This window comes from Nelumbo lutea, chromosome 2 (genome assembly GCF_056320005.1).
Source record: "Nelumbo lutea isolate HS-2025 chromosome 2, American lotus-T2T, whole genome shotgun sequence".
NCBI classification, from domain to species: domain Eukaryota; kingdom Viridiplantae; phylum Streptophyta; class Magnoliopsida; order Proteales; family Nelumbonaceae; genus Nelumbo; species Nelumbo lutea.
In genome coordinates this window covers 27,506,716-28,056,989 of record NC_142685.1, presented here as the reverse complement: position 1 = coordinate 28,056,989, position 550,274 = coordinate 27,506,716, and the positions used below count along the sequence as shown (strand labels likewise).

The 550,274-nt window shown below is 38.7% G+C and overlaps 16 protein-coding genes, 4 long non-coding RNA genes, 1 other non-coding gene and 1 pseudogene across 45 annotated transcripts; 11 read left to right on the top strand and 11 right to left on the bottom strand.

Moving 5' to 3' along the window:
* Nucleotides 1-6,405: 6,405 nt before the first annotated feature.
* On the top strand, nt 6,406-8,935 carry LOC148869445 (auxin-responsive protein IAA28-like). Its single transcript, XM_088972308.1, has 4 exons — nt 6,406-7,517; nt 7,609-7,862; nt 7,984-8,092; nt 8,522-8,935. The coding sequence occupies exons 1-4, from the start codon at nt 7,228-7,230 to the stop codon at nt 8,571-8,573; spliced, it is 705 nt and encodes a 234-aa protein (XP_088828434.1). The 5' UTR covers nt 6,406-7,227; the 3' UTR covers nt 8,574-8,935.
* Nucleotides 8,936-29,683: 20,748 nt separating this feature from the next.
* LOC148869444 (topless-related protein 1-like) lies at nt 29,684-40,983 on the top strand. 7 transcript variants are annotated; one of them, XM_088968497.1, is made up of 26 exons: nt 29,684-29,863; nt 29,982-30,054; nt 30,152-30,233; nt 30,361-30,466; nt 30,723-30,995; nt 31,110-31,287; nt 31,381-31,495; nt 31,955-32,070; nt 32,914-33,082; nt 33,196-33,305; nt 33,416-33,485; nt 34,060-34,133; nt 34,321-34,416; nt 34,495-34,590; nt 34,734-34,861; nt 35,009-35,243; nt 35,379-35,540; nt 35,617-35,715; nt 35,912-36,058; nt 38,376-38,486; nt 38,821-39,000; nt 39,096-39,224; nt 39,319-39,414; nt 39,657-39,845; nt 40,102-40,268; nt 40,363-40,983. In XM_088968497.1, exons 5-26 carry the CDS (start codon nt 30,889-30,891, stop codon nt 40,559-40,561), a joined length of 2,973 nt encoding a protein of 990 aa, XP_088824623.1. In that variant the 5' UTR covers nt 29,684-29,863; nt 29,982-30,054; nt 30,152-30,233; nt 30,361-30,466; nt 30,723-30,888; the 3' UTR covers nt 40,562-40,983. The 7 variants fall into 7 exon arrangements, with proteins under 7 accessions (XP_088824623.1, XP_088824622.1, XP_088824618.1 ...); XM_088968496.1 differs by having other exon boundaries at nt 29,723-29,863; nt 31,372-31,495; nt 31,958-32,070; XM_088968492.1 differs by having other exon boundaries at nt 29,723-29,863; nt 30,361-30,540; nt 31,372-31,495.
* Nucleotides 40,984-41,949: 966 nt separating this feature from the next.
* Nucleotides 41,950-44,182, top strand: LOC148869443 (SNF1-related protein kinase regulatory subunit gamma-like PV42a). Its single transcript, XM_088968499.1, has 3 exons — nt 41,950-42,434; nt 42,827-43,178; nt 43,697-44,182. The coding sequence occupies exons 1-3, from the start codon at nt 42,001-42,003 to the stop codon at nt 44,039-44,041; spliced, it is 1,131 nt and encodes a 376-aa protein (XP_088824625.1). The 5' UTR covers nt 41,950-42,000; the 3' UTR covers nt 44,042-44,182.
* Nucleotides 44,183-45,349: 1,167 nt separating this feature from the next.
* On the bottom strand, nt 45,350-45,422 carry TRNAR-CCG (transfer RNA arginine (anticodon CCG)). The gene has a single exon. It is a non-coding gene; the product is annotated as a tRNA-Arg (tRNA).
* A 341-nt stretch (nt 45,423-45,763) lies between these two features.
* On the top strand, nt 45,764-47,213 carry LOC148869441 (uncharacterized). The gene is made up of 2 exons (XR_016106924.1): nt 45,764-46,513; nt 46,892-47,213. It is a non-coding gene; the product is annotated as an uncharacterized LOC148869441 (long non-coding RNA).
* A 535-nt stretch (nt 47,214-47,748) lies between these two features.
* BRIZ1 (zinc finger (ubiquitin-hydrolase) domain-containing protein) lies at nt 47,749-70,107 on the bottom strand. Of its 4 annotated transcripts, XR_016106923.1 has the most exons (14): nt 69,595-70,107; nt 69,440-69,510; nt 63,259-63,576; nt 63,049-63,157; nt 62,845-62,959; nt 62,650-62,747; nt 56,450-56,556; nt 56,041-56,284; nt 55,582-55,635; nt 54,886-55,029; nt 54,682-54,746; nt 51,692-51,790; nt 48,285-48,339; nt 47,749-48,193 (listed from the first exon to the last, which is right to left on the bottom strand). XR_016106923.1 is itself a non-coding variant. In XM_088968488.1 (13 exons), exons 3-13 carry the CDS (start codon nt 63,561-63,563, stop codon nt 48,011-48,013), a joined length of 1,479 nt encoding a protein of 492 aa, XP_088824614.1. In that variant the 5' UTR covers nt 63,564-63,576; nt 69,440-69,510; nt 69,595-70,107; the 3' UTR covers nt 47,749-48,010. The 4 variants fall into 4 exon arrangements, 3 of the variants coding, with proteins under 3 accessions (XP_088824614.1, XP_088824615.1, XP_088824613.1); XM_088968488.1 differs by lacking the exon at nt 51,692-51,790; XM_088968489.1 differs by lacking the exons at nt 51,692-51,790; nt 69,440-69,510.
* Nucleotides 70,108-79,711: 9,604 nt separating this feature from the next.
* On the bottom strand, nt 79,712-81,482 carry LOC148869439 (uncharacterized). The gene is made up of 2 exons (XR_016108132.1): nt 80,767-81,482; nt 79,712-80,625 (listed from the first exon to the last, which is right to left on the bottom strand). It is a non-coding gene; the product is annotated as an uncharacterized LOC148869439 (long non-coding RNA).
* A 1,055-nt stretch (nt 81,483-82,537) lies between these two features.
* LOC148869438 (putative clathrin assembly protein At4g32285) lies at nt 82,538-85,542 on the top strand. 2 transcript variants are annotated; one of them, XM_088968485.1, is made up of 2 exons: nt 82,538-82,948; nt 83,211-85,542. In XM_088968485.1, the coding sequence occupies exon 2, from the start codon at nt 83,229-83,231 to the stop codon at nt 85,191-85,193; it is 1,965 nt and encodes a 654-aa protein (XP_088824611.1). In that variant the 5' UTR covers nt 82,538-82,948; nt 83,211-83,228; the 3' UTR covers nt 85,194-85,542. The 2 variants fall into 2 exon arrangements, with proteins under 2 accessions (XP_088824611.1, XP_088824612.1); XM_088968486.1 differs by having other exon boundaries at nt 82,621-82,948; nt 83,156-85,542.
* Nucleotides 85,543-102,974: 17,432 nt separating this feature from the next.
* LOC148869437 (phosphatidylcholine:diacylglycerol cholinephosphotransferase 1-like) lies at nt 102,975-104,634 on the top strand. Its single transcript, XM_088970243.1, has 2 exons — nt 102,975-103,845; nt 103,948-104,634. The coding sequence occupies exons 1-2, from the start codon at nt 103,438-103,440 to the stop codon at nt 104,392-104,394; spliced, it is 855 nt and encodes a 284-aa protein (XP_088826369.1). The 5' UTR covers nt 102,975-103,437; the 3' UTR covers nt 104,395-104,634.
* A 4,387-nt stretch (nt 104,635-109,021) lies between these two features.
* Nucleotides 109,022-112,740, bottom strand: LOC148869436 (protein POST-ILLUMINATION CHLOROPHYLL FLUORESCENCE INCREASE, chloroplastic-like). The gene is made up of 8 exons (XM_088970242.1): nt 112,418-112,740; nt 111,755-111,875; nt 110,583-110,667; nt 110,414-110,492; nt 110,096-110,209; nt 109,902-110,014; nt 109,569-109,679; nt 109,022-109,463 (listed from the first exon to the last, which is right to left on the bottom strand). Exons 1-8 carry the CDS (start codon nt 112,521-112,523, stop codon nt 109,344-109,346), a joined length of 849 nt encoding a protein of 282 aa, XP_088826368.1. The 5' UTR covers nt 112,524-112,740; the 3' UTR covers nt 109,022-109,343.
* A 6,201-nt stretch (nt 112,741-118,941) lies between these two features.
* On the bottom strand, nt 118,942-136,952 carry LOC148869435 (myb-like transcription factor family protein). 5 transcript variants are annotated; one of them, XM_088973383.1, is made up of 17 exons: nt 136,553-136,952; nt 136,372-136,461; nt 134,007-134,072; nt 133,829-133,888; nt 133,658-133,714; nt 124,489-124,618; nt 124,217-124,284; nt 123,803-123,895; nt 123,612-123,659; nt 123,227-123,400; nt 122,835-122,945; nt 122,148-122,243; nt 120,058-120,129; nt 119,855-119,891; nt 119,736-119,770; nt 119,539-119,630; nt 118,942-119,402 (listed from the first exon to the last, which is right to left on the bottom strand). In XM_088973383.1, exons 1-16 carry the CDS (start codon nt 136,664-136,666, stop codon nt 119,550-119,552), a joined length of 1,332 nt encoding a protein of 443 aa, XP_088829509.1. In that variant the 5' UTR covers nt 136,667-136,952; the 3' UTR covers nt 118,942-119,402; nt 119,539-119,549. The 5 variants fall into 5 exon arrangements, with proteins under 5 accessions (XP_088829509.1, XP_088829508.1, XP_088829510.1 ...); XM_088973382.1 differs by having other exon boundaries at nt 119,855-119,915; nt 136,553-136,943; XM_088973384.1 differs by having other exon boundaries at nt 119,855-119,915; nt 122,148-122,200; nt 136,553-136,928.
* Nucleotides 136,953-149,081: 12,129 nt separating this feature from the next.
* On the top strand, nt 149,082-154,113 carry ARP6 (actin-related protein 6). 7 transcript variants are annotated; one of them, XM_088972108.1, is made up of 8 exons: nt 149,082-150,138; nt 151,290-151,500; nt 151,578-151,641; nt 152,713-152,797; nt 152,885-152,935; nt 153,011-153,073; nt 153,166-153,312; nt 153,490-154,113. In XM_088972108.1, the coding sequence occupies exons 1-7, from the start codon at nt 149,450-149,452 to the stop codon at nt 153,293-153,295; spliced, it is 1,293 nt and encodes a 430-aa protein (XP_088828234.1). In that variant the 5' UTR covers nt 149,082-149,449; the 3' UTR covers nt 153,296-153,312; nt 153,490-154,113. The 7 variants fall into 7 exon arrangements, 4 of the variants coding, with proteins under 4 accessions (XP_088828234.1, XP_088828233.1, XP_088828236.1 ...); XM_088972107.1 differs by having other exon boundaries at nt 149,147-150,138; nt 153,487-154,113; XR_016107700.1 differs by having other exon boundaries at nt 149,372-150,138; nt 152,737-152,797; nt 153,177-153,312; nt 153,487-154,113.
* A 2,672-nt stretch (nt 154,114-156,785) lies between these two features.
* LOC148869433 (uncharacterized) lies at nt 156,786-395,768 on the bottom strand. 3 transcript variants are annotated; one of them, XR_016106808.1, is made up of 21 exons: nt 394,577-395,712; nt 392,996-393,476; nt 380,505-380,672; nt 353,977-354,064; nt 353,673-353,854; nt 300,253-300,389; nt 295,897-295,963; nt 259,027-259,183; nt 258,816-258,924; nt 215,492-215,567; nt 215,193-215,375; nt 213,683-213,843; nt 190,889-190,994; nt 178,038-178,239; nt 177,657-177,943; nt 177,316-177,437; nt 174,199-174,318; nt 173,752-173,844; nt 159,016-159,089; nt 157,836-157,889; nt 156,786-157,748 (listed from the first exon to the last, which is right to left on the bottom strand). XR_016106808.1 is itself a non-coding variant. In XM_088968178.1 (21 exons), the coding sequence occupies exons 1-21, from the start codon at nt 395,569-395,571 to the stop codon at nt 157,448-157,450; spliced, it is 4,188 nt and encodes a 1,395-aa protein (XP_088824304.1). In that variant the 5' UTR covers nt 395,572-395,712; the 3' UTR covers nt 156,786-157,447. The 3 variants fall into 3 exon arrangements, 2 of the variants coding, with proteins under 2 accessions (XP_088824304.1, XP_088824305.1); XM_088968178.1 differs by having other exon boundaries at nt 174,174-174,318; XM_088968179.1 differs by lacking the exon at nt 380,505-380,672 and having other exon boundaries at nt 174,174-174,318; nt 394,577-395,768.
* A 24,885-nt stretch (nt 395,769-420,653) lies between these two features.
* On the top strand, nt 420,654-422,387 carry LOC148869432 (pseudo histidine-containing phosphotransfer protein 6-like). The gene is made up of 5 exons (XM_088973910.1): nt 420,654-420,883; nt 421,149-421,279; nt 421,503-421,646; nt 421,808-421,880; nt 422,005-422,387. The coding sequence occupies exons 1-5, from the start codon at nt 420,815-420,817 to the stop codon at nt 422,056-422,058; spliced, it is 471 nt and encodes a 156-aa protein (XP_088830036.1). The 5' UTR covers nt 420,654-420,814; the 3' UTR covers nt 422,059-422,387.
* Nucleotides 422,388-435,037: 12,650 nt separating this feature from the next.
* Nucleotides 435,038-463,024, bottom strand: LOC148869431 (uncharacterized). The gene is made up of 10 exons (XM_088968880.1): nt 462,456-463,024; nt 462,188-462,340; nt 461,320-461,535; nt 461,033-461,215; nt 460,646-460,867; nt 453,946-454,062; nt 453,717-453,860; nt 451,164-451,265; nt 436,399-436,467; nt 435,038-435,683 (listed from the first exon to the last, which is right to left on the bottom strand). The coding sequence occupies exons 1-10, from the start codon at nt 462,654-462,656 to the stop codon at nt 435,468-435,470; spliced, it is 1,623 nt and encodes a 540-aa protein (XP_088825006.1). The 5' UTR covers nt 462,657-463,024; the 3' UTR covers nt 435,038-435,467.
* A 19,047-nt stretch (nt 463,025-482,071) lies between these two features.
* On the top strand, nt 482,072-484,271 carry LOC148869429 (protein LURP-one-related 12-like). 3 transcript variants are annotated; one of them, XM_088968879.1, is made up of 3 exons: nt 482,072-483,058; nt 483,144-483,417; nt 483,684-484,271. In XM_088968879.1, exons 2-3 carry the CDS (start codon nt 483,148-483,150, stop codon nt 484,098-484,100), a joined length of 687 nt encoding a protein of 228 aa, XP_088825005.1. In that variant the 5' UTR covers nt 482,072-483,058; nt 483,144-483,147; the 3' UTR covers nt 484,101-484,271. The 3 variants fall into 3 exon arrangements, with proteins under 3 accessions (XP_088825005.1, XP_088825004.1, XP_088825003.1); XM_088968878.1 differs by having other exon boundaries at nt 482,678-483,044; XM_088968877.1 differs by lacking the exon at nt 482,072-483,058 and having other exon boundaries at nt 483,065-483,417.
* LOC148869430 (uncharacterized) lies at nt 483,238-483,685 on the bottom strand. Its single transcript, XR_016107067.1, has 2 exons — nt 483,512-483,685; nt 483,238-483,443 (listed from the first exon to the last, which is right to left on the bottom strand). It is a non-coding gene; the product is annotated as an uncharacterized LOC148869430 (long non-coding RNA).
* Nucleotides 484,272-502,331: 18,060 nt separating the features above from the next.
* LOC148869428 (glycosyltransferase BC10-like) lies at nt 502,332-503,752 on the bottom strand. The gene has a single exon (XM_088973093.1). The coding sequence runs from the start codon at nt 503,737-503,739 to the stop codon at nt 502,561-502,563; it is 1,179 nt and encodes a 392-aa protein (XP_088829219.1). The 5' UTR covers nt 503,740-503,752; the 3' UTR covers nt 502,332-502,560.
* Nucleotides 503,753-508,007: 4,255 nt separating this feature from the next.
* Nucleotides 508,008-508,895, bottom strand: LOC148869427 (F-box/kelch-repeat protein At5g43190-like; annotated as a pseudogene).
* Nucleotides 508,896-525,805: 16,910 nt separating this feature from the next.
* On the top strand, nt 525,806-528,295 carry LOC148869426 (uncharacterized). Its single transcript, XM_088974009.1, has 4 exons — nt 525,806-526,455; nt 526,575-526,689; nt 526,779-526,893; nt 527,070-528,295. The coding sequence occupies exons 1-4, from the start codon at nt 526,355-526,357 to the stop codon at nt 528,056-528,058; spliced, it is 1,320 nt and encodes a 439-aa protein (XP_088830135.1). The 5' UTR covers nt 525,806-526,354; the 3' UTR covers nt 528,059-528,295.
* A 1,507-nt stretch (nt 528,296-529,802) lies between these two features.
* Nucleotides 529,803-531,514, bottom strand: BCB (blue-copper-binding protein). The gene is made up of 2 exons (XM_088967481.1): nt 530,539-531,514; nt 529,803-530,310 (listed from the first exon to the last, which is right to left on the bottom strand). Exons 1-2 carry the CDS (start codon nt 530,717-530,719, stop codon nt 529,967-529,969), a joined length of 525 nt encoding a protein of 174 aa, XP_088823607.1. The 5' UTR covers nt 530,720-531,514; the 3' UTR covers nt 529,803-529,966.
* On the top strand, nt 531,274-534,356 carry LOC148869424 (uncharacterized). Its single transcript, XR_016106529.1, has 3 exons — nt 531,274-532,133; nt 533,158-533,559; nt 533,634-534,356. It is a non-coding gene; the product is annotated as an uncharacterized LOC148869424 (long non-coding RNA).
* Nucleotides 534,357-550,274: the final 15,918 nt, after the last annotated feature.

The following is a 550,274-nucleotide window of genomic DNA, read 5'->3' as shown; positions in this document are numbered from 1 at the left end:
TGAAAACACTGTTATTTTGTGGCTGAAAAACAAACGTGTAAAAAGGAACAAAAATACAAGAAAAAAAGAAACAGTAGCAACAAAGAAAAATAACATTCCTTCTAAACTTTTATAAACCAAGAGGTTTAATCCTCTCCATTAAAATCAGGCATTTTTCAGGAATATGTATGGTACATGAGCTGATCATGAAGCAAGAAACTTGAATTAATGATAAAATGACACGTAGTTTAATCTTTAACGTTGTTAAAGTGATGAGATGGGAGTGTGGAAAAGGAAGAAAAACACCGTCTTCTTCAAAAATCAATCCACAAGAAGAAGATAAAACTCAAATAAATTGTATTAAATTCACTGGATTTTATCTTGTACAATGGCCTTATAAGCAATTCACAACTTTCCAAAAATAGCAAAATTACTAAAAATAGTAAAAATTAATAATCTGACTCAAATTTGCCAAAACATCATATCTTAAATTCTTGATGAAATAAAGCTTGTTAGACAAATTTGGACTCAAAAGTTAAAATGTGTTAAAATGACCAAAATACTATAAAAATGAAGTTTTTAGAAAAACACCGTTTGGAGTCCAAACAATGGACCCGTGTTTTCAAACCACCGTTGATTTAGACGGTCTGATCGTTTGTCTTAAGAGCCGTTCAAGCAATTGGTTTCATTTCACCCTTAATTTGGCCCTTAACCAAAACCCATTGATTTGGTTAGTGATCCGTTGGTTCAAACCGTTAACCCGTTCAACGGTTTAGACTTTTTTATTTTGATCATTTTTTAATTCTTTAAGTTGAAATGGGCCATCTGTTTGAATTAGATGATCAGACCAGTGGCCACAATGGTTTCAATTCTGAGTTAGTTTTTAAAACATTGCAATGAAGTATAGGCCTTAAAATGCAAATGAATCCAAAAGGATTGATTTATCATAACATAATACTTATTAAGATAATCCTTTTGATATATTATATATTGAAAATGGTCACACAAGTCAAAAGTTATGGTTGTTTGCACTTGTTTGGGCCTCTTTTCTTCTTTACTTTGAGATCATGGGTCTCCATAACCTTTCATCAGCTTGTTCTACATCATAAAGCCTTTAATGTTAAAATACACCATATAAAGCATGATAGTACATAAAATATAAACAATAAAAAACAAATAGACTATGTGTAACATCTTGATTTGATATGCAACAAATATTCAAATGCACCGTAGTTGGATTTTATAACCATTTAGATTTATTTTTCATGTTAACCAAACATCAGGAAAACCAAGAAACGGTTTGTTACCAACAAAATCGTTATTTCCCTTCATCCTACGTAAGCTCTAGTAGGATGGCACCGACCATTAAATAACGTAATAAGGTTTTTGAGTTGCAATATAGGGTTTAATCATCTCCATTAATATAGTTGTCTTTTCAATACATAAAAAAATGGCTTTTTTGCCTATGATTTTTTAAGAACGACAAAGCTAAAAGCTTAAAGCATGAACAATTTAAAAAGGTTAATTGACTATTCACTTTTCTTGAAAGCCAAAGTATGAAAATATAGGCTTTGTGTCTTTTCACGTGAGGTATTGACTTTTTAGAAGTTTGATAGTCCGTATTTTGGTCTTTCTCCATTTGGTTGGAAAAAGATCTAGCCTTTGAAAGCCACTGAGAAGATGTGGGAATTTCATTTTGAGTTATTTTTGGAGAGTTCTAAATGGAGTTTTTCACATTTTTTAAATTCATCTTCACGTGGAAAGATGTGTGGACAGACGCACTTTAATAAAACGGTTTTCAAACTGTTAAAATCTTGATGCAAAAACTTACATCGTCTTTTGACTGTTAGAACTTCTAGAAGATCTTTCAAAAAAGACTTGTCAAATGGCCCCATACTAAGTTTGTTTTCTTATTTAAGATCTTATATTTTGATTGGGAGTCCATAAACCAACTTAGATGATGTTAATTAGAAGAACCATGAATAATGAAAAAGGAAATTTTCATAAGAGATAGTTGCATGCACTATTGAAATAAATAAGATCCAATGGGGTGGAATTCACCTCTTTCTCCTATTCTTATTGGTTTTACTTTTCAAAATTTATTTTTGTTAAGTGGGAAATGAGGTGATGGGTCATAAGAGAGCAAATCACAAAAAAAAATATTGATCATCAATTTATATATATTTGACGCAACTGTTGGATTGCTCCATTGTAAGAGAAGTAGAAGCAATATGTTAATATATCCTTTTAATGACTATACAACGGGGTAATCCATCCCCCAACCTAGGTGTAGGCGGGATTCAATCCCAACTCTCCATTATGACTAGCAAGAGACCTTACCAACCAACTGGTTGGCATATTGTAAGCTAGGTTTGACTATCACACCAAAAAGACATTATACCCAAACAAAACTTGTAACCAATCAACCAATATTATAGACATGTTAACCAATTAGATGGTATTTATCAAAATTCACTGGTGGGCTTTGATTGGTCAAAACTCTTTTGGTACTATATCTTTCCTCCATCATAGATTTTTCCTACTTATTATTTATTTGTTATATTAACTATTATTTCTTTAATAAAAAAAAGCCATTACTCAATATTGATCCCAATTATCTGGGGTTTTAGGGAGGGGTGGACTGGATACAGTTCTAACCTTCAATCTCTTAGACTCAAAGCTGCATTCTGACATTTGACAACTCAAGATTACTAATTTGTTTGTTTTTCTAAAAATAGACATTTGGGTATTAAATCTTGGTAAGGAATCACCAAAAATAATGGCTTAAAGGCCACAATTGCTTAACAATGGTCATTACTGAATAGTTAACTGCATTATATTTCATATATTTTTGGAAGGCATGAAATATATATGTATATATATATATATATATATATATATTGCACTCAAATTAGAAAAACAAATGCTCACTACTTGAGAGAAAATTAGATTTGCTGCCAATATCCCTGGCTAACAACACCTTCCGGCAAGTGCATGATATTTCAGGAGAGGAAATTGTATTTTCTGATAAGACACAACATTTTCTAGTGAGAATATTGCTTTTTTTTTCTTTTTTCTGTAATATCCCTTTTTCAAACAAAGGGAATAATAGAGGTGTTGTTCTATCAATATCATCTTACTCACCAGATTCTACTCATTCCCAGGAAGAATTGTATTTTACTTAAAAAAAAAATGGAACCTAAAGCTTTGATGCGTCAATTCTTTAGTGCCTTTTGGTGTAAGTACAATTCTTACATCACATGCATCTTTACTATTACATTTGGATGTAGACGAAGAACGGAAGAAGATTACTGAAACAACACTTTAATGAAATAAGTCCCCATTAATTTGGGAGTGATTATTCGATAAATAAGTGTTTATCGGATAAATATTTATTGTAATAAGTGTTCACTAGCGTTTGGTGAAAAAACGTTTATTTCAAATACCGGTAATATAGGTATCTTCAAAATGACGTGATCACTGGCCAAAATGAGCCAGAAAGTAAAATAAGCACTTAATTGAATAAGTGCTTAAAAATAAGCTCAGAATTTTAGCTTCTTGGAAACGGGCTTACTTTTAGGAATAAGCACTTATTTGGCTTTTTCCCAAATGCACATTAGTGGTGGTTCCAACCTAAAATAAGTGTTTATTTGAATAAATACTCTCAAACTGAGCTAAAAAAATCAAAAGGGGCAAAGATAAAAACTCTCTCTCTCTCTCTGTTATAAACACACAAAACTTAGTCTCCATTAAATTTGGGCTAGGCTTGGGCTTTTGTTGGACCTATCATTTTAAACACTATGCTTGAGCCCTAAGTTCAGACCATGTGAGTAAATGGGACAGGCCTAGTCTAGCAGTGGGCCAGGAATGGGCATTTTGTTTTGATCACTCCAGCCCAGTTGGGCAGGGTTGACCCTGGTCTGCCTGAGACCCACACTCCAAGTAGTCTCTTCCCTTCCCTGAACAGCCAGGCATAATTCAACAAAACTGCTCAATTTATGCATTCTTTTAAGCACTTTCAGGCCAAAAATGTTCATTCTAGGTGCATATGGTTTAGGTGGTAAGATTAGGGTCGGTAGTCCTCAAGCCATACATCATTTACAAGATGATTTATCAATGGAGCTAGCTGCTGACTTTACTTTGTACAGACTATAGGGAGCATGAGCTTCTGGTCATGCATATGCTTAGACAACCAGCAGCATTTATTGTCATTAATTCATATATCATAATGAGCCCCGGCTTTTGTTCCTGGGGGGATAGCTTCAGCTTTCAATTGGCATTTGATTAGTTTTCATGTTAAAGAATTTGAAGCCAATTAATGACTACCATTACTTGGTAGCAAGTCCAACTGAAAATGCGGTATAGAGAGCTGGCCTTGTCTGTGGATGTGAACGTCTCAGAGATTTGAATTCATCAGATACATACTTGACGTGCTTGATGGAAGTAGGGATGGATAGTCAGTCAGTCTTCAAATCAAAACAGAGACAAAAAGATCATTTAAAACATGCTGAAATATTTGGGTATAGATAGACAGACCATTTAATGGGGGATCCCTACCGAGTCAAGATTTTCTGAATATGCAACACTGGCAAGTCATCAGGCCAGACGCACAGAAACGGGCGTCCATGGACCAACCCATCTAGGAATCTTAGACGTCAAGCATTATTCACTCTGCACCCAAATATTCAGGGATAAGCTTTGCTTCTGCAGATTTTAAATTACAGAGATAGGAAGAGTTTTATCCACACCAAAGAAAGGTTGAGGCTTCAGGCTAGAGACTAAATTGAAATTCACACCAAGGAATCTGACTGTTTGAAAATAAGTTTGCAGCTGAAATGGGTTTCTCATTCCCTCTCCTAATCATCCATTGATGGAAAAAATTTTGGCCAAAAACATTGTGATGTGTCTGTGAAAGTAAGTTGCTTCACAGATAAGCTAATGGTTGAGCCATTTGGTCCAATGACCCAGTGACCAGAAAGATCTCCCTGTTTTTATTTAAGCTAGGTGTAATTAATTCATCAGAAATACTGTGATTTTGGAGTTGCTAGCTAGCATTCCGTGTACCATTTTCAATATTGGGATGGATTCGGTTGTCTCTGACAGGTCGAAAGGATGCCCACAAGGCCACTCCCTCGTGTTCGATGTATTTCGTCACTCAGTGGACAGATCCTTGAAGGTGTTTGATGGATGCTCTCTCAATTATTTGACACAACAGGAAACCCTGACGATAAAAGCCAGCCAGCCAGCAGATGACCCTACCTCTGACAAGAATGGAGCTTTCCAAGAGAACCCCCTCGCCCACGTGCACTTCCCACACAAACATCACCCCCGTGTCCATGTCCCCAAACATCCAGCATGGCCAGAGCCTTGATTGAATGGGACGTCCGTTGGGAGGACTCGGCTGCACGGCTCTCAAATCCCCAATCTCACTCGTTGCTTATCCCTAAAGAAAGGCAGCAAGGATTCTACAGATAGATCTAGAGAGAGAGAGAGAGAGAGAGAGAGATGGGCCCAAGTGCACTTGACTTGAGACTCAGGAACTGGTCTAGTTGAGCACTTGGGTGCAGTAGAAAACCGAGTTGGATAATGAATGGTTAACAACCAAAGTACGCCCAGTTGGATCCAGATAGAATTTGTGAGTGATACAATTGCACTTGATAGTTTAAGGAGATAAGGAGGCAATCTACACTGGGTGGTCCTCCTTTCTTGATGCAAATTAATTAAAGGTGGGTAGTGGGTACCCACCAAATTCCTGGGTAACCATCATCAAAATCAGGGCACTGGGCTGTTCGAGCCCATAGGGCCCCCAAGGGGGACCGGGCATAGTGACAAGGAATGGGCGGTTGGGACATGTATGGGCTCACTGACATTGTCCAATGTCCATGGCAGCGGCATATCCTAATGGATATGGACCCTGCAAGCTTTCAATCTAAATAAAACAAGTGAAGTGGATTTCATTTGCCGGGGCCCGGGGGGAGGGGGCAGTGCTGGTTGACTGTTGTTTGTTTGTTGGTGATATAATCAAATACGTGAGAGCAAAGTAATCAACAAATGACTCGATAGAAATGGGGTCACACCTGTTATGCTCTTGTTTGTTTCTTATGACTCCACTTAAATGCCCAAAGGAAATAATAGACTTTGCACCTAAATACGCGTCACCTCTTGCTCACAAACAAATAAGCCCAAACAAAGCAGTTACCGAATGTGTTGCTTGTTTGCTTATAGATATGGTGTCCCCAGGGATCTTGTCTCTCTCTCTCTCTCTGGGCCTTTTTATTTAGAAGTCTAAACATAAAATATGACAAAAGAATCATTATCGTTATAATCAAGAAACTAAATTGATATCCCTATCAAAAAAATAATTGTTAAAATGACATTACAGGATGGTCATGGAAGTGTTATTAGACAGACCCGGATCAGACCAGTGAGCTCTCTGATTTTCTCATCTATTCTACATCAAGCAATCATGAAAATGGAACGTATTTCAGACATACAGAGTGATAAAGATTGCTCAATTGGTGGCCCATAATGTCTAGTTTTACCACTCAGTTGGCCATCATCATCTAAACTTCTTGGGCAAACTTTTTTCAACCATTTTCTGATTTCTGGTAAATATGGTAAAGCAAATAATTTCAGAGATTATAGTCATAAATCACAATGTCTAGGCCCAAGGAAGAAAGGCAGACGCTATCCACAACGATCCAAATGCAAAAGAAGGGCACAGGTCCTAATTAGCTGAGATACTGATGACTCCTAAGTCCTAACTCCGAAGTGGATGGTCTAGTTAGTCTCTTATAAAATGGTGCTCATTCAGGTCCGTAGTTAGTAGGTATCAGTGACCAGAACAGAACAGAAAACTCCTTGAAGTCATTAAATCAGAGAGAGAGAGAGAGTATTTTATGTGATTGAACTGAAGACTAGAAAAGGACCTTGTCGGTTCCGAAAGCAATGAGCAAGGAGACAGCATCGCAGCGGGGTCGGCAAAAAGTCGAACAGCGACACGGACAGATGGGAAAGGGTGCGCACTGTGCATGACCGCACAGTCCGGGCTCTCTTAACCCTCTTGTCGGTATGTCCCAAACCCCTCCTCACGAAACTTCTCTCTCTCTCTCTCTCTCTCTCTCTCTCTCTCTCTCTTTCTCTCTCTCTCTCTCCTTATAAAATCCCAAGCAAAGAACTCTTTTTTCTTAAACCCGTCTCTCCTCTTTGTGCTGAACTTGTTATTATATTGCCTTATCATTGTTTGATATGGAGCTTCAATTGGGTCTCGCCCTTTCATACAATCCCATCAACGAGTTCGGCTTCAAGAAATACGATTACCAGCCCAAGGAAGTTTTGGGTTCAGAGTTATGGAGCCACTCCAGCTGTTCGAGTTCGCCAAGGAACAAAAGCAACAAGCGTAGTTTCGATGAGGCCTTCGAGAAGCTCAAACCCGTAATTCGAACTCTACCTCTATTCTCGTGGAACGACAAGCCAAACGACGACGACGACGACCTTAATGGCCTCGATAAGAGCAGCTCCACATGCTCCTTGAACAAGTAAGCCTTCTTACACTTTTAATCTTATTATATTATATTGCTTTGAGTTTTGGGACGATGGAGCGGGATTCTGATTGGTGATTGACGATAGGAGTGAAGAGGAGGAAGACTGTGTCGTGGGGTGGCCACCCATTAACTCTTGGAGGAAGAAGCTTCATTGTCAGCCTCAAGATGGTGAGGTTGAGAGTGATCAGATTCGGAGAGATGAGAATTCTTCCCGTGGACCCAAGTCCAAGTACGTCAAGGTGAAGATGGAAGGCGTGGCCATAGGAAGAAAAGTCGATCTCAGCTTCCATAGCTCTTATGGGACTCTTACAAACACCTTGTTGAGCATGTTCGGGAAATGTAAGTGAAGCCATGGGCTGCAAATGTTTCTTTATTTCTGGCATAATTATAGTTCATGTTCTTCGCAAACAAGGTTTTTATTGGATAATTTGCTTCATCTTGGGGTTCTGTGTGGACACAGGCCAGAGAAGTCTGCCGGAATCCAAAGCAGGCACAGGACATGAACGTTACACACTCGTCTATCAAGACAGAGAAGGAGACTGGCTGCTTGTAGGAGATGTGCCATGGGAGTACGTACTAAAAGTCTTCCTTTTAACAACTCATTTCTCTTTAATAATTTACAGTTCTGTTCTTTGGTACATCTTCCACCTGGGTTTGACAGAACTAATCAGTCTGATCACATGGCCGTGTATATCTATTGTTTATCCAATTACCTGTTGACAGATTCTGGTTTTTGTTGATTTTTCAATTGAGTCAGAAAGTTTTTGTGTTTTTATACCCCCAAACCAAAAATGAAACAACCCATTCAGTGGAAGATCCAATCACCAAGCAGTTCCAGTTTGGTCGATCAGTGGAAGATCCAATCCACTGCTTAACCTTCTTGGGAGCTGCAATGGTGGAGACCCATTAGTTCCAGATGATTATCTGATAGTTTGATCATAACTGTCCAAGCTAACTGTATGTGTTCTAACGAGCAACAAATGGTTTTGTGGGTGCAGAAGTTTCATAGTATCGGTGCAACGTCTGAAGCTGCTGAAGAATGGAGGTTAATTGGGTTGCCAGTCGCCAACTGTCTTAACCATTTCACTTAGGAAACCCTATATGGTTATGGACTTATGGTCATGTATGAATGTATAAAAGGACAGTGCAGAAGGAGAGCAATATGCTTGTCAAGAGACTGATTAGTGGCCTTGAAAGTTTTCAGGAAACTCAAGCTTTGTGTAGCTCTCTCTTATCTTGTATTACTTGAAGGAAGAAAGATTCCAGGATTACTAGTGCGTCAAACAAAATGATGATTTTGTGTAACTTTTTCTTTTAATTGTGCTTAGCTGCAAATAGCTTTGTATGACTTTAGTTTAACATGCTTTATGACTAAGACTAACAATTAAAGATTTTACTCATTCTTCTTTTCATGAGAGCTTTTCAATGTTCAAATTTGAAAGTCGAATTCATGGAAGCTTTTGCAGGAGGTACCACATCGATATTCCAACCCATTTTTACCTTCATAATAATAATAATAATAATAATAATAAAGTTATGTAGATTTCATGGCTTCTTTGGTAATTTGGTAAAAAACCTAGTTGTTGATAAATAAAACCCAGAAACTTAATAAAAATCTCTGAGTTGTACCCAACTCTAAATTTCCCTTTATTTAGTTGGTTTTCTCATTTCAGACATTTTGCAAAAATAGTTAAAATTTTGTCACAAGTAAATCTTGTTCTTTTTTTTGTTTATTGATTACTTCAACTCTTTAAATTTTCACTTGCTTTTAGTTGCTTAAACTTAATAGCTTGAGTATATTCTTATTAAAGTATTGCCAAAAAAAAAAAAAGTTTTGAGAAATAATGTGGTAGCTTTGGGGTGAAAAGCACAAACTCAATCAAATATTAGGTACCGTATAAACATAAGCACCTTAATCCATTAGGAGCGTTATCCTATTTGTGCTTTCACAATCAAATTCTACTCATTCATTCCAATAAATTGAGAAGGGTATCTAATTAATCTGTTGTTAGAAAGCAAGTCCCCTAATTTTTTTCTTATGGGTACCTCTTCAGCTGTATCCTTGATCAGTTCTCTCCATTTCTTCTAAACCTTCAACTTCCACCCAAATTAATGGTTGCAGCTAGCATTTAGTGTTGAATGGGTTTACCAACTCATCTAGTCAATTTTCTTTAGTCTTGTATGCCATTAGGTTCAACCCTAGGTTAACATGGATGAGTTACCTTCTGATTTTATTGTTCTTAGTCTTGACTACTTTCCATCACAACATCATCTTCTTGGTAAAATGTATTCTATGGATTTGATGGATTCATGGATGTAGCCAATCCCATATAGTTGGAATAAGGCTTAAATGATAATGATGGTATGAATCAGAGCATTTATCACATCATCCTCTAGGAAACCCATCCCCTTCAATTGATACATTCATTATGTCTCTCATGCTTAAATATAGAATTAAGTAGGTATCCAATTAAGATATTCCCTTACTATTCTTCATTCTCAGTAGGAGCCATTGCTTAGTGAAATGGTAAAACCTTGGCTTACAAGAGTGAGAATTCAAGTTCAGGGATTAGACTGGTCACTTTGTACAAAAAATGATGAAGGTTTGGTCTTTCTAACCATTTAAATATCTCGGGGGATAAGATTAGCTGAATGCAATAGTTGTTCAACAGGCTGTGGAACATGGGAGGAAACCTAGTTTTCTCCCATTCTTAGGTTCTTGAACTCTAGTTTTGAAAATTTTTGAACTGCAAAATTTGCCCTAATATTAATGCTTGTCATAACTTTCAGAACCAATGATAATGCCCCAAGCCAGTCATAAAATACATCTCATTCAGCTAATTTGAATAATACCCTAGATAACTAGGACCAACATTGGTGAATGGCCTTTCTTAAGCCTCTTATTATTGTCAACATTACCTATTCTCCACTTTCACTTCTTAATTGTTATCCCCTTTTATCACGTTCATCATGTCTCAGACTTCCTCATCTTAAATGTTTCCATAGTAAAAGTGCAAAGCATCTCTCTATGATTCTTATTCTTTGCAACTGTCCTTTATATTTTTCACAAAACTGTGATAATAAGAACAATGTAGACCATGAAAAGTTTATATATGCCTAGTTTACTGTAACTAATGACCTAATACATCATCTTATACCAAACCTTTATCTCTTTGTTTTTTCTTTTCTTTTTTTTTTTTTTTTGAAAGCCCAAATTAAAGGCTGATTCCGTTTCAGTCAACAGCATAACCCCAGAGAAAGACCACGCTGTCAGGTAAGAAAGAGAATACGTACGCATACTTAGCAACAGAATGGGCAGCCTTATTACAAGAACATGGTATCAAAGCATCAATGAAACTGAGCAATGGGAAAAATCACGCACAAGCATCCTTCAGTTACCAGTAAGGGATCTAATTCACCTAGGACTAGGAGGATCAACAACCTATCCTCCAACTAGGGTTTGTAATTATATATGCTTCGTGCATCTCCTTTAAGCTAAATCAATTCCAAATCCTGCTCCAATGTTAGTCTCAAGTGTCCATTTGAAAGGGCTTTCATGCTGCAGCTTTTGCCTTTGTAAGATGGACCCACACGGAAAGCCTAAAAGCTATGTTTGGTCTCAAGTTCATTTTAATTAGTTAAGATGAAACTAGTTTTAGTTTTAATAGCTTGCTTAATCAACACAGCTCACTCAAAGCTGAAATCCTCCTAAACGGGCTCTTAGGCCCTCTCTAAACACTAGGGTTTCCATTTCTTCAGGTAGGCACCCCAACCAGTCCAACACCACTACACCACAGTGTCCCATCTTATATCGATAGTTTGAAGCTTCATTTACATTTATCTTAAAAAATTGTTTATAGATTTTTGTGTTCATTCGCAAGGTGCCAATCAACTGATTGGTAAGATCTCCTGTTGATCGTAGTGGAGATTTGGGGTCGAATCCCACCTGTACCTGGGTTGAGAGGGTTATAGGTTGGGAGATGGGCTACCCCCATTGTGTTTGTATTCATTCATTCGGTGAGGTTCAACATTTCAATTCAGTTATTCAATCCAATCTATTCAATATTGGAAGCTGACGCTCTATTAATGGGTATTTTTGTTTGTAGAGTAGAATTTGCAGTTCAAAATTAAAGCCATGAAACAGGTAGTGGGCAAATTAAAATTGGAATTGACTCAATTTGCAAAGTTTTTGCACAATAATTAGTTTATGATCTTGATAAAGCTACTTAGAATCATTTTGCAAGAGGTTAATAATTACAACTTTGCATTGGATTCAGTCCTCACAAAACCATCCTCATATGTGCATTGGGTATATCTCCCCGTGAATAAAAACATGGGAAAATTCCTGATCAGTACCTTATATTTTGGCTCGAGTGACAATTTGGTCCCCGAACTTTAAAATGCAATAATTTAGTACCTGAACTTTCAAAATGTGACAATCCGGTACTCAGACTTTGAAAATGTGACAATTCAGTACTTGTCGTTAGCCAGTCTATTAATCAGCTATTAAGTGACATTTGAAAAGTAAAAAATGCCTTAAGAATGGCATCTAATTCTCTTTACCAACTTTTTTGAATAGGAGAAGCTAGGATTTGGGACTCTTAAGTTTTTTGTCAACATTTGGATGGTTGATAAAGAGAATTAGATGGCATTCGAATGACATTTTTGACTTTTAAATGTCACTTAATAGCTGATTAACAGACTGGTTAATGGCAAATACTGGATTGTCACATTTTGAAAATTTTGATACTGAATTATCGCATTTTAAAGTTCAGAGACCAAATTATCACTTGAGCCAATGTACAATGGGAATTTTCCCTAAAAACATTTAAGTTGGGAGATGTTCCCAAACTCCTCACCATAGACTAAGCACATGAACTGTTTCATTATAGCCTTTCGATTTCTCCAAAAAGAGGTCTACCCCAAATAATCTAATTAATTCCAACAAAGAAAACATATTGTTACTTGATATCAGCTCTTGAAACAAATATTATTTACCAAATAAGTACCTTGTCAAGCATAAGGCGGAAACTAAAGGTATCTTGGTGAGCTCCATCAAATCAATAAGCTTTAATTTGCTTTCTCCTTTTCTTTTTTCTCTTTTGTTTTTCTGTCATCAGGGATCTCAAATTCTGCCTAGGCATTACAGGAAGCTGCGGTCAGTAGGTTCAATAGTTATTCTTCAAGTCTTAGTGACTGTATAATCAAACCAAAAAGACACTAGTTAGGAATCCCAAGCCTATATGTGCCTATTCCAAAGCTTAGAATTGCAAAACCAACCACACCCCACTAGGCACTAGTTAGGAATCAACCCAAATTCCATCAATTTGCTAATCTTAGACTCTTCATTTCACATAAAGTTGACAAAACCAAATGACCAAACCCTTAAATAGAGTAGTTTGCTCTGCTGATGTTTCTTCAATGAATAGGAATTTTGAAGAAAAGAAATATTGAGCAATCTTCACAGAATACAAAAAATAAATACACTCAGTCAAATAATTCTTTCCCCTTCAAACGATTTCCCACTAACTAATTAAGGCAAGAAAGTTGACATTAAAATGAAGGAAACATTAAAACATTTAAATTTCACGATGTATATTTATCATTAAAAACTTTAACAATGTTAAAGATTTTGTTATGTATGATTATAACCACCATTGGTAAAAGAAATGACTCATTTAATTTTTTAACCCCCAAAGTTTACTGCTGCCAGAGGATGGACAGCCACCTTAAATCTTATTAAAAATCATCAAAATTCATACCAAACTTATTAAGGACATAACCTACCTTGTCCCACATCTCTCCCTGGCACGGCTCTTATACCCCTCCCAAAGCAAGAAATATGTTCAATGCAAAACCAATCAAATATACCTGGTAACCGGCACACTTGTATTCTGGGAAATTTTTAAATCTTACATTTACACTGTACATGCATATTTGTATTTATTATACTCTTCCAAAATTGAACCATAGGCATAATTGATTCTCACGGCTGAATTGATACCATAGTTGGCTAGAGCATCGACATATCTATTTGCTTTAATCTCATATGAGAGATGAACACACAAAGAGTTCTCAGTTCCCCCATTAACTTATTTAAAGCATAAATCTAAATGCTTGAATTTTACAAGAAATAAAGGTGGTTAATTTTTACATGGTAACAAAATATAATATAATTAATAAAAATATCTTGTTAAATCAATAACATCTCTCGTGAAAGTAATATACAAAGTATAGGTTTATTGACGTGCAACTAGATGCCATGATGTCAGCGTTTTCCACACCCAGGAATATCTCTTATTTGGCAAATTAGTTTGGAGTTCAAAATGAGTCTTTGTATTATTCTCCCAATTTTCGAAGAACGTTTTTGCCTAGAAGACCTTACCACACGTTTAATATAAACCTTCTTTTATCGGCAACATTTTTAAGGTTAAAAACTTGAATACGTTAGACAATCATTATTAATTGGAGAAACCCCAATACAATGATGGATAGAGGGTTGATATAGTCTTGGGTCCGTTTGATAAGTCTTTTTGAGAACATCTTCTCGTAGCTTTGATAATCAATAAATATGTTGAGTTTTTGATATAAGATTTGGGCAGTTCAAAGACCGTCTGACAGATGCATGTCTTTTCGTGCGTTGTTTCAGGTCTTTCTGTGCGAGATTGAAATGTGAAAGACGTGAGAAGCTTCTTGAAAATGAAGCTTCCCGAAATCAGCCCAAAATGAGTTTCGTGCGTCTTTTTAGCGCTACATCTTTTAGTGGCTAGATCTTCCGCGTGTCAAATGGGAATAGACCGATCTTTGATCTTCTCGATTTATAAACAATCGAAAGACCCTGCAAAAAGACATGCCAAACGATGCCTCTTTTGTTTTCAAAACAATTTTTGATTTGTGAGACATGGCATCAAATCACTAAATGAAAACATGTACTTTAAACCAAAAATAAAAACTCATGTTTTTTATATCAATTTTGAAACAAAAATTACATACAACGGTAGACAAGGTTTTTGTGAGAATCATTTTTTAAGACCCCTAAATTTACTCCAACTAGAGGTGTGGCCACATTAAAATTTATTAATTAATCATTATCAAAAGGGGAAGAAAATTATAGGAGAGAAAGTAACCCGCCTAGTCCCTAAACCCAAATACAAAGCATACAACCTCACCATCTCAACCCAACCCAAAATCAATAAAATGCAAGCAAACACCAAATCGTAAAAAAAAAAAAAAAAGAATCATACATTTAAGATAAAATTCCTCTTTTTTAACCCAAATTTTACTCTAAGTGAAGGTTGGTCACTTTAGAAATTTATTAATCAACGCTAACATCAGAAAAGGAAAATCATATAGATAAAAGGACATAGTCCACCTTGCGTTCACTCAACGACGGACGAAAGCATCCGCCCCAAGATTTTTATTGGGCCAGCTGGATCTATTAATCCACGTCAGAATTGCTTGTCCCAATGCATTTAAATGAGAAACGATTGGTTACGGCGTTTGTCTAACGACATCAGGTTAGATCTAATTTGAATAACTCCAACTATTTTCAACTTTTGCAGCTTACATCTATTTGGGTTTGAATTTTTTTCCCAAAATCAAAAAGCAGAGAGAAGAGGGAGGCCAAACTTACTCCTCCCCATCACCATTGCAGAGCAGATGAAAAGCACAGCCATTTCCATAATACGAACCGGTGAGCTTTTATTTTTTATTGTCTTTTTTTTTTCATTCTGGTTTCTGTTACGCCAATAAACCTTTTCATTTCCGCCAATAACCCCTTTGTTTCTATTATTAGAACAAGTTAGCTTTAAGTCTTTAAACAAAATATCTTCTTTGTTCTGCCGATAACTTCATCAATGACTAGGTTTAATCTTTAACAATGAATTGTTCGTCTGCCGATAACTTCATCTATAACTTACAGAAAGCAACTTTGTTTTTTAATGCATGAAACTATTTGTTTGTATCTCATCAATATATAAAGAAAAAGACAAGGGTAATATTTGGCTTCTTTTTCTTTCACATGTAGAGAGTTGTTAACGTATTAGAGCTAAAACCATATTTCATCTTTTTTTTTTTGCTTGATATTACATAGTTTTCAGAATGGTGAGACAGAGTTATTGGCGTAACAGAAATCAGAATGAAAAAATAGACAATAAAAAAAAAACAAAAAAATAAAAATAAAAGCTAACCAGTTCGTATTACGGAAATGGTTGTGCTTCCTTTCTTGTTCTATGCAATGGTGAGAAAAAGGAGATATTGGCGTAACAGAAACCAGTTCGTATTACGAAAATGGTTGTGCTTTTCATGTGCTCTGCAATGGTGATTGAGAGGAGTAAGATCCGTCTCTCTCTTCTTGCTTTTTGATTTTGGGAAAAAAAAAAACTCAAACCCTAATAGATGCAAACCGTAAAAGTTGAAAATAGTTGTAATTGTTCAAATTAAATCTGACGTCGTTATAGTTTCTCATTTAAACGTTGGAACAAACAACTGTGACGTGGATTAATAGATCCAATTGGTCCAATAAGAATCTTGGGACGGACGAATAAGCGAAAGTGAACTCGCCTCAAAAACGACATAGTCCACATTGCCTTAAAAACCAAATAAGAAGCACACAACCTTACCCACTCAACCCTGCCCAACATCATTACAAAAAGCAAAAGGAGGAAAAAATAAGATTGCAAGTATGCCACACAAACCTCATCAATCTATTCTCACATGTAGTCCTCCTGAGATCTCGGGGAAAACCAGTGGGGGAGTTGAACACAAAGAAATTTTTGGTAGTCTTCACGCAACAAATTCCAAAGGTTCAGCTTTGAAAGAGTATAAATGCAAATATGTATAGTACAAAATACAATTAAAACACAAGGTTTTACACTACATATTTGCATCTATATTCCTTCCAAACTGAGCCTAAAGTCATTAGGAATATCTTAAACTGAAGTGGAAATGTGAAAGCAACAATTAATGTCCACAAGAAATATGCATTATACCACGGGATCACTGACTTCTCAAAGAGAAGAATATTAACTAAACACAGATTGCAACCTTCAGCTTCAACGCTCAAAATACCATGAGTAGAACACAACCTGAGAGTTGAGACCATCAGAGAGAGCAAGGAATTCTGCAATAACAACAGAAGACCCATAACCATAATAGTTACAGAAAACATGACAAAATGCCCCCAATGTTATTCCTTACAATAACATGAACTTGCATTGCCTGTGACTATAAAAACTAACATGCCACTGCTTGTAATAAATTCAACACATCACATAAATGGATTTTTTTATCATAAACGGAGGCAATTGAATTGTTGAATTGTTCTGCAACGATGGTTGCAAATCATCATCATCATCATCACTATCATCATCATCTATGTTTTATCCCAATTATATAGCGTCGGTTACAGGAATCCCCAATCCATCATGGTCACGGGTAATGTTTTCTCCAATATCACCCCCTCCACAAACAATCACCCCGATTGCCGCGACAAGTCCCACAAACATTCAACTTGAAGGAAGAGTAAAAAATCAATTATTTTCAAACTAGATGGCCATAAGTTTGGCCATCTTCTCTATAGATCTCAGGTCATTCAATGTATATTTTGCACCAGAAACTTCACAAATACGTTTCATACACATCTGTTTTAGATTCAAACTCTCCTGATTCTTTTTCCACCCAAATCTTAACACAACCCAAAAGAGAGATCAACATCAGCATAACGTAGTCCATCACTAAATTGCTTTCCTGAAAAGTAATGTTCCGAGTCAATAATTGTACTGAAAATTCAATAATTTGGGCTTCTCTTCAAACTCACATATCCAAATACATTACTGGAATCAATTTCTGGTAGGATAACTGGGTCCAAATTCGACTTCAATGGGACATATTTGGTTTGAGTTCTCAACTTCTCAAATTCTCATGTAGCTTTCGAGAGTTACTTTCCATTGGAGCACAACCCATTTTTGTAAATGATGTAAACCCGAATGAGAGCCAAACATTACTTTTGCTTACAAGACAAAATGCCCATGTGTTTTTTCTTTTTACTTTTGGTATTCAACTATCCATTAAAGTGATCTAAAAGGGCATCTCACCTTTTAATGGGGATGTCTCTAGCTCAGCACCCTTTGGAAAAAATTATTGTTCCTTAGCTTCTTGCTGTTAAAGAGAGTTATAATATAAATTAAGTGATTTAATTTTTTTTCTTTTATTTTTACGGGAGTCAAGGCAAGTATCCACTATATAGGCCCTGTTCACTTTTTGGTAAGTTATTTATTCAGGTAAATACACTTGTTTTCCTGAAAAAACTTATCCGGGTAAGTGTACTTATATATGTTCTTTTATTTCCCATGCAAATAAGACGATGATCATTTTAACCATAAAAATCTATCATTACAAGGAGCATTTTTGTCCCGTTCAAGTATTGGTAACTTCCCCAAAGGTGGGAAAGTTATTTACCCACCCAAGAGATGGATATAGGAAAATAAAGTTTCCCTAGTCCCCACATAAGTCTAAAAAAAGAACATGGGATTCTTGGTCAATGGGAATCAAAATCTCATTAACCAACTTTCTCCCCTCTCAAAATCTAGAAAAAAAAACACCCCTATAGAATAAATGTATTCCCCTTTTATTATTATTATTATTATTTTTGTCTCAATCTCACTTTTCCCTACTTTGAACCCTCGTACTTCTCCAGCGTCCAGCCTATTAGGACAAAATGAAGTAAAAATAACATTTTAAACTTGAACATATGATTCTTTAGCAAATATATAGTATTGAAACCAATTTTACTGATAAATAGAATATAAACTTTTAAGTGTATATATACAAGCAGGTTCAAACTTTTTATACGTGTAGTGTATCTTTTAGGTATCATTGCAGAGTTTTAATAAATAATATAAAATAATATTGTTCTATGCAATTTTTTGAAAAAAAAAAACTAAAAAAATAATAAAGTAGAAGGTCAAAGTAACGATACAACCCTTCCACCATACCAGGGTATATCCAAGGATTAAGGTATCGATACGGTCCTCCCGATATAGGGGGTATCCTACGAGTCGTGTGTAATCAGTATGATACACCTCCATATCGGGTTGTATCACATTGTATCCATGGATACGATCCGATACACACCGATATGGAAGTGTATCCATGCCTAGTTTGACAAAATTGTACAATGACTACTTTTGGACTATTTTTCATCTTTAATACAAGTTAAAAAATAGTATTATGAAAATTGAAATAAATAATTTAAGATTTAATTTTTCCAAAAAATTAATTAAAACTAAAAAATATAAAAATAATATATTTCATCTACCTTAGATGATTTATATATTTTATTTTACACATAATTATATATTAAAAATAAGAACATAGTTATTATTTGAAAAAAATAGAGTTATTATATAAAAATACTAAATAAATAAAATTTCCTAACAAAATTAATGGAAAACAAAAAATTATAAGTATAAAAACTGAAATGAATAATTTAAGATTTAATTTTCCCAAAAATTTTAATAAAAACTAAAAATTAAATATAATTTATTTTATCTATCTTAAATGATTTATTTGTTTTATTTTACAATTATGTGTAAAATAAAAACATTATATTTTAAAAATGAAAACATATTTATTATTTAAAAAATAGTTGTTATTCAAATAAAATACTAAATTAATAAATATTCCCAAAAATTTATAAAATTTGAAAATTATAATTATAAAATGTTTGAATTTTTTAGAGTTCTAGTATTGTTTATTGTAATATTTCTCTTCATGTAACCTATTAAAGTATGCATTTCTCATGTGTTTATATCTTATTCATAGATAATTCAAATTTTGGTTTAGTATGATTAATGTATTTATGTGATTCGTATGCATTTTACTAGCGTATTCAAGCATTTCTATATCTTTCGTTCGTATCCATACGTTTCCAAAGGATATCTGTATCCGTATCTGACATATCCAATACGATACCCGATATCGATACTTTGATCCTTGGGTGTATCAATGTTTTGAACCTTGTATATAAGTATACATATTTAAATCAAATCAAATTGGATCATATCACAATGAATAATGGTGTAGCCATATTCTATCCAATTATAGAAAGATCAAATTCAAATCACTTCTAAATGGATTAAATTTTGTTAAAGAAAACATTATTTTGTTAAGGGCAAATTTCTTAAACTACCCCTATTGTTTAGCTAATTGATAAACTCTATCCTTATTGTTATTATATTATCTTAAACTACTATTATTTCTGACAATTGTCATCATTGTTAAATGCTAAACAGAAAATTGAAATATTAAATTTGCTCTTTATTTTGATTCAAATTTTCACAAAAAAAAGGCAAATCATTGTAAGAGTTGTCATCAATTAGACAAAACGACCACTAGTACCGTCAGACACGGCATCGAACCCAACAGACATGCACTGTGTGGCGAACACCAGTAATATTCTCCTATGTAATCTCATCAATAGAGTTCGCATCTCCACCCCACTGCTTGTCGCCCCACAAACGCCCTACATGATGTGCGACTACCACGTGTCCAATCGCACGCATTGGGGCATTCCCGTGTGTTGGGCTAATGGGACGAGCCCAAACTTCCTTTCTTCTATATTCCCACCCCCTCAACCTCAAACCAACGTTTTAAAAAACCACCCAGAAATGGAACCATTTTGGCCATTGCTTTCTGGGTTGACGGTCCAATTGTCTGATTCGAACAGATGAGCCGTTTTGACAAATAAATTAAAAAAATAATAATAATAATTAAAAATAAAAAAACCATCAAAAACCGTTGAACGGGTCGATGGTTCAACCATTTGAGTTAATAGAATCGGTTCTTGGACGGTACCTGGGCTGAACGGTCAGACCGTCTGGGTCAACAACGGTTCAAAAACCTTGCCTCAAATCGTGTCTAACCCCCGTTCTACTCCCCTCTGCCCAAGTTCGGATCCAACTCCATTTCCTACAACGGCGATTGCTTCGACTAGTTCACCATTACCAGGTACACTCCAATCCTTGTATTTTGTTTTGATATTTGGTTTTTTTCATTTCAAATCAGAGAAACCCTCGCTTGATGTTTTGTTTTTCATTTCAAACCAGAGAAGTTTTTTCCCCTCTTTCAACTCCCTCTCCAGCACCGGCAATCGCTCCGGCTAATTCACCGTCACCATGTACTCTCCAACCCTTGTATTTTGTTTTGATATTTGGTTTCTTCATTTCAAAACAGGGGAGCACCTTGTTTCTCTGATTTGGAGAGTACATAGTGACGATGAACTAGCCGAAGCGATTGTCAATGCCAAAGAGGGTGTTGGAAGAGGGGAAAAAGGTTATCTGGTTTGAAATGAAAAGCAAATTATCAAACGGGGTTTCTCTTATTTGAAATGAAAAAATCAAATATCAAAACAAAATATGAGGGTTGGAGCACATATGGTGACAATGAATTGGCTAAAGCAATCATCGGTGCCGGAGATGGAGTTGGATCCGAGCTCGAGCATAGGAGAGTAGAAGGGGATCAAACACGATTTGAGGTTGAGGGCGGGAATATGGGAGCAAGGTTTTCGAACCGCCGTTGACTCGAACAATCAGACCGTTCGACCTAGGAACCATCCAGGCAATGGGTTCCGTTTTACCCCAAACTCGGTATTTGGCCAAAAACTGTTGAAAAGTCAATAACCCGTTGACCTCGACAATCGAACCATCAACTCGTTCAATAATTTTTGACCATTTTTTAAGTTTTAATTTTTTTTATTTTTTAATTTATTTGTCAGAATGGTCCATCCATTCAAACAGAACGATCGAACCATTAACATAAAAACCAATGGCCAAAACGGTTCATTTTCTAAGTCGTTTTTTAAAGCATTGTAGGAGAAAAACCAAATGGACATGTGTCAGTCGCATGTTGTGTGGGGCATTTGTGCGGCGACAGGCGGTGGGGCGGAGATGCGAAGTCGTGTATCCAATTCCTACAATTCTGCACTGAGGAGCTTGCAATTCGTGAAATCACCGCGAGAGATTCTGTACTTCTAGCCGATAATTGAGTATACCCCTGTGATACTCAGGATGCCCTTTACACTTCACTGTATAATTCCCTCTGCTCTTTTCATGTAGAGAACAGCCGTGAGCAATCAAACTGGTATAAAAGGAGAAACCCATTTGATCAAACCATGTCCCCCGAAGAATCAAACCAACTCCACGAACCAATCTTGGGAAATTGGATTTGGAGGAAACAAATTCAAGAACGGTGGAGAAAATACAAATGGCGATCGGGAGAAACAAAAGATCGAAGTAACGGTTCTCAATCCCAGATGGGTCTTTCCTCTGAAGATAAAAAGAGGAGAAATTCTTGCCCGAAGCCGATGAGAGCAGTTAAACTAAGGATCGAGAAGGGTAAAGGAATGGAACCAGTAAAACCGACCAGGAGACCGACGACGGAGTAGAGAAGAAAGAGAGAAACCAGTAAAACCAGGTTTTTTTCATATGATTATACCTACATTTTGTTGTATTTATTTTTATATTTTTAAATATATGATTATTTTTATCTTTGCATTGATGAGATATTCAAAATTATTGTTACTTTTATAATTTTTCTAATGGTTGTGTCTCTTAGAAAATTGATGTTGTTAAGGGGCTTGTTAAATTTGTAGTAATTTTTTTCAAAGGGGTGAGACTCATTTATTTCTCTTAGATATTTTTCAATTAATGTAAGATGTATCTATTTCTCTTAGATTTTTTTTTTTCAATTGTAAGATGTATCTATTTCTCTTAAAATGATAAAAGTAAAAATATTTTTATTTTAATTAATCAGATGTTATATATGATAATGTTTGTCCCCACTGATCAAATTTCTTGGATCCACCACTATCACTGTCTTGTTCATTAATCTATCTTCAGAAGTTTCAATCATCACCACAAGTCACGAAAATCAGGAGTAGTGATCGATTCCTATACTGATTTTTGAGAAATCAATTTTACGAAGTGGATTCACACCAAAAAAAATAAAAAAAATTACCAAGTGGATTTTCACATGACTTGGGGAATCAGCCAATGGGCTTTTTTTATAATTGAAAATAACATTAACCAAACAAAACAAAAGATTGCATATAAAAGATTCAAAGCCATATAGGTGGAGAATACCACCAGGACCATAAAAAAACTTAGCTTTCTAAGTCATCATATGAGCTGATTTAGTATAATCACTATTAATATATTCAAACTTAGGATCCATTTGGTTCATAGCAGAGTTGAAATTGGAACTAGAATATGGAATTTCTTGAAAGTGGAATTGGAATTACTTATTTTCCTAATTGTTTGATTCAGATGGGAATTAGAACCAGATTTCATAAGATATGCATGACTCCCAATGAGGATTGGCCTTAGGTAAAGAGAAATGTGATTTGGAGGTTTTTTAGCCATTTATTTATTTATTTATTTTTGACTGTTTGGAATGAGATTCTCGTCCTCAATGGGGAGGCTGAAATTGCCATTATTGTCAAATGAGAAAACGCTATTCCACCATAAATAGGAATTAGAGTCCTATTCCACTCAACCAAATGGCTGGAACTGGAATGACAATTCCAATTCCAAACCCCTATTCCTATAAACCAAATGGACCTTAAATATTGCCCTGAAGTTTTATTCAGAAACCATACCATCCATGCAACTAGCAAAAGCTAATGCAAAAAACTTAAAAATCAAATTGTTATATTGGATCCCCCAACCAAACATTCCCTAAAACAAGTAATCTTTCGGTGATGATTACAAATATATCCTCTTTATCAAGAATGGAACGTGCCCAAATTACTCCCCCTTTCAGTAATTACACAATCACACAAGTTGATGCCCTTTGGACCTAACATATCAGCGTCAATGGTGGATGAAAGGGTCCCATGTGTAATTGTGTTTGCTTCCTCAACTAGGAGACTGGATCTGTTCCTTACACAGGGCGCCTCACACGCAAATCGTGCCATACATTGGAAACATCTACCATAATTATAGGTTATTATTGACAGGAGATATTTTCAATACACGGTGGTTGTGCATGTGAGGCGCTCCTGTATGGGGAGGATCAGATCCCGATTCCCTCAACTACCTCCTTCCATAAGTTGGAGCCAGAAGGGCCCACCACACATTTATTAATACATAATTCCAAAACATTTTCTATCCTATCCATCTTTTCATGTGATAGGACATAGGAAAAGATCAAACAGAAAATAAAAAGAAGGGAGAATGACCGATAACCCCAGGGTAGGAATGAGAGGTTGATTTGATGGTCTCCTACCGAACAAATTCCTACGTGAATCACATGCTTGTTGATTTCAAATATTTCTCTATAAAAATGGTCTTTTATATTCAAATCATGTTGTTTTAAAAGTTGCAAAATAAGATGGGTAACATATCTTAAGTCATAACCATAACCATCATTATCAATTTCTGAATTCTACTAAATTGTTATAAATATTCAAAATTCAAAAACCTCAATTCCGAGCTGGCATCTATCAAATTATACTTTAGGTTTATAAATTTTGATCCTGTGCTGAATTGTCATTCTTCTCTTTTTTTAGTTATAAGGTGGATTAGGCTGCCCGCCCGTGCTTTACTATCGTGAAATATGATTTGATCGTGCTTGGGGTTTTGAGGCCCACAGGCCTATTACTCATCTATAAACAATATATATATATTAAATTTTATTATATTATTTTATGTTAATGTTATTTAATTGTTTTCAAATTTATTTTATTATTTTATATATAAACAATTATATACATCAAATTCAAATGGAATAAAATTTTAATTTTTTTCAATTTTTCTAAAAAAGTCAACTCAATACAGCACGGGCCCGCCTAAGCTCAGGCCATGAGCCATGCCAGGCCTCCCTTTTAAGGGATTTCTAGTCAGGCAAGCACAACTCACCAAGGTCCACATGCCAGCATGGCACAACTTGTTACATCGTAGGCCGTGTGCAAAAGTGGGTCGTGTTGGTCTGACATGACCCATGCTATACCCCTATTCTTTTCCATCCAAATAAGTTTTTTTTTATTACCATTTTTGTCCTTTAGCCTTTTGTGTTTTAATAGACAATTTTGTCAAATTGGTTTTAACATCTTTTTTGTAGATGGAATGAATTAAATAAGTGATACCCAAGGAAAACTTCATTTACCATGCAACCTATACCTTTCCTATTGACAGGCCCTTGAACGGTTGAACCTTCATTTGTGATAGACAAATCTATCCTGTTCTGTTGTGCATTTATATTTCAACACTCTGCTCCAATTGTTACCCTTTCCTATATTGTATTTTCCAAAACCCAAGTGTTGAATTTTATGGTGGATGCTCTCTCTTTCTATTCTCTTAAATAAATGAAAAAAAAGGCAAAAATGAAAAAAGAAATTTAAAACTTGGGTTTTAGAAATACAATAAAAAAAGAGGGCAAAATTGTCTTATAAAATTTCAAAACTGACAAAATACTAACAAAGTATTGGAATTTGAAAATACAGGATATTTCTTTGCCACAAACTAAAGTTCAACTGTTCAAGTACCCAAGTGTCATTACCCCCCAAAGTTCAGGGTAGATCTCTTTATTTTACCGGTTTACCCAAATATGTTTATATGGGGACCTAACTTGGTCGGACCGGGTCTAATAAATATAATGCATTGATGGACCCGGATGAGGTACCCGCCAGTTAGATAAGAAACCCCTTCCGACACCATATCCTGCCTTAATTTGTTGTTGGGTTTAACCACATCTGACCCACGTGCCTGCCCAACTGCACAATGACCTACAAGACCAATTGGCCCACCCAACCATGTAAGCTGTTGCTATTGAGTTGGGCCCTTGCAATCGCTTTATGTCAATGACAATGACACTCTACGAATGATGTTTGGGGCCTTGGGGGAACCATGAAAATTGTACATATGGCCCATCCGTACTGTTGGTCGTAACAAGGAATGGTCAATTTTGTAGCTCTGAAAATGCCATTTGAACTACCAAGGTCTAAGAGGCATTTATTGGCTCATTAGAGGTCAAAGACTTGACCAATAACGACATTTTGGGTTGGAGAGTTCGGATATCCTCCCAACAAATCACCACAACCGTTCATCTTCTTGCTGGAAGTATTAGTTGGGAGCATATTATTTGAATCCTAACTGGAAAATAGTATGTAATGATAGAATATTTTTTTATGCAATTTGGACCAATTCATGTACCTTCTAAGTAGGGATGCAAGTTGGGTCGGGTTCCCAACTTGAATAACTTATAATGCATTAGTCATGGGTCATCGGTCGGGTCCATTTCATCTATTATTGCCCTTTTCCCAAGGCAAATTGATTTTGGTCCATATCGAGAATGCAAGCTCAAACTCTAATGGATATGCAGTGAACAGAGCAGAGTAATGGAACATGATGCATATAGTTAAGATAAGGTTTAATTGAGCTGAGTTAAAATCTGTGACATTTCTATTTATCTTTAATAATGCAACTCAGGTTGCCCTGAGTTAGCATTCAGAGATTGGGTTTGATAAAAGCTAAACCTGAGTATTAGGTAATCTTTGTATTATGTAACAAAATACATAAACCAAAGATATCTAAGTTTGATGCGCAGCCAATATCAATGAATATATTGTACTTAAACTCATCTTACTATTACGTCAAACTGAATGATAAAATTAAGTTGTAGTTGAACTCATCTTACTATTATATCAGACTAATGGTAAACTTAAAGGTTATGGGTGGGAGGCTATTACTTAATATCATCTTTATATTATTAATAGTAGGGATATCAACGGGTCGGGTTTAGCACAGGTTTGCCTCAATCCTAACCCAACTATCTAGTGTCCCAACCTGAACAGATTTGATTTGACTTAAAAATGTATAATTTTTAAACCTGATCAAATCTGTAACATTTCAATTGTATTTTTATATGTTTTGAAAACCAAAAAGCCATTAATTTTAACTTAGGAATTTGTCTTATAGATTCTAAGGTGTCAATTTTTCCATAAGAAAATCAAAATCATAGACTTTAAGTCTATGGAGTTAGAAGTCAAAAAGTTACAATAATGCTCGGTATATATGTATGTAGGGGTATAAATAGATCGAATTCGAATCGGATCAGGCAATATCGGAATTCGAATCCGATTAGAATATTCGATATTTGAATTCGATTTGATATCCAATGGATATTGAAAATTAATAAATATGTTATATATATATATAAATTATATATATATATATATATAAATATATATATATATATATATATTTATAATATAATAATATAATAATATGTTATTTATTATTAAAAATATAATATTTTATATATATTTGTAGTGCTTTATTATATATTTATATATTATTTTATAATATATATTGTAAATAGTAAAAAACCGATGGTTAACTGAATTGGTCAATTGGTTATCCGATCAACTTTGTTTCGGTTTCAGTTTGTAACCCTGGTTTGGTTTCAAAAATGAACTCACGGTTCGGTTAATCAAACCATAAGTACCCCTAGATAGACAAAGTTAAAAAATAAAGGTATTTTAATCAAAAGAATTCTAAAATATAGACTCATTTACACTTTTAATAATAGTACATATATAAATAAATAAGATATGAAAATTCCAAATTGATGGTAGCTTCTAAAATGGAACTTGAAGTAATTTTTTCTTGAATGAGTAAAACATTTGAAAGTGCTTTTAATTCTACCCTATACAAAAAAAAAAGTATATTTGTCCACAAATTGAATAGTCTAAATTAATTAGTGATGGAGGCTTGTTTTCAAAGAAGGCTTGCGTGCCTTTTTTAGAATTCTAGTGAGGTTTGGTAATAACTTATATTATTCAAACTTAAGTACAAAAAAGTGTTATTAAAAACGGCCTTATTTGTTATACATTGAGCACTAAAAGGTAGCATTTACCCTACCAACATTGCCCGTCAGCACACATCTCATACATGCATGGCAGGTCCTAATTTTTCAGTGGATCCCAATTTCATAGTGAGATGTGCCATAAAAGATGAAGTTGGTAAGGTATTGTAACGTATTTTGTTGGCAGGTGATACGCAACTCCGTGAATTTGTGCTGCTGCAAAGGGTAAGATGTTGGGTGGGTATGATTAAAACTGATTGGTTCTTGTCCTCAAATAAGTTTTTATTTTTAAAATAAATATTTATTTTCGGCTTATTTTTTAAATATAAATAAGTATTTATTGGTATGGTCCCTGCTCAAAATAGATGTTTATTCTAATAAATACTTATTTTTAAATACTCTTAAATTTATACTATATTTAGTATTCCTTATTTTAAGGACTTAACTTATTTTTTCAATTAAAATTCCCTTATAAGTACCTAGTTTTTAATTGCAAAAAAGACATCCTTAGCCTAATACGTCAAATGGATTCACAAACAGCCTTTTAGGCTTTAAGCTAATTTTAGTAAAAAAATCTGGATCAGAGAGCGTAAGTATGTGTTTGGTAGAGCTTCTATTTATAACTAGACATTATATTTAATTTATCTTCAAAATAAAAAAAATAATAATAATATCAACCGTTTTATGACAAATAGATATCACACAGCAATATAATAAATAAATGACTAATTATGGAAAGAAGTGTTAAAGTGAAACATTTCCCAACGATAAGCATATAAAAAAATCAAGGCTAGTTTTTATAAATATCTATGCATACCAATCACCATGATAGGCAACTCCGACGTTTTGATAAACGCTTACCGGCACACAGAACAAAACACACGTTAAATGAATACGTTGATGAATCCAAAGCGAAACGCTGTGTGGATAATATGAATACGAACGGAACACCGTAACCCGTATATTGGGAACATCTAATGCAACTGCAACATAAGCTATTGATGTGTGGCTGTATTGTCTTCCCGTTAGCGTTCGAACGGGGTCTGCTCGTATCATATAGACTCTACCGTGGTTATCCGCATCTCAAAAGCTATTGCCACGTGCTTTACCATGTTAGGATAATGGGGACACATGTCCTAACCCACCAGTCTAAATGGTTTTAGACTTTTGGTTTCTCGTGCAACCGACTATAGGGAGTGACGTGATACAATATGATTGGCTTTCACATGTGAAGGGTGTTTCCGTCTTTTAACAAACGTATGTTTTCGTCATTACACCACCATACAACTTGCATGTTCCGAGTACTGATTTCGGATTTCCCGTGTATTTTTCTGGGACCCACAGGTTCAACACACATGGGTTGGTGTGGGTCCCGTCCAAAGATAGGCCAAGTCAAAATAGTTGACAAAAGTTATGGCGAGTAGGTTTCCCTCTACTCGCGCGAGTAACTCCTGTTTATGAGCGTGACAACCCAAGACGGAGGCCTTTCGCACTTTCTCAGTTTCTGTTTCCTGATTAACCTAAAAGTCCTCTCATCTCATATTTTTATGATTAAAAAAGAAAAAAAGAGTAATGATACCGTGTTGACTACCCTATCATAACTCCTGCTCTTATAACCACGATCGAATAAACACAGGGACCCACCTTAACTTTGTCGGCCTTCTGGTCCCACATGGACCGGTGAGTTACCCTATTCGAGCTGACGCCAGCCCTACTACTCTTTTCTATCATTTCCTTTCACCATTTAAAATTAATATCCTACTCCCCAACTTACTCGAATCTGCTGATCCACGGCACCCATCGGACAAAATGTTGCCCTTTTCGTCTAGGACGTACCTTACTACTGTATCTCGAGTGACGCTGGATGTTTCCTTCACTTTGCTTCTTCTCGAAGATTCATTTTCGATTCCAACAAAGAGTCTCGATCCCATAAAAGCCACCTTATATCTGCTCGTTCCATGACCGTTGGATCTGTATTGATCGTGATTGATGACGGATGATTACCTGTTCCAGTCAGGGGATTCACCGGAAATGATACGTCTTTCACACCGTATAGGTTTTCCGAATCGCGAGTTTCACACACGACTCGATTTTTAGGAAAAGGCTCGGTACCAGAAAAGAACAGCAGTAACTCCCCCTCGAAATCCCCGAAAATCCCGTCGGAGATAACCCAATCTCCGGCATATTAATAACTACACGTGATAAGTAGACTAACATATCATCCGCCATTTGCTTATGATAAGCAAGTTAATTTATCACCTTTTTTTTTTTATACCCAGCCATCTCGCTTTCGTTTTGGTATTTAGTTTTGTTTGTTTGCTTTCTAGTATATATCTCTCTCTTCTCCCTGTCAAATCTTTCTCCCTTCAAATCCGTTTTCGTCTTGACGAGAGAGAAAGTGCGAAGAAAAAAATCACGAAACGAGACCGCTCGTCGTCGTCGTGCTGCTCTTCGTCTCCAAATCTTTTTCCGATCTGGTCTCTTTTTCTCTCAGTCAATTGAAGAGAAGTATATAAATCACGTTCTCTTCTCTCAACTTTTTTGTTTTATTTATTTAATTTGGTTTTCTTTTCGCCTCTGGTCTGCCTGTTGCAGAGATGGTCGGTTGATTGGTCTCGGAGGACTGAATTTTTCAAATGGAAGCCCTATTTTGGTTGTTTCTGGTTTGGTAGGGATTGTTGTCCAAGTTTGTGTTTACTCGAATTGGATCGATCTGTGAGAGTTTCGATCTTTCTGACTGTGTCGGTTGATCTCGGAGGACGCAGAAATGTCTTCTCTTAGCAGAGAGCTTGTGTTTCTGATACTTCAGTTCCTCGAAGAGGAGAAATGCAAGGAAACCGTTCACAAGTATGGGAATATGTATCTTCTCTTCTCTTATTTTGGTTGTTTATCTGGTTTTGGAAGCTTGAATTTACAAAGAGGAAAAAAAAAAGAATGTTTGGTGATGTTCTGTTTTGCTTTGTCTCGTTTAAAGATTGGAGCAGGAGTCGGGGTTTTTCTTCAATATGAAGTATTTTGAGGACGCCGTAACAAACGGGGATTGGGACGAGGTTGAGAAGTACCTCTCTGGATTCACCAAGGTAGATGACAACAGATACTCAATGAAGATCTTTTTCGAGATCCGAAAGCAGAAATACCTCGAAGCCCTAGACAAGTAGGTGGCTGATGTAAAAAAAAAATAATAGTAATAATTGAACTGAATTGAATTTTTTTTCTGCTGACTTTTTTGTACTTTTTCAAATAGATTTTCTTATATAACTCTGACTGAATTCAATTTCTTTGGGTATTAGAAACGTAGTAATATCTGTGTTTTAATTTGTTTTGGTTCATTTGCAGAAATGATCGTTCTAAAGCTGTCGAAATTCTTGTGAAGGACTTGAAAGTGTTCTCTGCTTTTAATGAGGATCTATTCAAGGAAATAACGCAGCTTCTGACTCTGGAGAACTTCAGGGAGAACGAGCAGCTATCCAAGTATGGAGACACCAAATCTGCGAGAGCTATAATGCTTGCGGAGCTCAAAAAGTTGATTGAAGCAAATCCCCTCTTTCGCGATAAGCTTCAGTTCCCTACTTTGAAGAGTTCAAGACTAAGGACACTAATCAATCAGAGGTAAGTTATACTGGAAACTTCATGTAGTCGCCCTTCTTCTGTTTATCCATTTGAGTTATTCCCATCAATTAATATGGTTACTTTTCCTACCTCACCGTGTATCTTTGCTTGTAGTTTAAATTGGCAACACCAGCTTTGTAAGAATCCAAGGCCCAATCCTGACATAAAAACTCTATTTGTGGACCATACTTGTGGACAGCCCAATGGTGCTCGAGCTCCATCCCCTGTCACTAATCCGCTTATGGGGGCCATTCCCAAAGCAGGGGGTTTTCCAGCATTGGCTACTCATGGTGTAAGTAAATTTAGAAAGATTTCACTCATCCTCAAGCGAGTAGGCAGGATAGTAATTTCACATGTGATGTAATTATTTGTTCAGCCATTTCAGCCAGCTCCAGCATCCCTTCAATCATCTCTTGCAGGGTGGATGGCAAATCCATCCCAGGTGCCTCATCCTACAGTTTCTGCTGGACCCATGAGCTTAACTGCTCCTAATAATGCAGGTACACATATTATAAGGCCTTCTATTGAAACTGTTTCTTTCAGGAGATACTGTTTAAATGTGCATTCTATGACATAGACACATCTAGAAAAAATGTTGGATATCCTCCAAAAAAATATATGATGATGAAAATCACCTAAATAGTTATTATTATTATTTTATTTCATATGACCAAGAAGAATTGTAGTTCAAGCGTGGAAACTAGAAAAAAAGTAGATACATGAAGAGTTTTCTTTATGAGATGTTTGGTTTGTGTACTGCATCAAATTGGTGACAACCATTCCCAACAGATCATATTTTTTTTATCACCTCCTTCAAATGGATGGAATGTATTGTTTAAAAGAATCTATATTAGATTAATCATATTCTCCTTTTCCTTATCTTTTTCCTTTATTTTGAAATATAGCACTTACCCGTCGACTGATTTGTTTCATTCTATTTGCATTTATTATCTTGGCAGCAGCTATTTTAAAGCGTCCTAGGACTCCTAGTACCAACAGCCCAGCTGTAGATTATCAGACAGCAGATTCTGAACATGTTCTGAAGAGATCAAAACCTCTGGGAGTATCCGATGAGGTACATGCATATATCTATATGAACTCCTAATGGTAAATTGTTTGATGAAGCTCTTGAAATGTTTGTGAAAAAATATTAATCTGATGGCTTTTAGAGGAATAAAGCTTTTTGAAGGTTTAAATGTCTGTTTAATTTTAGGGGTAACTATGGTTATTCTATAAAATTTTCCTGCTAAGGGGTGTTTCGGTCCTTATGAAAATTTCCACTCAAGTAATTCCTACCATGATAATGTGGTTCATTGTATTAATCTTTGCATTGGATATGAATTTGTACAATCTTTGTGTTTCCTTCATAAATTGAAAGAGGTGATTGGAATACTAATTATGAGGTTATTAATAACTGCTAGATTTTCTCGTGTTTTCATTGTTTGGTTATTAATTTTTGTACATTTCACTTAGTTCATATGTGTTACACAAATGCAGAGCACATGATTCCAAATACCCTTAATAAAATTGTATACTTGCTCCCAAGGAACTTCTCTTTATAAATTTAATCAACTGGATGCTGGGACAAATTAAATATTTTGAAGGATTACTTTTTTTTTTTTAATCCTAGGACTTGGAAGTTTTTATGGTATGTTCCTGTACATGGATATTATATTCCTTCTAAGTTTCTATCCAAGCAATTTCTGGGGTGTTACATTAAGCAATAGTATTAAATAAATATTCTTGTTAGATGTATATGTAAAACCCTTTTAGTTCCATTAATTAATTAATTAGAAAATAGTTATGATTTAACACTTAACGTAGTATCTTTTAGCTTCTTTGTTTTCTATTCTTGTGATGTTTATATTTCTATAAATTGAAACTTAATTGATTCTGTTTTACAAGTTTCTTTTTTCAGGTGAATAACCTTTCAGTTAATATCATGCCAGTCACATATGCTAACCAAAGTCATATTCAGAGCTTATACTCCTCTGATGACTTGCCTAAGACTGTTGTTATGACTCTACATCAAGGCCATGCTGTCAGAAGCATGGATTTCCATCCAGTGCAGCAAACCTTACTTCTTGGTTAGATATTGCTCTCCTGAAACATGTATTCATATTATTTTTTAGTGTTCTTCTGGAAGAATGTTGTGTTCCTGATCTGGATTTTGATCAATGTGTGGCATCTTATATTCCAGTTGGAACATTTATTGGCGATGTCCTGGTGTGGGAGGTGGCTAGCAAGGAGAGGCTTGCTATGAGAACTTTCAAGGTTTGGGACCCTTCTGCATGTTCAATGACTCTACAGGTATGCCTTCCAGTACCAAATGATGTTTAAATAATAGACACAAATCTTATATTTCACACTCTTATATAATCACCAAACATGAGATGAATCTCAGTCTATTGTGTATGTAGGCGGCTCTAGTAAAGGAAACCCAATTATCTGTGAATCGTGTTATGTGGAGTCCCGATGGAAATATCTGTGGTAAGTTTATTTTTTTGAGAGCTTTCTTCCCTTTGAACTAATCTATTTATCTTTGTCATAAACTAGATACTTTGAAAATGGAATATTTGAACATTAGGTCTGTTTTTGGATCCAGAAAGAGGAAATATTTGTAAGCGGAAATAATTATTTATAAAAAATATTCATAAGAGGAAATAATTATGTATAAAAAATATTTATTTCTATTAAATTTTCTAATCTTACATTGTGATATGGAAAGAAACTCGGTAACTAAGGTCATTGGTTAGATTTTAGGTTTACATGGAGAAGAATACTTCCATGATCAAATGTTTTATTGGAGGGGACAACCATACATTAGAACTTTTAAACGTAAAGCCCATGATCTCATCCCAAGGGAGCAAGTCATTTTGCCACATTCTCACTCTAGTTTTATAATATTTTGCTTCTATTAGTATGTTACTAGGAACCAAACACTAAAAAATTATTTTTTTTCTAAAATTACTTTGTCCAACCAAGCACAGTCTAGATGTTAATAATTTAGGAAGGGAGAAGGTTCAAATTAGCTACTTATTTATTCTTTGTGGCCCTGCATCAGGTGTTGCATACTCAAAGCACATTGTCCATGTGTATTCTTACCATGGAGGTGATGATCTACGACACCACTTAGAGGTTTGTTCTATCAACCCCTCATGTTCATCCTGTTCATATGGGAATTACAAAAATAATAATTATGGTTCCTTAATATCTTGATAACCTCTTGCAACCTTTTTTGTTTTTTTTTTAATCTATTTTCTGTATTTTCTATTTGACCAACTATGACTGCACTTTTCTCAAGAAGTTATTTGTTATTATTCAGATTGATGCTCATAATGGTGGTGTAAACGACGTAGCTTTCTCTCACCCAAACAAACAATTGTGTATAATAACTTGTGGAGATGACAAGTCTATCAAGGTTTGATTTGTTATATAATTTCTTTTGATGGGATTTTTAGGCTTGGAGTTTCTATATTGATGCTTGAGATGTGTGCAGGTATGGGATGCAGTAACTGGTGCCAGGCAGTATACTTTCGAAGGTCATGAAGCATCTGTTTATTCTGTATGCCCACATTATAAGGAAAATATACAGGTAGCACCCACTTCTATAAATGCACTTTATTTTCTTAGTCATGTTTATTAACTGATTTATTGTATCTGTCATAGCAGCTGTGCTTGGTTTCATGTTTTCAAAAATCTTCCCTTCCTTACATTTATTCATATTCTCTTTGTCAGTTTATCTTCTCAACAGCACTAGATGGGAAGATTAAGGCATGGTTGTATGATAACATGGGGTCAAGAGTTGACTATGATGCACCAGGTCATTATTGTACAAGGATGGCCTATAGTGCAGATGGGACACGGTACGCTTACAAAGCTTTATATTTCTTTCATTGTTTGTTATTATGGTCTCCTGTTTCCCTTTCTCATCAGAATGATGAATGATTGATCCCTTCATATTTGCTGTGTTTTAACCATGGTGATTTGTCTGCATGTCTGACAACTTTTAGGTTGTTCTCGTGTGGAACAAGTAAGGATGGGGAGGCATACATTGTGGAATGGAATGAGAGTGAAGGAGCAGTTAAGCGAAGTTATCATGGTTGTGGGAAGCGATCTGTGGGTGTTGTGCAGTTTGATACCACTAAAAACCGATTCTTGGCAGCTGGTGATGAGTCTGTTATCAAATTTTGGGACATGGACAATGTTAACCTCTTGATGACTACTGATGCAGAGGGTGGATTACCGGTAATAGGACAGCCAACATTATTTGCTCTACTTATCTTCTTTATATTTTCCTTTTCCTTTATAATTTTAAGTTATCTGAGGAAATTCCTTCCTAGGATGCCAATGCTAATCAATCTTATTTTAAACATCTCTTAGCCATCTCCTTTTATTCGGTTCAACAAGGAAGGGATACTATTGGCTGTTTCAACAAACGACAATGGGATCAAAATTCTTGCAAATGCAGATGGGCTTCGATTGCTACATACTATAGAGTCTCGTTTTGATGCATCTAAAGTTGCTTCTGGGTCTGTCATGAAGGTATAGAAAATTTTAAATCTTTCTATCTGTGGTTTGGGCATGTTTATTGATTGTATAAAGTGACTTTATCATGCAGGGGCCCACAGTTAGTCCATTTGTTGCTGTCCCTGTTACAACTGGAACGAGTGTGGGGGTTGCAGATCGAGGTGCTCCAGTGACAGCAATGGTTGGACTGGTTAGTATTTAATATCTTTTTCATAGGGATAATCATATGTTTTTCTAGAAAATCTTATTTATGTATTATTCACCATGTATTATTTGTTGAATAAGTCCATACTGTGCTTTATATAATCTGTTTGTGCTATTTTTAGCTGATATAATTGTTTGATTTTTAGTGCATTGAGTCAATGACTTCTTTGAATTCTATCCAGAATGGCGACACCAGAAATTTGGCAGATGTAAAGCCAAGGATTGTGGATGAGTCAGTAGAGAAATCCAAAATTTGGAAGCTGACTGAAATTAATGAACCATCTCAATGTCGCTCTCTGAGGCTCCCTGATAATTTGCCAGCAGCAAAGGTATGGTTCCACTATGTTACAAGCCTTAAAAGTTACTGACTAGAGTTGCCAGCTTTTCTGGACATTCAAATCTCAATGTGGGTCATGGAGGGCTACATTGCCATGCATTTGACTCTTTCCCCCCTTCTTTCTATTTCTTTTTATTTTTAAGTATTCTCTTATTCAAATTACATGTTCAATTATGTTGTTCAGATACCATGTTGCCAATGAATGTTGTGGTTATTGTCATGGTCATCAAACTGCTATGTCCCTTAAATCTTTTCCCTAAAAGATTTATTAACCGAATGTAAAATCTTCTAAAATTAATGTATAGAATGTGTGGCACAGTGGCTTAGACATTATAGATATCATATTTACAACTTTCCATGCACATGCTCACCTTCCATTTTCAAGTAGCTATAAAGATTTGATCAACAGAGGCAAGCCTTCATAACATGAATTTGTCACTTCTCTCAAATCTCAACAGTAATGGTCATCATACACTAAATTTTGGTTACTGCCTTACTGGATTGGCTAAATTGTTGCAACTTGCTAGAGATAAGGATCTCCTACCGTAGTTTATGTTCATGCAAAGAATTTTGCGCAACTAAAGTTGATTGAAAAGAATGCAAAGAGGAAAAAAATCTAAAGACATGTTGGTGTGCATCTCTTGAAATCCTAGGAATGCAACTCCTGCCATTATCGACCCAAAACTTAGCATTAGGTTTGCTTCGCTTTGCATTTTATACACCTTGGATGGTCTTGGACTATCAACTAATGTGTTCAGTGCAGTTCTTAATATAATTATGTAACATTAAAGGCTAAAACATTGGTCTTGCATATCTAATAATAAATTATTTTCTGCTGAAGTACTTTTTGTATTGATATTTGATAGCAAAGCAAATGTTATTAGAAAGGGTCAAACTAGAGAGAATAATAAAAGGATAGAAAATACTCATATAATGTCTGCATAAGAATGCAGAACCTGTTTGGAGCGAAGTGGTGCTTTCCATGATATGTTAACTGCTTTCTAGGTGCATGCTATTTAAAAGGCTTGAGCAAAGGGGGTAAAGTGTCATGGGGAATTATTCTGGCAGTAGTTTTTTGGGCTGTGTTGGGGGAATGGAATGTTCGAATGTTTGAGGGTAAGCAGAACTCAGTAGAGGAAGTCATGAAGAAAGTCTTGGGTATGCTGTTTCCTCACCTCACCTCAAACTCAATGTACCTCTGTGCTTTATTTTGCTCTTCTCACATTCGGTTACCACCTTGACCTACCCACCATGCTTGCTTGTGATTCATTCAATGGACATAGTGGAAGAGGCCTTACCATGATATGTTCCCTGTTCACTCTCTTTCAACTGATTTAGGTATTGAATCAATTTCATGGAGGAGAGCAAAAAGCTCCTTATTTGACTCCACAAGTTCTGTTCCTACCACATAGCCTTCGTTTGTTTTTTTGGGTAATTTGGAGGGGGAATTTTTTCTTTTTTTTTTCCTGTTATAGGAGGGGAAAGTTGGTTGGCGGTAAAGTGATTCCCATTGACCAACTTTCCTGTATTCACTTTTTCAGTAAGTTGTGGGCCCTGTGGTGAAGTTCTCCCAGGTGGGTAGGTAACTTCACCACCTAAATGGAGCCTTAGGGGTGCAAGTTGGGATGGGTTAGGTTAGATATTGAGCCAATTATATGGAGACCAAGAAGCTCCTTGGTTAAGTCAGGTTCATATTTTTCAACCCAAAACCAAACTTCAGTCTTGCCCAACTTAGCCGAACTTATTGGATTGTGTTTGGGCTAACCCAGCCAAAATTGCAGCCATACTATCACCTTGTCCAATGCAAACCCAGTTCCCCTATTCGAGTTCATTCTGTTGGTGCGATGCAATTATAAAATATTTTTAGGTTCTCTGGAAATATACAGGATAATGATTTTTGGTAGTGCTAAGAAACCCAACATGGACTTTATGTGAAAATGATAAATTTTGTGATGATAAAGAGATTATAAATTTTATCATGGAATTGGATAGTTCATATCATATCAAGAGGATGTTGGCTGGGATCAACAGGGGCACAGAAGTCAAACACTGTACATCAAGGATCACTGCCTACTATCTTTGGTTGTTGCATCTCAAGGCCCCTGATTAATAGCCAAAAAATTGTTTGAGTGGTTCTTTTCTAAGCATTCTTCAAGTTTGGAAGTTAGGTTTCTTTTGTGAGATGTTTCCCTCAAGTGGAGGTTTTAGCAAGTCTAATTTAGTATCTGCTGTTGTTGGTCTTGATCCATGTTTTGGTTTACTAATTGTACATTGTCAAATTTCCTAATCAATCTTATCAACTGTTTCAGGTTTCCAGATTGATTTATGCTAATTCAGGAATTGCTATATTGGCATTAGCATCTAATGCTGTGCACAAGCTTTGGAAATGGCAACGAAATGACCGAAACATAATGGTGAAGGTATTAACTTGATTAAAGGTTCTCACTTTCCATTTATTTCACCCAAGGTTCAAAGTATTGATACACCCCGATACACCAGAAGAGTTGTATCACTACTTTGTACCTAACGCAAGATTTTTGCAGTTTTTTATTTCAAAAATAGGTCTAGGGGTAGGTCTTAGGCTGTCTACCCTGAAATGGGTCAGAAGGCCAAAATGCCTATATTTTGTGTATTGGACACCAACTGATATGATACAATGTGCCGATATGGGGCATATCATGTCAAATTTTTTTTAACCTTGATTTTGTCAATTTTGATGAGCCAGAGTTGAATTAAGTTCTTTCCCTACTGTAGGCAACTGCTAGTATACCACCACAACTATGGCAACCTTCAAGTGGAATACTAATGACAAATGAGATAAGCGATACAAACCCTGAAGATGCTGTTCCATGTTTTGCACTGTCAAAGAATGATTCTTATGTTATGTCAGCATCGGGTGGGAAAATATCTTTGTTCAATATGATGACATTCAAGGTAAACAGTCTAATATATACATGCACCTTTCTTTGGGTCCAAATTTCCAATACATAAAATTGCAATTGATGTATTACACTTATTTAAAACTGCAGACAATGACAACGTTCATGCCTCCACCACCGGCAGCTACATTTCTTGCCTTTCATCCACAGGACAATAACATCATTGCAATAGGCATGGAAGATTCCTCAATTCAAATCTACAATGTCCGAGTTGATGAGGTTCAGATTTTCTTGAACTGAAACCTATATTTTGTTAATTATGTAATAAATTTGAGGAACCCGAGATAATTGTCACTTTGAATGTTTCTAACAGGTTAAAAGCAAGCTGAAAGGGCATCAGAAGAGAATAACAGGGCTTGCTTTCTCTAATGTTCTAAATGTACTTGTATCTTCAGGAGCGGATGCTCAGGTTAGTGATAATTTACATCTCTCACAACCATACATTATCACTAATCCGACATCTTTGTGTATCCAGTAGCCTTTTTTTGTGGGAGGATAAGAAATGATAAGAACGTAGAAAACTAATATGAGATATAGATTCAATACATATATTGCCAAAGAAGGAATTGCAGTACCGTAACTTAACAAAAGATTGGAAATTCTTATATGGAATTTTTTTGTTAATGTCTCTTCTATTTTCTTCTGTTCCAGCTCTGCATTTGGAGCACAGATAAATGGGAGAAGCAGGGTAGTAAGTTCTTGCAAATTCCAGCAGGAAAAGTGGCATCTCCCCTTGTGGAGACACGTGTCCAATTTCACCAAGATCATATTCACTTGCTGGCTGTTCATGAAACACAGATAGCAATGTATGATATTTCTAAACTAGAGTGCCTAAAGCAGGTAAACTGGATATGCACTTATTTTCTCAGAAATTAAAATGTAATTTGCTTTTTTACCAGAAAATTATTGCATGAAGTTGTCTCGTCATGCATAACTGGTTGTAAGTTTACAAACATTAGATCAGGTTGATTTAATGAAAATATTAACTGAGGTGGAGCCATTTCATGCTTGGTTCAGCCCATATCATTGTATGAATTGCACAGTTATTCTTTAATAGCCATTATGATCTTATTCATTAAGTTTTGCTTTTCATAAGTGGGTTGCCCGAGAACCAAATGGTCAAATTACACATGCTACATATTCAAGTGATAGCCAATCTATTTATACAAGCTTTGAAGATGGAAGTGTGGGTGTTTTCACTGCTACAACACTCAGATTGAGGTGCCGGATCAATCCCACCGCCTATCTGCCTTCAAATCCAAGGTAATTTACCTGTGTTACTGTCTGACTAGCTAACCCTATATGCTTCTTCTAGCCTTCTCTCAACTTAACCATATTTGGATATTACTTGATACAGTGTGAGGGTGTACCCACTTGTTATCGCTGCCCATCCATCTGAACCCAATCAGTTTGCAGTGGGACTGACCGACGGTGGGGTGTATGTACTAGAACCACTAGAATCTGAAGGGAAATGGGGTACTTCGCCACCTCCAGAGAATGGTTCAGGGCCCAGCATCACCTCTGGTATAGCTGGTTCAGATCAACCATCCAGGTGACAATGAAAGTTGATCTCATCGACTAATGACTGCTTGCATCTCATCCACGTGGGACCCCAATTTATTTTACGGGGAAGCTGCGCAAGTCAGAGACATTCGTAGCATACAACATACAAGATACGTTATGCCCAGGCAGCAGGAAGCTAAGGCAACATCCTCTTTGCTCTCTGGCTAGGTTTGGGTATTCTTTGCATATGTTGTGATCAAGTGGGAAGGTGCTATGGTTGGTGGATCATGTAAAAATGTACGAGCAAATTGACTTTTCATTTTTTTTTTCTTCTTTGGGTGGTTGAGGGGATGTTGAAGTTTCATGCGAAGTACAAATCAAGGGGTTGGACTGGAAGTAGAAGTTCTTCTGATGTACTGATTATTGTTATTGCCATTCTTTCTAAATTCAAGCATATAAACCACTTCTTATATCATTTTTTTCATATTCTTCACCTGAGATTCAAGCATTTTAGGTTTGGTTCAGTTTCTTCAATTGCCATACATCTATGGAACTGGACCAGAAATTAGGCATCAAGAGGATCCTATTCAATTTGGTCCCATTTCCAGACACTCGTTGGATCACAATGTTCATTTTACGTTATGTTACTGCATTGTTTTTTGACTTTTTTGGGTGAATACTGAACGTGGATTGAAAGAGTCTTGATGTTATAGAGAGAAAACTCGGTTATCAGATCCTTCTTCATCCATGGCGCAGTCTAAACCTATCTAACCCAGAGATGCCACTTGCCATAGCTCATTCTGCAGATGGGACCATGCAACCGAAATTACATTCCTCCAAACCAAATTTGGGGAGGCATCAAGCCATCAATCAGTTATGGGTGTCATCATTCATGACGTAAGAGGAAGTTATATTCTCCAGTCTCTCCACCCACAATATCACCAGAATTCCGGTGGGCTTCCTTGGATAAATTCGTTTCCAACTTCTCGTAGATTAAAAAAAAATCTTCTCTAACCCTAAGAATCGGATGAGGTCCAAATTTCAAGTGGACCCCCCTAGCCCCAAAAGCCAACCTTGCTCCCATGTTATACTGGACACATGGAAAATATAAATATCTTCCCTAATCTCCATGAGCCCAGTCCAGATCTGCCGGAAACAATCGCTCCTATACCAAATCACAGATAAACACGTCAGTCCATGCAGACTTTCAGCAACTAACGTGTTTATTTGTGATTTGGTGCACCAGCAACTTTTTGTTCCTCTCGTGCTGGCCCACTGATCCGGTGGAAATCGGACGGCTACTGTTCGTAGTCCATCGCACTGGCAAGGTTATACGTGTCACAGTTTCATTCCTATCTTGTTCTTATCGTGAGGTGGCAGAGCATGCGGTTGCGTCAGCAATTGCACGTACACACGGCAATAATAGAAGACATTCTCCGCTCTCCAGTTTCCACTAGCCAAACCAGAGTCAGTACTGGTATCAGCAGAAGCGATGATGCAAGCGATGGAGTTGAAGCACAACAACACTCACATCGAGCAATGTCTCGAAGGTCGTCAATGGTGGAGGGAGAAGAAGGTGAAGGATATGATGGTGCAGAAGAGGAAGCTGGTGGAGGTTCCTTACATGGCTACGCTGACCCACACGATCAACGCCTTGGTGGCCAACCGTGTGGTGGCCGTGCCCGTGGCTGCTCCGCCTGGCCACTGGATCGGCGCCGGTGGGTCCATGATCCTGGAGTCCGACAAGCTCAACGGCGCTCCACGGAAGCACTACATCGGTATGGTCAACATGCTTGACGTCCTGACCCACATAGCCGAAAACGGCGATTGCGGCGACCTGGACAAGCGGATGTCTGTTCCCGTCTCATCCATCATCGGCCATTGCCTTGAAGGTCTCAGTTTGTGGACTCTCAACCCCAACACCAGGCAAGTTCTCTCTCACTTACTCAACATCACTGTCTATTACCAGATAGCTAGAGAGAGAGAGAGAGCTACACGCCTATGTCTGACTTCTGCAACCAAAACCCACCTTCCAGAGAATGGATCTAGCTTTGGACGCCAAACCCATGCTCTAGCTTTGTTCCCAGAAGTCCAGACTCCATACCTTATTCCTGTTTTTTGGATGGCTGAAAGAAGCTAATATTGTCTATCCAAGTAGAATTGTTCTGAAAACGTCATAATTACTTGGTCGTCCATCTACAGAGCAGCTATCGAAGAGAAGCACAGATTGCTCTGTTCGTTTTCTGTCCTTGTTCCGCGAATAAAATGTTGGATGACTGTCTGATCTTGTTAATTCTTCCTTCTTCCTGGAATTGCAGCATTCTAGATTGCATGGAAGTGTTGAGCAAGGGTATCCACCGTGCTTTGGTTCCAGTGGACGGCTATACGCAGCGCCTCTCTGGAGCAGAACTGACGGAATCCGCGTCTAGTTATCAGATGCTTACTCAAATGGATGTGTTAAGTTTCTTGAGGTTGCACGGATCTGAAATGGGCCGAATCGTTTCGCGCAGTGTTGGGGAATTGGGCGCCATTGCTGATAATGTTTTTGGTGTAACTAATCGGGCAAAAGTTATAGATACTATCAGATGCATGAGGACTGCCTCCCTTAATGCTGTTCCCATCATCGAAGCTTCAGAAGCTGTGGAGGAAGATCACACGCAGCTTATCTATGTATGTCTTCTCAGCTTCTTCTAATGATCTTGTCCTGCATCGCATTGTAGCCGGATTTTATTCTTTAGACTGATGCACCGAAGACTACATTATCTGCATTAGTAACAGAAAGTTGCATGTATGTTGTTGTTGAGTTCTTTGTTTTTCAGTGGTATGCATCAATCTGTAGTAGTACTGTCAGATTCCCAAAATGCCAATGTAAGGAAAGATTGCTCTAGTGCAGTCTTCTGATCAGTAGAGCAGATGAATTTGACAATTGGATTATTTTGGGGATTCTCTGGTTTGCATAGTTTTCTGATTTATTACCTCATATGGGTGATAACCCACTAGCTCAAGGGCTTAGAGGGCTTAGAGTTTAATTGGATGATTCAATTTTGGTTGAATTTTAAGGAGGGAAAGCATTGATTGGTTCAAACTCAATAGCCTATTAAGATCATATGATATAATTCCAGAATTAAGTTCTGCTTCTTGTTGTTCTGCAGCATTTAGCATTGACTTTCTATTTGCCAATACTGTAGGGAAAAGGGAGGAAGCTCATAGGCACATTCTCTGCAACTGATCTGAGGGGATGCCCAATTGCTTCATTGCAGTCCTGCTTGTCTGTTGGCGTTCTAGAGTTCATTGAGAAAGCCTCAACAGCACCCAATGGTGTTGCAGATGATCTAGGCCATTCAGCAAGAGAGCTTGTGAGCTGCTACCCCGATACAAGCCTTGCTAAAGTACTTGACAAGGCTGTGGTTGCTCATGTTCACCGAGTTTGGGTTGTGGACCAACAAGGTTTGCTTGTGGGACTTGTATCACTCACGGACATGCTTCGAGTGATAAGGTCATCACTCTTGTCAGAGTTGGAACAAAATGAGTAGCTGTAATTAATGCTGATGGTTTTGCTATGGCAGGTGATGTTAATATCTCTGATCTTGATGTGTTTTGGCTGCCTGTGTTGATGTTCCAAACCTTCTTTGTACCAGTTAACATGTAAATAGACCCTTCTGAATTTTCTACCATTTCATGCTTTTCTGGAAAACCTGTGACTCAGGAATGTGAAGCACTGCAATTTTCAGGGGCACACATCATTGCAATATTTAGACAGGCTTTTGAAGCTCCTGCACATGCAGACATTATAGATCATTCCAAAGAATCGTTATTTGAAGAATGAGTTCCCAGCCAAAACTGTTTCTTTTTTGAAACCAAAAATCAAATCTTAGAGTGAGTTTTGAGTGCAGAAAAAAGAATCAATTCCAGCAATTAACATGAACTGAAACTCGTAAGTGATTCTTTGAATCACAAAAAACATTCAAACCAATTTTCTGAAATCTATACCAAATGCAGTCTAATCATCATCATTATCGTCCAAGCCTTTTCCCAACTGTATTGGGTCGGCTACATCAATCCTGTTTTTTCATTCCATTCTCTTTAATGCACAAAAAGACAAAATTAGGATTATGATCATGAGAGTGTGCCTAAATGCAGCCTAATGTGGGCCAGTTGCCAACTTGATGCAACCCTCTTCTTTATCTGCGATGCAAATGGATACCACCACCCTCCTTTAATTATATCTGATTAGCCGGATTTGATTAGTCATAGCTATGTAAAATTTAACAAATTATTAATAAGAAAAAAAGAAATAAAACAGCCTAAATTCGAATTATATAAATGGTTAACCCAATAATCCTAGTAAGAACTGTGTAACCAAGAAAATTTCCTGAATCCCTCCTGATTGTTGTTGTTATAAGTTATAACTTATAAACCCAAATTTCAAATGGAAAGTCTTAATTATGAATTTGGTCACTGAGATCATCATCCATGTTAGGGCTGTATCCCTGACTCCTGTCTGGGGTTCCTCCTTTTTTAACTATTTACTACTGGAACCATCATGCGTGGGTATTATGTGAAAATCAGTTCTACTTACTACATTCCAGAACAATTATCAAGTATCAGGACAGAACAATGAAAAAGCGATTATCAATCCTTTGGCTTTTAGTAATCATTCCAACTTTCATCCTTGCAAAGATTTTAATAGAACAAGACGACCAGAATAGATGATTTGTATTTGTACCAGGAAGACAAGTCACTTCAGTTTCTCCACCAAGAAGAAAAAAAACAACCCTGTGCTTTTTTTTTTTTATTTTTTGTCATAAAAAAAAGGCTTCTCTGTGAAAAGTGGTAATAGACGATCACGGTGGGACTCGAACCCACAATCTCCCGCTCCGGAGGCGAGCGCCTTATCCATTAGGCCACGTGATCTTGATATCTAATGATCACTATTAATTTATTATCATGATGATGAAATCTGCATTCTCCAATTAAGATTTTTAAAATAAGTCCAACTTAAATGTTTGATAATGGTCAACGTGGCTGAATAGAATACTATAAGTTTCGTCATTTTGTGACAATTATAGGTATGTTGTACTTTAGGTCGAATGCTAATTTAATATCCGTAATTTTAAAATACAATAATCTAGTACCCAATTTTCATTTTGCGGCAATTCAATATCTGGCGTCAACTCATCGTTAAGTATTATGAGAAAAGACACAAATGCCCCTTAAGTCTTGTCATTCGAAGCGCTTCTGTCGCTCTTGAGAATGCTCGCCTACACAAAGAAACCACGATTGTCGAACGCCCCGACCAGCAAGTCTCTCCTGCACCATCTGGAATGGATCAAACCGCTGCTGAAATCTGCACTCCCTGGATCAACCACATCAAGTACTGAACAACTATTAGGTACCTCCTGAAATCAGGTACTGCACTCCCTGAACCAACCACTATCTGACGATGAACTGTTCATCGTCTCCTTCGTTGAACAGCGGCGGCACTCCTTCTCTTCTCCTTTACGGGATCCCGAAACCACCAGCCAACCCGACCTAATTCATGATGAGCCCAACCAGAATCAAACCTCTGCTGAAATCTGCATTCCCTGGATCAACAACATCAGGTACTGAACAGCTATTAGGTACCTGCTGAAATCAGGTACTGCACTCCCTGAATCAACCACTATTTGACGATGACTGTTCACCACCACTGTTCATCGTCTCATTCGTTGAACAGTGGCGGCACTCCTCTTCTCCTCTACCGGATCCCGAAACCACCAGCCACCCTGACGTGCGGATGGATCAAACCACTACTGAAATGAAAGATACCGAAGGGCGGCGGGTGGAGGGAGCTTCACTTACCGAGAGGAATGAATTCGAGTAGTAGCAGGGCTTTGAAAAAGAATGAAGTAGAGCCGCGAGCAAGAGCTCTACTTCGCCTCATTGTTGGACCGCCGGCGCGAACACTGTGGTCTCTGACCAAGATCAGCAGCGGTTTCAGTTCATGCCTAGAAAATCATGGAAAAGTAAAACTGGTTTTTCTTCTTTAAAGTTATTGTCGCTGTTGTTCTTGCTGCAATTACTGTTATTATGAGCCATGTACAGCCATTTCATCGGTAAATCATTCTATGGAACTCGTAGCGAAGTCCCCCCACTCCCTCGAAATAATAATTTAAATAATCATCCTCACAAAACAAATTAAAAAGAAAGGAGAAAAGGGAGGTCGAATTTTCAGAAAAGATATATAGAGAGAGATAGATGTGCAGAGAGGGAGAGGAGAGGAGCATTAAAAAGCAGAAGTTGGGTTTCTTCACTCTCTGTGTTTCATTTCATGGGTTCCGTGATCTGTTTTATTCTGCTCTGCCTCTGTGCTCGTGTTTTATGGCATTTTTGTGTTGTCGCAGAGAGAATACGAGATGGTGCAGGATTGATCCGACGGGATCCGATGCACGGAAGATACCACTACTTCCAGCATTAAAAAGCAAAAGTCCTGTTCTACTCTGCCTCTGTGCTCGCCTACACGGGATCCGTCGCATCCAGCAGAGCGAAGTAGCCAGCGGCCGTTAGGGTTTGTTTCATTTTCTTAAGAAAGATGATGATGAACAGTCTATTTTATTTTTAAGGATAATTTTGACATTTTAAAAAGTTCTAAATAACACATGTATAGAGTACCTATCGCGAATTTTTCCATAAAATAATTGTAAAATCAAATATTAAGAAGTATAACTTCCATTAAGCAGCCCACAGCCTCGCGGATAACTTATTCGCAATAAGCCACTCGGTTCAAATTTAGCTGTTATAAATTTGAAGAACTTATACCATTGTTGTTTAGAAGAACTTCACCAAAGTTAAAAATGGTTTTCTTCTTTAATTTTTCTTAGTTTTTGTATTTTTACATATCAAAATATATTTTTCCTTCTCTTATTTTTATTTCTCATCTTTATTATATTTAACCAAATCATTATCCATTTGGAAGCGTTTATTATTGGGCACAGATCCGGTTTCTCTTTAATTGGCATAGAAAATAATTTTTGTTTTCGTATTTGTTGGCACAGAAAATTAAAATCATACCTTTCAATTTTTTTTTTCCTAAAACATTAGTATTCAGATTTAATGGTCCTTAGAATTTTAGTATTTATGATCGATCGTCTTGATCGATCATGCACATCCTTAATCATTCCGTCACATATCTTAGAATCCGTCTTTCCCATATTCGTATCTTAACATACTGGGTTATGATTCTAACTTTCAACAGATTCTGAGTTTCATCAAGTTTTTGCCTACGAATCACCAGTTATTAAAAATTTTCTTCAGAGTCTGAACATACAGGTTTTTTGATGGGTAAGGTAAATTTCAAGTTCTCAACATACATTGTATTGCGTGAAAAATATTCAAGTTTACAAGACTATATTCCTTTCACTTTATCTTCTTGGGGACTGACGCAGCCAAACAAAAATCTTGATTGCATGGAGCTGTATATTATTTACAAAAAGAAAAAATAATGTGACTACTCATTGAAAACCTCACTTCCGCCTTCTGTTTGTCCTTGAATTCTTATTCTTCTTGGTATTGCTTGTGCTTGATGTTGATGGTGATGGTGATGATTGCTGTCGTACAGGCAATAGAGTTCCACCTTTGATATCATCTGAATCTGGCAAGTTAGCAACGGTTTTCTGTGCTTCAATGTAGACACTGAGATCTCTGATCTGTATTTAACCCACATGTGGAGCTAATAATAAGTAAATCACAGCTTTAACTAGCTTAAACACAACCAAATTCATAACTGATTGCAAAAACCTGTTCTTCCAGATCTTTCATCTTCACAGCCATCGACAACATTGTTGACCTTTCCCTAAAACAGATATAAATAAATAAATAAATATAAAAAGTCAGCCAGATAATAGTAATTCAAATTAAACTGCATATGGGCAACAGTCCAACCGCACCCATCCTCTTATTAAGGGGTGTTTTTTTTGTAATTAACGCAATACACTAACTTTTCAATGTAGGTGATAATAGCAGGATTCGAGTCTACGTCTCTGCCACTTAACATTAGGAATGGCAATGGGATGGATTCGGGGCAGGAATTACATTCCCCATCCCCGACCCCGACCCCCAAATCATCCCCCATCCCTGTCCCAGACCCGTCAGGTAAAGGAATTCTCCTCCATCCCTGACCCCAATGGATTAATTCCCCGTCGAAGATTCAAATCCCCAAGACTGAGGGAAAAAGAGAGAGAAAGTTGAGAGAAAGAGGGACTGAGTGTCTGAGACTGAGAGAGAGAGAGGGGGGGGGATCGTTGCGAGTTGCGGTCGGTGACAATAGACATCGAATAGGCAACGGCGATGGCGGTCAGCAACGATAGAAAAAGAAAGATTGAAGTACTAGGTTTTAGTTTTCAGTTCTTTCTTCTTTGAGTCTTTCTCTGTCCTCTGTTGAGTTATAGTCGGCGATGATAAACGTCCAATGTCTGACGGGCAATGGCGACGGCAATCGACAACAATAAATGAAGGAAGAATGAAGAGCTAGAATTCTTTGAGACTCTCTGTCCTCTCACATCTGTCTTCCGAGTGGTAGTCAAGACTCAGCGATAGTCTCGAGTGTTTTTTACTTTTTTAGAATGAGTAGTTTTTGTCTTAAAAGTTTTAATCTCTTACAAATAAATGAATAATATATAATATTGGAGCTGGGGCAGGGAGTGCATTCCCCATCCCTGTCCCCAAACCCGACCAGGGATTTCGGGATACCCCATTCCCGACCCTGACCCTGCTAAAGTACTCCCATATCCGACCCTATTAGATCGAGGAGCCCGAATACCCATGGGGAAAATTGCCATTCCTACCTAACATGCCAACCGAACTACCACTTGGTTATTAGGGGGGGCCAGCATATATGACTTTGTTTTTTTTTTTTAAATACACAACTGCCACATCAGCAAAAATATATTGATTTTTTTGATATGGAAGTTGTTTTTTTGCTTTGAAAAGCAAAACCAATCATTTTAACGAGCACCCCTTAAGTTGGTTGGCCACTTAGATAGGTGTGGTAGTGATATCACCCCTAAGTTGGATCGTTATAGTTGACTACATACGATATCATCCATCAACAGTGGAGTGTGGATATTTGGGATATCATGGCAACTGTGGATGCTGCTTGACAAATAAGTCAGAAAACTGTGACCTCGGAAATTTTGAATCATGGTACATGTGTTTCTATCACTCCAGTTCTGCTGATTGCCTTCAGTAGACTGGAGGGTGAACACAATAAATGGCCCGTATTTACATGCTTGAAGGTACATTCCTTCTGGATCCTGATAATAGATATCAGCAGATCCCAATGCTGGATCCCAAAGCAGATAACGAGGCACCAAAAATGTTTGACAGTGTCAAGTTTCGACTTTATTCTTGGTTTTCCCTCCCTCCCAACTCTATTCTTTCTTTCCACCTTGAACATAGCAGTTAAAAACATCCTAGACTTTGGGGGATATCAAGCAAGACCTTTCGTTAGGGAAGAGAAATCAATTGACACTCATTCCAAGAAAACTGACAAAAATAAAAATTCAAATTTCCAGATTTAGATCAAATCTATTCTTCCCTCTAAACATGGTTTTTGCTGTTGATCCGGACGGTCGGACCAGGAATCATCCAGGCAACTGATTCCGTTTTACCCAAACCCAATCTTTGACCAAAAACCGTTAAATCGGTCAACAACCCATTGACCCAGGCAGTCAAACCATTGACCCGTTCAACGGTTTCTGACCATTTTTAAAATTTAATTATTATTTTGTTTTAATTTATTTTGTCAAAAAGGGTCATCCATTCAGACCGGACAGTCAAACCATCAATCCAGAAACTGATGGCCAGAACGGTTCCGATTCCGAATTATTTTTTAAAGCATTGCTCTAAAACAAAATAAAAAAATAAAAGTATATATCTATTTATATATATATTAATTTTTTTATAAATGGTTCATATTACTTCATTAACTGTTCACTGTTCAATTGAAACCCAATTAACAATTAACACTAAATAAAATCTGACTTTACAAAAAAGAGTACAACCCGTATAAAAATCCTAAGACTGTATTCCCCATAATGGCCCAACCCAACTAATAACACCCTAGTTTTTTTTTTTTTATAAATGGTAATATATATAATTAGACGATCTATGTCAGCATCTCTCTCCTTTGAGAGAAACTATTTTTCTATCTTCTTTTGTTTTAAAAATATAAAGTAATCATTATCATTAATACATTATATTATTAAAGAGAGAAAGAGAGAAATATTATATTAGAGAGAGAATTAACAGTGTATCAATGTGTATGTGTGTGTGTGAGAGAGAGAGAGAGAGAGAAATATCGTATTATTAAAGAGAAAAATGAGAGACAGAGATGTTAGATAGTTTCTTAGGCCCCATAGGGAATGTAAATCTCATTCAAGAGAGCAATAATGAAATATGTTATTAAAGAAAGAGAGTTGGAACATTTGGGTATTTTAGGCCCCCCTAGATAATGGAATTCCCATTCAAGAGTTTTAAAGAGATTCACGATAAAAGTGTTAATAAAATATTAATAAACTATTAAAGAAATATTAGTAAAATAGTAATAAAATAATAGTACTATAATAAATTATTAATAAATAAATACAATAATGTATAAATGTTTTATTTATACAATGTAAAGTAATAATATTATTAATAATATAATAATATTTAAGTAATAATGTTAATATTGATATAATATAATTAAAGTAATAATAGTATAAATTAACGGAATATTAATAAACTAATAAGAAAATAAAACATAATAATATAATAAAGTATTGAAATATTAATAAAATCCAATTCCAATTCCCAACTAAACCAAGTAGGCGTTAGGAATAGGTGATTCTAAGGGGGTTTTCCTTTTTCGGATTTTTAGAGGGGGAAAAGTTGGTCAATGGGGTTTTGGTTCCCATTGACCAAGAATCCCATGTTCTTTTTTCAGATTTACATGGGAACCAGGGAAAGTTTATTTTCCTGGGTATCACTTACCCGAGTAGGTAACACCCATCTCCTAGGTGGGTAAATAACTTTCCCACCTAGGGGGGAAGTTGCCAACACTTGAATGGGACAATAATGCCCTTTTCAATAATGGATTTTTATGGCTAAAATGGCCATTGCCTTATTTACATGAGAAATAAAAGAACATGGGTAAATGCACTTACCCGGGTAAGTGTTTCCCAGGAAAAATTTACCCAGGTAACTGCATTTACCTGGGTAAGTAACTTTCTGAAAAGCAAACGGGCCTAATTCCGATTCCAATCCTGTTTTTCAAACATTATAATAGTTAATAAAAGTTAAGAAATTTGGTTTACTTCAAATGCTAATTAAAAATGTTTCAATTTCACTTAAAATCAAACTTAATAAATACTAATTAAGAAATTTGTTATTTTATGTTTTACTGTTTAACCTCAACCTATTAAAGATTGGATCCAATTTGGATATCCAACTTTCCATAATGTATTCAAATTTGAATCACCATATGTGAGATCTAACCGGATCTTTGGGTTGGATCAGGTTTGGATATGACTATCCTTTCTCACTACCATTTATCTATTTGGTTTCTTTAAAATTCTAAATAAAAGCGTTTCAATTTCACTTAAAAATCAAACTTAATGAACATTAACAAAAATAAGAAATTTGTTAGTTTACGTTTTACTAGCAAGGACCCTTGTGATGCACGGAATTTGTCATTGATAATGGAAACTGATAACTATTATAAGGAATGCTATGTTGTTTAAAATAATTAATCTTTATTTTATTAATGCTATGCTTTAATAATTTAGTAATTTCTATTAATTATATCAATAATTTTTAAATAAAAGTATTAATTTATTGCCAATGATTAAATGTTTCAATTTTTTACTTTATTAATAAATTATTGTTCTATTTTATTAATGATTAATTGTTTTAATCTTTTGTAAATGTTACTTAAATATTTAAAATACTTACATATAAACAAATATATAAAGTTAAGTTATAGCCATAATTAAATTAATCTAAGCATGAGCTCAAGGTTTAAGACTTTGGGTTAGATTTCAAATTATAATTTTCTAACAATTAACCAATTAATAAGATTTGAATATGAATAGGGATGGCAATGTCCCCCGTCCTTTTGGGTACTCAATATCGGGTCAGGGATGGAGATTGCCTTAGCAAGGACAAGAATTGATAGTGATACCCAACCGAGGATAGAGACGAAGATGGGAAAGTGAATTCCTCGCCTTGCCCTAACTCTGATTATATATAGTATTATTTATGATATTTTTTTATATCAAAATATATTTAAAACATTTTTATATTTAAAAAAATCCCTTATTTTGAGTAAATATATTTTATGAAAATAATTTTAATTTAAAAATTCCAGGGATTCAGGTTCCCAGCAAAGAACCCGTCTCTACTAGGAATCGGGGATGGAGGGTCATATTTTATCCTTGGTAGGGATCGGGGTCAAAGATGAAGATTTGTTTCAAAGTTGGGATCGAGGATGAGGAGTATGGTCCCCACCCCGTTGCCATAGTTTTATATTAACATAGGCAAGTTTGGCCCTATCCCAAGCCCATACAAATATTATTATGCTTAGGGTATGGCAAGGCTAAGCTACGCAGCCTATAAAATTGTTAATACACTATCAAAACCTGGCTTGAGATCTTTTATGCTTTTGGTTCATTATGCTACATAATGGGGGTAGCTCAACCCCCATAGCTCCTTCGAGTTCAATATTAATAATTTTTATCTAAAAATAGTTAAAAACCCAAAAATAGTGCATGCATGGGTTGTGCTTAGATTTGATTCATTCTAATTACAAATTTCACATTGCTCTTAGGGGTGCAACTTAAGGGATTGGGTCAGGTTGAGGATCAACCAAAGCCTAACTTAAAGTCTTAAACCTTGAGCTTGGGCTTAGATTAATTTAATTATTAATGAAGTAAAATAAATAAAATAGAATACTAACGGATAATATGAAAAAATAATTATTTATTATGTAATTAGTAGTAATTTATTATTTTATTAAACATTATTAATATACTTAATATAAATTACTAAATTATTTTTTGTAACAAATTACTAAAATAAAGATACTAATAAAATAATTAAATTATCAATTTCCATTATTTCACTTTTCCTTAATAAATCTCGTGCATCGCACGGGTCCCCGCTAGTAACGTAGTAAGTTCAACACTATATATCAAGTAAACCCAACCACCACCAATTGGGTGAAGTTTACAAGCAACATCAGCAACCCAAGGGTTCTCTAAGTTTGCGTTTGGCATTTGTTACCCGGAACTACCTAAACCAAAACTAATTGCCACTGACTGAGCTCATAAATAACACCAGCAACCCACTCTAGTTCCAGAAAATTTGTATTTGACATTTGTTATCTAGCCCTGCTTGACCAAACAAAGCCTAACCCATGGAAATCCTTCTACTAAGCTCAAGTTCTAGCAAACTACTGCCCTGTTCAGCAATTACTCCATAATAATGTAACCTTTGTTCTGCTTTGTTTTATTATATTTCCTTCTTTTCTTTTGGAGGATAGACAATTACAGAGTTTTCTTTCCAAAATGATGATGCACGTCCTCTATATGTGGAAATGGAACCCATGTAACAGATGAAGATGTTTTCTTGGTTGACCATGGACTTAAAAAAAAATGAGTGGCTCGAGATACTTAGTAGTCCAATACAATTAAATTCACTTTTATTATATTAATAAATTGCAATAACCTATGAGTTTAGTAATTCTTGAATTTTCGCATTTTAGAAGAGATGCATCTTATCCTATAAGGCCATTACCAATGCTGGTCCCAACAATCAAATGTCATGGGAAAACGCACCGGGTAAAGTCCTAACCTTTGGCTCTGTTTTTTGGCATGTTGTCACCTTTAGACTCAAGCTAACATTCCAAGACTTTCGCCCAAGATTTTATCATTGCATCAAGCAATAGCCCCTGGATGCAGCTCACAAGATTATTTTTGGGTAATTACATGGCCATGAACCTTCTATGTGTTCGCAAAAAAGGCTCATATAGGCAGAATTGTTTCTCATGTTTTCAATTGTTTTCCCAATGAAAAGAACATTAATTGCACCATGCATAGAATCCAGAGGTTAAAGGAGAAAACAAAAGAAAATGAAAAAGGAAAGAAAAAAACTATACCTGTCTTCAGTTTCCTCAACTTGTTGTCGTAAGAGTTCTTGATTCTTAAGAAGATTCTCATGCATCTAACATGGAAACAGATGAGAGGAAAGATCAAGTGAGGGCATTTGAAATGCAATGGAGATCTATAGGTACAGGAAAAAGTATATCATCCAACTGAAAAGAACAAATATAGGGAGGAAAGAAGGGAGGCAGAGAGATTACTTCACTAACAGCTTTCTTTTCTTCGACACATTTGTCAAGTTTAAACTGAATATCCTGCAAATTCAAAGATATAGCCTTTTCCACTGCTTCAGAAATGGCCTTCTCCTTTTTTCCCTTAGCCTCCACAAGTAAAGTTTCGTAATACTGGAAAGTTAAACAACATGACAATATGTCAACTCTTCCAAGGTGCTTCATGTTTAAGTTATCACTATCACAAAGAAAGAAACCCAAGATACCAGAGTGTACCACAATGACTGTTAAGTGGTATGAGTATCATCCAAGTGCACCTGGCAGAGTGCACAGGATGGTAGGAGGGACAAATGAACAATCAGGTCCCATTCATGTGTTGCTGAAGCCTTTTTTTTCTTAGTGATGATGGTTGGGGTTTGGTTAAGAACTAAGAACTTCAGCCAAAATTGAGAAAACTGAATAATTCTAACTTGATGCAATCAATACTCAGGATAATCTACTGCAGTTGTTTACTAGCCTAGTAGATCATCAGGGTAATAATGTCCAATGGAGCACTGGACCCAATGGCATTTTAAACTTCACCTCTTACTGTAAATGCAATTATTGTAACCAGAAATCCATAACTCTACAGTATCTCTTGTATATATAAGAGTTTTGGCATGACCAACTAAATTCAATAAGGAAACACACAGAGATTAAAAGGATCTAACATGCAATTGTACTTACTTGTCTTTGATTCTCAAGCTGGGTTGCAAGCAAACGATTGTATTCATCAAAGATCTGTTATCAAGTGCATAAATCAATAGAAAATACAAGCATAGCCATGAATTAATAATCATGCATGTCCATTGAGCAACAAGGTCAAAACATCAAACTATTCCAAGATTATTCATATACCTATCTCAGACATCTCAGAATGTTGAAACAAAATAGGAAAAAAATAGACACCTCAGAATGCAAATGATGCATTATAATATGATCCCAGGAGGACCCTCCAAACCACACTTTAGACAAGTCAAACCCAATGAAGTCAAATCAAATAAACTCTGCAACATCGATCATGTAAAGGTTTTGAATCCAAACAAGTGGGATCTACAATACTAAATTAGTAATGATATTTTAAGAGAAATAACGAGTCAACATCTACAATTAGAAAAAGGATTAATTGATGGAATAGATTATTACTGCTTCAACTTTACTATCTCCACTAATTCCAGGATCCTCACTGCATTCATAAGTCCCACAATCACCATCCATTGCTCCTCTACAGCGTGCATTCAATTCTACCAACTTGCTATCAGTTTTTGACTGATTTAGTCGGTGAACATAACTATCGCCTACATAATCCCAAACACGCTGTGTTTCCAAATCAAGAGAATAACAATGCTGTGTATCTTTCCAATGCCTGATAGCATGACCTTCTTTATACCTAAATCAGCAATGCAATTTCAGTTATCAGATAGAAATTGGCAATAGGAAAAATATTCACAGAAAAATAATTAACCACGTAACCAATAGAAAAACATATGTTATATCAGTTTAGAGCCACATGGATGATCCTAAAGAAGTAAGAGAACTGCAAAGTATAATCTACCTTCCACATCCTACAAAACCACAGATCACACAAATCCAGAGATTCCCTGATGTTCCACAAATAGAGCAAGTTGGTTTCTCAGCCTGCTGCTGACAAAATCGACAAACCTAAAAGAAGTATGATTAATAAATCATTGCTGCCAAACTACTGCTAATGTGGCTAGGAGAAATACAATCATTACAACACAAATTAGGTTTGGATACTTCCCATAAAGACCTGATAGAGTGCCAAAAACAATCCAATAGCTATTATAGTATACTACAAGATGCATCCTTGCATTCTCAAGATGGACATCACAGCATCAAATTGTTTTTGAGTGTTAGAATACACAAATCAGGGGTATTTTGGTCCTTTGGGTTTATCTATTTGAGAGTGAAAGGTCTATTTTATTTAAGATATTGTCCCATCACTTATGAGGGGCAATATGGTCTTTCTTGTAACAATGTTATTGGAGATAAATACAAGTGGGCTGGCTAGAGGTGGACTGATTTTTTTTCCTAATCTAGTTGAACCCTTCTTCTCCTCCTCCTTCTTCTCTTCTTCTCTTCTTCTTCTCTACTTTAATCTAGAATCGAATAGGGATTTTACATGGTATCATAGCAATAAAATCTAGTTCTCTTTTCCCTTTTTTTCTTCTTTCCTCACTGTTTGTCTTCTTCCTGGGTTCGCCATCAACCATTTCAGCTTTCTTCGATTTTCTTCTAGCCTGAGTGGAAGCTCGACAAGAGGTCAAAAAACAGTAGTCGTTTTGTGGTTTTGGAGGTGAGTATGCCTCCAGTTACTGTGGTGGTGGTCGTTGAGGTTGTGTACTAGATGCCCTCTATTCTGTGATACGAAGAGGGCTGTTTGTGGACAGGTATGAACAGTTATGTTTTTTCTGCCCAAATAGTGGACTGTAAATGCTGTGTTTTGGTTCAAAATATTTTTTTTGTGGAGGTTTGAAGTGACTAGTATGCATATCGGCCTTGTTCTCCTCTGTTTTTTACCTCATATGTATGCTGAAAGTAGGGTTTTTCGACTGCTGAAGTTCACGACAGCAGTGGTGTGGTGGTGGTTGTACTATGTTGAATGGTGTGTGGATGCTTCTGAATAGTTGAAAGTGAAACATTGTGTCGTGTGGTGGTGTTTATACTGATTTCTGTGTTTGATTTAATGACATTGTGATTTCAGCTTTTGTATTTGATGTGCAATGTGTATTTGAAGAAGTTGGTAGTGCTGAAAGTGAGATAAGTTTTGTGGAAGTGTGTGAGGTTGTGCTGAATATTTGAAGGTGAATTAGTTAAGATGGCATCGATTGGAGATGGTAATGACAATAAAACAGGCGTTATGATTTCTCCAGATTACCTAAATGTTCAAATGACATCTATTAAGTTGAATGGTGAGAATTATGTGCCGTGGGCAAAATCTATTGAGGTGTTTTTAAAGGCCAAGAAAAAAGTAAAACATGTGAGAGAGGAGAAACCCTCCTCTGATTCTCCGGGGTTTAGTGATTAGGAACAAGAAGATGCACAAATAATGACATGGCTGTGGAATAGCATGGAACCAAAAATTAGCGTGAACTTTATGTTCCTAGATACAACTAAAGAAATCTGGGATCATGCTAAAAAACTGTACTCCGGACAAGACAATACAACTAGGGTGTATCAGTTGTACCAAGAGTACTTTAATCTGAAGCAAGGCGGTCAAAGCTTGGAGGAATACTATGCAAGTCTGAGGAATATCCGAAATGAGCTCAATGTGTATCATCCTCTGACACAGGATGTTCAGATTCAGCAACAACAGTGTGAGCAATTTGATGTGACAAGATTTCTGGTGGGATTGAAGGCTGAATATGAACTTGTCCGAGCACAAATACTGGGGGGGTCTGCTCTTCCCTCACTTGAAGAAGTTTTTGCCCGTCTTGGGAGGACATCTATTGAGTCTATAAAGCATTCTTCTCTCTCAGACAGATCTGGTTTTGTGGTGACTAGAGGGGGAGGCCGTGGAAAAAGAGGTGGTGGTCGTGGTCGTGGACTTCCAGGTAACCGTGGTGGTCCCATGTTTAATCGTGCTGGCGGCCGAAGTGGAGGTCGGGACTCGGGGGGAGGTCGTGGTAAAGGAAGAAGTAATGCCCCTAGGAAGTGTACACACTGTGGATTAGAGGGGCATACGGTTAATTTCTGCTATGATTTACATGATCCACCCAACACTTGGGCTAACCATGCTGTGACTAAGGGTAGTGGTACAATTATTGATAGTCAACATACTGACCCGATCCCCTCCACATCTACTGGTGCTTCTGGGAAGGAGATGGTGAGTGTACCCCGTGCAGTATATGAGCAGTTCCTTCAGACATCTCAGCAGAACACAGCTACCCTTGCCCATTCAAGTATGGCTTGCTTGGCTTCCAAGCCTTCACATTAGATTATTGACTCCGGAGCCTCGGACCATATGTATGGGACTTAATGTATTTTCTTCTCTTTCTCGGTCCTCCACATCTCAAACAGTTACTCTTGCTAATGGTTCTACATCTCCCATCTGTGGTGTTGGTGATGTTGATCTCTCCTCCTTGTCTTTATCATCTGCTTTATATGCTCCCAAGTTCCCTTTTAATCTTATGTCTGTTAGTAGATTAACCAAGTCACTTAATTGTTTCATAACCTTTTATCCCTCTTCTTGTGTGTTTCAGGATCTCAAGACGGGGATGAAGATTGGTAGAGGGCATGAGGCAGGTGGATTGTATTAACTTGATGGTGGTGGCCCTCCAATAGCTTTTCAATCGTCTCTTACTCCTCTTCAATGGCACTGCAGACTTGGTCATCCTTCTCTCAAGGCTCTGAAGTTGTTGGTTCCTTCCTTGAGTCATCTTTCATCTTTGGATTGTGAGTCATGTCAGCTTGGGAAACATCATAGAGTCTCTTTTAGTCCAAGAGTTGATAGTCGTGTCTCTAGTCCTTTTTCTTTAGTTCATTCTGATGTCTGGGGTCCGATCAAAGTGATGTCATACAATGGCTATAAGTATTTTGTAATTTTTGTTGATGACTTTTCAAGGATGACATGGATTTATCTTATGAAAGATCGCAGTGAATTGTCTTCTATTTTTCAAAAAATTTATTCTAAAATGCGTGCCCAATTTGGTGTTCATATTAAAATTCTTCGCTCTGATAATGCCAAAGAGTACACCTCAATACCATTTCAGCAATACTCAGAGCACCATGGGATAATTCATCAAACTTCTTGTGCCTACACCCCATAACAGAACGGTGTAGATGAATGGAAAAATCAACATCTCCTTGAAATTGCTCGGTCTTTGATGCTTAATATGAATGTCCCAAAGCATTTTTGGAGTGATGTCATCCTCACATCCTGTTTTCTCATCATTCGGATGCCCATGTCCATCCCTGGAAGTCAATCCCCCTTCTCGGTGTTGTTTCCCACCTTGTCTCCGTTTCCTCTCACCCCAAGAGTCTTTGGATGTGTTTGTTTTGTTCAAAACTTTGGGCCTGGTTTAGACAAGTTAGATACACGAACTACTAAATGTATCTTCCTTGGCTACTCAATGACTCAGAAATGGTATAAGTGCTATAACCCTAACTTCCAAAAGTCATTTGTGTGCTCCGATGTCAACTTCTTTGAATCAGTTCCTTTTTTCTTTCTTAGATACTGTGGTTTCTTCTCCTTCCTCCTTAGTTCCTCTTCCCATCCCTGTTGTGGATACCCTTCCCGTGGTTCCCATTCCAGATGCAGATTCACCTCCCATGCCAATTACTACTGAGAGGCCACCAATCAAACAAGTGTACACCGGCCCCTCCTCCAATTCAGCCCTCGTCGACAAATCCTGTCATTGCTTCTTCTCCCTTAGACCTTGATCTTCCTATTGCCCTGCGGAAAGGTAAACACACTTGTACTTCTCATCCTATTTCACACTATGTTTCGGCTGCTCACCTTTCTTCTTCTCATCGCAACTTTATATTGTTGCTATCATTTGTTTCCATTCCCAAGACTGCCCAGGAAGCCCTTACCTCCCTAGGGTGGCGACAAGCCATGGAAGAGGAACTCTCTACTCTACAACACTATCACACGTGGGAACTCACTGCTCTTCCTCCTAGTAAGCATGTTGTTGGGTGTAAGTGGGTCTATACAGTGAAGTATCTTCCATATGGCAGTGTGGAGCGATTGAAGGTCAAGTTAGTGGCCAAGGACTATTCTCAGTTGTATGGTGTGGACTATATAGACACATTTTCTCCCATGGCTAAAATTGGTTCAGTTCGGGTATTGATTTCATTAGCTGCTATGTATGATTGGCCTCTTGTGCAACTTGACAAAAAAATGCTTTCCTACATGGTGATCTCATTGAGGAAGTGTATATGGAGCAACCACTAGGGTTTGTTGCTCATGGGGAGGATGGTAAGGTTTGTAGACTCCAAAAGGCAATTTATGGACTGAAACAATCTCCGCGTGCATGATTTGGCAGGTTCAGTGAAGTAGTAAAAGACTTTGGGATGAAACTGTGCCAGGTAGACCATTCTGTGTTCAACCATGACTCAAAAGATGGGAAAATCTTGCTAGTGGTGTATGTGGATGATATTGTCATAACTGGGAGTGACAGTAATGGGATTCACAAGTTGAAGAAATTCCTACAGGACCACTTCAATACGAAAGATTTGGGTAAGCTAAAGTACTTCCTGGGAATAGAAGTTGCAAGGTCAAGGCACGGAATTAACTTATGTCAAAGAAAATATATTGTCTCGATTAGAGTAGATTATATTTGTGACAAGCTGGGACTATATGACATATACTCTCTAGCTTGAGGGGGAGTGTTAGAACACACAAATCAGGGGTATTTTGGTCATTTGGGTTTATCTATTTGAGAGTGAAAGGTCTATTTTATTTAAGTTTAAGTTATGTGTCCCATCACTTATGAGGGACAATATGGTCTTTCTTGTAACTATGTTATTGGAGATAAATACAAGTGGGCCGGTTAGAGGTGGACTGATTTTTTTTCCTAATCTGGCCGAACCCTTCTTCTCCTCCTTCTCTTCTTCTTCTCTACTTTAACCTAGAATTGAATAGGGATTTTACACTGAGCAAAGCAAAAGAAAAAACTAGGGAGCTATTTAGTTCCATTGTCATTTATTAAATAAATGTTTTGTACAACACCTTCCTTGAAAATGAGAAAAGGTGTTGAAAAACTCTTTTTTACCATTTTCTGACAGCTAGGCTCCATTAGAGACCATTAGGCACCACATCAGGTGAATAGTGAAAAAATGCCTAAGCATAGGGGAACATCAAAAAGGTGTTTCCCCTAACAAATATCTTTCACACAACCCAAAAAAGACATTTATTTTATAAACGGTTTAACTAAACAACACTTCAAACTCCATTGGGGAAAATGCCCATGGGGCACTAAGCTGGCATCGTTTTTCAGATAAACAAAAATGGAATAAAAAACCATCTAGTACATGTTAATCCCTATTTTTGACAGTTACCATTTCATTAGGGATAAAACAGATCAGAGAACAAAAATTTTTAAATGAAAATAAAAGAAAGCTTTTATCAGTGGTAAGTTTCCAAATTCTTAGCATAACAATTTCTATGAACAGCTTAAAAAAACAATATCTATGAACTACTAACAAGAAGGTAACCAAGAAATGATATGATCACAATAAATTCTTTATCTAGATCAATTAAATCTCCCTTTCAGGTTGTAGGATTACTAGATTTTGAAGTGCACTTACAAACTCTATCTAGAGTCTTTAGACTGCTCAGATCTCCATGCTGTATTCCAAAAATAAAAATATCTTAAAATCAGATAATCATTTACTTATTATCATTACACTTTTATTTTAATATTTATTACTTTTTTGGGTGATGGAGGATAGGAAGTTCAACAGAAAGATGCACTGTTAAATTATATAATAAAACCAACAATTAATGATATGCAAAATGAAAAAAAAAAAAAGAAGAAAAAGAAAAAGAAAAATTAGGCTACATCACACGTGGATGTAAATTATTGAATGAGTTGTGAACAACTATGCTTGAAATTATCACAAGATCCTAAAACATTACTAGATTCCTTTATTTTTTTTTAGTATCATTACAAAATAAAACATGAAGTAGTTTACACAATTGGATTTCTGCGGCCACAAACATAAGAAATCACAAACAAGTACAAGAAATTGAAAAGATTAAAAAACAAGAACAAGATAAACTCTACTTACTGGACAGGATGAGTGAGTCCATCTCGAAATGCATGCACATTGGAAAGAATGATCGCAAAGTGTCGTTAGAATCCCACTGGTGTCTTGGTCCAATCTTTCTGAAAATTTGAGAAGTGCATGTTAATCAAGAAAGAGGTTCCATACTTCCATTCTCACAAAACAAAAATGGACCAGTAGAGAACGCAAGAAACTCACCGAGGCAGACAGGGCAAGTAGGTAACTCCGTAAATCCCACCGGCGGCATTCCAGCAATCTCTGCTAACTCCGTATATTCCACAGAAATCGTAAAGAGGATATGGCATACCTCAGCCTGCAACTCAACAAACAACATAAAGCCTCAAAGGATAAACTCAATAACTAAATGCTACCAATTCGTAAAAAGAAAGCAAGAACACTGGCCTCCATAGATGAGAAGCGTCGTCCGTTGAGATTGCTGTAGAAGTTGTCAGCACTCTTCTGATCAACAAGCTTAATCAAGACGCTGTACCGGTCCTCAATCCCATCATTTCTGACAAATAAATCAATATTAAAAGAGAAGGTCGAGTTGCTGAACGCCTTCAATTCAATGTTGATGCTGAACAGCCAAGAGAAAAGATTGTACACCTCTACCTGATGAGAAGCATCTCCACGACGCTATCGATGTAAGAACCGCAAAAGCGGATAAAATCATCAGAAGACAAGTGATTTGGAACCGCAACAACGAAAAGCTCGGTGGTGCTTCGAATGTCAAGGTTTGGTGGGAGGGAAGTCGAATGGCGGGAAACACTGCGAAAAAGGTGGATGATGCCTCGGCGTTCTTGAATGTTAGGGTTTGGGTTTGCGGAGGCAGAGTCGATGGGAGCACCGCTTTGTTCGCCGGCGAATTCAGTGAGCGGGTGGTTGGTATCCACAGAATGAATTTGGAGGCTGAACATGACGACCGGTGGACTGTAATCGTCGGAAATGGTATCAGTCTATCGGGGTCCAAGATTTTGACTACTACTATCTTTCACAAAGAAATGAAATGATAAATTCATCCGAATTCCCGAGCTTATATAGAATTCATGGGTCATGACGGGGGTCCGGGCAGGGCCTGGATCATAGCCATTTGGCCCATTTTCATAGGTAATAAGCCCAGCCCATCTCCGCCTAGCCCATGATCACCCTTACTTAAGTTAAGTTCTAACCTTTGTCCTTGGCCTCTTGATCAAGTCAATAATAATGATATTTTGGTTTAAAGGATATAGTAAACAGAGAGAGAGGGGGTATAATGGTAGAGAATCACCTAAAAAGTGATGGGGGAGTCTCGCCTTCTAGCACTTTATGCCCTATTTGTCTTTTGGTAAAAAAGGGTGGGTAAATTGGTTATTGAATTAGTCAATTAATCCCGTTCATTTTTCATCATTAGTGGGTTTCATAGAAAATTTACTAACACAAGATGGAACAATATTATCCTTCTAATAATGATTGTTTATAGGTAAAATGGTCATTGTTTAACATTATTTGAGAAACAAAAGAACGCTGATAAATAAACTTACCCAGATAATAAGTGAAAATTTACATAGATAAGTGCATTTATCTATGTAAATGGCTTCCCGAAAAAAGGAGGGCCTTAATTTTAGGGGTATCAATTGAACCAGATTTAGTCCAATCCAATCCAGTCCAATATGAATCTATTATAGATAGACCAGGTTCAATCCAATGAATACTCTGAACCATTTTGGACCAGTTCCAATTCAATGTCTAAACCATCCAATATGTTCAAATTGGTTTTAACTTATAATGGTTCTAACCCAAATCCAGATCATTGACACCTATATTCTTATCTTCTATCAATGGACCGAATATTGATCCAATTTGACCCAATCCAATATAAATTCATTACTGATGGACCAGGTCCAATCAATACCTTGGACCATTAAGTATGGATTTGTTCAATTCAATGTCTTATTGGTCTGTCCAATCCATCAATTTTGATTTTGATTTTGATTTATATGGTAAGTGTGCTCTCAAATGTAATGAAGAAGAGCAATGAAATCATCTCATTCAGTTGATTTTAGATTTTTAGATGACTCAAGTATGATTTAATTTTGGCTTTTGGGTCAAAAGCACAAAGCAACTCCTCAAAGAATTGGGGTCCAATGGAATCATTATCTAAGACATTCTCCTGGCAAGTGGCACCTACATGATATATGAATCCTATTTCGCAATCCTTTTTATGCCTATTGTTAAATCATAGGCATAGGGACCGGTTTATGAAAAGGATTTTTACTGTTCAGTCCACCCCCAAAAATCTTAGTTCTACCGTACATGTGGGGTGAATTCTGACCATAGATCGATACCAAATTTACGGACAGGATGCGGTTTATGGGGGACTATTAGTAGATTAAGAGGGAGCTGTAATTTCATATTTCTAAGGTGGAGTGCAGTCTTTTATGAAACCCTTGCCAGCTTATTGACACTACGGGCGGGTTAAAGTGAGTTCACATCTGCGCCCCACAACGTCTCACAGTACATCCCGCCTTGTATTGGGAACATCTCCCGATGATGACATCATCAATCCTGGTGCTATCATCAAAAGATATTTCCAATACATGGTGATGTGCTGTGGGACGTTGTGGGGTGCAGATTTGGACTCGGTTAAAGTATGGTTAACCACTTTTGGGAAACACCCAGCCTGAGCACGAAAAGACCAGGGCAAAATTGAATCTTATTTTTTAAAAGGCTAGGAAGCTTGCAGTTGGAGACCATTGCTTGGTGTAATGAAGTCTACTCTGGTTTAGTGATCGGGTACCGAGGCTGCAGCCTTCATCCAAGTTGGAGGGTCCAAGGACTAGGGGTTTGGTTGTGTAGCCCATCGCCCCCTAACCTGGCCTGAGTGTCCAGGCCTAAGATATAAGCCTGGGACAGGGTCGAGCCCATCCTGGTTTTGAGCCTAAGTCTTTTTATATATAAAATATTGCATACATTTAATATTTTATATTAAATGGCATATAGTTTGCATATAATTTTATTTTATACATTATATAATGTAAAATATTATATATAATACATATTATAAATGTGGTATTATAATCTTTTTGTATAAAATATATAAGATATGTATACATTATTATAAAACATACATATTTATGCAGGTCTGGGCTGGGCCTGAACAAAAACCTAAGCTCAAGCATGGATTTTCAGGGCTGGGCTTGTACGGGCCAAGCCAGGCCAGACTGAAATGATCACCCCTATGCTATGTCCAAGTTGGACCAGGTATGGACCCAGGCTATAACTTTTATCATAGCCTCATAGGTGCTAAGCCCTGCCTAGGGCTGGCCCATGATCACCCTTAAGGGCTTTTTTCTTTTTTTCTTTTGTTTTTTAAGCCTACCCTCGAGGGCAATGATGTTATTACAAATAAACTTTGGAGAGTAATTGAGTAGACAGTAAATAGTTCAATATGGATGCCACCACACTTTCAAATAAAATTGTTTTACTAGGGCTGCAACTTGGGCCGGGTTAGCCCAAATCCTTTCGATAATAATTGAGTGGACAGTAAGTAGTTAAATATGGATGCCGCCACACATTCAAATAAAATTGTTTTATTAGAGCTGCAACTTGGGCCGGGTTAGCCCAAATCCAACACTAACCTTAAAAAACAAGTTGATGATTGGGTTAGGGTTAGGGTCTGTTCGTTTGCTCTGACGTTTGACTTCTGAAAGTGCAATAATTATATTAAGAGGTATATTGGTATTGGTAGGGGTGAGTTTCGGTTTATTCTCGACTGGCTAAGCCTAGTAAAATTCTCCAAGTGCCAAAATTTGACAATAGCAACTAGGAAATATGGATTATGATCAACTAGCAACAAGGAAATAGCAGTACATAAATGGTATACAGCAGATGGCCCAGAATTACTAGCTAGCCAAGTCAAAACAAACACCTTATCATGATGATTCTGAACAGAATATAAATAGAACAAATCATAATCTAGCAAAACAAACACCTTTAATCTTCAATGGCAGTCACGGAACATGGTCTTAATAACCAACAACCACACATTTCTCAAAGTAGCCCACATAAGCCAATAGAACCAGTAAAACAAAGAAGAAAGCATGTTCCACACAAACCCTATTGTTTTGCTTTTCTTCTTTTTTCTGCCCACTTCTCTAACCATAATCCAACTGGAATAAAACAAGAGAACCCACAGAGTTCCAACTTTGGAACATTCCACCATCAACTCCTTACAAGATTTCATGTCTTTAATAAGAAATGACAGATAAAGGTTAGCATGAAGCCAAATTCCCTAGATGTTTTATATGTTATGTATCTGCATTAGTTGTTTTGTAAAGTCTTTCCAATAAGAGGATCCCAATCAGATCTCTGAAAGGCATATCCTCCATTTCAATTTTAAACGAAGAATCATTTTTCTCTTTGCAATATTTATTGCTCTTTGAGTGAGACCCATCTTCTATGATGCCAAGTCACTATCAACTCTCACTTTAATTTGTGAGATTCCAATCTGAAGATCAGGATTGTATAGTAATCTTTTCACCTAACCACCTTATTCTCTACCACATTTTTCCTTCTCTATTTTCTGCTTTTTGTTTTGGGTGATAGTACCATCAATCTAGGAAATTTTAGTATAGTTGAACTTCCTCTTTTGGATTACCCTACATCAAAGCCTCTTACACTTACCAATTACTGCTCTAAAGCCAACACTAGTCCATATCATATGGTTATCAATGGGCCGGGAAAATGTTGTATCAACTAAAGAAAATGGGAATCAGGGAATGGAATGCATAAAATAAAGAAAAAGAAAAAACATATGTAACCATATCATAAGTGTTGTATAAGAAAACAGAATAACTACAACATTGTAATGGAATGGCAGGAGGTATCTTTTCTGTTGCAGACTTGTTCAATCCACCAAAAAAGGTGGCAGTGGATACCACCATTTGAAAACAGAATTCCTAGTTCCGATAGCCAACCTTTTTTGTTGAATCTAAAACAGTTAGATCAGCTCTTAAACATCCAAATTTTCTAGCAGCAATGAAAGAAAAGTTAGAGATTTTAAATGATTAATCTACTTAGACATGGTTCCTTGTACTTTCTAGCATGAATACTGTTGGTAGTGTATGTATGCCAAAATGAAATTGAAAGCAGTGTTTTAAAAGGCATGGGAGGCGTACGCCTAGAGGCACGCCTCCCAGGCGAGGCGCTCCCAAAACGCCCTGAGGCGTATGCCAGAGGCGCTGACACCTCTGAGGCGTACACCTCAGGTGCAAGAAGCGTACGCCTCTTGCGCTTTTTTCATGAGACATGCTAGAGGCGTACGCCTCATGCGCCTCATGCACATCTGATATCAAAAGACAGAAAAAGAAAAGAAAAAAGAAAAAAAAAAGGAAAGGAAAGGAAAGGAAAAGAAAGGGAAGGGAAAGAAAAAGAAAGAGAAGAAAAAAAAAAAGAGAGAAGGAAAGGAAAGAGAAGGGAACAAAAGATAAGGGAAAGAAAGTGGTTTGCCCCCTGCCCCTTCGGCTGGGGGGCGAAGCCCCCCCAGACCTCCCCGCCCAATTTGTTTTTTTTTTTTTTTTTTTTGAGTTAGGGGGTCTTGCTCCGCTTCAACAAGACCCCCCCCCCTTCAACTAATGTTATGCATCTTTATTATTCTTAATATAAAATATTTTTATTAAAAATAAAGAAAAAATGAGATCCCCCCTTTCTCTTCATCCTCCTCCTAACCCCTGTCCTCTTAAGGAGGCTTATGCCTCCTTGTGTTCGGGAGGCTTACGCCTCTTGCGTTCTGAACTACGCCTCACGCCTCTAGGTAGTGGAACACCTCGGGTCACACCTCCACGTTTTAAAACATTGATTGAAAGTATATGAGTCATTAGAGGACCTTAAAGCATGTATTTTTGCTAATTGGTTTAACCAAGTGCAAGATGTCGACTTCTAAAGAACTTTCAACCCTGCTTTATGCACAAATGATATAGCTAGTTCTGACAATTGCTTTCACTCTCAAATGGGAAATCTAACAATTTAGACATAAAAAAGATGCACATCTTCATAGGTTTCTCAAGGAGCTAGTGTACATGTGGGAAGAAAAAACACCAGGCTTTCAAGATGCAAAATATTGCATTATGTTTGCAAATGCCAAACATATATAAAAACTCCAAATCTTGGTTTCACAGATTTTCTACTCATTTGTTATATGTAAACTAGTTAGACTTCTTTTGTAATTTACATGATGTTGTTCATTTTACACTATCCCCTAAATGTACCATTCTTCTATAACTCTGTGTAAATGGCATTGTATTAACTAGAAGTAACTATACTTCCAAGAATTTTGCATGGTATTGGCATAGAATTTGCCAAAAAAAAAAAAAAAAACTGCAGGACAAAATACAGAGTTAGACTATCATTTTGTACAAGAAAAAAATGTGGGAGTTGGATATCTTGTTACTCATTATGTCCCTCAAGGCAACTTAGTCACATCCATAGTGAAAGGGGAATTTTTTATTTATTTATTTGGGGCGGGGGGGGGGGGGGGGGGGGCAGCCCATTCCCTGCTCCATCTCAGGTGATATACAAGATCAATTCGATGCACGACAAGGTTAGACTACAATTCCTCTCCATATCACTCATCAACTTGAGGACGAATTGATGATATGAAGAAGATTCCAACCAGTGTGAACAGATGATGGGTCTAGGAGACATGAGCCAGTAATATGTCAATAGGGTATGCAATTAGTGTTTGAAAGAAATCAGGTACAGGAGAAATATTGCAGCAGTATTTGAAAATGAAAATCAGGTACAGGAGAAATCTTACTTTCACTTTCAGAGATACATTGAAGGGGATCTAAAAACGATGATGGTCAGGATCTTTTAACAAGAGAATAACTAAATAAAAGAACAAAATAACACTATATCAATATCTGATCAGTAAATCGGATGGAGAAATGAAAAGGTTCGTTGTTCTCTCACCAGCTTAAACACAGACTTCAACGCAGACTTAAACGCTGACGCTCGGACTCCTTAAGGCTGTTGGTGACAGAGCACGGTGTAACTGGTTGCATGTCGGTGACAGAAATAGTAAGTTTTTTCAACAGGAAGCGTAAAAATAGTATTTATTGGCTCAAAGATTCAGATGGCAATTGGTCTTCTGATCCCTTGACGATTAAAACTGCTATTCGAGATTATTTTCTTGATCTTTTTGCCTCTTCAGATCCAGTGTGCAGGCATTCCTGATGAAGAATTTGGTCCTTGTGATGTTACCCTATACAATAATAATTTCCTGTGCTGTTCCTACAACTGAAGAAGAAGCGGCTCTATTTGTAGTAGGACCGATCGACCAAAGACCCTCAGGATATTAATTCCATTAATGGGACTAACATAGTTCTCAGACCAAAAAAACACGGTGCTGAGTTTGTGAAAAGGATTTCAGACCTATTGGACTTTAGGAATGGCAATGAATAGGGTATCCCTCCAAATTGCCCAACCCATTTCCCTATCCCTGATTTTAAATCCGTTCCAAATCCGTTTAATTTTTCTTTTCAATTTTTCAAATTCATCCCGTTTTAAATCCATTCCACCCGTTAAATTGCTTCACCAAATGTTTTCTACTAAAAAGCTATGCTTTTAGTGTGACTTGAACCCAAATCAATTAATGCACAAAATCTCTTTTGTTATTTAATGAAATAAAATAGATTTTATTAATTTTTGTATTCATCAAATCAATCAATTTATTTATATGATTAATAATTTCAATTAAAAATTAAAAAAATATATATTTAAAATTAGAATTTTATAACTAAATGAAATAAATAATTTATCAAATCCAAATTTATATCAAATGATGGTTTTAATCCCAAGAAATTTATACAAATATAATATTAATAATAGGATAATTATCTCAGTACTTAAAATTTATAAATGTGTGCATGATATATAATATAATAGGTTCATATTTATGCATCCCAGGCATTGGGTATCGGATACCTTAAAGTCAAAACTTAAATCCATCCAAAACCCTATAGGATTTTGATAAACGGATCCTATTAGGGCTGAAACGGGTTGGATACCCGAAAAATCCTACGAAATTGACATCCCCTAAGAGTACTCACTAATGTTACTTATAAAATAGTAACAAAAATTTTCACTTCAAGATTACAGAATTTACTTCCTCCGTTGATTTCACCAATGCAAACAACATTTACTCCAGGCCGACAAATTCTTGACCATTGGATTATTGTATCTGAAATTTTGGAAACCATTTACAAAAAAAGAGGACAATATGGTGCATTTGTTTTGAAAATTGATCTTTCTAAGGCGTAAGACCGTATGGAATGGTGATGAGAGGTTTTTCACCCAATTTTTGTCAGTTAATTTATCATTGCATGACCATTGGTTTTTACTCTTTTTCGAGATATGCTTTAATTTGGAGAAGTGACTTAAAAATCTTTTTGGCAGATAAAGCATCTTCCCCTGTATGGCCATCATTGTATGGCCACTACTTTAATTTGATTCAAATGGTTGAATTACTTAGTCACCACTTGGATAAAGAATGGTTTTGATTTTGAGTATATTTTAAGATATAGGATTATATTGCTAAAAGTTTTGGACATAGATCTAATTAATAGCATTTATTAGTAAAAAATAACTTAAATATATGATTTAATAAGAGAATGGGAGTTAATACCTTAAAAATATGACTTAATGATAAGGGATTAAATGAGGTGAAAAAGTAATAACTTAAATTAAGTTTACAACCCTCATAATTAGATATTGACTAAATACACAAATATGGGCATTTTAGTCAATAAAAAAATCACATCTTCATTTGTACTTTTAATAATTGTAGGTATCTTGGTGTGAGAATGATGAAGGGGGATGGGAAATATTTGGGTTATTATTTTAGATCCATCAAGATGAAAACAAGTTGGATAGAGGTTGGTTATTCATAAATTGAAGGCTTCTTTGTAGAATTGGAAGTCACAATATCTCTCACATAGTGATAAAGCATAGGGGGTGCAAGTTGGGCTGACATAGGTTAAGGTCAATCAAAGCCCAACCCTAACCCAACCCGAAAGTTAATTAAAGGTGGGGTTAGGCCCAACCTGGCATATCTCTCATTTAGGATGCAAACAGATCATATCGAATTTGAATCAGGGTATATTTGAATTTGATACGACACTATTCATGTTGAATCTAATCAATTAGACTTGATAGGATTCAATTTGAATTCAAATCCTAACGATAAGTTGGATCTTCAGATTTGATCTGATTCAACTTATTTTCTTTAAAAATCAATAAATTATTAAAAGAAAAATAAATTTAAATAAAGTAAAAGCCAAAAATACAAGTATTTTTTAATTATTTTCATCATATATATACATGTTTTTTATAAAAAATAAATAATATAACAAATTTATAAAAATATATTTACAAAATAAATAAATAGCATATATATGTATTGTATATATTTATATTTATAAATATATAATATATATCGAGATCAGATAGGGGTGATCCAAATCCAATCCGATTTTTGATCGGATCATATTATCTAATCCGAAGATCGAAACAAGGGTGATATGAAGTTGACCAAATAGGATCGGATCGGATCTTCATAGGATCGGATCGGATCAAGATCCGATCCATTTGCACCCATCTCTCTCACGATAAAATATCATAACGTCTCAAATTCTCTTAATTGTTGACTAATAGACTAAGCTAAAAACTTTTATGACGAAAAACTAATTATATTTTCCATTACTATTTGCATTTTTGTTGTTTTTATTGAATGCTTCAAATGATTAGAACCATCTATGAATTATAATAGATCTTTTGTTGAAAATCTAAAATCATGAAATAAGTAATAATCTATACTATATATAAAAGTGTGGATGCAATATGAAACTTTTTTGGACTAAAATCACCTTCTACTTATTTGTTTGAGAAAGGGTATAAAAGTCATTTTATTAGACTTAACGTCAGATTTAATGTCCACTAAAATGCCTATATCTGTGTATTTAATTCATCTATAATTGTAAGGGTTGCAAGTGTAAATTCAATTATTACTTTCCACCTCATTTAATCCCTTCTCATTAAGTTAAATACTTAAGGTATTAAATCATATAGTTTGAAGCTATTTTACACTAATAAATGTTATTGATTAGATACATGTCAATATTTGTAACAATATAATACAATATATTTTAAAACTAACTAAAAAATAAAATCATTTTTTATCCAAGTGGTAGCTAAGCAATTCAACCATCCGAATCAAATTGATCAACCTATGACGCCATAGTTTGGTAATAAATAATTAAAATAAAAGTAAATATAGAAAATTACAAAAAATGTAGATAAAATTAGACACACTTATGATATTTTTATTAATTAAATTAAAAAAAACAAGTGTAATAAACAATAATTATTTTTATTGATAATGAAAATGAAATACATAATTTAGATCTAACCAAAAATGAAATATAAAAATTAATAATAAATAGTTCAACTTTTGTGTTAAATGTGTTAACTTTTAATATCATAAATAAATGATAAAATATAAAAATACATAAATTTTGCAAAAAAAAATCATTTAGGCACATGTATAATATCACATATAAATCCTATTAGATAAAAAGTAAGTGTGATATATTAGAATTATTTTACACACAAAAATACAAAAAAAAAGTAGAAAAATTTGAACACATCTATAATTCTATATTTATACTACTATTAAAAATATGAAAAACTGCTCATTTTTGAATTTAGTTCCTATTCAATTGTAAGATTTAAATTGTAAATTGAACTACTACCTTTTCACATCATTCGATTTCCTCTATTTAAATCTTACAATTTTTTATAAATGAACAAAAGAACAAAGATATACTAAAAAGGAGAAAACTCTACAAAAAAAAAAAAAGCCAAGTAGTTGGCTCGTCAAAGATACTTGAAACTTTACAAATCGATCTGATTATCACATATTTGTATGAAGTATTTATGTAACCAGATTTAGATTTTGCAATCTCTATCTAATTAATAATAAAAAATATAAAATATAAAAACAAAAAATAATATATATAAAATTTATAAAAATTTTTGGATATATTACAACTATCATTATCATCATCTAAAATTGCCACGTGCAAAGCACGTGCACACTTACTAGTAAAACAAAAACTATGGAATGAGAGTCACTAATAAAACAAAAATTAATAATTGATTAATTAAAAATATGCATTATATATTCATAAAAATAAATAATTATTGATTAATTAATAATTAGTGATTGATAATTATTGAATTAATTATTAATTATTAATATAAAGTATTAATTACTAATAATTGTTAATTAGTAATAATATTTAACTAATTAATTAATATTAATAATAATTCATAATTAATTATTATTAATTAATCAATTATCAATAATAATAGTTAATTAATTGTTAGTAATAAATATTAATTATTAATAATAAATATTAATTCATCATAAAAACAATTAATTATTAATAATTAATGAATTAGTCATTAATTAATTGTTATTAATAATTATTAATAATTAATATTATGTAATATATATTATAATAATTTTTAATATTGTTTCATTATTGAATTATATAGATAAATAAAAATTCTCTTATATGGGGTTAAATTGGATATTTGACATATTTCAGAATTCAAAATTCAAAATTCAAAACAATATTCTCAACATTTAGAGTTCAGAGGAAAGAAAAGTTCACCAATACCTAGAGGTGAGCATTATTCGATTAAAACCGAATAACCGAACCAAAAATTAGGTTTTGGTTTTTTTGGTTTTTGGTTAAATCAGTTTGATTATTTCGGATTTTAGTTTTTGGAATTAGAATTTTGGTTAACTGAATTAACCGAACTTTTATTATTATATGTAATATATAATATATAATATATATAATAGAGTATATATTATTAAAATTTGGTTTTAACCGAAAAGTTTGGTTTTGGTTATTTCAGTTTTGGTTTTTATTTTTTTAATTCGGTTTTTAAAATTTCAGTTTATTCAACTCGGTTTTTAATCGGATAAACCGAATGTTCACCCCTACCAATATACAAAAAATACTTCTAAACACATATATGAAAAACAATTAATTCATCCATGTCTATTGCCTGGCCGAGCCAAGTGGTAGTCATTCCACATCATATTTGCAATGGTTTCACGTAGAAGAGCTCCATCTCTAGACTCTGCATTTCTACTTGCACGTTGAGAAGGCATAGAGATTTGTGGTGCTTCTTGATCATCATCACACTCATCATCATCATCTACTCTTTCGCTTTCTAATGTGTGGTCCTCTCGTTCAAATTGCCTCATGATGTAATCACGTGGTTCAACACCCATGACATGATCGTGCAAGATACAACATACACTCACAATTGCAACTTGTGTCTTAAAAGGATAATGTTGTTCAGAGACAAGGATGGGAAAACATTTCTTGAGCACTCCAAAAATCCTTTCAATTACATTTCTCGTAGAAGAATGATGAAGATTGAATAGTTCCTTTACATTTTCTGGTGCGTGTGTCCCCTATTCTTTCGAATGATATCGAGTGTTCCTATATGGTGTGAGGAAGCCCATTTTAGTGGGAAACCCGCATCAGCTAGGTAGTATTTATCTAACTACAAAAAACATGAAATTAATATAGTGGTAAACTAGCAAAATTAAATGCATGTTTGCCTTATTTGTGATTTTTTATATTGTACCTTATGGCACATGAAGTCTATGCTCTCTTGTGAGGGTAGAACTTAACACCTTAGAATCTGATGCCACACCTTCCCATCCCGACAAGACATATGTAAATCGTAGATTGAATGAGCATGCAGCTAAGATGTTTTGGCTAGGGTATGACTTACAACCTTTAGACCTAGCAACCTCTGTATTTGGGACTTTTACAAGGAGATGTGAACCGTCAATTGCTCCTGCACAGTCATGCTAGTTACCAGTTTCACCACTTTAGGTATTATTGTTTCACCATGAATTATAAGCATAAATAAAAAGTATTCAAGAGGAAGTAGTGATTACCTTGAAATAAGGCCAGAGATCGGACTTGTATCTAATTTCTAGAGGTACCTCTGTTCTAGTTGGCTGTATTAAGTATGTATCCTCTAAACTTAAGATTGCATCTAAGACTCCATTGAATTGTTGACTTACTGTCTCACTTGGTCGGCCAAAATGAAAACTCATTTTGTACGGTTCTTGACATTGTGTGCAAGTATATGGAGAAACCTAGCAACTTGTTCTTCTACAGTACTCCTCACTGTATCATTTACTCTATCGGTCTCTCAAAGTATTTTGCACCCCATTCTTAATTGATTATAACAATCAATCTCTCTTCTCTTGTAAAGTTGATCCAATAAATCAGCCCTTTGTACATCTCGGTTAGTAGAGGGCTATCTGTCTATATAATTTAGGTATTCTTCTAAGACTGACAATACAACATATACCGAAGAAATTGTAGCACCGACAATAGATGCTAGTATGAGATGCCTTCCCCTTTCCATCTAAGTTGGAAAATCACAAAGTATAAGAAAAATTAATAGTAGATAGAGAAGAGAAGATGATGCAAAGATGAAGCTTATTTCTTTTTTCTAGTTGCATTTAGCCTTCATTATCCTATAATCCAATAAACTAAAATGACTGAAAATTTTACCAAATTTTGTTAATTTAATCTCCTACAAAATTTAGTCAAAGCATAAACAACAAAATTCTAGTTGTTTGCTTTCTCTATGCGAGGAATACTCCCGCGGAACAATGCCAACTAGGGCCCGAGTGGCCTTCCTCTACTTTTTAAGTCATTGAAGAGTCTTGAGTGGCAACAAATGAAGTGTAATTTTCTCTCTATAGACTTGAAATATTAGGGCTTATAAGTCCCCTAATTCAAGCTTGGATCATATAGAGTAAATGCAGGAAACTACTTTGCTGCATATGGTAATTAATAAAAGAATAATGGAACACCAAACAAAGAATGACAGTGAGTTTATGGTAACTGATAAAAGAATAATGGATCATATATAGTAAAATGTAGGAAGCTATTTTACAATATAAGTATATAACACGTGATTAGTTTTCGATTCTGTCTCCTTACTGGCCTGGGAATTTTCCAACTTCCAAGTGGAAGCTTATTAGATGGGGAATACCAATAAACAATAAGTTTATGCAAGTTAATCAAGTAAATGAACTTTCAGATCAATTTACTGTTTATGGTGAATATTTAATACACTTCCCAATCAATAATTATTTTTACATTCACTCACTTGCACCAATAAGTGATTACTATTTGGCAGGAATTCAAGATCAGATATTAAATAAAAATCATGAAAAACACCATTCAGTTTAGGGATCCATCCCCATGAAAGTTCAAACTATGTTCTCTCTAAGTACAAAAAAACTAATGCAGACATGGAAGCAAGGAAAGAAACAATAAGTTTCTCTATATATCCAGCACCAAGGGTTTTTTTTTTTTTTTTTAATTTTGGGTGATCTGATTGTTTTTTTTTTCTTTTCTTTTGTCAATTTGAGTTTTTTTAATAGTTACATTCTGATGTGCTAATTTCTTAGGAATGGGATTGTGATCTTAAAGTGTCACAATAGTTTAAAGAGTCTTTTCTTCCTTTTTTTAACCCGGAATTACTCCATAGCCCCAGAGTGGATCCTTTTTTTAAAGGAATTTTATTAATTCAGAAAAGATGGCATTTTTAAGAGATACAACTACTAGCACCCAATGAGCCGGTCCCATCCTCAACCAGTCATCATTGTAGATAAATCTTAGTTAGATGTTTAGCTAGCTTTAGAGTCACCAACATAGAGTCACCTTCGACCTCCAGCTCCCTTAAATTAAGATTTTAGCTAGCTTTAGACCATAACAACAGAAATTTCAGCTGTAAGGGAGTCTTCTAACCCTATTGGGCCTGCATAGAGAACTACCGAGAGAGAACTGCAATCTTAGTTAGATACTCAGATTCTAGGTGTGACAAAAATTAAAAATAGGGGTTATATTCTGACCAAAAATAAAAAACATATACATAGATAAATATACCCAATCGGTTACCAGATAAATCTACCCAATCATCTTCTTTGATCATGTGGACCAAAGCTTCAAATAGAATCACTTCTAACCCCAAATAAATCTACCCATTCGGTTCCCTCTTCTAACCTCAGATAAATCTACAGTAAAATAAGGAATAAGTCAACACTTCAGAAGAACCAATCGATTCCCTCTTCTATTTTTTTGGTAATAGCTCCATCGTCTTCTTTGATCATGGTAGAGAAGGGTTCTAAAATCGAACCAAAAGAATAGGCAGTCTTGTTGGAAGTCACAATGGAAAAAAAATGCACACCACTGTAAATCGATCAAACCAGCAGTGATCTGATGATTGAATAACAAAAAAAAAAAAAAAACAAAAACAAAACAAGTCTCAGAGAAAACCCCTGTACCTAACAAATAGCATCACTTTAGAATAACAAAAAAAAAAAACAAAATAAAAACCTTCATCACAGCACTGTAATGTGAATCTCAAAGAAAACCCCTATACCTAACAAATAGCATCACTTTAGAATAACAAAGAAACAAAAAAAAAAACCTTCGTCACAGCACTATAATGTGAATCTCAGAGAAAAACCATGTCCCTAACAAATCTCATTTTACCCTTGTGCATGTCCTAACAAATCTCATAAAATGAGAAGGCTAAAACAAAGATTGGCGCAAGTAGTGAAGAAGATGAAATGGAGCTTCTCCTTTGCTTGCTAAAACATTCTATCCTACCAAATCTCGCCTACACAAGGAGAATGGATCTTCTCCTTGCCGAAAATAGTGAAAAAGATGAAATGGGGCTAGTTATTGCAGAGACTGGCGCAACAATGGTTAAGACATTCTTATCCACCAAAATATACAAGAAAATAGAGGAAATGGCTCGCCAAAGCAAGAGGAGTGTACATCTGGTCTTACCTTTGCTTGAAATCACCAAAGAAGTCACTAGAGATACAACCGTTGGAATGCTTTTCTGAAGGAAGAAGGAGACTCTCGAGTTCAGGCCTAACAAAGCCCGATAACTTTTCTCAAGCGCATCACACGTTTTTCCTTTTTCACTGGGGTCGCATCATTTCCCATTTACTTATTTTTGGCATCCTATTTCTCACTCTTTTCTCATCCCATACCACAGTATACTAACAATCAAATATGGGAAAATGTATCATTTAGGAATATTTCTCTTTTTTTATCCCTTTTCCTCAAATCAAACAGAGCGACGTTTTGACCTAGTAGGATCCATTTATCAGAATCCTATAGGGATTGGGATGGGTTTAAGTTTTGACCTTTAGGGTATCTAATACCTGCATGCATAAATATGAACCTATTATATTATATATCATGCACAAACTTATCAACTTTAAGTACCAAGATAATTATTCTCTTATTAATATTTTATTTATATAAATTTTTTGGAATTAAAACCATCATTTGATATAAATTTGGATTTGATAGATTATTTATTTTATTTAGTTATAAAATACTAATTTTAAATATTATTTTTTTTTAAAATATATATATATATATATATATATATATATATAGATTGATTGATTGATTGTTTTAATGAATACAAAAATTAATAAAATTTATTTTATTTTATTAAATAACATAAGAGATTTTGTACGGCCATTAATTGAATTGGGTTTAAGTCACACTATAAGCATTAAGAAGCTTTTTAGTAGAAAACATTTGGTCAAGAGATTTAACGAGTGGAATGGGTTTAAAACGGGATGAGTTTGAAAATTTGAAAAGAAAAGTTAAACGAATTTGGGACGGGTTTAAAATCAGGGATAGGGGAATGGGTTGGGCAATTTGCAGGGATACCCTGCTCATTGCCATTCCTAAAGTCTTTATTTGGTATGAGAACTATGTTAGTCCCATTAATGGAATTAATATCCTGAGGGGCTTTGGTCGAGATACCATCCGGCCCAGGGGCTTTGGTCGATCGGTCCAATTGCAAATAGAGCCGCTTTGACTTCCCCAGTTGTAGGAACAGCACAGGAAGTTATTATTGTCTAGGGTAACATCACAAGGAGCAAATTCTTGATCAGGAATGTCTGTACAAACAGGATATGAAGAGGCAAAAAGATCAAGAAAATAATCTCGAATAGCAGTTTTAATCGTCAAGGGATCAGAAGACCAATTGCCATCTGAATCTTTGAGCCAATAAATGCTATTTTTACGCTTCCTGTTGATTTCTGTCGCCGACATGCAACCAGTTACACCGTGCTCTTTCATGCCAATAGGTAGGTATTTTCTACTTCAAGAATGTAATCCAACTCCTAAGTAGAGGACGTTCTTATTGTAAGTTGTAAGTTATCCTCTATTCTCGCAGAAGATTGGAGGTGTGCAATTTTTGATAGGAGAAGCTCCCGGTGTTTCTTCAATTGACCATGATTTGTAGAGGCCCATTGCTGCATATTCAGTTTTGTGAAGTCACATTTGTCAATAAAACATTGAGAACTAGAATTCCGCAACGTAGAGACTTGTGATCTGAAACCGTCTAACTATGTCCAATAGGCTTCAAAGTGAAGAGGTGTGTTTCATCTGTATCTCCTTCCCAAGGTATGTAAAATGATGGGGCTATGATCTGATCCAGCTGCAGCTGGGAGGTGTTTAACCCAAGCAGAGACGAAAAATTGAATCCATACATCTGTTACTAACACTCGATATAACCTTTCAGAAATAAGAGCGTGAGGCTGTCTTCTGTTAGACCAAGTGAAGTGTGGACCTTGAAATTCGATATCTTGGAGCTGACACTCGTGAATTAATGTAAGAAAGTCGGCAGTGTCGTCTCTAACTGAAACTGGCCTACCTCCTCCTTTGTCTGCCACCGAACTGATGATTACATTGAAGTCACACCAAGAATCACCCAAGGAAAAGCATTACTCTGTCCCAGTCCTAGCCTTTGAATGGTCGACCAAACTTCTGCTCTCTGTCTTCTATCCTGATGCCCATAAACAAAGAACACACTCCAATGAAAATGAAGGGAAATTATAAACATCAAGCACTAGTAAATGAGAGGAAGAAAAAGTGATAGGAATGTTGACATTTGAATTCCACATAAGCCATAAACCACCACTCAAACCTTCAGAAGGAACTATATGATAGTGATAATTTCTGAATTGATGTAAAATTCAATTGTACTTTCGCCAGTCACATTTGGATTCCATGATAAAAGCTAATTGAGGCTTCTCATCTGTGAGGAGTCTGATAAGATTGACGAATTGTCAGGGGACTCCCCCCTCGATCCCTGGCAATTCCAATTTCCAAGACATAATCTTCATTGGTTACGCGGTGGCAATATCAGGCTTGCCACCGTAGACTCTGTTGCCGTAGATGCAGATCCAATATGCATAGCACTTAGCAGCGTTGATGTTGAGATAATCCACCGGCATACCAATAAGATGAACAAAGAAATCAGCCTGACAGAAGGTATAAGACTCTGGAGGTTTATGGGGAATTACTTTTTGAATGACTACAAGGTCATTGTCAAATAGGCAGGGACCTTTCTCAAAGACACGATCTCGCTCAAAAGAAGTTGGAAATCGTATCAATAACGATTCATCGGCGAAAGCAAGTATATGCCGGTCAGTAAATACCTTACAGACCAAACTTCTTTGTCAATCATCCACGGGGGAGATGCCATCATCGATCGTTTGCCCGAACAGGAGTGCGGAAGATGACGGAAGGAGTCGAGAGAGGTCTTGAAGAGTAGTGTCATCTGCCATTTAGACCATGTCACAGAAAAGAGAAATTAGGAAGGAAAGAATAACTGTGGCGAACAGAGAGAAATCGTTAAGTAAGATCTGGAGGGAGAACCTACTACAAAACAAAACGTAGGAGGGAGAAAAAGGTGAAGCGAGCAGTGTCGGCCTTGGTTTTATTCTACGTAACAATTAATCTCCTTGATTTTTTACAACTCGTGCAAAGAATTTCTCCCATTATCACTCACTAACATTAGATGCTTCAATTGACTCCCACCCATTTGTCCATTACCTTTTTAATGCTTAGTAATCCACTTTCATAGATTGCCCAAGCTTCAACTGTTACTGAACAAGGCATACTTTCTCTACACTTTCTCCACTCTATGCATACATTCTCTTTACTCAAAAAAATGTAATTTTTCATAAAATCAGGGAAATAAATATCGGGATGTTTTATTGATTTATTCTTAAAAATTATTTTGTAATATAAAATTTTCATTTTTAATTATAAATATGCACAATTTCCTCTCTAAAAAAGTAAAAAACTACATACATAAAATTTGCTACATTTTAAAAACTTTTATATATTAATAACTTCTTAATTCAATTTTATTTGACATTTTTCTCGAATTCGAGCTAGTTATGTCAATGGGTCAGGTTCTGTAGGGTTTGGCTACTAATAATAAAATCACCATTTAAAGGAACGGGACCCACCTCTTAATGTGCCCCACTCCAGAAGTCAAGCTCAACCTAAGCCATCATTTCTACTTTTACGAAAATCATAATCAAACAACTGACCGTAGCATCCGTATCACATAGTCAAAGTCAAAACAACGCAGATCCAATGGCAGACAATAATCCCAACTCTTAATGCAGCTGTGTACGACTCAGTGTATACGATGATCCTCTGATGTGGACTCTTAGATCTCAAACGAGAAGGGAGTTATTTCTGAAATTCTAGTAACAGGTTAATCACCGTTAGATCTTTTGTTGTGATGGATCCTTATTTCTTATATGATGAGGACGCCCTTATTGTAGCATACCTCCTAACCACTAGTTTCTCCCTTCAAAAGTAAACTAAAGTCGGTGACTCGGTGAGTCGAAGACTCGAAGTAGTTTTCAAATTTTCAATTTAGAGTAAAGGTTAAAAGTGTAAAACTCGATTTCCGACACCCACCCGATACTTTCGCTAAAGCAAACTTGGTTCGGATTTCGGAATGCTCCGGGATCTTGATGCACGGCCCAGATCTAACTACCTCCACCGGATTTCAAGCTTCCTACTTAAACCCAGTTTTGTAATGTTTGGTGGCTCACTGGCTCCATCCTCTCTCTCTCATCTATACACGTAGCTAAAGCCGGCGGTGGAGAACTCGGAGCACCATCAATGCCAAACGCGCCGCTCAGTGATCGATCACTGACGGGATTACGCCCCTGTAGCTGCCGTAATAGCCGGATCTAGTGAAGTGGAATCCAATCTGCTGCTTCTGTCTTCGTTGTCGATTTGATCCAGTTCTGATTCAATCTTGTGGTCGTCTTCGGTCTCCTCGTTCTCGCTGCTTTGAGGTCAGTCAATCAACTCAGATCAGTTGGTATTTGTTTCTATTGATAGATCGGAGCCTCCTCGGCGTAGATCGAGAGAAGCCGAAACGACTTGTTTCCATTTTGTGTACTTCTGTTTCTTTTTTTTTTTTTCATTCAAAGTGTTTAAATAAATAAAGCGGAGTGGTGGATTGGTTCCCAATTGATAATCTGCGAAGGTTTCCGTTTTAGATCTTAAAAAGTTGAGTAGGAAAGAAGTGGATAAGTAATCGCTCTCGGTTGATAGGTGGTAGGGGTGGTGGATATGGCGCCAAGCATCAGAAAGGCGATCGGAGCCGTTAAGGATCAGACGAGTATCGGATTGGCGAAGGTCGCCAGTAATACGGCGCCGGACTTGGAGGTGGCGATTGTTAAGGCGACGAGTCACGACGATGATCCGGCCGACGAGAAGTATATCAGGGAGATCTTGACTCTGACTTCTTATTCCAGAGGGTACGTCAATGCCTGTGTTGCTACCGTGTCGAGGCGTCTGGGGAAGACACGGGACTGGATCGTGGCTCTCAAGGCATTGATGCTTGTTCATCGGTTGTTGAATGAGGGAAATCCGGATTTTCAACAGGAGATCCTTTACGCGACTCGCAAAGGGACTCGTCTCCTCAATATGTCCGATTTTCGCGATGAGGCTCATTCGAATTCGTGGGATCATTCTGCCTTTGTTCGGACTTACGCTTTGTATCTAGATCAGCAACTTGAGTATCTGGTGTACGATAGGAAACAGCGAGGCGTTGGCGGTGGCAGTGGCCACGGAAGGGATGATAGGTATGGGGACAGAGACGACCGGTGGAGGCCACCACCGCGTTCTTATGAGTATGAATACGGAGAATTCAGAGATGAACCCGGTTATGGAAACTATGGTGGACCGCCCCGGCGGTCGAGGTCTAATGGGGATTTGAACGAGTCACAGGGACGGGAGGAGAGGAAGCCGGTGACGCCTCTTAGGGATATGAAGCCGGAAAGGGTTTTGGGCAAGATGAATCAGCTGCAACGTCTTCTCGATCGGTTCTTGGCATGTCGGCCCACCGGCACGGCCAAGAACAGTAGAATGGTGCTCGTTGCTCTCTACCCTGTAGTCAAGGAAAGTTTCAAGCATTATGCGGATATTTGCGAGATATTGGCTGTGTTGCTAGATCGATTCTTTGACATGGAATACCCTGATTGCGTGAAGTCTTTTGAAGCATATGCTAGTGCCGCCAAGCAGATCGATGAGCTTGTGGCGTTCTATAATTGGTGTAAGGACATAGGCGTGGCAAGGTCATCAGAGTATCCTGAGGTGCAGAGGATTACCGACAAGCTTTTGGAGACACTGGAGGAGTTTATGAGGGATAGGGCAAGGAGGCCGAAGAGCCCTGATAGGCCCCGTGAGGAGACCCCTCAAGAGGAGGAACCAGCACAGGATATGAACGAGATAAAGGCTCTCCCTCCGCCAGAAAATTATACTCCTCCACCCCCACCTGAGCCAGAACCCAAACCGCAGCCACAGCAGGTAACAGAGGACTTGGTGGATTTAAGAGATAATGGGGTTTCTGCTGAAGATCAATCAAACAGGTTGGCCCTGGCTCTGTTTTCTGGACCGGCTACTGTAAACACCAATGGATCATGGGAAGCATTCCCATCTAATGGCACTGCGCCTGGGGAGCCTGAAGTAACCTCAGCATGGCACACACCCGCTGCTGAGCCCGGAAAGGCCGACTGGGAACTAGCCCTGGTAGAGACAGCGAGCAACCTATCAAAGCAGAAAGCCACATTGGCAGGTGGATTCGATCCATTGCTACTGAACGGCATGTATGATCAGGGGGCAGTGAGGCAGCATACAAACACAGCACAGTTGACCGAAGGGAGTGCAAGCAGTGTGGCATTGCCAGTGCCAGGCAAGAGTGCAACACCAGTGCTGGCACTTCCTGCCCCAGATGGAACTGTCCAGACAGTTGGGCATGACCCATTTGCTGCATCGGTCAGTATCCCTCCTCCAGCCTATGTTCAGATGGCAGACATTGAGAAGAAACAGAACTTGCTGGTTCAGGAGCAGCATATGTGGCAGCAGTATGCCAGGGATGGAATGCAAGGCCAAGTGAGTTTGGCCAAGATCAACGGGACCGGCTTCTACACTCAAGGTCCACCTGCTGCGATGCCATACGGGATGCCACAGTATGGGATGCCGCCGGTGAATGGTACGATGGGACAAGGAGGATACTACTACACACCTCACTGATTTTGCTCCCATTTATGTATCACTTAAAATGATGCACTTTGAAACTGGTTGACAGTTTCATTCTTGTTTTTTTTTTTTTTTGAAAGTTCTCTTTCTATTCGATTATGTGTTAGTGGTGTACAACTTTGTGTGTGGACAAGGGAGGGAAATAGAGACACAGGAGAAAGGGAGGCTTGAACCTATTATAAAGAAGAGATGTGGTTGGTTTTTACATGGGGGCCCTGTTGGTCGGTATTGTAATGTATCAATTATAGTTTTTACCTGTTCTTTGTACTATTCGGATAATCTTCTCTTCTTATTATTTTGGAACCTTAATGATTCTTTCCAGTTGTGAACTGGTGATCCTCAATTTTGAAGAGGCTAGCTCCTCTGACATAACTAATTATTGTTTTTCTTCCTTTTTTTTCCCCCAAGGTTATAATCCTTTGCATTTTATCTAGGATGGAAAGTTGAAATCCACAATTGTCAATACTCAATAGCAATCTCCTCTAATTTTACAAATGAAGAATCTCCTGTGATGACCACTTTTGTGAGGAGGAAATCCGATCTCTTTTTGTTGTAAAATCCTGTCTTGACAGCGTTCATGGATTGACATTTGGCTGGCAATGGGTCAAGTCAATCTATTATTAATCGGTTAATCCACTTCTAGATTCTAGCTTCCTGTGGGGTGTTGAGTTGGCCCATTGGGAACGGGAGTCTCACTATATGTTGACTTGGTTTTCTAATGTCACTTCTCTCAGGTTGATAGATATGCACCACCGATGCATTGCCAGGATGGGACAAGCTGGATGTGCAGCTAGATTTTGAGGGTCAACTGATTTCTAGACGCTTTGTGAGCAACATGGGAATGATTGAGGTGGCTCTAATAATAATACTGAGGTAGGAGTTCAACGCAGAATGCTGACAACAGTGACAAGATTTTAAATTTGAAATTAATGCATCAAGTATTTGAGCAATGGAGTCGTTTTGATAACTGCTGAAATAGGCTGAACTGATTCATTCATCTCTCTCGTGAAAAATTGTTTTGTATTTCACTGGATAACATAATTATATAATAATATATAAGAGTATAAATATAATCAATCCAACTTCAGCTTCAACCCTTGAGGACCTTATAATTTACTTGATAACTACTCATTAAATACTATTAGTAAATATTGTTTTGTCTTTCGTTTTCTTTTTTTACAAATTTAAAAATCTTTTCAGCTTTCCACTTTCAATACTGAATCTTTCTCTACATGTGGCACGTTAATTCATATAATCTTGGCTTTATTGTCACGTAAAATTCATATAAACTAAGGTTGTGTTCGGATATAAAAGTATGAGGCATGTTTTGTGTTTTTATCGTGTACTTTTGCAGTTTAGTGAATATTGTTCTCAGGTTATGACAGCAGAAACTTGTTATTTATTGAAATTCATAATATAAAAATGTTTAATCAAACTTGGCATATATTTTGCCATGCGACAGAAATTTTTACATTGCATATATATTGTCATGTATCACAATTTTTTCCTTATAACATATATTTTGTCACATGGTATATTTTTTCATGTCATATATTTTATCACATGGCATTTGTTGTGTCGCAACTTTTGTCATATGGCGTATATTTCACCATGTGTCACAAATTCTCAACATGCCATATAGCTTGTCATTTTTAGTAGGCCGGTCAATGATACCCAAAAAACTAAGGCTTAATCTAACATCTGATTCGGTTATTTTGGATTCAGATAATGTATTTATATAATTGGATCAAATTCGGATGTTAGAATCAATATCCGATTAAAATCTGGATCCCATTATATTATAATATTTATTAATTTTAATATATACATTTTATATAATTATAATTAAAAATATAAAAATATATTTTATTATATATGAATTTTTATATATAACAATAAATTTAGTATTTTATATTTATATTAACTTATTATATATAAAAGTTGAAAACTAAATATTCTTTTATATTTTTTCTGGTATTTTAAAAAATTTATAACGAAGTCAGATTAAATCTGAATTTGACCTGTGTCCGTTAGAATTCAAATTTGAATGAGTCTTTAAATCTGATAGAATTTGGATGTAAGTTCTCAATAATCGGATTGGATACGAATTTTGCTGCATCTAATTCAAATCCGATCCGATTACAACCCTAATATTTACCCATTTTGTGATGAAGCATAGGCGTATATTTTTGCCATGTGGTATGTATATGTTTTTTCTTTATTGCATTTTGTGAAAAATATATTTGACCCAAGGTGCATTGCAAAAGTACGAAGTAATCCAGCATGTCTTTGTTCTTTTTGTTGTAGATTTGCTTTTACTCTCAAGGAATCTACTTTCAAAACTCTATACCCAAAAAAAAAAAAAAAAAAAAACATGCTTAACCAAACTTTGAATGTCATTGAAGCACAAAAGTACTTTAATAACCACAATCTTTGCTCTAACATAAAGGTATTCATGACTTTGAACTTTCATTATAATTTATAAGTCAAGTACAAAATCAAAACTTGAAAAAAAAAAAAAAAACTATTAGATAAAGGAAGAAAACCATTGGGAGAGGCAAACAGTAGAGATGGAGAATGTGGAAGTTTGTTTTTAGTGATCTTGGATAAACTTTAGAAACTTAGGCTCAGTTTGGAAAGAGTACAAATACAATTATGTACTGTGCAAATTCTAGGTTTTGTACTCTTCAAATTTGTATTTGTACTCCTTCCAAACTGAGCCTTTAAGTGAAATTAAAACTCATGGTTGGTCGGATGCATAGCATTGTGCCTGATTACATCTTGAACCAATTCTTTTCTCCTTAGACCCGTTCATTTTTATGTATCTAGATAAGTATGTTTACTCGGGCAAGTGTTTTCTAAATAAAATAAAATTTAGGTAGATAAGTGAGATTCTAATATGCTTGTACTATAAGTTACCTATTAAAGAGAGAGGTAGGAGCGAGAGAGTATTATTGGTGTGCAGGTAAATTGCTTATCCCCCTTGTAGGAGGGTATCAGCTACCCACTTAATTGATACTCTTTGGTATCTTCAATTACCGTGAAACCTAATATAACGGAAAATAAACATGAGGATTGTGATCAATTTACCAATTGACGAATTTACCTCACTAAATATCGGCAAACATTCGTGGCTTTAGAAGTTTGTGTAACCCTTTGACTGGGAACTGGGTCAACATACTCAAAACCATATAATTAGATAAACTTTTGACTGGGAACTGGGTCAATATACTCAAAACCATATGTTTACTCGGGCAAGTGTTCATGACTTGATGAAGAATCATTGACAATCCTATTGTTTAATTTGACAGTCTTTCAATAAAACGGGGCAAACTATTCAATTTAATCGATCAGATCAAATTGCCGAGGATGGACGGCTAGCCAAGTAGAAACGTAGAATGCTCAATTTTTATCATTCATTTCTCATTCTTGGGGTCGTTTTTTTTTTTCTTTTTTCTTTTTTTTTATTTACATCTGAAGCAGCTAAACTGAATGGGCTTATTGGTTTGTTTTTAAGTGGCTAAACTAGTCATAGAATACAATATCTGAAGGTCAGTAACCAACCCAACATACCATTTGAACATTAAAGAGCTCATAACCCAATTAATGAGTTATCAGTCAATTTCTAATCAGTTTTAGTACTGAGATGCCTATCTTCAATCTTGGACTTGTTTAAGTTCTTTCTGGATGGGGTTGGCTACATGAATTCGTTTCTCTACTTCATTATATTTAATGTTATATCTATTGTTAAATTATGAGCACTTAAATCATTTCTCATTACTTTCACCCAAGTCCTTTTGGTTTACACTCAACTCTTTTAACCCCTTCAATTTGTAATAGATCACTTTTTCTAATAGGTGTTATAGATATTCCATACACATGACCAAACCATCTTGATTTACTCTCTCATTTTATTACCCATTGTAGCTACTCCCAAGTACCTTCATATGACTTCATTTTTAACCTTGTCCTTTTTAGATTTACTATTCATTCATCTAAACATTTGTTTGTATAAACCCCCTTTTTAAAAAATATAAATGAATAAATAAAACTACCCCTGTTAGATCTGTTATTGAAACCAATATGCATTTTGTGTGGGGCAAGGCATGAGGAATGCCCTTTTGTAGCTTTATTGTATTCCATCAAATTAATGAGGTGTTTGGCAATCTTTTCATGTGGTCTTTTGAGCTTTTCAAAGCTTGGAAGACCAAAATTTTTCTTTATTTGGCAACAAGACATGAGCCAGAAAGACTTATGCCTTAAGCTTATGAAAGCCTAAAATGGCCAAAAATCTAGAAGCTTCATCTTGTCTTTTTGCATCTAAGCTCTTTCGTTTAACATTTATATAGATTATGGTAGTCTAGGATACTTAGGTGGCGTTTGATAACACTTTTCAGACATCTAAAGTCTAAAAACTTTGCTTTTTAGATGCTAGTGGCATTTGGGTTTAGGTATGATTGAAGGATTTGAAACATAAATTCAGATTTGAATTGGTAAGACTTGCTTTCATGTCTTACCGAGATAAGACACATTTCAAATGTGATAAAATGACAATAATGTCCTCATTATTGTCATCTATTTAATGACAACAACAACAACAACAACAACAATAATAATAAATCAATGTTTTTATAAATATTTATTATTACTTAATAAACGTTATTTCCCTATTTAAATAAATAATAATATTTATTTAATTATAATAGCAATAATAGTAATAATAACATTATTTAATACTAATAATACAAATAATAAATATATTACTATTAAATAATAATTATTATAAGATTATAAATAATATCATTTTAATTTAAATAAATAATAATATCTAGTATTAATATTTATATAGTAATAAGAATATTTCATAATATATTTATTAGTAATAAATAAAATAATTTTATTTATGATTAATTAATAATAATAAATGAATATTATTTTTAGTTAAATATTTTATTAGTATTTATTTAAAAAATATAATATTTATTTATTAATAAAATACTATTTTTATTTAATATTTTTTTATTATTTATAATATTATCAAATAGTCTATTTCTAAGGGTAAAATAATAAACTTCACAAAATTGCTCCAAATCAAATGATCTTATTTTCTTCAAAACCTCTAAAAAGTAGAAAATCTTTTTTACTTCTTTTTAGGTTTTAGATTTGAATAATATTTTTTCAATTTTTTAAATTTTAGATTTCAAATTTATCAAACGCCACTTTAACGAACCATTAAGATCTTTAAAGACAAAACTCAAAAAGCTTATTATATCTTTCAGTTATCTAGGCTGTCAAAAGATATTTGTAAAAAGACTCATCAAATCGCACCAAGATCCGAGGCTTAATAACCTTGAAACATTGTCAAATGGTAGGAGACATAATTATGTGGCTGTGACATGGAGGTATGGCAGCAAATGAATCCTCCAAAGACCTTCAACCCCACCACATCTCCTTTACGCACAAAAGCCACAACTACTTAAACCATTTCCTTGGTAACCTTTTTCTTTAATTTGTTTTTTGTCGTGCTCGTGCAATTAATAACCCCTCTTTTGTCTTTTTCTATTTGGTTTTTTACACAGCATGGATATGTAGTGTGGAGCGGTAACAACTGTGAATCAATTCACTACCAATTACACATAAGCAAGTCCGAATTAGCGGTAACAACTTGATTCTTTGAAGTATGAGACCAGATTTCCTATTCATTTTTCTATGCACTCTCTATCAATAATAGAGGTGTGTGATGTGGAGCGTTATATACTTCACAAATGATGAAGTATATACATTTTGTGGCTGATGTGGAGCGTTATTATTGATTATATAGAGAGATCAAATCAGCCCCCCATAGTGTCTCACAGTATATATCTTCACCTTGTATTGTAAACATTTCCTGATGATAATGTATATGTTTGGTTTCATTTATGTTTTTTGAGTAAATGGTACCACATATGCATCCCATGAGCAAATGCCTCATTAATTACATTTGCATGTATTGATGTTTGTAAAAGCAAATTTTGGTTTCTGTGTTCCTCTTCCATTTCAGTAAGCTTGTGTGCCTAATGTCCTGAAATGGGTAGGCGTTTATTGGCATTTTATTGATGTAGTGCCTAATGGTGCTTGTGTCATAAATGCCCTCATTAATTACTTTTCTTAGCTTTTCAGGCACACAAGTATAAAACCTTTACTCAATAAACGTAAATGGAACTAAATACCCTCAATACCAAAAATGATAATGTCTTCATCAGAATATATTCCCAATACGTGGAAATGTGCTATGGAATGTTGTGGGGGGGATGATTTGAACTCACTCAGATCCCATTTGAGAGGGCCTCAGTTCTGCCTTGAGTGAGGAGTTCAGATCTGTGCCCCACGACGGGGCACCCCACAACGTCCCACAACCGCCTTGTATTGAGAACATCTCCTGATAACATCATCGAATCTGGTATTATCATCGGGAGATGTTCCCAATACACGGCGGGAATGTGCTGTGGGACATTGTGGGGTGCAGATGTGAACTCGAGTGAGACTCACTTCGTTAAAGAAATTACTAAAACTAGTTTCATCCAAAAGTGGGTTTACTAGCTTGACCAACTTATATTCTGACTTTTCAGGTTTTTACCAAATATGGCTTCTGGCCTGAATTCGGATTTATTCCTCTAAAATGCATCTCACATGAAACTCACAGCACATCTTTGCCGTGCATTAGGAATATCAAATATGAAAGATGTTTTCAATGCACAGGTTCCATGCACTGTGAGGTTGGTCAGATTGGGCCAATTCTGATTCCAAGAACTAGAACCGACGGATCGTTTCAGGTCCTGATATAGTGTCATGTTTATTATCGGTTCAGAATCATTCAGGTCGATCATCCGTCAGGTCAGATCCAATTGTCTTGAAAACCGATTGATTTGATCCTATATATAAAAATTACAACCCTATCGGATCCAATTCGATTCCGAATCCTCAATATTTCATGTTAGATTAATTCCAGTTCTAACTGATCCCAATCCCAGCCCAAATCCGACCCGTTGACACTTAACAGTCCTGTGTGAAGCATGCTCTGTGAAGAACAAACCCAATCTCTTATACGCTAATACGCGTTCTGTGGGGGGCCCACCGCATAAAAGCCCTCCCATGCAAATAGCTCTAAACTTGGGGTCTTTTCCAAATGTGATTATTTTTTATTTTTTATTTTTCTATTTAACATCTTTAAAGTGAATTGTTTGTGCCTAGCTAGGCAGCATTTTCCCCAGCTTCTCTTCCAAACCTAATACAAGAGGGTTGATAAGAGATTTGGTGTGTTCCAACAACAAATTGAGTGCAAATGTGTTAGTAATTTACAGCCAGTGTTTTCGTTCTGTTCCGGATGGTTTATGAATTCTCTTACTCTTGTTTTTTTGGGTAATACTGGAAACTATGTAGAAAATACCCATTGCTTGTTTTCTGGTTGATTAGGGTTTCATTGTCATGCATGTATGTAAAATAAGTAAATTTCATATAGACACATACGAGAAGAGACATGTGACATGCACGGGCTGGTATTAAAAGGTGCCACGTTTTATTTTAAGAACTGAATTGATTTGATGTGGGTGAATTTAAATGATCCCATGTTTGATTTTATATATATATAAAGGTAGTAAGGTTCACCTCTCCAAGACCCATCACTTGCTTCACTTCCGCCTTTAACCTTTTGATAAGCCTTGATCTTATCCATGAATAAAGTGTATATAAAGACTTGTACCTAATTTGTCCCAATAAAGGCGTGGTAGGTTATTTGATTAATAACCTGCCCTATTAACATTCCTGTTGCAAACCTTTTATATTACCAATGAGTTATAAACACCATAACATTAAACAGTGGGAGCATTCACATTTGGTTATCACTCTTTTTTTCCTCAGACTTATTGAAACCCTTCGCGGGATACCCAATGTTTAAACATAGATTAATGATATTCTATTTATTTGATTGATTCCTTACTTTTATTTGTGAATTGTGTCAAAAGCATCATTGGAAATTAAGGTTATTCGATTTAAATGTATGCAATTATGAGGCGATTATTTGCTTTAACTGTAAAATCTTGAAAATAGCTAATGGCATTGGCTAATGATCTTGTGATTAGGGGTGGCAATTTTTCATCCAATCCGTTGAATTCACCCAACCCACTTACTATCTAATTCATTCAACTCGCCTATTTCTTGGTAGGATGGAAATGGGTTGATCATTTATTGGGTCAAATTTAAATGGGTTGGGTTGGGTTGTGGATAACCATTGGGTTAACCATTAAAGATATAAATACTAATTCTTTAATCATTTTTTTTTTAATTTTCTTCATTTGAATGAAATAATTTATAATTAGTGCATTGATTTTTTTATTAATTACTGACTAAAATTAGTTTTGCCTCGAATCAACACACTTCACCTAAATCGACATAAATCCAAATCAACTTGACTTGAGTCTGAACCAGATCAACTTGGTCTAAATATGAATAGACCCAATCACCTCGGTCTAGTTCAATCAGCCTAGCCCAAACCCGACCCGACCTAGGACAGGTCGATTCAGGGCGGCTCGAATCTAAAATGGTCCCAGCGCAGGATGGTTCGGCCTGGACCCTGGTACGCCACATATCTACACAACCCGACCTAAATACGGGTCGATCCGGTTTTCTTCTCTTGACCCGCTTCGGGCCAATCGGTTTGGTACCAAACTCATGCACAAACTTGATATGGGCCGGTACATGTCAATCTGCCATTGACTGATCCAGATCTAAATGGTTCAACCACCCTTAATGTGATTAGTTAGAAGACAATCCAATTAGATAGTTCAAGTTGATTGGACCGTTTTGAACCTAAGTGGTTCGACCAACTCGAAACACAAACATAGTCAAATGGCTTCGCCGATTGTGTAAAAATAACATGCATGTAATATGATTTAAACCCTCACCACTTGTGTAAATAGCAACTACTATTACCACTAAATTATTACCAACTTATTTGTCAATAAAGAATTAATTTTCTGTTTTATATACATAAATATAAGATTAATGGATTTAAACGAATTGCATTGGATTAAAACAAGTTTAGATTGAACCCAGCCTATTAAATTTTATATAAATGTATCATTAATGAGTTAGCGGGTTAGATGCCAACCCGCACAATTGCCCTTTTTATTTAGAAGATATTATCTAAAACCTTTGTCAGTGAATTATTTTATTGTCAAAAACTCATCTTACTTCATATTACCAATGAACATTTAACTATTACTTCCAAATTGTGGAAAATTTTCGGCCTGCGCTGATGAAATTTGAAAATGTTCTTTTCTGCATGACATTACCAAATACCCAATGTTTATTTTGGGCATTGGGCAGAGAATGCCCTGGTCCCAAGGTTGCAGCGGTCAACATCATCAAGGATACCACCTATGATTAGCCCTGTCAACAATGTCAACAGATCAATAGAAGACATTGCTTCGAAAAACAGAAAAGGGCCTTTATATCGAGTATGCAGCTTTTTTATTTTGGAGATTGAAATCTATTTGAATTTTGAAAACAGATTCCGTCGTATTACTAATTGTAAGCAATCCATCTTCCAACTCTGATAAATGTAGCGGTATTAACCCACAATGTGGGTGCTCTTCTTTCTGCCCTTCTAAGCCTCTTTTACGCCTTTGAATAGGGTGAGCAATAAAAACTGAAAATTGGTTAGTCAAATTGGTCGGTTTGGTTTTGGTTTGATATTTTTAAAAAACCAATAATTCCGATTAACTATTTAAAAAAACCGGTGGTTAATTAAACCGACTAATGTATATAATGTAATATATATTTATATAATATTACATATATTATATTATATAATATTTTTTACTTTTATTTTTATTTTTGAAAATCTAATAAAAAAGTTTGGCAGTCTCTTAGTCTCTTCGAAAATCGAAACCTTTCGGCATTTTTATGTTTGTCTCTTCGAAACCTAAACCTAATACCTTCTCTAAGTTCTCTGTTTCTCACTCTCTCAGTCTCTTTTAGTCTTTGTATTCCCCAAATGGCTAGACCCCAATCCCAAGTGGCTAGTTCGGCAGTCGACGCCACAGTTCCCCTTGCTTTCCTCTGGCATCGGTCGCCCTTCGATCGGAAGCCTCTCTTGCTCTCCCCTAGTGTCTTTATCTCTGTCTCTCTATTCTCTGTTAGTGTCTAAGTAAGTATCTCTCTCTTCTCGCCTGTCATCTCCATCGTGCGGCCCGCGCCAACCACCACCACCAAGCAACAACACTAGCCGCTGCATCACCAGCTAGCAAGCACCAATGCCATCTCTGTATCTCTCTCATCTCTCCTCTATGCGGCTCCACTAGGCGCCACCTCTCAAGCTCTCACTTCAGGCGACAACCGACAACAACCACTGGCACCAACTAGTCCGGCACCAGCAAATCGCCATTAACAGCAACCACTAACAGTTTTAGTTTTAGTTTTTTTTTTATTATTTTAAGTGCATAAAAAAACCAAAAAACCAAACCGCAGTTAACCGGTCCACTCTTTATACTAAGCACTACTTCTTCCACAAAACATCTGCATATATAATCAAATCATACCATTTTTTTCTATTTTATGAAAAAACAAAAAAAGGAAGCAAAGAGAAAACCACTTTTGTACGTCTAACTAACTTGTTACCAAATACCAACCACAATAAGCCATCAACAAAATTTCAAAACTAATTAATGAATTCTGATGAGGGTAATTTGGTCCTCTAATGACATCATGACAAGTGGCACACCAGAAAGTGTTGGGTGACATCTCAACACCACATAAACAGATCACCTCGGACACTTTACAACTGCATCAGTGACCTCAGGGCCACCCCGGTAGACCAAACTACGAATAGCTAGATGGAACCTCAGGTCGATGTATGATGTGACCTACTTCCACTAGAGTAGCCTGATCCCATTAAGACATCAAGTTGGCATGAAAGGCAACCCTTTTCTGCCAACTTGACCCAAGTTCAGCTAGCGACCTTTCGGGTGACCTCCCCCTTGAGTAAGTTATCATCTTTGACTTCTCCGGGATCACGACTCTCAACCATTAGACTCGTCTTTCTGCATTGTCTGCATCGGAGTTGATCGGATAGACCTTATCCCTCTATGTGGATCACATATCTAGTAGAAAGATCTCCTCCAAACATGGCAGACACAGTTTCCCAAAAATCTCAGACGCGTTACAGGAAGATCCCTATTTCTTACACCTATATAAAGGCATCCCCTCCCTTAGAGAAGGTATGCGCGATTTAGCTCTCAAACACTCTAACGTTTTCGCTCTTTAGCTCTCTCTCCAAAATCTCCAATTCGCTGACATAAGCATTGGAGTGCCCACTTCAGGTAAGGTAGTCCAAACACTCTAATACTATCTTTTTGAATGTTGACTCTACAAACTTGCCAACTCAACATCTGGGTTGCCCTCCAGTAGGGAGTTGTCAAATCGTGCATCATCAAATTCGATGGCTGCCTTTTCGGCTATGAACCCCATTAGGAAGGGCGACAACAAGTTAAAAAAGAGAAGAAGAAGAAGAAGAAGAAGAATGTATTTGTATGTTTGTGTGAGAAGGGGGGATCTATGCTTCCGTAGTTGGGAGGAAGAAGGTAGTGAATAATGCTTGTCCTGGGCAGTGTTTACAATCGATCATTAGCCCAAATGATCGAATTGTCTGAACTGTCACCCAGTCATGATTCTAGGTCTGGTTTGCCTAAAATCCGAGATTTGGTTAAAGCCAATTGACTTGATCAAAAACCATCTTACCCCCTGGCGGTTAAACTGTTCAACCCGGTCATGGGTTGCATACTTAATTAATACATGCGTAAACTCTTGGATGCTATAACTTTGTATTTAGATGTCCAATCGGGTGTTTTTTAATTTTGGGTAATTTTTTGAAATTTGTGCATCCCAAGGAGTCAAAGGTGCCTTGCCTTGTTATTTTTGTAAAAAAATCCCTTTATTTGGCCTCAGATGACAATTTTTAGCATTTTTTAAAAATAAAAAAAATAAATAAAAGATTAGTCAAAAGTTTAATATGATAAATACAAAATAGTACATATATTACATGTAGAATATAGTTAAACATTATTTATTGATAAAATATATATTTATACCTATATGTGTATACATATATAGATACATACATATAATATAATATAATTTGAATTTGTTGTTGACTTACAAAAAAAAAACACTTTTAGCCCAATTTCAAGGCCAGCCTTCGGACTCTAACCTAAACATGTTCTATTAATATAAAGGCATTACCCAACCTGGCCCAACGTGTAAACATGTATACTTTTTTTCTTCTTTGATTAGTAAACAAGTTTACCATTTTTTTTCTTCACGAACAAGTCTACTTATTAATACATGAAATAGAGATGGTACTTTGACCCATCCCTGTAGGATAGGTCACTGACCAGGTTTGGAGCAGGTTTCGGTCAAACCTGAAACTTTGGTGATTGGAGATAGGGTGCAAGGGTGGGGATGGTATTTCTCCGCTCCACCTAAAAGTTAGTGTGTTTATTGTTTAATATATATTATATTACATAGTTTTAGGTGGGCTTCAAAAAATTCAATTTGCAAGTAGGACCGAGGCAAGGCAGGGCAAATTTGGGAATCCTTTTTTTTGTACGGACAAAGATGGGTAGGATTTCTAGCCTCTTTAGAGCATGGAGCAAAGATGGGGGCAGGTTCCTTGAGTTCAAGTTGGGAATAAGACATACAAAACATCTCCTAAAGTTTTTGATAATCATAAAACCTCCCCTATAGTTTAACTTTAATAAAAATCTCTCTTAAATTTTTAAATAACTCGACAAAAACCTTCCTTTCGTCATTCATCCAAACCCCAACCAACCAAAAGTGTTCAGGGTTCATTCAAGACATACCTCGGGCGGCCATGGCAGAAGTACTCGAGGACAGTATTTATGAAGACATCTCTTGACAGCCTGATCGACCCAGCAGGGTGGCTCGAGTGGAGGGGCAATTTTGTGTTAAAACACTTTGTACTATGGGGAGTTCTTGAACACCGGCCCCGGTGCAAGCACAAGTCGGCGAGTAAAGTGGGCAGGTTTTCACATCATGAGCAAGGATGATGCCCAAAAGTTCACCGTCGGGAGCTTCTCGGGAGGAAGCTCATGGATTGCAGCTGCCAAAGTTTATTAATTAGCAATAAAAAATGAACAGGGTTCCATATGAAGAATGAAGGCTACAAATATACCATAGGGTTTATTTGCAATTTTGGAGAGAGAGGACTACGACTTCTTATAGTTTTTCATTTCTTTAGTAAGAAGAAGAATGGGTTTCAAAAGTTTCAGTCAATTACCAGAAGAGAAGGCGGAGAGATTTCTTTGAGTTTACGATATATTTTGCACAAAAAGAGGAAGAGGGTCAGTTTTGTCATAAAAAATACATCAAAAGTGATGAGGGCTGATTTGGCCCTCCAATAGTTAGATGACACCTAGACACCATCTAAGTGATGACTTAGATTCCCAGATTACAGCTCATTCCTACCCCGACCTGACGACCTACCTTTACCGTCGACCTGGCGACCTGCCTTCACCGTCGACTTGCGCAACCTGCCCTTACGCCGACCTAGCAACCTTAACCACAACTTAGGTCGGCTTACAACACCTCGTCCAAGGTTAGCCTATACCACCTCGTCACCAGCCGAAGTGATCCCCACGCAAGGAGTGACATCCCTCGAGGGCTTGCCGACCTAACTGGGGACTAGGCAGTGACTTGCGAGATGTGTTCACCGAAAAATTCGGCATGCATATCCCGACGCTCTGAGGTTTCTCAAAAGTAGGCCCACGTATAGAATGTTCCGGCGGATGGTCAATGTGCATGGTGGATACCTCAGAAGATCTTGGACCGGGTAGGCACGACCTCTTGGATATGTGTATGAGGCCCAAACCAATCAATGCCTATATAAAGGAACCAACCCCAATGACACAAAAGAGGGGCGAATAAGCACATTCTAACTCTCATACTTTATGATTCTTTAGCTCGCGATCTACTATGAGAGTACTAACTTAATCATTGGAGCGACATCGCCGGGTTAGCCACCCCGGGTCCTCTAATATTGATTCCTTGCAGGTTTCTTTGAAGAGCTACTCAGCTCAGCAATCAAACTAGCTTGGCACCCAATCTACCCCCAGCTCGACCTAGTCAGCTCGACATCCAAGTCCTCATCCAACAAAAATTCTCCACTTCGTCCTCTAAATCATCGGCCACTAGGAAGTAGTCTGAATAACAGGGTGCTTCCAAAAAACCCTTCATCAATTGGTGTCATCTATGCGAAACGCTACAAGAAGCTAAGTTCTCACCTCTAAAAAGCTAAGTCCTTATCTTCCAGAAAGCTAAGATCTCACCTTTTAGAAATTAAAGTTATCACTTTCTAATTTTCATTTTTTATGAACTCAAAGGCACTTTTGAGCAGCACCAACACTCAGAATGAATACCGATTACCATGGAGCAAAGACATCTGTGATGAACCTGGAGAACTCCCCTATGACAATCAGACAAGTTCAAGCTGAACTCAGCATCCCCAGTGCCCTAGATAAATACCTCGCTACCGCATGTGAACGCCCCTTTCCCCACTGTAGAGCCATCAACATTTCCCACTAGATCGAAGCGTGGCAGTTCTATGAGGTGAAGCATGAATTTCCAGATGTGAGCATGGAAGTTGCTCGACGTATTCATGTTGATGCAGATTGAACCATTTGTGGCTCCCGCGGGAGTTAGCGGCCTATGAACTATGCAAACGCCCTTGCGGGTCGAGCTCCTCAAGGCTCCCGAGCGAGTCGGCGACCTACAGTTAGTAGAGCTACTCCCGCATGTTGAGCTCCCTGTGGCTTCTTGTAGGAGTGGACGACCGGTGTCATTATGAGGTTGATGCAATGCAGCCGTGGCCCTGAATTGCCATTGCCAACTTACACCAACAACAACATTATGCCCTCGCAATGGGGGGGGGGGGGAGCAAAACATGTGTGTCGTGGTCTCGCAAGCACTCACCTAGGAAGATAATCCCATGGGATGATATAGAAGCAACCATATGAGAAGTTACTACAGAATAACCACTCGCATAAGCGGAAAGGTCAAGCCACACATCGGCCAAATAATATTAAGAAGAGTGGACTATGAAATCGCTCCCAGAGCCTAAGGGCTAAGGTGTCGAGTTGATAAATACCTCGGCACAACCTGAGACCCAGTCGCCCCTTCGGCATGGGCAAAGTCAAGAATAAGGAGAGTGGACTACGAGTCACTCCCTAGGCCTAAGGGTTATGGTGGCAAGCTGATAGAAGAACTCGGCACCACACAAGACCTAGTCGCTTCGGCATGGGCAACCTAAATCCTAGTCGCTTCAGTAGGGGTAACCTAAACCCCAGTTGCCTCTCCAGCATGGGGGAAATAAAAAAGTAGTTTGCATTCATAGGTGTGCAAACATGTCGCATACATTCCCTATAGTGTTCATGCCCCTCGGATTATTCCTAACTATGCCCAGCCCACCAGTTCAGCACGTCGGGTGAATCCACACTTACAAAATTTTTTGGAGAAAAATAAAGAGAGAAAAATAAATGACAGAAGGAAGATTAATTCGACACAAGAAAGAAAAACAAAGGAAAGGCTAGTTTGCTTTCAACATCATGACGGACACAAACTTGGCCGATCTCTTCACGGTCGACCTCCACCTTGGTTCCTAGCTCCGCATCGAACTCGTTGGCTACTCTTTTGAGAACCAACTCGAGAAATACTACGTCGAAGTATACCTAGGTGGAGTGACCTAATAAATCAACCACACAAAACCCCTTCTTGAGGACGGTATGATGAGCTTCGCTCTTGAGGTACTTAGTTGGACTGTAGAACCCCTTTATGGTCGCATCCCTAATAAGGTAGATGCCATCGGGGTACCTGCTCTACCTCTCATCGAGCAAATGAATTCGCTCTCGTGCCCCGATAATTAAGACGGCGAGGTCCTATGTAAGACTGCAAACACTTGGACTCTTCCGACTTGAGAAACAAATTGGACCAACGCTTACGACTATGAGCTTATTGAATCAGTCATTCTAGGCCAAAAGGAGTGATCTACTCCCTTCGCCGAGCTACTTTTAGCTCGGGAGTGGAGGCACAATTGATGAGGGCAGATTTGGCCGTCCAATGACCTTGTGACACATGGCATCTCATAATATCTAGATGACACCTAGACACCATCTAAGTGATGATTTGGAGTCCCAGATTGTGGCTCGTCTTTACCCCGACCTGGCAACTTACCTTTACCGCCAATCTGACGAATTGCCTTCATCGTCAAATTGGTGACCTACCTTTACGCTGACCTAGCGACCTCGACCACAACTTAGGTCAGCTTGCAACACCTCATCTAGGGTTAGAATGTAGCACCTCGTCACCGACCAAAGCGACCTCGATGCGAGGAGCAACATCCCTCGAGGGCTGGCCAACCTGACTAGGGACCAGGCCACCTGTGAGATGTGCTCACTGACAAATTCGACATGCATATCCCGACGCTCCCAAGTTTCTCAGAAGTTGGCCCACGTATCGAATGTTCTGAAGGATGGTCAACGTGCATGGCGGTTACCTCCAAGGATCTCAAACCGGTTAGGCACGACCTCTCGGAAATCTCGAATGCGGTGCGTGAGGCCCAAACCAAATAATGCCTATATAAAGGCACCAACCCCAATGACACAAGAGAGGGGCGAGTAAGCACATTCTAGCTCTCATACTTTATAATTTTTTAGCTCGCAATCTACTACGAGAGTACTAACTTAATCATCGGAGCAACCTTGCCGGGTTACCCACCCCGGGTCCTCTAACATTGATTCCTTGCAGGTTTCTCTGAAGAGCTACCCAACTCAGCAATCAACCCAACTCGACACCCAATCTACCCCGCTCGGCCTAATCAACTCGGCATCCAAATCCTCATCTAGCAAAAATCCTCCGATAAGGTGGATGCACCTTCATGTTTTACTGCCCTTTTGTAATATTACCTTACAAAAGATGCCTTATCTTTATTATTTTACAAAAAAAAGCTACTTTTTATTTACCTATTTATGCTACTTTTTAGTACTAATAGAGGTCAAAAGCTACTTTTTATTACTAATAGAGGTCAAATAAAAGAACTATATTAATATCCATTGGATGTTTTTTTTTTATGAAAAGAAACTGCCCTGAATTAGTTAAACGAGTCTTTCAAATATTCCTAATACACGTGAGACGTTGTGAGGAGCAATGTTGTGAGAGGCTGATTTGAAGTAGTCTTACATGGGAGAATTAGCTATATTGTAGTACAGTGAAATGCGGCCCTTGCATGAGATGTAAGCAAAAAGATAGGCCGTTTGATTGTTATTTCTACTTATATGCATAAATTCAATAACTTCAAAAGATGAAATCAGTCTTTGCAGATAGGTTCGGTGGAGATGATCTGACCATTGGATGGTTATTTGTACCTTGAATCACCCTCACCATCCTTCAAAAAATCTTTGGATCATATCCCGTAGGAAGCTTCCGTAAAAGGTTAATTACGGTGTTTGGATGTACAGTTGAAAGGATCCCACTACGGTGTTTGGGATGTACAGATTTCTGAGGGGGATTTCGGTCCAAAAATCCCTTTTCTTTTCCTCCGACGGGCCCACTTTTTTTTTATAAGTCGTTTTAAATGCTGATGAGCTTATATATAACATAGGGAGGACTCTTGAATATGACAAAGCTGATACTGATTCAGTGCACCAACGCTCCTTCATGTGATGTGAGTAACCTTTCCATCACCATAATCGCATGCCATCAAAACAACTATTATATTCTTATTATCCTATTATATTATCGTGGAAGCAAGATAGCAAATCGAAACCCGTCCCCACATTATCGAGAGACGGAAAGAGTTGATTAATCTTAGTGCGCCATTGCCGTATCGCCTCGATTTACTGAAAATTTGCATCTCGAAACAACTCTTGATCTAATCTGACGGTGGAGACTCCAGTCCAAGAACCGCGTTTCTTATTGTTTTCCTGACATGGGCCTTGAATTCCAAGTCCAAGTTCACGGTCCACCCCACAAAAATTGCAACACGTAGCCAGAGACCAGAAGAAGACACAGATGCAGACGAGCAGCTCCGCTGGCATCCCTGCAATTGGTTTCTCCGCGAAGCCCACATGATTTAAACCGCTCTTTCCCATTTCGATGGCGATTCCCCGTATCCAACAACGGGCCGACGGCTATGGATGCTGGAGTAAGCCGCTGCCGAACCGATACCGTGCTCAGGAGTAGAGATAGGAAAACCGTCAACGGCGTTAACGGCTTCAGCGTTGGCGACCACCGGAGCCACAGCAACGGAAACAGCAAGACGACGGAGAAATCGTCTACTGTAGCAGCAATGGTGGGTCTAAAGCGGAAAGCGTTCTTCATGGGTTGGTCAATGGAGGACGCGGTGAATGTGGTGAGGTACCACCCCATCCCCTGCGTATTCGCGGTGTCTCTCCTCTTCTTTATGGCAGTCGAATACTCCCTCTTCATGATTCCTCCTTCCTCCCCACCTTTCGATCTGGGTTTCCTCCTGACTCGTCCCCTTCACCGCGCGTTAGCCGCTCGGCCTGCTCTGAACACTGCCTTGGCCGCCCTCAACACGGTAAGCCAATTGAGTTTTCCTAATTTTCCATTTATTCTCATTCCTTCGTCGATCTCAATGTCAACAGAATCTCAATGATTTGGAATTGATGATGGTTATCAGGTGTTTGTGGGAATGCAAACGACGTATATTCTGTGGGCATGGCTGGTGGAAGGCCGACCAAGAGCGACCATATCGGCATTGTTCATGTTCACATGCAGAGGAATACTGGGCTACTCGACCCAGCTGCCACTGCCACAAGGATTCTTGGGTTCAGGGGTGGATTTCCCGGTGGGAAACGTCTCATTCTTCTTATTCTTCTCCGGTCATGTAGCTGGATCCGTGATTGCTTCGCTGGATATGCGACGAATGCAGCGGCGGGAATTGGCTTGGTTGTTCGACACATTGAACGTGTTACAAGTGGTGAGGTTGTTAGGGACCAGGGGTCACTACACGATCGACTTGGCCGTTGGGGTCGGTGCGGGGTTGTTGTTCGATTCTTTAGCCGGCAAGTATGAAGAGGACAGCAAAAGGAGAATAGCAGCAGCAACTCATCAGATCTTACTTTAATTTTCTCTAACCGATTCTTCTGCAGCAGAAAACTATAAAGTGAAGAATCAAAAAAGAAATGGAAGGGAGAAGAGAATAACTGAAGAACACCCCAGAGATAGCAAGCAAGCACTGACCCAAGACCAGGTTGTCTTTGCTTAATCGCTTTTTTGTTATTGAATTTTGGGTTCTTTGTGATTGAGACTATTCAAAGTAAGGCATTGCATGTGCAATCTGATCGATCGAGCACCCATTTTTACAGTTCAGAATCTTCAGATGCTGGTACTTTTTTACGGTTGTTTGAAGTTTTTCACGCGTATTATGGAGTCTAAAGCGTGGAGCTTGGCTTTGAATTGGTCGGGGTTGCCGCCTGGTAGACAATCTTAACCATCTGAAATGATGTGTTTGATGTGAAGGTTGTACTGGGGGAGCCAAAAAAAAAATGCGGTGAAGTACACTGCACTTCACCGCAGAAATCTGAAATTATAGCTTCTATAGTTGGCATCAATCCACGATCAATATTCATTCTCCCAAGAAAATGAGCTTCAGGCTTTGAGCTGCTTAGCTGTCTTCTCTGTAGGCTACTCATTGTTCACGGGCATTCCCAAGATGAATGAATGGCTGAGAAGATGTTCGGACTTTGCTCTGACTTAAGCCGATCAGAGCCTGGGCCTCACATTAACAATAGCCACATCTGTTGACCCCAACGGTTCAGCCAGTAGATCTGACAAGTATGACCCCAACTCCACCTCTATCGAACATGGAGACTCTCTCCTCAGAGACCGGATCTGCTCTCACACGGGCGCCTCACAGGCATATCCACCGTGCATTGGGAACATCTCCCGTGAATGGTAGGATGTGTGCGTGAGGTCGGTGTGAGGCGCCCTGTGTGAGGAGCAGATCCGGTCTCGTCTCCTCAATTTGTTGCATCCCACTGCACCACACAGAAGGTATCTACTGTCTTGCCTGCAATAAGAATGTAAGATGAGATTATTATTTGGTTTTGGTTGGACTTCCAGCCGGCAACGTTTGCCCACCAAAATCAGCTTCAGTCTCAACCTTTTTTAGGCCACAGACTAAAAAAAAGACATTTTTTTTTGTCCTTTTGCTTGCTGTGGAGTGACGGTAGATTAAATTAAAGCAAGGTTTAATAAATGGTTTGTTTGTCAAACAAAGATAATCTCTCATACAATTTCAAAGGTTTACAAGAATTCCATTCAGACCTAAAATTCCATTTGTATTTATACTCTTTCCAAATTGAGTATTTATACTCTTTCCATTTGTATTTATACTCTTTCCAAATTGAGTATTTATTCCATTCAGACCTAAAATTCCACTTGTCAAACAAAGATAATAAATGGTTTGGTTTGTTTGTCAAACAAGAATTCCATTTGTATTTATACTCTTTCCAAATTGAGCTTAAAAGATAAATCTTAGGGCTCGTTTGGTTCTTGGGAATGAAGATCATGAATTAGAATTGGAATGGATTATTCCAATTTCAACTGTTTGGTTGGGCACAATCGGAATCTAATTCATTTCACCATGTAGTGGAATGGCATTCCCCCATTTGAGGGAATGGCTATAACTTTCTTCCCCCATTTGAGGAAATGGCTATAACTTTCTTCGGAATGAAATCCTATTCCAGTTTATTCTAATTCCTATCTAAACCAAATAGATTATAGGAATAGATAATTTCAATTTTGGAGGGTTTTGATTAAGGGTGTAAAATGATTCAATTCGAATCGAATAAGGCAATATCCAAATTTGAATCCGATTACAAAATCTATTGAAAATTAATATTCAAATTTGAATTCAATTAAATATTCAAATATTTGATTCGATTTAAATTCGATTAGTTAATTATCTTAGGTAATTAATAAATATATAAAATAAAAAAATTTTATTTATATAAATAAAAGTATTTTTATGAAATCACTTTTATAAAAGTGCTTTCGTAAAAGTATTTTCTTAGAAGTGTTTTCATAAAAGAACTTTTATAAAACTGTTTTTATAAAAATGCTTTTATAAAAGTACTTTCTTGGAAGTGTTTTCATAATAGTACATTTATAAAAGTACTTTTGTAAAAGTATAAAAGTGCTTTATAAAAATGCCTTCATAAAAGTACTTTTATAAAATTCAACTAGGGATAATTTTATAAGTGGTATTTTAAAATTCAACTAGCAATAATTTTGGAAGAAAAAAATTGAATAAGTGTTTATTGTATAAGCACTTCAAAAATAACTGGAATTTTTTAAAATAAGCACTTATTTCGGGCTTATTTCCCAAATACCAATAAGTGCTTAATAACCCAAATAAACACTTATTTTGAATAAGCACTCTCAAATCTGGAATTGAAATCAAAACTAGGGGTGTCACCGGTATTCAAAAATCCGATTTCGAATTCAATATTCGACCTAATCAAATCAAATTCAGATAATTCAAATATAAGTACTTTTGTAAAAGTGCTTTTATAAAAATGCTTTTCATAAAAGTATTTTTATAAAAGTGGTTTCTTAAAAGTACTTTCATAAAAGTATTTTTTTAAGTACTTTCATAAAAGTGTTTTTATTTAAAGTGCTTTCAAAGGGTATATTTTGAAAATTTTAAAGAAAATGAAGGACAAAATAGTCACAAATGTTTATTTAAGTTCTTATTAGAGAAAAAGACTACCAAACGCCCAATATAAAATAAGTGCTTATTTTAAAAAATAAACACTTAAAAAAATTGGGTGCCGAATGCAAATAAGTGCTTACTCGAATAAGCACTCATTTTTAAGCACTTATTTTTAACTTAAGCACTCCAAATCATGGCTTTAATCTATTATTCCATCCATGGTTTTAAAAAATGACTTGGAAACATAACCGTTCTGGCCACTAGTTTTCGGGTCGATAGTTCGATCATCTGATTTGAACGAATGACCCGTTTTAACAACAAAAATAAAAAAATAAAATAAAAACGGCTGAAACTATTGAATGGGTCGACGAGTCGACAGTTTGATCGCCCAAATCAACGGGTCATTAACCGGTTCAATGGTTTTTTGCCATAAACCAGGTTTGGGTAAAACAGAACCGATTGTCTGTGATTCCCGGGCCGAACGGTCTGACCATCCAGGTCAGCACCGGTCCAAAAACCATGATTCCATCTATGTTTCGAGGAAAATTGCCCTTAACAGTGGGTGGCCAAGCCTCACAAGTTAAACAGAATATTTTCTCACTAAACCAAAACTGAGAGTAGCTGTTCGCTTGTTGCTATCAAATTGTTTTAAAGGACTAACCATAGGCACTTATCAAAAAAAAAAAGGACTAACCATAGGCACGTAATACATCCATTGCACGTATAATTTGTTAGATAAAATTGCAAGGACTTAACTGAAAATGAAATATTGCTTTCAAAAGAAATGTGAAAAATGAAATGTTTCATGTCTTTCCTTCTTGAGATCTAACTTTGTAAATCATATTAAACTGAAGAAATGGGAATGGAAACGGGTCGGGTTATGTGGTGAACCCGCATTGACGTGACCCCATCAGATTAGGGTCTGGTGATTTTGGGCTGGGCTTGAATCGAGGTGACCTGTACCATACCCGACCCGGACGTTGTCAATGCAGTAATGAAACATATGTAGAGAGCATTTGTTTAATCATAGGCGCACCATACGTGGGACAGGTCGGGCCAGGTTTGGTGTCCCATTTTCACTTCCTCGGGGTGGGTCAGGTTAGGTTGGAGTTTTTTAGGAGTTGGATTGTGTTAGGTTGATCCAAAGTCAACCATCATTTAGTTTGATCGAATTATTATCAAGACGATCCAGCAACACTGCTGAATTATTAGTTCACTTCCATCTAATTTCACCAACTTGAAGGTTACTGATGAATCATCTCTCCCTCTCTCTCTCTCACCTAGATCCACCCTCTTGTGTGTATCCTACCACTACTTTAATCAGGGATTCAACTCGTTCTCAACCCTACCTTTCATCATCATCCTCTTCTGTACTCCTCTTACATGGACAAACTTGTATACAAAAATCAATCTGACATTATCATACATCTTGACTTCGTTAGGTCGGGCTGCCCAATGCATTACAACCTTAAATCAGGTTGGCATTTTCCAACCCTAACCAATCTTCAGCCCAACCCAGTCCAACCCTTATCCCAAGTCAGGTTGGGATCAGGTTGGCTCAAGTAAAGCTAGTGATTGAAAGGGGTAGGGTACCAGTCTGCTCACATTCAAATTTTTAACAAATGCTCTGACTCTGTATGCGTGTGCGTGTGATGTGAGTGAATTGTTTCTGGTTATTGAGAAGGTCCATGACAAGCCCACCCCCTCCTAGAAATATAGAACCTTTCTTGAGTTTCTTCAACCTTCAAACATCTCAGCACTTCCTCCAAAGAAACCAGAGAATGTGGTCAGCATTGCGGGTAGCATCTACCATTTTTTTTTTAGTTCCATGAGCATCTATCATTAATTCGAGGACAATTAAATAATCAACAGGAACATCCTTAACTGCTGCCTTCTCATTTTTCAAGCACAATCAGAGCCCAATTACTGACTATAGATTGATATTCTGAGATATGACTAATGCCCCATAAAAGAGTCGATCCACCTGTTACAGTAAACCAATTAGCTAGCAAGCGGCATGCAGGACTGAACGGAGTAGTTGGAATACCAGAGATGCAACTAGCTCATTAATGCAGAACAGTAAATTACAGCTAAATTGTTTTTCCAAAATAAAGCCAGCAGTTTCCATTGTTTTTCCTTTTTGACTTCTGTAAAAGTACAAAATAATCTATTTTAGCACCTGAGGCATTTGGTTTAGACTTCAAAATATACAAGTGAACACCCTTTTGGCTACAAAAATATACTGCACCAGTTTCAGGATAACCTCCTTAGTCCTTACTCCAGTGGAAAGAGAGGTTTTCTTTTTTCTACTTGTATTGATACATGCAAAAGGGTGGGAGCTTACACCATTAAATCTTCTATTCATCAGAGTCTGAATCCAGTAGGCATGATCCATCATCTACATTAGCAAGCGGGTTAAACATGGGTGAGCTTGGATCAGTGCATCCTGGTACAAGGTCAAGATTGCAGCGGTCCCCCTGCAACAATACATCAAAATATCAACAAAGGTTGAGGATTTAGTTTCCATACTCTGTTTTTGATAATATAAATATTAGAAGACACAATAGAAGGAACCCACATACCCCTTCAACAGACAAATTACCAATCATGGAACAGCGAGTGATGACAATGTTCGAGTCAGGAAAGATTGCTCTTTCACAGGCACCCTCCTTACTCAATTCATCTGCCAAACCCTGTATACCAGACACGGTTGTGTCTTATTTTTATTCATATGATCAAAAGACAGTTCTTGAGTCATGATCAACCAAGACTACAAGTAGTACAAATATGGCTCAAGGAATGTATTCTTTCTGCAACACAGTTTTCAGGTTTTTCTTTCTTTCTTTTCTCTTTCTTTTTCTTTTCTTGTTTCCTTCTTTTTATTTTTCAAATACAGTTTTCAGTATTGATGGTACCTCATTGAAGAAGTCTATTGGTTTGTTTCGCCATGCCTTAGGAACTTGAAATTGCAATCTATAGGGGCCATCCCATTCAACACCATTAGTGAATGAGAAGATCAAGTTCACAGCTGCCAAAGGTGCAAGCAGTTAGCCAAGAAGAAATTAACCAAGCATCAAGTGCCAATGTATATTCATGAAATATCACCAACCATGCTTAGGAACACATATCTTGATAGTATACATGGGCGGATCAGCTTTTCCTCGAATTTTCCTAAGCATCACCCTGGGCTCACCACCACACATGATGGGTTGATTAAACCCCCCTAGGAAACAATTGGATGAATCAAATAAGGGTATTTTCAGGATATCAAAATATGAAGATATTTCGTTAGAAGGTGTGGAACTTCTGACTTGGTATTTGCTTAGAAGTTAGAACACTTATCTGTTGTGTCAAAGGTCAACCCCATACAAACTCAATGATATACAGCTAAAAATATAAGCTTTAATATAGTGATGAAGGAAATTACCATTAAATGCAATGCCATACTCTTCGTTTGGAGTAAGATTATTTGTTGCAGGATTGTAGAAGAGTGTTAACTTTTCTCCCTGTCAAAGGTCAAAGTGGAGACTTAGTGGAAGAGTTAGACCAAGCAAATCCTACAAACATCTTACTATCAGCTGCAGTGCCCAACATACAGACATAGGAGGAAGACCATTCATAGTTTTCCAGAAGACAGGAGCTGTTCCTAGGTCAAATTCTGCCCATGTAGGAAGTGAATACCTGAACAAAGAATTTTTCATCAGCCATTAGATAAAACTACGAATTAGATAGAAGAAGATGCTGGCTAGCCAATTCATAGAGTCTAGATGTGTAAATATCTCAGGCATCAAACCCTGCCTTCACTACTCTTTTTGCACACCAAAAGGAAATGTTAATAGCAGATTCACAAAAGCAACAGTCAACAAATCTGGAGAGGAAGAGCTCTTTAGCTTGCTACGCTGAAGCTTGGGCAGAGTTAAGTTTGTGAGTTTCAAGTACTATCATGGGAAAGATCTAGTAAAAAAAATTCTGTAACTGGACAATATTTGAATTTTGAAATAGAATAATCAGGTCAGGACTTGAGAGAGAAAAGAAGTCAGTATTGCTGCCTGCGTTGTAAACAGGGAATATATCCTTATGAAAAGTGCTTGTATGTGTTAAGTTTTCATATGCAAAACAAATTGTATGTTTCACAATGTGTAAAGTAAGTGAATAAAATAGTTGAACTCATTGATTTCTTTCTAATACAGAACAAGACCAACCAGGTTTTTGGTTGTCATGTTATTTTGGGGCCATCCAGATGTGACAGATTTTATGTTCTTTTGGGTTGCTTAAGTCACTTTTTCCCTTCGACACACTTCCAAGTCCTACGTCTGAATAGTTGGTACTTCATACTTCTGGGTTGTTATCCTGATCTAAAGGGAAGCAACGGAGATGATCATAAATCAGATGGTCACACTCTCCCAAATTTCCTTTTGGACTTTCAGGTAAACATGAGAATGGATTTAAAAGAAACTCCAAGCATTGAATTGCAAATATCCAATTATATCAATTTTGGACAGAGGAATTCTGCTTTAGACAACCCTAAATTGATGGATCTCAACCTGACTTCTTCAAAAGGTTGCCTCAATAACAAGAAATGCAGTACTGGAGAATTTTCTTGTCATAGTGAAGCTAAACTTAGCAAGAATGCTAAAGTCAATGCTATAGAATTTACTTCCTTGTCCAAGAGAACATAGGAATGTCCCAAGCATCATTAAGCTATTAGAAGTAGTTGCATCTAAGAAAGAAACTATTAGAAGTAGAAACGTCAAAACTGAAGACATACTCTTTGATTTCCTCTTTGGTAGTTGTTGCAACAGCAGCAGCACTTATCTTTGAAATGATCCTGACGACCTTCCGCTTCTCTGGAAGACAGCCTCCCAAGGGAACACCCATGAAATGATTACCTGCATTGAATGGAAAAGATTTCTGCAATTCTGCTAATTTCGACAATGGTACGATAGTTTTGTTTGCCTTAAGCGAATTAAAGGTCAAAGAAACATATAATTCTCTCTGCTTTTTTATATTTGAGATAAGAAAAAAAAGGCATTTTCCACTTGGGTAAAACAAAACAAAACATGACTTTCATCTAAAGATTGTAAACCGAAATTGTATCAAGATCAAGTCCAGAAATTAGACTTTCAGCACAAAATTGGACCCAGAAGGGAAATTTATACCATGATTAATTTTAAAGCAAAGCACTCCTTAATTTTGAATAAGTTTAAATGAAAAGTGATATTTCCAGGCAAGGCTGTTTCTGTTTAAATGAAGAAGACAAAATTTGTAGCTTCAAATGGCACCGGCATTCATAACATCAAACCACTTTGAATAATCTGGAAATATGAATCCTTAGAAGCAGCAAGTAAAAACCTATTATCTACCATCTCCGCGTCTACTCTTCAATGAAATATGACAATTAAAGAAAGAAAATAAGAGAAATTAGCCATACCATAAATGTGGGAAACAGATGGACCGGAGTTGCAACTGGAAATAGACCGACAGACAAGGAGACGCTGCGACGGAGAAGACAAGATTGAACCAGTAAACACCGCCATGGAGGCCAATTCAGTTGCGTCTGTGTCTCGTCGCTGCTACTTCTTTTCCCGCTAAATGACTCTACACTGGCAGAATTAGAGTATGACTTACAGAAAGAGAGCGAGCTGCAACCTCAGAAATGAGAGATATGGAAGGAAGAGATTTAACCACAAACACAAATTCTTGGTGGCCAAGTGGAGAGGACTTAAAGTATCTGGATTTGATTGTTGGCTTTCCACTTGTCTATCAAATCAAGGTCATACGTTTATTCATAACTTGCCACGTGTATTTTTCCACGTGTCTAAGAGTGATAGAGATTAGTTTTGCACACGCTAATATGTTCAACCTCCGGTAGGGATGGGGAATTTTAAGTAAACTTATATGTTCGAGGATTTGGGATAGAAGATAAATTGTATTCCCATGGAGGATCGGAGACGAGGATGAAAGTTAATTTTAGAGTCGAGGTCAGGGACAAAGAATATGATTCCCACCTTGAACTCACCCAATTGCCATTCCTAACCTCCATGCTCCAACCATACATCTACTACCAGTAGTATTAGCTGATCTTTGAACCAGATCTTTGGCCCTTCCTATGTTGGGACCCATCCATTGATTCCTGGACCAGACACACCAGACACATACTAGTTATTGGACCAAGTCCAAGCCTATTAGTTGGAAGACAAGAAAAACCCATTGGATCATGGGTTCAGTCGCATGCCTCACACTGATCTTACAGCCACATCTCACCCCGTATTGAAAATATCTCTCTATGAAAAATAAATACAAGTATAAGAGATATTTCCAATTTACAGCAGGACAGGCTGTGAGATCAATGTGAGACGCACACTATGTGGAGCAAATCTGGACTATATTATAGGATAAATATTATAGCAAATCTGCCCTCACCTTATATCCCAACCGGTCTAAAAATCTAAACCCCATCATCATTGAGATCCCCAATTTTACCCTATCCCGCTTCAATCATTTCTATTTGTAAATCTTTTTCTTTTTATTTTTTGGAGGCGTATCAGAAACTATATTATAGGATAAATTATAAATAAATACCCTCTACTATAAGGATAAGTATCCTAAACTTTCAAATGTGATACTTGATGAACTCCTAGAAATAGATATGCTGGTCTAACCATTAGTATTCCATCAGTTATCTACAATATTTGTTGAAGTCACGTGTGACTTTAACAAAATCCCATAACTACCCTTCTTTCTGTATTATATATTACTCTTTTTCACTTACCTGATAAATGTGTTTACTTGGGAAAGAGTAAAACTTGGCCGGGTAAACATGCTTCCAGCGTTCTTGTAGTTACTCAAGTAAATGATTTACCTAAGTTGAGCGAGGGTATCAGTTACCCTCGAGTACGGAGTACCATAGGACCTAATGTAGCGAAAAACAAACGCGGGTGTTGTGGAGGAAACGAATGAGGCTTAAGTGTTTGTGATAATCTGGTAATTAATAATAATTTTAATTTTAATAAAAAGAAGTCGCTTTTGTTGCTGTAGTACTGTGCATATGGGTATTTTGGTGTTGTATTGAAAGTTCAGGGTATCAGAGTTTTAAGTTTCCCCAAAATCCGCCCCAGCAAGGGTAGGGCAAATTGTCGTCTCTAGTTGCAGCCCACCCACCCTCTGTGCCCGGCCTTGAATAGGGCAGGTTTTCCTCCATCTTTTTTTTAATTGATCTTAAATAAGGACAAAGCAACAAGGAAAATATTTTTGCCCCAAATCATGGATAAAGCGGGGATGGAGTTTACATATAATTTCTTAAATTCACCTTGAACTTGATAGCAAATTAGTAAAATATCCCTAGATTTAATATTAATTTCTAAAATACCTCTAAGTTTCTCCCAAACTTATATCTATTTTTATAATATCCCAAATTCCTATAATTCAATTCCTAAAATACCCCAAATTTCTATAATCCTATTTTTAAGATACCTCTAGATTAGATGTATTTTTAGGTGATTACCTCATGACAAACAAAATTAGAGAATTTGCAGGGCATTCCGGGTGAGATCCACTTGACAAAGCCAAAATCCATAGAATGAAAGCAGAAGAGAATTAACACATTCTCCGTTTGCTAAAATTAACATTACATTGTCATAAAGTGGTTCTTTTTAGGTGCATCTTATTTTTATTTATTTATTTATTTTTGTCTGGGACCCATTTGGAACATAATGGTTTCAACTTTCGTTAAGACAGGATTTTCAAAGTTCCAACAAAAGAAAGGGCCTCCCATTGAAATTGACGAAGTGTGGAGGTCTTTAGATCAAAGCGTTCTAACACACCAAACGAATCTTAAGTAGGCGTGCATGCGAGCTGAGTCAAATATTAGATTATTCTAACTCCACTTAATTCGAGCTAAAAACATGATTTTGATTTTTGATTTTGGCTCAACTCAAAAATTCATAAATTCATATGTTGCATAATTAAGTTTAGCCAAAATTTTCACGAGCCAGCCTCAAATAACTTGTAAAAAGCATGGTTTTTAAAACCAACCCGGTGACCGAACCGGTCAGGGGCCCGATCATCAGGTCGAACGGTCTGATTGTTCAAACCGAATGCTTGGCCTGTTCTGACAAAAAATAAAAAATTTAAAAAAAAATAAAAAAGGTCAAAAACATTCTAACAGTTCGAATGGTTAATCGCCCGGTTCAGCGGTTTGTTGACCAAAATCAACGGTTTTGGGGGGAAATCTGGTTTTTAGGGAAAACGAAACCGGTCACCTAACCGGTTCCCGATTTTTAGAGTCTGACCGTCTAGTCCGGTCCGGTTTTAAAAACCATGGTAAAAAGATTCCATTCGTTTCCACCCCTAACCCCAAGTCCTAATCTTTTTTGCATCTTAAAAGGTTATTTCTAAAAATTCAAGGTTTTTCAAGAGTTATTAAACTAATGATGCATTTGGTTTGCACTCAAATGAGTGAAAATAAATGATTTTTTTACAAAACAATATTTAATAGAAAAACAAAAGACAAATTTCTTAAAGTATCCATATGGTTTAGGAAATTGACTAACTTTATAGCATATTGTACTCCCAAATTTTTTGACAATTGGCATCTAGTTATTATTAATGAAAAACAAAATGTTGAATTTATCCTCCATTATTTTTTAAATTTTCAAAATAAAACTTAACTGATAAAAAATTTCCTATAGATGAAAAGCGGATCACAGCTCGGACTATGATGTTTTAGAAATGAATTGAACGAGGCCTCAGCCGTTCAATTAATCTATGAGTTGTTCAAACATTCAAAGTTGAAAGCGGCAAACCCCAAACAAACCAAAAGATCAAAGAAATTGCGAGAAAACAAGAAAAAAAAAAAACTAAAAGGAGAGACGTAATGGTAAAGAGAAAGAATCTCTGTTACATCTCTACTCATGGCAGTCCAAACCCAAAACGAAAATTACAAAGATGTGTTACACTGAAACCTTCCCACAAACTGTACATACCATAGTGTAACCATCCACAAGGAAATAGTGTAGACAATAAATTGGGGTGTGGCCCGTTTCTGTCCACACTATTTTGTGGATGGAGATTATCCACACATAGCAAAACACCATATCTTATCATGGACAGGACCAAAACGGTTCCGTCCACGATATTTACATACCACTGAACACCACGGTCCCATCCACTGTACAAAGAGCATAAGTGGGTCGACCATGCCTTACCAAACGAGCTGTCCTCTGACGTTGGAACCGTTCACCGACAAGTTGACTTCGACCTGTAAGGTGGAGGTAGAGATACCTTTTCTCAGCCTGAGAGAGCTTAATCTAGATCAGAAACAACCCCGGGGGTTCATTTTGGGTTATTGTAGTAACTGAACTTCTTTGACTTTAGTTTATTTGTTGTCATTTTGTTTCATGGTAAAGCAAAGCAGTGCTAGAAATATAAGGAGTTTGATTGATACTTTTTGACTTGAGCTATGCAAGTATGCAAGCTTTCTGTAATCTGAATGAGAGGGATCTCCAAGGATGGGGATGCTTCGGCAAATGTGGGCAACCTCACCGTTTTCTTTGATGGGAAATGACTGAATGGCATGAGACGGCTCTAAGAGAAGAAGAGGAAGGATGGTTAAACGTGATGGTGAAAAGTAGCAGAGGGAAGAGTTGATGGGAAACAAAATATTTTAATTTGAAAGGAGGAGAAGAAGAATTAGCTTCTAAAAGGGTATTTTAGGAATTTTAAAAAATATACATATTATTCACGTAATGTCACATATGAATAGAGTGTGACGGAAAGTTAACAGCAAGGAAGTTTTAAATAATTGTCAAAAAACTTAAAAATACTTTAAGACAACATGTAAACAATAAGAATAGAGTTAATCAATTTCTTAAGGGGGTGTTCTACAACATGAATGTTTTTGGAATCGCTATATCAGCAAAAATAAAAATAAAAACATGTTCTTGAACTATGTTTTTGTTTTTAAAAGGAAAAACAAATTGGTTTTGTTTGAAAAAAAAAAACAATAAATGTTTTTAGAACCAATAAAATATTGGTTTTTAAAGCAAAAACAAATTTTCTAGTATAAAAAGCATATGATTTATGGAACTTGTTGAATAATCAGATGAAAACGTGTTTCTGAAACCAGATTCAAGAATATGTTTTTTGAAAACAAAAAACGCTTACAAAACAAAGAACATGTTTCTTGTTTTTTTATTTTTTAGTTTAAAAAACAATCTATTTTCAGATAAGATGGTTTTGATTTATTTTTAGACCGCACCCTGAGAAATATGAATGTTGGATTAGAGCAAACCCGATGATCAACCTACATTCAGAAAATGTGCTTTCACCAGAGCAATTTTACATGCAAACACTGTGTATTAGTAATTTCAGAAAATCGTTCATTCCTTCATTTCACTTGTAACTAAATGAAACCTCAAAGTAATTTTTTTTTTCAGTCTAAAATTCTTGTCCAAGCAAAAGCCATAAATTTGTAAAATCCTCGGGTTATGTTCCTGTCCAGTAAAACAAAATGGACCCAACCCATTTTTTCAGTGATTTACTTGATCAGCTTGCAACAATCCATAGCTAGGGCAATAATCTGTATCCAAAAGCTAAATCAATCCAGTCTCTTCCCTTGGTAAAATCAAGACTGTCAAATCTCCGGTAATACGAGTATCCATGGGTACTCATCGGCAAATCCTCTTGCAGAAGATCACTGAATTTGCAACAATTGGCACTTGAATTGGTGTTCAGAAAGAAAAATCAAGAAACATAGATGAGGTGGAGCATATGGGAACTCCTCCTGACTCCGGCTTAAGAACTGACTCAGTACCAACATGGTTCCAAGTATCGATACGCTTAAGCCAGAATTTTTTTGAGTATTGAGCATTTAATCAATATGTTGCCACACTTTGAATTTTTGTTAAGATGAATATTAATATTTGAATCTATTAAATAGACCTAACTCTAAGTATTCAACACATCCATGACCCGAACCAATATGAATCGTATACTTTCCACCATGGAGGAAAACATTTATAGTATAGGACAAGACACATAAAGACCAACATGAGCCTAGGTTTGCCTTTAGAAAACATATGAGCATAATTTTTATGTATGACACAAAAGATAAGGTTTTAAAAGGTAAAGGTGTAGTTGATGCCTAATGGTCTAGAAAGGTGAAGCATAAGTCTCAAAATTAAAATAAAAAATTTATACTATAAAATAGAAGCTTTATAATCAATAAATTTTAACATTCAAGTATTAAATAAAATGATAATTAATCATCTAACAATTTAACATTTTATGCTTCAAAATGCAATCTGATGAAATTATTACAGTTGGGAAAAAAAGAAACAATTTAGTTGATCTGATCTATGCAAAAAAGAAATTCACTAAACAGATAAACAAATCCATTCAGAAAATAAATAAAAAATAACAAACTTAGGATGTTAAATCAGAATATTAAAGAGAAAAAATCCACTGATTTATCTAAGTCAATTTGATTGGCCCTTTTTCTTTGCAATGAACTCTCATTGGCTAAAATATTAAGAGAAACTAATAGAATTTAATTTTCCCTTTGGTATTTCATTTTTACTCATTTTATTTGGCCCATAATTATTGAAGTGCTTTTTCTATATATTTTGAACTATAAAAATTGTATAAAAATATGTATTTTTTACATGAAATCAATAAATAATATTGATACTTGAGGCTTACACCCTTTTATGCCTTATGTTACGCTTCACGCCTTGAGGCTTGAGCCTTTATGCCTCATTCTAACAAAGGCTCAAACCTCAAGCCTCAAACTAAAGTTGTGAGGTGGCTTCCAAAATGATGAAAAGGAAAAAAAAAAAGGCTTTGTAGGAGAAAATGCATGACTGATTCAACGAAAAATATTGACAAGTTATATTCCAAACCATACAAATATACAACTAACTTTAATGATCAAGGAAGTAATTTTAGTCCAAGCCATGTCTCAAGGGAGAAAGCATTAGATTTTGATTCAACAGATTAAATGTTAGTTAGCCATTCTTGAAGAAGCGAAGCCCTCCCATATCACTTGAATACGTGTTTGAATCTGTTTATGCATTAAGGCTCATAGAAGGGCTAAACCACCACCACCACCACTAACACCCCCCCCCCCAACAAAAAGAAAAAACGAGAGAGAGAGAGAGAGAGAGAGAGAGAGAGGGAGGGGGAATAGTTCAGAGTGATATCCTAGTTTCCTAGATGACATGCTTAAGTATTAAGGATCGTATTACTGGTACATATGCACAAGATGGATTTTCAAAAGTCAGAAGCAAAGCTATGCACAAAGAATTTCAATGTGCAGCTGCCAGGAGAGCCTAATTCAAGAATTTTCCCCTTACGTTATTGCTCACTTTCCCAGTCAATGCTTGTTGGCTTAATATCACCAGAAAGCTGCTTTCCAGCTGCATCACAGAGCAAATTTGGATCATGTTGTAATGCACGAAGAAATGAATCCCTGTACTTTCCTAATTGCTAACACCCAATTAAATTATTCTCATGAATATTATGTCACAATGATCATGCATGTTAGTCATTTACCTATGAAATGATCAATCAGAGGCCTTTAATTTTCGAGGCCTCTTCGAAGATTGAGGGGGCGATGGAGGTGCATCTGAAAATCTTCCAGGAACCTTGAAGTCCAAAGTTAAACAGAATTTAGAACACACTAAAGCTGACAAAAAAACCATTACGTAGAAGAGCCATGAAGAGATAAAATTAGCAAAATAGCTACATACCTTGCGTTTGTGTTCCCGCTTACCAACTCTTTCTCCTGAAACCGAAAAGAGAAAAGGAACATATTAGTACCATACAAATAACAAGAGAACCAGATACAAATATTCACCATGAACATTACCTCCAAAATTAATAGAACTGGGAATGAATGATCGATCCTGATCCCCACCACGGTGCAAACGCTGTTAATAGTTTAGAAACCAAACCTCAAATTTGTAATATGGTGATACGAAGCCATATTTCAATTGCAAGTGAATGAATGCATACCATTGTTAACCACGACTTTTTTTTTTAAACTGCAAGGAATAAGTGATTTCGACTTACCTTAGGAGTGCTTGCTGCTTCGGCATATGAACTGTCACGATGAGATGAAGATTCTGCCTCCTTATATTGCAGCTGATTATCAAACATAAGGAAATCAAATAATAAGTAGGAAAAACCTACAAACAAATGGAGCAAACATATGCATGGAAATATCTCCATAAGTTATCACGGTTTAGTTTCCAATTTATTTCATGTTGCAAAAGCACCCTGTAGTTTTACATTTTTCTCCTGGCAAGAAACAAGGCCATGCAAATTAAATGGATTGATTCCTTGAACTACTTTGTGACATTTAAATTTGCATCCTTTTTCTTTTCTTGCTTCCTGAGAGAGAAAAAACTTGCCAGAAAAACTTTAAAAATTATGACTGAAAACTCTATGGTTCTTCTGATCATGTAAAGTAAGCAAATATCTGAAACTAGGGATGACCATGGGGTTGTTGGATTTTTACAGGGTGGCAACAGCATTTAGGCTGCCCAGGACTGATAATACATGTCCAGGCTCAATGTGGCCCAGGCCAGGTATCCAAGCTTGCCCTATAAATTAATAAAATTATTTTAAAAAAAAAAGTTATGACTGAAATCTCTATAATTCTGATCATGTACAGTAAGCAAATATCTGAAACTAGGGATGATCAAGGGCTTGCCAGATTTTTACAGGGTGGTAACAGCATTTAGGGCTGCCCAGGACTAATAATACATGTCCAGGCCCAATGTGGGCTAGGCCAGGAATCTAGGCTTGCCCTATAAATTAATAAAATTATTTAAAAAATAATAAAAATTTAACTTCTGGAATGGACCAGGCCAGACTAAAACTATGTTTGGTTCCATGGGTGTTTAATTGAAAAAATGCCACCACATCAGTGTCACATAGGCGTTGCTGTTTATTATGCATGAAACCACTGTTTGGTTTCAACGTTTATCAAATAAACACCGAAAAACAGAAATGCTTGGATTTGTGTGCATGAGGCGTTGGGGGAAATTTCAAATTCCCGTTTCCCCCGATGCCCCAGCATTTGTTGAAACGAAATGCTTATGTGGCATACTTTATGGGGTGTTAAGCTGAGGTGAAAAGTAATTTTATGGAGTGTTACCTGAAACACTCATGAAACGCCCAACCAAACAGCAAAAGCATAAATGTTTAAAGTAGCGTTTTTCAAATAAATGTTTAAATCAATAAACACCCCATCTATAAACGCCCACGGAACCAAACATATACAAAGTGTGCCGGGCAGAAATGTCAACCCTATCACTGTGTTTCCTGTACATGTTTTCAATCATTCTTATTTCATTGAGAAAAGGTATGTGCCTCTGTTTTGTATAATAAAGTGCAATACAACTTCAGTTGCACAAACAGATCATCTAAATTCTAATGCACCTCCTGCAGAAAATCAACAGCAAATGTGTGCGACTTAACTCAAGAATTCTTTTACCAAAAAATATCAAGAGAATTTTTATTAGTAGAAAGTTTGAACATATTTTCTTTATTGACAGAACTGGTAGAATTTAAGGAATTTTATCAAGTAAGCATATAGTGGAACAAGAGAAAATTTCAGAATCACAAAAGAGCAAACCTAATGCCATCAGCATCCTCAATTCCATTGAAGTGCATCCAAAAGCATATGAGTTCATAAAGGATACAAAACGGCAGTTAATGGGGGTGCAACATGGGTCGGATTGGGCTGGAATTTGTTAAATTTTCAATGGATCCAAACCCTAACCCGAGCCTGATGTAGTTGAAGTTGAAGTTCTTCAAACCAGACAACCCAACTTGCAGCCCTAGCAGTGAAGTGTTTCCAAGAGCATAGAGGAAATCCCATGGCATTAAGCAGGACACATGCAACACTGCTAAGTTGCCATAGGACAATGCAATAGTGAAGCCATATTGGTTAAGTCTCTACATGTCATGAGAAAATTTTGCATAATCAATGTAGTAGGGGCACACCATATTGGCTCCAGAGAAAATAAATGCACTTCATGTAACTTGAGAGATAAGATGTCATAAAAAACAAATATAAAAAATAAAAACATAATAATAACAGAGACACAAAATACAATGATAAGGATAAATTACACGTAGTAATACGGTAATACCTGTTTCTGGAGATTGAGTAGTGTAAGTATTTCTTTCCGCAATTCAAGATGCTCTGCACAAACAGATTTGGTTGGAACTTTTGGTTTTATATTAACCTGAGAAAAGAATAGGATTGTTGTGAAGGCATATTATCACAGGCATATGAAAATATAGGTTGTTTACAGTTTACACAAGTTGCAGAAATAAACAATTAATTTGCACCATGAGATGCATCTCATCATAAACAAGTTTCCCTGAAACAAGAAATTGACTCATATTATTGCAGGCATACGAAAATATAGGTTGTTTACACAAGTTGCAGAAATAAACAATTAATTTGCACCATGAGATGCATCTCATCATAAACAAGCTTCCCTGAAACAAGAAATCGACTTTGAACTTCTGTTAGACATAGCCTATGGGTAGTTGGGTACTATGAACACAAATAGACAGAAAATAATGCTCTTCTAATTTCTGGACTCAATAAAACTAAAAGAACCAAAATATAAAATAACATAGATATCCATTTAATTAAAGTAATGCCAAGGGCATTGTCAACCTAGAAATTTGTTCAACGGTAAGACCAGTAAAAACCCAATCCAGTGGCATAGTAGCATCAATATAGCTACAAATAACAACACGCGCAGCATGCATGCGCAGACACATGAAATAGATGGAAAGCAAGTTCAATAATTAAAGAAACAAACCCCAAGATCCTGCAGAAACTGATCAACTCTCTTGATAGTTCGGAGTCCAGCAGATGAGCTCGCTGCTTGCACCATTTGCTCAAGAACAGTCGTTCTCAAATATACTCGAAGCTGAAATTTTTCACGTTGGTCAGATCCCGCAGAAGATTGGCCCACATAATTAACAACACCAAAGAAAGATTAAGAAATTAATTTCTCAATGAGCAAGATCAATGTTTTGAAAACCAAGTTGGGCATCACACGGAAAAGTACCCCTATTCCTGGTTTCCCAGGTTCAACCTGTCTAAATTCTGGTTTTCAATGATCTGGAAAGGAGTCCTACCATCCAGTTCAGTCCAATTTTCAAAACTTTGGTGAAAAAAAATAATGCAGAACCAAAGTCTCAGGCTCACCATGCGAAGTGAAGCTGGAGTAGAGGAAGCATCTGCTGTTGCTGTTGTTGCAACAACTCCAGACTGCTGCTGATTGTTGGAAGATGGTGATACAGATTCAGCAGCAGTAGTAACCCTCTCAGTACTTTCAGGGGCAACACCTGAGGCTGCACGCAACTCAGCTTCTTCAGCACCCTGCAGGAACAAGAAGGGACCAGTTTAAGCCATGTCTATTAGAAGATAATCCCTAAAATAAGTCTCTTGATATAAACCAGACATTCAAAATAAGTCCATATACAAAGGCCAATCTTTGCAAATTATCTCCTCTTGCACTGAAAATGCAAGCTTCACCAGCTAATGAAAAGACAAAAGCAGTAAATAGTAACAGCAAGTTCAACACTGTTACCTTTGCAAGCATGCGTGACTCAGTTATGCGCTTTGCTTCAGCAAGAACCTAAGAGGAAAAAATTGCAAAGAAATAGTAAACAAGACAAACTAGAAAATCACAAAAAATCTAATGCATTTGCAAACCAAACAAGGAACTTGGCATGTTAACAAATATGGCCTTCATCATTCAAAGATGCAAAAGAGAAGTACTTCAGCATCTTTTCGTTCTTGTTGCTTTGTTTGGGAGAGAACCATTGACAATGCCCTCTTGCGCTCAACCTCTTGTGAAACATTATATGGTTCCTAGTCAAAAGACAAAAGGCAAAGCATGAAATGACAAGCAATAGATTTACCCAAAAATGACAAACAATAATGTGAAATAAAAGAATTCATACTTAGTCAATCAGTGTAATGGTAAAATCTCAGGCCGATAAGCATGAGAATATGGGTAGGAGTTTAAGAGCGGCCACTTTGTGCAAAAAAACAGCTGAAGGTTAGGCTGTATCCAGCCTTCCCCTCCCAAGCCCCATATATCTGGAGCCAACATTGGGTAATGGGCTTTCTTTAAGTGTAATCAAATAAAAAGACATGTGACTGAAGACAGATATACAAAAATTCTCCTACCTTAACAAGAGGATGCCCAGCAACATCAGCAGGAGATGGAGCTCTAGCAACAATAATAGCTCGAGATACTGTTGGGTAAAATGATAATTAGAAACAGATTAGCACAATCACAAACCTCTACGGGTTTTGTACAACAATCACAAAAGCAACCAATAGAAATTTAAAAGATCATTTTTGGATAAAATTTCCCATATATCACCTACAAATCAGATGGGTTTCCAATTAAATGTTATAATTAAACATAGTAATCATGCAAAGAAACAGACTAATACCACTATAATAACGATTCTTCAGCTCCTCCACGGTTCTAGATGATGGGAACCTGTCAGCTATTACAATGAAACGGAGATCAAACCTTTCACACAGGTCAAATAATTGATCCGTTTCTTCTTTGGTCCACATCTGAATAAAGACAAAAAAAAAATGAAACAAATCAATCCGAGATACTCTACCATGGAGATTTTCAACATTCATACAGAATTTAAGGCTTATAAGTGATGTAAAAGCCTATAACAAATTACTAATTTACATTGATACTCTACCTCCACAACTTTAAAATTTAAATTACTCATACGTTAAACAGACTTCTATGTAAGAAGCACCAGGAAATGCCCCAAAATACCATATAGTTAGATAACATTTTTTTGATGAATATATAGTTAGATAACATTGTTGCAAGAATAAACTTCCCAGAACTGAAAAAATTAATTAGAAATGCAAGAACAATCAAAAGTTTAGTTTTGCAAAATCCAATGGCCTTACACATGCCTAAAGCCAGGGAACTACTGTCATTAGAGGTCAAAACCAACTGACACAATGCTTAATTAGCAAGTCATGATGAAATCTTCATGTTTGCTTACAATTTCAAGAACAGTCTTATTCAATCAGTGGCTTTGATATCACCACTAAGTCTAAACTAACAGAAAAACCAGATTATGATCGATCCAGATGGATCAAAATGGCAAAGTGGAATTTATGGTTGAAATAAGACTATTCCCATAATTTTGCAAGAGTTTGAAGAACATAATTTTATCATAAAGATTTCTGCGGTCAAAGACTAGAATAAAAATGGAAACAGACTGTGAACAATTGGAAGATACTTTAAGGCAACATTAATGGTAGAATAATTGGTGATGAGTAATAATTAATCACAAATAGCAAACCTTTTCAGGACAAGATGTTACCTCTCTATGTTTCTACTCCGGCAAAATAGCCAAGGTTTCTTTTTTTTTTTTTTTTGGTACTGTACTGATTAACTATAAAGATCAAAAGTACATCAGCCCATGTACAATGAGGACATGTAAAACGAGAATAAACAGAACCAAAAGGTCAACCAGAAAAAGGCCCAGCTTGCAAAAAAGAGATGAGCTGGACACCCTGAAATATGTTTTTACACCCAGCCAAGAACAAAGTAATCCTATAAGTAAACCTAAGGCAGAATGCTTTTTTGTCAAAAATACAACTATTCCTTCTACAATGTCCAAATGATAGCAGCCAGGAAGGTATTCCAAAGAAATTTGCCCCTTCTGTTCAAACCTTTGATAAACCAACCCTGCACCAACTGAAGTAGTGATTCCGGCAAGCAGTTTTTTTATCGGAAATGGTAACTTTCATTAAAATAACAGTTAAATACAATAGTGTCAACCACTCAAGCCTGAAAGTTGACCCCATACAAATCTCAAATCTTATAATACAGCCCAAAACAAGCTTTCCCTGAGAGTCCCCTGCTTTGCCAAATTGTCAGCCAGAGCATTGGCTGATCTCCTTACCCATTTGAAAATTACACCCACTTCCCTTGCTAGGCAAAGTATTTCCCTCATCAGTTGTCTAAGGGTCCATGCACACAAGCTTTTTGTCTGCAGCGATCCTATTAGAAGTTTAGAGTCTCCCGCTCACGGTTTTGATATCCCCATTGCTTAGCCAATCTCATGCCTCGAAGTAGAGACAGAACTTCAGCCATTAAGGAGTCTCCCAAGCCTACTGGACCAGAATTAAGTACTAGCATCCTGCCTTCCCCATCTCTGAAAACTTCTCCAACTCCAGAGGGCCCCGGGTTTCCCAATGAGCTTCCGTCGAAATTCAATTTTACTCTTTGTTGTGCTGTATGTATCCAGAGGGGCTGAACCACACTTTGTGCAGCTGAAGAGTTAGCCACTATTGACCATCCCCTTGGTATACTAAAATTTTTAAACAGTTCAGTTGCTTTCAGCCAATGTATGACCCTAACAGCTATGGAGTTAATAACTTGCTACTTAGTTCTTTCCACTCCTTGGAATATCCTGTTATTCCTCTCTTCCCATAAGGACCAAAGGATAGCAGCTCTTGTTGTCCTCCACATTATTCTGCCCTTTTTTCTTTGGTAATGTGAAATAATTCGAATCAAAAAGATTTGCCACATCCGTAGGAAGAGTCCACCTGCAACCAAACAGAGAAGACCAATTCCACACAAAAGGAGCAAGAGGACAGGATAGTAAAAGATGTGGTTCCGGCAAGAAGTACTGAACCCCAAAACAGAAAAAGACCATGTTCCAAAGCTGCTGAGAGAAGCTACAATGCATGAAAGGATGGTTTGAGGATTTGGGGGCTTCATTGCAGGAGCAAAGAGAATTAGGAAGAGGCATTCCTCTTCTAAGAAACTGGTCTGTGGTTAAGCATCTATTGAGGGCTGCAGTCCAGATCAAGAAAGCTATATTAGAAGGGATGTGAGGGCATCAGATCCTAGACCAGGGGAAAGCAATATCCTGCCTGCAGGAGAGAGAGACAGAGAGAGAGAGAGGAGAGATTAAACAATATTAATAGGAACCCTCTTTTGCATAATTCCTCCAGTGGTGGTCTAGTTTCACGATACTGGCCCCAAGACCATATAAGGATGAAGGTTGTATAAGGTAGGATAGCCAGCATAAGACTTTAGCCCTAATGAAAAGTAGTAGTTATCTTTAAGATGTAAATGATGATATGAAACAAACAGAAGTGACACAGAGGTGTGAGTGTCTTTTGAGGAACATTGGGATAGAGGGAGTGTTGGCCTAGAGAGGTCAATCAAGATTCATGGACCAGAGGTTTGCATGGAGGATTCTAGCCTTCAGAGGGAAGCTGATGGAATATGTTAAGCTTGTACCCGCAGGGGTGTTCTTGTCTTTTTCGTTTCTTTTATATTATATGTATGGTCGCCCTAATATATAAATAGAATGGCTTGGCATCACCAGCACACTTTTTGCTTCTCTCATATCTTTTCTATCTTCTCTTCCTCTTCATGAAAAACATGGCATCAGAGCAGGATGTTGCTCTCTAAGTCTGCTCCTCTCTGATTGTGACTCTTCCTTTTTTTTCTGGACTGAAAATGGAGAACACAGACTCGACCTAGCACCTAGGTCTGAGAACACTTCGGTCCTTCTCCCTATGCTCAGAACTTGACTGTTTTTCAAGAAAATAACTTCAGAATTGAGTGGATAGTTGACCGAAGCTCTCCATTGAGATTGGTAACTTTTTTTTCTGTGCTGTTGGTATTTCTGGGTTGCAAACCTTCAAAATCTGCTCGGACTGATCAAAATCTAAAGAACTAGGTTGTTTATAGCCTTGGTTCTTGGCAGAAAGTCCAAGGACAGGCTGTGTTTACAGTGGCTGAATGGTGTAAGGGTGTGTTTGACCCTTTTGTGCGGATCTGTAGATCTAAATCTGTAAGGTTTTGAAACCTTTGTTGGTCATGAGTGACCTGAATCGACTGGTAGAGTACTGCAGTGATAGTAGTTGATGGTTTTGGACTTATATTGTCCTTTGAAAAGGTCCGATAGACCTGTACATGTGTGTGACAGCAGCTCCTGTGTGTGAATGTGTTTGCTACTTGTGTGAAAGTCTCTAAGGAGTGAGGGTGGTTGTCACCCATGTGTGTGGACTGAAAAACAGTAGGTTATTGTTCACCCAGAAAAAGAAAATCCTTTTTATGGCTACAGAAGATTCAGCAACATCTGGAACCACATCCAGTCAGGGTGAACTGAATGGTGGTCCAGACACTTCAAATTTCCCTATGACTATCACTCCTTTGGATGGTAGGAACTATTTGGCTTGGTCCGGCTGTACATTACAGCTAGGGGAAAGGCAGGATATATCAATGGGAAGGTGAAGGAACCAAAATCAGGGATCCGAATATGACAAATGGGACCAAGAAAACCGTATGATTATGTCGTGGCTTCTGACATCCATGATACCTTCGGTCATTCAGTTAAGCAGAATTTCATGTGGGCTGAAACAGCAAAAGAAATATGGGTACAAGCTTAACATGTTACATAAAAAACAAAAGAGGAAAAGTTCACATAAGCATTGGAACAGCAAATAAATGAAGTCATGCTAACAGATCTAGCATGCAGAAAAGATATCAAATATTAAAAGACTTTGTTGAAAAAATCTGGTATGAAAGAGGATGGGCCAAGGGGGTCAGTTTTCAGAAAAATATGTGGTACAGAAACTTTTCCTCTTAATGATAATCTTTTTGTAAACACAAGGGGATAGCTTTTTGCTTATGAAAATCATTTTGTAAACACAAGGGGTTTAGGAATTCCTTTTGTATGTATGTTTTGTATATTCCCTATATACAGCCTCTAGTAAAATGGATGTGCCAAGAAAACAAGTTAAAGAATCCAACTTTTAGAAGGACAAAAAATGCTTTGGAATCTGACTTGGTTTTTGGTTTGGCTGGTCTGTTCTAAAATGGATCTTTTCAGTTGAGTTATTCTTCAACTCTTTTAAGTTTTAAGTAGCCCATCAAGATATATCTTTTTCCAGCTAGTTTCATTTGGGGAAAATATTTTTCCAAAGATTTCTTTTCAATTGAAATGACTTCATTTTTCTTTACTCATCAAGAGCAGTATCGGCCCATATCGACCAATACATATTGTATCAGCAGGTCATCAATACTCTAAATAAGGGCCTTTTGGAGTTTGGACCAATTTTCAGGGGTAGGCAAGCCTAAGACCGACCCCCCTGACTAATTTTTGAGGAAAAAAAACTAACAAAATAAAGAAGGTTCTGTGTGGTCAAAACACCCAATATTTACCATCCAGTGTATTGATATTTTGAACCTTGTGTCTAACAAAAAATAGTATTCTTTTACTCAATTAATAAAATTTTGACTGGTAACAATAAAAAAAAAATGTCTAACAGAATACCCCTATTCCGAAAAAATTGGTATGAAGGAACCAACACACATACATACCAAAGTTCTTGTATATGACAGATGATGGAAGATTATGATGAAATGGTTTATCTAGTTTAATTACTGAGGTGGAGAAAGCGAAGAATGTAAATCACCTTCTACACAGTACATTATTCATTTGAACTCGTGGAAGTACTCAGACTGCAATCAGTAACCTTGGTTTCTTTGTTTATTTTCATTAGGAGTTGGAACTTGGAAGGCTCTTGCTTATAGTTCTAAAACTATAAAGGTGCAACACCGGATCAAGATTTTAATGTGGCCAAAGGGAAGTCCAAAGGGATGGGTAAGAAGCTCCATTACTTTCAACGAACACTACTTTTAAATTTTCATAGAGTAGCTACTTTCAAGGTTAGCTGCTTTCTAGGCTTATTAAGGGAACAATGGTGTTTTAATCACATTATAGTTAGTTATTATGGGGGACCGAACATTTGAACTACATTTTCTTAGCTTAGTATTCAAACTGGTCTTAAAAACTGCTTGGAATTGTAAGGGTGTAAAAGGGAAAGTCATTGACTACATTAGAGGTGTGAATGCTTAGTGATAAAAGAAAGTACATTCTCCATCCATGAACACCCCTGGAGGGAAGGCTTATAAGGCATAACTTGGTTGTATGAAATTTTAGTTTGTTAGTAGCTTTGAGATTTCTTCTTATCCCTTCTTTTTTCTAGTCTTGGTCTTGACACAACAACAGGTTAAGGTTGAGTTGTATCTTGCTACTCACATTATCTCATGATCTCATCACATTAGTGTTTCTCATTACATATCTGTTGACTGGAGATCTCCGGCTGCATCATATATGGTGGGGATTAATCCATCCATTATATTTTGAAGCCCAAGGGAGGAACGAAAATGGAGTTTTAAAGGACAGGTAGTCAGATAACATCCACTGGAGGTGATAAAGAGTGGTCACTAATGAACCACCAGCTCTACACAAAGCATGTCCCATGGACTGCACTCATTCTTGAGAAATAATGATCTAGTTATATACCATAAAAAACCATTTGTTGTCTTGCTTCTTCCCACATGATGAATAACCAGAACCAACTTTCTGTTTGACTGATTCCCATGTTCTTCGAGACTTGTATCCTCGCCATTGTAAACCTCCCCTTCTTTCGGCAACTCTTCGATCATCGATCCCCATTACCCTATCGTTTGATAACTTACCCCTTTGTTCTCTGATGCCTTCAATAACCTTGGGCCCACCCCTTTTATTATAATCAGACTTCGCCCCCTTTTCTATTTTTCCTTTTTTTACCCTTCCAATCCAAATGGTTCCCTCTTCTTCTAATTACCAAACTACCCTTGTTTCCTTTGTCTTCCTTCCCTTGCAGCCCTGACTTCTGCACCTGTTCAGCTTCCCCCTTTCCTTCCTCTCTTTCTCTACCATCTTCCTCCTCTCCAGTTCTCCTTTCACCATGTTTACTTCTTTCTTCCCTTTGCTCCGTCCCTCAGCAATCGCTCGATTGAAGCATGGACCGTGCCCAGCCACAGCACAATCTTCAATTGGTACACCTCTCCAGCATAGAAGAGATCAAACAACATTGGTATCATCTACACAAGAATCCTGGTGAACTGAATCTGCTCCCACAATCGATTTCTGAAGTCGAACCATTTGAACTTTCCACATGCATCTCCAATTGCTCTAAAGGTCTCTGTACTCCATGCATGCAACAGGATTCCATAAACATCAATCCACACAAAATCCTTCTCCTCCATCAGTTGCCCAAATGCTGGATGCCACTTATCCAACCGTAGCTCTGGAATACTATTGAGACTAGCTTTAACTCTTTCCAATACCTTCTCCATGTCAATCCTCCTCCTGAAACCAAACAGAAACAAGCATGCTCCCAGTCTCTGAACCCCGACAGAACCCCTTCCGTGCCATTCCATTGACGCCAACTCTCCATATCTGTGATGTCTGGATCAGAACCAATGAACCACCCAACCAAGCAAGAAGCAACGGTACAAAAACTCCAATCTTCCATTCAGTTTTCCCACATTTCTTACTGACACTCCTCACATCGCCATCTTTCATTCAGTTTCATTTCTTTAAGTTGAATAATCAACATAAGAAAAATGACAGTTTCTTAAAACATATGATGTCCAAATATGGATATGGAAAACAGGGCTACAACTCTCTGTTTCCTAAAATTCTAGAGATAGATACGGGTATGGGCATCCCATATAATATCCCTATATCATGTGTTATCTAGTTTTTTTAAGCTAAATGTCATTTCTAAAATTCATGTCTTGCCAAATTTAATTTAAGTTTCTAACATGTGCTGATGCGCAAATATTTTTATAGTATAATTTGTTAAAACCTACCACTTGCCATATTTTAAAAGTGCTAATGTTATAGAGTACACTTAGAAGTATCCATGCAGTATCCTGTAATTGTATCTAATAAGTCAGATATGATACCGGCAATGCTAGGCATGTACAAGGCTTAAAAGAAAAACCAAAGGGTAGAGTATCTAAAGGTGAGGGGGGGGGGGGGAGAGAGAGAGAGAGAGAGTTCTCCAAGAAACTTGGTTTTCACATACTCGAGTAATCAAATTGCTACTAAGCTATTAGTATTAATACAAGCAACAGAAATGGTTATTAACGTTTTTTTTTCTAATCAGTAGTTTAAGAATTCATAAACAAAATGTCTAATTTCTGTTCTGTCTTGCTTGTTCTAGTTATAAATATTGTCAAAAGTATTAAATCAAACATAAAATATGAAACACAGTAAAAGGAATTTTCCTTTTTATAATGAATGATCTCCTCAGAAACTGGCAAGTGGTGGCTCACTAGAACAACCAGAGAATCCATATTATGGTCATCTCCTCCACCCAATAAAAGTTGAATTTTGATTGATGCAGCTTGGGAAATCCAGGTGAATAAGGTGTTGGGGGGAGGTGGAGCTTTTAGAGACCACAGAAGTGACATTTTGCTAGATTATTCTGGTCCAATAAGAATTGGAAATTCTATAAAAGCAGAATTCCAAGCATTGCTGCAAAAGGCCTCATACTTGCTAGAGGATTGTAAAACGATTAAAGTTGACTTAAAGGAGAAGTAGAAGGTCCATGAAAGACATTTGATATAGGAAATACAGTTGGGGGGAATATCTGCTAATTTTGAGCATGTTTCGTTCTGTGGGTGTTTATTGGAAAAACACCACATCAGCACCACTTAGGTGTTAGCATTTATTGTGCATGAAACCACTGTTTGGTTTCAACATTTATCAAATAAACATTAAAAAACAGAAACACTTGGACTTATGTGCATGAGCCATTGTGGGAACTTCAAATTCTGGTTTCTCCCAATGGCCCAATGTTTATTGAAATGCAATGCTTACCTGGAGCATTGTAAGCTGAGATGGAAGATAGCTTTATGGGGTGTTACTTGAAATGCCCAACCGAAAAGCAAAAAACAACAAAATATAATAAACTTTTGAAGTGACATTTTTCAATAAAATGTTTATCTGAGAAACACCCCAACTATAAACGCCCACGGAATCAAACACATACTTTCTTGATGTCTCTCTAGTCCAACAAGGAGTTGGTAAGCAATCTCTGGTGTGGGGTGTGGAATGGCTGATGAATTAGCTAAATTGGGAGTGGATCGGGAACAAGCTTTCTGGGCATAATTGTAAGAAATACATGGGGGGAGATGGTTTTATCCATGCTCTCTGACCTATGATTGTAAAAGTTGTATATATTTTAAATTTTTAATCAATGAAGTTACTGACCTAAAAAACAATCTCTGATGTGGGATGAATACCCCTAGGATAAAAGTCTCTTGTAAGTTTCATGCTCCATCTGGAGTTATGGTGGAGCAGCTAGGAGCTGGATCCTGGATCGCTATGTAATGACTTCAGAAAAACTTTGTGCAAAATGTACAAAGGGTTAAGTGGGTAACAGTGTTGGTATGAAGTAACAATGTTGCAATAAAATTCTGCACTATTGCGCCTTTTATAAAGGAAAAAAAGATTTGCACAGTATTGATATGAAGTAACCATGTTTTAAATGCATTTAGTCTTAGGATTTCTTGCTGTCTGTTCCGTCGCTCTGGCAGTGCATGGGAATGCTTAGCATCTTGGTTTTCTTGTAATCTGATTTCACATAAATTACTATACTTTCTTCAAGAAAGAAAGATTTCTAATTATAAATATTAAACTCCAACCAAGTATCTGAGGCAAAAAGAGTCTCAATAAAAAGTTGAAATTGTAAATTTTAACCTGTACCTACAGGATCAGTTAGATACTTCTCATACTCCTCATCAGTGTATTTGATAATATCAACAGACTGCAAGATTTCAAATCAAATAATACATTAAACTTCAGGGAAAAAGAAATGAGGAAATTATGGTTACACAAGCATGCTAACCAACAAAAATCCTGTAGTATTTTCTCTGCATACCTTGTTATACTTAGCAAAAGAATAGTCACCCGTTGGTGGAACACCATTTACAACTCTCACCTGCAAAAAAACAAATACCAAAAATTGTTGAAACAGCTTGACAGTTTAATAAGCCCACCAAAAGGATGAATAAATGTATGCTCTAATCATATTATTGAAACAGGATAAATAATCATACCCAATGATAAAGTTGTAAATTATCTTTCCGAGCAGAAGACGTGAATGGAAGCCACTGCCAAGTAACCTACATATTTAAACGCAAACATCAGTACAACTCCAATTAAAGTTATGAAAAAACACCAAAGTAGCTTAACTTAGGGGAAGATGGAATATTACATGTTGTTCACAACCAATGTACGTGAGTTTTTTTTTCTTTTTGGGTATGAACTAGGTGAGTTTTTTTTTTCTTTTAAGGAAAGAAAAAGCATAAACCAATTCTTGAAATGAGATATTATCAGAAAAACAATGATCAAAACCCCAGCAAAGATAGTCACAGTCACAACTCAGCAGCTTTTCCAGTTGGGCTGCTTTGTTCTCAATTTCAAAAACTTTATTGTTCCTCTCCTTCCAGACTCAAGCCAAAAGATTGCTGCAGGGATGCACCTCCAAATTCTCCTCCCCCTTCTAGTATGAGTGTAAGACCCTTAACCATCCAACTACCCAGACAAGGACTGGGGGCACACCCAGCTGATATTCAGCAATCTCACAAAGAAATGAAGTCAGCTGATATTTATCACCAACTAAATGATAAATAGGGTCCGAAATGAAGTCATTCAGAGGAACTTGGAAGCTAGAAGTAGCTCCAATAGTTGATATTGATAAAATGAAAGAAAGTAGACTAAGATGGTCTTGTCATGTGCATAGAAGATCACCTACAGCACCTGTAAGAATAAGCTATAGTTGGTATTAAACAATGTAAAAGGGCAAGAGGGGCTAGGGGCAGATCAAAAAGGACACTGGTTGAAGTAGTAAGAAATGATTTAGCGCTCATAACTTAACAATGGATATGGCATTAAACAAAACAGAATGGCAAAACAGTTGGGTGGCTCCTAAGCATCTGCAGGATCTGATTTCTCAGTGGCAAGGAAGAGGTCTGAGCAAGAGAGGTAAGACCTATTGGCTGATAATACTGCACGTTGTTCTTTGGGGAATTTGGGAGGAAAGAAACAATCGGCTGTTTGAAAATAGGTCCAAATCTAAAGGTGAACTGATCAACCACATCACCCATTACTGCAACTTGTGGGCCTCTAGTTCAGAGGAGTTCACAGGAGTTAGCATCAATGATCTCAGCAGAAACATATATAACTTCCTGGTTTCTTCCCCTCCTACCCCACTCTCTACCAGAGCTCCTTTAGTTAGAAGGGAAGGAGTCTGGACTATCAGCTTTGACGTAAGTGCTTATGGTAACTCCGGAGCTCCCGGCATTGGAGAAATTCTTAGAGATGAGAATAGTCACACATGCTGGGTTTATAGTGGTCCGATTGGGATAGCTGACTCCACAAAGGCAGAAGTGTTAGCAGCTCTAACAGGGATTCACCTAGTCAGCAAACTGGGTATCCAAAGCTTCTCAATTGAAGGTGACTCAGCAAATACTATAAGATGGTTGGAACAACAGGAAGCTGGACCTTGGAGACTTAGTCACTTCCTATCAGAGGCAAGGGACCTTCTGGCTCCTTTGAATGTTTCTCTAACCTGGATCCCAAGGGAACTAAACACAGTTGCAGATGGTCTAGCAAAATTAGGAGTTATTCTAGAGACTCTGTACTGTGATTCCTGTCCTCCTGTGTAATTCTCAGGGGTCTAGCCCCTCTTTTGTATTTGTACACACTCTTGTGTACCTCTCCTTTCTTCAATAAAATTGTTAACTTTCCTCAAAAAAAAAAAAAAAAAACAGAATGGTGAAACAGGATTCATGTAGTAGAGCCCATATAGTTGGTACAGAGCTTGGATGATGATGATACATGCATAGCTTCCACAATATAACATGTGGAAAGGAACATTTGTTCAATGTTCACTGGTTTTATATGCATCTTAATGCACTTAGATGCGCACCACATCTTAATGCACTTAGATGCGCACTCTTCTTGATACGAGTAAACATAGCCCTAAAATTAGGGTTCTTGCTATAACTTGGAGCCAAGATGTTCGTTTTAATTGATAACAGATTTAAAAAAAAAAAAAGCTTTATTGATATAAAAATCTGGGAAAATATAAACACCTAGTTTCCAGAAAGGAAATCAAGACTTCAAACCTTTCAAATGCAGGTAACAAATTGTTGTATATCTTTTTCTTCAATTAATTTTTTTTCTTATTTCACTATCCAAAAAATAAATGCAGGTAAAAAACACAAAAAGCATCGCAGAAGTACATAGAAGAAACGCAAATTGAAGAATGTTCATTTCATAGAGACATCAATTATAATGCGGTAATTCAGCATAAACGTATAAACTTCTTTAACGAAAACCCAAGAAGCAAATTTGCAAACAATTCATCAATACAATCTCGAAAGCAAATACCTAACAGCATTTTCTAAAAGACTTCACCTTTCCTTTCTCTGACTGGGTACGTTTTTTCAAGTGAGAGACGTCGATTGCAGGCATAATAGGCGCCAACCCACCTGTAAGTGCGTAAACCTAGAATTCCATAACTAAAATATAGTCAAGAAAAAGCAAAGCAAATAAATTCCGGTGAAATCAACAACAAGAATCGACAAAACGAAAATACCTCTCGAGAAATTCCATCTGGTTTCCTCTGAGAATCCTTTTGAGGTCGAGACTTCTTCTCCTGAGGTGCAGGAAAGGAGGTTTTGGGCAAACCCAGAATGTCCTTAGCATCCATGTTGAGTAAACCAAGTTAGGGTTTTGGCTCGTCCGTCATAGAACGCATACAGAACAGAATTAGGTATTTCTGTTAGTTTCTTCTTTGATTCGCAGCGCGGGCAGATGAAATATTTGGGTTCCGCCCTCGATTATCAACAAAATATTAGTGATTTCTCAAGTATGAACGCGTTAGCGAGATCGAGCAATCAGAACTAAGCCGAGAAACATTCGATTTCGAACAACTGTTAACGTGCTTTCGAGTTTCGAGAGTTGTGAAGTGTGAACGAGGATACTGTACATCAACTGACTTTCACTACACTGCGATATGGATTTGTATCGGGTTGTTCTCGTATGCATCCGGATCCGGATCCACTTTGATTTACGGCACTCGAGAGTCGAGATCATAGTATCAAACATCAAACAAACCTTTGACCGTCGATGGAACAAATACAAGTTATTAGGCAGAACCCGACCCAGAATAGTACGGTAGGTAATATGGTTTGCGAGAGCAAGAGGAACAGTGTGGAAGATACTGGTCCAATCATGATAAGCCACCTCAGCCTAAAAAGTCACCCATACTTATCAAAAACCTACACCATAGTTTGTAATATCACTTTTTTTTTACAAGTAGTTTGTAATATTACTCAAATTACACCATGGCGATTTGTTATAAATCATAATAACCCATTCATATTCCATCGTTGAGATTGAAGGAGCCAATTCAATACAATTGAACAATTTGGCTTTCATGTAGTTTAAGCTCTCTCAGAATAAAACAGTTGGAACTATCTATTTTTATCCTCAATCCGGGCATATAACTAGAAATTGTCCGTTTTTCTATTTTATTTTCATTTCTCATTTATCTGATTTTATAGTCATGGATTTGAAATGGAAAAGAAAATCTCATTTTATCAATGAACAATTTCTAGTTATATGGTCCAAGTATAAAACATTTTTATCCTAACGTCTATCCAATTATCAAATTAATTAAAAGAAATTAAATAACCGAAATTTTTATTTGAATTTTCATAAAATAAAAATATAATAGATAATAATAAGAAAAATAACGAAAATAATAAATTAAATTAAATCAAAACTAAATGAAGATATATGTATCTTCCTTTATTTTATTTTTTATTTTTTATTTTTTGCTTTTCCAATTATGCTTTGTTTTATTTTCACAATACAATTAATGTGGGGAAAGGCTTTATTTCTAAAGGGTAATATAAGACTTTTTGTTTTTACAAAAAAATGTAGAACCATTTCCTAAGAAAGTTGCACTAACCAAAGTAGAGAGCGTTGGTATTATATAAAATATAGGGTATGTTCTGGTATTTTATGGGTGTCTTAGTAAATGAGCCTTTAAAAATCAACTTAGAAATAATGTCAAAAACTAGCATGGAGATTAACTCATTTTTTGTTCGGATGTTCTAGGATAATAGGTTAGACTGCCATGACAGTGATGGTTACTTTTAAGGCCTCGTTTTTTTATAAGCAAGTTTGGGGGCGAAAAGTTGTCAATGGGAGATGTGAGAGTTAAGTAAAACAACTTTCTCTTGGATGGCAATTTCTACCCTACCTAGTTGGTGCTCACCCCTACACACTCCAATGGGGCCCTTTTTTTTTCTTTGAATGATGGATTTTGGGGTGGGGACTGATTTTTGGATTCTCCACCCCATATGGGTATGGGTATGGTATGGTATGGTATTGTATTAGGTTAAACCTAACCCTCCCCGACCCCCGTATTGTTGGAAAACATATGAGGTTTATGTATTAGGTATTAAACTTAATAGTATTTTGAATTTTGTGTGGAAGATAATTGATAGTTTGTGTTGTTTACATGTCTTAATCAAATAATTATAATTTTTGTTATTTGTCCATGCTATTTTACTTATTTATCACTTATATATAACAAAAAATAATAGGAAATTACATATGGTTCTAAATCCAACCTACCCTACCCTTAAATGCGGGGAGGGTTTTTGCATTCATGTGCGGAGAGAGTTTGGAATCTCAAAATCCAACTTACTACAAGTTTTGGGGCAGGTATGAGTTAGGAGTTTAGAGAGGTAGTAGGGGTCTATAATTTACAAAACCCTCATCGACCCCCCATGTCGTCATCCCTACCCTATAAAAGTCTTACCCTTCTTCCAATAAGGGTTGTAAATTGACTCTAAAAGTTTGATATCAAATTCAACTTTGAAACCATTTATCTTGGATTTGGATGTTAGAACTTGCATTTGATTAATAATTAGATCAAATGTGAATTTAACATCATCATATCAAATGCGAATTTAACTCTAACAAAACAACAAAATTAATATTTGCATACCAAGGGGTGAATATTCTAAAAACCAAAAGTGCATCTAGCTAAGCATATTCTAGAAGAAGAATAAACATGTGATTTAAAGGAGTAAACAAAGAATATTCTATAAAAGGGATAAAATAGGAAATAATTATTAACAAGAAAACTCCAAAAAGTTAGATTAATCACATGTTTAAAATGTGTAAGAAGAACCTTCCAGAACAAGAGGGGCATATGAGAGAAGGATTACTATCTAAAAAAACTTATGGAATACAGAGCCAAAAAAACTATAAATAGGAGCTTCCTACCCATTCCAAGGGAGTTTTGGAACTCATCATCTACCCCTAAACCGCCATTGCCTTAGCTCCCCCCTCCTTCCACCTCAGTCTTTTTCCCATTTTCCATGCATCCATCCACCATTTCTTCCTCTTATCATCGGAATTCCAACCCATGTGAACTACATTGCCTTGATCCCTTGCCAGAGGGTATGTAGGTAGCCCCTCTAGGGGTCTAACCACCTCTTTTTCTTCCCTTTTTGGTTCCATAATCTGAACTACTTCCTTAGATTTCAAAGTATAGACCACCACTTGTCCATCACCTTATAGGAGGTTTCATAATTAAATGCGAATGCAAATGCACTAGATCCAATCCGAATCTGATCCATTTATAGCCCTGCTCTCCAGTGTGGGTAAGTTACTTTCTTGTCTCAAGGGAAAGGTGCTAAATTTTAATGAGACAAAAATGCCTGTTAAATAGACATTCCTTCAAAGCACTTATGTTGTTGGGGATTTATAGAAGTAATCCTTCAAAGCGCTTATATTGCTCAATGATTGCACTTAAGGCTCTCATGTGTTGTATGCTTAAACTGCATTTGTTTGGTGGTGAAATTAACAATTCAATACGTAAGTGTACTCTAGTTCAATTTTATAAGTGTTTGGTAAACATACATTTGTGTACTAAACATGAGGTCATCCCAACTTCCAAGTCATGTTTGTAGTGAAATGAGACCAAAGTTTGTATCCAATACATGTTATTAACTTATTACTACTCACAATTCATTTTTGTATTGAAAATGACAGTTATCACAACTTTTAAGACATGTTTGCACTCATAGTTGGTAAATGTAAAAAATGTGGACTTTATTATTAGATTCCCAGTTTTGTACTCATTACCACCATAACCTAATTGGTTAAAATACAAAAGTTATGATATAAAATAAAACCACTTTGTATTCATGAAACCAATCAGATGGGATTTTTAAACAGTTCACATTTGTTTTTGCACTAGAAGCAAACGCAGCCCTGGGAGGATATACGTGGCCTTCTATAATTCTTTATTTTACTAGTTATATCTAGTATTTAAATAATCTAGGCCATGGCCCCAATTCTAGTGTTTTCAATCATGGTGCATTAACCTCTAGCATTACCCCTTTTGTGATCCATCCATTTGATGGGTATCTTTATTCCTTAGACAATTATGATTGTAAGTAGCTTCTAAATGTGAATATGATAGATACTATTGCCCATTAACATAGAGCTCTAGGTGGTAGGTCATAACAAAAAATCAGAATCCCAATTTAAAGTCTTTACTCCAGGGAGATGGAGATTACTTTGGTGAATTAGATCTTGTTAGATGCCCACAATCATCTCAAAACATACTAGAATATTGACTCAATAAAACTTAAACTGATATTTTAAACACAAATGTACGGTGTAAGAAGTGTATATATTTACCATGTTTGCATTAGAATTCATGAAGAAAGAAGAGAAAACATAGAAAAAAAGAATAATAATAAGAGATGAGAGTATAGGGCGGCACACTTTAACCAACCCGTAAAAGTGATATTTATATTAGGGTTATAATAGTACATGAGATGACCATCTTACCCCTGATTAGTGTACAATAGTATAACTTAAAATAATAAAGGCTCGGGCCCATAAATCACCTAATTACAATACAACATAATAAAACAAAGTATGGCATAACATAAATGGGTTGAAGCTCATAATGTTAAGTTCCACAATACTCCCCTCAAGTTGAGCATAGACCCTTAGTAATTTTCCAAATTTGGTTATGGCAAGACCCTTAGTAAAGACATCAACAGCTTAACTTGCAAAGGACATATAAGGAATACATACTTTTCTAAATGCAATCCTTTCTATAGCAAAGTGTTTATCAATTTTAATGGTTTAGTCCTATCATGTAGGAGAAGATTGTTAAAAATGCTTATTGCAGCTTAATTATCACAGTAGTGCTTCAAAGGATTGGACATGATAACTCTCAAATCATTTAAGAGTATTTTGATCTAAAGAAGTTCAGCAACTTCATGTGTCATGGCTTAGTATTTAGCTTTAGCACTTGAACGAGCCATCATGGTTTATTTCTTGCTTCTCTAGGTTACTTGATGTCACCTACAAATATGCAATATCCAACTGTAGATCTCCTCTCACAAGCAGACCTAGTCTAATCAGCATAGTATAAGCTTTTATATTAAGCTTATCATGCTTCTTAATAAAAAATCCTTTTCTTGGACCTGTCTTCAAGTACCTCAATATTTTTTTCATTGCCTTCATATGTGAAATTCAAGGAACATGCATAAATTGACTAGCAACATAAATAACATATGCAATATTAGGTCTAGTGAGAAACAGATGTAGAAGTTTGCCCATAAGCCATTGGTATGTTTCCTTGTCCATGTAAAGTTCCTCATCATTTTCCTACAATCCATGTTTTTTGCTCTATAAGGGTTTCAATAGGCCTACTCCACAACTTCCATGTCTCCTTTAGGAAATCCAAGGCATATTTTCCTTGACAAATATAAATTCCTTCCTTATACATGACCATCTCTATTCATAGGAAGTACCTTAGAGGTACCAAGTCCTTTAATTCAAATTCTGACATCAAAGGTTATTTGAGCCTTTTGGTTTCCTTTGAATCATTTCCTATAATTGCCACTGCCATATCATCAATGTTGATAACATCTCTCCACTTTTTCTATAGAATAGTGTGTATGATCATCATTGCTTTGGTGGTACCCCACAATCTCCATTGCCTTACACAATCTTTCAAACTAGGCTCTAAGAGATTGCTTATGCATATATAGAACCCTCTTTAGCTTGTATATTTTCCCACTAATGCTATAATCCAGTGGAGGATCCATATAAACTTTATCTTATAGATCTTCATTTAGTAATGCATTATCGACATCAAACTAGTGCATTTCCCAACTGTAGTTAACTATTAGAGAAGAAACACGTGCATGGTATTCAACTTGGCAACTAGAGAAAAAGTTCTTGTATAGTATATACCTTCTTTTTTGTGTGAATCATTTTGCTACCAGCTTTGCTTTATATCTCTTCATTGAGCCATCAACCTTATGTTTTATGGTATACACTTATTTACATCCAACCGTACTCTTTTAAATTGATAGATCCACTAACTCCCAAGTACAAACCTTTAATAATACTTTCATTTCCTTATCCATTGTTTTCTTCTATTTAGGAATGATAACAACCTTGAAGTACTTGGAAAAAGCAAAGATTCAAATAAGAAATAAACTTATTTATTAGGTGGAGAGTACACGAATGGGTAAGATTTCGCAATGCAATGAAAAGATTCAAATTAAAGTCAAAAGAAACAAGGATGTTACTTTGGTTGGCTTTAGAGGCATCCAACTGATTGCAATCATTCGTCGATTGATTCTCTTCATTTTCCCTACAAAAAAACTCAACCACCTCTTAACAATCTTGGTATCTTGTATAGTAGGAACAATTTCTTCATTTTATATATCAGGTGCAGTAATAATAAGAGTGGATGAGCAAGCACCATCAGACCATGAAGGAGTAGAAGGAGAAGATAGAAGAAGAAAACTATGAGTATGAAAAGAGACAAACGGAAATCTTAGAGGAATTCTCTCTCACTCTACATTCTTTGCATAAAGACAATTTTGAGAAGATTTAGAGAAATACTATGATTCACAAAAGGTAATAAATTTTCTTCATGTATGTGGATCAAAGCACATGTATCCCTTTTGTATGGGTGAATAGCCCAAAAAGACTCCCCAAATAGCATACGGATCCAACTTTGTTTTTTTTTTTTATCCATAACATGAATAAAACAAACACAACAAAAAACATTTAGTGGTAAGGAGAAAATAAGATCATTTGGACAAAGAATAGAAAAATGAATTTTCATCCAAAATATCCTAAATGGTTGAGGATATATTCCTCTTTGACTATAAATTTTAGGATGCTACTTAGAGGAGTAGAGATTTGTCCCAAGTTATAAGAGATATTATTGTTACTCTTAGAAACTCTATATGCAACATTTGAGTTGGCTATATGGCCTAAGTTGTTGCTAGGACCTTTGTTTTGTTCTTGTCATTTTTCTTAGTGTCGTTGGTTTCAAGTGAGGATGAATAATCCAACATGTATCCTTAGTGTATCCCTCTCCCCTACAATGTGAATGCTTCAAATTCTTCTTATCCACCCCTTTGCACCCGTAGATCTATTGGAAACTAGAGCAGGTTGGTAATTGGGATGAAAAGGAAACACCAATTCCCCTTTCTTTCATCATAATCTTTTCATTCTTAATTAAATAAAACACATGATGCAGGTTTGGAAGTTCACCTCTCCCTAAAATTTGTGTTTTAATGTTTTTATATTAGTGGTCTAAACCAATTAGGAACTTGAATATTCCCCCTTGATCAATTTGCTTAGCATGCCTTTCTTTGTCTTTGGTATTGCCCCATTCAATGAGTAAATGATGGTTAAGCTCTTCTTATAAGCCTTTTAGTGTAGCAAAGTAAGTTGCAACAATCATGTCCCTTGAGTTAATCTTGAAATATATTGATTCATCTAGTAAATCCTTGTAATGTTATTTCATTGACCACAAGCGTTATATAATTTTTCCAAATCTTATGGGTTGTAGTATAATGTTGAAGTCTTTGCTATTTTAAGAGTCATAGAAGTTATAAAGTAGAAACCATGACATTACAATTACATTTTCTTTACACCATGTCCTATAATCTAGTTCCTCTTCCTTGGGCTCCTTAATCTTTTCATCAATGTATCATTGTAGTCCATGACTTATTATGGAGAATCTTAATAAAATGATCCATTTACTAAAATTGTATTGTTAGACAACATATGCCCTTAGTTCCAATTAGATTGATGTACAAAATGTTTTATGTATTAATAAAATCAATACATTATTGTTTTAACTTTAGATTGGTATGCTTATATAAACCACTTCTTAAACGGACAGTTATAAAACTCTTGTTAGTTTAGAAAGTTATCAACCGTTGGATAAACTTGGGGACTTTATCTGAACAAAGTTGACACTGTTATACTATTGAACTAATGGAGTAACTTATCGTAGTTATTAGGGTTAGACCCTAAGTATAACCAATGGGTGTTTGTAAGAAGCATTGAACGTGAACCAATTTCTAGTTATGACTTGGACCTTGGAGATAGTTAAGAAAAATTGAAAAGTTGCACATAACCCCATACTCGATAATGATACTACACTAGGTCTTCGACTAAGTTGCTTTTGATATATTAATCAATGAGATCCACTTAGGATCAAATAGGGTATGTTGGAGTAGTTTGTGATATTACCTAAGTGTGTGATTATTGTGATATGATCAACCACTTTATCAAACGAAGTTAATGTTGGGGTTTACACTCTATTTAGTGGAAACCTAAAACTATTAGCAATGGATTTAAATTGTATTTGAGATTTCTTTGCAAAATGCATTTATACTTATATTATGATATTTTTTGAAAATAATTCACAAAATGTTTTAGTCAATGATCCATCTGAATAGAGGGTGTAGCACTGCATTTTGTAACCAAGAAAAATGTCATTCATTATGAGTAGTGTTTTGATCATTATGTGCTGAGAGGTTAAGAGCTAGAAACCATTATAGGGCTAAAACCTGATGAGTTTTATCTCATATCAATCTATTATCTTTGGGCTTCATAGGGTGGTTGAAACCAAAGATCACTTAAACTTAAGTGTTGGGCCTAGACTGAGCCCAATTTGATTGGTTTAAGGGTTCAGTGACATTGTGTAATGAATTCGGCCTAAGTCTTTCTAGATATGGAATGAACCCATGTGGACTAATATCAAACATTTATGGATCCCATGGAATACATTGTTCATGCCCAATAAGACTTGCAATAGTTATGTACATGAACATTTAAAAGAAACGGGCCTTAACCCATTACTAGTAAGAGTAGTTAGACTAAATTGTCATATGATATGGGTCAAATATGGGAATGGATATGGGTTTGAACCTCCATGTCTCAGTGTAATTACATTAGGAAAGAGGTTTATATATAGGGACAAGAGGAAGAGGTTGGCCTACACCTTTCTAGTCACTCTCTTATACTCTCTCTAGATTCCCATAAACCCTAATTTGAGCCAGCTTAGGAAGGGACTGTTTTCCCATCATTCTTTGTTGTGTTTTTTAATAAAAATATAAGAAATAAAGTGGTTATCATAACTGCATACTTCCCAACTTGGTTGGAGATTGAATTCAGACAAGAAGTTGTTCAAAGATAGACTTATAGATACAACTACACCATCTTTAGTTAGGAGTTGCAATTTGTGAACTCCATATTATGTATGCACAATTTAATTTTGTGTTTTGAATCTGGTATAGTTTATTGTTAGATCTCTCTTAAAGATTAGATTTTCAAATACCAATAAATCATTTCTTGACATTTATAAAAAAATAAATTAATTCTCTCTCTCTTTTTTTTTTTTTGTAATTCGGCTATCAACCCTAATAGATTGAGTCATGAAACAATCGAGTTTCAACCTAATCAACATGTACTCATTTAATTTCACATTAGTAATTTGTATGTAGGGTTTCACAGATGAATAACATTGCCCACAATCCTGGAATTAGGGGTGTCAATGGATAGGTTTTGGATTGGATCCCATCCAAACCAAAATCAATTTGGACAATTTGGATGGATTAATTTGACGTATTGAATTGGACTAGTCCAAACATAATGGTCCAAAGTATTTATTGGATTGGATTGGACATAGTCCATTTGTAATGGATTTATATTGGATTGGGTTGGATTGAGCCAATATTTGGTCTATTGATAAAAGATAAGAATGTAGGTGTTAATGGACTAGGTCTAGGTTAGAATGAATCTAAATTAAAACAAATTTGAATAGAATGGACGGTCCAAACATTGAGTTGGACCAGTTCAAAATGGTCCAAAATATTCATTGGATTGGATTGGACTTGGTCCATTTGTAATGGACTCACAATGGATTGGACCAAATATAGTCCAATTGACACCCTTACCTAGATCTCTAGATGAAACTTCACTTATGTTAGAAGACATCTTGAACTCATACAAATTGATATTCATCAAGTAGAACAAGTCAAACAACAACACCTCCCTCTACTTATACTCTAAAGTTAACCTTGCTTAGAGCCCACATGAATCTCCTATATTGTCACCTTTTTGTAGTCCAACAACTAGACTTGAGAAATATGTTTGTCTAGTTATCCACATGACCATTTCACAACTTCTCGCCCTATGTAGGCATACCAATAACTATTATGGGCCTCCTGGGAGATTCTTTTATGGAAAAAACCTAATGTTTAGAAAATTATACCAGAACAACCGTCGAACCGATTGAACCGTGACTTGAGACCTTAGCTAATTTGGTCATGCCCCAATAACTACTTTGGTTAAAAAGTGGTGAAAACTGGTTGATTGACCAGTTTAACTAGAAAACCACTAAATTAATCCCAATTTCATGAAACCGCCTAGGTCCTTAACTAATAGAATTCCTAAAATCTGCTTAGCAAAATTCGAATCTATGACATATTATTTTCATATATTACTTAATTACCAATAGTTTAATTATTACTATGACACCATGCTTATTTTTAGATTCATGAGGAAAGAAGAGAAAATATAGAAAAAGATGAAGAAAAGGAGATAAGAGTATAGGACGACACACTATAATCAACCCATAAAATTGATATTTATATTAGGGTTGTAATAGTATATGATATGACCAAGGTTTAAAATTTCAATACAATATGCCCGATAAAGGGCGTACTGTATTGTGTCTTTGAAAAACATTTACAGGATACACATGGAAAATCGAACATCTTGTCTTTTTTTTTTTTCATGCATATCGGACCTGTATCGGACCATATCGGGGTGTATCAACGAAAAAAAATACGGTAAAAAACTGAAAAGAAAAGGGAAAAGCAAGATTTTTTCCTTGAAATAAGCCTTCTTTCACCTCAAAATGAATCTAAAACTCCAAACCTCATTCCTAGAGTGCTACATTTGTAAAAAATTGCAAGAAACAAGTGTGAATCATTATTATTTTTGAAATTTTTTCAAATTTTGAAAAAAATATGGAAAAATAGGTGAAAATTTTCCATTTTTTTATAATATCTTGTGATTTCTTTTTTTCTTGAATGTTTAAATTTATGTTGATCTACAATTCTGACATTCAAAATCATGTTTTTTTTGTGCTATTAATAAATTTATGGAAATTTCATGAAGATATTTGGGGAAATATAAATTAAAAAAATGAAAATGTAATTTTTCCCTGCCTTTAAAGACTAAATATGTTTTAGATCTATGGATTTATCTATCATATCCATAGAGCAATTGAAATTTCTTCTTTAGTATTTTTTGATTTTTATATTTTTAGAACTACAAAATAAATAATAATTAATTATATTTTATCATTTGATCACAAAAATTTAATATATTATAATTTTATGGATGATCTTTCATATCTACAAACCAATTAATTTTTTTTATTTTTTTTTATTTTTATAATTAAAAATTAATTAATTAAATAATTATATTCTATAATTTGATCACAATGATTGAATATATTATAATTCTATGGATGATCTATCATATTCACAAAGAAATTGAAGTTTCTCCTTTAATAAATATTTTTTGAATATATTATATAATGTTTATTTTTTTATATAATTTTTGAAAATAAATAATTAATTATTGGTTATGTTTTCACTTAGAAGTTTTGCCAATGCATGTTTTATGGTTGGATAGGAGAATTGAGTTTTTCCCATCCCATAAAACATTAAAACTTAAGAATTATTATTTATAAATTATAGTTAAGCATAAGATTTTTAATGAATTTATAATCACCTATAATATATTTTTTTTTATAAAGCCATTAAGATATATTAATTTAAAGTATATACACCTATTGATGTATTTTTTTGATTTATTAAAGCATTTATAGTATTTCCACGTGTATCTATGTGTATCTTAGTTTTTATCCGATACGCATGCGTATCCAAGATATATCCCGATACATTTCTTAAAATTACCTTTCCAATACACTTATCGTTTTCCAATATTTTGAACCTTGGATATGACCATCTTACCTCCCCATTAGTTATAATAATATAAGTTAAAAGAAGAAGGCCTAGGTCAATCGATCACTTAATAATAGTACAACATAATAGAACAAAGTATGGTATAACATAAATGCGCCGAAGCACATATTGTTAAGTCCCACAACATATCACATTACTTGGCTGACTGGGTGGCTGGTGAGCTCAACTTGTTATGTTTGGGATAGTGGACATGAAACACTCTAGAAGCTTATCCAAAAATAATTGGTATTGGATTATAAATCCACTAAAGTTCTATTGAACTGATCATGGGTATTTAATTCTTCTTACTCAATCCAATATAATTGTAAGCTTGGTTTTGTGCATGCAGGTGGCCTTGCTTACATTCCCATGGAAAAGATATAAACATGTGTTTATTTTCCGGTATATAAATGGGTGCAGTGAAAAAAGAACAATTGTTGAGCGTCTCATTTACTTAGAGAAATAATACTTTTAGATTTGGATAAATTACTTATCTATGCACCGAAAATCATTAATATATGATAGAATAATATTGTCATTTCAATAATATAATTTGTTTGAATAAATTAGTCACTGTACACGTGAGTTTATGTGGATGAATATTTCCCTAAATCATGAAACACTTGTCCAAATAAATGCATTTACCCATATACCGAGAATCCAAAACTAGAACGAGACCTAAGTATTTTGCTACACATGGATTAGAGTGGTGAGGCTCTTGGACCATTGGCATTTGACTAGCCCACATATGTGAAGCTGCCGTATGAGAGTCACAAGCGAAGAATGTCTCACTTTCAGCAATTGAACCGTTTATGGATATCGTTTGAATTCCATGGAATTGGGTTTTCCACCTCTCCACAGTGCTTTTCGGTCATTTTAATGATATACCCAACGTAAATCTCACGGTTAAAAATGGGTCCTGTACCAACCTAGAATCTAAGGTCAATCATCTGGCCTTGTGTACGGCGGAGGATGTAGCATCTATAGAAGATGGTAGACATTAGTTACAGTGATTATCATGCTTCCTACTGTCTTCTCAAAGGCGGGAACGACTAAGAAGTGAAGTAGTCGGGGAAGGGAGATCAGAGATGTCGAACGTGGTGGTGCTGGACAACGGCGGGGGGCTCTGTAAAGCCGGAATCGGCGGCGACAGAGACCCTTCGGCGGTGGTTCCCAACTGCCTTGGCCGCCCCTCCTCCTCCAAGAAATGGCTCGTCGCCGACCAACTCCAAGCCTGTGAAGACCTAACCTCCGTCTCCCTCCGCCGCCCCTTCGACAGGGGCTACCTCATCAACCCCGACCTCGAGAAAGAAATATGGGACCGCGTCTTCCGTTCACTCCTCCGCGTGGACCCTACCGCCTCCTCCCTTCTCCTCGTTGAGCCCCTCTTCAACCTCCCCTCCATCCAGCGTTCGACCGACGAGCTTGTCTTCGAGGACTTCGGCTTTCGCTCTCTCTACGTCGCCGACTCTCCCTCCCTCGTCCACCTGTATGAGGCTAGCCACCGGCCCGACGGACTTATCTCGAGGGCGCAGTGTAGTCTCGTCGTCGACTGTGGGTTCTCGTTCACCCATGCCGCTCCGGTGCTGCAGAATTTCACCATTAATTATGCTGTTAAGCGGCTTGATCTTGGGGGAAAGGCTCTCACTAACTACCTCAAGGAGCTTGTGTCTTATCGGTCCATCAATGTCATGGATGAGACTTTTCTCATCGATGATGTCAAGGAGAAGCTCTGTTTCGTCTCGCTCAATGTTCCTCGCGACCTTCAGGTTGCCAGGTACAGGAAATAGTAACTAAAGATAATTCTTTCTTGCATTAATATTTCCCCATTCATTTTGCACCGTTAAATCGTCCATCTGAAATGCTTAGGGTTTCTGGTAATGCAATTGACTATTCTGTAATGAAATGCCACATGGACATTCTTCTTTTGGAAGGATAGGGTGGAAAAATTAAGTTCTTTAATTTCTTTTTTTTTTCAACGGAAAAAGGTTAATCAAGGTCCGTTGGCTGCATGTAAAATGAAGGAAACCAATGGTTTCCTGAAAATTACTATTTTACAGTGTTTAGTGTTACAGCTGCAATGGCTGTGGAAAACATATATTTTCCAAAAAGTGAATTCTAATTGTAGGAAAATGACATTCTTCCTAATTTTATTTATCTCATTCTTTTTTTTCCAAGTTAAGTGAACCACCGGGAAAATTAGGAATACTGATGCCCATTTTCTCTTAATGTAAAAGAGGCACTCGAATGGAAATATCTCTACTTGGTTTCCTAACATTTGATTACAAAGTGATCATTCTCAGCACTGTAGGTTAAATTATTTGCAAGAAACTAAGAACGGGGAAGTTGAGCACCAAGTGTGGTGGAAATGCCTTCTAGACTAAGTGCCAAGGCATACCAGAAAAAGGATAAACTTTATAAGCTGAGTAGCTTTATAAGGATTAGCCATGTCTTGCATGCTGGGCAGTCAAGAATATGTCTCAGGTGAAGATGGAGAGATGAATTAGTGTTGTAGCATGATGATAATAATATAACCATAAATGAATGTGTTTCAAGGATGCTAAAGCTAGCTTCGTTATTCTTTGGGGCAGTTACTTTGGCTAAATTGGATGGTCTCCACACCATTAATGTAAATGAACTTCCATGTCAGTTGTGCCCCCACAAATAGAAGAAGTAACAGATAAGTACCAATTGGCATATGGATTTACCCATACCTAGATTGGTCTTCATGATCCAATTGAAGTGTATGGAACGTATCGTACACCTAAATGGGGTTCAGCTATTATTGAAATCATTCCAAGGATATCATACTCCTTTTTCTTTGTTTACATCTTCTCTATAGACATAATTTACAGTAGGAGACCTGCCAATAATGATGTGTTTATTATGTTAATGGAATTACAACTGATTATGTTTTTATGTTTACAGGAGACCTGGAAAGGATAACCTCTTCAGATGCACATATGTCCTTCCTGATGGTGTTGAACATATGAAGGGTTATGTAAAAGATCTGGATGAAGCACAAAGGTACCTCACATTGCCAGATGAAGCCTGGTTTCCATCACAAGGAATGAAGGATGGATGTGCAGAAGTTCCAGAAAAACCTGAAGATAGGAAGAGAATTGATTTGACAAAAAATGTAGTGTCTAAACAGCTTCTTCATTGTTAATGAATGCAGAATGTTTAGATCTTATAAATACTTTACATTGTCTACAGGAATTTAACTTGACAAATGAACGATTCCTTGTCCCAGAAATGATTTTTCGGCCTGCTGACTTAGGTATGTATTCACATTTCATGCTGTGTAGCATTTGGATTGTAATTTCCATTTAATACCGGTTATCAAAAAAAAAAAAAAAAAAGAAACCTTTTCATCAGTGGTGCCCAACATTGGGAAATGGCCTTTTACCTTTTCATTAGTGCATCCATGTTCAGTGGTGGTGGTTTTTACAAAGAAATAGAAGGAACTCCGTTGCCATTTCTTCAGTCTACTGTTTTATTTGTAGTGGTTACACAAAGGCTAAAACCTCTCTTGGACATATAGACATTATCTGAGTTACTTTTGAGCATTTGCCCAGATATCCTCTGAATAATATTAGTTTATCAAGATACTAAGAGAATAGTTTATGTTGAAATAACAGGTCAGATAATGAAGTATGTATTTAGCAGTGTTTCAATATACTAGGCTGATCTTTAGTCTCACTTCATGGCAAGGATCAAAGAAACTGTCTCAAGGTCTTTTTTGTTTTTTGAAAGCAAAAAGTTGAGCCTTGAGGCTCATATCTGGAGGCAAAGTAGATTCCTACATTGCTTTCAAGGGTCATTTACATGACCATTTTGCTTTGAAGGATCATTTACACGATCATTTATTCATTTATATACTTTCCTAAATTAGGTGCCATTGCTTGCTGCAATGATAAAATCTTGAGTTGACAAACATGAGAACACAGATTTGAGTCTGAGTATGACCACTCTGTGCAAAAAATGCCAAAGGTTAGGTCTGTATACAGTTTACCCCTCCCAAGGCCTTGGATAACCAGGACCAACATCGGGTAATGGCCTTTTAAAATTTAATTTTCCAAATTTCCTATATAAATGTATAATCATATGCATGTTTTAAAATTTTCCTTGTATTAGTTTGATGTTTCTTTTAAAAATTGGTAATTTATGAAGCTTAAACTTCATGCCTTGAGATTTTTGTCTCACATCTAAAAATCCGGTGCTTTACCTCACATTTCCATGTTTCTGCACATTGATAATTAGTATATGAAGAAGTATGAAATATTAAATGGGTATCTATGAGAGTGTAGGAGGATCATTTACAAGTCTTGATTTGTCATGTTCTTTAAAGGAATGAACCAAGCTGGTCTTGCAGAGTGCATAGTACGGGCTGTAAATTCCTGCCATCCTCATCTTCACCCAGTACTCTATGAAAGGTGGGTTTAACAATCTTGAAACATTAGCAATTGGAGCTTGAAGCACATTCCAATTAAAGAAAGTTGTTTCCATGTTTATGTGGACAGCATTATTTTGACTGGTGGAAGCACATTATTCCCTCGATTTGCTCAAAGACTGTAAGCTTCTGCAAACACTTTTTAATTTGTCAAATAAAAATGACATTCCTGGCCATAATGTTTTAACTAATGCAGAGAAAAGGAGCTTCGACCTCTTGTACCTGATGACTATCATGTGAAAATAACAACTCAAGAAGAGTAAAATTTTACCCTAAGCTGTAGAGTTGGTATTTGCATTTCTGTCTTTTCCATTTGGTATAAATTTGTATTTCTCTTACTGCTTTGTCCAGTCCAATTTTAGGTGTATGGAGAGGGGGTTCACTTCTTGCATCTAGTCCTGATTTTGAGGCAATGTGCGTCACTAAGTCTGAGTATGAGGAGCTAGGATCTGCCCGCTGTCGACGACGGTTTTTTCACTGAGCATCCAAAGTACAAATGTATGTATCGAGATCCTATATGGTTGTTGACGCAACTGTTCTATGTGATGATTTTTCCTATAAAAAAATCCCCATATTTATTTTCCTCCTGGCATAGAGTGTCATGCAGAGAAAATTCTTTAAAGTGTCTCTTTTTATCTTCTTCATAGCAGTAACTGTTCTTCTTTGTGGCAGAAGAAGGTCTCTGGAAAAAACCTTCAGAATTTCTGTATGAAGCTGTTGAAACGGAATTGGACAAATATATCCATGATGTCAACATGGAAAAGCTACAGCACAAGCTGCTTGGATATTTCTCTGTTAATGGAGTGCTTTTCAGATGCTTAGGACTTCTGTTTTTTATGGTAAATGCAGGTGCCAAGATGCCAGAGCCTACTTGGAAAAATACAAGGTAAAAGTGGCATGCAAAGGCTATATCAATGAAAGCAAATGTTCTCTCGCCATTATTGGGTGCATGCAATCATAACGAGGAATATGGATGGGACGAAGTAACACCCAAAGTTGGATTGCAGTTTAATCTTTTTGTTTCCAACGCGACCATATTACGTAAGCCAACTACTTCTGGCCTACTCTGCTAGATTGCTGCTAGAAAGGTAAAGCGGTTCGTGTATTATTTTGATTGCCATAATGAACGATATATTGCAACTTAGTAATCTTTGCTTTCAGTGCCTTCAGTGAGACTGCGTTTATCATATGGTATATAATGTTCTAACTTTCATTATGCTTCAGAAGAATTGTGAGAGATTTAGCCGCATTTTAGTTGCATTGAAGTCTGTGATATGGATGTTCAGAGTGTTGGATTTCCGTTTGCTGTGATTTTTGAGGATTTGGTTCATGGATCAGATCGTTTTTTTTTTTTTTTTAGAGACGTTATGGTATGGCTTTATATTTGCTTTAATCACCTCTTTTCAGTTGCATCGATTCCTGTGATACGTCTGTATCTGTACATCTCCCAGAAACAAAAACTACCACAGTAATAAGAAAGCCAATTCTGGTCATAATAGAGTCCAAATCTAAATGTTGCATCGCAGGAACAATTCTGTATAAAATCTTTCTAAATTCATCTACTCTCTGGTTCTGATTGAACATTTGAAAAATAGCGAAGGCTTAACAAGTCTTCCAATTCATTCCGTCAAATCTGACAGATACAACCCGTCAAATCTAACAGATACAAGGTAAATTTCAGCTCCTTTTTAAAATTTACATTTAGGTCAACTTATGAAAATTCAAGGTATGTATAAATATTTAGTCCAATCTAGTATCTAAACTTCCAAAATGTGTCAATTTAGTAGTATCTACACTTTACCATCTTAGTTGTGTATCATGTGACATGTCACATGTGATTTAAAATTTTAAAAAATATCAAAATTATCCTTTAAAATAAAACACTGTTTATTATATTCTTCCTTAAGAAGATGAAACTGAGTTATAAGTTTTGCAAGGAAATGGTAATGTTTGCAGCCATTAAACCTGGGCGTGGGAATGAGAGGAGTTGAGAAGCATTTGGATGTTTGATAAAGAAAATTAGCTGACACTTGAAAGGCATTTGTCTTTTCACATATCACAATGGCCGGTTAACATTAGGTATTAAGTTGGCACATTTTAGAAGTTTAGGTATTAGATTGACATGTTATGAAGTTTGGGGACCAAAGTAAGCCAATTTCCCTAAATCTTTTACCCTTTGCGGTCAAAAAAGGTCTTTTACCCTAAAAATAACTTGAGAAGTGTGTTTACATGGGTATTCCTCATAATACGTATGCTTAACGAAAACAAATGAATGCGAGTATCTGAATAGGGCTATCAATGGGTCGGGTCTGGGCTGGAACAAGAATCTAATTGATTCAATCGATTGTCCCAGGTCTGACCTGATAGACCTGATTATAATAAATAAAAAACAAATATTATGTTTAATATATATTAAATACTCTCTCTATATATAGGATTGGGTTTGAACTGGTTTGGGACTAGATGAAACCAGTTTCAAAGTGATAGTAATCGGAACCCTATATCAGGACCCAGAGCTGACCCAGTAGTTCTAGTTCTTGAAACCAAAATTGGCCCAAGTTGGATCCATCTGGTCGGATCCGACCCATTGATAACCCTATATCTGAGTATATTATTCCTGTAAAAAGCGTTGTCGTGATAACGAAAGATGAACAGGGCCTAAGGTGAAAATGTACTTGCATCAGCATTACATCTCTTAATTGTAGAAAGAAATGGCAATTGCCATTTTTGGATCGTGCCAAAAACATGACAAACAATTAGAGGTAGACCTAAAGATTGCGAGATTTGTTGGATTAAGCTGATATAAACCTATTTCTACTATTTTCCTTTTATTACGTACGTGTGCAGTGAGAGAGAAATCTAGACAAATGCAGAGAATCAGAAGAATATTCAAACTATAATATGAAAGCAATCAAGAAATGGCCATTATCTCCGTCAATGCTGGCAATCTCTAGTTGTCTACTAACTAGAGGGCGAGGCCTACGATAAAAAGAACCACACGGCCACATGGATGCGATGCACGATGCGTTGATACTCTGAAAATCAAAGGGAACCATAGAAATGGATTGTTAGAGCAGAGAAACGACATTTCTGCAATCTGCATACGTTCAACTGAAAACCAATTTTTGGATAGAAACACCCGTCGAGGCTTCAGATATCATGCCAAATGAAGATTGATCAGAAATCCCGAATGAATGTTTTGCTCCTAAAACTATATCCAAAATTACAAATGACTAATCCTAGACCAGGGCTGAGTTTGAATATTGTCAATGATCCCTTCTCTCAACTCACTGCCTTCTTGATAAGAGGATCAAAATATCAACACACCCGATACCCTCAATTGGGTATTCGTGAGTATTGATATGAGTGATATTCATAATTTATTTATTTATTTATAGGTATATGCTGTTAAAGCTCTCAAAGTTTTAAAATCCCCAAACTTTTTCTACATGGGTGTATCTATGCATTTTGGGGTCTACATTACAGATATGATACTCCTGATATATGGGTGTATTTTATCGATATTTTGATCCTTTATGAATGTCAAATTTTCAGAAATTCTAATAAAAAATACATTCAAAACATATGGTAGCAAGGTTCAAGTATCGGTATGCATTGTACGATATATAGCTTTTTATTGGGTACAATACCATATATATATATATATATTTTGTTGAACCCACCAATATGCTAAATACCAGGAGTTAGAACCTGCGGCTAAGGTTAATACTTAAAACCCTTTATGTCCAGGCTCAAATCTTAGAACGTAAAAATGTTTTTATACAAGAGTGTTGTCCCTCCAAATTATATTGATAATTAGTAAATTTTCAAAAATAAAATACATGATTTTTATTTTCCAAGGTATTTAATAAACTATACATGCATTTATGCATATAAATTATAAAACATACCATGAACTCGTAAAGGGCGAAAAATTTTCAACATAAAACGTGTAAAGAGTTAGATGAAGATATTGCAATGACGAATGAATAATTCAAATGATATGGAAGGTATTCTACAATGACATCTTTATACAAATAAAGAATATTGACATACAAAACCCACCACTAAGACCCAACATCCAATCACCAATCATTATCTTTATATCCAAAACTTTTCCGGCAACAATTTTGGGCTCATCAGGGTACACTTACCAGTAACTCATCTTGAAAACTGAGTTACTATAAAACTATATTGCTAATTCACGAACAACTGCAATACATCTCCAATATCCGAGACATGATTTCTTCAATAATGAGCAACCAATCAGTGATATCACTGCATGCGATGTTGCTATTCCAATCTTGAGCAACCAACTAGGTCAAGATGTTGTCCCCAAGATCACCCAAGAATTGCGCTATGGTGCTTTCTGATTTGCTGGTTTCTCCAGTTGGAATCGTCAAAACAAATTCAAAACAAGTCAAACTGAAATCAATGCAAGCCAAAGCTATTAAAACACTGCATTAGCTGCGAACTCTTTAGCTGTACCAAATGAAGCCAGCAATCTTGAAAATCTTGATGTTAAAAACCTCCAAACTGGCAAATTGATTTGTTGCTTGAAATTCTTGATTCTAGATCCACCTAGATGGGATCTTCGAATGGAGAAATTGAAGTACATTGCAAACCATTCTTGCTAGTCAAAAGCAGGTTGTAAATCCATGCAAAGATGCACTAGTTTCCTCTGGTATTGCCCATAACATTCACTCACTGCAATCACATCTTGATGATCAGGATTCAGGTGGAGCAAGATAGATTTTTGGTTTTCAACTGATAGCCTCAAAAGATCATCTGAATTCCCTGATTTAGAAGCAATTTGTGCATTTATCTCGTGGCAAGCAAGTAAGAAAAGGGCAGCTGTGTCTGGCTGCTGTGCATCACGGAATGCAGCTAATGCTTCCTGCAATGCACCAGCTGCAACATACAATATTGAAGCCCTGCATATTTTGATTAAACCAGCAGTTCAGTAATTTGATGAATATGACACAACTGAAAATCTTCATGAAATAAAAGGGCCAGGTTACCTCCAGAAGCTATGCTCTGTGTGAAGGACATGATCAGCCCATCTCTGCAACACCCTGTAAGATGTCAAGTACCATCACTCTTCCCATTGTGAAAGGATTAAATTGATAATATGAACTTGTCATTCATACATTCTGAAGTTGCAATAGACAATGTTGTTAAAATCTTATGATTTATGATACGATTCACAATTTAAATCATGAATCCCAAAGATTTTGATTTGAGTCTTATGCCTGAATCCTTTTTTACAAAAATCTTATGATTTTTATTTGAATCCTACAATTTGATTCATGAATATTACGATTTATATGATTTTTACAATTCACTATGATTCAAATAAATTCAATTAAATCCATAACTAAAAAAATGAATTACTTGTATTATTTAAGACCAGATATTGAGTTTGTTTAACATCATATGTAGGCTAAAGATCCATTGTATGTTAATTATTTTATTTTCAAGTTAAACTTGATTTTATCATCTTAGGCTTCTATTGTATAAGTGTTAAATTCTATTCTTTTAGGTACATATATGGTAAACATGGATTACAAATGAGATAAAATAATATTCCTATATTTATTTAACCTTTTAGTATATTTCTATGTGTTTTTTTTTTTATTTTAAAAAAGTATAAATAATCTTACAATTTATGATGTGATTATGATTATTAAAACATTGCCAAACATTGAGTTTGTTTTACATCATATGTAGGCTAGAATTATTTTATTTTCAAGTAAACTTTGGTTTTATCATCTTAGGCTTCTACTGTACAAGTGTTAAATTTTATTGTTTTAGATACATATATGGTAAATATGGATTAAATTAAAATCATATTCCTATATATATATATATTTAGCCTTCTAGTGTATTTACATTTAAATTTATAAAAAATGTAAATAATCTTATGATTTATGATATGATTTACAATTTGATTTGATTCAACTTTCTCTATGATTTATTATACGATTATGATTTTCAGAACTTCGTCTTACATGCTTGTTGACTTTGTGCAACAATTCAAAAGTGTGTGTGAATATGAAATAATGCTGGTATCATGTTTCCATTGGATGGTAATATATTCAAATTCCTCCTCATGGTAATCCAAATTTGAAAAAAACAGAGAACTTGACAGGAAGATGTTACATGGCCTATCAATATAATCAGAAAAGCCAAAATATGAACCTTGCATAATCAGATCCCTGTAAATGTGTAGCAGCTAAAGTTGCTGCATCTGTCCAGCATCCAGCATCTTGTAGCTGCAGATAGAAAAAATTCATTAGAAGCTAGTTTATGTAATTCACTTTTCATGTTAAAGTCGTGACCTAATCCAAGTGTCAAGGGATATATATTATAGTATTAAATTCAAATAGATAGGTTATCTACAATGTCAGAAATATCCTACCTGAGGTACTAGCCCCATCTTCAATACATGCATACGTACCAAGAGAGGGGCCACATCACTTGTGTCTATGGGGTTGATAATTTGATATGAATAGATAAGCCCAAGGCACCATAACAAAAAATTGTTGTACTTAACATGATCTTTTACTATCAATTATATTTACATTATGCAATTTTACACATAAACTTCTGCTTCTTTTCATCTTGCAAAATTTTACTATCATGAAATCTCATTCCTGTATCGAGAAGCAGAAAACTACAGGTAAACTCATGTCCAGGTAAATGTAATAATGGAATGGTGATCAACTTCTGAATGGAATGTAAGTCAGAATTCAATAAAATAGATAATGGTGCAAATTTCTAGCAGAAAGAAAGTGGATGACCACCTCTAATATTTGATCACGGATAGCAAAAGCTTATACAAGATCCATTTGGTCCATTTCTGCCTTGGAGAAGTTCTAGAATCTATTGTCTCCCCTGCCAAGGGGTCTTTTTTAATGGATACTATGATCTGCCATAGGAGGGAGTTAAAGAGAAGAACAGAAGAGTGAAACAGGTTGGAGAACAAGAAGCATAGTGGGTGGCACCACACAATCTTGTTTAAATAGGGTGAAACATAAAATAGGGTAAAATAACTACAATATCCCTGTGGCAAGAATAAGAGAATTAACACTCCCCCTCTAGTTGGGCTGTGTATATCATGCATTCTCAACTTGTTACATATCGCACTATGGCGTTGGGTAGACATACTTTTAATGAATATATCAATTAGTTGATCTCTAGAGTAACAAAAGGAAGACACATTTCATCCTTCTCAACTTCCTCATGTATAAAATGCTTGCAAATTCAACATGTTTTGTCCCATCATGCTGAAATTCTTGTACCAGATTTGTTGTCACAAATAAAAATATAGGATATGGCACTGATGGAGTACAGGAGAAGGCCAATAAGTTCTATGCAAGTTGGGACCACTCCAAGACACATAAGAAGTTTGGATGATGTCACTAATCCAACCGAGTAATCAATTACCAAGTTAGTGCCAGTGCAAAACTTCTATTCTGGTTTGAATTTACCAAGCGCCAACACGAAATTTCCATCTTAGTTTGAATTTACCAAGATAGCGCCAGCACAGAATTTCCATCTTAGTTTGAATTTATCAAGATAGCGCCAGCACGGAATTTCTATCTTACTTTGAATTTACCAAGCTAGTGTCAACACAGGACTTCTATTCTAGTTCATAATTACCAAATTAGTATTAGATCATGATTTCCGAATTTTTGTTCAATCAGGACTTTCTTTTTGAAGAGTTTTAGTACGATTCTATTATGGAGTGTTTTCATAGATTAAGAAGCTTTCTTGTAGGATCCATAAGGATGTATGCCTATATAAAGAGTAGCTAGGGGAAGACTAAGACAATTTTTGATATTGAATTTTCTCTTAATTATTCAGTGAAGAATTCCTCTTCCTGGTAGTTCGACTTCTACTCTTCTTTGAAGCTTCTCTAAATGTGTTTTGTTTCCGTATTGCGCCAAAGACCCAACTCAGTTAGCGGGTTCTCAGCTACAACACTTCAGCCACCCTATGTGCCATAGACTTATACTCGTCTTCACACTAGATTTGGACACAACTGACTGCTTATTACTCTACTAAGTCACCGAGTTTCCTTCAACAAAAGTGCATGCTAGACCTCCTATCATCAAATCAAGGGAACCAACCCAGTCAGCATCTGTATATGCTTCCACGTGAAGATAACCATGTTTAGAGAAATTTAGATCGCTACTAGGGCTTTTCCATACAGCATTGATTAACTTTGAGAGCTGTTCTTGAGGAATATTTTGGTCCTCATTCACCATAATTTTAGGCTAAAATCAGAGGCAAATCGTTGCTGTAACTTCAGGGATACAGGTACCATCTTGGAGGTGTGTCATCTTCGCCTTCTTCATTGTTAGTATGAGAATTGTTTGGGTGTCTAGGCGTGAACAACTACTTGGATGATTTGCCTTTGTGGACTGTTAGAATGTTAGAGTGATGTTCGGCTGATAAGAGTTCTTATTAGCCCATTCTTATGTTTAACTTATCTTGTGACTGGGCCTGTGTTAATGGGCCTAATCCTGTTTAATGATTTAAGTCATCTGGGTGTCCCATCACTAATCAGGGGCATCCCAGTAAATTCTTGTACCTTGTACTACATTCATCTATAAATAAAAGACTGGTCGACTAAGTTTTTGGATGTGTTTGTTTTGTTCATAATTTGGGGCCAGGAATGGACAAGTTAGATGCACAGTCTATTAAGTGCATCTTCCTTGGCTATTCTGGGACTTAGAAAGGGTATAAGTGTTATCACCCTAGCTCTTGACGTTCCTTTGTATGTGTTGATGTTACTTTCTTTGAGTCTACTCTATTCTTCTTGGGGTCCGGTGATGTTTCTTCCTCCTCATCACCTCCTCCCCTTCCTCTTCCAGTTGTGGACTCTGTTCCTCTTGTTCCTGCAGTGACCAAGTCTTTGCCTCCGGTGCCACCACCAGTTGAACGACCACCGATCCATCACGTGTATACACATCGCCCACATGTACCGGAACCTCCTCCAACTTCATCATCGTCGACAGATCCGGCAACTGTTGCCACACCAGCCCCGACCCCCGTATTTAATCTTGATCTTCCCATTGCCTTGCAAAAAGGTAAGCGCAGTTGTACCCTTCATCCTATTTCTAATTATGTTTCATTGACTCACCTTTCCACTTCCCATCGCCAGTTTATCTCTTTGTTATTTGTAGAGAACATTGATGTGGGCCCCACAACTGTGGTCCCACTCTGTCCGTAGGGTAGAATGTATCTAGTCACAGCTGTGGTTATTTTGTTATTCTGTTATTTCTAGTTTCAGTTTTATATTGTTTGTTATTTGTTAGCAGTTATGATGTAAACACCAAGGGCAGATATGTCCTTTCATGTAACTAGCATAACCTATATATATTAACTTAAAGTGGCGGCGGCAGAATATTGACATTCTGTTCTTCTCTTCAAAATCTGTGTTCTATTGCTCTTCCATTACTCTTTCTTCTACATCTTCTTCACTTTATCTTCTCATTGAACCTGAAATCTCTTAGTGATCAAGACTGAATAACAGTCTTGAAAACCTACATGGTATCAGAGTCAAGTTAGGGTTTTTCATGTGAGTCTAATACCAACCGACCACATGAGAATCTCCTAGGACTGAAAGCTGAAAAGGAGGAGTTCGCAGACTGCATCTTGGAGATTGCCAGAGGTACTAGTAGCTGTTGGAAACTTGCTTGGGTTGCAGAGTGTTGGTGGTCAGAAAGGATCAGAGAAAACTAGGGTTCAGGTAACCCTAGAAGGTAGCAAACTATTTTTTCCTTGTAAGTTGTTACTTTTTAATAGAAGTTCTTTCAGAGAAGATAGGTTGGACCTATCTGGAGGGGAAGGCCGAACCATTCCAGCTCTTTCTCTCTTCTATTTCCTAGGGTTTTACAGCAAACCCTGGACCGAACTGTGTTTCTCTCTACTCTAGGGTTTGAAAGTGATATGCGGCAAGCCCTAGTGGTTGACTGAACCCTGTGATCTACCTAGAGCTACTCTTAAGTTGATTGGTAGGTCTGATCAGATTCTAGGGTTTCTTATTAACCCTACTGCAAGCTCATCTATACAGTTTGGACTGTGTGACTGAATTGCTTCCTTTCAGGACTGATTAAAACCCTAACTTTCCCTAGCATATCAGTTTTGTTTTAAAGCTGTTCTCAGAGTTCTAAGGGGGTTAGAGATCTACGGACAGCTACTGTTCTGTTGGCTAGTTGGTTTCAGATCAGAATTACTTCGGTTTTGTGCACATACACTGAGAATACAGATCAGGCCTATACTGTTTTGGTTGTGATTGGTGATTCAAGTACTGTTTTTGAGACTTGACAGAAATGGAGTCTAAAATTCAGGCAGAAGGCAGTTTTGGGAACATCATTTATGGTGGTATTTCTGAGATGGGTGGTCAGGTTACGACCGTAAAGTTTGATGGATCAAACTATTTGGAATGGGCCCAATCAGCCATGATGGCTATTGGTGGAAGAGGTAAATTAGGGTACCTCCTGGGAGAAATGAAAGAACCTTCCAAGGGAGACCCGACATATACCCAGTGGATGCAAGAAAACTACTTGGTTATGACATGACTGTGTAATTCTATGCAGCCTCATATTAGCCGGAATTATTTGTGAGCAAAGACAACTAAGGAGATATGGGATGTTATGAAAGAAACTTACTCCCAACCCCTTAATGTTGTTAGAGCATATGAATTGAAATGTGAAGTGAACACCCTTAAACAAGGAGAGAAACCGGTATCGGTCTACTTCTCTACCTTGAAGTCTCTGTGGCATGAGATTGATCACTTAGAGACTCTTGAGTGGGAGAGTCCCAAAGATGCTCAGCCCCATAGAAAGCACATCGAGACAAACAAAGTGTTTGAGTTCCTGGCGGGACTGAACTCAGAATATGATATTGTGAGGCAGCAGATTTTGACTAGAGACAGTGTGACTCTCTCTCAGGCTTACTCATTTGTACATAGTGAAGAAACCAGAAGGAAGGTTATGATGCAACCCATATCAGCCTTTGTAGCGGCTACACCCAAATCAGGGGGTGATTCAGAGAAGGACAGGAGGAAGGAAGACAAGAAGGATGTAGTATGTGAACATTGTAAGAAACCCAAACATACAAAAGAGACATGTTGGAAACTGCATCCCCACTTGGTTCCTACGAAGTTAAGAAACAAGAAGGGCACTGCTCATGTAGCCATGAACACGGATTCAACATCCTCATCTGCCACAAAAGGAACATCTTTGGAGACCTTAGCTGCAGTTCGGGCTGCCCTAATACAGCTAGAAAAGGAGGTTGGAAATTCAGCTCAGCCACCGCAGCCTCCATCAGCCCTTGTCACATCTGCCTTCGCCCATTCAGGTACTCGAGCTTCAGCCTATCATGCCTCAGCTCCAGGTACTACTGAACCTTGTTGGGTAATAGACTCAGGTGCATCTGATCACATGACTAGCTTGCCTTCACTGTTTACTACTTACCATTTGTCTTCTGGTAGGGATAAGGTATCTATTGCTAATGGTTCCCTGGTTCCTATTTCTGGGAAGGGTGACATCAAGCTTTCAGATACTATCTCCCTTTCATCTATTTTGCATGTGCCTAAGCTTGATACTAACCTTCTTTCAGTCAGTAGTATTACCAAGCATATAAACTGCTCAGTAACCTTCTTCCCTGACTGATTTGTTTTTCAGGACTTGGAGACGCAGAAGGTGATTGGGACTGGCTGTGAGACGAATGGGATCTATCTGCTCGGGGAGCGGTTCCGTCAGGGAGAGTCAGTAGAGAAGTTGTCTTTTGTTTCTCAGAGTGTGAGTCCGATTATGCTTTGGCATAACCGATTAGGTCATTTGTCTTTTCGATCTTTACAGAGTTTGTTTCCTACTTTATTTGAGTCTATTGAGTTGTCTCAGCTACAGTGTGAAAGTTGTGAGTTTGCTAAGCATTGTAGAAAGCCTTATTTATTTAGTAATAAAAGGAGTGATAATTCTTTTAATATTGTGCATACTGACGTTTGGGGGCCTTATCATATCCCTTCCATGGGTGGGTACAGATATTTTTTGTTATTTGTTGATGACCATACCCGCTTTTCTTGGGTTTATCTCATGCGTTCACGAGATGAGGTACCTTCCCTGACCCAAAATTTTCACCAAATGATCCTAACCCAGTTTGATGCCAAGATCAAAGTTCTCTGATCTGATAACGCAAAGGAATACTTTGCTAAATCATTGACATCTTATCTTCTTCATCATGGGGTTATCCACCAGAGATCTTGCCCTCATACACCTCAGCAGAATGGAGTTGCCGAGAGGAAGAATAGGCACATTTTGGAAGTGGATAGAAGCCTCATGTTTTCTTCCAATGTCTCTATTCGCTTCTGGGGGGATGCTATCCTCACGACAGTATACCTTATTAATCGGGTCCCTTCTAGGGTCCTTGATATGCGATCTCCTTTTTCGCTTCTACACCCACGTGAGGACTTGTTTTCTATTCCCCTTAAGACATTCGGTTGCACTTGCTTTGTTTAGCTTCTCGGACCCCATCCCTCCAAGTTTGAACCTAAAGCCTCCAAATGCATCTTCCTTAGTTATGCACAAACTCAAAAGGGTTATTGTTGTTATGATCCTATCTCCGGGAGGAAGTTTGTCTCCACGGATGTCACTTTCTTTGAGGGGACAACCTATTATCCTCGGGTTGCCCTTCAGGGGGAGAGTAGTGAGAGTGGGGGTTTGAATTCTTGTCTTCAGGGGGAGAGCAGTGAGAGTGGGGCAGTTCCTTTACCTATTCCATTGGGTGATGAGAACTACAATGGTGAGGGTGGTTAGAGGGATCAGGAGTTGAGGGAAAGCCGCAATGGTGAGGGTGGTCAAAGGCATCAGGAGTTGAGGCTTTATCACAGGCGGTGCAGGCAGGTTGATCCTGATGATCAGCAGTCCAGACCAGCTCCAATCTCATCTGCAGCTCCAGGTCCAGATACTTCAGTCCCAGAGCTCACAGAGACTTCCCCTACAGATGATCTTGACCTTCCAATTGCAGTCCGTAAAGGGAAACGACATTGTACCACATCCACAACCCACTGTATTTCTCATTTTTTATCCTATGATCACCTATCTCCTACCTACAGGTCCTACCTTAGCTCCATTTCCAATGTCCCTATTCCAAGAACAGTGCAAGAAGCCCTATCCGTCCCTGAATGGAAAGATGCAATGCAAGTTGAGATGGATGCTTTGTTGAAGAACAACACCTGGGAGGTAGTTGATTTTCCAAAAGGAAAGAAACCAGTTGGATGCAGATGGGTATTTACGGTGAAGCATAATGCAGAGGATCTATTGAGAGGTATATAGCTCGGTTAGTTGCAAGAGGGTTTACACAGACTTATGGCATAGATTACTTGGAGACATTTGCACCTGTAGCCAAGATGACTACTATTCGAGTTCTCTTGTCCCTTGCAGCAAGTCACACTTGGCCTTTATACCAAATGGACGTAAAAAATGCCTTTCTGAATGGAGATCTGCAGGAAGAAGCTTACATGCGTTTGCCTCCTGGATTCTATGATGCAGAAGTAGGTAAGAAGGTCTGCCGGCTCAACAAGGCTTTGTATGGTTTGAAACAGTCACCTAGGGCTTGGTTCGATAGATTCAGACTAGCACTTGTGAAGTTTGGATATGTACAGGCCTAGTCAGATCATACCCTATTCATCAAGAGGGTGGAGTCCTCTTTGACACTATTGGTAGTATATGTTGATGATATTGTGGTCACAGGGAATGATAGCAGTAGAAAGCCTTACGTGCTGATTTCGGCCAAGCTTCTTGTGAAAGGAAGAGTAGAAAGTTGGGGATTTCAGCAAGAGACAGAGGAAAGGGAAGAAAAGAAAAGAAGGTCGACTAGGATAGATTTACTTAACCCTAGCTGCCAGCCCCTCATTCTATTTATAATTAACTTAAGTATGAGATATTACAAGGATGCCCTTAGTAGGGCGGCAACTCAAACTAAGTAATTATAGCTCTTTAAAAAATAAAAACTAATGGGCCCAAGGCCCAACAACATCTTAATTTAAAAGAAAATAAACTAAACACAAGTCGGCTCACTCAACACTCCCCCTCAAGTTGGGAGTAGATGTCATATATCCCCAACTTGCGTAGATCATGCTCCAGCTTATTCTTTGCAACGCCTTTTGTGAGGACATCAACAAGCTGCAGATTAGAAGAAATATATGGAAGACAAACTTCTCCAGAAGTTACCCTTTCTCTGATAAAATGTCTATCTACTTCAATGTACTTAGTTCGGTCATGCTGAACTGGATTATGAGCAATATTAATTGCTGCCTGGTTATCGCAGTATAGCATCATAGGTTCTTCTGCCTGAACACCGATTTCTTCCAACAGAGAACGGATCCAAAGAAGTTCTGAAACTCCATGTGCCATGGCCCTATATTCGGCTTTTGCACTTGATCTTGCAACAACTGTTTGTTTTTTACTCTTCCATGAGACTAGGTTACCCCTAACTAGCGTGCACACTCCTAAAGCTGATCTTCTGTCATCGAGGCATCCTGCCCAATCCGCATCTGTATTGGTCTCTAGCTTGAGCTGTCCATGATCAGTAAACAATATGCCTCTGCCTGGATGTCCCTTCAGATAAGCAAGGATCCTGTCAACTGCCTTCCAATGCTGGTCTCGTGGAGCATGCATGTATTGGCTCACTATACTTACTACATAGGAGATGTCCGGTCTTGTCATGCACAAGTATAGTAGCTGACCCACAAGTCTTTGGTACCTCCCAAGGCCCTTTACTGGTTCACCTTCTGATGCACTGATTCTATGGTTTTGATCAATGGGGGTGCTAGCTGCCTTTGTTCCAAGTTTCCCTGTTTCTCGGAGAAGGTCCAAGACATACTTCCTTTGAGAGATAAAAATCCCATGTTTCAATCTTGTAACTTCAATGCCTAAGAAGTATCTCAGTTCTCCAAGGTCCTTAATCTCAAATTCCTTATGCAGGTTCCTCTTCAAACTATCAATCTCACTCAAATCATTCCCAATGACAACAATATCATCCACATAAACAATTAGGATTGACACTAAGGATCCCCTGCGCTTCACAAACAAGGTGTGATCAGATTGAGTTTGAGTGTAGCCAAAAACAATCAGGGCCTTTCTGAATCCGTCGAACCATGCTCTCGGAGATTGTTTCAAGCCATATAGTGACTTCTTCAGTTTGCATACCTTTCCCTCTTTAGCATTATCATAAAAACCAGTTGGAATATCCATATACACCTCTTCTTGTAGATCCCCATTTAGGAAAGCATTCTTCACATCCAGTTGAAACAAGGGCCAAGAGTATGAGGCAGCAAGAGAAAGGAGTATCCGAACAGAGGTCATCTTTGCAACTGGTGCAAAGGTCTCTAGATAATCAATGCCATAGGTCTGTGTGTATCCTTTTGCAACAAGTCTTGCCTTGTACCTCTCTATGCTTCCATCTGCCTTATACTTTACTGTGTAAACCCATCTGCATCCAACTGTCTCCTTGCCTTCTGGTAGGTCCACAATCTCCCATTTCTGATTCTTAATCAAAGCCTCCATCTCTTCTTGCATAGCTGCCTTCCACTCAGGTTTGGAAAGAGCCTCACTAACACCCTTGGGTATAGACACGGAATCAAGAGAAGAGAGAAAAGCACGGTAGGAAGGAGAAAGTCCACTGTAGGATAAGTATTGTGATATGCAATGAGCAGTGCACCTCCTCTTCCCTTTTCTAAGAGCAATAGGGAGATCAAGGTTATCTGTAACAGTGTTAGTGGGACCAATGGGAACTGAAATAGTAGAGGGATTAAGAGGAATACCTGGATCTGTATCAACCAAATCTGGAGTCTCTGACAGAAAGTGGTGTGAGTTTTGCTGTAGTGGAGTCAACCTCCTTATGAAGTCTCTGCCATGAGTAATACTGTGAAACGGAACGCAAAGGGGGTGGCAAGGTAGCTGACATCGAATGGTTGTCAAGCACAGTAGTAGACATAGGAACTGGAACTGGGAGAGGGATAGACTGCTGACTTACATCCCCAAAACACTCCCCCTAGGAAGGATTCCTTGAGAAGAAGTATGTAGATTCGAAAAAGGTGATGTCCATAGTAACAAACCGGTTCCCAGAGACTGGATCATAGCAGCAGTACCCTTTCTGATTCTCTGCATATCCAAGGAAGACACATTTCTTTGCCTTGGGATCAAGCTTCGAACGGTAAGGACCAAGAATATGCGCAAAGCAGACACACCCAAACACCCTATACTTCTCTAAGTGTCTTTGATAGGTAGCTGCATCCTTGGTGGTTTCCCAAGCAAAGGTCTCTAGATGGTCAATCTCCTGCCACAGGGTCTTAAGGACTGAAAAATAAGCTGCAACAGATCTATCTCCTTGCCTAGTAGCAATAATCTGATTTCTCAGTTGATAAGCCGTAGCAACATTCTCCTTCTGTGAATAGGTCTCTGCAACCCCATCCCATATCTCCTTAGCAATGTTTGCCCATAAAAAGTTTTTACTTATATGTGGCAACATAGAATTACACAACCATGTCATTGCCATATAATTTTCTTGCACCCACCGGGAGTTGCCAATTTCGGGTTTTACCTCTTCACCAGTAATATACCCCAATTTTCCACGAGCCCCAATGGCCATCTTTGCAGATTGGGACCATTCCAAGTAATTTGTACCATCCAACCTAACTGTAGTAATGGTTCCGGCTCTAAAGGGGTCTCCAGCACCTCCTCCCACTGGTCCCATTTCATTCTCGGGCTTATATTCAACTCTGTGTCCCTCCATGTGTCTCAAAGAGGTACAGAAAACAACTAAAAATGCAACAAGAATAAACAGAATACCTTCTGGAACCAACGACACTCCTTTGGTGTCCTGGACTTTCTTCCCACGAAAGATTCCTTTTCGGTGGGATGGGGAGAAGAGAGAGAAGAAGCAACCGCCCTCTCGCCCCTTACAAAAAACCCAGATACACCAATTGAATAGAATCACAGGATTAGTGCCGAGAGTGGGGAGCTTCTTGAAGACAAAGTTATGTTCCAGCAACTGGTAGGAAAGCTCCGATATCTCTGCCTCACTCGGCCAGATATTACTTATGTTGTTAGTGTTGTCAGCCAGTACATGCATTCTCCTAGAACCACACATCTTCTTGTGGCAGAAAGAATCTTAGCCTACTTGAAGAGATGCCCAGGTAGGGGTATACTTTTCAAGAACAACAATCACATGAAAGTGGAGGTTTATATTGATGCAGATTGGGCTAGGAGTGTTGATGACAGAAGGTCTACCTCGGGATATTGTGCCCTTGTGGGAGGAAACCTTGTCTCTTGGAGAAGTAAGAAACAAAGTGTTGTCTCCCGGTCAAGTGCTGAAGCAGAATACAGGTCCATGGCCAATGGAGTGGCTGAAATCCTATGGCTAAGATCTCTACTTGAGGAGTTGGGTATTGAGTATGAGAAGCCCTTGATGTTGTACTGTGATAATCAAGCCGCCATTAATATAGCACATAATCCATTACAGCATGACAGAACCAAACACATTGAAGTTGACCACCATTTTGTGCGAGAGAGGGTCTCATCTCAAGAAGTATGCCTCCCTTACATCACATCCAGTATGCAACTAGCAGACATTCTTACTAAAGTTGTATCAAGAAAGAAGCTAGAGGTGGATCTATCCAAGTTGGGAATGATGAACATATACTCCCAACTTGAGGGGGAGTGTAGAGAACATTGATGTGGGCCCCACAGCTGTGGTCCCACTCTGTCCGTAGGGTAGAATGTATCTAGTCACAGCTGTGGTTATTTTGCTATTCTGTTATTTCTAGTTTCAGTTTTATATTGTTTGTTATTTGTTAGCAGTTATGATGTAAACACCAAGGTATGCCCTTTCATGTAACTAGCATAACCTATATTTATTAACTTAAAGTGGCGGCGGAAGAATATTGACATTCTGTTCTTCTCCTCAAAATCTGTGTCCTATTGCTCTTCCATTACTCTTTCTTCTACATCTTCTTCACTTTATCTTCTCATTGAACCTGAAATCTCTTAGTGATCAAGACTGAATAGCAGTCTTGAAAACCTACATTATCCTCTATTGTTATACCTAAGGATGTCCAGGAAGCCCTTGCCTCTCCAGGATGGTGCCGTGCGATGGAAGAAGAACTCTCAGCTCCGGCTCATAATCATACATGGGAACTCACCACTCTTCCTCCTGGTAAGCAGGCTGTTGGCTGTAAGTGGGTTTATACTGTTAAGTACTTACCTGATGGCAGTGTAGAGCAGCTGAAAGCTAGATTGGTTGCCAAAGGGTATTTCCAAACCTATGGTATTGATTACACAGGGACTTTCTCTCCGGTTGCTAAGATTGGTTCAGTTTGTGTTGTGATTTCTCTTGTTGCGATGTATGATTGGCCCCTCTATCAGCTTGATATCAAGAATGCCTTCTTGCATGGTGATCTGCTCGAGGAGGTTTATATGGACCAACCACTGGGGTTTGTTGCTCAGGGGGGTGGTAAGGTGTGTCGGCTACTGAAGGCCATTTATGGGCTTAAACAGTCTCCTCGAGCATGGCTTGGCAGATTTAGTGAGGTAGCAAAGAAGTTTGGTATGAAACAGTGCCAAGTTGACCATTCCATCTTCAGTCATGACTCTCAGGCAGGGAAGATCCTATTAGTGGTGTATGTAGATGATATTGTCATTACCGGGAATGATAAAATGGGCATTGATAGGTTGAAGATCTTTCTGCAGGATCATTTTCAGACAAAGGACCTTGGTAAATTGAAGTATTTCTTGGGGATAGAAGTATCAAGGTCCAAGCATGGTATTAACTTGTGTTAGAGGAAATATGATCTTGATTTTCTTGAAGAACAGATTTTTTAGGTGCTAAACCAGTTGAAACTCCTATGGAAGCAAACACTAAGTTGAGCAGTGATATGGGTGCAGTGTTTGAAGACCCTGGCAGATACCGGTGGCTGGTAGGTAAACTGAACTACCTAACCATCACTCGGCCAGACATTTCATTTGTAGTTATTGTGGTAAGTCAGTTCATGCAGAAACCCCTAGTTCCACATTGGGATGCGGTTATAAGGATTGTAAGGTATTTAAAGGGGGCTCCTAATCGCAGTTTGATATACAGAAGTGGTGGAAAACTTGAAATAGAAGGATATACTGGTGCTGATTGGGCTGGTTCCATATCTGAATGGAGACCTACCACAGGCTATTGCATTTTTCTTGGGGGTAATCTGGTGACATGGAAAAGCAAGAAGCAGACAGTTGTGGAAAGAAGCAGTACAGAGGCAGAATATAGAGCTATGGCACATACTACTTGTGAACTAGTGTGGCTAAGGAACCTTCTACAGGAGATGGAATACATTGTTGATACTCCAATGAAGCTCTATTGTGACAATAAGGCTGCAATTCACATTTCCTCTTATCCAGTGTTTCATGAGAGAACCAAACACATAGAAGTTGATTGCCACTTTGTTAGAGAGAAGGTGCTGAGTGGAGTGATAGACACTGCATATGTCAACACAGGGAGCCAGTGGGCAGATTTGTTTACTAAAGGGTTAGTGTCGAGTATGTAGGGGTAATTTTGTCTTTGTGCTTGTGTTTAGGTGCTGATGTGTAAGTTTATGTTAGATTTAATGTCCCTAACTTAAGTAGGGGCATATGTGACTTTTCCACATTATTTTAGTATTATAAAATACATCTGGCCGAATGGGAGAGTGAACTTTTTCTTTCATTCGAACCAGAATCTTTTCTCCTTGTTTCTCTTATGCTCTTCTCCTTTCTCTCCTTCTCTCTTCTCTCTCTCTTCCTTGGCTGTTATCAGTCTAACAGGCAGACCGAACACTAACACACATTGAGGTGGATTGCCACTTTATCGGAGACTTGTTTCTTGCTAGATCTTTCTCTCTTCCTCATGTTTCGTCTGAAGTGCAAGTTGCTGATATCTTCACAAAGGCAATGAGGAGATCCGGGCATTTATTCCTTGTGAGCAAATTGATGCTAATGCCTTTGTATCAATTTGAGGGGGAGTGTGAAGAGTCCCTTTGATGTATCATTCTCTATAGTCCCTGTTGTATTGTATTTTCCTTTTTCTTATTTTATTATTTAGTCCTGTGAGGGATTTTATGTGAATATTTATTTTTCTCTTTAGTCCTCTAAGGACCTCTCTGTATATATCTAATATATATATATATATGTTGGCTCTTGGGGTGGAGTTGATTGATTTAGTTTTACACCTTGGAATAGTCTTCTTTTCTCTTATATGAACTGGTTGTATGACAAGGAAGAGAGAGAGAGAGAGGGAAATCCCAAGGAATCACTCCAAGGGTCCTAGAATCACTCTAGGGTTTATAGGAATCACTCCATACAACAAACTTTCAAGAGATCTCTAAAGAAATCTTCATTCATTTATTAGCTTCAAAAGGAAGAGAATACGCCTATTTATAGAGTGACTTGTATGGCCCGGAATACTGTTCACCATAATAATGAAAATACCACTCCTTGTCTAGTGCATCAAGAAACACAATAACTTTCTATGTACTAATGCAAATAAACTGAAAATTGAATGACAAGCCCTACTAAACTAGAGGAGTAAGATGTTATATCCCAGGCCCACATGGGACTAGTTAAAATGAAAAAAATACTCATACTGTCCACATATACAAAAATACAGAAAATTTCAGAAAATTCCAAATTTGATTCTTCAGCTCCTGCATTATATGTTTATCCCTTTAGTATATTTATATTTATTTTTTGATAAGTTTTTTTTTAAATATAAACAATCTTAGAATCTATGATATGATTCATGATTCGATTCGATTCGATTCAATTTCTTTACAATTTATGATACAATTATGATTTTTAGAACTTCGCTTACCAATCCAAATAAAACAAAACAAAGAAGGAAAGTAACCTGGGAACAAGCCTCTTGGTATCTTCCAACAGCACACAGCATGTGTGTGCCAGATAATGACTTGTCAGTCCTCACCATATTGGCTGCAACAACCTAGATGAAGAGACTATAGGTCATATTTCAGATTAAAAATCTGACTGAGATGGTTTAGTTATGTGCATAGACAACCATTTACTGCAAATAGTCAGAAGTGACTGTGCAAGTACAAAGACTCTAAAAGATCAAAGGGAAGACAATGGAAAACATGGTTTGAAGTGGTAAAAATGATTTACAGACTTGCAATTTGATAGAAAACATGGATCTTGATAGAGAAAAATGGTGGGACAAGATTCATGTATCCAATTCCAAATAATTGGGATTAAGACTTAGTTGAGTATTTTAGATGGTAAAGCTGAAACAGAAATTAAGTTATCCATATTCACCTTAACAGAAAGTTCAAGAAGAGACCTTGACACTGCAGAGGAAAGAGCAACTGCACGTAGAGCATTGGCATAGAAATGAGAGTCCTCTGGAGGAGTAGAAAGTAGTAAACTAACTGCACCTTCTAAATTACCAACTGAAACAAGCCTGATCCACACATTGTAACACTACGTCATATAAAACTGATTGGTAAAGCACAAAACTGAACTAACTTGAGGTGCTATGATATGACTTAACTCTTCATTTTACAATAAATTAATAGATTTGAGTAGAAAATTTTCAAAAGGTTACTAGTGAAAATATTCCTTTGATATCATGAAATCCATATTTTCTTTCCTTTCATTTGATAGGTAAAATCAAAAGACAAATGCATGTGGAAGTCACTATACTAACAAAATAAATAGCATCCATTGAATAAATCTCAAACTTGAAGAACCAGAAAGCTACTTGTCAATAATCAAATAATGGCTGTCCAAGGTAAGAAAAACAGCTCATCCAACAAGGCATTCAAAAAGGGAGTTGCTTTACAATAATACTAGCAGGTACCTGTGCGATGCACATGCTTTGTTAAAAGAATTTGAGGCAAAAGGAGTTAGGGGTGTAACTTCGGCAGGCCCAACCCGAACTTAGCCTAGTCCAACTAGAGCTTTTGCATAGATTGGGCTTTGAGTTGGACTTGGGTAAAAAAAAAAAAAAAACCTCAGGCCTAATCTATACTTGGGTTAGGCTTAGGTTAAGGCCTTAGGTAGCCCAAGCCCGACCTGACTCAATATGATCCTACCCAACATTTTATGATATACATATATCTACATATTATCAAGCTTCCCTTGCTCAATCCCAATCCAAGATGTGTTGGGTTAAGCTCAGCTTGGGCCTGGGTTGGTAAACTCAGACTAGATGTCAAGTTGGGCCAAGCCCAAGCTCAAGGTTTGAGACTTAGGGTTGGGCTTGGGTTGACCATTAACCCGGCCCAACCCACCCAAGTTGCACCCTCAGAAGGATCAGTGTGGCATTCCTAATTGTATTATTGTTTCTTTTTTCTTTTTTATTAAATGATTTGAACTTTTACATTTTTTATTTAAAATTTTTAATTTGCCATTTTTCAATGGATTAGGGGATTTTTAATTAAGAATGATTAAATTTAAATCTAATAATTTTGTTAATTTTTAACTTTATCAAGAAATTTGCAATATCATTTTATTTTTTATAACTTTTATTTAATGTTATTAATTTTTATCATTTTTCAATGGATTAGGTGAGATGGAAAAGAAGGGACGAGACTCAAAAAAGAGACATCCATGGAGATATAGACCTTTTTAGACATAAGGTTATAACACTTGTACCCTTGTGAGTAGTAGGTAACCAAAGAAAACACATGGAATAGCATGAGAGTCCAGCTTACCATAAGTGGGAGACAAGTTTTACACAAAACATTGACACCCAAACACACAAATAGGAATGGAGAACAATGGATATGAGGGGAAGAGCAATTGATGTGGGGAACATTAATATGCAAAAGTAAGCCACAAGCCACCTCCAATAGTGTCGATTATTTCGCTCTACACTACAGTTTTGTTGTGGTGTGCAAGGATGGTAATTTTGATGTAATGTACCACTATGTTGGAGATTATGCATTAACATCATTAGTGAAAATATTCCTTTGCATTATCTAAGTGTAGAATTTGGGTATCAATGTGAAATTAAGTAAACACCACACATTGAAAAATTTTTACAACCTTGGGACCTCCTCTTTGGATTGTAACAAATATTGCCACGTGTACTTACTCCTTTGCATTATCTATAGTGTTTACTCAGTTGACATGTAAGAAAGACACTCCAATGAGTACAAAGACACAAACTTAAACAAATTCGGAAACAAGACCTTCAAAGAAGAAAAAGATAAATGACCTAAGTGACAATGATAGAAATAATTTGGCCTTTATTACAGTGACCCTTGTGCTGCTTCAATTGACTAAAAAAACTTATTCCTTTGAAAGAATTTGAACCACTGAATTCAAAATGTAGAGACCATTTGTCATGTATCCTTTATCAATCATTCTCCTTGAAGAAACTTACTCCTTTCCATTTGGCATGTAATTATAGGGAATGATCCGGAAGAGATAAAAAGACTGAAGGAGTTCTTGGAATTGAAGTTGCAAGGTCACAAGAAGGCATATATATATATATATATATATATATATATGTATGTATGTCAAAGGAAGTATGTTCTTGATCTTCCATAGAACATGGCACAACACACAGCCAAATGGATCTCAGATCACAACAGCAGCAGAACACTGAGGAAACTCATCAGCTATCTTTCAGATTTGGAAAGTTCCAGTCGAATCTAGAGGAAATCTGAACAAAAGGAGAAAAAGAACAGATCTGAGCCTCCACTTCTATGGATCCTGCTCTGATACCATCTAGAATTAAAGAGAAGAAAAGAGAAGCTGAAACAGCAGAGAAGGAGAAAGAATATTTGCTGGAAAAAGTGTCAGTGGCAGATCACTCACTGATTTATATATTAGGGTGTTAAGAGAAATGAGAAAATTGCAATAGTACCCCTAGTTACAACTTAACAAGAAAAGATAGTAATAACAGTCTAATAAGAGCCTAACAGCAGTCCTAACAATATACCCTTACAAATAAATTTCCTTTTTACTACTGTTGGGGATGTGTTGAGAAGATTGATAACTACAGGCAAAAGTTGTGATATGTTTTGGTGTAAAGTAGGTACAGAATAGATTAGAGGTGTCTCACCTCCAAATTGCATGAATCAATGATATTTTGACAAACCTCTTAAAACCACCTGCAGGACGATGTCAGCCTCTTGTTTGCTGCCATTACCTAAATGGCACACCACCCCATCCTCAATTGTTAAATAACTTTCATGCCTAAATAAATGTATCAAATTACTGAAATCTTATGGTTCATTTGATATCTTCCATAGTTTTGAAACCTGGCAGAATGTCAATCTTATTGCAATAAGTATATAGGGCTGGATGCAGCAGCATTGTTGTGTCCAATATAATATTAAATTAAAATCTCTAACAGTGGCCCATGGGATATTCTACAATTCCACAATGCGTCCTGCGTGACAGAGAGAGTGGACATGAGAGCAAAAATTCAGGGGAAACGACTCACTCGTGTACACGGTTCTGAATTGCTTCTTCTCCCTCTAATTTTTCATGCCATGGAATACGCTCATTAGCACTTCTCCACAACTCTTCTTGATCAAAGGCCATTGATGTAAGTCGACCATAACACTGTTCACAGGATAGTTACTTCAGAATAAAGAAAAACACACAAATTAGCTACAAGAAATATGTCCAATTGACAGCACTTTACACATGGAAAGCTACTCAGTTTTATGACTGCTAAGGTACTTGGTGCTCACCATAGCTCATTGAGTCTAGCAATTGTAAAATATGCTAAAGAACACTGCATACACAAACATATATTGTAAGTAACAAATAATCACTTACAACTGTATCCTTCTTCTCCTTGCCTGGAATTGATTTTCCTCTTGATGCTATTCTACTTAGAATAGATGTGTCCTCAAGCTCTGAAGTAGATGCTGATACAGAAGCTCTCTGACGAGATTTCTTAGATGAGTTCCTCATTGAATGAATAAGAGCACGAGGCAACTGTAACCAAAAAAGTGCTTCTGAAGATTCACCAAAGATTGCAGCAGCAAAGGCAAATCTTGCAGCAGAACCTTCGTTTACCACAGAAGCATATAGCCCAGCAGTTTCAGCATCTAGTATGCATCCTGAAAAATGAAAAACAGAATTGGAAGGTAACAGAAATTGTCATTAGAAAAAAAAAAGAGAGCAAACAGCACATAGAAGACACAGAAAACCTACCATCTCTTCTATATGGTTCCAGCACCTTAAGAAGCATTTCTGGCACCACAGAGTCACCAATGGTGGGAAGATGTGAATCAATCATATAACTTCGAAAGTCACTCCAGGATGAATGATTTCTTGAAGTGTTCTTATCCTTAATTGTATTGCATGTATCGAACCAAGATGGCTTAACACCCAATTGCAAGACCATCCGCAGTGCCTGCAGTAACAAAGAACCCATCAGTGATGTAAATAGGATGCTTGATCCTATTCAGTTCAGGTTCAGGTTCGAAGTCACCCCCTCTAGCCGACCCACTTTGTATTTATAATAAATAGGTTGAGTTACAAAAGACAGTATTGTCCCTTACAAGTGATGGGACACATAACTTAAACTTGAATAAAACAGACCTTTCACTTCTAACTAGATAAACCAAAAGACCAAAATACCCCTGTACTGTCGACTCTATACTCCCCCTCAAGCTGGAGAGTATATGTCATATAGTCCCAGCTTGTCACATATATAATCTACTCTGCCCCGAGACAGCCCCTTTGTAAAGAGATCTGCCCACTGGTTTCCTGAGCTCGCATGAGATGTAGTCATCACTCCACTAATCACTTTTTCTCTTACAAAGTGGCAATCGACTTCAATGTGCTTTGTTTTCTCATGGAAGACTGGATTAGAAGATATGTGTACACCAACTTGATTATCACAGTATAACCTCATGGGTCTGTCAACTAAGAACCCCATCTCTTGTAGCAAATTCTTCAACCATACTAGTTCACATGTAGTAGGAGCCATAGCCCTGTACTCAGCTTTTGCACTTCTTGTCACCATTGTTTGTTTTCTTGCTCTTCCAAGTTACCAGATTGCCACCAAGGAAGGTACAATATCCTATTTGATCTCTTGTCTAACACAGAACTAGCCCAATCAGCATCTATATACCCTTCGATCTCAAGAGGTCCTCCACTTTTGTATAGTAGACCACGACCTGGAACACCCTTCAGATACCTAACAATTCTTAGAACTGCTTCCCAATGAGGAATTCGAGGATGTTGCATAAACTGACTCACCATACTTACAGCAAATGAAATATCTAGCCATGTGATAGTCAGATAGTTCATTTTTCCCACCAACCTCCTGAACCTTCTAGGATCATCAAACTCTTCACTTGCACCAACACCCAACTTAGCATTTGGTTCCATAGGTGTCTTGGCCGGTTTGGCACCTAACATCCCTGTTTCTTCAAGCAGGTCAAGGACATATTTCCTTTGACATAAGTTAATTCCATGCCTTGACCTTGCAACTTCTATTCCCAAGAAGTACTTCAGCTTACCCAGATCATTCGTGTTGAAGTGATCCTATAGGAAGTTCTTCAACCTGTCAATCCCATTTCTGTCACTCTCAGTTATGAAAATATTATCGACATACACCACTAGCAAGATTTTCCCATCTTTTTGAGTTATGGATGAACACGGAATGATCTACTTGACACTGTTTCATCCCAAAGTTCTTCACTACTTCACTGAATCTACCAAACCATGCACGTGGAGATTGTTTCAGCCCCTAAATTGGCTTTTTAAGTGTACAAACCTTACTATCCTCTCATTGAGCAACAAACCCTGGTGGTTGCTCCATATATTCCTCCTCAATTAGGTCCCCGTGTAGGAAGGCATTCTTGATGTCAAGTTGCAAGAGAGGCCAGTCATACATTGTTGCTAATGAAATCAATACCCAAATTGAGCCAATTTTAGGCATAGGAGAAAATGTCTCTGTTAGAGTTAGCCGAATAAGGGTAGATTAGTCAACTCACCTTGGTTAAGTTATGAGCTTATGTGGCAGTCTTATTAGAGGTTCTCTGTCCCATACTTAAGTAGGGGTAGTTTAGTCCTTGTACATTTAATTAGAAGCCTAATCACTATTAAGAGGTCGACTGATAGGGTTTAGTGATCAGGTTCGACAGTTCTTTCATCTTCTTCTTCTTCTTCTTCTTCTCTTCTCCTTCTTCTTCTCCTTCTCTTTCTTCTTCTCCTTACTGGTTCGGACTACTGTAGCTACAGTAGAAACATGGTATCAGAGCGTGACAACTTCAGTTCGTGACCTGTTTCAGTTCGTGACAACTTCAGTTTGTGCTTCAGTTCTCTCCTTTTCTTCTCTGGGCTGTCAATGGAGAAAAGTGGTTCGTCCCAGTCTTGAAACATCACAGCTCTTCTATTTTCTGGTGCACAGAACCTCCTTTCCTAAGAAAACAACTTCAGCAGTGAATGGTTGGTTGAAACTCTCAAATGAAGGTTGGTTATCTCTCCTCTGTGTGCTGTTGGTATTTCTGGGTTGAAAATCTTCAAGAACTTGAGAGGACTGATCAGAACCTAGAGAACTAGGTTGGTTGTTGCCCTGGTTCTTGGGAAAATTCCAAGAACAGGCTGTGTTTACAGTGACCAAATGGTGTAAGGGTTGCTACTGTAGGTGGCCGAATGGTGTAATGCAATTGTACTAGTTGAGTTTTTGTTGGTCTTGTGGTTCCCTCTTAAAAGCGTTAAAGCAGGTCTGTATTGTGTGTGACAGCTATGGCTGTGTGGTGGTGCTTGTGACGCACAAACTCTGTTGAGTAGTTGTAAGAGAGCTTGCATGTGGTTAGTAAGTGCTGAATTAATGTCGGTGTAGTCTATGTTTTTTTTGTAAAATCAGTAGTGGTGTGGGTAAGAACAAAGGCGCGTGTATCTATCATTGTGTTTAGGGACTGCTGTAGGTTCTGGAACATCAAACTATTGACAGCAGCACTTAGTTGGTGATTGGGAATTCAGATTAGAGGCAGCATTGAAAGAGTATCATGGCAGCAAGGGAGATGGCTGTAGTGATCAGAAACCTAGTGTGATGGTTTCCTTTGAATATCTAGGTGTACAGATGACCTCAATTAAACTGAATGGTGAGAACTATGTTCCATAGGCCAAGTCGGTGGAAGTTTTTCTCAAGGCAAAGAGAAAAGTGAAGCATGTGAAAGAAGATAAACCACCGGCTGACTCTCCTGGGTTTGATGATTGGGAACAGGAGGATGCTCAAATCATGACATGGCTATGGAACAGTATGGAACCCAAAATAAGTGCCAACTTCATGTTCTTAGATACAGCTAAGGACATATGGGAACATGCTAGGAAGCTGTATTTTGGGCAAGATAATACTACAAGGGTATATCAGCTCTATCAGGAGTACTTTGGTCTGCAACAAGGAAATAAAACCCTAGAAGAGTACTATGCCAGTATGAAGAACCTCATAAATGAACTCAATGTCTATCATCCTCTCACTCCAGATGTTAAGGTTCAACAACAACAGAGAGAACAACTAGATGTCACAAGGTTCTTAGTGGGGTTGAAATCAGAGTATGAACCAGTTAGAGCCCAAATATTGGGGGGCTCTACCCTTCCTACACTTGAGGAAGTGTTTGCTCGGCTTCACAGGATTTCTTTGGGACAGACTGAGAATCCCACACAGTCTGATAGATCAGCCTTTGTGACAGCCAGAGGAGGTGGACGTGGTACGAAAGGGGGAGGACATCCCTTCGAGGAGGTCGTGGTGGTTCCATATTTGGCCGTGGTGGTGGTCGTGACTCAGGGGGAGGCCGTGGCAAAGAAAAAGGCAGCTCTACAAGGAAGTGTACCCACTATGGCAGGGAAGGACATTCCGTAAATTTCTGTTATGATCTTCATGGCCGCCCTCCCTCTAAATGGACCAATCATGTTGTTGCTGGTGGGGTTGATGTCAGTGATAATCAACAGGCAGACTTAACTCCTTCGACATCTACATCTGTTTCCGGAAGGGAGATGGTGAGTGTATCGCGTGATGAGTATGAGCGGTTCCTTCAGTCCACTTCACAGCACACTACTGCTACTCTTGCCCATTCAGGTATGGCTTGCCTGTCATCTAAAACCTCTCTTTGGATTATTGACTCTGGAACCTCTGATCACATGACCGGGACTCCAGGTGTGTTCTCTTCTCTCTCTGAAACTTCCACATCTCAAACTGTTACCCTTGCCAATGGTTCCTCCTCTCCCATCTGTGGTGTTGGCAATGTTGACATGGCTTCTCTTTCTTTATCATCTGTTCTATATGTCCCTAAGTTTCCATTCAATCTTATGTCTGTTAGTAAATTAACCAAGACTCTTAACTGCTTTGTTACTTTTTTCCTTTCCTCTTGTGTTTTTCAGGATCTCAGGACGGGGAAGAAGATTGGTGGGGGGCATGAAGCTGGTGGATTGTATTACCTTGATGGTGGTGGATCGTCAGTTGCACTTAAGACTTCACTCACTCCACTACAGTGGTATTGTTGATTGGGACATCCTTCTCTCAAGGCACTCAAGATACTAGTTCCGTCTTTGAGTCATTTGTCAGTGTTAAAGTGTGAGTAGTGTCAGTTTGGGAAACGTCATCGTGTTTCCTTCAGTCCTAGAGTTGAAAGTCGTATGTTGAGTCCTTTTGCTTTGGTTCTTTCAGATGTTTGGGGCCCGATCAAAATAGAGTCTTATAATGGTTACAAGTATTTTGTCACTTTTATTGATGATTGTTCAAGAATGACATGGATTTATTTAATGAAAGAAAGGAGTGAATTATTTTCCATTTTTCAAAAATTCCATGCTGAAATACGTACACAATTTGGTGTTTCAATCAAAGTTCTTCGTTTAGATAATGGTCGTGAATATTTTCTAACTTCCTTTCAACAGTATTTAGAACAGCATGGCATCATTCATCAAACTTCTTGTGCATCCACTCCTCAACAAAATGGGGTGGCTGAACGGAAGAAGCGTCATCTCCTTGAAACAGCTCGGTCTATTCTTCATCATATGAGTGTTCCTAAACGGTTTTGGAGTGATGCTATACTTATTGCGTGTTTCCTCATTAATCGGATGCCCTCCTTTATTCTTCATGATCGGTCTCCCTTCTCTATTTTGTTCCCTACCTTGTCTCCCTTTCCATTAACACCTCGTATCTTTGGCTGTGTGTGCTTTGTTCACAATCTGAGTCCTGGAATAGACAAGTTGGATGCACGCTCCATTAAGTGTGTCTTTCTTGGCTACTTTCGAACTCAAAAAGGGTACAAGTGTTACAATCCCATTACTCAAAAGTGCTATGTCTGTCCAGATGTCACATTTTTTGGGTTTGTTCCCTTCTTCTCAGGAACTGAAGCATCTTCGTCTTCACCTTTACTTCCTCTTCCTCTTCCGGTCAGTGATCCCATTCCGGGTGTTCTTGTTGGAGTTGACTCGTCACCTCATCCAGTGCAAATCCCTACTGAACGACCAACAATTCGGCAAGTGTATACACGTCGAACGACATCGGCCCCTCCTCCAGCTTCTACCTTGTTCGCGGATCCTATCGTTGCTCCTGTTGTTGAACCTTCAGGACTTGACCTTGTTAGACAGTTTTGCATGCCCTTAGCTTCAATCTGATTTGATGTACTTTTGTTATTTAGTGGAAATAAATAAAGTGCATGTTTGATTCATGTTGTTTGGTTTAATTCTGTGTAAAACCCTAAAACTGGACATTTATAGAGACTCATGTTAGTTTTAAATGTTCACAGCCGTTGGATAAGTCTGGGGAGATTTATCCTGCCAAGGCTGATACTGGTGTGCCACCAAGTGTTGGGATGGCCTGTCTCAGCCATCAGGGTAAGACCCGAGGCACATGCAGTATGGGATTACTTGAATCCTTGAACCGGACCAGATTTCCAGTATTGCCCTGGACCTTGGAGATAGATGGGCAAAACTGGAAAGTTACACCTGACCCCTAGACTCGATTATGACATTTCACTAGGTGTTGGATCAGGCTGCCTTTGATATGCCATTCAGTGAGATCCTTAGCGGGGATCAAAACCTGGGTATGTTGGGGCAGTTTGAGAATTCATCTGAGTGGGTGATCATAGTGACAGAATTAGCCACTTTGTCGGACAAAGGGTAATGATCGGGAATGCACTCTCTCTGATGGAAACCAAACTGCCGGCAGTTGATTTCAATCGTTGGAATTTTGTTTTGCAAAATTAATATATTTATATATATATATATATGTACGGTTTCGAATTGTTTGCAAATGGTTTTAATTCCCGGGATCCATGTGAGAGGAGAGTGCGGCACTGTTCCTTGCAGCCGAGGGAGAGGTCTTCTCTTGTTGGGCAGTGCTTGATCATTAAGGGCTGAGAGGTTAAGTGTAAGACCATTGAGGATAATACCTGATGGGCTAATCTTGCACCTGCCCACAGTCCCTGGGTTTTTATAAGATGGCTTGGCCCAGGGACCACTTAATGTAAGTGTTGGGCCCATAGGGTCCATATGATGGACTCAAGGGGTTCATTGAGTTTTTCAGTGAATTCGGCTGGGCCGAACCCATGTGGCTGGTGTGTAGATCAATGCTTGGGTCCCACGCCATACAAAGAAGCCCAACTGGGCAGCAGATTGGAAAGTAATTAGACACTGAACACTTAATGGGCCAAAAGCCCATTTCGAGGTGGGCTGATATGATCACCCATCCATGGGGCGAATTTGAGATTAAAGTTAGTAAAAGGATTGGGCCTTTAGCCTTATCCACTCTTAGAGACCAAATTCAAATTAGATTTGAATATGGTAACCTCCTGATAAGATCAGGAGTAAGCTAACTCTATCTGCAGAAAGGATTAAGATTATCCCTTATCCAAATACTGATTTGGATTGGGATAACTCCTAAAAAGGAGGTTTCTTAATCAAGAAGAAAGGAGGAGATTTCGAACCACCTTGAAGAGGTATAGGATATCTCCTGCGAATTGAGAGAGGATCTCATTCATACTCTCCAGAAAAACAGATAAAGCAGTTCAGCCTTTTTCGTTTTGGAGATCTCCTCCTGCCGCCGCCATCTGCCATTGCAAGATTAGATCTTTGCAGAAAAGAAAGTCAAGAAATCTGTTCTTGACATCAGTCTTGCAAGAAAGACTGAAAAAGATTCAGTGTTTTAGTACTTCTAGAGGATTCTTGTGAAGGATCCAGTGTGTAGGACGCACCCTGCTGGTTCTGTTCCATTCGCAGCTGTGTCATCTTCAGCAGGAATGGATCTTGGAGCATTCTTTGGGCGTGAACACCAACTTTGGGAGATACTGCTTCTCCGGATCAGGTATATTCCTCCCATTTATCTTTTGGTACAGATCTGGTTTGATTATGGTTCAAGTAGGATCCTTGAATATTGTATTCTAAATTTAGGGAATATGATTCCCAGTTGAGAGAAGGTAGGAAATTTTTGAAATTCGCCCACCCATTCCGCAACCTTTATGGCATCCATTAGATGGATCCTACCATTCTTTCAGACCTACCCATTGCCTTACGGAAAGGTAAATGTAGTTCTACTCTCCATCCCATTTCCAATTTTGTTTCAGTATCTCGCCTTTCCGCCTCACATCGCCAGTTTGTTTCACTATTGTCATCTATTTCCATCCCTAACAATGTCCAAGAGGCTCTTAGTTCACATGGGTGGAGGCAGGCAATGGAGGAGGAACTCTCTGCTCTTCAGCATAATCACACGTGGGAGCTCACTACTCTTCCTCATGGTAAGCATGTTGTGGGTTGTAAATGGGTGTATACTGTTAAATACTTGCCAGATGGTATTGTGGAGCGTTTGAAAGCCATATTTGTTGCTAAAGGGCATTCACAGTTGTATGGAGTGGATTATATGGAGACCTTCTCTCCAGTGGCTAAGATTAGCTTTGTCCGTGTGTTAATTTCCCTGGCAGTTATGTATGATTGGCCCTTATTTCAACTTGACATAAAAAAATGCCTTCCTTCATGGTGACCTTATAGAGGAGGTATATATGGAGCAATCACCTGGGTTTGTGGCTCAGGGGGAGGCTGGTAAGGTGTGCAGACTGAAAAAGGCAATTAATGGGTTGAAACAACCGCCTCATGCTTGGTTTGGGAAGTTTAGTATGAAACAATGCCAGGTTGATCACTCAGTGTTCAGCTATGACTCAGAAGCTGGAAAGATTTTATTAGTGGTCTATGTGGATGATATTGTCATAACTAGCAGTGACAAATTGGGGATCGACAAACTCAAGGTCTTTCTGCAAAATCATTTTCAAACAAAAGACCTTGGGACATTGAAGTATTTCTTGGGTATAGAAGTTGCTAGATCAAGACAAGGTGTAAACCTGTGCCAAAGAAAATATGTTCTCGATCTATTGGACGAAACAAGACTGTTGGGTGCAAAACCGACTGAGACTCCTATGGAACCAAATGCTAAGTTGAGCAGTGATACAGGGGAAATATTTGATGATCCTGGAAGGTGTAGACGACTAGTGGGGAAGCTGAACTATTTGACTATCACGAGACCAGACTTCTCCTTTGCAGTCAGTGTGGTGAGCCAATTTATGCAGAACCCTCGTATATCTCACTGGGATGCAGTTCTTAGAATTGGAAGATATTTGAAGGGAGCTCCAGGCCGTGGGCTATTGTATAAACCAGGAGGAAAACTTGAAGTAGTTGGGTACACGGATGCAGATTGGGCGGGCTCTGTGTCTGATAGAAGATCTACTACAAGTTACTGCACATTTTTGGAGGAAATCTTGTGACGTGGAAGAGTAAAAAGCAGACGGTTGTGGCTAGAAGTAGTGCTGAAGCCGCGTACAGAGCCATGACACACACTACATGTGAATTAGTGTGGTTGAGGAATCTCCTACAAGAAATCGGGTTCCACATGGATAAACCTATGAAGTTGTACTGTGACAATCAAGTTGCGCTCCATATCTCATCCAACCCTGTTTTTCATGAGAGAACAAAGCACATGGAGATTGATTGACACTTTGTGAGGGAGAAGGTTTTTACTGGAGAGATAAGCACAGAACATGTAAGCTCAGGTGATCAGTGGGCAGATTTGTTTACAAAAGCCTTAAGCTCAGGGGGAGTGAACTATATATGTAACAAGCTGGGATTATATGACATATATTCTCTAGCTTGAGGGGGAGTGTTAGAGTTAGATGAATAAGGGTAGATTAGTCAACTCACCTTGGTTAAGTTATGAGCTTATGTGGCAGTCTTATTAGAGGTTCTCTGTCCCATACTTAAGTAGGGGTAGTTTAGTCCTTGTACATTTAATTAGAAGCCTAATCACTATTAAGAGGTCGATTGATAGGGTTTAGCGATCAGGTTCGGCAGTTCTTTCATCTTCTTCTTCTTCTTCTCTTCTCCTTCTTCTCCTTCTCTTTCTTCTTCTCCTTACTGGTTCAGACTACTGTAGCTACAGTAGAAACCGTCTCTATATAGTCCATACCATACAACTGAGAATAGCCCTTGGCCACTAACTTGTGCTTTAATCATTCCACACTGCCATCTAGAAGATACTTCATTGTGTAAACCCACTTACATCCAACAACATGCTTACCAGGAGGGAGAGTAGTAAGTTCCCACGTGTGATTGTGTTGTAAAGTAGACAATTCCTCTTCCATTGCTTGCCACCATCCTAGAGAGGTAAGAGCTTCCTGGACAGTTTTGGGAGTGGAAACAGTGGATAGTAAGGATATAAAAAGGCGATGAGAAGCAGAAAGGTGAGCAACTAAAACATAATGAGAAATAGGATGAGATGTGCAACTACGTTTACCTTTCCACAATGCAATAGGAAGATCAAGGTCCGAAGGGGGAGGTGCAACCATAGGATCAGTCAATGAGGACTGAGTTGGAGGAGGGGCCGGTGCTCTTCTATGAGTATACACTTGTTGGATTGGTGGCCTCTCAGTAGTAACCTGCACGGGAGAAGGAGGGAAAGGAACGGGAACCACGGGAGGGGATGGAATAGGAACCACGAGAAGGGGGTCCTCAACTAGAACAGGAAGTGGAAACACGGGGGAAGGAGAAGGGACCTCATTACTTGAGAAAAATGGGACTGATTCAAAGAAAGTGACATCAGAACACACAAATGACTTATGAGAGTTAGGGTTATAGCACTTGTACCCTTTTTGATTTTTGGAGTATCCAAGGAAGATGCATTTAGTAGCGCGTGCATCTAACTTGTCTAAATCAGGCCTCAAATTTTGAACAAAACAAACACACCCAAAAACTCATGGTAAGAGGAAACGGAGACAGAGTGGGAAACAAAACTGAGAAAGGGGATTGACTTCCAAGGATGGACATGGGCATCCGGTTGATGAGGAAACATGATGTCAGGACAACATTACTCCAAAAATGCTTTGGGCATTCATATTAAGCATAATGGACCGATCGGTTTCAAGTAGTTGTCAGTTTTTCCGTTCAGCCACACCGTTCTGTTGTGGGGCGTAGGAACAAGAAGTTTGATGAATTATCCCATGGTGCTCTAAGTATTGCTGAAATGGTGTTGAGGTGTACTATTTTGCATTATCGGAACGAAGAGTTTTAATGTGAACTCCAAATTGGGTATGTATTTCAGCATAAAAGTTTTGAAAAATAGAGAACAATTCACTATGATCTTTCATAAGATAGAGCCATGTCATCCTTGAAAATTCATCAACAAAAATTACAAAATACTTATAACCATTGTATGACACTACCTTATTTGGACACCAAACATCAGAATGAACTAAAGAAAAAGGACTTAAGACATGACTATCAACTCTTGGACTAAAAGAGACTCTATGGTGTTTCCCAAGTTGACGTGAATCACAATCCAATGGTGAAAGTTGACTTAAGGAGGGAACCAACAAATTCAAAGCCTTGAGAGATGGATGGCCAAGTCTACAGTGCCATTGGAGAGGAGTAAGGAATGATTGAAATGCCACTGGCGGGCCACCACCATCAAGGTAATACAATCCACCTGCCTCATGCCCTCCACCAATCTTCATCCCTGTCTTGAGATCCTGAAACACATAAGAAGAGGGATAAAAGGTTATAGAACAATTAAGTGACTTGGTTAATCGACTAACAAACATAAGATTAAAAGGGAACTTGGGAACATATAAAACAGATGATAAAGATAAGGAGGTGAGATCAACATCACCAACACCATAAATAGGAGATGTAGAACCATTAGCACGGGTAACTGTTTGGGATGTATAAGACCGAGAAAGTGAAGAAAATACATTTGGAGTCCTAGACATATGATCCGTGGCTCCAGAGTCAATGATCCAGTGTGTGAGAAGGTGAAAGAGTAGGAGATGTGATAGAGGTTCAGATCTGTTAGGGTTGATCAATCTGATCGAACCAACCTAGAAAAGAGATATTTATATTAATCTTATGTAAATGGACAAGATTTTCCTTACAAAGAGAATAAAAGAACTGTACACTAAAGTACACACCTATTACGGTACAAGAAAGAATAATAAAGTACAGTAGAATTATAAAACTACCCTTCAGTAGTTCTTCTACAGTGTGAAGGTTTGGAAGCCAAGCAAGCCATACCTGAATGGGCAAGAGTAGTTGTGTTCTGTTGAGAGGATGTCTGAAGGAACTTCTCATATTCCTCACGTGGTACACTCACCATCTCCTTCCCAGAAGCACCGGTAGATGTGGAGGGAGTCTGATCAATTTGTTGATTTTCACTAACTGTTCCACTGCCACTAGTTACAGCATAGTTATCCCAAGTGTTAGGTGGACCATGTAAATCATAGCAGAAATTAACAGTATGCCCCTCTAATCCACAGTATGTGCATTTTCTAGTTGCATTACTTCTTCCTCGACCACGGCCTCCCCTTGACTCTCGACCTCCACTATGGCCACTAGAACGATTAAACGTAGGACCACCTCGGTTCCCTGGAAACCCATGGCCACCACCTCCACCACACTACTGCTGTCACGAATTCAGCATTTGAAAAACCCTACTTTCAACTCACACATCCAGGTATAAATAGAAGGAAAAGAAGCTTGCACACATCCCTATCAATTCACACTCCACATAAATGAAATCCAGACCAAAAGAAAACAGCGGCAGTTCACTACTAGTCGAGTAGAGATTTCTGTTCACACCTGTCCACAACCAGCCCTCTTCATATCATCAAATAGAGGGTATCTAGTACACCACCACAACGATCACCACCACAGAAACCGGAGGCATATTTACCTCCAAGAACAAAAAACGACCACTCCTTTTTGGCCCTTTATCGAACTTCCAATCTGTCTAGGAGATATTAAAAAATTGATATGGCTAGCGGAGATCCCAGGAAGACAAAGGGCAATGAGAGAAGAAGAAGAAAAAAACTGGTTTCTTATTGCTCTGATACCATGTAAATAGGATGCTTGATCCTATTCAGTTCAGGTTCAAAGTATGAGAAGAAGAAGAAGGGTTTGGCCAGAAGAGAAAAAGTCACCCCCTCTAGCCAACCCACTTTGTATTTATAATAAATAGGTTGAGTTACAAAAGACAGTATTGTCCCTTACAAATGATGGGACACATAACTTAAACTTGAATAAAACAGACCTTTCACTTCTAACTAGATAAACCAAAAGACCAAAATACCCCTGTACTGTTAACTCTAACAAGTGACAATCCAATTATGACTAGGCATGTTGTGCCCTTGTTAATCTGCAATTTCTCATCATGCCTCTGAGAAGATAACAGTTATAGACATGGAATAACCCATGTATCTCTTCTTGTTTTGCATTATCTCCATGCAACAAACATGCTAAAGTGGGATAAAAGTTTTTTTATTGTGTTCCTACTACACAAACACATGTTTGTTTTGCATTATACCTTTAATATATATAGCTGGATGAAATTCTACAGTAGTAATCAGATACCAAGGACTTAGAGGCAATCTTTTCAATCAATATTTTTATTTTCAGATCAAACAGTCCTTGATCAAGGAAGATAACATGGTTGATTATTGGTCATTAGAACAGAAAATAAATGTATGCAAGATGAAATGAAGTGCTAATTCATTGAAATGGAGGCACAATATTACCAAAGCATGTGGTGTAGGAAGTAAGATGGGACAGCACAAGGGAATTGGTCGGAATCTTTCCTTAATGGCTTTAGAATGGTATCCAACTCCAGATCTTTTATCAGTACTGTACCAAAAGAAAGAAAAACAGGAATCATGTCTGACCGACAGTATAAAATTATTTGTACATAAAAGTCAAACAAAAGACATGACTACTCAAAAGTTTGAATATGTGGATTGCATTTTAAGTTAATAAATAGCCACATAACAGAAATCATGTAGAATTATTCAACGGTTTATTTTATTTTGTTCTGAATAGATGAAGGATAACCTGTAATCCTTAAAAGGCATAAGATTTTATATGAATGTGTTAGCTATTTATACTGCATATACAACATGTTAAAGCTAAGAAATTCAGAGTAGGGGAACAAAATTCCTTGCATACATCCAGCCATGATCCAATTGTTAGAAAATAAGTATGGATACTTATTGGAGACATGCACACAGAGTCAAGCACAAACACATATTATACTATCTCATCATGTATAACCAAGTACGCAAAATGGCTCAGGCCAAATCTTCAAGAGATAAGATAGAGATAAATTTACTGCAGGAGAGCATTCAAACATATTTTTAATATTTGAAGAATGAAGATTTTAAAAAAGGAAGGAATAGTAGGGGCAATACTCATAAGGCCAAGGTTTTGAAAGGATAAATGTGGAGGCAGATTTTGAAAACGCCTTTAAACTTACACCTCACGAGCCTAAAAGAATGAATTTGTAAAGAGTATAAGAAATTATAAGTTGGATTTGCTCATATTACTAATGTTAATTCAAGTGAATAAATCCATTTGGTGTAAATATGTAAAAAAAGTAAGCAAGTTATGTCAAAGAGAATAATAAAATGGCATGATAAATAACAAAAAGTATACAAGTAATCAGAGAACTTAAGGATATGAAGGTAAACAAGGGAAACAATTATTAGTGTTTTCTTTGTTGCTACAGTAGTCCGAACCAGTAGAAGAGGAGAAGAAGAAGAAGAAGAAGAAGATGAAGATGAAAGAACAGTTGAACATAATAGGTTAAACCCTATTAGCCGACCCTTAATATTGATTAGGCTCTAATTAGTAGTATAAAGACTAAACTGTCCCCACTTAAGTATGGGATAGGAAGTCTCTATAAAGACTGCCACATAAGCACATAACTTTACAGAAGTCAATTGACTAACCTACCCTTATTCGGCTAGCTCTAACAATTAGTATTTTAAGAATTGAAGAGGGAGCATTACTGTGATGACTGTATTATCAGTGTCCCAATTATTTGGAATAAGTAGTTAGTGTATTTTATACTTACCAATGTCTAATAAGATATGATGGGCCCATGTCATACTATAACATATCATGAAAAGGAAGTTCAAGATTTGGTGAGATTGTGTCCTATTCTAAGAAGGAAAGTCTAGAGCTTAAGTTTTGGGAATGGTTACTTGGATTCAATACTCTTGGCATAATTCCTAAAATTTAAAAATCACAGTTACATGAATATACAATATTTGCAAGGATATACTTGAAAGAAGAAGAAGAACTGTTTACTGTATTACAGGCTTGAAGAGAAGAAAAGAGAGAGAGAGAGAGAGAGAGAGAGAGAGAGAGAGAGAGTGAAGAGAGGAGAATAGAAAAAGGGGTTCAGTGGTGAATAATCTGCTGTCCCATACACTCCTTTATTTATAGCTTTTAGGATCCATACAAGAATAGGAAATAAACAAAAATTAGAAACAATAAGGCCAACCAGTCCAACATAACAGAAATTAGAAACTTCTAAAAACAGAAATTAGAAACTACTGAAAAGAAATTAGAAACTACTAATAAAAAGAAATTAGAAACAACTAGGTGTGGATATGAAACCACACACACTAGAGCCTGAGTGTGGGTATGAAACCCCACACTCGTGGCTAACCAACTATTTCTTCACTCCCTCTCAAGTTGGGAGTAGATATTTGTCATGCCCAACTTGCGTAGATCTATCTCCAATTTGCCTTTTGTGACTGCTTTGGTGAAGAGATCAGCTAACTGCATGTCTGAATCAATGTAAGGAAGGCATACTTCTTGAGATGCGACTCGCTCTTGGATAAAATGTCTGTCAACCTCAATATGCTCAGTCCTGTCGTGCTGTATTGGGTTGTGGGCAATATTAATTGCAGCTTGATTATCACAATACAACACTAGAGCCTTCTCATAATCAACCTCCAACTCATTAAGCAAGGATCTCAGCCATAACACTTCTGCAACACCATTGGCCAAGGATCTGTATTCCGCTTCTGCACTAGAGCGAGCAACAACATTTTGCTTCTTGCTTCTCCAGGAAATAAGAATTCCCCCCACAAATGCACAATATCCAGAGGTGAACCTTCTATCTGTTAGAATGATATGTTAGAAGGCTTGAGTGTGTTCGGCTGATAAGAATTCCTATTAGCCCCTTCTTATGTTAAACTTATCTTGTAACTGGGCCTTTGTTAATGGGCCTAATCTTGTTTATGTCTTAAGTCTTCTGGGTGTCCCATCACTAATTATGGGTATCCCAGTAAATTCTTGTACTTTGTACTTCACTTATATATAAATAAAGGCATGGTCGACTGCAAGCACAGTTCGACACTTCCAGCATCTCTTCTTCTTCTCCTCTTTTCTGCTACTTCGACTACAGTGATTCAGCTTTCATGGTATCAGATCATTGAGCACCTTCCTGGTTACTGCCGACGCCATCTCCTCTTTCTTGCTGTATTTCATGTCTTTTTATCTGGGTTGCTGCTGTGAAACCCTAGGGTTGCAAGAGAACAACACAAGTTCGACCTAGGGTTTCCCTTGGTTGTAGGGCGCAAGGGAGGTAAGACCCTGAAGCTGGAGTCCTACTAGTTTTTAGTAGTTAGCAGCTATTCGGCTGCTAAGAAGAGGTCAGTATAGGACAGACCTAGTTGAGGACTGATTTCAGCAGTCCTAATGTTGTCTGTAAGGAGGGGAACTCCCTTTACAGTTGCAGTACTCGAAGTTCAAGTGGAGTCTGCATAGCATAGGTCGGTTACCAGCCCAGAACACCTTTTGCTGCTGCAACAGAACTGCACCAGAACTGTGACAGTCTCGGCAAGTCTGAAACTGTGTTGCGAGCTGTCAGGACCTGCTGAGGTTACTTCGGCCAATCAAAACCTGCATCAGAACTAGTTCAGAAAGACCTTTACAGAACTGTGGCGACTTCAGTTACAGATCATTTCCAGGTCGGTTACTAGCCCTACTCCATCTCTGTGAACTGGTTCAGTTACAGACTTTTCTTTGCTGCTGTACCCGAACTGGTTTAGTCCAAGTGAAGCCTATCTGGTGTGCTATCAGCACTGTGAAATCTGTGACTACTTCGGCCAGCCCTAACCAGAACCACCCAACAGTGCTGTGAACAACTCCTTGAACGAAGTTAGGATGTCATCACTATCCGGTGAAGTTTCTTCTAAAGATAACAGACTTGTTATAAGGACCTCAAACCTGGAGAACCCTAATCTGCATAGCTTGAAGATTACAAGTGTGCTATTGGATGAGTATAACTTTAGAGAGTGGTCTGTCTCAGCAAGACTGTTCATTACCTCTCGTGACCTCACAGGCTATTTGGATGGAGATAAAAAGAACCAGAAATCAGCAGCCCTGAATACACTGTGTGGCGCAAGGAAAATGCCACAGTTATGTCTTGGTTGCTGGCCTCCATGACTCCTCGGGTGGCCAGAACTGTTCATCATTTTCCTACAGCCCCTAAAATCTGGGAGAAAGTATCTAAGACATATGGCCAAAAGAAGAATAATGCTAGAATCTACAGGCTGAACCAAGACATTGCAGCCCTAAGGCAAGGAGACATGTCTGTGGCAACATACTTTGCAACACTGGAAGGTCTCTGTGAAGAGCTTGACCATCACATGATTTGGGATTGGGAAAATGCCAGGGATAAGGAGAGGCATGACAAGCAGATTGAGGAGGGCATCAAGTTCCTAGCAGGCTTAGACCCTATATATGAAGGTGTAAGGTCACAAATTCTAGGGAGAGATGAATTACCTGAGCTTCATCATGTTTACTACCTGGTGAGGAATGAAGAAGTAAGGAGAAAGGAGATGCAGGTTGACTCTCAGACACAAGCAACAGAACTATCTGGAGAACATTCAGCCTTAGTCTCCACTAAGGGAAGTAGATTTTCAGACAAGAAGTCCCTCAAGTGTACCCATTGTGGTGGTGAGAAACACACAAAGGAGAAATGCTGGGTTTTGTACCATCATCTGAAGCCAGTTGCTTTGAGAAAGGAAAAAAGGCAACATAAGGGCCACACAACAAGTGGGAATCTTGCCACCAACAGCAGTAGTGACATCTCATAGAGTACTCAGCCAGTGTCCTCTTCCACCACAAAGCAGGTTGCTGATTCCTCTAGACCAAGTACCTTGAGCTTTACAGCTAATGAGGTAGAGGTTCTTAGTCGGGCATTTGCCCGTCTGAAGAACAATCCTTTAGCTTCCACCTCTCTTGCCAAATCAGGTACAGCCTCTGCATTTAGTGCAACTAGTTCCATTAATTCTAGCTCTTGGGTGATTGACTCAAGAGCCACTGACCATATGACACATATGTCCTCATTATTCTCCTCATATAATTTATGTCTGGCCAGGATAAGATGAGAGTAGCTGATGGGTCCCTCTCCACCATCTCGGGAAAGGGAGTGGTTGACCTAAGCAAGGATCTCTCTCTTAAATCAGTCTTACATGTTCCTAGTCTTACATCAAATTTGTTGTCTGTTTCAAAGCTTACAAGAAATTTGAACTGCAATATAACCTTTTTTCCCTCTCATTGTATTTTCCAGGACAGATTGACGAGGAGAACGATTGGGAGTGGTCATGAGTATGAGGGCCTCTACTATTTTGATGCAGATGTCAATTCAGCACTGCAAGCTTCTACTACTACTAGTCCAGAAAGTGTGGAATCAAGAGCTAGGCTGCACTTGTGGCATGTTAGGCTAGGTCATTTGTCTTTTTCTTCTTTAGCAACGTTGTTTCCCAATTTATGTAAGGGCATTCCGAGTCAAAGTTTAGTTTGCGATGTGTGTCAATTATCAAAACAATGCAGATCAATGTATCCAATTTCTAGTAATGAAATTCAAGCCCCTTTTGATTTGGTCCATTCTGATGTTTGGGGTCCTTCACCCATTGTCTCCATTGATGGCTTCCGTTATTTTATCAGTTTTATTGACCATTATTCTCGGTGCACTCAGATTTATCTGTTAAAAGGACATGAAGAAGTTCCACGGATAACTATGATGTTTTGCAAGATGGTTGAAACACGATTTGATAAGAAGATTAAACAATTCCATTCAGACAATGTAGTTGAATATTTTGAAGGATCCCTGAACTCATTCATGGAAGACGAAGGCATGTTACAACAATCATCATGTGCTTACACCCCTCAGCAAAATGGAGTTGTTGAGCGCAAGAACAGGCACCTAATGGAGACAGCTCGAGCTCTACTTTTCCAGCACAACGTGCCCAAGCAATATTGGTCTCAAGCTGCTCTCACTGCATCATACTTGATAAATCGGATGCCATCTAGGGTATGAAGATCCCTTTCTCTGTGTTGTGTCCCACTCTTCCAGAATTTCCTCTTCCCCCACGGGTTTTTGGATGTACAAGCTTCATACATGTGAAGGATCCAAAGAAAACCAAGCTGGATCCTAAGGCTACAAAGGGATTTTTTTTGGGTTACTCTCCTATGCAAAAGGGGTATAAGTGTTATGATCCTGTCTCCAAGAAAAAATATGTCACCAGAAATGTAGTCTTTTTTGAGTCTCAACCCTATTTCTAATCTTCTCAGAATCCTCTTTAGGGGGAGACTAGTGGGATGGAAGAGGATTCTCATTCTCCCTTCTTTTTGTTCCCCTTTCATCACCTTCCACTACTCCTAGCTATACCATTCCGAGTTGACCTAGTGAGACTCCCGCTGTGCCAATTACATCTCCAGCTTCAGCTGATGCTCCTGATGATCCCAGCAGGCAAGAGAAAGAGATACTTACATACAGTAGAAGGAAGAAGGGCCCTCAACCTCATGATTGCAACCAATTGGACTCAGATTAATCTGTCTCTGCAATCCAAGGTAATTCTGACTCTCTTAGTTCAGATTTGGATCTTCCTATTGCTCTTCGTAAGCCTGTTCGTTCTTGCACCACTCGGCATTCCATAGCTGATTATGTCTCTTACTCACATTAATCACCTGCCTATCATTCCTTTGTGTCTGCTCTTTCCTCTGTATGTATCCCTTCTGGATATTCAGAGGCGGTATCTGATCCAAGATGGAAAGAAGCCATGAATGAAGAGATGAAATCCCTAATGAAAGCAAGAACGTGGGAATTGGTGGACCTTCCAGAAGGAAAAGGCACTGTTGGGTGCAAGTGGGTATTCATAGTAAAGCACATGGAAGATGGGTCAATTGAAAGATACAAGGCCAGACTTGTGGCAAAGGGATTTACACAAAAGGAAGGAATTGACTACAAGGAAACCTTTGCCCCGGTAGCAAAGCTCAACACAATCAGGGTTCTACTGCCATTAGCTACAAAATTCTCTTGGGAACTTCATCAGTTGGATGTGAAGAATGCTTTCCTTAATGGTGATCTACATGAAGAGGTATTCATGGAACCCCCACCTGGATATAATGTTGGAAAGAAGGTGTGTAAACTAAGGAAAGCTTTGTATGGCTTGGAGCAATCTCCCCCGGCATGGTTTGAGAGACTTTGTACGGCCATGAAGAAAGTGGGGTACACTCAGAGCAGTGCGGATCATACATTGTTTACAAGGAGACAGGATGAAAGACTTACAACTCTCATTGTTTATGTGGATGATATGGTGATTATTGGAAATGATGTGAAAGAGATGAAGAGGCTGAAGGAGTTCTTAGCTTCAGAATTTGAGATCAAGGACCTGGGAAATCTGAGATATTTTCTCAGGATTGAAGTTGCTAGATCAAGAGAAGGAATCTACATATATCAACGAAAATATGTGCTAGATCTCCTAGAAGAAACATGCATGATGGGGTGTAGGCCAGCAGACACACCAATAGAACCGAACCATGGGGAATCTACATATATCAACGAAAATATGTGCTAGATCTCCTAGAAGAAACATGCATGATGGGGTGTAGGCCAACAGACACACCAATAGAACCGAACCATGGATTACAAGAATCAATGGGTGAGGAATACTGTGATAAGGAAAGGTACCAAAAATTGGTAGGGAAACTGATATACCTATCCCTCACTTGGTCAGACATTGCCTATGCAGTGCATGTTGTCAGTCAATTCATGCACTCACCAAAGACTCCTCATATGAGAGCAGTGGAAAGAATGCTAAGATACTTGAAAACTTGCCCAGGGAAAGGAATTCTATTAAGGAAGAACAACAGACTTGGAATTGAAGCCTACACTGATGCTGATTGGGCTGGGTCTGTTGGAGACAGAAAGTCAACCTCAGGTTACTATACATTCTTGGGAGGAAACCTAGTCACATGGCGCAGTAAGAAGCAGAATGTTGTGGCTAGATCAAGTGCAGAAACAGAATACCGAGCTATGGCACACGGGGTTGCTGAACTCTTATGGCTTAGAGCTCTCCTTAATGAGCTTGGTATCAAGACTGAAGGTCCTCTCAAGTTGTATTGTGATAATAAAGCTGCTATCAACATTGCCAATAATCTAGTACAACATGACAGGACAAAATATATTGAAATTGATCGACACTTTGTAAGAGAGAGAATTGTTTCAGGGGAACTCTGTGTGCCTTATACTCCATCAGAAATGCAGATTGTAGATGTATTAACAAAAGGACTGGCAACTACAAATTTCAAGGACATACTTGGCAAGCTAAACATGATTGATATCCATGTTTAGTTTGAGGGGGAGTGTTAGAATGATATGTTAGAAGGCTTGAGTGTGTTCGGTTGATAATAATTCCTATGAGCCCCTTCTTATGTTAAACTTATTTTGTAACTGGGCCCTTGTTAATGGGCCTAATCTTGTTTATGTCTTAAGTCTTCTGGGTGTCCCATCACTAATCAGGGGTATCCCAGTAAATTCTTGTACTTTGTACTTCACTTATATATAAATAAAGGCATGGTCGACTGCAAGCACAGTTCGACATTTCCAACATCTCTTCTTCTTCTCCTCTTTTCTGCTACTTCGACTAGAGTGGTTCAGCTTTCACTATCATCAACACATCCAGCCCAATCCGCATTTGTATACACTTCTATTTTCATATGACCATTATTCTTGAAGAGTATACCTCTCCCTGGACATCTCTTTAAGTAGGCAAGGATCCTTTCTACTGCAAGGAGATGGGTGGTCCTAGGAGAATGCATGCATTCACTGACAACACTGATGGCATAAGAAATATTTATTTGGGTTAGACAGAGATAAAGAAGTTTCCCAACTAGCCTTTGGTACATAGCCCTGTCCTCAAGGAGTTCTCCACTTTTTGCACTTATCTTATGATTAGGCTCAATGGGAGTATCAACAGGTTTCACTCCTAACTTGCCAGTTTCTTCCAATAAGTCCAGAACATACTTCCTTTGGGAGATGAAAATGCCATGCTTAGATCAAACTATCTCAATTCCTAGGAAATAGTGTAACTTTCCTAGGTCTTTCACTTCAAACCTTGTGAAGGTGTTGTTTAAGGGTTTCAATTTCACTAGTGTCGCTTCCTGTTATCACAATGTCATCTACATAGACTGCAAGTAGAGTCAGGGAATGACCTGTCTTCTTAAAGAAGAGGGTGTGATATGACTGAGCCTGTATGTATCCGAATTTGTCCAAAGCTAGTCGAAACCTATCAAACCAAGCTCTCGGGGATTGTTTCAGCCCATACAATGCCTTCTTCAAAAGGAAAACTTTCTTTCCTGCTTTTGTACTATAAATACCAGTGAGTAACTCCATGTATAATTCCTCTTGCAAGTCTTCGTTGAGGAAGGCATTCTTAACATCCAGCTGAAATAGTGGCCATGAGAAATTTGTAGCAATGGATAGAAGAACTCTGATAGTGTTCATTTTTGCAACAGGTGCAAAGTTTTTTGTATAGTTTATGCCATAAGTTTGTGTGAATTCCTTTGCAACCAATCTGGCCTTATACCTCTCTACAATACCATCAATATTATATTTCACAATAAACAACCCATCTGCATCCAATAGGTTTCTTTCCTTCAGGTTGGTTAACTAATTCCCATGTGTTGTTCTTGACAAGAGAATCCATCTCTACTTGCATTGCTTCCTTCCATTCAGGTATCAAAAGAGCTACTTACACTTTTCTAGGTACAAGAATAGAAGAAATAGATGCCAAGTAAGATCTGTAGGATTCTAAGAGACAATTATAGGAAAAGAACTTAGAGATGCAATGGGCAGTGGATGAGGTGCAACAACGCTTCCCTTTACAAATAGCAATTGGAAGATCAAGGTCATATGTCGGTGAAGGCTGAACCTCTGTAACAGTGGGATCAACAGTGGGAGCAGTAGTAGTGTCTGGATCTGGAGCTGTAGAAGATGTTGGAACTGGCCTGGATTGCTATTGAGTATGAGAATCAACATGCCTCCACCACTTTCTGTGATACACCCTCAACTCCCTGCATTTTTGACAACCTTCTTTGCAACTCTGCCCCCCCAGTAACCGGGACAGGTAAAGGAACTCTTGGAGCTGAAACTGAAATTCCTTCCTCACTATTCTCCCCCTGAGGAGAAGCCTTATGATAGTAGGGCATATCCTCAAAGAAGGTGACATTCATGGACACAAAGCGCTTCCCTGAAACTGGCTCATAACAACAATACCCCTTTTGATTTTGTACATACCCAAGGAAAATACACTTAGTGGCTTTGGGATCAAACTTAGGGTAATTAAGTCTAAGGATTTGAACAAAATAGTACACCCAAAAGTTTTGAGGGGAATAGTGAATAGGTCCTTATCTGGATATAAAAGACTGAACAAGGTTTGCATGTTTAGGACCCGTGAAGGAACCGTTTTAATGAGGTATATGGCTGTACGGATTGCATCTCCCCAGAAGTGTATGGGAACATTGGAGTTGAGCATGATGCTTCTGGCTACCTCTAAAATATGTTTGTTTTTCTCTCAGCAACCCCGTTTTGCTGAGGTGTGTAAGGACAGGTGCACTGATGAATGATCCCATGATCAAGGAGATATGATGCCAAGGGTTTTGCAAAGTATTCCTTGGAATTATCAGATCTAAGAATCTTGATCTTGGTTTCAAATTGAGTTAGGATCATCTGATGGAAAGCTTGGGTCATAGAGGGGACCTCATCTCGAGAGTACATAAGATAGACCCATGAAAAACGGGTATAGTCTATTAGACAGTTTTGTATGCCCTTAGCTTCAATCTTGTTGAAACTGAAGGGAGGAGAGGAGACTTGTGTGTTTCGGCAATGAGAGTTCTGAGAAGAGTTTTCGAACAGTCTCTATCTCAGCCCTCTAACACTGTTTTATTAGATATATTTGAGTAATTACAAGGAGGCCCTTAGTTGGGCAAGAATTTATAAAGAACTTAAAAATAACTTAATATTGACAGGATGGGCCCAAAATAACAAGAAGAATAAACAACCTATGGGCCATTCGGCCCATCTTCTCTACACTCCCCCTCAAGCTAAGCATAGATGTCAATCATGCCAAGCTTGCTAGTATCATGCTGAAGTTTTGCCTTGGGAATGCCTTTGGTAAGAAAATCTGCCAACTGTCCTTCAGATGTGATGAAAGGAAGACACACTTCACCCGAAGAGACCCTTTCCCTAATGAAGTGTCGATCAACTTCAATATGCTTGGTTCTATCATGTTGCACTGGGTTGTGAGCAATGTTGGTGGCAGCCTGATTATCACAGTACAACATCATTGGCTTGTCATATTCAACTCCAAGTTCTTCCATCAAAGATTTTAGCCATAATAATTCAGAAACCCCATGTGCCATAGCCCTGTATTCTGCTTCAGCAGAAGACCGAGCAACAACCGATTGTTTCTTGCTTCTCCAAGAAACAACATTACCAGCTACCAAGCTGCAATACCCAGAGGTAGATCTTTTGTCATCAATGTTCCCGGCCCAGTCAGCATCGGTGTAAGCTTCAAGTTTCATATGACCATGCTTGGCAAACAGAATACCCTTTCCTGGGGAGCCCTTCAAATAACTTAGGATTCTCTCTACAACTGCCAAATGAGTGTCTCGAGGAGCATGCATGAATTGGCTAATGCAACTGACTGCATATGCAATATTTGGCCGAGTCATGCATAGATACAAAAGTTTCCCAAGAAGTCTCTGAAAGATTCCTTTGTATTCTAACAATGTCCCTTCTGAGGCTGAGAGTTTATGACTCATATCAATAGGAGTAGCAGCTGGTCTAGCACCCATCTTTCCAGTTTCAGAGAGCAAGTCAAGAACATACTTTCTTTGGGAGATAAGAATCCCATCCTTGGACCGAGCGACTTCTATGCCAAGAAAGTATCTCAATTCTCCCAAATCTTTAATCTCAAACTCTGTATGGAGAAAAGATTTTAGATCTTGAATTCCTGAGGCATCATTACCCGTCACTACAATATCATCTACATACACAATGAGGTATACTGCCAGAGGTCCACTCCTCTTCACAAAAAGAGTATGATCGGACAGTGTCTGCACATAACCAAAGTTAACAAGTGCTGTTCTAAATCTCTCAAACCATGCTCTAGGGGACTGTTTTAGTCCATAAAGAGATTTCTTCAGCCTGCATACCTTCCCTTTTATATCAGTTCCATACATTCCTGGAGGAAGAGACATGTAAACCTCCTCATGTAATTCACCATTTAGAAATGCATTCTTCACATCCAATTGATAAAGGGGCCAGTCAAAGTGAGCAGCTAAAGATAGAAGAACCCTCACAGATGTCATCTTGGCAACAGGTGCAAAAGTCTCTAAATAATCAATCCCATATGTCTGTGTATAGCCTTTTGCAACTAGCCTGGCCTTGTACCTTTCAATGGTGCCATCAACTCTGTATTTGATAGTAAAGACCCACTTGCAACCAACAGGATCCTTCCCTTCAGGCAAATCCACCACTTCCCATGTGTCATTCTTGTGTAGGGCATCTATTTCAGATTTCATAGCATCCCTCCATTCTAGAATCTTAAGAGCTTCTGACACAGACCTGGGAATAGGATGAGAAGCAACAGAAGAGAGATAGGCAAAATATGAAGGTGAAAGCAAATTGTTAGAAAGGTGCTTGGAAATGCAGTGTGCAGTGCACTTCCGTTTTCCTTTTCTAACAGCAATGGGAATATCAAGTTCAGGGAAGGATGAATCCAAAGGTGCTGAACCAGTACCTGTTGTCTCTTCTGTGACTGGAAGTGTAGGAGGCTCATGTGTTGTAGGAGAAACAACCTGCACATTTCTGGATCTTTGCCTTTGATACACCTTGGGATTGAGGACAGGACAAGGAGGTAGGGTACTGGGACAAGGAGAATGGAACGACTGATCCAACCTTGATTCATTTGAGGGAGAGGCAGACACATCAAGGGACTTAACAGGGACAGGAAGAGGAAGAGCAAACACTTGTGTAAAATTCTCCCCCTGTGGACAATGTCCTTCTGGAGAGGAACCATAAAAAAGGGGAAGACTCATCAAAGGTGACATCCATTGAGACATACCGGTTGCCAGACTTTGGATCAAAACAATAATAACCCTTTTGTTTGGGGGAATAACCAAGGAAGATACACTTTTGGGCTTTGGGTTCAAACTTAGGCCTTTGGACACTTGGAACATGTACATAACAGGTGCAGCCAAAGACACAAATAGGAATAAGAAAAAGGTCTTTGTCCGGATGAAGAAGAGTGAAGGGAGACTTAAACCCCAAAACCCTGGATGGCATGCGGTTTATAAGATAGGTAGCAGTAAGTACAGCATCACCCCAAAACTTGGTAGGAACATGAGGCAAATAAGATACTTCTCGCAACCTCAACAATATGCCTGTTTTTCCTCTCAGCAACCCCATTCTATTCTGGGGTCCTAGCACATGAGCTTTGATGAATAACCCCCATATCAGAAAGATAGCACGATAGGTTTTTCTCAAGGTATTCTTTTGCATTGTCCGATCTGAAGATTTTAATCCTGGTATCAAATTGGGTTAGAACAAATTCATGGAATTGTTTTACAAGTCTTGGAACTTCATCACGGGATTTCATCAGGAATATCCAAGTGAATCGTGAAAAGTCATCAATAAACAGGATAAAATATTTGTAGCCACCCATGGAGGATAAGTGGTAAGGCCTCCACACATCAGAATGCACAATATTAAAAGGAACAAAAGATCTTTTATTTCTCAAAGGATACTTGCTTCTACAATGCTTTGACAATTCACAAGACTCACAATGAAGACTGGACAAACTAATTCCCTTAAACAGTTCAGGGAATAGATGACTCAATGCCGAAAAAGACAGATGACCAAAACGACAATGACACAACATAATCTGACTAATAGACTCTGAAGAGACAGATCCAAGAGCAACATTCCCAAGATGATCAATGCATTGTCCCGGAGTATCAAACAGGTATATTCCGTTCGCCTCATGGCCACTCCCAATCACCTTTTGAGACTCCAGATCCTGAAAAACACAGTAGGAAGGAAAAAAGGTTACACAACAGTTTAGTGACTTGGTTAAACTGCTCACAGACAACAAATTTGTATTTAGTTTAGGTACATGAAGGGCAGAAGAGAGGTACAAGGAATCCGTAGCCTTGATGGTTCCTTACCAGAGATAGGGGCAAGTGAACCATCAGCTAAAGTGATTTTATCACGTCCAGGAGGTAAGTCATATGAAACAAACAAGGTAGACTGATTGGTCATATGGTCAGAAGCACCTGAGTCAATAATCCAAGGGATCTTGAGATTACCTGAAGATGTAGCATGATTAGAAGAAGCCCTTATACCTGAATGAGCAAATGCTGAAGTAGTAGAATTTCCTGAAGGGTCGGTAGCAGAGGTCACATCACTCAGCTGACTGATCATCTTCCCAAACTTTTCATATTCTGCTCTCATGGATGCCAACTGTGCAGAAGCAGACATCTCTTCACTATCTGGCCCGACAGCTACATTTGCACTTCCTGATCTTTTACTATCATATTTTTTCTGAAACCTGATGGGAACAAGATTGGGATGTAACTTCCAGCACTTGTCTTTGGTGTGCTTCGGCCTCTTGCAGTACTCACATACAACTTCTTTCTTTCCTGTGCCACTAGAAGTTCCAACATTCCCTTTAGGTTTAATCCCCATATTGGCAAAGTGATCGTTAATATCAGCCCCTTGAACCTGAACAGCCCTTCTGCTCTCTTCACTACTCACCAATGCATAAGCTTGTGACAAAGATACACACTCCTTGGAAAGAATATTCTGTTTTGTGATATCATATTCCGGGTTTAGTCCAGTTAAGAACTCAAAAACCCTGTTCCTTTCAACCAATTTTCTGTAGGTCTCTGCATCATTAGTGGTGTCCCAAGTTACAGCTTCTATTAGGTCAATCTCTTGCCATAAGGATTTCAGGGTTGAGAAATATACAGCAAGAGGTTTCTCTCATTGCCTTAAATTCTTTACATCACTTCTCAATTTATATGCCCGGGCCACATTGAGTTTTTGGGAATAGGTTTTTGCAACACTGTCCCAAATTTCTTTTGCTGAATTCATCCATAGGTAGTGTTGACTGATTTGTGGCTGCATTGAGTTCACAAGCCACCCAATGACAGTGTAATTTTCTTGCATCCACTTCTCGTAGGATGGATCATCTTCTGGGGGAGCCTTCTTACTCCCGGAAATGAACCCCCACTTTCCTCTACTACAAACATGAATCTTTACTGATTGTGACCATGCCAGATGATTAGTTCCATCTAGTTTAACTGTGGTCACAGTCAATAAGGAATCACTTGGAGTCCCCTGACCCAGTCCATATTCAGCACCACTTTTGTTTTCAAACTCTGAGGAGTACATCATGTAAACACTCCAAATATGATTTCAGATGACTTCTACAAGTATGCTGGATAAGAACAAGCAATAACTGAGTTCAGCCGACCACAAGGAGGCAACACACTGAGTTCAGGCTTCAAGAAGTAATCAGAAACTCCTAGGCACTGTGCACACAGCCGAAGTACCTTTTCAAGGTTGTACACTTAGCCAAGAAGAGTAAGTACCAATCGGTATTGCTGAATAGGCCTTTTCACAAACACAGTGTGGGCAATAGAGACAACCCCACTGTCAAGGAAGAGAAAAGACCCCAAAAACAGTTCGTACAGCCCTCTAAAACAGCCGAACAAGAGTAACAATACACAACCTTGTTACAAGGATGTTTCGGCAGGTTTTAACAGTCCAAGAAGAAGAGAAAAACAGCCCAGAAATTTCTAGGTTAAACCAGATTTAATGCAGTCGAAGGTAGTACAGAACAGCTAGGATTTTCCGACACTTCAACAGTCCAAACACAGTCGAAGGTAATGCAAAACAGAACCAGAAAACTGAGCACAACTTACAGTTCGAGCTTCAACAGTCCAAACACAGTCGAGCTTCAAAAATAGAACCGAGCTGTTCCCCTTCCCTTTTCTTCTTCTTCTTGTCTGATTCTTCCTGGTCACCGAACCCCTTCTCCAAGATATTCTAGTCTTGGGCTCGTCCAATGATCTCCAAGAATCAGGCAGTACGTGACTAAGCCTCCAGCCCTAGGACGTTCAAGTTCAGATATGCTCTGATACCATGTTGAAACTGAAGAGAGGAGAGGAGACGTGTGTTTCGGCAATGAGATTTCTGAGAAGAGTTTTCGAACAATCTCTATCTCAGCCCTCTAACACTGTTTTATTAGATATATTTGAGTAATTACAAGGAGGCCCTTAGTTGGGCAAGAATTTACAAAGAACTTAAAAATAACTTAATATTGACAGGATGGGCCCAAAATAACAAGAAGAATAAACAACCAATGGGCCATTCGGCCCATCTTCTCAACAAATCTGATTTGATGTACTTTTGATATTTAGTGTAAATAAATAAAGTGCATGTTTGATTCATGTTGTTTGGTATGATTCTATGTAAGACCCTAAAACTGGACACTTAATGAGACTCGTGTTAGTTTTAAATGTTTACAGCCATTGGATAAGCCTGGGGAGATTTATTCTGCTAAGGCTGATACTGGTGTCCCGCCAAGTGTTGGGATGGCCTGTCTCGGCCACCAGGGTAAGACCCAAGGCACGTGCAGTATGGGATTACTCGAATCCTTGAACTGGACCAGATTTCTAGTATTGCCCTGGACCTTGGAGACAGATGGGAAAAACTGGAAAGTTACACCTGACCCCTAGACTCAATTATGGTACTTCACTAGGTGTCGGATCAGGCTGTCTTTAATATGCCAATCAGTGAGATCCTTAGCGGGGGTCAAAACCTGGGCATGTTGGGGCAGTTTGAGAATTCATCTGAGTGGGTGTTCATAGTGATAGGACCAGCCCCTTTGTTGGACAAAGGTAATGATCGGTAATGCACTCTCCCTGATGGAAACCAAACTGCTGGCAGTTGATTTCAATCGTTGGAGTTTTGTTTTGCAAAAATTTATATATATGATATATATTTAAGTATGTTTGCAAAAAGTTTGCAAATGGTTTTAATTCCCGAGATCCATGTGAGTGGAGTGTGCAGCATTGTTCCTTGCAGCCGAGGGAGAGGTCCTCTCTTGTCGGGCAGTGTTTGATCATTAAGGGCTGAGAGGTTAAGTGTAAGGCCATTTAGGATAATACCTGATGGGCTAATCTTGCACCTGCCCACAGTCCCTGGGTTTTTATAAGATGGCTTGGCCCAGGGACCACTTAATGTAAGTGTTGGGTCCATAGGGTCCATGTGATGGGCTCAGGGGTTCACTGGGCTTCTTAGTGAATTCGGCTAGGCCTTGTAATAAAGGTTGGGCCGAACCCATGTAGCTAGTGTGTAGATCAATGCTTGGGTCCCATGCCATACAAAGAAGCCCAACTGGGTAGCAGATTGGAAACTAATAAAGCACTGATTATTTAATGGGCCAAAAGCCCATTTCGAACTGGGCTGATATGATCACCCACTTAAGGGGCGGATCTGAGATTAAGGTTAGCAAAAGGATTGGGCCTTTAACCTAATCCACTCTAGGAGACCAAATTTAAATCAGATTTGAATATGGTAATCTCCTGATAAGATCAGGAGTTATCTAACCTAATCTGCAGATAGGATTAAAATCATCCCCTATCCAGATGCTGGTTTGGATTGGGATAACTCCTAATTAGGAGATTTCTTAATCAAGAAGAAAGGAGGAGAAAACTCTAAGAGAAAAGACAGAATTCGAATTAAGTTTTTTCAGCAAGAGATCATCCTGTGAATTGAGATAGGATCTCATACACTCCAGAGAGAAGAGAAGCTATCTTCACCATCTTCATCTCAGGAATTCTCCTCCAGCCGCCGCCATTCTCTGAAAAGATTCGATCTTTGTAGAAAAGAAATCAAGAAATTAGTTCTTGATATCAGTTTTGCAGAAAGAACTGAAAAGATTTAGTGCTCAGAGTTTCCAGAGGATTCTTGAGAAGGATCCAGTGTCTAGGACGCACTCTGCTGGTTCTGTTCCACACATTACTGTGTCATCTTCAGCAGGAGCGGATCTTGGTGTCCTCTTTGGGTGTGAACTCCAACTTTGGGAGATACTGCTTCTCTGGATCAGGTATAATTCCTCCCTTGTCTTTTGGTTCAGATCTGGTTCGATTATGGTTCAAGTAGGATCATTGAATATTGTATTCTAAACTTAGGGATTATGATTCCCAGTTGGAAGAAGGTAGGAAAATTTTTGAAATTTTCCCACCCATTCCGTAACCTTTTTGGCGTCCATATGATGGATCCTACCATTCTTTCATAGTCATCAACAAATAATAAGAAATATTTGTACCCCCCATGGTGGGAGTATGGTGGAGCCCCCAAACATCGGTATGCACAATCTCAAAAGGAAGGTTGCTTCTTTTATTACATAAAGGATAAGATGATCTACTAGGTTTTGCAAGTTCACAACTTTCACATTTTAACCCAGACACTTCTACTGACTCAAACAAGTTTGGAAAAAGACTCTTTAAAGACCCAAAAATTAAATGACCTAAGGGGTTGTGCCAAAGAATAATCTTACTACAAGACTGAGAAACAAACAATTTCCCTGCTTCACTCTGCTCCCCCTGTGAATGTTCCAGCAGGTAGACTCCATTCATGTCACGGCCAATCCCAATCACCTTCTTTGTTTCCAAATCCTAAAAAGTACGCTAAACAGGGAAAAAAGTTACCGAACAATTTTGATTTTTAGTAATACTACTAACTGAAAGTAAGTTAGCACTAAGCTTGGGAACATGCAAAGCTGAGGATAGGGTAATAGTATCTGATAATCTGATGTCTCCCTTGCCAGGAATGGGTACAAGAGATCCATCAACAATAGAAACTTTGTCTCTCCCAGAGGATAAACAATAGGTGCTAAATAGAGTAGATATGATGGTCATATGATCTGAAGCACTTGAATCTATTACCCAGGAAGGTCTAGTATTACTTTGGACAAAAGCATGACAAGTAGTAGCTCTTATACCTGTATGAGCAAGGGCTGAAGTAGGCTGTTGAGCTGATGTAGGCTGAGCTGAATTACTAAATTCAGAGCAGCTCGGACTGCAGCTAGGGTATCTAGAGGAGTACCTCTTGTTCTTGATGAAGTTGTACTATTAGTGTTGATAGCCATCTTTGCATTCGCTTTCTTATTTCTGAGCTTTGCTGGAACTAGATGAGGGTGCAACTTCCAACATGTGTCCTTAGTATGTTTAGGTTTCTTGCAGTGTTCACATACAAAGTCCTTTTTTGCTTCCTTCTTCTCCTTATCCCCCCAGATTTAGGTCTAACTACTACCAAGGCTGATTCAGAGGGCTGCTGCTGCAACATAACCTTTCTCCTAGTTTTTCACTATGCACTAGGGAATAGGCTTGTGATAAAGTCACACTATCTCTTGTCAACAACTATTGTCTCACAATGTCATATTCAGAGTTCAGACCAGCTAGGAACTCAAAAACTCTATTAGTTTCAACCTGCTTTCTATATGTTTGTGCATCTTTCTGACTCTCCCACTCAATTGTTTCAAGCTGGTCAATTTCATGTCACATGGATTTTAAGGTTGAAAAGTAAACAGAGACCTGCTTCTCTCCTTGCCTCAGATTTTTAACCTCACATTATAGCTCATAAGCCCTAGAAACATTAGGAGGTTGAGAGTATGTTTCCTTCATAACATCTCATATTTCCTTAGCTGTTTTGGCCCACAAGTAGTTTCAGCTGATGTATGGCTGCATTGAGTTGCACAGCCATGTCATCACCAAAAAATTTTCTTGGACTCACCTAGCATAAGTAGGGTCCTCCTTGGAGGGTTCCTTCACATCCCCTAGCAAGAAGTTCAATTTTCCTCTACCCCCAATAGCCATCATGGCTGATTGGGCCCATTCCAAGTAGTTTGATCCATCAAACTTAACAGTTGTAATCTGAAAGGTGTTTTCAGTCATGTTACCTGAACCACCAGTCCCAAAAGCACCTTCCCCTTGGTTCTTGTACTCCATTCTAAGTTAAGAAGAGGCTTTAAACTACCATGACAAGAAAAATCTGTATTTCAAGGCTGATAACAGCCAACCTAGGACAATGATTTTGCAGTTAGATAACAGTCAATTACTGTCCTGGGATTGATATCAGTCCTGAGATTTTCTATCCGTACCTCTCTAAATGAATAACAAAGTCCTTTTGAGTATCAATCTCAAGAAAAGGTACTTATTTTATGAAGAAAAAAAGCCCAGAAGACGGATCGCTACCTTCAATCTTCAAACTTGATCAATCAATTACTGTCAGCACCTTGAGTATTGATCGAAGAACCAAGAAAAAAAAAAACTGATCTGCACCTCCAATCTTGATCACTCAATTCCTGCCTAATTCTTCCTGATTACAAGAAGCTCTCTCCAATCTTAGAACAGCTGCTAAAGCCTTCTTGCAACCTCCAAGAATCAGCCGAAATAAGGATCTTTCTGAACTTTCAGCCCTAAACAATTCTCATGTGGTCGGCTGAATTAAATTCACATGAGAAACCCTAGATCTAAGGCTCTGATACCAACTTGAAAGAAGAAGAAGACCGTTTACTGTATTACAGGTTTGAAGAGAAGAAAAGAGAGAGAGAGAGAGAGAGAGAGAGAGAGAGAGAGAGAGAGAGAGAGAGAGAGAGAGAGGAGAACAGAAAGAAGGGGTTCAGTGGTGAATAATCTGCTGCCCCATACACTCCTTTATTTATAGCTTTTAGGATCCTTACAAGAATAGGAAATAAACAAAAATTAGAAACAATAAGACCAGCCAGCCCAACTTAACAGAAATTAGAAACTTCTAATAACAGAAATTAGAAACTACTAATAAAAGAAATTAGAAACAACTAGGTGCGGGTATGAAACCACACACACTAGAGCCTGAGTGTGGGTATGGAACCCCACACTCGTGGCTAACCAATTTTTTCTTCAGATATCTTGCATCTCCCAGCCCTTGTTTTCTGATTATTTGGAAGTACCAGAATAATAAAAGGGGATCAAATGGATAACTGCAGTCATTTAGATTCAAAGAGAACCATCAATTTACAGATTTATGAAGAAAAAGCATATGCTCAACTAATAAGAAGATTGCTGATGTTTTTTGGATAATGAAAAGTATTCTCTCTTCCTTTCAAATACAAATTGAAGACTGGTGGATTTTAATCAACAATTTCAACATGTACAAGATAAATATTCCCAATCACTGAGAAAGAAAATACATCTATGTAGGTGAGGTATTTAAATTGCACATCAACTTGGAGTAGAAGATTTAATAATTGAAGGAGACTCAAAAGTTGTTGCAGGTTGGCTGGATAATTCGGATTTAGGGGTTTGGTGCTACAGGGAGACCTCTTAAAGAAAGCCGAGTGGTTAACAAGAAACATGTTTGTTAGTTTACACTGGGTGGGAAGGTCTGCAAATGCTTTCGCTGATTTCCTTGCTAAACAAGGGATTAATAGGGAAAATTTGTACTGGTATGCATTGTAATCTTTTCTCCTTTGTTTCTTTTTGCTTAATCTGTAATTCTGTTTAAGGAGAGGTTGCACCTCGTTCCTCTCCTTGGGTTGCTTGTAACAGTTTCTCTCATCTTATTAATAAAAGCACTATTCAATTATCAAAAAATCTATGTAGGTAAGATAAAATGAGGTAAGCAATTTTTTTTTGTATTTTTGGATAGAAAGTATACTATAAGAGGCATCCGCATATGCCTCTGCCAATTTGAGGCAAAAGGCCAAAGGCATATGCCTCTTAGTATTTAGGAAGTAGGCCTCTAAGGTAATCTGTGAGGCTACAGGGGTGAGGCAGTTCTTGGCTTGCTTTGTCTTAAGGAATATGCCTCACCTCCTTGCCTTATAGCCTTTTAAAACTATGAATGGAAGTACACTAAGAGTGTAATGCAACATGTTGGTTCAATTGGTTTAGTGTTTATGTTAGTCTTATTTATGTTTTAAGTTCTTAGTTATTGGGCCTAAACTTGTTTTATTCTTTTTATGTCTAGGTGTCCCATCACTAATCAGGGGCATTCTAGTCCATTCTTGTAACATTACTTTGTAAACATCTATATAAGTAGGGCCGGCTGAAGTGACCAAGCTGCCATTCTCAGATTTCCTTCTTTTCTTCTTCTTCTTCTTCATCTTCTTCTTCTTCTTCTCCTTCGGCTGCTGTTCTCCAGCAAACATGGTATCAGAGCACTAATCGGTCTGACTGGTTACAGCCGCCTCTTTTCTCCATTTCTCTATTCCTTCTTTTTTTTTTCTCTCTCCTATCTCGGCCACTGTGAAGAAACCCTAGGGCTGACCGTAGAACACAGCAAGGTCTGTATCTAGGGTTTCCCTTGGTTTTGGTGAGCTCGGGATAAGGGTCGAGTGTCCTCTCAGGCTGTACTGTGACAACAAGGCTGCCATCAACATTGCAAATAACCCGGTGCAACATGATAGGGCGAAACATATTGAGATTGACCGACACTTTGTTAGAAAAAGGATAATCTCAGGGGAACTCTGCATTCCTTATACTCCTTCCGAGATGCAGATTGCAGATGTGCTAACAAAAGGACTAGCTTCAATGAAATTCTTAGACTTACTTGGCAAGCTAAACATGACTGACATCCATGCTTAGCTTGAGGGGGAGTGTTGGTTCAATTGGTTTAGTGTTTATGTTAATCTTATTTATGTTTTAAGTTCTTAGTTATTGGGCCTAAACTTGTTTTATTCTTTTTATGTCTAGGTTTCCCATCACTAATCAGGGGCATTCTAGTCCATTCTTGTAACATTACTTTGTAAACATCTATATAAGATTATAGGGCCGGCTGAAGTGACCAAGCTGCCATTCTCAGATCTCCTTCTTTTCTTCTTCTTCTTCTTCTTCTTCTTCTTCTTCTTCTTCTTCTTCTTTGGCTGCTGTCCTCCAGCAAACACAACAAATTTTAGGCATAAAATAACCATATAAGGATATTAAAACACAACTTTGGTTTACAAATCACTAATAAGATACCATATGCCTGTAAATTTCCATTAACCATATTTTAGTCAGAACATGCCTGATCTGGAAAAATCATTCATTACAGGATAAATGATAAAACTTTGATGTACTTTCTCATATAAGTACCAAAGAAAGGAATGAAAGTACTCATGATTGATTATGTCACATACATATTAACCTCAATAAGGCGAAAGCTACTATCAGCTCCAGCAATGCATAATACCAGTGGTTCATTTTTATCAGTTTGCAAGGGCAACCAATCAAGTTCCACTACAAGGGTTCCAGAAAATTGAGGTTGTAAAAGGGAATTGGCTAATGGATCTTGTGAATCCTGCAAATAAAAAACAAGCTAACCAGTTAAATTTTCCTAAAATGGTGTGGAAGAGAAGAACGTCTTTAGTTGAATATAAACTGCAAGACATATTATTGCTCCCCAAAATATGTTACATCCACTGTTACCCGGACACCTGGAAACTCGGAAATTTCGAATGCTGAAACTTAGACAAAGTTCTGACAATTTGCACTCGGTAATTTTCTTGTCTGGTAAAATACTTGGGTGCTTGCACTAGTAAGACAAACAGGACTTAACACTTTACTTTTCTTATTTTCACTATAATTTTTAGATTGTTTATGTAACTAAATACTATTTATTGTTGTGTCCCTGAGCCATGACCAGTGGTGCTTGGCATCCTGGACAGATTTCCATAAACCAAGATGGTCCAACAAGTTTTCAGTAAGATATAAAAATAATAGTTTACTTCATCTTTTGTGATTAAAAATGTATTTATTTACTAATATTATTCATCAAATAATAGAAAACATTAAGTGCAACTATAGGTATTCAACATTGTAAACCAGAAGGGCAAAAGCTGCCAATGTATATATATATATATATATATATATATTACTTTCATACTTTTCTTATTTCTGTATAGTCCTTTATATACTGATAGTCCCAGTTTCTCACAAGTTTTCATTTGGATATTAAATTAATAGTTTGCATCAAGTTTTCTGATTAAAATCTTATTTTATTACTAATATTGATACGAGTTCCTCAAATAAAGCAAAACATTAAGAACAATTAGAAGTATTTCCTATTGTATAACAGGTGGAAGATAGCTGCTGATGTAACGTTATACTTTATTTCATATTTTTCATATTTTCTATATAGTCCCTTAAAATTTTATATTTACAGATTAATCCACAGGGATCGACTCGTAAGTGTAAACATTCAGGCCATAATTTAATATTGGTTCTTTTAGCCTGTGGGGCATTTAGATGAGACACCATGCATCTGTCTTCTTCCTCTTGAAATGCACAAGATAACCTAGGGTAGAACATTTTTCGCCTTAGTTATCACCTATAATGTTTTAGAACTTTATTGATTTTAATAATTTTTATATTTATTGTATAATTTTAATTACAGGTCATTTGCAACCTAGTGGTTTGATAGGTAACCCATGAAGGGGTCCTTTTTTCTGGATGATGAGCAGGCTGGATTTCTTATAATTATCACCAGCAGAAGTTTCTAATGTTGGTCTCCCTAGGTGATCATAGGGCACCTTTAAGAATATATGATTCCTCACATGAATAGGCTAATTAAAACAACAAAATATATATGGTCAATGAAGTGAAAAGTTATATATGGGAAACATGACACAAACTTCACTTAAAACTTACAAGATCAAATATGGCAAATGTGTTGTCATAAAAAAGTACAGCAATGCGTCCTCTAGTTCGATCTCCAGCAACAACAGGTGAGAATTTGATCCTTCGAATTCCTTCTCTATGAGTGTTAAATGATGAAGAAAACCCAGTTGTTACATCCCACCATCGTATGTTCCCTGACCTGTCTCCCATAACCTGAAAAGTTTTGCAGTCACCAAATTCAACAACTACATGCTTTAAAGAATAAAGTTCCAGTTACTGGTAAAATTTGTCAACTAGATGCAAGAATCCCCAGAACATGTAATACATACTACATTTGGAAGGCGATAAGCCATTGCAGTAACTAATCCATCTGATGAAACAAATGAAGAAGATGGCCACTTTGGTCTGGAAACATGGAAAGGCTCATCAATATCAATAATAAAGATGTTAAGATTTTTTCATAAATATTATAGATCACATAGGTCATTTTTGGATTGACACCACAAAGTTCTTGTTTATGAGAATAATGGATTACACAAACGAAAACTCTACTATTCTAGTTAATGCATCAGATTGAAATAAAACAACACATTTGTAGATAATATAATAACTAATCAGCATAAAGATCCATTCATTGCTAGTCCAACAGTGAGTATGATTCTTATTTCTTGCTTTCCATTCTTTTGGCATCTGAATATTTAGGTTAAACAGTTAGAGGTTGATAAGGACACAGGGGTGGGGACAGAACGTGGTGAACAAGAAGCCTACTGACCATATCATTGGAGAGACTGCAGTTCCTCTTTCTTGCTTCAAATTTCTTGCATATATAAAGGTGAACAAAATTCCGTTCTTTGGTTTGAGAGATGTTGGGTAGATAAGGAAGTAGGTGGTTAAACAGAATATATTGCACGCCAAGGACTTGTTGAATAGAGAGTACAGATTCAGCAACAAAAACTTCAATTAAATTAATCAAGGAGGTGCAGAAAAACATATACTTTGGGAACATCTGTGGCATGGGGAGTCTTAAGGACAAGCTTCCAATTAAATTAATCTAAGAAGTGCAGAAAAACATATACTTTGGGAACATCTGTGGCATGGGGAGTCTTAAGGACAAGCTTCCAATTAAATTAATCAAAGAAGTGAAGAAAAACATATACTTTGGGAACATCTGTGGCATGGGGAGTCTTAAGGACAAGCTTCCTTCATTGTATGTTCTCTCTTCCTCCAAATTCTGTGTTAACTCTTATAATGGGGTGGTTTGGGACCTTGGATTTAGAAGTGGACTTGGGGAGGGGGAGTTTTCTTCTTTATTGGATCTGCTTACCTCTCTGGGTAGGGTTTGCTTGGATCCATCTTGTATGGATAGTAGGATATTGTCAGCCTCTTGAGGATTGTTTTCCTGTGCTTCCTTTTTCAGTGTGTATTTCATTCTTCTTTTTCAGCTGCCCAGTTCCAGTGAAAGAGGTGTGGAGACCAGTGTCTCCTAAGATACATGCCTTTTTTTGGGAGGTGGTGCTTGGGAAAATTAACACATGATATGCTCCTAATAATGAGGCCTAACAGTTGTCTTTCACCCAGTATTTTTATCTTGTGCAAAGCTAGTGGTCAGACTATACTCAATTTACTAGTCTCCTGTTTATTTATGTCTTATGTTTGAGAGTACTCTTGCTCTCTCTTTGGTTGCAGATGGGTACATTCTTTGGATGATACCAGTCTCTTCAATCCAAGATTTAAAAAAGAAGAGGTAAGATGATGTGGCGAGCTACAAGAGTTGCAATTTACGGATTATATAGGAAGAGAACAATAATAGGATCTTTAAAGGGCAAAGTAGAATGCTAGGAGCTATAACAAAAGGCATTAAGCTGAAGGTAAATTCGTTGGGTTAAAACCATGAAGGTCTTCAATGATTATAAAGTGAATGACTACATTAGAGGATGGGAAGTAATCTCATCTCCTTTGAACGTAATGACATAAGAAATGTGGGTTCCTCTAGCTGTAACAGGTTCCAATGAAACCATGGAAATTCGGGATAGGGGAATTTTCAGGGATGGAAATGGCTCAATTGTGGCATTGTTCTCAGGACCAGTAAGATATGAGACTCATTGACAGAAGAAATCATGGCACTGCTGTAACTGAACAGTAAGGGATTGAGGAGGACTCTATGTTGGTAGTGGGATGGATGATTAATAGCCCAGCAGGACTGTGTATAGACAGGTAATTAGGGAAATAAAAACTAACAAGAGAAATGGAGGCCACTTTCAGATGGATCAACCAAACTGCAAATATGGTTTGGCCAACACCTTAGCCAAACAAGGGGCATCTAAGGATCAACTTCTTTGGACTCATTTGTATGGTTAATGTATAAAGAAGGTTTGGATTCTAATGAGAACTGAATGTGTAAATTTGACACTTCATTTCTGAATTAATATAAGATACCTGTTACTCGAGAGAGAGAGAGAGAGAGAGAGAGAGAGAGAGAGAGAGAGAGCAAATTGTGGGGCTTAACTGTTTCCCCATTATCATTTATACTAACTGATGTACAACACCAGGAATTATTGCAAAAATAACCCTGGTTAGGCAGCAGCAATAAAAAGAAAAAAAAATCCTTAAAGGCCCATTAATACTTGTTGAGCAAGAGCAAGTGATAGACAAGAGGAGAGAAGAGAGGGAGAGAGGAGAGGGGAGTCGAGAGGACTGAAAGCCCCTATTGAACTTAGGGGGCGAAAGAATGATCTATTATTATTTATACTAGTACAGCCGAACAGTAATCAAAGAGGAAATTACATCAGTACCCTTATGGTACTAAACCTGAATACATAAACATAAACGACTGACAACACTCCCCCTCTAGTTGGAGCATAGATATCAATCATGCCCAACTTGTCACAAAGATCATGATGTCTGGAAAGGTTTAAACCCTTTGTAAAGATGTCTACAAGCTGGTTCTCAGAAGTGACATAGGGGGTACACACTTCGCCTGTGATAACTTTCTCTCTGATAAAATGCTTGTCAACTTCGATGTGTTTTGTTCTATCATGTAGCACCGGATTGGCAGCAATGCTTATAGCTGCTTTGTTATCACAAAATAGAGTTATAGGTTTGGTCACTGGAAAACCCAACTCCCCCAACAAATTCTTTATCCACATGCCTTCAGCAACCCCGTGGGCCATAGCACGATATTCAGCTTCAGCACTGGATCTAGCTACCACATTTTACTTTTTACTTCTCCATGTAACAAGGTTCCCTCCTATGAAGGTGCAGTAGCCACTAGTAGACTTTCTGTCACTTTGGGATCCAGCCCAATCTGCATCTGTATAAACTTCAACTTTCAAATGTCCATGCTTTTGAAACAACAAACCAGTACCCGGATACTTCTTCAAATATCGGAGGATTCTCTCTGCTGCTTCAAGATGAGAAGACCTAGGAGCATGCATGAATTGACTAAGGACACCAACAGCATATGCAATGTTTGGGCGAGTCATAGAAAGGTATAACAATCTCCCTACAAGTCTCTGAAACTGTTTCACATCCTTGAGTGATTCACCACAGTTGTCACCTAATTTATGGTTGGGGTCGATGGGAGAGTCAACTGGCTTCACCCCCATCTTTCCAGTGTCCTGAAGTAAATCTAAGACGTATTTCCTTTGAGAAATGAAGATACCCTTCTTTGATCGGGCAACTTCAATCCCAAGGAAGTATCTGGCAGGTCCTAGATCCTTCACTTCAAACTGAGTTGCAAGGAAAAGTTTCAATTTCTGAATTTCATCCTCCCAATCACCAGTAACAATTATGTCATCCACATAAACAATTAGAGCAACAATTTTACCTTTTCCTTTTTTCACGAACAGTGTGTGATCTGACTGACATTGCCTGTATCCTTTCTGTTGAACTGCCACATGGAATCTACTGAACCAAGCTCTTGGTGATTGTTTCAGCCCATATAAGGACTTCTTCAACTTGCACACTTTCTGTTCATTTCCTTGGGCTAGAAACCCAGGAGGTTGAATCATGTACACTTCCTCTTCAAGGTCACCATTCAAGAATGCATTCTTGATGTCCAGTTGGTGTAAAACCCAATCCAGATTGGCTGCAAGAGAGAAAAGGACTCTAATGGAATTCATCTTGGCAACGGGGGCAAAAGTTTCAGCATAATCAACTCCATACACTTGAGTAAATCCCTTTGCCACTAAGCGAGCTTTATACCTTTCCACTGTTCCATCCACCTTATGTTTGATTGTGAACACCCATTTACATCCAACTGGAACCTTTCCCTTGGGAAGATCAACAAGTTCCCATGTGCCATTTTTGTGAAGGGCATTAACTTCTTCCCTCATGGCATTTGTCCATTCAGGAACTAAAAGAGCTTCTGCCACATTCTTAGGGATAGGGACACTGTCAATAGAGGTAAGGAAGGCACGGAATGAGGGTGAAATGTTCACATAGGAGACAAAGTTGGAAATGGGATGTTTTGTGGTGCACAATCTGACCCCCTTCCTGTGAGCAATAGGACGGTCAAGATCATTAGCAGTAGAGGAATCATTTTCAATAGGTTCAAGGACATCATTGGGAGCTAAAATACCTGAGTGAGTATGATCCTCTCTCGAGGAGTGTGGTGGCATAGGAGGTACAACTTCCGGATTCTCTACAGCTCTTGGATTTGGCTGGCCTTTGCGACGGCGAGAAAAAACACGAAAAGTTGGAGGGTCAGGGAGAGAGGGAAGCTGAACTAGTATCTCCTCATGTCTACACTCCCCCTGAGGAGAAACAGGATAGAAAGGCTCATCTTCAAAGAAAGAAACATCCATGGAGACATAGAATTTACGAGAAACAGGATCAAAAACACGGTAGCCCTTTTGAGTGAAGGAGTAACCAAGAAATATGCAAGGTATAGCACGAGAGTCCAATTTCCCACAGGTGGGAGATAGATTTTGGACAAAACACCGACAACCAAAGACACGAGGAGGAATAGAAAGAAGGGGAGCCTTAGGAAAGAGAAGTTGATGTGGGGCTTTGTACTCTAACCGACGAGAGGGCATACGATTTATAAGGTAAGTGGAACAAAGAACAGCTTCAAGCCAAAACCGTTTGGGAACATTCATATGAAGTAGTAAACCTCGAGCCACTTCAAGGAGATGTCGGTTCTTCCGCTCGGCCACACCATTTTGTTGTGGTGTGCGGGCACAAGAGCTACGGTGAAGGGAACCATGCGAAGCAAAAAATTCCGTGAGGTCACTATGAAAAAATTCTTTTGCATTATCTGATTGGAAAATTTGGATTTCAGTTTGAAATTGAGTGAAGACCATCCGCTGGAAATCTTGAATGATTTTTGGTACTTCTTCCCTGGTTCGCATCGGATATACCCATGTAAATCTAGAATAATCATCAATGAGGGTAATGAAATACTTGTAGCCACTCTCAGATGGTAAAGTAACAGGGCCCCACACATCAGAATGAACAATGTGAAATGGAGATTCAGATTTACTATGTCTTTGAAGAAAATGAGTTCTACAATGTTTACTCAACTGACACGTTTGACCAGAAAAGTCAGAGACAAACATTGACTTAAACAGATCTGGAAATACAACTTTCAAAGACACAAAAGACAAATGACCAAGACGACAATGCCATAAATAGAATTTTTTCTTACAAGACTGACTCATAGACTCTGTAACATGAAGACCAGCCTTATTCTCTAGCATGTAAAGTCCATCAGCCATACGACCCCTACCAATCGTCCTCCCCGAGGCCAGATCCTGAATCACACAATGAGAAGGGAAAAAAGTCACTGAGCAATTTAAGGAATTAGTAACACTACTAACAGAGAACAAATTAATGGGAAAGTTTGGAACATGAAGAACATCAGAGTGGGTAAGGCCAAGAGGAAGAGAGAGGGTTCCTTGACCAGCTATGGAAGAGTGTGATCCATCGGCTAGTCTCACCTTGTCTCTTCCAGAAAGAGGGTGATAGGTTTGAAAGTAAGAGGACGTACCAGTCATATGTTTAGATGCTCCAGAATCAATGATCCATGGAGAGTCATGGGTGTGAGAAGCAACATGGAAAGCAGTGGCAGGGTTACCTGACGTAGATGCAAATGAGGTTGAGGGAGGAGTATCCATCTGACGAATTGCTCTACCATAGAGCTCTAAATGGTCACGGAAGGAATTCATAATGTCCTCCCTCGGGTCAGGTCCAGTGAGATGTGTTTGAGTCACAATAGAAATGGTAGGCTGATGTTTCTTTGTATTTTGCTGCCCGTACTTCTTATTCACCTCTAAACTTTGCTTCTTAGTCAGATCTTGAGCCCATTTTGGTTTCCCATGAAGATCCCAATAGGTATCTTTGGTGTGTCGGGGTTTCTGGCAATGAGTGCACCACAATTTTTCCTTATCTTCTGTTTTTTTCTGGAGATCTCCTTTCCGGGAAGAAGATCCCCCACCAGTAGATACACCCCCTTTTGCAACTAACACAACAGCATCCCCACCAGGGTTGTTCATCAAATTTCTCCTGCTTTCTTCAAATTGTACAAGAGCATAGACTTCCTGAACAGAAGGGAGATCCTTAGAGCTGAGAATCTGAACTCTGATAGATTCATACATAGGATTCAGACCATGTAAGAATGCAAACACCCTTTGCTGGGAGACAATCTGTTTGTACTTCTTAGCATCCTCATCACATTTCCAATCCACACTCTGGTAGTGATCCAACTCCTTCCAGGCAGATGTTAAGTCAGAGTAATAGACCGATAAACACCTCTCCCCCTGTCTACAAGTAGAAGATGTTGCCTGCAGTTGATAAATTTTGGCATAGTGTCTCAATTCTGAATATGTAGACCTTGCTTGTTCCCAGATTTCATTCGCAGTTTCAGCCCACATGAAATTCTTCCTGATTTGAGGCTGCATGGAAACCAAGAGCCAGGACATAACAATGCTGTTCTCTTGATTCCATCCATCATATTCAGCACTCCCGGAGGATGGTTCTTTTATCCTCCCATTAATGTAGCCTATCTTCCCTCTTGCAGTGATGTATAACTTGATCCCTCTTGACCATTCTAGGTAATTTAATCCATCAAGATGAACAACAGCCATAGGGAAGGATAGGTCACCACCCCCACTCATTCCATTCATCATCGTGGAGATTCCAGATGTGGCTGAATCTTCACTATTCATGATTTCAGGTTTAAGAACACACAACACCCAAGGCACACTGCCTCACAGAGCTGTTACAGAAAAGGGATCTTATGTCCTTCAGTCCACAAAAGAAGAAGCACTTGCTATTTCAGCATACAACTAGGTACTTCTGACCTGCTGTTTCACAGAGAGCCAAGAACAAGCACTGTTGCTGCAGCACTTGGACTAGTCTGTATGACCTACAATTTTTGTAGGAATCCAATGAACAAACATACAAACACTGCAATGCAGTACATAACCAGGTCTGTATGACCTACGGTTTTACAGTTTTCATACAACTCCTTAGTAGAAGAGAAACACAAGGTGATAGTTCACCATACACCTAATCGGCTGACACCAACTTCAGGGTAGTCAAACAGTCACTGAGATCAATAATGTAGCCGAACAACAAGAACAGTCAAGGAAAAAACTTCAGTCCATCAACAATGTAGCTGAATAGTAGTGACACACCAGAGGAGAACACCACATCCAAAATTTAGGGCATCAACAGTCCATCGAAGGGTGCAAGAAGAAAGAACAACAAAAAACAGTTTCAGTTGAATACCAGGGCACCCGAACAGCAGATGGACAGTACCTTCTTGAACTCCAGCCTCTCTGCAAACCAGAACCTCCTCTTAGTACAACAGGTGACAGCCTCTCTACAGCCGAGCAATCAATGAAAACAGCATATGGGCTGGAATACGAAAAGACTCTATACCAGAACTCTTTTCTGTGCTAGGAAGCTGAACATTCAGGCCGGCACCTTCTTCCTTCTTGAAGTCGAGCATCAGGGATACAGCTTCTAGGAGATGAAGAGGCAATCTACTCGGCATTGAAGAATGACCTCAACTAATTTGTTTTCAGGCCTGGACGAACTTGCTCTGATACCATGTTGAGCAAGAGCAAGTGATAGACAAGAGGAGAGAAGAGAGGGAGAGAGGAGAGGGGATCCGAGAGGATTGAAAGCCCCTATTGAACTTAGGGGGCGAAAGAATGATCTATTATTATTTATACTAGTACAGCCGAACAGTAATCAAAGAGGAAATTACATCAGTACCCTTATGGTACTAAACCTGAATACATAAACATAAACGACTGACAACAATACTAAAATCCCAACAAATAAATAATGGCCAACTAAAAGAAAAGAAAAATAAGCTGCATAAACAACTACGTGGTCCATATTTTTAAACTCCTCAAAGTGAGTATAGATGCAAATCATGCCTCTGGAAGTAAAGAGGAGAAGAGAGAAGAAGAAACAACAGAGAAAAAGAGAGTATTTGCCATAAAAAAAAAGTGCCAGTGGCACCCTCACTGACTCATATACAAGGATTAAAGTATCGGTATCGGGTATCGTATCGGATAACTCGGATATGGATACGCTTTGGAAACGCATGGATACAGATGAAAAAGATGGAAACACATGGATACACTAGGGAAATGCATACAAGTTTCATAAATATATTAATAACAATATATTTAAGATCAAAATAATCACAAAATAGTATATAAATACATAGAAAATGTAAATATTAAGGATATATATGAAGAAATATAATTACGATTAATGAACCTTGATGCATAATTTTATTTATAGTGCATCAATCAAGAGTCCAAGACACTAATGTACGTATTATATTTTAATTATTTTTATTTTACTATTTTAATTTTTTATCATTAAGAAAAAAGTCAACTAAATATTAAATTTTCAAGTGCAAATCAAAATATCAATTAATAGTTTATAAAAATAATCATAACTTAAAGTATATCAAATTTGTTAAAATTTCTAAGATGCATATCATAAACAAATTCATAATTTTTAATTACTGAAATAATTATTCCATTATTAATATTTTTATTTATATAAATTTTATGAAATAAAAAATCATTTTTTGAAATAAATGTAGATTAATGGATTTGAAAGATTCAATTTAATATTATATTCTTCAATATTTAGTATATAATATTTTTTTTGTAAATAATAAATATTTTGTTATTACTTATTAATGTAAATTAAAATATTAGTTAATAACTAATAAAAGTATATAAAAATTTTAAGATTTATATCATGTGCAAATTTATAAATTTTAAGTATTAATATAATTATTCTATTATTAATATTCTACTTTGTAAATTTCTTGATATTAAAAATTATCTTTTTTATATAAATGTGGATTTGATACATTATTTATTCTATTAGTTTATAAAATACTAGTTTTATGTATTATTTTTTAATTTTTTGTTAGAGTTGCGAAATATAAATGTGTTTTTTATTTAAATTGCATGTGAACAAAAAAATGTTAATAAAATTTATTTTATTTTACTTTATATCACAAAATGAAGTGTGGCTTATTGGTTTGGAAATACAGTGATTTCTAATCGCGTGTGAGGTGACTCGACTTTGAATCGCTTCATTTGCTTTTTTATGGAGAATGGGCGTAGCGCATATCAGCCCGTATCACAGCGTATCGGCCGATACAAATGCGATACAGGCCGATATGCATCTGTATCTGTTTGATACGAACGATTGACGGGATACGCTTGTATTCGTGGCATATCCCATACCGTCACTAACCGATACCGATACGATACGCCCCGTATCGGATGTATCGTATTGGTATTTAAATCCTTGCTCATATATTAGGGTATTTAAAGAACAGGGAAAATTACAGTAGTATTCCTGATTTTAACAGAGAAAAGATAATAATAACAGTCTAATAACAGCCTAACAGATGTCCTAACAACAATGCCCAACTTGCTTAATGTTATAAGTCTTAATGTTGTATGGGCTGGGCTATTTCTTATTTCAGCTTATTTCCTTTTGGGCCTACTGGGCCCAAGTTATTCTTCTCTTAAAACTGTTGATGTACAGCCTGCCTAATGAAGGACAATTCTGTTCTTTCTAATGTTTTAAGTTGCATTTAAATCCTATCCTGGGCTGGACAGAAGTGAACTGCAGCCCCATTTTCTTATTCTCTTCTCCTTTATTCTTCTCTCATTTCTCCTCTTCTCTTGCTCAAAATTCTTCATCACATCGGTGCCTTGTCAGAAAAAGTGATGCTTCAGAAAATGGCCTCTTATTTGGCATCATTTTTTCCAGAAAAACGTTGCTCCAGGCCATGCCTTGGAAATCGGGAAAGTGTGGTCTGAAGAAACGTCAAATTCAGTGTTATCTCAGAAAACAACCTATTGCTGCCAGCAGTGCAATGATGTGGCATCATCTTGGGTGTTGGATGATGTAGACTAATGCTGAAAACGGTTATACAGCACTGGTACCAAACAAAACAAGTGCTGTTTTCCCAGAAAACAGCCTATGTGGCAGCATTGATGCCAAACAAAAAAAGGAGCCGTTTTCTGAGAAAACAGTGCAACAGACCCTCATGCATATAGCACCATTTTCTCAGGAAACATCTCTGAAGCAATGGCATCGATGCCAAAAACCTACTTAAGATTCAAATATGTTTTTTCTTTCCTTTTCTCTTCTCTCTGGAACTCTGTTCTACTGAAATCCTAAGCAGCTTGTGAGTCACTAAGGAGTCTAGATCTTATTCTTAGGGTTTCTTCCTTGCAGAAGAAAGAGAGCAGTCTGTGGACTGCTAGAGAGACCTGAGTTCCAGGTCTAGTTACTGTACAGCAGGAGGAGAGGCCTTGGCGGATACTGGACAGTGAAATTCTACTCCAGGAGACCTACTAGGAGGTGAAGAAGCTCTATGTTCTGCTATTCTCTGCACCTAGAATTCGTATGAACTGATTCCTGGGATGTTTACAGTTGTTTTTAAAACTTTCATTAGTTGTTCTAGACTTCTAGACTGATTACAGTCGCAATCAGACTTGTTGTTGGGATTGTTTCTTGCCTTCTTAAGGTAGACAATCAGTTTGGGCTTCTGTTTTGTGCTGTTGGTGTCTTTGAGTTGGAGGTGTACTTCTATTATAAGGATGCCTTCTACTCATGAGGTCTCTTATAAGGAAACAAGGTCAGGGAAGGGCCTTCCCAATCTGGAAAACCCTACCCTAGAGATTACCAACATCAAGTTGGATGAGTACAACTATGCAGAGTGGGCTATTTCAGCTAGACTTGCCATAATCAGTAGAGGAATGGAGGGGTATATTAATGGCCAGATTGTTGAACCAAAGAAGGAATACCCTGAATACAAGACTTGTTGTAGGGAGAATGCCACTACGATGTCTTGGATTCTCCATTCCATGACACCTAAGATTACTAGGACTATACAACACTATGGTACTGTATACAAGATATGGGATAAACTTTTGAAGCCATATGGGCGAGGAAAAATTTTGCAAGGATGTATAGGATACATCAAGACATTGCAGCCATTTGTCAAGGAAAACTCACTGTGGCAACGTAGTTGCAACCCTTAAAGGCCTGTAGGAAGAATTCGACCATTACTTAATATTAGACTGGGAGAGTACGAAGGATAAAGAGAACCATGACAAACAAGTTGAAGAAGGGAGAATCTTCCAGTTTCTTGCAGGTATGAATTCTTCTAATGAAAACATTCTCTCTCAGGTTTTGAGAAGGGATGAACTACCTGACCTTCAGCATGTCTTATACCTAATAAAGAATGAAAAGTTGAGGAGAAAAGAGATGGAATGTGAGGTTCAGTTTCAGCCAACTGAACAATTAGCCCTTGCTTCAGCTTTGGGTAAAAGAAATAAGAGTGGAGACAAGAAAGGTTTGAAGTGTTCCTACTGTGGAGGAGAAAATCATACAAACGATACATGCTGGATTTTGTATCCCCACCTCAAACCAGCAGCTCTAAGGAAGGATAAGAAGACATATAAAGGTCCTAATGGTGCTGGCTATGTTTCAAGTTCAAATGTTATTGATTGTGGTAAGAAGAATACTACTCTAGGTGCTTCCCTCCATTCTGGACAGACTTCTACTACTAATTCCAGTCTCCCTAACTTTACGGTTGAGGAGGTAGATCTTCTTAACCGAGTTATGGATCAGCTGAAACAGTCTTCATTTGCTTCTTCCTCATTTCCAAAGATAGGTATAGCTTCTGCCTTCAATGTTATCCACCCATCTTCCCCATGCTCCTAGGTGATTGATTCAGGAGCCTTTGGACATATGACTAGTGTATCCTCCTTGTTCAACTCATATTATCCTTCTTCTGGCCAAGACAGTAAAAATTGCTGATGGCTCTTGTTGCATGTTCCTACCTTTACTACTAATTTGTTGTTTTTGTCTAAAATTACCAAAGATATGGATTGTCGTGTGACTTTCTTTCCCATTCATTGTGTGTTCTAGGACGGGTTGACGAGATGAACGATTGGAAGTGGTTGTGAGGCTGAAGGTCTCTATTACCTAAATGAAGCTATTGGTGCTGCTATGCGGGTGTCAAGTGGCGGGGACAAAAATAGTTAAAAGAGTTGTAAAGTTTAGAGATGTTGAAGAGAATCGAGGATGCTTGGTGTGGCACTGTTCACACCAAGAGACTTTTCATTTTTTCTTCACAAGAAAAACTACAAAGGTGCCCTTGAATAGGCACCCAAACACAAAAATTCACAAAATGACAGAAATGCCTTCACACTCTTAACACTCCCCCTCAAGCTGAGCATAGATATTTATCATGCTCAGTTGTTCAAATTGTTGTTGAGCTTTGATTTGGGAACACCTTTAGTAAGACAATCAGACAACTGGTCTTCAGACCTCACATAAGGTAGACAAATCTCTCCACTGGTAACTCTTTCTCTAATGAAATGTCGACCAACCTCTATATGCTTTGTACGATCATGTTGGATGCAAAAGAGGTGGTGAGAGGAGCATCCATCTGGCGAATTGCTCTACCATAAAGTTCCAAGTGGTCACGGAAGGAGTTTACAATATCCTCCCTTGGGTCAGATCCAGAGTAGCTATGTTGGCCATGTGGTGTTTGAGTCACAGTAGAAGTGGAGGGCTGGTTCTCCCGAGTAACCATATTGGTCATGTGGTGTTTCTTGGTACCTTGTTGCCCGGGTCTTCTAATTACATCTAAGCCTTGCTTCTTAGGTAAATCCTGAGCCCACTTTGGTTTCCCATGGAGATCAAACAAGTATCTTTGGTGTGCCAGGGCTTCTGACAATTAGTGCACCACAATTTTTCCTTATCTTCTGCTTTCTTTTGGTTATCCCCTCTCTTGGAAGAAGGTCCACTACTAGTAGAGGAACCCCCCTTTGCCGCCACCACAATTGCATCCCCTCCGGTGCTGTTCATCAAGTTTCTTCAGCTCTCTTCAGACTGGACAAGAGCATAGACCTCCTGAATTGAAGGAAGATCCTTAGAACTTAGAATTTGTACTCTGATGGATTCATAGATAGGATTGAGACCATGTAAAAAGGCAAACACCCTTTGCTGTGAGACAAGTTTCCTGTACAATTTTGCATCTTCATCACACTTCCAATCAATATTTTGGTAATGGTCCAACTCCTTCCAAACAATTGTCAAGTCAGAGTAATAAACTGATAAACTCCTCTCCCCCTGTTTACAAGTAGATGAAGCTGCTTGCAGTTGATAAATCTTGGCATAGTGTCGAAGTTCAAATATATGTGGATTTTGCCTGTTCCCAGATCTAATTTGCAGTTTCAGCCCACATGAAGTTCTTCCTTATTTGCGGTTGCATGGAGATCAAGAGCCAAGACATAACCATACTGTTCTCCTGATCCCATCTATCATGTTCTACATTTCCAGAAGGTGGTTCTTTGATTCTTCCATTTATGTAGCCTATTTTTCCCCTTGCAGTTATGTATAGCTTGATCCCCCTTGACCACTCTAGGTAGTTTAACCCATCAAGAGGAACAACAGCCATAGGGAAGGATAGGTCACTGTTCCCACTCATTCCATTCAGCATTGTGGAGATTCCGGATGTAGCTGAATCTTCACTATTCATGATTCTAGGTTTAGAAGTACACAAAACCAAAGGCACACTGCCTTATAGAGCTGCTACAGTCCACAACTAGGCACTTAAAGATTTTCGGTTTCACAGAGAACCAAGCACAAACACTGCAGTTGCAGTACAAGGTTGTATGACCTACACTGTGTAGGAGTCCATAGAACAATATACGAACTGCACTTGCAGTGTAACCAGGTCTGAATGACCTACAGTTTTACAACTTTAATACAGCTTCTCAGCTAAAAAAAAAAAAAACAGTAGGAACAGCAATACGAGTGGTGGTTCACCACACCTAATTGGTTGATATCCACTTTCCAGGGCAGCCGAACAGTCACTTAGGGTCTAGAGTTCATCCACAGTCCCTTGGAGAGCTGAATAGAGCAACATACAATCGGAGGAAGGGGGACAGTCCCTACTCAGATTTTGGGACATCAACAGTCGTACAAGAAGAGAACCATAAACAGAAAAAAAATCAATTCAGTACCTAGGTCACCCGAACTGTGAATAGGCAGTACAGTCATGGACTCAAACTTTTCTTCAGATCAAAACCTTCCTTCGTACATCTGGGATGGTTTTCTACAGTCTTCTTAGCCGAGCAACTCCAGTTACCAACACCTAAGGCTGAAGAAGAAAAAAACTTGTGGCAGAACCCTTTTCTGCGCTAGGAAGTTGAATAATCAGCCTTCTTGTAGCAGAACCCTACTCGGCAGTGGAGACTAGCAGCAGCACTAGAGAATGCTTCCTCTTCCTTGTCTTCGAGCATCGGGACTATAGCTTCTATGCAGCAGTGGAGAGAGACCTCAGCTGGTTGTTTTCTAGGCCTGGATGGTCCTGCTCTGATACCATGTTGAGCAGGAGAAGAAGGAAAAGAAGAAAGGAGGAAGGAAGAAGAAGAAGAAGAAGAAGAAGAAGAAGAAGAAGAAGAGGCAACTGAGTTAAGGCCTCAAAAGAACTGCTTCAGTCGAGTGAAGCATTGTTATTTATACTATACTGGCCGTACAACACAATAGGTCTACAAAATTACAAAAATACCCCTGTGGGTACTAAACCTGTGTACAGTACATATAATACACCTGTCAACACTATCTTACCCAGAAAAAAGCAGCCGCCACCTTCAAACTAAGATTGGAACCCTAAAATTGAGATTTCATCCTTTCTTCTGATTCTTCCTGATCACTGAACATTCTCCAAGGTTCTACAAGTCCTCGGGCATCAATTGCACATTGCTAGCAACCTCCAAGAACCAGCAGATGAACATATCTCTGCTGAAACTTCCAATCCTAGGAAGTTCTTATGTAGTCGGCCTTATTAGACTATCATAAGAATTCCTAGCTTGGCTCTGATACCATGTAGTCGAATAGGACTACAATCAGTCCTAGGTTTAATGTGCAATTAACCAAGAAAGATTGAGAAAAGAGAAGAAGATAAGAGAAGAGAAGAGGAGAAGAGGAATTCGAAGAAGATATTTTAGAAAAGGGAGAGACAATTAATTGCCACCCCACTCTTACAATTTATATTAATTCTCAAATAAAAGTAAAAGGGCTGAATTACCTTTACTGATTACATGGTGAAAAATAAAAAGAAACTAATAATTATAAACTGAAATAAAACTACCAACTAACAACTGAAATAACTAACTACTAACTACAATCATACGAGCACGGTGGGGACCACATCAATGTTCTCTACACTGTTCATTGCATTGAGCCTAGAAACTAGGAGATTGTACCATGTATACTTCTTCAAGATCATCATTTAGGAATGCATTCTTGATATCTAGTTGACGAAGGTCCTAGTAAAGATTAGCAACTGAAGAGAAAAGGACTCTGATAGAGTTCATCATAGCAACTGGTGCAAAAGTCTCTGCATAATCTACTCCATACACTTGAGTAAACCCTTTTACCACTAAGCGAGCTTTATACCATTCTACCGTGCCATCTTCCCTATGTTTTACGGTAAAAACCCACTTACATCCAACTGGTTCATTTCCTTTAGGAAGATCCACCAATTCCCATGTACCATTTTTATGTAACTCATTGATTTGTTCTTTCATTGCATCTGTCCATTCAGGCAATAGGAGAGCTTCTGACACATTCTTAGGAATAGGAACAATGTCTATGTAAGAAAGAAAATACATCAATGGGAACTTGAGTGCCTGGTTGGTGGATCCACCCCTAGGGAATCTGATGGCATTGGCGGTTGTAGAGGAGATGGGCCGAATGGCCCATAGGCTGTCATTTCATGTTATGATATGTTTCCCTTTGTAATGGGCCTTATTCTGGGCCCATACTCTGTAATGTTCTGTTTTTTGTATTTTCTTGCCCACTCAAAGGCCTCTCTGTAATATTTCAAAGATTAACTTCTTAATAAAATGTTTAGAGTGTTAGAGAGAGGTTATGTTTGAACCTCTTACTCTCTAACCCTCATTGCCACCAGCTCTCTCTCTTCTTCCTCTCTTGTTTGTTTATTTTCTGGTTTGCTTCTAATCTCAAGCAGTTCCATACATCAAGAGGACTGTTTTCAAATTGGTATCAGAGCGGGCCATTGCTTGGCGTGATCTTCATGTGGTTCTAGTTCAGCCAATTGCATGAGGAGGTTCTAGGGCTGAAAGTTTACAGTCATTCGCCTGGTTCTTGGAGGTCATTGGAGGGTGCCCAAGTCTCTACACACTTGGAGAAGGGTTTGGTGACCAGGAAGAATTAGAGAGCAAGGTGTTCAGCCTGGTCTAAAGTTCAAATCAGAGATTCTCTTACTGTAAGTTTTTATTTCTCAGTTCTTTGCCGGGTTATTTTGTTGCTTGGGAGGACTGTTAAAGCATTCAAACCCCTCCTCCATTCTGTCCTACTGTTGCTGGACTGATTCAACTCAGAAATTTCTGGGTTATTTTGGAAGAGCTATTCGGCTGTTATTGGAATGCCAAGCTGCTGAAACTGATTTAAACTAAGTGGTACTAGTCTCATCTTCATCCCAGCTGCTTCTTGGACCTATACAGAACACTTTGAAGTGGTTTCTTCTAGTTAACAGTAGGTTGTTAACTACTGCACACCGAGTGTTTGACAAAAGGTCTCTTAAGGACTGTGGCCTTTTTTCTCTCTTGGGGACAACGATTGTTGGGGACCTAAAATACCTTGTGATTGGGGGTTTGCTGGTTGTCCTTTGAAGGCTGAAACAGTATAGAAAGAGCTACCACTGAGCTGGATTGTCACAGTTATCAAGATTGAACTGATTCTGTGAGCTGGTTGTTGTTGCCTATTCAGCTCAAACTAAGCTCATCAAGACCCCCAGTACTTTGGAAAGCTTATTAAAATCCTAATTGGAGCCTTTACATGATGGATTTCTCAAACCTTGAAAACAAGAATGCTGCTGAATATGAACAGACTTCGGGAACCCCAACCGATTCTATGTTGGTTGTAACTACAGTTAAACTTGTTGGGACCAACTACTTGGCTTGGTCACAATCAATGAAAATCCATATTTGTAGCAGAGGAAAATGGGGTTTTATTTCTGGGAGCAAGAAAGGTCCTCCAGAGGATGATCCATCTTATGAAAGATGGGCGCAAGAAAACTACACAGTGATTGGGTGGCTTGTGAATTCAATGCAGCCACAGATTACTCAGCATTATTTGTGGATGAACTCGGCTAAGGAAATCTGGGATAGTGTTGCAGAAACTTACTCCCAGAAGTTGAATGTTGCCAAAGCCTACGAACTGAGAAGTGATGTGAAGAATCTAAGGCAAGGGGAGAAGTCACTTGTAGCATACTTCTCAACCCTGAAATCTCTATGGCAAGAGATTGATTTGATAGAGGCTGTGACATGGGATACCCCTAAGGATGCTAAAACATACAGTAAATTGGTTGAAAGGAATAGGGTCTTTGAGTTCTTGACAGGGCTGAATTCTGAATATGACATCACAAAACAAAACATTTTGTCCAAGGAAGATGTTTCATTGTCTCAAGCATATGCTTTGGTCAGCATTGAAGAAAGTAGGAGGCAAGTGCAGGTTCAAGGAGTCAGTATCAATGGTCATTTTGCAAATATGGGAATTAAACCCAAAGGGGTTACAGGAGCTCCCAGTGGCACAGGAAAGAAGGAGGTGGTGTGTGAATATTGCAAGAAGCCGAAACATACCAAGGACAAGTGCTGGAAATTACATCCCAGCCTTGTCCCTATCCGATTCCAGAAGAAGAATGATAGTAGAAAGAAAAGAAGTGCACATGCAGCCACAAGTACAGATACAGAGGTTGAGTCTGCCTGTGCAGATTTGACAGCCAAGATAACTGAATATGAGAAGTTTGGAAAGATGATCAGCCAGCTTGAAGGTGTAACTTCATCCAACCCTTCTGGAAGTCCAACCACCACTAATTTGCTCACTCAGGTATAAGGGCTTTTGCTAACCATGCATCCACCTCAGGTAATCCCAAGACCCCCCGGATCATAGACTTAGGTGCTTCTGATCACATGACCAACCTTTCCACTTTGTTTGTTTCATATGATTTGCTTCTTGGTCATGACAAAATCACCTTAAGTGATGGTTCTCTTGCCCCTATCTCTGGCAAGGGAATGTCAAGCCTACACACTCCTTACTCTTATCTTCCACTCTTCATGTACCTAAATTAAATACCAACTTATTATCTGTAAGTAGCTTGACCAAGTCATTGAATTGTTGTATAACATTTTTCCCTTCTCATTGTGTGTTTCAGGACCTGAAGTCTCGGAAGGTGATTGGGAGTGGCCATGAAGCGAATGGAATATACTTGCTCGACACCCCTGGCCAATGCTTTGATCATCCCAAGAATGTTGCTTTTGGTTCTACTTCTTCAGAGTCTGTCAGTCAAATTATGTTGAGTCATTGTCGGTTGGGTCATTTATCTTTTTCTGCTTTAAGTTATTTACTTCCCAAACTGTTTAAGGGAGTCCGTGTGTCCAGTCTCAATTGTGAGTCATGTCAGTTGTCAAAGCATTGTAGAAACAATTACCCTGTGAGCAATGAAAGATCTTCTTTTCCTTTTCATATTGTGCACTCTAATGTGTGGGGGCCTTACCACTTATCCTCTATGGGGGGTTACAGATATTTTATCCTGTTTATTGATGACTTTTCTAGATTCACTTGGATATACTTAATGAAATCCCGGGATGAAGTCCCAAGACTTGTGAGGCAATTTCATGAGCTTGTTTTAATTCAATTTGGTACCAGAATTAAGGTTTTCAGGTCTGACAATGCAAAAGAGTATTTTGAGAAGAGTTTATCCTTGTATCTCTCTGACATGGGGGTTATTCACCAAAGCTCCTATGTTAGAACCCATGAACAAAATGGAGTTGCTGAGAGGAAAAATAGACATATTGTTGAAGTTGCAAGGAGCCTCTTGTTTGCCTCACATGTTCCCACAAGATTTTGGGGTGATGCTGTACATACTGCTACCTATCTCATAAACCATATGCCATCCAGGGTTTTAGGGTTTAAATCCCCCTTCAGTCTTCTTCATACAGACAAGGATCTCTTCCCAATTCCTCTTCGTGTGTTTGGTTGTACCTGTTATATTCACATTCCAAGTGTGCAGAGACATAAGTTTGAACCAAAAGCCCACAAATGCATCTTCCTTGGTTACTCCCCCACACAAAAGGGTTACTGTTGTTTTGATCCAAAGACTGGCACCCGACATGTCTCTATGGGTGTTACCTTTGATGAACTTTCTCCTTTTTATGGTTCCTCTCAGGAAAGACATTGTCAACAGGGGGAGAGTGTCACAAGTTTTTTCTCTTCCTCTTCCTGTCCTGGTTGAGTCTCTTGACAAGCCTGTATCCTCACCAAATGAATCAAAGGAGAATCAGCCACTTCATTCCTCTTATCCTAGTGCCCCTATTTCTTTACCTCCTCGTCCTACCCATAATCCCAAAGTGTATCAAAGGTAGAGATCTAGGAATGAGCAAGTAGTTTCCCTTACAACAGATGAGGCCCATACATTCCCAATCACATATGAGATAACAGGTACTGCTTCAGCCCCCTTGGAATCATCCTTCCCAGATCTTGATGTTCCCATTGCTGTTAGGAAAGGAAAGTGGAAGTGCACTGCACACTGCATTTCCAAACACCTTTCTTATGACCTACTTTCTCCTTCATACTTTTCCTACCTCTCTTCAATTGCTTCTAACTCCATTCCTAGGTCTATATCAGAAACTCTTGGGATTCCAGAATAGAGAGATGCCATGAAGACTGAAATGGATGCTCTACACGAAAATGGTACTTGGGAGGTGGTGGATTGGCCTGAAGGGAAGGATCTAGTTGGGTGCAAGTGGGTTTTTACCATTAAATACAGGGCTGATGGGACTATTGAGAGGTACAAGGCCAGACTTGTTGCAAAAGGCTACACACAGACATATGGGATTGACTACCTGGAGACTTTTGCCCCTGTTGCCAAGATGACATCTGTGAGGGTTCTTTTATCTCTGGCAGCTCACTTTGATTGGCCTCTCTATCAGTTAGAGGTAAAGAATGCATTTCTGAATGATGACTTATATGAGAAGGTCTACATGTGTCTTCCTCCAGGAATGTATGGGAAAGATATGCAAGGAAAGGTATGTATATTGAAGAAATCACTTTATGGCCTCAAACAATCTCCTAGAGCCTGGTTTGAGAGATTTAAGTTGCACTTGTTAAATTCGGCTATGTTCAGACACAGTCAGATCATACTCTTTTTGTGAAGAAAAGCGGATCTCTAGGAGTGTATCTCATTGTGTATGTTGATGACATTATAGTGACTGGTGATGATGCCTCAGGCATTCTAGACCTTAAGTCTTTCCTTCGTACAAAATTTGAGATTAAGGATCTGGGGGAGTTGAGATACTTCATTGGCATAGAAGTTGCTAGATCCATGGATGGGATTCTTATTTCCCAGAGGAAATATTTCCTTGATTCGTTGTCTGAAACTGGAAAAATGGGTGCAAGACCAGCTGCAACTCCCATTGATATGAGTCACAAACTTTCAACTTCAGATGGAACTTTGTTGGAAGACAAAGGGGTCTTTCAGAGACTTCTTGGGAAGCTTCTGTACCTGTGCATGACTAGGCCAGATATTGCGTATGCTGTCAGTTGTATTAGCCAGTTCATGCATGCTCCTAGATATACTCATATGGCAGTAGTAGAACATATTTTGTGCTATCTGAAAGGCTCTCCAGGAAAAGGAATTCTCTTTACCAAGCATGGTCATCTGAAACTTGAAGCCTATACTGATGCTGATTGGGCTGGAAATATTGATGATAGAAGATCTACTTCAGGGTATTGCAGTCTGGTGGCTGGTAATGTTGTCTCTTGGAGGAGTAAGAAACAGTCAGTTGTGGCTCAATCCTCCGTAGAAGCAGAGTATAGAGCCATGGCATATGGAGTCTCAGAATTATTGTGGCTAAGGTCCTTATTGGAAGAACTTGGGATTGATCATGACAAACCCATGATGTTGTACTGTGATAATCAGACTGCCATCAACATTGCTCACAACCCGGTACAACATGATAAAACCAAACATATTGAGGTTGATAGACACTTTATTCGTGAAAGAGTCTCCTCCGGTGAAGTGTGTCTTCCATTCATTACTTCTGAAGGACAATTGGCAGATTTCCTCACCAAGGGCATTTCCAAGGCAAGGATTCAACATGACACTGGCAAGCTGGGCATGATTAACATCTATGCTCAGCTTGAGGGGCAGTGTAGAGGAGATGGGCTGAATGGCCCATAGACTATCATTTCATGTTATGTTATGTTTCCCTCTGTAATGGGCCTTATTCTGGGCCCATACTCTGCAATGTTCTGTTTTTTGTATTTTCTTTCTCACTCAAGGGCCTCTCTGTAATATTTCAAAGATTAACTTCTTAATAAAATGTTTAGAGTGTTAGAGAGAGGTTATGTTCGAACCTCTTACTCTCTAACCCTCAGTGCCGCCAGCTCTCTCTCTTCTTCCTCTCTTGTTTGTTTATTTTCTGGTTTGCTTCTAATCTCAAGCAGTTCCATACATCAAGAGGACTGTTTTCAACTGCGGTACAACTTCCAAAAGGGAGGAGGATCAAGAAGAGGAGGGAGCTGAACTTGTTTCTCCTCATTCCTATACTCCCCCTAAGGAGAAACAAGAAATAAAGGTTCACCCTCAAATAAAGAGACATCCATAGAAACCTAGTATTTTTGAGAGATGGGATCAAGACATTGGTACCCCTTTTGATATGTGGGGTACCCTATGAAAATACAAGGAATAGCATGAGGGTCCAGTTTACTACAAGTTGGAGATAAGTTTTTGAATAAAATAGTGGCCACCAAACACGCGTATAGGAATAGAAAATATGGGAGCCTTGGGAAATAAGAGCTGATGTGGGGCCTTGCACTCTAGCCATCGAGATGACATGCAATTAATGAGATATGCAGCACATAAGATAGACTCAACCCATAAACATTTTGGGACAATTTTATGAATCAATAATCCTCGAGCCACTTCAAGAAGATGGTAGTTCTTTCTTTCTACAACACCATTTTGTTGGAGTGTTTTGGCTCATGAACTACAATGAAGTGATCCACACGAAGCAAACAAGTCTTGGATTTCAGTTTTGAAGAAATAGTTGGTTAGCCACGAGTGTGGGGTTCCATACCCACACCCAAGCTCTAGTGTGTGTGGTTTCATACCCACAACTAGTTGTTTCTAATTTCTTTCATTGGTAGTTTCTAATTTCTTTTTAGTAGTTCTAATTTCTTTAGTTTCTAATTTCTGTTAAATTGGGCTGGCTGGCCTTGTTGTCTCTAATTTTTGTTTATTTCCTATTCTTGTAAGGATCCTAAAAGCTATAAATAAAGGAGTGTATGGGGCAACAGATCATTCACCACTGAACCCCTTCTTTCTTTTCTCCTTTCTTCACTCTTTCTCTCTCTCTCTCTCTCTCTCTCTCTCTCTCTCTCTCTCTCTTTCTTCTCTTCAAACCTGTAATACAGTAAACAGTTCTTCTTCTTCTTTCAAGTTCGTATTAGAGCCTTAGATCTAGGGTTTCTCATGTGGATTTAATTCATCCGACCACATGAGAATTGTTTAGGACTGAAAGTTCAGAAAGATAATTATTTTGGATGATTCTTGGAGGTTGCAAGAAGGCTTTGGCAGCTGTCCTAAGATTGGAGAGAGCTTCTTGTAATCAAGAAGAATCCGGGAGGAATTAAGTGATCAAGATCGATTCTTGATCAAGATTGGAGGTGCCGGTAAGTTTTCCTTTTTCTCGGTTCTTCGATCAAGATTCAAGGTGCTGACAGTAATCAATTGATCAAGTTTGAAGGCTGAAGGTAGCAATCAGTTTTACCTTTTCTTGAGATTGATACTCAAAAGGATTTTGTTATTCATTTAGAGAGGTACGGATAGAAAATTTCAGGACTGATATCAATCCCAGGACAGTAGTTGACTGTTATCTAACTGCAAAATCATTGTCCTAGGTTGGTTGTTATCAGCCTTGAAATACAGTTTTTTCTTGTCCCAGTATTTTAAAGCCTCTTCTTAACTTAGAATGGAGTACAAGAACCAGGGGGAAGGTGCTTTTGGGACTGGTGGTTCAGGTAACATGACTAAAAACACCTTTCAAATTACAACTGTTGATGGATCAAACTACTTGGAATGGGCTCAATCAGCTATGATGGCTATTGAGGGTAGAGGAAAATTGAACTTCTTGCTAGGGGATGTGAAGGTACCCTCCAAGGAGGACCCTACTTATGCTAGGTGGGTCCAAGAAATTTTTTTGGTGATGACATGGCTGTGCAACTCTATGCAGCCACACATCATCTGAAACTACTTGTGGGCCAAAACAGCTAAGGAAATATGGGATGTTATGAAGGAAACTTACTCTTAGCCTCTTAATGTTACTAGGGCTTATGAGCTAAAATTTGAGGTTAAAAATCTGAGGCAAGGAGAGAAGCAGGTCTCTGTTTACTTTTCAAACTTAAAATCCCTGTGGCATGAAATTGACCATCTTGAAACAATTGAGTGGAAGAGCCAGAAAGATGCACAAACATATAGAAAGCAGGTTGAAACTAACAGAGTTTTTGAGTTCCTAGCTAGCCTGAACTCTGAATATGACATTGTGAGACAACAGTTGTTGACAAGAGATAGTGTGACTTTATCACAAGCCTATTCCCTAGTGCATAGTGAAAAACTAGGAGAAAGGTTATGTTGCAGCAACAACCCTCCGAATCAGCCTTGGTAGCAGATAGACCTAAATCTAGGGGGGATAAGGAGAAGAAGGAAGCTAAGAAGGACTTAATATGTGAAAACTACAAGAAACCTAAACATACTAAGGACACCTGTTGGAAGTTGCACCCTCATCTAGTTCCATCAAAGCTCAGAAATAAGAAAGGGAATGCTAATATGGATGTCAATACTGATAGCACAACTTCATTAGGTACAAGAGACACTCCTCTAGATACCCTAGCTGCAGCCCAAGCTGCTCTGACTCAGCTAGAAAATGAATTTAGTAATTCAGCTCAGCCTACATCAGCTCAACAGCCTACTTCAGCCCTTGCTCATACAGGTACAAGAGCTACTGCTTGTCATGCTTCTATCCCAGGTAATACTAGACCTTCCTGGGTAATAGATTCAGGTGCTTCAAATCATATGACCAGCATATCTACTCTATTTAGTACCTATTGTTTATCCTCTGGGAGAGACAAAGTTTCTATTGCTGATGGCTCTTTTGTACCAATTTCTGGTAAGGGAGACATCAGATTATCAGATACCATCACCCTATCCTCAGCTTTGCATCTTTCCAAGCTTAGTGCTAACTTACTTTCAGTTAGTAGTATTACTAAAAATCAAAACTGGTCAGTAATTTTCACCTTACTGTTGTTACAACACATAGGTCATCACCAACCTACAAGTACACCACAAGACTGCTGTTATAACACATACAGGTCATCACCAACCTACAAACACATCACAAGGATCACACGATCCACAAAAAAGATAGAAAAACAGGTGCTGATCACCTCACATCAATGAATTGAACCTGTTACAGGTTCTGTCTTGGTACACGACCATGCAAAAAGAAAAAACCTGTGAAAAAACCCTTCTCAGATCAGTCCGATGCTATTCTTTGGCTTCTTTTAAAAAAAAAAAAAACCAGCAACTGATGAAGGAAAAAAAGGCACTTTAGAAAGGAGAAGAGAGGAAGAGAAGAAAAGAAGTTTGAGAGCCAAAAAGTTGAGATGGCAGTGCCAGCTCTTGTATTTATATTAGAAGTGACCACAAATAAATGGAAATTACAATAGTACCCCTGAAGTACTAATACTGAACATTAAACAACCTTTTAACAGTTATCATACACTTGCAAGAAGAAGAAGAACTGTTTACTGTATTACAGGTTTGAAGAGAAGAAAAGAGAGAAAGAGAGTGAAAAAGAGTGAAGAGAGGAGAAAAGAAAGAAGGGGTTCAGTGGTGAATGATCTGCTGCCCCATACACTCCTTTATTTATAGCATTTAGGATCCTTACAAGAATAGGAAATAAACAAAAATTAGAAACAATAAGGCCAGCCAGCCCAACTTAACAGAAATTAGAAATTTCTAACAACAGAAATTAGAAACAACTAGGTGTGGGTATGAAACCACACACACTAGAGCCTAAGTGTGGGTATGGAAAACAACACTTGTGGCCAACCAACTATTTCTTGACTCCCTCTCAAGTTGGGAGTAGATATTTGTCATGCCCAACTTGCGTAGATCTGTCTCCAATTTGCCTTTTGTGACTGCTTTGGTGAAGTGATAAGCTAATTGCATGTCTAAGGCAGTGTAAGGAAGGCATACTTCTTGAGATGCAACTCGCTCTCGGAAGGATCTCAACCATAACACTTCTGCAACACCATTGACCATGGATCTGTATTCCGCTTTTGCACTGGAGCGAGCAATAACATTTTGTTTCTTGCTTCTCTCCAGGAAACAAGATTTCCCCCCACAAATGCATAATATCCAAAGGTGAAACTCCTATCATCAACACATCCAACCCAATCCGCAACTGTATACACTTCTATTTTCATATGACCATTATTCTTGAAGAGTATACCTCCCTGGACATCTTTTTAACTAGGAAAGGATCCTTTCTACTGCAAGGAGATAGGTGGTCCTAGGAGAATGCATGTATTGACTAACAACACTAATGGCATAGGAAATATCTGGTCGGGTTAGACAGAGATAAAGAAGTTTCCCGACCAGCCTTTGGTACAGATCCCTGTCCTCAAGGAGTTCTCCACTTTCTACACTTATCTTATAGTTAGGCTCAATTGGAGTATCAGCAGGTTTCGCTCCTAACTTGCCAGTTTTTTCCAATAAGTCCAGAACATACTCCCTTTGGGAGATGAAAATGCCATGCTTAGGTCGAGCTACCTCAATTCCTAGGAAATAGTGTAACTTTCCTAGGTCTTTCAATTCAAATTCTTTGTGAAGGTGTTATTTAAGGTGTTTGCTGGAACACAACAGCTGAAGAAGAAGAAGAGAAGAAGAGGAGAAAGTTTGAGAATGGCGGATCAAAACCTTTTAGCCGACCCTACTATCTTATATATATGTTTATCACATAGTGTTACATGAATGGACTAGAGTGCCCTTGATTAGTGATGGGACACCTAGACAAATAAAACATTAAACAAGTTTAGGCCCAATAACTAATGACTTAAGACCCGACAATGACTAACATATACATTAAATCAGCTGAACCAACACTCCCCCTCAAGCTAAGCATGGATACCAGTCATGTTTAGCTTGCCAAGTAAGTCTAAGAATTTCGTTGAAGCTAGCCCTTTTGTTAGCACATCTGCAATTTGCATCTCAGAAGGAGTATAAGGAAAGCAGAGTTCCCCTGAGACTATTCTTTCTCTAACGAAGTGTCAGTCAATCTCAATATGTTTCGTCCTATCATGTTGCACCGGTTTATTTGCAATGTTGATGGCAGCCTTGTTGTCACAGTACAACCTGAGAGGACACTCGATCTTTATCCTAAGCTCACTAAGAAGGATCATAAGCCACAAAAGTTCAGCAACACCATGAGCCATAGCTCGATATTCAGCCTCTACACTTGATCTAGCAACCACATTCTGCTTTTTACTCCGCCATGTAACCAGATTCCCTCCAACAAACGTGCAATACCTAGAAGTTGACTTCCTACCCCCAACAAAACCGGCCCAATCTGCATTAGTATACGCTTCAATTTCAAATTTATTATGTTTTCTGAACAAAATTCCTTTTCCTGGGCAAGTCTTCAAGTACCTAAGAATCCTTTCCACTACTCTCATATGAGGGATCTTTGGAGAGTGCATGAACTGGCTGACAACATGTACAACATAGGCAATATCTGGTCAAGTGAGAGATAGATATATCAACTTCCCTACCAGCTTTTGGTATATCTCTTTATCAAGGTAGTCCTCTCCTACTGATTCCTGTAGACCATGGTTCTGTTCTATTGGAGTATTTGCTGGCCTACGCCCCATCATACCTGTCTCTTCTAGGAGGTCAAGGACATACTTCTGCTGACATATATAGATGCCCTCTTTTGACCTAGCAACTTCAATACCAAGGAAGTATCTCAGATGGACCAAGTCTTTGATCTCAAACTCAGAAGCCAAGAACTCCTTTAATCTTTTTATCTCTTCCAGATCATCCCCAGTGATCACCGTATCATCCACATGGACAACGAGTGTTGTAAGTTTGCTAGTTTGTTTCCTTATGAACAAGGTATGATCTGCCCCACTTTCTTCATGGCCCCACAAAGCTTCTCAAACCAAGCTCGAGGAGACTGCTTAAGACCATATAATGCTTTCCTCAGTTTACACACTTTCCTATCAAAAACATAACCTGGTGGATGATCCATGAATACCTCTTCATGTAGTTCGCCATTTAGGAAAGCATTCTTCACATCCAGCTGATGTAGCTCCCATGAGAAGTTTGGGGTTAATGACCATAAAACCCGGATTGTGCTGAGCTTCGTTACTGGAGCAAAGGTTTCTTTGTAGTCAATCCCTTCCTTTTGAGTAAACCCCTTTGCCACAAGTCTGGCCTTGTACCTTTCAATGGACCCGTCCTCCCTATGCTTTACAGTGAACACCCACTAGCATCCAACAGTGCTCTCCCTTCTGGTAGATCCATTAATTTCCAAGTCCTTGCTTTCATTAAGGCTTTCATTTCTTCATTCATAGCCTCTTTCCATCTTGGGTTAGACATTGCCTCTGAGTACCTAGTAGGGACATGCACGGAGGAGAGAGAGCAGACACAAAGGAATAATAATGAGGAGATAAACGTGAGTAAGAAACAAATTCAGCAATGGGGTGTCAGATAGTACAAGAACGGGTAGACTTACGAAGAGCAATAGGGAGATCCAAATCAGAAGTATGTGTGATAAGATTACCTGGAGTTGCTGAGACAGGTTTATCCGAGTCCGATTGGTTGCTACCATGATTTAGAGGGCCCTTTTTCCTTCTGTTGTAGGTGATTCTTATATCTTTTTGTTGCCTACTGGAGTCCTCAGTAACATCTGCAGCATCAAGAGTGGTAACAGGTACAATGGGAGCCTCACTAGGTTCACCTGGGATGCTACAACTAGGAGGATCAGGAGGAGAAGATGGAAGGCCCGAGGTAGAAAGAGGCACAAAAAAGGAGGGGGAAGAAGAATCCTCTTCCATCCCACTAGTCTCCCCCTGAAGAGGATTTTGGGATGAACGAAAATAGGATTGAGACTCAAAAAATACATCTTTTGTGATATATTTCTTCTTGGTGGTGGGATCATAACACTTGTAACCCTTCTGGGTAGGAGAGTACCCTAGAAAGATTCATTTCATAGCCCTAGGATCTAGCTTGGTCTTCTTTGGATCCTTTACATGTATAAAACATACACAACCAAAGAATCTAGGTGGACAATGAAAGTCTGGAAGATTAGGACAAAGGATAGAGAAAGGAGTTTTCATACCCAACACCTTGGATGGCATCCGATTTATCAGATATGATGCGGTAAGGACTGCTTGAGACTAGTAGTGCTTGGGAACCTTGTGCTGAAATAGTAAGGCTCAAGCGGTCTCCAATAGGTGTCTATTCTTGCGCTCAGCAACCCCATTATGTTGAGGGGTACTAGCACAAGATGACTGATGTAGCATGCCAACATCCTCCATGAACAGGTTCAAGGATCTTTCAAAATATTCAGCAGAATTGTCTGACCAGAATTGCTTAATCTTCTTGTCAAATTGTGTTTCAATCATTTTACAAAATGCCATGGTTATCCGTGGCACTTCATCACGTCCTTTTAACAAGTAGATCCATGTGCATCGTGAGTAGTGATCAATAAAACTGATAAAGTAACGAAAGCCATCAATAGAAACAAGAGGTGAAGGGCCCCAAACATCAGAATGAACCTAATCAAAAGGAGCTTGAATTTCATTACTAGAAACTGGATAAATAGTTCTACATTGTTTTGACAACTGACACACTTCACAAACTAAACTTTGACCTGAAATACCCTTGAATAATTCAGGAAACAACCCTTCCAATGATGAAAAAGGTAAATGACCTAGCCTAGCATGCCACAAATGTAACCTAGCTATTGACTCCGTATTATTCTGAATACTAGCAGCAGATGTTTGTAAAGCCGAATTGATGTCTGCATCAAAATAGTAGAGACCTCCATACTCATACTGCTCCCAATCGTTCTCTTCGTCAATCTATCATGAAAGACACAATGAGAAGGAATAAAGGTTATGCTATAGTTCAAATTCTTGGTAAGCTTTGAAACAGATAAGAGATTGGAAGTAAGATTGGGAACATGCAGAACAAATTTAAGAGAGGTCCTTGCTTAGGTCAACCACCCCTTTCCCAGAGATGGTGGAGAGAGAACCGTCAGCAACTCTCATCTTATCTTGACCAGACAATAAGTGATAGGAAGAAAATAAAGAGGGCATATGTGTCATGTGGTCAGTTGCACCGGAATCAATAATCCAAGAAGTAGAGTCAATAGAACTAGTTGCACTAATAGCGGAGACAATACCTGATCTAGCAAGGGAGGTGGAAACAAGAGAATTAGTCCTTAGACGGGTTAAAACCCAGCTAAGGACCTCTACCTCATCAGCAGTGAAACCCAAGGTAACCCGTCTAAGGACCTCTACTTCATCAGCAATGAAACCCAAGGACCCGGAAATGGAGGAATTAGCAGTCTGTCCCATGGGAGAAGAAGCAACTGTTGATGTGTTCTTTGTGCTATCACCACTGTGACTAGTAACAAGGTTCCCACTTGCTGCTTGACCCTTCTGGTGCTTCTTGTCTTTCCTCAAGTCAGCTGGTTTCAGATGAGGATAAAGAACCCAACACGTCTCTTTTACATGCCTTTCACCTCCACAATGAGTGCACTTAAGATGCCTCTTGTCTGAATACTTTTTCCCGTTTTGATTTGAAGAAATCGGGACTGAATGTTCAACAGGCTGTTCAGCTGACTGTATTTGAGTGCCAACTTGCATCTCTTTCCTCCTAACCTCTTCATTCCTTACTAGACAATAAACATGATGTAAATCTGGCATTTCATCCCTTCCCAAAATTTGAGACCTTATGCTCTCATACATTGGGTCTAAACCAGCCAAGAACTTCAAGGCCCTCCCCTCTTCAATTTGTTTATCATGCCTCTCCTTGTCTTTGGCATTCTCCCAATCAAGAATAAGGTGGCGATCAAGCTCTTCCCATAGTCCTTCTAGGGTTGCAAAATATGTTGCAACTGTCATATCTTCTTGTCTCAAGGCAGCAATGTCTTGGCTTAGCCTATAAATTCTGGCATTGTTATTTCTCTGTCCATAAGTTTTAGACACTTTCTCCCAAATCTTTGCAGCAGTGGAAAAGTGTTGAACAGTCCTGGCTACTCTTGGAGTCATTGAAGCAAGCAGCCAGGACATAACAGTAGCATTCTCCTTACGCCAAACTGCGTACTCCACACTACCCACTTCAGGTTCCTTCTTCTGCCCATCTAAATAACCCGTGAGTTCCCGAGAAGTAATGAAGAGCATGGCAGAAACAGACCATTCTCTGAAATTGTATTTATCCAACAACACACTGGTGATCTGCAAGCTGTGCAGATTTGGATTCTCCAGATTAGGAGACCTCCCACCAGATCTATTATCCCTAGAAGACACTTCCCCCCAATATTGAAGACATCTCCTCCCTCTTACAATGATCACGATTGCAAACTCAGTACAAAGAATACTGTTTCAGACTTACCGAGGTTGTTACAGTCCTGAGAACTCGTAATAGATCTGAAACCAAGAGCAACCCACCGCTGCACTGTGCTGACTTCTGCTGGGCTTTGACTTATGCTGTCGTAGACTGTAATCACCCCTACGACTTGTATTAGGACTGCCAAAATCAGTCCTTCCACTTAGATCTGTTTCACACAGATCTCTCTTAGCAGCTGAATGGCTACTACCTGCTGTAAGGAGTCTAGTAGGGCATCAGCTTCTGGGACAAACTCCCCTTGGACCCTACAACCAAGGGAAACCCTAGATATAGATCTTGCTGTGTTCTACGGTCAAAAATAGGTTTCTTCACAGCGACCAAGATAGAGAAGAAAAAAGAAGGAATAGATAAGAGTAGAAAAGGTGGTGGCAGCTGTAACCAGGAGATGGATTAATGCTCTGATACCATGTTTGCTGGAACACAGCAGCCGAAGAAGAAGAGGAGAAAGTTTGAGAATGGCGGCTCAAAACCTTTCAGCCGACCCTACTGTCTTATATATATGTTTATCACATAGTGTTACATGAATGGACTAGAATGCCCCTGAATAGTGATGGGACACCTAGACAAATAAAACATTAAACAAGTTTAGGCCCAATAACTAATGACTTAAGACCTAGCAATGACTGACATGGGGGTTATTCACCAAAGCTCCTGTGTTAGAACCCCTGAACAAAATGGAGTTGCTGAGAGAAAAAATAGACATATTGTTGAAGTTGCAAGGAGCCTTTTATTTGCCTCACATGTTCCCACAAGATTTTGGGGTGATGCTGTACTTACTGCTACCTATCTCATAAACCGTATGCCATCCAGGGTTTTAGGGTTTAAATCCCCCTTCAGTCTTCTTCATCCAGATAAGGATCTCTTCCCAATTCCTCTTCGTGTGTTTGGTTGTACCTGTTATGTTCACATTCCAAGTGTGTAGAGACACAAGTTTGAACCAAAAGCCCACAAATGCATCTTCCTCGGTTACTCTCCCACACAAAAGGGTTATTGTTGTTTTGATCCAAAGACTGGCACCAGACATGTCTCTATGGATGTTACCTTTGATGAACTTTCTCCTTTTTATGGTTCCTCTCAGGAAGGACATTGTCAACAGGGGGAGAGTCTGTCACAAGTTTTTGCTCTTCCCCTTCCTGTCCCAGTTCAGTCTCTTGACAAATCTGTATCCTCACAAAATGAATCAAAGGAGGATCAGCCACTTCATTCCTCTTGTCCTAGTGCTCCTATTTCTTTACCTCCTCGTCCTACCTATAATCCCAAAGTGTATCAAAGGCAGAGATCCAGAAATGAGCAAGTGGTTTCCCTTACAATAGATGAGGCTCATACCCTCCCAATCACAGATGAGATAACAGGTATTGCTTCAGCTCCCTTGGAATCCCCCTTCCCAGATCTTGATGTCCCCATTACTGTTAGGAAAGGAAAGCGGAAGTGTACTGCACACTGCATTTCCAAACACCTTTCTTATGAGCTACTTTCCCCTTCATATTGTGCCTACCTCTCTTCAGTTGCTTCTAACCCCATTCCTAGGTCTGTATCAGAAGCTCTTGGGATTCCAGAATGGAGAGATGCCATGCAGGCTGAAATGGATGCTCTACATGAAAATGGTACTTGGGAGGTGGTGGATTTTCCTGAAGGGAAGGATCCAGTTGGATGCAAGTGGGTTTTTACCATTAAATACAGGGCAGATGGGACTATTGAGAGGTACAAGGCCAGACTTGTTGCAAAGGGCTACACACAGACATATGGGATTGACTATCTGGAGACTTTTGCCCCTGTTGCTAAGATGACATCTGTGAGGGTTCTTTTATCTCTGGCAGCTCACTTTGATTGGCCTCTCTATCAGTTAGATGTAAAGAATGCATTTCTGAATGGTGACTTACATGAGGAGGTCTACATGTGTCTTCCTCCAGGAATGTATGGGAAAGATATGCAAGGAAAGGTATGTAAACTGAAGAAATCTCTTTATGGCCTCAAACAATCTCCTAGAGCCTGGTTTGAGAGATTTAGAGCTGTACTTGTTAAATTCGGCTATGTTCAGACACAGTCAGATCATACTCTTTTTGTGAAGAAAAGTGGGTCTCTAGCAGTGTATCTCATTGTGTATGTTGATGACATTATAGTGACTGGTGATGATGCCTCTGGCATTCTGGGCCTTAAGTCTTTCCTCCGTACAGAATTTGAGATTAAGGATCTGGGGGAGTTGAGATATTTCCTTGGCATAGAAGTTGCCAGATCCAGGGATGGGATTCTTATATCCCAGAGAAAATATGTCCTTGATTTGTTGTCTGAAACTGGAAAATTGGGTGCAAGACCAGTTGCAACTCCTATTGATATGAGTCACAAACTTTCAGCTTCGGATGGAACTTTGTTGGAAGACAAAGGGGTCTTTCAGAGACTTCTTGGGAAGCTTTTGTACCTGTGCATGACTAGGCCAGATATCGCGTATGCTGTCAGTTGCATTAGCCAGTTCATGTATGCTCCTAGAGATACCCATATGGCAGCAGCAGAACGGATTTTGTGCTATCTGAAAGGCTCTCCAGGAAAAGGAATTCTATTTGCCAAACATGGTCATCTGAAACTTGAAGCCTATACTGATGCTGATTGGGCTGGAAATATTGATGATAGAAGATCTACTTCAGGGTATTGCAGTCTGGTGGCTGGTAATGTTGTCTCTTGGAGGAGTAAGAAACAAACAGTTGTGGCTCGATCCTCCGTAGAAGCAGAATATAGAGCCATGGCACATGGAGTCTCGAAATTATTGTGGCTAAGGTCCTTAATGGAAGAACTTGGGGTAGATCATGACAAACCCATGATGTTGTACTGTGATAATCAGGCTGCCATCAACATTGCTCACAACTCGGTACAACATGATAGAACCAATCATATTGAGGTTGATAGACACTTTATTCGTGAAAGAGTCTCCTCCGGTGAAGTGTGTCTTCCATTCATTACTTATGAAGGACAACCGGCAGATTTTCTCACCAAGGGCATTTCCAAGGCAAGGCTTAACATGACACTGGCAAGCTGGGCATGATTAACATCTATGCTCAGACAACTGGCAGATTTTCTCACCAAGGGCATTTCCAAGGCAAGGCTTCAACATGACACTGGCAAGCTGGGCATGATTAACATCTATGCTCAGCTTGAGTGGGAGTGTAGAGAAGATGGGCCGAATGGCCCATAGACTGTCATTTCATGTTATGTTATGTTTCTCTCTGTTGTGGGCCTTATTCTGGGCCCATACTCTGTAATATTCTGTTTTTTGTATTTTCCTGCTCACTCAAGGGCCTCTCTGTAATTTGTCAAAGATTAACTTATTAATAAGATGTTTAGAGTGTTAGAGAGAGGTTATGTTCGAACTTCTTACTCTCTAACACTCATTGCCGCTAGCTCTCTCTTCTCTTCTTCTCCTGTTTGTTCATTTTCTGGTTTGCATCTAATCTCAAACAGTTCCATACATCAAGTGGGCTGTTTTTCAACTGAGATGCAATGGGCAGTGGATGAGGTGCAACGTCGCTTTCCTTTACGAATAGCAATTGGAAGATCAAGGTCATCTGTCGGTGAAGGCTGAACCTCTATAACAGTGGAATCAACAGTGGGAGCAATAGTAATGCTTGCATTTGGAGCTGTAGAAGATGTTGGAACTGGCCTAGATTGCTGTTGAGTACGAGAATCAACCTGCCTCCACCACTTTCTGTGATACACCCTCAACTCCCTGCATTTTTTACAACCTTCTTCGCAACTCCCCCCCTCAGTAACCGGGACAGGTAAAGGAACTCTTGGAGCTGGAACTTAAATCCCTCCCTCACTATTCTCCCCCTAAGGAGAAGGCTTATGATAGTAGGGCATATCCTCACAGCCAATCCCAATCACCTTCTTTGTTTCCAGATCCTAAAAAATACACTGATCAGGGAAAAAAGTTAACGAACAGTTTTGTTTTTTAGTAATACTACTAACTGAAAGTAAGTTAGCACTAAGCTTGGGAACATGCAAAGCTAAGGATAGGGTGATGGTATCTGATAATCTGATGTCTCCCTTTCTAGAAATTAGTACAAGAGAGCCATCAGCAATAGAAACTTTGTCTCTCCTAGAGGATAAACAATAGGTGCTAAATTGAGTAGATATGCTGGTCATATGATCTGAAGCACCTGAATCTATTACCTAGGAAGGTCTAGTATTACCTGGGACAGAAGCATGACAAGCAGTAGCTCTTGTACTTGTATGAGCAAGGGCTGAAGTAGGCCGTTGAGCTATTGTAGGCTGAGCTGAATTACTAAATTCATTTTCTAGCTGAGTCAGAGCAGCTCAGACTGCAGCTTGGGTATCTAGAGGAGTGTCCCTTGTGCCTGATGAAGTTCTACTATCAGTATTGACATCTATATTGGCATTCCCTTTCTTACTTCTGAGCTTTGCTGGAACTAGATGAGGGTGCAACTTCCAACAGGTGTCCTTAGTATGTTTATGTTTCTTGCACTCCATTCTAAGTTAAGAAGAGGCTTTAAACTACTGTGACAAGAAAAAACTGTATTTCAAGGTTGATAACAACCCACCTAGGACAATGACTTTGCAGTTAGATAACAGTCAACTACTGTCCTGGGATTGATATCAGTCCTGAGATTTTCTATCCATACCTCTCTGAACGAATAACAAAGTCCTTTTGAGTATCAATCTCAAGAAAAGGTACTTACTTTATGAAGAAAAAAGCCCAAAAAACTGATTTCTACCTTCAGTCTTCAAACTTGATCAATCTATTACTGTCAGCACCTTGAATCTTGATCAAAGAACCAAGAAAAAAACTGATCGGCACCTCCAATCTTGACCAAGAATCGATCTTGATCACTCAATTCCTGCCTGATTCTTCCTGATTACAAGAAGCTCTCTCCAATCTTATGACAGCTGTTAAAGCTTTCTTGCAGCCTCCAAGAATCGGCCGAAATAAGGATCTTTTTGAACTTTCAGCCCTAAACAATTCTGATGTGGTCAGCTGAATTAAATCCACATGAGAAACCCTAGATCTAAGGCTCTGATACCAACTTGAAAGAAAAAAAAGAACTGTTTACTGTATTACAGGTTTGAAGAGAAGAAAAGAGAGAAAGAGAGAGAGAAAGTGAGAGAGAGAGAGAGAGAGAGAGAGAAGTGTGAAGAGAGGAGAAAAGAAAGAAGGAGTTCAGTGGTGAATGATCTGCTGCCCCATACACTCCTTTATTTATATCTTTTAGGATCCTTACAAGAATAGGAAATTGTAGAGAACACTGAAGTGGGCCCCACAGTTACGGTCCCACTGTGTTCGCGGGGTAGAAGATATTCTAGTCTGCCTAGGGTTAGCTATTGGTCATTTAGTTGTTTCAGTTGTTATTTATTTCAGTCTTTGTTTTACTCTATTTGTTATGTAAGGACTAAGGGCAGATCTGTCCTTTCCATGTAATGAGCATAACCTATAAATATTAATTAAAGTGGCGGCGGCAGAACATGAAGCTTCTGCTCCTCCTCTCAACCCTTGTGTTCTACTGCTTCTTCTCCCTCTTTCTCTTCTCTCCTCTTTCTTTCTGCTTATCTTCGATCCTGAGATTCATTAGGGTTCAAGACTGATAACAGTCCTGAACTTCTAGTTGGTATCAGAGCCAAGTTCTGTCATGTGAGTCTAGTCCAGCCGACCACATGAGAACCATCTAAGGCTGGAAGACTGAGAAAGCAGAGTTCGTCGACTGGTTCTTGGAGATCTCCAGAGGATTAGCAGCTGTTTGAAGAAGTATAACAGTTGTAGCAAGTTGGTGATCAGGAAGAATCAGAGAAGGCTAGGGTTCGGGTAACCTTGGTAGGCAGCGAACTGCATTCTACTGTAAGTTTTGTACTTTCTGAGAGAAGTAACATCAGAAAAGATAGGTTGGACCTATCCAGTAAGGGTGGCCGAACTACTCTAGGGTTTTATCTCTCTATTCTCTAGGGTTTCTCTAGGGTTTTGTCCTATCCCTACGGCAAACCCTAGTATTAGGCCGAAACTTGTGATCTTATTCCTTCGGCAAACCCTAGAATTCTCCTCAACATTGATCAGTTTTAGGGTTTCATATTTACCCTAATACAAACCTTATCCGTAAGGCTCTTAGGACTGATTAAAACCTCGAATTGGCTTCAGCATATCAGATTGCCCTTCAAACTGTGTTTCAGTCTTCTTTTGGGGTTTCAAACACTTTTGAAGGGGTGAAAACAATTCGGACTGTTGCTGTTGTGTGTGGTTATTGATTTCAGATCAGTCTTATATATATTTCATTTACATCTATCGTGAGTACAGATTGGTTCTCCACTGATTTTGTTACTGTTGTTGGGACCTCTAGTGCTGGTTTTGACTGTAGTAACCATAATCTTTGATACTTCTGGTTCTTGACTGAAATGGAGCTTAAGAATCAAGCAGAAGGCAGTTTTGGGAACATCAGTTATGGTGGTGGTTCTGAGACAGGTTTTCAGATTACAACCGTAAAGTTTGATGGATCAAACTACTTGGAATGGGCCCAATCAGCCATGATGGTTATTGGGGGAAGGGGCAAAGTAGGGTATCTCTTGGGAGATGTAGCAGAACCTTCCAAGGGAGACCCTACATATACCAAGTGGGTCCAAGAAAACTACTTGGTTATGACATGGCTCTGTAATTCAATGCAGCCCCATATCAGCCGAAATTACTTATGGGCAAAGACAGCCAAGGAGATATGAAATGTGATGAAAGAGACTTACTCCCAACCCCTTAATGTTGCCAGAGCATATGAGTTGAAATGTGAGGTGAATGCCCTTAAACAAGGAGAGAAACCGGTGTCGGTCTATTTCTCTAACTTGCAGTCCCTGTGGCATGAGATTGATCACTTAGAGACTCTTGAGTGGGAGAGTCCCAAAGATGCTCATATACATAGAAAGCACATTGAGACAAACAGAGTGTTTGAGTTTCTGGCAGGACTGAATTCAGAATATGATATTGTGAGGCAGCAGATCTTGACCAGAGATAGTGTGACCCTCTCTCAGGCATACTCCTTAGTGCACAGTGAAGAGACCAGGAGGAAAGTCATGATGCAACCTCAGCCGCTTACACCTGCCTTGGTAGCTGTCAAACCCAAAACAGAGGGTGATTCAGAGAGGGACAGAAAGAAGGAAGATAAAAGGGATGTGGTGTGTGAGCATTGCAAGAAACCTAAACACACAAAAGAAACATGTTGGAAGCTGCATCCACATTTGGTCCCGGCAAAGTTGAGAAATAAAAGGAGTAATGCTCATGTGGCTACGACTACTGATTCAGCATCCTCATCTGGCACGAGAGGCACACCATTAGAGACCTTAGCTGCAGTTCGGGCAGATCTAATACAATTGGAGAAGGAAGTTGGCAGTTCAGCTCAGTTACCGCAGTCATCATCAGCTCCAGCTACATCGGCCTTTGCACACTCAAGTACTCGAGCCTCAGCCTACCATGCCTCCGCTCCAGGTACTACTGAACCGTGTTGGGTAATAGATTCAGGTGCATCTGATCATATGACCAGCTTGCCCTCTCTGTTTACTACTTATCACTTATCTTCTGGTAGGGATAAAGTATCTATAGCTGATGGCTCTCTTGTCCCTATTTCTGGCAAGGGTGACATCAAACTGTCAGATACTATATCCTTGTCCTCTGTCTTGCATGTTCCTAAACTGGATACTAACCTCCTTTCCGTCAGTAGCATTACCAAACATTTGAACTGCTCAGTAACTTTCTTTCCTGACCGATGTGTTTTTCAGGACATGGAGACGAAGAAGGTGATTGGGACTGGCTGTGAGACGAATGGGATCTATCTGCTCGGGGAGAGTTCTCGTCGGGAAGAGTCAGTGGATAAGAAGTTACTGGTTTCTCAAGTTGTGAGTCCGGTTATGTTGTGGCATAACCGATTGGGTCATTTATCTTTTCGGTCCTTGAAGAGTCTGTTTCCTACTTTGTTTGAGTCTGTTGAGTCATCTCAGTTGAAGTGTGAAAGTTGTGAGTTGGCTAAACATTGTACAAACTCTTATTCATTGAGTAATAAAAGGAGTAATAGTTCTTTTGATATTGTGCATACTGATGTTTGGGGGCCATATCACATTCCTTCTATGGGGGGGTACAGGTATTTTTTGCTATTTGTTGATGACCACACCCGTTTTTCATGGGTTTATCTTATGCGATCACGAGATGAGGTGCCTGTCCTGACCCAAAACTTCCACCAAATGATCCTAACACAATTTGATGCCAGGATAAAAGTACTTAGATCTGATAATGCAAAGGAATACTTTGCTAAGCCATTGGCATCGTACCTCCTTAATCATGGGGTTATCCACCAGAGCACGTGTCCTCATACACCTCAGCAGAATGGGGTTGTAGAGAGGAAGAATAGGCACATCTTGGAGGTGGCTAGAAGTATTATGTTTACCTCCAATGTTCCTTTTCGCTTATGGGGTGATGCTATCCTTACGGCGGTATATCTTATTAATCGGATTCTTTCTCGGGTTCTTGATATGAAACCTCCTTTTTCCCTTCTATACCCCAATGAGGAGTTGTTCACTATTCCCCTCAAGACATTTGGTTGTACCTGTTTTGTTCAGCTTCTTGGTCCCAATCACTCCAAGTTTCAACCCAAGGCCTCCAAATGCATCTTTATTGGTTATGCACAAACTCAAAAGGTTATTGTTGTTATGATCCTGTCTCAGGGAAGAAGTTTGTATCCATGGATGTCACTTTCTTTGAGGAGACACCCTACTATTCTCGGGTCTCTCCTCAGGGGGAGAGTAGTGAGCGTGGAGATTTGGGTCTTTTTCTTCAGGGGGAGGAGGAGTGCAGTGAGGACAGGGTTAATACCTTTGGGGCTGTTCCCTTACCTATTCCAGTTGATGATGAGGGCTATAGTAGCGAGGGTGGTCAAAGGGATCGGGAGTTGAGAGTCTATCATAGGCGATGCAGGCAGATTGATCCTAGTCATCAGCAGATACAATCTCTTCTACGGCTCCAAGTCCAGATATTACAGTCCCAGGGCCCACAGAGACTCCTTCCATTGTTGCTACCTCACCCTCTGCAGATGACCTTGACCTTCTCATTGCCCTCCGTAAAGGAAAACGGCATTGCACCACATCTACAGCCCACTGCATCTCCCAGTTTTTGTCCTATGATCGCCTATCTCCTTCCTACAGGTCCTATCTCACCTCTGTTGCTGATGTCCCTATTCCGAGAACAGTGCAAGAAGCCCTATCAGTCCCAGAGTGGAGAGGTGCAATGCAAGTTGAAATGGATGCCTTGTTGAAAAATAATACCTGGGAGCTAGTTGACTTGCCCAAAGGAAAGAAACCAGTTGGATGCAGGTGGGTATTTACTGTGAAGCATAATGCGGATGGTTCCATTGAGAGGTACAAAGCTCGGCTAGTTGCAAAGGGGTTCACTCAAACTTATGGTATAGATTACTTGGGGACATTTGCCCCGGTAGCCAAGATGACCACCATTCGGGTTCTATTATCTCTTGCAGCAAGCTACGCTTGGCCTTTGTACCAAATGGATGTTAAGAATGCTTTCCTGAACGGGGACTTGCAGGAAGAGGTCTACATGCAGTTGCCTCCTGGATTCCATGATACAGAGGCAGGTAAGAAAGTTTGTCGGCTCAATAAGGCTTTGTATGGTTTGAAGCAGTCACCTAGAGCTTGGTTCGACAGATTCAGACTAGCCCTTGGGAAGTTCGGTTATGTACAGGCCCAGTCAGATCATACATTATTCATCAAGAGGGTGGAGTCGTCACTGACACTACTTGTAGTTTATGTTGATGATATTGTGGTCACAGGAAACGACAACCATGAGATTGAGTCCCTCAAACAGCTTCTTCATCAAGAGTTTGAGGTGAAAGATCTGGGTACACTACGGTATTTTTTGGGTATTGAGGTTGCTAGATCTAAGCAGGGGATCTTTGTCTCTCAGAGGAAATATGTGTTAGATCTCTTGGCTAAAACTGGAAAGCTAGGTGTCAAACCTGCAGATACACCTATTGAACAGAACCACAGGATTAATGCAGAGAGTGGGGAGCTGCTTGAAGACAAAGTTATGTTCCAACGGTTAGTGGGAAAGCTCCTATATCTATGCTTTACCCGACCAGACATCAGTTATGCCGTTAGTGTTATCAATCAGTACATGCATTCTCCTAGAACCACACACCTTCTAGCAGCAGAAAGAATACTAGCATATTTGAAGAGATGTCCGGGTAGAGGTATACTATTCAAGAACAATGACCACATGAAGGTGGAAGTCTATACAGATGCCGATTGGGCTGGGAGTGTTGATGTTAGAAGGTCTACCTCTGGATATTGTGCTCTTGTGGGAGGTAACTTGGTTTCTTGGCGGAGTAAGAAACAAAGTGTTGTCTCTCGATCCAGTGCTGAAGCTGAGTATAGGTCAATGGCTAATGGAGTGGCTGAAATTCTTTGGCTGAGATCACTACTTGAGGATTTGGGTGTTGAGTATGAGAAGCCCCTGATGCTGTATTGTGATAATCAAGCGGCTATTAATATAGCACACAACCCAGTGCAGCATGACAGGACTAAACATATTGAAGTTGATCGACACTTTGTACGAGAGAGGGTCTCATCACAAGAAGTATGTCTCCCATACATCACCTCCAATATGCAACTGGTAGATATCCTCACTAAAGTTGCATCACGGAAAAAGCTAGAGGCAGATCTATCCATGTTGGGAATGATAAACATTTATTCCCAACTTGAGGGGGAGTGTAGAGAACACTGAAGTGGGCCCCACAGCTACGGTCCCACTGTGTTCGTGGGGTAGAAGATATTCTAGTCTGCCTAGGGTTAGCTATTGGTCATTTAGTTGTTTCAGTTGTTATTTATTTCAGTCTTTGTTTTACTCTATTTGTTATGTAAAGACTAAGGGCAGATCTGTCCTTTCCATGTAATGAGCATAACCTATAAATATTAATTAAAGTGGCGGCGGCAGAACATGAAGCTTCTGCTCCTCCTTTCAACCCTTGTGTTCTACTGCTTCTTCTCCCTCTTTCTCTTCTCTCCTCTTTCTTTCTGCTTATCTTCGATCCTGAGATTCATTAGGGTTCAAGACTGATAACAGTCCTGAACTTCTAGTGAAATAAACAAAATTTAAAGACAACAAGGCCAGCCAGCCCAATTTAACAGAAATTAGAAACTTCTAATAACAGAAATTAGAAACTACTAAAAAGAAATTAGAAACTACTAATAAAAGAAATTAGAAACTACTAATAAAAGAAATTAGAAACAAATAGGTGTGGGTATGAAACCACACACACTAGAGCCTGAGTGTGGGTATGGAACCCCACACTCATGGCTAACCAACTATTTCTTCACATACCACTATACATATCTGTATTGCCTGAGAGCACACTAGAACCCAACACTCTCCTGTTAAGCAAAAGGACCCCCAACGGGCAACCAATACTAAAGGACCCAAGAAAATAGGTCACCACATGGTAAGAGACACAAAGAGGCCAAAAAACTAGGTTGGTAGCAATATAGAGGGAGAAGAAAATCTCCCAAAAATTCTTTAGGGCTTAGAAAATTATGGGACCACTTCCTGTCATTCCCAAAATGTAAAATGACCCAAATGGTCTAGGTTTTGCAGCAGAAAACTCCATTAAACATGCCAGACAAGGCTTAGCATCAGAACTGGAATTTCTGGAAATTTCCTCCAGAAAATCCACAAAAAATAACAGATGCTTCAAATAGATGCGAAAATAATACAAAAAATCTTCTAAAATTAGGGCAAACCAAACCAGGTAGGATTGATAGACTGCTTCTGTCACCTATACAGACTGTTGACGTCATCTGGCGGTGGACTGATGTTAGCAGGTCGTCCTATGGGAGAAGATCAGTAGAAACGAATCTGTCCAGGAGCCTCTACTTGCTCTGGTACCAAGTAGTCAATCTAGGGTTTGTAGAGAGAGGAAGAGAAGAAGAAGAAAGAAGAGAGACTTTTGAAAACGGGAGATGTGTATTACTGTTCACTCCCTCAAACTTGATATTTATATTTTGAGGAAAACTACAAGAAAACCCTTGATTAGGTTCCCAAATTCATATGGATAAGGAAAAGACCAAAAACACCCTTCCCAAGCATTCTCAACATGTTTAACTATATCCACTCCTATGTGTAGGGCGAAACCTTGACTTTTGGGATCACTAGACCTAGAACATGCTCTCATCCAATTTGAAGAAGGTTTCCCTTATGCTAGCCGGACCAGAACATTTACATGGTCATTTTAAGGGAAAATCTAAATATAATTAGTAAAAATTAAGATTGGATGGTTTTCTGTATGAACCCATTCACATAAAGAGAAAAAATATACCTGAAATCTCGGATCCTTCTCCCATGAACCTCAAAAACTCCCAGTGCACCATTTACTAGTGCAAATGAAAAACTTTCAGATGTGTCGTCAATAGATATATCAGTTGTTTCTGCAAACAATAATCACCACGATTAAGCGAACCGAGATGCAGTAACTTGAAACAAGCTAGTGAATTTAATAAAGCTTAAGCACATCAAATACAATGGCTCACTGGAATCTGTGCAAGATGCATATATAGATGCTGCAGCTGGGGCCATCATATGTTCTTTAGAGGGAAAAGATGATTGCCTAGATGGCACTTTATGAAGCCGTGGTACTGTTGGAAGTGTCCACTCCAATACGGTGAATGGAAGAGCCAGTGATCTAAGCTACAAAGAGGCACAAAGGATAATAAATTTTGCAGAAGGTACATTTAGTCTCATAAAACAAAATTCAGATAAAATTGTGAATGACGATAAGAAACTAGCAAAGATATCAAAATAATGGTTTGCATGAAATGTTGGAATTAAATAAGATACATAAATGTTGGTAAGAGTTATTTTCATATATGCAGATGTACATATGCAGGCATTTATGTTTTTAAATACAGGTATACATACTTCTCTGTGTTTTTCATTTTTTGATTGGTTACATAAGTCTGCTTGTTATTCTGTCCTATGGTTATGTCTTGGAGAAAGGAAATCCTCTATTGTATTAAGTACAGGCAAAAGCATACATGAGGGAATGTAGGAGAGGCATAGTTATGTATATTACCTACAAAGAAATATGAGGCTTTCATTAAAGCATCAAGATATCATATCAATTTTCAGTAGTGATAGGATAGAGTTAAAATTTCAGAATATGAGATGATCCCAACCTTTCGAAACAGTGAGAGTTTCATTTTATTTTGATCAATAACAGAAACATTTTGTTTAATTTGTACAACAATATACAACTGTGAGGAAAGTAAAGAAAACTAACAAGAGAAGCAAAGGAGATCATCTTCAACCTGTTGTTGGGGTGAAAGTAATCAAGGATCACCTTTGGGTGGTCTTTTGGTGGAGTCATTTGTTTTCCCATTGTTTGTTGGGGGTTTGAGGCTTATTGTGGTTAGCGTTTTGGTTTTTGGTTGTTGAGAGTGGGATTGGGTTGTTTCTTGAGTTGGGGGCTATTTTTTCTTCTTTCATGTGACTTCTGGTCATCTCCCTTGTTCTTTTTGATCATTTTAATAAATTTCTGTAGAGAAGATGGGCCGAATGGCCCATAGACTGTCATTTCATGTTATGTTATGTTTCTCTCTGTTGTGGGCCTTATTCTGGGCCCATACTCTGTAATATTCTGTTTTTTGTATTTTCCTGCTCACTCAAGGGCCTCTCTGTAATTTGTCAAAGATTAACTTATTAATAAGATGTTTAGAGTGTTAGAGAGAGGTTATGTTCGAACTTCTTACTCTCTAACACTCATTGCCGCTAGCTCTCTCTTCTCTTCTTCTCCTGTTTGTTCATTTTCTGGTTTGCATCTAATCTCAAACAGTTCCATACATCAAGTGGGCTGTTTTTCAACTTGGTATCAGAGCGGGCCATTGCTTGGCGTGTCTCTCATGTGGTTCTAGTTCAGCCAACTACATGAGGAGGTTCTAGGGCTGAAAGTTTACAGTCATCCGCCTGGTTCTTGGAGGTCATTGGAGGGTGCCCAAGTTTCTATACACTTGGAGAAGGGTTCGGTGACCAGGAAGAACCAGAGAGCAAGTTGTTTGGCCTGATTTGAAATCAGAGAAAAGGACTTTCGAAGTTATCTTAGAGAACAAGTGTTCGGCCTGGTTTATAGTTCAAACCAGAGACTCTCTTGCTGTAAGTCTTTTCTCAGTTCTTTGCTGAGTTATTTTTTGTTATTTGGGAGGACTGTTAAAGCATTCAAAACACCTCCATTCGGCGCACTGTTGCTGGACTGATTTCAGGGTTATTCTGGAAGTGTGGTTCGGCTGTTATTGGGCTTCCAAACTGCCAAAAAAAACTGATCTAAATTGAGTGGTACAAGCCTCTACTTTAGTTCAGCTGCTTCTTGGACTTAGACAAAGTGTTCTTGAAGTGATTTCTGCTTGTTAACAGTGAAGTGTTGACTGTTGCATACATATTGTTTGTAAAAAGTCCTGTTAGGTACTGTGGACTGTTTTCTTTGTTCTCCTTGGGAAATTATTGTTGGGAACCAAGAATACATATTGTTTGGAGGCCTACTGATTGTTCCTTGAAGGCTGAATCAGAGTTTCTCCTCTTTGAAAGTGCTGCCACCGAACTTGGTTCTCACGGCTGTCAGTTCTGAACTGAGTTTGTGTGTTGTTGTGTTTGCTATTGTTTCAACTCAATCTGAGTTCTTTGAAATCAGATCACTTTTAAAGGCCTGCCGAAACCCTAATTGAAGTTGTTACATAATGGACTTCTCAGAAATTGAGAACAAGAGCACTGCTGAATATGGACATAATTTGGGAACTACAACTGATTCCTTGTTGGCTGTAACTACAGTTAAATTGGATGGAACCAATTATTTGGCCTGGTCACAATCTGTAAAAATTCATATTTGCAGTAGAGGAAAGTGGGGGTTTATCTCTGGGAGCAAGAGAGCTCCCCCAGAGGAGGATCCCTCTTATGAGAAATGGGTGCAGGAGAATTACACAGTGATTGGGTGGCTTGTGAACTCAATGCAGCCACAGATTAGCCAACATTACTTGTGGATGAACTCGGCTAAAGAAATCTGGGATAGTGTTGCAGAAACTTACTCCCAGAAGTTGAATGTTGCCAGAGCTTACAAACTGAGAAGTGATGTGAAGAATCTAAGACAGGGGGAGAAGTCACTTGCAGCATACTTCTTAGCCCTAAAATCTATATGGCAAGAGATTGATTTGATAGAGGCCGTGACATGGGATACCCCTAAGGATGCTGAAACATATAGGAAATTGGTTGAAAGGAATAGGGTCTTTGAGTTCTTGACAGGGCTGAATTCTGAATATGACATTACAAAGCAAAACATCTTGTCCAAGGAAGATGTTTCATTGTCTCAAGCATATGCTTTGGTCAGCAGTGAAGAAAGCAGGAGGCAAGTGCAGGTTCAAGGGGTCAGTATCAATGATCATTTTGCAAATATGGGAATCAAACCCAAAGGGGTTACAGGAGCCCCCAGTGGCACAGGAAAGAAGGAGGTGGTGTGTGGATATTGCAAGAAGCCGAAACACACTAAGGACAAGTGCTGGAAATTGCATCCCAGTCTTGTCCCTATCCGATTCCAGAAGAAGAATGACAGTAGAAAGACAGGAAGTGCACATACTGCCACAAGTACAGATACAGAGTTTGAGTCTACAAGTGCACAATTGGAAGCCATGAAATCTGATTATGAGAAGTTTGGAAGGATGATCAGCCAGCTTGAAGGTGTAACTTCATCATCCAACCCTTCTGGAAGTCCAGCCACCTCTGCATTTGCTCACTCAGGTATAAGGGCTTCTGCTAACCATGCATCTACCTCAGGTAATCCCAAGGCCCCTTGGATCATTGACTCAGGTGCTTCTGATCACATGACCAACCTTTCCACTTTGTTTGTGTCATATGATTTGCTTCCTGGTCGTGACAAAATCACCTTAGTTGATGGTTCTCTTGCCCCCATTTCTGGCAAGGGAACTGTCAAGCCTACAGGCTCTTTACTTTTATCTTCCACTCTTCATGTACCTAAGTTAAATACCAACTTGTTATCTGTAAGTAGCTTGACCAAGTCATTGAATTGTTGTGTAACCTTTTTCCCCTCTCACTGTGTGTTTCAGGACCTGAAGTCTTGGAAGGTGATTGGGAGTGGCCATGAAGCGAATGGAATATACTTGCTCGACACCCCTGGCCAATGCTTTGATCATCCCAAGAATGCTGCTTTTGGTTCTACTTCTTCAGAGTCAGTCAGTCAAATTATGTTGAGTCATTGTCGGTTGGGTCATTTACCTTTTTCTGCTTTACGTCATTTGCTTCCCAAACTGTTTAAGGGAGTCAGTGTGTCCAGTCTCAATTGTGAGTCATGTCAGTTGTCAAAGCATTGTAGAAAAAATTACCTTGTGAGCAATAAAAGATCCTCTTTTCTTTTTCATATTGTACACTCTGATGTGTGGGGGCCTTACCACTTATCCTCTATGGGGGGCTACAAATACTTTATCCTGTTCATTGATGACTTTTCTAGATTCACTTGGATATACTTAATGAAATCCCGAGACGAAGTCCCGAGACTTGTGAGGCAATTTCATGAGCTTGTTTTGACTCAATTTGGTACCAGAATTAAGGTTTTCAGATCTGACAATGCAAAAGAGTATTTTGAGAAGAGCTTATCCTTGTATCTCTCTGACATGGGGGTTATTCACCAAAGCTCCTGTGTTAGAACCCCTGAACAAAATGGAGTTGCTGAGAGAAAAAATAGACATATTGTTGAAGTTGCAAGGAGCCTTTTATTTGCCTCACATGTTCCCACAAGATTTTGGGGTGATGCTGTACTTACTGCTACCTATCTCATAAACCGTATGCCATCCAGGGTTTTAGGGTTTAAATCCCCCTTCAGTCTTCTTCATCCAGATAAGGATCTCTTCCCAATTCCTCTTCGTGTGTTTGGTTGTACCTGTTATGTTCACATTCCAAGTGTGTAGAGACACAAGTTTGAACCAAAAGCCCACAAATGCATCTTCCTCGGTTACTCTCCCACACAAAAGGGTTATTGTTGTTTTGATCCAAAGACTGGCACTAGACATGTCTCTATGGATGTTACCTTTGATGAACTTTCTCCTTTTTATGGTTCCTCTCAGGAAGGACATTGTCAACAGGGAGAGAGTCTGTCACAAGTTTTTGCTCTTCCCCTTCCTGTCCCAGTTCAGTCTCTTGACAAATCTGTATCCTCACAAAATGAATCAAAGGAGGATCAGCCACTTCATTCCTCTTGTCCTAGTGCTCCTATTTCTTTACCTCCTCGTCCTACCCATAATCCCAAAGTGTATCAAAGGCAGAGATCCAGGAATGAGCAAGTGGTTTCCCTTACAACAGATGAGGCTCATACCCTCCCAATCACAGATGAGATAACAGGTATTGCTTCAGCTCCCTTGGAATCCCCCTTCCCAGATCTTGATGTCCCCATTGCTGTTAGGAAAGGAAAGTGGAAGTGTACTGCACACTGCATTTCCAAACACCTTTCTTATGAGCTACTTTCCCCTTCATATTGTGCCTACCTCTCTTCAGTTGCTTCTAACCCCATTCCTAGGTCTGTATCAGAAGCTCTTGGGATTCCAGAATGGAGAGATGCCATGCAGGCTGAAATGGATGCTCTACATGAAAATGGTACTTGGGAGGTGGTGGATTTGCCTGAAGGGAAGGATCCAGTTGGATGCAAGTGGGTTTTTACCATTAAATACAGGGCAGATGGGACTATTGAGAGGTACAAGGCCAGACTTGTTGCAAAGGGCTACACACAGACATATGGGATTGACTATCTGGAGACTTTTGCCCCTGTTGCTAAGATGACATCTGTGAGGGTTCTTTTATCTCTGGCAGCTCACTTTGATTGGCCTCTCTATCAGTTAGATGTAAAGAATGCATTTCTGAATGGTGACTTACATGAGGAGGTCTACATGTGTCTTCCTCCAGGAATGTATGGGAAAGATATGCAAGGAAAGGTATGTAAACTGAAGAAATCTCTTTATGGCCTCAAACAATCTCCTAGAGCCTGGTTTGAGAGATTTAGAGCTGCACTTGTTAAATTCGGCTATGTTCAGACACAGTCAGATCATACTCTTTTTGTGAAGAAAAGTGGGTTTCTAGCAGTGTATCTCATTGTGTATGTTGATGACATTATAGTGACTGGTGATGATGCCTCTGGCATTCTGGGCCTTAAGTCTTTCCTCCGTACAGAATTTGAGATTAAGGATCTGGGGGAGTTGAGATATTTCCTTGGCATAGAAGTTGCCAGATCCAGGGATGGGATTCTTATATCCCAGAGAAAATATGTCCTTGATTTGTTGTCTGAAACTGGAAAATTGGGTGCAAGACCAGTTGCAACTCCTATTGATATGAGTCACAAACTTTCAGCTTCGGATGGAACTTTGTTGGAAGACAAAGGGGTCTTTCAGAGACTTCTTGGGAAGCTTTTGTACCTGTGCATGACTAGGCCAGATATCGCGTATGCTGTCAGTTGCATTAGCCAGTTCATGTATGCTCCTAGAGATACCCATATGGCAGCAGCAGAACGGATTTTGTGCTATCTGAAAGGCTCTCCAGGAAAAGGAATTCTATTTGCCAAACATGGTCATCTGAAACTTGAAGCCTATACTGATGCTGATTGGGTTGGAAATATTGATGATAGAAGATCTACTTCAGGGTATTGCAGTCTGGTGGCTGGTAATGTTGTCTCTTGGAGGAGTAAGAAACAAACAGTTGTGGCTCGATCCTCCGCAGAAGCAGAATATAGAGCCATGGCACATGGAGTCTCGGAATTATTGTGTCTAAGGTCCTTAATGGAAGAACTTGGGGTAGATCATGACAAACCCATGATGTTGTACTGTGATAATCAGGCTGCCATCAACATTGCTCACAACCCGGTACAACATGATAGAACCAAACATATTGAGGTTGATAGACACTTTATTCGTGAAAGAGTCTCCTCCGGTGAAGTGTGTCTTCCATTCATTACTTATGAAGGACAACTGGCAGATTTTCTCACCAAGGGCATTTCCAAGGCAAGGCTTCAACATGACACTGGCAAGCTGGGCATGATTAACATCTATGCTCAGCTTGAGGGGGAGTGTAGAGAAGATGGGCCGAATGGCCCATAGACTGTCATTTCATGTTATGTTATGTTTCTCTCTGTTGTGGGCCTTATTCTGGGCCCATACTCTGTAATGTTCTGTTTTTTGTATTTTCCTGCTCACTCAAGGGCCTCTCTGTAATTTGTCAAAGATTAACTTATTAATAAGATGTTTAGAGTGTTAGAGAGAGGTTATGTTCGAACTTCTTACTCTCTAACACTCATTGCCGCCGGCTCTCTCTTCTCTTCTTCTCCTGTTTGTTCATTTTCTGGTTTGCATCTAATCTCAAACAGTTCCATACATCAAGTGGGCTGTTTTTCAACTATTTCATTGTATTACAAGATGTTAAATTATAGTGCTGGTTATAGGGTTCTTTTAGTCCTTTTCTATTTGGTTTCTTTTGTTATTTATTTTCTCTTATTTTTCAGGTGTAGTGGTATAATTTCAATTTCAATATAATAAAACAAAAGTAGGGCAGAAGTTAGAGATCAGTTAGTTTGATCGCTAATGGATTTCAGCCCTAGTTATTCAACACCTCTTTTTCTCCTCTCCTACTTCAGTCTGAACTATATCTGGACTGTTGTTAGGATTTTTTTCAGTTTTATTTATTTTATTTCAGGTCTGATCACATGGTATCATAGCTTATTTGATTGACCTGAACTGGTAAGGATGCCACAGCCGAAATCGATTTGATTTTTCTCTCACCATAATTTGAAGGAAGGAAAAGCAACAAAAAAGGACTGATCACCCACTAGGGAAGGAAGCTTCCATGACTCAGGTTGCAGTGCTTGTGGTGGCTTCAGTGGTTTTCTAGTCACCCTGTAATTGGCGATTCAAAGAGGGATTGATGGTGAATGGTGCAGGTTAGCATTATATTTCTTTGTTGTTTCTATTGAAAGGTGGAAGGAAATAGTGTTGTAGTGTGAGGTTTTTATCTGTGATTCATGTGGTTGCAATCAGCTAGAAGCTAGAATGTGTTTCTTATGCTTTTTCATAGTCTGTACCTATGCAATTAGTGCTCTGACCAGTATGTAATCAATTTTTGGTGGTTTTTTGGTCTGAAAGTGAGTTGATTTTTATTTCTTATTGCTAAATATTATATAGCATTGTTATTGAGGTTATGGAAACCTCTAGTGGTGAGAATAAGTCAAATGTGGTGATTTGTCCAGATTTCATGGTTGTTCAGATGATATTAGTTAAGCTCAACGATACAATATAGCATTGTTATTGAGGTTATGGAAACCTATAGTAGTGAGAATAAGTCAAATGTGGTGATTTGTCCAGATTTCATGGTTGTTCAGATGATATTAGTTAAGCTCAACGATACAATATAGCATTGCTATTGAGGTTATGGAAACGTCTAGTAGTGAGAATAAGTCAAATGTGGTGATTTGTCCAGATTTCATGGTTGTTCAGATGATATTAGTTAAGCCCAATGATAGAAATTATGTACCATGGGCAAAATCAGTTGAGATAAACCTGACTGCTAGGGGTAAATTGAAATATATCAAGGAGAATAAACCAGATTCAGGAGTTGTTGGGTATAATGATTGGATATAAGAGAATGCACAGATTATGACATGTTTGTGAAAAAGTATGGAACCACACATTAGCATGAATTTAATGTTCTTTGACACTGCTAAAGAGATTTGGAGCATGTAGAACAGTTATATTTTGGCCAAGATAATGTGACTAGGATTAGTCAATTGTATCAGGAGTATTTTCAGTTACAGAAAGGTGATAGGAGTGTGGAGGATTATTATGCTAGTTTGAAGAGTTCATGCAATGAGTTGGACTCATATCAACCACTATCAACTGATCTCAAGGTACAACAACAAAGAGATCAACTAAATGTGGCTAGATTCCCTTTTGGACTTGTTTTCCAAGAAGAAGAAGAAGAAAAGAAAAATAAGGGAAGAGAAGAGAGAGAAACAACGTGAGAAAAGCTCAAAAGTGTGCTAGCAGCGCCAACCATTCTACTAAATGTTAAGGCAATCAAAATAAAAGAGATAAAATTACAAAAGTATCCTAATAGTTGAATACTAGGAACAATATATTTATAGTAATCAACTACTAAGTATATTGATAGTAGTCAACTACTAAGGTCCAAGACTACAAACTAGGTCTCACAACACTTCCCTTCAAGCTGTGCATAGATATCATTCATGCCCAACTTACACAATAGTTCCATAAATCTTGTCTTGGTGAGCCCCTTGGTAAGAACATCAGCTAGTTGTCTTGTAGATGACATGTAAGGAATGCAGAGGTCCCTAGAAACAATTCTTTTTTGCACAAAGTGTCTATCAATCTCAATATGTTTTGTTCTATCATGCTGGACTGGGTTGTTAGCAATGTTGGTTGCAGCCTCATTATCACAATACAGATTTAGAGGTCCAGTTACTTTTATCCCCAACTTCTTTAGAAGAATCTGAAGCCAAAGTAGTTCAGCAACTCCATGGGCCATAGCCCTGTATTCAGCCTCGACACTTGATCTTGCAACAATCGGCATCAGTGTAGGTTTTCACCTCTATTTGTTACATATCTTAAACAATACTCCCTTCCCAGGACATGTCTTCAAGTATCTCAAGATCCTTTCTACTACCCTCATATGTGAAACTCGTGGAGCATGCATAAATGGCTGATCACATGAACTGCATATGCAATATCAGGTCTTGTGAGGGATAAGTAAAGCAATTGTCCAACTAATTTCTGATATCTCTCTGTCAGCATACAATTCTCCATCATCTTCATGTAACCCATGATTTTTCTCTATAGGAGTCTGCTGGTTTAGCTCCTAGCTTTTCTATCTCTTTTAGAAGGTCTAATGCATACTTCCTTTGGCAGATGTATATTCCTTCTCTAGATCTAGCCACCTCTATTCCAAGAAATATTTCAGAGGTCCCAGGTCCTTGATTTCAAACTCTAAGGATAAGAAGACTTTCAACTTTCGAATTTCATTCGAATAATCTCATGTAAGAACCATGTCATCAACATAAACTATCAATACTGTTAGTTTTCCTTCATTTCTTTTATAGAACAACATGTGATCAACACTACTCGGCTTGTACCCAACAGCCTTCATTGCTTCGCATAATCTTTCAAACCAAGACCTTGGAGTTTGAGGCCATATAAGGTCCTCCCTGGCCTGCATATCTTTCCTTTCATGTCAAACCCTGGAGGAGGGTCCATGTATACTTCTTCTTGTAGATCTTTGTTTAGGAAAGAATTTTTAACATCTAATTGATGTAGTTCCCAAGAAAAAATTGTTGCAAGAGAGAGTAACACCTATATAGCATTCAATTTTGCAACGGAGCAAAGGTCTCCTTATAATCATTCCCTTCCTTTTGGGTGAATCCTTTTGCAACTAATTTGGCATTATACCTCTCGATAGAACCATCGGCCTTGTGTTTGATTGTATATACCCACTTTCACCCTATAGTGTTTTTCCTATCCACTAGATCCACTAGCTCCCAAGAGTTAGCTTTCTACAGTGCTTTCATTTCCTCATCCATAGATTCCCTCCATTTGGGATCAACATTAGACTCGAAGTAATAGATAGGAGACAAGGGAGAATATGAAACAAATTTATTAATAGGATGAAGAGTGCATGAACGAACCAGTTTTCGCAAGGCAATAGGAAGATATGAATCAGGATTAGAGGAAGTAGATGTGATTCAAACCAATAAGATTAGCAGAATATTTCAGATAAAGCAAAAGAAAGTAAAGAAGAAGAAGAAGACATCAAGAAGAAGGAAGATGGAGAAGAAAGGAGAAAGAAAGGAGAAAGAAAGGAAGAGTTCGATAATCTCCTCTTTCCCCCACTAATCTTTTAATGAACTTACTTAAGTTACATAATTTACAAGATTTCCCTTAAGTAGGAGTCTACATCAGCATTATACTTAGAAAACATAAACTAGAGCTAAAGGCCCAATAAGAAAACATAACAAGAAAGACACTAATGGGCTAGGGCCCATTCGGCCCAGTCTCTCTACACTCCCCCTCAAGCTAAGCATAGATATCCATCATGCCTAGCTTGCTTATATAGTGAACCAGCTTTCCTTTAGGAAAACCTTTTGTCAAAACATCACCCAACTGTTCTTCAGAAGCAACAAATGGTAGACAGACTTCTCCCAAGGCAACTCTCTCTCATATAAAATGCCTGTCAACTTCAATGTGCTTAGTTCTTTCATGTTGAATAAGACTATGTGCAATGTTGATAGTAGCTTGGTTGTCATAATATAACATCATTGGCTTCTCACAGCCTATACCCAATTCATCTAAAAGTGATCTCAACCATAAAAGTCCAGAAACTCCATGTGCCATTGCCCGGTACTCCGCTTTAGCTGAGGATCTTGTCACTATAGACTGCTTCTTACTCCTCCATGATACAATGTTCCCTGCCACTGTAGCATAGTAACCTGAAGTGGACCTCCTATCATCAATATATCCGGCCCAGTCAGCATCAGTATATGCTTCCAGCTTCATGTGTCCATGCATAGCAAACAAGATACCTTTCCCTGGAGTCCCTTTTAGATAGCACAAAACTCTCTCAGCAGTTGCTAAATGTGTATCTCTGGGAGAATGCATAAACTGGCTGATTACACTAACTGCATAGGAAATATCTGGCCGAGTCATGCAAAGGTATAATAACTTCCCGACCAGTCTTTGGAACACTCCCTTATCAGGCAACAATTCACCTTCAGTAGCTGACAACTTATGGTTTAGGTCTATAGAAGTAGAAGCAGGTCGAGCCCCCAGTTTGCCAGTCTTTGCAAGGAGATCAAGAACATACTTCCATTGAGAAATGAAGATACCATCCTTAAATCTGGAAACTTCAATTCCCAAGAAATATCTGAGTTCTCCCTAGTCTTTAATTTCAAACTCAGTGTTAAGAAAGCTTTTGAGATGAACAACTTCCTGAGTATCAATACCAGTAACCACAATATCATCAACTTAGACAATCAGAAGGGTCACTAAGGAATCTCTCTTCTTAATAAACAAAGTATGATCCGACTGAGTCTGTATGTACCCAAAAGCAACAAGAGTAGCCCAAAATCTGTCAAACTAGTCTTTAGGAGATTGCTTAAGGCCATAAAGAGACTTTTTTAGTTTACAAACCTTTCCTTGCATTTCCTTCCCATACACCCCTGGAGGTAAAGACATTATAGACCTCTTCATGTAGATCCCCATTCAAAAAGGCATTCTTTACATCAGACTAATGAAGAGGTCAATAAAAAACAGTAGCTAAAGATAGCAAAACTTGAACTGAAGTCATCTTGGCTACTGGGGCAAAAGTATCTAAGTAGTTAATACCATACATCTGAGTATATCCTTTGGCAAGCAAATGGGCCTTATATCTCTCAACAGTACCATCAGAGTGATGCTTAATAGTGAACACCCACTTGTAGCCAACCGGTTCCTTTCCCTCAAACAAATCCATAATTTCCCAGGTATTGTTCTTATGCAAAGCATCTAGTTCAGTCATCATAGCATTCCTCTGTTCTGGTTTGGACAAGGCATCTGAGACAGATCTAGGAGTCACATGTGTGGAAACAGAGGAAAGGAAGGAATAGTAGGAAGGGAAAGAAAGGCTATAGGACAGGTGTTTGGAAATGCAATGAGTTGTACATTTCCTTTTGCCTTTGCGAAGGGCAATAGGGAGATCAAGGTCAAGGGAGGTATCCGAAGGGGTAGAAGAGGGTTGACCTGTTACCTCAGTAGTGATGGGAGGAGCAAGAGGCATATTTGAAGGTGTGGAAACAACTTGCATGTCTCTGAGTCTTTGTCTTTGGTACCACCTCTAGATAATAGGATGGGAAGGAAAAGTAGGGGGATGAGTAGGAGGAGGAGGGGGAGTAGGGATAGATGACTCGACTGGAGGACACTCTATAGAAAATTCAATGGGAATTGGAAGAGGAATAGATGGTGACAATGAAAATAACTCCTTTGAATGCTCCCCCTCAAGAGAAGTATCAAAGAAAGGAACGGACTATGCAAATGTGACATCTCTAGAAACAAAGCGAGTGCCACGAATCGGTTCAAAACAGTAGCGCCCCTTCTGTGTGGAGGCATATCTCAAAAAGGCACACTTGTGTGCTTTAGGCTCAAACTTATGTCTTTGATTACTGTGAACACGAACATAGCAAGTGCACCCAAACACCCTGAGAGGAAGAGAGAAGATATCCTCATTTGGGAAAAGCAAGCTAAAGGGAGTTTTAAACCCCAGAACCCGATAAGGCATTCGGTTTATGAAGTATGTAGCTGTAAGGACAACATCACCCCAAAACTTAATAGGAGCATGGGAAGCAAAAAGAAGGCTCCTCGCAACCTCATCCACGTTTGTTCTTCCTTTCCGCCACTCCATTTTGTTGAGGAGTGCCGGAACAGGAACTCTGATGAATAACTCCGAAGGTATCAAAATAGGAGGAAAGACTCTTTTCAAAATATTCCTTTGCATTATCAGATCAGAATATTTTGATCTGAATGTTAAACTGGGTAATAAGTTCACGAATTTTTTGTACAATATTTGGTACTTCATGTGAAAGGAACTATGGAGAAGAGACTTGAGGTCCTGAATTCCTTCTATATCATCTCCAATCAACAATATGCCATCCACATATAGTAAGAGAATGATAAGGCCTTGGGGTCTTTCTTGAACAAAGAGAGAGTAGTCTAACGCACTTTGGCTATACCTGGCCTGCACAACAACATCTCTTAATTTTTTAAACCAAGCTTGAGGGGCTTTCTTTAGCCTGTAGAGGGATTTCTTTAGCTGAAAGATAAGGGAGGGATCACTACAATAACTAGGAGGAGGTTTCATATATATTGTTTCCCTTAGATGCCCATGGATTGTAGTAATCTTGGCCACTGGAGCAAATGTCTCCTCATAGTCAATGACATACTCTTGCATGTAACCCTATGCCACAAGCCTAGCTTTGTAACCATCCAGAGACCCATTAGATTTCAGTTTAATGGAATGGACCCATCTGCTCCCAATAATAGAGTCATTTGAAGGTGTTGGAACAAGGTCACAGGTGTCATTCTATTCTCATGCAAAGCTTGAATCTCTACATCCATGGAATCTCACCACTGAGGGATGCTACTGGCCTACTGGTAAGAATGAGGAATATCTATAGAGGACAAAACAACTGAGGAATCTGAAACTGGAGTGTTACTTTACTTAAGGGTTGTTTGTGATGCGCGAAGGATCCGATCCAGGAAGAAGAGGGGTCGTAGGCGTGGGAGCTAGACCATGAACCCACTTGCGAGAGAAGACGAGAAGATCCTTCTCAGTAGTGGACGACGAAGTATACTATGATTCAAAATCATGCAAAACTGAAACATAGGGCGTAAATAACTTGGCAATTCCTGAAAAAAAAGAGATATGCTCAAGAAAAAGCACATTTCGAGAAATACAAATATGACGTGCTGAGGGATCATAACAAAGGAATCCATTGTGGTTAGGATTATATCCCATAAAAGCACACATGACAGATTGAACTGAAAGCTTTGAACGTTCACGAGGGGGAAGATGAACAAAGCATAGACACCCAAAGACATGAAGCTGGGAAAGATCTGGGGGAGATCCAAACATCTTCTGATGAGGAAATATGTTAGCAAGTACAAAAGATGGGATATAATTGATCAGATGCACTACCATGATAGCGGCCTCTACCCAGAATGTGGGAGGCGCATGTGGCTCTTGTAAAAGAGTCCTTACAACACTAAGAATGTGGCCATTCTTTCTTTTTGCCACACCATTTTTCTAAGGAGTTTCTAGACAACATTGTTGGACTTGTACGCTATGATGTTTTAGATAAACCAGAAATTCTCTATCACTGTATTCTCCCCTTGAGCCTAAGCATAAGGTCTGCACATTCGCTTGAAACCGAACTCGAACCATGTTATGAAATAACCGAAAGGTTGGAAAAACTTCTGATTTGTGTTTGAGAAAGTAGATCTAAGTGTATCTGGTACAATCATCAATAAATTACACAAAATACTTGTATCCCTTTCGAGAAACAACAGGTGAAGTCCAAACATCACTATGAATAATTTCAAAAGGTGAAGTAGCATATTCAACTTGACAAGTGAATGGTAAAATACGACTCTTAAACAACAACAAACACAAGATGTATCAAAGGATTTCATAGATGGAACTAGTTTTAATAAAACCAAACTTAAAATAAATATTTAAGCTTTTCAAAATTTGGGTGACCCAAACGTTTGTGCCACAAGTCCCAAACATAGTTTCTTTGACATAAAATAGGACTCAATGTAGAAGAGCTCAAATAAGCAGAGGATGATGTTGATTGTGATTTCTCAAACTCTAGAGAAAACAAGCGGTCCATCCTACGCCCCTTCCCTTTCACCTTCCCAGTGAACTGGTCCTGAATCAAGCAACCATTAGGGGAAAAGGTTAGAATGTGACCTTCATCAACTAGTTGACCAACTACAATAAGGTTAGTAGTAAGTTTAGGAACTAGAAAAGTTTTAGCAAGGGACAAGGAGTTTAAAGGGGAAAGTTTGATGCACAAATCATCACTCCCAATGATGTCAAGTTTCTCACTGTTTCGACAGGTGCTACAATAGTGTCGAAATCTGATGGGTTACCCATACAGCCGACCCCCTTAATCTATATTAGACTCTAATAATCTTTGCAAAGACAAAAATGCCCTTACTTAAGTGTGGGGCAGAGTAACTCTAATAACACTGCCACATAAGCAAGCTACTTAACAAACATAAGAAGACTAAACTACCCCTATTCGGCACACTTTAACACTCCCCCTCAAGCTGGAGAATATATGTCATATAATCCCAGCTTGTCACATAGATAGTTCACTTTCCCTGAGCTTAGAGCTTTTGTAAATAAATCTGCCCACTGATCATTCGATCCCACATGTTCTGTATTTATCTCTCCAGCAAGAACCTTCTCTCTCACAAAGTGGCAATCAACCTCTATGTGCTTTGTTCTCTCATGAAAGACAGGATTGAAAGAGATATGGAGTGCAGCTTGGTTGTCACAGTACAATCTCATAGGTTTATCCATGTGAAACACAATTTCTTGTAGGAGATTCCTCAACCACACTAATTCACAGGTGGTGTGGGCCATGGCCCTACATTTGGCTTCAGCACTGCTTCTGGCCACAACCGTTTGCTTTTTACTCTTCCATGTCACAAGATTTCCTCCAAGAAATGTGCAATAGCCTATAGTAGATCTTCTGTCATTCACTGAGCCTACCCAGTCTGCATCTGTATACCCAACTACTTCAAGTTTTCCCCCTGGTTTATACAATAGCCCACGACCTGGAGCTCCTTTCGGATACCTCACAATTCTAAGGATTGCATCCCAGTGAGGTATACGAGGGTTCTGCATGAATTGGCTCATCACACTGACTGCAAAGGAGATGTCGGGTCTCGTGATAGTCAGATAGTTCAGCTTTCCCACTAGTCGTCTATACCTTCCAGGATCTTCAAATACTTCTCCTGTATCACTGCTCAACTTAACATTTGGTTCCATAGGGGTCTCAGCCGGTTTTGCACCTAACAGTCCTGTTTCTTCCAATAGATCAAGGACATATTTCCTTTGGCACAGATTTACACCTTGTTTTGACCTGGCAACTTCTATTCCCAAGAAATGCTTTAATGTTCCAAGGTCTTTTGTTTGAAAATGATTTTGCAGAAATACCTTTAGTTTGCCAATCCCCAATTTATCACTACTAGTGATGACAATATCATCCACATAGAACACTAATAAAATCTTCCCAGCTTCTGAGTCATAGCTGAACACTGAGTGATCAACCTGGCATTGCTTCATTCCAAAACTCTTCACCACTTCGTTGAACTTCCCAAACCAAGCACGTGGAGATTGCTTCAACCCATAAATTGCCTTCTTTAGTTTGCACACCTTACCAACCTCCCCCTGAGCAACAAACCCAGGTGGTTGCTCCATATATACCTCCTCCACCAGATCACCATGGAGGAAGGCATTCTTGTTGGATAATTTTGTATGCCCTTAGCTTCAATTAGAATGATGTACTTTATGAGTTTATTGTAAATGAATAAAAGAGCATATTTGATTCATGTTCCCTTGGTATGTTTCTGTGTAATACCCTTAAACTGGACATCTAATGAGACTCGTGTTAGTTTAGAATGTTCATAGCCAGTGGGTCGGTCTGGGGAGACCTATCTTGATAAGGCTGGCACTGTTGTGCCACCAAGTCGGTTAGGGTGGCCTGTCTCAGCTGCCAGGGTGAGACCCTAGGCACATACAGTGTAGGATTAATTGAATCTTTGAACTGGACCAGATTTTCAGTATTGCCCTGGACCTTGGAGATTGATGGGCAAAACTGAAAAGTTACACCCGACCCCTAGACTCGATTATGATACTGCACTAGGTGTCGGATTGGGCTGTCTTTGATGTACCAATCAGTGAGATCCTTAGCGGGGGTCAAAACCTGGGTATGTTGGGATAGTATGAGAATTCATCTGAGTGGGTGATCATAGTGACAGGATCATCCCCTTTGTCGGACAAAGGTAATGATCGGGGATGCACTCTCACTGATGGAAACCAAGACTGCAGGCAGCCTTGGTTTTAATTCCCAGGATCCAAATATGTAGAGTGTAACACTGTTCCTTGCAGCCAAGGGAGAGGTCCTCTCTTGTCGGGCAGTGTATGATCATTATGGGCTGAGAGGTTAAGTGTAAGACCATTGAGGATAATACCTGATGGGCTAATCTTGCATCTACCCATAGTCCCTGGGTGTTACAATGTGGCTTGGCCCAGTAACCACTTAGGGTAAGTGTTGGGCCCATAGAGCCCATTTGATGGGTTTCAGAGGGTGCACTGTCCATAACAGTGTATTCAGCCAGGCCTTGTAACAAAGGCTGGGCTGAACCCATGTGGCTGATGTCTAGATCAGTGCTTGGGTCCCACGCCATACAAGGAAGCCCAACTGGGCAGCAGTTAGGAAGGTTAAGTGAGCGCATAAGCTTATTGGGCCTAAAGCCCATTTTGAACTGGACTTATTTAATAAGTTAAATATGGGCGAATTCTGAGATCTAGAAACTCAGAGAGTCCAGATCTGAATATGATTTAGATCTAGAAACCTCCTAATGAGATTAGGAGAAGGCTGATCTAATCTGTAGATAAGATAAGGGTTTATCCTTATCACCTAAAGAGAGGTCTGATCCAAATATGATTTGGATCAGCAGCTCCTAATTGGATTAGGAGTTGATCTTTTGGGGTTACAAAAGAAGGAGGGGGCGACAGCCTTTAGAAGACAGATAATTAGATCCTCTTCAGAGCTGAAATCACAGAAGAAAGATTTTTGCATAAGTTCTTTGAGAAAGAATTGATAGGAAGCTGTGCTCACGTGCCATCCTACTGTTTCTTGCAAAGGACAAAATTCTTAGAGAAGAATACTGTTGATTCTGCTCCATCCTGCACTGCGCCATCTTCAGTGGGAGTAGTCTTTGGATCATTCCTTGGGCGTGAACACCTTCGTTGGGAGACATTTTTTCTCCGTATCAGGTATAATCCTCTCCTACTCCTTTTGGTTCAGATTTGGTACAGTTTATGGTTCAAGATTGATCCTTGAAAATATGATTTTCTAAATAGGGAATGCGATTCCCAGTTGAAAGGGAGAGAAAAATTTTTGAAATTCGCCCCTTTATTCTACAAGATTTGGGCGTCCATACGATGGATCTCTCATCCCTTCAGTGGTATCAGAGCCATGGTTCAAATCTTGAACCAATTTGTTTCAGATCTGAACCTGTGCAAATGGGCCAGAAGGCGTTCTACCCAATTTGTGCAGATATGGGTTTTGGAAAATTTGTTCCCAAAATTATGGGCGAATAATCTAAAATTAATTTTTATATAAATCTGATTATTATTTAGAATTGTTCTTTATAATTTGCTTGATTTATGGGTTGTTCGTTCAAGAGGAGATCGAATTCTTGATTTACACAGGGAGTTGCGATTTTGCAGTTTTTTGGATTACTTTATTACATTTGGTCTGTAAAATATTTTTTTTTATTTTTAGACTAAATGTATAGGTATTCGATCTGATGTAATTATTAATAGAAATTAGGATTTCTATTTATTTTATTTTGGATCGAAGAAGATGGCGCAGAGAAGGAGATTTCGCAGATGGGAGAATTGCAATTCGCGATTTGCAGTTTATGAAACTGCAAACTGTGATCTAACCTCTGTTTTGCAGGATGGATTATGCGAACAGCCCTGTTTGACTGATTGTTGATTTTCTTTTTCAGTATTTAATTTCAGATTATTTTCTTGAATTAAAGATTTAATTAAAGATCAAACCCTAGACCCATTCGAACCAAGATTGGTTCAAATTGTTTGGACCAAATCTAGGGTTCGATCAAGGCTGAAAGTCAGCCCTAATTTTCCCACTAATGGGCCTGAGGATTGATATTTGATTAAATGGTTAATTCGGCCCAACCTGTAAAGGCCTAGTTGTAAATGGTTAAAACTACTAAAAGCCCACTCTGCGGATAAAGCTATATGGCCCGAACCCATAAACCCTAATTCGGCCCATATACCTAGATAATATTAATGGTTAATATTATGGATTTAAAATGGGCTTCAAATGGGCTTTACAGATAATTAATTGATTGGATCAATTTATCCTTGCATGTAATGTATGGATGTGCGATGTGCTACGTACATGGGCCATAAATGCTTGGCCCATGATCAATCGACAGTGGCTCTTGCGCACACCATGGCTGAATGCACATCATTGCCATGGTGTCCTTTTTGGTCATTGGATGACCTCTCTCAGTGGTGGGCCCCACACCTCATGGAGAGGTTACGTGTGGAACCCTAGCCGATTTAGGCCCACCAAAATCTGACTTTATGAAAGTCAGTGGGAGCCACTTGGGTTTGACCTAGATCAAACTAGGGCGTAATTGATTGTTCCCTCCAACTAACATGAGTGCATGTGATTGGGAGATTCATATGATGAACTCTCTAAAGGCCTTCCATCATTAGCATGAGGATGGGTCCTTCAGCTGTTGGGTTTGTTTGAATGTTTCATAAGATGATAGGGGCGTCATAGACCGATGTGGGGGGCGGCTTCACCAGAAAATGGGAACTCTCTCATGGTACCTTGGCGTTCACGAACATGATGGGTAAGCACTCACTGGACAGAAAGGTTTATCTGAAAACGACTCTGAACCTTGTCTGACAGAGGCCAAAGGGAAAGCTCATATGATGAGTGGATATGATCGTTCACAAAAAGGTGGTGGGGTTATGCAGTTGAAATAGTTGGCTCCATGCACCCTATGTGATTTCCCACATTTCCAGAGACAACTCGCAGTCTCCGTCACTGAGAAAGGAAGGAAATCTCAGAGATGAATAAATGGAAATGGAACGTAGATTAAAATCCATATCTATGTAATGAACATGAATCAAATTAGGTTGTGGACTGATGTTTTCACTTTTAACAGAAAATGGCAAATGGACAATTTGCAAAGCTGCTTGATGACAACAAGTTGAAGGGCCCAAACTATGCCGACTGGTACAGGAACCTTATGTTGGTCTTAACCTCTGAGAAATTGGACAAGGTAGCCAAGAATCCTGCCCCTGATCGTCCGGGAGATAGGGATTTTGAGGCTTCGAGAAGAGAATACCAAGAATGGGAGGAGAAATACCTGCTATATCATTGCCTCCTCGGACAACCCAATACAGAGGCAGTTCGATCAGATCGAACTTGCCAAGGACGTATTGGACAGTCTCAAGACAATGTATGAAGAGTAGAAACGTTCTACTCGACAGAAGGTCTTGAAAAATTTCATGACCGCGCAGATGTCCAAGGGCCAACAAGTTCACGACCATTGTCTCCGGATGATGGGTTATATCAACGAACTGGAGGCTCTTGGATCTGGGCTAGATCTGGTAACACAGATCGATGCTATTCTCAACTCTCTGCCTCCATCCTTTAATCCATTCATCATGGACTACAACATGAACAAGCTGAACGTCAGCTTGTAGGAATTCAACAATATGTTGCAGAGGCCCGAAGAATTGATTAAAAAGGATGAGCCCATTGCCATGCTTGTTGAAACTGGCAAATCGGGCAAGAAAAGGAAGACAAAAAGAAAGCCCCAGAAGAAGGCTGCCAAACCCAAGAAGTAGAGGAAGGAAAAGGCATCGGATGCTAGTCACTTCTGCAAGAAGACCGGCCACTGAAAAAGAAACTGTCCTGCCTACCTGGAATCCAAGAAAGGTAATGTCGAAACTTGTGTTATAGAAACCAACTTGTTGGTAGCTTCTATGCCCTAGTGTATTGACTCCGGGGCTTCAACTCATGCGTGTAATTCACTGCAGGGGTTCAAGGTAAGCAAAAGGCTGAGTGAAGGAGAAGTTGCCCTCTACTTGGGGACTACTGCAACTGTTGCAGTCACGACCATAGGAACCGTGGAGTTACTTTTTAGAGAATGAACTATTGTACTGAAAGATTGCCTTTATGTACAAAATTTAAGAAGAAATTTGATTTCTGTCTCAAAACTGTGCAGTGAAAGCTAAATTACTGTAGCCGAAGTAGCATAAAAGAGAAGAAGAAGAAGAGGAGATGTTGGAATGATACAGGAAGTTAGAAGAATGCCCCTGATTAGTGATGGGACATCCAGACAACTTAAAACATTAAACAGGATTAGGCCCATTAACAAAGGCCCAGTACAGGACAACTTAAACTTAAGTATAGGCTAATAAGAACTCTTATCAGCCGAATACTCATACATACAAAGACTTCAATCCAACACTCCCCCTCAAGCTAAGCATGGATATCAATCATGTTTAGCTTGCCAAGCATGTCCCTAAACTTTGTTGCAGCCAACCCTTTAGTTAGTACATCTGCAATTTGCATCTCAGATGGAGTATAAGGCACATAGAGTTCACTCGAGACAATTCTTTCTCTAACAAAATGCCGATCAATCTCAATATGTTTTGTCCTGTCATGCTGCACGGGATTGTTGGCAATGTTGATGGCAACTTTATTGTCACAATACAGCATGAGAGGACCTTCAGCCTTAATGCCAAGTTCATTAAGAAGAGTTCTGAGCCATAAGAGTTTAGCAACCCCGTGGGCCATAGCTCGATACTTTGCTTCTACACTTGATCTAGCCACTACATTCTGCTTCTTACTGTGCCATGTGACTAGGTTTCCTCCCACAAATGTACAGTAACCCGAGGTTGACTTCCTGTCTCCAACAGATCCAACCCAATCTGCATCAGTGTAGGCTTCAATTTCAATTCTATTGTTTTTCCTGAAGAGAATTCCCTTCCCTGGGCAAGTCTTCAAGTACTTGAGAATCCTTTCAACTGCTTTCATATGAGGGATCTTTGGAGAGTGCATAAATTGACTGACAACATGCACAGCATAAGCAATATCTGGCCGAGTGAGGGATAAGTATATCAGCTTCCCTACCAATTTTTGGTATCTCTCTTTATCACAGTAGTCCTTCCCTACTGATTTCTGCAGGCTATGATTCTGTTCCATTGGAGTATCTGCTGGCCTGCACCGCATCATGCCTGTTTCCTCTAGGAGGTCAAGAACATATTTCCGCAGACATATGTAGATTCCTTCTCTTGACCTGGCAACTTCGATCCCAAGAAAATATCTTAAATGACCCAAGTCTTTGATCTCAAATTCAGAAGCTAGAAACTTCTTTAGTCTTTTTATCTCTTCCAAGTCATTCCCGATAATTACCATATCATCCACATAAACAATGAGTGCAGTAAGTTTGCTATCCTGTCTCCTTATGAACAAGGTATGGTCTGCACCACTCTGAGTGTACCCCACTTTCTTCATGGCCCCACAGAGCCTCTCAAACCATGCACGGGGAGATTGCTTCAACCCATATAATGCTTTCCTCAGTTTGCACACCTTTCTACTAAAGTCATAGCCTGGTGGAGGTTCCATAAATACCTCTTCATGAAGGTCACCATTTAAGAAGGCATTCTTCACATCCAGCTGATGAAGTTCCCATGAAAAATTTGCTGCTAGTGACAATAGAACCCGAATTGTGTTGAGCTTTGCTACTGGGGCAAAGGTTTCTTTGTAGTCAATCCCTTCTTTCTAAGTAAACCCCTTTGCCACAAGTTTGGCCTTGTACCTTTCAATGGACCCGTCCTCCCTGTGCTTTATAGTAAACACCCACTTGCACCCAACAGTGGTCTTCCCCTCTGGCAGATCCACTAATTCCCAAGTTCTTGCTTTCATTAGGGCTTTCATCTCTTCATTCATAGCTTCTTTCTACCTTGGATCAAACACAGCCTCTGAGTACCTAGAAGGAACACGCACAGAGGAAAGAGAAGACACAAAGGAGTGATAGGCAGGAGATAAATGTGAGTAAGAAACAAAATCAGCAATGGGGTGCCGGGTGGTGCAAGAGCGGATAGGCTTACGGAGAGCAATAGGAAGATCCAAATCAGAAGTATGAGAGTTGAAATTACCTTGGATTGTAGAGACAGATTGATCCGAGTCCAACTGGTTGTTGTCATGAGGTTGAGGGCCCCTTTTTCTTCTGTTGTATGTAAGTATCTCTTTTTGTTGCCTACCGGAGCCTTCAGGAACATCTGCAGCGTCAGGAGAGGTAACCGACACAGTGGGAGCCTCACTGGGTTGACCCAGAATGTCACAACAAGGAGTAGGAGGAGAGGATGGAAGACCCGAGGCTCCATCCCACTAGTCTCCCCCTGAAGAGGATTCTGAGAAGACTGAAAATAGGGTTGAGACTCAAAGAAAACCACATCTTTGGTGACATGCTTTCTCTTGGAGACAGGGTCATAACACTTGTAACCCTTTTGTGTAGGAGAGTACCCCAAGAATATTCCCTTTGTAGCCGTAGGATCCAGCTTGGTCTTCTTTGGATCCTTCACATGTATGAAACATATACAGCCAAAGATCCGAGGAGGAAGGGGAAAGTCTGGAACAGTGGGGCACAAAACAGAGAAAGGGGTTTTCATACCCAACACCTTAGATGGCATCCGGTTTATTAGATATGATGCAGAAAGTACAGCTTGAACCAGTATTGCTTGGGGACTTTGTGCTGGAATAGTAAGGCTCGAGCTGTCTCCAATAGATGTCTATTCTTGCGCTCAGCAACCCCATTCTGCTGAGGAGTATAAACACAGGATGACTGATGTAGTATGCCAGCATCTTCCATGAATAAGTTCAAGGATTTTTCAAAGTATTCAGCAGCATTGTCTGACCTGAATTGCTTAATCTTCTTATTAAACTGTGTTTCAATCATTTTGCAAAATGCCATGGTTATCCGTGGTACTTCATCCCGTCCTTTTAATAGGTAGATCCATGTACAACGAGAGTAGTGGTCAATAAAACTGATAAAGTACCGGAAGCCATCAAAGGAAATAATGGGTGAAGGGCCCCAGACATTAGAATGAATGAAATCAAAAGGAGCACAAATTTCGTTGCTGGAAATTGGATACACAGTTCTACATTGTTTTGATATTTGACATACTTCACAGGTTAGACTCTGACTTGGAATGCCCTTAAACAATTTTGGAAACAACATTTCTAATGAGGAGAAAGACACATGACCTAGCCTAGCATGCCAAAGATGCAGCTTAGCTATTGACTCCACACTTTCCGGATTACTAGCAGCAGATGCTTGTAAGGCTGAGTCGATGCCTGCATCAAGGTAGTAGAGGCCTCCATACTCATGACCGCACCCAATCGTTCTCCTTGTCAATCTGTCCTGGAAGACACAATGAGTAGGAAAAAATGTTATACGACAGTTCAATTTTTTGGTAAGTTTTGAAACAGACAAAAGATTTGAGGTAATACTGGGAACATGTAAAACTGATATGAAGAGAATAGGGAAGACATATGTGTCAAATGGTCAGTAGCACTGGAATCAATAACCCAAGAAGTAGAGTCAATAGAGCCAGTGGCACTGAAGGCAGAGGCTGTACCTGATCTAGCAAGAGATGTAGAAGCAAAAGAATTATTTCTTAGATGGGCTAATGCCCTGCTAAGGACCTCAACCTCACTAGCAGTGAAGCCCAAAGTACCAGTTCCAGAGGAATCAGCAACCTGTCCCATAGGAGAAGAAGACACTGTTGGTGTATTTTGTGAGTTGTCATCATTGTTGCTGGTGACAAAATTCCCACTTGCCGCAGGCCTGTTATCTCTAGAAGAAACATCTCTGGGTATTGAAGACATCTTGACTGCAGCCACTGTGTAGGTGACACTGATTAAGACTAGCCGAAGCAGTTCTGAAGGTTCTGAACCAGTTCTGGAGGAGATCTGATTAGCTGAAATGATCACAGCAGGTTCTGACAGCACTCGACACAGTTTCAGACTTGCCGAGACTGTCACAGTTCTGAAACAGTTCAGTTACAACAGCAAGCAAGGAGTTCTGGGCTGGTAACCGACCTGAAGCTAAGGGTTCTCATCTATTGTGCTATGCAGACTCCACTTGAACTTTGAGTACTGCAACTGTAAAGAGAGTGCCCTTCCTTGCGGCCAATACTAGGACTGCTGACATCAGTCCTCAACTAGGGTTCACGGTGCTGAACAATCTGGAGCTGGCAGCTCTCTAGGTAACCTCACAGCAGTGGTGAGGGGTTTCGGACTGATAACCACCCTGAACTTGGAGCTGTTTGCCACATTGCTATGCTGGTAGAAGTGTTCACAGTGCTGGTAGGACACTAGATAGACTTCACTTGGGCTGAACCAAAAACTGCAACATTCGGGTACAGTAGCGAGTGAACAGCTCGAGGCTGCAACAGTAGAAAGTGAACAGTTCGAGGCTGCAACAGTAGCAAGTGAACAGTTCGGGAAAGAAGCTAAGACTGTGCGAGTCTTGCTGGAGCACCGAAGCTGCAACTGTAGAAGTAGCTAAGCCCCTTTCGGCTAGTGCTAGGACTGCTGAAATCAGTCCTCAACTAGGTCTGTCCTACACAGACCTCTCTTAGTAGCCAAATAGCTACTATTTGCTGGAAATAACCTAATAGGACATCTACTTCTGGGTCTTACTTCCCTTGAGTCCTACAACCAAGAGAAACCCTAGGTTCGAACTTGCTTTACTCTCTTACACCCCTAGGTCTTCACTGCAGCAACTAGTGGGATGGAAGAGAGAAGATGAAAAGACAGCAAGAGAAGAGAGTGTGTGTCGACTGAAACCAGGAAGAAGCTAATGCTCTGATACCATGAAAGCTAAATTACTGTAGCCGAAGTAGCAGAAAAGAGAAGAAGAAGAAGAAGAAGAAGAAGAGATGTTGGAATGTCAAACTGCACTACTCAGTCAACAGTACTATTATTTATATTATGATGTAGCACAATGATACAGGAAGTTACTAGAATGCCCCTGCTTAGTGATGGGACACCCAGACAACTTAAAACATTAAACATGATTAGGTCCATTAACAAAGGTCCAGTACAGGATAACTTAAACTTAAGTATAGGCTAATAAGAACTCTTATCAGCCGAATACTCATACATACAAAGACTTCAATCCAACATGCAGATGGTTATTCTGTTTTCTTTAGTAATACAATTACTATTAAAAGAAATAACAGATTCATCGCATACGAGGAACTGGAGAAATGTCTCTATGTTCTACATCCTTCTCTAGAAACTAACATAACCAAAACTACGTCAGCTGAAATCCCCAAGAAGAGAGCCCGAGATACCATTAATCCCACGTGCCTGTGGCATTACCGACTTGGCCACATTGGTGTTGACCGAATCACAAGGTTGGTAAAGGATGGTCATTTGGATTTTCTAACTATAGAAGATCTTCCCACTTGCGAGCCTTGCCTGCAAGGCAAGATGACGAAATGACCATTTAACGGTAAGCCTGAAAGATGTACAGGCACACTTGACCTTATACATATTGATGAATGTGGTCCCCTGAGTGTTAGGACACGGAATCAACATGTGTATTTCATCACCTTCACCGATGACTTTTCACGATATGGTTACATGTACCTAATGAGACACAAATCTAAATCCTTTGAAAAGTTCAAAGAGTTCAGACAAGAGGTCAAGAAACAGTTAGGGAGAGAAATTAAACCCTTCGATCAGATTGAGGTGGCGAGTATCTCTCTGACGAATTCAGGGACTACCTAAAGGACAATGGGATAGTATCACAATTAGCCCGTCTTGCTACACCACAACTTAACGGTGTTTCAGAGAGGAGGAATAGGACCTTATTGGATCTGGTCTGGTCACTTCTCATACACTCGGAGTTACCCACATCCTTTTGGGGTTATGCACTAGAGACTGCGATATACGTGCTGAATTGGGTTCCAACCAAATCGGTTCCGAACACTCCATATGAACTTTGGACCGGAAAGAAAGCAAGTGTCAGACACTTGAAGATTTGGGGTTGTCCAGCACATGTTAAAAGAACAAGTGCAGACAAGTTGGAATCCAAGACCAGCCATTGCCTATTTGTAGGCTACTCGAAAGGCTCTATGGGTTACCTATTCTATAACCCAAGTGAGCAGAAGGTGTTCTGCAGCCGAAATGCACAATTCTTGGAAACCGATTATATCCTGGACACCCATCGTCAGGAAATGGTTCTTGATGAGGAGAGCTCAGGAGCAGTGGGAGATGTCCCAACAGTTCCGGGTAGTGATCAATCTAGAAGATCCACTCGGGTATCCAGGCCACCAGTCCATTATGGTTATGACCAGGATAGTTACCTGGTGGAAACCTTGACTAGTGAAGAGGATCCCGTGACTTACGCGGAAGCTATGTTGGGCATAGATTACCAGAAGTGGGTGGAGGCCATGAGAGCAGAGATGGACTCAATGGAGACCAATGGAGTCTGGACTCTAGTAGATCCGCCTTCCGGGGTAAAAGCAACCGGTTGCAAATGGATCTACAAGAGGAAGAAGGGCCCCGATGGTAGGGTTGAGACCTTCAAAGCTTGTCTGGTGGCGAAAGGGTACACTCAGAAAGAGGGCATCGACTATGAGGAAACCTTTTCGCCTATGGCCATGCTTAAATCCATCAAAACTGCCAGCTGTGGCAGCATACCATGATTATGAGATTGGGCAGATGGATGTCAAAACTGCATTCCTGAATGGAGATCTTACTGAAGATATCTATATGCAGCAGCAGCAAGGCTTCATTGTTGCAGGTCAGGAAAACATGGTATGTAAATTTAATAGATCAAAATATGAGATTAGGAGAAGGCTGATCTAATCTGTAGATAAGATAAGGGTTTATCCTTATCACCTAAAGAGAGGTCTGATCCAAATCATATTTGGATCAGCAGCTCCTAATTGGATAAGGAGCTGATCTTTTGGGGTTACAAAAGAAGGAGGGGGTGGCAGCCTTTAGAAGACAGATAATCAGATCCTCTTCAAAGCTAAAATCACAGAAGAAAGATTTATGTAATCCCTGCAAAGATCTTTCTTTCCGCCTCCTTCCTGCAGCCGCCAGACATCCAATTCGATCTCCAGTTGTGGGAGAAGTCAAGATTCGATCTTGACATTAGTCCTTTGAGAAAGAATTGATAGGAAGCTATACTCACGTGCCATCCTATTGTTTCTTGCGAAGGACAGAATTCTTGGAGAAGAATACTGTTGATTATGCTCCATCCTGCACTGCGCCATCTTCAGTGGGAGCAGTCTTTGGATCCTTCCTTGGGCGTGAACACCTTCGTTGGGAGATATTTTTTCTCCGTATCAGGTATAATCCTCTCCTACTCCTTTTGGTTCAAATCTGGTACAGTTTATGGTTCAAGATTGATCCTTGAAAATATGATTTTCTAAATAGGGAATGCGATTCCCAGTTGAAAGGGAGAGAAAATTTTTTGAAATTCGCCCCTTTATTCCACAAGATTTGGGCGTCCATACGATGGATCTCTCATCCCTTCAATTCTTTATGTCAAGTTGAAAGAGAGGCCAATCATACATAACTGCCAAGGAAATGAGTACACGAACAGAACCGGTTTTAGCCACCGAAGAGAATGTCTCCATGTAGTCCACTCCATACAACTATGAGTAACCTTTAGCAACAAGTCTGGCCTTCAGACGCTCCACACTACCATCTGGCAAGTATTTCACAGTATACACCCATTTACAACCCACAGCATGCTTACCAGGTGAGAGAGTAGTAATTTCCCACGTTTGAGTATGTTGAAGAGCAGAAAGTTGCTCCTCCATTGCCCGCCGCCATCCAGGTGAACTAAGAGCTTCTTGAACATTGTTAGGTATGGAAATAGAGGACAAAAGTGAAACAAACTGGCGATGTGAGGTAGAAAGACGAGATAATGAAACAAAATTGGAAATGGGATGGAGGGTAGAACTTCGTTTACCTTTCCGTAAGGCAATGGGTAGGTCAAGGTTTGAAGAATCAGCAATGGGAGCCATGAGAGGATCCGCAAATGAGGTAGAAGCCGGAGGAGGGGCCGGTGTCGTTCGACGTGTATACACTTGTCGGATTGGTGGTCGTTCAGTGGTGACCTGCACTGGATGAGGTGATGAGTCTACTCCAACAACAGCCTCTGGAACTGAAGCACTGGCAAGAAGAGGAAGAGGAGGTTAAGGGTGAAGACAAGGGTGCTTCATGACTGGAGAAGAAGGGTATAGACTCAAAAAAGGTGACATTAGGGCAAACATAGCACTTTCGGGTAATGGGATTATAACACTTATACCCTTTTTGAGTCCGAGAGTAGCCAAGGAAGAAACATTTAATTGAGCGTGCATCTAGCTTGTCTATTCTAGGACTCAAATTGTGGACAAAGAATATACAACTAAAGACACGAGGAGTTAATGGAAAGGGAGATAAAGTGGGAAACAAGATAGAGAAGGGGGACCGACCATGAAGAATAAAAGAGGGCATTCGATTAATGAGAAAACATGCAGTGAGTACAGCATCACTCCAAAACCGTTTAGGAACATTCATGTGGTGAAGCATAGACCGAGCAGTTTCAAGAAGCTGATGATTCTTTCGTTCAGCCACCCCATTTTGTTGAGGAGTGAAAGCACATGAGGTCTGATGAATAATGCCATGTTGTTCTAAATACTGTTGAAATGAAGTAAGAAAGTATTCACGACCATTATCTGAACGAAGAACTTTGATTGGAACACCAAATTGTGTGCGTATTTCAGCATGGAATTTTTGAAAAATGGAAAATAATTCACTTCTTTCTTTCATTAAGTAAATCCATATCATTCTTGAACAGTCATCAATAAAGGAGACAAAATACTTGTACCCATTATAAGACTCTATTTTGATTGGACCCCAAACATCTAAATGAACCAAAGAAAAATGACTCAACATACGACTCTCAACTCTTTGACTGAAGGACACACGACGGTGTTTACCAAACTGACATGACTCACATTGTAAAATTGACAACTGACTCAATGACAGAACCAACATCTTGAGAACCTTGAGAGATGGATTTCCCAGTCGGCAATGCCATTGTAGAGGAGTAAGGGAACTAAAGTGCAATTGAAGATCCACCACCGTCAAGGTAATACAATCCACCAGCTTCATGCCCCCCACCAATCTTCATCCCCGTCTTGAGATCCTAAAAAACACAAGTGGAAGGAAAGAAGGTAACAAAACAGTTAAGAGCCTTGGTTATTTTACTAACAGACATAAGATTGAATGAAAACTTAGGTACATATAAACAGATGATAAGGAGATGAAAGCCATGTCAACATTACCAACACCACAGATGGGAGATGAGGACCCATTGGCAAGTGTAACAGTTTGTGATGTGGAGGTTTCAAAAAGAGAAGAGAACACACCTGGAGTCCCGGTCATATGATCTGAGGCTCCAGAGTCAATAATCCAGGAAGGAGTTTTAGATGACATGCAAGCAATACCTGATTGGGCAAGTGTGGTAGTGGTATGCTGTGAAGTAGTTTGAAGGAACCATTCATACTCATCACACGGTACACTCACCATCTTCCTCCCAGAGGTAGATGTAGATGTGGGAGGAGTTCATCCTACCAATTTACTGTCACTGATATCAACCTCGCCTGCTACAGCATGATTAGCCCATTTAGAGGGAGGGCCATGTAGGTCATAACAGAAATTCACTGTGTGTCCTTCCCTACCATAATGAGTACACTTCCTTGTAGAGTTATTTTTTCCTCTGCCACGGCCTCCCCCTGAGTCACGGCCACCCCGACCAATCATGGAATTTCCACGGCCTCCTCTGGGAGCATGACCACCCCCTCTTGTACTATGTTCACCTCCTCTAGCTGTCACAAGTGCCGATCTATCAGACTGTGTGGGGTTCCCAGTCTATCCCAAAGAAATTCTACGAAGCCTTGAGAATACTTCCTCAAGTGTAGGAAGAGTAGAGCCCCCCAGTATTTGGGCTCTAACTGGTTCATATTCCGACTTCAGCCCCACTAAAAATCTTGTAACATCTAGTTGTTCCCTTTGTTGTTGCTGAACTTTAATATCTGGAGTTAGGGGATGATAGACATTGAGTTCATTCCTTATATTCTTCATGCAGGCATAGTACTCTTCTAGTGTTTTGGTTCCTTGTTGTAAATCAAAGTACTCCTAATAAAGCCGATATATCCTTGTTGTGTTATCTTGTCCAGAATATAGCTTCTTAGCATGCTCCCATATATCCTTAGCCGTATCAAGGAACATGAAGTTGGTACTAATTTTGGGCTCCATACTATTCACAACCAAGTCATGATTTGAGCATCTTTTTGTTCCCAATCACCAAACCCTGGAGAGTCAACCGGTGGCTTCTCATCTCTTACATGTTTTACTTTCTTCTTTGCCTTGAGAAAAACTTCCACTGATTTAGCCCATGGAACATAGTTCTCCCCATTCAGCTTAATTGAGGTCATTTGTACCCCTAGGTAGTCGGGGGAAATAACCACACTAGGTTTCTGATCATTGTACCCATCTCCTATTGCTGCCATTGTACTCTTTCACAGTTGCCTCTAACCTTACTTCTCAGCTACAAGTTGATTGATGTTGTTCACAGTTTGATACTTCAGCACCTACTGCAGCCCCTAAACACAACAGTGGGAGCACACGCTTGTTCTTATTCACACTACTGCTGACTTCACACACCTACGACCCACATAAGCATCAAATTACCACTCACTAATCACAAATAGGCCCTCTTACAACCACTCAATAAAAAAAATGTGCATCGCAAGCACCATAACACAGTCAAAACTGCTACACCCAGTTCAGACTTGTTTAACACACTTAAGAGGGCATTACACAACCACAAAGAGCTCGGCAAGGTCACTGCATTCCACCTTACACCAGTCGGCCACTTACAGCAGCCCTAACACCACTCAACAACTCACAGCAGCCCTACACTATTCAACAACTCACAGCATCCCTACACCATTCAGCTACTGCACACACAGCCCTTTCTAGGGCAACAATGAACCTAGTTCTCTAGGTTCCAATCAATACTAACAGCTTCTTGTAGGGTTTCATCCCGGAAATATCAGTAACACTAGAAGAAGAGAAAACCGACCTTCCTTTGAGAATATCAACCAACCATTCACTGCTGAAGTCACTTTCCTTGCTGAAGAAGATTATGCGCAGCAAAGAGAGACGAGCTGTGATGTTTCTGACCTAGGGCGAACCAGTTCACTCCATTGACTGACCAGAAACGAAGGAGAAGAATCACGAACACTGCAGAGGCGCTTTACCAACTGAAGTAGGTCAGGAGCATGGCTCTGGTACCATGTTTTGACTGGTGCTACAGTAGTCCGAACCAGAAAGAGAAGAAGAAGAAGAAGAAGAAGAAGAGAAGACGAAGAAGAAGGGTCTGTCGATTTCTGATGGGTTACCCATACAGTCGACCCCCTTAATCTATATTAGACTCTAATAATCTTTACAAAGACAAAAATGGCCTTACTTAAGTGTGGGGCAGAGTAACTCTAATAACACTGCGACATAAGCAAGCTACTTAACAAACATAAGAAGATTAAACTACCCCTATTCGGCACACTTTAATACTCACCATTAGCAGTGACATATGTCTATGGTTGGTCTCAGACAGTATGTTTGAGGGTTCAAGATAGGCCCCAGTCATACGATTTGTAGCACCAGAATCAATTATCCAAACGTGAGAGGGAGAAGAGCAATAACCGAAGAACTCACCAGCATGGTTTAAAGTATTGATACAATACGCCCCGTATCGGGTGTATCATATCGTATCTTTTGAAGAAGATACGCTCCGAAACACCTGTTATAGGTGTTTCGGAACCCCAACTTTTTTTGATAAAAAAACCTATTTTTATCTTCTCAAAAAACCAAAATTTGAAAAAAAATTAAAAAAAAAGAGTTTTGTGCGTTTCTAAGTACCGATACGATATTGCCATACGCGTATCGTATCGATTCTTTGAAACCTGCTCACCAGATAGGCCGATAGAAAAAAAGGTAGATGAGATGGCAGAGGATACTATTTGTTGAATCTCTTCCTTATTCATGGAAGTAGAGGATTCTCCCTTAGCAATAGAGGTATTAAACACTTGTCCCTTAGATGCTTGATAAGCTCGTGACTAGACCTGTTCATGGGCCGGGTGGCCCGACGGGCCGGCCTGGCCCGGCCCGACCCCCTGACGGGCTTGAACATGCTTATAGGCCCGCGCTTAAATTCGGGCCAAAAAGCACGGCCCGCAATAAATTCGAGTCGGGCTCGGGTTTTGTCAAAATAGCCCGGCCCGACCTAATATTAAACTTAAAATTAGTTATGTGATTATGTCCATTTGAATAAATTTTTTGATTTAAGAATATAAAATTGTGTTTTAAAATATAAAAGAAAGGGAAAAATACCATCTTGTAGGTCCATTGTTCATTTAAATAGAAAAAAAATACTATCTGAATTTTTAATTCTAATTTGAATAGGGAAAATTGTTTTTTTTCCAATTAGGTTGGGCTTCAGGCTCGGGCTCGGGTTTTGGGCTTTTTACCAGGGTCGGGCTCGGGCCCAAGTTATAGGCTCGTTGGTCGGGCCGGGCTCGGGCTCGGGCTTGAGCCTAGTATATTTTCATTAGTGACAAGTGAAAGCCCGGCCCGAGCCCGGCCCGACCCGGCCCATGAACAGGTCTACTCGTGACTGATTCTTCTTCATGGGACCCTTGGGTGAACGAATTGGGTAGTCTAGAATGATATGTTCGTGTTGTTTGCAAAAGGTGCAGACATTCTTCTTTTTGCAATGAGAAGCTATATGTCCATATCCCTTACATTCATAGCATTGAGTTTTAGAAGGGCCTTTTCCACTAGATTTCTTATTCCCTCGTGTAAGAAAAACAATATCAGTCCCTAAATCAAGATGTTTCCCTTCTACGTTTGTAGCAGTTAGGAGTCTAGTTTCTTCCCTCAACAACTTTCCCATCACTGAGTCTAAGTTTGGAAGAGTTCCTCTACTCAAAATATTTGACCTGATTATTTCATACTCAGGTCTCAACTTCATAAGAAATTTGTTCATTTTTTTTATTTTCAAAATGCTTCTGCAAATACTTGATACACTCAACGGGATGAGAAGGTTCAGTATGAACTAGTTTATATTCATCCCAGAGATCAATAAAGCCTACATAGTATTCTTGCATCTTTTTGTCCCCTGGCAATAGGCAAAGATTTCAGATTCAATCTGGTATTGCCGTGACATATTGGACTGATGATAAACCTTTTTCAAAAAGGAATACATCTTATAGTCAGTCCTCAGCCTTCTCGTGGAAACACTAATGCAAGACACAATGGAGCTCAAAATCTAGGAGACTAACTTTCCATTGTCTAGCTTCCATTGTGTATAGGCTTTGCTATCAACCTCATGAGGTTTACATACAGTCCCATTCAAGTAACCTTCAATTCCCTTTTCCTCAACATAGAAATTGAAATGGAACTCCCACATGCTGTAGTTAGTTCCATCAAATTTTACAAGGAGAAAGTCAATCTTTTCAGCCATCATAAATGAGCAAAATCAACCCAGGGAAAAGGATAGCAGCACTGATGTTTGCAATGTTAATCAGTGCACTTAAATCAGCAATGAACTAGGCAGTGAATTACTTCAACCGAACAAAATATTTCTCAAAAAAATAATTAATTTCAAGGCTGAAGCATGGAATGCAGACAATACCAATCCAGAGAAACTTCAGCAAGAAAACTTTACAGAGGAATCAAAATCCTCCAACAAACAACTTAGAACAACACAAAACTAGGGCAGCACCAACTACGGTTCCAAGGACTGATAACCGAGAGAAGAAAATACCCTAGGGCAGCACAAAACTAGGATTCCAAGGACTAATAATAGTTGATTAAGACAATAGTGAGATACACCAACCTGAAATGAGAAGTTTTCCAGAGAAGACCTTATGTCTGTTGAAGTTCCTCAGTCTGAAGCATAAGAAACCAGAAAAAAAAAGGTTCAAAAACTGCTGCTGTTGAAGGAGAAAGAAGCCAGACTGTTGAGATTTCTTAGTCTGCTGCTGTTCAAAATTGAACCATAAGAAGCCAGGCTGCAGCCACCTTGGAGGAACCAGTTCACAATAGAAGAAAGAAGGCTGTTGCCACCCAGGAGAGAAGGTCAGAACTCCCCCAAGACTTTTCAGATCTCACAGATTTTCTGAGTGAGTAAAACAGATCTGGGGACAACCCTAAAACAAGACAGAAACCTCCACAGAGAACTAGGATTAGGTTTGAAGAGCACAACCCCAACACCAGTCAAAACACCCAGAAAACAATACCCCTGATATGGCCAATGAAAAAGAAAAGAAAAACAGAAATTACAGAGCAGCCTGCTCTGATACCATGTCAACAAGCCCAGAGAAGAATACAGAAATCTGGGGTGAACAAAATGGATGCTTCGACCCTACCCCAAGGGTCCTTTATATAGATAATGAAATTAGAGAGTTTACAGAGAGGCCCTTATAGGGCAACAGATATTAGAGGATTTACAGAGAGGCCCTTGTAGCGCTGAAGAGAAAACAAGAGATAAAATACAATAGGAACTACAGTAATATGGTAAATCAAGGAGTTTCTTCACATTCCTGAAGTGATGAGAGTTCTTTGCTCCCTAAAACTTGAACCCGGATAGGCTCATGACTAGGGTTAAAACCATCCAAGAAGGAAAACACTCACTGTTGGTTCACAAGTTTTTTGTATTCTTTTGCATTTGACTCATTCTTCCAATCAATAGTTTGATAATAATCAAGTTCCTTCCACATCAAGGTAAGGAAGAATAGTACAATAACAAATTTTTCTCTCTTTGTTTACAATTGGATGACTCAACTTGTAGTTGATAAATACGAGCGTATGCCTCTGCTCAGAGAAAGTAGCCTTAACTTGACCCCAAATCTCCTTTGTTGTATCAGCCAACATGAAGTTATTCCTCAGGCTAGGGTGAATGGAGGTTACAAGCCAAGACATAATCAAATAATTGTCTTGATCCCAATTATGAAAAGTTGTATCAGCCTCTTTTGGTTGAGGGACATCACTAGACAAATATTCAAGCTTTCCTCTTGAGCCCACATAGAGTTTAACACTTTTTGATCACTCCAAATAATTCAGTCGATCAAGGACAGTAATAAAAACAGGGAAACCCCAGTTTTCAGCTCCTAGATTGACCATATTCTGACCTCCATTGACTTCGGATATGGATGAACCATCAGTTAACATTACCCAAACACAACAAATGTAACAACCACACAAACAACTTGTACAGAAAATAGAAACAACACCAACAAGAGAAGAAACCAAGTATGCTTGTCAGTTAACAGTCCACTTCAAGCAACCAGAATGCAAAGAACTCCTTCCACAAGAGGGAAAAAATAATTTCAAACACCACCAGTCCAGGAAAAGGAAATAAAAACCCTTCAGGGGGTAGACCAAAAAGGAAATGGATTGAAGAAGTAAGAAGTGATTTAAGCACCAATAATTTATCAATGAATATGGAACTTGACAGAATGGAATGGAAAAACAAGATTCATGTAAGAAGCCTCATATGGTAGGGAAAAGGCTTAGATAATGATTGAGAATGACAAATGATTAGATTTTTTAGATGTATATCATCCTCAACATCTCAAACATGATGGGCATACAGAGTACAGTGCACAATTAATAAACCACTTCCAAAGGACATTAAAATGAAGTGCAGGACAAAAGTAACAATACTCTACCATGTATAAATAAGCCCATTGGAGGGACAAACAGGGCACTGAATTGCAGCTTAGGAAGTTTATGAATGGAATGCTATTAGATGATTCAATTAGTCCCAAAAACAAGAAGTTGACAAAAAGAAGATTTCATATAAGACAAAAAGAAACAAAAGGGGTTTATATACCATAATAGGACACTTCGTCATAGCCCAAACCTCCACAGGTGCATCGCGAAGCAAAATAAGAAGATACCTGCAATTAGTTCAAGTCATACTCTAGAACAAAATTAAAGACCATTAAAAAAGATCTCATTGTAACAGCAGAATATTTTCTATACGTAAAAAAAGAAGAAAATAAATAAATATATAAAGAAAGAAAGAAAAGAGAATAAGAAAAGCAAAATGAATCTGTCAAAGTCAATGGTTCAATCAATGGAAGGGCACATTGGATAGTTTCATCGTGAAAGAAAAGCTCATGTACAAGCACGCAAAAGACTAAATAGGATTCTCAATTAATTGCACCAATCTTCTCTTACTCATTCTATGTCATATAAATCACAGGATATAGATCAGAATCGTATAAGAACCCTTACTGATTTGGCATTCCTAGTGTTGACCAAATGTCAATATCGCACATTGAAGCACACAAATCAGTAAATATCACATTATATTGTGCTTCACATTCCAATTTTAAAATTTAAGTTTTCTCTTGGGTTTTATTCTCCTGAATGTGTAAAAGGTATCCAGAATTGCCATAGCCTTTTAGATCTACAGTATCCATCAGAAAGATTTCCCTGCAAATAGATGTAAACCAGTCCTCAAAAATAGGTGTGAACTTGAAAAATTAGAGAGAAAAAGGAGGAAGAAAAGTAAGAGCAGCAGTACAAGAGAAGAAGATGGAGAAAAGAGGAGGAAGAAGAAGAAAGTTTCGAATAATCCTTCCCTCTATTCTCTAATCCTTTTTACTAAAAATTAATGTTAAAATAATTACAAGTATGCCCTTAAGTGGGTGGCCAGCTAGGCAGTAACATAAAGAGATCAAACAAAAAGAAATAATAGGCCCATTAGCTAACAGGAAAATAGAAAAAATATTACAAGAGAAGATACTAGGATCCATTGGGCCCAGTCTCTTTACACAAATTATAGTATTATTTATACAGTTTTATGGTGGGCCTTGGTGCAACGTTTGGGTTGCTCCATTGCAACCTGGGTGACCATGGTTCAAATCTTGGAAACAGACTCTCTGCATGAATGCTGTGCATATCTGTCCCTTCCCAGACCCTACATTGGCAGGGAGTCTTGGCCAGTCCAACCCTTTTACCTAGAATCTTTGATGTAAGGGCCTTCTATAAACTGACTTAAAATACTCCTTCCAGCCACCTCTTTCTCAAATTTCCTTTCCGTCTCTTAAACTACTAACCCAACTTCTCATTTTAGATTAAGAAATGAGGCAAAATAATTTTTATTTAGTTTACCATCTACATGAAAACCCAATAAATAATAATATATATTTATGTTTAACTAAAAAATAAAAAGAATACTCTCCAAAATTAGTATTTTATAAATTTTAATGAAATCAATAATCTATCAAATCCACATTTATGTTAAAAATTGGTTTTTAATCTTGAGAAACTTTTAGAAATAAAAATACTAATAATAGAATTTTTATTTTAATAATTAAAATTTATGAATTTGCATATGATATGTATCATAGAAATTTTAATAGATCCAATATATTTTTAAGTTAAGGATAAATCTTTTTATAAATGATTAACTAATATTTTAATTTACATAAAATAAAAACATATTATTTATAACTTCATTAAAAAATATTGCTTACAAAATATTTGAGAACTTAATATATTAATTTGAGCCTACCAAATCAAGTAATCCACATTTATATCAAAAACTTATTTTTAATTTTAGAAAATTTATAAAAAAATACTAATATTAGAATAATTACTTTATTAATTGAAATTTATAATTTTTCTTATGATATGTAACATAAAAAATTTAATATATGTGATATATTTTTATGTCAAGATTATATATTTTTATAAATGATTAAATAATGTTTTAATTTATACTAGATAACAACATATGTATAATTTACTAAAATAAAGATATTGCTTACAAAATATGTGAGAGTTTAATGTTTGTTTTTTGGTAATACTAAAAGTAAAATAATATAATAGCAAATGATTCATTTAGTAATTAAAATTTAATACTTGCATATAATTTGTGTCTTGGGACTTAAATAAAAATAATAACATAATAATGCATTCATGCGTGTAGTAATTTGTAAAAATCAATACAATGTGTCATGAACTTTTAATTCATGCATTATCGATAAAATTATATGATATTTATGTATTCCACTATATTAATTGTAGTGTATTTCTTCATATGTACCATTTAAATATGCATTTCTTATCTACTTATACTTTATTTGTGGTTATTTCAACCTTAAATTTAGTGTTTTCAATGTATTTGTGGGGATGAATTCCCTAATGTATCCGAACATATCTATATATTTCCATCGTATCCATGCATTTCGAAAGCATATCTGTATTCATATCCGAGCTTACTAATATGGTACTTGATACCAATACTTTGGTCCTTGCTTTCCACTAACACACATTTGTTTCCCTTAACTCCACGTGTGTTTGGGGCATTTGCTTTGTTCATCTATTTCCTAATCAGTGAGATAAGCTTGAACAGAAGGTAGTTAAGTATATATTTTTGAGAAACTCTGAAACCCAAAAGTGATATAATCATTACAGTCCATCTCTCCATTGTCATTTTGTTAGTGCAGATGTGACCTTTCATGAGTCTATTCCTTATTATTCTTATTGGTTTTGTGTCAGATTTTTGATGCACCATGCTCCTATGTTTGATTGACCCCCCTCTCCATCATGGTTGTCCATATATCCACCAGGTTTATCTGAGAAGGCCTCCTACTCAAGGTATGCCATCAGTTTCTATTGCTGCCCGAGGGTCCTCTACTTACTGCCTCCAGCATGATCGAGCCACCTCTCTGTCTACCATTCCTATCCCTAAGTTTGTGTAGGAAGCCTTATCTGATCTTGGGTGGAGGATAGCTATGGAGAAAGAGATGTTGGTACTTCATCAAAATGAGACTTGGGATTTGGTTCCGCTACCTCCTAGTAAAAAGTGTTTGGTTGTAGGTGGGTGTATCAATAAAGTTTCAGCCTGATGGACTAGTAGAAAGGTTTAAAGCCAGATTTTTTCTAAAGGTTTTACACAAACCTATGGTAGTGACTTTGAGGAGACTTTCTCCTTCATAGCCAAGATCACATTTGTTCATGTAATTATCTCCCTAGCTGCTATTCATCATTGGACCTTACATCAATTAGATATTAAAAATGCATTTAGTATAAATCAACAAGAAAAAAAAATTGCAAAGAGAAGAGAAATAAAGAGAGAATTTGTGAGAGAAGAGAAAAAGATAAAGAAGGAAGAAAAGGAAGACAAGTCAATGATGCTGGCTGCCCTCTCCCGTAATCTTATACTTAAGAAAAGAATGAGTGCAATGACACATAGACACTTGATAGGGCAGTTGTTACAAACAACTTAAGAAAAGAAAAAAATAAACTAATATTTAAACAACTCCTAGCTAAAGAACCGTGGTCCCAACATACTAACTAAACAATATAAATAAACTAAAGGCAGTAGGGATATTTTGTTTTCTTGTAGCAGATTTTTTAACAAGGATATTTTGTTTTCTTGTTAATGGCTAGCTAAGAGGAAACTTCACATTTTGACTAGGATACTTTGGTTGTATATGGCTAAAGGCAGTATATTCTATATTTGTTTAATATACTGCAATACTTTACCTTTCTTCAAAAAATTTAATAGTAACAGATAGAAAGACAATTATGCATGTCCAAGTCTTCAAGGTCTACATCTCAGAAGAGCACAGGTGCAAGTCTCCACGTTATAGTTACACACACAAAGACCAGGTTACACAGACAACATGTTTTAGGGATTTAAAACCATAAATAGGTAGGAGATAACACATCCATATCTGAACAATCAAATGAGTTAAATTATGTATTATGCCTAGAACCCAATGAACATATGGAGACAAAGTAATAGAATTCCTACTTTTCTGTAATAAATAAGGCATTAGAGAAACAAACAATAAGTAGGATATAACAGGCACAAACAATGAATCGAATAAGAGTTAGACTAATTATTACACATGGCACGAAACCAGTAAGTCATCTAATGTACTAGATAAACAATTAAGTAATTAATTTGGTCAAAACAACAATTCCATGCAAAACAAAAAAAAAACAAATATATCCTTCTAGTTGATTACAGTTTTTATGCTGCCAAGTCGTCAACAGTTACATTAGTTCCATCTTCATGAAAACAAACTACACAAAGATGGATTTCATGTTACACCAAAAGAAGAATCTAGAGTGCAGGTTTAATAAAAGGTTGTAGACCATGTTAGTTACAGGTGCATCTGATAAATAGATTACATGAATACCATGGTTATGATCCGGAAACAACCTTCCAGATGAAGATGCCCTTAAAGCTCTTATAGGAGCACGTTCTGGCTTTTGTAGGACACGAAATGTTCGATTAAGACCACTTCTAAGACAGGTCACAACAAGTCTATTAGTATAGCCTCCAGCTTTTTCACTCACCTGAATTAGTCAAAGCATTTGACAAAGTAAATAACAAGATTAAAGAAATGTCTTTGACTAAAGTACCAGCTCAACCTAGAGAAAATAAATATATATAAAAATTGAAATAGCATATGCATGAAAAGAAGAATCAGTGTTTAGGTAAATAGGAAATGGTAGTTAACCTTATAAGAAAATTGTAAGTAAAGAGGAAGTCAAATTAGTGGCAATGCTTCTGTGGCTGTCTTTTTAGATGCACTTACCTATGCAGTCTTAACTAATGGGAAAAAAGAACACATGCTCAGATAATGAGGAAAAAAACGTTAATGTATTATATCAATAAGAAACCTGATCAGTTATGTGTTATTCCTTCGACTTGATTTTGACATTTAACTAAGAATCATGGGAACTACCAAATCCCAGCCCTTGATTTTTCTTGTTTCCTTTATAAAGGGAAAAGTCACCATTTGTATAATACAGTGATTGGGAACAAGAAGATGCACAGATTACGACTTGGTTATGGAACGGCATGGAACCCAAGATTAGTGTGAACTTTATGTTCTTAGACACAGTAAAGGAAATTTAGGATCATGCAAAGAAACTTTACTCAGGGCAAGACAATACCACTAGGGTAATACCAACTCTATCAAGAGTACTTTAATCTACAACAAGGTAATTAGAATCTTGAGGAGTACTATGCTCGTCTGAGGAATCTTAGGAATGAGCTGAATGTGCATCACCCTCTTACATCAAATGTCAAAGTTCAGCAACAGCAGAGAGAACAGCTTGATGTTACCAGATTTTTGGTGGGATTGAAATTTAAATATGAACCGGTGAGAGCCCAAATTCTGGGTGGGTCTTTCCTCCCCTCTCTTGAAGAGGTATTTGCCCATTTCCGGAGGACTTCCATTGGACATCTGGAAAACCCTACCACATCAGACAGGTCTGCTTTCGCAGTGACAGGGGGGGAGGTCGTGGTGGTAGAGGTGTTGCTCATCAGAGTCAGCCAGGCCGTGGTAGTAGAGGTGGACACATGTATAGTCGTGGTGGTGGGAGTGTTGGAGGTCAAGATTTAGGGGGAGCTCGTGGTAGAGGATGTAATAATGGTCCAAGGAGGTGTACACATTGTGGTATGGATGAACACACTATTAATTTTTGCGTCCACCTTCATCTTGGGCAAATCATGCAGTGACTAGTGGTGGTATAGAACAAGGGAATCAACAGAACATTCAGACACCTACATCTATAGATGCCTCTGGACAAGAGATTATGAGTATTTCACGTATTGAATATGAGTGGTTAATCCAGTCAATTTCTCAGTCGAGTACAACTACACTTGCCCACTTAGGTATAGCTTGTCTTGCATCCAAACCCACCCATTGGATCATTGATTTTGGAGCTTCCTATCATATGACTGGGACTCCAGGTGTGTTCTCTTCACTTTCTTCATCTTCTACTCCCCATACTGTCACCCTTGCTAATCGTTCCACTCCCCCCATAAGTGGTATTGGTGATGTTAACACTGGTTCACTATCTTTGTCTTCAGTTCTATATGTTCCCAAATTTCCTTTTAACCTTATGTTTGTTAGTAAATTAACCAAGTCTCTTAATTGCTTTATCACTTTTTATCCTTCATCTTGTGTATTTCAGGATCTCAGGACGGGGATGAAAATTGGTGGAGGGCATGAAACCGGTGGACTGTATTACCTTGATGGTGGTGGTGGTGGTGATGGTTCATCAACTACTCTTCAGTCATCCATTTCCAGTGATGGTGGTTCATCTCTCTCTCCTCTCCAGTGGCATTGTAGACTTGGTCATCTATCTCTTAAAGCTCTGAAGCAATTTGTTCCATCATTGAATCGTCTTTCTACATTACATTGTGAGTCGTGTCAGTATGGGAAACATCATCGGGTTTCCTTTAGTCCTAGAGTTGAGAGTCATTTGTCGAGTCCTTTTTCTTTGGTCCATTCGTACATTTGGGGTCCAAATAAAATAGTGTCACACAATGGATACAAATACTTTGTTATTTTTGTTGATGATTATTCAAGGATGACATGGCTTTATCTTATGAAATAAAAAATGAATTATTTTCTATTTTCCAAAAGTTTCATGCTGAAATCTGCACTCAATTTGGTATCCATCTTAAAATTCTACGTTCAGATAAAGGCCGAGAATATTTTTATACACTATTTCAGCAATATTTAGAACAACACGATATTATTCATCAAACCTCTTGCTCTTACACCCCTCAACAAAACGGGGTAGCTGAGAGGAAAAACCTCCATCTCTTAGAAACCACTCGGTCCCTGTTGCACTAAATGAATGTTCCCAAACAGTTCTAGAGTGATGTTGTGCTTACATCCTGCTTTCTTATTAACCGAATGCCTATGTCCATCCTTGATGGTTAGTCTCCTTTTCCTACATTGTCCCCTTTTCCTCTTACCCCTCGGGTTTTCAGATGTGTTTGCTTTGTTCATAACCTTGGCCCTGGACTAGACAAGTTGGATGCACAATCTACAAATTGTCTTTCTTGGCTATTCTAGGACCCAGAAAGGGTACAAATGTTATAGTCCTAGTTCTTGACGTTGTTTTGTGTGTCTCGATGTAACCTTCTTTGAGTCGGTTCCTTTCTTTTCTGGGTCAGATGTCTCTTCTCCTTCTGCTTCCATCTCCTATTCCGGACCCCATTCCTCTTGTTCCAGCTGCGACTAAGTCTTCACCTCCGATGCCACTTCCTCTTGCACAACCACCTATCCATCAAGTGTATACACATTGACATGCACCAGCCCCTCCAGCTTCTTCACCGTTGATGGGTCCAGCAACAGTTTCCGCAGCACCCTCACACCCAGTGTTTGATCTTGACCATCTCATTGCCCTACGGAAAGGTAAACGCAATTGTACCCTTCATCCTATCTCCAATTATGTTTTTGTTTCTCACCTCTCTCCTTCCCATTGATGGTTCATTTCATGGTTATCTTCTAGCTCTGTTCCTAAGGATGTTCAGGAAGCCCTTATCACTCCAGGGTGGCATCAGGCAATGGAAGACAAACTCTCTGCTCTAGCTCATAATCATACGTAGGATCTCACCACTCTTCCCCCTGGTAAGCATGCTGTAGGATGTAAGCGGGTTTACAAAATCAAGTATTTTCCCGATGGTAGTGTTGAGAGATTGAAAGCTCGGTTGGTTGCCAAGGGTTATTCACAGTTATATGGTATTGACTACACAAAGACCTTCTCTCCTATTGCCAAGATTGTTTTGTTTGTGTTTTGATCTCCCTTGCTGCTATGTATGATTGGTTGTTGTTTCATCTTGATATCAAGAATGTTTCTTGCATGGTAATCTTCTTGAAGAGGTATATATGGAGCAACCACCCGGGTTTGTTGCCCAGGGGGAGGATGGTAAAGTGTGTAAGCTCAAGAAAGCTATTTATAGACTTAAACAGTCTCCTCGTGCATGGTTTGGAAGGTTCAGTGAAGTACTGAAAAAGTTTGGCATGAAGCAGTGTCAAGTTGACCATTCTGTATTTAGTTATGGTTCTTGTGCTGGGAAAATTTTGTTGATGGTATATGTGGATGTTATTGTTATTACTGGCAGTAACAGGTTCGAGATTGATAGGTTGATGATCTTTTTGCATGATCACTTTTAGACAAAGGATCTTGGCAAACTAAAATATTTCTTAGGAATAGAGGTTGCAAGGTCCAAACATGGTATTAATTTGTGTCAGAGGAAGTATGTCCTTGATCTACTGGAGGAGACAGGCTTGTTGGGTGCCAAACCAACTGAAACACCTATGGAATTGAATGTTAAGTTGAGTAGTAATACAGGTGAGGAGTTTGAAGATCCAGGAAGGTATAGAAGGTTAGTGGGTAAGCTAAACTACCTAACTATCACTCGACCAGATATTTCATTTGCAGTTGATGTGGTGAGTCAGTTTATGTAGAATCCTCGGATCCCTCATTAGGATGCAGTTCTAAGGATTGTAAGGTACTTGAAAGGTGCTCCGGGTTGTGGTTTGCTATACAAGAGTGGAGGAAAACTTGAGATAGAAGGGTACACCGATGCTGATTGGGATGGTTCTATATCTGGTAGGAGGTCGACTGCAGGTTGTCGTACCTTTCTTGGGGCTGTTAGAATGCTAGAGTGTGTTCGGCTGATAGGGTCTCCTATTAGCCCATTCTTATGTTAATTTTATCTTGTAATTGGGCCTTTGCTAATGGGCCTAATCCTGTTTATGTTTTAAGTATTCTGGTTGTCCCATTACTAATCAGGGGTATACCAGTAATTTTATTGTACTTTGTACTTCACTTATATTTAAATAAAGGCCTGGTCAACTGCTAACACAGTTCGACATCCTCTGCATCTAAGAAGTTCATCCTCTTCTTTACTACTTCGAGTTCAGCTTCTCAGTTTACATGGTATCAGAGCATTAGCTCCTTCCTAGTTTCAACCGGTGCACTATCTTCTCTTGCTGCCTTCCTTCATCTTCTCCTTTCTTTCTGGGTTGCTGCAGTGAAGACCTAGGAGTGTAAGGGAACTCAGCAAGTTCAAACCTAGGGTTTCTCTTGGTTGTAGGACTCAAGGGAAGTAAGACCCAGAAGTAGATGTCCTACTAGTTTTTTTTAGTAAGTAGTAGCTATTTGGCTACTAAGAGAGGTCTGTACAAGACAGACCTAGTTGAGGATTGATTCCAGCAGTCCTAGCACTAGCCAAAAGGGGGAGGGCTTCCTCTACAGTTACAACTTTGGTGCTCCAGCCAGATTTGTGCAGAACAGTGGTAAATGCATAGCCTCCTCTACAGTTGCAGCTTCGGTGTATCAGCAAGACCTTTACAGAACTGTGGCGACTTCAGTTACATATCATTTCCAGGTCGGTTATCAGCCCTTCTTCTGGTATCAGCACTACTTCTGCTCTGTGAACTGGTTCTGTAATTCATTTGCTACTGTACCCGAACTGGTTTAGTCTTAAGTGAAACCTATCCAGTGTGCTACCAGCACTGTGAACCCTGTGACCACTTCGGCCAGCCCTAACCAGAACCACCTACAGCACTGTGAACAAACTCTTTGACCGAAGTTAGGATGTCATCACTTTCTGGTGAAGTTTCTTCTAGAGATAACAGATCTGTTACAAGGTCCTCAAACCTGGAGAACCCTAATCTGCATAGCTTGAAGATTACAAGTGTGCTATTGGATGAGTATAACTTTAGGGAATGGTCAGTCTCAGCAAGACTGTTCATTACCTCTCGTGACCTCATAGGATATTTGGATGGAGACAAAAAGGAACCAGAAATCAGCAGCCCTGAATACACTGTGTGGTGCAAGGAAAATGCCATATTCATGTATTGGTTGCTGGCCTCCATGACTCCTCGGGTGGCCAGAACTGTTCATCACTTCCCTACAGCCGCAAAAATCTGGGAGAAAGTATCTAAGACATATGGCCAAAAGAAGAACAATGCCAGAATCTACTGGCTGAACCAAGACATTGCAGCCCTAAGGCAATGAGACATGTATGTGGCAACATACTTTGCAACACTGGAAGGCCTCTGGGAAGAGCTTGACCATCACTTGATATTGGATTGGGAAAATGCAAAGGATAAGGAGAGGCATGACAAGCAGATTGAGGAGGGCAGAGCCTTCAAGTTCCTGACAGGCTTAGACCCTATAAATGAAGATGTAAGGTCACAAATTCTAGGGAGAGACGAATTATTTGAAATTCATCATGTTTACTATCTGGTGAGGAATGAAGAAGTAAGGAGAAAGGAGATGCAAGTTGATTCCTAGACACAAGCAACAAAACTATCTGGAGAACATTCAGCTTTAGTCTCCACTAAGGGAAACAGATTTTCAGACAAGAAGACCCTCATGTGTACCCATTGTGGTGGTGAGAAACACACAAAGGAGAAATGTTGGGTATTATACCCTCATCTGAAGCCAGCTGCTCTGAGAAAGGACAAAAGGCAACATAAGGGTCATACGGCAAGTGGGAATCTTGCCACCAACAGCAGTAGTGACATCTCACAGAGTACTCAGCCAGTGTCTTCCTCCACCACAAAGCAGGTTACTGGTTCTACCGGACCAAGTACCTTGTGCTTTACAGCTAGTGAGGTAGAGGTTCTCAGTCGGGCATTTGCCCGTCTGAAGAACAATCCTTTAGCTTCCACCTCTCTTGTCAAATCAGGTACAGCCTCTGCATTTAGTGCAAATAGTTCCATTAATTATAGCTCTTGGGTGATTGACTCAAGGGCCACTGACCATATGACACACATGTCCTCATTATTCTCCTCATATCATTTGTTGTCTGGCCAGGATAAGATGAGAGTAGCTGATGGGTCACTCTCCACCATCTCGGGAAAGGGAGTGGTTGACCTAAGCAAGGATCTCTCTCTTAAATCAGTCTTACATGTTCCTAATCTTACATCAAATCAGTTGTATGCTTCAAAGCTTACAAGAAACTTGAATTGCAGTATAATTTTTTTTTCCTCTCACTGTGTCTTCCAGGACAGATTGACGAGGAGAACGATTGGGAGTGGTCGTGAGTATGAGGGCCTCTACTATTTTGATGCGGATGTCAACTCAGCACTGCAAGATTCTGCTATTACTAGTCCAGAAAGTGTGGAGTCAAGAGCTAGGCTGCACTTGTGGCATGCTAGGCTAGGTCACTTGTCCTTTTCTTCTTTAGCTATGTTGTTTCCCGATTTATGTAAGGGAATTCCGAGTCAAAGTTTAGTTTGTGATGTGTGTCAAATGTCAAAACAGTGCAGATCAATGTATCCAATTTCTAGTAATGAAATACAAGCCTCTTTTGATTTGGTCCATTCTGATGTTTGGGGTCCTTCACCCATTGTTTCCATTGATGGCTTCCGGTATTTTATCAGTTTTATTGACCATTATTCTCGGTGCACTTGGATTTATCTGTTAAAAGGACGTGAAGAAGTTCCACGGATAACTATGATGTTTTGCAAGATGATTGAAACACAATTCGGGAAGAAGATTAAACAATTTCGTTCAGACAATGCAACTGAATACTTTGAAAGGTCCTTGAACTCATTCATGGAAGACGAAGGCATGTTACATCAATCATCATGTGTTTACACCCCTCAGCAAAATGGAGTTGCTGAGCGCAAGAACAGGCACCTAATGGAAACAACTCGAGCTTTACTTTTCCAGCACAATGTGCCCAAGCAATATTGGTCTCAAGCTGTCCTCACTGCATCATACCTGATAAATCGGATGCCATCTAAGGTACTGGGTATGAAGACCCCCTTCTCTGTGTTATGTCCCATTCTTCCAGATTTTCCTCTTCCCCCACGGGTTTTTGGATGTACATGCTTCATACATGTGAAGGATCCAAAGAAAACCAAGCTGGATCCTGAGGCTACAAAGGGAATATTTTTGGAGTACTCTCCTACAGAAAAGGGGTATAAGTGTTATGATCCTGTCTCCAAGAAAAAATATGTCACCAGAGATGTAGTTTTTTTTCAGTCTCAACCATATTTCCACTCTTCCTAGAATCCTCTTCAGGGGGAGACTAGTGGAATGGAAGAGGATTCTCAGCCTCCCTTCTTTTTTGTACCACTTTCATCACCTTACACTCCCCCTTCATCACCTAGCTGTAACATTCTGGGTCAACCTAGTGAGACTCCAGCTTCAGCTGATGCTTCTGATGACTCCAACGGGCAAGAGAAAGAGATACTCACATACAGTAGAAGGAAGAAGGGCCCTCAGCCTCATGATTGCAACCAGTTGGACTCAGATCAATCTGTCTCTGCAATCCAAGGTATTTCTGACTCTCTCAATTCAGATTTGGATCTTCCTATTGCTCTCCGTAAGCCTATTCGTTCTTGTACCACTTGGCATTCCATAGCTGATTATGTCTCTTACTCACATTTATCACCTACCTATCATTCCTTTGTGTCTGCTCTTTCCTCTGTATGTGTCCCTTCCAGATATTCAGAGGCGGTATCTAATCCAAGATGGAAAGAAGCCATGAATGAAGAAATGAAAGCCCTAATGAAAGCAAGAACGTGGGAATTGGTGGACCTACCAGAAGGGAAAGGCATTGTTGGGTGCAAGTGGGTATTCATAGTAAAGCACAGGGAAGACGGGTCAATTGAAAGATACAAGACCAGACTTGTGGCAAAGGGATTTACACAAAAGGAAGGAATTGACTACAAAGAAACCTTTGCCCTAGTAGCAAAACTCAACACAATCAGGGTTCTACTGTCATTAGCTGCAAAATTCTCTTGGGAGCTCCATCAGCTGGATGTGAAGAATGCTTTCCTAAATGGTGATCTACATGAAGAGGTATTCATGGAACCCCCACCTGGATATAATGTTGGAAAGAAGGTGTGTAAATTAAGGAAAGCTTTGTATGGCTTGAAGCAATCTCCCCGGGCATGGTTTGAGAGACTTTGTACAGCCATGAAAAAAGTGGGGTACACTCAGAGCAGTGCGGATCATACATTGTTTACAAGGAGGCAAGATGGAAAACTTACAGCTCTCATTGTTTATGTGGATGATATGGTGATTACTAGAAATGATGTGAAAGAGATGAAGAGGCTGAAGGAGTTCTTAGCTTCAGAATTTGAGATCAAGGACCTGGGAAATCTGAGATATTTTCTCGGGATTGAAGTTGCTAGATCAAGAGAAGGAATCTACATATGTCAACGAAAATATGTGCTAGATCTCCTAGAAGAAATAGGCATGATGGAGTGCAGGCCAGCAAACACACCAATAGAACCGAACCATGGATTACAAGAATCAATGGGTGAGGAATACTGTGATAAGGAAAGGTACCAAAAATTGGTAGAAAAACTGATATACGTATCCCTCACTAGGCCAGACATTGCCTATGCAGTGCATGTTGTCAGTCAATTCATGCACTCACCAAAGACTCCTCATATGAGAGCAGTGGAAAGAATTCTCAGATACTTGAAAACTTGCCCAGGGAAAGGAATTCTATTCAAGAAGAACAATAGACTTGAAGTTGAAGCCTACACTGATGCTGATTGGGCTGGGTTTGTTGGAGACAGAAAATCAACCTTAGGTTACTGTACATTCTTGGGAGGAAACCTAGTTACATGGCGCAGTAAGAACCAGAATGTTGTGGCTAGATCAAGTGCAGAAGCTGAATAACGAGCTATGGCACAAGGGGTGGCTGAACTCTTATGGATCGGAACTCTCCTTAATGAGCTTGGTATCAAGACTGAAGGTCCTCTCAAGTTGTATTGTGATAATAAAGTAGCTATCAACATTGCCAACAATCCTGTGCAACATGACAGGACAAAACATATTGAAATTGATAGACACTTTGTCAGAGAGAGAATTGTTTCAGGGGAACTCTATGTGCCTTATACTCCATCAGAAATGCAGATTGCAGATGTATTAACAAAAGGGCTGGCAACTACAAAGTTCAAGGACATACTTGGCAAGCTGAACATGATTGATATCCATGTTTAGCTTGAGGGGGAGTGTTAGAATGCTAGAGTGTGTTCGGCTGATAGGGTCTCCTATTAGCCCATTCTTATGTTAATTTTATCTTGTAATTGGGCCTTTGCTAATGGGCCTAATCCTGTTTATGTTTTAAGTATTCTGGTTGTCCCATTACTAATCAGGGGTATAGCAGTAATTTTATTGTACTTTGTACTTCACTTAAATTTAAAAAAAGGCCTGGTCGACTGCTAACACAGTTCGACATTCTCTGCATCTAAGAAGTTCATCCTCTTCTTTACTACTTCGAATTCAGCTTCTCAGTTTACAGGGGGTAACTTGGTGACATGGAAGAGTAAGAAACAAACAGTGGTGGCAAGAAGCAATGCAGAAGCTGAATACAGAGCCATGACACATACAGCCTGTGAACTGGTGTGGTTGAAGAACCTTCTATAGGAGATGGGGTGCTCAATTGGAACATTGATGAAGCTTTATTGTGACAACCAAGCTGCTGTCCACATTTCCTCCAATCCAGTCTTTCATGAGAGAACAAAACATATAGAAGTTGATTGTCACTTTGTGAGAGAGAAGGTTCTTAGTGGAGTAATAAGTACAGTCTATGTTAACACAGAAAGCCAATGGGCAGATCTATTCACCAAAGGGTTGAGTCGGGCAAGAGTGGATTACATATGTAACAAGTTGGGTCTATATGATATATACACTCCAGCTTGAGGGGGAGTGTTATTGTCGACTAAATAAGGGTAGAATGGTCATTTGTATGTAAATTAGAAAGGCTAATACACCCTGGTCGAATGAAGAGAAATGTTTTTCTCTCTTTAGTTCGAACCAGGTTTTCTCCCCTCATTCTTCCTCTTTCTTTCCTCTCTTTTCTCTTCTTCCTTCTTTTTCTTTTTCTTCCTTGATTAATCTGAAGGGTACAGGTTTACAGATCTGAACTTTATCAGGTGACATCCTCTTCAACCTCTCTTGTTGTTATGCATTGGGGGCACTATTGCAGTTTTATTCTTTTTCACTTGTTTGAACTCCCACCCTAATATAAATAATAAAATGGGTCCTGCCAACCCAAGTCTTCTGGCTCTCTAAACTCTCTCTTTTCTCCTTTCTTCCTCTCTATTTTTTATTATTTCTTGGTGGATAATATGGTATCTGAGCATCCTTCTGGGTGGTATAAGACCTCAGGTTGATTTAGAAGTGAAAAATAACCTGCTGAAAAGTACAACAAAAGGGGGAGATAGTGGAAAGAGTGGAGGGATAGAAGCAAGAGTTGAAAATAAGGAAAAAGAGAATAGAGCGAAAGAAGGAGAAGAGAGAATAGTGATCTCCAGACCTTGTTGATCTCTTTTAGTTATCTTTCAAAAAATTCTGCAGATCACGATAATACCCCTGATTGGGGCAGTTATTCATTAACAGTAAAGGAATAGGCTAACAGGGTCATTAAAGCAAGGCTCATTAATACTATCCACTAGAACTCAGCCCATCTTTTCCACACTCTCCCTCAAGTTGATCATAGATGTCAATCATTCCCAGCTTGCTTATATTTCTGGTATTGATAATGTAACTCTGCATTCAGATTTGACTTTACCTTCTGTGTTATATGTTCCTAAATTTCCATTTAGTCTTATGTCAGTTAGCAAGTTGACAAAAACCTTAAGTTGCTCTGTCTCATTCTTTGTTATTTCTTGTGTTAGCTATTGGGTCTTTTGTCTAAGGGGTAATGGTGTAATTACAACGTTAATATAATTAAAGACATTGGGTCTGCAGTTAGAGGTCAACAGTTCTCTTCAATCTCTACTAGCTTTCAGCCCTGTTTTCCAACTTCTTCTCTTCTTCTCTTCTACCCTAATCCAAATCATACCTGGATCAGTGTTAGGTTATTTTTATAGAAAAAACAGAAGTACATGAGAGGATGTACTGAAGCCAAGAATGACTTGGCAGGATTACAAAGGCAAACAACTCTCACTAAACAAGAAATCTCTAGAGACCCCTGATTTTGCTAGGGCATCAGCAACAGAATTTTGCTCCCTAGGAATACATACAACTTCAGAAAATAGATCCATATTTTATTAGAGAATGAGCAATGTATTAGCAAAGTGCTCCACAGTATCACCTACACACCCACAAAGCTGACAAGTGTCCACTTCTATCTCTCTTGACAGTAGGGGATTAAAGGTGAGTATCTTGCCTTCAATAGCAGTCCAAACAAATAAAATCACCTTGGATGGAACCCCAGATTTCCAAATCTACTTACAACTAACCACTGGACCTACAGAGCCAATCAACTCCCTATATAATGACTGGAGACGAGGGAATTGCTGACCGTGAACAAATTCATAATACTCCTTGATAGTTGCACCATTGCATGCTTGTTTGCAGCAATTTCAAAAATGCTAGGATGAGAATTGCACAAGGGGTTAGATCCACACCAAAACATCCTCCCAAAATTGAATGCGTTCACCATTGCCCATTTAAATGAGATGATGTTATGTATGAGTCCTGCTTCATAATTCCCTTCTACAAGTTGAGCCTAAACACAAGCCATAAAGAATAGCTGTCTCCTAACCTAGCACAACTTTACCTCTCCATAATTTATTCATCACCTTCCTAACCCCAACCCCCAACCCCTTGCTTGGCCATTGCATTTGTTTGCTGAAATAGGGCTGTCGAATGAGAGAAGAAGAGGAAGAAGAAGAAGAAGATATGAGATGGGTGGTAGAATATTCCTCAGCCAGCCCTAATCTACTATATATAAGGACATTACATAATGTTACATGAATAGACAAGAATGCCACTGATTAGTGATGGGACACCTAGTCAAAATAAACACTAAATAAGATTAGGCCCAGTCTAAGGCCCAATAACTAATGACTTAAGACCCAACAAAGATAAACATACAAATTAAGACAGCCGAACCAACACTCCCCCTCAAGCTAAGCATGGATGTCAATCATGTTTAGCTTGCCAAGTAAGTCCACGAATTTCACTGTAGCTAGCCCTTTAGTCAAAACATCTGCAATCTGCATCTCGGAGGGAGTATAAGGAATGCAGAGTTCTCCTGAGACAATTCTTTCTCTAACAAAGTGACGGTCTATCTCAATATGTTTCGTTCTATCATGTTGCACTGGGTTATTTGCAATGTTGATGGCGGCCTTGTTGTCATAGTACAACCTGAGAGGACACTCAATCTTTATTCCAAGTTCACCAAGCAGGATCTTAAGCCATAAAAGTTCAGCAACACCATGAGCCATGGCTCTGTATTCGGCCTCTGCACTAGATCTAGCAACCACATTCTATTTTTTACTCCTCCATGTAACTAAATTTCCTCCAACAAAGGTGCAGTACCCAGAAGTAGACTTCCTGTCCCCAACAGAGCTAGCTCAATCTACATCAGTATATCCTTCAACTTCAATTTTACTGTTTTTCCTGAACAGAATCCCTTTCCCCGGGCAAGACTTCAAATATCTGAGGATCCTTTCCACAACTTTCATGTGAGGAATTTTAGGAGTGTGCATGAACTGACTGACAACATGTACAGCATAAGCAATGTCAGGGCGAGTGAGGGACAGGTAAATCAACTTCCCCACCAGCTTTTGGTATCTTTCCTTATCAAGGTAGTCCTCTCCTACTGACTCCTGTAGACCATGATTCTGTTCTATTGGAGTATCTGTTGGCCTACACCCCATCATGCCTGTCTCTTGAAGAAGATCAAGGATGTATTTCCGCTGACATATATAGATGCCCTCTTTGGACCTTGCAACTTCAATCCCAAGAAAGTATCTCAGTTGGCCTAGGTCTTTGATCTCAAATTCAGCAACCAAAACCTCCTTTAGTCTTTTAATCTCTTCCTGATCATCCCTTGTAATTACCATATCATCCACATAGACAATAAGTGTCGTAAGTTTGCCATTTCCCTTACTTATGAATAGGGTATGATCTGCCCCACTTTGAGTGTAACCCCCTTTCTTCATGACCCCACATAGCTTCTCAAACCAAGCTCGAGGGGACTGCTTAAGGCCATATAGGGCTTTTTTCAATCTACATACCTTCTTGCCAAAACCATAACCTGGTGGAGGATCCATGAACACCTCTTCATGCAGGTCGCCATTCAAGAAAGCATTCTTCATGTCCAATTGATGTAGCTCCCATGAGAAATTTTCAGCTAATGATAATAGAACTCGGATTGTGTTGAGTTTTGCCACCGGAGCAAAAGTTTCTTTGTAGTCAATCCCTTCTTTTTGAGTAAACCCTTTTGCTACCAGTCTAGCCTTGTACCTCTCAATGGACCCGTCCTCCCTATGCTTCACAGTGAACACCCACTTGCATCCAACAGTGCCTTTCCCTTCTGGTAGATCCACTAATTCCCAAGTCCTTGCTTTCATTAAGGCCTTCATTTCTTCGTCCATAGCCTCTTTCCATTTTGGGTCAGATACTGCCTCAGAATACCTGGTAGGAACATGCACAGAAGAGAGAGCAGACACAAAAGAACAATAGCGATGACACAAATGTGAGTAAGACACAAAATCAGCAATGGGGTGTCTAATAGTACAAGAATGAGTAGACTTACGAAGGGCAATAGGAAGATCCAAGTCAGAGGAACTGATAGGATTACCTTGAGTTTCTGAGACAGGTTGATCCAAGTCCAATTGGTTGCTGTCACGAGTTAGAAGACCCTTATTCCTTCTGTTGTAGGTGATTCTGATATCTCTTTACAGCCTGCTGGAGTCTTCAGTAATATTTGCAACATCACTAGTAGTAGCTGGTACAATGGGAGCCTCACTAGATTCACCCGAGATACCACAACTAGGTGGATCAGGAGGAGAAGATGGAAGGCCTGAGGTCGAGAGAGGTACAAAGAATGGGGAAACAGAAGAATCCTCTTCCATCCCACTAGTCTCCCCCTGAAGAGGATTCTGGGAAGAATGAAAATAGGATTGAGACTCAAAGAATACCACATCCTTTGTGACATATATTTTTCTTGGTGACTGGATCATAACACTTGTATCCCTTCTGAGTAGGGGAGTACCCCAAAAAAATTCCCTTTGTAGCCATAGGATCCAATTTGGTCTTCTTCGGATCCTTGACATGTATAAAGCATACACAACCAAAGACTCTCGGTGGAAGAGAAAAGTCAGAAAGATGAGGGCAAAGAACAGAGAAAGGAGTTTTCATCCCCAATACCTTGGATGGCATTTGATTTATCAGATATGATGCAGTAAGGATTGCTTGAGACCAATAGTTTTTTGGAACTTTGTGCTGAAATAGTAAGGCTCAAGCAGTCTCCAATAGGTGCCTATTCTTGCGCTCAACAACCCCATTTTGTTGGGGGGTACTAGCACAAGATGACTGATGAATCATTCCAGCATCCTCCATAAACAGATTCAAGGACCTTTCAAAGTATTATGCAGCATTATCTGACCTGAATTGTTTGACATTCGTACCAAATTGTGTTTCAATCATTTTGCAAAATGTCATGGTTACCCGCGGCACTTCTTCTCATGCTTTTAATAAGTAGATCCATGTGCATCGAGAATAGTGATCAATAAAACTGATAAAGTATCGAAATCCATCAACAGAAACAATAGGAGAGGGGCCCCAAACATCAGAGTGAACTAAGTCAAAAGAAGCTCGAATTTCATTACTCGAAGTTGAATAAACCGTTCTACATTGCTTTGATAGTTGACAGACTTCACAAACTAACTCTTGACTTGAAACACCTTTGAATAATTCTGGAAACAACACTTCCAAAGATGAAAAAGGTAAATGACATAGCCTAGCATGCCACAGATGTAACCTAGCTATTGACTCCACATTGGACTGACTACAAGTAGCAGATGTTTGCAAGGCCGAACTGATGTCTGCATCAAGGTAGTAGAGACCTCCACACTCATGACCGCTCCCAATCGTTCTCTTCGTCAATCTGTCTTGAAAGACACAATGAGTAGGAAAAAAGGTTATGCTACAATTCAAATTTTTGTAAGCTTTGAAATAGATAAGAGATTTAAAGAAAGATAGGGAACATGCAAGACAGATTTGAGTGAGAGGTCCTTGCTTAGGTCAACCACTCCTTTCCCAGAGATGGTAGAAATAGAACCATCAGCAGCCCTCATTTTATCTTGACTAGACATTAAATGATAGGAAGAAAATAGAGAAGACATGTGTGTCATGTGGTCAGTTGCACCAGAATCAATAATCCAAGAGGCAGGATCAATAGTACTAGTTGCACTAAAGGCAGAGACAATACCTGATCTGGCAAGGAAGGAGGATGGAAGAGAGTTGGTCCTTAGACAGGCTAGGGCCTGGCTAAGTACCTCTACCTCATCGGCAGTAAAACCCAAGGACCCGGTTCGGGGGGAATTAGTAGTTTGTCCCATGGAAGAGGAAGTAACTATGGATGAGTGTTTTGAACCATCATCACTTTGACTCGTAGCCAGATTCACACTTGCAGATTGACCCTTCATATGCTTCTTATCTTTCCTCAATGCAGTTGGCTTCAGATGCGGATGGAGAACCCAATAGGTCTCTTTCACATGCCTTTCCCCTCCACAGTGGGTGCACTTCAGATGTCTCTTGTCAGAGTGCCTGTTTCACCTTTGATTTGTAGAGATTATGGCCGAATGCTCCACAGACTGTTCAGCTAGTTTCGTTTGAGTATCAACCTGCATCTCTTTTCTTCTCACCTCTTCTTTCCTCACAAGGTAGTAAACATGATGTAAGTTTGGCATTTCATCCCTTCCCAGAATTTGTGACCTTATGCTCTCATATATAGGATCTAGGCCAGCCAGAAACTTAAATGCTCTACCCTCTTCAATTTGTTTGTCATGCTTCTCTTTGTCTCCAGCACTCTCCCAATCAATAATAAGGTGGTGATCTAACTCTTCCCATAGTCCTTCTAGTGTAGCAAAATATGTTGCAACACTCATATCTCCTTGCCTCAAGGCAGCAATGTCTTGATTTAGTCTGTAAATTCTGGCATTATTCTTTTTTTGCCCATAGGCTTTAGAAACTTTTTCCCATATCTTGGCAGCCGTGGAGAAATGTTGAACAGTCCTAGCTACTCTTGGAGTCATTGAGGCAAGTAGCCAGGACATAACTATAGCATTCTCCTTGCGCCAAGTTGCATATTCAGCACTCCCCACTTCTAGTTCCTTCTTCTGCCCGTCCAAGTAACCAGTGAGTTCCCGGGATGTGATGAAAAGCATGGCTGAGACAGACCATTCCCTGAAGTTGTACTCATCCAACAACACACTTGTGATCTGTAGGCTGTGCAGATTTGGATTCTCCAGATTAGGAGACCTCCCACAAGCCCTAACATCTCTAGAAGACACTTCCCCGGATATGGAAGACATCTTCACTTACTCGTAAATGTCAAAACTGTAAACACAATATATAGTGAACTGTTTCACACTTACGGAACTTGCTGCACTGTAAACTCAGTCCTGAGAACCTGACACAGAGCTGAAACACCGAGTACTACACTGCACACTGTGCCCTAATTACTGCTGTCACAAATTATACTCTGTTGTGCTACCTTCTGCTGTGTTCTAATCACTGCTGCCGCAGCCTGCAACTTGCTGTGTTGGCTTCTACTGTGTGCTAAGCACTACTATCGCAGGTTATAACCTCACCCACGAACAGTTCTAGGACTGCTGAGATTAGTCCTTCCGCCTAGATCGGTTCTACACAGATCTATCTTAGCCGAATGGCTACAGTCTGCTGTACTGCGTCTATTAGGGCATCAGCCTCTGGGTCTACCTCCCCTTGGGCCCTACAACCAAGGGAAACCCTAGATGTAGGTCTAGCTGTGTTCTACGACCAACCCTAGGGTTTCTTTGCAGCAACCAAAAAGAAAGATGAGAGAGTTAACTGCGAGTATAAGAAGAGGCGGCTGCTGTAACCAGTCGAAAGATTAGTGCTCTGATACCATCTTTGCTGAAATAGGGCTGTCGAATGAGAGAAGAAGAGGAAGAAGAAGAAGAAGATATGAGATGGGCGGCAGAATAATCCTCTGCCAGCCCTAATCTACTATATATAAGGACATTACATAATCTTACATGAATAGACAAGAATGCCCCTGATTAGTGATGGGACACCTAGTCAAAATAAACACTAAATAAGATTAGGCCCAGTAACTAAGGCCCAATAACTGATGACTTAAGACCCAACAAAGATAAACATACAAATTAAGACAACCGAACCAACAGCATTAATCAAGTTGTTTGTTGATCTTTTAACCTGAAAAAAAAAAGTCATTTGCAATTCCGTTGACAAGAACCATATTTCTTTCATGATGCCCCTCTATTATTGCCATAGTCCTTTTTTGTTCTACTTTAACAATTCCACCTCCACCTTTGAGTAGGGTGCAAATTGGGTGAATGGGTTTGAGTTCGTCAAACTAGGGCCAACCCAAGGTCAAAGCCCAAGTTTGTCATCTGAGGGTCAACCTGAGCTAAACCCAACATAACTCGGGCTGCACTCAGGTTCAAGCAGGTTCAGGTTGGTTTGCTTGTTTCTGGGCAGGTTGGTTGGGATTAGAATCCACCCTACTCATAATCCAATATTTTGTACTTCTACATTTGATTTGGACTCCATTTGGATTTTATAGTCCACTATGAAAATAAAATAGAAGTTAAAGGTGGAAGACAGACTGTGGAACAGCCGTAGGAAATAGAAAAATCCATTGTGAGGTTCTATAAGAAGTTATTTCTGAATCTGCTAGGAGGAAACTGGATGGCATTAACTTTGAGTACCTCTCTGATTCACAAGCAGAAACTTCTCTTCTCTGAGGTTCCAGTCAAAAAGGCTATTCATGATTTGGAAGGTGAGAAGTCCCCAGGCCCAATGGTTTCACTTTGTTGTTCTATAAAAGATTTTGGGAAGTAGTTAAGGATGACCTTCTAAAAGTAGTGGATGAGCACAAAGTGGCAGTTCATGAAAGAAGCCTAAATGATTCTCTTATTTCTCTCATTCCCAAGAAGGAACGAGAAGAGGAACTGAAGGACTTCAGGCCTATAAATCTGATTGGTAATGTCTACAAGATAATTGCAAAAATGTTAGCCTCCAGATTGAGGAAGGTTATAGTTTTAAAACACACCTGCAATAATTCAGAAAATATAGAAAATAGTGTCAACTAATATAAAATAGAATAACAAATAAAAAAGAAAATAAGAAGAAGAAGTAGAGAAAACACCAAGATTTAATGTGGTTCGGCTTGTAGCCTACATCCATAGGAAGAGAAAGAAAAATATCCACTATGAGAACAAGAGATACATGACTAACCTCTCTACAGACTCAAAACAAAATATCCACTTTCACTCAACCCTAATCTCATAAGACAATGGCTTAAATAAGAAAAAGGGAAAAATTATATCAGAATTTTACATAGGCCCCTCTTCCTCCCATAAATACATACAAGTCCTCAAAATTTATTAGCATTACAAATATACCCCTGTAACCTCCAAAAACCCAAATACAATATATCTCTTTACACCCTTCCTCAAACTCAAGGTGGGAAAACCAGCTTGAATTTGCAAGGATGTTAAAGCAACATCCATGAAAATAGCTTTATTGTGGAAGCAACGACCATAAAACTTTAGATGTTGAAGGGGCCTCTTAGAAACCAAAGTTGGATGTTAGAAAGCTAAATGAACTCATGTCGGAAAGCTAGAGTAGAGACAATTCATGATCTAGTAATCACCAAACTGAAGTTGGCCAATGGAAAACTAACACATTATGTTGGAGAAACAAATTTAGCCATCAAAAGGCTAATCATAATCACCGAACAGAAGAACCAATCACGTCAAACAACTAGATCATCAGAAATGCCAACGGAATTACCAAAATAAAGTTGGTTAGAGGAAAACCAACTATGCTGAACTCCATAAACCAAAGCAAAGATTTAGAGTTGATCAATGGAAAGCCAACTATGAACTCCATAAACCAAATTAAGGAATTAGAGTTGGCCAATCAGAAAGCCAACCAGATAAAGTGAATCAAAATCCCGTGTCGCCGAAGGAGATCAAAACTTCAAGGATTTCTTCAACAATAACTCATAACTGATGAGCATAATAATGGATCGTTGATGAAACATTTTGTCAAACATCTTCCATGCAAAACATGTATGAGGTAAACAAACCAAATACTAACAGATGATAATAGATCCATCATTCACCAAAATAGTCCAAATACCAAACCAAGCCACAAACAAGATCAGATCAGAACCGATCATAACAATGGAGAACCATTGTAGAAATTTTGCACCATCAAGACATTTTCTCAAACACCAAATAGTCACCTTGATCTCTGGTATCACATGCTGATATTGATAATAAAAAATAGACCAAAAAATTTGTAGAGCTTCTATAATACTTCGAAAAATTAGAACTCCAAAAGAAACACCAAACTTAGCTGAATGACCAACAACCAACCTTTTAGACAATAAATCAAACTGTTGATATGCAACATAGAAACCGGAATTTTCTTGAAGATATGAACTACTTCAGACGCTAGAGAGCGTAACCCACAAGATGAAGAGGGAAAATATAAATCCTTCCATAGAGGAAATCCTTCCAAAGAGACAACAAAAGAGAAAAAATCCAAACAAAGATGGGAAGATGCCCAAATATACCAAGCAGATTAAATTTCCTTGCCCAAATAACCCTTTGATCTTCCTTTTCATATAAAAATGAACTAACTCTAAAAGCTCAAGTCTAGATTCCACCAGGTATGAGAGAACTGAAAAAAAATCCAAATATGATGTTACATTTTCCTGGTTTCCGAAGTAAGCAACGAGAAGAAATATCACCCCTTTTGGGGTCTAGTAAAATTTAGAAAAATGATGAAAAATACTCACAAATATTCTTCATTGAATGGTAAAAGTCCCTAACAGACTGCTTTATAGATTCAAGCACCACAAACCTCACGTGGACAGTAGTCTTGAATAGTAACATAAATAGTAACCGTGAATAGTAACTCAATTGCTAGTCTTCCTTAGTTCACCAAACTAATTCCAGCAGTACACCTACTCTGATACCATGCCAACTAACATAAAAAATAATAAAAAATCAAGAAGAAAATAATAAGAAGAAATAGAGAAAAAACCAAGATTTAACGTGGTTCGGCTTGGTAGCCTACATCCACGGGAAGAGAGGGAAAAATATCTAGTATGAGAACAAGAGATACATGACTGACCTCTTTACAGACTCACAACAAAATATCCACTCTCACTTAACCCTAATCTCATAAACCAATGGCTTAAATAAGCAAAAGGGCAAACTATATCAGAATTTCAAATAGGCCCCTCTTCCTCCCATAAGTACATACAAGTCCCCAAAATTTATTAGCATTACAAATATACTCCTATAACCTCCAAAAACCCAAATACAACCAAATACAATATATCTCTCTACAAAGAGAATAAAAGAAAAGGAACAAGAGAATTTTTAGCAGAAGTTTGTGGAAGGAGATGAGAGAAGAAGAAAAGAGTCTGATCCTCTCTATAGTCCTCTAGAGAGATCTTTTATTCTTTTAATTCTAATATGAGTACAGTTCCCTAAATGTCCTTAATGGGGCAGCCAACATTATAGAAATAATAAAAAAGAATAAAAGAGGCCCATAACTAGAAGAACATAAACATAAAACATAACTTAAAAGAAATAAATAAAACTAAGGCCCATCCGGCCCATTCTCACTAGTCACTACACTCCCCCTCAAGCTGAGCATAGATATCAATCATGTCCAGCTTGCTTACAAAATGTTGAAGCTTTGCTTTTGGAATTCCCTTAGTTAGAAAATTTGCTAGCTTCTCTTCTAATGCAATGAAAGGAAGGCACACCTTTCTTGAAGCCTCTCTCTCCTATATAAAGTGTTTGTCTAGTTCAATGTGCTTAGTTCTATCATGCTGAATCAGGTTGTAAGCAATGTTAATAGCAGCCTGGTTATCACAATATAATATTAGTGGCTTGTCAGACGAAACATCCATCTCATCAAAGAGAGATCTAAGCCATAACAATTCAAAAAATCCATGGGCCATATCCCTATATTCTGTTTCAGCTAAAGATCCAGTAACTACTGACTGCTTTTTACTCCTCTAGGAAACAATATTCCCAACTACCATAGCACAATAGCCTGATGTGGCCTCTTGTCATCAACATTACCAGCCCAATTTTTTGGAAGGTTAGAAATCAAGTTTCACATGGCCGAACCTGGTTTGGTGGCTGGTCAAATTTTTAAAAATTTCTAACCCAATATGGGAACCGATTTCCTGGCGATTTTAAAATCTGAAATTTCAGGATTGATCTTGCACTGAACTGGACCAGATTTGAAACCAAATTAAATACTGATTATACCTGACACGGAGACCACAATATGCAGCTCCCATAGTGGTAATTCATGCCCAATATCAGTCCTAAAATCGGCCTCCAACTGAAGATGGTGCGGTGTCTAATTAAGCTGATTCAGCAACACCGTTTTAGCAAAACTGGTCTCTAACTTGCTTGGATCGAAGTAGGTATGTGAACTTGATATCCTCTAATGTTTTTCTTGAAAAAACACAATAATGGAAATTGTTCCAACTTTAATAAATAAAAAAAAGGTGAAGAAAAGGATAGGAGAAAGAAAGAGAAGATAGGAAGAGAAAGAGAAGGGAAAGAGAAGAAAAGAGGAAGACTAGCAAGGAGAAATCTAATCTTCTCTCCTTACTGCCGACCCAGATTGTATTAGCATTCTACTAAAGCTAAAATGACTACAATACCCATAGGTAAGTTGCAACAGACATAAGAGAGAAAAATAACATGAAAAAGACTATAATGCCCCTTGTTAACTAATTCTACATTCCCTCTCAAGCTGAAGCGTATATATCATAAAGTTTCAGCTTGTTACAAATATAATCTGTAATCATTCATGGAGAGTGGGAGAAGAGAGAGAGAGAGGAGAGGAAGATACGATTGAGAGAAGAAGAAAAAAAAAACTCATCACTGGCCGCCGCCAGTTCATTATTTATATTAACTTAATAAAAGAGTAGAAATTACAAGTATGCCCCTAGCAGCACACCCTAGAAACAAAACAATAAAAAAGAAACTAACTGACAGTGTCTTAAGAGGACAACCTACTAACATCAACTATAAAGTAACAATTAAATAAGACTTACAACACTCCCCCCTCAAGTTGGGCTGAATATGTCTATCATTCCCAACTTGTCACATAACTCATTGTGTCGCAAGTATGGAACCCTTTTGTGAGGACATCAGTGAGTTGTTCCTTGGAGTTGACATAAGGGATGCAAATTTCTCTTTTTTCCAATTTTTCCCTTATGAAGTGTTTGTCCACCTCAATATGCTTGGTCCTCTCATGTAGGACAAGTTGTTGGCGATGTTTATGGCTGCCTTGTTGTCACAGTAAAGAGACATAGGATTATGAACAACAACTCCAAACTCCCTTAAAAGATTCTTTAGCCACCCCATGTGCCATAGATCTATATTCAGCTTCAGCACTTGGCCTTGCTACCACACTTTGTTTCTTGCTTTTCCTGGTCACTAGGTTTCCTCCCACAGACGTGCAATACCCACTCATGGACTTTCTGTCATCCACAACACCTGCCCAATCAGCATCTGTAAAGACTTTCACCTTTAGGTGATTATGTTTACTGAATAGTAGACCTGTTCTAGGATGTTTTTTCAAGTATCTAAGAACTCTCTCTGCTGCCTCCATGTGTGGTTTCTTAGGAGAGTGCATGAATTGTCTTAGAACCCCAACTGAATAGGCAATGTCTAGATGGGTCATGGACAAATAAATCAGCTTTCCCACCAACCTTTGAAACTGTTTCACATCTTTTAGAGGTTCACCATCACAGTCATCCAACTTGTGGTCAACATCCATGGGAGTATCTGCTGGCCTTGCACGTAATTTGCCTGTGTCCTATAATAGATCAAGGGTGTATTTCCTTTTAGAGATAAAGATACTCTTTTCTGAGCAAACGACTTCAATTCCAAGGAAATACTTCAGGGGATCTAGATCTTTCACTTCAAATTTAGATGCAAGGAATTTTTTCAATTTTTGTATTTCTGAACTCCAACTTCCTATAATGATGATATCATCCACATACACTATCAATACAGCAACCTGTTCCTGACATCTCTTCACAAAGAGTGTATGATCAGACTGACATTGTTTGAAGCCCATCTGTTGAACTGCCATGTGAAACATACTGAACCAAGCTCTTGGAGAATGTTTTAAACCATAAAGAGACTTTCGCAGCTTGCACACCTTATTTTCACTTCCCTTGGCACAGAATCCAGGGGGTTGAACCATGTATACTTCCTCCTCTAAGTCACCATTCAGAAAAACATTCTTTATGTCCAGTTGATGCAATTCCCAGTCAAGATTAGCAGCTAACAACAAGAGAACCCTAATCTTAGCCATTGGAGCAAAAGTCTCATCACAGTCAACCCCGTACACTTGAGTGTACCCTTTGGCTACTAATCTTACTTTGTACCTTTCAACTGTTACGTCTGCCTTGTGTTTAACAGTAAACACCCACTTACACCCCACGGGGTCTTTCCCCTTTGGAAGATCCACCAATTCCCAAGTTTGATTTTTGTGAACAACATTAATCTCCTCCTTCATGCCATCTGTCCATTCAGGGCATTTTAAGGCTTCTACAACGTTTCTGGGAACAGGGATGCAATCAACTGTAGATAGGAAGGCTCGGTATGAGGGGAAAACGTGATCATAGGAGACAAAATGGGTAATGGGGTGTCTGGTAGTGCATGACCTGACTCCCTTTCGTTGAGCAATAGGAATGTCAATGTCGTCCACAGTTGGAATAGGGGTATCAATAGGTGCAACAGGGATTGGACTTACCTCCTGGGAGTCTAACAGTGTCGGTTGCTCAATGTTTGGCTGCTCCACATCTCTATCACATTGCTGATCTCTACAACGTGTACGTTGGAAGACACGAAAGGGAGCAAGGTCCAGAATAAAAGGAAGAGAGACTTTGTGGATCTGAACTTGCTTCTCCTCTTCCACACTACTACTCTCCCCCTGAGGAGAAGCAGGGAAGAATGGCTCAGACTCAAAGGACACATCCGTAGACACAAAAAACTTATGACTAACAGGATCAAAGCACTGATACCCTTTTTGAGAGGAGGGATACCCCAGAAAGATACAAGGAATAGACCGAGGGTCTAACTTACCTCGAGACGGAGACAAATCATGGACAAAGGCACGACAACCAAAAACTCTCATGGGAATTAAAAATAAAGGGGACTGAGGGAACAACAACTGATGAGGGGCCATGTAGTTCAACACTTTGGAGGGCATGTGATTGATGACATAAGCAGTTGCAAGTATAGCATCCATCCAAAACATTTTTGGAACATTCATGTGTAACATCATCTCGCGAGCTACCTCAAGGAGGTGTCTGTTTTTTCTTTCTGCAACACCATTTTGTTGTGGTGTTCTAGCGCATGAACTCCTATGAATAGATCCGTGGGAGACAAAGAACTCATTGAGCTCACCATGGAAGTATTCTTTTTCATTATCGGATTGGAAGATCTGTATTTCAACATGGAACTGCGTAAATACCATCCTCTAGAAGTCTTTCACAACAAAATCCAAGCATGGGATCTTCATTTCACAGAGAAAGTATGTACTTGACCTACTGCGAGAGACTAAGAAGCTAGGGACCAAACTAGCAGACACTCCTATTAATCCAAATCACAGAATTAATGGTGTGGATGGTGAATTGGTAAAGGATGTGGGGAGATATCAAAGAATGGTGGGCCGACTTCTATATTTGTGTATGACACGACCAAATATTTCTTATGTTGTTAGTGTTGTGAGTCAGTACATGCATGCACCTTGGTTCAGCACTGAGAAGCTATTGAGAGAATACTTGCATATCTAAAAAAGCACCCTGGCAGAGGCATTATTTTCTCAAATCATGAGAATCTGAAGCTAGAATCCTATACAGATGCAGACTGAGCATGATGCTTAGATGACAGGAGGTCTACATCAGGAGTGTGTACCTTTATAGGTGGGAACTTGATCTCCTAGAAGAGTAAGAAGCAAGTAGTTGTGGCAAGGTCAAGTGTAGAGGTTGAGTATAGATCCATGGCTCATGGTGTATCAAAACTTCTTTGGGTTAGATCTTTTTTGAGTGAGATTGGGGTGAAAGCAGAGGAACCTATGATGTTATACTGTGACAATCAGGCTGCAATCAGTATTGCCCACAATCCAATTCAGCATGACAGGACAAAACACATTGAAGCTGATAGACACTTTATAAGAGAAAGGGTAACAACCGGAGAAGTTTATTTGCCTTATGTCTCTTCAGAGTTGCAGTTGGCTGATGTTCTCACTAAAGGGGTGGAAAGAAACAAGCTTGAACATGATCTATGCAAGTTGGGAATGTGTGACATTTACTCCCAACTTGAGGGGGAGTGTTGAATATTAATTAATTTTATGATGTTTTTCTGAGTAGATGTTTTATGTTAGTTGTTAGATAGGAGGTGGAGACCACAGTAGTTATGTGAGTCCAAATGAAGTGAAGGGGGCGGCCAGATGATAGCTCTCTTTCCTTTCAACTTCTCTTCTTCTCTTCTTCTCCTTCTCTCTTCAAGAAACTACTCTTTCATATTTTTTAATTCAGCAGATTTCCACTTACTTCAACTTGCCTCTTGCAATGAGAGATACCTCAACCGACTTAGCCCATGGGATATAATTAGTACCATTGTATTTCACCATAGTTAATTGAAAAGTCATGAAATCTGATTGCATAACTATTGTAGGTTTAGTGCTACTATTTGATGAAGCCATGAGTAAGAAGAGATCACTGATTTGTCACCTAGGAAAACTGTCAAACAGCTGGTATGCAACTACTATAACACACCTTTTTCTTTAGGAAAAACACCAAAAATCATCAGCCTCTACTTTAGAAACACTTGGGAAAGATTACACACTTACCACAAAGTGTCACCACACCACAAACAGTTGAAAAACAGTCCTAGAAGTAGGGACTGTGCTAGAAAACAAAGAAAAACTAACAAGAGAAGATTAGAGAAGATTAGAGAAGAAGAGAAAGAGAGAGAGAACTGCGGCAAGAAGGGTTAGAGGATGAGGAGTTCGAACTTAACCTCCCTCTAACACTCTAATACCCTTTTATTAAGTTAATCTTTTAGTAATTACAAGAAAGGTCCTTAGTTGGACAAGAAATTACAAAAAAAGGAACATAGAAGAGTATGGGCCCATAATAAGGCCCATTACAGAGAAGAACATAAAGATAATATACAGTAATAGCCTATGGACCATTCGGCCCATCTTCTCTACACTCCCCCTCAAGCTGAGCATAGATGTCAATCATGCCCAGCTTGCCAATGTCATGATGAAGCCTTGCCTTGGAAATGCCCTTGGTGAGAAAGTCTGCCAATTGTCCTTTAGAAGTAACGAATGGAAGACACACTTCTCCGGAGGAGACTCTTTCTCGAATAAAGTGTCTATCAACTTCAATATGTTTGGTTCGATCATGTTGTACCGGGTTGTGAGCAATGTTGATGGCAGCCTGATTATCACAGTACAACATCATGGGTTTGCCATGATCAAACCCAAGTTCTTCCATTAAGGACCTTAGCCACAACAATTCTGAGACTCCATGTGCCATGGATCTATACTCTGCTTCTGCGGAGGATCTGGCCACAACAGATTGTTTCTTACTCCTCCAAGAGACAACATTACCAGCCACCAGACTGCAATATCCTGAAGTAGATCTTCTGTCATCAATATTTCCATCCCAATCAGCATCAGTATAGGCTTCAAGTTTCAGATGACCATGCTTGGTAAATAGGATTCCTTTCCCTGGAGAGCCTTTCAGATAGCACAAAATCCGTTCTACTGCTGCCATATGAGTATCTCTAGGAGCATGCATGAACTGGCTAATGCAAGTGACAGCATACGCAATATCTGGTCTAGTCATGCACAGGTACAGAAGCTTCCCAAGAAGTCTCTGAAAAACCCCATTGTCTTCCAAGAAAGTTCCATCTGTAGCTAAAAGTTTGTGACTTATATCAATGGGAGTTGCAGCTGGTCTTGCACCCAGTTTTCCAGTTTCAGACAACAAATCAAGAACATATTTCCTTTGGGAAATAAGAATCCCATCCTTGGATCTGGAAACTTCTATGCCAAGGAAGTATCTCAACTCCCCCACATCCTTAATCTCAAATTCTGTATGGAGGAAAGAGTTAAGAGCCAGAATGCCTGAGGCATCGTCACCAGTCACTATAATGTCATCAACATACACAATGAGATACACTGATAGAGATCTACTTTTCTTCACAAACAGAGTATGATCTGACTATGTCTGAACATAGCCGAATTTAACAAGTGCAGCTCTAAATCTCTCAAACCAGGCTCTAGGAGATTGTTTAAGACCATAAAGAGATTTCTTCAATTTACGTACCTTTCCTTGCATATCTTTCCCATACATCCCCGGAGGAAGACACATGTAGACCTCCTCATGTAAGTCATCATTCAGAAATGCATTCTTTACATCTAACTGATAGAGAGGCCAATCAAAGTGAACAGCCAGAGATAAAAGAACCCTTACAGATGTCATCTTGGCAACAGGGGCAAAAGTCTCCTGGTAGTCAATCCCATATGTCTGGGTGTAGCCTTTTGCAACAAGTCTGGCCTTGTACCTCTCAATAGTTCCATCAGCCCTGTATTTAATAGTAAAAACCCACTTGCACCCAACTGGATCATTCCCTTCAGGCAAATTCACCACCTCCCAAGTACCATTTGCATGTAGAGCATCCATTTCGGTCTCCATTGCATCTCTCCATTTTGGAATCCCAAGAGCTTCTGAGACAGACCTAGGAATGGGGTTAGAAGCAACAGAAGAGAGATAGAAAAAGTATGAAGGAGAAAGCAGGTCATAAGAAGGGTGTTTGGAAATGCAGTGTGCAGTACACTTCCGCTTCCCTTTCCTAACAGCAATGAGGACATCAAGGTCTGGGAAAGATGGTTCCAAAGGAGCTAAAGCAGTACCTGTTATCTCATCTGTGATTAGGAATGTATGAGCTTCATCTGTTGTAAAGGAAACTACTTGCTCATTCCTGGATCTCTGCCTTTGATACACTTTGGGATTATGGATAGGACGAGGGGGTAAAGAAATAGGGGCACTAGGACAAGAGGTATGAAGTGATTGATCCTCCTTTGACTCATTTGGTGAGGATATAGGTTTGTCAAGAGACTCAACTGGGACAGGAAGAGGAAGAACAAAAGCTTGTGACAGACTCTCCCCCTGTGGGCAATGTCCATCCTGAGAGGAACCATAAAAAGGAGAAAATTCATCAAAGGTTACATCCATAGAGACATGTCGGGTGCTAGTTTTTTTATCAAAACAACAATAACCCTTTTGTGTGGGAGAGTAACCAAGGAAAAGATCCTTTTGTGACAGACTCTCCCCCTGTTCAAACTTATGTCTTTGCACACTTGGAATGTGAACATAGCAGGTACAGCCAAACACACGAAAAGGAATTGGGAAGAGATCCTTGTCTAGATGAAGAAGACAGAAGGGGGATTTAAACCCTAAAACCCTGGATGGCATACGGTTTATGAGATAGGTAGCAGTAAGTACAGCATCACCCCAAAATCTTGTGGGAACATGTGAGGCAAACAAAAGGCTCCTTGCAACTTCAACAATATGTCTATTTTTTCTCTCAGCAACTCCATTTTGTTCAGGGGTTCTAACACAGGAGCTTTGATGAATAACCCCCATGTCAGAGAGATACAAGGATAAACTCAACTCAAAATACTCTTTTCCATTGTCATATCTGAAAACCTTAATTCTGGTATCAAATTGAGTTAAAACAAGCTCATGAAATTGCCTCACAAGTCTTAGGACTTCATCCCGGGATTTCATTAAGTATTTCCAACTGAATCTAGAGAAGTCATCAATAAACAAGATAAAATATCTGTAACCCCCCATAGAGGATAAGTGGTATGGCCCCCACACATCAGAGTGCACAATATGAAAAGGAAAAGAGGATCTTTTATTGCTCACAGGGTAATTTTTTCTACAATGCTTTGACAATTGATAGGACTCACAATTGAGACTGGACACACTGATTCCCTTAAACAGTTTGGGAAACAAATGGCTTAAAGCAGAAAAAGGTAAATGACCCAACCGACAATGACTCAACATAATTTGACTAACAGACTCTGAAAAAGTAGAACCAAAAACAACATTCTTGGGATGATCAAAGCATTGGCCAGGGGTGTCGAGAAAAGATATTCCATTCGCTTCATGGCCACTCCCAATCACCTTCTGAGACTTCAGGTCCTGAAACACATAGTGAGAAGGGAAAAAGGTTACACAACAATTCAATGACTTGGTCAGGCTACTTACAGATAATAAGTTGGTATTTAATTTAGGCACATGAAGAGTGGAAGATAAGAATAAGGAGTCTGTAGCCTTTACAGTTCCCTTGCCGGAAATAGGGGCAAGAGAACCATCAGCTAAGATGATTTTGTCACGGCCAGGAAGTAAATCATATGAAACAAACAAAGTGGAAAGGTTGGTCATGTGATTAGAAGCACCTGAGTCTATGATCCAAGGGGTTTTGTGTTTACCTGAGGTGGATGCATGGTTAGCGGAAGCCCTTATACCTGAGTGAGCAAATGCAATGGTGGCTGGACTTCCAGAAGGGATGGATGATGAAGATACACCTTCAAGCTGACTGATCATCTTTTCAAACTTCTCATATTCATCTTTCATGGCTGCCAACTGTGAACTGGTAGACTCAACCTCTGTATCTGTGCTTGTGGCTGCATGTGCACTTCTTGTCTTTCTACTATCATTCTTCTTCTAGAATCTGATAGGTACAAGATTGGGATGCAATTTCCAACACTTGTCCTTTGTGTGTTTCGGCTTCTTACAATATTCACACACCACCTCCTTCCTTCCTGTGCCACTGTGAGCTTCTAGTTCAGTTTATGGTTCAAGATTGATCATTGAAAATATGATTTTCTAAATAGGGAATTCGATTTCCAATTGAAAGGGAGAGAAATTTTTGAAATTCGCCCACCTTATTCCGCGAGATTTGGGCGTCCATACGATGGATCTCTCATCCCTTCAATGGTATCAGAGCCAGGTTCAAATCTTGAACCAATTTGTTTCAGATTAGAACCTGCACAAATGGGCAGAAGGCATTCTACCCGATTTGCGCAGATAAAGGATTTTGGGAAATTGTCCCAAAATTTATGGGCGAATAATCTGAAATTAAATTTTACATAAATCTGATTATTGTATAGAATTGTTCTTTATGATTTTCTTGATTTATGGATTGTTCGTACAAGAGGAGATCGAATTCTTGATTTGCGCAGGGAACCCGCGATTTTGCAATATATGGATTATTTTATTACATTTGGTCTGTAAAATAATTTTTTTTTTAATTTTTTAGATTGAATGTATAGGTATTCGATCTTATGTAATTATTAATAGAAATTAGGATTTCTATTTATTTTATTTTGGATCGAAGATGGCAGTGCAGAGAAGGAGATTTTGTAGATGGGAGAATCGCAATCTGCGATTTGCAGTTTATGAAACTATAAATCATGATCTAACCTCTGTTTTGAAGGATGGATTGTGCGAACAGCCCTGTTTAACTGATGGGAGAATCGCCCTACGATTTGCAGGCTGTTGTTGGAGTAGACTCATCGCCTCATCCAATGCAGGTCACCACTGAACGACCACCGATCCGACAAGTGTATACACGTCGAACAACACCGGCCCCTCCTCCGGCTTCTACCTCATCTGCGGATCCTCTCATGGCTCCTATTGTTGAATCTTCAGGCCTTGACCTACCCATTGCCTTACGGAAAGGTAAACGCAGTTCTACCCTCCATCCCATTTCCAATTTTGTTTCATTATCTCGTCTTTCTACCTCACATCGCCAGTTTGTTTCACATTTGTCCTCTATTTCCATACCTAACAATGTTCAAGAAGCTCTTAGTTCACCTGGATGGCGGTGGGCAATGGAGGAGGAACTTTCTGCTCTTCAACATACTCAAACATGGGAACTTACTACTCTCCCACCTGGTAAGCATGTTGTGGGCTGTAAATGGGTGTATACTGTGAAATACTTGCCAGATGGTAGTGTGGAGCGTCTGAAGGCCAGACTTATTGCTAAAGTTACTCACAGTTGTATAGAGTGGACTACATGGAGACATTCTCTCCGGTGGCTAAAATTGGTTCTGTTTGTGTACTAATTTCCTTGGTAGTTATGTATGATTGACCTCTCTTTCAACTTGACATAAAGAATGCCTTCCTCCATGGTGATTTGGTGGAGGAGGTATATATGGAGCAACCACCTGGGTTTGTTGCTCAAGGGGAGGTTGGTAAGGTGTGCAAACTGAAAAAGGCAATTTATGGGTTGAAGCAATATCCACGTGCTTGGTTTGGGAAGTTCAGCGAAGTGGTGAAGAGTTTTGGAATGAAGCAATGCCAGGTTGATCACTCGGTGTTCAGCTATGACTCAAAAGCTGGGAAGGTTTTATTAGTGGTCTATGTGGATGATATTGTCATCACTGGTAGTGATAAATTGGGGATTGGCAAACTAAAGGTATTTCTGCAAAATCATTTTCAAACAAAAGACCTTGGAACATTAAAGTATTTCTTGGGAATAGAAGTTGCCAAGTCAAAACAAGGTGTAAATTTGTGCTAAAGGAAATATGTCCTTGATCTATTGGAAGAAACAGGACTGTTAGGTGCAAAACCGGCTGAGACCCCTATGGAACCAAATGTTAAGTTGAGCAGTGATACAGGAGACGTATTTGAAGATCTTGGAAGGTATAGACGACTAGTGGAAAAGCTGAACTATCTGACTATCACGAGACCTGACATCTCTTTTGCAGTCAGTGTGGTGAGCCAATTCATGCAGAACCCTCGTATACCTCACTAGGATGCAATCCTTAGAATTGTGAGGTATCTGAAAGGAGCTCCAGGCCGTGAGCTATTGTATAAACCAGGGGGAAAACTTGAAGTAGTTTGATATACAGATGCATACTGGACAGACTCAGTGAATGACAGAAGATCTGCTAAAGGCTATTGCACATTTCTTGGAGCAAATCTTGTGACATGGAAGAGTAAAAAGCAGACGGTTGTGGCCAGAAGCAGTGTTGAAGCCGAATATAGGGCCATGGCTCACACTACCTGTGAATTAGTGTGGTTGAGGAATCTCCTACAAGAAATTGGGTTTCACATGGATAAACCTATGAGATTGTACTGTGACAACCAAGCTGCACTCCATATCTCTTCCAATCTTGTCTTTCATGAGAGAACAAAGCACATAGAGATTGATTGCCACTTTGTGAGAGAGAAGGTTCTTGATGGAGAGATAAATACAGAACATGTGGGCTCGAATGACCAGTGGGCAGATTTGTTTACAAAAGCTCTAAGCTCAGGGAAAGTGAACTATCTATGTAACAAGCTGGGATTATATGACATATATTCTCCAGCTTGAGGGGGAGTGTTAAAGTGTGCCGAATAGGGGTAGTTTAGTCTTCTTATGTTTGTTAAGTAGCTTACTTATGTGGTAGTGTTATTAGAGTCACTCTGCCCCACACTTAAGTAAGGGCATTTTTGTCTTTGTAAAGATTATTAGAGTCTAATATAGATTAAAGGGGTCGACTGTATGGGTAAGCCATAAGATTTCGGCAGACTCTTCTTCTTCTTCTTCTTCTTCTTCTCTTCCTGGTTCGGACTACTGTAGCACCAGTCGAAACATGCGCAGAACGCGTTCTACCCGATTCGCGCAGATAAAGGATTTTGGGAAATTGTCCCAAAATTAATGGGCGAATAATCTGAAATTAAATTTTACATAAATCTGATTATTGTATAGAATTGTTCTTTATGATTTTCTTGATTTATGGGCTGTTCGTACAAGAGGAGATCGAATTTTTGATTTGCATAGGGAACCTGCGATTTTGCAGTTTATGGATTATTTTATTACATTTGGTCTGTAAAATTTTTTTTTTTATTTTTTAGAGTGAATGTATAGGTATTCGATCTGATGTAATTATTAATAGAAATTAGGATTTCTATTTATTTTATTTTGGATCGAAGATGGCGGCGTAGAGAAGGAGATTTCGTAGATGGGAGAATCGCGTTTATGAAACTGCAAATTGTGACCTAACCTCTGTTTTGCAGGATGAATTGTGCGAATAGCCTGTTTAACTGATTCTTGATTTTCTTTTATCAGTATTTAATTTCAGATTATTTTCTTGAATTAAAGATTTAATTAAAGGTCAAACCCTAGACCCATTCGAACCAAGATTGGTTCAAATTGTCTGGACCGAATCTAGGGTTCAATCAAGGCTGAATACCGGCCCTAATTTTTCCCACTAATGGGCATGAGGATTGATGATTAATTAAATGCTTAATTCGGCCCAACCCGTAAAGGCCCAGTTTTAAGTTGTTAAAATTGCTAAAAGCCCACTCTGCAGATAAAGCTATATGGGCCGAACCCACAACGGCCCATATACCTGGATAATATTAATGGTTAATATTATGGATTGAAAATGGGCTTCAAATGGGTTTTACAGATAATTAATTGATTGGATCAATTTATCCTTGCATGTGATGTATGGATGTGTGATGTGCATCGTACATGGGCCATAAGTGCTTAGCCCATGCTGAATCGACAGTGGCTCTTGCGCACACCATGGCTGAATGCACATCATTTCCATGGTGTCCCTTTTGGTCATTGGATGACCTCCCTCAATGGTGGGCCCCACACCTCATGGAGAGGTTACGTGTGGGACCCTAGCCGATCAGGGCCCACTGGAATCTGGCTTTATGAAAGTTAGTGAGAGCCACTTTGGTTTGACCTAGATCAAACTAGGGCATAATTTACTGTTCCCTCCAGCTAATATGAGTGCATGTGATAGGGAGATTCATATGATGAACTCTCTAAAGGCCTTCCATCATTAGCATGAGGATGGGTCTTTCAGTAATGAGGAAATGCACCAGAAAATGGGCTATCCATTTGCTGTTGGGCTTGTCTGAGTGTTTCATAAGATGATAGGGGCGTCATAGACCGATGTGTGAGGGGCTTCACCAGAAAATGGGAACTCTCTCACGGTACCTTGGCGTTGAAGAATATGATGGGTAAGGCTCACTGAACAGAAAGGTTTACCTAAAAACGGCTCTGAACCTTGTCTGACAGAGGCCAAAGGGAAAACTCATATGATGAGTGGATATGATCATTCACAGAAAGGTGGTGGGGTTATGCAGCTGAAACAGTTGGCTCCATGCACCCTATGTGATTTCCCACATTTCTAGAGACAACTCGCAGTCTCCGTCACTAAGAAAGGAGGGAAATCTCAGAGATGAATAAATGGAAATGGAACATAGATTAAAATCCATATCTATGTAATGAACATGAGTCAAATTATGTTGTACCTGATTGGACCTAAGTGCAAGTGGGAGCTGTTGGACAGTTTTGTATGCCCTTAACTTCAATCAATATGATGTACATTATGAGTTTATTGTAAATGAATAAAAGAACATATTTGATTCATGTTCCCTTGGTATGTTTCTGTGTAATACCCTTAAACTGGACACTTAATGAGACTCGTGTTAGTTTAGAAAGTTCACAGCCAGTGGGTCGGTCTGGGGAGACCTATCCTGATAAGGCTGACACGGATGTGCCACCAAATCGGTTGGGGTGGCCTGTCTCAGCTGCAAGGGTGAGACCCTAGGCACATGCAGTGTAAGATCAATAGAATCTTTGAACCGGACCAAATTTCCAGTATTGCCCTGGACCTTGGAGATTAATGGGCAAGACCGGAAAGTTACACCCTACCCCTAGACTCGATTATGATACTGCATTAGGTGTCGGATTGGGCTGTCTTTGATGTACAATCAGTGAGATCCTTAGAGGGGGTCAAAACCTGGGTATGTTGAGACAGCTTGAGAATTCATCTGAGTGGGTGATCATAGTGACAGGATCAGCCTCTTTGTCGGACAAAGGTAAAGATCAGGGATGCACTCTCTCTGATGGAAACCAAGATTGTCGGCAACTGATTTCAATCGTTGAGATTTGTTTTGCAAAATATGTTTTATATGAGATATAAAAGTATATATATTATGGTTTCTAAAATGTTTGCAAAAGGTTTTAATTCCCGGGATCCATATAAGCAGAGGGTGCAACACTGTTCCTTGCATCCGAGGGAGAGGTCCTCTCTTGTCGGGCAGTGTATGATCATTATGGGCTGAGAGGTTGAGGGTAAGACCATTGAGGATAATACCTAATGGGCTAATCTTGCATCCGCCCACAGTCCCTAGGTGTTACAAGGTGGCTTGGCCCAGGGACCACTTAGGGTAAGTGTTGGGCACATAGAGCCCATTTGATGGGTTTCAGGGGGTGCATTGTCCATAACAGTGTATTCGGCTAGGCCTTGTATCAAAGGTTGGGCTGAACCCATGTGGCTGATGTGTAGATCAATGCTTGGGTCCCACGCCATACAAGGAAGCCCAACTGGACAGCAGTTAGGAAAGCTAAGTGAGCACTGGACCTTAATGGGCCTAAAGCCCATTTCGAACTGGGCTATTTAATTAGTTAAATATGGGGCGAATTTTGAGATGGATTAGCATATAGGATAGGGTCTTAATCCTATCCACTCAGAGAGTCCAGATCTGAATGTGATTCATATCTAGAAACCTCCTAATAAGATTAGGAGAAGGCTGATCTAATATGCAGATAAGATAAGGGCTTATCCTTATCACCTATAGGGATGTCTGATCCAAACATGATTTGGATCAGCAACTCCTAATTGGATTAGGAGCTGATCCTTTAGGGTTAAAAAAGAAGGAAGGGGTGGCAGCCTTTAGAAGACACATATTCACATCCTCTTTAGTGCTGAAATCACAGAAGAAATAATCAAGCAACCCTGCGGAATTCTTTCTTGTCGCCTCCTTCTTGCCGCCTACCTTGCCAGTGCGATCTCCAGTTCAGTGGGAGAAGTCATGATTTGATCTTGATATCAGTTCTTTGAGAACTGACTAATAGGAAGCTGTGCTCACGTGCCATCCTACTATTTCTTGCGAAGGACTAGGTTCTTGGAGAAGAACTCAGCTGATTCTGCTCCATCTTGCACTGTGCCATCTTCAGTGGGAGCAGTCTTTGGATCTTCCTTGGGCGTGAACACCTCCATTGGGAGATATTACTTTTCCGTATCAGGTATAATTCTTTCCTATTGCTTTTGTTCAGATCTGGCTTAGTTTATGGTTCAAGGTTGATCCTTGAAAATATGATTTTCTAAATAGGGAATTCGATTCCCAGTTGAAAGGGAGAGAAATTTTTGAAATTCACCTACCTTATTCTGCAAGATTTGGGCGTCCATACGATGGATCTCTCATCCCTTCATCACTAACACTCCTGGGTATAGACACAAAGTTGAGGTTGGAAAAGAAGGCCCAGTAGGAGGGAAATAACCCACTGTAGGAAAGATAGTGTGATATGCAATGAACAATACACTTCTTCTTGCCCCTTATAATTTCCTACATACCAAGGAAGACACAATTCTTCGCCTTAGAGTCTAGCTTTGAGCGGTGATGACCAAGAATATGGACAAAGCATACACATCCAAACACCCTTAAAGGAATGTGGAACATCTCCCCCTTAGGAAAAAGAAGGCTAAATAGAGTATTGTATCCAAGAACATGAGAGGATTCCCGGTTAATCAAGAAAACTGTTATAAGGATTGCATCACCCCAAAAATGAACTAGAACTACCGAGCTCACCATCATACTTCTTCCTACCTCCACAATAATGTTTGTTCTTCCTTTTTGCTACACCATTCTGTTGTGGAGTGTACGTATAACTGCTTTGGTGGACTACTCCATGCTCCAACAAGTATGATGCTAGGTTTTTCTCAAAGTATTCCCCGACATTGTCTGATCTAAACACTTCCACTTGTACCCCAAACTGCATTCAACACCATTTGATCGAACTGTTGTACCAAAGAAAGTACCTCATCACTGGATCTCATCAAATATATCCAAGAGTGTCGAGAATAATCATCCACAAACAGAAGAAAATACTGATAGCTACCCATAGAGGAGATATTATATGGTCCCCACACATCATTATGAACAATATAAAAAATGGAAGAACATCTTTTATTGCTTGTTTTAAATGAATGTCTACAATGCTTTCTAAGTTGACAACCTTCACACTCTAAGCTAGACAAACTGATTAACCCAAACAACTCTGGAAGTAGAAGAAAAACAGTCCTCAGAAATAAAAGGACTGATTGAAAAGGTTTGAAAAGGTGTTAGAAATCAGTAGGAAAGAGAAAAGAAGAAAGAAGAAGAAGAAGATGGAGGCAAGTAGAGTTTAGAGAGAAAAACAGTCGAATGAATTCTCTCTTACCTAATCCCTTTTCATTAAACATAATTTACAACTTTTGATATTTACAGAGAGGCCCTTAATTGGGTAATTACCTTAAGTAGGCATAACATAAAAAAGGCCCATTGACAACATAAACAAGAACATAAACAAATAAAAACAGCCTATGCACCATTCAGCCCATTCTCTCTACACTCCCCCTCAAGCTGAGCATAAATGTCAATCATGCCAAGCTTGCAAATGTCATGTTGAAGTTTGGCCTTAGAGATTCCCTTGGTAAGAATGTCATCTAATTGTTCTTCAAATGTAATGAATGGTAGACAAACTTCTCCAGAAGCCACTCTTTCTCTAACAAAATGTATGTCAACTTCAATACGTTTAGTCCTATCATGTTGCACTGGATTGTGAGCAATGTTGATGGCAGTTTGATTATCACAATATAGCATTAATGGCTTATCATACTCAACACCTAGTTCCTCCATAAAGGATCGAAGCCAAAGTAACTCAGAAACTCCATGAGCCAGGGCTCTGTACTCGGCCTTAACAGAAGATCTGGCAACAATTGATTGTTTCTTACTTCTCCAAGAAACAATATTACCTGCCACCATGTTACAATATCCAAAAGTCGACCTCCTATCATCAATGTTTCCTGCCCAGTCAGTGTCTATGTAAGCCTCCAGTTTCATATGACCATGCTTAGCAAACAGATTAATTGTTCTAGTTGTGTATGTGGATGGAAATGTAATTATAGAAAGTGATGAGAAGGGCATTGGAGAATTGAAAGCTTTTTAGGTATTGAGGTTATTTGTTCTAAAACTTGGATATGTTTATCAAAGAGGAAGTAAGTGTTAGATTTATTGGAAGAAACAGGGAACATCCCTATCAAGGATGCCAGAGGTCAAACCTACTACAACTCCAACAGTTCCTAAAACTAAATTGCTCCAGATAAGGGGCAATTAATGATGATTCGGGCAGGTATAGGAGATTGGTTGCAAGTTGAATCACCTCACTATTACACACCTAGATATCTCATTGTTGTTAGTGTGGCTAGCCAATTCATGGAGTCTCCTAAATTTCCTCATTTAGAGGCAATCTATAGGGTATTACAATATCTAAAAGGATCTACAAGACGTGGACTAATATAGAGAGAATTAGAGATCATATTACAAAGAGGGTAAAGACAAAAAAACCCTCACAATACAACGTATTCTTAACACTCCCCCTCAAGACGAGCGTAGATATCTATCGTGCCCAACTTGCCTAAATTATTGTCAAACTTTGGTTTGTGGTCTCCCTTGTTGAGTCAATTAGCAAGTTGATCTCCTAATCTCATGAAGGGTAGGCAAATCTCTCCACTAGCTATCTTCTCACTAATGAAATGTTAGTCTACTCCAATGTGCTTTGTACATGATTATGAGCAATGTTTATAGTTGCTTGGTTGCCATAGTAAAGTTTCATTGAAGTATCTGTTTGAATTCCCATTTTTGTAATTAAGGTCTTTAAGCAAAGCAACTCAAACATACCATGCACAAACCAAAGTGATGCTATGCAACTCAAACATACCATGTGATTCCAGAGTCTATACCGGAAGCCCTGCACAAACCTAAATGGAGGGATGCTATGATGACTAAACTTGATGCTTTGCATAAGAACCATACTTGGGATATTGTGGATTTTCCTAAAGGGAAGGAACTAGTGGTTTGTAAATGGGTGTTCACCATTAAGTACCATTCTAATGGCACTATTAAGAGGTTTAAGGCTTGATTGGTTGCTAAAGGCTACACTCAGATGTATGGTATTGACTACCTTGAGACCTTTACTCCTGTGGCCAAGATGACTTCAGTTTGATGTTAAAAATGATTTTTTGAATGGAGACCTCCATGAAGAAGTCTATATGTCTTTGCCTCCATGGGTGTATAGAAAGGAAATGCAAGGGAAGGTGTGTAAACTGCAAAAATTTATTTATGGTCTCAAACAGTCTCCTCGAGCCTGGTTTAAGAGATTTAGAGCTGCTCTTGTATCCTTTGGTTACACACAAAGCCAATCTAACCATACTTTGTTTCTAAAAAGAAGTAACTCTTTGGTGACTTTTCTGATTGTTTATGTTGATGACATTGTGGTCACGGGTAATGACACCCAGGAAGTGATTAAGCTCAAAAGATTTCTTAATGTTGAATTTGAAATCAAGAATTTGGGGGATCTCAGATATTTCTTGAGAAATGAAGTTGCTAGATCCAAGGATGGTATTTTCATTTCTCAATGAAAGCATGTTCTTGACCTCCTTGTAGAGATGGGTAAACTTGGAGCTAAACCAGCTTCCACCCCTATAGATCCCAATCATAAGCTCTCTGCCAGTGATAGTGAATTGTTGCCTAATAGGGGTGTTTTAGAAACTGCTTGGGAAGTTGTTATATCTCTACATGACTCATCCAGATATTTCCTATGCAGTGAGTGTTATTAGTCATTTTATGCATTCTCCCAAAGACACATTTAATTGCAATAGAAGTTGGAAGCGTACACTAATGTTGATTAGGCTAGATGTATTGATGATAGGAGATCCACCTTAGGACATTGTGCTTTAGTGGAAAGGAACATTGTCTCATGGAGTAAGAAATAGTCTGTAGTAGTTAGATCCTCAGTTGAAGCAGAATACAGGGCAATGGCACACGGAGTGTCCAAATTACTGTGGCTAAGATCTCTTTTGGAAGAGTTGGGGGTTAACTATTAAAGCCCAATGATGCTCTACTGTGACAACCAGGCTGCTATCAACATTGCACATAATCTTGTTCAACATGACAAAACTAAGCACATAAAGGTTGATAGACATTTTATACGGGAAAGAGTTGCTTCAGGAGAGGTTTGCTTGCCATTTATTTCTTCAGAAGAGCATTTGGCTGATGTCTTGACCAAAGGTGTTCCAAAAGGGAAGCTGACACACTATATAAGCAAGTTGGGCATGATTGACATCTATGCTCAGCTTGAGGGGGAGTGTAGAGAGACTGGGCCAAATGGGCCCTAGTGTCTATTTTATGTTTCAGTAGTAGGTTATTTATTGTAGAGGAGATGGGCCGTATGGCCCATAGGCTGTCATTCTATGTTATGTTTATGTTTTCCTTTGTAATGGGCCTTATTCTGGGCCCATACTCTTATATACTATTTTTGCTTCAAATCAGGCCGAGCACCTCTCTCTGATTCTTCCTGGTCACCGAACTATTCTCCAAGTGGGTAGAGACTTGGGTACTCTTCAATGACCTCCAAGAATCAGGCGAAAGACTTTAAACTTCCAGCCCTAGAACATTCTCATGCAGTCGGCTAGACTAGAACCACATGAGGGTCATGCCAAGCTCTGGCCTGCTCTGATACCAAGTTGAAAACATCCCTCTTGAAGTATAGAACTGCTTGAGATTAGATGCAAAACCAGAAAACAAACAAGAAAAGATTAAGAAGATGAGAGAGAGAGAGAGAGAGAACTGGCAGCAATGAGAGTTAGAGAGTGAGAGGTTCGAACTTAAGCTCCCTCTAACACACTAAAACATTTTATTAAGTTAATTTTTGAATTATTACAAAGAGGCCCTTGGGTGGGCAAAAAATTAGAAGTGGTTTCTACTAGTTATCAGTAGGGTGTTAACTACTGCACACAGAGTGTTTGTTAAAAGGCCTCTTAAGGACCGTGGACTGTTATTTCTTCTCTTTGGGACAACGGTTGTTGGGGACCTGGAATACTGTGTTTGGAGGTCTGTTGGTTACCCCTTGAAGAGTGAAATAGTATTTCTTCTTCTAGAAATAGCTGCCACCGAGCTTGGCTGTCACGGTTGTCAAGACTGAACTGATTTTGTGAGCTGTGTGGTGTTGTCGATTCAGCTCAAACCAAGTTCATCAAGAATCCCTGCACTTTGAGAAACTTATTAAAACCCTAATTGGAACCTTTTCATGATGGACTTCTCAGACCTTGAAAGTAAGAGTGTTGCTGAATATGGACAGACTTTGGGAACCCCAAAGATTCTATGTTGGCTGTAACTATAGTTAAACTTGATGGGACCAAGTACTTGGCATGGTCACAATCAGTGAAAGTCCATATTTGTAGCAGAGGAAAATGGGGGTTTGTTTTGGGGAGCAAGAAAGCTCCCCCAGAGGATGATCCATCTTATGAGAGATGGATGCAAGAGAACTACACAGTGATTGGGTGGTTTGTGAATTCAATGCAGCCACAGATTAGTCAACACTATCTTTGGATGAATTCGGCTAAGGAAATCTGGGATAGTGTTGCAGAAACCTACTCCTAGAAATTGAATGTTGCCAGAGCCTATAAACTGAGGAGTGATGTGAAGAATCTAAGATAGGGGGAGAAATCCCTTGCGGCATACTTCTCAACCCTGAAATCTTTGTGGCAAGAGATTGATCTGATAGAGGTTGTAACATGGGATACCCCCAATGATGCTGAAACATACAGGAAATTAGTTGAAAGGAACAGGGTCTTTGAGTTCCTAACTGGGCTGAATCCTGAATATGATATCATAAAGCAGAACATTTTGTCCAAGGAAAGTGTTTCATTGTCGCAAGCATATGCTTTGATCAGCAGTGAAGAGAGTAGAAGACAAGTACAGGTTCAAGGAGTTGGCATCAATGATCATTTTGCAAATATGGGGGTTAAACCCAAAGGGGTTATAGGGGCTCCCAGTGGCATAGGAAAGAAGGATGTGGTCTGTGAATATTGCAAGAATCCGAAACACACCAAGGACAAGTGCTGAAAATTGCATCCCAGTCTTGTCCCTGTTCGGTTCCAGAAGAAAATTGATAGTAGAAAGACAGGGAGTGCAAATGCAGCCATGGGTACAAATACAGAAGCTGAGTCTGCCTGTGCACAATTGGCAGCCATGAAAGCTGAATATGAGAAGTTTGGAAAGATGATCAGCCATCTTGAAGGTGTAACTTCATCATCCAACCCTTCTGGGAATTCAGCCACCACTGCATTTGCTAACTCAGGTATAAGAGCTTCTGCTAACCATGCTGTTAGGTTGAAGGTTTTGTATGTATGGATGGTTCGGCTAATAAGAGTTCTTATTAGCCTGTATTTGAGTTTAAGTTGTTATGTATTGGGCCTGTGTTAATGGGCCTAAATTTGTTTAGTGTTTTAAGGTGTCTGGGTGTCCCATCACTAATCAGGGGCATCCCAGTCATTTCATGTAACATTGTACTGTACTTTAATATAAATAACAGTACTGTCGACTGGGAAAGGGAGTTCGACATTTCAGCATCTCTTCTTCTTTTCCTCTTTTCTGCTATTTCAGCTACAGTAGTTTAGCTTTCATGGTATCAGAGCATTAGCTTCTTCCTGGTTTCAGCCGGCGCACACTCTCTTCTCTTGCTGTCTTTTCATCTTCTCTCTTCCTTTTCTGGGTTGCTGCGGTAAAGACCTAGGGGTGTAAGAGAGTAAAGCAAGTTCAAACCTAGGGTTTCTCTTGGTTGTAGGACTCAAGGGAAGTAAGACCCAGAAGTAGATGTCCTACTAGGTTATTTCCAGCAAATAGTAGCTATTTGGCTACTAAGAGAGGTCTGTATAGGACAGACCTAGTTGAGGACTGATTTCAGCAGTCCTAGCACTAGCCGAAAGGGAGAGAGCTTCCTCTACAGTTGCAGCTTCAGTGCTCCAGCAAGACTTGCACAGACTTAGCTTCTTCTACAGAACCCACTGTTCACTTGCTACTGTTGCAGCCCCGAACTGTTCACTTGCTACTGTACCCGAACTGTTGCAGTTTCGGTTCAGCCCAAGTGAAGTCTATCTAGTGTTCTACCAGCACTGTGAACACTTCTACCAGTATAGCAAAGTGGTAAACAGCTCCAAGTTCAGGTTGGTTATCAGTCCGAAATCCCTCATCACTGCTGTGAGATTACCTAGGGAGCTGCCAGCTCCAGATTGTTCAGCACTGTGAACCCTAGTTGAGGACTGATGTCAGCAGTCCTAGTATTGGCCGCAAGGAGGGGCACTCTCTTTACAGTTGCAGTACTCGAAGTTCAAGTGGAGTCTGCATAGCACAATAGTTGAGAATCCTTAGCTTCAGGTCGGCTACTAGTCCAGAACTCCTTGCTTGCTACTGTAACTGAACTGTTTCAGAACTGTGACAGTCTCGGCAAGTCTGAAACTGTGTCAGTGCTGTCAGAACCTGCTGTGATCGTTTCGGCTAATCAGAATCTGCTCCAGAACTGGTTCAGAACCTTCAGAACTGCTTCGGCTAGTCTTAATCAGTGTCACCTGTACAGTGGCTGCAGTCAAGATGTCTTCAATACCCAGAGAAGTTTCTTCTAGAAATAACAGGCCTGCGGCAAGTGGGAATCTTGTCACCAGCAACAATGATGACAACTCACAAAATACACCAACAGTGTCTCCTTCTCCTATGGGACAGGTTGCTGATTCCTCTGGAACTGGTACTTTTGGCTTCACTGCTAGCGAGGTAGAGGACCTTAGCAGGGCATTGGCCCATCTAAGGAATAATTCTTTTGCTTCTACATCTCTTGCCAGATCAGGTACAGCCTCTGCCTTCAGTGCCACTGGATCTATTGACTCTACTTCTTGGGTTATTGATTCCGGTGCCACTGACCACATGACACATATGTCTTCCCTATTCTCTTCATATCATTTGTTGTCTGGTCAGGATAAGATGAGAGTTGCTGATGGGTCTTTCTCCACTATCTCTGGAAAGGGAATGGTTGACCTACGCAAGGACCTCTCTCTTAAATCAGTTTTGCATGTTCTCAGCCTCACCTCAAATCTTTTGTCTGTTTCAAAACTTACCAAAAATTTGAACTGTAGTATTACTTTTTTTCCTACTCATTGTGTCTTCCAGGACAGATTGACAAGGAGAACGATTGGGTGCGGTCATGAGTATGGAGGACTCTACTATCTTGATGCAGACATCGGTTCAGCCTTACAAGCATCTGCTGGTAGTAGTTCGGAGAGTGTGGAGTCAAAAGCTAAGCTGCATCTTTGGCATGCTAGACTAGGTCATGTGTCTTTCTCCTCATTAGAAATGTTGTTTCCCGAACTGTTTAAGGGCATTTCAAGTTAGAGTTTAACCTGTGAAGTATGTCAAGTGTCAAAACAATATAGAACTGTGTATCCAACTTCTAGTAATGATATTTGTGCTCCTTTTGATTTGGTTCATTTTGATGTCTGGGGCCCTTCACCCATTGTTTCTTTTGATGGCTTCCGGTACTTTATCAGTTTTATTGACCACTACTCTCGATGCACATGGATTTACCTGTTAAAAGGACGGGATGAAGTACCACGGATAACTATGGCATTTTGCAAGATGGTTGAAACTCAGTTTAATAAGAAGATCAAGTAATTCAGGTCAGACAATGCTACTGAATACTTTGAAAAATCCTTGAACTTATTCATGGAAGATGCTGGCATACTACATCAGTCATCCTGTGCTTATACCCCTCAACAGAATGGGGCTGCTGAGTGCAAGAATAGACATCTATTGGAGACAACTCGAGCCTTACTATTCCAGCACAAAGTCCCCAAGCAATACTGGTCTCAAGCGGTTCTTACTGCATCATATTTGATAAATCGGATGCCATCTAAGGTGTTGGGTATGGAAACCCCTTTCTCTATTTTGTATCCCACTCTTCCAGATTTTTCCCTTCCTCCTCGAGTCTTTGGCTGTATATGTTTCATACATGTGAAGGATCCAAAGAAGACCAAGCTGGATCCTAGGGCTACAAAGGGAGTATTCCTGGGGTACTCTCCTACACAAAAGGGTTACAAGTGTTATGACCCTGTCTCCAAGAGAAAGTATGTCACCAGAGATGTGGTATTCTTTGAATCTCAACCCTATTTTTAGTCTTCTCAGAATCCTCTTTAGGGGGAGACTAGTGGGATGGAAGAGGATTCTCATTCTCCCTCCTTTTTGTGCCCCTCTCTACCTCGGATCTTCCATCCTCTCCTCCTACTCCTTGTTATGGCATTCCAGGTCAACCCAGTGAGGCTCCCACTGTGCCGGTTACCTCTCCTAATGCTGCAGATGTTCCTAAAGGCTCCAGTAGACAACAAAAAGAGATACTTACATACAATGAAAGACAAAGGGGCCCTCGACTCATGACAGCAAACGGTTGGACTCGGATCAATCTGTCTCTACAATCCAAGGTAATTCCAACTCACATGCTTCTGATTTGGATCTTCCTATTGCTCTCCGTAAGCCTATTTGCTCTTGCACCACCCGGCACCCCATTGCTGATTTTGTTTCTTACTCACATTTATCTCCTGCCTATCACTCCTTTGTGTCTGCTCTTTCCTCTGTGTGTGTTCCTTCTAGGTACTCAGAGGCTGTGTCTAATCCAAGGTGGAAAGAAGCTATGAATGAAGAGATGGAAGCCCTAATGAAAGCAAGAACTTGGGAATTAGTGGATCTGCCAGAGAGGAAGAGCATTGTTGGGTGCAAGTGGGTGTTTACTATAAAGCGCAGGGAGGACGGGTCTATTGAAAGGTATAAGACCAGACTTATGGCAAAGGGGTTTACTCAAAAAGAAGGGATTGACTACAAAGAAACCTTTGCCCCAGTAGCAAAGCTCAACACAATTCGGGTTCTTTTGTCACTAGCAGCAAATTTTTCATGGGAACTTCATTAGCTGGATGTGAAGAATGCCTTCTTAAATGGTGACCTTCATGAAGAGGTATTTATGGAACCTCCACCAGGCTATGAGTTTGGTAGAAAGGTGTGCAAACTGAGGAAAGCATTATATGGGTTGAAGCAATCTCCTCGTGCATGGTTTGAGAGGCTTTGTGGGGCCATGAAGAAAGTGGGGTACACTCAGAGTGGTGCAGACCATACCTTGTTCATAAGTAGACAGGATAGCAAACTTACTGCACTCATTGTTTATGTGGATGATATAGTAATTACCGGGAATGACTTGGAAGAGATAAGAAGACTGAAGGAGTTTCTAGCTTCGGAATTTGAGATCAATGACTTGGGTCATTTGAGATATTTTCTTGGGATTGAAGTTGCCAGGTCAAGAGAGGGAATCTACATATGTCAGCGGAAGTATGTTCTTGACCTCTTAGAGGAAACAGGCATGATGGGGTGTAGGCCAGCAGATACTCCAATAGAACAAAATCATGGCCTGTAGGAATCAGTAGGGGAGGACTACTGTGATAGAGAGATACCAAAAATTGGTAGGGAAGCTGATATACTTATCCCTCACTCGGCTAGATATTGCTTATGTTGTGCATGTTGTCAGTCAATTTATGCACTCTCCAAAGATCCCTCATATGAAAGCAGTTGAAAGGATTCTCAGGTACTTGAAGACTTGCCCAGGGAAGGGAATTCTCTTCAGGAAAAACAATAGAATTGAAATTGAAGCCTACACTAATGCAGATTGGGCTGGGTCTGTTGGAGACAGGAAGTCAACCTCGGGTTACTGTACATTTGTGGGAGGAAACCTGGTCACATGGCGCAGTAAGAAGCAGAATGTAGTGGCTAGATCAAGTGCAGAAGCAGAATATCGGGCTATGGCCCACAGAGTTGCTGAACTCTTATGGCTCAAAACTCTTCTTAATGAACTTGGCATTAAGGCTGAAGGTCCTCTCAGGCTATATTGTGACAATAAAGCTGCCATCAACATTGCCAACAATCCCGTGCAACATGACAGGACAAAAAATATTGAGATTGATCGGCACTTTGTTAGAGAAAGAATTGTCTCGGGTGAACTCTGTGTGCCTTATACTCCATCTGAGATGCAAATTGCAAATGTATTAACTAAAGGGTTGGCTGCAGCAAAGTTCATGGACCTTCTTGGCAAGCTAAACATGATTGACATCCATGCTTAGCTTGAGGGGGAGTGTTAGGTTGAAGGTTTTGTATGTATGGATGGTTCGGCTGATAAGAGTTCTTATTAGCCTGTATTTGAGTTTAAGTTGTTATGTATTGGGCCTGTGTTAATGGGCCTAAGTTTGTTTAGTGTTTTAAGGTGTCTGGGTGTCCCATCACTAATCAGGGGCATCCCAGTCATTTCATGTAACATTGTATTGTACTTTAATATAAATAACAGTACTGTCGACTGGGAAAGGGAGTTCGACATTTCAGCATCTCTTCTTCTTCTCCTCTTTTCTGCTATTTCGGCTACAGTAGTTTAGCTTTCACATGCGTCCACCTTAAGTAATCCTAAGACCCCTTCGATCATAGACCCAGGTGCTTCTGATCACATGACCAACATTTCCACTCTGTTTGTTTTGTATGGTTTGCTTCCTAGTCATGACAAAATCACCTTAGCTGATGGTTCTCTTGCCTCTATTTCTGGCAAGGGAACTGTCAAGGCTATAGACTCCTTAGTATTATCTTCCACTCTTCATGTACCTAAATTAAATACCAATTTATTATCTGTAAGTAGCTTGACCAAGTCATTGAATTGTTGTGTAACCTTTTTCCCTTCTCACTGTGTGTTTCAGGACCTGGAGTCTCGGAAGGTGATTGAGAGTGGCCATGAAGAGAATGGAATATACTTGCTCGACACTCCTTTGGTTCTACTTCTTCAGAGTCAGTCAGTCGAATTATGTTGAGTCATTGTCGGTTGGGTCATTTACCTTTTTTCTGCTTTAAGTCATTTACTTCCCGAATTGTTTAAGGGAGTCAGTCTGTCCAGTCTCAATTGTGAGTCATGTCAGTTGTCAAAGCATTGTAGAAACAATTACCCTGTGAGCAATAAAAGATCTTCTTTTCCTTTTCATATTGTGCACTCCGATGTGTGGGGGCCTTACCACTTATCTTCTATGGGGGGCTACAGATATTTCATCATGTTTATTGATGACTTTTGTAGATTCACTTGGGTATACCTAATGAAATCCCGTAATGAAGTCCCAAGACTTGTGAGGCAATTTCATGAGCTTGTTTTAACTCAATTTGATACCAGAATTAAGGTTTTCAGATCTGACAATGCAAAAGAGTATTTTGAGAAGTTTATCCTTGTATCTCTCTGACATGGGGGTTATTCATCAAAGCTCCTGTGTTAGAACCCCTAAACAAAATGGAGTTGCTGGAAGGAAAAATAAACATATTGTTGAAGTTGCAAGGAGCCTTTTGTTTGCCTCACATGTTCCCACAAGATTTTGGGGTGAAGCTGTTCTTACTGCTACCTATCTCATAAACCGTATGCCATCCAGGGTTTTAGGGTTTAAATCCCCCTTCAGTCTTCTTCATCCAAATAAGGATCTCTTCCCAATTCCTCTTCGTGTGTTTGGTTGTACTTGTTATGTTCACATTCCACGTGCCCAGAGACATAAGTTTGAACCAAAAGCCCACAAATGCATCTTCCTTGGTTACTCCCCCACACAAAAGGGTTATTGTTGTTTTGATCCAAAGACTGGCACTCGATATGTCTCTATGGATGTTACCTTTGATGAGCTTTCTCCTTTTTATGGTTCCTCTCAGGAAGGACATTGTCAACAGGGGGAGAATCTGTCACAAGTATTTGCTCTTCCTCTTCCTGTCCCAGTTGAGTCACTTGACAAGACTGTATCTTCAACAAATGAATCAAAGGAGAATCAGCCACTTCATTCCTCTTGCCCTAGTGCCCCTATTTCTTTACCTCCTCGTCCTACCCATAATCCCAAAGTGTATTTAAAGGCAAAGATCCAGGAATGAGCAAGTTGTTTCCCTTACAACAGATGAGGCTCATACATTCCCAATCATAGATGAGATAATAGGTACTGCTTCAGCCTCTTTGGAACCATCTTTCCCAGATCTTGATGTCTCCATTGCTGTTAGGAAAGGAAAGCGGAAGTGCACTGCACACTGCATTTCCAAACATCTTTCTTACGATCTACTTTCTCTTCATACTTTGTCTACATCTCTTCAGTTGCTTCTAACCCCATTCCTAGGTCTGTGTCAGAAGCTCTTGGGATTCTAGAATGGAGAGATGCCATGAAGTCTGAAATGGATGCTCTACACAAAAATGATACTTGGGAGGTGGTGGATTTGCTTGAAGGGAAGGATCCAGTTGGGTGCAATTGGGTCTTTACCATTAAATACAGGGCTGATGGGACTATTGAGAGGTACTAGGCCAAACTTGTTGCAAAAGGCTACACACAAACATATGGGATTGACTACCTGGAGACCTTTGCCCCTGTTGCCAAGATGACATTTGTAAGGGTTCTCTTATCTCTGGCAGCTCACTTTGATTGGCCTCTTTATCAGTTGAATGTAAAGAGCGCATTTTTGAATGGTGACTTACATGAGGAGGTCCACATGTGTCTCCCTCCAGGAATGTATGAGAAAGATATGCAAGGAAAGGTATGCAAACTGAAGAAATCACTTTATGGCCTCAAACAGTCTCCTAGAGCCTGGATTGAGATATTTAGAGCTGCACTTGTTAAATTCGGCTATGTTCAGACACAGTTAGACCATACTGTCTTTGTGAAGAAAAGTGGATCTCTAGCAGTGTATCTCATTGTGTATATTGATGACATTATAGTGACTGGTAATGATGCCTCAGGCGTTCGAGCCCTTAAGTCTTTCCTCCGTACAGAATTTGAGATTAAGGATCTGGGGGAGTTGTGATACTTCCTTGGCATAGAAATTGCTAGATCCAAGGATGGGATTCTTATTTCCCAAAGGAAATATGTCCTTGATTTGCTGTCTGAAACTAGAAAAATGGGTGCTAGACCAGCTGCAACTCCCATTGATACGAGTCACAAACTTTCAGTTTCGGATGGAACATTGTTGGAAGACAAAGGGGTCTTTCAGAGACTTCTTGGGAAGCTTGTGTACCTGTGCATGACTCGACCATATATTGCATATGCTGTCAGTTGTATTAGCCAGTTCATGCATGCTCCTAGAGATACTCATATGGCAGCAGCAGAACGAATTTTATGCCATCTGAAAGGCTCTCCAGGAAAAGGAATTCTATTTACCAAGCATGGTCATCTGAAACTTGAAGCCTATACTGATGCTGATTGGGCTAGAAATATTGATGATAGAAGATCTACTCCAAGGTATTGCACTCTGGTGGCTGGTAATGTTGTCTTTTGGAGTAAGAAACAATCAGTTATGGCTCGATCCTCCGCAGGAGCAGAGTATAGAGCCATGGAACATGAAGTCTCTGAATTGTTGTGGCTAAGGTCCTTAATGGAAGAACTTGGGATTGATCATGACAAACCCATGATGTTGTACTATGATAGTCAGGCTGCCATCAACATTGCTCACAACCCAGTACAACATGATAGAACCAAACATATTGAGGTTGATAGACACTTTATTCGAGAAAGAGTTTCTTCCGATGAAGTGTGTCTTCCATTCATTACTTTTGAAGGACAATTGGCAGATTTCCTCACCAAGGGTATTTCCAAGGCAAGGCTTCAACATGACACTGGCAAGCTGGGCATGATTAACATCTATGCTCAGCTTGAGGGGAAGTGTAGAGGAGATGGGCCGAATGTCCCATAGGCTATCATTCTATATTATGTTTATGTTTTCCTCTGTAATGGGCCTTATTTTGGGCCCATACTCTTATATACTCTGTTTTTGTAATTCCTTGCCCACCCAAGGGCCTCTCTGTAATAATTCAAAGATTAACTTAATAAAATGTTTTACATTGTTAGAGGGAGGTTAAGTTCGAACCTCTCACTCTCTAACTCTCATTGCCGCCAGCTCTCTCTCTCTCTCATCTTCTTAATCTTTTCTTGTTTGTTTTTTGGTTTTGCATCTAATCTCAAGCAGTTCTATACTTCAAGAGGGCTGTTTTCAACTTTTATTTTGCCGCCAGCCCCACTTAAGGGCTGATTTGTAATTAACCACATTAGTGAAGATTAATAAAAGGATTAGTGAGGGGAGAGAGGAGATTATCAAACCCTCTTCTTCTTCTCTATCCCCCTTCTTCTATTCTGATGTTTTCTTCTGCCTTCATCACTTTTTACTTCTTTTATCAAGTTTCTTATCAGGTTTAGAAGTCAGATTTACTTCTGGTGCCACCAAAATTTGCAAAGAATGGAGAAGATCTAGAGGGACTTCTTATGGGAAAGGAGGGGGGGGGGGAAGGAGGGGTAAAATGCTCTATCTGGTTAAATGGGATAATGTGTGTAGACCCAAGGAGGGAGAGGGTTTGGGGTTTAGGAGGGTGAAATTATTCAACAAAGACTTACTTGGCCTTGGGAAATGGTTATGGATATTTGGGTTAAGGAGGAAAACTCGTTAAGGAGGAGGGTGATGGTTAGTAAATATGGGGTTACGAGATTTGGATGGGAATCAAGGAAGGTTAGCTCTTCATATGGGGTGAGTGTATGAAAAGAAATAATGTATTGTAACCAGGAGTTCAGATCTCTAACAAGCTTTGCAATTGGGGGTGGAGCTAGAATAAGATTTTGGGAGGATGATTGGAGTGGAGTGGTAAGATTGTGTGAGGTTTTCCCAAGATTATTCAGGCTGTTGGAACTGGAAGTGACTATTTTCAGTTGTTATGAAAGAATTGGGGAGCTGATAGTTTGGTGCCCAAGATTCAGAAGGGCACTCCTTGAAAGGGAAATTGGGGAGTGTTTAAGTCTGCTGGAGAAGTTGGAGAGTGAAGATCTCAGCCTAGTCTAGGAATGAGCCATGCTGGAAAGAATGCTCAAATGGAAAGCTTATAGTCAAGTCATGCTATTCAGCCTTGTGCAGGAACCAAATGGACTTTGACAAATTGGGTGGGGTCTGGGGTTAACCCAATACCCCCTAGGGTGGAAGATTTTGCTTGGATGGTGGCTATGGACAGTGTGCTGACAGTGGATCATTTGAAGTCAAGATGATTCAGTTTGGTCAGCATGTGTTTTTTGTGTAAAAAGGAAGAATAATCAGTAAGCCATCTCTTTTTTGCATGCAAAACTTCTGGGTTCTTGTGGAAACTCTTCACAATACTCTTCGGGGTTAGGAAATTCCAGCCAAGGTCACCTGCTGAAAACTTTTCTCTAGAGGAATTTTTGAAGACAAGGAATGGTGGCTGGATAGATTGGTGGCAACTGTGCGCAAATCAGTTGCAGATTGGGTGTTGATATTGCCAGAGTTCTCTCAGCTTAAGAGAGAAGATTTAGAAGAAAGATTGTGGGAGGTGGTGGGGTTCCAGAATTGTGAATTGGAAAATTAAAATTGTACTGTTTTGCACTTTTAGTTTTGGATGTTAGGTTCTACCTTATCACTTATCCAGATTGTGCTCTTTTATTTTAATGAAAATTTCCTTTTACTAGTCAAAAAAAAAAAAACCGGGGATGCTCTTTTGGTATGTAGATTCCCTCAGGTACATCTTTTTGTTCATAATATATAGTCACTTTCCTAAAACAAATCTGCCTAGAGACTCTGATCTACATGATAGAGGTTCCAATTAGGCAAGTATTGGCCTGGAGTAGTTTAGAAAAACACATAGGCCATGGTAATCAAATTTAAAACAAAAGATCAAATAAGCAATTGTTTGACAAGATTTTCAGTTTAAAAGTGCATACCTGAACATATGAGAATGAAACAAGCCGAGAATTCCCAAGCCATCGTAATCCTCTAATAATAGTACTATGAGCAGAAAAGCTTGATGCTACAGCATTGGCAGAAACATCAATGACATCTATCATCCCACTTTGAGTTCCTAAAGCAATCAGTGGAACTGCTACGGCAGGATAGTTACCCCCACCTTCACAAAATCAGTAAATTTTATAAATTGATGGAATATCGATATTGATCTTGAAATTGAAGTAGAAATCTGTCATAAATATAAAATGAATAGAATACAGAAGTTGCATATACTGGACTTACGAGCCAAAGTAGCTGTTAAAGAAGGAGATGGTACAGCTAGAGTTGTGATAGTCGAAGAAAGAAGATGAAGCTGGCCCACTAAGCTAATCTGTGCCAGTGTGGGAGGGAGAAGAAATAAAATAAGGCAAGAGAGAGAATTAAAAGAAAAAAAGGGTCAGACATGATTTGCTACCGTAAGAATTTCCTCATCCAACAAAATGATTAGCAACAACAACAGCTAAACACCATACTAATGAACATGATGATTAAACCTGCATACCATTTGAAAACAAAATGACAAAAAAATTGGAAGTAAAAGCTTTACCACTTTGATGCAATCTTGACTACTAGAGGAAAACATTGACACAGAAGCTTGAACATTGAGTATTCCAAAAATCAAAATTGACATAACATCAACGAAAACATGACTCTTGCCAGACCTTTTTAGTCGGTCTAAACCAGTATATTAGTCAAAGTAATAACCCTTAATAGAGGGTCATCATTCAGTGTTGGTCCCAGATATCCAGGGCCTTGGGTGGGGTGGACTGGATATGGACCTAATGTTCTCACACTTATCAGTCTGAGATTAGATAAACCATTAATGGCTAAAAGATAAAATTCTGGAAAATAAGGCAGAAAAGATTGTAGTCTTAGCAGGGCTGAAAGTGAAAAAGAAAATTGTCCATTATGACCACACCTGAACTGTGCTAAATTGAATATCAGATCAAGAAAACACACACACACACACACACACACACACACAGATAGGAGTACATGAGAGGATGTACATTGGTGCACAGGGTATGGAAAAAACAGTTCCCCTATTACCTAAATAAAAATCAAGGAATCAAGCATTTTCTTTACAAAAAAGAAAAAAATGCCCTCCATTCTCAAATATGCAGGCCATCTATTATAGGATTCATTTGTGTTGAAGGATATGCCAGTTTCTTTTTTCTTTCGATATCTAAACAAACAATATTACATTTTATTTATTTATTTACTTTTTTCACTTGATGGGGTTACACAACAGGGGGTAGTCCATCTCCCATTCTCCATCCCTTAACCCCCTAACCCTGGTGGCAGTAGGACTGGATCCCAGGTCTCTGCTACAATGAGTCAGATATATGTTAGTTTCTTTATGAGCACCATTTTAAGTAGAAGTAGTGGTCCAATAATACTTTATTTTTATTATTTAAAATAAAATGAATCTTCTTTTACTTATAAAAAGTTATTTTATTATTTTTATGTTGATTTGTTCTTTGCTATAATGCTATCTGTCAGCTAGGGGTAAATTGGTCATTATATATGGAAAAGGGGCATGCCCCTTGTATTTTTTGGTATTCTTCCAAATTCTCTTCTTTTCTTCTTCTCATCCTCTACAATTTCTCATTAACAATAAAACACAAAATTGATTAGAAATTAAGCAAGCATTTCCCTAGAAATGACTCTGAACAGTCAAAGATTGCTTAGATCTTCCAAATCTCATTTAAGAAGAAGAAGAAGAAGAAGAAGAAGAAGAAGAAGAAGAAGAAGAAGATGTCAATCTCCTCTCAGCTAACCCACCTTATATTTATACACTTTGCATTACACTACAAAAGACAAATCTGTCCCTCATATGGGACACCCAACTTAAACCCAGACAAAATAGACAACTCATCCTTAATTAAATAGACAAATGACTAAGCTACCCTTGTATTGTCGATTCTAAAACTCCCCCTCAAGCTGGAGAGTATATATCATATAGTCCTAGCTTGTTACATATGTAATCCACTCTTCCCCGACTCAACTCTTTTGTAAACAAATCTGCCCACCGGTTTCTTGAACTCACATGAGCTGTATTTATCACTCCACTTATCACCTTTTCTCTTACAAAGTGGTAGTCAACTTCAGTATGCTTTATTCTCTTGTGAAAGACTGGATTAGAAGAAATGTGGACTACAGCTTCGTTATCACAATACAACTTCATAAGTCTGTCAACTAAGAACCCCATCTCCTGCAAAAGATTTTTCAGTCACACTAGTTCACATGTAGTATGAGTCATGGTCCCGTATCCAGCTTCAGCACTACTTCTTGCCACCACTATTTGTTTCTTGCTCTTCCAAGTTACCAAATTGCCACCAAAGAAGGTACAATACCCTGTAGTAGACCTTCAATTAGATGCAGACCCAGCACAATCAGCATTTGTGTACCCCTCTATCTCAAGAGTTCCTCCACTCTTGTATAGCAGTCCATGACCTGGAGCTCCCTTCAAGTACTTAACAATTCTTAGAACTACCTCTCGATGTGGAACTCGATGATGTTGCATAAACTAACTCACCATACTTAATGCAAATGATATATCTGGCCAAGTAATAGTCAGGTAGTTCAATTTACCCACCAACCTCCTGTACCTTCTAGGATCATCAAAACTCTTCACCTGCATCAACACTCCACTTGACATTTGGTTCCATGGGTGTTTCAGCTGGTTTGGCACCTAACAACCTTGTTTCTTCAAGTAAATCAATGACATACTTTCTTTGGCACAAGTTAATACCATGTCTTGACCTTGCAACTTCTATTCCCAAAAAATATTTCAATTTACCCAAAGCTTTTGTTTAGAAGTGATCATGTAGAAAGTTCTTCAACCTATCATTCCCATTGATATTACTACCAGTTATGACAATGTCATCCACATACACCACAAATAAAATCTTCCAAGCATCTGATTCATCCAGTGCTGAAGCTGAATATCGAGCAATGGCTCATGGAGTGGCTGAAAGTATGTGGATAAAGAATCTGTTGAGTGAGTTGGGTTTTCCAGTGGACAGGCCTATGACCCTATTTTGTGATAACAAAACAGCCATAAACATTGCTGCTAACCCAGTGCTACATGATAGAACAAAACACATTGAAGTCGACAAGCATTTTCTCAGAGAGAAAGTCATCACAGGCGAAGTGTGTACTCCCTATGTCAGCTCTGAGGACCAACTTGCAGACATCTTTACAAAAGGACTACACCACTCAAGACATCATGATTTATGTAACAAGTTGGGCATGATTGATATCTATGCTCCAACTTGAGGGGGAGTGTTAACAGATGTTATTTTTTATATGTATAGTACCGCATGGGTACTATTGTACTTTTTACTTCTCTTCATGTTTAGTTGTTTTCGGCCTAGTATAAATATAACATACTGCGCCACCTGCAGTATCTTTTAGGGCTCTCAGTCCTTTTGTCTCTCCTCTCCTCTCTCCCTTCCTCTCTTCTTCCTATACAACATGGAAAATTCAAAAGAGTACTTCCATATTGATCTCACGAAGTTCTTTGCTTCGTGTGAATCTCTTCAACGAAGCTCTTGTGCTAGGACATCCCAACAAAACAGTTTGCTGAAAGAAAAAACCATCACCTTCATGAAGTAGATCGTGGCTTTTTACTCCATATAAATGTCCGAAACGATTTTGGATGGATGTTGTGCTACACACATCATCAACCATATGCCATCTTGGTTATTAGAGTACAAAGGCCCCACATCAACTTTTGTTTCCTATAGCTCCGTTGTCCCCCATTCCAATGCGTGTTTTTGGGTATCGTTATTTTGTTCATAACTTGTCCCCTACTCGGGGTAAACTTGATCCTCGTGTTATTCCTTATGTTTTCCTTGGTTACCCTTTATCTCAAAAGGGGTATCGTTGCTATGATCCCACCTTACGCAAGTACTATGTCTCCGTCAATGTTTTAAAATGCGGAGGCGTGACATGAGGCGTTCCACTACCTAGAGGCGTGAGGCGTAGTTCAGAACACAAGAAGCGTAAGACTCCCAAACACAAGGAGGCATAAGCCTCCTTAAGAGGAGGGGGTTAGGAGGATGAAGAGGAAGGAGGATTTCATTTTTTCTTTATTTTTAATAAAATATTTTATATTAAGAAGAACAAAGATGCATAACATTAGTTGAAAAGGGGGGTCTTGTCGAAGCGGAGCAAGATCCCCCTAACTCAAAAAAACAAAAAAACAAATTGGGCTACATCGAAAGGGGGCAGGAGGGACTGGGGGGAGAAGCCTCCCAGCCAAAGGGGCAGGGGGCAAACCACTTTCTTTCCCCTTATCCTTTCTTCCCTTTCCTTCCCTTTTCTTTCCTTTTCTCTTTTTTTTCTTCTCTTTCTTTTTCTTTCCCTTTCCTTTCTTTTCCTTTCCTTTTTTTTCCTTTTTTTTTTGTTTTTTTTTATATTAGATGTGCATGAGGCATATGCCTCTAGCACGCCTCATGAAAAAAGCGCAAGAGGCGTACGCCTTAGAGGTGTCAATGCCTCTAGCATACGCCTCAGGGCGTTTTGGGAGTGCCTCGCCTGGAGGCACACACCTCCCATGCCTTTTAAAACACTGGTCTCTGTAAATGTATCCTTCTTTGAGAGTCAACCTTTCTTCTCAGTTTCTCCTCAAGGGGAGAGTAGGGTTGACGAGAAACACACCCACGCTCAGACTCAATTACGTCCTCTTCCCAATCCTCCTCCATTTAGTGTCTTTCTTCGCTACAACAAAAGCCAGTAGAGTTCAAGAATCGTGGAACCTGACACTATGCAACCAACATCATCGGATTCTCTGGAGACGGATCCTCCTCATCAGCCAGGTACACTTGTTCCTACTGATATGCCTAAACCTCTAAATCTTGATTCCCCTGTCATTAATGATCTTGATGTTCCTATTGCTAAGAGAAAGGGTGTTAGATCCTATACCACTAATCATCCTATCTCTCACTTTGTGTCCTATGACCATATTTCACCTTCATATCGTGCATTCCTCTCTTCTGTTGATAGTATCTCTATTCCTAAGAATGTGGCAGAAGCTTTATCCAAACCTGAATGGACATATACAATGAAGGAAAAAATTGATGCATTGCACAAAAATGGAACTTGGGAGTTGGTAGATCTTCTTGAAGGGAATGAACCAATGGGGTGCAAGTAGGTGTTCATAGTGAAACATAAGGCTGATGAAACTGTTGAAAGGTACATGACAAGATTGGTGGCAAAAGGTTTTACAAAGGCATATGGAGTAGACTATGCAAAGACATTTGCTCCAGTAGCCAAGATGAACTCTATTAGGATTCTTCTCTCATTGGTAGAAAATCTTGACTGGGAACTTCACTAGTTGGACATTAAGAATGCTTTCTTGAATGGTGACTTAGAAGAGGAAGTGTACAAGACTCAATCTCCAGGTTTTTGTGCCAAAGGCAGTGAGCAGAAGGTGTGTAGGCTAAAAAAAAATTCTTTATATGGGTTGAAACAATCACCTCGGACCTGGTTTAGTAAGTTCCACTTAGCAATTCATCAGATGGGGTTCAAACAATGCCAATCAGACCACACTCTGTCTGTGAAGAAAGGTGAAGGGAAAATTGCAGCATTAATTGTGTATGTGGATGACATAGTGATCATAGGAGACTAGGAGACTAAAATACAGAAATTGAAGAAATTCTTAGCCACTCAATTTTAGGTGAAAGATCTAGGACCCTTACGTTATTTCCTTGGAATTGAAGTTGCCCGCTCTCAAAAGGGCATATTTATTTCCCAACGGAAATATGTATTGGATCTACTAGAAGATACAGGCAAGCTAGGGATGAAACCAATTGGCTCTCCAATTGAACCTAACCATCAGTTGGGAGACTGTCAAGGGGAGTTCTTGAAAGATGTAAAGAAGTTTTAGAGACTTGTAGGGAGACTCTTATATTTGTCTATGACTAGACCTGATATTTCTTATGTAGTGGGTGTCCATAGTCAGTTCCTGCACAACCCTAGGACAACTTACTTTGAAACTACAGAGAGGAAACTTAGATACCTCAAGAAGTTTCCAGGAGCTGGTTTGTTGTTCCAGAAACATGGACATTTTAAGGTGGAAGTATATACTGATGCTGATTAGGCAGGAGCAATTGATGACTGAAAGTCTACCAGTGGGTATTGTACCTTTGTAGGAGGTAATTTGGTCGCCTAGAGAAGTAAGAAGCAAAGTTTGGTGGCTAGATCTAGTGCTGAAGTAGAATATAGAGCTATGTCTTATGGAGTTGCTGAAATCATGTGGATAAGAAACCTATTACGTGAACTGGGTTTGCAGTTAACAACCCTATGTCACTCTATTGCGACAATAAAACTGCTATCAAAATTGCTGCTAATCTAGTCCTCCATGATAGGACGAAATACATTGAAGTGGACAAGAATTTTATTAGAGAAAAACTTGTGAGAGGAGAAGTGTGCACTTAATATGTCAGCTTAGATGAATAACTTGTGGACATCTTCACCAAGGGTCTTCAACATGTACGGCATAATGATTTGTGTGACAAGTTGGGCATGATTGACATCTATGCTCCAACTTGAGGGAGAGTGTTGAAATAGTTTATTTTATTTCTTGTCTATTATTTTCTATCTTGTCCTGGTCTGTTTAGTTGATTTAAAGCCCTTTTTATTTTCTGTTATTGTACTTCACTTACAGTAGGGGCACAAGGGTCTTTCTCCCTTTTATTTTAGACGCCCTATAAATATTAACAGAAGCTGGCGCCACCAGCACTGTTCCATTGTCGCCAATCTCCTCTTCCCTTCTACCTTCTCTCTTCTTCTCTTACCTTTCTAGTCGGCCTTACTGTCAAGATCCCTCACTACTTCACTGAATTTGCCAAACCACGCACGTAGATATTGTTTCAGCCCATAAATTGCCTTCTTAAGTCTGCAAACTTTACCATTCTCCCCTTGAGCAACAAATCCTGATGGTTGCTCCATATATACCTGCTCAACAAGATCACCATGTAAGAAGGCATTTTGATGTCAAGATGAAAGAGGGGCCAACCATACATTGCTGCTAAAGAAATCAACACCCGAACCGAACCAATCTTAGCCACAGGAGAGAATGTATCCGTATAGTCGACACCATACAACTGAGAATAACCTTTGACCACTAACCTAGCTTTCAACCATTCCACACTACCATTTGGAAGATATTTCATTGTGTATACTTACATCCAAAAACATATTTATCGGGAGGCAGAGTGGTAAGATCCCACATGTGATTGTGTGCCAGTGCAGACAATTCCTCTTCCATTGCTTGTTGCCACCCTGGAGAGGCAATGAATTCTTGGACATTCTTAGGAATGGAAACAGATGATTACAAAGATATAAACTGTTGATGGGAAGAGGAAAGGTGAGCAACAAAAACATAATGGGGAATTGGATGGGATGTACAACTATGTTTACCTTTCCGCAATGCAATAAGAAGATCAAGATCAGAAGGACGAGGTACAACTATTCGATGTGTCAATGAGGACTGAACTGGAGGAGAGGCCAGTGCTCTTTTGTGAGTATGCACTTGTGTGATTGGTAGCCTTTCAGTATTAACCTACACTAGAGAAAATGATGACTGAAACACAACAGGAACCGTAGGAAGGGGGTCCTCAATTGGAACTGGAAGAGCACACAAGAGCAGGAGGAGGAACATCAGAACGAGAAAAGAATGGAACTAACTCAAAGAAATTGACATCAGAACACACAAAAGACCAATGAGAGCTAGGGTTGTAACACTTATACCCTTTTTGGGTTCTAGAGTAGCCAAGAAAGATGCATTTTGTAGCACGTGCATCTAACTTGTCCAGTCCAAGCCCTAAATTCTTAACAAAACAAACACAATCAAAAACCTTGGGAGTATGAGGGAATGGAGAAAGAGTAGGGAACAAGACTAAGAAAGGGGATTGACTCCCAAGGATAGACATGGGCATCCGATTGACCAGAAAACATGATGTAAGGACATCATCACTCCAAAAACGCTTTGGAACATTCATACCAAGCATAATAGACCAAGCAGTTTCAAGTAAGTGCTAGTTATTCTGTTCAGCCACGCCATTTTGTCGTGGGGTATAGGAACAAGTTTGGTGAATTACCCCGTGGTGCTCTAAGTATTGCTTAAATGGTGTTGAGTTGTATTCTTTTGCATTATCTGAGCGAAGAATCTTAATATGAACACCAAATTGGGTACGAATTTCACCATAAAACTTTTAGAAAATAGAGAACAATTCACTTCTATCTTTCATAAGATAAAGTCATATCATCCTTGAATAATCATCAACAAAAATTACAACGTACTTATAGCCATTGTATGACACTACTTTATTTGGACCCCAAACATCTGAATGAACTAATGAAAAATGACTTAAAACATGACTATCAACTCTAGGGCTAAAAGAGACTCTATGGTGTTTCCCAAGCTAACACGACTCACAATTCAATGATGAAAGACAACTTAAAGACAGAACCAATAACTTCAGGGCCTTAAGTAACGGATGACCAAGTTTGCAATACCACTAGAGAAGAGTAAGAGAGGACTAAAGAGCTACTTTCAGACCACCACCATCAAGGTAAAACGATCCACCTGCCTCATGCCCTCCACCAATCTTCATCCCTGTCTTGAGATCCTGGAACACACAAGATGGATAAAAGGTTACAAAACAATTAAGTGACTTGGTTAATCTACTAACAGACATGAGGTTAAAGGGAAATTTGGGTACATATAAGATAGAAGATAAAGATAAAGAAGTGAGGTCAACATCACCAACACCACAAATGGGAGAAGTAGAACCATTAGCAAGGGTAACTAGTTGGGACATGGAACACTGAGAAAGAGAAGAAAACACACCTGGAGTCCCAGTCATATGATCAGAGGCTTTAGAGTCAATAATCCAGTGTGAGGGTTTGGATGCCAAGAAAGGCATACCTAAATGTGCAAGAGTAGTTGTGTTCTACTGAGAGGATGTATGAAGAAACTTCTCATACTCCTCACATGGGATACTCATCATTTCCTTCCTAAAAGCACCTATAGATGTGCACCTCCTAGGACCAATACTCCATCCTCTACCATGACCTCCCCTTGAACATTGACCTCCACTGTGACCACTAGTACAATTGAACATAGGACCACCTCGAGTCCCTAAAAATCCATGACCACTCCCATTACCCCTATTTCCACGACCTCCCCCTCTCACCACCACAAAACCATACCTGTCTAAGAGAGTGGAATGTTTCGTAGGTTCAATAGAAATCCTCCAGAGTCAGGTAAACACCTCCTCAAGAGAGGGAAAAGCAGATTTTCCTAATACTTGTGTTTGAATAGGTTCATATTCAGATTTTAAACCCACTAAAAGCCTCGTCACATCAAGTTGTTATCGTTGTTGCTGTTGAATTTTAACATCCGAAATCAAAGGGTGGTATACATTAAGCTCATTACGGAGATTTCTCATGCTTGCATAGTACTCCTCTAGACTTTGATTTCTCAGCTTCAGGTTGTTAGAATGCTCGAGTCAGGGGTATTTTGGTCATTCTGGTGTATCTTATTGAAAGTGAAATGTCTATTGTATCTGAGTTTAAGTTATGTGTCCCATCTTCTATGGGGGACAAAATTGTCTTTCTTGAAACTCAAGTTTTTCATGAATAAAAGTCAAGTGGGTCAGCTAGGAGAGTGACTTTTGAACATCCTCTCTTCTAGTCTGGCCGAACACTCTTCTCCTCTCTTTCTTCTTCTTCTTTCTCTTTTTTCTTCTTTCTTCTCTACTTTGACTTAGAAACAACTAGGGTTTATTCACATGGTATCAGAGCATTAAGGTCTGATGTTCGTTTTCTTGCTGTTGTCTTCTTCCTAGGTTCGCCGCCAGCTTCACAATAGGCTTCATCATCCTACAGCTGATCTGATTGAACACTCGATAAAGGGCTGAAAAGGAGTTGTCGTTTTGAGGGCCTGGAGGTGAGAATGCCTCTGGCCAGTGCTGTGGTGGTCGTTAAAGTGGTATACTAGACCCTCTATTCAGTGTACGAAGAGGGCTGGTCGTATAGAGGTATGGACACTGCTGTCGTGTGTTCAGAAATGGACTGTGAATGCTGTTTTTTTTGTTGCTTCGAAAGTTAGTTGTTGTGGTGCTGGGTGAAACTGATACACACATCAGTCATGTTTTTTTTTGTGTTTTCTTGCTCACATGTGTACTGAAAGAAGAGTGGTAGACTGCTGATGTCCACGACAGCAGTGGTGTGGTGTTGATTGTGTTGTGGTGGCTAACATATCTATGTTTTTAAATGCTTAAAAGTGAACCCCTAGACCTTGTGTGTAATCAGTTCTGCAGTATGCAGAACAAGTGTTCGATGAAATGACTGAGAAATTTCAGTAGTGGTGTGTTGGTGGTAAATGGTCCTGCAGTGTGCAATCCAAGTGTTTCATGTGTTGACTGAATGATTTCAGCTTTAGAGAGTAGTGTGTAATGTGCAGTTGAAGATAGTGGGTTGGTGGTATTGTAAGTGAGATAAGTCTTGTGACAAGTGTGAAATTGTGGTGTATATTCAGAGGAGACATAATTGAGATGGCTTCAACTGTAGTTGGGAATGACAACAAAACAGGCATCATGCTCTCTTCAGATTATCTAAGTGTTAAAATGACATCCATCAAGTTGAATGGTGAGAACTATGTACCATGGGCAAAATCTGTGGAGGTGTTCTTGAAGGCCAAGAGGAAAGTAAAACATGTGAGGGAGGAGAAACCTTCCTCTGATTTTCCTGGGTTCAGAGATTGGGAACAAGATGATGCACAGATAATGACATGGCTTTGGAACAGCATGGAACCAAAGATTAGTGTGAATTTCATGTTCCTAGATACAGCCAAAGAGATCTGGGATCATGCTAAAAAGTTGTAATATGGACAAGACAACACAACTAGGGTATATTAGTTATACCAAGAGTACTTCAATTTGAAGCAAGGAAGTCAAAGCTTAGAAGAGTATTATGCAAGCTTGAGAAACATCCGCAATGAGCTAAATGTGCATCACCCTCTAACATCAGATGTCCAGATCCAACAATAGCAACATGAACAACTTGATGTGACTAGGTTTCTTGTGGGCTTGAAGGCTGAGTATGAGCCTGTCAGAGCACAGATATTGGGGGGGATCAGCTCTCCCCTCACTTGAAGAAGTTTTTGCCTGTATTAAGAGGACATCCATTGAGCCAGTGGAACATTCTTCCTTCTCTGATAGATCTGGTTTGGTAGTGACTAAAGGGAGTAGTCGTGGAAGTAGAAGTGGTGGTGGCAGTAGTGGTCCTCCAAGCAACCGTGGTGGACACATGTTTAACCGGGCCTGTGGCCGGACTGGAGGCCGTGAGTCAGGGGGAGGCCGTGGAAAAAGAAGGGGTAATGCTCAGAGAAAATGTACACATTGTGGCTTAGAGGGGCACACAATTAATTTCTGCTATGATTTGCGTGGTCCACCCAACACTTGGGCTAACCATGTTACATCTAAGAGTAGTAGCACAATTACTGAAAGCCAGCAAACTACACCAACCCCCTCCACACCCACTTGTGATTCCGGGCAGGAAATGGTGAGTGTACCACGGGCAATATATGAGCAGTTCCTTCAAACATCTCAGTAGAACACAGTTATGCTTGCCCATTCAGGTATGACTTGTTTAGCTTCCAAAGCCTCACCCTAGATCATTGATTCTGGCGCCTCGGACCATATGTCTGGGACTCCTGATGTATTTTCTTCCCTTTCTCACACCTCCACATCTCAGACAGTTACACTTGCTAATGGTTCTACATCTCCTATTTGTGATGTTGTTGATGTTGATCTCTCCTCATTGTCTTTACCATCTGTTTTATATGTTCCTAAGTTCCCTTTTAACCTTATGTTTGTTAGTAGATTAACCAAGTCCCTTAATTGTTCTATAACCTTCTATCCTTCTTCTTGTGTATTTCAGGATCTCAAGACGGGAACGAAGATTGGTGGAGGGCATGAAGCCGGTGGTTTGTATTACCTTGATGGTGGTGGCCCTCCAGTGGCTTTTCAATCATCTCTTACTCCTCTCCAATGGCATTGCAGACTTGGTCATCCCTTTCTCAAGGCTTTGAAGCTGCTAGTTCCTTCCTTGAGTCATCTTTCATCATTAGATTGTGAGTCATGTCAGTTGGGAAAACATCATCGAGTCTCATTTAGTCCAAGAACTGATAGTCGTATCTCAAGTCCTTTTGCTTTAGTTCATTCTGATGTATGGGGTCCAATTAAAGTGGTGTCATACAATGGGTTTAAGTATTTTGTAATCTTTGTTGATGACTTTTCAAGGATGGCATGGATCTATCTTATGAAAGACCGTGGTGAATTGTTCTCTATTTTTCAGAACTTTCATGCTGAAATATGCACTCAGTTTGGTGTTCATACGAAAATACTTCGCTCTGATAATGCCAAAGAATACATCTCCTCATCATTTCAGCAATACCTAGAACATCATGGAATAATTCATCAAACTTCTTGTGCCTACACCCCGCAACAAAACGGTATAGCTGAACGGAAAAATAGGCATCTTCTTGAAACTGCTCGGTCCTTGATGATCAATATGCATGTCCCAAAGCACTTTTTGGAGTGATGTTGTTCTTACATCCTGTTTTTTAATAAATCGGATGCCCATGTCAATCCTTGGAAGTCAATCCCCTTTCTCCGTGTTGTTCCCCACTTTGTCTCCCTTTCCTCTCACCCCAAGAGTCTTTGGTTGTGTTTGTTTTGTTCAGCACTTGGGGCCTGGAGTAGACAAGCAAGATGCTCGGGCTACAAAGTGTATTTTTCTTGGCTACTCAAGGACTCAGAAAGGGCACAAGTGTTATAACCTAAGTTTCATAAATCGTTTGTGTGCCCTGATGTCACCTTCTTTGAGTCGGTTCCTTTTTTCTCCAATGTCGGGGTCTCTTCTTCTCCCTCTGTGGTTCCTCTTCCTGTTCCGGTTGTGGACCCCCTTCCCGTATCTCCCACTCCTACTGCAGATGCACATCATATGCCAGTTACTACAGAGAGGCCGCCAATTACTCAAGTGTATACTTGCAGAAGTGCTTCGGCTCCTCCACTTCAGCACCTGTCGCTAGATCCTGCTACTGCTCTTTCTCCCTCAGATCTTCATCTCCCTATTGCTTTGCGGAAAGGTAAACGTACTTGTACTTCTCATCCCATTTCAGACTATGTTTCCATTGCTCACCTTTCTGCTTCTCATTGCAAGTTTATATCATTACTCTCTCGGTTCCCATTCCCAAGACTGTACAGGAAGCCCTTGCCTCTCCAGGGTGGCGGCAAGCAATGGAAAAAGAACTCTTTGCTCTACAACATAATCATACGTGGGAACTCACCACCCTTCCTCCTGGTAAGCACACCGTTGGGTGTAAATGGGTCTATACAGTGAAGCATCTTCCTGATGGCAGTGTGGAACGATTGAAGGCACAGTTAGTGGCCAAGGGCTATTCTCAGTTATATGGTGTGGACTATATGGAGACATTCTATCCTGTGGCTAAAATTGGTTCAGTTCAGGTGTTGATCTCATTGGCTACTATGTATGATTGTCCTCTCCTACAACTTGACATCAAAAATGACTTCCTACATGGTGATCTTGTTGAGGATGTGTATATGGAGCAACCACTAGGGTTTGTTGCTCAGGGGGAGGCTGGTAAGGTGTGCAGGCTCAAAAAGGCAATTTATGGACTGAAACAATCTCCTCGTGCATGGTTCGATAGGTTCAGTGAAGTGGTGAAGGCCTTTGAGATGAAACAGTGTCAGGTTGATCATTTCTTGTTTAGCTATAACTCAAAAGATGGAAAAATCTTGCTAGTCATGTATGTGGATGATATTGTCATAACTGGAAGTGACAGCAATGGAATTGACAGGCTGAAAAAATTCTTACAGGACCATTTCAATATGAAAGATCTGGGGAAGCTAAAGTATTTCTTAGGAATAGAAGTTGTGAGGTCAAAACAGGGGATCAACCTATGTCAGAGGAAATATGTTCTTGATCTACTTGAAGAAACAGGGTTGTTAGGTGCTAAACCAGCAGAGACTCCTACGGAACTCAATGCCAAGTTAAGTGTGGAGGTGAAGAGTTTGATGATCCTGGAAGATACAGAAGGTTGGTGGGAAAGTTGAACTACCTGACCATTACCCGACCATATATATCATTTTCTGTGAATGTGGTGAGTCAGTTTATGCAACATCCCCGGGTTCCTCACTAGGAAGCTGTTCTGAGAATTGTTAGGTACCTAAAGGGTGCTCCAGGTCGTGGTTTGTTATACCAAAAAGGAGGACCTCTTGAGATAGTAGGGTACACAGATGCTGATTGGGCTGGCTCTATATCAATCAGGAGGTCAACCATAGGGTATTGTACCTTCCTGGGTGGCAATCTTGTAACTTGGAAGAGCAAGAAGCAAACAATGGGGGCAAGAAGTAGTGCGGAAGTAGAGTACAGGGCTATGGCCCATACCACATGTGAAATAGTATGGCTGAAGAACCTACTACAGGAGATGGGTTTCTCAATTTGCAAACCCATGAAACTATACTGTGATAACCAAGCTGCTGTTCACATCTCATCCAATCCTGTCTTCCATGAAAGAACTAAACATATTGAGGTGGATAGTCACTTTGTGAGAGAGAAAGTGATAAGTGGGGTAATAACTACATCTCATGTGAGCTCAGGAAATCAGTGGGCAGATATCTTCACAAAAGGATTGTCTTGGGGAAGAATAGATTACATTTGTAACAAGCTGGGACTGTATGATATATACTCTCCAGCTTGAGGGGGAGTGTTAGAATGCTCGAGTCAGGGGTATTTTGGTCATTCTGGTGTATCTTATTGAAAGTGAAATGTCTATTGCATCTTCTATGAGGGACAAAATTGTCTTTCTTGTAACTCAAGTTTTTCTTGAATAAAAGTCAAGTGGGTCGGCTAGGAGAGTGACTTTTGAACATCCTCTCTTCTAGTTTGGCCGAACACTCTTCTCCTCTCCTTCTTCTTCTTCTTCTTTCTCTTTTTTCTTCTTTCTTCTTCTCTACTTTGACCAAGAAATAACTAGGGTTTATTCACACAGGTTAAAGTACTCCTGATAAAGTTGGTACACTCTAGTAGTGTTATCTTGGCCAGAATAAAGTTTCTTAGCATGGTTCCAGATCTCCTTAGTTGTATCCAAGAACATAAAATCCACACTAATTTTAGACTCCATACTATTCCATAACCAAGTCATAATCTATGCATCCTCCTATTCCCACTCACTAAACCTTGGAGAGTTAGATGAGGGTTTCTTCCTCACATGTTTCACATTCTTCTTGGCTCTCAAGAACACTTCCACTGATTTAGCCCATGGCACATAGTTCTCACCATTTAATTTGATAGAGGTCATTTAAACATTTAGGTAATCGGGGGAAATCATAACACCAGTCTTATTATCACTACCCTCTCCAGCTGTTGCCATTATAACAAAATCGCCACAGACAAAAAAAAAATCAACTATAAGAGACAAAAATCACCCTTCACTATTCAGCACTACACCACAAACCACACACCACACAATAAAACACTATTGTTACGACATTGCTGCTGTCATAGGTTCAGCACCAGAAAACCCTACTGTTACCACACATATTCAGACATAAACAGAGAGAAAAACAATCCATACACGCACCTATCAATCAGCACTGCCACATGGATTTCATCCAGTCCAAAACAGAGAGAACACACTACACTATCAGCCGGTTAGAGGGTTCTGTTCACACCTGTCCACAACCAGCCCTCTTCGAGTCATCGATTAGAGGGTTTCTAGCAAACCACTACAACGACCACCACCACAGAAACTGGAGGCATAGTTACCTCCAAGAAGGAAAAACGACCACTCCTTTTTGGTCTCTTATAGATCCTTCAATTAGTTTGGGAGTTATTTCAAAAAGAAGTTCTGATATGGCAATCCAAGGTGGAAGGAAAGAAGAAAAAAACTGAGTTCTAGACTGATTTTCTTGTGCTTTAATACCATGTGAATGATTCGATTAACACTAGTTCAGTCCTAGGTCTGAGATAAGTAAGAAGAAAAGAAGAGAGGAGAAGAAAAGGTTCGGTCTAAGAGGAGGAAAAGTCAATCTTCTCTCAGCCGACCCTAGGGATGGCAATTGCGCGGGAATTTTTGGGTATCCAACCCGTCCCGACCCTAATAGGACCCGTTTATCAATGACAAAACCCTATAGGGTTTCGGACGGGTTTGGGATTTTAGATTAAAACCCCTATATGGTTTGGGTTTTGACTTTAGGGTATTCGATACCCGATACCCGGGATGCATAAATACGAACCTATTACATTATATATCATGCACAAATTTATAGATTTTAACTAAGATAATTATTCTATTATTAATATTTTATTTGTATAAATTTCTTTGGATTAAAATCATCATTTGATGTAAATTTGGATTTGATAGATTGTTTATTTCATTTAGTTATAAAGTGCTAATTTTAAATATTATTTCTCTTAATTTTTAGTTGGAATTGTTAATCATATATGTGCAATGACTGTTTTGATGAACACAAAAGTTAATAAAATCTATTTTATTTCATTAAATGACACAAAAGGCAAGATGGCTTATTGGCTTAAAGTAGGGCTAAGAGATTTGGCGCTATCATTAATTGATCTAGGTTCAAGTCACATTATAAGCATTAAGAAATTTTTTTAGTAGAAAGCGTTTGGTCAAGAGGTTTAACGGGTGGGACGGGTTGGGACAGGTTTGGGACGGAACAGGTTTGGGAAATTGAGAGGAAAAGCTAGACGGGTTTGGGACAGGTTTGGAATCAGGGATACATAGGTGGGTTCCAAAATAGATAGGGCAATTTGCATGGGTACCCTACCCGTTGCCATTCCTAGCCGACCCACCTTATATTTATACAACTCATCATTAAATAGACAAATGACCAAACTACCCTTGTATTGTCAATTCTAACAGTACACAATAAAATAATATAAAAAAAGTGTACAAGATACAACATAAAGACAAAATTGCAACTTTAACCTTCACCATCTCTACACTCCCCCTCAAACATATGCAAGGGTACGAACATCAGTTTTCCCATCAGAAAAGTATGTCCTACTCTTGTCATAGCTTTTGTGAAGATGTCTACCAGCTGAAGGTTGGAGGAAACATAAGTAAGTGAGATGTGACCCACAATAAAGAGATCCTGGAGGATTCTTCAAACAAAACCTTGTTGCTGAAGGGGTTTGGGTCAGGTGAGGTTCCTACAAATTGTGAAGTGACTTCATTGTTGGCCAAGGGAGAGGTTTTGATTAATCATTCATCAAAGAAAAGGGTGGATCACATAGCTTAGGGGATAGACTGTAACCTGATGCGGAGCACAAAATCACAACACCCCCCCCCCAAAAAGCTGCACCATTTTCATCCCCACAGAACTCCAACCATCCTGAGTTTGCATTGAGTAGGGCCTACGAAAGATGTCAACAGGGAGTTCTCTACCCTTTTGAATCTCCTTCAGTTGTTATTGGTCCTTTCGAGTCCTCAAAAACATTTTCTAATACTGAAGTGTATATGTCCTCTTTCTGTGCAAAACCAACCACGATTCAAAAGCCAGTGGATGCTGAAAATCATGTTGCCACGAAGCTTGGAGGTGCAAAAGAATCACAAGGATCGTGGAGGTAGGGTGTAGGGTGAGAGAGGTAGTGTTGGATGTGCCAATGGTTGCAAGAAACATCTCTACCACAAGGCTTGGAGGTGAGTTGAATTCAGAAGTGGGGTTGATAGGGGTGAAATAAAAAGCTCCGGAGCTAGGTATAGAGAATTTAAAAGTAGGGGAGCCAAAAGAAAAAGAGAAGGAAGGGGAAGAGATAGGTCGGCAAGAAAACGGAGTTTCTTGCTCTAGCTTTGAAGAGGGAAGGAAGGAAAATCGTAAGAGATCAAAGAAATTAAAGGAAATTCCTAAGACAAAAAAGAAGAGAGCCACCTTAGAGAAGCCCTTAGGTGTGAAGGTATACTCAAGGAAGGAAAAGAGTAAGAAAAGGAAGAAGAGTGAAATGGAGAAGTTAGTTAGTGAGACAGAATATGACAAGAGAGTAGAAGGAAGGGTAGAAGAGGGGAAGATTGTTAGTTTCTGATCGAAGTGTGGGTTCTTTGTTGTAACAGTTATGAAGATTATAAGCTGGAATATGATGGGTCTAGGGAGTGCAAAGAAGAGGCGGCTAATTAGATAAGCCCTTAGAAAGGAAAAAATCAGATGTGGTGTTGCTACAAGAAACAAAACTTCAAAAGGTAGAGATGGATCAGGAGCATCTGGGGAGTTAGAGGCTTAAGTTGGGTCTTTGCACCTTCTTGGGGAGCTCTTGGAGGTATTCTCACCATTTGGAGAAATGAAGAGTTGGAAGGTCTGGAAAAGCTAGTAGGGCAGTTCTCAACTTCAATCAAATTTAGAAGGTTGACTGACGGAAATGATTGGGCTTTGACAAATGTTTATGGTCCAAACTCCTATAAGGACAAAGTTCACTTGTGAGAGGAGTTGAGTGCAATTAGAGGTTTGTGGGATGGAGCATGATGTTTGCGTGGTGATTTCCATAAGTATGATGAAGTTTAATGAGTTTGTAGATTTATTTGAATTGAAAAAGATTCCAATGCTACAAACTAACTATACTTGGTTGGACTTTCAAAATTTCCTGATTTGTTTGAAATTAGACAAATTCCTTTTTTCAGTGGATTGGGAAGTGTTGTGGGAGGACTTAACTTCATGAGCTTTAGTGAGAGTGACTTCAGACCATTGCCCTATTTGCCTAGCTCAAAAAAATTTGATAGGGGCCCCCTTACCATTTAGGTTTGAAAATATGTGGTTAGAAGACTCTACCTTTGTAGAAAATGTTAAATGTTGGTGGTAGGAGGTAAGGAGCAGAGGATTGAAGAAAGGGGGTAACTTCTTGAGGAAATTTAAGGGTTCAAAAGAGAGAATAAAGGCATGGAACAAGGACACTTATTGTAAAGTAGAGGAGATCAAAGAAAAAATTATTTCAAGGATTGAGGAGCTAGATAAGAAAGAGGCTTTCAGAGCTATGAGTAGTGAGGAAAGAGAGGAAAGGTGGAAAAAATGCGAGTTAGAGGAGGCCCTTAGGAAGGAAGAGATTTCTTGGAGGCAAAAATCTAGATGCAAATGGCTATTGGAGGGGGATGATAATACAAAATTTTTTCACTCTTTAGCCAATGGAAGGAGAAGGAAATATCAAATTGTTAGTCTAGAAGTGGATGGAAATGAGATAACCAGCGAGGAAGGTGTGAGCTCATTACTCCCTTTGAATCGACTTCCAAGTTGAAGATAAATTGGGGAAAAAGTTATTTAGCAGGGATTAACTTGGAAGATGAAAGTTTGAGAGAGCTAACTGAGATTCTGGGGTGTGAGGTTAAACAATGGCCATTGGAGTACTTAAGTTGTTAAGTGGGGTCCCTGAATAGGATTTTATTCTCTAACATGCCTCCTCATGTGAAAGCCCATTGGGCTTGAAGCGTAGACAAGCACAGGCCTACCCATACCTTGTGATGAAATTAATTTAATTATAATGACGGAAATGAGATCAAACACTAGATCATTTGGTCAAACAGGCTCTGATACCATCTCAAGAAACCATTCAACCTAAAAGCTTAAGTTGTTACATGAGGTCACTAAACAGCTTTTATTCTCTAACACGGATAGAGAGACAATCCACTTTGATGTGCTTTGTCCTCTCATGAAAACAAGATTATAAGCTATCTTGATGGCACTAGATTGTTAGCTAATAAGGGAACTGGAGATGACTAATCAATGTAAAGGTCATGCAAAAGTGATTTGAGCCAAATGATTTCACTACAAGCTAAAGACATGGTTTGGTATTTTGCTTTAGTAAAAAGGACTTAAAATTGTTTATTGTTTCTTATGTTTATGGCTTCTTTATTATCACAATAGAGTGACATAGGGTTGTGAATAGTTACCCCAAGCTCCCTTGGTATATTCTTCAACCAAAGTACTTAAGCCACCCCATGTGCCATAGCTCTATACTCAGATTCAGCACTTGACCCTGCAACTACACTTGTTTTTTACTTTTCCATGTCACTAGATTTCCTACCATAAACGTACAAAACCTACTTGTGGATTTTCTATCATCCACATGCCTGCCTAATCAGCATCTTTATAGACTTCCACTTTTAGATGGTTATTCATATTGAATAGCAAACCAGTCCCTGGATACTTCTTTAAATATTTGAGAATTCTCTTTGCAGCCTCCATATGTGGTTTCTTAGGAGAATGTATGAATTGGCTTAGGACCACAATGAGTAAGCAATGTCCAAGCGTGTCATAGACAAATAAAGCAACCTTCCCACTAATCTTTGAAATTGTTTTACATCTATTAGAGGTTCACCATCACAATCACCTAGTTTATGGTTAACTTCCATAGGAGGGTCCGTTGGCTTTGCACCTAGCTTGCTTGTGTCCTCTAAGAGATGAAAATGACCCTTTTTGAGAGGTCAACCTCAATCCCAAGAAAGTACTTTAGTGGACCAAGATCTTTCACTTCAAATTGGGAAGCTAGGAACTCCTTAAACTTTTGTATTTTAGAGCTCTAGTTCCCTGTAGTGATAATGTCATCCACATACATTATCAGCATTGCAACCTGTTCCTAACACCTATTAACAAAGATAGTGTGATAAAAAACTAACATTGTTTGAATCCTATTTGTTGAATCGCCATATGAAACCTATGAGGCTATTTTAAGACATAGAGAGACTTTCTTAACTTGTACACCTTATTTTTACTTCCCTTGGCACAAAAGACTTTTAAGCCTACTGTCAACATTTGTAGCCAACGATAGAAGGACTCGAATTGAGTTCATCTTTGCTACTAGAGCAAACACCTCATCATAGTCAACACCATAGACTTGAGTGTAACCCTTTTCTACCAACCTTGCTTTATACCTTTCTATTGTCCCATCTGCCTTGTGTTTCACTGTAAACACCCACTAGGTCTTTCCCTTTTGGAAGATCCACCAATTCCCAAGTACGATTCTTATGAAGGGCATTTCCTCTTTTGTAATATATGTCCATTTAGGGTAAGTTAAAGCCTCTATCACATTTCTGACTATGGGAATACTATCAACTGCAGATAGGAAAGCACGGTAAGAGGGAGAAATATGGCCATAGGATACATAATGGGCAATGGGGTGTTTTGTAGTGCATGACCTGACTCCCTTTCTTTGAGCAATAGGAATGTCAAGGTCATCCACAATCGAAAAGGGAACAAAGGGATCAACAGAAGCAAGGTTGCCTAGTTCATTTGGACTTACCTACTAGGAGTCTAAAGGTGTCGGTTGGACCATATTTGGCAGCTCCACATCTTTATCACACTGCTGATCTGTACAGCGCTTATGTAGGAAGACACAAAAAAGAGTAGGATCCAGAATAAAAAGAAGAGAGACTTGATGGACCAACTTCTCCTCCTCCAAACTACTTTCCCCCAAGGAGAAGTAGGGAAGAATGGTTTAGACTCAAGAAAGGAAACATCCATAGAGACAAAATACTTATGACCTGTTGGTGTTGTTCAATCGAATTAAGAGAAGAGAGAGAAAAAAGAGAAAAAGGAAGAGAAGAAGGAGAAAAAGAAGAATAGTGTCGAACTGAGAAGACAAAGAGTCTAACCCAGTCAACCATATACTTAAAATTGACAAATAATTATACAAAGATAGAAATGCCCCTGCATATGTAGGAGGCATATAGCTAACATAGAACTTAGACGGAAAAGACTAAAATACCCATCTTTAGTCAACTCTAACACTCCCCCTCAAGCTGGAGAGTATATATCATATAATCCCAGCTTGTTACATATATAGCTCACTCTTCCTGAACTCAACCCTTTTGTGAACAGATCTGCCCATTGATCACCTGTTCTCACATGTTTAGTGCTTATCTCATCATTGGTGATCTTTTCCCTTACAAAATGTCAATCTACCTCTATGTGTTTAGTTCTCTCGTCAAAAACTGGGTTGAATGAGATGTGAATTGCAGCCTAGTTGTCATAGTATAGCTTCATGGGTTTGCTTATTGGAAACCCGATTTTTTGCAATAGATTCTTCAACCACACTAGTCCACATGTAGTGTGTGCCATGGCCCTGTGTTCTACTTCTGCATTGCTCCTTGCTACAACAGTCAGCTTCTTGCTCTTCCATGTCACTAGATTTCCTCTAAGGAAGGTGCAATAACCTATAGTGGATCTTCTGCCTAATATAGAGCCAGCCTAATCTGTGTCAATGTATCCAACTATTTCAAGATCACCTCCTCGCTTGTAAAGTAACACATGACTTGGAGCCCCCTTCAAATACTGCACAATTCTAAGAACTGCATCCCAGTGAGGCACTCAAGGACTCTGCATAAACTGGCTTACCACACTGATAGCAAATGAAATGTCAGGCCTAGTGATAGTTAGATAATTCAGTTTTCCCACTGGCTTTCTATACCTTCCAGGATTATCAAACAATTCACTTGTGTCACTTCCCAACTTCACATTCAATTCCATGGGAGTTTCAGCTGGTTTAGCACCTAGTAACCCTATTTCTTCCAACAGGTCAAGAACATATTTCCGCTGACAAAGGTTGATGCCTTGCTTTATATAGCAACTTCTATACGCAAGAAATACTTCAACTTCCCAAGATCTTTTGTCTGAAAGTGATCTTGTAGGAATGCATTCAATCTATCAATCCCAACTCTATCACTGCCAGTTATGACTATGTAATCCACATACACTACTAGCAAGATTTTCCCAACCACAGAGTCATCGTTGAATACTAAATGGTCAACTTGACATTGTCTCATTCCAAACTCCTTCACCATGGAGAAAGGCATTTTTAATATCAAGCTGAAATAGAGGCCAATCATACATGACAGCTAAGGAAATTAGCACACGTACTGAGCCAATCTTTGCAACTAGAGAAAAGGTTTCGACATAGTCTATGCCATAAAGTTGAGAGTACCATTTTGCAACTAAACAGGCTTTTAAGCATTCCACTCTCCCATCTAGTTGATACTTAACAGTATACACCCACTTACAACCAACAACATGCTTATCTAGGGGGAAGATTGGTGAGTTCCCATGTATTATTGTGATGAAGAGCAGAGAGTTCATCTTCCATAACTTTTCACCACCATGGCAAGGTAAGAGCCTCCTGAACATTCTTAGGTGTGGATACATAGGACAAAAAAGGTAATAAACTTGTGATGGGAAGCAAAAAGGTGAGATACAAAAACACAATTGGATATAAGATGTAGCATTCAACTACATTTACCTTTCCGCAATGCAATAGGAAGGTAAAGATCATAAGGCAATTTGGTTGTGGGAGGAGCTGCATCAGCTACCGGAGTAGAAGGTGGTGGAGGTGCTGGCCTCTGTCGATGAGTATACACTTGATGAATTGGTGGTCTTTCAGTACGCTCCTGCATTGGGGAAGGTGGAGACTCAGGCATAATGGGAACCACCGGGATGGAATTATCAACCGGAAGAGGAAGAGGAACCTCTGTAGGAGAAGAAGGGATATTAGAAGCAGGGAAGTATGACACCGATTCGAAAAATGTAACATCAGGACAACAAAGGATTTCCGAGTAATAGGGTTGTAGCATTTATACCCTTTCTGGGTCCTAGAGTAGCAAAGGAAGATACATTTAATGGAGCGAGCATCCAACTTATCTAGCCTAGGACCAAGATTCTGAACAAAGCACACACACCCTGGGAGTCGGGGGATATGGAGACTGTGAATAAACCTTAGTAGATTCTAGGTCAAAGTAGAGAAGAAGAAAGAAGAAAGAAAAGAAAAAGAAGAAAAAGTATTTGGCCAGACTTGAAGAGAGAATGTAAAATCACACATCTCCTAGCCAACCCACTTGAATTTATTCAAAAAACTTAGAGTTACAAGAAAGACTAATTTGTCCCTCATAGAAGATAGGACACATAACTTAAACTCAAATACAATAGACCTTTCTCTTTCAAGAAGATAAACCGGAATGACAAAAATACCCCTAACTCGAGCATTCTAACACTCCCCCTCAAGCAGGAGAGTATATATCATATAGTCCCAACTTGTTACAAATGTAATCCATTCTTCCCCGAGACAATCCCTTTGTGAAGAGATCTGTCCACTGATTTCCTGATCTCACATGAGATGTAGTTATTACCCCACTTATCACTTTTTCTCTCACAAAGTGACAATCCACCTCAATATGTTTAGCTCTTTCATGGAAGACATGATTGGATGAGATGTGAACAACAGCTTGGTTATCACAGTATAGTTTCATGGGTTTGTCAATTGAGAAACCCATCTCCTGTAGTAGGTTCTTCAGCCATACTAGTTCACATGTGGTATGGGCCATAGCCCTGTACTCTGCTTCCGCACTACTTCTTTCCACCACTGTTTGCTTCTTGCTCTTCCAAGTTACAAGATTGCCACCCAGGAAGGTACAATACCCTATGGTTGACCTCCTGTCTAATATAGAGCCAGCCCAATCAACATCTGTGTACCCTACTATCTCAAGAGGTCCTCCTTTTTTGTATAACAAACCACGACCTGGAGCACCCTTTAGGTACCTAACAATTCTCAGACCAGCTTCCTAGTGAGGAACCCGGGGATGTTGCATAAACTGACTCACCACACTCACAGCAAATAATATATCTGGTCGGCTAATGGTCAGGTAGTTCAACTTTCCCACCAACCTTCTGTATCTTCCAGGATCATCAAACTCTTCACCTGCATCCACACTCAACTTGGCATTGAGTTCCATAGGAGTCTTTGCTAGTCTAGCACCTAACTACCCTGTTTCTTCAAGTAGATCAAGAACATATTTTCTTTGACATAGGTTGATCCCCTGTTTTGACCTCACAACCTCTATTCCTAAGAAATACTTCAGCTTCTCCAGATCTTTCGTATTGAAGTGGGTATGTAAGAATTTCTTCAGCTTGTCAATTCCATTGTTGTCACTTCCAGTTATGACAATATCATCCACATACACGACTAGCAAGATTTTCCCATCCTTTGAGTTATAGCTGAACACAGAATGATCAACTTGACACTGTTTCTTCCCAAAGGCCTTCACCACTTCACTGAACCTGCCAAACCATGCATGTGGAAATTGTTTCAGTCCATAGATTGTCTTTTTGAGCCTACACACCTTACCAGCCTCCCCCTGAGCAACAAACCCTGGTGGTTGCTCCATATACACCTCTTCAACAAGATCACCATGTAGGAAGGCATTTTTTATGTCAAGTTGTACGAGAGGCCAATCATACATAGCAACTAATGAAATCAACACCCGAACTGAACCAATTTTAGCCACAGGAGAGAATGTCTCCATATAGTCCACACCATATAACTGAGAATAGCCCTTGGCCACTAACCTTGCCTTGAATCGTTCCACACTGCCATCAGGAAGATACTTCACTGTATAGACCCATTTACACCCAACAGTGTGCTTACCAGGAGGAAGAGTGGTTGAGTTCCCACGTGTGATTATGTTATAGAGCAGAGAGTTCTTCTTCCATGGCTTGCTGCCACCCTGGGGAGGTAAGGGCTTCCTGTACAGTCTTGGGAATGGGAACAGATGAGAGTAATGATATAAACTTGCAATGAGAAGTAGAAAGGTGAGTAGTGGAAACACAGTCTGAAATGGGATGAGAAGTACAAGTACGTTTACCTTTCCGCAGAGCAATAGGGAGATCAAGATCTGAGGGAGAAGGCGTAGTAGCAGGATCTGTCAACAGGTGCTGAAGTGGAGGAGGGGCCGAAGCACTTCTGCGGGTATACACTTGAGCAATTGGCGGCTTCTCAGTAGTAACAGGCATATGATGTGCATCTGCAGTAGGAATGGGAGCTACGGGAAGAGTGTCCACAACCGGTACAGGAAGAGGAACCACTGAGGGAGAAGAAGAGACCCCGGCATCTGAGAAAAATGGAACTGATTCAAAGAAGATGACATCAGAGCACACAAACGATTTATGAGATTTTGGGTTATAACACTTATACCCTTTCTAAGTCCTCGAGTAGCCAAGAAAGATACACTTTGTAGCTCGAGCATCTAGCTTGTCTACTCCAGGCCCCAAGTGTTGAACAAAACAAACACAACCAAAGACTCTTGGGGTGAGAGGAAATGGAGACAGAAACAACATAGAGAAAGGGGATTGACTTCAAAGGATTGACATGGGCATCCGTTTTATCAGAAAATAGGATGTAAGAACAACATCACTCCAAAAATGCTTTGGGACATTCATATTGATCATCAAGGACCAAGCAGTTTCAAGAAGATGTCTATTTTTCCGTTCATCTACACCGTTTTGTTGCGGGGTGTAGGCACAAGAAGTTTGATGAATTATCCCATGATGTTCTAGGTATTGCTGAAATGGTGAGGAGTTGTATTCTTTGGCATTATCGGAGCGAAGTATTTTCATATGAACACCAAATTGAGTGCATATTTCAGCATGAAATTTTTGAAAAATAGAGAACAATTCACTACGGTCTTTAATAAGATAGATCCATGTCACCCTTGAAAAGTCATCAACAAAGATTACAAAATACTTATACCCATTGTATGACACAACTTTAACTGGACCCCATACATCAGAATGAACTAAAGCAAAAGGACTTGAGACACGACTATCAATTCTTGGACTAAATGAGATTCGATGATGTTTTCCCAACTGACATGACTCACAATCTAATGATGAAAGATGACTTACGGAAGGAGCCAACAGCTTCAAAGCTTTGAGAAAGGGATGACCAAGTCTGCAGTGCCATTGAAGAGGAGTAAGAGATGACCGAAAAGCCACTGGGGGGCCACCACCATCAAGGTAATACGAACCACCGGCTTCATGCCCTCCACCAATCTTCCTCCCCGTCTTGAGATCCTGAAACACACAAGAAGAAGGATAGAAGGTTACAAAACAATTAAGGGACTTGGTTAATCTGCTAACAGACATAAGGTTAAAAGGGAACTTAGGGACATATAAAACAGATGCTAAAGACAAGGAGGAGAGATCAACATCACCAACACCGCAAATAGGAGATGTAGAACCATTAGCAAGTGTAACTGTTTGAGATTTGGAGCAGCGAGAAAGGGAAGAAAATACATCAAGAGTCCCAAACATATGGTTTGAGGCTCCGGAGTCAATGATCCAGGGTGAGGCTTGGAAGCTAAGCAAGCCATACCTGAATGGGCAAGTGTAGCGGTGTTCTACTGAGATGTTTGAAAGAACTGTTCATATACTACACGTGGTACACTCACCATTTCCTGCCTAGAAGTACAAGCAGATGTGGAGGGGGTTGGGTTAGTTTGCTGGCTTTCGGTAATTGTGCTACTACTCTTAGACATAGCATGGTGAGCCCAAGTGTTGGGTGGACCACGCAAATCATAGCAGAAATTAACTGTGTGCCCCTCTAAGCCACAATGTGTACACTTTCTCTTAGCACTACTCCTTCCTTTTCCACGGCCTCCCCCTGACCCTCGACCTCAAGTCCGGCCACTAGCCCGATTAAATGTGTCCACAACGGTTGCTTGGAGGTCCACTACTGCCACCACCACTTCTACTTCCACGACCACTCCCTTTAGTCACTACCAAACCAAATCTATCAGAGAAGGAAGAATGTTCTACCGGCTCAATGGATGTCCTCTTAAGACGGGCAAAAACTTCTTCAAGTGAGGGGAGAGCGGATCCCCCCAATATCTGTGCTCTGACAGGCTCATACTCAGCCTCCAAGCCCACAAGAAACCTAGTCACATCAAGTTGTTCATGTTGTTGTTGTTGGATCTAGACATTTGATGTTATTGAGCTCATTGCGGATGTTCCTCAATATTGCATAGTACTCTTCTAAGCTTTGACTCCCTTGCTTCAAATTGAAGTACTCTTGGTACAACTGATATACTCTAATTGTGTTGTCTTGTCTAGAGTACAACTTCTTAGCATGACCCCAGATTTCTTTGGTTGTATCTAGGAACATGAAGTTCACACTAATCTTTGGTTCCATGCTGTTCCAAAGCCACGTCATTATCTATGCATCTTCTTGTTCCCAGTCACTAAACCCAGGGGAATTAGAGGGAGGTTTCTCCTCTCTCACATGTTTCACTTTCCTCCTGGCCTTCTAGAACACCTCCACGGATTTTTCCCATGGTACATAATTCTCACCATTCAACTTGATGGATGTCATTTGAACACTTAGATAATTTGGAGAAGGCATGATGTCTGTTTTGTTGTCATTCCCATCTGCAAATGAAGCCATCTTAATTATTTCACCATCAAATATACACCACAACCTCACACACTTCACAAGACTTATCTCACTTATGATACCACCAACTCCAACTTCTTCAACTGCACATTACACACTACACAATAAGGCTGAAATCATTCAGTCAACACATCAAACACCATGACTGCACACTGTAGGACCATTTACCATCAACATGCCAAGGCTGAAATCACTCAGTCATTTCATCGAACACTTGTTCTTTATACTGCAGAACTGATTACCCACAAGGTCTAGGAGTTCACTTTTAAGCATTTAGAATCATAGATATGTCAGCCACCATGACACAACCACCACCACGCCACTGCTGTCGTGGACTTCAGCAGTCTATGACTCTTCTTTCAGCACGCATATGAGCAAGGAAAAAAAAAAACATGACTGATATGCGTATCAGTCTCACCAAGCTCCACAACAACTAACTTTTGAAGCACAAAATAACATTCACAGTCCATTATTTGAGCACACGGCAGCAGTGTTCATACCTGTCTACGTTCAATCCTCTTCGTACACTGAAAGAGGGTCTAGTGTACCACTTCAACGACCACCACAGCACCGGCCAGAGGCATTTTCACCTCCAGGCCCTCAAAATGACAACTCCTTTTTCAGCCCTTTATTGAATCTCCAATCAGGTCAGCTGAAGGATGAAAACTACTGTGAAGCTGGCGGCGAACCCAGGAAGAGGACAGCAGCAAGAAGAGAGAACACGAGACCTTATCGCTCTGATACCATGTGAATAAACCCTAGTAGATTCTAGGTCAAAGTAGAGAAGAAGAAAGAAGAAAGAAAAGAGAAAGAAGAAGAAGAAGTATTCGGCCAGACTTGAAGAGAGAATGTAAAATCACACCTCTCCTAGCCGATCCACTTGAATTTATTCAAAAAACTTAGAGTTACAAGAAAGACTAATTTGTCCCTCATAGAAGATGGGACACATAACTTAAACTCAGATACAATAGACCTTTATCTTTCAAGAAGATAAACCAGAATGACCAAAATACCCCTGACTCGAGCATTCTAACAGAGACAAAGTGGGAAATAAGATAGAGAACGGAGAACAACCATCAAGAATGAACAAGGGCATGCGATTAATGAGAAAACAAGCAGTTAGGATTGCATCCCTCCAGAAATGTTTAGGAACATTCATATGATGAAGAAGAGACCGAGCTGTTTCAAGTAGATGTCAGTTCATCCTCTCAGCCACCCCATTTTGTAGACTAGTAGCAAACTAGCAGTGGTACAGTTAGTGAGAACCAGCAGAATGATTAGACCCCTTCAACATCTACTGGTGCTTCTGGGAAGGAAATGGTGTGTCCCATGTGACGTATATGAGAAGTTTCTTTAGACATTCTCTCAGTAGAAACAACTACTCTTGCCCATTCAGGTATGGGTTGCTTGGCTTCCAAACCCTCACACTGGATCATTGACTCTGGAGCCTCGGATCATGTGTTTTCTTCATTTTCTCCATCTTCTACTTCCCAAACAGTTACCCTTGCTAATGGTTCTACCTCTCTCATTTGTGGTGTTGGTGATGTTGGTCTTACTTCCTTATCCTTATCCTCTGTTTTATATGTACCCAAGTTCCCTTTTAATCTTATGTTTGTTAGTAGGTTAACCAAGTCACTTAATTGTTCTATAAACTTTTATCCCTCTTCTTGTGTGTTTCAAGATCTCAAGACGGGGATGATGATTAGTGGAGGGCATGAGGCAGGTGGATTGTATTATCTTGATGGTGGTGGCCCGATAGTAGCTCTTCAGTCCTTTCTTATTCCTCTCTAGTGGCACTGCAGACTTCGGTTATCCATCACTCAAGGATCTGAAATTGTCGGTTCCGTCTTTAAGTTGTCTTCCACCCAACCGTGTTAGCTTGGGAAACACCATAGAGTCTATTTTAGTTCTAAAGTTGATAGTCGTGTTGAGTCCATTTTCTTTAGTCCATTCAGATGTTTGGGGTCCAAACAAAGTAGTGTCATACAATGGTTATAAGACTAGAAGTTCAAGACTGTTATCAGTCTTGAACCCTAATGAATCTCAGGATCGAAGATAAGCAGCAGAAAGAAAGAGGAGAGAAGAGAAAGAGGGAGAAGAAGTAGTAGAACACAAGGGTTGAAAGGAGGAGCAGAAGCTTCATGTTCTGCCACCGCCACTTTAATTAATGTTTATAGGTTATGCTCATTACATGGAAAGGACAGATCTGCCCTTAGTCTTTACATAACAAATAGAGTAAAACAAAGACTGAAATAAATAACAACTGAAACAACTAAATGACCAATAGCTAACCCTAGGCAGATTAGAATATCTTCTACCCTACGAACACAGTGGGACCGTAGCTATGGGGCCCACTTCAGTGTTCTCTACACTCCCCCTCAAGTTGGGAATAAATGTTTATCATTCCCAACTTGGATAGATTTGCCTCTAGCTTCTTCCACAATACAGCATCAGGGGCTTCTCATACTCAACGCCCAACTCCTCAAGTAGTGATCTCAGCCAAAGAATTTCAGCCACTCCATTAGCCATTGACCTATACTCAGCTTCAGCACTGGATCGAGAGACAACACTTTGTTTCTTACTCCGCCAAGAAACCAGGTTCGCTCCCACAAGAGCACAATATCCAGAGGTAGACCTTCTGTCATCAACACTCCCAGCCCAATCGGCATTTGTATAGACTTCCACCTTCATGTGGTCATTGTTCTTGAACAGTATACCTCTACCCGGGCATCTCTTCAAATATGCTAGTATTCTTTCTACTGCTAGAAGGTGTGTGGTTCTAGGAGAATGCATGTACTGACTGATAACACTAACGGCATAACTGATGTCTAGTCGGGTAAGGCATAGATATAGGAGCTTTCCCACTAACCGCTGGAACATAACTTTGTCTTCAAGCAGCTCCCCACTCTCTGCATTAATCCTGTGGTTCTGTTCAATAGGTGTATCTGCAGGTTTGACATCTAGCTTTCCAGTTTCAGCCAAGAGATCTAACACATATTTCCTCTGAGAGACAAAGATCCCCTGCTTAGATCTAGCAACCTCAATACCCAAAAAATACCGTAGTGTACCCAGATCTTTCACCTCAAACTCTTGATGAAGAAGCTGTTTGAGGGACTCAATCTCATGGTTGTCGTTTCCAGTGACCACAATATCATCAACATAAACTGCAAGTAGTGTCAGTGACGACTCCACCCTCTTGATGAATAATGTATGATCTGACTGGGCCTGTACATAACCGAACTTCCCAAGGGCTAGTCTAAATCTGTCGAACCAAGCTCTAGGTGACTGCTTCAAACCATACAAAGCCTTATTGAGCCGACAAACTTTCTTACCTGCCTCTGTATCATAGAATCCAGGAGGCAACTGCATGTAGACCTCTTCCTGCAAGTCCCCGTTCAGGAAAGCATTCTTAACATCCATTTGGTACAAAGGCCAAGTGTAGCTTGCTGCAAGAGATAATAGAACCCGAATGGTGGTCATCTTGGCTACCGGGGCAAATGTCTCCAAGTAATCTATACCATAAGTTTGAGTGAACCCCTTTGCAACTAGCCGAGCTTTGTACCTCTCAATGGAACCATCTGCATTATGCTTCACAGTAAATACCCACCTGCATCCAACTGGTTTCTTTCCTTTGGGCAAGTCAACTAGCTCCCAGGTATTATTTTTCAACAGGGCATCCATTTCAACTTGCATTGCACCTATCCACTCCGGGACTGATAGGGCTTCTTGCACTGTTCTCGGAATAGGGACATCAGCAACAGAGGTGAGATAGGACCTGTAGGAAGGAGATAGGCGATCATAGGCCAAAAACTGGGAGATGCAGTGGGCTGTAGATGTGGTGCAATGCCGTTTTCCTTTACGGAGGGCAATGGGAAGGTCAAGGTCATCTGCAGAGGGTGAGGTAGCAACAATGGAAGGAGTCTCTGTGGGCCCTGGGACTGTAATATCTGGACTTGGAGCCGCAAAAGAGATTGTAGCTGGCTGGGACTGCTGATGACCAGGATCAATCTGCCTGCATCGCCTATGATAGACTCTCAACTCCCAATCCCTTTGACCACCCTCGCTACTACAGCCCTCATCATCAACTGGAATAGGTAAGGGAACAGCCCCAAAGGTATTAACCCTGTCCTCGCTGCACTCCTCCCCCTGAAGAAAAAGACCCAAATCTCCACGCTCACTACTCTCCCCCTGAGGAGAGACCCGAGAATAGTAGGGTGTCTCCTCAAAGAAAGTGACATTCATGGATACGAACTTCTTCCCTGAGACAGGATCATAACAACAATAACCCTTTTGAGTTTGTGCATAACCAAGAAAGATGCATTTGGAGGCTTTGGGTTGAAACTTGGAGTGATTGGGACCAAGAAGCTGAACAAAACAGGTACAACCAAATGTCTTGAGGGGAATAGTGAACAACTCCTCATTGGGGTATAGAAGGGAAAAAGGAGGTTTCATATCAAGAACCTGAGAAGGAATCCGATTAATAAGATATACCGCCGTAAGGATAGCATCACCCCAGAAGTGAATAGGAACATTGGAGGTAAACATAATACTTCTAGCCGCCTCCAAGATGTGCCTATTCTTCCTCTCTGCAACCCCATTCTGCTGAGGTGTATGAGGACACGTGCTCTGGTGGATAACCCCATGATTAAGGAGATACGATGCCAATGGCTTAGCAAAGTATTCCTTTGCATTATCAGATCTAAGTACTTTTATCCTGGCATCAAATTGTGTTAGGATCATTTGGTGGAAGTTTTGGGTCAGGACAGGCACCTCATCTCGTGATCGCATAAGATAAACCCATGAAAAACGGGTGTGGTCATCAACAAATAGTAAAAAATACCTGTACCACCCCATAGAAGGAATGTGATATGGTCCCCAAACATCAGTATGCACAATATCAAAAGAACTATTACTCCTTTTATTACTCAATGAATAAGAGTTTCTACAATGTTTAGCCAACTCACAACTTTCACACTTCAACTGAGATAACTCAACAGACTCAAACAAAGTAGGAAACAGAGTCTTCAAGGACCGAAAAGATAAATGACCCAATCGGTTATGCCACAACATAACCGGACTCACAACTTGAGAAACCAGTAACTTCTTATCCACTGACTCTTCCCGACGAGAACTCTCCCCGAGCAAATAGATCCCATTCGTCTCACAGCCAGTCCCAATCACCTTCTTCGTCTCCATGTCCTGAAAAACACATCGGTCAGGAAAGAAAGTTATTGAGCAGTTCAAATGTTTGGTAATGCTACTGATGGAAAGGAGGTTAGTATCCAGTTTAGGAACATGCAAGACAGAGGACAAGGATATAGTATCTGACAGCTTGATGTCACCCTTGCCAGAAATAGGGACAAGAGAGCCATCAGCTATAGATACTTTATCCCTACCAGAAGATAAGTGATAAGTAGTAAACAGAAAGGGCAAGCTGGTCATATGATCAGATGCACCTGAATCTATTACCCAACAAGGTTCAGTAGTACCTGGAGCGGAGGCATGGTAGGCTGAGGCTCGAGTACCTGAGTGTGCAAAGGCCGATGTAGCTGGAGCTGATGATGACTGCGGTAACTGAGCTGAACTGCCAACTTCCTTCTCCAATTGTATTAGAGCTGCCCGAATTGCAGCTAAGGTATCTAATGGTGTGCCTCTCGTGCCAGATGAGGATGTTGAATCAGTAGTCGTAGCCACATGAGCATTACTCCTTTTATTTCTCAACTTTGCCGGGACCAAATGTGGATGCAGCTTCCAACATGTTTCTTTTGTGTGTTTAGGTTTCTTGCAATGCTCACACACCACATCCCTTTTATCTTCCTTCTTTCTGTCCCTCTCTGAATCACCCTCTGTTTTGGGTTTGACAGCTACCAAGGCAGGTGTAAGCGGCTGAGGTTGCATCATGACTTTCCTCCTGGTCTCTTCACTGTGCACTAAGGAGTATGCCTGAGAGAGGGTCACACTATCTCTGGTCAAGATCTGTTGCCTCACAATATCATATTCTGAATTCAGTCCTACCAGAAACTCAAACACTCTGTTTGTCTCAATGTGCTTTCTATGTATCTGAGCATCTTTGGGACTCTCCCATTGAAGAGTCTCTAAGTGATCAATCTCATGCCACAGGGACTGCAAGTTAGAGAAATAGACCGACACCGGTTTCTCTCCTTGTTTAAGGGCATTCACCTCACATTTCAACTCATATGCTCTGGCAACATTAAGGGGTTGGGAGTAAGTCTCTTTCATCACATTCCATATCTCCTTGGCTGTCTTTGCCCATAAGTAATTTCGGCTGATATGGGGCTGCATTGAATTACAGAGCCATGTCATAACCAAGTAGTTTTCTTGGACCCACTTGGTATACGTAGGGTCTCCTTTGGAAGGTTCTGCTACATCTCCCAAGAGATACCCTACTTTGCCCCTTCCCCCAATAGCCATCATGGCTGATTGGGCCCATTCCAAGTAGTTTGATCCATCAAACTTTACGGTTGTAATCTGAAAACCTGTCTCAGAACCACCACCATAACTGCTGTTCCCAAAACTGCCTTCTGCCTGATTCTTAAGCTCCATTTCAGTCAAGAACCAGAAGTATCAAAGATTATGGTTACTACAGTCAAAACCAGCACTAGAAATCCCAACAACAGTCACAAAATCAGTAGAGAACCAATCTGTACTCACGATAGATGTGCATGAAATATATATAAGACTGATCTGAAATCAATAACCACACACAACAGCAACAGTCCGAACTGTTTTCACCCCTTCAAAAGTGTTTGAAACCCCAAAAAAAGACTGAAACACAGTTTGAAGGGCAATCTGATATGAGTAGAATGCAGTTCGCTGCCTACCAAGGTTACCCGAACCCTAGCCTTCTCTGATTCTTCCTGATCACCAACTTGCTACAACTGTGATACTTCTTCAAACAGCTGCTAATCCTCTGGAGATCTCCAAGAACCAGTCAACGAACTCTGCTTTCTCAGTCTTCCAGCCTTAGATGGTTCTCATGTGGTCGGCTGGACTAGGCTCACATGAGAGAACTTAGCTCTGATACCAACTAGAAGTTCAGGACTGTTATCAGTCTTGAACCCTAATGAATCTCAGGATCGAAGATAAGCAGCAGAAAGAAAGAGGAGAGAAGAGGAAGAGGGAGAAGAAGTAGTAGAACACAAGGGTTGAAAGGAGGAGCAGAAGCTTCATGTTCTGCCGCCGCCACTTTAATTAATATTTATAGGTTATGCTCATTACATGGAAAGGACAGATCTGCCCTTAGTCTTTACATAACAAATAGAGTAAAACAAAGACTGAAATAAATAACAACTGAAACAACTAAATGACCAATAGCTAACCCTAGGCAGACTAGAATATCTTCTACCCTACGAACACAGTGGGACCGTAGCTGTGGGGCCCACTTCAGTGTTCTCTACAATAAGTATTTGGTAATTTTTGTTGATGACTTTTCAATGATGATATGGCTCTATATTATGAAAGATCTAAGTGAATTGTTCTCTATTTTTTCAAAAATTTTATGCTGAAATATGTACCCAATTCAAAGTTCATATTAAAATTCTTCGCTCAAATAATGCAAAAGAGTACACCTCAACACCATTTCAGCAATGCTTAGAAAACCATGGGGTAATTCATCAAACTGCTTGTTCTTATACCCCACAACAGAATGGCGTGGATGAACGGAAAAACCGACACTTACTTGAAACTGTTTGGTCCATTATGCTTGATATGAATGTCCCAAAGTGTTTTTGGAGTGATGTTGTCCTGACATCATGTTTTCTCATCAATCGGATGCCCATGTCCATCCTTGGAAGTTAATCCCCTTTCTCAGTCTTGTTCCCTACTCTTTCTCTATTCCCTCTTACCCCTAGAGTCTTTGGTTGTGTTTGTTTTGTTAAGAATTTAGGGCCTGAATTAGACAAGTTAGATGCACGTGCTACCAAATGCATTTTCCTTGGATACTCCAGAACCCAAAAAAGGGTGTAAGTGTTATAACCCTAGCTCTTATCGGTCATTTGTGTGCTCTAATGTCACTTTCTTTGAGTCGGTTCCATTCTTCTCGAATACTGATGTCCCTCCTCAAATGGTTCCGCTTCCAGTTCTAGTTAAGGATCCCCTTCCTATGGTTCCAGTTCTATCTCCATTGCCGCCTTCCCCAGTGTAGGTTAATACCGAGAGGCCACCAATCACACAAGTGTATACTCACTGAAGAGCACCAGCCCCTCCTCTAGTTCAACCCTCATCGACAGATCCTATGGTTGCACCTCCTCCTTCTGACCTTGATCTTCCTATTGCATTGCGGAAAGGTAAACGTAGTTGTACATCTCATCCTATTTCTCATTAAATTTTTGTTGCTCACCTTTCCGCTTCTCATTGCCATTTTATATCTTTGCTATCCTCTATTTCCACTCTTAAGACTGTCCAAGAAGCCCTTACTTTGCTAGGGTAGCAACAAGCAATGGAAGAGGAATTGTCTGCTCTGAAACACAATCACACGTGGGAACTTACCATTCTCCCTCCCGGTAAGCATGTTGTTGAATGTAAGTGGGTCTACACAGTTAAGTACCTTACATATGGTAGTGTGGAACGATTAAAGGCCAGGTTAGTGGCCAAAGGCTATTCTCAATTATATGGTATTGACTATACAGAGACATTCTCTTTTAGTTCGGGTGTTAATTTCATTAGAAGCAATGTATGATTGGCCTCTCTTTTAGCTTGACATCAAAAATGCCTTCTTACATGGTGATCTAGTTAAGGAAGTATATATGGAGCAACCACTAGGGTTTGTTGCTCATGGGGAGGATGGTAAAGTTTGCAAACTTAAGAAGGCGATCTATGGACTAAAACAATCTCCACATGTGTGGTTTGGTATATTCAATGAAGTAGTGAAGAACTTTGGCATAAAAGAACTTTGGCATAAAACAGTGTCAAGTAGACCCATTCTGTGTTCAGCCGTGACTCAAAAGATGGGAAAACCTTGTTAGTGGTGTATGTGGATGATATTGTCATAACTGGTAGTGACAGCAATGGGATTGACAAGTTGAAAAACTTTTTACAAGATCACTTCCACACAAAGGATCTGAGTAAGCTAAAATACTTCCTTGGGATAGAAGTTGCAAGGTCAAGGCATGTAATTAACTTGTACTAAAGGAAATATGTCCTTGATTTACTTGAAGAAACAAGGTTGTTGGGTGCCAAACCAGCTGAAATACCCATGGAACTGAATGTTAAGTTGAGTATTGATGCAGGTGAAGAGTTTGATGATCCTGGAAGGTACATGAGGTTGGTGGGAACATTGAACTACTTGACTATTTCTCGCCCAGATATATCATTTCCTGTAAGCATGGTGAGTCATTTTATGAAGCATCCTCAGGTCCCACATTGGGAAGCAGTGCAAGACTAAGAATAGTCAAGTACCTGAAGGGTGCTCCAAGTCATGGTATGTTATACAAAAGTGGAGGAACTCTTGAGATAGAAGGGTATACAGATGCTGATTGGGCCGGATCTATGTCTGATTGGAGGTCTACTACAGGGTATTGTACCTTAATGTTATACAAAAGTGGAGAAACTCTTGAGATAGAAGGGTAATGTACCTTCCTTGGTGGAAATTTGGTAACTTGGAAGAGCAAGAAACAAATAGTGGTGGCAAGGAGCAGCGCAGAAGTTAAATACAGGGCTATGTCTCATACTACATGTGAACTAGTGTGGTTGAAAAATCTTTTGCAGGAAATGGGGTTCTTAATTGACAGGCCCATGAGGTTGTACTGTGATAATCAAGTTGTTGTACTCATTTCTTCTAATCCAGTCTTCCATGAGAGAATAAAGCATATTGAATTTGACCGCCACCTTGTACGAGAAAAGGTGATTGATGGAGTGATAAATACAGCTCATGTGAGTTCAGGAAGCTAGTGGACAGATCTGTTTACGAAGGGACTGAGTCAGGGAAGAGCGGATTACGTATGTGACAAGGTAGGGCTATATGATATATATTCTCCAGCTTGAGGGGGAGTGTTAGAGTCGACAGTACAAGGGTAGTTAAGTCTTTTGTCTATCTAATTAAGGTTGAATAGTCTATTTTGTCTGAGTTTAAGTTGTGTGTCCCATGCTTAATGAGGGACAACATTGTCTTTTGTAATCCAACACATAGAGTATAAATACAAGTCGGCTGAGAGAAGTAACTTTTCTTCTCCTTGATCGGACCCTTTCTTCTTCTTCTTCTTGACCAGACCTAGAACTGAACTAGGGGTAATCGATCTATTCACAATTCTTCCTACGTTCTGAAATCACTATTAAAACTACTGTAACCCTACCCCTTGTGGGCACTCCACATCAACTTAATAAAAGGTTATTTGTTCTCTCATTTCCACTTGTAGTGAAAATTTGAAAGTTCTTGTTGAAACTTTGTTTGCTTTCCTAAGAAGTAGAAACCTACTTTTGCAGTATTGAGACTCTTCATCTCCTTCCTTTGTGAAATTTTAATTCAAGTTTTGTGATTGTAAAGAGAACACCCATTATACCTTTGTTTTTACTTATATCTGTCTAGTCTCCCTCCCCCAAGTCAATGTTTTTGAAATCACAACTAAAGTTTCTGCAATTGTAGTACAGAAGTACAAAATGCAGCCATTCCCTTTTGTAGGAATTTTACATGAGAAATTTTCCATGATTCCTGTATTCATCCAAAAATTAAAAACCTTTCCATGCTTCCCCTCCACAAGGGACAAGAAACAATGGAAGTGAATAACAATGTCAAGAAATAGTTAAGTTCCAATTATCATATTCAAGTTGTTGAAAGGAAGAACAAGAAACCATCAATTACTAGCCTCCACATTATTCATGTTATATATACTAGATATTATTTTCTAGTCCCTCAATCCCTCCTAAATACCAGAAAAGATAAAGTCATGCGAAGCATATATAATATTCATCTAAAAGAGTGCTTACCAACCTTAAAAGATAAGTCTCCAATGGTATGCGCTGATTTTGATGTTCGACTAGAACTTCTCTTTATAGGCCCTGATTCCTTAACTGCCTCAAATAAAGGCCCATGAGTGGAAACATCTATTGTTTTATTATGTTTCTCTTGGGCTGTCACTTCACTGGAATTAGACACCCATGCCTTTCTAATAGCCTCCAAAGAATCTCTAGCCCCTTCAGCAGTGAGGTGCCAGTTCCATATTTTCCCATCATCAGTAATGGAGATTATATGTGCCTTAGGAACAAGATCAGACTTGCTATAACAATCTAATGGGGTATCATAATCCTCAGCAGGTGAATCATGAGATGAATTAGGACAAATCTTGACAATGTTTTGGAGCATTGCCTCTGATTGACAGAGGATGACAGAAAGAAGAGCAGGAGAAGGAACAGATGTGCCAATTGAGGGCATTATTTCTTCCATCACACACATCCTGCTAGCTTGTTCTCCCCTGCAATAAGAAGCAAGTAAGTATAGCCTAAGTCCAGGGTAAAAACAGTAAAAAGAAGGTAGTGTCTCAAGAGGCTTTTTGGTAAGAAAAAAATATGCACAGAAAAAAGAAATTGAGTATACAATCTCCAAATGATGAGAAATCCCATCTTTCATTTGGCAAAGATAATAGGTATTCTAAGAATTGAATACCAAAACAGTTTCCTAGAATAAGATTCTAATGTTGCATGTAGTCATACTTCAGGTTTAAAAGAACAAAATACTTTAACCAAATCCCAACTAAAGAAGTAGTATTCTCTAAGGCAAGAGATAAAGCCCCTGGATGTGATGGATTCTCAATGATGTCTTCCACGAGTGTTGAGATATCAAAAAAATGATCTGTTCAAGGCCATTAACGAATTCCATGAGAGAGGAAACTTATCAAAAAAAGTTTATGAGATGAGAGAGGAGTTATTCATTATGCTTTCAAAAAAAAAAAAAAAAAACTGAGGTTCTCCACCCTATGGATTTTAGACCTATTAGTTTTCTTGTAACCTTTAAAAAGTCATTTTGAAGGTCCTCTCACTTTGGATAAAAGAAGAATCACCACAATGATATCTAAAAATCAAGGATATTTCATCCAAGGAAGACAAATCGTAGATCAAATTTTGATAGCCAATGGATGTGTAGAGGATATCAAAAGGAGGGGGAACCGGGATGGGTATGTAAATTTTTCTTGTTTTTTTAAGGGGTGGGCATGTAAGTTGATGATTTTGTTGATTGGTCTTTGATAGAATTGGTAATGGAGAATAGTGGCTTTAGGGTGAAATGGATAAAGGGATGTTTTGCAAACATGTCATTACTCTATATTGGTGAATGGATCAGTCAAAGGCTACTTCTCTACTAACAAAGAAACAACTGCATTCCAACTTTTTATCTATGGTTTCATGCATTTGTAAATGGAATTAAAGCACGTCAGAACAATAGAGGATAGATAGTTCAAATTGTAAAATGTAGATAACCACTTTATGGTTTCTTAGACACAAGAATGTATTGATATTGACTTGAATTCTGAAACAAGAAAGAAACAAGAACAAAGAAGATCCAAGTGTGGGCACATACTCCTTCCGCCTCCAGATGCTTATTTTGCCATCAAGGTGAGCACAGTAAAGCCAGTCGTTATCGGGATCAGGCAGAACATCCAGAAACTTGCCACATTTGCGGGGTAGTGAAGCAGAAGCTAGTGAGGTCTCGTATTGTAAATCAAACACTACCAACTCCTTGGGGAAAGTAACAAATAGAATGTACCTCCACTGTGGTGAAAATGAGAACCTCACGATAAATAGAGGAAACACCGCGAGCGCGGGAGAAGTCGCCGGATTATTACCCCCTTCTTTTTCAACCTTGTGCAACTCTCTGAAGTCACTGAAAGTCGGGACATGAAGCTCCTTAATCACAACGTCGTTCTCCTCCTCTCCATGGACAATAACTGAGAGCAGAAACCCTTTCAGCCCCAATGCACAGAAATGCCTGAAATCAAATGGATCGCGACGAATGCAGGAAAAGTATTCAGGGGAGGCGTCGTATCTCCATATGCATCTGCCATTGGAAGTATTCCAGAGAGAAAGAAGAGAGGGGCCGCTTATGGAGGCAAGAATCAACGAATCGGCTTTGGCACGGATCCAACAGAGATCCTGAATCCCAGGTTTCGATTTATCGGAAAAGGCCAGCGAGGGAGGAGAATCGAATTCCAACCAGAGAATGACCTGTCGGAGTCGGAAGTCCCAGAGAGCGATACGGCCCTGGCGGTCGCCAACGGCGATGAGGAGGTGAGAATTGGAAGGTTCATGGGTGAGAAGGTCGCGGCGGATGGGTTGCGGGGTCCAGCAGACTGCCGTGACGAATGGGGCGAGGCCGATTGGGGAGGTTGAGGGGGCGGGCATGGGGAGTACAGAGATGAGCTGCATGGTTCGCGAATCGACGACGACGACGCTGCTCCCAGCACCGTAAGCTAGGAGGCCGTTGGTGCTGCAGTGGGCAGATCCGCCATTGTTCCGGCTAGGTGGGCCCGGAAGCATGCAGTCCCATGTGTCGTGTGGAGACCGGGAGACGGGCATTGTCGCCGGTGCAGGAGGGACCGAGAACTGAAGAGAGCCAGAGGAATTGGCTGTGTGTGTCGCTACTGCGAGCCAACCGTACCGTTATTTACCCGCCATTTCGTGGATTGATCGTTACGTTCTTCTGCAACTTTCTTTCATTTTATCTGGACTCTGGAGGTGGTCAGAGACAGAGAGGCTGGGAGGGGTATTGCAGTGGATGTGATTACGGGTATAGGCGTATAGCAATCGCAATCCAGACGGTTGACAGTTCAAAATTCAGTTTTGTCTGGTCAACTGGATCTGATTCAACGAACGTTTTAGATCAGAGGCTGGTCGTGTTTGGCTTGGCATCGATGCATTTCGTTTTCGTCTTGTTCGAAGTAACTGACCTGTGGCATGGCCACATAAATAATCACGTACGGTTGCTGAATGCTGAATGCTGATGCCCGTTCACTTCACGCATTAATTCATGCATGGGTATAAGGGTAATGGGTTTCTTTGCACGTTATGAGTATAACAGACATCATTTCCACGTTTCCAATGTGGGGCTGGGGGCAACGTCACGTGGTACATTCAAAGATCCCTTAAAATAATAAATCATTTCTCTGAGCTGGTTTTGTATTGACTGTAATAATTTAAATATTTAATAAAAAATTATAAAACAACATTATGTCAAACACCATCTAGAGGGAGCTATATATATATATATAACACGCTGGATAATTACCCCTATATTAAGTATGGACCCACTATTCTGATCTACTTTGTTTCACCTATTATTAGTTTACGTTAATTGTTAATTTGATTCATTAATTAATTAATAAATATATAGGTTTCTAAAAATTGAATTGGAGGTTTGGTTTAGATAAAAATTGAATTAGATAAATTCAACCGGATCAAACCATTTTTATTACGATTTGGTCTGACTTGGTTTAGTCTAAGAAATGAGATGTACATTTTATTTGAGATTCACTATTTATCTTGAATATTTATTATGAGTTTCTTAAAAATTATTTCTCGTAGGGTCGTATTTCAATTTTTCCTTGACATATATAGCACAGTATTTTTTTAGTAACATTATTTACTTCTCTCAAAGGTAGTGAAAATCGATAACGGGGCTTCAAATCGCACCTTACCTAAGAATACCTAGATTACGTGCCAAGTGAGCCACCATTCAGTTGGCATCAAGTTTTTGTTTTTTTTTTTAATAACTTGTTTAATCTAAAAGAATGATATCCACACCATTTAAAATATTCATAATGAAATTAAAAAGATTAATATGTACCACACATCAAGTGGGTAATTTTTTATAGGCACCCACGTGTCTAAAATTCTTACGGAATTAGCTATTCTTACTTTTTCTAAGAGTAGATGGACACCAACTCTAAGGATTAAGCAATATGTTTGATATTAGAAAAAACCGGCCTGGAGACCGAATCATTTTTGTCTTTGGTTCGTGAGTCACTGGTTTGACCGTTCGGGTATATATATATATATAGTGTATAAATAAATATATTTTAACAATAAATAATGTATAAATATGTTTTAAATATGTTATATGTATGACTTTATATTTAATAGATGCTTTTTAATTCAGTTTTAAATTTTTTTGTTTATAAAATATTAAAAATTGCAATTTGAGGTAAAAAAAAAAAAGTTTTTTTTGTGAAAATAGCGAGGCAAAGGGCTTACGACCCTTGGGATGCATATATCTCAAAAAGTTACAAAAAAAAAAAAACCCAACTAGACATCGGAGTTCAAAGTTATGGCCTCTGAAAGTTTTGTATGCATCGAGTATGCAACCCGCGACCCGATCACCAGATCAAATGTGTCAACTGTTGAACCGGTCGGGTCGAATAGTTTTAGACCAAGTCAACTATTTTGACCATCTAACGGGTCTTGATTGAACCGGACCTGAAATCCTAGCCAAATGATAGTTTGAACGATTCGACCGACTTGGTCAAGGACGGGTTGAAAACATTGGAAAAAACTAATACTCTTTGTATACTATTTGTTGAGAAGATAAGATGCCATTTGGTTGAAGCTGAAACTCTCTAGTTTAATGGATTTCCTTTAAGGAATAAAAAAAAAAAGGATATATGGCACTTGCTACACACATATATACATATGTGCATTTATATTGAAAAAAAAAATTATACTTTTTGGAAAGTTGAAAAGTAGATTAAGATGATTAAGTCACATGCATAAAATACCATGATGACACTTGGAAAAAATGCTCTCTTACAAGTTGAAGAGGTTAGAAGAACAGAGTTCACATCTGTGCCCCAAAAGGGGCACCCCACAACGTCTCACAACATATCCCCGCCATGCATTGGGAACACTGTGGGGCGCAGATCTGAACTCAGAAGAATTGGGGGCAAATGGAGAAAGACTTGGTATAAGTAATAATAAATTATTTAAATTTCTATAATTTAATAATAGATATGGTACTAAATGACTAAACAAAATAGAATATTGGCAAAATAGGATTTATATAGTCAACCCCATATAGTTGGGAAAAAAATTGGATGATGATGAATAAAGGTTTTTTTTTGGCAAAATACTTTTTGTTTGAATGTTATAGAAAATAGTTCCATTCCAAGCAGGATAGACAATTGGAGAATGCTGTTTTGTTAAAACAAGCATGACATAACCAAATCTAGCCATGAGATGTAACAATCATTCATACGTGTTTTTTGTTCAACCATAAAGGAAAAATCTATAGTGCATTCACTATATTGTGTTTATAAAATATGTGACTGATTGAATGTAATGGTAAATACACTTTATGAAATGTAAATCAATAAAAGGTAAACAGACTTTATATGAATGGTTGAAATCTAAATAACATGCAACCAATATCAGTGAAAAGCATATGATTGGTTATGATCTGATTAACATATAACCAATATCAATGAAAGCATGGTAGCTGAACTGTAAAATATAAACATTCTTTTGTCTTGCATGAATTAAAATAAGGCTGCATTTGGAAATAATGCAAACGGAGTATAAATCTCAATTTAGAGTAAATTTGCACTCTGGTTCACCTTTGCCAGTGTTTGGCAACACTACATTTATGCATTGACAAATGACAGACCAATGCATATTTATATTGATAATAAGATGTAAAAGTACAATTAATAAAAAAGAAGTAAATTTGCATTCAAGTGGGCTTCTGATAAAAAAAAAAAAAAACATATGCTTTATTGAAATTCAAATTTGCATTCATTACAGCTAAAATTCTGTTTAATAAGAAGGTCAATTTGTCAATATAAAATTAACCCAATTTTGTAATTTATATGAATCATTTTACACTCTACATGTTTGCATTCACACTTATTTGCATCATTTCCAAACGCAGCCTAACTAACAAATAAAGTGCAAAATACCCTCAATTGGGTTGCTTGTTTCAAAATAATTCTTTTAGTTCTTTGTCTATATTCGGTTTTACAGAAAAATAAGAGAGAAACATGAAGAGTCTTAATAAGGAATTTCAACTTTCTATTTTTTTTTCATATTTTATATTAAACCAAGCACAGCCCTTAAGAATAATGGGACCCAGTGTTTTTAACGACATCATAATTTTTTTCAACATTGCACATTCCTACTGCAATCGAAATTGCTTTAACTCTTAACTCATTCTTTTCCTTCACTATTATTTGGTTGATGTCATATGTGGGTCTTAAAAGGGGAAACAAGACAAATGAAGAAACATGCCTCTAATATAGTAATACTACTTTATAGGTTTTTTGTGGGAGCAAAGTAAAAACGGAATGTGTGGAGCAGCTTTTCCAGAAACACGAAAAATGCTTCTTGATTGCATGCAAAATGAACATAAAAAAATGAATATTTTATGAGAATTAAAGTGATGAGTAGAAGTTGAAAGTAAAATGATATTCTTTTATTATTTTTTAAGTCATTTTCCAAGCACAAGGTTTGATCAAATTATGTGATTCCCATAAAGTTCTTAACAATTTGAATTTATTTTCCAAGTTAAACAAATGCGAAGAAAATTAGAAAATGATTTCACTTTCTTTTGAAAATAATTTCCTAGTCTGTGTTCGGCTGCATCCAATCCAAACAGAGAAAACCAAAGGAGGCTAAAAAAACTACAACACAGGAGAGAAACTAATCCTAAGAGGAGCCAACAGCCCGATCAGTCATTCCAATATCCGAAAACCACGAAGGAAAACAGTCATTTAAAGTGGAATTAAGACACTTTAAATAATCCTCCTCCTACCTCTATTCTCTTTTCATTTAAAGTGGAAGACACTTTATTTACTTCCTATTTTACTTCTTACGAGTAACAAACAAATAAGATAAGGCATAATCAGAAGCAAAGAAGTCCAGAATTTACTTAGGTCTTCTGGACTCCTATAAGGCATTTGCACCAAACAAACTGAGCATGGGAGTGCAAAAGGGCTGAGTCTAAATTCTGGTTTACTGTTGCTTCATATTTGACTTAGTCTTACTGTTGCTTCATATTTGACTTAGTCTTATTTGTTTGTGATAAGTAAAATAGGAACTTAAATAATATAGTCTCCACCTTACATGAAAAAAAATGGAGATAGTGCAATTTTTTTGCACTGCAAATAAATGCAAATGAGACAAACAAAAAAATGCAAATATTGTATCACATATGCAAATCATACTTACAAACAAATAGATCTAAAATTGGACTTGATACGAAATTTGTAATCAATCCAAATTAACTTAAGGTTGCATTTGAATGCAGTATAAAAATAAAATTACACCAATGGAATTGTACACCAGTTGGTTTAAAGTTATTGACCATTGTAAATGGAAAGTGGGACTATCAATGTAAATATTTACATTGTTTCTATCAAAGTTGCATTTACGTAAAATTCGATGCAAGTTTAATTTTGTACCAATTTTCAATGTTTAACTACACTCCATCCAAACACCAACAAAACCGGACCAAAGTGTTTAATTATACCAATCAATATTTAGACCCAAACAAACGCAGCCTAAGAAAACTATTAACTTTCAATTATTTTTACAAGCAATTTGTTACATCCCCATTCTCATTGAAATCGGAATTACAATTCACAATGAAAGAAGTTCATTGGCAAAGTCACCAATGAGAATTCTAGATTTTAGGTGGATGGGCCTCACTCCAATTGCACGCCCGAATCGAATTATATGAATTTCAATCATTATCCATGTACAATCCACCTGTAAAAGTATGAAAATGACAACTATGGCTCACCTCTTAAAAATATGAAAATGACAAGTATGGCTAGATGTCAAGATTGTCACTCAATGGGCCCATCCATGGATGTCAGATACGAGTAAAAAGTTTTGATTAAGACGCTCAAAAGTGCTTTTTTCCGCTTTTGGGAGGCAAGTTAAGGGTAACCCAACTTTTATTTAGATGTCAATCAATTGGTTAGATGAATTGCAATAGAGTACCGTGAATGGAGAAGAGGGGAGTTCCTCACTCTAATTTAAAATAGAGAAGCAGATGGCCCAGCAGTGTCACTAGTCTCACTACATGGTTTACATAACGCGAGGTAATCAGGGGCAGGGAGTAGGAACAGATCAGGTGCAAGTAGATCTGTTCATGGTCAGGTTCAGGCTTGCTTAGCTTTTACCAAATTTTAAATGGGTACCATCCAAAGTCGGACCAAATTTTGAATGGGTACGATCCAAAGTTGGAGTCCAACACGAGCTCAAACTTGTGACCTTTTGAACCGACACGAGTTCGAGCTCAAGTCTCTAGCTCAAATTGAGCTCAAACTCAACCTCAAGCCTAACACTGTTTTTGAGAGCTGAGATCGAATAGCCAAGTATTTGGTTCGGCTTAGCTTGAATCCACCCCTACTTGCCATGGTGAGAGGGTCGTGGGACACATGTGGGGCACTAATGCAAATTCTTATGATACCATAAACAGATATTTAGTGGCTGTTTGGTATTGTTGTCGTTTCCTGGAGCAACGATGCCACATCAGTGCCATGTAGGAAAAAATGGTGCTCCAGGAAACAACCACCTCTTTGGAACCGTTTTTCTATAGTAAACGGTGCTCCAAGCCACACCTTGAAAATCGGGAAGGCATGGCTTGGAGCAACGCCAAATTTAGTGTTTCTTGGGGCTGCAGCTCGTTGCTACTAACAAGACGGTGATGTGACACTAGATAATGGGTAGAAGTGTAAAAAACGTTTCCTGGAACATTAGTACCAAACATAAAAAATTGTTGTTGCTCCAAGAAATGTCCTACCTGGCAGCAACAATTCCAAACAAAAAAAAATGCACCGTGGTGTTTCCAACCCACACATCAGCCAAATAACAGTGCTGCAACTGCGGCATCAATGCCAAACATATACTTAAAGAACTAATAACCAATCAACTGGTATCATAAATTAATACCATACTCATCTTCCCGCAAACCTTAAGGTTGTGTTTGGTTTGAAGGAAAATGTAGGAAAAGGTCAAAAAAGTTATATAAGATTTTCAAAGATTTTCCTACATTTCCCTTCCATTTCCTACTTTTTTCTTCAAACCAAACAAGTGTTAAGATCCAAAACTCTGCAACACAACACAAAATGAAATAATTTTCTTTTTCTTATTGTATTTTCAATTGTTTGTTTGGGTTTGATTCCTTACTTTCCCCAAAACAATACTTTTTGTTGAAAGTACTCTTGTTGGAATTTTCTGAAACCAAGGAATAAGGATATAAGACGTAATAGAAAAACCGTATCATTACCCAAACAATAAATTGCTTATACCACCCATCATCACATCCTTGGCCTTTTGTATAATCATATCATCTTTCTCGTTGGATTTTATTACTAACTGAGACTTGTAAATCTGATCCGAAGAGCATACAGAACTCCCGTATCATTCTTTCCACTAAAGCCCACTTCACTTTTCGTTCATTTATTTGCTTACCGCAGAAGTTACAATCTTATCAAATTCTTTCAGAAGATATATAACGGATTAGTTTTTTTTTTTTCTGTTTTTTTTTATATTAATTTTTTGGTAGGGATCAAAAAGATCATTTGATGGTTATGTCAGGGCTGTTTCCTAAAATAATGTCTTGGAAATAATATCCCAAAACAGCCATCAAGTGAAATTGGCCCAAAACCACTCCAATCTCTGACTTGGCGTAACTGACTGACTGAGGTAGAATGTTATTATTGGTTAAATACAATTGGTGCATGCGAGATCGGATTCAGTCCTCACAAATGGTCATTTGCAGCTGTATATCGGAAATATCTTCTTATAGATAAAAATATATAAATCTGGAGATATTTCTAATATAAGATTGCAAGTGGCTATGAAAAGTTGAAAACAGTGTGAATATCGGTTTGTGAGAACTGAATATTCAATGCACAGCGATCAAATTTGTAGAATGTAAAACTTTGAATGTTGTATTATTTTGTACATATTTGTATTTATACTTTTTATTTGAGAATAATATAAATATAAATATGTACAGTATAAATACAAGATTTTGTATTGTATATGTTTGTATTTATACTTTGAAGTAGTATAAATACAATATATAGAGTGCAAAAACTTGTAATTTGTATTATTTTATATGTATTTGTATTGTTCTCTTTCCAAATTGAGCCTTAATCCAAATGCAATGGAGAGAAAAATGCTCTCAGTATAGGTTTCTTGACAATTTTATTATGCTGGATTTGTATCAGATCCCTGGTACTTTTATGCGTGCTTAAATTATTTCTTATTACTACCACCTAAACCCTTTTCAGTCTGCCCCATCTCTTTTGGTATTTTCAACTTGTAATAGATTACTCTTTCCAACAAGTTTTATAGATGGTTTTCCATGCACATTGACCAAAACATTCCGGTCTGTTTTTCTCTTATTTTATCAACTATTGGATCTATTGCTAGACTTCACATGACTTCTTTTCTAGCCCTGTCATTTCTACTTTTACCAATAACTCACATAAACATTTGCATTTCTACCACACTCATTTTTTTGGACATGATGATTCTTTTACTATTCAACACTTTACTCTATATGACATGGTTGGCCTTACAATTATTTTATAGAAATTTTCTTTTGTCCAAGTTGTATTTGCCTATCATGCTCCATATGCATGCACCCCTCCATTTCATATTCAATATCTTTATTATGAATTGTGCCACGATATCTTTTGATTTCTAATCCTAAGTGTACCTAGAGGTGGAAATTGGGCTGTACTGGGCCAACATGACACGTCCGACATGCGGCCCGTGTAAAGTGCAGGCCGTGTCGTGTCAGCCCGTGGGTCGAGTTGGGCCATGCTTCCCTCCCCTATGATATTTTGGCCCAGCATGGCCCACAACCCGAGTCCACATGGGCCCATGCCGTGCCACAGGCAAGGCTGGTTCATGGGTTAAGCCTTGGGCCAGGCTGGGCCGTAGATCAGACCAAGCCATGTTTTTTAAATTTTTTTAAAAAATAATAAAAATTTTAACATAAATTAAAAATATACAAAAAGTAAAAAGAAAAAACTTAAATTTTTATTTTATATGAATTTTTATTTATACAATTGTTTATATATGCAATAACAAAATGAAATAATATAATAAACTTGAAAATAAAATTATGTATATTATAATTATATATGGGCCACGTCGGCATGCAGGCCACTACCCGCTCAGTGGTGCCATGCTGTACTGACCCATGGACCTGAAATCCCAGGCCCGGCATGGCCCATACGATCATGTCGTGCCAGGCATGGCCTACAATCCATCATGTCAAGCCATGGGCGGCACGACCCAATTTACACCTCTTAAGTGTACCCTACTACCCTAATATGCATTCCTATTATTATATTTACATCGCACATATTCCATTTCAGTCTTGCTTATTTTAAAACCTCCCGTTTCTAACGTAGTTGTCCATAAACCTAATTTTACATTTAATCCTTTACCGCTTTCATCAATTAATATTGTGTCACTAGCAAACATCACGCACCATAGAACCTCTATTTGAATATGTTTAGTTAATCCATTTATGACTAGAGCGAATAAACAAGGATTAAGTGTTGAACCTTTATCTCTTCCACAAGTGTTCTTACATTGGTTTTTGCTCTCACATATACCCAAATTAGGTCTACATGCCTATTTAGAACTCCTTTATTTGACTGGCTTTTGTTCAAATCAAACAGACTAACATCCACATCTTCATCCAATCCCATTATTAAATGGATGCAATTATTAACATAAGAATTTTAAGTAATCAAATAGGATTTTCAGAGTCCATTGACAGCCCTAAACCCTATGAGACTGTTTTGACATTGCTACAAATATTCCTTTCATTTCGCATCTTGGATCTTGCAAGTCAGATCAATATCTATCCCATATATTGCCAAATACTCATGACTTTACATCACACCTTATCCGGTTGCCCCTTAAAGATAGATGGCAGGTAAGTCAGGGTGGAGTGAGCTGATCACTGGGCAGCCCAGCCTCGGCCAACCCAGAGAAGAAGCTTCACAAATTAGTCAGGGCTGAGCCCAAATTAGTTTGGTAGCCTAGAAAAGAACTTCACGTCAGACTAAGCCAAGCACATTGATTCTGCATGCTTGTTCTTATTCCAATAGACAGTGTAATATCAAATATTATTGTTTAAAGATTAACAGAAACATAAAAAAGCGCACTAGGATAAACAATATGCATCTTTTCCCTTGCAGGGATGTTAACCAGTCCCAACGATATCACAAGGGTTTTTGAATATTGGGAATCTAGTGGGCCGATTTTTCTGGGATGTTGTGAGAAATTATGGGGGTTGATTTAAACTCACGTAAGTTAGTTGGGTTGGACTTGGACCCATAGTCGTAAATATATAAGAATTAAGAAAGATCATAAATGAGTACTTAGGGTGTGTGTTTAGTGGGATGGACAAGGTCAAAACCAATCAGATGAATATTTTGGACCATTTTGAATTGTCTAATTTAATATTTAATTTGGACTGTTCAATTTGTTCAAATTGATTTAATTTAGATTGGTACCAATTCAAACCTGATCCATTGACCTCTGTATTTTTATCTTTTATCAATAGATCGGATATTAGCTCAATTTGACCCAATCCAATATAAATCCATTATGAATGAACTGAGTCTAAACCAATCCAAGATTATTAAATACAGACTGGTCCCATTCAATGTCTTATTAGTCCGTCTAATCAGTTGAAAATAATTTTGATTTGAATGAAATTCAACCCAAAACGGTCCATTGACACCTCCACACTCAACCCATTCAATTTTCACCCCTACTATCTTAACCCATAACCCACCACAGAACGATGAAGGATATTAAAAGGAGATTCAGCTGCTACAGCTTGATTTTAGAAGACAGTGTAATTAGAAAAGACAAGCACCGATAACAAAACGATTGATTCCATAAAGTACAAACCCATAAAATGGCTTGACAATGTTATAACTCCGGTTATTCTAACACCAGAACACTAATAGGGTATTTGGTATAGTGGTGTTGTATTGTTATTGTATTTTGGGTTGATTAATATATTTATGAAAAATATGTACTGTCACATCATATAGGAGTGTTAATTCAATTAAGAAAAAGCATGTGTCTTAGAAACAATAATTTAATGTTTTGGTTTAGTTTGGAAGAAGTACAAATGTAAATATGTAGGGTGCAAAACCTTATATTTTGTATTATTTTGTATGTATTTATATTGTGTATATTTGCATTTGTACTCAAAACATTTTGAAAATGTTTTAGAATAAAAAAAAAAATCTAAGACAAATTTGTACTGATCAGCCCAAAACGCAACGGCAATGATAATGGTACCCATTCAATGGATTAAACAGAGCGAAATTTCACTACGATCTCAAAGTTTACAACTTACAAAATATGGTTTGTAAGTTTCTCTCTCTTCAATAATCCCAATTTGACCATGATGTATAAAGAATATAGGTAGTCAAACAATTAACATAAGCAAAATCAATGTTGTAAACAGATCAATGCTGTAAACAAACTTGATTGAAATTAGATAGGAACATTTCTAAATCCAATCCGATAAGAATCTGCGATCTAGATTTTAGGGGTGAGCAAATGGATAGGTTTTATCTGAAATTGAATAGAATCGATCTTGAACCAGCCTTGAACCGACCCTATCCAATCTGTTACAAGGTAGGATCTGACTCCAAATTCTTGGAACTGACATCACATAAGCCGGTTTCAGGGTCTAAGGTTTTACCTTACCCGAGCCGACCCGATGAACTGGCCTTGATTGGCCTTGGTGGAGTCGACCTTGGTGGTCCTGCATTGGAACCAAACTTGCCTTGAAATAAACCTCGGAATACTTTTGGGGGTGTGAAGATTTGAACCCAAGCAGTCATGGTTACAAAGGCCATGATCTCACTTGACCATTGAATTACTTTAAGTGATTTGATCATTTTTGTTTTTATGTTAATATTTGAATGTGTATAGTAAGTAATTTAAAAGGTAATTTTTACAAAATTTAAATTATAAGTTTTGAACCATATAATGATAGTCTTCATATTAACTTACTCAATTTAATCGATAAAGATAATATAAATTGTAAACTATATATATCATATTTATTGAAAATCAAGTTTTTAAAGAACATGTTTTTTTTTTCAAGGGGGAGAGTAAACAAAGAACAAGTTCCACGATAGACCTTAGAGCTGACCCTAGAACCATCAAGGCCAGAACTGGCCTTGTAATTGACCTTCACAGGGTAGATTTTGATTCCAAAATCCTAGGACCGACCCCTATAGGGTAGGTTCCAGGTTCTACAATGGAACCAAACCAAACCGACCCATGCTCACCCCTATTGGATTTGCTTGATATCAATAGATATATAGATCATGGACTTGAATTTGATTCATTTTTTTATATATTTAGATTTTCTATCAAATCAATTAAAATTAATGAAGCTTTGTAAATTTGTATAAAATTAATATAGATCTAAAAATATTAAATATAGAATAGGGAAAATATTATAAAATAAACAAAATAGATTAATTTGCAAGGTGCCAACTGTTGACTCACATTTGACCTAAAATAAACAAAATAGATTAGGAAACCTAGGGTTAACACATTTGACCTAAAATGTTGAATTGTTGATTCACCACCAAACAATAAAACAAATCCATTTTTGGGTTTGGTTTTAAATTTGTATTTTATTTTGTTATCAATAAAAAAAAATTATTCTTTGTCATACTTATTTTTCTTTAATATAGTTAGTTAATATAGAATTCAATGAAAGAATGGGAGTTAATACCCTAAATATAAGACTTAATGAGTGAGAATTCAATGAGGAGAAATGTAGTATTTCAAATTAAACTTTGTGCCATCACAATTAGAGAATGACCAAATTAAGAAAAAAACATTTTTATAAAAACACTTTTATAGAAGAACTTTTATAAATAATTTTATGAAAGCACTTTTACAAAAGTATTGTTCTAAAAGCACTTTGACGAAAGCAATTTTACAAAAGTATTATAAAAGCACTTCTAAAAAAGTACTTTTACAAAAATACTTTTATTCATTCACTTTGAAATGGATCGGACGCAATCCAATCCGTTTGCATTTTAATTGGACGGATTGAATTACAGCAGGTGCTGTAGTGTTTTTTGTATATTTTTTGGATTTTGCATGTTATTTTGGTGTTTAATTCAATTTGGAATTGGACATTCAATCCATTTGCATTTTATTTAAAATGGATCAGACTTGATTTATATGGATTTGGAGTGAATTTGGTCTAATCCATTTGTAAATGGACAAGTATTGGATTGGATTTGATTAGACCGAATCCAGTCCAATTGATAGCCATAACTATATGAAAGAAATAAGCAAAAAAAAAAAATTATATATGAGAATTGACCGCAACTCATAGGTTAGGAGGTGATGACTAACTTTTTTTTTTCTCCTTTCTTTTTAAATTTTTTGACGCCAGGTGATGAATAATTTTTTGTAAGTTATAATAACTCTAGCCGTTACATTAAATTTGATTAAAAAAAAAGCTTATCATTAATTGTGTGGACAAACACCAGTGATGAGGGCAGATTTGGCCCTCCAGTGAAATTGTGACACGTGGCACCTCGGGGCAACTAGGAAAACACCCAGCCAACAAACTTACGAAGTTGGTGACCCACCCGGGCACCAGTCTGGCCGGCCTGGCGTAACCTGCGTGCGGCCTGACGCGCGCCTGCGCGACCTGCGCGGCGCGTGCACGCGGCCTATGCGAACTGTGCGGCGCGCGCACGGCCTGCGCGAACTACGCGTGGCCTAGCGTGGCCTAGTGCGCAGCCTGCACGAACTGCGCACGGCCTGCGTGACCTGGCTGACCTGGACCAACTAGCGCATGATCCGGCCAAGGCGCCCACCGACGAACCTGGCCTAGACACTGACCCGCCGACTGACACAGGCGCCAGTTTGACGACCTGATCTAGACATTGACCCGCCGACTGACACAGGCGCCGACCTGATGACCTGGCCTAGACACTGACCCGCCGACTGATGAAGGCACCCCTCTGACAACCCGGCCCAGGCGCCGACCTGGCCGCCTGACACAAACGCCAGCCTGACGACCTCAAGGAGTTCACCACTGTACCCCAGTTCTGACAGGATGCGACGAGTCTTACCGTTTGGAGGCTTTTCACCCACCTAACCCGCGAGGACTCTGGTATATAAAGACCTCACCCCCCAAAGGGGAGGAGGATGGAAAAAAAGGGAAGCAACCCTGCTCTCTAGCTCTCACATATTATCTTCAAAGCTCTCTACAATAAGAGTGCTAACTTAAGCATCGGAGAGCCCCCACCGGGAAAATACCCCCGGGACCTCTGATTCAGTTCTCGCAGGTCCCTCAGCTCCCGCCGCCTACGAAGAGCAGGAAAAGATGGAGTTCTCGAAGGTCCCTCAGCTCCCGCCACCTACAAAGAGGAGGAAAAGATTCAGTTCTCGGAGGTCCCTCAGCTCCCGCCACCTACAAAGAGGAGGGAAAGATTCAGTTCTCGCAGGTCTCTCAACTCCCGCCACCTACAAAGAGGAGGAAAAGATGAAGTTCTCGCAGGTCCCTCATCTCCCGCAGCCTACAAAGGAAAGAAGACCACCTCATGCTGAGGGCAGTCAGATTGCGCTGCACCAGTGAGTTCGCCACCAGGTAGTTCGCCCCCAGGCAGTTCGCCACCAAGGCAGTTTGCCCTCAGGCAGTTCGCCACCAGGCAGTTCGCCCCAGGTAGTTCACCACCAAGGTAGTTCGCCACCAAGGTAGTTCACCCCCAGGCAGTTCGCCACCAGGGAGTTCGCCACCAGGCAGTTCGCCACCAAGGCAGTTCGCCCCTAGGCAGTTCTCCCCTAGGTAGTTTGCCCCCAGGCAGTTCGCCACCAGGGAGTTCGCCACCAGGCAGTTCGCCACCAAGGCAGTTCGCCCCCAAGCAGTTCGCCCTCAGGCAGTACGCCACCAAGGCAGTTCGCCCCCAGGCAGTTCGCCACCAAGGAGTTCGCCACCAGGCAGTTCGCCCCCAGGCAGTTCGCCACCAAGGCAGTTCACCCCCAGGCAGTTCGCCACCAAGCAATTCGCCACCAGGGAGCACCACCAGGCAGTTCACCACCCGACAGTTTGTCACCAAGTAGCTCTCCACTACGGGGCTCGCCAGCGGGCAGTTCGCCACCAAGCAGTTCTCCCCCAGGGAGTTCGCCACCAAGTAGCTCGTCACTAAGGCATGCCACCATCGGGTCAAATAACGAGGTACTTAGCCAAAAATTTTACCTCACAAAACATTGGTACGTGGCCGAAAACGGTTACATCAATTGGCGCCGTCTATGGGAACACGCTACAAAAAGCTAAGTTCTCATCCTACCAAAGCTAAGTTCTCATCTTGCCAAAACTAAGTCCTCACTTTTTAGAAATTGAAGCTATCGCTTTATAGTTTACATTTTTTATGAACTCAGAGATTATGCAGGGAGCTAAAGGACTAAGTAGCTCTACCAACCTTACTTTCAATTCAGATAATGCCACATCAGTCCTCTCCGCAAGGTCCCCCCTACAAAGATGAGCTCTTCGTGGCTTCCGTAGGAATTGGCGGCCAACTGACTACATAGGCGCCCTTACTGGTCGAGCCTCCCAAGGCTCCCGTGTGAGCTGGCAACCTAAAGTTAGTAGTGCTACCCCCGAAGGTCGAGCCCCTAGTAGCTTCTTGTAGGAGTAGGTGACCGGCATTACGAAGCTGATGCAGGCCAAGCCTACGGGCCGCATTACTGCTTAAGACCCGGTCGCCTCTCCGGCATGGGAAAAAGTCAAAAAAGAGTAGACTACGAGTCACTCCCAAAAGCCTACGGGCCACATTACTGCTTAAGACTCGGTCGCCTCTCCGGCACGGTCAAAAGTCAAAAAAGAGTAGACTACGAGTCACTCCCAAAAGCCTACGGGCCACATTACTGCTCAAGACCCGGTCGCCTCTCCGGCACGAGCAAAGTCAAAAAAAGAGTAAACTATGAGTCGCTCAAGAGTAGACTACGAGTCGCTCCCAAAGCCTACGGGCCACACTAGTAATTGGATCAGCACTTACTAGCTCATCGACTTACGGGCCAAAAGAAATCTACTCCCTTCGCTGAGTTACTATCAGCTCGAGAGTGGGGGGCTATTGATGAGGGCAAATTTGGCCCTCCAGTGAAATTGTGACACATGGCACCTCGTGACAACTAGGAAAACACCCAGCCAACAAACTTACAAAGTTGGTGACCCACACGCGACATGCGCAGCGTGCGCGAACTGCGCGGCGCGCGCACGGCCTGCGCGCGGCCTGCGTGAACTACGCACGACTTGCGCGACCTGGCCGACCTGGACCAGCCTAGCGCATGATCCGGCCAAGGCGCCCACCGACGAACCTGGCCTAGACACTGACCTGCCGACTGACACAGGCGCCAGCTTGACGACCTGATCTAGACACTGACCCGCCGACTGACACAGGCGCCGACCTGGCGACCTGCCTAGACACTGACCCGCAGACTGACGCAGGCACCCCTCTGACAATCCGGCCCAGGCGCCGACCTGGCCGCCTGACACAAACGCCAGCCTGGCGACCTCGAGGAGTTCACCACCGTACCCCGGTTCTAACAGGATGCGACGAGTCTTACCGTTTGGAGCCTTTTCACCCACCTAACCCGCGAGGACTCCGGTATATAAAGACCTCACCCCCCAAAGGGGAGGAGGATGGAAAAAAAAGGGAAGCAACCCTGCTCTCTAGCTCTCTCATATTATCTTCAAAGCTCTCTACAATAAGAGTGTTAACTTAAGCATCGGAGAGCCCCCACCGGGAAAATACCCCCGGGACCTCTGATTCAATTCTCGCATGTCCCTCAGCTCCCACCGCCTACGAAGAGGAGGAAAAGATGGAGTTCTCGGAGGTCCCTCAGCTCCTGCCACCTACAAGGAGGAAAAGATGGAGTTCTCGGAGGTCCCTCAGCTCCCGCCACCTACAAGGAGGAGGAAAAGATGGAGTTCTCGGAGGTCCCTCAGCTCCTGCCACCTACAAAGAGGAGGAAAATATTCAGTTCTCGTAGGTCTCTCAGCTCCCGCCACCTACAAAGAGGAGGAAAAGATGAAGTTCTCGTAGGTCCCTCATCTCCCACAGCCTACAAAGGAAAGAAGACCACCTCATGCTGAGGGCAGTCGGATTGCGCCGCACCAGGGAGTTCGCCACCAGGCAGTTCGCCACCAAGGCAGTTCGCCCTCAGGCAGTTTGCCACCAGGGAGTTTGCCACCAGGCAGTTCGCCCCCAGGCAGTTCGCCACCAAGGCAGTTCGCCCCCAGGGAGTTCGCCACCAGGCAGTTCGCCCCCAGGCAGTTCGCCACCAAGGCAGTTCGCCCCCAGGCAATTCGCCCTCAGGCAGTTTGCCACCAAGGCAGTTCGCCCCCAGGCAGTTTGCCACCAAGGAGTTCGCCACCAAGGCAGTTTGCCCCCAGGCAGTTCGCCACCAAGCAGTTCACCACCAGGCAGTTCGCCATCAGGGAGCACCACCAGGCAGTTCGCCACCAGGGAGCACCACCAAGCAGTTCGCCACCCGGCAGTTTGTCACCAAGTAGCTCTCCACTACGGGGCTCGCCACCAAACAGTTCGCCACCAAGCAGTTTTCCCCCAGGGAGTTCACCACCAAGTAGCTCGTCACTAAGGCACGCCACCACCGGGTCAAATTACGAGGTACTTAGCCAAAAAATTTTAAGATTACAAAACATTGATAGGTGGCCGAAAACGGTTACATCAACCAGCATTATCAATATCCTCACGAGCATTCAATGGTTGTTGGGTAGGACATATTTATGAACTTTGTAAGGAGGAACCACGCATCCGAACGTTTTTGAATTCAAGGCAGGGATTGGGGCTTTGGGGGACCAAAATTTGAACTAACTGATTTAAGTGATCCATCACCCACTTGGGATTCCAGCAGCCCAACAATTGAATTATAATTAATGTGTCACATCCCTTCGGCATATTTCCTTTGTCGATTGTGAAGAATAATTAGTGTAGCAGATCTCTGGGGATATCGACCGGCCTATACATTCTTGACTTCCCCAACAACCAACAGCCTCATCAGCAACAGCATGTCTGCATTACAAAATCACCCGGCTCCTTCTAGTGACCATTGTGATATCAAGTGAACCTGAAGTACTGACCTTAGGTCTGGCAATAGGTCGAACAGTTGTTGATGCAAATATTTTCCATTGATAGCTAGTCTACCAGTACCCTAAAGTTGTGGACTTCCAACCAAGAGCATTCGTACAGAGTCTTGACACAGTTTGGACCTACATGAATATAATACTTCCGTGTGCCATCCACTCATCACAGAGGATCAGACCTAGAAGGGTTTTGTCGTATTAATCGCTTCATGACACATTTTGTCTTTTTTTACTCCCTTGACTCTCTCTCTCACCAACACCAACGACGATTTAAAACCCAGACCAAGAGAGACGTGAGTTGCTTCAACTGGGTTTTGGTTGGACTATTATACCGAGGTGCATGGACCATGCAACAAAGCAGATGTCAGTTTGCCCATAAATATTGAAATTAATTAAAGCATTAGGTTCAGTTTTAGCAGGTTGAGTGGCTGCATTAATTGATTTGTTTAGCTGTTTATTCCAGTTCTTCAGTCCAAATGAGCCAATCTGGTCCAAAAGATACCTCTTTAGGCTTGAGAAATGTAGAGGGTACCAGGCTGGTTCTGAGTACCATTGTTTTGGACTGGTCCTTGGCAACTACACTGCCTAAGGAATGCTGGGACTGAAGACTGATAGCTAGCTTGCAGATTTAATTAATCTTGGTCCACAGTTTGGTCTGCTGAGAAGCTGGTAGTCTGGCAATAAAACATGCTCTCCTGACCAACTATTATCAAGTGAAACCCCTATATATTTTGTCTTTGTCAAGCCATAGACCATGCGCTCATCCATCCTATTAAGTCAAGCAATTTTCTACTTTCACGGCCGATTTGTCTAGACAGTGTCTAAAGAAAGAACCATTTTCTCTTTGAATTGTCACTGTTGGTCCCCAGTGAAAAACGTTGGAGAAAGTAAAAGAGAGAGAGAGAGAGAGAGGCTATGGAGCATTGAAGCTAATGAGCTATCTGAGCAAGGCTGAAGTGGCTGAATTTAATAAGTTATTATTTTGTCTTTAGTGATTAAAGTAGTCATATAAGTTCTATTTGTTTATCTATAAAAGTATCAGGGGTGAAATGTTTTAGCTATTATTTTCAGCCCCTTTTATAGGGAAAAGTTTGTTTTTCACCCCCTCTAATTTGTTTTGATGTACACGCAAGGAAAACAATAATGTTTTCATCTTAAAAGAAATGAAAACATATATAGCTCAAGTAATGGAAAGTTTTACCCCATTTAGGATGCATCGTAATAAAAATGTTTTTTTTGTACTTAATACAGCATACATACAACTTTTCAACATAGCAATAGTGGGACTCGAATTCTACCGAAAAAAATCCACATTTCCACTGGGACTACTCAGCTAAGGTGCCAACCGACCGAGCCACCACTCCGTGATTCCTAATAAAAATGTTTCAGCCATTAAAGAACTATTTAATGACTTATTTGCCAAAATAAAAAGTGATAAATCGTTTTCAGCTGTTATCAAACAGTTTCTTGAATTCAATTGAATGCAAGTCAACTGTATACGTATGCACGGATAGTATCAATTTTCAGGGTCATTGACAACAACAGGAGTTAAGTGATTTCAATTGTTTTAAACCGGTACATTTCATCAAATTAGCCAACCCAAAAAATTATAAAGAATAAAAATAGGGTTTTAACTATTCAAAACCCTAAAAATCTTAGTTCCATCTTAGGAGTGGAATGAATCCTGACTGTGGATTGATGTCAAATCCGTAGTCAGGATGCGGTTTATAGGAGGGCTACTAATAGATTAAAAGGTGGCTATAATTTCAGATTTTTGAATTATCCCTAAAAAAATGTGTACTCGAAACAATGATACTTAGATGACTTAATCTGAATTAAAATCTTTCATAAGTGGCTTAGTGGAGTGTATTGAAGGAGAGAGGTTAACAGCCAGCTTGGCTTTTTCTTAGGGGTTGAAGCCATTCGCTCCTCTTCGGGCTTGTTTCTCTCTCAGCACAAATACATTGTCTATGTTAGGGTGGGAGTTTGTTGACTACAAATTAAAGAGGTTGGGCACGCTTGGACCTTTCTTCATAAGCTTTCTGACATTGAACATTTCTTTTTGCCTATTAAGGTATTTTTAATTTTCCCATTTTCATCCATCTCAATTAAATGTGTTTTTCAAAGCAGGCAGTTATATATTATGTAAAACTAGCTAGCTAGGTGCCGGTTGGGGAGGATCGAAGCGCGGCTTCTGGCTTTTCAACGTGGGCCCCACATGAACAGCTTATAAGCTATATTCGATGAAAAATCTGGAAAGCCCAAATCAACTTTCAATTAGTCATTTGAATAGCTTAGGGCTTTAAAACGGCTGAACTAGCTTAGCTGAATCTTCAACTCAACCCTCTTAAACAGCCCTTAGGTTCCTTTTCACTTCTCCACTTCTGAGTATTTAAAATTTTAAATGGTCCAAAGAAATATAAAGACTGTAGATTCTCATTCACAGCATAGCTCAATGATTCTATTCCCTCACCATTATCACCATTGATAGCTTCAAGGTCCACAGTGGAGAATCATTCTTTTATTACTGTTGATGTTTGCCACCTGTAAGACTAGTCCAATAATAATTAACAAAAATTATACAACCCATGATGAAAGAATTAGTACATGTTGATGCCAGAATTAGTATATGATGAGGGGAATAATAGTCAGAATATTGTTCATAGGGCTCATAATCTCCCCTTTAATGATCTCAATCATTAACCTCAAAGAATGGAAACCCTCAAGCAAATAAGAGCTGCATGCTCATGAGGCTCGACCACAGGATGGAAAAAAAGCCTACCCTACAATATAGCCACATGGGCTCTACTCACAGACCTAAGACCAGGCCTGGAATTGAAGTTTGCAGAAGAAATAAAGGTTGGGTTTTCGTGCGTACTCTCTCGAGCAATGAGTCCTTTATCTTACAAAAGCATCGCTGTCCTAATGACTTCATAGCTTTTAGAGAGAGAGAGAGAGGTACAAGAATAGATAGATGAAGAGAAGAAACAGAGAAACAAACTCTTACATCATTTACTCAGCTTTATGATCCAAGGAAAAAGTGGGATCCAACATTTGGAATTTCGAAGAGGAAAAAAGAAGTTTTCTGGAAGGAAAGTAGTTTGTAATGCCCATAGTAAGCAAGAAAGGGAGGACAAAGCATGCTATTAGCTATAGAGATCTATGTTCATCATAAGCTTCTGAATGGCTGTATCCTGTATGGTCACCTTCAAAAGCTAGCCTTGCTTCAGACAATCCATTTTAATTAGTCTGCTTACGTCAAACCAAGGCATGCTTCTTCCTTTTTATGCGATTTAGTCGAGGTGAATATCAGAGAGAGAGAGAGGACAAAGTGTAAATGGGTAGAGATATAAAATGTGAAAAGGGAATACACGAGCAGATCACTGCAGACATGAATACATTCTCCTGGGCTAGAGAGAGGAGAGATTTACAACAAAGAAACAAACATTAATGAATTCATTAAAGAAAGAACAATATATGCAGACAAGACCTCGTTAGCTTATTTTAACAAATCATCAAGAACACGGTTCCTTATATTAATGAGTTTGCTTACGTCAATCCAAAGCATGCTCTCTTTCTTTCTCTCTCAACGAGAATGTCAAGGTGTCTTTGAAGTTTGAGAAGAAGAATATAAACACATGCTTGAAAGAAAACAAGAATTATACCCATCTAGGGTGTTGGTCAGAATATAAAATTAGGCTACCCATTTATCATTTGTGGGCCTATAACCAAGAATTTCTTGAAAAAAAAAATCAAATATTTAATCATCTATCTGTATATTAATAGGGTTTCAATGACTCCAGGTTTTTTACTGTATTAATTCATATTTAAAAAGGCACACTAGGTCTTGACTCAGTGAGTAGTTGATAACCCAAATGCTCCCATAAAGAAGGAACCTGAGCTACATAGAGTATTAATTAGAAAAATAACTCTTATTCTTTACTAATATCGTCATTATGATGCAACTTAAGGGCTCGTTTGGATATATTCTTTGTCACTTCTGCTACCCCAACAAGAATAGCCAAGTGACATTGAAGTGATTGTTTTGAAAACCAACCACATTTTTCTTTAACATCACAAAGGACAAACATGATTCAAGGGCTTGCCCAGCCACTGCTGACCCTGTAGCTAGGTAGGATCGGTGGATCTGGCTAGCCGGGTTAGGAGTTTTTTTTTCCAGAAAAGTATGAAACCAACTTTGTGTTGGGCTAGGGTTTGAGGCGTTGGCCAACCCAACCCATTCCAACCTAAATCTAACATGTCTTCATATTTGTCTATGCATACGATTGTAATGCACATATCCATATCATGCAAGGTCTTTAAAATCAGACCGGACAGGGAACTGTTCTAGGGATCGGTTCTTGGGTTGAATGGTCCAATCGTTTAGTTCAAACAGATGATCCATTCAAACAAAAAAAAAAATTAAAAAACTAAGAACATAAAAAAATGGCCAAAAATCATTGTTCGGGACAATGGTTTAACCGCCTGAGTTAGTTTTGAGGTAAAATGAATGACCAGTTCCCAGTTTTTATGGTCTGATTGTTTGGTCTACTTCAGTTATGAAAACATTGATATTATTTCTAACAACAATTTTAATTTTGAAGGTAAACATTTTCTAATTTCATGTAAGTATGGTAATAATGATAAACTCAATATCTTAATGAAGGTCCATTAGGTTTGGAATTTGATGAGGGTAGATTTGGCCCTCCACTAACATCATGACACATGACATATCAGAATAGCTGGACTACATCCTAGCATCACCTAAATGACAACTTGCCTTAGCCAAAATGGGGTCCCAACTGGTGGCCTACCTCTGTCGTCGACCTCATGACCTACTTTTGTTGTCGACCTGCGCGACCTGCCTCTGTCACTGACCTGGCAACCTACTTCTGTCGCCGACCTGGTGACCTGCCTCTGTCGCCAACCTGGCGACCTGGCTACCTGCCTCTGTCACCAACCTGGCGACCTGGCGATCTGCTTCTGTCACCGACCTGGCGACCTACCTCTCTAGAAGCTTAACAGTTGTCTCCGAACCTTTCGGGATCACGATGCGTAACCATTAGCCTTATTCTCATCCCGCCCGAATCGGAGGGAAATAATAAGCCTTATTAATTGGCATGTTATCCTCCTTCCAAAGCAGAACGGACCCCTATGTCGTGGACTGAGGATTTCGGGAGCGTTTCGTGAGACCTACGGCATCCCAACTATATAAGGGCATTAGCCCCTGAGACCCAGGTAGATGCGCAATTTAGTTCTTGTAGCTTCCCACCTCTCTCACATTTAGCTATCTTAAAATCTCTTATTCGCTAGCTTAAGCATCAGAATGCTGAGCCCGGGTAAAGCAACCCGGGCACTTTGACACTGTTTCCTTGCAGGTCGCATCAGAGCCACCTCTCCAGCTTGTCACCATTCAGCTAGGCATCCACCTCTTAGCTCGCCACCATTCAAGTAGGCATCAGAGCCACCTCTCTAGCTTGTCACTACTCAACTAGACATCAGAGCCACATCTCCAGCTCGTCACCATTCAGCTAGGCATCAGAGCCACCTCTCCAGCTCGTCACCTTTCAACTAGATATTAGAGCCACTTCTCCAGCTCATCACCACTCAGTTAGGCATCAGAGACACCTCTCTAGCTCGTCACCACTCAGTTAGGCATCAGATCCACGTCTCCAGCTCGTCACCATTCAGCTAGGCATTAGATCCACCTCTCTAGCTCGTCACCATTCAATTAGGCATCAGAGCCACCTCTCCAGCTCGTCACCATTCAGTTAGGCATCAGAGCCACCTCTCCAGCTCGTCACCATTCAGTTAGGCGTCCAAGCTACCTTCTAGGTAGGAACCATTCAGATAGGTGTCCAAGCCACATTTCAGGTAGGGATTATTCAGCCAGGCATCCGAGTCACCCGTCAGCCGGGAATTATCAAAATGCGCATCATCAGAATTAGAATCCAAATCCACCAAAATCAGAATGGAAATGGTCTATTCCTATTGCCTGTTTGGTTCAGATGTGAATTCGAATTGGACTCAAGATCAGTCGGAATAGATTCTTCTTCCCAATGGAGAGGAAGAGAATGACCATTCCCTCAAATGGGGAAATGCCATTCTAACATGAATGAAAATAGAATTTTAATTCTATCTGACAAAATAGTTAGAATTGAAATGAACCTCCAATTCTATACTTCATGTGAACCAAATGGACCCTTAATTAATCCACACATATTTTTTCAAATCTAAAAATCAAGAAACATTCTCGCAAAGTGAGAAATTAATCTAACCGGCCGGATTGGATTGAATATTCCCGGTACAATGTTGCAAGAGCGGTTGAAACGGTGTGGGCACGGGCTTGGCCTGACGGAAGCCGATCTCGTTGGATTGACCTCACCAGGCCCCACTTGGACCCCTACCGACCCGATAACTCGATTCATCCAACATTCCCGCATTCGGGCCCTACGCGTATCTCTCAAGTGAGTCGGATGTGGGCACTGGGTCCACCACATTAAAATAATGGACCCTGTCAAGGATTTATCACTCAATCTGATTGGTGTCAGGTTAACCCTGGGGAGATTAATTGTTTAAAGGAGAAAAAGCTTCATATATTTTAGAAACCCAACAGTAGGAATACCATACCCGGTTCAATCTGATTGAATTGTGATATTTGGTTCAAAGCTAAGCATGTAGCCGGGTCGGTTACAGAACCTGAACCTGGTTCTAACTTGAAACCCATGAGAACCCCGTCAGATGGTCAATATTCCAAGCTTAACTATCAATTATTATATTACAGAATAGCATCAAATCTACTATAATTTTGTGCTCTCAAGTCTCATCCCATCATAAATCCAAAAAAGGTCTCATGATGCCCGGGGCTCTCGACCCAGAGAACCCCGGAAAAGACAAACTAAGCCCCACCCCTTCCCAGGTCACCACGTGTCAAGAGTCATCAGCCATGTGTACTAAGCCTAGTTTCTCGGGCGTCTACCCCTTCTCAGTTCTCAGAGTTCAAGGAAGGGATTATGGCCGTTTTGGGCTGTAGAAAGGGAGAAAGGGAAGGTCAAAAAAGTGCAGGAAAAGTGAGTGAAGAGTATGTAATGCAGTAATGGTAGGGCTTTTAGCTCTGTACATGGCAAATAAAGACGAAAAAATGGCCATTTTTGTTGTATGCTGACATTACCGGCTGCAGGCAGTGGTCGGGCGGAGGGTGACCGCCGCAGCAGCCGAAGCGACATCACGCGAGGGAACCGTGTACGGGTGACAGCAGGTCACCCCTTATCTAGCCCCACGTCTGCTGCCGGTCCGGTTGATACCCCACATTCACCTCGATCTTCTTTCCTCTGCACGCTCACTCCCAAATTTCTCATTTTGATATCTTGCTTACCCACAGCCCAGAACAGACCTGAAGCCACAGTTACTATTTCTGTATTTCACCACCCTTTATATTCAAACCCGTCTCTTCCCTCTGGCGCCCTTCATCAGAGCTCAAACTTATACCCAGAAGATTAAAAGGAGGAGTAGAAGAGAAAGATACACAGAAGAACTGCCTTCGGCAGTTCAAACTCTGTTTGCTTCGTTGGGCTGTGATCAAAGTAGCTTTTAGCCAAGACGGGTCTACCGCTGTGGATGCTTGGGTTCAGCGCGGATCGCTTGCGAGCCGACATGAATCGCTTACTCGCCTTACTGTTCCACCAGGTATATATATATATCTTCCATCTCATCTTACATTCTGGGCTTGCATTGCATTTGAGAATACAGTCTCATCATCATCCAAAGGAAACGAGATCAATTCAGGATACTAAGAAATGACAGAAATCACGATATGTCGAGATTCCCTGATTTCCTTCTATCTATTCTTAGCAACCGAAGAAACTAAAATGGGATTATTTCATGATATATGTGGCATGCAAATGTTGTCTGAGTAGCAGCAATAAGAGGTTTGAGTTATATGGTGATTCAGGGAGTCCTGGACGAGCAGTTCTTGCAGCTACAACAGCTTCAAGATGAGACTTCTCCCAACTTTGTTTTCGAGGTCGTCACCATTTTCTTCCGCGAATCGGAGAAGCTTCTAAGAAATCTCAGAGGTCTCTTGTAAGTTATAACTCTCTTCTCTAACAGGCATAGTAATACTAATATCCCAACAGAAGAGAAAAAGTTGAAAGACAGTATAGGAGCCAATGCATTTTGGGTTCTCCAAGAATTTACTTTTCTTTACTACTTTTTTTTGGCCTTTTCCTCATTTGGGTTACAAAGAAAAACCAGTGGGGAGTGCAGACTTTTTCTTATACTGGAATGCATGAATGGTGTTTGACAGGTTGGATAGAGAGTTGTCGGATTACAAGAAGATGGAAATCCATCTGAACCAGTTTATGGGGAGTAGCTCCAGTGTAGGAGCTAAGAGGGTCAGAAACGTATGCGTTGCCTTTCGCGCCGCTTCCGAGCAGAGCAACAGAGCTGGGTGAGTTCCTAAGAATTCCTGCTGTTCCCCCTTTGCTTCTCCATTTGCTGTCATATATAGTTCAAACGAAGGAGAGAGAGAGAGAGAGAGATTGAAGTGTTTCTTAAGTCTTAATGACTGTATCACTGTACTTAGAGAAAAAGAATGCAATTTTGTATCAGATGCTTGCAAGCGTTGGAGCTGTTGGAGCACGAATACTGCTATCTCAAGAATAAATTGCACGAACTGTTCCAAGTAAGTGGGATTAATTTATATAATCGTGTAAAGTTTAAGAAAAAGAAATCAATGCTTTTCCTTTATGATAATTCTTGAGTGACAAAGCTAGCTCTGATGTTATTATTATCAATTGACGAAGCAGCTAGAGCAGCAGAGAGTGATGGCAGCAGGAGTGAGGTATCCCATACAGGGCTGAGACATTAATTTAAAGGGAGACCTGTGAGGCTTGAAGTTGGAAGAAAGATTTCAATATTCTGTTTCTGGGTACACCTTTAAACGAAGCTCAAAGAAGAAAAAAAAAAAGAGGAAAAGGGAGGCCTAACGCCTCTGCCTTTTCTTTTTAATGTAGAGTTATTCTTTGACGCCTGTTGCATTGTAACTTTGAATGCAAAGAAATCGTACTTCGAGGCTGAAGATGCACCTGTGCTTCAAATATTAGGATTCATGTGTACTCTTTAATGGGTTACCAAGTCTTTTGCTCCTTGATGCTTGACCTTATGACACTCGTCTCAATTCAGTTATTGAGCATCAAAATAGTTTCAGAATCTCTCTCTCTCTCTCTCTCTCTCTCTCTCATGCACAAATTTCAATTTGGAATCAAGTATCAGATAAAAATGTAGCTTTGGTTGTGAATGTGAGGTTTTGGAATGAAGAAAGTAGAATATTTTAAGCCTTGAATTCCAAACTTTTTAGCAGGCTGGTTTTAAAATCTTTGATCCTCGATCGAATTGAAGTTAGAGTTAATTATAGCTGGACAAACCCATTCAACTGATCAAAAGAAAAAGTAGGTCACTGACTCACTCTCCAGGTTTTTAACAAACCCAAACTTAGTCAGGCGATCCGCAGCAGTATTACTAGCACGTGAACAGTAGGCAACCGAACAATGTTCTTCCGAGCTGATCATATACTAAGTAATATATATACATTATCATCGGTTCAGCTATCTTACCGGAAATACATGATGCCTGAAAAACTTACAGTCAATCAATAAGAGAGGTGACCAATCAGGTCTTCCAGTACCATGTCTTTCCGTATCTTAGATTTTTCTTATTATTATATCGGTCTCTGGTTGGTTTTCTTGTAATTTTTGTTTTATTTGTTGTCTGAAAGCGTAAATTTGGTAAACAGTATATAAAATAATTTTGGTTAAAAACAGTTTATCAAGGTGCAAACTTTTATTATATTACCTTCTTTTTTGTTAAAAGTCATATTATCAAAAATGAAGTTTTAAGTTGTTATTTTTATCAAGGTGCAAACTTTTGACACGATATTACCTTTATTAGGTGTAATGTATTTTCTCAACAGGCGACCATTGGCCAATACAAAATTTTCAAAGCATTTTAAGGAAACATTAATTTTAATAGTTAAATAACATTGAAAACAATCTCCTTCTCAAATTAAAAACAAAAATAAAAAAATGATATATTGACCATTGGCCAATACATATTTTTCATGGCATTTTAAGGGTTGACTATGTTATCGAAAAAATATGATATCTGAACAAATTTTGACCTATCATAAAATTAATAATCAATTAAATATTGTTTATCATAATTCATGGATGTATTTTATTTAGGTTGCGTTTGTTTACGGTGTAAATACAAAGTTACATCGATGGAATTTAACAATGTTAAATTTTTTAGAATACTCATTTTGTATGTTTGGAACGATCAATGTAAAATCTTCTCCGGAGCAAAACGCCCAGGCATGACTAGATTTAAACCCAATCCTGGAGGCCAATTCTGGGGAGCTCTGAGCTACTCTCCCTTGCCTTGTTCCCTCTCTCTGTCTCAAACACTGGACCGGAAAGGGAATAAAAAAATCGAATATCCACCGAATTCCAGCTCTGCACCTTCTGATAGCTGAGACGCCTTCCGATATGCACTGATTCTCGTTGCAATAGATTTCCCGTCTCGTTGGATTTCCAATCTCAAATATCTAGATCATCAGTCTTTCATCGATCTTCTGATATTTTAGTCGGTACCATCGAACTCCTATTTCTATTTTTAGCTTTTGCGGTTCTTTAAATCCGATCCAGAACAATTGGATCGGGTTTCAAATGCAGTCGCTTGATGCCTCCGAGACCTACACCGCAGCCAGGCAACAAGATTTGTGTTGATTGCTCACAGAAAAATCCACAATGGGCATCTGTATGCTCAGAAGCAGAACGCCCATCTGAATCGGCCTCCAAGTTCCCCCAATCAAATCCCGTCGGAGGTGGTGGCGGTGAAGGAGGAAGAGAATCGACCCCGCTCATAGCTCCCCAGAATAGAGAGCGCCCATCTGAATCGGCCTCCAAGTTCCCCCAGTCAAACCCCGTCGGAGGTGGTGGCGGTGGAGGAGGAAGAGAATCGACTCCGCTCAATGCTCCCCAGAAGCAGAGAACGACCATCTGAATTGGCCTCCAATTTCCCCTGGTGGCGGTGAAGAGGAAGAGAATCGACCCCGCTCAGAGTTGCAACTGGTAATAAAAAGGGGAAGAGGTGGCTGGATTTGCTCCGATGCCGCCGATAGACACCACTGGCTTTAAGAGAGAAGGGGAAGAGAGAGAGAGAGAGAGCGAGCGAGAGAGAGAGAGAAGAGAGAGAGAGCGAGCAAAAAGGAGAAGAAGAGAGAAGAGAGAAAGAGAACGATGTAATAAATTCAACGATAATTTAGAATTTATTACATCGATTATCGATATAATAAAAAGGCCCAACATAATTTTCGGTGTAAAATTACATGTTAATCAAATTTCTGTAAAATCGAATGGAGTGTAAAGTTAAGTCAGGTTCGATTTTACACCTCTACCAAACGCAGTCTTAAACTAGGTTTGATTACGGTGCGAATTTATTTGTATTAATATAAATGCATGAGAGTGTAAACGAAGAAAATACAAATTCTTTCGAAACAAAAATATATCAAAATTTATAATCAAACTAATTGATGCAAAATTATTTGTATTACAACCAAACACAGTATTAAGTACAAAGTACTGATGCATTCCAATTCCGGAGTGTATCTTACATTTTATTAGAAAGATAACGTATATAAATAAAAAAGAAAAAAGGTACAAAAGAACAAGAAAAGTCTCAAACAAAATGAGACAAAAATCCTGACCCACTCTAGCAAAACAACCAAAGCCACCTTTCAACACCTAACACAACTCTTAACACACTAACAAAGAACCCAAGACGCAAGACAGCTTATTAATCAAAAAGAAGCAAAAGACACACTAAACCTTGATTTTTTTCCTCTTCCATTTTTACCCCTTTCCCGAGAACTGTTGGAACCTTAAATGGAAATTTTACAACAATGTTATCATAGAAATTTTACAACAATCTTATAGAAATTAAGAAAAACTAAATAATAGAAAGAATCATATACTAACTCTTAATTTTTTTCTCTCTTCCACTTCTACCCCTTCCCCGAGAGCTGCTGGAGCCTCTAAATGGAGACTTTACAACAACGTCATCATAGAAATCCGCCAGAAATTAACTTTGGTTTCGTGCTACCTGGAATACAATCAAGGCTTTCTAGTGGCCAGTCGGGAACCTCACTGCTCAAAGTAGTTTGATCAACCTCTTGCACAGTTGCACCAAACAGTCCTGCTTTACTTTGAACCTTGATTTTCATGAGTAATCATATATGTCGATACAAAGTATAATCAGACCCACCCTGTTCCCAAAACAACACCCATTAACAGCTCTACATAAAATTGCTAACAGGTTAAGTAGCACTAATATGCTATTCAGTTCAATAGAAGAGGAAACTACAACAACATAAATCAAGTTGTTTTAAACAAAAAAAAAAAGTTGAGGGGTGAAATTTGGGCGGACTCAGGTTGAAATTTTGACAAAATTCGAAGGCCTGGGATGAAGCATCGTACAATGCTAAATGGGGCCAATCTGAATTACACCCCTAACAAAAAGTACAAAACTCCGTAGTATAAGAGCAATCTAAACAGTTAGGCCAGTGAATACAAATTAATAGAGCAAATGGGTTTCTCCCTTAGTAGAGCGATGATGGTTGGTGCATGGCTGCGAAGGGTTTCTCTTCAGATTAGCAGTGGCCTTTGGTGGTGGTGGAGGTGATGATAATAATAATGATAGTAATGATGGTAATGATAATGGACCACTGATAGATTGGCATAGGATTGACTTTATTGATTGCGAAGGCCACCCATCTTGTTAGAATAGGGATCTACTGCAAAAACAAGTATGTGAACCTATTTATTTATGAGATGGGATCTGCTCCTCGCAGAATGTGCCTCATGCCAACCTTACAGCACGTTTTAGCCGTGCATCTGAAACATCTCCATAATTTCAAAATTTTATTCGTGAGGAGATGCTTTCCAATGCACAGTTGAAACGTGCTGCAAGGTCAGTGTGAGGTGCGCTCTTTCAACAGCCGATCCGAACTGGCTATGTGTCCAATCATTAAGTAAACATGCCAATGTTTACTAAACACTTGCATATTCACTCGTGATTGGTTACATAATATGTGATTCATGCGTCAGTATTGGCAGAAGATCCCGTCACATCTTTTTAAAATCAAACTTTGTAAGCCCCAATGGTTCTCCTTCTTCTTCTTCTTCTTCTCTGTGCATAATAAAAATGTAAAAGTATTGGCCAATTGAAATGATCCACATGGTTCGAGTCTAGAAAAAACTTCATGTTATGTCAAGACAGCGTGGGTATCTCTCAAAGGTCAAAACAAAGAAAGGGTTCAACTATGATATGGAAAATATATGATATCTGAAAAGCTTTTAACCCGTCAATTCGTGGTAGTCAATTAGGTGTTATTTATCAAAATTCATAGGTGAGTTTTGATTGGTCAAAACTCTTCCGATACTATATCTTTTCCACATCATAGATTTTCCCCATAAAACAAGGAAAAAGTAACTGCATCAGCAACCGTTTAATTACCAACTTCAGCTTCAAATAATAAGGCCCAAGCCCAAACCGAGCTGTACCCAGCCCAAATCATGCCAAACTGAACTGAGTTAAAGCCTGATGAGCTAAATATTAACAAGCTAGGCTAGGAATGACTACAGGGCGGGAGCCACACTCCCTATCACAGCCCCTGCGAAAATCCTCATCTAGGGATAGCAACGGGGTGAGTTCAGGGAGAATTTTGTAAATTCTAGATCCTATATGCCTTCTTAAACCTCCCAACCAGCACTCGCCCCAAAACACGTAGAGGGTTGGGTTTTGAGAATTCAAATCCTCTCCTACATGAAAATGCATCTTCCCCGATTCTACCCTCTCCACATTCAAAGGTAGGAGTAGGGGTGGGGTGGGTTTAGAACTCACATCTAATTTTCTATTATTTCTTGTCATATATAAGCAATAAATAAGTAAAATAGCACAAACAAACAACAAATTTTCCAATTATTTGATCAAGACATGTAGAAAATACATAAACTATCAATTATACTTCACATAAAATTCAAAATATTATTAAATTCAACACCTAATGCATAAAGTTTATATGCTTTCCAACAATGTGCAGGTCAGAGAGGGTCAAGTTTAGCCTAATTCCATACCCTACTCGTATTCATACAGGTTGCAAACCAAAACCCATCCTTGAAGCAAAAAAACCCACCCTGTCTAGGAGGGTAGGGACGGGTAAGGTAGGGTAGAAATTGCCTCCTTTCCCGTCCCCATGGGGATCGCATTTCCCACTATTTTTTTTTATGATGTCAACTTCATTTTTATCTTTTATTTCTATTTCATTTCAAAGTTTTTAAATAAAATAGTTATAAAATACAATTCTATTAAAGTAATTCCAAATATATTAAAAACATATTCAACCATATTAGGGATGGGTCTCTACAGGGATCGGGGAAATGGAAAAAATTATCATCCCTAGATCAGACTCCAGCAAGCCAACCAGGCTTGGCTTGGAAGGACATATTGGGTCTAGAATCTGGATGTCTGGCATATAGGGGTGGCCACAAGTCGAGCCTTTCATGAGATATTCGAGCTTGACTCGTGAAAAGCTCTGCTCGGCTTGGCTCAGTTTAAACAAGCTTCGAGCTAAATTTGAGCTCGATATATGAGCCTAGTGAAGATTGGATCTTGAGGCTCGCGAGCCTAGTATTAAATAAATAATTTTTATTATATACATACATACATACATACATAAATAAATATAATAAATAACTTTATTATATATAATAATATTTTTTAATATACTATTTTTATTTTTTATGTATAATAGTAAATAATTTTTATAATTCTTAATTTTTTGTCTAAAAAAAATTATACATATAATTTTTATTTTTAAAAAAAAACTTAACTTATAATCGAATTCGAGCCCAAACTTGCGAGCTATGAACTGAACCGAGCTTGAACTCAAATCGAACTCAAATAACTAAATATTCAACTCTTCGAATCCACCCTTACTGGCATATGAGATAATCTCATTGAGTACTTCTAGCGTATGTGCATGTGCAAATTAGTATGCTGCACATTATTAAACCTGATATTCATACATTAAGCCTATATGTATACTTATAAGTTATAATTAGTAAAGTTGCATATGCACACGCAGACAAGATATATGGGCTCAACAACTTATAGCTAATCAGCGGGTATCATAAAAGAGGTGGTATTCACCAAATTGACAGGGTGCTTTGAAAAACGTCTATTTAAACTTTTTTTAATTGACTTAATTCTCCATGCTTTCCGTTCGGGGGGGAGTAACATTTTCTGATTAAAAGGGAAGCCTCTTCATTAATTGACTTAATTTTCCTTTCTTTTCCTTCCATTTTCTTTCAAACCAAGCATAACTTAAAGGTTTATTGTTTCAATATCACAAGTTCGATTTTTCTCGATCATGTTGGAACGCTTTTGAGGCTCAAATTTGGTTCATTATTATTTCTTTTTTTTTTTTTTGTAAAATTTGGTCCATTAATCAGTTGAGCCATTTTTCTATGGAAGGGCTGACTGCCTCAACACTATCCATGCAAAAGACCTGGGCCCTTTTGGCACGTTTTTTTATACAGTCTGTTGGTGATTTACAAGCCTGGCAGATCACAATTTCATCTTTTTCCATTTGATTTGTAGTAGATTTAGCCACCAAAAGCCCATCGATAAAAAAGATGCAAGAAATCTAAATCGGGCAATTTTTTAGAAGCTCTAATGAAGCTTTTATGTTTTTTCTATTTGTCTTTACACGGAAAGACATGCAGAAAGATATGCTTTAACTAAATGGGCTTTATGCTGCTTAGATCTTAATGCAAATGTTCAATGCGTCTTTTGACTGTCAAAGGTACCAGAAGATTTTTCCAAAAAGACTTGCCACACGACCTCTTGGTTTGGCTGGACCGGACACAGCTTGCACCCCCCATTTTCTCTTCTATAACTATGATGGGATCCTCTGCAAACAAAAATTCTGCACACACTTTAAAAGTGCGGGTATCCAGCTGCATATTTGGACCCTTTCCCCATGAACTTAATATATATGTACAAGAAATATTGCTAGTGTGTGACTGAATATTATGTCTTATGGTTTTTGCTTTCGCAAGACTGTGATTGCTGTAAAGGGGCTGGGACAGAGCAGGGTGCATGTGAGGTCTATTGATCTTACCATGAAGAGTCTGCTGTTAGGCGGATTTAACCATGTGTCTTTATATTAGGAGAGACACCAAGGTTGTGTTTGATATCATTCTATTTCTATTTGTAATATTTTAGGTTGGTCAATACAAATTTTTGAGAAATTGTATTATCACATTGCATTAGATAACCACCTGCACTAAAAATATATTCGCATTGGATTGGGTGTTTCCATTTATAGTTGAAACATCAAATTTGATGTTTTCTGAAAAAACAACAATGATACCAAATATTATATTGATAACTCAAAATATTTGTAGTCAAAAACAATATATTCTCATAAAACTTGTATTGACCAACCTAAAACATTACAAGTAAAATTGACAATAGTAACAAAATACAATCCAAGTGGCCATCTCAACTACTCTTCCATCATAAAAGGAATGGATTGGGCTTTTACCAAATTTTGAATCGGCCTGGCCTGAAACAATGTAAAATGTTAATTCGGATCAATTCGAATTGCACCCCTATTAGCAAGGGAATGCAAACCAATATGGTAATAAGTTTTGAGTGGCATTTCAACACAGTTTGGAATTCTGTGGGTTGGTATATATGGTTTTCTCATGGAGAAAAGGATCTTCAGCTAATGCCTTAGAACACTCAACCCCAATACTTGATATTAAATTAGCTTTGGAGTCGTTGAGTTAGCCACATACAAATTCAGATTCTAGTTGGAAAGAGAAACATTGAAGAATCACATGATGTAACAAATTAAGGAACCCTTAATTTTTTTTGTCTAAGAAAATCTTCAAACGAAACATCCACCGAAGCAATATTTGATATGATTCGTTTGGAGTAAGAAGAGTGGGTCAAACTACGCTATCTTTGTTTTTGTTGGGGTAAATTACATTTTGACGTGTCTATGGAAATTTGAGGATATTGCGATATGATGACCATATTAATTAATTATTCAAGTTCATATCTTGTAACACTCATACATTTATTAATTATTCAAGTTCATTTCGTAAGTGAAATACTAGGATTTTTTTCCTCTATTTATTTGCAATCAAATATTGTATCTTGAGAGATATTTAGGATTGTTATAAAATCCATGACCATATTAATTCGAGGAAACCATCAATCCAACTTAAGACCAAATAGATTCAGATTTTCCACTTTAATAACCAGAATCTGGAGTCTTCTTCTAACAATATCAATAGATATAGGTGAAACAACAATACTTGTTTCGATTGGTCTAAGCTAGGAGACCAAAAGCTATAGAAGTAGGTGGCTTCTACAATCTAATCATGTGTTCTTACCAATTAAAAGAGCCATATTAGAAAAATAAATAAATAAAGTAAAATGAAACATTTACTTCAGCTTGAAATGAAAGGTGAAAAACAACCCCCTAACACATTTGTGTTATTACCAAGATTAAAACATGAATAATTGAATACTAGAAAAGAGAAAAAAAGAAGAGAAATTTTGAAAAAGAAATGCATTAATATCTCATCTTACTTCAATAGTCTTCTATGAGGTTAGGTATTTGATACATGGCAAACAACCCCTTAGCATATCTACATTCTTCTGCACATACCAAATCAAGCTCCGATGGATTCACCCTTGATTAGATAGTAGGAAAAAAGAGGGAAATTTTTCTACTTCTTCGATACATGTAATTGAAATCAAAAAATTATTTGAAAAAAAAAATCAAAAAATCCATGAACATATTTGTAAGAAGAAATGACACCAATAGGGGTGGCAAATGGATGGATTAGGTTGGGTTGGGTAAGGGTTGAATACCAATCCACCCATATTGACCCATCATTAATCCTTGTTAAAGGGTTATAACCCACCCTGACCCACCCTCACCCATACTAACCCACCTACCCTCGTAAATACAAAAATGGGTTGGATGGCCCGTATACTCAAAATAATAAATTTTGAGAGAATAATCTCTCTCAAGACTACCACGTGACAAAAATGAATTAGGTCAACCTATAGCACCAAAAATGCAAAAATTATAGATAAATGTAAAAAATACAAAAAAAAATGCAAAAAAAAAGTAGAAAAATATAAAAGAATACCAAAAGAATGCAAAAAATACAAAAAAAAACTAAAAATACAGAAAAATCAGAACTTTTGCAGAAAAAATCAGAAAATATGCAAAAAATACCAGAAATTTGTAGAAAATGCATGAAAAACACCAAATAATGCAAAAATAAAAACAAAAAATTGTAAAAAATGCAGAGAAATACCAAAAAAAATTAGAAAATGTAGAAAAATACCAAAAAAATTGTAGAAAATGCAAAACTTTTATAATCATAAAAGTACTTTCATTAAAGCACTTTATAAAGTGCTTTTATGCTTTCATAAAAGTGTTTTTGTAAAAGTACTTTTATAAAAGTGCTTTTGTGTAAAAGTACTTTTGCAAAAGTGATTTTATAAAAGCATTTTTATAAAAGTGATTTTATGCTTTCATAAAAGTGTTTTCATAAAAGTACTTTAATAAAAGTGCTTTCATGTAAAAGTACTTTTGTAAAAGTACTTTTGTAAAAGTGCTTTCATAAAATGACTTTTATAAAAGTGCTTTTATGCTTTCATAAAAGTGTTTTTGTAAAAGTACTTTTATAAAAGTGTTCTTGTGTAAAAGTACTTTTATAAAAGTGATTTTGTGTAAAAGTGCTTTCATAAAAGTCATTTTCATAAAATTGCTTTTGTAAAAGTACTTTTGTATAAAATTGCATATGAACACGAAAGTTAATAAAATCTATTTTATTTCACTTTTAATTTCAGAATGAAATGTGGCATGGTGGTTTGGAAGTCTAATGAGACGTTACTGCAGTTCGGGGTGTCAATGGTATTCGAAAATTTGATTTCAAATTCGATATCCGACATAATCAAATCGAATTTGGATAATTCAAATATCTAATCGGTTGAATTTGGATATCCTATTCTTACCGAATAGTTAATCGGATTCGAATTCGAATATGACCTAATTCGATTCGATAAATATCTGAATCCGACCGATTATTTAATTCTTATATGTAATATATAAAATATTTTATATAATTTATACATAATAAATAAGCTATATAAATAATTTATATATTTATATACTTTATATCAATAAATATTTATTTTATATATTTATTAATTATCTAAAATAATTAATTAATTGAATTCAAATCGAATCACATATTAGAATATTTAATCAGATTCGAATTCAGATATTGCATGATCCGATTTGAATTCGATCCATTTACACCCCTAACCACATAGTATGAGGCATGGGTTCAAATCATTACAACTTCTAATTTTTTAGATTTGGCGAGTATAGATAGAGTTGACTACTTTGACCAAACCCATCTTGACCTTAATGGGTACCCTCGATCCAACCCACTCTGACCCTTTTCCACTAACCCTAATGGGCTACTCGACCCATATTGACCCACCAATAGATTGGGTGTGTTGGGTGGGTCAAATGGGTTAGGGTCAAGATTGTCGACACCAAGGCATCTTTCAAGCCAAGTCTCTCAATAATGTTGAAACCGATCCTGTAAGGATGCAATGATGATGACCTTCCCTTGGAATCTCCTCCTTATCTTCTCCACCTTGTTATATTGGTGATGGAAGGTAGCACCGGCACCCTTTGTCCCAGTAGAGAGACAGATTTAAAAAGCTTGCACTAACATGAAGGTTAAGGAGAAGGGAGATAAAAACCTAGGAGAAGAGAAAATACACTCACCAAAACAATTAAAACAATTACAGAGATGTGAGTGGGAGAGAAAACTTTGTTCTTCGGGTGCAGAATGTGAAAATTGCGATTAAAAACTTTTGTTCAAATTCAAGAAAGCAAAGCAAGAGAGAAGTATTAGAAAGTTAAGAAACGTGATTGCATTTGTAGGGGAGTTTTTGGAATAATAAAGTTAAGAAACTTTTAAGTACCCCTTTTTGCCATTATCCCCGATCGCCACTATTTCATGGTCCACCCGGATCAGCCTGTTTCCCTTGGTTCGGGTTCACATCAACCCAACTAACGAACCAGTCAAGTTTTGATCAAGCGTTTGCATCTCGGCTAAGTATTTAAGTTGATTACTGCAATGAATAACACGAGTTTAGATCTGCTCTTCACATCAACCTCATAAAACATCCCAACCACACATCAAGAACATCTGTGTATTTGTGTCATTATTTATAGGAAGATGTTCTCAATACACAATGAGCTGTTCTGCGAGTTTGGCGTGAGGTATGCTCTGTGAGGAGCAAATCCACATATAAAGGTGTCAATAGGTCAGGTCTTATTTGTAACAGGGTGTATCAGCCCCGAACTACTCGTTAGTCGGTTTTATAAGAATAGATCCAAAACCAAACTAATTATTAATACAAGATTACATCCGATTATACTAGCTGTGATAGTAACAGTTTAAAACTTTATTTTTGATAATATAACTTCAATAAAAGTGACAACTGTTAATATGCTTACAGTGTTTTAACCAAAATTTTCATATATGGTCAATGAATTTTATCCTTTTAAACATAAAACATAACAAAAATAAGACCTTTATTACCGATACTCATCGAAACATTACCGATACGGGTACAATACGCTTCCAACATAACAAAACTGAGTGGTACTAAGAATTTAGTACCATTTCCCATGCCAAAATCTCAAAGATACAATACGTATTAACTAATATGGGCCGATAGTAATAAAATTTTGAATATCAACTGGTCTTAATCCGCAAGAACAGTCTCGACCCAATGCTTAATCGAAACAAAACCATAGAATTAGAACAAATACAATCAGGTTGATGATTTGGATCTATCGGATAGACCCAACCCTTGACATCTCTCAGTACATATACAGACTCCCTCCCCGCAATCCCCCACGCGCACACAAAATCACAAACAAGCACATATAAGCTTAATATGCAGTGCAGAGGTGAGTTACCAAATAAAAAATCTCCAACTAGCCGCCAAGTGAGGAATCCAAGTTTAATCACTCAAAGGCTCAAATAATATACCCTTTAATCAATTCGGGCCTAAATTCACCAAACACCAAGATCCGGTTAAGATGCATTTGCAACAACTAAAGGTCCATTTGGTTCAGTCAGAATTGGAATCAAAATCCTTGAAAATCTGAATCGAAATGGCATTCCCATAATCTTTGATTCAGACAAAAATGGAAATTGAATTTAGAATCAGCAAGAATGGGATTTCATTCCCAAGGGAGAGAAAATGTCCATTCCCTCGAATGGGGGAATGTCATTCTTCCAGGAATGAGAATGGGATTCCAATTCCACCCAACCAAACTAAGAATGAGAATAGCCCATTCCGATTCCAGACTCTTATTCCCACGAACTAAAAAGGGCCTAATATGTACATATAAATATATAATGCAAATTATATTCACTTGGTAAAGATTTTTGCAAGTATAATAGTTTATAAATTAGGTCAAATTCAAGTATTTCAACAATTTCAAAAGTCATTTCTAACTGATTCTTTCAGTGAATTTTGTTAGTGATACAGTGAGGGTAGCATGCAAAAGGAAAACGAAGTCAACTGTTGGAATCACAAAATTAGCCTCACCTATGTCTAGTTTTATGTTTTTTAAATAATGAAAAAATGGCATGAGTGTAATTTCAGTTTATTTCATAAATGATATATAATATCCAGATCACATATAAGCCCACTTCGTATATGACAAACTGAATTCAATTGGAATCATCCCAATTTCCATATTTCTAGCCTTGCATTGCCAAGCCAGCACTTTGACCCTTCCTGCCTTTCACGTTCTGAATTGAATACTCTGAAGTTTTTCTTCAACTTAAGAAAATAACCAAAAGATAGGAGAAAGGCAAAAATCATCACGTCAGTCATCAGTAACCCACAAAAGATTATCATGGGTGTGACATCCCAGTTAATTCTCTTCAACCGGGAAAATTCACCTCTTTACAAAGCATGTCTGCTGATTCCCACAGCAGCAGATAGAAATGCCCGAGTACACGGGCAATCTAGCCAACAATGCCTGTCAACAGAATGAACAGCCAATCTACAGTACCTAGCTCCCATTTACAAAATTGTCTAGACCTTCGGCCAAATCAATTGCTGCTCCGATGTAAGTTGGTGGAGTTAGCTTCAGAAGATTGGCCTTTGCTTCCTTTGGCAATTCCAAGCCTTCAATAAATTCTTGTATGCTCTCTTTCGTTACTGCCCTTCCTCGGGTTAGCTCCTTCAGTTTCTCATAAGGTTCTGGGATGCCATATCTTCGCATCACCTAAAAAATGAGCGAGAAACCATGGTATATTTGAGAATGAATTTCTAAAATAAACACTGAACAAAAAACGCAGAAGAAAAAAAGGGGGTTTGATATGTGCTCAAGTTACAGTGATCCAAAAGTTGAGAAATTTATGTGACAACAATGTTTAAAGTATGATTCTAGTCTTATAGGTCTGTATGATGAATAGTGAAAGCCATCATCCCTAATTGTGCAAAAACATGGATGCATGAGCAGTAGGTTCTAAAATTCAATTGGTTCTTGGCTTCTAGCAACTAGATATTATAGACCAAAAAACAGATGTTCACATTCATGCAGATGGTGAACAATACCTTTATTTTTGTGTATAAAATGATGGCCAACAAATACAAGAGTTAGCTTTTAGACCATTAAAGGGATGAAAACTTAGTAAGATAAAGCTCAGAATCAACCTGGGTTTGGGCTTATGTTGAATCCTTTGTTTTTTTAGTAACTGAAAAATATCATCATTATCATCACCCATGCCAGTATTTATTGGACAGCTGTTGTTGTAATATTGACATGCTTGTTAACTACTAATTATGCAAATAGTAACCAAGGAAACAATAAAAAGTTACTCACGAAAAAGTCAATGCATCCCATCATATTTAATAAATGGATAAAAAATGGTACCTGGTTATGGATGACCAGGTGTCAAGTAAATTTTACAAAAATAAGGACAATATGAGATGCTTACAGTCTGTATTGGTTCAGCAAGCACCTCCCATGACTGCTCTAAATCTTCAATTAAGCGAGGTTCATTTACCTGCGATCCAGAGAAAATAACTGAGATTGCACAGAATATGCACAAAGGTCTCATTATGCATTAAAATATGAAAATTTCACATCTCAAATAACAAGATTCAAGATGTTTTTCTCTCCCATTAAAGTTCTTTCCAAGAGTATCAAGTTCACATTTTTCTTGTAGAAATAAACATAAGTGATACATGACAACATCCATGGAATACAAGTGAGAGCAACATCAATCAGATGCTAATTAATGATCACTATAAATTACACAATCAACAGAAAAGATCACTGCATCTAAACTACTAGGAATGGAAGGTCACATTATAGCCAGCCAAGTGGACAGACATCTACTCTCTTTTCAATCATGTTACTTCAAAACATGCTGCATAAGGAAAATGCATTCTGAAAATAACATAAGATCAACTCCATGGTCATGTCTTGCATTCTACCATCATCATGTGATACTTGTTTTTGTAGTATTTGGCAACATAATAGAAGGATAAGAGCCCGGTCATCCAGGGTGAACATATTGCTCAGATGAACCCAGAGCAGTCATAGCTGTCAAGGCATCAAAGCAATTCTAGGCAATGGTAGGGTGCCTAGTCACCTAGCTGTAGGCAGGCACCAAGGCAATAAGAATTTTATAAAACAAAAAAATAAATAAATAAATACATTTTGGCAAGGTCCCTTATTTTATATACATAATAATTGAAAGAATAGAAATTCACTTTATTAAGAATTTAAGAACATTAAATTCCTTTCGAAACATGGCAAATCATCATATCTAAAATATAAAAACATTTTAAATATATGCTAATTACAATTTCATATCAATTAGCAAGTAAAGAAGGTTATAATATTAAATGCCAAATATTAAGATAGAAAGTAAAAAAGAAAAAGAACAAGGGTGAACCTACTTTTTTATTCAATATGTGTGTGTGTGTGTGTGAGAGAGAGAGAGAGAGAGATAATAAAAAACACAGAAAAATAAACTTCTTACACTTTTATTCTTTCTTTCTTCTCTTTTCCCAAAACCCTTTGATCTTTTAAATTTCAATAGTAAAACTTTAAAACAAAGTATAAATGATATATATAGTTTAAACAGAAATATAGAATGTATCAACACACATATTGGAAAGATGTAGCAATATAAATGACACATTAAATTTTTTCTAATACAATATTTTACCTTCTTCAAAAAAAAAAAAAAAAAAAAAAAGTTATAGCAATATGAATGACATAAGGCCCCACCTTGTCATTTTTGCCACCTAAGTGGATGACTGATTGCCTAGACCGGTTGTTTCCCCACCCCCACTTTCTCTATCCTTTTTAATGGTGCCTTCTTTGGGAAATTTAAAAGTTCAAGGGGGCTAAGGCAGGGGGACCCGCTATCCCCTTTCCTTTTCAATTTGATCATGGAAGCTCTTAGTAAACTCACTCGCAAAGCTGTTGAAGGAGGTTTCTTACAAGGTTTCGAGGCTTGCAGCAACTTGGAGCAAATCCCTTTGCTCCAATTTGCAGATGATACCATCTTTTTCTTTGGTGCCTCATCTGATCAGATAATCTATTTGGGTTATGTCCTTAGGTGGTTTGAAGCTGTTTCAGGTCTGAAAATAAACCTTTCAAAAAGTGAATTAATGCTAGCTGGAGATTGCAATGTAGCAGAACATTTGGTGGGTATCCTTGGCTGCAAAGCTCGGAAGCTACCAACCACTTATCTTGGCCTGCCTCTCGGTTCAAAAAGCAACTCCAAAAGAATTTGGGACACAGTCCTTGAGAGGTTCGACAGGAAGCTTGCCACTTGGAAATCTAAAGGGGGCAAGCTCATTATGTTAAAATGTGTGTGTTCTCTCTCTCTCTCTCTCTCTCTCTCTCTCCCCTACTACCCTTATTTCAAATTCCTGCTGGGGTGGCCAAACAGCTGGAGAATAGGATGAGATCCTTCTTATGGGCCAGATGGAGGAATAGTTACAAGTCCCATTTGGTAAACTGGAACATTATTTGTCAGCCTAGAAAGCTAGGTGGTCTAGGTATCAGAAGCTTGAGACAAGTCAACAGATCCCTCCTTGGTGGTGCTGAAGGTTTAACAAGGAAAGAGGAAGTCTTTGGAGAAGAGTTGTAGCTGCAAAATGCGGGCTCTCATCCCTTGGGTGGGACTCTGGCCCTGGCTTCTCTCCCCTGGGGTGCACAGTCTGAAGTAACATCCTCAAAATCCTCCCTGATTACTTGAAAGGAATCAGCTACAGGTTAGGCAGAGGAAACCAAACCCAGTTCTGTTATTCAACTTTTGCAAGGCTTGTCAGCTAGAGGTCTGAACAGGACGGGTAAACTATTGTAAAACTGTTGAGGGCCCGGGAATAGGATCTCGTCACGGGTCGGCCCACGGGGAAAACCTCCTGTTTTCCCTTATTCCTTCCTGCTCGTGATGAACCTATCTTGGCACCTTCGGTGATTTGTCCAAGAGATCACCAACTCTCCTAACTCATTCTTGACTGAATAATTTGATATCTCATTCAATAATGGGGTCTCCTTAAATAGGAGATTACAAGAGTCCTAATCAAAGGGAGTCTCCTTGCTGAATAGGGAGACTTCCAGTTTTATATTGCTAAGGATAAGATAAGCTAATCCTAATCTGATAAGCTACTAACAAGATAAGATAAGCTAAGCTAATCCTAATCTGATAAGCTATTAACAAGATAAGATAAGAGATAAGAACAAGCAAAATGAGCTAATCTAATCTAGATAAGGCTGCTGTTGCCGAACTGGGTAGGATGAGCATCACTGAATCCTTGCTGCTGCTGGCGGTGGGCCCGAGGCCTGTTGCTGCCAGCGGCGATGGTACGTCTTCCCGAGGAAGGCGTCCATAACATTACTCCCCTCCTGGACTACGAGCTTGTCCTCAAGCTCGAAAGCTGGATTTGTGGCTTGGAACTCTGGCAATGGGATCCATGTGGCTTCTGTTGGTGGTAGATCACACCATTCCACCAAGACTTAAAGGATTCCACGATTAAAACGAGAGCGGGTGACAGTTTTAGGCTAGGGGACCAGTTTGCCATCTTTCAAGGGTGGCAGGGAGGGAACTTGGTTCGGGGGAACACCCGTAAATGGTTTCAGCAAGGAGATGTGGAAGACATCATGAAATCGGCTAGTCTCTGGCAATTCCAGCTGGTAGGCCACACTGCCAATCCGTCGTTGAACCTTGTAGGGCCCATAGTACTTAGAGGCCAGCTTCGGGGCAGCCTTGTGGCACAAGGAGCGCTGCCGGTAGGGCTGGAGCTTCAACCAAACAAATTGTCCTGGATCGAACGACAGTTCCCGGTGGTGCTTATCATAGTGGAGCTTCATGCGGAGCTGGGCCTGCTGTAAGCGAATGCGGACGTCGGCGAGGAGGGCGTCGCGGTCCTGTAAGGAGTGATCGATTGCGTCCAAGCGAGTAGATCCAGGCTCGTAGGACAGCAAGCGGGGAGAATCCCTGGCGTAAACGACGCGAAAGGGAGTCATGCCGAGGGAGGAATGGTAGGTTGTGTTGTAGCAGTACTCGGCCCAAGGAAGCCATTCCAACCACCGTCGAGGTTGATCGCCTACGAAACAGCGGAGATACATCTTGATAGTGCTGTTAACCACTTCTGTCTGATCGTCGGTTTGTGGCCGGTAAGCTAATGAGTAGGCCAGAGTGGAGCCGTGTAGTCGAAATAACTCTTTCCAGAAGGCACTAGTGAAGACTGGGTCTCTATCGCTGACGATGGATTCCGGCAACCCATGTAAGCGAAAGATATGTGTAAAGAAGGCGAGGGAAACCGAAGTGGCACTGTACGGGTGTGATAGAGGAATGAAGTGCGCGTATTTAAAGAAGCGGTCGACTACCACAAAGAGAACTGATTTGCCCCCTACCTTGGGAAGTCCCTCAATGAAGTCCATGGAGATGTCGGCCCAGCTCTGCGATGGGATGGAAAGGGGCTGAAGGAGGCCTGCCAGGTGTAGGTTTTCCCATTTGTGTTGTTGGCACGTGGAGCAAATCTGGACAAAATCTCGAATAGAAGTCTTCATACCTCGCCAATGGAAATCAGTCCGGACGCGGTATAGTGTTTTTTGAATAACCTCGTGGGTGGAGTTATGGATGCTGGTGATGATGGTGGGAATCAACGGGCAGTCTGTTGGAAGATGGACTCGTCCCTTATACAGTACCAACCCGTCGTGAAGTGACCAATCGGGGTCGGCCGTGCCGGTCTGGATCTTCTGCAGTAAGAGCGACCATTCTGGGGACTGTGGTGCTGCCTTCTTAATGTCGTCAAACAAAGAGATCCAAGGTTGGGAAATGCTACATAGAACCATCACATCTTCTTCTCGCCTAGACAAGGCATCAACTGCGCGATTAGAGGATCCCGCTTTATATTCCACCCGGAAGTCAAACCCGAGCAGTTTGCTAACCCAATGCTGCTGAGGGGAAGTGGTGAGATGCTGCTCTAATAGGTATTTGAGGCTGTAATGATCAGTTTTGATGATGAACGACCGCCCCCACAAATACGGCCTCCAATGCTGGATGGCTCGGGCAAGGCCGATTAGTTCGCGCTCATAGGCTGGAAGCTTCAGATGCCGGTCAGCCAATCTGCGGCTGAAGAAGGCGATCGGGTGCCCTTGCTGCTGTAGTACGGCCCCGATACCCACTCCGGAAGCATCACACTCGACTGTAAATTCGAGGGCGAAATTAGGTAATTGCAGGACAGGGGTTGAAAGCAGTGCATTTCGTAGTGACAAAAAAGCTTCATAAGTTGCGTCGTCCCACCGGAAGGAGTTTCTCTTCAACAGGCTGGTTAACGGGGCTGCCAACACTCCATAGTTCTGTACAAATTTGCGGTAGTAACCCGTTAAACCGAGGAACCCGCGTAAGGCCTTGGCGGATTGAGGTTTGGGCCATTCTGTTATAGCCTGAATCTTGGAACTATCAACTGTTACACCCTACCCATGGATGATGTGGCCGAGGTAAAGAACCTGTCGCCCCCCGAAGGAGCACTTGGACCGTTTCAAGAATAAGTTGTGTTGGCGTAGGAGTACGAAAACGGTCCTCAGATGGTGGACATGCTCTACCCATGATTTGCTGTAAACGAGGATATCATCAAAGAAAACTAAAACAAATTTGTGCAGATGGGGCTGGAATACCTCATTCATTAGTGACTGAAATGTAGATAGTGCATTGGAGAGTCTGAATGGCATGACTAAAAATTCAAAGTGGCCATAGTGGGTGCGAAAAGCAGTTTTCTTCACGTCACCGGGAGCCATGCGAACTTGGAAATATCCAGACCTGAGGTCCAACTTAGAGAAATACTGGGCACCATGCAACTCGTCCAGCAGTTCGTCAACAACGGTTATAGGGAACTTATCTTTGATCGTCCGGTCATTGAGTTCTCTATAGTCAACACAGAACCTCCACGTTCCATCCTACTTCGCCACCAACAGAACCGGCGAAGAGAAGGGGGAGTGACTTTTGCGTATGATCCCTTGGTTCAACATCGCTGTACATTGTTTTTCTATCTCATCCTTCTGTAAGTGAGGGCAGCGATAAGGCCTAACAACGACTGGTGCTGAACCCGCCACTAAAGGAATACGATGGTCGCAAGCTCGGGAAGGGGGAAGGCCCTTCGGTTCCTGGAACAGATCTGAAAACTCGGCGAGAAGTTTTTCCATGGCTGCTGGTTCTGTCTAGAGTGCATGAACCTGTGGTGTCTTTTCTTTAACCCTGCAACCGTGCCATGAAACTTGCTTGCCATTCAGATGGAAGGTCATGGTGAGTGCGCTGAAGTCCCACAAAATCGGGCCTAGGGTAATTAACCATTTGACCCCAAGAACAATATCGAACCCATCCAATGAGAGTACAAATAAATCAACAAGAATTAGTTCAGAATTGACCTGTACTGGGACGTCCTTACAAATCCCTGGACTGTGAACTTTTTCACCATTTGCGACGGCTACCTGTAGTCGCGGCCGGAGTTCTATTGGTAGTTTTAACTGCAGGGCTGCATGTTCACTTATGAAGTTGTGTGTGCTCCCTGAATCGACAAGAATGCGCACCGGCTGGCCTGCGATCTGTGCCTGTAACTGCATGGTCTGAGAGGTTTTAATACCGGTGATCGCATGGAGAGAGATCTCTGGTTCGAATGTGACGGGTTCCCCTTCCTCCTCCTCTTGCTCATCTATGAGAAGGCAAAAAAGCCTCTTGCATCTATTTCCTGCCGAGTAGAGGTCATCACAGTTGAAACATTAACCTCTCGCTCGGCGCTCTGCCATTTCTGCCCTGGTCAAGCGCTTGATGGGAGGAGTGACCATGTTACTGCCTGTACTTGTCACTGCTCTAGAGGTGGTAGTCGTGGGAGGCGTCATTTCCCGGCTGGTAGCAGAAGAGGGGGTCGTTGCTGCTGGTCTTGGGGGTACCCACGAGTTCGGTGGACGACCCACATTAAAGATTCCGCGGCTGAGTTGCAGCTTGCGCTCAAATGCGCAGGCTAAGTTCATGGCTGTGACCAAATTTGGGGGATTCTGCATCTCGACATCCACTCGCAGGGGTCCTACTAACCCTGTTGTGAACATATCGACTTGCTGGTCTGGTCGCACGGCGGATGCCCTTGCGATGAGGGTTTGGAACTGTCGCTGGTATTCGGCAACTGTTCCGGTCTGTTTAAGGTTAATTAGCTCACCCAGTGGGTTGTTGGTCAATGGGGGTCCGAACCGAAGAAGGCAATAGGATTTAAATTGGGGCCAACTGAGCCCGGGTTCTTCTTGCTATAACCGATAAAACCAAAGTTGTGCTTCTTCTGTTAAATGAAAGGCGGCTAGGCTTACCTTGTCCTGGTCATTTGTCCGTTGATTCCGGAAGAACTGCTCGCAGCGATACAGCCAGCCTAGGGAGTCTCCGTTGCCGTTGTACGATGGGAACTCCGGCCAGCTGTACTTGGGGATGATGGTTGCTCCATGGCCGACGGACTGCTGTTCGCCGGAAGACTCTGGCAGATCTGGCCGACGGTCGTTAGCTGTTGTCCCTCCGTCAAAGTTCCTTTCCCTGCTGGAAAGAAACATCTCCATTAGTCGCCGCAGTTTTCGCACTTCACCTTTGATCTCACGAACTTCGGAGCTGGTCTCCACGAGTTGGTGCTCGAGGTCGTGGACCCTGGAAGGTAGCTGTTCCAGATCTCCCATGACGCCTTGCTCTGATACCAAGTTGTTGAGGGCCCGGGAATAGGATCTCGTCATGGGTCGGCCCACGGGGAAAACCTCCTGTTTTCCCTTGTTCCTTCCTGCTCGTGATGAACCTATCTTGGCACCTTCGGTGATTTGTCCAAGAGATCACCAACTCTCCTAACTCACTCTTGACTGAATAATTTGATATCTCATTCAATAATGGGGTCTCCTTAAATAGGAGACAAGAGTCCTAATCAAAGGGAGTCTCCTTGCTGAATAGGGAGACTTCCAGTTTTATCTTGCTAAGGATAAGATAAGCTAATCCTAATCTGATAAGCTACTAACAAGATAAGATAAGCTAAGCTAATCCTAATCTGATAAGCTATTAACAAGATAAGATAAGAGATAAGAACAAGAAAAATGAGCTAATCTAATCTAGATAAGGTTGCTGTTGCCGAACTGGGTAGGATGAGCATCACTGAATCCTTGCTGCTGCTGGCGGTGGGCCCGAGGCCTGTTGCTGCCGGCGGCAATGGTACGTCTTCCCGAGGAAGGCGTCCATAACAGGAACACCCTCCCATCTGCTATCTTTTGGAAATTTTGGAAGGAAAGAAACCATCGAACTTTTGACCTTAAAACTTCAAGCATTAAGGAGGTTAAAAATAATCTTTTTTTTATCAGTGAGGTTAAAAATAATCTTATAGGTTTACTTTGTTCTTGGCTGGGTGTACATGACCTTTTCAAGGATGTCCAACTAATCTTTTTTTTGCGTGTTGGATCATTTTTTTATTGAGTTTGTCGTATATTCCCATTGTACAGGTCCTCATTGTACATGGGTCCTCTTTTTTCTAATACAATACCTTACCTTCTTCACAAAAAATAAAAATAAAAATAAAAAAAGGTAAAGGCATTTAGGCAAGATGCCCAGCCAAGGATGACTAGTTGCCTAGGTGGGCACCTAGGTGACACCTTGACAAATATAGGTCACACCAAGGTTCAAAATTTCAATACATATTGGGCCATATTGGCCATTACGTATTGTATCGGTGGCTTCCTTATACACCCCTACAGCATGGTTTTCAAGGTGCCAAGGCGAGGCTAGGCAACTGGGGGGCACCTTGTCACCTAGGTGATGGATTTTTTTATGTTAAAAACATAGATGCTAGGGTAGTTCCCTAGATACCATAACCATATTTCTTTAATAATTATTCATGATTTTCATAAGAAAAGTAAAAATTTCATATCAAAGTACAGAAAATCAACATATTCATGAGAAGAAAAGGAAGAAGGAAAATAAAATTCAAAATATAGGGGCTGAACCCATATTTTTGTTATAGGAAAAGAAAATAAAAGGTGTTGGTGGTAGTAGTAGTAGTAGAAGAAGAAGAAGTAGTAGAAGAAGAAGAATATATGGAAGAGGAAAATGTGCTGATTTGATAAAATTTCAAGTTCTTTCTTACTTATTGGTTCAGGTTTTTAAGTCTTCAAGGGTTCAATACAGCATTTAGCATTGCTTGTGTTGATAAAACCCTAATAAATAAGAAAACAATAAAAAGAAATTAGTAAATAAACACACAAAATAATTATTTTAGTTTAATAATGTCTATTTTATAATTATAATCTCAAAAAAGAATGAATAAAAAAATAGTTTATAGTAGAAAGTAGAAAACTGCTTGGCGATTAGGTGATTAGGCAAGGTGAGCCTCAAATGGCGCCTTGTCGCCTAGGCATCATCGCCTTGACAACTATGCCCTACAAGGGATGTTTTGGGCTATGACCTGGTTCATGGGGTAGAAGGGCCTTAAACCGACCCCCCTGAACCAGTTGGAGAAGAAAAACAAAAAAAATAAAAGGTGAGCCATGATACAGGTCGATATGCCCCTACCGGCGTATCGGCCTGTATCGATATTTTGAACCTTGGGTCATACAACTCTTTGGCAGATGGATTGGCTAGGGGAGGGGAAGAGAAAGCTGAGTTGTACTGGGGATTCCCTCCTACAGTCCTACTCCCAGTATAGTTTGTTTTCCTTTTATTGTTTTCCATTCACTGTGGTTTGCCTCCTTAGTAAAAGTTATGCTGATCTAATCTTGCCCACTATCAAATCTGGAAGGCTTGGGTATTGTTCTTCGGACTTTTTCATCTTTGTAATGAACTTTCTGCAATGGCAAATGCCTTGGCTGATTGTTTAGCCAAGCAAGGGGTAAATAGGGAGCATTTGTTTTGGGCTCAGTCGTGATTTGATTTATGTATTAACTTCTGTATTTGGAGAGGATGCAGCCCGTACATTTCCTAGGGATGCTTGTATTGTTTTAATCTTTTGAATTAGTATATTCTTCATTGATAAAAATAAAAATAAACTTTCTTCAATCAATTACAGAAAAAGTAAACAAATAAGACAAGTCCTAATTGTTAGTAAATTGGAGGCTCAAGGAACTTGGCAAGCATAGATTCATTGTGAGAAAAACTAGACAGCTGGCTAGAGAGCTGGGTGTTATTGGAATTGAACTCATAAGTCATATAAAAATGTAGCTGACTCTTGCAAGGCAAGTAGTTATTGAGGAAACTTTGTATTGGGGAGTAACCATGAAGGGGATGTCAATTGCAATTTGGGTTACATGGCTGTTGCCAGCCTGATTCTTGCAAAAATTGAACTATCTCTGTATAAATTTTCTGTTTTGAATAAAAGTTAGTGTAATCTATCAAAAAAAAAAAAAAGAAGCCCAATTGTTAGTAGCTTGTATTCAAGTTCAGAACTAGTACAAGTTTGTTTCTTTGGTTTTTGTTAAAAGGCTGCATTTTATGTTCATGGAATGATTAATAAGGGACAGCCAACCTCTAACTGTAGCCTTTCAAATGATGATGATAGTCTTCTTTCAACTTTTCAAGAACATTTTTTATTAGCAATGACAATTTGGTATTTAATTAATGCAATAGAGGAAAAAGTTACTTATTCAAAACACAAGAAAAGATAAAGCACGAAGAGCTATAGACTGCCTAGAGGGGAAAAAAAAGAAAGAAAAAGAAAAAAGTAAAAAGTAAAAAATAAGAGAGAGAGAGAGAGAAGAAACTATAGCTAGACTGGCATACACTTACAACAAGATAAAAAGAACACATATAACAGTTGCTATCTTGAAAAGTTGTATCCAAAGAATTATGATAAAAAAAAAGGTATAAATGACTATTCTACGTCACATAAAATTTTCAATCTTTGTTCTTGCAAGGAAATTGCATGTTGACAGTGAAAAGTTATTCTTGTGAATGGTCTACATCTAGTTAGCTGATGACGTGATCATTATGACTAGGTCAATCAGTAACATTACAGATTTCGGTTTCCGTTACAAGTCAGATCTTTTTCATTGGCCTAGACCTTATTAGATGTATATTTCCATTTTTCTTCAATTTTTCAAATGAACTTGATCATTATGTACCAAGGTCTAAGTCCTTGCAGAAAGTGGCCAAATAAAGATTTGAATTTGTGATCCCATTTTGACAGGATGAATTAGTAAAAGCTCAACTTTGACAGTAACAGCATGAGAAATCCAGGAATATCAGGCGTTGGTGGGGGTTTTAGAAACAGAAACGGTAAGATGTTGGCTTTGTATTCAAGACCTATAGGGCAAGGAGATTTGCTACTGGCTGAACTCTTGGCCATAAACCAAGGATTTTTGCTGACAAGTTCCTATATCTTAGTGACATGATTGTGGAAGATACTTCCAAAATTTTTGTGAATTGCCCAACAACAATCCAGGGCCTTGGCAGTAGAAGTGATCATAGCCTGGGCCCAGGCCTGGCCCAGCACATACCCCATGCCTGAAATACAAGTTCGCACCTAGTCTATGCAGGGCCAGGCCAGGCTTTGGCCTATGTCACTGAAAACATTATATTTAATAATATATAATATTATATACTATATGACAAAATATATGTTATTGTTTATGTAAATAAAAAAATATTATGCATAAAATGCTATTTGTGTTATTTTATAATACTTATACATGTATAATGTATAATATAAAATAAAACATAGTTATAAATATATATATAGGGCTTCAAATGATCACCCCTAACTTGGCAGCATCGTCATGTTGTGAGAGAAATAAGAAAGTTGGCAAACAACTTAAGAGTCCAATTTCTGTGGACAAGGGGTGCAAATTGTTTGGCTGATGCTTTAGCCAAAGAAGAGTACAACAGGGAATACTTGTGATGATGACAATTGAGGGACCAAGTATATAAATGGGATTGATAGGTGATTTTAATTAGAGATGCTTGGGGTGCTTGGCACTTCCTAATGTACATCAAATTTTTTCTTTCAAGTATTAAACTAACAAGTTACCAATCAAGAAAGAAAAAAAAAAAAGCAATCCCATTTTGGATGTAATTGCTAAACAAGTCTCAAGCTGGAAACTTGGACAACTATACAATGCAATAACTAGAGTTGGGCCTTGCTATTCAGAATAGATAGATCATCTTTGGAGTGTGCAATGAGATATTGTGATCTACTCTGCTAAGCACATGTTCTTTGTTTAAGCATGCAATATGCGAGATCAGGGTGCTAGCTAGTAGAAGTTTTTTGTACCAATCCTTATTTGAGCTTTTTTTTTTTTCATCTTATGGTCTTGAGGTAAGCTGGAACAAATGAACGAGGCCAAAATTGGAATCCCCATCTTTTTATTCTGATTTTCCTGCAATATGATGTTTAACTTTAACCTTTGCAGGTTTTCATTGCATTCTTTTTAGTCATGTTAGCTTTTGGCTTTCAGCTTACCTCATTGCCTAGGAGACATACTCATACATCAGCTTACTTAGAAGTTAGAATGTATGTAACTTGATGATGACTCAAACTTAGCTACATACATATCAACAGGAAGTTACCCAAGACAACTCCTTGGTAGATCATAAGCTCAGTAAATAGATATGCATATGTAATTTTTATATGATATGTACCATGCATTTGTTCCAAACTGCATGTCCTCTACCAGCATATGGAGCATATTCTTAGCCTTTATGACCATAGAAAGCATTGTTTTAACAGTTGGTTAACTAAACAGTGCTGCTGATCATCCCAAGGATGAGGACTATGTCGCATCTCCAAGGTAACTGCTTACCATATACGCCAAGAGAAATGGAAAAAAGCTTCAACAAAAATTATATTGAATAAGAGGCAAGTACTAACAAGAATCCAATGATATATTCCAACTTGGTGATCTTGACTTCTAGGAGACCAACAACCAGAAGAGAACCATAAACCCTCTACATATAATAGTATAGCTTTGATATAGTTTTCTTCTTAAAGTAACCTTTGTAAAGTGGTAGGTGGGTATCCAACCCATGTAATATACTCTGTTCAAATTGGTATTAGATGCTAAGGTAGTTCCTTGTTTATCTAACCAAAGTCAAGAATCAGCTGATTAGAATGGTTCTAGCACCACAACAAATATGAGTCTTGTCAAACTTTGATCCATTCATGGTCTTCACATCGCCTAATTTCCACATAGAAGAACAACTTAATGGTAAAGATTCCTTGAAGAGGCAAGAGATCATATTTGTTTGGAATGACAATAAGAGTTAAACGGGCCTCTGCATATAGCTTACCTTGAATATGATGGCACCATTTTGTATTCATTGAACTTCTAACACAACCTTGATATTAAATCTCCAAATGTAAACACCATGGATGGCACATGCTACAGAAACTAATTGTATGAATATCAAATTATCTAGTGGGAAACTTGCCTAAAAAAAAGCCTATCTATTCAAATCTTTAAAACTAGAGAAGTTGAAGGAAAGGAATGAGGCATTTTTTTTATCAGGAAGGAACGAGGCCTTATTAGGGTAGTGGTTATGGAGATTCCTGTGTGAGACAAATAGGTTTTGGCACAAAGTGGTAACTAGTGTACATGGGCTCTCTGAGAATGGCTGGGATGCTGGAGTTTTCTCGTAGGGCTTCTAGTTCCTCACCTTTGAAAGCGATTCACAAAGTTCTCCCGCCGTTTCTCAACCTCATCAGATTTGATCTCAATTCAGGTAATAAAATCAGTTTTGGGGAAGATGTGTGGGTGGGCGAGCAATCCTTAAAAACCTTGTTCCCTTCAATCTTTGCCCACTCCTCCCTCAAAGGCAAGTGGTTGCTGATTTCATCTTCCCCTCCCCCTCCCTGTCTGGTTTTGCTTGGAATATGGATCTTCGTAGAGAGGTAAGGGATTCCGAGATGGATTCTTTGTCTTCTTTGTTGCAGCTGATTGATGTGGTGTTTCTATACATTTCTAAACAAGACACTAGGGTTTGGGCCCCCCACCCCTCTGGAGTCTTTAGTTGTGTTTCCTTCTTCAAATCCATGTCCTATCCTGCTCAACCTGGGGTACCTTTCCCTGTAAAAGAAGAATGGTGTCGCCCTATTCCCCATAAAGTGGGTGTTTTTTGTTGGAAGGTCTATCGTGGTGCAATCAACACCTGTGATCTGATGCAGAGGAAGAGGCCTGGCTGGTGCCTTTCGCCTAATTGGTAATGCTTATGTGAGACGAATGGTGAGACTGCTTATCATATCCTTGTCTCCTGTCCTTTTGCTAGCAGTATTTGGGATTCTTCTTTTTGGATGCAGGTGGGATACTCTGATAAACTTGGAAATGCTTTTTAACCCCTCTACTTTCAGATGGCCAGAAACAAGAGGGAGAGCACTGTGGAGATGCACAAGGGCAGCAGTAATTTGGGTATTGTGGGAGGAAAGAAATTTGAGAATTTTTTAAGAAAAGAAAAGATGCAAGGAAGAAATAATAGAAAGAATTGTGTTAAAGGTAACATCATGGGTAAGTCACTGAACTTGTTTTCAGACTTTACAATGAATGGCATAATTAGGAACTGGAGGGAAGTTGCTTCATCCTCAACTGTTAAGGTCTTAAAGGAATGGGACCCCCCTGAATCAGGACTACTCAAACTGAACATTGATGGAAGCAGCCTTGGCAACCCGGGAAGATCGGGAATTGGAGGGGTATTTAGAGATGACAAAGGAAATGTAGTGGGGCTGTTCTCAGGCCCTAATGGTAAAGGTGATTCTACTACAGCTGAACTAAAGGCAGTGGTATTTGGATCCAAAAGGCTAAGGAGATGGGGATGCAAAAGCTTGTTGTGGAAGGCGACTCCAAAGTAGTGATAAACTGGCTAAAGCAAACTGAAGAAATACCCTGGCTGCATAGGATTGGTATCAAGAAGATTAAAAAACCTCTCCAAGGACTTGCAGTTATCATTTCAGTGGACTTGAAGGGCAGCAAATGGATTTGTAGACCAGCTAGCAAAACAAGGGGCAAACAGGGATCAGTGTTTTTGGGCTCAGATGTAAGAATGACAAATCATAAGTGACAAGTGGCAGTTTAATTTTAGTGGGGTAGCCAAGGCTACTCATAATCTGTAATTCACGTTTTATTATATTAATGAAATTCTCTTTACTGATCAAAAAAAAAAAGCTAGCAACAATGACATAGAAAAAGGCATTTAGAACCAATACATCTGCTTGGAGAAAATAACAAAACTGGCAATTTAATGCTTACCTGTAGCTTTGCAATTCCCTGTAGTGCACTTTTGTAGGCAAGAAGAGAATGCCCTAATCCTATACCCATGTTCCTCAAGACTGTTGAATCAGTCAGATCACGCTGTAAATAACATCAAATAAGAATCACTGCTTATGATCTACATTTTAATACCATAACCTTCTCAAGCTGCAGCTAATTACCATACAAAGGGAAAGTATTCTCAAAATAATATACCCCGCATGATCTGTGAGCAAATAGTTACTAACCAACACAGTATTCTATCAAGACCCAACTGCCAAGGAGCTAGTAGAAGTTGGAAATTGGAGACTTGGAGTAGAATTGAATCATTGGAGAACCAAATTTGAAAAAGATCCATTTTTTTTGGAAACACACAAACAGATTGATAGATTAATAGATCTTATCATTCACAAAGGCTAGTGAAGATGGTCAGTTTGACTAGACAATAATGTCCAACCAGACTAATTAATTAATTATTTCTTGATATCTGATTAATTATTTTTATGGTAATAAAAGAAAAAGATTTTATTAAAATAAAAAAGAAGGATACAAAGGATGGTGATCATCAATCACCCAAGAAAAAGAACAATCAAGACTACACCTCCAAAAGACCAACTCCAGCTTCCAAAAAAGCAAAGAAAGAAATAACCACCCACGATACAAGAAGCAACAAAGACCAATAAACAGACCACCCCTGCTGAACTAGAAAATTGCACACCAACACCCTACAATAGCTGCACAAACAACACCAAACTCCACAAGATTAAATAGAAACCCTTTTGCTTCTCCTGATAGCTGTCTTCGGCTTTTTCACTTTCCTAGCAGGCCCAATTCCAAAAAAAAAAAACACTTTCAATCTTGCAGATACTTATGAAACCCAGACAGTTCAAGAAATTCTGTGTAACTGTTAAACCTTCTATTCTCATTAGTCTTCTTTAAAACTCTCAGTGTCTTTTGATCATCATTAATTATTATGAAATTGTTTGCAAGTTTTTTGAAAAAAGCAAAATATGTCAAAGAAAGTCATTAGGTATTTTAGTAACTATAATACACAAACTTACATAAACTAACCTATTTCTGCCACATGGAGAGATCTTGTGGCCAATCCAGACTGTCCATCAGATAAGAGACCACTGGATTGGCAACATATTAAAACTTACAGTCCATTCAGCCATATGCCCCACTTGTATTGATGGTTTTCACAACTAACACTACCCATCAAAGTTTTTAACTTTCAGTATAAATTTAACTATTTATCGTAGTTGTCAAGGCAATGCCTAGGTGACAAGGCACCCTTTGAGGCTTGCCTTGCCTAATTGCAAAGCAGTTTTGTACTATGCATTATAAAATACTTTTTTATTCTTTATTTTTTGACCTTATAATTATAAAATAGACACTACTAAACTAAAATATTCATTTTGTGTGTTTATATACTATTTTCTTTTTATTATTTTCTTATTTGTTAGGGTTTAATCAATACAAACATTGCTAAATGCTGTATTGAACCCCTCAAAGACTTTAAAACCTGAACCAATAAGAAAGAAAAAATTTTTAATGTTGTCTAATAATCAACACATTTTCTACTACTTTTTTCTTTTCTTCTTTTTTTATAACAAAAATAAAGGTTCAGCCCCTATATTTTTTTAATTTTCTTTTCCTTCTTTTTCTTCTCATGAATATGTTGATTTTCTATACTTCAACATGAACTCTATACTTTTCTTATGAAAATTATGAATAATTATTAAGGAAATATGGTTATGGTACTTAGGGAACTACCCAAGGATCTACGTTTTCTACATAAAAAAAAATAATAATCCATCACCTAGGCGGCTAGGCAACAAGCCCCCCCCCCAGTCACCTAGCCTCGCCTTAGCGCCTTGAAAACTATGCTATTTATTTTGCAAAATGTGCAAGATATTTTGGGCTAAAATATTCCATGAATAGAGGATAACAAGAGGACTTTGGAGACTCCTTTTGAGGTCCAAACTAATTTGTCACATGAAAGATTCCCAGGTTGCTAAGGGAAGCTCACAAGATGACCTGAGTTTCATCCTACATGCATAGATGAAACTGGTTTCCTAATCAGAAAAAATAGAGATTTTTCCTACACAACCTACATTATTTCAGCCAAATGGAGGAACTTTGTAACCAATCCAGACCATTCATCGGATAGGGGACCCTCTGTATTGCCCAAGTTCTAAATCTTGCAGTCCATATCAGCCCTATATCAACCTGAATTTGAAACTTAAAAATCTTGCAATCCCCAAAATTTTTCAATTTTTATTTAAAAAGTTATTCATAAAAGAGAACTTATCTAGGCAACGGAATTCTTTTGAAACCAAAAGTTAGAGACTTAAAATCCAGGTTGCACCCTTTTATGAGCCACCATTCAGAAGAAATTCCACTTCAGAATATCTTGAATTAGAAGTGGCCCCTATCTAAGCACTTTCTTTCCAAAGAACTGTATAGAAATGCACTCCAGATTGAAATAACAAGTAGGATAGTGAGGGAGTATTAAAGAAAATTCATATGTGAAACTACATATGTTATTACCTGCCACCGTGATATGGGCAACTTTGTGCTGAGGTGATGCAGAATAGCATTAGCCACTCCAAGGTTACCCTCGCTGTTTTCAAAGTCAATAGGATTTACTTTGTGAGGCATGGTTGAAGAACCAATCTCACCAGCTTTGGTCATCTGGAAAATGAAAGGACCCTTGAGACTTAATACAAGAAGATTTTCATTTTCTAAACGTTAAAAAGAGTTGCCATCAGATGCTCACCTGTTTAAAGTAACCCAAAGATATATAAGCCCATATATCCCTATCAGAATCCATCAAAATATTATTGAATCGGATTATTGCATCAAAAAGTTTTGCCATATAATCATGAGGCTCAATCTGCACAGAAAGGACAGCACAATCACAGATGGTGATCTAGAACCCAAAACATAGACAAACAAATAGAAAGTCAGATGATTCCCAAGTCTACCAAATACCAACTAGATTAAAGGTCCACCATTCATGAACATGTCATCAACATTTTTTTATCAATTAAAGTTGATGATATGACGAGTGAACATGTCAATAACATTAATAAAAAATGCAGATACCATCAGCTAACCAAAAAACTATTTCATACTGTTATTAATTACATCTGTAGGAACAGTAGGATGCTTCACCAAGTCTACCCAGATATTGAAATGATATGGCATGGATGTAGAAATTATATTTGAAGTTTATGAGAACAATCATCCTGCAGAATGGGTCAGCTGCCTCAAAAGCATACAGCTGCAGGACCAATTATTCTTCTCAAGCAGTAAGCAGTACAGTAGGTCCAACTCCCACATGGATTCCCTAGATTGGCTTTTTCTATAATGCAGCACAGCAGCCATATCAGACGATAAAAATTTTATTGTCAAATGAAATTTTATTGTCAGGCTTTTTAGCTCCACTTCATTTTTTATTGTCAAATGATAAAAACTTTATTGACAAAAAAAAAAAACTATACAGTAAATATTTACAAAAGGTATGTTCTTTGAACTTTACAGAGAAACATGGAGCAAACTCATTGGCAATCCCCCACTGTTCATAGAAGAACCACCAAAATAGTAAGTAGAAAACAAAAAATATACTATAATGGATATCCACCCCAAACCAGCAACCATCTACTAACTCCTTTGCAAGCTAAAAAGTCACCAAAAGAATTGGCAGATCTAGGAACCCAAGAGAACACAGCTTTTAAAATGTGAGCTAAACAACACCTTGCTTTTCCAATACGATGTTTTAATTGCCAAGGTCCTGCAACTCCCGCCACTTCTAACAACTTCTTTAAGCCAGGAAATGTTAATATGGCCATCAACAAGCAAGCTCTGAAAATAATACCCGTCTCACTCCCTGAAGCACATTTCTTAATTATGCCTTAATAAAGTTTCCATTTTTTTATGAATGAAGATAATTTTATTAAACCAGAAAATTAAGGCATTGCAGGAAACCCATGGAGAGGCACAAGCTGTTACCTCTCCTAACAAAGTATTATATCAAGTTAAAACAGGAATAAAACATAAATAAAATTACAGTGCTGCCCAAACTAAATGCTCCCTTGAAGCCCCTTGCTTAGCTAACCCATCCGCTAAGGTATTTGCTGATCTCCCCACCCAAAGAGAGTAACAGGCATGCTCCTTGTGAACCAATTAACTTTCCTCAAAAAGTCTTTGTATCGCCATATAGCTGAGCCTGGATCTGTCAACCATCCCACAACAATTTTGGAGTCTCCTTCAATTACCAAATTCTTAACTCCTAATTGTTCTACAATCTGAGTACCTTGTACAACCGTCAAAATCTCAGCTCTATTAGAGTCTCCTATTCCCGTTGGACCTGAAAACAATGCTAAGATGTTGCTATCCTTATCCCTCTCAGCACCCCTCCTATCCCCAATGGGCCTGGATTTCCTTGGCTGCTACCATCAAAATTCAGCTTTACCCAACCTTCAGACGGAGGCACCCACATTGCAGATATCCTGTCCTTTCTCGTATTTACTGTTAGCCACAGCTCTCCAGTTTCTCCAAATATCATCAAAAGAAAAGGTATGAAAGGAATCCACAGTTCTCAACCAATGAATGGCCCTAGTCAAGAGACAATCCTCTACAACCTGAATGCTTCTTTCCTTTTCTTTGAATAACCTTGCATTTGTTTCTTCCCAAATTGTCCATAATGCAGCTGCTCTAGTACATCTCCACATGTTTCTTCCTTTTTTTGTAGGCCACACAAAAAAGGAAGCATCAAAAAGCTGACTTATGTCCATGGTCAGATTCCACCTGCACCCAAACAAAGCAAAAATCCAACTCCAAATAGCAACAGAAAAGGAACAAGGTAAAAGTAAGTGGGAGCAATCCTCACCACTAGCCCTGCAAAGTATACACCAATTAGGGGACAAACAGATGAAAGGCCTTTTCTTCTGCAAGCAGTCCAAGGTATTGATCTTTCTATAAAACACCTCCCAGCAGAAAATAATAATTTTAGGTGGAACAACTCTATACCATATCTCCTTGGCCGGAAGACCCAACTATCCCGAGGAAGAGCAAAGGGCCTTAGAAAAGGAAGCACATGTGAAGTAACCTTTTGGATGAGGGGACTATAATCTCACATCCAATCTAAGAGGGTCCAAAAAAACACTGCCAAGAAGAGACAACAGGTCTGAGACACTAACAAGTTCATCATCCCTCAAGCCTCTACGAAAACCAAAGTCCTAACTTAAGGAGGGTGAGACATGTGTTGGGAGAAAATGAGAGATAGCTTTTTCCTTCTAGAGGGAAAAGGAATAGAGAGATGGAAACCGGTCCTTAAAGGCAAAGGTACCCACCCAAATGTCTTCCCAAAATAAAAGAGAGTTACCAGAATTGACATCATACCTGACATAGTTAAGAAATTGAGGGAGGATACTCTGGATTGCTTTCCACGGAGTTGCCAACGTAGCTCGACGCAATACACCAACATCCCATCCATTTTCCAATCTGCCATATATAGTAGCTATCACTTCATGCCACAAGCTCTCCCTTTCTATGGGCCACCTCAACAACCATTTTCCTAAGAGAGCTTTATTCTTGAGAACTAGCCTTCCTAATCCCAATCCACCCTCCTCTTTACTCCTACAAACTATTTCCTAGTTAATTAAGTGATCTTTCTTTTCCTCACTTGGCTCCCAAAGAAAATTCCTCATTAATCTCTCCAACTTCTTAGCCTCCCTAAGGTTTGCTAGGGTGGTTCTCAATAAGGTCACTCTACCCCCTAGAGAGATGTAGTTCTTTTTTCAAGAAGCTAATCTTCTCTCAAATTTTTCCAAAACTAGGGTCCAAAAAACTACTCTCCTTTGGGTTGGCCCCTAGAGGGAGACCTAGGGGCCAAGAAGAAATGGGACAAACCTAAACAATCTGCCACAAACTCAAGAACCCTCTCATTCATATTAACACCCACCACACAACTCTTGTCCAGGTTTATCTTCAAATTGGAGACATTCTCACCTTGTCTAAGGCCTCTACATGCTGGGAAAAAATCCTTGACCACCCGATTAACCAAGATTGAGTAATGGCAGGAGCTCATACAGCCCTTTACCCAATTGCACCATCTATCTCCAAATCCACAACACCCGAGGACCTCCAGTAAAAAGCTCCAATCCACAAGATCATAGGCCTTTTCTAAATCCAACTTACAAGCAAAACCTTGATTTCCTGATTGTCTCATGTCCTCCACACACTCATTTCCTATTAAGATCTGATCCATTATTTGTCTTCCCTACACAAAGGCACCTTGTGCTTGACTAATGATGGAGGGCAGCACTACTCGAATCCTCATAGACTTTAGCCAGGATTTAATAGATGCTTGTCACCAAGCTAATCGGCTTAAAATCCTTTGGGTCCTTTGCATTTATCTTCTTTGGGATTAGGGCTAAGAAGGTAGCATTAACTCTAGGTTCCTGAAACACCCCAACAAGGTCGTCTTTAACCACATCCCAACAGTCCTGATAGAAATCCATGGTGAAGCCATCTGGACCAGGTGCTTTAGATCCATCCATTAAAAACACCGTTTGTCTGATTTCCTCTTCACTAAAATCCCTTTCTAACCAATTTACTTGTTCTTCGGACAGCCTAGTCCAATCCATTCCTTCCAATCTAGGCCTATTATTCAACGGTTTCCTATAGATTGATTTGAAATGATCCACAAACACCTTAATAATGTTTCCATTATGTACCTCCATTACTTTTGGTGGGTCACAATTGTGACTTTGGCTTCCAAAGAGGTATGATGGATGATGAATTGAATCATCTCATGAGTCTTTTACAAATTCTTGATAGTGTGTGCTTGGACCCTTCTAAACTAGATATACATCTTTAGGCCCCCCATCCCAAGAGTTCATTCTTGTGTGCCTCTTTTTTCAAGTCTCCCCCCCCCCAATCCTAAGGATTCATTCTCATGTGCCTCTATTTTCAAGTCTCTTTGCTTTTCTTAGATCCTTCTCTTCTTTTCCCTTTAAAGAGGTTTGGGGTAGACCCATTCCACCTAAACTAGCCTTTTGTTGGGAAGTGGATGTGGATCATAGTAAGATCAACACTTTGGATTAGTTACAGAAAAGAAGACCTTCTTTGTGTGTATCTCCTAACTGGTGTGTCTTATGTAAATCCAATGGTGAGAGTTATTACCACCTACTAATCTCTTTGTTTGGCTACAGGTAGACCTGTTCATGGGCAGGGCCGGGCTTTCACTCTGCATTAACAGATTTTTCTAAGGCCCGAGCTCAGCCCTCATAAAAAGCCCCAAGTCCGGGCCTGGGCCCTAGCCCGAAGTCTATCTCATGTCACTGTTATTGCTAAAGCAGCTGAATAGAGAGAGAAAGAGAGAAAGAGAGAGAGAGAAAGAGAGAAATTATAAAGAAAAAACAAAAAATGTATATATTAAATTATTAATATATTCTAATAAATATTATATAAATTACACATTATATATTTTATAAAATATATAATGCTGAGTCAGGCCGGGCCGGGCTTTTTTGACAAATCCCAAGCTCGGCCCGTAACACAATCAGGCTTGCTGTTTTGGGCCTGAGGTCAGGCCCGCAGGATTAATTACATGTCCAAGCCCGACTGGGGTGCGGGCCTAGCCGTCGGGCTACCCGGCCCATGAACAGGTCTAGCTACAGGTGGTCAACAAACAAAGGTTAACATGCTATTTGATCATTCTGCTTTTGTTTGGCCCAAGAAGAGGGGGCAGATTATGTGGAGATGCATGAGAGCAGCTTTGGTTTAGACTTTAGACTATATAGGAAGAAAGAAATACAAGAATATTTTTAGAAAAGGAGTGATGGCTAGAAGCTCCTCTAAGAAATGTGTGAGAGCAGCTTTGGTTTGTGTGATGGCCAGGGTATTCACTAGATTAGGACAGTGGACTTGTTCACACAATTTTCCTTTTATGACCTTTGGATGAATTAGGAAGTTATGGCTAGAAGCTCCTCTAAAAAGGAAAAAGTAAGCCAAGTTCCCAACTCATTTTTACATTAAAAAAAAAAAAAAAAAAACAGCTTCAAAACTAAGCTAAATTCCTAAGATATGAATTTCTCAAAAGAAATAATTTATTAAGCTAGCACACCTAAATAAATTCTAATTCAAAAACTCAAATAACCCAGAAAAAGGAAAACGTTGTCATGGCCACAACTAGTTGCAGTGATGTTTGAATTTCACAATCTTGTCTAAAATTAATAAATTTATGATTCAAAACCCAAACAACCCAAGAATAGAGATCTCTTCACAAACTCTTAGGCCGTCCATATATCAGCTACAACTAGCTCAATTCAAGTCCAAACCTAACAACCTTGGTCCTTTTTTATTAGTAATCAAAAAGAATTTTATTCATTAGGGTAAGAATAGGAATTGGGTGAACCAAAGCTAGTAATTAGTTTTGTAAATCAAGTAATCAACTGTTATAATGCTGAACCAAATGAGCTTGTACCTTAATGGCCTGCTACTCTTTTTTGGGTAAGCATATTCCTAACAAAATAGAAATGGCTATTTATCAAAAAAAGGGATGTAATAATTAAAACCTGTGCCAAGCACCCCTTATATAAGTTTTAGGTTGGCCCCTGCCACTTCATCCAAACTTTTCCTATATATCTATATGCTACTAAGATATAATCTCCCATTGTGAGATATTGGTCAAAGCTGTATATTACCAAAATCTCACAATCTTGGTATTGCTAGATGGTTTATTGAATATCCTATCTATGGCACCAAAATCAGGCAATATAAAAAGTTTAGACCCATCTAATTTAGTGGGGCAGCAAACAAATTGGATTAAATCAGATCTTCCTATATCTGAATTTGACTTGTTCATAATCAGATTTGAATCAAATCTTGCCAATTAGATTTGGATCAGATTTAAATCAAATTGAGATACTGAATGCCTTCATAAAATTAAACTAAAAAACAATATTATATATCACTAATAAAATGAACTAAAATGATTTTTCAACAATAAAATAATTGCAAATGACTTCTATGAGACTATATTACTCTTAAATAAGCATACATCATTGAAACCAATTTTATTAATAGTTAAAGTGGGTGTGTGTGTGTGTGTGTAAGCCTTATTCCAATGTATGACTCCTTGATTGTGCTTCTCGCTTTTAAAAAATTGCATTTACATCTTCTTGCTTGGCATGTGCATGTCAGTATTGAAGAGTTATTAACTCTAAATGGACAATGGATGATCTCCCAATCTCTCACCCTGCCCAGCCACACAGAAACTCACAACCCGTGTAACCGAAAAATTCCTTTCCTTTTCTACTCATTCACACAAGGCATGACAGTTAACTCTTTGTTTTGCACTTTTTTGTAGAGATAGAATACATGAAGCAGGCAAAAATAGCCAGCATGAGAAGCCGAATCAAAGCCATGAACTGGATTTAACAAACAAAATAAATGGATATTAAATATACCTGGGTCACATAGGGGTTGAAACTTAATCCTAGAGATTTGACAAACTCTTCAGCAATGCTAGGCCAATAAATATCTGGATATGCAACAAGATGAGCATTGTAATTTCCGACTGCACCAGCAAACTTGCCCAACAACCCAATTTGAGAGATGTCCTGTCTTTCTTTACTAAATCTGGCAGCAAAAATCGCCATTTCTTTGCCCAATGTAGTAGGTGAAGCTGTCTACAATATGATAAACAGAAAAACATCCAGCCGATTTAATAGGATATGCAAATATGAAGAATCAAAGTAAAAAACCAATTATTAAGTGTCACTATCTATAATAGCATCCTTGTTACATAAACTTATTTCAGAGCATTCCAATAGATATAGAATAAGTTTCAATACCTGGCCATGAGTGCGAGAAAGCATTGGAATATGGGCATTCCTTTTTGCCATGTTGCAGAATGCTTCAATCAACTCATCCATGACAGGGAACAACACACTGTTAAGAGCTTCTTTAAGCATCAGTGCATGTGCCAAGTTGTTGATATCTTCGGATGTGCAAGCAAAATGAAAAAACTCAATTACCTAAAATACATAAGATAGAGATTTGACATATTTAACACTCTCAAGAGGGAAAAACTAGTAAATTGTAACGCTTACATCTGAAAAGAATAATTAAAGAAACAAACCTTTGAGATCTCTGAATTGGATTGACACTTTTGCTTCAAGAAATATTCAACTGCTTTAACATCATGGTTAGTCACTTTCTCAATGTTTTTGATATCTAATGCATCTCTCATGCTAAATCCATCAATGAGTCCTTGTAAAAAAGATTGAGCTTCTTCACTAAAATTTGGAACCTCAGTGACTTCAGGAATTTGTGAAAGCTTTATTAGCCATTTGATCTATAATAGACAAAAACCATGTTAATTTGAACAGTATAAAATTCTTAAAAGCTGTTAAGTGAGACATAATAGATAAATATACTTCAAGATGACTGATGTAAGTAGATCCAGTGCAACAAACCCATCCGGACAAAAGTAATTTAAGAAAAGCATAGTTTTATATCATGCTTATCTTTCCAATTGTTTCCAGTGTCATTTCTTCTCTTTCTCATGGCAAGAAAGCTCAAAGTTTAATATATCATGTATTAGAAAATATAGACAATCATAATAACCTAAATTAAAAATAAGGAAAAATAAATAAAAGAACCAAAATCTAAAAGGATCAACATGGGACAACACGTGAATGAAGTATAATGCCTTTATATGGATTTCCTCGCGTTACAGATTAATGCACATCCAGTTTTCCGTTTTCCTTGGTCTTCTTTTTTTAATGGAAGTGTCGTCCATAATAGGTCTAAGTTATAGGAAAGATGCGTTTTTTTTTCTGAAAAAAGGTGAAGTATTTGCTTGTATTTTTCCTGGTGTCCATCCAGAGTCCAGAGTTCATGCAACTAAGAGACGAATATACAACAAATGAATCGTTTTCATATAAGGAAATATATGTTACCAACAGGACTATGCTGCATGCAGGCGGGTGAATGCAGAACAGTACCTCAACTAGAACACGGTAGCGGATTAGACCATATTCACTCAAAAAGGGAGCCAAGTCTTTGACCTTTCCCCAGTATCGACCGTCCAATGATGATAAGGCCGTCAAACTAGAGAGTTCAAATTCCTTGGAACATTCGCCAAACATACTTTTCGTCTGAAAGATGAAAGTTCACAAAACCTAAGTCTTTATCACGCTATGATATCCACAATTACATTTCAAAGATTGAAATTTTAACTGTTAGCATAGTCAAATAGTTATAATGAATCACCTCTGCTGCGAAGACCTTGTTATCTTTCAGACAAGCTTTGCAGTTGACAACTCTAGAGACGAACCTGTTGGAAACGTGAATTGAATCATTCAAAGCAAAACGTGAACTTGAAAGCGCCCTCCACTTGCAATGATTTCGTCTAGAGTTGAAACGCCATAGTTGAATGCTGTTACAAAGCGTAAGAGAAGATCCAATCTCCATGGATGAAATAAGAGGGGAATGGGAGAAGAAAAATACTTGCAGTTGCAGAGAGGGGAATGCAGCGAAAATGAAGAAAAGGGGCGGAATGAAGAAAATGAAAGTATACAAAAAAAGCAGAGTTGTAGACTTGTTGGTTGTTGCAGTGAGAGACGAGAGAGGAGAGAACGGTGGGCAAGAATAAAACCCTGGGCGAGAATGAGGAAATTGTCGATTTTTTTTTTTTTTTTGGTAAAGTAAAGAAGAAATTGTAGATTCTGTATTTCTGTGTTAGGGAAAAGGGCTTAGTGCTGGCCGGCTGGGGGGTTTTGAGGAATAAATTTCCTCACTTACCCCTAAGAGATTTTATTTACATTAGTGAATAAAAATATGGGAAAAGTACGGTGGGTTATGAATATATATAATATAATATAGGGTAATATATAAAAACCTCCCTAAAGTTTTTGACAATCATAAAAACTTTGTTTAAATTTTAAAAAAATCAATAAAACCTCCCTTCCGTCACTTTTCCGAACAGAAAACCGTTAATGTACGAAATTACCCCTGATCAATTGTCAGAGTGTAACGACGCCCATTTGACAACCTACGATGCTATATTATCTCGCAATACATATTATCAAAGCTTTGTTCCTGCCTCTATGTATCCGTCCGATTAAAAGGCGGCACAACCTTTACTCTCATTTCTCTCTGTCGATCTCTCTCTCTCTCTCCCAAAGTCATCTGCCTGCATACTGAAAATCCCTCTCAAAGGCGTCTTTGAGAAGAGCGGAGAAGTAGTCTGCATCTGCATGGTTCAACGCAAATAATAGAATCAAAGCAGGAAATAATGCAAAAGAGGAGAGGAGAAGGCGTCTTTGGCTACCCATAGCGAGACAGATAGTGCAGTGTTACGTTGTAGCAATTCTAAAGTGTGCTTACAATTGTAAATTTCAGAAAAAGTGTTCAAATTGACCGTCTGTTGTAGCAATTCTAAGAGATGAGAGGCTGTTGCCGAGCCTACTGTTGCAGAGAGGATGCTTCATCATTCAGTAATGTTTCTTCACCAAGCCAAAGTTCAGTGACTTCCATCTGGTTCGACGTCAACAAGCCAATTTTGTGTATCCACCATCTAGATACACACAATTCTCTTTTATCTCCTCTCTCTCTCTCTCTCTCTCTCTCCGGAAGTAACATTGCATTGCAGGCACCATTTGTCATGTAAGGACAAAACAAGCGATTTCAGCCATTTCATCCGTTCCCTTTCTTTCTAACAATCCACCCGAACTAATGACATCGCTTTGCTTCTTTTGATCACTCGTTCAACCCTTCTCTCTCTAGAAACGGAGTTCAGTTTTAATTTCCAGGAGAAATAAGACTGAAAACAACACCCAAGAAAATATGTTTAGTTATAGTTGAGTTTCGCAGGTCTTCTGCTTTCAGGTAAGCTCATGTCACAACAACCCAGAATGAATATTTCAATTATCAAAGATAAGAAAATGGATTCGAATTCATCTTGATTATATACTTGTAGTTAGATGTTTAAAAAAAGAGAAAACCAGCGGAAATGCCCATGGTGTTATAGGAATGGATATACTGTGACTGTGAGATGGGAGAAACTTCAAAGTTCGAACTTCTAAATTTGAGAAATCTCAACTTAGTTTGAAGTTTGCAGGGATTTCTGTTAAATATAAAACACATAATACAACAATGTGATCTACGATTTTATTACCTGGGTAGAACAAGGTCGGCTGCTAGTTGTTTTCATACTGGGCTGGTAGTTAGGGAACAGAGATATGGAAAAAGACTAGAAAAAACAGGATTTTTTTCCTTTGCAGTTTTCCTTTTCATTTTTTATTTGCTTCTTTTTCATTGAAATACAGGGAAAAAGATGTTTTTTTTCCTTCCTCACTATATAAGAGAGCGATGAATCGAGATTCTTTATTGTGTCTAAGAGAGAGGGAGTGAGAGAGAGAGAGAATCGTTCGTCATCCCTCTCAATTCAATCCATAAACAGATAATGTATAAAATCCCAAACCTAGAGAAGAGAGGACCTCAGAATTAAGTCTTCGTGGTGTGAATGGAGAGAAATAAAGGACTGGAAGTGCAAATGCGTGGGGCACGTGTATCTAAATCATTTATAAAAGGATGGGTATTTATAAAAAATTGGTAGATATTTATTAAAAGTTTAGGGGACATATTTATTAAAATTAAATTATAAGGGAGGTTTTTATGATTGTTATAAACTTCAAGGGAGGTTTTTATATTTTACCCTATAATATATTGATATTAATATATAGGGTAAAATATAAAAACCTCCCCTAAAGTTTATGGCAATCATATTTTATAATCGAACGGGTAGTGATGATCATTTCGGCCCAGCCCGGCTCGGGCCATCATCAGGCCCACAAATTTTAGGGCGAGGCTTGAGCTTAATACTTCAAGTCCGGCCCGCATATATTTAAACTTACACATTTTGTGTATAATATATGCATATGTATAGATGTTATTTTATATTATATTATATTTTATATATAAATATTATAACATGACATGTATAATTTATATTACATGTAATATTTTATATCATATAATGTATAAAATAAGTTTATATGCATGTTATATCATTTAATATATAGATATGTAATGTTTTATATATGAGTGACATTGGCCTAGAATCAGGCCTGGTCTGACCCGACTCGACCCATGATCACCCCTACGAACTGGTACTACTGGTTTTAGAAAACTAGTAATAGAAACCGAACCGAAATCTATTGGTTAATCAGTTGACCGGTTCGATTAACCGTCAATTCGGTTCATCAGTTTTTAAGTTTTTTAACTTTTACAAATATATAATAAAAATTTATAAATATATATAGAATATTAGAAGATTATGTTTTAAATAATAAATAATATATCATATATTATAAATATATATAATGCATATTTAATAATTTATAATATATAAAAATATATATATATATATATAAAATATATAGAAACTGAAACCAAACCGACCGGTTTGGTTAACTGTCGGTTTTCTATATTGGTTAACCAATACCGAACGAGTGTCTTCGGTTTTTTAGAAACACCAAACCGACCGGTTCGGTTAACCGATTTTTTGGTTCGGTTTTGGTCGGTTTTTTCGATCGACTTGGTTTTTTAGTTTTTTTTGCTCACCCCTAATAAAAAACTCCCCGGTAGTTTCATTGTAGCAAACACCTCCCCTTTATTTTTGAAAAATTCGACAAATACCTCCCTTTCATCAATGACCAAGACGAAAAACGTTAAAGTGATGATCAATTTTTACAAAATACCCATTTTACCGTTTTACGAATTAATATGCTATAAATTTACTAAAACACCCATGCCTCAACAATTTCATAATCCGCTCGAATACAATTCATCTTCTTCCTCATGAGTTCATGACACACAATGGTGGAATGGTGGTGCACTCCCCCCTCCAACCTTCCCTCTCTCTTTCTTTCTTTCTCCACCAACACAAAATAACACTATTCATCATTCCCCTATTCTTGATTGAAACACACAACAACGAAGGTTGAATTCAGTCTCCACCTCTCACCATCCTTTCTCCTACTTGAATTGTACAATTAATCCTACATTACCAAAGTTCACATCTTCTCCCCACAGTGTCCCGCAATACATCCTTGCCGTGTATTGGGAATATCTCCCGATAATGACATCATCAAAACTGATACTATCATCTGGAGATGTTCCCAATGCACGGCAAGGATGTGCTGTGGGATGTCGTGGGGCGCAAATGTAAACTCACATTAGTAAGGATATGTTTCTTAGGTATATGGTGCATGTTGAATTGTAGATATGTTTCTGCATATGACATGACCATGTATTTCTCTTTGCATGACTACGTATTCTTATTTTGTTTATTGGTTGTTGATCAGATTTGGAGTTTTCCTCTTCTTGTCCATGGATCAACTGATTTCTAGAGAAATTAACATAGTATAACCAACAATAATACATGCATTCTATGCCAAAAATGAAATTGAAACATCTGATCACTTGCTTCTACAGTGTGTAATTGTAAATCTCAGGCCGATAAGTGCAAGAACATGAATTTTAGGCTATGTTTGGGACTGCTTAAAAATAAATGCTTATTTGAGCTATTAAGCACTTATTGGTATTTGAGAAATAAGCCCAAAATAAGTGTTTATTTTAAAAATAAGGGTTTATTTTTTAAACCCAAATTTCTGGTTTTTTAAATACTTATACAATAAGCACTTATTCAATTTTTTTTCTTCCCAAATTATCCTTAGTTGATTTTTAAAATAGCACTTATAATATTATGCCTAGTTGAATTTTATAAAAGTGCTTTCGTAAAAGTGATTTTATAAAAGTACTTTCGTAAAAATACTTTCATAAAAGTGCTTTTACAAAAGTGCTTTCATAAAAGTACTTTTGTGAAAGTGCTTCCACAATGTGTTTTTATAAAAGTACTTTCATAAGGTATATTTTGAAATTTTGAAAAAAAAAAGGACAAAATAGTCACAAATGCTTATTTAAGTGCTTATTGGAGAAAAAGAATAGCAAACGTGCCAAATGCAAATAAGTGCTTATTCGAATAAGCACTTGTTTTTAAGCACTTATTTTTAACTTAAACATTCCCAAACATGGCCTTAATCTTAGAGTGACCAATTTGTGCAAAAATAAATAAAAAACCAAAGGTTAGTCCACACCTGATAGCTGCGAACAACATTGAGTAACGACGCAAGGGCTTATAGCTAGCACATTTTTGCTTTTTATTTTTACCATGTAGTCATTTGTTGCAAGCATCTCTGATTCCCCCACACCAACACACGAATGGATCCTATAACCAATTTAGATCATCAATGAGATAGAGGAACCTCTAAATCAGTACTGAAGTGGTCATTCACATAGTACAGTTCACAGAACTACTACCACTCCCAGTTTATTTATAACAGCCATTCAAGCATCAGTCTCCATGTAAACAGCATCTCAAACAAAGAATATTACTTATTTCCCAAAGAGGATATCCAAGAATCATAAGGATTGGCTACCAATGGCTGACCAATATGTAGTTTATCCAAAGCCCGGCCCCCTTCTTGAATAAGGACATTTCTGAATCATAAACATCAGCCATGCAGATTATGAGTGATTAGTATTACTGTTTATAAACCAAGGTCTTATTTGGTGACAACTGATATACCCATATTATCTGCCTTTTTTATTTTTGCCCAAAAGATCTTCTGTGATGATAGCCATCAAATGACAACAAAATTACTTACCTATGGCACTGCTTGAAAGGGATCTGTGTGGTTCTCTTTCTGAAAAATATTATAATGTCACAACAAAATAAATAAATGAAAAAAATAGAAAGAGAAGTTTGATAATACCATGTAGAACACCCGCATATATACTATGGAGCAATCTTAAGCTTAAGCTGTCAAGTGAGGTCTTTGAATAGGTTTTATTCTCTAACATGCCCCCTCACACAAAAGCCCATTGGGCTTGAAGTGTAGACAACACAAGTCCACCTATACCTTGTGCTGAAACTTAATTAATTATAATGGGGGTGACGAGAATCAAACAATAAACCACTTGGCCAAAGTGGCTCTGATACCATCTCAAAAAAATATTCAACCTAAAAACTTAAAAAACCAACACTATATGTTCTAGTGAGGAGACCATCTTGGCCTAATTCGTCTCATATGGTGCTACCTTTTTTTTAAGTCTGGATCTGCTACACATGGTTGCTGCACACAACTGTACCTGCAATCAGTGTGTGATAGGTGTTCAGGACTCATTCATAAAATTCCATTTGACTCAGACATATGGGTCTTTGAAGATAAACAAGGGATACCTGTCACACGGCTGATTGCATGTACAACAGTTGTGTACAGCAACTTAGTAGTGAGTCTATTTATCATCTACTAATCTCCTGTCCTAGTGTCAAAGGCATTTGTCAGCATTTCTTTTCCTAGTTTAGTTTTTCTTGATCACTATCAGCAGACCTGATATAGATACTCATTCATTACTTCATGCCAGTCTTCTTCCTTGTACAAAAAGGGAAAGGATGATGTGGAGATGTTTGAGATCAGCTATGTGAAGAAAACTCTTGTGCAATCTAGAGTCTGGACCCATCCAGGGTGGGAGATGAACTCAAAAATCATGAAAGGTCCACTACTTTGATCTACACAGGGACTATAGTTAGAGGAACTTCAGCAGGGTAGAGATTCTCTCTTTTAACTACTGGGCTTAAAATTTGCTACATCTTTTAATTTAAGTGCCTTTCTTTGGTGGAGAAGTGAGGCAACTAAGTGGTAATAAGAAGGCTGAGTGAAGAGTGCTCCTTAGAGATAACATTAGAGAAGATATATTATTCTTAAGGTTGCATTTGGTTGCAATGCAAATAAATTTGTACTGATGTAAAACCATGGCAGTGCAAATGATTTGAGTATAAATTCTGACCTATTTCTATTTCAAATTTTAGCTTATCTTGTTTGATTGCAATACAAATGAAGTAAATTAAGACAAGAAGTAGAATAAAGTAAAATCTAAAATAAAATTAAACAAGAATTTGCATTTTTTACATTTGTACTTACATGCATTTGTACTAATGCAAATAAATTTGCACTGCAACCAAACACAACCTAAACTCTGAACTGAATTCCTCTTTCATGTGGGTCCCGAATCTGTTTACTTGGCAGCAGATGAATCATGAATTGGTCAAGATAGGGCTAACAGGGAAAGGGTGTGGTGGTCCATCTGCAGCCGTAAGTTTTGGTCTGTTAATGTAATTTGATTTACCCTTTTTCTGGTCTATTAACAAAATCTTTGATTTCGTCATTCATCAGGAAATGGACACATCCAGAAAGCTATGAAGAGATTGAAAGGACAAACGGATGACAATGATCTTAAATCATTCTTCATATATCATCCTGCCAAACATTCAATGTACATAGGAGAATGAAAGAAAGATGACAATAACACATTGACTAGCAAAACAATAAGAAACCATGCTGATTCCATATCGTGAAAATAAATATGGCCAGACAATAGAACTGCAAAACAATTTATGAGAAGTCTAATCTTTGAAAAGGAAGATTTAATTATAGTAAAAGAAAAAATCATTAAACAAAAAGAAAGGAAAAGGAAAAAGTCTTAGGTGATAAGATCTCACAAAGCTGAACTAAAACTACCAATACCCATGCACCCCACCCCTTACAAAAAATAAAAAGAAAAATCATCTCTACTCAACTAAAACAAGCCAACCAAACACAGCCCAAATGGCAATGTGCACCAAGCACAACCCAAGTGACCATCTCGCCTACTCTTCCACCAATAAAAGGCATGAAAGTGAGAAAGAAGCAAATAAACCTGAATCATGTAGTAGGGGTGCAAATTGGACAGGCATGGATTGGGCTTTTGCCAAATTTTGAATCGACCTGGCCTGAAACAATGTAAAATGTTAATTCGGGTCAATTCGAATTGCACCCCTATTAGCAAGGGAATGAAAACCAATATGGTAATAAGTTTTGAGTGGCATTTCAACACAGTTTGGAATTCTGTGGGTTGGTACATATGGTTTTCTCATGGAGAAAAGGATCTTCAGCTAATGCCTTAGAACACTCAACCCCAATACTTGATATTAAATTAGCTTTGGAGTCGTTGAGTTAGCCACATACAAATTCAGATTCTAGTTGGAAGGAGAAACATTGAAGAATCACATGATGTAACAAATTAAGGAACCCTTAATTGTTTTTGTCTAAGAAAATCTTCAAACGAAACATCCACCGAAGCAATATTTGATATGATTCGTTTGGAGTAAGAGGAGTGGGTCAAACTACGATATCTTTGTTTTTGTTTGGGTAAACTACACTTTGACGTGTCTATGGAAATTCGAGGCCTCAACTACAATGTCAAAAGAGAAAAGATACAAAGCATACGCAGATATGTAATTGAGGGATTACCTACCAGATAGCATATGAGGAAATTGCGAGATGATGAATTGATGACATTACACATGACGAATTAAGATAAGAAAGGATGAGTGAAATGGTGTCCTCCTTAAAGGGAAGGGAAATTTGGGTCTCTTTCGGTAACTTTTGCTTTTTTGGTAGAGGTTCCCATTCTATATTCATGACGTGCGTCAAAACACTGTTTTCAAAATCGGACCGGATCGGATGGTTAGATCAGAAAAATTGAGAATCGATCACCTGACCGGTTATGTTTTCCTCTAAAATTGTATTTTTTTTTTCAAAACCGTTGATTTTGGTCAGCAAACTGTTGAACCGGCCAATTAACCATTCGAACGGTTTTAACTGGTTTTCAAATTTTTAATTTTTTTTTTTTTTGTCAGAACGGACTGATCATTCGAGTTGAACAATTAGACTGTTCGAACCGATAACCAAACCCCTGACCGGATCGGTTACTTGTTCGTTTTTAAAAACCATGCGTCAAAGAATTTGTTTCTTCTTTTGACTATAGGGTACGTGAGTGGGTAATCTAGCCATAAATTCATTTCCCGTCATCGTCGTCCGAATATACTACAAACACAAATGTGTGAACTAGGTTACATGATTACGCCAGTGTTCCCATACATGGAGTGTCTTTGTATACATGTTATATGATATTACACGTTCCAAGGGATTAACTATTAGGCTTTTGGTTTGAACTAAAAAGTAAGAAAATCTTTACAAATTTTGTATGAATTTTCTTATCTTTTCCTTCGAACCAAACATAACTTTGAGGACAAAACATTAGCAAGGTACACATGAGGTCCATTGGTAAGACCTTAATACCTTACCACAGAGTGCTTACAGTTATGAGGGTTTGATCCCGTCCCTCCCCATTCGGATAAATGATAAGTGCATGACTATCTCAGCTATTAGGTCCTCAGCCTATTTACAACACACATCTTTCATCAAATCAACATTAGTGATGAATAGACCTGTTCATGGGCTGGGTAGTCTGATGGCCCGACCCGGCCTGATTTGCACCCCGGTCGGGTTTGGTCATATAATTAGGCCTGCGGGCTTGACATCATGCCTAACACAGTAAGCCCGGCTGTATTTTGGGCCGGGCTTGGGATTTATCAAAAAAGCTCGGTTCGGCCCAACTCAGCATTATATATTTTATAAAATATATAATATGTATTTTATATATTATATAAAATATATAAATAATATAATATTTATTAAAATATATTTTTATAATTTAATATATACATTTTTTATTCTTTTCTTTATAATCTCTCTCTCTCTCTATTCAGCCGTTAATAGTATGGGTTAAATTTCGGGCTCGGGCCTAGGCCCGGGTTTCAGACTTTTTTTGAGGACCGGGCTCGGGCTCGGTCCTTAAAAAATTCTGTTAATACAGAGTGAAAGCTTGGCCCGAGCTTAGCCTGGCACGACTCATGAACAGGTCTAGTGATGAAGTGGTTCATATGTGCTATTACTATTATATTTTAGATAGCAAAATGGACCTTGATTGACTATTCTATGATATCTCATTAACTAATTCTTATTAATAAAAATATGATTGACCTATTCTCTCTCTCTCTCTCTCTCTGGTATATTCTATCTCGTTGTTGAGATCTTTTGTCAACAAAACATGTTCCAACATGATTTGGCATTGCATGTCTCACCATGACGGGAACCCACCATGTATGAGGAGGTGGCATTCCTTATGCTGAATGGCATAGTCTGGTGTTAAAATCAGGGTACATATCGATACGTATTGGTTGATACATATCGTGTCAATAGCTTTCTGGTACGCTCTTCTAGGGGTTATATTGGGTCAGATCATAACTAAGAGGGTGGTAACCAGTTTTGAAAAAAAAAAGAACCGATACAGGCCGATACATCTTACCTATATCATACCTTAAACCTTGGTTAAAACCTAAAGTCACGACTTTTGGATTTATCTTTGAGGTCCCACACAATGTTTTTGAACTGCTGTTGATATGGATGATTGGACTATTCGGCTCAGGAATTATTTAGACAATTAATTTCATTTTACTCCAAACCTGATTCCTAATAAAAAAAATCATTGAATTGATCAATAACTCATTAGTTCAGACAATTAAACTATTAACCAAAAAATCGGTTTTTAAAATCTCAGCACCACGTCACCTTAACACCACTTCATCCAATTCAAGATGGACCATTAATGATATTTAAGGTGGAGGTGGAGCTCCATCAATATATCAAATGACTGTGATAGTAAATATTTCTCCATGCATCAGATGTTCATTTATTGCATTTTTGGAACTCGATCAGTTCAATAGTTGCTGTTGCCGTGTGCTCGGTGGCGGTGCTGTTTGAAAACAGTTCGGACATGGTAGGTACAACGTTGATTTGAATTTTTTTTGAAAAAGATTAAAACCTCTTTGATGTTCGTCAAAATACTTATCAAGTACTCGTAATTATTTAGTTATTTATCTTTATAACGTGAATAATTCGAAACAGTAGAACTCCCAAACGGACCCTCAAGCATGACTCATACACTTTGACCCTCTACCAACCTGGTTGAGGAATAAATTTGTAGTGTCGAGGCAGGACACGTACCTATCCGTACATAGGTGGGTCATGGGCGGGGGGAGACGGAAAAGTTTTAGCTGTTGGGGGTAGCAGCATATGTTAGTGAGAGAATTTTTTAAAATGCTACGTTATTATAAGAATAAATAAATTAGTAATTACATCTTAATTTATATTGATTAAAAATCAAAGTATGAGTATAGATAAAATGTTCAAGTGCTCAACTTAAGAACTATCTCAATAGCCTATACTATTGGCCCCAACAGCCAAAATTAACGAGAGAAAGAGAGTGATCCTTGAACCACACCAAGGGCAACGGCAGCGCTGCAGCGGCAACGATTGAGAAAAGGCAATTTCGTATCGTAGGTAACTCACGTCCCAATTTGACTTTTCAATCTTGGCCATATCCATATAGAAGAGTCAAAAAGATGCACTCCAGTTGAAATAATGTCTCTCAGGGTCGTGTTTGGTTGCAGTATAATTTTTGTTATATTATTATAATTGTATAGAAGTATAAATATAAAAAATGTAAATTCTTGTTTAATTTTATTTGAGTTTAATTTATTATGCTTTATGTCTTAATTTACTTTATTTGTACTATAACCAAACAAATAAGCTAAATTTTGAAACAAAAATAGGTCAACATTTACAATTAAATCATTTGCACTGCTATGGTTTTGCATCAGTGCAACACATCCCAAAGGATTTGATTCATTACATTAGTGCCACCACAAATTTTGTATCGGAATCTGCAGCACATGTTTCGTCTTCACAAATAAGGGTCCAAAACTAACCGGCTATATTAGAGCAACGGCAAATGGCAATGGGTTCAGATTTTGTTCTCACAAAATCTATCCTTACAATTCAGTTTGAAAAAAGTACAAATACAAATATATACAGTACAAATACATACAAACTGAGCCTATACACAGCTATAGAGGGTTGTGAGTACGGTGTGAATACAAATTTTATAAAAAATGAATCCAACCTTGAACCGAGTTCAGTTCAAATAACTTTTTTTTAGCGTTAGGAATGATTGTGGGCTGGGACAATCCGGAAACCATATAAAATAACTCACATATCGGAGCATTCCCCACCGGAGGCAATTTATCAACGATAATTCAAAGTTTTCATAATTTCTGAATATAACTTGATAGAAAACAGTCCAATGGTGAAACAGGATTCATGTGGCTCACCCATATAAATTATAATTTGGATAAAATTTGATGATAATGATGATCAGGAGAGAGATGAGAAACCGTGGAAAAGGGGCAAATAAACTTGGATAGGGCCTAACCGAAATCCGATTTAATCCTTATAAAATTATCTTGGCACTATTCTCACAGCCCCTTGCAGCATTATCTCTTCATGGAAAAGAAATATACAAATTTGAAGATATTCTCAATGCACTGCTATAAAAGTGTACAAAAAGTGTGAACAAGGTCTTATAAGCACTGAAACCGATTTTAACTCAACCAACCATCCATAATATAAGTGGAGTTCATGAATTTTAAAAACAAACTGGTGACTGAACTGGTCAGGGGTCTGGTTATTGGTTCGAACAATTCGACCTGAATGGCCAGCCCATTTTAACAAAAAATTAAAAATTTTAAAAACGGTCAAAACCGTTCGAACAATTAACAAACCGGTTCAACAGTTTGCTGACCAAAATCAACGATTTTATGAAAAAAAATAGTTTAGAAGAAACCGGAACCAGTCAGATTTTTCCGGTGACCAATTCCCCTTTTCCGATCCAACTGTCCGGTCTGGTCCGGTTTTAAAAACAGTGGTAGAGATGTTGGGGCATGGGGGATCATGGCTCCCCTAAAGGTCCCCTAGTTCCCATTAAATATTTCATATATGCAAAATAAAACAACACATATACTTGCGTATATAATAATTAATAAATATTTGTGGGCCTGGTCAGGATGGACTGGAAATCATCGCCCCATCCCCTTCGCAGTGAATACTCACATGTCTTCCATACTTACGTACAACCTACGGTAAGGGAACACTCCAACTTAGTTCTGATCCAGACCTTCTAAATGGGCCAGAACTGGCCCTTTAATTAATCAGGTTTGACAGGTCAAAATTGATTAAAATGTAAGGCTAAATTTGAAAAGAGTACAAATACAAATATGTAGAGTGCAAAATTTTATATTTTGTATTATTTTGCCTGTATTTGTATTGTATATATTTGCATTTGTGTTCCTTTCAAACTGAGCCTTAAATAATCATAGCTGCCAGGCTTTTGGCTGTTATGAGATTATTACAGGCAAATAATAAAAATTTTATACAAAACATCATGATATAATAGGGTCTAAACAGGGGTGGAGCTCTTTTATTTTTATTTTTTTGGTCTTTTAGACTCAGTTTGGTTGCAATGCAATTTTATTTGCACTAATACAAATACATGAGAGTGCAAATGAAAAGAATGTAAAATTTGGTTTATTTTTGTTTTGGGTTTTACTTCATTCTGCTTTAGATCTTATTTTACTTTGCACTGCAATTAAACAAAAATATGGTAAAATTTGAAACATAAATAAATCATTAGTAGTCGATTGGAATCAAAATCCTCAGAATCCTTTGGAATCAATTGGAATCGCCCATTCCCAATGCTTGTTTGGTTCATATGGGATTTGAAATCAGATTCCAATCATTGTTGTTTGGTTCATTTGGAGTTGGAATCAGAACCAACAAAAAATTTTCAATTTTATATTACTCTATTAATATTTCAATATTTTATTGTTACTTTATTATCATCATCATCATCATCATCATCATTATTATTATTATTATTATTATTATTATTATTATTATTATTATTATTATTATTATTATTATTATTATTATTATTATATTAGTCTTTAATAATTAACATCTTAGTATATTATTAATTTAAGAATATTACTCTATTAATATTTCAATATTTTATTGTTACTTTATTATCATCATCATCATCATCATCATCATCATTATTATTATTATTATTATTATTATTATTATTATTATTATTATTATTATTATTATATTAGTCTTTAATAATTAACATCTTAGTATATATTATTAATTTAAGAATATTTTATTAATAATATTATGATTTTGTTATTACTTTACTAATATTCTATTATTAGTTTATTAAGAAATTATTATTTTCTTATTACTTTATTAATATTATAATATTTTAATATTAATTTATTGTTATTTAATAAATAATATCTTTATTTTTATTATTTATTTATTTATATTTTATTAATATTTTATTAATATTAGAGTTTGGGGGAATTTGTCGAGAATTCTTTACTTCTTAGCATAATCTAGAATGAGAACCCTATTCCAATCAAACAAACAATTGGAGTTGTAATGAACCATTCTGATTTTCATTTCGAGCACCTAAAAGGATTTTACCATTACATAGAATGTTTGGAATTGTTGGTGAGACTTAAGAAATAGGCCTATTTGACTTTGATTTGATGGTTTGGGCCAAAAAAACTTTTGTGAACTTACAAAAGTGGCTCAACTAAAACTAACCTCTCTCCCAAGAACTAGGGGTGGATTGGAGCCAAGCCGAGCCAAGCCAATAAATCCTTAGGCTCGAGTTCAATTTGAGCTTAAATTCGACTCAATTCAAAAGTTTGTAAGTTCGAACTTGGCTAGGCCTGAGTTCAACCATGAGCCAAAAATTTTATAAAATAATTTATTTAATTGATATAAAAAATTAGTTATTATTTATATAAAAAATAAAAATATTATATATATATATATATAACATCTTTTGTTGTGCTCACGAACCAAATTTTATTGAGCTCGAACTCGGCTCAATTAACAAATAAACCTATATATTAGATTGAACTTGGCTCGAAGCTCAATTTAAACAGAGCTTAATCGAGATTTTCACGAATCCAATTCAAACAACTTATGAAAAACTTGACTCGTGACCACCCCTAACGGAACTAAAACTAACCTATCGAAAACCCTTGTTGCAAGTTAAGGCTGAATTTGGCATTCTTTATTTTAAACACTTATCTTAGCAGAAACTCGTGTCTCGGGCCAGCTTGATTTATTGACATCCGCAGCGTGGATCGATCCAGTCCTGATCATATAGACTTTGCTGTTTAGGAAGACACGTATGGACTAATGGAAGTAGCACTGGCCGGGCCCGAACCAGACATTGCCCGGACTCCAAGACTTTCGGGGCCATTTACAGCTCAGCTGTTGTCACCACTTAGGGATTAGATGGATGTTGTCGGGGAGCCAATGTCGTTTCTTGCTTCCATCTTTTGTCCTTTTCCCTGTTTCCCACCTAATTCGGCTGGATGAGTGGTGATTTGTCTGATGGTAAGTGTGGTGGAGTTTCGTGGGTCCTCTTTGTGGCCCAGATATTGTTTGGGCTAATTAAGCCCATCTCCAAGTCAACTGAGTTACCGGGACTCGATACGTTTTCATAATGTTGGTTGTCTTCGTGAAGATGCTCCGAACATCGTTCAAAGTATCATACATCTCTGTGTATCGGTGATTTTAATGATATTTTTATATTTTTCATTCTATTATTTTAAATCAATAGGATCGATGTGATGCACGGGTTACTTAATTTTAGTTTTTTTTTAAGTAATTTTGATAATTTACAATTAACTTCTGTTAATTAAAGACAATTCCTAGTAATTTCTGATAATTTTTTATATCTTTTGATAATTTATAGATAATTTCCATTAATTACAACTAGTTTCTACTAATTTCTAGTAAATTTTGATAATTTACGGTAAAATCTGTTTTTTTTTTAATAATTTCTACTTATTACAGTTAAGTTTTGGCAATATTTGGTATATTCCGGAAATTTTTAGTAAAATAGTCGATTGCTATTTCACTACTACTAATAGATTGTTCTTTGTAGTCGACTGCTTTGCAGGAAGATTTCGGAGTAGTTGATTACTACATACAACAGAGCTCGAAAATAACCTAAAACCAGCAAATACCTAACAGCACAAAAGGATACAGTAATTTAAATGAAGGAAAATAAAAGAAACAATCAATCACAAGAGGAGACAAAAGATTTACGTAGTTCACCCAATGAGGATTACATCCATGTGCAAAGTCAATAAAGCCATTCATTCACTATCAATAAAAGAGATAGAGGAGATTTGTGTATAACACCTCTCTACCATTGTTGTGAAATACCCCACAACTACCAATCCCCTTTTAAAAGTTAAACAAAGAATATCCTCAGCTCCACAATGTCACCACAAACCTGAAAAACACTATCAAAGCTAAACTTGCTAGAATAACCCCTTTGTTAAAGAAAAGGTTGCAGAAAGAACCACCACACCCAAATGTAACTCTTCTTTCTATTATTTAATATTAGAACTAACGTTTCAATATCTGATTCACTTATTTGTTTTTTGTTCTTTTTTTTTTTTTTAACATTTGTCATACATATGCAACTACAACGTACATAATGGTTGGTGCCTTGTTCTTGTAAAAACCTTGGATCTTTTGACGAAGATTAGCTCTCTTCAAATCCAGACTATTTATTCCTTTACCCTATCTACTCACTTGGTTGTCATTTTCTTTTCTACTTAATTTGAATGGCCTGAAAAACAATATTCTTTTTTTACTCGTTTCTTCCATGGATCATCTTTATTTTATCGGTTTAACTTTTTATTCCAAATGCATTGCCCCCATTACATCTAATTGGCAATTTTCCTCCTAAATGATTTTAAACGAAGCAAGTTCCTGATTTTTTGGTAACTTCTCTCTTATATCAGAATTTTTTGGCAACTTTTTCGTAAGGGAAATTGTTTAAAACTCACCATGAGTTTTAAGCACTTCTCTTTAACTCACCACAACTTTTCAAAATGTCTAAAACTCACCATGTCACTAACTTGACGTTAAACATACTAACGGGTGTTAATATATAACCATTTTAACCTTCATAGAAAAATATAAAATATTTACAAAATAAATTAATGGGTGTTAATATTTTACCATTTTAATATTTAGGCATGAAAAAAGGAAAAAGTTCAAAAAATATTTTCAAATATAAAATACATAAAAAACATAGAAATTACAAAAAATATAAAAAAAATTAGAAATTGCAAACAAAATAAAAAATATTTTCAAATTATAGAAACTATAGAAATTGAAAAACAAAATCATAAAATAAAAATTGTAGAAAAAACACCAAAAGTTATAGAAAAACACAAAAAATACAAATGAATAACAAAAAATACAGAAAAAATTATAGATTGTAGAAAATAGAAAATGTAAAAAAACAGAAATTATAAAAAATATTGAAAATTATAACAAAACACTAAAAAAGCAAAAAAAAAAAAATGAAAACTGAAGACGACCATTTTTCCTCTAACTTGCCATTCAAGGTTAATTTGGTCATGAAAATTGTTATTTATACTGACATAGACACCTCTCTTAAGAAGCATTAACTGTGCACTAATGGAATGTGAGTTTTGGAAAATAAAAACTTACTCACATGATGAGTTTTAGACATTCTGAAAAGTTGTGGTGAGTTTAAGGAAAATGTTGAAAACTCATGATGAGTTTTAGACAATTTCCCTTTTTCTAATATTATAATGTGATTTTTTTGGAGGAAGATGATGTGGTCCAATGGGAGAGGGTGGACGTGCATAAGGTGGCAAGTTGATGGCATTTTGAGGAAATAGAGAGTGAATGAGTGATAAGTTAGGATTGGGGGTAACGGTCATTGTTAGGGGGGGAGATAGAGGGGATGCCTATAAATCTATAATCAAGGGGATTAATATGCTTTAAAAGAGGAAACTTTGTGGAGTGTTGAGAGATAAGGAATGCTTTTGGAAGTCATAATTTTTGGGCAAAAAAATGGGGAAGATTGCCAAAGTTAGGTGGCAACTCTTAATGCTTCTAGAGGGAATCTTGCACCCCCTCTAGAATTGTTCCCTTGGGGTAATAGAGTACAAAGAGGCCATTTGACATGGCATATATATATATTTCAATTTTAAATATATTTATATATTTATTATTTAAACAAATGAATTCCCGAAAACACCTGTAAAGGGAACAAAAGATATGATATGAGGCATATCATATCAAAATTTTGATCCTTAGCCCCTAGAGCCAGAGTTGTTGATCAGTTCATGGGTCGGTTCAAATCAGTTCTGGTTCTTAGTTTTGTGTTCCAACTATAATTGAATTAGGATTGGTTTTTGCAGTTCTGAACAAATGAGGGCCACCATCAATTATATAAAAGTCTGGTTATTTTTAATATTTGTTATATTTTATGTCTATATGAATAAATTTCATTGATTATATAATTGGTCATACTGCAATTATCCCATTAAACAATTGGCTTGGGATTGGTCCATCTTGTCCCAAACTTACCAAGGTTTTAAAAACTGACCGAGAACCATAACCGTTTTAGCCACCAGTTTTTGGATTGACGATTCGACCGTTTGGATCAAAATGATGGCCCATTCCAATGAAAAAAATAAAACATAGTTAAAATAAAAACAGCTAAAAACCGTTGAACGAGTTAATGGTTTGATCACTTGGGCCAGTGGGCTGTTGACCAATTCAATAGATTTTTACTAGGGACCGAGTTTGGGGTAAAGCAGAACTGATTGCCTAGATGGTTCTTGATCTGTATGGTCTGACCGTCTGGGTCAACAACAATTAAAAAACATTGAACTAGATCCAACCCATTGATAGCTCTACCCAGGTTTTAGGCCTACTTGGTCCATCCACACTTTTAGGCTAAGTTTAGGAGTGCTTAAGAATAAATGCTTATATGAATAAGTACTTATTTTGGGCTGGGACCACACTGACAAGCACTTATGCGTTCGTAAAATAAGCCGGAGATGAGAATAAGCACTTGTTTGAGATCCACAAATTTTGGGCTATTTTTAATTGCTTATTGAATATGTGTTTATTTCCTTTCTGGCTCATATTGGCATGTCACATCATTTTAAAATACCTTTATTACCCCTGTTGAGAATAACTGTTTTTTCACCAAACTCTCATAATTGCTTATTAGAATAAACACTTGTTTTTAAACACTTATTTTCAAATAAGAACTTTCAAACTTGGCCTTAGCCCTCATTTGGGAGTGTTTTCTGAGAAATAAATACTTATTAATATATGTTTATCCTAATAAACACATATGAATGTTTGGTGAAAAAACACTTCTTTAAAATGGAGTAATATAGGTATTTTGAAAATTACAACACTTTTTGGAAAATCACTTGAAAATATAAACAAAGTTCTGAACTTATTTAAAAACGGGCTTATTTCCTGAAAAAAACACTTATTCAGTCTTATTTCACAGATGCATATATGTGCTTATTGGTGTGATCCGAGCTTAAAATAAGTTTTTTTTCTTGTGTCATTAAAAATAATCACTCCCAAACAGGGCATTAAAAGTCCGGAGACAGAGGAATCGTTTAACGAGTGCTTGGTCGGTATTTCTTGCCTTTTTTATAATTTTTTGGATTCACAAAGTTGAAGAGTGTAATATTAAATCGATAAAATTTGGCGCATTGAGTGTAGTGTCAAGACGAATTCTTTTGTAACGATGCAAACAAACAATGTATTCATTCTGATGATGTATTGATGTGATCCAAATAAGGACAATACAAATGTACAGGAACATTAAATTCCTCTTACGCAGAACGGCCGTATTTGGACGTCATGGTGCGGCAACGAAAATGGAAATCCATCCACAGAGTACTAGGTTCTCTCCAACAGAAGGATTCGAAAATGACTATTCCCATTAAGGATTTCAAATCCATTCACATATGTGGTTAATTACTTAATTAATTTAAAATCCCGACAGATGGAATTTGCCCTTTCCAAAGGCTAAAATCCCCGAATCCCCCCATGGAAGCTCCTGTTAAATTCACTTGTTTTGTCCGTCAACTTGTACAAGGGATTCATGAATTTGGGCTCTTTAAACTTGCCACGTAGCTCACTTTCGGTGAGTCGAGTCCGTCAGAAAGGCAGTACACGGGTACCATTTTGGATAGTGTCCGCCAAAGCACAAGCAAACCCAGTCTAACTGCACCCGTGCCATTTATCTTTAGTACTTCATAGAACATTTTTCTCCACCGTCCGAATGAAGATATTGGATATCGGATCGGGTGCCCGTAGTTTCAAACATCTATTCCTGCTGGTTTTCCACCAGTACACAGGTGAGCCCTAGGACCTAGGAGTAGGGCTGTTAATAGACTCCGAAGTCCGATATATGATTCGATACTAAATCCGATTACCCGGATTTGGATATTAGAAAATGTATCGGCTTAATAATTCACATCCGATACATCTGTACATAAATATTAAATAACTTAGAAGTAATCGGATCTTTAAAATAATTTTTAATTGTTTACCATTTTGAGTACAATACGATGGATTGTCTTATCGGATTTTGAATTGGATTCGGATCCAAAGGTTTGATTAAGATGTAAATTGGAACCGATCCGATTACAACCCTGCTTAGGGCTTTAAAAGTGTAACAGATGGCAAATTAAAGGACCCAATACTGCTCAACGAGTCAAACAGCCCCAACCTCAATACATTTCGCAAAATAAAAATAAAAGGTAAGCTTCTAGTTCTAGAGTTGCTGCTGCAACTCGGCACAACTCGCCCAGAAACCATGCTTAGATTACGAGTTACGACTCGATCCAATCAGGATTGAGTTCCCATTGGAACGAGTTGACCCCCGTTGCAAAGGAAGGGACAAATCGGACAATTCGGTCTATTCGATGGAGAGCCGAGCGAAAAGTAGAGACTCGGATATTTTCGGTGGAACCGTGTAGGAGAGGAGAGTGTGATGGAGAAGGTCTGCCGAAGGAGGAAGTCTAGCGCGGATCTCGAGTATTAATACCAGCCACATGCGGTAATTCCTCAGAGGTCGCACTCTCTAATCTCCATTCTCAGTCATTCATTTCTTCTTCTTTCCGGTGATCAATATTTCATTTTGCTGGTAAATGGTCAGAGCTATGAAAGAAGCAAGCGTCGCTCCAGAGGGAGAGGTGGGCTTAAAGAAGATGAGAGGAATCGTCGTTCATGAGAGTTTTTGCTACGAAAAGGAAACCCAGCTTACGGTGCGCAAGACCTCTCTTTTCTTTGCCGGCGACGGGTTCTCCGTCTACGACTGCAAAGGTGAGGTTTTCTTCCGTGTCGAATCCTACGGTCCCGATGCCCGAGACAAAGATGAAGTCGTTCTCATGGACGCCTCCGGCAAGTGTCTCCTCACCGTTCGAAGAAAGGTCAGTCGAGTAATCTCTCTCTCTCTCTGTAAAACGAGTCAACTCGCCGGATTCTTATGAAACATAAACATTAGATGATTAGAATAACAAATACCTTGTCAATGGGTAGAAGAATCTCTTGGCATTATTGGGTAGCTTCTTGTTGATTGAAATCCAAATTTCCAATTTAGCAAATGAAATTCCTGTTATGTGACTCGGTGGTCTTTTGGACGACCCGAGTCCACACGAAAATTTCTATGCACTAAATATGTATTTTCCCTTATCAGAGGCCGAGTTTGCATCAAAGATGGGAGGGATTCTTGGGCGAGAGAAGCGAAGGAGACAAGCCCATCTTCAGCGTACGGAGATCATCGATCATCGGACGGTCGAGTGTAACCGTGGATGTATTCGGAAACCCAGGTGAGGAGTACCTGATCGATGGTTCGTTCCCGCAGCGGTGCTGTACGATCTACGACACATCGTTCGACTCACCAAAGGAAGCAGTGGCCGAGATCAGAAGAAAAGTTGACGCGTCGACCAACATGGTGCTTGGGAGAGACGTTTTCTCGCTCTGTCTCAAGCCCGGATTCGATGCTGCATTCGCGATGGGCTTGGTCCTCGTTCTTGATCAGATCAACAGTGATCACGTCGTCGTGGATGATGGAGCCGAGGTTGATCAACCGGCGGAGGATGCATCTCCCTGATTATTCCGGATTTTTCAGATGTGTTTTATCCAACGGCTATAATCCGTTTCACGTGTACCCCTTCTCCCCTCCCCCTCTCAGACTCGGAAGATCAGAAAATATCGTTTTCTTTCTTTTTTTTTTAAATAATATTAATCTAATAAAATATCTGAAGGTTACATTTTTTGGTTATTTTCCGGAAAAGAGTAACCACTGGACTGGAACGTTAAAATTTCACCCCCCCCCCCCCCCCCAAAAAAAAAAGGAACGTTAAATCTGCAGATGATGAGATCTTGTTTTCTATTTGTCAGTGTGAACGAATTTACCACTGTTTGGATACTTGGATTGCCTCTCTCCATTATTCTAATTTCTGAGTGGTTCTATTGTCCAAATGGAGAGTTATGAGGCTGAATGTGATGGGAAAAATGTTGATTTGATGATGATATGGCAGAATTTTGATAAATACCTATCACAAAACACCCATTGAACAAAATTCACATTTGATCATTTATAATTTAACAATGGAAATGATACTAATGGTAAACACCACTTTTTTTGTTTTTGTTTTTTTTTTAATGTTGAAAGACAATATAACAGCCACATGAACAAAAATGTGGCATGACAGTTGTTTTTGTTTTTGAAAAAAAAAAAACCGTTCACATTGTTGAATACCCCCTTAAGTTTTTTGTGATACATCTGTTAACTTTATGGATCAGTTATGTGTTTGACTCCACACGTAGCCCTTTTGTGCATGCCTAGTTTTAGGGTTGCAAAATGGTATCCTATTTATTAAATTTTGAATTAGAATTTCATCCTATTAAGGATGATCCAGATTCGATCAATCTTAATTAGATTAAATATGGATTCACCTCTACCCAACCAATCTGATATCATCCGACTCAATTTGATATAAATACATGCACCCATGTATAATTAAGGTTAAATTAGTTCGAATGTTGTATTTTTACTAAATTGGCATAAGCTCAAGTAGCCAAATTCGATTCGAATTCCATAAATATGATCCAATTCAAATTTGAATATAAGGATCAATTTCGAAGGAATACAAATATAAATATGAAAAGTGCAAAAGCCTAAACAAATCAAATTTGATTCTATTTATATCCAATTCTCGATCAATTTGCATCCGTACATGATTTTGATCATATTTAAAGTATTCTTACGAGATAACGTGAGCCCCAAGCTATACTAATCTCCACATTTTGGAAGACAAACTTCCCTTTAAGAACCGAGGAAATTGTTTTTTTTTTTTAGTTTTCTTAAAAGTTTTTTTAGGAAATTAAATTCCTTTTGAATCAATCAATCAAGTGCGGGATGGGAGGAGAATTATAGAATTTCCTGCAAAACAAATGGAGCAATGGTGTTAAAGAAAACGATGTGTGTGGGCACACAGGACTCAAAAAAATTATTATGGGCCTGTCACTCAACCATTTTTCTCATGTTGAAGGGATCGGATTCCACAATTGAAAAGGGGCCTTCGATGAGATAAAAAGAAGCAAAACTAGCTTCAAACATAACCCTAATCGGCTAATTGTCTCGTTTTACTATGTGTTTGGGTTGTTTTGAAATGAAAATTCATGGGTCACGGTTTTATCATTTAACTGGTCTGCTAGATCGTTCACATCCAAACCAGTGTTTTTAAAATTGGATTGAACCAAATGTTTGGATCAGAAAAATCATGAATCAGTCACTTGATCGGTTTCATTTTATCTCAAAATCATGTTTTAGTTAAAAACCGTTTATTTGGCCAGCGAACCGTTGAACTGTATGGTCAAACCATCCGTTTGATTTGAACGATCAGACCAATTGACCTGAAAATTGGACTCTAGAACGGTTCCTTATCCGATCCAGTTTTAAAATCCTTACATCAAAAACCAGACAAATGAAAGTTGTGTTTGGTATGATTGGTGTTTTCAACATGCAGTGTTTTGAGTTGAAACAATGTTTATACTTGAAACACAAACACCACTGTTTATACTTACAATTTCGTTTGGTTAAAAGAGTGCGTTTTTCTTCATTCATGTCAGCACCACATAAGTGCTATGTCAGTGAGGGTATTGAGACTTTTGAACTGTTTTAACTCAAAATATAGTCTCCAACCAAACAGGAATTTGACCGTTAAATTCAAAATGCTTAGGTGGCGCTAGCTGATGTAGCTGTACTACCAAATAGCTAGGCAAATACCTGAGAATTGGAGTCTGAATAATTTCGTTTTGATTCTCAAATATTATCATTTAAAACAAAGTTGCTTTCATATTTCAATCAATTAAAAAATAGAAAGTGTTGAATCTCTGAAGTTTTTAAAAGACCCGTTTTCATATTTTAAGCAAACGAAAATGACTCCTACGAACACAAAATGTCGATATGTGGTTGTCATGCAATGGTGGTATTTAAGCACTCAACCAGTCAACATGAAACTCTATCTTTTGCTATAATAAGGTTTGATGATGCTGTTGTAACCGGTGACCACCAGAACAATTGTTCCTTCATGTTTCTGCAAGTTCAAAGGCAAAAGCAACTGAACCAGATACCTTTAAAAGCAAAAAGCATGTGAGAACACATTCAGATTTTGCATGGGGAGATGTTCTTAATATGCGGCTAGATATTGTGTTGTTAGTGTGTTTACATGCTTTTTGCCTTCAGTAGATTCTGTCTCAAAGCAACTTGGCTCTTAGTCAGTTTTATGGGACACTGATCATAAAGGCGGTGACAAGGAGCATGGAAGCTTTTCTGGTTTTTTATTACTCTCAAACTCAATGGGTTTCCCTATTAGTTGATCCCCTAGCCCCTAGTCCATTGATATGTATATATATATATGCTTCCTCAGTTATTTTAAATGATTTTTTTTTTTTTTTTTTTTTTACATTAAAGCAGGATTTGATTGCATATTCAAAGAGCGAAAACAAATGGTTCCCCTAAAAAAATGATATTCGATTGCAAAGCAAGCATGTTCTATTTTTCAGTTTTTTTTTTTTTTTTTGTCTTGGATAAGAAAGCTCAGTTTGTTTGCTGTGCAATTTTTAATTGCACTAGTGTTAATTTGAATGAAAGGATACAAATGGGCTGCATGTAAATCCAGGTTTAGATTTGCTAGCTGCAGATTTGATTATATTTTGTTTGTCTATATAAAGTTAAATGATCAATGTCCCCACTTTGTATGAAAGAGAATGAAGACTTGATTTTTTTTTTTTGAGTGACCCGTTTGAATATCTTCTAAGAAAATGAATTTTCATATTCATTATTAATGTCATCACAATTTTTAGATGCAAAATTTGCACTGCCAAACTGAAATAGATATGAATACAAAACTGAAATCAGTGCAAAATTTGTATCCAGTTAAGATTTGCACTGTAAACAAACAGAGACAAGAGAGTTGAGAAATAGGTGACTTTTGCAATTTATGAATCAAGAGGACCAACTTCCATTTTGAAAATGTCTCAAAATATTTTCCACAGCCATTTTACATGGAAACGGAAGCAACTTTTTAGTATCAGTTTGGAATGAGTACAAATACAAATATGCAGATTACAGTAAAACCTTGTTTTTTATATTATTTTGTATATATTTGCACTGTACATTTTTGTATTTGTACTCTTTCCAAATTGAGTGAGACAGAGGGAAGGAAAAGTTTTAGGCTTTTAGCTATAAAAGGGTTGGACAAATCTATCTGGAAATTTTCGGTCCCTTTAAAAGTGAAATTCTTTCCATTCTCAAGGTCATTATTTTTGCCTTATCGGTTTGGAGGGAGTACAAATACAAATAAGTAGAGTGAAAAACGAAAAATTGCCAGATGAAATTTATCCAGTATGTTTAAATAAATGGAGCCAGGGGAGATTGGTATTTTAGAAATTTCCTAGGGCTCTGTTTAGACCGGGTACAGAATTTTGTACCTATTCAATTTTACATCCATTTGTTTATAACTATGATTTGCACTTAAAATTCACACTTTTTTGTCTTATTTGAACACAAACTAGCAGTGCAAGTTTGCATCCCAGATACTGATGCAAAATTTGTGAAACTTTTTCCCTATGACCCTATCTCAACTCTTTGGTATAAAGTGGGAACCACAACGTCCTGCTTCCTACCTCACTCCCAAACAAATAACACCCTTCCTATCTTCATTGTTTTTCATATGAAATTAGAACCACTTCATTTTATTTCTCACAAACAAATAAGACAAAGAGAATAAAAAATAATTCATAATTTACACTCAACTCATTTAAACTCGTTAACACCAGTACAAATGAAATTCGCCTTGCAAACAAACTGTACCTAAGGTGATAATCTGTTCAAAATCTATCTTGGGCAGAATTGGGAATTTCTTCAATTCAGAAAGGTTTTGAAACTTCATCCAAACACAGATTTTCTTTTTTTTCTTTTTTTTTTAAGGATGCATTCGGTTGCAATGCAATTTTATTTGCACTAATATAAATGCATGGGAGTGCAAATGAAAAGAATGTAAATTTTGATTTAATTTTATTCTACTACAGATCTTATTTTACTTCATTTGTATTGCAGTCAAACAAAATAAGATAATATTTGAAATAAAAATAATTCAAAATTTGCATCCAAATCATTTGCACTACCATAATTTTGCATCTGTGCAAATAATTTACACTGCAACCAATATAGCCTAATTTTCTTTTGAAAGATATATAGAATTTGCAGCTAGTTGCCCATCTTTGACACAAGATATGTTTCAGTAAAGGGGGAATCGTAGCCAAAAGTGTTATGGCCATTATTGGTGAATATGAATATTCGGACAACGGCCACTAGATGTGACTAGGGAGCACTACTTTTGCTGTGGAAGTGGGAGTATATTGAATTGGATTATATAAAGCAAATCAAAGCTGCTGATTTAATTTGTTGGTAGCGTTGGTCATCATTCTATTATGCAAAGCCAAGCTTGGAAAATTCACTTCTCCAGTGGGCTTTCCTTTTAATCATTTATAGCTCTTGATGATTTCAGGGATCAGGCTACCCTCCATTATTAGCTCCACTTTCTCTTTAATTAGAAAAAATAAAAAAGAAAAAAAATGAAGTGGTGAGTATATTTATCCTTTAGACTATTCTATCTTTATCATTTTTATTTAAATTAGATATTAGACAGGTTATCATGGTTTTCAAACTGTTGATGATTTAGACGGTCGAATCATTTGGCCTAAGAATCATCTAGGCAATCAGTTTCTTTTTACTTCAAACCTGATCTTTAGTAAAAAAAATATTGAATTGGTCAATGATCTATTGATCTAGGTGGTTGAACCGTTGATTCATTTAATGGTTTTAACCATTTTGATTTTTACTTATTTTTTAATTTTTTTTGTTCGGATAAATTATTCATTCAAACTGGACGATTAAATTATCGACCCCAAAAACCACTGGTCAGAACTATTATGGTTCTGAGCGATTTTCTAAAACATTGCTGGCTACGGGGAAAAAGAAAGAAAGGTATATGGGTCAAGCCCAGCCCAACAGAGCTCAGCAGCTCATCACTTACTATGGGCTGGGTAAAAGATAATAGTAAGGATGCATTTGTAGGGTAAAGATAATTTTCAAAGACTAATAATAGTACAAGGTAAAAGGCTTGTCAATTCAAGTCGTTCATTTCTGGCCTAAGGACCTCTAGATTAAAGGATTCTAGTAACGATTGAGTCTAGCATCCTACTTGGTGGGTACTTGCCCCGATAGGGTCGGTTCTTTTTGCTTGAAGGACGGATTTTGGGGTAGGAATAGGTTTTGGGATTCTAGAATCCATACGTAGGGTAGGTATTAGGCTAAAATGGACTCTCCCCAACATGCATATTGTTGGAAAGCATGTAAAATTTATGTATTAGGTGTTGAATTTAGTAATGTTGTGAATTTTATGTAAATGATTGATAATTAATGTAGTCTTTTACATATATTAATCAAATAATTGAGAATTTTACTGTTTGTTCATGTTATTTTACTTATTTAGTGTTTATATATAATAAAAAATAATAGTAAATTAGATGTGGATTCTAAACCCAACCCTTGAATGCGGGGAGGATCGGCTGAGGAGAGTTTTGCATTTTCATGTATAGAGAGGATTTGGATTCTCAAAATTCAACCCATTACGAGTTTTGAGACGGATACAAATTAGAAAGTTTAAGGAATTGGATAAAGTTTAGAATTTACAAAACCCACTTCAAACCCACTCAATGCCATCCCGTCCCACTTCAGTTTCCAATTGAAGTAAAGTATAGGAACGATGGACCACATTCATTGAGAGAGAGAGAGAGAGAGAATGGGCATATTGTGTAGGCCAGGATCTGCTGCATTTAAAAATCAAGTTCTCACGTCTCTGTCCAGTGAGAAGACAGAAAAACATCTTATGGGACTGATATTAAGGCCCATTCGTTTAATGCATTAAAACGTTTGCTCAACACTTCATCTTGCTTAAAAATAATTATCTCCATCTTGTTAAGATCAATGAGCCACTGATGAGCTATCAATGCAAATTACTCCATCTAGTTTAGTATGTTCATATTGATTAATACAAATTTTATGAGAATATATATATATTTTTATTATAATGCTTTGAGTTATCAATACAACATTTGATGCCGTTGCTGTTTTTTCAGTCAAATTTGATATATATATATATATATATATATATATATATATATATATATATATATATTTTGTTTCTACTGTAAATCCTAAAAGGGAATCCAATGCCAATGTAATGTTTTTTAGTAGAGTTAGTTATCTGGTGTGATATGACAAGACAATTTCTCAAAATTTGTATTGACCAACCTAAAGCATTGCAACTAAAAGTGGCAATGATGCCAAACACAACCTAAAAGAGTAGATGTGGCTAGGGGTTTCAATGGATCGGTTTTTGGGTTGGACGCTGCCCAAATAAAAACCAGTTTGGACATATTGATGGACCAATAAGACATACTGAATTGGGCAGTCTAGATTCAATGGTCCAAAGTATTTTTTGGATTGGATTGGGCCTAATCCATTCGTAATGGATTTATATAAGATTTGGTCGAATTAAACCAATATCTGATCTATTAATAGAAAATAAGGGTACAGATGTCAATGGATTAGGTTGGAACCAATCTAAATTAAAGCCAATTTAAATAGCTTGGATGATCCAAACATTAAATTAGATTGATTTAAAATGATTCATCCAAAATATTTATTAAATTAGACCTGATCCATCTGTAATGGATTCATATTGAATCAAATTTGATCCAATTGACACCCTTAGATATGGCTCGCAGAAGGGTTTCATTGGAGCCATGGCTTAAAGTAATATACCCACTATGCATGAACAAGTATATCATATCAAGTGTTTTAATACATAATAAACTTTATTTTAGGTTTTTTTTTTTTAATTTGCTTTTGGGATCGATTTTAGGCCTGCTTTCCCCTTAAGCTGCTCAAAATCCAAATCGATTCTTATTCGAAGTTTCAGTGACTTGACTATTTACCCAATATCGTATTGAAAATTTCAACCTTAAAAAAGGGGGCCTTTTTATTAATGGGGACTTTTTGGGCTTCATGTTTCAACCCGTGGATCAGTTTAGCCCAGATTTAGGTCTCTGAATGTCTGATATTTATATTCTACAGGCCGGGCTGCTCCCGACATGTGGCCCATCCACAATCTAAGCTTTTCACTTATCTTCCGGCCGGCCTTGAATGAAATCTTGATTTTTGACCCGAATTTTACGAACACTTCGTACGATGAGGAATGCAGAGTTGGGTACCTACTACAGTTCTAATTCAGGACAAGTCAGGGATCAGGAATTAGGACAAACTAGTTAACTCGATAGATACGGCCCAATTTGATGCTTGAGGTTGAGTCCATTGCACGACGCCACGTAATCAGCCAGCTGCTATTAATCTCTGCTGAAACGTCTGAAAACATGAGTCCGAATCTGCTGTGGAGTGTTGTGGACCGTGATAAGCGTGTCAGTGGATCGGTTTTGGACTATATCCCGTCCACTCCAAAATAAATTTGGATGGATTGAACGGGTCAATAAGGTATATTGGATTGAATCAATTCAGTTTAAAGTATTTATTAGATTGGATTGGACCAGGTCCTTCGTAAAAAAAAAATATGTTAGATTGGGTTTGATTAAGCCGATATATAGTTCATTGGTATAAGATAAGAATATAGGTATCAAATTAGGTTTGGATTGAAATCAATCTGAATTAAAATGATTTTGAACAGATTAAACGATCTAGACATTGAATTGGACGCATCCAAAATGTCCATTAGATTGAATTGGACCTGATCCATTTGTAATGGACTCGGATTGAATCAAATCCAGTCCAATTGACACCCCTAGACCGTGCTATGTCTCCAATCACAATCAGATTTGGAGAGCCGTAAAAACAGGGACACGCCGTCATGGTCATGGATATGAACCGCTAGTGTGGGTCCCAACACTTTAATCCTAAAGTAATGGGAGATGGACTAGTGGGCCCTTCGTTCATTTATTTTTCCAGAAGCCCAAATTCGTTTTGTTAAATCGATCTGATTCATGGTTTTTAAAAACGAACCGGTGACCGAATCGGAAAGGGGTCTGGTTATCAGTTTGAACGGTCCGAATGACCGGTACGTTCTGACAAAAAAAATTAAAAAAATTTAAAAAACAGTTAAAATGGTTCAAATGGTTAACCGGCTGATTTAGTGGTTTGCTGACCAAAATCAACAGTTTTGGAAGAAAATGGAACCGGTGAGATTCCCGATTTTTCCGGTCCGATTTTAAAAACAGTGATCTGATTGATCAAACAGTATTAATTTGATATATCATTTTAAGAAAATACAACTTTACGAAAAAAATTCACAAATTAAATTGATGATGCATTTTTTTTTATTAAAGCTCAGTTTGGGTAAAGTGCAAATATAGTACAAAACTTTGTACATGATATTTCTAAATCTTGTATTTACACTCTATATATTTATATTTGCACTCTTTCTAAATTGAGTTTATGGATGAGAGAAAGTTCAAAGTTCAAATCAATAATTTAGCCATGAAATTTGTGTAGGTGGGTGTTAGGGATCTAATTTTACGAATTTGCATTTGCACTCTACATATTCTGTCTATTAATAAAGAAGGTTTGAATGTTGCGTTTTTACTAAATTATGTATGTTTAAGTTTCATACAATTAATTTTCAATTTATTTTGTTCAGATCAAATTCATTCTTAATTTATTTTATAAATAATATGTAATATTTCACCATTTTTATTTTTACTCATTTATACTATTTAATATCCGATTACAATTCGAATTTAATTTAAATCCAATAAGATCCGATTCGAATTTGAGAGTATAAGCAAATCAAATTTGGATGTCACATAGCTTCTCAAACGGATGGCTGTTGGAGAAAGCTCAAATGTTTTTTATTTTAATGGCCTAGTAATTAAGAAAAAGCTAAAATATTTGTGTTAATGAAGCAGGTATTTTCATGAAACCTGAGGCACTTTGTTGTTTTGAAGATTCCACATACCAAATATGATTTTTCCGCTGAGGCTGGTACGTTGATGTGGCGGCAGCATCCAGACCTCAAACAGTAACAAAACTATACCAAACACCCCTAGCTAGATAATAATTAGGGGTGAATTGAACCGAACGGGTCATTTCGGTTTTTGAAAAGTTATTAGCCTCTCAAATTAGTTAATTAGCTATATACAAGTGTTTTAAAACCGGACCGGACAGGGAATCATTCTGGGTCTGGTTTCTAGGTCGAATGGTTTGACCGTTTGGTCCGAATGGATGGCCCATTATGACAGAAAAAAAAGCAAAAAAGGGCTTAAACCATTATCCGGGTTGATAGTTCAAAGGCCCGGGTCAGTGGCTTGCTGACCAAATGAATGCTTTTTGACCAAAAAGTGATTTTTGGATAAAACAGAATTGGTCAAGTGATCGATTTCTAGTTTTTCCGGTCCAAACTGTCCAGTCCGATTTGGTTTTGAAAATGATGGCTATATATATAGACATAAATAGATATATGTACCAAACTGAAAAATCAAATTTTTTATAAATAAAAATAGAAACCAAACATAAGTGTGCATTATTGGTTCAGTTTGATTTTTCAGTTTTTCATGAACACCATATGGATAATGGGTTTGACTATGATATGGAAAAGATATAATATCTGAAAAACTTCTGACCAGTCAACTGGAATTTCCAATTGACAATACAACCCTCTCTCTTGTTTCAAGGGGCACACTCCTTTCAGTTTTTTTATTTTTTATTTTTTATTTTATCTTTTGTTCAAAACTTTACAGTGGTTTGGCCTTAGGCCTGATTTACCTCTTGAAAGTTGTCAAACTCTAAGGTTATGTTTGGTTTGAAGGAAAAGATAGGGAAAGGAAGGGAAAAATAAGAAAACCTATACAAATTTTGTAAAAGTTTCTTTTCCTTCCCTTTCTTTTTCTACTTTTTCCTTCAAACCAATAACAGCCTAAAAGCCTTTTTATTTAATATATTGGTATTCCAAAGATACAATATGATGCATCCAATGCGTATAAACACCCCATACAACAACAAAAACATGATGCACATTTTGAAAAGCTGAAACATAGCCAATGATGTGTTCAAAACTTCTACCCAATGGGTTATCCTTGATCCAACCCAACTTAACCCATTTTATATGACGGTTGATTCAATTAATGGGTTCCTCAAACCATACTAGAATACAAATGGGTGGGTTGGACAACATTTATTTATTCAATGTTTTGCATAAAGAAAAGGAACTATTTCATTCAGAAAATGAGAAAGTTACATGCGCGCAGCAGTAGTGGAGTTGTAGTATATATTTAGCTGCCCTTTACAAGCTAGATAGCAAAAAGATGGGCTGTTGGATGTACAATGGGTCGAGCAGTTTCACATACCCATTAGTGGGCCCATTTATCTTGGAACTAGAGGAAGAATAAAAAGGTTGTAGTTGAAATTTTTTGGTGAAAGTATCTAATTGAGTCGGTTAGAGTCCTTGTAAATACATGTATTGTGCTCACGTTGGTCTGTGTTGGTAGTTAGGTAAAGAGTGATTGCATGAGTAGGATAGTGAAGAACATATTTTTATGAGTCAATTATTATTCAAGAGTCTATTTCAGTTGTAATTTTTCTTTTAATTAAAGGGATATTTTTCCAAAACTCACCATGTTTAGTATTTTTCTTAAATTCATCACAATTTTTTAAAATGTTTAAAACTCACCATGTCACTAACTTGATGTTAAACAAACTAATGGGTGTTAATTCATTATCGTTTTAACCTTAACTATAAAATATATACAGAATATATTAACGGGAGTTAATATATTATCATTTTAATATTTAGATATGAAAAAAAGGAAAAAATTCAAAAATTATTTTCAAATTATAGAAACTATAGAAATTGAAAAAAAAAATTGTAGAAAAAGCACAAAAACTATAGAAAAACACAGAAATTACAAATAAATAACAAAAAAATATAAGAAAATTTATAAATTGTAGAAAATAGGAAATGTAAAAAACAGAAACTAGGTTAGATCCTCTATTTCACTATGTTCAGTGTGCTATGTACCATGTGGGTTTGTTTCATTTCCTCTCTTTTCTTTGAATTTGGAATGGAACTCAATGCGGAACAGTTTTTCATCCCTTTATTGATTAATTTCTTTCTGTTTTGTTCGTAGGTATGGATCATAAATACACACTTCTCTCAGAGAGGACTTCGCTCCGTACTTGATTTGGTGAGCAATATTGATACAGGGTATGCAAGTACGTTTCTTCAGCTGTAGTTCCAGGAATAGAAGGCAATAAAGCCGAACTTTTTTTAGCTTTGGGATGGATTTAGAGAGAGAGAGAGAGAGAGAGAGAGAGTTTCTTTCAACCAATTTTATCGTTGTACCAACTACCAACCATCACCGTAAGCAATTAAAATGGGAATTTTGTTTGAATTCTTCTTCTCTGGTTAGGGAGAGTGAAAGGGAGGAGGGCGGGCCACTATATACTCTGTCTCTTCATGTATCATTATTGATCATTCATTCATTCATTCAGTATTGCCGCATCGCCTTTTAATTTTCAACTCTTGTTTGGTCTAAAATACCTTTACAGAAACACAGAAACCATTCCATGAAAATCCAAATTGCAGTAGTACTCCATCACTCACTCCCCAGAGACATGTTTTCATGCTGCATCCCCCCTCTAATGTTCAATTTGCATCCTTCCATCTTGCCTAGCTATTTGGTTGGTTCTGTAACGAGTTGTGGCTATCGTTGAAGGAAAGTGGGAAGAAGAAAGGGGAGGAGAGAAAGGGGAAGGGAAAGAAGAGAGATCGGGAAAGAGGAAAATGTGAAGGAATCTGAAATAAAGGGGATTACAGCGGTTGCTGTTTTGTATATTGTAGGTTGGGGAAGATGAACAGTACTTTTCTCTCAATTGTTTATTATAAGGGTAGTATAAATATTAAAAAATATTATAACTTTAACGGAAGGCTAACGGAAGGGGTCTTTGTCTCACGGTTATAATACGGAGGATCTTCGTCGCAAGGAGGGTCTTTGTCACAGACCCTATAGTACAAGGGGCTGAGCTTTTTCCCTTTCCCCAACCAAGAATTCTCATGCCCTCTTCATTCATTTTGGCCCTCTCATGAAGCCACGCCATCCGTGTCTTCTTCCTCTCTCATAGCCACATCTCAGCATGCCTGACTAGCTTCACCGTTTACCATTTTTAATCTTGATAACAGTCCTTAGAAAGCAAGAAAAGAGGGCCACAATTCAAATAACAAGGGTGGAACACCTCCTCCATTCAAGCTCGCCTCCTAGGGACATTTTCCGATAGATTTATTTAACACAACTGAAAGCCGTCGTTTGTTTTGAACTTAACGTGTTTTCTGAAACAGGGAATCATCCTACTCCTAGACTCTTTGTTCTTTAAAAATCATTGGCCATTGGTGACCAAATGGGTTGGTTTTGCTATAAACAATAACCTTCGACATTGTTCAGTGAGGGACTTGATTTTTGCAGTCAAAACCACCCTTTTTTCTCCAAAACAGGGGAACACCTTACTCCCATCACTTTAATAAACACCGACCATTGGCGACCAAATGAGTTTATTTAATGGTCTCTTGCGTCGTTCAGGTGATCTGCATGTTTTTGTGCAGTCAAAATCTGCCAGAGTCGGTTTTTACATACACAATGCCGCCAGAAACAGAGATTGTAGATGGGTTAGGTTTTATACAAATATTGGCTGCCAAAGTTGAGTTTTACAAAAATCATGGTCACTGGCGTAGTTCCAGGAACCGGTCATTTTTTTTCAGCAGGAAAATCCTAGAAAAAGGTACCCCGTTTCGCTACTAAGGTTGCTGCGTCGAGCGTCTACTATGGCGAAAATGGGTTAAGAAGACAATGAATCCGGGTCGGATTCTAGACATTCTGATTCGGATCGGGCCCTCTTCCTATATGTTATTTTGTTTTTTTTGGGTTTTCGATTCCTTTTTGATTTCTTACTGAAATAATTATTTGTTACTATAATTAATAATTAGTGTAATAATAATTTCAACAATTATTCAAAATAAAAAATAAACTTATTTCAATTTTAGAAAGATTATTAATTTTCATATTTGAAAACAAAAGATAAATTAGTATGGTTTCGAAAATATTATTATTATAATTACATAAAATTGATTGTTACATATTCAGCAAAATATTGATTAATTTATATTGGAAAATATAGGATAACTGATTTTTTGCTAATTTATTGATTAGTTTTTGTTGGAAAATAAAAGATATATTAAATTTTTACAAAATTACTACATTTTCAGAAAAGTTTTGCAATAATTATTGAAAATAATTGTAGCTATACAAAATTACCAGAACTTACAACTAACTCTCAATTTACAGGGAAAATAACAAAATTACATGAAATTACCAGTAATTTTCAATTCATCGAGAAAATAACATATGTTACTAGACATTAACAGAAATTGTCATAAATTAGCAAAAATTATTTCCATTTTTAGTAGTTGTTGATTTGTTTTTATTTCCTTGAATTATTTATTTGTAAATTATCAGTAACTATTGAAAATTACTAGAAATTATTAATAAGTTGATAATATTATCAGTAATTATTTGATTTAAATATTAACCTTATTTATTAATTAACGATATTAATTATCCATTTTTATTGATAATATTAATTGATTATAATAATTAAATACATTTATTAATTACAGTATTACTAAATACCATTTCGGTATGAAGGTAATTTATTAATAAATACCATTAATAATAAGTTACCATTATTTTTTAATTACTACTTTAAAAGTACCACAGTTCCTATACATTTTTTATAAATACTATTATTAAATAATGTTAATAAATCCTATTAATATATTTAATAAATACAACTCATTAGCTCCAATGAAAAATTTATAATGGAGGATAAGGGTAGTTTCATAATTTTAGGATTTTTAAGGGCATTTTGATAATTTTGGTAAGCTTAGGGGTAATTTGGTCAATTCAGTCCGAGGAGGTCAAAGTTATGATTATAATCTAATGGTGGGTATTTTGGGTAAAAAAGCCGAAGGGTAGAGATGGATCTCATTATACATGACGGTTTTGCATGTGCGGGCCAATGAAATTATTTGAAATGGAATCTTTTTATACAAAGGTGCAAATGAGGGTATTTTTGGCTGAAATTTTATAAGGTGGGGTTTCTAGGCATTTTGAAGGGTAATGATTCAGTCAATCTAGAACTTTGAAACGGAGTCATGGTAAAATGAAGGGGAAAATGAGAGAATTTGTGATTGAAATTTGGCAGGCTGGTGCTTTTGAGCATTTTGGGTGGATTGGTAGGGTTAGATTGGCGCAATCACCCCCAGATCGAGCAGATTCAAGAAGAACTTGATTCAATCAATCTAGATCTTTGAAACAAAATCTTCATATGATGGAGGGGCAAAGAAAAGTATTTTTGGCTAATTTTTTGTCAATAGGGTTTTTAGGGTGTCTAGGATCTTATAGCAACATCTAATTGGTTTCAGAGGGCCAAAATCAAGAAAATTTGGGTCAAGTGGAAGATTCAAAATAAAATCTTTGTTTGATGATGGGGCAAATGGTGACATTTTGGGTTAAAACTTTAAGGGCAGATGTTTTGGTGTGTCAAGTTCAATCGTATAATTTGATTGGTTTAGAGGTGTTAGGATTAAGGAGATCTAGGTTGTGGGTGCTTTAAGCTAACGAGAAGGTTTGAAAGGGAATCTTGGTTTGACGAAAGCGTAAACAGAAGAATCTTCCATTGAAATTTCAAGTATAGATATTTTAGGAGGTCCCAGGTCTGATGGTGGTGTTCGGGGGGTTTTAGGTGCTTCAAAGGGATCTGAATAGTTTGATCGGGTGTTCGAGATAAATTAAGGTTTTTGACAACGAACCAAACAAAAACCGGATGTTGATAGGTGGGTTTTTAAAGGTGTTGGTCCCTTGGATTATTTGGTGGGATTTGATCCATTTATAAATAGTATGATCAAGAGCATACAATAAGTGATTATCTTGGCTAATGAGATAGTTTATATTGAAATCTTAGTCTGATTAATAATTAAATGGGGGATATCTGTGATGGAATTTTGTGATAAGATGTTTGTAAGTATAATGGACTCTTTATAATCCCATTAACTCTAATTTGTAATTCAGTTAAAAATTCTTATGCACCGCACAAATATCGACTAGTATATAATAAATGAAAAAGGAAGGTCAAATGCCTTGTGTGGGTCCAAATTTACAATACGTATTCACTCAAAAGAATTCCTTGGGGTCACTAAGAAAAGAGACTTTAGGTGGGGCCCAATGTATTTTTCCCATTAGCCCAAGGAGACATGGGTGGGTCTAATTGATGCAATGGTCTCATAAAATAAAAGGAAAATTTCTTGAAATCAAATCTATCATCGGTTGAGAAATGGCCTAAATCTTAAAAGGCAACTGACATATTTGAAGGCTTAATTGATCAACCAAATGAAAAGTCATGGTTGGCCAATGAATTAAATGATGCATGGGCCCAGCCCCTTTGCCAAGTGGTGTGTAGGAAGATAAAACCAATATATGCATTCAATTACATTTAAAGGGGAATCAAGAATGGATCACCAATCTGTCAATCTGGTGGATTCATATTAATTACAATTTATAATAACCATAGCTGGCTAAATTTCAATTTGAATTCAAACCGGCGGATTTATCTAAGGGCAGGCATTATGAATAGATAGAGGAAGAAGAGCAAGGCTCTCCGTCCTTCGGCTCTCTCTAATAGCTCCCAAATTTTGCTTTGGCTCTTCAACCATTAAAGCTTCGGAATTACTACAACTCCTTGCCATATTGATTAAGGGATTTCGGCTTTAAGTTTCTGCAATCAAAATACTTGCCAACCTACAATCAAAATGGCTTTTTACTGCAACAACAACAATAAAAAAAAAAAAAAATCTTTTTGTCAAATTCTTGCAGCCATAAAGATTTCCATGAAGTTGTCACATTAAAAAAAAATCTTCTACAAGTGAGGACATTCCTTTGACCCATTCGTGTTCTAGTCATTGATTTATCGTGAAGAAAATTTTGCTTCTTGTTGCTTACTTCTTATAATTGCAAGTTACTATTACGGCTCCAGATTTTGTTTAAGACACGAGAATCGGAGGGTTTTCTTTGCAAAAAAAAGAAAAGAGATTGTATCTCACTTGCATTTCTACCAAAAAAAAAATTTCTTTGAATTTATCTTCATTTTTTGTGCTCCAAATTTATGCATAAAATTTGTGTGGACATATGCATTAGGCCCCATTTGATTGATAGGAATAGAGGTTTGGAATCAGAATGGGAATGGGCTATTTTGATTGCAATTTTTTGGTTGGGCTGGAATTCTATTCCCATTCCTGGTGCATGGCATTCTTCTATTTGAGAGAATGACTATTCCTTCCCCTCTTTTGGTAATGAAATCCCATTCCTACTGATTCAAAGTCCTATTCCAATTTATGATTGAACCAAACATGCAGATTATAGGAATAGATCATTCTTATCCCGATTCATTTTGTGAACTAAACGGACCTTAGATTGAACAAAACCATATCAAATGAAGTAGCATAAAATAGATGTCTCCCTTCAATCAACATTTGACTAGAAAAGATTTCCTAGCAGAAAAGGAAAAGAAAATTTGAAATTCAAATAAAAGGGAAGTAAAAGCAAATGAAACAATTAGGGGTGGATTCAAACTGAGTCGAGTCAAGCTGAATACTTGGTTATTCGAGATTGGCTCGCAAGAATAATATCAGGCTCGAGATCGGCTTGATTCATAGCTCGCAAACACGAGCTCGACTATAAGCCAAGTTTTTTTTGAAAATAAAAAATTATATGTAGAAAATTATTTTTTATTTTTTAGACAAAAAATTAGGAATTATAAAAATTATTTAATATTATATATACAAAAAATAAATATAAAAATTATTTACTATTATACATATGTATGTATGTATGCACGTATGTATGTATATATGTATATAATAAAAATGATTTATTTAATACCAGGCTCGCAAACCTCACGAGCCGAGCTTCATTGGGATCGAGCTCCACTCAATTAACAAACAAACCTATATATTGGGTTAAAACTTGATTCAAAGTTCAATTTAAACTGAACCTAACCAAACTCGAATAGCTCATAACAAACTCAACTCGTAACAACTCCTTTGATACAACTACGAGCTAATGAAAAACGGTGACTCGGTGAGGGGAAATGAGCTGCTCTCCTGCCTCCCGTTGGAATAGCGCTGGGCTAAAATGGTGAAATCACGGCCTTTGATGCACTGCTGTGGCCCATTTTTAATCTCTTCATCCAATTCAAAGTGGGAAGTAAAGGAGCTGACTTTGGTGGATTTGGGCAATGGCCCAAGTTTCCTTGGGCCCAAGCAATGCTAATGCTAGGTTGGGATAGAATATTCAGTTCTATTATTCCAAATTTTCAACCCGAGGTCATTGGAATTTGGAAAACAACATGGGTTCCCAGACTCCCAGTTCCCACAGCCACAAGATCATTCATCGGATGGCTGAATCAATTACTTGTTCTAATTTCTAAGTTCGATACTTTTAATGTTTGCTTTGAAGTTTGGAATTCTTCAGCTTAAAGGGATCGTCGGTAGACTTGAAGACAGAGAGTCAGAGACCTCGTGCAAACAATTCTTTAAGAAAATATAACAGCGTTGAGCGTAGAAGTTGGATCAGAAGAAGAAGAGTAGAAAGAAAGAAATGAGAACTCAGAATCAGGACCCCAACACTCAATAGTGAACTACGTTTAGTTTATACATTCTTGGCTTATTTCTGGACACAATTTACAGTCAGAGCTCATCCCAACTGCTTGATATGGTTCATATCGTTCATTTGATGGGTCCATCAGTTTTGTTTTTTTTTTTTTTTATTTCGAGAGTTGAAAATCTACTCCATATAGACTGGGGAGACTCTTTAATTATCCGACATCTTCATTCCCGGAATATGACGTCACTTGCTAGACTCATCAGCATCTCCAGTGATTCCGGCGGAAATTTCCTTGCAAACAGGAACGTATGGTTGCGAACAGTTTCTGAACTATTCCAGTCTCCACCATTACCATATCTTAATCTATTACCCTTGAGAGAAATTATGAGTTCTGATCCCACTTCCGATGCTCCGTATGTATGGGGATGCCCGCCCTGGTTCCATCTCCAGTTCACGTTCGTGAGGGTCGCCGGAACGCACCCAAGAGAGTCCTCCATGCTCAGCAGCGTCGAGAAGTAATGCTCCTCTGGGTAGCAAATCTGGGGACTTATGCAGGGAAGTTTGAACTTGGACCAGAGCCGCTCGTCCTGCACCACCAACCTTGCGTGTCGACGCGTCAGGACGAAGAACTGAGACCCGACGCGGAAGCTCTCGAAGGGTACTTCGGGCATCATCACATCAACCCCGCGCGCCATGTACCGATCATAGATGCCGGGCTCGTCTTTGAGAATCTCAATGAAGCTCTGGTTTGATTGCAGGAGGGCATTATAGGTGAAGGAGAAGGAGTGGAGAGGGATGCAGGTGGAGGAGAGGAGAGCAAACATGGCGTTAGTGGAGTCGTGGAGGAGTGCATGGGCGAGGAGGCGGCGAGCTGAGGAGATGAGAGTTGGAGAGCCACGTTGAGTGGGTTTGGAATGGATGACTCGGCCGGAGAAGACACCACGAAAGGGCGGGTCATAAGCATAAGAGGGATCGGCGTGGATGTAAATATTGAAGAGGGCCTCTGGTTTCTGCTTGCGGGGTTGTTGCTGGGTTTGGTTTTGGTGGAAGTAGAGTTCCCAAAGTGGGGCTAAGGGGAGAGGGGTTGTGGTCAGGAACATGAAGGCTATCTTCTTTCGTGCACTAGTGGGCTCTGGATTTGGGTTTACTTGGGAAGCTACTCGAAAGAGCTCGTCATCTTCTTCCGGTGGTGGCGGAGGTGGTGGTGGTGGTGGCGGTGAAGGCGGATACATGATGATTTTGCCATTGTAGTTTGTGTGAAGGAACAAGTTTAAGAGGTTGGTGTGCCGTGCGGTGGTGGTAATGTAGGTTGAGAGAGGGTTGGTGGTGGTGGCGAAGAAGAGAATGAGAGGGAAGCACAAAACGATGGCATAGCAGAGAGAAGAGGGAGTCGGAGATATCATCCTTCAAGAGATTTGAACCAGAGAGAGAGAGAGATGCGAAGGGAATCGTGGTTCTATACTTCTACATCATCTACGTTGACTTTTCAAATCATGGTAAGATGGTTCGTACGATCCGTGTGAGGACAAAAGCAAAACAGGCATATCATGGAGCGGTGCAGATCCGATATTGGATTCGAACCGTATTTATTGGGTGAGACGGGATTTCTCATTTCCGGACTGCCTTCAGGAAATCCCGGCTCTTGTATTGGGTTGGGCTCCATTTAAAATCGAACCCAAAAATCCGAGCTTGAATTCGAAATTTGGGCCATTTCGCAGTAATCAAATCATAGCTGGAGTATTACTTTCATACTGTTTTAAAGCAAATTTGGATATCACAGTGACAGTCATACCATTTTAAGTTCATAATATTTGAATTTGAATTTTTTATTTTTTTAATATCCAACGGATATCAAATCAAACTCAAATTGGAACCCTGCTTTGATTTGATTCGACTTCCTTTTAATTACACCCTTAGATCGAAGTGTCTTACAAGATACAAATCTTGATTTGCAGGCATGAATAATTGGATACAAGCGTATTCAAGCATTAGATACTATCATGGTTCAATTCAAGGTATCAGTACACCATTGAAAAAAAAAAAAAGAAAAAATTCAAAGTATCAATACCCTTGCCTATGGAGAGTTTTTATTGAGCCGAAACTCTTTTTTTAATCCTTTGGGTGTTATATTTTAACAGTGGTATTATTACGAGTTTGGGTTTGCTCCTCACAAAATCGGTCTTGACACCCACGTCACAGCGATGGCATCTCTGCATGGTTTTCAAATCGTATGGTGTCATTGATCGTTCGGTCCAGAAATCATTCAGTTACTTGTTCCATTTCACCCCTGACCTTGTGTTTTGTCAAAAATCATAAAATAGTTCTAGGTGGTTGAATCATCGATCTGTTTGACCGAAATAATAGTTTTTGGCCTTTTTATTTTAATTATTTTTAAAATTGTAACAGGTCTTTTAATTGAACTGCTGACCCAAAAATCAATGGTCAAAGTGGTTTCAGTTCTGGGTCAGTTTTTAAAATATTGCATTTACATACTTGAATATTTTTATTCATAGAGAGATATTTCCAATGCATGTTAATTTGCATGATTGTGAGGTGGGTTTGAGAACAACTTTATGAGTAATAAATCCATTTTGGACCGATCCAATTCAATGTCTGGACTATTCAATTTGTTCAAATTTGTTTTAATTTAGATTGGTTCCAACCCAAATCTGATCCATTAACACCTATATTCTTATCTTTTATCAATGGACCAGATATTGGCTCAATCCAATCCAATACAAATTCATTACAGATAGACTAGATCCAATCCAATCCAATAAATACTTTGAACCATTAAGTCTGAACTGGTCCAATTCATTATGCCTTGTTGGTCCGTGCAATTCGTCTAAATTGATTTTGGTTTGGACGGTCCAATTGCATCACATTTTAATTCAAGCCTTTTATGAATAAATGCATATATTCACATATTACAAAGATACCCCCACTTTGATACCTATTTTTTCTTTCATCATAAAGAATATTTATTTTTCTTATGATATAAATATAACATTATCATATTATCACATCAAAATGTGTCAATTCGAAAGTTAGAAGTATAGCTATCAATTATAATCGGGTCTAGTCCCAATTACAAGTCCTAGGGTCCGGTTCAATAGTGGTTCTGCACATTTACTTGTACACTAGACCCGAACCATTGACAACACTAATGTGGAAGCATCAGTCTCATTCAATTTGCCATGGTTACCCCTTGATTAAACAACACATTTCCACACTTGATAGCAAGAGTTCACTCTTGTGCATGGCTAAAATCAAGAATCATGGCCTTAGATGTATTTTAGTGGCTCCACCAAGATATCATTTCATCTAATTTAAGGTGGGGCCATACCAATACATCAAAGGCTTTGATTTTATTGTTTCATTGTCTAACAAATGTGGTTTGTGATAGTAATAGCTGAAAATAAGCAAATGGAAACTTCAACTTCAGAGAGTAAAATAAACTGAAATGCAAAAGAGATTTTAGGAGATTTCTGGACAGTTACGAATAACCAAATCATACAAATTCGAATGTTGCTTTGATTTCATTATGTTTTCAAGCTTTGATTTTGAAGATATCAACTTTTCTAAGAAACATGCTAGTTAGTTGCTGCATGACTTTTTTTTTTTTTTTTTTTGAAAAACAATACATTAAATCAAAATTATCCACCATGAAGGTGCAGCAAAACAGTAGAGATCCATATCCAAAGAGTACAGAAAGAACATCCCTCTCTCTCACACCTGCAATTGCACATCCCTCTCTCTTTCACGTAAACTTGTAATATAAATTTTTAACTAAAATCAATATATTAACTAATAAATATGACATTTAATATATTGTATTATTAACTAATAAATATGATGATGCATAATGTACTATTTTCTTGAAGGGCAAAAACATCCAAGACAATCAACAATCATAGGTGCACTTGCGCTCCATCATGTAACAAAAGATATGATTGTTTGAACATGAAAATAAGTATACGTTATTCAACATGAAAGTACACTTATGAAAATAAGTAATGAGACTTTAATGTAATTGATTGAGATTTAGCTTTAATGTGCAACCAATATTAGTGAATAAATTATTAAATTCTTTTATCATTTCATCTTTACATGTACATGTTCATGACACATGTTCTTACGTTAGTAAATATTAAGACTATATTTGGTGATTAATTATGTATTTGGTTCCGTTTATGTTTTTTCATTAAACGTTTGCACTTTATTTATTGGTAAAACTGAGAAAAGTAATAATTACAACCATTTATGACAAATAGGCGCCATTAGGCTCCACATCAACGTAATAGTGAAAAAAATACTTAACCATTTATGGAAGCTTTAAAAAATAACTCTCATAAACGATTGTTGTACACAAAAACCAAAGTCCACTTTTGTCATTTTCGATACATACAGAAGAGTAAGAGAAACTGATGAAGTGGCGCCTATGTAGCAACATTTATTGAATAAACGCCCACGGAACCAAACACCCAATAAGTGGTTGTTAAAATAAGCACTTGTTGCACAAATGCTTATTGTAAGTGCTTATTTTAACAACCACTTAAGATTGTTTGGTGACCCATTCGCTAAATCATTTACTGTGTTTTTTAAGCACTTATTGGGGTGGGGATGTTTGGTGAATTATTTTCCCTCCAATTGTTTACGTTAGCATAAATGACAAGTTTAACCATCACTTCACTCATGAATATAAATAATGCTTTTCACAAATTATACTATACATTTTAATGAAAAGTCGCCACATTACTACATCATGACACATGAGATCCCACGTGGGCCCAATTAATAATAATAATAATAATAATAATAATAGTAATAGTAATAAATATAGTAAATAATAATAACATTAAACAACAACAACAACAGTAATAATAGGGTAAATTATAAAGACGCCCCTTGTACTATGGGGTCTGTAACAAAGATCTCCTTGTACTTTGTTTTGCGACAAAGACCCCCTTGTACTATGACCGTCAGACAAAGACCCCCTTCTGTTAACTTTCTGTTGAAATCCTCCGTTACAATGTTTTTTAATCCCCATATTACCCTTCTAATAATTTTTCGTACAATTAGGAAAAAAATACTATTCATCTTCTTCCCCAAACTCACGATACACCAACAACAGCGGCGGAAGAAAAATCTGACTTCTTTGATGAAAAATGTAGAACGTATAATATTCGGCAATGCTCGTTAACAAAATCGACATCTCATTTTTCCAACAACAAACTGCAGTGACATCCAATTTCTGTTGGGCAATGACAAACGGACTTTGCTCATCAGATTTCAATCTTGGCCATACCGCAATGGCATCTGATTGAGAAACAACCAAGCGATGAAGAGTCCTAGCTCTTCTGAACCCATATTCGACCTCCGTCGAGATTGGGGTTGGTTGGTGGTTGCTATAGAAATTATGACTTCCAACCCAGATTCCACTCGACTAGACTAGCTTTACAGCAATGGTGATTGCTGCAGAGGAGATGTTGGTGGACCAATGGATTGGTCTAGTGGTGGTGGTCACCTTGCGGGCATGTCTGGAACACCTCTACTTTCCATCTCTGTATTGATCACAGAACATCATCCAAATTCTCAATTCCCATGTTAGATCTGACAACACCAATCACATGACATCATCAAAATCCTCAATTCCCATGTCAATCACTCCCTACCCTTTTACTGAAAAGGAGTCACCCACAGTGGAGAATGACTTTGTCCACTTCCCCATCTCCAAATCAAAACCCACTATGGAGAATGGCTTCAGAATCGTAAAATATAGGTGCCCATTATGGAATACCCCTTCCTGGTGAGAATTCTCACTAAGAATATGACAAAATCCCTTGAATCGGTTCCATGAATTGGAGGTCAATTCATAAACGAAAACAGAATTTGAAAAGCACATAGAAGAGAGCACAACCATCTTGTATCCGTTTGACGACAAGGGGACGAGAGGGACCGATTTGAATGAGAAAGGGTGGGTTGGAAACTCAATGAGTCTCGAGTATCTAGATAAGGGATTTCGAACAAAGAAGGCAGATGAATTGAAGGGGAGGAGCAGAGGAAGTTGTTGGAGGTGGAGAGAAGGCAGGATGGTGCGTAGGACGAGGGTAGTTTGAGAGTGCACCACATAGGCAGCTTAAAATCAAAGTGAATGAACTCGTGGTAAATTTCAAGGTCAGAAAATAGAAGAAAAGAGAAGTGTGGATGAGTTTGGGTTTTGTCTCCAACTCTGAGCTGAGAAGAAGAGTGAACGAAGATAAAAAGATAGAGAAGAGCAAACAAATTGAAGTGCTTACAAGTAGAACGGAGACTCAAGAAGGTTTGAGAGGGAGGAAAGTTAGTATAGATTCAAGAAGCTCTTCCGATAACCTACTCTAGATTGCAAGCTTATCTTTGGTTGACTCATTGAAGTCTAGGTGTTCTAGATTGCAGGCTTCATCTAAGTCACCATTAGGTGAAGAATATGGTTTAAACTCGTGCGTATTTTTGTGAGAGCATAAGACTATACCCACTGGTTCCCAGGGAACCATTCACCAAGAGGTAGTGAGGATGGCATGTTACTCGATGGAACGGTGGTGAAGATGACTTCTGACGAAATAGGGTTAGAAGGTGTTGTCACGGGAGAAAGAAAGGGGAGGAGAGACAAGGGGAAGGGGAAGAAGAGAGATCGGGGGAGAGGGGAGAGAGGAAGAGAGATAAATGTGAAGGAATCTAAGGTAGAATGTTGTTCAGTGTATCATGAGTTTGGGGAAGAAGATGCAGTATTTTTCTCCTAATCGTACGAATAGTTATTAGAAGGGCAATATGGAGATTAAAAAATATTGTAATGACGGATTTCAATGGAAAGTTAACAGAAGGGGGTCTTTGTCTCATGGTCATTGTATAAGGGGTTTTGTCACAGATCCCATAGTATAGGGGGGTCTTTATAATTTACCCATAATAATAATAATAATAATAATAATAATAATAATAATAATAATAAGTATTGAATACTACTTCTAAAAAGTACTTTCCAGGAGTAGTTTTCACAAAATACTTTTATAAAATACTTTCAATGAGCAATTTTTACAAAAAATAGTTTTAATAAACAACATAACATAATGAAGTGGTTCTAACTTTTGTCTTTAATTATATTTACGAAAACATGTAGAAAATATCAAAAAATCCATATCCATGTTCAGATAATGTACTCTAAAGTAACATAAAAGTGCGAATATTTGTAAAATTGCATCTCACTTGGAAATGTACATAACACCCAATGTAATCACAACAATGAACATAACATATGAAGATGCCTAGTACACATAGGTTAATTTGGATGCATCATTCCTATCAGACAACGGGTTACTTGAAGAATTAGGTGAAGCCATGAAATGATAGAGTTGATAATTTGCTTCCTGATATGTTTTATATGAGCAAATATTGCACCACTGTACTGGTGGACCTGCAAGTTGCATTCAGTCTAAGTATTGTATATACATGTGTGATGACCAATGAATACTACAAAAAATTTTCCCACCAGCTCTTAATGACTTGTAATGAGATAATATATACCATCAACTACTAGATAAACATAAAGTAATCAAAACACAAAGTACCTACATATGTTAAAGTTAAATACATCCGCATTCAATGCATACTATTTATCAAAATCAGAGAAAAAACAAAAATCATAACCACCAACATAGATTATGTTGACCTAAGCCTCCTCAATGGTGGCTGAGTATGGTTAGCATATATTGCATTTGTAAGTTGTTGCCTAAGGAACAACATTTCTTGTTGCCGATCTACACTACCAACAACAATCTCATCAACATCTTCTCCATTTGTCTTTGATGGAGGTTGGATTTTGAACTCTTCATCATTCTCAAACTTGTTAAATAGGGTGTTCGTGTCCTAGTTGCCCCTAATTAAGTTGTGTATTGCCATGTAAGCCACAACTATTAGCCATTGTATTCTCAGTGAATAGCACGACATACACTTTAGGATAGGGAATCGAACCTTCAACACACTAAAACTCTGCTTGGTAACACTTGTCAATGAGGCATGGGCATTGTTGAAGTATTTTTTTTTTTTTTGTTTTAGGCCATCTTCTCCTTTGAAAATCAAGCAAATGGTACCGTGTATTACGATATGGTGTTATGTAGCTAGTTATGTTGGGGTTTGTAAAATCAACAACATAATAGTTACATGAGAATTAGGATATTATTTTTTTTGCACGAATTCAGATAATATACAAAAATTTCAATGTATGATGCACCCATACACTATGGTGGATGTGGAAAATTATATTTCGAATTACGTATAGCTTCTGAAAATATGTGGTAGTCGTGTGCAGTTCTCCCATTTAGTAAGGACAAATGTAAACCGCATGTTGAAATCACATGCATTTTGTGTGCAAGGCCTTTTTCTATGCTAGTACGATCAATGTTCAAAGTATCGGATACGCCAAGTGTATTGGAAAGTCAATTTTAAGAGACATATCGGGATATGCCTTGGATACGCATGCCTATTGGAGAAAAACTAAGATACACATAGATACGCTTGGAAACACTATAAATACTTTATTAAATCATAAAAATATATCAACAACACTAAATATAAGACTTCAATGAGGTGTATATACATTAAATTAATATATTTTAATGGTTTTATTAAGAAATATATTATAGGTAATTATAATTTCATTCAAAATCCTATGCTTAACTATAATTTATAAATTATAATTCTTAAGTTTTAATATTTTATGGGATGAGAAAAACCCAACTCTCCTATCCAACCGTAAAACATGCATTGGCATAATTTCTATGTGAAAATATAATTAATAGTTATTTATTTTTTAAATAATTATTATTTATTATTCATTTCCAAAAATTATAAAAAATAAATAAACTTTATATAATATATTCAAAAAATAGTTATTAAAGAAGAAATTTCAATTGCTTTGTGGATATAATAGATCATCCATAGAATTATAATATATTCAATCATTGTGATCAAATGATAAAATATAATTAATTAATTTTTAATTCTAAAAATAAAAAATTAATTATTAAATAAGAAATTTCAATTGGTCTATGGATATGATAGATCTATCATTCATATAATTATAATATATTCAATTGTTGTGATCAAATGATAAAATATAATTAATTATTATTATTTTTTTAATTCTAAAAATATAAGAAATAAATATTAAAGAAGAAATTTCAATTGCTCTTTGCATATGATAGATAAATCCATAGATTTAAAACATATTTAGTCTTTATAGGTAGAGAAAAAACTTACATTTTCAGTTTTTTTTGTTAATTTATATTTTCCCCAAATATCTTCATGAAACTTCCATAAATATACTGATATCACAAAAAAATTGTGATTTTGAATGTAAGAAATGTAGATCAACATAAATTTAAACATTCAAGAAAAGAAAAGAAATCACAGGATGTTATAAAAGATTGAAAAAATTTACCTATTTTTTCCATAATTTGTTTCAAAATGTGAAAAATCTTTAAAAAAATTTAACGATTCGCACTTGTTTCTTGCAAACTTTTACAAATTAAGCACTCTAGGAATAGAGTTTGGAGTTTTAGAGTCATTTGGGGGGGGGTGAAAGAAGGCTTATTTCAAGTAAAAAGAAGCTTGCTTTTTCCCCTTCAATTCTTTTTAGTTTTTGGTTGTATCTTTTTCATTGATACGCTACTAATACGCCCCGATACACCTCTGTTATGCCTCGGTACAGGTCCAATACGCATGAAAAAAGATGAACTATCCAATTTTCATGCGTATCCTGTATCGGTTTTTCAAAGATACGATATCGGGCGTATCGTATCGAAATTTTAAACCTTGCATATTATTAATAAAACAATAAATGAAAATTTAGATTGTTAAAAAAAATATAAAACCATCCCAATATGCAATGATGAGTTGAAAAATAAAATAGGATAAAATTCATTTTATATATTAATAATAAAGCAATAAATGAAAAATTGGATTATTCAAAAAAGTTTAAAAAGCATCACCATTACATTTAACAAATAAAAAATGCAACGTGTCTTTAATAAATATTCATATAAAAAATCATGAAAAAATGTAATCAGAAATCAATAAAATATGCAAACATCTTCTCCATATTATTAATCACAACAACATATAAAAAAACATCACAAATATTCATATAAAGATAAAAAAAATGCAATCACAAATCAAGAAAACATGCAAACATTTAACTAATTATTAATCACAACAAAATATTAAAACATCGCAAATATTCATATAAAAATAAAGAAAAAATGCAATAATAAATCAAGAAAAAATGCAAACATTTATCTAATTATTCATATAAAAATTCTATAACCACATATTTTTTGCATGATCTTCAACAAACAATGCCCAAAAAATCCTACTTATCCATAGGAATCATCACACAGATAATGCACATAAAAACCAACATAAATATTTTGAATTTCTCATCTGTGAAAATCTAAAAAAATCGATTCAACCAAATATTCATAAAAAAAAAAAACAAAAAACAAAAAACAACACCAAACATGGAGGGGGTTCGTTTGGGCAAACTAACCTTTGTTCGCCGACGTCTGGATGGTGGGTTGTTGCTGTTTAACTCGCCCAAAACAGATCTGAGAACACAAAAAAGAGAGGAGTTTCAAGTGTTAAAAAAACCCCACAAAACTATTTCAAATCAAAGAAAAAAATGCATAAAATGGTACACAAATGGCAAAATGACTGGTTCATCGATTGTTTTTTTTCACCATCGGTCATCACTGATCGCCAAGGTGGTTTGTGTGCCACCCCTGCATCTCTTGTGTTCGAATGGAAGAAGAGGGAAGAAAACCCTCGCACAAGGGGTATAATGGGGATTAAAAAACTAGGGAATGAATTATCCCATGTTATTTGAATAAGCACTTCTCTAACAAGTGCTGGAAAATAAAAGCAACTCCTAGATCATTTTTTTTATAAGTGCTTCTTTAAAAAAAAAAGTACTTCTTGGTGATTTTTTTTTACAAAACATGTATAAGCACTTAATTATCACTTAATGTGTGGTCCCAACACTTAAAATAAGACCTTATTAAAACAAGTGCTTATTCTAAATAAAATCAAACATGGCCTAAATTGGATGGACAATTGTCCTTTAGAAATTAGGATGCAACTAATTAATTGCCTCTTACTGCTTTTAAGGTGCAACTTGGGTGAGCTCACTGCTCAGGTTAGGCTTTCTTCAAAATTTGAATGGGTTAGGGGGCCTGGCCCAGAGCAATGCAAGACACTAACTCAGACCAACCTTGCACTCTTAACTAATTTCATGCAACAAATTATAGATTCAATTGCTTTATTACATGGGTTGAGACAAGATTTTTTCTTAGGGGCCAAAAGCAAATAAACAAGGATTAGAGGGGGCTAAAAGCTGAAAAACTTGGATTAAACCAAGATATAAGTGAGATATAAACGGGATCAGGGGTGAGCATTAGATTTATTTGATTAAAAACCAAATCAAATAAACTAAAATTTTCAATTATTTCAGTTAAAACCAAATTTCATGAACAAACATAAAATATTGTATATTATAATGTATAATATATATATATATATATATATATATAGTATATTATATTTTAATTAATTCAGTTTTTTCGATTAACCGAATTTTTAATTCCAAAAAATAAAAAAAAAATCAAATTAATCGAACAAAAAATACGGAAACCAAAATTTTCGGTTAAATTTTACGGTTTTAACTGAATTTGCTCACCCCTAAACGTGATTGTGGGGAAGTGGCAGGGAGCATGGCTCCCGTCATTCACCTCCTGCTTTTTTGTAGTAAGCCTTCTTCTCGTAATATGTATCAATAAATAAAGAAAACAAGAAATAACATTGTATTTGGATAAGTTCAGGATTTATGCATTAAAAATCCTTTGTCCTTTATTAAAAGTGTTTCAGACTTAGATATTATATATTATTTATTTAAATACAACTTTTACCAAATGCTTAAAACACTTTCAGTCTCGGTTGCTTAAAACCGAAAGCTTATCCAAATGGTGTCTAAGTAAATAATAAAAACAAACCTTGATCCTATAACTGTATGGTGTCTTCAAGTGGTTGGGAGTAGATCTGTTCATGGGCCGGGTTGGGCTGGGCCGGGTTTGGGCCAGGCTTTTACTTTGAATTAATAGAATTTTTAAGGCCCGGGCCCGAGCCCAGTTTGACCATCGGGCCTACAGCTTGGGCCTGAGCCCGGTCCTCATAAAAAGCTCAAAGCCTGGGCCTGGGCTCAAGCCCGAAATTTAGCCCATACTGTTAGCGGCTGAATAGAGAGAAAGAGATTATAAAGATAAGAATAAAAATGTATATATTAAATTATAAATATATATTTTAATAAATATTATATTATTTATATATTTTATATAATATATAAAATACATTATATATTTTATAAAATATATAATGCTGAATCGGGCTGGGCTGGGCTCAGGCCAGGCTTTTTTGGCAAATCCTGAGCTTGGCCCGAAACACAGTTGGACTTACTGTGTTAGGCCCGAGGTCAGGCCCGCGGGCCTAATTACATGATCAAGCTTGACTGGGGTGCGGGCCGGGCCAGGCCAGGCCATCGGGCTAACCGGCCCATGAACAGGTCTAATTGGGAGCTATATGAACGTGTACATGATTTAATCACAGAGTTTAATAATAAGAAAAAAGAGCACATTCAATTTCAAGTTTATATTTTCAAGCAAAGCTGCTTAGCTATTACATGATAATAGATGATTGAGTGGGTGATTGTTGGTATCGTGGTGTTGTTCGTTTGTTGTAATTCCGCTTCAGTGACACATCACGCCACATATATAGGTGATTATGTTTGAGATTAGGTACAGACATTTTGTACATTTTCTTATCTTGACTTATGTAAAACTTACTTTGAGAGGAAATATTATTTTTATATTTTAATTGTTGTTTTTCATTTTACTTATGTGGCACCTAGTCTGTGGGGGAGCTAGGAATTTTTTCTCGAGGGGTCAAAATTAAATAAGAAAATGAAATAGAGAGTAGAGAAAGTAGGGTTGGGAGAGAAATGGGGTAGAAAGTTTTGGGTATGTCACAGTTATTTAAAATAAATAAATAAATAATCTTTGGAAGTTAGAAGAGCAGTAGAGAGTGATATCCTTAACAATTTGGTATAACTTTCCAGTTTTATTTTTTATTTTTTGGGGGCTCACTTTATTATGTTTCTAACTCTACCCTCCACTTACCAAAACCATGAAGCTTGGGGGGCCAAGGGCCCCACCAATATACTTGGCTCCGCCCCTGCACCTTGTGGCACTTATGTGGAATAAAACACAATAAACAATTATTACATGGCACATCATGCCTAAACCATGTTTTTCCCAGATTTCCTTTGCATAAATGCAACGGACACGCAACACCAAGATACCAAACATCGCCTGAATTAGAGTGGGTTGTCAAGTGGAAGATTTGTGTTGGAGTTAGGAATTTTTTTTTTTTTTTATTTGGTCGAGGACATTGAAAATTTCTCAACAAGAAATCAGAGGGCTGTGTTTGGTTGCAGTGCAGATTTATTTGCACTAGTACAAATGCCTGAAAATATAAATGTAAAAAATACAAATTCTTGTTTAATTTTGTTTTGAATTTATTTAATTCTGCTTTATGTTTTAATTTACTTCATTTGTAATGCAATCACACACAAAAAAAAACCTAAAACTTAAAACAAAAATAAATCAGAATTTACACTCAAATCATTTGCACTACCAAAATTTTGCATCAATGCAAATTTATTTGCATTGCAATCTAGCGCAGCCTAAACTTCTGATCTCAGGGCTTTCTTAGGATTTGGACATGGGCATATCATATGGCCCCCTCACCTCCCCAACCCCGGCTGCCCTTTCGCACAAAATAGGGAAACAATGTTATTTGAATCTGATGGACAGCCAAATAATGGGCCGGGTCAGGTCCTGTTCAGGATATTGCAAAACTAGTTCCAAACCAGAACATACTGACCCCAAACCAACCCGGACTATCGGGTCTGGTCCAATAAAACCGGATTATATTTGACAGCTATTCTTTTAATCCTGTAATGGGTCTAACTGGCCCATTGACAGCCCTACACCAACTAAGCATATAACCCGTGTGCACAGAACGTTAGAATAGCTGTGGAGGGTTTTCATTGGCGAGAATTTAACTGTATAAAGCTATTCAGAATAATAGTGTTATACTACCAGTAAAAAGAAAACTTCATAAACAAATCTTATGTGTAATTAGGGTACAACGTGTGTCGGGATGGGCCGTGCCTTTGTCAAGTTCTGAATGAGCCTAAACCCAAACCCAAGCTTGCCATGATTTAAATAGTTGAGATGGTCACATAATACTTCCTCCATTTGGAAGGTACTGGTCAAACCCCCAGAACCATAGGCTCTTCGTGGTATGGCCACTGGGCCGTATGTATAAGAAAAAAGGTCAACTTTTGAATGGGCCTAAATCCAAATCCAAGCCTACCCATGACTCAATAGTTGAGATGGTCGGATGATACCTCCGTTTGGGAGGTATGGGTTAAACCCGCAGAAACACAGACTCTTTATGGTATGGCCACTGGGCCGTGTGTACCAGAAATAAGAATCCAAACCCCAAGTATGATGTAGTTGAAATTCTTGAACTTGGATTGGGATGGATTAAACATTTATTAAGGCTCAGTTTAGGAGTATAAATATAAATTTGTAGAGTGTAAACCCTTTGTATTTTGTATTATTTTGTGTACTCACACCACACATATTTGTATTTGTACTCTTTCTAAACTGAGCCTGAATCCAAACCCAAGCCTACCCGTGACCCAGTAGTTGAGATGGTTGTATGACACCTCCTCGGCATGGGTTAAACCCGTAAAGCCACGGCCTGTCCATGGTATGGCCATTAGGCCATGTGTACCAGAAAAAAGAATCCAAAACCCAAGCTTGATGTAATTGAAAATCTTGAACTTGGGTCCGAATGTATAGAACATTTGTTAAGTTTTAAATGGGCCTGAATCCAAACCCAAGCATGCTGATGACCCAGTAGTCGAGATGGTTGTACAGCATGGTTTGGGGAGGCATAGGATCAAACCCGTGGAACCATAGGCTCTTCAACCGACTTGCATTGCAACATGTAGTTGGAAATTCTTGAACTTAGGCAACTCGACTTGCATCGCAACAATGGCTTATTAGGTGAAATAACATTGTAAATGGAAATTAATGGTCCGTTTGGTTCATAGTTGGAATTGAAATCGGGATGGTCTATGTCCATAATTTGTTTGGTTTAAATAGAAATTGAAATAAGAATTGAAATCAGTTGGAATGACCATTTCCTCAAATGGGAGAATGCCATTCTACCAGGAATGAGAATAGGATTCCGATTCCATTCAATCAAACAGTTTGGATCAGAATGGTTCATTCCAATTCCGATTCCAAACCCCTTTCATGTGAAACAAATAAAAGTGGTGGTTAGGTTTATAAGCAGTTCGAAATCCAGGGAATACTTTCTGCTATTTTAAAAGATTTTGACATCCACAGGGATTTGGTCAATTTAGAACCTTCTGATTTAGGGAATCACTTTGCATATTTAACTTTTGAATTCTGATTTCTGATTCACAATTTGAAAACGAGGAGGTTGGTGGGAAGAAAAGTTCAATGACAGAACAGTTCAACAAAGCCTGTTATGCCAATCATGGCTTGCTAGAGGGCCTTTGCAGAATCTAAGAAAAGGATATGGTGTTCAGAGGAAAAATCTAAGCAATCTTTCAATAGTGGCAATGTGGATTTGTCACAGAATGCAATTCAACCAGAAAGCAAAAGTCACGAGCAGAACAGAAAGCTTAAGAAGCAGCAACAAGGATTTTCAGCCAAGACCAACCAGCCAATTCAATATGCTATTGACATTGGACCAGTCCAAACTGGATGGGTCACTAAGATGGTGACGGAGCCAACTAGTCCGGACTGGGTGGCTAGTTTGTTAGACCGCTGGCAAAGTCAATCAGCCTGGTCGGCCGGTTTAGCCGCGGGTTGAAAGCACACTTATAATCCTTTTCCTCTTATTCTTTATCTCCCTTATCTTTCAACTTATGTCTAACTATAATCATCTGATCGTCTCATTAAATCTCAATGGACTACAATTGGACAATATGTATGATTCTGGAAAGGTATGACGAGGAAAGAACTTTGACCAATCACATCCCCCAGAGCATCCAAATGAGAAATCATGTTTTTCCAATTTTTCATTTGGTTAGGTCTTGATAAGCTATTGAGAATAGATTGGTTTTAACTATTAAGCCATTTTTATAAAACTGAAATTGTTAAGAATGTTAATGGATTGGGTGGATTGTTATTGAGGGTGTTAATGGTATTTGAAAATCCGATTTCGAATGCAATATTCAACATAATTGAATCGAATTCAGATAATTTGAATATTTAATTGGTCAAATTTAGATATCCTATTCATATCGAATAATTAATCGGATTTGAATTCAGATATGACCTGATTTGATTCGATAAATATCCAAATTCAACTGATTATTTAATTCTTATATTAAATTTTCTAATCAGATACGAATGCAGATATTACCTGATTCAATTCGATTTTCACCCCTAATTTCATTTGAGTTCGAATGCGAATAATGGGTTGATTGGTTGGATGAATGAGTTGAAATTCAATCAAAACCCAACCTCGCCCAAAACGTGCCTAATTACCACCCTAAGAATGTATAGCTTGACAATCTAGCATGCAACTTGGGTCGGGAAGGGTTGAGCATTTGTTAAGTTTTGAATAAGCTTAAACCCAAACCCAAGCCAGCTTGTTGAATGAAATAACATTGTACTTTTGTAAATAGCATTGAAATAAAAACTAAAAAGGAATATGCAAGATATCATGTGAAACAAATAAAAATGGTAGTTAGGTTTATATGCAGTGTGAAATCCGGGGAATACTTTATGCCATATTTTCTGCTATTTTAGTCATTTTAAAACTTGCTGATTTCGGAAATCACTTTGCGTATTTAACTTTTGAGTTCTGAGTTCTGATTTACTATTTGAAAACCAGAAGGTGGGTGGGTGGGAAGAAAAGTTCAAACATGGGCTTAATTGATAGATAATGGGATAATATTTTAATATAGAATGGTTCAACAAAGACTGTAACCCCATTGCCAATCATGGCTTGCTAGAGGGCCTTCGCAGAATCTAAGAAAAAGGGTTTTGTGTGCAGACTGCAGAGGACAAATGTAAGCATTCTTTCAATGGTGACAACGGGAATTGGTCACAAAATGCTATCCAAAACAGAAAGCAAGAGTAAAAAGCAGAGCAGAAATCTTCAGAAGCGGCAACAAGGATTTTCAGCCAAGACCAACATTGCAATACAAACCCTACGTACAAAAGAAAAAGTGGGCACATATTTAGTGGTCAGGAATTAGCTTTCAGTGGGCCTTCATGAAAGTAAATGAAATCACCTATATATATATCTGCATTTATGTCTTGTTTTGATAGACAAGATATAACCTAAAAAATTGAGCAATTGAAGAATCATATTTGATTTGATTGTGGGGGTTCCTTAATTTACTGAACTGGATCAAAGGTAGAACAGTTGGAATGAAGTAGATATCCTCAAAGCCAATGAAATCACTTGAAAATGACAAAAGACCCCAGCCCAATTAAGATTGGATCCTAATAGTGTCTTGGGTCTGTCTAATGGATCATTCTAAGAGGCCAAAGCCTTGGATGCCGGCACCAGGTTAAACTGATTGTTTGGATGTTGACACCAGTGATGCTCAGGAGATGTTTATCAAAAGGTAGCAACGATTCTTATTTCTACAAGTTTTAACTGATGGAAGACTGGCTATATCTGTGGGTACGACCTAACCTAGTAAAGGTGAGGGTTGTTGCTTCAACAGTGTGACTTTTTTTAACCGGCTCTTACTTTGGTGTTAAAAGGAGAAACGATGCCAATGAAAGCTAGGCCATGGCTGTTGGTTGGGTAGGCTCCAATCAGAATTTAAAGGCTCAAAGCAACACCCGTGAACAGCTTGAGGCCAATTGAAAGAAGGAAAAAAGAAATCAGGACACAGTGATTGAATAGCACGTAGACTGTTGGCGGGAATTGCGGTCAGGAATTAAAATTGGAATGGGCTATTTCGATTCGAACTTTTTGGTTGAGTGGAATTAGAATTCTATTTCTATTCCTGGTGGAATGACATTTCCCCATTTGAGTGAATGGATGGCCATTGAATAAAATCTTATTCTTGCTGATTTCAATTTTCAATTTTATTCTTGTCTGAATCAAACAGACTATAAGAATTGACCATTCTAATTTCTATTCCGAAGAATTCCAGTTCCGATTCCGATTCCAGGATGGACTCTCAATTCTTATGGTTCCTATTGTATACGCAATTAACTTCTGGGAATTTGTTTGTCTCTTCTGCAGTGTAATGCATAGTTATGCCATAAAAAAAAAATAGTAAGATTTCTGGGGTACCAATTCATCTACATATGGATCTGCGCTTGTATCTAGCTAGTAGTCTCGTTTGCAGAAGCAGAAGAAGATTGTGAATGTCTGTCTCATGTCTTTTCTACATGTTGGGTAATTGTTACTGCATCAAATTCAAGTCCTTGCTCATGGCAGTCAATAAGGCGTCGTACTGTATAAGTGGTGATTGGTGAGTGAGTCCCACCACTTGTACCCATCCAACCAAAATGGTTGCAGCATTATTGAGTGCCTAGACATGACCATACGGGGTAGTGGCTTTATTATTAAGACATCTCTGCTGCCTATATATGATGACAGAAATTGCCCATGTTTTTGCATCAGTATTATTATGTACATGATGATCAAACCTCTTGGGTTGGAATGGTCATTTCAGCCCCTGGAAAGGTATAAAGAAGTCTAGGTTATTAAATTTTTATTATTGGTGTCTTGTTATATTAAAAAACTATTCACATTACTCTCATTTGTACCCCAAATCAAGATCAAAATATCAATTCAAGAGAGTCGATTTAAGACCCATCTACCCCCTGAACACTCAAGTTATAGAGGCACATGGGAGGATTACAGATGATATGCTCCAATACATTGCGATATTTTAATCCTTGCCCTAAATGCCTGCTCCTAAAAATAGAACAAGCAAGACTAGTGGTGCGACCCAGATTAGCAAGCCAACCAGTCACAAAGGTAGCTTCTCTTAAACACATGCATATAAGACATAGTCACATAGTAAGATTAATGTTATGGCAGGTAGGATTGGACCGTGTGGATGAGCCTCATCAAATAGCACTCTTCAATGAGTTGTTTGTTAAAGATAAATATTTGGTACGATTTTGTCTTGAAAAACGAGACAAAAATCTGCTTTAAACTTTTGTACAATTTTTTTACACCTCAATGCCATTAGGCACCATATAAGCCAAATAGTAAAAGAATCAGTCTTGAAAATGAAAAATGTTAAAATTGATGTATTTTTTATAAACAGTTCATACGATTTTTGAGAGGCTCAACCAAATAATTTTTTAGGCGTTTTTTTTGTTAAACACATCTACAATGCTGATCTGGCACCGTTTCTTCAAAAAGCCACATGGATACCAAACACTATCTAAGCTAGAATCCCCTTGAATGATAATGCCGCTTCGAATAAACCTTGATGTAATGTGATGTACTTCAAGAGTTGCCCAAGCTTCTGCCATGTTAATAGAATACTGACCACAAAGAGAAGGTGGCCAACATGATCCGTTGCCACCACTCCAACCTCACCCAGCCCAACCATCGATTTTCCTTGATGCATCAAAATTGATCTTTCACTTCACACCTACAAGAGCTCCATGACTCTGTTTGGTGATTGGAGCTCGCTGTCTGAAATAAAGGGCAAGTATTCTACAAAACTCACTATTTCAAAATTTCAGGTATGAGAAAATAACATCCAAAGGCTGTTTTCAACAAATGGTTGTTCGTTATTCATAGTCGAACAGGATCTATTCTATAGGCTTGTACCTCTGTATCCTAGAACATATCAGTTTTGATCATGAAAAGTCTTGGTATGGATAATGTTGCACAAAAGCCAAAGACAGTTTTGAATGGCACAAATAGTAAAGTAAAACAGAAATAACAAGAAATAAGAAAAGAGACCCCAATAACTTCACATAACATATTTGGGTTAGTCTATAAGCTGAAAATGGGTGGGGTCCGTATCACGGGGTTATTTGATAACAGCTGAAGATGATGAACTGAGCTGAATGGTTACAAAAAAAAATTGATGAACTGAATGATTATTTCTTTGTGTTTTTAGTTATTTATAAAACAACAGCTGAAATGATGAACTGAACTGAATGGTTACAAAAAAAAATTGATGAACTGAATGGTTATTTCTTCTCAGTTCAGCCACTTCAGCTGTTACCAAACAGCTCCTAAACTTGGTGAATATATAGATATGTAGGTTATAGTTTTGAGTGGCATTTGAACCACATACATGGTAATCATTGCTTGGTATGAGGGTAAAATATAGGACTGATAAGCATGAAAAGATGCGTCCAAAGTCTTGATCCAAAAGCCACTTCACAGTAAGAAGCCAAATGTTATGCACTCCTTGCTCCTTTCAAGATCCCAGATATCCGGGACCAGTATTTATTTGGTAATGGCCTTTATTTGAACCCTTGCTGTCATTATATGAAGTGACCTTACTCCAATATTTTATTAACAATTAGGAATGAATCTATCTTACATGGCTTCATACAAATCACTGATACCACAGGAATCAACTTTCAAGAGCACAATTTGTATGTATCTATATAAAAAAAAAATAGTACTACAATAGACTTTGATTTGGTCTATATCTACAATGCAAGGAACTTTGTAGATTTACAGTTGGACTGAGAACATTTTAGCTTCTTATATCTATAATGTCTTGAACTTTGGTGTAATGGTAAAATCTCAAGCCTCATACACATAAAGAACAAAGGTATGAGTCTAAGAGCTGAGACCAACACTGGGTAATGGCCTTATAGGAACCCTTTGGCTTTAAGATTTGAATAGATTTGTTAGTGATAATCAATCCTTACCATTTGATGCAAAAACCCCATTTGTTGATTTGCTTGTGCTTCGCCATTTTCATGCCAAAATGTATTCATGTTCACAAATAAAAGGAACCCATCTTTAACCTAATTTTAGTTTCTTTCTTCACATAATTCATTAATATCTCATATTTTAGTTAAATGAACAACAGAGGTAATAGGGTGTAAAGCAAAAGATGCATTCTCAACAGGAAGAATTATACTTGCAACTATTTGTTATCTCCCAAGTTGACTCCATGACTCCTCCGAGTTGATTCCACTCCAGGCATGGGGAGCCGAGTCATTATGATTCCTTTGGATCAAGCGATAGATTACAGTGTCTCCTTTGACTCATAATCTAATCACAGTCATTTGTGCCCATTCAATTTTCATTGGTTCCTATCTGTGGCTTGTCAAAAATCTTAAAATGCAAAAAGTTGGTATTTTGGCCAATCTGAACCATCCATCAGACAGCGGATTATCCATATTAGCCACTTGTTCACTTTCCCTATCCATATTATCCATACACCATACCTTTCTAGTACAAACCAACCAAGAGAATTTAAAATGTTATGCCACATAAATATAATTTACAGAATTAATTCTAACTTGAATCAACCCCATGACTCCTGAGTTGACTCTGCTCCTGATGTTACAAGCCCGAGTCAAAAACAAAAACCCAAATTGATGAGCTATGGTTCAATGAATTTCATTCATTCATATGGTTGATTCTATATTAAGTATTAAATAATTTATATATAACTTTTATAAAAAAAAAGCCTATATTTTTAAGGAACCTAGTCTTGATACGTCTTTCTCACAATTTCACTCTATAAATATACCTTATTTCTACAATATTTTGAAATAATTAGATGGCTAGAGATCTATTAAACTGTTTCTAGGATTTTGTTGTCTAGTCTACCTAGAAAGTCATTTTCGGATGTGCTTTCAAAGTCAAAATTCTATCACATTATGTCCACAAAAAATTCATTGAAGATCATAATCTTATATTGCCACTCCATGTGTGGCCCCCCTCATTCCCCAGTTAATCAAGATGTGGCCATATGGGTTTTCTTTGATATGAAGAATAAAAGCAGGAGACATCTATTCAACAGATTTGAATGACTCAGGAACCTTTCATGCCATAGCTTAGCTAGTGGCCTAAAAGGGCTTCATTTGTTCTCTAGGCCATCTTCTCTCACTAAGAGTCTATTGGATTTATTCTTGGTTTGATGTAAGTTGTTCAGGACGGTTTTGGTTTCTTCCCCAGATCTTCAGAACTCACCAGCTTCCATGTAGCAGCAATGACATGGTCAATTCTGTAGTAAGCTGGTCCAAGTCTCCACATTATCTCTGTTCCCCATTATGAAGTACAGCGAGAGAGAGCAGTAGAGGGCATAGCGGTTTAGAGCTTGAATACATTATACATGGGCTGAGGGCTGTGCCCAACTTCGCCCCAGTAGAGTCTCATGTGTATGATTCCTTTCCTGTGCAGTCTGCAAGGAAATCTGTCCCATACAAAAGTTAGGACAATAAGACAGGGTGGCTTGCGTCTGGGGCTACAGGGCTTGACGTATAGTTTCAGTTTGGGGCTCACAAATTTGTCAGGTGTCACTATCAGGACCCACCACTAGATGGGGGTCCCACTGCTTATCTATCAAGTGATCAGCTTACTTTTTAAGTTTTTAACCAACTGACTTATCTATGATCTGGGGGTATTGATTTTTTAAGGGGTAGTAAACTTGTTGCAGAACTTATTCCAAAAGAACCCATCTTTGTACTCAAAATCTTTTCCGGCTGATTTGTGGTCAAACTAACGATTGTTCATGATGGGGCCCATCAGGGATTGGTTCAGAAGCAATAGAAATTAGACAGCTGGACTGTTGTGGGGCCAGGACCATAAGCATTTTGATGCCTCCTGCAGCACCGGACCAGGGGGAGCTTTGGCCAGCACCAAAAACTTGACAACACACACTGAGTTGTGCTATTGAATATGAAGCTTGTTGGATTCAAGGAAGAATGTTGCAAAAAGCTTGACAGCACTCAAACCAGCTGTGCAATTGTGTACTGAACTGTTAAAGATTCAAGGAACATTGATGTTGAATAAGTTGTAAGTAGAGGATAAAAAGGTTAGAAAAGCTCGACTGCAGGGAGAGCCCATGCCTTGAAATATGGAATTCTCTTCCGCCCCTGATAAAAACAAACCCTCCCCAAAGGCCAAGGCCCCCACTTGGGTTGGGTAGGGCTTGCAGCCTTATCTAGTACCACTGTGGTAAGTCAGAAGAGATTGGAATCCAATGGCTGAGCTCTCGACTGCATTGGTCCTGGTGTGGGGTGGTGCTTCTGGGCAGACTGAGTCCCACAAGAAAAGTCTCATAATAGAGGTTGGGGTTGGTTAGGTGCCACCGACAGTGACAAGATGATCAGAGCCTCAGCCCCTCCTCATAGAGAGAAATTTTTATGAATGGTCAGGGAGGGGCCGGGGTGAGATGGAGAGGGGGGGAGAAAGGGAGATGTAATACCGGTTGGGGGGCAGGCATGTGGATGTGTGGGGGACACACCTAGTCACCCACCCCATTGGTAAGGTAAACCCTTTCAATTATTGAGTGAAGGACAGAAAAAGAAAGAAGAGAAAAGCAAAGCTCAGCCTAACCCCTCTTGCCTCCCCCACCCAATCCCCCTTCCCTCTCCTCATTCTCTTTCCTTTTCTCTCTCTCTCTCTCTCTCTCTCTCTCTCTCTCTCTCTCTTTAATCTGGTTTCTGGTCTTCTCAAAGGAAAAGGGTGGTGGTCTTCTTACAAGTGAGGGGTTGCAGAGGATAGGAGAAGAAGCCCGGCAGGAGTAGAAGCAACAAGAACTGAACAAGTCTATCGTAGAAATTTGTTTTAGTGTGAGGCAGGATTAGTTCCTTGTATCCTTATTGTGTAGTTGGATTTCAGTTGTTAGTGAAGATGCCAAGGCCCGGCCCTCGGCCCTATGAGTGTGTCAGGAGAGCTTGGCACAGCGACAGGCACCAACCCATGAGGGGATCTCTCATTCAAGAGATTTTCAGGTCTGTTTCTTGTTTCTCCTCCTCAACCCCACCTCGAAAGGAAGCCCCCTTTTTGTGTGTCTAGCTTGTTTGGTTGTATTTGTTGGTATTTTCTTAAGTTCTGCCATGTGTTTGTTTAGGGTCGTCAATGAGATTCACAGCGCTGAAACTAGGAAGAACAAGGAATGGCAGGAAAAGCTCCCTGTTGTTGTGTTGAAGGCAGAGGAAATCATGTACTCCAAAGCTAATTCTGAGGTTCTAACATTATTCTTAGCTGGGTTTCCCTTGTGGGTTCTCGGTCTTCTCGTTTGCTCATCTATTCTTGCGTGTTTTGCTTTACTCAGGCGGAGTACATGGATCTCAAGACGCTTTGGGAGCGGGTAAACGATGCCATTAACACGATTATTCGCATAGATGAGAGCACTGAAACAGGAGAGCTTCTTCAGCCTTGTATCGAAGGTGCACTCCTTTTTTCTTTCTCTTTCGTCGTTTCCTTCTGCTTCTTTGATCCAACTCCATAATTCTGTAGTTGTGTTGTCATTTTAGGCTTTCTATGTTTTGCAAGAAGAGGTTGTTTGAAAAGGGTATACAATGTGTAATTCGTCTCTCTCTGGTTTTCTCCCTATTTTGTTCAGCCGCCCTTCTCCTTGGTTGCATTCCAAGAAGAGCATCGAGGAGCCAACGGCACAGTAACCCGAGGTGCTATCTCACCCCCAGCGCGCAGCAGCCTGCCTCTGTCCCTCCGAGAATCCCTGACAGCACAACCCATAGAGGTCTGCCCCCTTTACTGCCACTTCAGGCCGGCAATCAAACCACCAGCCCACAGTTGATTCCGTATTATTCGAGCTTCACGAGGCCAACAACCATGAACCCAACTCGTCTGGGTTCGGAATGTGGCATTCCTGTCACTCGAGGCAATAACCCCACTACACCTCGCGAGTTCCCTTTTCCACCACAGAGTTTCCTCCCATCTGGTAGTAACCAATCCTTTCCTGTTGAAGCTTACGCCCAATCAAACATGAGTTGCGTTTATCCCCTGTATTATGGCACACCCGTTCAGATGAAGGAGCCTCGGTTAAGCTCCCAAACTCCCCAAGACTCGAACTGTAACAGGGTTGTTGGTAAACCTTCTTTCGGGAGAACCCCAGAGGCTGCCGAGGTGGGTGTGCTGGAGAACTTCTTACCCAGTGATGCAGCTGTAAATGCCTCAAACAGAACATCTCAACCAGACTTAAGGGATGCATCTGGCAAACCTCCTGAGATTGAGTGTGACTTGTCCTTGCGCTTGGGTCCGCTCTCAACTGCAGGCATTGTCCCAGAAAATCACTGGGTTCATGAGGTCGAGGACGTTGGGTCGAGTAGCTCTCAAGAGGGCAGCAAGTTCAGTGATTTGTCTCCACACAACGATAAAGAGTTCTGTTTCTTCCCTCGGGACAATGTCGACGATCCTTTGGAGTCCTCTTCCAGTAAATGGAGTTCTGAGGGGGAAGGTCCAGGCCTCGATGCAACCTTCAGAAAGCGCAAAGCACCCGATGGAAGCCCTGCTGAGGAAGGCCAATTTTACTGGCAACCAAAGCTTCCATCAGATCAATTCCTTGCCAGATTCAAGAAGCCTGGTTTGTAGGAAATGGGAATCCTTTTGTAGCACATAAATTTTGGAATCTTGAGATGGCTCAAGTTTTATATATGTATATCTCCACAGAGCCTTCTTTGCAACAATTTTGTATGTTCAACTAGTTTTTTCATGTTTTGATGTTGAGCTTTGAGCTGCATGCTTTTGCCTGAATGCGAAGTGAAGTGTAAACAGATTTGTTTCTAATGCAACACTGGATAAAACAAAGCTCTAAACCATTGGTTTCAACTGTGGTTTTAGCTGAAAAAGGCTCACGCCAACACCAGAAAAAAGAATATTTGAATGAGAACTGTGGATGGAAATGGTTCCATCGGTAATGATTAAATATCTGAAGTCGCTAACAGTAGGGTAGAAGAATAATAATTGAATAAGAACAGTGAATGGAAGTGGTTCGATTGATAATGATTGAACGTCTGGAGCAATGCTTTACTGTCTAATGGGTTTGTCCGGCTAAGATTGAAAGATGGAAATTTTGTGGAGCTGATTGTAGTGAACCTGACAGGCTATCGTGGCAAATGCCAAGGCTGTGTTTGGGTTGTGGGTGGAAGTGGAAAAGGCTCGGATTCCCCCATTTCTCATTTGGTGGATAATGGGAATTATCAGTCTCCTTGGTCATTCCCTTTTTAGGGGTTTTATTTGTTGGGTACACCCCATTTTTATCAGTCAAAAATTAAGTTTGAAAGGACAAAACAGCCCTTTTTTTGTTTTTTTGATATCACCAATAGTCATACTGTATTTTTCCTCTTTTCAACAAGGATTGCCCACACCGTTCCCTATTCTGGTTCAGGCCAACATTTTTAGGTCTAATTTCACTTCAAGGGTCCTCTTGGAATCTAATTCCAATTGAGGGGAAATCGTTCTGTATTCCCCATATTCTGTTGTTAGTTTACTCTCCCCCTCGGCAGTCCAAGCACAGCCTCAGAGCTCAGGAAGAAAGGGAAGTGATATTGATGGCGCATGGCTCACATTTATTATCAACCCATCTATGTGAGAAGTGATGCACTTGGTGGTCTTTTGTCATTTGTCAAATTTCCATTTTCAAAATTGAGAGGATTGCTAGAAGAATAAACCAGCTGTTTCTGTCCCCATCATGGCTGTTTTTATTGGGCACTTGCAGCTGTTCATTCTAGTCTTTTCTGCTGCCAGGTTTAGACCATCCTCTTTGACTTGAATAATCGTACATTAGTGAATTGAGAGGTTATGTAGGTGCTGCCAATTTGCTGGTTTATATCAGATCACTGGTTTTTATCTTTTGGGAGAAAGTCCAAACAGGACAATACTTACCGGGTTAAAAAAGGACTAAACAGAGCTAGTAACACTCCAGACTCCTGAGTCCTGCCCCTTACACCATCAAACAAAATTCTCAGAATACAACTATTAGTATTTAGCTTGGCAGTTGGCACACCAATTTGGATTAAGGAGTTCTGTCATGTCACCTTTTAATCCAACTATTCTCTGCTGAGCTTCTGCTAATGGCAAATTATAATGCCATATTAATAGATTCCGGTCTTTTAATTCAACTCTGTAACTTATCCAAAATTGTAAATTTTACTGAAAATAGCAGAACTCAAGCCTTTTTATTTTATCTATTATGGGTTTGAAATTGAGATCTTTCAAGCCCTGTAATTCACTTTCTTCTGATCCTCGTGCTCCAGAAGATTACATTTTTATACCACGAGTCCATGAGCTCATTCTCCAGGGAGGGAAAAATAAATAAATAAATAAGCTCATTATCTGAGAAACAACTGTTCTAATAGATGTAAAAATGAACCACATACAACCTATATGTAGAACATGGTATGGGGCCTAGTAGTAGAAGACAACTGTGGTACTGAAAACAGAAACACAAGGAAGAACAGAGAAGATCTGCTCCGCAGTATGGGCATACCGCATATGCATCTAGTGTAAGAAAGCGATGACAATGGACAATAGTACGGCAGAGAAGCCGCCTACGGAAAGAGATGAAGCAGAGCTTGGTGGGGGCGGTGAAGAGGTTGCAGTAGGTGTAGTGGAGTTGGTGGTGCCATTGGTGGTAGTAGAAGCGGCACTGACGGTGATGGCTAGCTTCATGCCCGCTTGGCAGTGGTTGCTAATAGTGCAGATGAAGTAGTGGTCGCCTGAAGCATTAAGAAGAATCTCCACCGGACTGGTTGAAATGATGGAACCGATGGGTGTTTTAGTGCAGGAGTCATAATTAGCTTTTGTCACTTGGGCCACGTCATGCGAGCCGGAGAAATCGAACTCTGGAGAACATAAAAAGCATAAATTAGGAAAACGATTAATCGCAGATGAATTTGTTGTCGGAGAAAACCCATCTGCTTTAAATTTAAGTTCAGGCTGGATTTGATGGAAAACAGATGATTTCCTTGGAAAACATAGGTGGGTTCAAAAATTGATTGCGCATGTGTTCTTGCCCAGCACCAGCACGCAGAGTGAAATCACAGAAAGATTGGATTTTGAAGAATCCTTACCCAGAGTGTCGCCAACGGCGAACTTCTGGCTGGAAGCCCAGGTGGTGTAGAAACTGTTGGAAGACGGAAGTGTCCAACCGGTGCTGCCTCCGACGGTGTGTGTTGTCTGTGCAGCTGCACTCTGAAACAGAGCTACAACAACAAGCATGCACCCCATCAAACCCATCATCCTACGAGCCATGTTTCTGTGTTCACCAGGTCGTCCCTGTCTCTCTCTGAACAACGACGATTTCAACTTGTTTGTGAGTTGTGACAGAGTGGGTGAGAAGACGGCGAAGCGAGCTTGGAGTTCTTATAAAAGCGGGGAGAACCGGGGAAGTGACAGGTGCATTCATTATTCATTCCCCTGTAGAATTTTGGGTGAAAAAGCAATGCATATTCGGTTCAGACGTAAGCGGGGAGAATGGTCAAGCGACTCAAGCCGTCAAGAAATTAGCGAACCTTAACTACCCCGCCCACCACCACCGCCGGCCGGGGCTTTCGTCGGCGTCTGCTCCAGAGACTTCTGGACTTCAGAGAGACGCGTCATGGTGGGTCCCTTGCAAATGAAGTCACAAGGTCTGACCAGTTCCTTCCGTTCAGCTGGCCCCTCGGTAGTCGGGCCCCAGCCATCCAACCAGGACACACCGCGTGCATGTCTCCCGACACACAAAACGATATTTGTCCTGTGAGACTGTGACTATCCTTTCGGCCTGATCTAATTGAATCATAAATAGATTAGACTTTTTCTTTTTTGGGTGGAGACTGGACAGAAGTAGGTGAGGTGAGAGATCCACCAATGTCTGATCTTAAGGTGTTCCCACAGATGAAAGAATTGAAAATTCAAAACATGCAGGTGTAATATGGCCATGGCTTCCACCATCTTTTCTGGTTGAATGATCACTTGTGCAATGGGCCAACTGTCACCATCGTCAAGGCTGGTGAATGGGTCTATCTTGGAGGAAGACACCCACTTGCTTGGTCTCACCATCGGCCCAGATAAAACTACAGAAATGAGTAATATGGTGTGTGGAGATGAGTTTTTTTAGGACGAGGTGGCGGATGCTCAAGCTCCGAATGTTGTGAAATGGGTTCGTTCGGTTGAGTTGTCATCCCTCAAGAAGATTGCGTCTATTTGTCTTCTTTTTACTAGGTCGTGCCAAATCACCCTTCATCAATTGCCCCTATTCCTCGTGTTAGGGGTCCCAATCCGATGCAGGGAGTTCATGACGAGTGCAGGTGGATTTGACCAAAGTCTAGACAATTTGGAGGGTGCCTGTTGGTCGGGCCTGTTTAAATATCTGGTTCAACCATGAAATGACCCAAGTCGCGTCTCGGGCACGCGTGGACGTCACACTATTTATAAACTCCGCAGACGCCAAAGGGCGTGCTCAAGTGATTTTGTCATTAGGTAGCGTGCAACCGATTTTCATGGGAGTTGTCGGATCGTACATGTCTCAACCGTTGATTGTCAAATGTGGTGGACTATAAATAGAGGGCCGAAGGGCCCATTACCTTCGCCATAAATCGTGTAACTGAGTTCTCCTGAGATCGCGTCGGATTCTTTCAACTCGCCATTCTTTCCTTTTGTGTCCGAGGTCGTTATCGTCTTTTTGGTGAGTTCGCCTTCTTTCACTAGTTGTTCCCTTTTCCTTTTCCTTTTCCTACCCAATATGTCTAGTGCTAGCATAGATAGGTTACTTAGCGATACTAGTGAGCCCGAGGGTGTCGAGGTGTAGTCCTCGGCTCTCGTCGGTGGGGCTAGCTCTTTGCTAGAGAGCTCCTCTTTACACATTTTAGGAGAAACGTCTTTACCTGATGTTGGGCCATCTCGGCTTAAGGAACCCGAACCTCAGGTAGAGCGATCGACCTCCAGAGAGGGGGTCCCATCTTCTTCTCGAGGTTGGGATCCAAACAACTTCAACCCTTCCACGATGACCTCGGACAGATTATTGTCCATGGTAGCCCGTTACTGTCTCCCCGACACCCTTGTCTTTAGTATTCCTTTAGGTCAATACCCTTTGGTTCACAGTCATCATGAGCTCACGATTTTTGAGGAGCAGCTCGTAGCTGGGTTGTGCTTCCCGCTCCACCCTTTCATCTTAGAAATCATTAAGTTCTTCAACATCACCATTGAACAGCTACACCCAAACTCCATTCGTACCATTGCTAGCACGATCTCACTTTTCCATGAGTATAACCGACTTCTTACCCTAGACATCTTTAGTTCGATTTGCTCGATCAAGAAGAATTCTTCTTGCCTGCGCAGGGACACCCAATAGAGCTATTATATCTCTCATCGCCTTGGGTTCAAGGTTCTGTTCGGTAACCCGAACAAAGTATCGGCCTGAAAGAGGACATATTTCTTTGTTTGGGATCTTGAAGGGTGGCCATTCCCGACTCACTAGCGAGTGGCCATTGTGGACCCTAGGGTGAGGCTGGGTGTTGAGACTACGGTGGTCATCAACACTTGGAGGGACCTTGGCCTTGAAATGAAAGATTTCCTGGCTAAGGAAAAGCTTGTACGAGTTGGGCTGAGTCCTCCTGGTAGGCCTCCACCTCGGCACACACATCACTTTCCTTTTTTCTTTTTGCACTTACTTCAGTTCGTGGCTAACTCTTTTTTCTTTTCTCTTGCAGAAGCTATGACAGGTGTTGACGCTGCTAACCTTCTGAGGATTGTTCAGAAGGGAAAGAAGAGAAAGGCCTCGAAGAGGTCTCATCGAGAGGAGGCCGGCTCTTCGGTTCCTACTAATCCCGAGGTTGCAGCACCAGAGCAGACCTTCGCCGAGCTCCCAGGGGAGGAAGTTCGCCCCCAGCCTCCGGTTGTTGATCTGGACAAGGGCCATGATGAGGGACCCCCACCTTGCGAGCCCGAGGGTACATTGGTGCTCGATCCTCAGCCCCTCAGCGAAGGAGAGCATAATGACTCTGTGGCTCGAGCTTCAGAGCAAGGATGTCATGTTTCTTGCGGAGGTCGCGGAGTGGGCTAACATGCCAACGAGTCAACTCGGAGAGAGAGCGGCTTGATATTGTATGGTCGTAAGTAACCTACCCCTTTGTTTACTTTCTTATTCTTTTGTTAATGGTACTTACCCTTGCTTTCTATTTATTAGGTGAACTCTGCTATCCACTCACTCGTCTACCAGTCTGAGACCCACTTGAAGTGAGATTGGGAGGTCGAAAAAAACACTCGAAAGCATTACTGCGAGCTGGATTTAGCTCGGGTTGAAGTTCTTAGAGCCAAGAAGGGAGCTCAGAGCCAGGAGGAGCTGATCCTTGTGCTAACGGAGGAGAAGAAGAAGCTCAAAGGGAAGAAGGAAGCTCTCCTCCGGGAGAACGAGAACGTCGAGGCGATGATCAAGGAGCGCACCAAGATCTTCGACACCGCCATCCAGGAGGCACGAATTCAAGAGAGAGATCGCGCTGTCAAGGAGTTCAAAGAGTCCCATGAGTTTCACGACCTCTAGGTCGAGTATGGCTTTGGCTTGTAATGGTCGCGTTTCAAGCTCTACAAGTGGCTAATGCAGCAAAAGTTTCCCGAGCTCGACTTCAGATCTATCTCCATGTCCACCGTCACTCCTGAGATCGCGAAGGAGGCTGACGAGGAGCCTGACTCCGTGAAATTCTTGAGGCGAGACCGTCAGGGGAGGCAGGCTGAGACGACGTGGAGGAGGACCACATGGAGACTGACCTACCTGTGAGCTCGGTTGTAGTAGTTGTTTTTTTTTTTTTTGTACTCGGAACTTTTGATAATGAAACACAATACTTCGAAAAGTCTCATGTGTGTGAGTACAGCAAAATCTTTTTTGAGTAAAAAAAAATTCTAGTGTTGGTTATCCCGAAGTGTCGAGCTTGAAAGGAATGGTAAGATCCATCATATGGACGCCAAAACTGTTGCGGAATGGGTGGGCGAATTTCAAAAATTTCCTACATTCCTTCCAACTGGGAATCGTATTCCTTGATTTTAGAATCAAATTCAAGGATCCTATTTGAACCAAACCAGACCAAATTTGAACCAAAAGAGAAGGGAGTGATTATACCTAATACAGAGAAGTAATATCTCCTAAAGTTGGTGTTCATGCCCAAAGAAGACACTAAGATCAGCTCCGACTGAAGATGACACAGTGATGATGGAGCCGAACCAGCAGTGTTCGTCCCACGAACCAGGTTCTTCTGAAGAACTCGATGGAAGACTGTGAGCACCACACGTACAATCAAGAACCTTTCTTGATTTTCTCAAACTGAGAACTCGAACTGGCAGAAAAGGTGGCGGCTGCTGGTGGAGGAGAATGCTAGAGAAGAAGATGGCGAGCTGCTATTTTCCTCTCTAGGGTTTCTGAGATCCTATCTCAAGAATGCAGAGTGTTCTCTTGGAAAACCTAGGGTTCGAATTCAAGTAGTTCGAAATGATCAAGAAAACATCATAATCATATAAGGAGTTGCCCTTATCCAAATCTGTATTTGGATTAGGACTCTTCTTAACCTTATCTGCATATTAGATAAGCTTTTGGGCTTATCCTAATCTCAGATCTGCCCCCTTAAGTGATTGATCAAATCAACCCAGATTGAAATTTGCTTTAGGCCCATTAAGTAATAAGTGCTCAATAGTCTTCCAAACTGCTGCCCAGTTGGGCTTCTTTGTATGGCGTGGGACCCGAGCATTGATCTACACACCAACCACATGGGTTCGGCCCAGCCTCTGTTACAAGGCCTAACCGAATTCACTAGGAAGCCTAGTGAACCCCTTGAGCCCATCACATGGACCCTATGGGCCCAACACTTACACTAAGTGGTCCCTAGGCCAAACCATCTTATAAAAACCCAGGGACTGTGGGCAAATGCAAGATTAGCCCATCAGGTATTATCCTAAATGGCCTTACACTTAACCTCTCAGCCCATAATGATCAAGCACTGCCCGAAAAGAGAGGACCTCTCCCTCAGCTGCAAGGAACAGTGCTGCACTCTTTGCTCACATGGATCATGGGAATTAAAACCATTTGCAAACATTTTGAAACCATATGTAAGTATATATCGTATATATAAATTTTGCAAAACAAAATTCCAACGATTGAAATCAACTGCCGGCAGTTTGGTTTCCATTAGAGAGAGTGCATCCCCGACCATTACCTTTGTTCGACAAAGGGGCTAATCCCGTCACTATGATCACCCACTCAGATGAATTCTCAGACTGTCCCAACATACCTAGGTTTTGACCCCCGCTAAGGATCTCACTGATTGGCATATCAAAGACAACCCAATCCGACACCTACTGCAGTACCATAATCGGGTCTAGGGAGCAGGTGTAACTTTCTTGTTTTGCCCATCAATCTCCAAGGTTCAGGGCAATACTAGAAATCTAGTTCGGTTCAAGGGTTCAAGTAATCCTACACTACGTGTGCCTTGGGTCTCACCCTGGCGGTTGAGACAAGCCACCCCAACAGTTGGCAGCACATCAGTGCCAACCTTGGCAGGATAAATCTCCCCAGACTTATCCAACGACTTTGAACATTTAAAACCAACACAAGTCTCATTAGGTGTCCATTTTTAGGGTCTAACATAGAAGCATACCACACAACATGAATCAAACATGTACTTTGTTTATTTACATTAAACATCAAAAGTACATCAAAACTGATTGAAGCTAAGGGCATGCAAAAACTGTCCAACAAAGCTAACGAGCTGGACTCCAAGTAGGAATAACCTCGTATCGTTGTATGCGGGGATGGACAGACACTGTAGGGTACATACCCGACCTGTCTATGCATGAGCTACTCGCTTGCCTAAGTGTTGGTTATCCCTTAGTACCGATCTAACGAGCTAGACTCCAGGTGGGATTAACCTTGTGTTGTTGTACGCTAAGGTGGATAGACACCGTAGGGTTTGCTCTCGAGCTATTTATGCCTTATAGGCTACTAGGACTTGTCTGCCTATGCCGAAGAGGCAACTAGGACTTATCGTAGTGCCAAGGTCTTTTGTTAGTTCGGCGCCATAGCCCTTAGGCTCCCAGGAGTGACTCACAGTCCTTTCTCCAGTCGGTCGTCTTTTTTGACTAGTTCGGTTTCTCAAAGACTTAGAGAAATTTTGCCTTGAAGTCATAGGTTCATAAGTAATTCCTTCTTAGGTTATGGATATTTCATGCTCGAAGTACCTGCTTCCCTTCCAAAGTCTCGAGCTTATATGTCCCTCGAATACCCGTTTTACACGGTATGGACCTTCTCAATTTGGCCCGAGCTTACCTATGCCAGACTCAAGTACCATAACTTTCCGTAGAACCAGGTCGCTGACACGGAACTGTCATTTTCTGACCCGTGCATTATAGTACCGAGCTACTCATTGTTGATAGGCTGCAGTTCGAATGTAGGCCATGTCTCATACCTCCTCTACCAGGTCCAGGTTGGTACAGAGCTCGTCATCGTTCACTACCTCATCGTAAGCCTTCAATCGTAATGTGGGTACTTCAATTTTTGCCGGGATCACCGCTTTTATGCCATACGTGAGGTTGAAAGGGGTTTCGCCTGTCACGGTATTAATTGTAGTTCGGTAGGCACAAAGGACATTGGGTAGATCATCCACCCACAATCCCTTGGCTCGAGCTAAGCGATAGCCCTATTAGTTACTTCTGCTTACCCGTTTGCCTGGGGGTGTACCACCGAGGTGAAGTTTTGTTGAATCCTCATATCAACACACTAGTTTGAAACTTAACATCTTCGAACTGCTTCCCATTGTCAGATATCAACACTCGGGGTAGTCCGAAGCGACATACTATGATTTTCTAGAAGAAATTCTATATGTTGCGGGTTGTGATCGTTACCAAGGGTTTGGCTTCCACCCACTTTGTAAAATAATCTACTACTATAACCAAGAACCTCCTCTGCCCTGTTGTTGGCGGGAAAGGACCAAGGATGTCGATTCCCCACTACGCAAAGGGCCATGGGCTGATGAGGTATTTCAAATCAGCAGCAGGTTGGTGGTGGATGTTGGCATGCCTCTAGCACTTGTCACACTTTTTGACGAGCTTGAGTGCATCTGCCTTCATCGTGGGCCAATAATAGCCTTGCCGCAACACTTTATGTGCGAGGGCTCTACCCCCAAGTGTCCGCCGCACAAGCTTTCATGGGTATCGCGAAGTACATGCTCAGCTTTTGAGGGTTGCAAGCAGTGCAGGTAAGGGAGCGTGAATGATCTTCTGTATAGCTGTCCATCTATGAGGATGTACTTGGCTGACTAACGATCTACCCTCCGAGCTGCATTGCATTCTGCAGGTAGGGTCCCGTATAGCAGATAACTTGCGAGTGGGCCGATCCAGCTCGGTTCCGCTTGTGACACAGGTGAGACCTCTTCTGCCCCCCCTCGAGAATGTTGGGCCGAGGTAAGTCTTCTATGTTCACAATTCGCATGGTGTTGCCTAGAAATTTACCCGAAGTGACTCCGAAGACACATTTATTCGGATTCAACTTCATGTTATATCTTCGTAAAATTTGAAAAACATATTTTAAATCATTCAACAAAGAATTTGAAAATTGGGTCTTCACGACCATGTCATCAACATAACATTCTACTTTATTGCTGATTAACGGCTCAAAAATCTTATTTACAAGGTGTTGGAATGTTGCTCCAGTGTTTTTCAATCCGATGGGCATGACCTGTAACAATATAACCCGAGCTCAATTATGAAAGTGGTCTTTTCCTCATCAACGGGATCCATCCTAATTTGGTTGTAACCGGAATAGGCATCTAGGAAGCTCAGCAACTCATACCTTGAGGTCGCGGTCACCAAGCGGTTGATTTTGGGCAACGGGAAGCAGCCTTTTGGGCGGGCATTGTTTAGGTCGGTGTACTCAACGCACATGCACCATTTTCCATTGGCTTTTTTCACCAGAACCGGGTCAGCCACCCAGCTTGGGTAATGGATTTCTCTGATGAAGTCTGCCACGAGGAGCTTCTCAACCTCTTGATCGACTACCCTTCAACGTTTTGGGTGAGGTTGCGTTTCTTCTACCTTACTGGCCTGACTAAAGGGTTGGTATTAAGTTTGTGAGTTATAATTTTTTGATCAATCCCCGACATCTCTGCCGCAGACCAAGCAAAAATATCTAAATTTTTAAGTAAGAAACTTACTATCTGAGTTTGAAGTGGTTCGCTGATCGAGGTGTTGATCTGAAGTGTTTTGACTGGTTTGACAGCAGAGACTGATATGTGGGTTGTCTCTTCTTTCGGGGGTAGCTCGTTCGTCGGAAAATTCCACTGGTCGCTCGAGCTCGACATCCTTTGCTAGCTTTGCTTTCCCTTTTAAGGAAGCCATGTAGCACTTGCGGGACTCGAGCTGGTCACCTCGCACTACCCCCACTCTGTAATTAGTTGGGAATTTCATCGCTAAATAGTAAGTGGATACTATTGCACGTAAAACATGCGTGATAGGCCGATCTACTATGGTGTTGTAGGGGGAGAGAGTTGCGACTACCAGGAATGTGTGCTCGAATCGCACGATGTTTGGCCATGCGTCGGCTTCCACGGGTACTGTGATTCGACCAACAGGTCTGACCTCTTCGTCGTTGAACCCTATTAGAGGCGTATCTGCTGGTTTTAGGTCGCTCTGATGTAACTGTAGTTTGTCAAAGGTCTTCCTTGAAGAGTATATTTGCTGAGCTGCCTGAGTCCACCAAGATGCGTTTTACCTCGAAGTCGTTAATCCTTAATTTCACCACTAAGGCATCATTGTGAGGGTACTAGATCCCGTGCGCATTGTTGTCAGTAAAATATATCGGTTCTTCGAGCCGAGGTCCTTTGGCGGGTTTTCCCCTTTGTTCTCTAATTCGTAGACTGAGGTCCTCCCAGCTACTGATGTACATCCGGCAATGATGGACCCGTCAGTGATCATGTTAATTACCTACGAACTGGTCTTTCCTCTGGCAACTATTGTGGTGGTTGCTCATTCTGCCTGTTGACCTTGGGGCCATTCCTCCTCTGGTCCCCATGTCGATCTACCTGTCGGTCTGCTTTTCCCCTCTCTTCTCGCAATATGAAGTTTTTCAGGTACCCGCGGTGGATAAGTTCCTTGATCTCGTCACAGAGATTCCTGCAATTCTCCGTGTTGTGTCCATGATCTCAGTGGAAATGGTAGTAGACACTCGGGTTTCTTGTTGTTGGGTCTCCCCTTAACATGGGAGGTCATTTGACGAAGGAGGAATCCTTAATAGCCATTAAGATCTTTTCTCGCTTAGCATTCAAAGGCGTATAGCTCGTTCTCTCCACAAGTTGGGTCCTAGAGCGCCGACCTAACTTGCAAGTATGTGAGGGGGACCGGCTTCTTGACTTGCTTCTTCCATTGCTCGGGGACTTTCTTTTCTTTCTTTTCTGCCCACCATTGCTTGTTCCTTCATTCTCTCTCTTCCTCTTTTCCAACGGTAGTTTGTCGATCTTTTGGTTGATCTCCTCCTTGGTACCGATGAACTGATCTGCCAATTTAAGGAATTTAGTGATATCTTTTAGTTTGTTAGCTACCACGTGCCACTTGAACTCTTTATGGGTGATTCCTTTCTTTGCCGCAGTGAGTCACACCACTGGATCAAGATCTGGCATCTGCAAGCAAGTATCGTTGAAGCGCTTTATATAGCTTCGGATTGATTCTCCTTCCCTCTGAACCACGTTCAGAAGGCTTTCTTGCGACTTTGGGCACTTCTTACTAGTAATGAAGTGCATTGTAAACAGGTCGGGAAATTGGGACCAGCTTTCGATGGAGCCCGGTGCGAGGTTCTGATACCAAGTTCGGACTATCCCCCTAAACATAGTGGAGAAGGCCACACACTTGCAGGACTCATCAGTCCCAACTAGGTGCATCTGAGACTGGAAATCTTTTGGCATTGGAGTTGCTAAGAGCTCGAGAGATAGTGGGGATGATCGGCAAAGTAGTGGAGGTGCGGTCTTCGTAGCCACCGAGCTCACTTCTTCCTTTTCTTTGGCTTGTTCTGCTTGCTGGTCTGGCTTTGCCGACAGACTGTTTTTGGTCGAGGGGCGGCGTGTCTTGTGACATCGTCGCTGTTGCTTCTTCACCGGCTCGACGATGGTACTGCTGACTTCAGTCTTGCTCGGTATTTCGACATTATTGCGAGGTGGATCCTGGTTCCTTCTTGCTAGATTCTCTTAGTTATGGGGTTCGCACTGGCTATCGCGAGGGACAGAGCGGTCTTGCCTCAAGTTCGCACCCCGAACTTCGAGCTGGTTATTATCTCCTCATGAGTCGTCACTTTTACTACTAGGAGTGTCGAGGCGGATTGGCCATATTGAGCTGACTATCCCCGGCCCTGCTCCTAAAGTTTCCCTATGAGACTGGAAGAGTGTGCTGGTCGTTTCTTCTCCCACAGGGCGAAACTTGACCCTTGGGAGCCCTGTGTGCCGAGGTTGGCGTTCTGGCTGGTTACAGGTCGATTCGAGTTCTGGCCCTAACGTAGCCCTGTATGCCGAGGTGGAATCGGATGTTGCTATTGTGGTGGGAACTGGTGCTGATACTGTTGGTATAGATAGTATTGTTGAAATTGTTGGACCTGCTGCATTTGGATCTTTATTGCTCAGATGCACTGGACGAGGTCATGGAATTGGGGGTGCCTGATTCCAGGAGGGACCACAAATGGCTTGAAGAAGGTCGCGCCTACTGAGGGAAGCGGGACACTCACTTGCATAGCGCCCTTCGGCACAGACAGTAATAGAACTCCGGACACGGTAAGAGGAATAGTGAATTGGACAATACATATCGTAGGGCCTTAGGGGAAAGTTGATTGCTGATCTTGTCCCCTGGTAATGTTCATCTCGATACTTTTTCCAGCGTTGCTGGAAGAGTCCATTGGAATAAATAAAATTGCAACTAAAGTTGGGATGACCTTTCGATCGTTTCCCACAGACGGCACCAATTGATGGTGTGCGATCTAGATACTCCTAGCTGAAAAACGATCCAAACTCCAATTGGGCGGCGAGCTAGACCAATCTGCAAAAGAGTGAATCAGAGAACCCGGGGTAGCTAATCTGACAAGGTCTTTTCAATGCTTAAGTCAGTACTTATGCTATGAATGTGAGTTGGATATTTGAGTGCTTGAATGCTAGTGAGTAAAGTAATCACGCGTACCTTTGCCTTAAGGTTTCATGTCCTTATATAATGGAGTAGTCGTGGGCATTACGAAAGAGCTTGGGGATCTCCGGGCTATGTAGATATGGTTTGTTCCATTTTTGAAGGAGAGCATTATGTTGATAAGGTTTATCGTTTATTTCCAATTCAGGCAGAGCTAGGATGAGTCCGTTGGGGAGGCCTTTGGAGCAGGTTATGTGGCGTTTCGGCTCATTAGATCCGAATTGACACTTCGATTCTTTAGTCCCGAACTGGAATGTGTATTGAGGTGTCTCTATGCCGAGGTGGTTTTTTAGGCCGAGGTGGCAGGGTACTCGAGCTTCGAATGTTGCAAAATGGATTCGTTCAGCTGAATTGTCACCCCTCGAGCAGATCGCGTCTATGCGTCCCCTTCTTACTAGGTCGTGCCAAATCATCATTCATCAAAATATATGCATTATTATTATTATTATTATTATTATTATTTTCTTATTATTATTATTATTATTATTATTATTATTATTATTATTATTATTATTATTATTATTATTATTATTATTATTATTATTATTATTATTTTAGTAATGAAAACAGAATCTATCTATCCATGTTCCATTCCAAATCCAATTTGTTTTCGAAAGCCAATCAATTGTTTTATATGGATCCACTAGAAAACATTTTGATTCTATCTGAATATGACATTTTAAAATATATATGCATGTATCTATATAAAACTGTCTGGTAAGGGTTATTTTTGACTCATTTTATTCATGATGTATATGCCAAAATTATTTCGAGTTCATATTACTAATAATATATAATATTATGGGATTTTTTATTTTAATTTATTAGTGATCTGTAATATCCAACCTGAATTCGATGGATAGCATTCAATACAAATCTGAATACCAATGGATGAAATTTGAATCTAGATATATCTTATTTATATCTGTTCCATTTTAACCCATTAATCAATGAAGAGAGAGAGAGAGCTTTGTTAGAATGGACTAATTAATGACTGTTTAACAAACTACTTGTCCAACTCTAATTAATGTCTAATTCATTCTCTGAATGTCTAATCCATTAGAATGTTATTAATGGATGAATGACGTTAACCAACTGCTTAATTAAGTCATTCTCTGAATGTCTAATCCATTTGAGAGTCTTGTTAATGGATTAATGACCGTTAACCAACTGCTTAATTAGTGTCTAACTGTTGAACTCGGCTTCAGTCAGTGCAAGGCCCGTTCAAACAGCCTTTAGGGGGTTGCATTGGGAATATCTCCCCAGATGCATAGGTAAGGAGATATTCCCAGTGCAAGACCGAAAAGGCTGTTCGAACAGGACATGCACTGACTGAAGCCGATCTTGTAACTGTTTTTAATGGCTAATCAATTCTTTTAAGTGTTATGGATATTTCTAACCTTTTCAGGTATGCTGTGGTTAGAAGATAATAGCTCTTTGAAATTACAAGAAGCTGCTGTATTTGGTTGAAAAGAAAATGAATGAAAGGAAAAGAAAATCCAAAAAGGAGTGACAGCTTTCCTTCAATGGCAATCAAAAGAGGAAATAATATTAATTGATGATGAGACAAAACAAGAAATAAATTTTCCCTTCGACCTCTTTTATTTTTCTCTCCCGACAACAAAGGGAAGAGAAAGTAGAGGTAAAGAGTGGAAAGTGAAACCAAGCAAATCTTTTCCTATTCAATCCCAAGAGAAATCTTTCTATTCTTTTAACTTGTTTTCTTCTTTGCAACCGATCGCAATGTACATGTCCTGTCCATTACATCATTTTCTTCTGAGAGGCTACATGATAATGAAATGTATAGAATCTGATAGCATACCCACTCTAATATGGGAGGTCTGTCAAAATCAGATTGAGGTTTTCTTCTTTTCTTTTTTTTTCTTCTTTTTTTTTTCTTTCTTTTTTTTCTTTTTCTTTGGCTTTCTTGGGTGGTGGGTGGTGGGTGATGGGGGGGTTGGTGGATTTGGCTACTTCTTACACCCTTCAGACATTTTATGAAATTCCTTAACAACTTACCTACAATTTTCTTTCTTATTTTTCTTCAATCGCAAATGCAATATGTATTTTGCATAAATACTCTCTTTCTGGTTCATGAATGCAAAAGTGTAACCTGTTTTTTGTATTCTTTCTGTTTGTTTGAAATAGGTGCAAAACATGGGCCCTATCATTAAATGTCTTAAATTTTTTATCAAACACACTATTTATAAGAAGAGCACAAATTTGTATGTAAAAAATGGGTACAATAATGTGCTCTTCTCACTATACAAAGATGTTGAAAAAAACATTTTTGACATCTTAATCATTACCTTTTTGTATGACAATCAAATGCTCTCAAACGCAAATCGGGGTATAAATGCAACCTAAGGCTTAGTTTGGAACGAATACAAATACAAAAATATACAATGTAAATCGGGGTACAAATGCTCTCTATGTATTTGTATTTGTACTCATTCCAAAATGTAAATGCAGCATTATGATGTTTGGACTAAGACATGGTGGAGCGGATTCCAAAGGGGACTAGTTATTTGAATTTTGTGGGATTGAGCAGGGAGTACTTGGAATAAAATTCCACTTATTCTCTAACCAAACACAGCACATCATTATTGGAAAAAGTTCATCACCTTGCAGCGAGTTTTATGCCATGTCTCATGTAACAAACCCATCTATCTAATAAAACTATAGTCTATTGATCAACATAACCTACACATTAAAGCATAATAGATATGAATATTAAATTAAAAAACATGAATGCTTAATTCAGAAAACGAAGTATAAATGTTCATTGAGGAAAATTTAACCATTCCTTTTCATTTACTTATACCTAGCATTTGCAATTGCATTTCCAAACAATGTTATTTTTTTTTGGGTATTAGTATTATAATTATAGTTTACACTTATAGAGGGATTAAGGGGTAGGGACAGATAGGGTGCATGAATGGTCCATTAACTTTACAATTAGGGGTGGATTTGAGTCGAGTTGAGCCGAATAATATAAGGTTCGAGTTATAACCTTGAGCTCGATTTTGAAAAAAATATTTTATAAAAATAAAAAATTATATATAAAAATATTTTTTATTTGATATTTTAAAAAATTAAGAATTATAATATTTTTATTTTATATATATATATTTGAGCTAGTTCATGAGCTTCATGAGCCGAATTCTATTAGGCTCAAGCTCAGTTCATTTCTTAATCGAACTTGTGAATTAAGCTCAAATCAAGCTCGAATAGTTCATAAAAAGGTCAACTTGTTGCCAACCCTACTTACAACAGAGAGCCGGTCGATATATAGATTTTACTTGTGCCTCATATATGGGGATATGGAGGGACACCTGCTGATGATCTCAACTACTAGAGTGACCTTAGTTCATGGTTTAAAAAAGGGGTGGTATGGTTTCAAAACAATGCTAATATTATTTTTTAAATGACAATTCTTTTGGAGGTTCATGTGTATATATGTGTATATATACTTTCACTATTTACTTTTGGTCGCGTAGTCGTCATCAGATAGAGTATAACTAGAGCCATATTGATGTCAGCCTGGGTGGTCTTCTTGCCACGTTGTGTGAAAACGGATAGATAATCAATCGTGAGTAAATATGGCATTGGGATCTGGTATGTCCATTTGTCATTGGGATCTGCTCTTCACACGGACCTCATAGCTACAAGTATGGAAGATGTTTATGATTGACAAAACTATAAAAGATTGTATTCAAAAATCCATTTTACTAGTTCCAAAACTGATAATAGCATGAATTCTGATTAGCTAAACGTTTCCCACATAATTAATTCTGGGCTCCACTGTAAAAGATACAAGCCCCATATATTTAATACTGATATAGAATCTTATGGTTGATTTCAGTCTGTTGAACAACTAAAGCATTCAGTTAAACTTTACTCAATCATTCAAACAATGGATGATAAGTGATTAGATGATGAGAAAGGATAAAACAATAAAAAAAAAAGTTTTAGGTTTGAAAGTGAAGCCACGGTTCAGTTACTATAAATGGGCGTGCACATCAAGAAATCAGTGACAGAGAACGGTTGATGGTATCCTTTGAACATGGAGCAAGGGAAGAAGCTCAAGCCAGTGCAGTACTTAATTTGTCTCACATGAGAAAGGAAATGGATTAATGGAGGTGGTTGGCTTTGGGTTTCAGATACCAACTGCAGATTTGAGCGTAAAACACCAAATCAGATGAAAAAGATTTCTCAAAACACGTACAAACACTTGAAATGCTATGCGATGAAAGTAACCAAAACTTTGTCTTTGTGCCAAATATGAAATGACGAATTGTCTGCATCAGAAGTAAGAGCCTGGGAGGAAGAGCAATAATATCTTCTTGTCCGAGTTTTCGTCAATGTCATGATGACATGAATCCAAGAAAAGAAAGGTACATCAGTTAATAAAATTTTGGGAAAAATACATTATAGAATTCTGAATTCTAAACACCAATACTTTCAGGCCCAAACTCAGTTTCCTGAATTCATTGGTCCTTTAATAATGTTGTTGTCTTCTTGGTAAAATGAATTTCTTTAATGCTATAGGTTGGAAACTTGGAATTACCGTTAAAAGTAGTTGTTTAGGCGGTTAGGCCTAATTTATTCCTATATGTAATTTTATTTGTATTGGTGCAAAGTATTAAATTGCAAATGAAGTGAATGCAAATTTTGTTTTCAAATTTACTTTGTTTTGTTTGTTTTGATGGTAGAGTGGCCATATGCCCTCGTTTAATCTTTAAATGTTGGAATATTTAATAGCCATGTAACAAATCACATGTTGATGGAAGATGATTATTTTATGGTTATCTCCATGCAATACTCTCACACACAATCTTTCATTTTAAATAATTAACTATTTATTTATTTTTTATAAAAACAAATTTATTTGAAAATATTTTTATGTATGGAGATACCAATATTGTTGGATTATTTGGGTCCATATTCCAGTTCTTATTGGATCAATGGATATCCATTTGACCCAGTGTAGACTGGATGACCAAGTGGTTAAATCCTTGGTCAACATGAGACACTTGTCTCAAATCTGATGGAGCATGAATTTTATGTTGGGAAACACTTGTCTCAATTGGTTATTCTGGTTACTGTTTGTTCTTAATAACATGAACTTAACATTGGAGAAGCAACTATATAAGGGATCACTCCCAAGTGTTTCTCACACATGACATAAGTTCTTTATTAAGAATGTAAAATACCCTCTCAGCTCCATCTCTAATTAGATTAAGCAGTTATCTCTTAGACTTTCTTTGAGAGGTTGGTGTCTAGGATTCTATACTGCGCAGCTGCTATTATTCTCTCTTTGCATGCAGGTTTGATACATAAAGGTCTCAGCCGTTCGCCCCTGCATGTACTTGGAGCATCATGTTTACGGTGTAAATGACAATAAAATAAAACTTAAAACAAGTATAAGGGAAATCCAAAGCAAAAGTGAACCAGAGTGTTGTACAAAGCCCAGGAATTACAGATTCAATGGTACAATAAATCGAAACAAGACAGATGAGAGAAGCAAGAAAAGAGAAAAAAAAAATAAAAATAGAGCATACATAGATAAATGTGGTTCAGCCTTTGGCGTGAGATTGGCTTCAGTTAGTGCAAGACCCATTCCAACAACCCTTACATCCTTGCATAGGGAATATTTCTGTATTTATATGATTTATTTCATGGGGCGATATTCCCAATTCAAGGCTATAAAGGCTGTTCAAATAGGCCTTGCACTGACTAAATCTGATTACAGAAGAGTAGAAATCCATTACAGAAAATGACCATGAAGGATACAAACTTGAATCTCTCCCTCACATAACACCCTAAACCCCAATACACCCGAAGCACCCTCTCTCATGTTTTGTTTGAGAGCAAATGCAAACATACAAATATAAGAAAATAACCCTAAGGCTGTGTTTGGAAACGATGCAAATATGTAGAATGTAAAACGGTTCATATAAATTGCAAAATTGTAAAATTGAGTTAGTTTTGCATTGCCAAATTTATCTTTTTACCAAACAGACTTTTAGCTGTAATGGATACAAACAAGAATTTCAATAAAGCATATGTTTTTTTTTTTTATCAAAAACCCACTTGAATACAAATTTACTTCCTTTTTATTAATGTACTTTTACATCTTATTATCAATGTAAATATGCATTGGTTTGTCATTTGTCAATGCAAAAATGTAGTGTTGCCAAGCACAGCCAAAAGTGAACCAAAATGTAAATTTACCCTGAACTGAGATTTACACACCATTTGCATCATTTCCAAACACAGCCTAAGCAACATGACATATTCGGGTCGAGCCCATAAAAAGAATACAAGTCAGGTCCGAACCACCCTCTGCATCCACCATAGACCTCAATGAAACTGATCTTTTGGGTTTTTCTCCACAAATGTCAGATGGGGTCATGGAGTAGGCTGCAACCAAAGATTCAAAGCACAATCAAAACACAAAATTTACACTATTCTAATTCGCACTTTCATGCATTTATAAATAAAATTGCATTGCAAACTTCCCCCAACTTGAGCAAGCCAATTACCTGAGACTGGACTCTCAACAAGTAAATTCTTTGCAATATTTCCAGCCATCTAAAGGAGATAGTTTTGATGAGAAATGAACAGTACTTGAGGCAGATGAGTGGAGCAGACATTGTTCACTGCAAATCACCAAAAGTTTCTGATCCATGATATGATATGATATGGACAAGGGACCAGAAATCTTTCCATATGCACACATGTGAACTCAAAACATTGCACCTTGCTAGGCTGAAATAGATAGACAAATATAAGGGAAAAAGGAGAGAGAGGAATATCTCAATAGCTCCAAAACTTCTTTCTGAGGAACAATATATGTGGGACCAATTGCTCAAGATAAGACACATTGAAACAGAAAAACTTTTCTATTTTTATTTTTCTGTTTTGTGTGGTCACTTGTTCTTTGTAGTATATACTGCCCTCGTGGCATGTTTCCATCCAGTGACCTGTAGCTCTGATGTTGAGTTCCCGCATTGAAACTAGTTAAATAATAGAAATTGAGTTCCTTAACCAAGGCTCAAATCTTGAGCTTAGGCCCAGCCCAACTTGATGTCAAATCCTGAGTTGTCTAACCCAAGCCTAGTCTGAGACATATCCAATATGAAACCAATACAACCTTTGGCCTAGGCTGGAGGGCTTGGGTTTGGCCCGAGTGAATTTACAGTTCTTATTGCTCATGTTTTATACTTGTACATTTCATTTAGTTTTCTTAGTTCAATTTAGAAGTATAATAAAAGAAAAACAAATATCAATGCCAATAGATCACTCATATTACAGTAGATGCAACGTGCAAATATATAGATGTAGTAGGACTCTTTTGATTCATAGTTGTAATCGGAATTGCAATCCCTCATAATCAAAATTGGAACTGGTTCAGTTTGTTTAGTATAGACAGGAGTTGAAATCAGCTGGAATGGGATTTCATTCCAAGAGAGGGGGAGGGTATGGCCGGCCATTTTTTTTAATTGTGGGCATTAATGGTATTCCGATTCCACCCAACCAAACAATTGAAATCAAAATAGACCATTCTGTTCTACCCCTATTCTCACAAACCAAACAAGCCGATATTATGGAACGTCAACAAGCCCAACCTGAGTTGATTTTTAGACCTAGGCCCAAACCATTTCATCAAGTTGAACACATTCAAAAACTAAGGTTGGCCAATCTCAAGTTGGACCCATACACTTATCCATTCATTTGGATCATCTCCAAGCCTTAAGCTTGAATTTGGGCATGAGGCAATGAACAACCATGGCAAGTGACCTTGCCTTCGATCACTTCTTCGTGCTAAATGGATCAAAGCCAAGGGCTACCATTACCATTATCTAGATGTTTGGGTGGCAACTTGTGTACTAGACACCCAAAAAGCAAACTAAGAACTGAGCAGATTTGGGAGAAGTACCTCAACAAAGTGAGGTAGGCATTCTGTTAACTGCTACAAAGGTGGTTGTTATGCTTTCTAGTTTCGTCTAAGCCTCCAATCCTCTTTTTGCTTTGGCATTAGGTTCTTCCTTGTTTGAGCTTCACAGCAAACGCAATTACTCCTGGAGGTACAAGTGGGCATGCCTACAAGTTTAGCAGATTGTAACCAGGGCTTTCAGCTTGAGTACTTGCCTTTATTTATAAAGGAATTGGACTCAAGACCTTCCTAATAGAGGATTTGACTGAATCTAGTTAGCCCTCTTTGGTTCAAGATTTATTGGGAATTTCAAACCTTAGAAGCGTTTCAGACAAGAACCCTAAAACACAGTCACTGTGAGTTTGATTTAAAATCGAAATAATTCAATTAACTTGAGCTGAAATAGATTATTTTAATGCTCCTTTTGACTTTTATTAGTGTTAGGAAGGGCAATTTCGGTATTCACCAAATAGGCATGCCCACATGGATAACTAGGTCAATCAAAACCATTTAGGTAGAGAGAATTTAGTTAAGCCCGTCTAAGTGCCTTTTGGGAGGTCGTTGGCACAGCAGCTTCTTCTTGAGTTTTGAGATGGGCTTATATGAAAAATATAAGGTTAAATTTGGAATTGGTGTAAATTAAGAATGATGTAAAAATTTGTATGGAGTATTGTTAATTGACTAATTTGCATT

What these genes read in the sequence shown, in the direction of transcription:
- LOC148869445 (XM_088972308.1), top strand. Translation starts at nt 7,228, where the DNA reads ATGGAGCTTCAATTGGGTCTCGCCCTTTCATACAATCCCATCAACGAG. An exon ending in TCCACATGCTCCTTGAACAA is followed by an intron (nt 7,518 to 7,608) that starts GTAAGCCTTCTT and finishes GATTGACGATAG; the next exon opens with GAGTGAAGAGGAGGAAGACT. An exon ending in GTAGGAGATGTGCCATGGGA is followed by an intron (nt 8,093 to 8,521) that starts GTACGTACTAAA and finishes TTGTGGGTGCAG; the next exon opens with AAGTTTCATAGTATCGGTGC.
- LOC148869444 (XM_088968492.1), top strand. Translation starts at nt 30,154, where the DNA reads ATGTCTTCTCTTAGCAGAGAGCTTGTGTTTCTGATACTTCAGTTCCTC. An exon ending in AACTGCTCCTAATAATGCAG is followed by an intron (nt 31,496 to 31,954) that starts GTACACATATTA and finishes TTATCTTGGCAG; the next exon opens with CAGCTATTTTAAAGCGTCCT. An exon ending in CTTCAGGAGCGGATGCTCAG is followed by an intron (nt 39,415 to 39,656) that starts GTTAGTGATAAT and finishes CTTCTGTTCCAG; the next exon opens with CTCTGCATTTGGAGCACAGA.
- LOC148869443 (XM_088968499.1), top strand. Translation starts at nt 42,001, where the DNA reads ATGATGCAAGCGATGGAGTTGAAGCACAACAACACTCACATCGAGCAA. An exon ending in ACTCTCAACCCCAACACCAG is followed by an intron (nt 42,435 to 42,826) that starts GCAAGTTCTCTC and finishes CTGGAATTGCAG; the next exon opens with CATTCTAGATTGCATGGAAG. An exon ending in ATCACACGCAGCTTATCTAT is followed by an intron (nt 43,179 to 43,696) that starts GTATGTCTTCTC and finishes CCAATACTGTAG; the next exon opens with GGAAAAGGGAGGAAGCTCAT.
- BRIZ1 (XM_088968488.1), bottom strand. Translation starts at nt 63,563, where the DNA reads ATGTTCAGCCTCCAAATTCATTCTGTGGATACCAACCACCCGCTCACT. An exon ending in AAAAGAAAGCTGTTAGTGAA is followed by an intron (nt 54,747 to 54,885) that starts GTAATCTCTCTG and finishes TTTCCATGTTAG; the next exon opens with ATGCATGAGAATCTTCTTAA. An exon ending in GTTGAGGAAACTGAAGACAG is followed by an intron (nt 48,340 to 54,681) that starts GTATAGTTTTTT and finishes TATCTGTTTTAG; the next exon opens with GGAAAGGTCAACAATGTTGT.
- LOC148869438 (XM_088968485.1), top strand. Translation starts at nt 83,229, where the DNA reads ATGGCGCCAAGCATCAGAAAGGCGATCGGAGCCGTTAAGGATCAGACG.
- LOC148869437 (XM_088970243.1), top strand. Translation starts at nt 103,438, where the DNA reads ATGGATGCTGGAGTAAGCCGCTGCCGAACCGATACCGTGCTCAGGAGT. An exon ending in CCTTGGCCGCCCTCAACACG is followed by an intron (nt 103,846 to 103,947) that starts GTAAGCCAATTG and finishes GATGGTTATCAG; the next exon opens with GTGTTTGTGGGAATGCAAAC.
- LOC148869436 (XM_088970242.1), bottom strand. Translation starts at nt 112,523, where the DNA reads ATGGCGGTGTTTACTGGTTCAATCTTGTCTTCTCCGTCGCAGCGTCTC. An exon ending in GTATGGCATTGCATTTAATG is followed by an intron (nt 110,210 to 110,413) that starts GTAATTTCCTTC and finishes ATTGTTTCCTAG; the next exon opens with GGGGGTTTAATCAACCCATC. An exon ending in CAATAGACTTCTTCAATGAG is followed by an intron (nt 109,680 to 109,901) that starts GTACCATCAATA and finishes TCTGGTATACAG; the next exon opens with GGTTTGGCAGATGAATTGAG.
- LOC148869435 (XM_088973382.1), bottom strand. Translation starts at nt 136,666, where the DNA reads ATGGATGCTAAGGACATTCTGGGTTTGCCCAAAACCTCCTTTCCTGCA. An exon ending in CTGGGCATCCTCTTGTTAAG is followed by an intron (nt 123,896 to 124,216) that starts GTAGGAGAATTT and finishes TCTTTTGACTAG; the next exon opens with GAACCATATAATGTTTCACA. An exon ending in AAGCAGCAAGCACTCCTAAG is followed by an intron (nt 119,916 to 120,057) that starts GTAAGTCGAAAT and finishes AACTATTAACAG; the next exon opens with CGTTTGCACCGTGGTGGGGA.
- ARP6 (XM_088972108.1), top strand. Translation starts at nt 149,450, where the DNA reads ATGTCGAACGTGGTGGTGCTGGACAACGGCGGGGGGCTCTGTAAAGCC. An exon ending in CGCGACCTTCAGGTTGCCAG is followed by an intron (nt 150,139 to 151,289) that starts GTACAGGAAATA and finishes TTATGTTTACAG; the next exon opens with GAGACCTGGAAAGGATAACC. An exon ending in AAAATAACAACTCAAGAAGA is followed by an intron (nt 153,074 to 153,165) that starts GTAAAATTTTAC and finishes TGCTTTGTCCAG; the next exon opens with TCCAATTTTAGGTGTATGGA.
- LOC148869433 (XM_088968178.1), bottom strand. Translation starts at nt 395,571, where the DNA reads ATGCCCGTCTCCCGGTCTCCACACGACACATGGGACTGCATGCTTCCG. An exon ending in TGCATCTTGCACAGATTCCA is followed by an intron (nt 258,925 to 259,026) that starts GTGAGCCATTGT and finishes TATTGTTTGCAG; the next exon opens with AAACAACTGATATATCTATT. An exon ending in ATTCAGAACCGTGTACACGA is followed by an intron (nt 174,319 to 177,315) that starts GTGAGTCGTTTC and finishes TGTGTGGATCAG; the next exon opens with GCTTGTTTCAGTTGGTAATT.
- LOC148869432 (XM_088973910.1), top strand. Translation starts at nt 420,815, where the DNA reads ATGCTTGGGTTCAGCGCGGATCGCTTGCGAGCCGACATGAATCGCTTA. An exon ending in TCGCCTTACTGTTCCACCAG is followed by an intron (nt 420,884 to 421,148) that starts GTATATATATAT and finishes ATGGTGATTCAG; the next exon opens with GGAGTCCTGGACGAGCAGTT. An exon ending in AATTGCACGAACTGTTCCAA is followed by an intron (nt 421,881 to 422,004) that starts GTAAGTGGGATT and finishes TTGACGAAGCAG; the next exon opens with CTAGAGCAGCAGAGAGTGAT.
- LOC148869431 (XM_088968880.1), bottom strand. Translation starts at nt 462,656, where the DNA reads ATGGAGATTGGATCTTCTCTTACGCTTTGTAACAGCATTCAACTATGG. An exon ending in CCAATTCAGAGATCTCAAAG is followed by an intron (nt 461,216 to 461,319) that starts GTTTGTTTCTTT and finishes TATGTATTTTAG; the next exon opens with GTAATTGAGTTTTTTCATTT. An exon ending in AGGGAATTGCAAAGCTACAG is followed by an intron (nt 436,468 to 451,163) that starts GTAAGCATTAAA and finishes TCTGGATCGCAG; the next exon opens with GTAAATGAACCTCGCTTAAT.
- LOC148869429 (XM_088968877.1), top strand. Translation starts at nt 483,136, where the DNA reads ATGGTCAGAGCTATGAAAGAAGCAAGCGTCGCTCCAGAGGGAGAGGTG. An exon ending in TCCTCACCGTTCGAAGAAAG is followed by an intron (nt 483,418 to 483,683) that starts GTCAGTCGAGTA and finishes TTCCCTTATCAG; the next exon opens with AGGCCGAGTTTGCATCAAAG.
- LOC148869428 (XM_088973093.1), bottom strand. Translation starts at nt 503,739, where the DNA reads ATGATATCTCCGACTCCCTCTTCTCTCTGCTATGCCATCGTTTTGTGC.
- LOC148869426 (XM_088974009.1), top strand. Translation starts at nt 526,355, where the DNA reads ATGCCAAGGCCCGGCCCTCGGCCCTATGAGTGTGTCAGGAGAGCTTGG. An exon ending in ACTCCAAAGCTAATTCTGAG is followed by an intron (nt 526,690 to 526,778) that starts GTTCTAACATTA and finishes TGCTTTACTCAG; the next exon opens with GCGGAGTACATGGATCTCAA. An exon ending in TCTTCAGCCTTGTATCGAAG is followed by an intron (nt 526,894 to 527,069) that starts GTGCACTCCTTT and finishes TATTTTGTTCAG; the next exon opens with CCGCCCTTCTCCTTGGTTGC.
- BCB (XM_088967481.1), bottom strand. Translation starts at nt 530,719, where the DNA reads ATGGCTCGTAGGATGATGGGTTTGATGGGGTGCATGCTTGTTGTTGTA. An exon ending in CGCCGTTGGCGACACTCTGG is followed by an intron (nt 530,311 to 530,538) that starts GTAAGGATTCTT and finishes TATGTTCTCCAG; the next exon opens with AGTTCGATTTCTCCGGCTCG.